The sequence below is a fragment of the Colletotrichum costaricense genome (genome assembly GCF_030867565.1).
Source record: "Colletotrichum costaricense strain IMI 309622 chromosome Unknown Scaffold_6.1, whole genome shotgun sequence".
NCBI lineage: Eukaryota > Fungi > Ascomycota > Sordariomycetes > Glomerellales > Glomerellaceae > Colletotrichum > Colletotrichum costaricense.
This window is the reverse complement of record NW_026848235.1, coordinates 1-425,349: the sequence shown is the minus strand read 5'-3', so window position 1 is coordinate 425,349 and position 425,349 is coordinate 1. Positions and strand designations below refer to the sequence as shown.

The following is a 425,349-nucleotide window of genomic DNA, read 5'->3' as shown; positions in this document are numbered from 1 at the left end:
GGAGAATTGCCTCCAGGCAAAGTGACCTGTTTCAGAAGGGTGCCCTTGTTCAAGATGAGATAACTTTGTTAGTTGGAGAAAACCTTCTTTGCTAGAATAAAGTGAGGGGAGGGAGAATCATCTGTTCTAGCGCCCTGATTGTGGGGGCTCCTACGGCACTTGACTCAATGACGGATGGCTATGTAGCATCTTTGATGTGGAAGAGTTGAGCCTAAATAGTCCGCTAAATAACTCTGAGGAGGTAGCGCCATATTGAGGGCGTTTGACCCCCCTCTCAACTAAGAATCGCAGAGTTGAGCTGATGTTGAGCTCGTCAACGTGTGCCACATCATTCATCTTATAATAGTTGCTCTCTTGGAGGAGTCAACTGGTGTATGGATACGATTGTTCTGTTTCTTTGCTTTTTCTAGGGTCCTACATTAGATCGCCTCCCTGTTCGGATGACTTGCCCATATTTCCCCTTCCTGATCGACAAAATGACACGAGCGCACAGTTCGCACCTCATGCCGTGCGGTCTACTTTTGGCACCAGGAGTGCCGGGGAAACGTCCAGCCAGCAACTCGTGGTTGCAGCTGAAGGTGCCTTGTTCACGCGGCTTGATATTTACATAGACCCGTTGTTGAAGGGCATGCTTTCGAGAAGTAGACTATGCGAATCGGCACGGTGCTGACAATGAACACTTGTAAGACCATCAAGCACAACCGATGCCTCAGAGCGCTTCGCTAACGCTCAAGGGCCAAGAGAAATTTGCACACGTTGCTTTGATGATAGATATCGATGCCTCACATAACCCAGAAGCGAATGTAACGTAAAACCAAAAATGACACGCACAACAGGGCTCTCGCTTTTGCAGATGTCCTAAGAGAACTCCTCGACCATGCCTTGAGCTCGATGGCCGTGCATGGATCGATCGACTTCACCATGGCAAACTTGAGTGAAAGAGCAATGGAGCGAAATTCGAGCTTATCGATAAGCATCGGACCCGCATGGAGGACTCGGTCGTCAATGTCCCCAAACCGGTGAAAGCGGAGGGTGAGCGGGCCTTTTACAATGATGATTCTGATATTTCAAAGCAGCACCCAAAACTACAGGATACAGAAACGAGCTAAGTTTTGTGTAATCGGTAAGAAGAGCTCATAAATCAGACTCAAGATTTTATCGACTTCTTCAACGTAGAGAGGTAAATAGCGAGTTTGCCCAGATCAAAGGAACTTTTGATTACAACTTCCTCGGTAAAAAAGTTGCATCTGTTGGTTGAATTTTGTTTCCGTGCGCTTCAAGTCAGCAGCTAACAACTTCTTGAGTCTCGATTCAATCGTGCGATCCTGCGGGATTCCTTGAACATTGAACGAATTGGGCTGAAATCTTCATCCCACGGTCACACCAGTCAACTGGGCAATACAAGTAGATGCATTGATGATGACTTCTCCGCGGTGACTTACGTGGCAAATGGTTGCTTACTGAGATCCAGGAAGAATAAGAAGCAAAGTGGACTGAATCGGAAATGAAATGGGAATATGGCCTTGTCTCGCCACGTTTTGCCTCTTGAAAGACTTGATTCCCCTGGTTGCAATTCGCTCAAGCCAGGGCATGGCGTGGACGACTGACCACTTGAAAGGAACACAAATCAGGCTATGGAAGGTGACCGAGCCCATGGTGCCGGACCATTGCTTTACCAAGATCACCGGCCACCAAGTGGAAATCTTCTGCATCATCCCGCCGGTGGTACATTCACTTTGTCAAGTTTTTCTACGGTCCTTTGTGATTCGTTCGTTCGCTGGGCTAGCTCAATGTTAGTCCCGGAGTTCCGCACCAGGCCCCTCTCCGCCGGCCGAGTTTACTTACCTACGATGGGAAAAGATAAGATGATCGGATCCATCTGATTAGATTTGGCAAAAGACAGGGCCCATTTAGCGCTGCTCCTTCGAGGCTCACTACAGTCTACCACGAATTTTCGTGCATTTGTGACCAGATCCGTAAGTACATAGTTCCGAAGAATCTCGAGTTAGACACACCACCAGCATCGTGGGTCCCGATGATCCCTGCCTCCCCTGTTTAACGGCGGCTGCGAATTCTCTAGTTCTGGGCCAGATTTTTATTTTGCCCAAAGTGCCAAGTCATACAGCTAGCCGGAGCAGCACGGCAGGTATCGTAGTGAAGTCCATCTAAGGACGGTTGCTAGCTCATACGAGACTACATATACATATACCCCCAATGACTCTTGCCACAAAATCTAGTACTACCTCAATTCTCATCCGAACAGACCTTCATCTCTCATTCATCCAGCCCAGGTCGCGTGCTGCGATTCGCGAATCCTCAATATGAGTAACACCAAAGAGTCGGGCGTCTTGTCAGACGACGTCCACATCCCCAAAGATGGCACAATCTCCCCCTCAACAGATCGTGAAGAGCCTCAAATTTCTTCTGTCGGGGAGATCCTACAATCCCAAGGTGTCACTCGCATGGAGGCAGTCTACCGCGAAGCCAAACAGAACCGCATCTCCCTCTACCTCGTCGGACTTTCCGTCCTCGTCTGCGCCTGGGCCTACTCCCTTGATAGCTCGACAACCTCCTACTACAGCATCGACGCCTCGTCCTACTACAAACAGCACTCAACCGTACTATCGACCCTCTCGATCGCCACGAGCATTATCTCGGCTGTCTCGAAGCCCTTCATTGCCAAGATTTCTGACATCACATCACGCCCGTACACTTACATCGTCACTCTGCTTTTCTACGTCATCGGATACGTTATCGCCGCCTCGAGCACATCAATCTCAGCCTACGTCGTGGGCGAAGTCTTCGTCTCAATTGGTTCTTCCGGCCTCGACCTCACCAACGATATCATCGTCGCTGACCTTACCCCCTTGGAATGGCGTGGCTTCGTCAGCTCTTTGCTCTCGGCCCCCTTTATCGTCAACACCTGGTTCGCCGGCAAGATAGTTGACGCGATGCAAGCTCGGAATCAATGGAGATGGGGGTATGGCATGTTTGCCATCATCATGCCCGCCGCTCTCGGCCCTGCGATCGCAACGCTATTGTACCTCGACAGGAAGGCGAAAAAGGACGGCATCGTCAACCTCGCCTCTTCGAATGCGGCGCGGCGTGCTGCGAGAGAGATGGCTGATGAGAAGGGGTATGATGGACCGCGTGGTGCTATTGTGGCTCCAGCCGCTGACCCTGCTGGCACTTGGATGGAAGGCCTCAAGCGCAACTTGGTCGAGATCGATGCGCTTGGTCTGATACTCTTGGGCTTCGGCTGGAGTTTGCTGCTCTTGCCATTCAGTCTCAAGACCTATGCCGAACATGGTTGGAGAAATCAGTCGCTCATTGCCATGATGGCAGTGGGAGGCATCTTGCTCATTGCTTATGTGGTTTATGAGATCAAGTGGGCCAAAGTACCAAGCGCACCTCGTAGACTGGTCATGAACAAGACATTCTTGATGGCCATTGTCATCGACTCTTTCTATATGTGTAAGTACCAGCCGCGAGTCCCTTTTGGAGATCAATTATGTTCATTTTGCTAACAACATCACTCAGTGGCTGGCAACATGCGCGGATTGTACTGGTCATCTTACGTCTATATTGCGAAGCCTTGGTCCTCGCAAGATTGGGTGTACTACAACAACACGCTAACACTTGCGCTCTGCATCTTTGGCATGGTCGCAGGTCTGCTTCAGCGGTGGACTCACCGTTACAAGATGCTGCAGATTTTCGGCCTCTGCATCAAGATCATCGGGATAGGCATCATGATCGATGGCCCTCGAGCCACCAACTCCACCGCCCCGATGGTCATCTCACTGATCATGGTCGGTGCTGGCGGTGCGTTCTCGGTCGTCGGCTCTCGTGTTGCATCTCAGGCTTCCGTGCCGCACCAAGACGTTGCGCTAGCCATCGCCTTGCTTTCCCTATGGTCAAAGATTGGCAGCTCCATCGGCAGTGCCATTGTTGCTGTCATCTGGGCTGACAAGATGCCCAAGCTCTTGCGCGAATACCTCCCCGCAACCGCGACTGACAAGGACGTCAAAACCCTGTTCGGTAGCGTCCGCACTATTCGCACCAAGTACGCCTTCGATGACCCGATGAGACAGGGCGCTATCGAGGCGTACCGTCGCACCTTGTACTACTGCCTGGTGCCAGCTTTAGCTCTCGCATTCGTTCCCCTTATTGCTGCGCTCTTCCAGACCAACTTCTATCTGGGTAAGCAGCAAAACGCTGTCACCAACGTTGGAAACGATGGCCAAGTTTTGAAAGAGGAAGACCGCAACCCGGAGGCTTTACCGCCACCAAAAAACAAGACGGAGGCTTTCTTGAGGTTCTGGGCTGGACACAAATGATGACAATGCGCCTGTAGGGATTCTCATAACTGAGGCTATGAGACTGTATGGAAATCATCCCGAATATTATTCTTCCGCCCACGAAACCACAATTCAATACTTCAGATGTTCAATCAGATGTGGAAAAGCTGCTTCCCAATGTGCTCCAATACTTGAGCCGTTGGAACCCCCTGTTATTTGTGCTGTTTCCCGAACCCTTGTCAATGTAAGCACGGATAGAGTACCAACGCCAAGTCGCAGACTCTTGCTTCTAGAACATCGGTCTGACACAATCAGCTGCTTTTGTCTCTTGTCTAACAAGGCCAAGCCTTCGCAATAGGTTGCCAAGGACAGAATGCGTGGTCAGAAAGCTTGGGCAAATAGGGCAAGCTCATCTACAATATGCACAAGCGTTGCAGTCGCCCTAGTCTTAAGCGTTGCCAACACGGGCGGGTAGGATTTGACAAATAAACCTTTTCCGCCACTATGGATTGAGTCTTTACTGGAGAGCCTTGATCATTGTCGACCAATCTCATCCAGCCGGTTCTCGCTTGTCCAACTCAAGCTTTCCAACATGGCGCAAATCCTTGCCCTCATTGGGTTATGAAGGCAATTGTGGAGGGGCGCCTTCGCCCGACTAGATCGTTGTGCAACCGCCCACGTGCCGTTCGAAGCTTTGGGGGCGTCCCAGCCGCCCGGCGCTAGCTGCTGTTGTAAAAATGCGCCCGTATCGATGCACAGCAATTGGTGTCTGTTTTACCCAGTCTGCCTAGTCGCCCTGGAATGAAGCGATTTCGGGGCTGAATCGGCGGTTGATCATAAGGCAAAGAGGACGGGAACCTCGCATGACGTGGCCTGGAGTCTCACAAAAGCCCAAGGAGATAAAGCTTGCTCAAGTCCAAAACTACTACCTTCATCTCGAATTTGCATAATAGGAGCCCAACTATACAATGGCATGGTCCTCCAGACCGTAGACGTAAGATCAAGCATTTAGCCTGGCAAGAAAGTCGACGAGTTCTACCCCGCATTCCCCCACGCTCACCCCTGATCTGATCGCCACTCCATCGCCTCCGAGCAAGAGAGGGAGACCGCCAGCCTCGCGATGCCCTCCTTTTTCAAGAGGTCCTCCAAGGCCAAGGAGAAGGAGGCTGAGGAAGAAAAGGCCAAGGCAGACCGCCCAGCAACACCTCCTCCCGCCTACGGCACCGCACCGGACGAGCCTCCGCCCTTCGAGGATCAGCCACCACCATTCGAAGCAAACGGCGGGCCCAATGGGAAGAGGCCTCACACCGAGCAGGATGTCGCCAATCTTACCAGCGCCTTCAACTCACTACGGCTAGGCACCCAGAGAGATCCGGACGTGGACTCCTGCCTCGCGCACCTGAAGCTTCTTTATGCCATTGAGACGCTGAAGGAGGATGTCGGGTACAGCGATGGTCTATGGGACTTGTGGGATTCGCGAGCCGGCCCTAGGGATGGCGATGAAGGTTCCAGCAAGGGAGGTGAGGAGCGAGTGAAGGAAGTGCTGTCAGCGCTGCGCGAAAAGAGGTGGGCGGTCTATCTGGCGCGGGCGGCGGATCGGTATCAGACTTGGTGGAAGACGCTCTCGGGAGGTCGCTTGCGTGAAGCAGAGATGAAGGATTTCGAGACGTGTTCCGACAAGTACTTGAACTTTCCTGACGGGGGCGAGGACTTTCCCTGGACAGTGAATAATCTTCCACCACTAGGTAATTGGTGCATTTGAGTCTGCCGAAGGTTTGGCAAACATCTAACCGTGATCAGATGTCCTGATAATGTTCCATGCGCACATGCTGAATCCCAGAGCGTTTCTGGAGGACACTATGCGCTGGAATCTCCGCGATTTCTGGACGACGGGAATGCCGTGGGCCCAGGTCAATCAAGTCATTGACTCCAAGTTCAACTACGAGGTTTCCGATGTGGCCAAGTCGAACTGGGAAAAGGCAACAGGGCGAGCGTGGAACAACCTCGACGAACCACTGGAGAAGGCAATCGAATGTCCTGCATGCAAACAGACTACTCTTGTGCCTTGGAGCACTTGTGGCTTACCAGAGATTTATAAGGGTCAAGAGTACGTTCAACGATAGGCGAGATTCCATTCGCCCTCGTGGAGTTTGCTGACCTTTTTGTCAAAGGCGCCCAGGTTTGGTCGGAAAAGGGTACGGCGATGGCGACTTCTCTCAACTATGCACAGCAGGCTGCAATACCGTCATCACGCATCGTCTACTCTGCGTTGCCAAGATGATCAATGACGCGGAGCTCTATCTCAACGAAGGTATAACTCTCCCGAGCACCATCCTAGACCCAAAGGTTGGCATGCCTGTGGCCACCGAGGCAAAGCTCAAGGATGTCACGTACCCCAACAGACTGATTGGGCAAGGGATTTCCGCGCAGCTGCTACGTCTCATCAGTCCCGGTCAAGCAAAGACGCCAACGATGAAGGATGTACGAGACCTGGTCTCTGCTGCACTGGCTGATGACGACGCCTTTGCGAGAATACAAGGGACAAGACCAGCCCCTTATGACAAGAGAGACGGGTCAGGCGGGAGAGTAATCACACGAACGGAACGCTTCCAGAGCCGCAAGATGATGTCGAGGTACTGGGAAAATGCGTCCATCTTCGCGCTCGACCTTGTTGGAGCGACGATGCGACAGGGGGTGTTTATTGGCAAGATGTTCAACGTCAGTATCCTGACTGATCCTCCCAGCCCCTGAGAGTGCTAACAAGAGTTCTTTGCAGATCGACTGGCTACACAGCCCCAGTGCGAGAGGTACCATGGATCGGCTTCTTCAGAAGTACCAACGCTTCATGCTCATCATGACCGAGTATCCCATGTCTTTTACGGTACCTACGCTGGATGTGGACCTTGCCTGGCATACTCACCAGTTGGCCCCGAGAGCGTACTACAAGTTTTCAACATACAACACCGCCATGAGTACCAGCAAGGAGGCCAAGTTCATTGACCATAATGACAAGATCGACGAAGACCAGCTGTCCAACTCGTTCGAGTTGACTAGCAAGACTTACTTGGAGAAGTTCAACGAGGTCTACTCGGAATGCACATGCTGGTACTGCGAAGGTCTGTTCAATGCTCCTCAGAGTGGCTTGATCCATCCCGTTTCATAATCAAGAACTCTTGCTAACGATGCTGAACAGCTGTACGCGCAAAGATCACAATCGACAGCTCCTCCGTCTTTGGCAAAAGCAAGCCACAAAAAGGTATTTCAATGAACAGCACCCCTGCGCAAGGTCCAAGATACTGACACCCCTACCTCCAGCCATCGACAGTTTCGACAAAGCAACAGCCTCGCAGGTCTGCACCCCATCCAACTCGGTCCACATCTCTGCCCACAACTCCGTTCGCACAGACGGATCCGCTACTCACAACATAGCGCATCGCCAGCTCCGCGCAGCTTGGAGGATGCGTCTCGACGACGCCTACGAGCGAGCAAAGAAGCGCGCAGCAAAGCGAGGAAGGACGCTGCCACCGAAAGAGGAGTTCTACAACAACTGGGGCAAGACGCACCATAGAGATAGTCCCTACAACTATCCCGCGTACCTCATTGGAGGGGTCTATCCTGCTGGGAACCCTGGTGTCCTTCATGGGTCTTGGGCCGACTGCGCTCAGGGACTATGCGGCTCGAACGATATCGCTGCTGGGGGATGTGGCGGCCCTGGTGGTTGTACCAATATGGCTGTAAGTCGTTTATCTTCATGCATCTCTCAAGTTGAGTGTCTAATATGGTGGTCTGATCTCAGGGGTACTGGTCTGGAGCAAGTCGCCAACTCGGCGGTAAGTATTTCTTCATTCTCGTCGCCTTCTTCATTACAAGCTCTGACGTCTCTCAATCGACAGGCTGCGCTCCTGGAGCGGGAATAGTGGGCATGGGTTCGGGTGGAGGATGCGGCGGTGGTGGTGGTGGATGTGGTGGTGGCGGCGGTTAAGCTAGATCTCACACGAAGTCAAGCTTCATTGTCTTGATCTACGTTATCTCATTACTTACTATAGCTCAAGCCGTTATAGTGACAATCTATTTGACCATGTCACACTAGTCGCCCTTCTCTGTATAGTGCTATTAATTAACATAACCGACGTTCGACCATAACAATGATGGCAGAGGAAACAACACAACATAGTTCCAATGAGAATTACAAAAAAAGATTGATGGTCAATTGACCAGAGGGTGTTTCCACATATTTATCAGGCACTTAGTACCGAAACCGGATCTCAAACGCCCGCAGCATCTGAGGCTTTGGGCACAAGAAACCACTGCCAAAGGTCGCACTTTGGTCAAATGTCACTCTGTCTTAAATACGTCCAGTGGTTTCGGTAGTTTTTGCGCGACGACCGAGAATCGAACTGGGGAGTATCGATTTCTGTTAGATAGATAGCCAAGAGATTCACCTCTCAGCCACCTGGCCGCCCTGATGGAAGAACGAGGACCTTTTCATAATGAAGTAGGTCACGCGGGCGTCAGGAGGTGAAGGGAAGGAGCGAGGGTGAAAGGGGTGGGTCAAAAAGGTGAAGTGAATCACATCTTTCTCTCTCTGCTAGCGCGTGGCGGGCGGTGAGACGCGAGGTGGTTTGTTGACGCGCACCTGCACTCTATGGTGATACTTCACTCTCACCGACCTTCACCGAGGGCGGCTGTCTTTCATGATTCTCAACCTACCCAACCTTACTATCTCAAATTTTCACTACTACAACCACAGCAGACCTTTCTTCGATGCCCTTTTTATCCACACTCATCATCACGACTTGTCATCCACTTCTGCACTTTATCCCATCTCTGGATCTCGTCCGAATTCTCATCTGACACAATCACGTTCTCTCGTCTCTTGACAATGTAAGTTGAGTGATTCCATCTCTTCTAACTATCATATCTCTAACTTCACACAAAGCTTCACGATGTCTCAGTCGCAGTTGCCCATCATTCAGCCAGCTGTTGATAGCTCAGGCGACCAGGAGAACAAGCAGAAAAACAAGCCCAAGCCCAAGACCTTGAAGAAGGTGCTTCCTTCCGGCCCAGGCTTCCAGATGTACCAGAACGCAGCCGGAGAGGAGCTCAAGATCCTCGAGGATGTGAACGAGGGCATGGCCTTCAAGACTGCTCTTCGCGCCGTCTCCCCCAATTTGGAGAAGAAGGCCATCGACAAAGCCATTGCCCAGGTCTTCATGAACGCCGACAGACTTTCATCTCACAAAGCCCACATTACCGAGACCATCTCGGGTCTCCTTCTTCTTGCCGCCAAGGAAACGGATTGGATCATTGCCGCCAAGAAAGAGATGAAGCCCACCGTCGCTGCCAAGGTCCTGACGGCCCTTTACGAGGGTCGAAGAATCGCCGTCAAGTTCTCCCGCTACCAACAACACCCGATCGAGAAGTACGAGGACGAGACTACGACTGCTCTCGCCATCGACAGGTTCCGCAACGAGAAGCCCTGCGACGAGCCCGAGGAGATCTTTGCCGACTTCACCGATGAGCAGCGCAAGAAGATGATGGGCAAGATCATCCGACGTGAGAAGGCCGACTGGGATGGAGCGCACGTGGATGAAGACAGTGACACCGAGATGGGTTTGGACGACGCCAAGGACTTTTAGGAGGCGCAGAAGGCAGCCCAGGCGGAGCTTCATGGGGCCCTCGAGCAGAAGATGAAGGAACTCGGAATCGCGGGCACCGCTGGTTTCCTGGCTTAGATAACGAATGAAGGCCCCTTTCCATCGTATCGAAACCAATGAGATCAACAAGCAAGACCCAGGTTTCCTCGTCATTTCTCTTGCCTAGGTAGTTAGGTGAGAGTAAGCCGGAGGCCTAATGAGAAGCATATTGGTAGGGGTGAAGGAGACGAGGCCATACCACAAATACTGGCGGCAAGCAGGTCTATTAAAATTGAGGAATGGCTTTCAGAATGTCAGTTGCTTATTACAGCGGCGCAAAGATCATGTCTACCGAGATCCCTTTTCTTTCTAGGGTTCAAGTGTACAAAATACTACCATTGGATTTCGCCGAGTAACACTACGACAAAGCAAACGTCAATGAATCTTCTTCCTTATCCTACATTTCGCCCGTAATGAATCTCCTTGCCTCGATACTCTCTGCATCTAACGCCTATGATAGCTAATTCTTCTTGCCTCCCTTCCCCTTTGATGCCGCCGCTGAAGCCGCATACAGTCGGTCTTGGACTGAATCAGTGTTCTGAATGAAGATATCCAACTGAGGAGCTGGTGAAGGCTTGGGGGGTGCAGGTGTGCTTTGTTTCATGTAAGCCACTTAGCAGTAAGTATATCTTTGAAGATGAACTTGCGAGCTGGGCATTTTGACTCTCGAGTCTCTAACAGACTCCTCTGTAGTGTGGAGGGTAATGTTCAGATCTTGATGATGTGTGGCCAGCAGTTTGACCTTTGTTCAAAAGTATGTCACTCAAGTAGTAGATTATGGCTTGGGTACTGGTCTCGGATCGTATTTTTCTTTGCTCTTCTCTCTAGTACTATCCGCTCCCTCGTGGGACTTTGGCGGGTATTTATAATTGCTAGAATTTGCATCTTCCGCCCCGAAAGACCAAGGTCTCTCAAGTTCTCTCCAAAGCTTCTGGTCTCTCATTTGATCTACAAGATGGCTTACGAACTAATTCCTAATCGCTGATCAGCTGGTCATCTTCAAGCATCGTGTGTGATACAACCCCACTGAAACACAACCTCCTCCCGTCGCTCAACTCCACTCTTCTGCGGCCGGAACAAGCCCAAACCGCCGAGCACGACCGGCCCCGTTCTGCCGCCTCCAACCGCCAGCTACACGGGGGTACGTAGCCAACCACAACGTCCCAGACCCCGGTCCTTGAGGCTCTGCTACTGTCTCCATGAGTTGGCGCGCCGCTCCATGTTCCCATCACTCTACCATCATCCCTGCGGCGGTTGGCTATTCTGCAGCTTCCCCCACCCCCTTCGTCCCGCCTAGTACATGATAGGCGCCATGAGCCGGCACGAGGACGGGCGGTAGACGGCTCGGGTGCAGATGCTCTTCGGCTAATGTCTTTCACGACTACACAGTATTATCAGGCTCTCGCCTTTTTTCACTGCTTTCTAGGGTATCATCCAGTACTCCTCCTTCTTCTGACCTCCATGTCAGCTACCTCGTCCGAGTCTTATCCACTTGCTCCCTCCGTCCTCACTTTGAGTCTAACGCATGTCAAGGACCCTACTCTCAGAGACACGTATGCAACCTCCTTGGACACCTGAAAATTGCATGAGATGGTGCAACAGAAGCCATGCATGTGGTAATGAACGACTAAAGTCGACGGATAATTCATCATACTCCGAGTTGGCATCACTGAGCATGTGTGCTTGGGCCTTGAGTCATGAATTCGATGCAAAAAATAGTAATTACTATTGCTGGATTACTGAGCGATATCATCCGCTCCGCGGTCATCTCTTCGATACATCATAGTCCCTTGCTCATGACTAGCAGATCTCAATCTCAAGGGCAGACAGAATAGGGTGACATGTTCCAACTCCAAAACAAGAGGGTATCAGAAAATTCCACATTGTTTCCCTACTTCCTGATCTCAGTTAGGTCCATGCTGGGAGCTCGCCACGGAACCTCCAACCTGTCGTGCTCACTTTTTCGCACCTCCCATGGCAATGTACTCAGTCACGCTGGTGGTGTTGATGTAGTCACCAAGCGGGGTTTGTTCAGATCCCCTATCATTAGTTTAGTTGGTATTCTCTCAAAGCGTGTCAAGTCGTCTCAATATATCATGGAGGAGCATACTCAGGCATGATGAAAGAAGGGTGAATCAAGAGTTGGTATCAGACTTGGGTGGTGGCTCGGCCACGGAACTTGCGAAGTATTTTGAATGAGATTGGAAGTTTGTACGTTTCAAGAAGCCCAGCTTCGGGTAGTTTGGTATGGTTTGCAGTGAAACTATGCCTGTCGAGATGGGAGACATCTCCGGTATTTATAACTTCACTTTCCGAGCAGCATCTCCAAGACAGATGGGTCACTCTTGTCTCTTTTGGATCTGATTTGATACTCATTTTCATGCAGTTCATCAGGCAGCATGGCATAGCTTACGAGCCAATTCCTAATCTATGGACCCGGTCATCTGCTCCCTCCACAAAGCACGCGTTACGTTCCACTCTCGGAGGGTATAGATGCTAGTTCACCCCCTCCCGCGGCCGCACCTGAGACCCTCAAGCCCGCAAGCGACCTCCTCCACATGCCGTTCCACCCGCCGCAAACCGCCAGACGGTCCGTACGGGAGAGGGATGGATCCATAAGATTGTCCAACCACACCGCTCGAGATCCTGTGAGCTTTGCGGCTCTGCCCATATGTCGTAGCTTGAAGACTGTCCCTCTATACCTCGAAGAGTCGAATCCTTCTCTCGGTGCCGGAGTCCTGATTGGCTCATCGATACATCTTACCAGCCCTCTCCCACCCTTCGGATGAAGCTGCGATAGGCGTAGGTGCCACGGGTAATCGATCGGCTCATGGGAACATGAGAACAACGGAACTCGGGTAAGGGAAGACGGGAAAGGTGACTGACTATCCTTGCAACGACACCATAGTATCAGCCCTTCGACCTTCCTTGCACAGCAGTTTAGCGCTAAAATCCCTGGTCCCCCTCCATCTGCACTCTCTTTCTCTCTCTCCCTCTTCCTCATCTTGACCAAATGCCATGCCCCGGCAGGATATACTAATCCAGCATAGATCCGCTGTTGCTTCTATGGCCGACATGCATGCTTCCTGCAGCCGCACCAACAACGATTCCGAACCTTCCAATCAAGAAGTCAGATCCATGCAAGAAAGAGGGGTTCTCCAGGATAATTATGTGCTTTTACTTTTCCTGCCATGGTTTTCTTTCCCATCAATTTTCAAGGGCACATACAGGGCGCCTGGTACGATGTGGTACCAGCCTGCGAGCCACTACCCGTTGCTGAGTATTATCCCTATAAGGTCAACTCTGTACGACACGAGTTTCCCTCGGACAGGCTGTTCGAAGGAACGTGTTACCATGCAGTGCAGCTTGCGGAGGTGGGTGAGGTAAGTAAAGTAGGTGAACTTGGTGTTGGCTCGGCAAGTGCGAACTCGACATCGGCGAGCCGATGATCTGCGATGAAGAGTGACAGTTACCTCACCTACCTTGTGCAGGGATATGGTTACTTCAGATGCCAAAGACAGCAGAATACACGAAAAGACCAATGGCTCCGGTTGAAAGACTGGTTTTAGATGTTTGATTCCAAAGGCCTAGATTCGATCGAGAGAACCGGTGTGACAATGCGGGACGAACAGCTGGCCAAAGACCCAATATGCGATCCATGATATACGATTGGGCGCAAACTAGGGTCGGCGCTGCTTCTGGGGAGAATGTCTGCTTGGCTTACCGTCTCGAATTAACAGCCGAACGGAACTGTGATCAAATCATCAAAGAAAACGGCAGGACTCAACGTCATGATGGTATGATCTGCGTCCACGAGACCGAAGCCATCCGGGGAGATAGTCGTTCCCGATGCCACGTATGAAGAGGAGGGGGAAGAAAGCCACAAGATAATGGCCGTATGGCGTTTCTTTGGCGACCACGAAGTGACGATAGACGGACGAGGATCAAGGATGAAGTGGAGGGCGCCAGCGCCAGCGCGTGCGCGATGCAAGTTTAAGCGGTGACAGACTCTCGCGGTCTCCGAGGTCAGAGCCTCATGTTCGGGTACGAGACCAGTCGTCGAAGGTGAAGGATGTTTACGCATAAACATTGCGTATATCGCGTGGGGGAGCATTGCTGACGGGCTTGACATCGGTTCGATGTGTGAGAGAACATGAACCAAGAATGAGCATCATGGGAAACACATGTCCTACCTTCCCCACGACTGGCAGATCTCTGTGCGAGACACCAGTAAACTAGGTTTGAGCTTACCTCGAGCTTGTTCACAAGCACGGCTTAAGCGGAGTTATGCTATCAGATCATAGTATCTTGAGCCAATGATCGATCAACAGGCCAAGTTGGGGAGGGTGGTGTAATACCGGCTCCTTCTTGATAGGTATAAGGGGGGAAGAAGAAGGATGGATGGCCAGGATGAAGGCCGCATTCACTGCGGCCCCAGAGGCTAGGAGACCAGGATCATTCTGCGTTCACCTTGGTTCCAACGCTCCTAGGATGCCTGCACTGCTGTATGTGGGGTTGCGTGTCCTTGAGCTCGGAGCAAACCACCTCTTTGAGGGTGAGGCTCTGCTAGGAGGCTCACCCTTTGGGCCGAGGAGTTCTCGGGGAGGATCGCATCCCCCAGATCCAGGCGCCTTCGACTCTCTCTCAGACTAATTTTGCTATGCAGAGGTGGTTCGCCTGGCAGGGCAGAGGAGGGGGAGGGTGTGACCGCTGCCCTGACTCGAGAACTCCTGCAACGGGTGTCCCTGGATGCCTTATTTTCTGCACAATAACTAATGCCCTTTTGCTGTCGACCATTTGGGATACATCAGATCTCATTCTTCTCATCGTTGAAAGCATTTTTTTAAGGTTTTGAACGGTGGTGTGTGGTGGTAGAATGCCACAAAAAAAAACCGCTGACCAGAGTCCTGGGTGAAGAGTGAGATGACTATGCGGGTGCAACACCACGAGTTGTTGTCTCTCTCTTCTGACATGTTCAGCGTCAGACCATAATCACACGATCCTGAAGCCAGGTTAGGGAACAGCTTCTCATTCAGCAACTAACCAGTACCTCTAGGCTCTACGATCATCGACCGTTGACGACGACGACGACGACGACGACCACAGCTTCAAAGCTTATGTCTCCCCTCGCTCTCCTCCTCCGCCTCCCTAGCCCTCTTCGCCTCCTTCTCCTCCCTCAACACCTCCTCGCGACCCCTCACCTCGACCTTGCGCGGACCGTCCCTCGTAAACTTGACCAACACAACCCTCTCCCAATCGCCTCCGCGGCCCGACCCCTTGAGCTCGGGACCAGGCTTATCAAGCCCGAGCACGATACGATTATCCCCCTCGCGAATGAACAAGTTATGCGGGCTCATCACCTTGTGCGCCCACGGAATCTCAGACGAAGGCTGCTTCCAACCTGCTTCGGTAACGGCGGTAGGCGCTCTGTGAAGGAAATCCAGCAGGCCCCGCCTCTGCGACGCAAAGTACGCGTCGCCATGGCCCTTGCCGGGCGCCGGGGACGGTGCCGCCGCCTTGCAGAACTTTGAGACCAGGTACAGGAGGTAATACTGCGGCGGGAAGAGGATGATCTCGCCCTTGTCGGCGCGGTAGAGCCAGGTCCACGCGTCGTCGAACTTGGCAGCCGTGTGCTCTACGCCGCCGTCCGGGGTCGGCACGATGATTTCGTTCTCGGCGGCGTCGGCGCCGGTTGAGGCCGAGTGCGGGAGCATGTAAATGTACATTTGCGTTGTGAAGCGTTTGGGCACGTTGGTGGGCGTTACCCATCTGGTGAAGGGAATGAGGCGTCCTGTTTGGAAGCGTGAGTGATACTGAATCTTTTGCGTCGTCTTGCGATGAAAGCGCTTGACGTAAATGGTTCGTTACTTACCAACGTCGGGGACGCCGCCCACGCTGTCGACCCATTCGCTAAAGCGCAACTTGCCGCTATGAATCTGCTTGCGAGCCTTCTCTCTTTCCGCCGTGGGAACGTTGACGAGAGTAGACTTGTCATCAGAGCCCTTCCGAGTGGCGAGGAGGATGCCTGTCTCCTCAAAGCACTCACGGATGGCACCTAGCCGATACGCGTGGCCGTCCTCATGCCTTTCACGGGCATCACTTGGCGGGATCTCTCCATCGTGAAATGGATCGAGATTCCCGCCGGGGAATACATGTGCCGATGCGAAGGATGTGGACGTCTTCACCCGGTGCAGCAGAAGGACTTGGTTTGTCGGTGAGAGGAGCAAGATGCTATGGGCCGGGCTGTGTGAGCTGACGCCGAGCCTGCATGTCTAATTATGAGCGGAACTCACCTCGCACTGGGCCGAGGCTCCATAACCTCTCTTTCGCGCTTAGGCGGCGATGAAGAAGATGAACGTTGCTGTGACATGATGATGATATTTGATGCGCCCGCTTGTTGTCGGACGGTGCGTGAAACAGGCGTTGCTATGAGTGACGTGTTTGGCTGGAGATCCCTGCTCGAACTGCGCGTCGCAATCGAACGTGAAAATGAGTGCAATGAGAAGCTTGGGTATCGAATTGACTGTTTCAATGAGTTTCTTAATGAAGAGAGTCTACCTGGATGGGATAATGGTGATAACGAAGGCATTGGGAACCTGGTGGTGACAGTCGATCAGCTCGAGTCGAAGGTCATGAGGTGTCTGGGACAAAGATCACCGACCCGGCGGGGGTTGACGTTTTTGCCGAGGTTCGGTGTGCGCCCTGTGACCGCGCCCTGCTGCTAACTCTCATCAACACTTACAACGCCAGACAGTGCGGCCTAACCGCACATGTCATCTTATTCGGGGAATATCATTTCGAACATCAACGTCTCTCAATCGAATTTATCTTGAATGAAGAATAATCATGTGCTATGAAGGTTGTTGACGAGACGGCGACAGGGGATCATCTCAATCAACACCAGGAAGCTTATTGTGACGACCGTGTCTAACCAATGCAAGACTATTCAATGGGTATCGTAAATGCATAACATAGGCGCCGAATCAGTACCGCTTCCGCTCCTTTCCTCGCAAGCTCTCGCGCCACAGACAGCAAACGCTCTTTGACTCACACCACTGCTTCACTTCCGTTGGCGAGACTTCACCGTCATACCCGACCCGGGATAGCTGTCCGGTGTTGAGCCAACCAGCAAGATCTTCAAGCACAATCGGATCATACATTAGCATCATCTCGTGGAAGGACGGGTTCTTGGGGTCTGTCGTTGGAGGCGACGAGGTCACAGCTTCAGTGATACGCGCGAACAAGACTTCCGATCGCTGGCTTTGGGACGCTGCGAGTGACATTTCTGTATCGTCGCCAATTGACACTGAAGCTTCCTCGGGGGCTGGTGAGAAAGTCGGCTCAGGTGAAGAGCATGGCGATGGTGACAAGGAAAGCGGCCCTTCTGATTCCGAATCTGGGATCTCGATGACCTTTGTCACTTTCGTTTTCTTCCGAGGCGGTGATGCCACTGCCGAAGCCGCCTTCCTAGATGTTTTCGGCTCTTTTGATGCGCCAGACGTTGCTTTCGACTTGCCCTTCTTACTGGCCGTCGAGGGAGTAGCTGTCGTCGACTCGGCATTCTTCCTCGGTCGACCACGGCCTCGTTTGGGAGAAGGTGGTGGCGGCTGAGCGGACGGTGGCGGCTCACTGGAAGGCATTTCAACTTCAGCTTCAGCTTCAACTAGGCTGGTCTTCCGCGGACGACCACGCGGCCTCTTGGGAGAAACGGCGGTTGCTGGTTTCTGTGACTTGGCAGCAGCTTGCGCCTGGGACGTGGTCGTGATGGGGCGGTTCGTGGGAAGCGATGAAAGGGCAGTCCTTTGCTTGCCCACCCAGCACTGGTCTAGAAGTGCAAGCATGGCTTGCCTTCGCTTGACTGGTTTGAATCCGTATGACGAAATCTCTCGCGCAAGTTGGTTGTCAGTGTAGAGACTAAAGTCTGGTTTCGCTATCTCTGGGGCCGTATCCTCCGTCGCTACAGGCTTGGACGCTTCAGAGGCTTGTACTGGCGGTGACTCCAGTGGTGGCAGAGTGCTAGCTTTTTCCACATGGTTTGGTCCAGAACCAGAAGAGACCAACAGCACTTCCACAGACTGAGATGTGATTTCGACTGACCTAGGAGGCGGCGAAGAGGGTAATGCTTGTTTCTGAGTCTGAGGCTTGCCATTCTGATCGGTCTCTTTTCCCAGAAGATCGTCAATATCTGGAAAGGACATGTCCGACAACATGTGAGCCGGTAATGGCGCATTTACTTTCTCTTGTGTAGAAACAATAGGATGTGGCGGCAAGTCGATTGCCATGTCTCTTGCCAGGAGGTCTTCGATATCCGGGAAAGAGACATCTGACGGCATATGAGGTGGCGGGGCCGCCATTGTTTGATCGATTCCAGCATAACCAAAAGGATTGAGGCCATCTGCAACGTGCAGTGCTGTTTGTGGAGTGTCGGCAAGATTGATGACTTCCAAATCCAGCAGCCTGCCATCCTCATCTCTCGCGCCTACGTCCCAAAGCTTTTGCTTGGGTTCTGGTTCAACTTCGTCGCTGTTGATCGGAGTCACGAAATGATCTTCTCTCTTTGAATTTGATGCCTGCAGCGCAGACTGGAGATCCTTGAGGAAAGTAGGCGAGTGTTCACGTGCCAGCTGGCTCGAAGTCCCGAAAACGTAATCTTGCTTCGCAGCTTGTCTGAGGGCTGCAGTTGGTGACAACAGAATGGGTTCAGGTGGAGGAGCCTTTTTTGGTTTCTTTGCTTTGGATGTTCTCTTCTTTCCTTTAGGTTTGGCAGTCTCTTCTCCGTCCTCGACACTCTCGACTGGAGCCGCAGACGGCTGCTCCTGTTCTGTAGCATCTGGAACCGCATAGGCTGCCGTGGCCAGTTCGGTGATTGTACGTGGCTTCTTCCTCGGTGCTTTTACTTTCAAGGGCCCCTTCTGAGGTGGCCCCATTTTTGACGATTCGTTGATGGGCACTGTCTCGATCAACTTCCTCTTCTTCAACACCGGTCTGTCGCCATCGGACGGCTCAGCCGAGGGTCTCTTCAATTCCTCGTCCGGCCGACCAAACTTTTCGAAAAGATTGTCGAACGTTTCCTTCGACGCGGCACGCCCTGGGCTTTTCACAGTCGAGGATAGGAGGTCGATGGCCTGGGAAGATTTCGATCCTGAAGTCATGCCATTGTCGGCTGGCGGCGGTGTCCAGTCCACACGACGTCTTAATGCCGCCTCGAGCTCCAATGGCTCATTGGCATCCTGCTCTGTTTCTGGTGGTGGTAAAGGTGAATCCTCTTTGCCTTCAGACTTGGGCTTCGCAAAGTGGCGACTCTGAACACCACTCTTCTTTGTTGCTGCCTTGGGCTTTGCAGTCTTGGGTTTTTTCTCAGACTTTGCAGCTGGTTTCTTGGGGTTCGCATACTTCTTCCCTGGTGGACTGGCAGACGCATCTTTGATCGGTTTGGAGGGTGAAGGCGGTTGGAACGCCTTTTTCTCAAGAACTTTGACGCCCCTCTTGCGTTTCGGTCTGGGTACGTTCGCAATGGATATCACTGTGACCTCCTCCTCTTCTTGTGGTCGATGTGGCGCAGGTTCATCTCTACATGGCGTCGTCAAGTCAATCGCAGGTTTTTCCCGGCGAAGGAAGCTCGAAGGATTGGCGAAGTGATGGCTCGCATGTGTTGGTGTGGAATTGGCAGCTATGGGGCTTCGTATGGGTGGCTGCTTGGGGAATTGTGACTTGATCTGGTCAAGGGATGGCAAGATCGGTGAAGAGGAGAGTTTATAGGCGTCATGACGGGTGCTTCGAAACGGCGACCCCATCGTGAATCTCGGCGAACCCGTCGTGATGCGCAAAGCGCATGGTTTTGATGCGACTCGCAGCAGATTGAACGGTTCGTGGGTGTGCCGGCGAGAGAAAACAATCGCTTGTGTTATACAGATGACGGAGGCATCAGTTGTTCCCTTGCGAAGTCAGACGGACCGGTGGAGGGAGAGAGGGGCGTATTCGAGTGGCGGTGGCAGTTTAGATGGAATTCACGCCGTCGACTTTGAACATCAACAAAGCACCCGCCAACACGCAGCAGCAGCAGTAGGAAGCGTGGAGTGGAGGGGCCCGAGTTCCAGGCCTAGACGGTTGTGGGTACGTACCGTAAGGTATCTGCAGCAGGGGTCAGAAGGAGCACCCTGGTCATCGAAGCACAGACCGTTCTTTCCATTTTGGCGGTGACAAGTTTCTTATCTTATCTTCAGTATGAGGTAAGCAGACGTCGCTAGATCCACGTGATCTCAACCCTTTCCTGCCGCTTCGGCCCGCCCACACGAAATTTCGAAAAAAGAAGGCAGTCAGTCTACCACAGCTCTCCCGCATCTCGACCCCGCGAACGACAACATCCACGCAAACCACCACCTACTTGCTTCTAGTCAACCCCGAACGCAAGCCGCAGCAATGGAGAACGACAAGGGCGAGATCGTCGATCTGTGAGAAATCCCCCTCCCCATACCGAACCATCCCACGAAATGCCCGCGCGAGACGAAATCGAGAGGAGGAAGCTTTCGCGGGAAAAGCGCGACTACACCAAGAATTCGATATCGAGAGTCCCATGCTAACCTCTTGTTTTTTCCTCGTCGAATAGCTACGTTCCGCGCAAGTGCAGCGCCACCAACCGCATCATCAAGGCCAAGGACCACGCCTCCGTCCAGATCTCCGTCGCCAAGGTTGACGAGAACGGCCGCGCCGTCCCCGGCGAGAACCACGTCTACGCCCTCTCCGGTTTCGTTCGTGCGATGGGCGAGAGCGACGATGCCTTCAACCGTCTGGCCCAGCGCGATGGCCTCGTCAAGGCTGTCTGGTCCGGCCAGCGTTAAATGCTGAAAGGATGCGACCTCGGGGGGGAAGGATGGTACGTCGGGAGTTTTATTGTACGGCTCGCAAAAGGGCTGTTTACAACAGTCGGACGGTTGGGCTGACTTGTCAAAAGGGTCTAGTCGTTCGGTCTGGTCGGTCGACATCATGGATCTAGAGTTGGTTGCATGGTATATCGCCAATTCGAGGCGTCCGGCTCTCTGCGGAGAGGAAAATGGCATAGGAATGGTTCACGACTACCCAACAAAATGAGATTTTCCGCGTTCGAGATCAAGACAAACTACCACAAAAGTCCCCAGTGACCACTCGCCCTCACCCCCTTCGCTCCCGATGCAATATCTTTGCTCCTCTCCCACGCCCCGGCTAGCGAAGGATTCTCGTGCCACCCTTGATGGTCTCCCATGGTCGAGGATTCTGGGGCTACTATGATAGCCTCCGTGCCGCAGATTGATGCAGGCCTTGAAAAAGCCGTGGCCGTTAAGGTGTTCGTCATGGTACAGATACGGGTCTCACATGTCTAGGCGCAGCTGCCAGACTGTCAATACGAATATGATTCCATCTCCAAGTTTTCCGCTGCGAATCCCTCCGAGACTGTGCATTGTGGCCTTGAGAGAGACGACTGACTTAGTATTGTATCCGATAGCTGCGACTTAGCGGACGCCCGTCCTAAGGATCTATGATTGAGTCACAATGTCCAGGTTCCACTGACGAAATAAGTAGGGGACGAGCTATCGAGGATGACAAAGCTATAGATGCTCCGATCTACCTAGAGGGTTTTCCGTGTCTGATACCCACAGTGACAGACAGCCTGGGGATACAGCCACCCGGCCGGCTGCCCAGCCGCATCTCCGGCTTTATGTGGGCAATCTCGGGCTACGTTCTACTACGCTTCACAGTTCAGTTTCGATTCTCAGAATCAACATGGTCTCATAATTGTCGCTCTAAACAGATTCTTGTCTATAGTCATCTTCAAAACAGGTCCCGCTCTAAAACATCTTATAATACATAACGGAAGTTGGGATTCTGTCCACACGTTAGTTATCAAAGTCTCTTGAGGGTCACAGAAGCTCGGGAAACTCACCTCCTTGTCAGTCAAGTCAACTCCCTCATCATCGTGCTCAGCATCAGGCGAGATACCAGCAGCCGCCGCAGCAGCATCTCTCTGCTTGTTGCGGCGAATGAGCAGCATCCGCAACCCAACAGCGATAGCCACCTGCGAAGCCGAGCACGCGAGGATAAGCTTGCACCCAGTCGCGTACAACGGCGCCTCCTTGGCCAAAAACGCATGAGGCCCAATAATGTTACCCACGCAGTACGCCGTGAAGACAATGGCCGACGCCGTGATACGCTTGGTGTATCCTCCGAGGTTCGTTGCCGGCATCTGCAGGGCCAGGACCAGGGAGGCGACGTAGCAGCCAATCATATAGTAGCCAAACAGGACGCCGACCTTGTAGTGCGTTCTATCCAGCTTCCAGATCATGCAGCAGCCGATAATGGTGGGGATGAGCCACACCGCCATGACGGTCGTGCGCTGGTTACGGAACTTGGATGCGGTGTAGGCACCCGTGAGAATCCAAAAGACCTGGAAGGCGCCCTGCGGGATTCCCAGCGCCGTGGTCAACAGCGGGTCAGTGACGAGCCCCTTGATGATGAGCTTGCCAAAGTTGGCCACGCCGCCGTTGATGACCTCGTTGAGCAGGACGAAGAGCGTCAGCAGCCAGACCTGGGGGTCGAGGCAGGCCTCCTTGACTTGGTACCACTTGATGGTCTTGTTAAGGACGCCCGTCTTTGCGAGACGCGCGCGGCCGACGAGGAGGGCTCGCTCCTCGAGGGAGAATCTCTTGGCGCTCAGGATGCTGTCTGGGAGGAAGACGAGGAGCAGGCCGCCCCATACAACGGTGATGCCGCCGCAGATGAGGAAGACGGCCTTCCAGACGGGGAAAGAGTCGATTTGGCCGATGCCGTAGCTAAGAACGCCGCCGAGCATGCTGCCGACACCGTTGCAGCAGTAGAAGAGTCCTGCTCGCATGGGCTGTTCCGATCGCACGTACCTGAATGCACGCGTTAGGACAATGTCGACATACCTAGGGGGCCAGATGTCGAGACTTACCACATGGAAACCATCATCATGAAGCACGTTGTGATAGGGGCCTCAAAGACTCCAAGGAGGAAACGGCACGCAGCAAGTCCCGGGAAGTTGGAGCACGCAGCCGTGATCATCAAGACGGAACCCCACGACAGCACACACCCCGCCACGACCTTGCCCATGCGCGTCTTCTGCGCAATATAGACCCACGGGTACTCGGCAACCAGGTAGGCCAGGTAAAAGATACTCGCGAACCACGAGTACTCAGTCTGCGTGACACTCGTGCTGGAAAAGAGATCAAAGACGGCGGCGTAGGACAGCGCCTGCTTGTCAATGTACTGCAAGACGTAGGTGCCGGCCAGGAGAGGGAGAATTATGAGGTCAATCTTGCGGACCAGGCGACGGTTCTTCTCCTTGTCGTTGACGAGCTCGGCGAGATACTCTTCTGTGATATTATTCTCCTGGAGAAAGGCCTCGGACTCGTCGAGGTGCGCGACCTCGCCCGTCGTGAAGGACTTTGTCGGCTCGAGGCCATCCTCGGCGACCTTGATGTCTTTGGACACTTTCTCGGTCATTGTTGTCGATGTAGGCGGGGAACTTCGAGAACAAAGACTTAAACAAGGTGAGAGTGGTGATCCTGAGAAGAAGGAGATTCAAAGATGAAGCCTCCCTACTACTTTTCCAAGGGTTTCCCGTCTCTCTGACGAGAGGGATAACTCCTTTAATGTCTCATTGCCAATTGGTCATTATCTCGACAACCCTGACCACGCCACGCTACCCAGTCCGGGGTAAACAACTAGGTAGATAGGTATGATAACGCGGAGGCCCAGGAGTCCGTCAATGGGACGTCTTATCTGAACCCAGATCCATATAGAACCACATTTCACGGGCGACGTTATCCGCAAGACTAGGAATTCAGCTGGGTACACTAGGAAACAATGGCAGTTGGCTATCGCGGGGAAGTCGTGCCGGGGGGGTCCCATGAGTCGGGGCCCGTCCGATAGCACAAGTCGGACGGGGGCTGATAAGCCGGGAACGGGGGACATTTGTTGACTCTATTCAACTTGTCGAAAGTCGAAAGGGGGAGTCCGGCGCCCAGATCTGTGCCCGAAAGCACGTCTCGCCGAAATCGGCCGTTTCGTCCCCGCGGGAAAGCCCCGGTATCAATAGCCTCTTTGAGTCGTTCTCACAATCATTTAACGCCTAATCAAGCCTTTCCCGCCACGGCGCCAAGCACCATTCGATAACTACGGAGTATTACTAGTCAGGTCATTCACTATCCGGACCTTGTCCGAGAAAGAGGGTGTGTTAAAGTCAACTGCAACTCATCGGGAAGCCGGTACGAGCAACCGCCGATTATCGATAAGAGCTTCGGGGGATGCACCCCGGTTGTGAGTTGTGAACTGCGGCTTGAGACACTTCAACTAAACTCAACTCAATCACTTGTCTCTACACACCGTCAAGACAGAGTCAAAACTCCAAGAGACATTCACAATGGGTTCAACAATCCAAGATGCCCGTCCCTCAGTGAAACTCACCCAGGGAACCGTCATCGGCACAGTCGTGTCAGATAGTCTCCCCCGGCCAGTCGAAGCCTTCAAGGGTATTCCGTATGCGCTCCCGCCAACAGGAGATCGCAGGTTCCGCGCACCGGTCAAAGTCCAACCCTCAACAAAGGAAATCGACGCCTCGAAATGGGGTCCCGTCGCACCGGGCAAGCAACTCTTCCCAGACGGTCCAGCGTTTGAGTACAGCGAGGACTGCTTAACCGCCAACGTCTTCCGGCCCGTCTCGTCGTCTCGAAATGAGACACTGCTGCCCGTTGCCGTGTACATCCACGGCGGCGCATTCAACAGAGGTACCGCCATGATGCACAACACGGCTTCGTTCCTGGCCAACTCGGGACAGGCTTTTATTGCAGTTTCCTTCAACTATCGAATTGGAGCTCTCGGTTTCCTACCATCCACTAAGAGTTTCGAGGAGGGTTCTGTGAATCTCGGTTTGAAAGATCAACTCATTCTCCTCGAGTGGGTTCGCGACAACATCACGGCATTCGGCGGAGACCCCAACAACGTCACCCTCTTTGGCATCTCCGCCGGAGCACACTCTGTAAGTCCTCACAGTGACCTTCCTTTCTACCATGAAAGAGAAGACTCAAGTCTGACAAACAACCCCAGATCGGCCACATCCTCATCAACGACGAAGGTCAATACAACCCACCCCTCTTCCACAAAGTCATCCTCGAGTCCGGCGCCCCAACATCCCGCGCAGTCCGCCCCTACAGCGCCCCCATTCACGAAGCCCAGTTCGCAGACTTCCTCGCAGAGACAGGCTGCCCGCCAGACCTCTCCGCCGCCGAGACCTTCGCCTACCTCCGCGCCGCGCCCACCGAGGTCGTCCAAAAGGCCCAAATCGCAGTCTTTGACAAGTATAACCCGTCCCTCCGCTGGGCCTTCCAGCCCGTCGTCGACGGTGACATCATCCCCCGCCCGCCAATGGAATCCTGGCGCCTCAACAAGTGGCGCAAAGTGCCCATCATGACGGGCTTCAACCGCAACGAAGGCTCCATCTACATCTCCAAAAAGGTTTCCAAATCTGACGAATTCACCTCCTTCTTTGCCGACCTGCTTCCCCTGCTCTCCAAAGTGGACGTCGAGACCATTGACAAGCTCTACCCGGACCCCCTTACCATCCCAACCTCACCCTACAAGGAATCCCTCGACGGCACAGGTGCGCAATACCGCCGCCTCGAAATCGCCTACGGTCAATACGCCTACGTCGCGCCCGTCCGCCAAACAGCCGACCTCGCCTCCCGCGCGGACCCGGCGCTCCCCGTCTACCTCTACCAATGGGGCCTCGAGAGCTCCCTCCTCGACCGCGCGCGCCACGGCGAGAACATGTACTACGAGGCTTGCGAGCCCGCGAAAACAAAAATCTCGCCGACGCAAAAGGAGCTGTGCTTGACGCTGAACGCGTACCTCGCCAGCTTCATCGTGGCGGGCGATCCGAATGCCGTGCGGGGCGAGAGCGCGCCGGAGAGGCCCACGTGGGAGCGGTACGTGGCGGAGGATCCCAAGGCGTTGGTGTTTGCGGAGGAGAATAAGGAGCTTATTGGGGGCGAGGCGGGGGTTCCGGCGCGGTTGTGTGCCGATACTTGGGCGAGGAAGGAGTCGGAGTTTTGGTGGACAAAGGTTGATGTGTCGCAGCAATGAGTGCGTCGTTGAGTAGAAATAAAAAAGTAAAAACCTTGATGATAAATCCTCCATGGCCCAGTCTCTCAATTTCCTGGTGTTTATGTATGACCACAACTGTTGAGAATCTAGGTACTCACGGCACAAGAGCTTCTTACTCAAAGCCGAGACCGATGCTGATACTTCGCAATCACCAATCTCGCACATGTAATTGGACAAGGCCGAGACTATTGATTGAGCTCATGAGTCTTTGTTTACTGAGGCGTGGCTGGAGAGCTGACTCGAAAATTGAGACTGGATCAAGACCATTGAGTGGCGCTCGAATACCCTGTAACGCAGACTAGGAGCATGAGTTAAGGTCAATCTATAGGTCCATGTGGCATAAATATATACCGAGTCGGAATATCCGTTGGGGTGCTTGATACTATTGATCCGTAGGCTTCTTCATCGTGTTGCTATCGTGGGAACGGCCTTCCCCTATCTCACTACCTCACATTGCTATTAGATGTGAACTTTAACGGAAAGTCCTAGCGATGGAGCTTATCAGGTATTAACAGAGTCCAGATGAAAGCATGGCTAGATGATTGTCTCAGTTAGATACTTTTTCTTCCCATGCCGGATGGGAAACATGGTATACCGTTGTTTTGAGTCCTGAGAATAAACGCAATCATCGCCACTTTGTACGCATTTGAAAAGCAAGAATAAAAGACCAAGTTAATTCACCAAACAACACCACAACATAATTCCGCGCGGTTTTCTACATAAATCTGTTCAGGCAATTATCTAGTATCTAACTCAGTATTAAAAAATAGTTGTTCTGCGTCCGTTCCTCAAATGACCCCAATGAGGCTGGAGGCCCTTCTCCAGAGCCTCACCACCAACCTTCACCCAACTTCAGCATCACCACTCCGGCAAGATAACACATGCGACCACACCCACTGGAGAACTCGGGATCCCGTCCGCTCTCCCATCGATAAACCAGTGAGGGCCGGAGTAGTAGTCGGGTCGGAGACGACCGGCGAATGCCCGGTGTTGCATGTACTTTTGCCTTTTGCCGTCTTCGGATACTCACGCGTGAACTGAATGATGGTATCTACCAGCTCCCGACTCTGCTAAAGCTCCCAGCAACCTTCATCTCACCCTTGGCCTCCCGACTCGCCTCACTGTATTCAACAAGCTTGAGCGGGCGATACTCGGGCGACCACATCTGCTCCCGGATCCACTCATCCAAGTCCTCGTCCCCCTCCGGAATCCCCTCCTCCGTCGCCACTCCCTCCTTGACGGCCGCCTTGATCACCGCCCGCGCGACCCTCACACTGACGTCCCTGACGACATCTACACCCGGCAGCAGCGGCGCCGTCTGGTCTTTGAGTGCGGGGCTGAGCGACGCGACGCCCTCCACAGCCGCAACGAGCATCTTGTCCGTCACCAGGCTCGCCCGGCAAAGCACGGAGCCGAGGCCGATGCCCGGGAAGACGACAGAGTTGTTGCACTCTGCGACTTCGATCTCAATCTCCTTACCGCCTTGACCCCAGGGGCCCTTGACCGGTTTGAAAGGAGATCCTGTCGCGACGAGAGCCTTGCCGTCGGTCCATTTGTAGATATCCTCCGGCACGGCCTCGTGGAGACGAGTTGGGTTAGACAGAGGGAGGATGATGGGCCGCTCGACGCCATCTGCCATGGCGCGAACGATTTCTTCCGTAAAGGCCTTGGGCTTCGTCGAGGTTCCGATCAGGACATTGGGTTTGACTTTCTTGATGACCGAAAGGAGCGACGCGTCCTTGTCTTTCCAGTCCGAAGGGTCCTTAGCAAAGCCCTTTTGGGCAGCGGATACCTCGCTGTCTGTGGTCAAAAGACCGGGCTTGTCGATCAACCTATATCTGTGTTAGCAGGAATGATGCAGCTTGTAAGGTTTGCAGACATATACGCACCAGATCTGCTTGGAGGCATCCTCCTTACTCATGTTTCCTTCGGCAGCAATGGCATCTCTGACCTGATCCGCGATTCCAACACCAGCTGAGCCAGCACCAAAGATGACCAGACGCAGATCAGTGAGCTTCTGCTTGCTTACGTGGAGCGCAGCCGTGATAGCCGCTAAAGTAACGCATCCCGTTCCCTGCACATCATCGTTGAAGCACGGGATATGGGGACGGTATTGATCCAAGATTCTCCTTGCTAGTAGACCATCGCACGTCAGAAGAGACTCCCACCCAAGCAGAACCATCATACTTACCATTGGTGAGGCCAAAGTCCTCGAAGTGGATGTAAGCGCGAGGATACAGCCTCCTGGCAGCCTTGACAAACTCATCCACGAAGCGGTCATACTTGTGTCCCCGCACACGCTTCTGTCTGAGTCCTAGATACAGATCATCGTTCAAGAGCTCCTCGTTATCAGTGCCGCAGTCGAGCACCACAGGCAGTGTTCGATTGGGATGAACACCAGCGCACAGGGTTGTGAGGACGAGCTTCGCCACGGAGATCAAAACACCACCGACACCCTGGTCTCCGATACCCAGGATCTCTTCTCCATCTGGTGTAGCTAGTCAGCGAATCATTCGGGCATAACAGATTCGGAAGACAAGGTGGCATAGGCGGGGACGGGGTACATGCCGGTAACCACAATGTAGTCGATATCCTCTGGTCGCCCCCATTGGGCGAGGTCGTGATAGACCCGATCTACATCATTAATGTTCAAAAAACAGCCGTCAGGTCTTCTGAACAGTCTCGAAAAGTTCTGAATCGCATCTCCCTCGGTTGGCGTGTACACGATGCTGAACATTTCCGGAAGATGCTCTTGTAACAACTACGCACCAGTCTCAGATCACTTATGCTTCAACATCTGGTAACATTCAAATACATACCCGATAGTACAAGACCTCATTCTGCTCCTTCAGCGACGTCAAAAAGGTATTCTTGGCCAGGTCATCTTGGCGGCTTTTGTACTGCTCATAGGCGCGGTGCAGCTGCTGTTCGAGGGAATGAATGCTCTGGGGAAGCAGGCCGGTCAGGTTGAACTCGCGGCGCTCGTCATCAGGGAAGGCTGTTCCCTTGTTGAGATAAGGTGTATTGAGCAGCGCGCTGCCCGTGACGGCGCAGCTGATGGGGCCGCTGGTGCTCAGAGGCAGATGGGAGAACTTGGACTCCTTGCGGTCCTTGGTGGGAGCCATGGTGTGAGATAGACGGGGTAAACGGGAGCGGCGGGTGGTGATGATATTCCGAAGAGGGTTCACGATGATTCTGGGTGGCATCGAATGATGATGAACTCGAGTGAGGGTAAAAATACGTAGAACACAGACCTGGAGCTTTGCACAGTCAGGCTTATGAGCGATGGTCTGATGAGAAGCACATGCAAGCAGCAGAGACGGGAAGTCGTGATAAGATGTCGACGTCGCCGTCTACTTTGGATTTCAATATGTACATTTTCCTTGGCACAGAAACGCTAAAGAACAGCTACGTACCTCACGTTCGGGGAAAAGGGGGGTAACGTGAGGTATCGAGGTATCTTAGAGGAGGAGAGGAAAGAGCGGCTTGATGGCGTTGCCGTCCTGCCGTTTGTGAGCGCTGACTGCCAGGTGACGTCAGGCCTTTCTTTGTGGTGAATGGTGACAGCAACTTGAGTAAGTGCGTGAGGTGGGGGAGGTGCAACTTCCATTGCATGTCGGTGGCCCGAAAGGGTGGAGGAAAACACCGGAGACGACCGGGACTCGGCCGGTGTGAATGTGACCTTTTTGCTCGAATCCATGATTTTTCCCAACGTTAGGAATGCACTGATGAGCTCGTCTTGTTGACTGAGAGGCTTGATTGAGGGTGTGGTGCAGGTACTTTGCTGGGACATTCAGCACTTTGGAGCCATCCAAGTCATTTGGGCAACATGGACGTGGATGGCAAGTAGCACTTTGAACCGGCAATGCTCTCAATTCAAATCATGCAAAACAAAAAGTCACAATAAAATCTGTCGGTACGCCTGGAGCCTCGCCCATGTAGGAAAAAAGATGGGCATGGACTATGATGGTCCTGTTTTTCTTGCAGCTCGGCAAAAATCGAGAGGAAAAAAGACGTAAACGCCCCTTCACCCCTCAATTTTCACCGCTCATAAATAGTGTATTTCCAGTCCTCTCCAGAGTGTACCGCAAAACGCGGCACAAGAAGGAGACCCTCGCCGAAGCAAAGACTCGTGAATAATCCAAGTGACTGGGTAGACGCTGCTGTAAGGTAGGTAAGGATGATTAAAGCTATCCTTCCTGTTTCGTTTGGCTTCACACCACTTTCATGCTTTGACGCGATGGACACCGCAACAGAGCACAGGGAGGCAAAATATAATGCCCATTCTCGTAGAAGTTCGAGAGCATTCCTGTTTGACTCACTTGAGCCGTTTGCTTTTGTTGCGCTGCCTGTCTTTGCAAAATGTGGTGTTCGGCCGGTGAGTTTGATCAAGTGAAGGAGGCGGAGGGAAGGAAATTTTCTTCTCAAATCTTACGTTGCAGCTTTCAGATTATGTAATACGCACCCGTGAGAGAATGTGGGGACTCAGGGGAGGTGCCAGGTTCGTAGGGCAGCTGGTCCCGGCTGGTGCGTTCAGCGCCCGTGTAAGTCGGTCTTGGTGACCAACTTCAAAGCCATAGACTTCAATACTTTGACTGAAGCAAAATGAGATTCTATTGGCCAATGTATATGATGCTGGTTGCCAAGTGTTGTATAGGAGTCACTTCAACAATGTCAGGAGTCAACGCGGTGTCGACAGTGCGACTATCTTAGGTGTCTGAGCTTAGCACGTTCTTCATGAGGCTACAGCGTTGCAAATGAACATATACATCTATTAGCTTTCTCATCAATGGTTTTATCCGATGACCATCAACCATACGCCACATTAAAGCAGATGTTGACGTCGAACTGTTGGTGACCCAAGAACACATTTGGCGTACGATTCAAGCATTCGGCACACAAAGAGGCAAGAACGTGAACACTAGTGGTGCCATTTGTATAATTATAATGATTGTTCAATAATGTTGATAAAGAAAACGGTATACCCGAACACCTAGATAAATTCATACAGTCACTGCTATCCGATGCTGGCTTAGATAAGACCAGCCCGGGCAGCCTCGCCACCACCATCCTGAACGAGTTCGTCCATGCGCCTCTTGCCCTTTCCAATGCCTCCCTCACCAACACCCATTCTTCTGGCAACATACCTCTGTGCCACGACACCCACAGCCAGACTCAACAGCTCTTCGATCCACTCGGCGACCCACTCGCGGGGGTCGACACCACCGCCCTCGACAATTTCACGAATCTCATCCGGGATGGATTGACCCAGAGAGCCCTCCTGGCCATCATCACCGCTGGCAGGAGTCAGCGGGTTGGCGGCGTCCAACCAGCGGATCCACTTGACCGGGATGGACTGGCTGATGGCCGAGTACTCAATCTCGTGGACGGGGTCGAGGCAGAAGACGGCGAAGCAAACCATCTCATCTGCCTCATCCTGTTCGGCCACGGCCGAAGTCTCCTTCTCCTTCTCCACAGCCGACGTACTGGCAAAGAGACCCGAGTCGGCCGTGGTACCCACAGCCTGGATGGCAAGGAAGAGGTCGGAGCTGCGGACCGGGTTGTCTTCGCTCACCGGCTCAGTCGCACGTAGCCGAGCCTGCTCGACACCGCCGTGGGCTGCAAAGTACTCGCTGGCGTAACCCTCGGCTCCAGCACGGCAGAGCTTGGTGCCCTCGGTCAGACCCTTAATCAGACCCAGGTCACGCGGGGAGTCGGATTGTCTCCACCAAGGACCGTCTCTCCAGCCCGCGCCACTGTCATTGGAGTATCTGCGGCTGTGGGTTTCTTGGCCTCGCTGAATGACCATCAACTCGCCGCCCTCCACCTGGGACATGACGCGGGAGAAGGTGCCGTAGATCAATGGATCGAGGGAAGGGTACCCGACCATATCGTGGGCGATGTGAATGAGGAGTCTCTCGTGAGAGCTGATGGGAGGGGCAATGGTGTGGAGGATATTCGTGAATGTCGGAAGAGCTTGCTGGCGAAGGTTGTCTCCTGTGAAGGTAGTGTTAAAACCTACTTGTCCCCTCTATACCAACGCGCGTGGGTTGCGTTTAGGAGATGGCAAAACCAGCTTGTGAACTTACCAAGAGCCCTGAGGCCACCAACGTTTCCACGGACTTGTTCGGCCCATTTCTTGGCTTCCTCGTTCTTCTGAATCTCCTTCACAGCAGCCTCGGCCTGCTTCATGGCGGCAGTGGCCGTGTTGAAGATGCCACCCCACCAACCACCTCCAGCAGCCGCAGCGGGCGCGGCTTCGGGAGAAGCAGCTGATGAGGAGGCAGTGGCAAGCTGTTCAGCAGGCCTCTTCTCGGGTTCTTGCAGGTCGGAGCTTGTGGCACTGGGGGTGAAGCTCGCGCGGAGAGATCGTGCGCTGTCGGTAGACTTGCGGGGGGCAGTCGACTTGTCGTCGGTGGTGGGGGTCGCAGAGCGTTTGGGGATTCCCTTCGCTGCCGTCTCCTTAAGACGCGGCGTATGCGGACGGGAGGGTTGCTCGAGGTCCTTTTCGAGCTCGGCCAGGATGTCGTTATCGGCCATCGCCTTGGAGGCGGCGGTGGTAGGCTTGGGCTTCTTCTCGAGCGACTTCTTAGGGGGGGCAACATTGTCGCCAATTCCATCAAAGAGGTCGTCAATGTCGTCGCCAGCAGCGGCGGGCTTTGTCTTCTTGGAAGCCATGTTGGGCGATGGGAGGATTGTGGTGTTGGTGATGTTGCGGGGCAGACGTCACTAGCTACACGGTGCAACACTTTGAGGGCGGTTAGGTAGCTCCGAAAGGGATGCTCGGCAAGCTTAGTCAGGCGGCGCTAGGTATCAGGACACCGTGAAACAACAGCTCGAATGGAAGGAGCAATGATTATAGCGTGGGGTTCTATGTCCGACGGGCCAGGCCGAAGCGATCAAGGCGATATTGGTGGGTGTAACAGAGAGACACCAGCTCACTGATCGAATGATGACGGGCGGTTATTGATGTTGACCAAGATGCAGTTGAACATTCACCTCATGTTCTCCGACTGTGAACCAAACGGGGGAGTCTGATGCACCAGCGCAGGCACGCCGCACAGCACCACACAAATTGGCGACAGCTGCTGGAGACATGCATCACATTCACCAGGGACGGGACATGCATCAAGCGGAGAGAAGGGATGCGCTAGTCCGTATCCGGAGTGGACGAGAAGCGTGTCATCTCATTGGCCCTGAGTGAACGCCCATCCCCAGTCGGAAATGAAAAAAGCGTGTCTTGTGGGTCCCCGTCTGAAGTCGCCATCTGGCCGGGCTGGGTTCTCTCGTTCTTGGTCTGTCAAGGCTTACAGCGGGCTTTTAGGGGTCTTGATCAGTGGCTATAGGGGTGAGCCTGCTGTAGGCTCGCCCATAGTGACAAGCTGTAGGGAGGTCGGGCCACTAAAGGGATTTCCTCCAGCTCCCATCATAGGTCCTGGTATGCTTGACGAGACGGGAACTTGGGGTGCAAGTCAGCCAGAGGTAGGTACGTATCCCATTCCCGAGTCCCTTCCCCCTTGGGCCCTTGTACCCACGTACCGGTTTTTCTTCCTTCCTTCCTTCCCATTGCCTTGTGGTCCAGGCGTGGCTGGCTCGGAAGGACTAACAGCCAATGCCAGTGCAGGAGCGTTCCAAAGGGGCCCAGTCGTGCCTTCCCTTTCTCTCTCCCGGCCCCTGCCAGCCAGTAACGGAACGGAAGGAAGTGGCAGCCAGCCTGAGCCAGGCCAGCAAGAGCAACAGGTGGACGTGTGTGGACGCAGACGTGGACAGGGCCCCGGCTGGCAAGGCAAAATTGAGAAATGCAAGTCAAAGTGAAGACGGGAAGGAGCCATCTCAGCAACAAGACAGGAAGGGGCCACCAACAGCACAAATCACCACATTTTCCACCTCAGATATCTTACCCTCACGACTTCTTTGCCCTCTTGAAAATATCGTCGCTATTTTCTTTGGCTCTTTAGCTTTCTCCAGAGCGTATTTTTGTTTGCTCTAGCTATCGCGCAGACCCGTCCTGTCTGCTCTCAAATTTGACGTCTTATTTGGTATTGGCAACAGCAAGGCCTGTTTCTCTCAGCTCAGGTCTCTTTCGGTCTCGCTCACTCACACTCACCACTCACCACTCACACAACCTTTGGCTCTCACTCTCAGCTCTCAGTCGGGTGGTCCAAGTCAAGTCAAACCACCACATCACCACTTACTTGCATCAAACCCGGTTTTTTTCGCCAGCACCTTCACATTCAACCTCCCTCCCCCTACCGACAGCCTCTTACTGCCATCCGTTAAATCTACGACGGGACAAGAGTTCATTAGCTCTTCATTCACATCACATCACTATTCAGAGTAGTCGTCTCCCGTCTCATTGAATGACTTCTCGGCTTTCTCCGCCATCTTATTGCGGCTCCCCTTCTACCCCCAAATCATCTACACATCCGTCTCCGTAAGCCAGGTCACCTCTTCACCTGTTCTTACTTGGACTGCACCATCACACAACCGCTGCTCTGACAGCTATGGACCAGCGCTCTCGCGGTGGCCGTCCGAATCGCCGGAAAACTCTTCCCACTTCCAGCATCCAGTCTGATACCAGCGCAGGCGGCGAGTCAAACTCGAGCATCATGACGCGCTCTCCTCCCATTGCTGCCTCTCGCACTCCTCAGACGGCACCTCAAAATCGCCGCAACGCAAAGCCCATTCCCATGAATAACCCCTTCAGTGTCCGCTCATCTCCCAGTACGGGCGGATCCGGTCCTGGCCCTGGCAAGGCTCTTAGAAAGAGATCTCGCACCAGCGGCTTTGACGGGCCCGCAGATGAAGAAGACGAGACCTACCGCAAGGGCCCTCACACTTTGAGAAAGCGTGCGAAAATCGACTACTCCGCCGCAGACTTTGAGGATGAGCTGCCCGAGATTGCAATCCCGGCCCCTCGCACTGCTACCCGTAAGAAGCGGGCTGACAGTGAAGTCGTCGACGAGGAGTACTACACGCCCACAGCACAAAAGCGCCGCGCCAACTCGAGAGAATTTTCCGTCGCCAGTATTACCGCCGCTCGTCGTCGGACTCCGGCCCGGAAGAACGTCGTCGAACAACAATCCTTCTACTCTCAGCAATCAGACGAGGATATTGTCAAGGATACTATTGAAGTGGTGGGCGATTCTTCTGACCTCATCAGCTCTGATGATGCATCTGACCATGATGACAATGACAAGGACATTTCCGGTCACGCCTCCCTTCCAGAAAACCATGACCAGCTCTCGTCGCCCATCCAACGCAAGACTCAGGTAATACTTCAACTGGCATCTCCCATTGGCCATCAGATCATCAAGCAGGATGAGAGTCAATTGAGCCAGAGCCAAGCACAAACCGTTCCCGGCGACATTGTTACCGCCGCGGATGAGGTAGCGGGCCCTATCATCGCTCACCCTCAGCCCATCCGCGTCAATCAAGTCACCATTATCGGAAACACTGGCCCGCACCCAGACACCGGGGCGACAACAGTTCATCATGGCGACTTCGTCGAAGATTATTCTATCCAGCCCAAGAGAGAGGCCAGTTCTCCCGTGCGGCCTACTGAAAGTTTACCGCAGAGAACGGCTCTGCCGGAGATGGCTGAGCCGGCAGTCAACGCCGACTCTGCTGTTGTCTCCGGTACTCAGGAAAATTCCGCACCAGCCGTTGCTCAGATTTTCAACGCCACCAACAACATCGACCATGTCAACGTCGCACAGCGGACTGAAGAACCACGAGAGTCTATCGCCGATGTGTCAACAGAAGACACAAAGGTAAATGGTCATATCGAAGCGACCGAAAATAAGCTTCCGCCTCAAGAGGAGCCGTTAAATACACAGCCCGCCGCCCCTTCACAAGATGTCGACGTCTCTATATCATTCACAACTCAGTCCGAGGACTTGTCCCGGCCTCAAGACGAGATGGACGTTGACGTTGCAGAGGAACCCGATGCAGAAATGCAGGACGATGTTGCTGCTCCTGAATCCGTTGCTGTTCCTGAACCCAAAGCAGCATCCCCGCAACCCCAACCCGCCGCTCCTGAGGTGAAAAAGAAGCGCTATCCGTGGTCCCACCTTACACCTTACGTTGATGGCGAATATGTCACCCACTCCATCTACCCGGTCGCTGTCGAGGCATCTGCGCCCACCTCAAATGCCGACGCCGCTGAAACTTCCGGCGAGCGAGAGATCGCTGACGAGACGCCCGAGAATGCCAATGCGAACTCCCATGGCCAGGGTGCTGAAGCAGACGCAGAAGACGGTGCCAATGCCGATGCAGACGGCGAAGTTGACGACACTGAGCGGGACGCCGATCACGATGAGGATCTCGCACCCGACAGCCAAGGCCAGCAACTTTCCCAAGGGTCCGCTTACAACTCGGCTGCCCCGACTCCCGCACTTACGCCCCGCCAAGGGTCGCCTGTTGTGCCCTCAGCCGCGACGGGGACCAGCACACCAGCTTTGATGCCGAAGCAACGCTTCAGAAAACAGTACAGGTTCAAAAAGCTTAGGGATCCTGCCGAATTTCTAGCCTTCCTAAAGGACTCCGAGGACCTCCCCCAAGAGGAGCTCTGGGACCTTCTGGCTCAGGCCAATGAGTGCCTCCTTGCTTATCAAGAGGAGTACAAAGAGTGCAGCAGGGTCGTAGATGATCAAGAAAATGCCCAGCGTCGCGCCATTCAGGATGCCGCCTACGAAAAGAAGACTGCCGACTTGAACGCCTTTGCCAAGGTAGACTCATACATCGAAAAGGAGTTTGAGGTGCAGGGCTCCCGAGCCACGATCAAGGAGAAAGACGCCGGAATTCTCGAGCAACGCTTGCAAGACAGGATCATGGCCGCCACGTATCACTTTGAGTACGATCCTCACCCCAATAAAGTGGGCAACCAAGATCCCGGCGCTCAGAAGGGTGGTGGAGGCGAAGGTGTCCGCCAACTCCGAAGCCAGCCGCAAGCAAGCGCCAAGGCTGCCGAAGGCGACGGAGTCATCGTCTCTGGCAAGAGAACTCGCAACCCCCCGAAGTTGTTTGACGGCGTGTTACAGGACGACCACCGTGCAGCAACTCCGGGAAGCAACAAGCCGGGCCCGAAGAAGCGCGGTAGGGCTGCCGCCGCAGAAAAGGCGGCTTCAGCTCAAGATCCCGAAGAGGAGCCTGAGCCCGAGCCGCAAACAGTTTCACCTGCCAAGCCCGGCCCCAAGAAGAGAGGGCCGAGGGGTAGGAAGTCTGCCGTGGTGGTCTCGGAGCCGAATTCGCCTGCTCCCGAAGAAGAGGCCATCGCCCCGCCGCCGGAGCCAGAACAGGTACAGCCTCCCAAGCGCAAGCGTGGCAGACAACCAAAGTCGGCCGCCATTGTCGAGGAAGAGCCAGAGGAGCCCGAGAAGCCGACCCCCAAGAGAGGTCGCGCAGCGCAGCGAAAGAGCAACGGCCATGTTGCTGTTGTTGCACCCGAAACAACCGACGAATCCCGCCCTACCTCGGCATCATCGATGGCCACTATCTCGGACGCCGGATCTACCTACGGACTGCGTCAGAAGAAGCGACAGCGAAATTGGCAGGACGAGGAGGAAGTCGACGAGGAAGAAGTGGAGGCCGAGCCCCAGCCTAAGAAGGCTCGCATCATTCGCATCAACAGAAAGCAAAGCGCACCGGAGCTCGCACCCAAAGAGACACTGGGCGAGCATATTCTCGCTGATATACACCGTTTCACCGCGACTCTCGATGCAGCCGAGTCCCCTCAGCCCCGGATGATGGTGTCATTCAAGCTGATTAACAATGGCTCCAGATGGACCATCAAGCCCCCAGCCTCGCCGCGCCAAACATCTACGGACGTCAGCGAGTACAACCTGTCGACCCCTCGACCAGCGCCAGTGTCTGCACCTACCTCGGCCAAGTCATCGGCCCCGCCTAGCCAGGCTGAAGGGGAGGAGAAGGATTACTCGACCATGACCAAGTCGGAGAAGATGTCGGCCTCGATGAAAAGTACGCTTTACGCAACCCCATCACTGATTTTACAGTCTACTAACAATTTCTCTAGAACGATGGCTCAATGGCAGCATGCAGGGCGCTGTCAACAAAAGAAAGGCTACTCTCGCTGCGAAAAAGGCAGCAGCTGCCGCGGCCGAAGCTGATGCGGCCCGAATCGCTCAGCAGAAGGCCATGCAACTCCAGCAATCTGGACAACCAGCACCTTTCCCCCTGGGACAGGGACAGTAACGAATCCAGACACCAACTACACACGTCCGTTAAGAACGGCACGTTTAACTACCATGCAGAGCAGGATGATGACCCATACGGATCACATTGAAAAAAACACAACCGCAAAAGGTCACGAGACCCACGAATATCATTACCAGCATCATGTGCTTCTCAGAGCAACTATTTTCCAGTCTTCTACGATCAGCATTGTATACCCATTCGCATGACGAAAGTCGCATCCGGATGGCAGTGGACGGGTTCGGGCACACGAATACGCAAAAGCCCCGCACGCCGATACACACCTAATTCAGTTTTCTTGTTCGAGTACACATATCGGGAGAGGCACCTTGGGAGATGATCTCTCTTACATCAGCATCGGGAAGCGAGGGCATCCGACTTTTTCCCATTTTCGATTCGAGTGTTGGAAACCAAAAAAGAGGAGAGAGCGTATGAATCTTTGCATTGATGGATTGACAGAACGGTACACCGGTCTCAGCTCCCATAATCGACTGAGGACATTTACAGTGCCGCCGTCTTCGTCACTTTTTCTTTTTATCGAATCTTTCTTTCTCGGCTCTTGTGTATTTGCGCCAAACTTTTCTTGATTTCAGGCGACGAATACGAAATTTCGTCGATTTGGCACCCGCTCGCTGAAGTGAGTGGTCTTTCGGAGGTGGCGCGTCAATGGAAGTGGAGAGTCAAGTCGTGGACTGTCTGGCCTCAGCCTTGAGGAAGGAGAGAGAGAGCTTTCGCGTATCTGAGCGGTTCATGGCAGAGGGAATTTGGCTCTGATATCCTGCTTGAAGGATCTCGTTGAGACGCCCTAGGACATGGGTTGGTGATGGATAAGTGGGGTTTGTCTTCTGGGACGATGGCGGTGGACGGATGGAGTCGATACTCTCTGATGAAATTGACGTTGATGCCATACACATACGCTGTTCCTGATGTGATACGAAGAACTGTCTCTGCTATTCTTGAAGTTGCTTGTTTACCTCATCGTTGAAGCTATCCTGACCATGCAGGAGTACAACTCAGTGAGTATTTCGCTCGATGTGTCGCTTGTCATATCTTGAGCATTTTCCCATCTCCTAGGGACCAAAATGCCTCCATCGCCATGTTTTCCGACACTAGAAATCGAAACTTCACAAGTGAGTGCCTTCCGCCGTAGGTGCAGTTGACAATCTAACCTCGCTCGACATGTCCTTCACCTGTCTTTGGCAAGCCGGCTACCACGTTTGTCAGTGGTCATAGCATCGTAGGATTTCTCTATTCCGCCCATAACCTTCATCTTGAGCCACTTCCGATGGCCCCTAACACTCGTATTGCCGACGCGTCCGTGATATGCGGCTGCGAGAGCAGCAAGGCAACGGAGCTCGAGGCAACCGTTCCCTCCTCTGCTCTGCACATGTGAACATCTTCATCGCTGATTATCTGGAAGGTGGGGCCAGGCAACTCCAGCTTCAAGCGTGGACTAGCAAAAACAAATCACTTGAGCCAATTCATACTTGCATCATAGCTTGTCAACCTTCACTGCAATTTCTACACGCCCCAAGGCCGTGCTGCCTCTATCGGCTACTTTCATTGGATCAGATGTAGCCTTAGCTACCTCCTTCCCGTCCAAGAAAACTCAGCCTTGCATTCGCATTCCATGCCACTATGCAACCCGTCCAACGCAGCTGTATGTATCTAAGCCGGTGGGCGTACAGCGAGACTATAGTTTCTTCCAGAGGCCATTTCGTCGGTCATCTTCGGCAATCCTAATCTACAGAGATTTTGCATTATAAGCAAGCGGCTACCATTTCTCCTGGCGCAGAAAAAGGCTAATTGGTCTCGTTGCGGACTTGTAATATTGCGAGGTGCTTCCTAACATCAAAATTAGCAACCTTAGAGAGGGTGCTCGCTGGGTGGCGATATGACAACTAAACCACAATGCAATGCCTTGTACATAGTCTATCCAATATATTTCATTTTCACTGCGTTTTTACCTCACTCAAAGGGCTTCGGTGTCAAGTCATTCAGCAGCTGCAGCTCTACAATCCTCTTTCATTCGATTATTCGGGGTAGCCAGGATTACGACAGGCCGGACCTAATCTGGCGTGCTGCGGACATGGTGACGGCCATGACCTATACTACTACTTCCTCTCTTCTCGGGCGCATGCGGACATCCCTTTCTGATCGCACGGGTGGCTTCTTGAAGGTATCGACTCGTCTATTGGTTTATCCTGCCTCAGAACGAGGCGATGCTCGACTGGCACCCCATTCTGGTGGCTTAGGGAGGAGTTCAACACCAATCATGGCGCGTGTCAGCGAGTGACACGGTTTGAAAAAGGGGCTGGTTGTCAACACTGTAATTTTGGCCGCTCACCAGGCTCCAAAGACTGCAATGCTCGGGCGAGATTTCACGTCGATTTCCGGAGTATGGTTAAGTTGGGTGGTCTCGTCATGCTACAGTCCCCACGATGCAGAAAGGCCTCCTCAATAGGTCTTCTTCCTGATCCTTGATACCTCCATGTTCATATGGGATGACGAAGTATACGCCCTGGTGCGTTTGACTACATTTCGAGCAATGACTTTCCTCTTCTCCAACCAGCTATCGAACATCGCAATGCTGAGCAGTGTCTAGCCTAGGTCGGCTCCAAGTCTTGTAGCCCACACTGTAGGCAATTCGAAACCACCTATTCGTAAGGCGACCCTGATTTGGATAAGTTAGTCGTAGCTAAATCAAGTCAGAGGAACCGAAGTGTCGCCACCGGACACGCGGAAAAGAGTAGTATGTTCACGCCGCAGAGCTTGTATCACAACAAGGCAAGTCAAGTTGCTGCAGGTAGAGGACATGGGAATTGGATAAGCGGTGCTGGACTAGTTCGGGCTGATTGAGGAAATCGTGAACGCAGGCCATAGCCTGCGAGGGGGTTAAAATTGCTGTGCAGTCAGAGCCTCAGAAGCCGCATTCATTATCCGTCGCCGCCAATAGAAGCGGGCGAAAGTGAGAAGGCGGGGAGGAAACCGCATGCAGATATCACTAACACAGACCCAACTTTCTAGTTGGAATCCTGGGCATTTGCCTGGTCGGTGTTCGTCGACGCTCGTCTGCTTGGGAGTAGAGCAAAGACATGGCCAATTCACACGCAGCGAAGGCGCCAACTGGGGAGCGAAACGGGAAAGCAGGAGGCAAATATGTGTAACGTGCGCAAAGAATCGGATTTTTGTATCTCTCCTGTATGCGAAATGCCTGGTATGAATTTCTTTCCCTTTACACGCCACAGCCGAAATGCAGAACCTGCCAGTCCAGCGAGGAAACTAAAAAGAAAAAAACCAGGCCCACAACCCTCTTTCAGATGGTGTTTTGTGTGTGATGATGGAATCCATTCGACCTCGCTCTCTTTCACTTCATGACGACAGGGTGGGGGGAGAGAGGTGTCAAGGAGAGAGAGGAGGAGGGGTGATGAAGTATGTCCCAATGGTTCGCACCGGTTGACCTAATCCGTAGCCATAACGTCGTCCTTTTCGCCCTTTTATTTCTTGACTTGTGTAAAAAAAACTCCTTTACATGACGACACCAGAGTTGCTGGCAATACGCTGGATTGGGTGTTAGTCTCGTGTATCACAAGATCGTTTGTATGGGGAAAACTTACGGGCCAGAGCTCAGCAGCCTCCTTACCGACGGGGCCGGTAATGGCGGAGCCCTTCATCTCACCTTTGGGGTTGACGATCTGTAGAAGGTGTGTTAGCAGACAGTTCGTGATATCCATCTTCAAAAAAGGGACGTCATCTTCGGAGCCTGGCTATGCGAAAGCCATACGACCAAGTCTCGTCCGACGCGTCCCATGTCTCCCAGATATCGGATAGTACTTACGACACCGGCGTTGTCCTCGAAGTACAGGAAGACACCGTCGAAACGCTTCCAGGGCTTGGACTGGCGAACGATGACGGCGGGGTGGACCTTCTTGCGGAGTTCGGGCTTTCCCTTCTTGACGGTGGCCATGACCATGTCACCGACACCACCGGCGGGCAGTCTGTTGAGGCGGGCACCGATACCCTTGACGGAGATGATGTAAAGGTTACGGGCACCAGAGTTGTCGGCGCAGTTCATGACGGCACCACTGAAGCAACAGAGTCAGCGACGAGTTTCCCACCACAGAGAGAGGGGTTTCTCTCATTCGGGGAGAGAGGAGAGTTCGTACACGGGAAGACCGAGGGTCATCTTGAGCTTGCCACCGGGGGCACCGCGACTGTAGGAATCTGGTCAGCACTTCCGCGTCTTGATCTTTGCCGGAATTTTCTCTGCTCTTGTCTCCTCCATTGTCGGCGCAAAATTTCGTTTCTCGTGGCGGGCTAGCGGCAGGCGAAGGGTGTCGTTTCGCGCAGTGTTTTTGTTTTCCATTCGTGCATGCCGTCAATCGGTGTTTCTGTCGAAGTCGAAGCCCAATCCAACACTTTCGGCCGTTGCCTTGCTGTCTTCAAGATTTCCTCCTCTTTCCCTGCGTCGGTCGTAGTGTTGTTTGTGTCGAAATTTCGAGCGCCCGCCCGCTTCGTGCCGCGTGCATCCCACCAAAACCCCCGTCGTCGCTGGAGGAGGGGTGAAAAGAAGCCGAAAATTTTGCGCCGTCGCTGGATTCGAAGAGTAGAGTGACAATGACTTACGAGAGCTTGGCCATTGTGTCGGTTTGGGGGTGTCGGAATCAACTACGGGGCTGGCTGGAGGGTTAGATGGCGGACGTGGAATCGTGAACTAGGCTGGAAATTTCACGACTTCGAAAATGTTTTTGGTGAATCGCTGGTGTGGAGCACCGAACCCTACGCTCCTCCCTTACCCGAGCCAGAATTGTCGGTCACGTGTAGATTAGATAAGCCGTCCCCGAAAACCTTTTCCTCTGTTTTTTGGATGCGCAAAGACCCCGCTGTAAGTCTTGCCCCACCTCACTCTCTCCCAAGGCCCGCCCCTCATCACTGCCTTGGGGGAAGATACAACCGCAGTGAAGGATGTTGGGTCTTTCTTCGGTTCTCAAAGACTGCAGATTGCAGTGAACGGGCATACAGTCATGTAATCGTTAACCGGCGAATGTGACTAATCAGTCCAGATCAGCTGTTCTCACCGACTCTTACCGAGCCACCCCCACTTGATCATCTTGAGGGGAATAAAGGCAGCAACGAAGACCGCGCTGCGCAATACTCGTTTTCCCTCTCAATCAGCTACAGGAAGATAGACTTCTAAGTCATTTAATTTGCTGCGTGCTTAACTTACACATGGGCAAGCCTAACTAGGCCCATTACGATTGGTTGGGATGCTAGATGTGGATACTTCAGCCTTCAGGTCCACGCCTCTGCGTGGGATAACAGCGAAGCACATCAAGAACTCCCGAATCCATCGCCCGTGAGTGGGTCGAGATTGAACTTGACTTAGAAGATCGTAAGGAGGTACGGTATGTTCGACGATGAGGGAAGCGGTTGTTGCTTGAGCTAGAAGCGACGCAAATGACGCAGTCTTCTTGATGACTTCGAGTTTTGAGCTTCCGTACACGACGCCTTGCATCACGCTCATGGGAATTACTGCTTTGTAAACATACCTGCATTTGTCTCATGATAAGACTTTAATCGTTGCTCCAATGCCATATCGAAAACCCTTCCCCATCCCGTTGTTATACTTGGTAGCAAGGACAATGTTACTTCTGTTCTCTTATCAGTTCGCCGAGATTCATATCATCGACCATCTGGTGCAAGATGCTCACCAGTTGAATCCTAGCTCACATAAAGCTCATAGACCGTCCATCAAAGATACCATCATCGCGCAGACAACTCTTTCGTATCAGACCATCTGAGAGAGATCCGTTGTCCACTTCCACCTCCAAAGTCCCCATCCAGACATCCTTGGGGCAAGGATCATCATCTCCATCATCCCGGCATAGAACACTCCGAGCCCCTCCATCACCCCGTTGGTGATCGTAGTCTACGGGAACCGGATGAATAAGAAGATTCTGGCGATGCAACTGAAGAACCACATCATTCCGTTGCCGGCTTGTAGGCTCAAGTGAGGAAAATTCTGGGTGAGATAACCGCCCCGAGATGTGAGAGGTCACGATATGAGAGGCAGGGCTGTATTCTCAAACCTTGATAAGATCTTGGAGGCGACTGATGTTCAACTGATTTCAAGTGGGTTTCGTAATCATTTTACAAGGAGCCATTGTAGAAGTAGATCATGACGCAAGTCTGAAATATGGTTGCTAATTCCAAAAGTTTGCTAAAGCGGACTAGAAGATAACACAGTCGTTGAACAAAGCCGGACATGATCAAATATGACGCGTAGCTGCCTGAGCCTTGATCGTATCTTGATTTCCAAGTCTCGAGACCATGATTTTCAGCGTAGCTAAGACTATCTAAGTCATCTCCGAAGCCTCTTGACTTCAAAGTCGCAGTCTAACCCATACCAACATCGCGCCCAACGACCTCAACTTAAACCATCACCCAAACAACCGTCACGATCCCTCTCACTCATCCTCTAACCCATCTAACCCCCTCCTCTACCAAAACCGCACCCAGCACCCCCATTACACCCCACGCAAAAACCTCATACCCCAAAGCCCCAAACCTCCTCAGCACCATCCACCTCAACATCCGGAAGCAATCCCACCGACTCAGCTCCACCTTCCACCCGGGCGGATACCACTCCGGCACAGGCGGATCCTCCGGGCACCACATGTCCCGCCCGCCGGCCTCGAAGACGAGGTAACCGATGCTGCGGAGCGTGAGGACGGTGCAGTAGGTTATGTAGACGAGGTAGATTCCCAACACGACCTCGCGCGGCGTGAGCAGGGAGGGGTGGTGGAGGATGTGGGATATTCGGGTTGCGGATTCAAGGACGGTGTAGGGGCGGCGGGAGAGGTTGCCGTTGATGACGGAGGGCATCTTTTGGTCGGTTGGGGTGAGGTTGTGAGGTGGTGAAGGGTGAAGATGCTGATACTGATGAACAAGGAAGTTTCGAGGCGAATCCGAGTTCACATCAATTGCTTCGATTACATCGATCAGATCAAAGGCTTGACGAGGAACGAGCTCCCGCCAGGCGAGACGAAGGATTGTTAAGTCTGAATGATGTTGGCGTTGGTGGTGGTTGATGATGAGTGTTGGCCGATGAGAGGGCGAAATTACGGCCCCCACAAAGGACGGACCAGGATCGCATGGCGGGTGCCTATGTGTCCTGCCGTTGCCCAGGTCGGTCATCTTCGAAGCGTACGACTCCAAAGGTGCACATTGTTATTTGAATGCCTAGTAGGCTTCCTTGAGTTTTCACGGCACTTGCGTAACCACAAACGTGGCCAAATGATGAATCCAATAGAATATGCTTGAATTGATACCGGGTATCTTTGAAGAAAACAGCCCACTGCCTCATGATCTACCGAGCCAGTGCCTTATGCCATGAGTATAGAGAATGCCAAAACCATAACCGTTGTGAACACGAGTCCCATAAGACCAGGTAGATGCCGGGTGCTCCCGGCCCCTTCCTAGCTCCCACCGCCTGTCGAATCGCTATTATTCGAGCCATTCGAACCACCACTAGTCGTAGGCGCGGCAATCTGAGCGCTCGCGTTGGGTCGCACGCTCTGGGGATTCGAGAACAGATCCTTGGGATCCCACGTCGCTTTGATGCGCTCGAGCGTTGGGAGGTTGGTTCCCCAATACCTCTCTTGCGCGTTGTCGAGTGTCGGGTCGACATAACCAGCATACGTGCTCAGCTCGTTCGGACTCGCTTTCCGGATCTTGTCGGCGACTCCGGACATGAAATCCTTGGTCTTGCTGCTCAAGGTCGGGATGCCGATACCGTAGCCCTGGAAGAACATGACCTTGTCGCGGTGACGGTAGGCGGTAGCGTTCATGGGCACGTCGTTGATTGCGCCGCCGGTAACGTCAAAGATGAGGAACCAAATCAGGGTACCGCGGTCGGCACCATCCACATAGTCCATCATTCCTTGAATGCCATCTTCGCTGAGGAGGTCGTTGCGTGTAAAGGCGAGACTTTTGGAGGTGAAGGGTGACTGGATGTCACTCAGCCAGAGCGCCGCATCTTGTGCCTTTTGAGCAACGTCGCCGAGCCAGTCATTTACCACCACGGACACCTTGCCCTCGGGGATGCGGTCTGGGATGCCCGTCTTCTTGAACTCATCTTCCGTACCGTAAAATGTAGCCGTGATGGCGACGCCGAGCTCCTGCATCACAAACTCGCTGCTGAACCGACGGTCCAGCTCTGGATCAGAAATGAGATCTTGCCATTGCTTGAAGACAGGTGCAAGATCGCGGTGCTTGGCGAAAGTGATGGCGTACGAGTATTGTACAACATCGCCGGGCTCCGGGTGGGTCCGCATAACAAATTCGGTGATGACGCCGAAGCCGGCGCCGGCGCCCTTGAGAGCAAAGAAGAGGTCCGAGTTCTGGCTCTCGCTTGCTCGCTGGATCTTGCCGTCTGCGGTGACCACCTCAACTTCGACGACGTGATCAAGACAGCTTCCCCACATTCTTGAGCTGGGGCCGAGACCGCCCTAAATGTGACATGCATTAGCAGGGCGCACGAAGGCTTGATAGATCGCCGACTGCGGGGGACTAACAATTGTGGCATGGCCTCCGATGCCTACACCGGGACACGTGCCGTGAGCCATGGCTCTCTTCCCATTGTCGTGCAACTTTTCCGTCACGTCGTGCAGCTTGTGACCTCCGCCGATAGTTGCCTGCCAAGTGTTCGTGTCCATGGAGAAGTTTTGAAAGTTTGCCAAGTCAATGACGAGAGCGCCGTCGGTGCCACCAATGCCAAAGTTGCTGAGGAGAGATGAGCATGTTAGCAGTGGACTAGATAACGATGACATGTCGAGAAACCTACGCATATGAGTGGCCTCCCGATTTGGCTTGCACCTTGACATTGTTGTCCGCAGCGCATTTGACGAAACCGGCGACATCTTCCGTTGTTGACGGTTTTGTGACAGCGATGGGCTCCACCGGGATATCGAGATTGTACGGCTTCACCCAGTTGAGCTGGAAGAGAGGGTCGTTTGGATATCCAACGCAAGAGGAGCGGCCATTGCAGACGTTGTCGAGACAAGTCGCCAACGGGCTGCTAGGCTTCTGTCCCATGATTAGTGCCACGAAGGGGATTTATCGAGGGCAATAGAGCATGAGACGAAATGCGCAGAACTGAAGGGCGGACGGTATTGGGTTGTTAAAGGTCGTAGGTATGCTCCGTACTCAGTTTATACATGGCAGGGGATTCCCTCTGGCGTCGCAATCCTTCCCGGCACTTTGGAGGCCCCAACAACGAATTATGGGGGAGAGAAGCAGGTGATGTCCAACTTCTTGCGGTGGGATAGGCCGAGCCATAACCAAGATCCTTGATGTTTGGCGTGTTTAGGTAGCAGCGGCGGGCCACAGATAGCGTTCCTGGCTGATCATCCCATTGCGAGGTAAGGTAGTACACGTTGACGCCTGCCACTTCCGCCTTCCGCCGCCGTCATCCCCTCGCCTGAGAGAGCCAGGCTTGTCAGGTCTGTCCTATAATACAGACGCAACACCAGCGTACTGTAGGCATGGCTGAGATGTGGCTGGCAGCGGACCACAGAAAAGATGGCCAATGGTGGGTTGCCAGCGGCGTGGAAGATTGCCACCGGTATCCTACTTTGTTGCCGTGAATGCCATATGGTGCGGTGCGAGAAATTGATGAAGGCTCCCCTCACTTGGGAACGTCATCCGCCATGTCCCTGTCCCTGCTTTTCGTGCCTGGCAAGCATGGCACTGGTGATGTGCCCTTGACGGACCAGTCAGCGCCTGGCGACAGGCTCGCAGGAATCCTGAATCAAGCTTGTTCAGCGGGGGTGGCGTAGCACCGAAAGAAGTCCAACCAAGTTAACAGGCTCGCATGGGATCTTGGCGATAGACGGGGGGTTTCTCATGCAATGATGCTGGAGCGTGGATGTGTGGTGGACTGGAGGAAAAACGAGTGGCGCATTCGGCGCCACGCGAGGTCGAGGTGGGAAAATATGGGGGCGCTATGGCGGTGCACAGCTACGCCAATGAAAGACTTCGGATGATGATGAGTGACGGCTTTCTCTCGTCTTTTTCAGGGAGTCTGGAGCGGCCCAGCTCCACGTTGACGGTAGCATTACAACGGTCTGTCTCACTTTTCCACGCTGCTTGTTGATCTTGAAGCGGTCAGTGGCTGGCGATTGTCTTATACAAGCTGGAGTTCTGGACTCTTGACGTTGCAAAGGCGCTTGACTTGACTCCATTGAAGGGACCTAATCAAGGTAAGTATGAACAAGAAATAATAGCACCTACTGCGTAGAGGACTGGCACACTGGGAAACGTTCAAAATATCCGACCACCGACCCAAGGTAGATTGGGTACGTACCTGGCGTTCATCTTCATGACTTACATAAGGTTTGAGGCACGTGCCCTCATGAATCCCATCGAGCTGAGTAAGGCACTGAACTTTGAAGACAACGGGTGAGATGAGTAAGAGAAGTAAGATAGTTGATGGAAAAGCGTACGGCTGGAAAAGAGTACACATCGTACCGAAGCCTGACTGAGGTATTCCTAGATCAACCATTCTTGACGTGAACGTACAGTAGTATGGTACTGCCAATGTTAGGATGCCCCTGCTGGATGTTCGTCCAAACCTTATCCTACTTCAGCCTCAAGTTCTCCCAGCTCTCAGTCATCCCGACTTGGACCAACGTTGCTTCTGAGACACGTCAAATTCAGTCGGTTGCAGCTTGTTTACTCTGACATGGCGTGAGCAAAAGGCTTCGAATGAGGGGTAATGATTGAGAATCTTCGTTTTCATGGAAAGTAAGATACGTTCACATCCCCGTTCGACTGACATTCATGGACAAGTACGCAAGACTTTGTCTGTCAATGTCGTGGCACCCACCCAATGTTGTGGTACACTATCCTCGACAGCCTCACTTGCCCCAAGTATATGAGACTTATGAATGTTGGCACCCGTTTCTTCATGCTGCCCTCATGCTCACTCTCACGCACGTTCTCATCGGGGTTCTGTAAATTGGACGACCCTCTCACCCTGTGTTTCCATGCACAGTGCAGATAGTCTGTCAATCATCCCCACATTTCTTTCCCCTCTCACCTTCATTGTGGCTTGACAACCGGAAGCCACAGTCTCCGACTTTTGCTTCTCACTGTACGTGGCTGCCTGATTGATGCACCGCAGCGCGCCAAGTCTTTGGTGATACCTTCCACCTCCACGTCTTGCTCTCCAACCTACTCCTTTGAACCCAACGAATTCCATCACCCTCAACATCCCCGCCATCCTTTCCGTTCCGCGGGGCTAATGCTTCTTGTCATACGTGTCACTGCAAGATCACCACATCCTTTCTGCATCAGACGCCCCCAAAATTGACCGGCCACTATCCTTCTACGCCCATCCGAAGCAACTCATAGATGCTGCGACTAGCACAACCGCCGTTTTCTTGACCCACTTCATTCCAACTCATTCATTGAGAGCTGCGTCAAAACGTTTCATCAAGACTCTGTCGAAAGAATAGGGCCGACGTACTCACCAGTAACGTCGCACCGGAAGTCTTTCTGCTCGAACCCCAATTACCTGCTGCAAGGCTTCGTCTGAATCGGCTCTTGACGTGCCGTCGATGCAACGGCCCTCCAGCTGCGAGATAACGCCGCTTCGAGTTCTCACGCGGCTAGCTGCGTATTCTCCCATCTGATAGACCACGGAAATTTGTTCTTAGTTGTCGAGTATACGGGACTTGCGCAGCCATGACAACACCGTCCGTCTGGCGACGGCTGCCTGTGCCTCCTTCAGCCGATCTGCCCAACCTTTTGGTATCGACAACATTCACAACTACATCATACACAATCTTTGTTACAGACCTTGCCAACATATGGTCTGAATCGTTGGATCGGCGTGCAATCTACAAGCGCAGCCTCAATGAGTCCACTAGTATCGACCCGACGGACAGCGACAGCAACATGCGAGCATTCATGTCCAAGATTCAATCTGTCTTTGATCCAAGCCACCGAGACCATGGAAAAGCATCCATGTCGATATCAACACACTCTAACAAGGAAGCTGGGGAGCAGGGTCTGACATTGAGTATTACTTGCGAACTGGATAACATGCAACCTCTAGAATGGCCGATGTATCTGCAAAAGTGTTCCCAGTCAGAACTCACGACAGAACTTGTCGTACCCCTCGCACAAGCAAACTCTGTGAGCCGCCGGCGAGTGGAGTCCCTTACAGAAACCATCAAGCAGAAGGATGCCGTTATCATGAAGCTTCTGGACAAATTAGAAGCTACTGGGACTCGCCTTGAGAACGTTTTCGCCGTCTTGTCAGCAAAACAGAAGCCCACGAGAAAGATGGCAGAGGAAAAAGTCAAGGGTTTGGCTCCCTTTTCTCTCGAGGATTGGAAGGCGCAGTCAGACCACGGCCCGGAGGACGTTCTCGGTGCTATTGAGAGTGTCTTTGGCGGCGATGGACTCGAGTATAGTCGCAAGGCTGACATGGACACCGCAACTCCTCTTGACGACTGGTGGGCCAGGCCAGAGGCGTTATGTATTCCGATTGTGGGACCCAAGTCGAGGTCCCGTTCAAGCCGGCCGGCAATGTCGCCTCCCGAATCCGAACGAGAGGGGCATGGTCACAGCGAGCGGGCAAACAAGGGGATTGCGGGAGAGGATCAGGATGATGATTTTCAAGTGCAGTCGACGCCTCCCCATCTTGTGCCCGCCCGGAAACGTTCCGTCCCGCCGCCCTCCGGACGCGACGACGATAGCACTGAAGACGAAGACGAATCCCACATTCCAGACAGCGTACCTGTACCTCCTGATGAACCTATCATTCAATCTAGCCGCCTGGGTACGATAGGAAAGAAAGGCCAACCTGCAACAGCAACGAGGTCTTCAGGTCTGAAAGATCCTGTGCCAGCTGCTCCAGGCTCGGATACTGAAACGGCATCTGAAGACGAAAGTGCATTATCGGTAGTTGAGATCTCGCCACCACCGAAGCCTGGCGCGAGTAACTTCAAAGGGGGCTTGTGTCGTATCGGCGATGGTCGTGCCAGTCGCTCAAAGACTCCAGAATCTCCGAAGAAGGGGGCTTTAGGCCGCATTGGTGGCGACCGTCAACCTTCTAAATCGCCAGAGCCATCTAAGAAGCCTGTTTTGGGCAGGATAGGCAGAGGCGCGCGCCCATCGAAGACTCCAGAGCCGAAGACCGAAGATGCGGAAATCAGGGGAAGGTCTGGAGCGGACGAGGAGCCTTCGGTGAAGCCCAGGGAGACGTCACAGGAACGGGCAGATCGGAAACGAGATGAACTACAACAAGAGATACAGAAAAAGGCCACGTCGGGACCAGCACGGAAGAAGCGGAAGTTCTAGATCGACCCTAGTCTCAAGTCTTACATCTCTATGCCACTCGAAGCTACCTCACCACTGAACATCTTTCCGGCCATTTGGCAGTACTGCAATGAGGTGATATCGAAAGCGATGCCGGCTGCTATCTTTAGACGGACAATACCCGACTGGTAGCCTACTTAGGAGAAGAAGTCATCAGCGTAACAAGGCTATTCTCGAAATAGATATAGACATGCCGTCGGACCGGGAATTAAGGTGGACGAAGTGTTCGGGAATGTATTCGATGCGGATTGCCTTACACATGAGACACCCTCTGGCTCGGATTCCGGTTTAGAACTACTTCATTCTTCTCTCAAATCTGATAGCCTTCAAGACGTGGCGCAAATTACTCCACACGAGCCATGCAAGGACGCTTGATAAAGGACCGAAAAGATTTACACGTCGTTAGCTCGTTTGTCCGACTTAGGATGTTCGTTTCCGGAGCCCCGACGTTGAGCAGCAGAATCTTGCATACCTCCGTGTGGTTTCCTTGAGAAGTTCGCAACTGCATCTTCCTCCGAGGTTATACCTGGAGCTGAAGCGAGACAGGCCGAGCTTGTACAACAGCAGAAACGCGTCTGGCCGTGCCGCGGATCACGTACATTATTTCTAGAAGCCCAGTGACAGATCAGAAACAACTGTCATGTCTCAATCTCGAGACTTTATGTCCCATTGCGATACCCAGCCAACGGCACGTAACGTATTTCAACATCAAATGGAATGAGAGGACGAAACGTTGCAGCCTTTTCAACGCAAGACCGTCTAGACGATGAATATTGCTCGTGGACATCGTTCCACTTCAGCATGGACATGCCGTTCTATTTATGACACCTCCCGATGGCAAGGTGGCACCAGGTCACACATCGGCAGTCGATCCAGAAGGCTCGTCTTGTTCTTGAGAAGCGCAAAGTAATACCGAGACGCATCTCAAGATACCTTTCCCCCACGTGGCACTCATAAACATCTTCAACCGGCGTACCGCCCTTCAAGTTCGATACAACTCAACGGGAGGTCTCCGCCTTGTTAGACGTTGGACTGTGCAACACTAGTTCCTCAGTTTGGCAAACCGCGCCCATTCTCGGGAAATCTCTCGCGCATCTTAACGGCGCGGCCCATAAGCGGAAAGTAATATTCGTTGTAAGACGAAGTACAGAGAAGCGCTCGTCTATTCCGTCTGTCGGCTACAGTGACACGCCTGCGGCTATGGAGCATTGTATTCAACGAGACGTAAAACCTTGTATACGATATCATGCCAAAGGAAGCCATTCGCTTTGATGCATTGCTCAGAGACGACACCGGTCAAGGGACGGTGCATGATCTGGGTTCCGACCAGCTGCCCGAGGCCGCGGCCCGCGATGCGACCTTGCAGCGTTGCGGGACAGATTTCTTTCTCATACGTTTGGCGATGTAACATGTAGCAATAAGGCTTCGAGATTTCTGCAATGAAGCTTGGCAGTTTACGTCCGCATTTCCGCAGAAGCAACTGTCCTTGAACGCCTCAAGTTTCAACGGGGCAGATGCATCACGACCATGCCAATGCTGCATCGGGATGATGCCCCGGTGGCTCGTCCCGTCGACCGGGCAGGACTTCTCAGGGCACAAAGTTGTGCTCTTTCGCCCGTAAGATCGCACGTAAGAAGACGGGAAACCTGCCGTCGTGAGTGGGTGACTGCTTTAGCGAGCCCACACGTCAGCTTCTGCTACAACCCAAGGGCTTATCGGAGCTTTCTTTACGGACGTTATAATTCAACGACTTGTCTTCGACCTGCGTGCCATTTTTTTCTTTCCTAGCATTTGAGCTTAACGGCCGAAGGCAAAGCCATCGGTTGAGGAACATTGCCTTGGCCAGCCAGAATCAAACTCAAACGGCCGTTCTCAACCGGCCAGCGCTGGTCTGCAGCTTCGCGATGGCGAAGATTCAACGTGAATCACTGAATGATTGGTGCAGATCGATACACGGGCATAATTCTTGTCGCAGGATATTGGCTCGAGAAAAGAAAGCGCCTCGGTGGCATCAATCACCGGAGTGCCATCGGAATGGCAAACTGAGGATACCACAGAATGCTATCGAAAGATCAAATGAAGCGTCTCCGAATCGACTTGAGAGGCGTAAAGTCGGCTAAAAGGCTTTGAAGATGACATTGAACAGGAGAAACTCGGTGCGGTCATTCATCGCCACCAGCGTCTCCATGCCGTGAGTGCGCTCGACGATTATGAGGGAGGGATTGAAGATTGATTGAGAGGATGCTTCTTTCTCGACGGAAATAAGATTTCAGATTTACGGACTGCTGCATTACGCTGCATCAACTAACCGCGGTCCGGACGGACATCAAAGGACTTCTGCAGGCTGTTCAAGCATACCCGACAATGTAAGCCGATGGCGCCGTGTGTTCGAGTAGTTGCTCTGCACGCTGCGGGTTGACGATCCTCGCCAGCGTGGCCTGCGCATCAGACGGGAAGATTCAAACACATATCCCAGGAGAGGGCCGCCCGCGGCACGGAAACTCGACCGGAGCCATAGATATGGGCCGAGGGGCCTGCGGCTTTCCTTCGAGGATGTCGATCCCGCGCCGCTGTGCAACGCAATGAAGCATAAGATGCGATGTATACATGTTCCTTTGAAGTTGCACTCAAGCCTGTCACCCGGGAAGCAGCATATAGGCTACTCCTGTGCGGGTTCTCGAGGCGAAAGCTATGGATCTGCCAACTTCATCTGCGTGACCCAGAAGCCAGTGATCTCAACCTTTCTAGGATGAATCGGGTTTTAAGGAACAAGGACTTAACGTCAATTTCGGTCCACACAGCACGGATCCCGTGCCCATGTGTGGGAGAGCCGAATGGCGGTGGACGACATTGCAGACACGGTTTCTGGGCGCTGGCTCCCCCCCAAAGTTCATCATCACCGATCAATGCCGTGCGCTGTGTGACAGACCATTCATGGACTTACGTCCGTACTTGGCAAGGAGAGCGAAAAAAATGGCCGGGAACTCGTCAGAACTGCCATCTCGATAATCAGAGATCCAGGATCTATCACAAAATTCAGCCATCGAACTCTCGATTTTGTGACGAGCGGCTCTTGGTAGAATAAGTCCTCGGCGAGCCACGGTGGTGTGCGATAATCAAGCTGGAGTCCAGGACTTGTGGAAGCACCCCCCTCATGTTTGAACGCAAAGAGGTCTGGCGAGTTGGTATCTGTGCCGCCGTATCTGTACCGCGGGCCCCATCTGGATTGTTGGACCAACGAACAAAAGTCGAGTCCTGGCCAGGCACGCGTGTCTCCTCCGGCGGGATCTGCCCCCACCAAACCCGAGAGCCAGGGTATAGTTGCCTGTCTCGCAACCGTCTTTGCAATGACAGTGGATAGACCGTTGGAGGTGCTCAACTGTGGACGAGGAAGGACTAGCGAGAAAAAAACGGCGTGCTAGCTCGCCCGGCAGGACGGCTGTCAAATCTGTCAACCGCGCAGCCAGTCGACACCACCTTTTGCTCGACTGTATTGGCACATGTGGGGGATGGGCGACTATGAGCGAATCATCTCGGCACCCACGAGCCCCCGCCTAGGTTGGGATATCGTCGTAATTGTGCTCTTTTGGCGTTTTCCGATCACCCAACGAGTGCCGTTTGACATCTTTTGTTCCCCCGATCACTTATCCGAAGATTCGAAGCCGTTGGCGCGGGGTTCTCGCACCTATGAACGTGCCAGGTTAGGGATGGTTGTTGGAAACAACCCCCCAGGAGCCAACCTTGCAAGCGTGATCTGTCCACCGCTGGCCCTGGACTAGACTAGTTGTCTCCTCAGCCTTTTTGAAGAGATGTCAACACGAGGGTCAAGGACGGGAGGCATAGCGACACAGCACAGATAGCCGTACCAAGATCGCGTCTCTAGGACTCGACCCAAGGGAAGCTTGAAAGAGGGCAAAGGTTGCGAGTTGTCGTTGGTTGTTGGCCGTTGCTACTTGGGTGTTTCTAGTGACAGTCTTCGCGCTGGTGACTCGAGACCCAAGCCTTGACAGACCAGGGGGGTTCATTCGAGGGAACGACGGTCGCGTTGGGCGGACCTCTTGGACGGAGCGGAGGAGGTGTCCGAGGCGGCGAGGTGTTTCCGCAAAGAGGAATGCAAGAGGTCGGAGAGGGGGGTAAGAAGGATTTCCACTTGTACCTGGCACTTCCAGGTTAAAAAGTGGATGATTTGTGGACCATGTCCATCGGACGTTTGCCCGTCCCCCCGCCGCAAAGAATGGGAAAAGAGGAACGCCCAAGAGAGAAAAGGCAAGTCTGTTTCAACGACGTGCGTCTTCTGGTGAGCCAGACCTAACAGACATACCAGACAGGCCATCATTTGGTGTTGGCGGACTCTCGTCAACTCCGACTTGGGGGGCGGTGACAACCTCTTCAACATCTCAGACGCTTATTTTACCCTTAGGGTTTGTTGCATGCCGCCGCAAACAATTACCGGCGGTCAGTCAAGGCTTTATCGGTCTATCGATCCTTTTGCCTGCATCTCATGTGGCACAAGATGTGCCCCAGACATTGGGCCTACATCAAAGAAGCTGGATCGCTCAGCGGCATCTAATTTGAGCGTGGCTTTTGCTTGGGAATCTTGGATGACTGGACTGGGCCCCCCCTTACTCACAGTCTCACACAGCTCACATCTATGCCAGTCTTGCGCCTCAGCTGTTATGCAGACTATGAACAATGGCACATCGTATTACTGTGTAAGGTATCTCGTCCCAGTATCAGTGCGGGACAAGTACCCATGACACCCTCAACCGTTGGCCATATGACCGTGCGACTGCGGGTTTTCTTTGTCAAACCAGCCACTCGAGGGGTCGACAGTCCTGCAAAGACAGATCCGGCCTGCCGTGCGGCTTCCGGGGAACCAGTCAGCAGCTCGCGCCCAGCTTCGTGGCTTGCCGGTTCTCTTGGCTCGATGCCTCGAGTAGAAGAAAGATGGGGGCCATTTGGCCACAGTCAGGGACAGGGATACCTTCGCGACATAACTTGACGCTGCGACGGGCCTACCCTACTAACGAGGCCGTATTGTGCGCTGCGCCGCTGGCCTCGGGTTTTGTCAGTCGACGTTGCCAGTGTTCAGAAGATTGATAAGTTTTTGGCGCAAACCCGGCTTAAAGCCACCCAAGATATACAGATTCCCGACGAGGGCACCCCCGCCTTGAGGACATATGCAGAATACGATGGCTTCTTCCAGTTCCAGTTGCGAGTCTGACCCCTGGAATGGTGTTGTGAGATCAGTCCAAAAACGCACCCTAGCCTTTGAGAAAGAGGCACGAAGAGGGTGCTTGAGCAGGGTGTGAGCAAACTGCCTACCAAGAGAGGGCAGTGGGGCCCAACAACCTCGTCTCGAGTCCAACTACCTGCTCCATGGTCCATGGGCTAGCTAACCAGCTAGTGTGGTTCTTGTTCATCCCAGGACCTTGGCATGGCCACACCTACCACCTAGATTCCACCTCGAACGAGCAGAAGTCCGGGATTAACGAGCAGAACTCCGGGTTGGGAGACGCCATGTACCAGGACCAAGACGCCCATCAGTCCCTAGTCTCGACCCGAGGGCTCGGTAACCAATGATAGAGAAAGAAGCGAGAGTCACAACCCTCTTATCACCCTTCAATGACAGGCTCTGTGGACAAGCATGACGTTCACCCAGGGCGCGGCAGGACAAGTGGTTCGCCAGTTATTCGCCATTGCTGCATGGCAAAAATCCCCGGCAGGGTTATACGCGGTCTCGCGGAAGTCGGGATCGCAGAGCGGCTAGTCCTGTTACATTCAAGCGTCTATCATACCCATCTCCTCCTCTCGATGTGCTGCAGATAAAGGAGGAAATCCAAAGACGTCTTGCATGAGTTGTTGCTTCTCCAACGGGCGTGCGTGAAAGGGAGATGGCCCTCATCTCGACAAAGAGACTACGGAGCCATCCTCTCGTCGGCCTCCTCTCCACCCCCGCGATGCGACATGCGGAAGACACAGACGGGTTGACAATGCTACGAGGAAAAAGAAAGCGGCAGACATTTGACAAATTGACGCGACGTTGGGCCCTGAAGAACTCTTTCCCCTCAGAGGGGTGTGCTACCACGCTACCTACATTCACCGCTGATGGCCTGGCTTGGGCGACAACCTCGTCGCCTCCGCCTCCTCCGCCGCCGAGCCTTGCCGCCCAGTAGTCCAGGCCGATCTGAACCGGGGCGACTGTCGTTGTTGTCGTCGTCTACAGGACCTATCATGTCTTATCGCTTACCCTAATGACTATCTGCCCGCCTAGTTCTAGCGTGCCCTGATGCAATGAGGGCTGCGCTTTGCGAGGCTTTGATCTCCGACCTCACAGGGCGAAGGAAGTAGATTGGGAGTATCCAATGCAAGGGCCGCATGGCTACGCATGGCTATGGAGCGCGGCGCTGCGGCAGGCACATCAAGCTCCATCCTGGCGATCCCCGATACTCGGGGCTTGCTCTTCTCCACATTCCCACGACGTTCGAGGAAACCCGATGTGTTCTTCGTAGCAAACCGCCCACGCCCCTGGTGCGTTCGTTCCATGGCATCTCTTCATCTCAAATCCTCTGTGTCCGAGGAGTAAGGAGGCCTTCCCGCCTGCCTGGCTTCAGTCACCCAATCCAGGTCAGGGATCTGGGAGGAGAGGGTGAAGGCTGACGAGGGACCTAGTGCGAGAGATGAGGAGGAAATAGAAGCTTTGTGACGATCCCGTCGTCTCATTCAACGGCCAGGTCTGACGGGACCCGCAGCTGGGTACGCTTTCCTTGACTTACCAGGCTCACCTAACCTTACCTACTTTACCTACTTTACCTATCTTACCTTACCTTACCTGCGCCGTCCGACTCCGACGGTCCGACTACTCTGTGCTCCATTTGAGGCTTGCGTGACTCCCAGAAGCACCCGGGTCTAGACTGAACGCCATGGCTGACGGGAGGGTTCATCGTCCGACCTTCGAGATTGGAGCTCCACCTGGCCGCCCACCCTGGATTACTTTGGTTTCGATTAGCAGGTTGACATTTCAGTAGGCCTGGTATTGCCATCTCCATTTTGCTTCTCCACATTGGGCGACTGCATCTAGTAGTCTAGAGTTGATCATGGGCATCCATCGACTTTGCTACATATTGTCCTCTTGAATGATCTTCCTCTGGCCCTGCGCAGGCCACCTGGCCCACGCCCATACTCGCAGCCCATCTCCCCTGGTCCCTCTAGACATACACAGCACTGTACCTAGCTACGAATACCTTCCACGCCCCCGCAAGTTGGCCTGCCCAGTCACAGAGACGGGAGATGACACAAGCTTCCGCATAAGTCTGTACGCTGTCAGTTTCTATACGCTGTCTGCGGACACATTCTCTTTGTTCCTGTCCGCGACGAACAACGATCTACCCTTCCTCCGACCCTGGTCGACCTTTCTTCCTGTTACCTCCAGCCGCCATCTGCACACACAAGTTGACCAGTGACGGGCCAGTCACCACCACCCTCTTGGACCTCACCCCTGGCTATCTCTCTACGTACGATCACCCATCGTCCGTGCGCTTCTCTCAAGGACCAGAGCGACCAATAACCAGAGATGAAGCAAGGAACAAGCAAAGTCGCTTGATCGATCGTCCGTCCGCTACCGTCCTGCTCCCCGAAAGTCTATCTCTATCCACGCACCACCCCCAAACGGGGTCCCACGCGGGCAGATTTTCTCGGAAATCACCCCCTCCCTTGTTCGCTGCCCACAGCTCCACTTTCATTGGTGAGATGACCAGGGTGTCGGAGCCGAGGAGGGGTGTGTGAGAGACAAGTACTCCGTAGACTAGGTGTGAATTGTGCGCGGCCGCCTCGTGCTGGCCCTCGAGGGCTTTGCTCTCTGTGATCTCGAGGCTCCCAAGGTTCCAAGCTCCCTTGGGATTTTTTTTTCCTTTTTTCCTTTCTCTCTCTTTCCGATAAACTGGTAAATTAAACATCCCCGATTGAGATGAGATGGCACGAAATGAGGGGAATGAGGATTAATGGAGGGTAGGAGGGAGCTAGGGGAGGGGAGTGTGTGTGTGAGAGAGAGTTTCGCTTGACGTGCGGCTTTGGAATCTTTGGATGCAACAGCGAAATGCCCGACAGACTGGAGACTGAAGCAGAGAGGAGGATCCCCTTAGCTCGACTATGAGCGCATGCATGCATGCATCATCACCACTCATCGTCATAATTGGTTTTCATGACCATTATAGAAGAGAAGATGGTTTATTGCACTTCTTCTGGAAAGGATAATCATAATACTCATAATTCAGATCATGAAGCCAACACTACATTAATTTTCTTGTCCCTTCTAGATATCAAGACACTGTCCATCTTGAAGAACTCATACTGACTCATCAAGCTATTCCGCTTGTGAAACCCTATCTCGAGGTAAATGCAAAACTGGCATAAAGACTAATAGCAGTGAAAATCAAGCAAACTCGTTCCGAACCGCAAAACTTAAAAACCAAAAAATTGCAAAAAAGGGAAACAAAACTACTTAGGTATTGACGAAACATGGGGGTATTTTGCAGCAGCGGCTGCACGCGCTTCTATGATCATAATGATGATATCGATGACGATGTTGACTTGGTGGATGTTGATGCTTCTTTTTTCGTCGACGAGTTGCCTGGCCCAAGGGTAAAGATGATGGTGATCGTTGTCGTGAGATGTTGGTTGAAATTCTTTTTTGCATCGATGCCGCCTCGGTTTGTGGATGTAAATTGAAGGAAGGTTCAAGAAGAGAAGAAGTGCGAATGAAAAAAAAAAAATGCAAGTAAAACATAAACTTGGTCGTTTCCCAGGTATCCTTGTTGTTCCCTAGTTCCGTATACCCTCATATCGTGTCGTTGCGTGTGCTATCTCATCCTGTCCCGTCCTGTGCCGTAATGAAAGCGAAAAAGTGGAACACCAACCAGTTGAGAACTCAAGAGAGAGGAAAAAGGAAAAGAGACAAGCGGGAGTTGCAAGTTGGGTAGGCAGCACATTCGCCACTCTCTTCTCTTCCCTCCTCTCCCCTCTCGCGTTCTGCTTCCTCTAGTCTCGTCGCATTCCCCCTTCTCTCTCACGCTCGCACCGCGATCCTGACCGTAATTGCTTTTTCCTTGCCCTCTCAACTTGGGTTCGCGGCTACTGCTTCCAACAGAGAGGGAAGCTAGCCCACAACACGCAACACGCTCCGCGCCGCCACACCATCCACTGTCTGTCAGAGTGAGAGGGAAGAAAAAGAAAGACTAGTCGTAGTGGAGAGCACCAACGAGTCTCGAACCCTGCAGGTGTCAAAGACGGGCACTGTACCCTTCAAATCCGAGCAGGATGAGGGGGGCGTGGATGTATGGAAATTCGGTGTGGGAGAGGAGGGGATGAGGGAGGGGTGCGTGCTTGTGTCTGTGTGTATGTGTGTGCTGCCAGGTGTGGTGGGTGTGGTAGGCGTTGGGAGGAGAGAGAGACAGCATCGAGAGAATTGTTCTCCACCGCCCACGCCTCAAGCACCCATGTCCTGCCCCCCATCTCACCGTCGAGCGGATTGCAAGACACAGATCCCCGTCCCCTGGGTTGGCCCTTTTCTCTGCCCTGCCCCCGATGTGCGTCGTCGACCCTCATCCGAACATGTCCCCGGAGCGCCAGATCTTGGCGGGAAGAAAAGACGTAGGAGAGAACAGGGGTGGGGGGACAGAGAAAGAGTGAAAGTAGAGCGACCGGGGCCGGGGCCCCCGAGAACAGCTAGAGAAGATAGCCGGACCGCTCTCGTGATGTCCCGTCCAACCAGACGGGATACTCCGCCGCGAAAACTCGTTGCTGGTTTTCCGTCTTAACAGGAAAGGCGAGGGTAGTCGTCAGAGATGGAGATAGGCGTAAGCAGACCAAATCGAGAAGTGTGACAAGAGGTGGAAGAGGCTTTGATGGGGTAATGAAACAACTGGAAGCTCTATTCCTCTTGGGAACTGATCTTCATGTCTTTTTGTGTTTTTTTTTGTTGCCCTCTTCTGACCCTTGACATCCAGAGGCGGAGACTTTTTGACTTCCCGCGACCGTCCAACCCGCCGTACAATAATACATCATCGCCCTAAAAGGCGGAAAAGCGAGAAAGAAAGCCACCCACCCATGACCAACCCACCTCGCTCTACGCTTCTGGTAGAGGGGAGGGGGAAACAATCGTTACCCCCGGTAAACGCCGTTGTGAAAAAAATAGATAGAGGAAGGGAAAGAGTTACAGACCACCCCAGAGACGAAGCACTCACACCACAGGAGCCACACCAACCCAGCCGCACCAACCCGTCTCCAATCATGAGATGTGATGTGCCGACACCGCTCACAACTGGGCGTTGGAGCCCCATCCATAGATGGCACCGCCGGCGGGTGTCGAAGGGCTGTACACTCCAGAAACATCAGCCATGGCATAGCCCTGGAACTGGTAGGGCTGGGCCGCGGCCATGAAGGGATCCGGAGCACTGGTAGGAGTCGTGATGTTGCCGCCGCCGGGCGTGCTGCCAACGATGACGGTTCCGGTAGGAGAAATGGGGCTAAGGTTGAGAGGACCGCCGCGAGCTTGAATTTCGCGCTGCTGCTGTTGCTGGAAGCACTGCTCGTTGGCCACCTGACTTCGTCTCATCATCTCCTCGTGAATCTGCATGTGCGGAGGAAGCTGCTGCTGATGGTGATGGTGCTGGTGGTGATGCTGCGAGGCCATGACGGGGCTCATGGACCCGGTCTGGGATCGCTGGCGCCTTGCGTTGCGGGAGTTTGTCGTGGCGCGGCCTCCTCGGCGTCCAGACATGGCGCGGCCGGGCATGGATCGGTTGGGATAGTCGGGGTTCGGGTAGTGCGTGATGGTGGAAGAGCGGGGAGGGCTGTTGCGTCTTCCCATGCCCATGGGACCGCCGCCGAGTGCGTTGGCGTTGGCGGCGGCGGCGTTGCAGGCACGGCGACCGAGGAGGCTGCGAGAGGTGCCGCCACGGTTGCCATCGCGGAAGTGCGTGGTCGGCAGAATGTCATCAAGGTACTTGGGGTTGAGGTACCACTCAGACACGCGCTTCTCGTTAGAGGTGTGACCGTCTGGTTGCGTAAAAATCTCCTTCTCTCTTCTCTGGAAAGCCTAGATGGGAGTTCTCGTGTTAGCGAACAGGATCATTGTGTTACGGTAGGGGACAAAGAGGGGCTCGTCGGTTAGGCTTATGCAAGATGCAAATGCTTCACTAGCCAGGGGGTTGGAGTTCAAGCATAATATGCATGGGGCCTTCTTGGGCAGGATAATGATCCTACTGGAGTGACGTGGGGCGAGCGAACAGGCAAAGATACTTACGTCGTTCATGCTGAGGTTGTGACGGATGCTGTTCTGCCATCCGTTCTTCTCGGTCCTCTGAGGCTTGTTGGTGTTGTCTCTGAACCACTTGTAGAGCTCCTGCAAAGTCATGGAGTGGTCTGGTGCGTTCTTGAGGGCTCTGTGGATGAGTTTGGCGTAAGGCGGACCCTCGCCGTTGTTGTTGGCAGCATCTGGCTGGGGGTTGGCCTTGGTAGAGGGACTCTGGCTACCGAGATTCTGGATGCCATCGGGCAAGTCGCCAACGTGGAACGAGGTCGGAGAGCCGCCGTAGGGTGACCCAGGAGCGTCGGTACCCGGCGAAGATGCGTAGTGAACTCTATCGCTCTCCAGAGTTCGCTGCAAGGGCTCGGGATCGAAATGGCGCTGCTCAAAGCCGTGGGGATAGCCGCTGTTACTGTAGTGAAGGGAGACATTTAGATCTGTTCCGCGTAGAGTCTCTGGCGACATTGTCAAGTGGTCGTTGGCAAGCCCAAAGGCTGGTTCCTGAGAACGAATGGGCAACTCGTACTGCGAGGCTTGCACCGGTGGGGGGGTCTGGGTTGACGAGGGCCAGCTTCTCGGTGAGAGAGAGGCTGGGTTGTATGCCGACTGAACGGTCTGGCCGCGGTATGAGTAGTTGTCAAATTCATCTGTAGACATGGACTGTGGCGAGGACCAGGTAGTGTGGTTCATGACTGGCGACGGATATTGATGCTGGCTGATGGCAGTGAGCTGTGTGTAGTATGGTTGAGGATCTTGGACGGTGAAAGATCGTTGCTGAAGTTGTTGTTGTTGTGGTTGCTGTTCAGGGGCCATGGTGTTGTATGTTTCCACCATGTCCGTCTTGATGGCCAAGGCGGTTGAAGACTGTGTGCTATTGCTCTGCTGTTGATGGGCCAGGGTAGCGCCCATGTTGTGTTGAGGTGAGTTCTTTGCCGTCATGATGCGGTGAACAGTATGACTGTGTGGAGGAGGAAGGGGAAGAGAATCAGGTAACGCTGTCTGAAACAAGTTGGGAAGAAGTTTGCGCGGAAAGAGGTTTCAAAACGAGGGATAGATGAAGATGTCAGACACCACTCGAAGATGATGTTGTAAGGATGAAGGAAGGGTGGGGGAGAGGAGGAGTCGAAGTTTAACAATGGTCGAGGTGAGACAACAGGTTAACGATGTTGAGCTTGATATCGAATAAAAGACCGTCTCAGGAAGGCGTCTCGAGAAAGTGAGAGGAGACACGAGAGGTTATTAATGAGGCGACTTCAACGATGTTGGTTCAAGACCAAAAGAAGCACAGATGGCTATTCAAGGTGCCTCCAGCAAGGGGTTGACCCCGTTGTGATTTAACAAGAGAGAGAGAGAGAGAGAGGCCTGTCCTATCTTCCAGATGTTCCCATGTTGGTAGTAGAGCGTAGTGCAAGGAACAGACAGACGTATGTCGCCCAATTTGGTCTTCTTGAGTACGTACAAGAAGATACGTACAGGATCTGGGATGAGCCAGCCAGAGAGGCGCAGGACCGGGGTAAGGTTGCAAGATGGGGGGGGTGTGTGGACTGTCGATAGAACTGACATGGGTTGTAGGGGGTGTTAGCGTAACATTGGCCATGTGGATATCGGGAGAGGAAGAGAGAGAGAGAGAGAGAGAGAGGAAGAGAGTGAGTGAGAATGAGAGAGAGGGCAACATGTGCCAGCTCATTGCTTGGCTCTTGTTTTAGCGTTGTCTTCCCGCTGCCGCGGCGGCGCCATGTGTGTGTGTGTGTGCGTGTGCGTGTATGTGTGTGTGTGTGTGTCTGCTTGTTGTGTATATGCTTGTGTGCGTATATGCGTCTGTCTGAAGCTCTTCTGTATGCGCGATTGCTGGTCTGCGCGCCCTCCAGTCTCCTTTACTCTCTCTCTGCCGCCTGCGTTTCCCTCTCTGTCTTTGCCTATGTGCGTGTGTCAACTAGATAGAGGTCCCCATCCACGTCTGCGGCAACCTCTCTGCTGCATGCACAGATCCGTTGCAGCCTCTATTCTCCAAGACCGGACGCAAACGGAAACAGATGGAGGCTTGGATGTGGCTTCTGCCATCAGCTCCGTCCGGGGCAAGTGCAAGAGTATAGTCGACCGGGATCATGGAATTTCTATTCTGGAATGCTGATTGAAGGAATGTCGGAAATGGCATCCCCTTATGCATCCTCATGAAGGGATCAGGTTACTAACTCTGAACTGAACGGACGCCCTGTTGCCAAAGAAAAGGTGTGAGGAGTAGAAGACGGCCGGGGCTGGACTGGGCGGTACGGGGAGCCTCCAAGGGCGTTTCTTTCTTCGGATTACCTTTCTCTCCTCCTCCCTCGTCTCCATGTGGTCTCTACCCCGAAGGTAGAGCAAAAGCCGTTGGAACTAACAACGCCACCGACCTGGTGCCCATTCGTTAAGAGCCGTCGACCCATGATCCAGGTCGTCTGCGTGCAACCATGGTTTGATAGCAGGAGCGGAACTCTGCCCCAGTGACCGCACGGGACGGCCATGGCGGCCATGACAGTCCAGGTCCATCGCCCTGTACGGGATGGCGGATGGAGAGGGGGGAGTGTGGGAGGTCAACGGCAGGATACTGGCATGGTACATGCTCTAAGCCTGAGGCTACCTAGACACCAGGCGAGATCGCGAGAGAGCGGAGACGCGAGAGAATGAGAGGTTGTTGCACACATCCACAACCAGGCCCATGTGGGTAGCAGGTCGTGGCGGGGCATATTGTAACAGGTACAGCTCGACATGAGATGTACAGACCATGTACGCCTGTCATTCTCATGGTTGGAGGGAGGCCCGCCAGCCAGCTTTGACAACCAGCCAGTCAATTATCGAGCTGAGAAAGGAGGCATCTGGGGCAGAACAACAGCTCTTCGGAGACCAGCAGCAGGTACACCGGACGCATGCATCGACTTTGGCGAGAAGACCAATCACTCGCTGCCGTCTCCACGAGCGCTGCCTCAAAGTCCTGGCTTGTACCAGTGTAGGAGAGTTGCAAGGCAGGCGGATGATCGGTCTCTTGATGCCAGCCCGCGGGCACGTAGATCATTTTCGAATTCTAGAAAGTTTATGGTGCTCCCTAACACTCAACGTTGTCGACACGGATTTAGAGCAGGGAAATCATGTAGTCAAGGTGGAGATTCAATCCCGCCTATGCCGAAATGTGGCCGCTTGCTCAAGAGTGGTGTTTCGGGTTTCTTTGCCTCTCTACATCTGTGCATCACGGGGAAGACCGATCGTTCCAGGTCAGTAGTACCCAGGGACTCTGCTGCTCGTCATAGTACCCCGTCTTCCCACCGACAACGCCCAACGGCCAAGTCGGTGAAGGGGGTTGGATCGCCAGCCCATAGATGAGAGGGTAGGCGTGGCAGGGTGGTGGGTGGATTCGTCTGCGGTGGCGTGGAGATCAGCAAGTAGCTGCAGCCATTGTACTCGGACTCTGGTCAGGATAGCTTCATACAAGTCTGCTTAAAATCATGTCAGTCGTCCGGGGCCGGCAGCACTTAGCGTCGTGGGGGCCAGGCAGCTATTCCAAGTAAAGGTACAGTAACAGTCCGAAAAGGGTTGCCCTGGCGCCCCGTCCGGTGCCTTGATGCCTTGGTGCCCTGGTACCAACTACCAACAGTTGCACGAGAAGATGGAAAGGAGGTAATTGATTAGTTGCAGACGAGAGCTATGGTCGCCTGTGTGATTGTGCGTCATTCTCTTGTCTTCCCAGGAGGTCGGCCCGCGGCCAGCGGCGGTCTGTTGCGGTCGTCGGCGGGTGTATGATCCGAACGGTGGAGGAGAAGAAAAAGAGGAGAGAATGTACGTGGTACCAGCGAAAGTGAGAGCGGCCGGCGAGCGAGCGAGCGGGAGAAGAAGATGAGGCGGACGGGATCTGAAGATGGATAGCAGATACAGATCTGTCCTGACTTCTGGCCAGGCCAAAAACAAAACAACCTCCCAACACCAAACGTTGTCCCAATGTATCCGCCCACCCGGTTGATTCTGTCACATCGTGACATCGTAGATGCATCGTGACAATACGAGCGAGCCTCCTTTCCAACCCCAGCCCGATTCTGGGGGCAATTACTTCCGGTAGTAGATCTGCGGAGGGGGGGCATCATGTCAGTATGGTTGCAATCAGAGAGAATCAAACGTGGGAGTGGGACTTGTTCCTTACCTTTTTGAATTGAAAGTGCAGTTGCAGGATACCCTGCAGGGAGTATAAGATTAGCTCAACGCCATGACAAGGGTGGCTGGTGTCAAGTAATATGACAGAAAAACAGGAGAATATGTCCAGAGGCGCGCGTGTAGGCGGTTGGGCAAGGGGGGGGAGGGGGAGGAATGGCGGAGTCGGTGGTCTGGCGGAAAGCGAAGGCTGTCTTCCCCTCGTCTCCTCGTGGACCGCCTATCACGGCATTGGAGAAAGGTCTCATGGAGGGTCGGTTCCTTCGACATGACGGCAGATTGGGGAAACGAGGAAAAGAGAGAAGGGTAAGGGGCACAGTTGTGCGGGCGTTGCTCTTTGCAATCCCCCCCCCCCCCCCCTCCCTCTTGAGTGATTCTTGTGCTCTCCGTGCATATGCACCGCGTCGACTCCGCCACGAGCACTATGAGAAGGGAGAGAGAGAGAGAGAGAGAAACAAGACAAGATGCAGATGAAAAGGGCCACGTGAAGACGGTGTAGAAAACGCCACAAAACATACCTTATCGAAAGAACTTTTGAAGCCGCGATCCTTCTTCGCACTGTAATCCCACTCGCGGTCCACGATTCTGAAGGCAATGTCTTCGTACGGTGGACCTGCGATGAATCGGATGAGGCATGTATCTTCCTCCCCTGCTGCGGCAAAAGACTCCCCCCTTTTTCTGCCGTGTTCTCGAATGATTTTGAAAGTAGGCGCCTTGGTCTTGTCAATGAGTTCGGGATAGAAGATGTTGAACTTGTAGCCCTGGACAACCTTCGGGGGCGGGTTGTCGTGGTCGTAATGTGTCTGGTTGTACTTGTTCCATTCGTAGCCCATCTGAACGCGGTTGAAGTATCTCGGCTTTCGTGGACGGTGCTTATCAGCCCATTGAGGTTTCGAGCCACTTGCAACGGTCTCTTCTGCCGTGAATATCTCCTCGTCCTCACCAATGCCACGCGCGACCTCACGGTCGTACAGAGCTTTGGTAGCTTGGGAAAAGTCTTCGTTGCCCGTCTGAGCGAATCGAGCAGTTCCCGGGGGCGCACTTGAAACAGGTACCGCCTTTGTTTCTGTCCTGCTTGGTTCAGATGGCAGGTTCCTGACTGCTGCAGGGCCCGAAATAGAATCGGCATGGTTGGCTTGGTGGTGGCCCAGTGCCTTTGCCTTTTCCGGATCCTGCAGCTTCAGCAGTGCGGCTTTGCTGTCGTTGATTGCTTCGGACACCTTTCTCAGCTTGGCCTTAGCCTTCCACACCAGCAGACTGCGGAGAAGCTGCTCCCAATAGTCGACATCGATATCGTCGTTGGAGCGGAGCTTTGCCTTGATCTGTGATTCGAGTGCCTCGAGCTGCTCGTACGTCTTGGGGCGCAGGATCTTGTCGACATCTTCGGATACTGTGCTCACGACCCGAGCGTCTGGACCTTGTGGTTTCAGCTTCTGCCGCCTGTCGGCACAGATGGCTTGCAACGACTTCCAGTAGTCGCGATTGCGGTCGTTTTGCTCGAGGGTGTGGTAGGACGTGATGTCAGAATCCAGGTCTCGTAGCTGTGATTCGTCGAGCCCCTGCAGGACCTCCTCGGGAGAGGCCACATTGAGGTGCAAGTCGGCATCGTCGTCGTCGAAGACGTCCCGGTCGTCGTCGATGAAGCGCAGATTGAAGGCCAGAAGATCAATAGGCTTGGCTCGGCCTTCCCGAACTCGAATATCAGCCTTCTTCTTGGCTTGTTTCAGAACGAACTTGTCCTCATCGGCGACAAACTGTCTAGACTGCTCATCCTGCGTCATATAGCTCGAATTGTTGTTCTGACGTGGCCGCGAAGAAGGGGGAGGGTTCGAGGGTTTGGTGATGCGATTATTCGGGTCGCGTCGTGGAGAGGCTATGTCTCTGTCTCTTTCGCGATCTCTGCGGCTGGGTGATCTGCGCCCTGAGAGCATGGCTCTGCGGCCCGGGTCCATGTTTGCTGTCGTTGAGGGATTGGGGGTTCGGCGACAACGGTTCTGGTGTCAGGTAGAATACTGTCTTTGTTGTGAAGGTCGTAAGTTGGGGGCGATCTCGTCGTCGCGAGCTGAGCGAGCTGCCTTGCGACAACAGGAAAGAAGGCCCAGGGCTTATCGGGAACTTGTCTGACGGGGGCCAGCTCTTATCGCCATGTGACGTGAGGTTGATGCGTGGGTCCGGCTGATCTCCGGGCACTGTCTTCCGTCCTTACCTCATGTGATACCGAAACACACCGAGATCTACCGATAGCACTCCTGCTCACCGAGCGTTGGTCCAAATCGTTCACCTCAAGCCGCACGGGCAGTCCCCGAGAGCCAATCATATTCGCTTTTCGCTTCTACCGCCCCGCCGTGGATCCCTGAACCAATCGGGCGGGGCAGCGGGGCCTCCGCTAAACCAGGGCCTTGGGAGCTGGGATGGCACGCTAGAGCTGATGCACGTCCAGATCTCCCGATTTCAGGAACATGATGACGCACAAGACATCGCGCCGATCGTGAACCTTTCTCCAGCCGGATCATGTCCATAGCCCCTTCCCACAGGCTGAAGAGCTTGATGGGAGGGCCAGACGAAAGTTAGAACCATGCAATATTCAATCAAACAGTTCAGATTCGGTCTTTCGACTGGAAACACCCCAGCTTTCGTCACCTTATGCTCGCCTGTCGCGTCTTGCTCCCCAGCAACGCGCTTCCACCTCTAACTCATTCTTATACTCGTGTTGCGATTGCTACTACTGCCATTTCTCCCTTTGCCTCGCGCTTCAACTCGACTTCCGCCTTGAGCTTTTCTCAACTCTGCAACTCCCGCCTCCTCTGCAGTACTCGACAACCGAGCTCGATCAATCTCACAGCAGCGAATCCTCGCTCTCATCCTCGCTACTTCACCACGATGCCGCCCAAGCAGAAGCGCAAGGCGGCGCCGGCGGCGGAGTCCAGCGACTCTGGGAGAAAGAGAACCAAGACGGAGCAGAATGGCGGAGATCCCCTGCGCAAGCCGCACCCGTTCCACGAAGACGCTGAGAAGCATGGAATCGTCCTCCGGAAGTTCTATCCACACGAGATGAGCAACGACCGAGCACGCGCCTACAACGAGAACGAACTTCCCAGACCAATCGAGGAGCTCACCTCCGCTCTGGAGCAGACTTCCAAAACGAGAAAGGCAGTCAAGACAAAGAACGCCGTCGTCCATTGGTTCAAGATGGATCTCCGGACAACAGACAACAGATCGCTGTCCCTAGCGAGCGCTAAGGCCAAGGAAGCGGGCGTTCCACTGATCGCCATGTTCATTGTCAGCCCCCAGGACTATGAAGCGCATCTAACGGCCCCCATCCGCATCGATTTTATGCTCAGGACCCTGCATGTTCTGAGGGAGGACCTCGCCAAACTTGACATCCCGCTTTATGTCGAGACCGTTGAAAAACGCAAAAAGATTCCCGAACGGATCGCTGAGCTCATGGATCAATGGGAGGCCAGCCACTTGTTTGCCAATATGGAGTACGAGGTGGACGAGCTCCGCCGAGAGGGGAAGATGGTCCGCATGTTTGCCGACAAGGGCCTCTCGTACGAGGTCCTGCACGATACGTGCGTCGTCCCTCCCGGACTTTTGACCAGCGGGGCAGGCAAACAGTACGCCGTTTATTCACCCTGGTTCCGGGCCTGGGTCCGGCACGTCCACGAGAACTTGGACCTTCTCGAGCTATACGATCCGCCCGCGAAGAACCCATCCAGCGCAAGGGAGAAGTACGGCAAGCTGTTTGAAACGGAAATTCCGGAGGAGATTGTAGACCGGAAGCTCGACGACGACCAGAAAAAGCGCTACCGTGCCTTCTTCCCGGCTGGCGAACATGAGGCACGAAGCCGTCTGGAGAAGTTCTGCGAGGAAAAGGTCGGCCAGTATCACAACAAACGCAACATCCCTCACGACGCCGGGACCTCCACCTTGTCAGTGCACCTTGCCAGTGGGACCATCAGTTCGAGGACATGCGTGCGGTACGCTCGGGACCGCAACAAGACCAAGAAGCTGGATGCGGGCAACGAGGGGATACGGGTATGGATCAGCGAGGTGGCATGGCGAGACTTCTACAAGCACGTCTTGGTAAATTGGCCATATGTCTGGTATGTCGGACAACGTTCCCTTTCCGTCCATAATTCGAAAGCCTTGATCACTAACAAGTCCCAACTAGCATGAACAAGCCTTTCAAGCCCGAGTACGCAAACATCGAATGGTCCTACGATATGGACGACTTCAAAGCCTGGAAAGAGGGCAGGACCGGATTCCCCATTGTCGACGCGGCGATGCGCCAGATGGTCCACATGGGCTGGATGCATAACCGATGTCGCATGATCGTCGCCTGCTTCCTCGCAAAGGATCTCCTTATTGACTGGCGCATGGGAGAACGAGTGTTTATGGAAACCCTTATTGATGGCGATTTCGCCTCAAACAATGGCGGCTGGGGTTTCTCTGCCAGTGTCGGCGTAGATCCCCAGCCCTACTTTCGCATTTTCAATCCACTCCTCCAGAGCGAGAAGTTTGATGCTGACGGAGACTATATCCGCAAGTGGGTGCCTGAGTTGAAGGGCATCAAGGGCAAGGCGATCCACGCTCCGTACGACCGCGGTGCGGGCGCCCAGGCGAAGAAAGCAGGCTATCCCGAGCCCATGGTTGAACACAAGGGATGTCGTGAACGAGCCCTATCGGCGTACAAGGCTGGATTGGGCAGAACCGACTTGTGAGCATTTGCCTTGGGCCTGTGGTCGACCGACTGGTCTGTGTAAGATAGTGTTGCAAGTCTTGGTGGAGTTGGTCTCGACGTCGAGCAAGGTTATGTTACCCCTGAGTGGATAGAAAGCAATACCATAATAGTGTCTGTCGTGACCAAATACCTCACCTCGAGCATGACAAGCCAAAATAGGGTGAATCTCTGGGTGAAGCTAAGTCCATCGAACACCTCTCTAGAGACCTTATCGTTCGTTCGATTGTTGTTGATGTAACGCGTTCTTCTCGATCAGCCTCTCGAAGCCAGCATTTACGGTCAAGGTTTTGGGACGCAAGCGCGGTCGAATGGGCGCCGCGTCTCTCGAGAAGTGCTGACCAGCAGCAGTAATCATCTGCTTATATTAAAACACTTTCTTTACACCGCTCCGATCATCCAAATGAATCCTCATGTCTTTACGTTGAACCTTTGCTGGATGTGTCCATCTTTCGTAACGTTCATACAGCCTCTCACCTTTTAGACGTCAACCGAGGCCTAAGATGATGTTCGGACAAGAAGGTCCTTGGGTCGCACAGATCTACGACAGTCTCGGCAGTCATGTTCCGTCACCTGCATCTGGTATTGGCTACAGTCGTTGGTCAACAGTTGCTGGTGAAGTGGCTGCCGGCGTCGACGCCAAGATGCCAAGCCGTGAACTCTCCGAACGCTCAACTTGCAGGTTACCCAAGTCAACGCAAGACTCGTGACCACAAAGCGTATATTGACGACTTCCAAGTCAGCTTGACAATACTTAGAGCTGCTATCGCGAAACAGAATGTATGTATGTGAGTGAACCAGTTTCGCGAAGGCACTGGGACGCAGCGACGAGCCGTGGCGGGAGCATCCAACGGCGGGACCCGGGCCTCCTTACCCCTTGCGCCCACTCTCAACTTCATTTCAGTCGAATTCGTCACTGGTGGGATCGTGAATAAGGATTCATCACATTTTGCGGTACCGAAAAATGCTCGAGTCGTAGTCATGTGCTGTAAAGTGCGTTCCGATGGCCCGATGCAACCTCGGAGGCAGCTACTCCGGCTCGACCGCCCACCAAAGACCACGACTTTTCCGACATCGCAGGTCCCGTTCTTCCACTCATGGAAATGAAACATACTCTCATTGGTCCCACGTAGTCGCATTTCTTCGAGGTCACCTGCCCCTTCTCCGGATTGTGTGATTCCAGTGAGCTGGTCCGACGTTGCTGTCGTCCTCACCACGAGTCTATGGCACCTGCGGCTCTAGGAATGCCGGCCCCCAAGGGGAAACAGACTAGGGTACCCAGTCTAGATCGTTCCCTTCACGGAGTCTAGAGCCGGTGATATAAGGCAAATTCGCAGAAGGCAACATTGAGATTACCCCTGTGAGAACGGTAGCGAGTCGGGCGGGACATGCGACCCCACGGGGGCTCCCAACTTTGATGGTGAAAGAGGGAAGGTGCCACGGAGTAGAGGGTTCCATGAGCCGACGAAAATAAGAATATGGGCTAAAGGAAGCTTGGGAGGGGACATGCTCCTCTAAAGCCTGGCTTATAAGAAGACAGCCAAGTATATGTGCCGAGACATACTTCCCATTTGCTTCTTCATCCAGATACCCAAGAGTCGTAAAGAGTCTACGCAACTCTCACTCATCATGAAGTACCTCGCATCTCTCGGAGCCCTCATCGGCGCCGTCGCTGCACAGGCACCCATCTACGGCCAATGCGGGGGCGAGGGCTGGAACGGCGCGACGACATGTGTCAGCGGCTCAGTATGCACTGCTACGAACCAATGGTACAGCCAGTGTCTTCCCGGAACGGCCGCGCCTTCGGTCACAACGACGCTCGTCACGAAGACGACTTCCACGGCCAAATCCACCGCCACAGCAACCTCTCCACCTGCCAACTCTCTCGGCTGGAAGTGGTTCGGTGTCAACGAGGCCGGTGGTGAATTCGGAGAGAAGACGCTGCCTGGTGTTTGGGGCACGGATTTCATCTTCCCTGACACATCTACCATTACTGTGAGTTTCCGAGAGTTCAGTCTAGGTAATGGGACTTGAAACTTACACTTATTTAGACTCTTCGAGGCCAGGGTTACAACACATTCCGCGTCCAGTTTAAGATGGAGCGCATGACTCCAAACTCCCTGACGGCAGGCTTCAACACAGCCTACCTGGCAAACCTTACAACCGTTATCAACCATATTACCTCAAGCGGAGGCTGGGCGGTCTTGGACCCCCACAACTACGGACGGTTCTACGACAACATCATCACTGATACTGGTGCTTTCCAAACGTGGTGGAAGAACTTTGCCACCCAGTTCAAGAATAATGATCACGTCATCTTTGATACGAACAACGAGTATAACACTATGGACCAGACACTTGTACTCAACCTGAACCAGGCCGCTATCAACGGTATCCGCGCAGCAGGAGCAACCCAGTATATCTTCGTCGAAGGAAATCAGTGGTCTGGCGCCTGGTCGTGGGTGACAGTCAACGATAACATGAAGGCCCTCACCGACCCGTTGAACAGAATTGTTTACGAAATGCATCAGTACCTCGACTCAGACAGCTCCGGTACATCGGCAACGTGTGTTTCTGCAACTATTGGCGTTGAAAGACTCACTGCTGCCACGAATTGGCTGCGTCAGAACGGCAAGATCGGTATCTTGGGCGAGTTCGCCGGCGGAGCCAACTCCCAATGCCAGGCCGCCGTCAAGGGCATGCTTGACTACCTCAAGGCCAATCCAGAATGGAAAGGAGCCATTTGGTGGTCAAGCGGGCAATGGTGGAGTGATTATATCTACAGTTTCGAGCCTCCCTCTGGCACGGGTTACACGTATTACAACTCCTTGTTGAAGGGGTATGTTGCGTGAGGCGGTTGGAGATGCGGTACAGCCTTGCGTACTGTGTAACGCAAGGAAGGTGCTCTGGGGGCGTCTGAAATGGCTGTAAGGTCATGCTTATACCTTAAATTTGCTGTACATATTCACTTCGTATATATGATTCGATTCTTACCCAGACATGACAAACGTCAACTTGAAGCTTGGAAACTAGAGGTTTGTCCTGATCATCAGCCACGAGGAGACTTGAAATTGGGAACAGAAGGAAGAGATTGGAAAGATATGAGTTGTGTTGTTGAAGAGTTTGACGCGGTGGATGCTAAACTATCACCGCACCATCGGGGGCCCTCCGGGTGAGGAGCCGGTATCTCGGCCCCACTCATACCGAGAAAGTGGATCACACCCGGACCAATCCGGCATGGACATTTTTCTGCCTTACACGTACCTTCAGCGATATTGAAACAAGACGCAATTCGATTTCATAATTCAATCTGATCGCTGAGGCTTTTATCTAATCATTGAGACTTCAATCTCATCGTCGAGATTAAAGCCATCAGGATAGAAAGGAAGTAGTGCAATGCCTTGCCGACTCGCGGTCCCTTGAGGCCTGGATTGCTGAGGCAGCGAAGTTCATCCGACGTGATACCAGACACGGGCTCGGCCTTCTCAACGATACCGCTCGCAACCTCATCGAAAGCGAGATGAAGGCGCCCGTCACTACTAATAACCTCAACCCGGCCAACTACACATCCTGCAGGGCCATCCAAACCGCTCTCGGTAGCAATAACAAAATCAAGATGGGATCGGTATGGGCCCTTATGATCAAAAGAGAGGGAGATGTCAAGAACTTCCTGGCGAAGTTCCCTAACAGGGAGATCCTTAAGACCATAGCAAAAATCTACTGCGCGGTCACCTTGGGCGAGTACAACGACATCGAGGAACAAGATGTGGATGTGGCTGTGCCCCACACACACATATCACCCCCTACAGTTAGACAGACATATGCACAATACAAGCTTAGTTCACACCACACATCCAGCCCCTTACGTGGCCTCGATGTGAGTGGGCTCACAGTTAGTAGCACAACATAACTGCAGGTGGATAGACAAACGGCCTGACACCCAGCACATCCCGGGGGGTTATTCCTAGTGTCACTTCGACCTCTATCACTGCCCAAATCTCAATTTCTATCCTTGTTATCGCCATCATCTCTACCATTACTCGTGTTCGCCCTTTTCTCTTGAATATCCTCTATCGAATACTTTCGAAGTGTTAGAATATAATATTGGTAGGTAGTGAAGATAGTAGCAAGGGTGAAGAGGACGGTCTGTCATGAATCGACCTCTATGTAATTTTTTCAACGGTGAAAACTTCATGGAAAGTCCAGTCACCAAGCAATCACCTTCAATTCCCCAGCAACAGCCCCAAGACCACCATCTTCATCGGTGCTCAGTCTAGAATCAGCCTATCTATGGCGTCCCGCCAAATGCGCCTAGGCATGGTAATTAGGCATGCCCTAGTGTAATTAGCGCGCCACCAGTTCATGGCGTTTAGCTGACATCTGTAACTCCGTCTCGTAGAAAGCTCTCGGCTTGATCAAGGGTCTGCCATTCTGCTTATCAAACCACGATGTTGCTTTTGAAGAGAACTAGTGAGCAAGTTGACCTCCTGGGCCACCAGTCGTCAAAGTCATCTGCAGGCACATCACGTGTCGCTTGAAAAAGAAGTGCTGGAAGATTTCTGCATGTGACAAAATGGGAAATCTGAGGCCACTGTACGCGATTGCTCACGAGGATATCAAGACTGGGCCAGCGAAGTAGATCATCACTGATCCTATATCATAGTCTTAAAGCGATGATTCATGTCTTCTATAGTCTTCATTCACAACTGAAGTCCTGAATGCTGCAAAGATCACCCAGGTACCTTTTGCCGATGTTCGAATCCAGACTGTGGCATCAATCTTGTAGAACTTTCAATTCTCTAGCTTCTGACTTTCAGAGGATCATGTGGAGCTAGCACTTCACCAGGGAATCTCCTGGCCGGTAATGACGTTGATAAACTTGCCCGACGTACTTTCGCGGGTTGCGTTGTCAATCTATCAATATCTCAGTCAGCCAACCTAATTCCCAATTACCTGAAGAGAACCAGGAGACATCGGAACAACTTACCAAGTCTATCGTCTTCGAAGTACTCTCTTCAATCGTATGCGGTGCTTCTTTGAGTCCCATGATGCGCGCACCGATGTTGCCCATCTCCGTCTGAACATGGCTACGCCTTAGGTCAGCATGTTTTGTCGACAACTGTCAGCTCCAGAAGCTGCTTACCCAGGGTGAATGGCAAATGCGACCAGAGAAGGGTTGCCGGCATGAATTGCTCTGCCATGAGCGAGTTGTAAGCGATCTAATTCCGGAGCTTGTCCACCATCTGACTTTTCCTAATCACTTACACGGTGAACCAATCCTGAGCGGCCTTAGACACGCCATAAGCACCAGCATAGAACGCCATGTACTTCTCGCAATTGGTGATGGAGCCAGCACCGCTCGACACCGAAACCCACTTCGGCGAAGTGGACTTGTCGAGAAGTGGCTTGAAAGCCTGGAAGAGACGAATGGGACCCAGAGTGTTGACCTGCAGGGTGTACTCTACTGTTTCGATTTCCGCGGTGTCCAGCTTCTTGGGTGGCATGGGGCCCATACCAGCGTTGGCGATGATGAGGTCTACATGTTCAATTCCAGCTGCTTCGACATCCTTGAACGCCTGCAGAGGATCGGTCGATGAAATACTGTCGATGCCGACGAGGAGAAGGCGGGAGCCTTCGGCTTTGGGAAGTTTGTCCAAGTCTTGGGATGCTTGGGCTTTGGTATCCCGCACGCTACCGATGATTGTATGCTTCGGTCGAGCAAGGTACTTTTGCAGAAGTCCCTTCCCGATACCTGGCGCGCCATTAGGTTCGGGGCGTCATTACCTCAACTTGATTGAGAAACAGCATCAAGACAAGGAAGAGAGCCCACCTTTATTGACTCCAGTGATGAGCACAACAGTTGAGGTAGACATTTCCTGGTCTTTTCAAATCTCAGAAGATTCAGGTAAATATGTTTCGAAGTAAAAGAGTATTCAGGTTGGAAGCAGCGAGAGTGCAGGCAAAAGGGGTGTTTGGCAGATAGCCTGTAATCGAATCTCTTGTGATGATAGAAAATGTTGCTGTCTCTTTATAAAACCTCAAACCACTTACAAACTATTCGAAGCTACTGAGACAAAAGAAACCATCTAGTCTTTTCTTGGCTAGGTGTCGTTCGCTTTCGGAGTAAATTGCTGCCTAAGGTACATCGTAGTGAGGGGCTAACTGCATGTTTTTGTTGGAAATGCGGCACCAGAAGAATACTTGCTGCCTGTTTATCTGAAAACACATCCGAACCAGTCGTAATGAGGAAATTGGCGAGTTATGCGGGCCCCAAAACGGGTTTACTGTACTGTTGCCGCATGACCGTGGAGACAAGCTGCAGATGCGGTTTGAACGACAGTCCGGCTCGCGACCATGCACTGATGTGATCTTCGTCAATCGCAATGACTTGATAGAGCTAAGGAAGCTTATTCCTTAAACTTCTGCCTGCCGTCTGTGGAACTTGAGAAGCTTGATTGCACGTACCTTAGGCAACGATTTCGGTAAGGTACTCTCGTGCTGAACCTTGCGACATTGATCTCATCATCATGGAGTCCTAGGGCAAGTGATGCCGGAGAATGATAATTGCAAATCCTATTGTACCATTGAGTGCATTACATAACAACTATTCGATGGAACCAAGAAGTCGTGTTGTGCAACCCTTTACGACCTCATGTCACTGATCCTCCAAGGCCTTATAAATGGCCCTGATGTAAGACTTTGCAGCGTTGTTTCCCAAACCCGACATGGACAGCTTATTCATCACATATGCGATGGTGATTTTCCTGTCTAGATCCATAACGACGAATGATCCACCGAGGCCTGCCCAGAAGCATATACGCCCGTTAGGCAGGAAATCAGCAACCGCCGTACCACCTTCGCCCGTAATGCCAAATCCAATACCGAAACGCATGGGCACGCCCATCACAAGATCAACCCCGTTGGATTGTTGCTCAAATATGAGGTTGATGGTATCTTGTGAGAGGAAACGTTTGCCGTCGACGCTGCCGCCGAGACTGATGATCGAGAGGATTCGCGTGAGCGCGTAGGCATTGGCGTGCCCGCTCCCGGCGAGGATGTCGCCCTGGCGCCAGGTAGGACCGTTAGCGAAGTCTGAGGGGAAGGGCATGGGGTTCATGGTCTTGAACGTGATGGAGCCCGGCTGGGGGCCCATGCCGGGACCGAGGGGAGGCATAGGTGCGGAAATAACATCCGTCGTCCGGGGGAGTTCTTTGTCGGAAACGCCAAAGTGAAAGTCTGCGCCCAGTGGCTTCACGATCTCTTCCATGATGAAATCTCTCAGCATTGTACCCGTCGCGCGACGGACGATGGCTGCTAGTAGATGGCCAAACGTGAATGAGTGATATCCAGATGCTGTGCCGGGTTCCCACCACGGTGCCTGCGTAGCTAGCTTTGCTGCAGCTGCGTCGAGGTCAGAGATTTCTTCGAAAGAGAGCGGTCCATCGGCATCCCAGCCAGAGACCCCCGACGTGTGAGAGAGGATATGGCGGATCTCGATATCTTCTTTACCATTGGCGGCGAACTCAGGCCAATGCTTCGAGACCTTGTCGTTGATCGAAAAGACTTTTTGGTCGACGAGAATGAGGATGGCGAGACTGAGGACGGTCTTGGTGGAGGAGAAGATGGTGACGAGGGTGTTTTTGGTCCATGGCTGGGTGCGTTCCTTGTCCGTGTAGCCACCCCACAGGTTTACAACATCATTGCCATCAATGTTGACAGCAATGGCGGCGCCGACTTCTTCTCCACTGTCGATATTGTCCTGAAGTTGCTTGCGTACCTCTTGAAACTTCGGGTCGCAAGTGCCGTGCGTTTGTGTTCGTGTTTCTGTCATGATCGCGAAACTGTTGACCAAGAATAAGCAGTGGACTTGGTCGAGTTGTAAGTTGTATAGTGGGACTGGAGTTGATTGAAAAGTCAATGATGAAGGCTGATTTTACAAAACTCATAGAGTACAGCGAGACATGTTTTTCTTTTATAGTTGATATGATGCCAACGACACCTACATTGTCGGTGGTTGTTCACTCCGAGCTATCACGGCTTCAGATGCAGGCTGACAAGCGCAGGTCTTCGTTCCACTCTAGAGCGTCTCGCAGTGCAGTGTCGGTAGCTACCACTGCCGACTCCCCGGCCATCGGAGCGGCGCGTGGCGCCTGAGAAGTCGGTGCTTCACCCGCCGACTGGCCGGACGGAGTGTGTCTGTTCTAGGGCCTCAGCAGGCACACAGGCCAGCGGTGCTTCTTGGCGCTCTGGGTGCCTCGCTGCTTACTGTCGCTAACCATTGTTGGCTTCAGGCGCAGGCCATGTGGATAACGCGCAACTTCCGATGTGACCCGGAATTAACCCAGTTAAGAGTCTTTCCAGCTAAGGTAGTGTATGGAGTATCATTTGATGACTGGTACAGAGAGTTTTCTCCAATTCCCCGGGCAAAGGTCAATGTAATGTTGCGGCGCAGAGCGGGTGGCATCAACCGAGTAACAACGGGTAGGCCTACCCTCGTTTCAACCTCCAATCGCTCAACTCTCACCCAACTCTCACCAGTACCTCTGCATCATTCCGAGAAATATTGGCCTTTTCTCCCATGGGCGATGGCCAAGCCGTTGGGTTTGGACTAGGTCTTGCCCTGGGCGGTGTTTTCAGCGGCACTGTCGTTTGGCGATGGGGGCTTCATGCTGCTGCGATCCTTCATGTCGTTGTTTTGGCCATTGCCCTGTGGGCACTTCCAGTTAGCGTTGATGACGCCGCGCCTTTGGGCTGGAATACTCTTATTCGCCTGCGAAAAGAGCTGGTTCAAATTGGAGCATTGATCATTAGCACGAGCCTGGCTTTAATGTCCTATGTCCTTGGTATCGTTACAGACTCTGACGCGGCTAAGCATATGCGTCAACCGCTCAATATCGTGCTCCTCAGCACAGGTGTGGCAGTCGTGCCTGTTTACATCTTTTGGATGCACCACCAAAAGCTGGGGGGAGGGGGGGGGGGGGCGGCGCCAGCTCTGATACCCAACGAGCTATGGAAAAACGAACTATTTACCTCGGTATGTATCACCGTCTTCCTTGTTTGGGGGGCACTTAACGCTAGCGAGCAGCTCACGGCACTGTGCCTACAGGATGTTCGTGGTTTTTCGACGTTGACGTCGTCCTTGTACTTTCTTCTAGCACCCGTCTACGGCTTTCTTACGAACATCGCCGTTGCGGTCTTTCTGTCACGTCTCGAGCATCCTATGCCGTCACGGTTGCTTGTTTTGGGGGTGGACTTCCTCCTGCGAGATGGGGGCGACGTAAGATTGTCGAACCAATGAGAGTTGGCTGCTGCAGTGAGCCATGATGATTCATTGTGGGTATTCAGGCCTGCTAGGTATGACAATGTTTGAATAGAGCATGTTACCCAGTACTTATTTACCTGCAGCCCCGTGTGATTAAATACCAGGGATGACATGACGGGCTTGCAGTCAATTCCTTCCGACTTCAACTCACTCGACATCACCACATCACAGACCCCTTCGCATCTCCAGCGACACAGTTGCGTTTTCTGACATTTGCATACATCAAGTCACTTCAAAAAACATGGACGAGCCTATCGAGATTCTGGGCCAGCAGCCCACTCTCAAAATCTACACCCAGATAGCGGTCTGCTTTTCCGTCGAAGATGACCAATCCTATGCAAACATCACCAAAACTCTGACAAGCGGTCTTGAGCGACTTACCGCCGGGTTTCCCTGGGTTGCAGGGCAGATAATCAACGAGGGCGCGAGCGAAGGTAACACTGGCATCTTCAAGATCGCGCCACTGGAACCAACCCCGCCCTTGATTGTCAAGGATCTGAGAGAGGACCCATCAGTATCGTCGATGAAAGACATGAAAACGTCAGGCTTTCCCTTCGCCATGCTTGACGAAAGCATCGTCTGTCCTCGCCCGACTCTACCCATCGATCCCAATCTAGTAGGGAAACCTGAGCCAGTTTTCATCACCCAAGCTACGTTCATCAAAGGCGGGCTCGTTCTCGCATTCCTTGGCCACCATCAGGTGCTCGATGGAACCGGGCAAGGACACCTCATCAAACTCCTGTCCAAGGCGTGTAAGGGCGAAGACTTCACCGAAGAGGAAATTGCAACTGGAAACCTGCCACGACACAACATTATCCCCCTCCTCGACGACTTTGAGGGTGGGCCCGAGACTGATGCGATGATCATCAAGCCCTCAGCAACGCCGGCAACGGCACCTGCCACGTGCAGCTGGGCCTACTTTGACTTTTCTGCAGCTTCTCTTTCAGCCTTAAAGTCATTGGCTTCGGAGACGGTCAAGTCAGGCTACATTACAACAGACGATGCCCTTACTGCCTTCGCCTGGCAGTCAATCAGCCGCATTCGTGCGAACCGCCTATCACACGAAGCGAAAACCAAGCTCGCTCGAGCCATCAATGTGAGGGGATACATGGGCATTCCTCAAACTTTCCCAGCCCTCATCCAAAGCATGACGAACAACTCCATGGCGATTAAGGACCTCATCGAAAGACCTCTAGGGGAAGCGGCATCTCAACTCCGATCAACTGTAGATCCTGCAGCCTTGAGCTTCGGAGTGCGGGCTTTGGCGACACTCATGAACCAAGCGGCCGATAAGAGTGTCTTCTCATTCACCGGGACCCTTCATCTCGATAGAGACTTGGCTTTTAGTTCTTGGGCGAAACTCGATCTTTATGAGCACGACTTTGGATTGGGATTGGGCAAGCCTGAGTCGGTCCGGAGACCGCAATTCACACCCGTGGAGAGTCTTGGCTACCTGCTTCCCAAGGCACCAGATGGCAGCATCGCACTAGCAATATGTTTAAGGGACGAGGACATGAATGGGTTAAAGAAGGATGAATTATGGTTGAAGTATTCAAAGTACATAGGAAAGTAATTATCGGGCATTCCAGGCCCTTCAACGACTGCCGTTCTGTCCCCTCTAATCTTGATCTGATACCACAGGAGCAACTACCCCTCGTAGACGTAGCAAAATGGAGAGCCACCGATTCCAATCGTGCTCATAAGGTCCCTCAGCTTTCTTGGCTCAGCCAAAGGCCGAAGATCAACCAGGTCGTCCAAAGTGCCGTTGCGGCTCGGGGGAATGTTTTGCATCGTGACAGTACCAAAGATATCCTGCCTGTTCTCCCAGTCAAGCATCTGCCAGATCCAATAAACACGGTCGATCTGGCTGTGGTGCAGGAAGAATGCTGGGTCAGCCGGAGAGATGAAGAAGTTGTTGCCAGAGTCGCCTCCGAGCTGCCAGTGGCCAGCCGCATGAACTCCTAGCTCAAAGGGGTTGATGTAACGATCATCACCATTCAAAAAGCCCCAGAACGACTCGAGAGTGTTGTGCTCAGTCAGAAGGAGCGTCGTGTTCCGAAATGTGGTGTGTCGAGAAGAGACGTGTTTGTTCAGGTCTCGCTGCAGGCAGCGCGGGTCAGCAGCGAGAGGAGTGTCTGTGTTCTGAACGACGGGGAGGTTGACCGTCATTTTGGAGAAGGGGCCCGACATGACACACCCACCACCAGATCCGGGCTCGAGCTTGAGAGTTACGTTGGTGTAAGCCTGGTGAATTTCGAGGCCTTCATGAGGAACAAAGGCGCCGTTGCTGCCGATGGAAGTGTCCGATCCGTCAAAGAGAGGTGACAGCGTAGGGTCTTCCGCATCATAACCCCATTCCCAGAAGGGAAACGTACCTAAGATTGTGTCAGATGTATCCTGACAGATGGTAAGGCAATAAGCCACAAATGCTTACCAGTATAACCGCATTCGCGGACCTTTTGCTCAAACACGTCTGTGTACAGGCGATGCCAGAGCTGGAAATTAGCCTAGGCAGAAGAGCAAGAGAAACGTTAGCTCTCGGCACAACATCGTTTTTCTTACACCAAATTTGCGCTCTTACCGTTCTGTGAATGACAGGAGTCTGCTTAAGGTGGATAGCTACAAAGTCATCATACAAAGTCTTTGCAGCAGGCATCACTCCCGGCTCATACAAGCTCGGGGAACTCTGCATACACTCAATAGCAGCTACAAAGGCTCTCCTCTGCTCGGCAGGGAGTGTTCTCCATTCTCGGCGGACGCGAACCTTGTCCGGCGTGCATGTTGAGTTTGCAAATGCACCCGAACGTTGGTGCAATTCTTTAGAGTTAGCCAGAGCCTGTGCAGCAAGTTGAGCAAGGGCGTCGCCGTTGTTGATGGCCTCTTGGGTAAAGTTGTAAGATGGTGCCGCGGCCTTGACGGGGAGGAAGAAGGAAGTGGCAAATAAAAGCACCGAAAAGGCGCTGAGAAGAGAAGGACTCATGGTGAGAAAAGAGTGGACGCCGAAAAGTGCTCGACTGCAAGAACTTCAATGGCCTCTAAGCGCGGTCAATGATTGATTATTAGGCTGGTTGATGAAAGATGGCACGGATAATGGAGCGGACTCCAAGGTACTTAAGTTCAACAAGATGACAGCAAAACTGTATAAAACCTCCCGATATCAAGTGCCCGCGGGTCCAAGGAAATCCATCCGCGATCCATTTGGGATATGACTAGTTGCAGTTGCGGTGACAGCATCATCCTGGGCCAGGGTCGTGAATCTCGTGGCGTACTCTACTAGTCTTTGGAGATGCAAATTGCAACATCGCTTACAGGATCCCGACTCAGAGTACGAAAGCGAGGATTGCGCGTGGGTTCTAGCATGGAACCTTGTTATCTGGGGCACCACCCTCAAGCCTGGTCAAGCGCGCCGAACAGCCGCAATGACACAGCCAAGTTCACGGCTTGAATTTACGGAAACTTTTTTGTCAGCGTGGTCTAAGGTAGTGACTCGCGTGTGAACATAGACTGCATTATACTTGTCCAGGGTTCTAGTCCTCATAGAGCAGGTCAGAGTTGAAACCCAGGCTCTCAAAATAACCTTAATTTCATCGCTAAGGCTCTTGGGTGTAATTCCTGATGCAAGGTCACCTTCAATTGCAAACAAGCATTTTAGCAGCCGAGAAGTATTGGCACCTATTTTAGGTTTGTGAAACTGGAGTTGATAGAATAAGCTCTGTGATGGTCGGGAGCTTTTCGGTTCCGCAGCTCGGGGTCACCAATGCTTCTTAGCATTTTGAGTTGCACCCAAGTGGGGAAGCAATCTATGTGAGTATTATCACCATGACCTATAGGAAAGCTAGTCATATTGTTAAAAATGACTTTCCATATGGATAGCTCCATCCCTGACACAGATCGCCTTGTTTAGGGCTAAGCGCCAGGTCTTTCCTATAAGTTGATTTCTAGGCAGTCAAGTCCGTCGAATCATAGACTAGCTTGGCTATCGCTTAGTCCAGTCTGGCCAACCTCCGAATACAGTGGCACTGCAGGCTAAGTTCCTGACGCTTCCATGCTCACTTGACAAGATTTTATGTGGGCTGGAGACATGATGGTCGCAATGGAGACTTCAGCTTCACAAGTTTTCTGAGGACTTATCCAAAGCTCTCTGGCTCGTTCTCATTGTCAGGATACGAGTCACAAGGTAACATGGTGCAACATCATCATATTTGACTGACTCATTGATCACGTAACCACGTTGGAGGATCTATCATGGGAACTTTGGTACAGTGGCCAGGAGATAAGAGTGCTTCAACTCGCGCTATGAGTGGCTCACCTGAAGGAGGGTATGGATGTCCGTGTAATGAAACTGCAAACTCCCTACTCTATCCCTTTACTCCTAATCACTGCTGAGTGACACTTTTCCAACCCCCCAGAAAGAAGTTCTTTCTTCTTGTTCATTACTTCACAAGCAAACTGAATAAACATTTACGAAGTGAAATATCAGCATAATCGCGTTATCAACCCAAATAGAACGAAAAGAAAAGCATAAGATTCGGAACTTCATACTTGAAACGGTTCGCTCAGCCTGCAAACTCCTGGCATCATCGCCATTCTAGTTCCTCACTCTAGCGCTTTCCCATGCCGCACCTAGCCAAGCACTCTTCGGATCCGAGGGCAGCTCCGGTACCCACACCAGGAACGCGATTTCCACTTCCTTCGCTACTCTTCGATCCTGAAATGCCTCCGAAGGCAGCCTGAACCATGTCATTGGGCAACTTGAAAAGGCCGTTGAGTATACTCAAGGTGCCCGTATCATCGGAGTCAAGGGCTGAAATAAGCGTGGCATAGCCGCACCCTGCAAGAAGGGGTTACAATTAGCCAAGAGCTTATTCGTGCCGCCCCGTCATAAATCATAAATATTCCTGTTCTACGTGGGGTGGAGACTGCCCCTGGGGAAGATGGTCAGCTGTCCTGGGTTGAGTGTCGTGGTGGCTGGGTCAGCACCATTCTCTTGAATCATCCATGTCTGAGTCTGGCCTTCAACAGCGACCACAAAATTGGTGGCACGGGGGTGGTAGTGAGGCGGCAACATAGCACAGAGCCCAAGAGCGAGCCAGGTGACCGTCAGCCCATGACCACTTGCCGCGGAGAAGTTGCTGCGTTTGCGTTCACGACGCCGCCGGGCGAGTATGTGAAGTACTCGTGTTTCTTGAAGTCAAATACATAGTCATTTTTGACGAGCTGCAACTTGTCGAGCTCAGTAGCCGTTTTTTTTTTTTCAGCTTTGTGTTGATATCAGGGCTCACTGGCTTGTCTACGGCAAGGGCAATACCCGCAACGAAAGAAATGTAGAAGATAATGATCAACATTGTGCTAGAATGCAGCGTGAAGGATATTGTTGGCACCTTTGAGACAGGTATTTAATGAAGCAGAACGAAGCTGTAGAGTATTTCCCATTTGAGACACTGTCAAGATTCTCGATAGTCAACATCTATTTTATACTTCCCAGAAATGCAGAAACTTGTGAAGATTGCTCAGCTTAATGTTCGCCCCCAACTGAAGGATCATCTCAAAAATGCCAGACGAGTGAGGCTGGAGGAGTCATAGACGTCAATTGCAGGCACAGGTGCTAAGTGGGAGCTAAAGAGGAGTTGATAGATTGACCGTGCGTCCTATTATATCGAGGCATGCAGATGCTGCGCTGTCATAAAGATTCTTCAGGAGTCGAGTGAGATATTCGTGTGGTGTGTTTCTCAATCGCCGAGATCAACTTATCATCCTCCTAGGCTCAGGCCCTAACTCCTTGCACAACAGCCTAGCAGGCTAGGAAGTGCGGTTGCACTTATCACATTGTCTACTCAATTGATCTATGGAGACTACAAAATTTCATGATACTTGGCGATATTGACATTATGGCGGATGAATGCGCATCCCCTGCCTCTGATGCTATCAGTCAAAAATGATTTCAGAGGCTGAGACAGGAACCATGTGTGGCACCAAGGTACAATTAAGTAGGGGCTAAGGCACCCCTCCAGGCCGGTGGTCGAGGATAATGTGCTGGGATTGGGCCATCAAATACTTGCAGTCATCTTGCGGCTTGCTCCTCCGCTAGACTCGATTGGAGCGTTCGTCTCGAAGTTCACCCATGACGAAACTACGGACGAGCTGGCCTTCGATTGGTGGTTGTCCTACGAGCCTTGTAGACCTTGAAATCATTGTTCACCTCGGAGGACTACAGGATGGGGTACGGCCCAGGAAAGCCCGAGACAAGCGCCCTCTAGAATTTTTATATGGCTTCCCGAAATTTGGCCGCCTCACCGCACCTAGGTAGTACCTTATTTCTCGTGTTTGAAAGGCCTAAATTTGCGATCGGTTTGGTCTTGCGCCGTTTCCGTCGGTGCAAACAGATCGACCCCCGGGCTAAACTGTTTGTGACTAAGGCCCCAGACAAAGACCAGTCATCAACTTGGGAGCTGGCGCCTCTTTCCATTGTCTGGTCTGATCCCCAGAAAATCCACAAATCCAAATGGCCCCGTGGAGAAGCTCGTTCGGATCATGTTCAAAGATCAAAGAGATGACGGGCGGCCCTACCGAACCCTTACCGCTCTCGTGGAGGCGAATGGGTCTAGGTGCAACACCAGGAATAGACGTCCTAGTCTCTTCGTCGACATATAAACCTACATGGCACGGAGAGCTGGACCACGAATCTCATCTTTCGAGGCAAGCTCACTCACATTCATTGATAACATGTGGTCAAATATCATTCTTTCTTTGGCTCTTGGCAGCATTCACTCGACCGTGGCTAAGCCGTTGCCCGAAGCAGCAACCAAACCCGGCACATCGAACAACACAGTCCAGGGGTGTCTCAACACCGCCAAGGCACCAGTTGCCGTATCCTCATCCTCAGATTGGTCCGACGATATCCGGCCCTACAACTCTCGTTTGCAATACACACCAGCCGTTGTAGTAACGGCTACCGATGTCAGCCATGTGCAGGCCGCCGTGAAGTGCGGAGCGCAGTATAATCTCAAGGTCACAGCCCGGGGCGGCGGTCACAGCTATTCTTCGGCCGGACTCGGCGGCGAAAACGGCCATGTGGTTGTTTGGCTCGACGAGATGTACGGCGTGACGTTGAATTCCGATAACACTGCGACGGTGCAAGCGGGCGCGAGGCTCGGTCACATCGCGACGGAGCTGTTTGATCAGGGAGGCCGGGCCATCTCGCATGGATCATGTCCTGGGTAAGCGTCAAAATACATTGGTCGGCTGTGAAAGGGAGGCTAACACCAAGCTGGCAGTGTTGGTATGGGACATGTCTTGCATGGAGGCTTCGGCTTCTCATCTTCCATGTACGGCCTTGCGCAAGATTGGATCCTTGAGGCGACCGTAGTCACGGCCGACGGAAAGGTCGTCAAAGCATCGCAAACCCAGAATACGGATCTTTTCTGGGCCCTCCGTGGCGCAGGATCGTCTTTCGGCATCGTCACGGAGTTCAAGTTCAACACCTTCGCAGCTCCATCAGTTGTCACATGGTTCAAGGTCTCATCACCATTTAAGAAGGACAAGCTGGCTTCGGCTCTCGTGGCTCTCCAAAAGTATGCCCAGAACGACAAGCCTATTGAGTTAAATATGCGGGCCGTCGTCACCGCCGACAGCACCGCGTTTGACGGCCTCTACTACGGGACCGCAGACCAGACACGCGCTGTGCTCAAGAAGTTCCTCTCACCCCTGGGTATCGACGTCGGTGGCGCAACCATTACCCAGACTGACTGGATCGGCCAGCTGGAGCACTACGCCGGCTCAGCGGCCCTTGATGAGACCGGACCGCAGAGCTTATCCGATACTTTCTACGCCTCGAGTCTCATGACCAAGACGGTCTCGACTGCGGGCTTCGCTGCCTTTGCCGATTACTACCAGAACACAGCAAAGTCGACGGATAGCGGCTGGTTCGTCCTCATCGATGTCCATGGTGGCAAAACCAAGACAGCCCAGATTTCAAACTCAGCGACAGCTTACGCCCATCGTGATAAGGTGCTCATGTGGCAGTTCTATGACTCTTCTGGAAGTTCTGCGTACCCAAAGTCCGGATACAAATTCCTCAGCAAATGGATGGCATCAGTAACAAACACCATGGCAACTAATGAGTGGGGTCGCTACGTGAATTATGCCGACTCCCAGCTCAGCAATGCGGATGCACAAGATCAGTACTACCGGGATAATCTGGGGCGTTTGAAGGCTATCAAGGCTAAGCTTGATCCCAAGAATTTGTTCACCTACCCGCAGGGGGTGGGCTCATAAGTCATGTGCACACATGTAACTACCTAGCCTATTTACTGTCACATTAGTTCCACGCTGGGGCGTGTATGAGAATTGTTTTGATGAGACAAAAAAGCGTGGATCATTAGCATCGATGTAGATTTTAGTATTAGTAATTTAGACAGCTCTCGTCGGAGTTCTCGTCGGACGTATTACATAGTCCATGTTCCGGTTTACTCCCCCAGCTCTTTTCGATTCTTCTGATTTGAAGCTGAGATTGACCTGTGCCATGTGTGCCGGGGACAGATCGTTCTCGCTGAAGAACATTTGCAGATCGTTGAGCGACTCATCCCCCTCTCCCACAGCCGACTTTGTCCCACCGGTGCACAAAAGTGCCATGCGTTCAACGGCTTTCAAGTGCTTTTCGGCTACGTCAGGTTCTCCAACCAAATTCTGGAACGATTTGTGTTAGCACGTCATGATTGTACTCACTTGATACTAGGCATGTGATCTTGAACCCTGGGGATATGGTGATCTCTTACAGCGTCTGATGCCAAGCAAAGGCTCTTGGCCATGGTGAGGTTACTGATATTGTTTCCCTCTCTGGTGATTGTTGCGTTGAGCTGGCGTATGGTCTCCATCTTATACATCGTCATCACAGGGTCATTGTAGCCCTCCTCTCGTACAGTGGCAAGGTGTCGCATAGACCAGAGCAGTACCAAAGAAAGCATTCCCGGATCGGCGAGGGCTGACTGCACCCAGTAGGTCGTCATCATCTTGCAGAATGCCGTTCGTTCACCTTGCACCATCACTTCCATCTCTGGCAAACGGATCAACTCTAGTAACGCCATGCTGCGCAGGACTGCATACAGACATAGTCAGCTTTTAGCCTTGGCACAATCAAGAAAAATAGCATGCTCTTTCCGAGGTGTGGGCTGCAGTCTGTACATGCAAGCAACGGGAAGGGCGGGAGGGAACAGGGAAAGGTTCCTTTATACCGCAGCCCGCCCTTTTATACTTGCAAGGCTGACTGCAGTCACGGCCCGCAACTTCTACAGGCTCATGTACATTACCAGTCAAGCTTTCAGGTCTCATACTCACAGTGGTCAAGAAGTCCTTGCTCCTGGATAGTGACCCTCCTGACGAAGGCGTTGAATGGATCCGTTCTAGCGGCGCCGAGCATTGAAACGGGGCTGCCGGCGAGAAGGGGGGTGTGGCCAGAACGCGAGCCGTTTTTCAGGGTCGTGACAAGCCACAACCTCACAGATTGAATCGATGGGCGAGCCGGGGAATCTTCGATTTGGCTTTGCTCAGGAGGTGTGGTTGACTTCTGATAGGCGGCAACCCGCTGCTGACGGGCTTTTGGATTGCGTGCGGCGTGCGATCTGACCTTTTTCTTCCAGGCCTTGGTCTCGCTTGGATGGGTGATGGGCACAAAAAGGAACCCTTCCTCCCGGCTCCTGCCGCCGCCCTTGCTCGCGGGCGGCATCGCGGGCGAAGCCGTGGACCACTGTCGTCGAGAGGCGAACGAGTAAGGGCTGGACGTTGAGCGACCTCGGATGGCGTACCCTTCGTACCCCTTCCCGGTTCACCTCGAAAATGGAGTCAAAGACCTTCGTTACCGAATAGCAAGGCAGCGAGAGGAACCCGCTAATCGAACTGAACCGTAGGGCCGGGACGAGAGGTACGAGATGGGTGACTTGAGCGAGCTTCAGTGGCTCGGGAGACGTCCGTGATGATCTGGGGACAAGGTTGGCATTTGCCTATTCCAGCAAACGCTCGGGTCACACAAGGGTTTCTGGTGCACGAGATGAGAGGAGTGAAATCCTGACTGACGGGAAGGGTGTGTGGCAGAATGGAAAGAGGAGGATGTCTGAAGAATGCCAGAAGCTGACTGTGTTGTCGACATCTGGCTTCGTCTCCGGCCCCCCTCCTCATCTTCTCCCGCTGCCTCCTCCCCTCCACCGCGTGCGGTCTTTGAACGAATGGACAGCCCTCGACTCCCTTTGCTTGTTGGTTCCAGGTTGGTTCTGGCCATGACACAGAACTTGACCAATCATTTTTCTCGCCTCTTCAACCCGACCCCGGCAACAAAGAGCAGCCGGTGGATAGCGTCTAGACTCTCCACGAATCAGGATCTCAAGTTATCCAAACGTCCCAGCGATGGTGGGGAATGCCAAGGCCAGCATTGTCCCGAATCGGACGAGACCCAAGGGGCAGCGGCTCCATCCGAACCCCCAGTCGTCTCCGCTCCCGTCGGGCTCGGCACCGGTCTACGGGTTGATTACATGAGCAAACGTGTGATAAGTTTCCGAGAAGGGAGACGTTGGCCTGATTGTGCCTAGCAAGGATACAGTGACGCGGCACGCCAGATCGATGAATCCTTCGCGCTGAAGATAATAAGTACAACGGCGAAGACAGGAGAAAACATCGTACAGAGAACCTGGTCCAGATAAAGTGATTCGATCACCAAATTCCCGAACTACAACAAGTTGAAGAGAAAAAAGCAGCTCAAGATGTCTGGAAAGTGGGACCCCCTCACTGATATGCCCAACCTCGAAGGTAAAGTGGTTGTTGTTACCGGTGGGAAGTATGTTGTGGACCCAACCGAATGAAAAGCAAGCAATTCTTTTGACACACCTGCAGTGCAGGCATTGGCTTGTCAACCGTCAAGTACCTCGCCCTTCGAGGTGCCAAGATTTACTTCACAGCAAGATCGAAGGCCAAAGCCGACGAGACTCGCACAGTACTGGCGGCCGAAAATCCTGCGATAAATACCGCCAACCTCCACTGGCTCCCCTTGGACTTGGCAGACCTCAAGTCGGTCGCCTCCGCTGTTGAAGAGCTGAAGAGCAAGGAGACCAGGGTGGACATTCTTAGTGAGTCGTCGTTGTGTTTATTAAGAGTTGAGGGCAGAAATATGCTGATAGGATACCCCTCAAAGTAAACAATGCCGGTCTAGCCTCCGGCACAACGGAGACGATGGGTCCTGGGTGGGAATGGCACATGGGGGTCAAGTAAGTGCTCGTCAAACCCACGTGGACATGCTTGCTAATATTGCGTGCAACTAGCCACGTCGGGCACTTTGTTCTCACCAACGGCGTACTGCCGCTTCTCAAGGAAGCCACAAAGCAACCCGGGGCCGACGTCCGTATCATCACTCTCAGCTCCAACGTCAACTATGCCATGCTGCCATCAAACTACGGCTTCACCTTTGATTCCGCTTCTTTCTTGACGAAGCCTGTGCCTTATTACCCGTGGCAATGGCGCTATATCATTAGCCGTATTTTTGTGGTCGACATGATTCGCTACGCTGTCTCTAAGGTCGCCAATCTCCTTTTCGCCCAAGAGCTGCAGCGAATTCTGGATGAGCAAAGTCTCCCGATCCTGTCCATCTCAGTGCACCCCGGTGGCGTGGCCAGCCCCGGTAGCAAGGACATTGGAAACTCCCTCTTCTCCCTTGTTAGATCGGCGGCCTTCCTCACCGTCGACCAAGGCGCCATCACATCCGTCTTTGCGGCCACTGCCGCCGAGGTTCGCGAGAACGCAGACAAGTACAAGGGTAGGTACCTAGAGCCGTTCGGGAAGATCGTGACACCGAATCCGGTCGCCAAGAACGAGAAGCAGGTGAGGGGTATGTGGGAGCACACCACAGTCGAGGCGAACAAGTACCTGGCGACGCTCGGCCTCGCACCCCTTCAAGAATGGTAGTCGCGGCGAGATGATGGCAGACGAGGTTTGCCCAGGCTTCCATACGAATGTTCTCATCTATCCTATTCTCGATGCACACAAATACTCGATCAATCAACAGAACACAGTAGTGTATCAAATTTGGTTCGAAGCCTTCAGGGGGCATGCGGTTACGGAGTATACAGGACCCGTTTCCAGGTGCATGGGATAGCGTTCTCCGAAGAGGTGTGAAGCCGGTTGATATCATCTCGAAGGCACCAACGCGCGCACCCACTCTTCAGAAATGAGGTTCAGCATCCTTTCAGAGCAACAAGAAAGTTGAGAAAGAAATAATGACGTTTAGCAGCTTCTAGTAATAATTACATGACGTTTCACCAAGGATGATCTCCCGCGATTCCTGCAATCTCACAGCAGGATGCATGTTTAGTGCCTGGGCCATCACAATATGCCACGATGATCCCAATGTTAACTGCTTTCCAGGCCAGTGTCCCACTGCTCGCAGATGCCTGTATCCCACGTGTTGAGACTGCCAGTGATCACACATCGAGACGGTCCGGCCCCGTCAGGTGAGTCGGCAAAGGCAGAATTCTTCCTCAAGGCGTCAGTGCGCCGAGCATTAGTTTGCTCCCAGCCCGAGGCACTAGGTTGAAAATGGTGAGCTATGTTGGTCTAATTCGGGATTGCTAATTTTGTTCTGCCCGTGGCTCCTCTTGAAGAATTGAAGAGGGCGGTCTTGTGGCGGCCTCTTGTCGATTGGCGCCGAGATAAGCTGTGCCGTAATCTTCTTTTCATGTTCCGAACAGGAATCCTCATCGTCGTTTCTTCACTCGGAGACTGAATCGACGAAAACGTCGAGGGTGCGAAACGACCTACAAGATGGAAAACATGTTGTTTACATCTATCCGTACTCGTTGTTAAGATTTTCTCTTCCCGCACAAAGACCGAAGGGCCATAGCATATCGCGCTCCATAAACACGAGTCTGCACGTACACTCTCAAGCAATTTATGAAGACTTTGCACACTGTAGTGCCTTGGAAGTCGCTGCTAGCTCCCGCCCATTGACGCGGCACTCGGTGAGGTCTCTTTTTGATCTGCTGTTCTTTCGCGTGGCGCCGAAGGGGAGGAGGCGCAAAACGACACTCGTGAAACCATGGTGGCTTGTCGATGCTCATGACAACGGCCGTGATGCATGGGCATAGAATACTTTCGGGTCTGTGTAGAAAAGTCAATGGCCTCCCGCCACGCGACGCGCTTTCGTCGTGATGTTTGATGGTCTTCTTTTCCGCAAAAAATTGCTCTTCTTTCTTCGCGCCCAGCGCTTTTCAGTTCTTTGCTGTCGACATTGAGTGTCGACATGATTCATCAATAACAGTTTCTACGCCTTTCCCAGTTCTATACGTCAAACATGAATAGCGAACTCGCCAACGGGTCGGATCTGCAGGTCGTCAGAACGGGAGGTGGTACCGGTGATAAGAGGAGTTTGGTGACGGTGGTTTGGGCGGTCAACCTCACGGCTTTCGTCCTCGTCGGAATAATAGTGCCTTTGCGGATTATCGTTCGCTGCACTGTAACACGGAATTTCTTCAGCGATGATGTACTTGTTATCATTTCTGCCCTCTTCACTTTTGCAGTATGCGCACTGCTTCCTATAGGTATGTTCTCATCCGTCAGAGATAAAATCAAGTCTGTTACTTACAAAGATGCCAGCGACCGACCTAGGACTTGGTCAACACTCCTGGAATCTCGATGCTGAATTCCTTCCTGATAACACCAAGAGTTTACTCCAGGTATGGACCGTGAAACGAACGCACTAGGAAGACAATCTCTGTGGGAAAGAAATGACTGACCGGCCTTGTAGCTCATCTTCATTGCTAATACTTTGTATCCTTGCGCAATCGCGTTCACTCGTCTCTCATCCATCAGCTCTTTTCTCAGACTCATTACACATGAAAGCGCTCGCTGGATCATGTATGGTGCAGCGTTCGTCACGGGGGGGTTCTGCTTGGCATCCGTGTTTGCCGTCATCTTCCAATGCAAGCCCATCATGGCGGCATGGGATTCGTCGACCGGCAACGCTACTTGCTACCCTTTTATTGACTTTCTTCATGCCAGCGCGGCATTGAACATTGCAATCGACATGCTGCTGTGCACCGTGCCCTTGCCGTATATATGGAACATGAAAATGACAACGGGCAAGAAAGTTCTGCTCACGATTCTCTTTGCCTTTTCTGGACTGTGAGTTTTAATAGGATAGTGTTGGACGGAGAGGAACGTTTGAACTAACAAGAGACTCAGCTCATGTGCTGCGGCAATCCTCAAGCTTGTCAACCTAGAGCCTCTGAACGACTCTGACTTGCCCTGTAAGTTTTTCTTGCATCCCAAAATAGAGAGAATTCAGACATTGACCACTGTCACAGACAACTGGGTCTCCTGGGTGCTCTGTTCTATCGCAGAGTGCACCATCGGCATCGTCTGCATGTCAATACCGCCGATCATTCCTCTCTTCACCAAGTGCTCCTGCAACAAGCCGCCGACGCCTCGAAAGGAAAGAAGCAAGTCGTTGCGGTATACCTTGTTTGCTGAAAAGCCAACCTTCAGCCGTGCTGTGGCACCGCGAGTCATAAGGCCGATGGCAACACCGTGGAAGGATCAACCGCTCGAGAGGACCGTCAACCCGGACTTCAAGCCAGATTTTCACTGGCTCAGACTGGAGCAGCAAGAGTATGGACGTTGTTGGGACAGAACGCCTCAGTCTACTAAGGTGGATCAGGTTCTTGGGATTGCGTTGTAGAAAGTTTCTTCTATTACCATGCGTCACTTTCGTTTATTACAGTTTCGAGATATTCAGCGAATGAGTTTGAGAGATTCCCACATAGACGTACGAATATATCCAGATTGGTGAACGGATAAAAGACTGTTGCGAACGGACTTGGTATAAAACAAGACAGCCATCAACATGGATCTATCGATCGAATATCACAAGTGCCATCGTACAGTAACCTGAGTCGGTAAGTAATTTGTGATCAGGGCCGTGCAGTATCTCTAATCCACCCGAGGCCACTGGGTTATCAACTGCCGAGCCGCAATAGGGGGCAGACTTCACCGAAGATCTCCCATATCGACTCGCACGCCCGTCAACCAGCCAGCTGGTGATGGTCCTGGCACCGGAGCATCGCCGGTGCTCAAAATCATATCGCATATGATTGGGTGAGTGTCGTTGTAGCCAATGGGGATTCCATCCGCGACCGGCGGCCGCTGGTATTCAAGAGTACGTAGGCAGTCACAACTCCGCCTTATATCCCCGGGGCTGGGTCTTGAAGTCGTCCGTCCACGACTATACGGTCAAAGCTTTTGAAACCCAAGCACCTGCCATGGGGTGATCTTCGAAGCTTCTGCGGAATCCACGGGAGCCAGCAAAGATCCGGGTGTGGTCTGGACTCATGTCGACATGGTCTCATGCCTGTCCCGTTTGCTCGTGGTCAAACCATCCGGTGGTCGAGGCGGTTCAAAGCCGGGAGAAGGGCTGACAGCTATGGTGTGTTTGCTACTGACTCTTGTAAGATTGCGGATCCGCGGGCCCCGTTTCAAGCTGTCTGGGAGGATTTGACAGACGGACTAGGTATGCGGCAATGAGGATCTTGAACTGCACAGATATCCGTGGCATTTTCCATGGAGGCGACCTCGGAAGTCGGAGCATGAAAGCTCTCACTGCCACTTAGACTAAGATATCTCGTCCCCATGACCCAATAAATACGAGGAGTAATTAGAATGATGTGCCGGTGTCAACTAACTAGATATGTTTTGGTATTCGAGGCATCATACTAACATTAGTTCGAGACAGATCTCTCACAATGCGACTTTGGAATGAAATGCTGTACACGTAAAGCCGGAAGAAATTCCGCCACCTACCAGGAACCCGAGTCTTCAATTGAGATCTAATACGATCTAGCAGGGAAGAGACTCGTAAGTACGGGTTCGACCTTCGGAAAACCGATATTTAGGTTGATCTAAAAGAGCCTAGCCTTGCACTACAAACCAACTGACAGAGGCGAAAGCTATCCGTACGGTCGTACCAAGTGCTTTTCCTGGGGTTTTCTGAAACTACCAAACTCAGCTCTCCACCTCGGGCGACGTCCCTGCTTCATTCCATCTACTCCGTACGCCGTGGGCAGCAGGGCCAGACGATGGCACGAACACCACATCAAGCAACAAGGGGAACACACGGGATAAGAAACTAGGCCCGCGTCTATCTCAGCCCCATCAAAAGCCCCAGCCGACTCCGAAGAGCCGTCAACCTGGTATCCGAACCTCAAATCATGACGTGCAGCGGCGACACAGCCAGGCAGCATCCAAGGACGACTCAGAAAAGTGCTGCCACTTCGAATCAACACGATCCGAATCGAAACTCAAAATCCATAAAAGGTCACACCCACTTCGGCTGCAGTTGTTGCCCGCGCCCGTCCGCCACCTGGCTCCATCACCTCTCCCGTTCTAGCGCGTGGGCTTAAAGAGCAGCAAATCGAGTAGAATAACTAGGCAAGGAAGCCATTACCACCAGAACCAGAATCTCCGGCACTGACCGCCCAGGCGTCGTCTGACCCAAGCGCCGGGAAATGCTGCTTCTGCGGAGTTAGCGCCTGTATAGCGCCGGCGACCATTGGAACAGAGTTCGCCCGTGGTTTGATATGTTCATTCCCAAGTTATTTAAAGGGGGTAAAATCTGCCGATTAGGAATCAACATTGAACAAATCCTGCGCGCCGTGACGCTAGAATTCGCTTGGAATCTACGTTTAAGGGTTCTAGAAAGGAAGCTGAACGCAAGTGGAAAGGTAAAAAACCTTCGCCCTCGGTTACAACATACCTTGAGACATTGAATCTCTATGGAATGGATGCTGTCCTACTGCATCTTTGTGTTCATTTGGAAACTGCCGACACCATCTTCTGTTGATTCAACTTGGTCAGTCGGGCAGTGCCGGCCTCGCTCGCATCCTCTTCTAACCACATCCCCAAACACGAAGTGAAGTCATGACTTTGCCTAATTAACCCCCCGCCGCGAGTCATTGGACAGGCTGACAATTCGACGTCCGGTCAGACCTCTTCAGAGGATTTAGCCTGCCTTTATCCGCTCCGCTACCCGACATGGGAACGATTTAGTGTCCGTCCAAAGGTGTGGACGCACCCAGTGAGCAACGAGCTGCCCCTGAGGCGCCCGAGCGGCATCAGATTCGCCGACAGGTAGCGTCCGAATTTCTCTGTGGCTGGAACTCGCTGTCTCTCACCCTCCCTCTCATGTCTGTACTGTCTGTCTTTCTGTGTCTGCTCATCTCTCGAACGAAAATGGCCAAAGGGTGGTGGGGGCTTCATAGGCGAGGGACCCCCTTTTGGCATGTCGCTGATCGCAAGTTTCCCATCCCCGCACTGACAGGGCCTAAAATGTGATAAAGCTCCTAAAGAGTGGTCCTTTCATCGGGGAGGTCTTCCCGATTCATCGCCCCCAACGCGACCCTACCAACTCGGCCGTACGACGCCCTTTCGGCTTAGCTTCCAGCCATTCTAGGTATTGTATTCGCTGCTTGCTCTTTCTTCAGCAAGAAGCTCTAGCTGATCCAAGAGGGTTTGGTAGATCTTAAGTGACAAACTCACACAAGTTACATAATAGTAAGAAGTACGGGAGGGCGTTCGGCGCCGGCCTACACAGCCACTACCATTGTACGGCTCTACTAAACGACTTAGAGTGTTTCTAGACGCATTGACAGTCCTTCTTCTGGTCCAAACTATCGTCGGCCAGGGTTCATGCAGAAGCGTGTGTCAGGAAAAGCCCACCCGCCATGTGGGTTCCCCTTGCACCATGCTTCACGTACTTCGTACCTTCTTTTTTTCTCCTTCCTGCAGCGGGCAGCAGTTCTGACCCCTCGGTGGACTAGCCCGCTTTTGCTCTTTTCGCCCGGAAGTCTGCCGCGTCGACGCAGAGACAAGCGCAGGTATCTGTGGGTGTGGTGGGTGTGTCACTGTGGGTTGGCCATGGTGAAAGATGGGCTCGCGCACTCGCGCGATAGAGGTCTTGGCCACCGGGTGGGATTCGAGGAACTGTGAGTGGGAGAGGGGAAGGGGTCCAATGCTGCCCACTGCGTAGCCTTCTTAATTCGTTCCAGGCTCTTTTTCTCATAGAAGGAGGTAGGTCGGATAAAGGGCCTTGCTTCATATTAAAGAAGACCGGCGGGTCGCACAAACATCCTGGAGAATGGAGATGCCCTTTTCCTTCCCCCTTCGCTTCTTCGATTGCTACTGGCTTTTTCCTGGGTTTAATTACTTGTTTCCCTTCATGATTCCCCCCAGGGTATCTAGGAGATGACCACATATCCGAGGCGGTATGGCCGGCGCTCGCTATTACTGCTCCTACTGTGGTGTATTGCTTCGGTAGTTGAGGCTCAGAGCGTCGCCGGCCTGCTCACACAAATCCCTAATTGCGCAGTAAGTCAACACCGACGTCAAGTTTCTGTCGTTTGCTCAACTCTGTTGTTTGCTTTTTGTACTTGCATGCCCTTGCATTCCCGGCATGGGGCCTTGTCAAATATTCTCCGGGCCGTATGGAGTACAGTAGGGCTGACTTGTCATGTTTGTTGCGATAGCTTCCATGCATTACACAAGGTCTACAAGAGGGCAACTGCAGCTTGGCATCGGTTGCGATTGTGACCGAATGTCTCTGTCCCAATATCAAACTGCAGTCAGATTTGTCAACGTGTGTGCAACTCAAATGTCACCTCGAAGACCAAGCTCGTAGGTTTTCTGCAAGTATCGACACGATATTCGCATACTGATGACTGCCAGGCGCCGCCAAGCTCGAGACAAGTCTTTGCGATGCGTATCCCAAAGAGTCTAGGAGTAATGAAGTCAAGACTATCGCCATCGCGCTGTCAGTCATCACATTTCCCGTTGTTGCGTTGCGGTGCATATCAAGATGGAAGATCACCAACAAGTTGTGGTGGGATGACTGGACAGCCATCTTCGCAACAGTGAGTGAACTCTTCGCAACACCAAAGACGAAAGCTGACGAGAAATCAGATGTTGCTAGCCGGCTTGGCCGGCATCGAAATTGCGAGTGCCGACCTAGGATTCGGAACTCACTACTGGAACATTGAACTCGATGCTGGAACGAAACTGCTCAAGCTTTTCTACGCCGTTCAGCAACTCTACATCATGATTCAAGTCTTCGCCAAAATCTCGATCCTGTTGTTCTTCTCCCGAATTTTCCCGGCAAAGTGGTTCCAGCTCACCGTCCGCTACTTTATCATGTTTTTGCTGCTCCACGGGCTGATATTCCTTCTGGTTATCGTGTTCCAATGCACGCCAGTCTCTTCGGTCTGGGATAGAAGCAACCCGAACCGGACATGCCTCAACGTGACCGCCATTGGATACGCCGGAGCAGTCTTCAGTATTGTGGAAGACTTGGTGATCTTGGTTCTGCCTATCCCCGAGTTGGTGAAGCTCCAGCTCAATATAAGGAAGAAAATTGCGCTGGGCTTCATGTTCAGCCTTGGCTCATTGTAAGTATTTCTTTACAGCCATATTGGTCTGTCGTTATCGACGGTTGTGACTAACATAGTTCGCAGTGCCTGTATCACAACTATGGTTCGCTTGAAATATCTCGTCATGTTCTCGAGCACTTTCGATACTACGTGGGACAACGTCGACATTGTCATCTGGTCCATCATCGAGGAATTCTGCGCCATCCTCTGCGCAAGTCTTCCAGCACTCCGGCCTTTGCTTCAAAAGGTCCCGCAACTCTTCTCCAGCAACAAGACCAACACCAAAGATCAAAGCTTAGGGACGGTAAACTCAAGACGCTCTATGCTCAATATTGGAAAGGACAAGTTCCACGAAATTCCCGAGACGCCGTCAATGGCTTCAGAACTACCACCCACACCAATCGATCTTGCAGACGAGATGGCGGCAAAGGCCGACGGGAAGCGTCAAGTCCTCATCACCAAGGATGTCAAGGTCAACGTAGCCAATTTTGAGCTGCAAAATGTCAAGTCTGGCAGGAAATGGCAAAAGAACGAAAATGGGAGGTTCTAATTGGTCAAGGAGGCAGATAGGAAGAGAATCGAAAGTATTCAGCGTTATGGATAAACGTTTTTTTGTATTACATTGGCATTAAAGCGACGGCGAACTTGGAAACTTGATTTGGGAGCGGCGGAATACCAATACCCAGAATACCATTTTGTTTCAGCAAGGGTATAGAACACGATCAAACTTGGGATGTGTGTATAATGGAACGAGTAATGAGCAGATCAGCCGTCGCGCGCTTTGTCCAACTCCTGCGTCTCTCGTGTCTCTGCCTTCTGCTCCTCCGTAACCAAGTCCCAGTCCTCATCCAACTGCCGACGATATTCTGCCGCTGCCAAGCCAGTGGTGACCACCAGATCGAGGTCGAGATCTGCGAGAGCGGCATGCAGCTCGAACCCGGGCCCCCGCCCGGCCTTGCTCATCGTGTTTGTATGACTTGCAGGTGCAGGTCGGCTCCCGCCTTCTCCACTCCCTCTCGAACTGTGTCCTTCTTCTTCTTCTCCTCTGGGGCCAGCATTCACCACGTGCAGCCTCGGACGGAAAAAAGCTAGAGTTTTGCCGTTGAAATCGATGAGCTTCATGCCTTTGCCGTGCTTGCCCAGATCCTCCCACAGCATCTCGCCCACGCCCAGGAAGCGGAAGCTGAGAGTACTAGACAGGGGGTGCTTGCGTGCCACCTTGAACTTGACACCTCGGACGGTAGCCTCTACCCTCGAGGGTAGTGTGCGGAGTTTGATAGCGGCGATGGGGCGGTGTTCTGCGGAGATGGCGTCGCAGTTTACTCGCCGGATTTCCATTTTGGTCATTTTGGTGTTATGACTGATTGTGTATACTGGGATGAGACACTCTTTGTGTTTGAGCAAGTTGACAACGATAGCATCCTCGTTGCCTCTACTGAGGACAAGGATGTGTCGCGGCTCTGGTGGGATTTCCATAAGGTATGTGAGGAACTAGCTCAGAAGAGACGAGCAGGGCTGGTAAATTCTCAGGTTTCCTACATTAATATCAAGTTTCATCTGCTGGGAAGACGTTGAGGAAATGTATTCCGCGGGTTTCTTGTATGTTCGTTGACGTATGCCAAAGTTTCCCAAGGTTACTCAGCAAGACTCTCAGCAAGACTATCCCACGGTGCTCTGAAAGTACATAGACCGAAGACGGGATGGAGAAGGCCATAGAAGGTGGTTCATCTATGAATCTCGGGCGCAATGGTGAGACGGATGGGCGAACCAAAGTGTCAGATCCATGAGGGGAGCTGAAGCTGCCACACTTGGCATCTAAAACCAAGCCAAGGCGCCCGTCTCCTATCGCTCGATACGCCGCGGCGGCTATGCTGTGTACCTTTCTCCGATGACGTATGCCTCAATATTCCTCTGGTAGAAGCTGATGTGCCGACGACGGGAAAATCCCCAGTATCCCACATACGGCCAAGCTCGGGCATTTTGGCAGCGATTTAAGGTTTCGGCGAGGGCGGGGCGATCGGAGGTGGAGTTGCTTTGCAGTTCACCGTCAGGGACAAGCCGCCATGCCGGTTCTACCGGGGGAGGGAATCTCGATACGACGGGCGCATCCGCGTGTGACCGGAGACTTAATCGATCTTGTTCCTCTCTAAAGCTTGACTGACATATGGCTGGGTATCAGAAAGGGGCGTGTCTAGCCGAGACCAGCCCATTGTCGCGTGTTACTGCAAGGAACGCATGGTTTGGTTAATTCATGGTTCCGCTGAAGGAACTCTCTTCTTCGATCGTGATCAAAGACATGTCGAACCTGCTGAAGCTTTGGAAGAATGTGAAGATGTGTCAAAATGGAGATATGAATGAAGGAAAGAAAGAAGAGAATGTGGTCAAGTCCCATATTATCCATCAAAGTTGCATCAATGAAGAGTATGCACATAAGAAATTAATGCAACACTCATCTGGCCATTCGGAAAGGCAAGCAGTAAATGCATCTATGCATCTAAGCAGCTATGACGATGGTGGGGCTAATTCCATAGCAGCCTGGAAGGAGCTCCCCGAGGTCGTTCCTTCCTGCAGCAATGGCACCGTGCTTTTGGGGAGGTGGCTTCCGTCAGCAGCAGGAGCAGCAGGAGCAGCAGCAGCAGTGACAGGAGCAACGTGGACGGGCAACCGGGAAGCTTTGCCCGCACCCAACGACCATCACCACCCGACATCACGATCCTTTGACAAACTTGGGCGTGCGGCTCTTCACACCACATCCTTGTCAAAACACAATTCAAAGCTGCGACACCGACACCCGGTCTCATGAATCTTTGACGCAAACCTCCCCCACCGGCCATGAATTGACCTGCAAGTCAAGATGCCTCCCCCCGAGTCCCGCCCCCTCCTTATTCCTCAAAACCGCAAGCTTCGTCATCTTCGAGGCATCTACCTGCGAAACCTGAGCTTCATTCGCCCTCGAGGCCACACCATTGATGATACTGCTCTGAACAAGACATCCTCGAAGCTCGAATCTCTTCGCGACACTCCTCAGCTCCAACATGCTCTCTCCAGCGACAATCTGCGACCCAAAGCGCTGCGCCGCCGCAGCACTGCTCTGGCCCAAGCTACACCAATCACGAGACAGCGCATGCTACAGTTGACCATCGACGGTAGGGCCGCCGATGTCTTCTTCTCGCTGCATTGCGAAGGCGAAGATGAGCCAGTCTATATCAGTGAAATGCAGGAGCATGCGACGGTATGTCAAATTCCAATCCTTGTGTTCCACAGCCGGACTGACAAGGCGACCAACAGAACTTCAACTTCCAATTCTTCGATCTCAACCACCATGGCCCCTCTGTCACCCGCTCCCCGGTCATGACGATCAAGATCTGGGCGAAGCGAACAGCATGGACTTTGCTGCTTCAAGATACAATCGATCTCCGAAGTCTCCATTTCATCGGCAGCCTCCAGAATCGCAAATTCCCGCCCAACGGCCTCATCTTCCACCTTGCCGACGGTATATACTCGCTCGATGTCCCGGCCAAGCCCACGCACCCGAAGGAGCTGCCACCCCTCCACACATCTTCTTACAACGCTCTGATGAAGCTCGCGACTCTGGATAACTCTATCCAGGACGCCATTGCGACACAGGAGCAGCTCACATCCCAAATCAACGACATCCTAGATGAGACGGCGCACAACGAGACACCAGCCGCCGAGGAGAAGGTGAAGCTGGCCAACAAATACGTGGCCCAAGAGCTGCGATCCTTGAAGGCAGCCGAAAAGCGGCGAGAGGAGCTACGCGAGTCTCTCAAGTCGCGTCGAGAGGCGATTGCCCAAGGCCGCGCCCTCCAAGATAAGCTGGCAAAGGATATTGTCGACGCCACAGAGCACCTATCGGCATCTAAAGAAGTTCTTGCCAAGACCAAGGAGACGATTCGCGGTCAGCGACGCCGCATTTGCGCAGACCTCGGCAACATCTACCAGATCACGCCCTGCCCCACGAGTGCTCCCCTCTCTTTCCAGATCGCGGGCCTGCCCCTTCCAAATACAAGCTACGACAGCGCCACTTCACGCGGCCCCGATGACGACCTTCTCTCCGCCGCTCTGGGCCATGTTGCTGCTCTGACCAATGCGCTGCAATACTACCTGTCTGTGCCGCTTCCATACCCAATCACGCCTTTCGGCTCACGGTCCCATATTCGCGACGATATATCACTGCTTACCGATCTGAACTCGGTGCAGGCGGCTCGACAGCGCGATTTCCCCCTGTACCTCCCGCGAGGTGGGTCGACCGCGGCCCAGTATCGCTTCGACTACGGTTGGTTCATTCTCAACAAAAATATTGAGGCACTCTGTGCCAGCCAAGGGTTGAAAGTCGTCGACATACGTCATACGTTACCCAACCTCAAGTATCTCCTGTACGTGTGCAGCGCCGGCACCGAAGAAGTTCCCGAGCGTAAGCGAGGCGGCGTCCGTGGTCTCTGGGCGGGACGGTTTAAAGGTCGCATCCCTTCGTCGGTGGCAGGCGTTGGCGATGAAGACTCGAGCAGCGTCGGCGGCAGTCGCCGTGGCAGCACCGACAGCGAGGTGCTCAGCCGGCAGCGTGATGAGCTCAGGAAGGCCATGACCGTTCGTGACGGTGCGAATTCCCCTGTCGACTATAACTTCACTCACGGGAATGGTGGGTCTGCGGGCCTCCCATTCGATGAGTTCAAAGTGTCGCTGAGAACCAAGGGCATGAGAGAAAACGCTGGGAACTGATGGCAGCCGTTGCCAGAAAATTCAGGATGGCTCAACGTTGGTCGAATTACGTGGTTTCATTGTTTGAGATACCCCGGCGATTCGTCGCCGCCATAATAAAATTGCTAATGCTGGAATCAATCGTATCGAACAACATTCGGTGGGAAACGTCTCCATGCCCCCAATGCCCCAACTGGAAAAAAGTACATGTAGCAACACCGTGAACAACATGCGTAGAAATACGCCATATGCTCCCCTCAACGCCGTGAAACACCAAATAACACAACCCGACACCATCCTTCCGTCATGGCAATTACAGAGACCGCCAGAGACGACCGAGCTGCCACTAACGCTCCGTCGGCACAAACTTGACGCTCTTCCTCCTCTCGCGCTCGCCGGGTCCAGTCCTGCTCCCCGGGCTTGAACTCAGTATCCCTGACGTAGGCGTACCGTTCGCCAACGCCTCGCGAACGCTCTCCACCGCACGACTCTGCGGCACTTCGACGCTGTCGCCGCGGACATTGGGCGGGATCACAGGACTCCGTCCCCCTTCGGCTTTACCCCCTCCACCGACGCCGCCAACCAAGCCGCCCCCGCCGATGCGTACTTTCTCGACAGCTGCACGACCAAGCTCGTCTGAGCGCGTCGTCGACTTCTCATCCCGCCATTTGCCGGGAAGACACGCGTGTCCGCAACCGTCGAGGGGACAACACCCGTCGCTGAGCTCGTAGTTGCCGTCGTCCGAGGGCGCGTGCCAATCTTGAAGACAGGTCGCGTGACCGCCGTGGGCGCAGCCGGGACAGTACCACCATATGCTCATCACCGGGTCGGTTGGTGCCGGGGCGGCGGAGACGCCTTCGGCGAGGGAGAGCATCGTGGCTGTGGTCTCGCGGTGGCCGCATACGGCGCAAGGGGCCATTGTTGTTCGGCAGCGGTCGCATTTCCACAGGGCCCTGGAGCCGAGAGACGGGTCCAGCTCTCGCGGCTTGTGGCAGCTAGGACAGATGAAACCGCCCTTGACGCCTTGTTGAGCGGGGCCGAAAATGGATGTGTAGTTTTCGCCCCAATCTGGAATACCTTCGGGCCAACCCTTGATACAGAGCTTGCGGAGGAGGGCAGCTTCGATGAAGAGCTTCATTCCTGTCAGGCGTGAGTGGTGTTGCCGGAGGATGGAGGATGCGCGATGGGGATCGATGACGGATTCGGGCACGAGGGGCTTCAGCAGTAGGACCATGGCGGAGGCGTTGAGTGCTGATGTCCGTGTTTCAAAATCCAGGGCGCGAGATAGGAGGGTATACGGGTTCAGCGGCGGTGAGCGGTCCTCCTCTGGGTTCGATGATAAAGGATGTGGGTATGATGGGTCCTCCGGCCATGGGAGGTAGTCGGACTCGAGAATATTCGGTGTTGTGTCGTGTTGAGGGGCCGTAGCGATCCTCGGAGGGCTCGACGCAGCAACACCGACGTGAAGAGGTGCATGGTCTTCGTAGGTCGCAGGTAGTGATCCCAGCTGTGAATGTGTCGACGGTTCATCCGTAGCTGTATCAGAAGCCATGGTCGTCTGAGAAATCATAAAGATTTCTTCTGGAGATTCTTTGGGCATACTCTCGCCAGGACCATGCAGCGACGCCAGGGCACCATGTTCTGGAGAGTCCTCGATTTCTTTGCCACGGATGCGGCTTTCATATTCGCCCTGCTCTTTAGCATTCCTTTGATGTGCAAGCTGAGCGGGATAGCTAGTGATGGAGTGAGCCGACGCTGATGTACCCCCTTCGGAGGATGATGCCAGCCCAGAAGTTTGCCGGCTGCTCTCGGACATGGAGAACATTTGAGAAAAGCCATCAGAGTCATGTCGCAACGGGCGTCGACTATTCGGCGTGCGGGGGCCATAGTCCAAGGGCTTCTGCTCCTTTTTCTTTGGCTCGGGCACATCTATCGCTTGAGACAGTGCGTCAGTATCATAGAAGTCGTATCCCTCTGTGATGGAGGCCTGCGTCTGATCGCTTTCATGACTTGTAGTAGACAAAGGAACCGAGTCCAGCCGTCTCCTTGGACTTATGTTGAACGTACTGTGGGCAGCGGGGGGCAAAGCAAAGCTATCCAACTCTTTGACCGGCGGCAGCTGAGCTTCCTCAAACTGATCCGCATTTTCCTCGTTGATGGCCCTCGCAATTGGGGTTGCAACGTTGGATGTGCTTTCAATCTCTTCGGAGAGCAAGGACCGCGGCCCCAAAGACTTGCTGTCTATGCCATTGGATGTAAGAGCTGACGGCCGTCGAGGGGTTTCTTCCCCATTCATCTCCACAACAACATCCAATGCTCTCGGTACCCTGAGCTTGGGTACATCTTTGCCTTTGGAAATGGACCGCCTCTTCTGGAATCGCCCAAGTCGCGTCTCGAGGTGGAACTGCGCTCTTCTGCTCAACAAGAGGTTCATTGAGTAAGCCAGAATCCGCCATGTCTGTGCTAGGCGGAACAGATTGACGTGTTCTGCAGCGCGTGCGTATTTCTCCATAATGCCAGAGATTCTTTGCGCTAGTGGTTTCGCTCCATCGACAAACGGGAGGTCTTTGTCCATTGTCTCAAGATAGTAGCTGGAAAGATATTGATAAACATCGACTCTTGCTGCTGCAGGCACATGACCAACAGCCATAGACTGCTGAGTCTTGTAAGTGCCTGTGACTTTGATGGCTTGCTCAAGACCCAGAACGAGATCGTCGCCTAAGCCTGGTCCTGATGGAGGGGTGGTGCTGAGAACGGGGATGGAGCGCAGACTGTGCCTTCGTTTCCTGCTCACTCGCCTACGAGGCCCTAAAAAGCTGCCGACGACATCTTCTTCAGAATCACTGCGACTGATGCTCAGCATCGGTGTCGTCGGACTTGAGCTGTAGGATGTTCGTGGAGGCACGACGCTTGGCTGATGATGGACGATGGGAGGTCGTGGGCGGTCATGTAGTCGCTCGTCGAGGAACATGACGGCATCGCCTCTAGCAGATAGTGCCATCGTCGACACAGATTGCCTATCGAGGACTTTCGGGGCAAATGCTACATCGCATTGGTTGAAAAAGCCGTCGTGGCCGACGGTCCAGAGAAGGTCCTGGTTCTGCCACAACAGACCTGAGGGGGAGATCTCGAAGCGCTCAATCTCCTTGTATGGCATGGATGGCCTGGCCAAGTCCCAAATGTGTACGGCGTTGATACCGTATCGCTTGTGGCTGCCGTCGTCGTAAGAGACAGCAACCTGAGCGGCGCGTTTTCCCTGAGCGCTGGCAGACCAAAGACCAGGCCGCCACGTCACCGCAGATACAGAGGAGGGTGTGTAGATGACCCATCGAGGCTTTTGACGTTTATCAGCATTCTTGGACATATCCCATACAGCGCATTTGCTGTCCCAGCCGCCGCTGATCAGATGGTTGCCATCCGGATGCCACGAGATGGAGGCGCAGGCCTTGTCATGCGCAGGGATCTTGAGCAATGGCTGAGCAATCTTGCGTACGTCCCACTTGAGCACGACGCCAGACTCGGTGCCACAGGCAAAGTAGAAGCCATCTTTGGGTGACCACTTGACCTGCCGGACTCCGTCCGCATTGCACTTGTATGCCCCTCGAGGGCTGTAGGTGAGCCCCCCTGACCTGCTTTGTACTGGCGCGCGAATGTCGAAATACCGCACCAGGCCATCCTGACTCCCGGAGAGTAAGGTGGTTTGCCTATGAGGGTTGATGTCGAGACTGTTGACCTGTCGCGAATCCTCCCTCGTCTGAACGAACTCGAGCGCAGCGCCGCCGGTCGCAATCCTCGAAAGGTCGTAGGAGAAGATCTTGCCGTTGGCACAGGCAGTGAAGATGGTGGCGTCGCCATGCCATTTGACGTCTCGAATGGAGAGTTGGTCTGCCGTCAGAGAGCTCGATGCGCCCTTGCTCGAGGCGGAATTGATAGCGGCGCGGAGGTCGGTGCCTTCGCTGACGGACAGGCCGTCGAAGAGGATAGTCTTGAGAACATGTCTACCGGCGATGACAGCAGCTCGGTGATCGGTGGAGGTATCGAGGCATAGAATGGGGGCGCCGGCAGGGTAGACGACGTTCTGAGAGGCACTGGGTCTGTAGGAGGCCTGGTATTGCGGCGCACTGGTGATGCCGATGGAGTGGGTGTCGGTGCTGCTTTCGGCAGTTACTTTGCCGAGGAGTTTTCTCATGATCTTGTTTTCGCGGCTATACATGGAGCTCGCACGGCGCCATTGGCAGCGCCGTTATAATGCGGTCGGTATGCCGAGGATTTATTCGGGTGGTGAATGTGATGCGATGATAATGAGTCGAGTCGCACTTCCCGTCGAAGCGGCGACAGCGACTGGCAGGTAATCAGGCACTTTGGTAGGTGCGAAGCTCGGCGCGTCCAAGCTCAACCGAAGTCGTCGATAAGAAGATTACGATAAGAGGGGTGGGGATTTATCGATAAGATTAGATAAGCATTCATGGTGGGGTCTCCTTTTGCCTCCAGCTTCCATTGCTCTCCTTTGGTTCATCACCATCCAAAACTCCATTATCAACTATCGCCTCTTTGGCTTCTAGCCCTGCGCCCTATCCCTATGAAAAACGTACGGTCACATACCTCGACAGGAAAGACCAATTGCCGGCCATGACTATGCAATGACAATTGGTGCAAACGAGACAGTGGCTGGCTTGCTTGCGAACTCGCTCACCAGACCCCACCACTTGGATCGAATTACATCTAGACAATGACATGATTTCCTCGATTCCCGGAACTTCGCCTTCTTCGAACCAATGTATAGTCTCGAAAATTTATTTGCGATATCTCTAGAGCGATTCTTCGTATCAAGTCATCCGCCATCAATCTCATAACTCATCGTCTTGGCCACACGTCGCTCAGAGGAGTCGATCTGCCCTCAACGTTCCATGTTGCCATCGTCCCTTGCACAGGGAATTCTCTCGATAACAGCCGCGATGCAACATCGTACAGCCCACGCTACTTCAAATACGGGAACGCCAGACACTACTACTGAGTCACCCGCGATTGCTGTCGTCGCCACCAACTATTACGCCACCAAGTATTAGGTGCGTTGAGAATCAGGCAGGTCGCCTCAGCATGTAGCTGCCAGCTGTCTCGTCATGCTCTCCGAGGCCTCATTCTCTTGGACTTCTCGACTCTCCCTCTCGGAGCTCTCGCTGGCTGGAATGTCCTGGTCCTCCCCGCCTCTCTTGCCCGCCGCCGTTCTCCCCTGTCAAGCGTCAGCAAAGTGTATGATCAAGGACGATTGTCAGATTCTACATACAAAAGCTGGTACAGCTCTTCAGTCTCAAGGTCTGATATGGCTGAGTCCGAACCACGACGTTCATATCCCACCTCGATGGGCCCTTGTGGTAACGATACTGCGGGCAACGGCACTGCAGGTGCTGCTGGGATATCGACTTCCCTATGGCTGCTGACCTCGGGAGATATGGGCGAATTCGAAGCCAATACCGTATTTTCCGATAGCCTGGGCACACTCAATTCCAAGCCTGGGTCTTGCTCGTTGTCTTTCGAAGCAAGTTCCCACATCTGATACGCTAGTACTTCGTGGGGGTGGACTGAGGACAAGTAATGCGTCAATGGCTGCTCCGCTTTGGCATCTTCGGTGCCTTCGGTAGTCCCGAAAGGCGACGTGCTACGCTCGATCTGTTCATACACTCCAGGTACTCTTCTCTTCCCAAGAATTACCGATCCGCAGTCGGAAGAGTTCGCGTCACGCCCGTCATCTTTGTCGGGAGGCAGCCATAGCGCCCGTCTCTCATGCGATTGAGGGCATGCCAAGTACGATTCCAACGGCCCAGCGGTTGGTGGTGTTTTTGACGCCAAGCTACCAGACGATGAAGCCTCAGGCGTTGCTGGAGTTCCAGGCCGCGACCGCGCTGCTCGTACTGTCTCGTCATGTTGCAAGTGTATACTCTTGGCAGTGCTTCCATTGACATCCACGATAGACTCAGGAGATGGGGCGGATGACCGACGAAAAGCTTGTTTTGGGAGCTCAATCTCTGGGCTGTTTTCGATTAGAACACATTTCTCGTTTCGCCGAGCAGAGTGAACGTTACCGGAACACGCTGTTCTCCTTTATCCTCGGTTCTAAGCTGATGCTGGATCCGCCGGGTGATCTCGATCCATCGCGACAGAAGCCAAGTACGTTGACCTCCGGGCTCATGCCAATACCATGATATTCGATGTTCTCCAAGTCGGGATAGGAACCAGAATTCGTTATGGTCATCCTGCAGGACGAAAACACCACACTAACAAGGCGTACGGCTTCTCTCTTCGCCAGTTGAGTTCGAATCAGCAATGATCGATGGTGCTAGCAGCCAGCTTTGGGTAAGGGAGTGAGTAGAGCAGGAAAAGCAAAGATTGCACAGAATGAGTCCTCAAACTGGAGGACAAAAAGTCGTACTATCCTCTGATCTTTTCTTTCGGACTCTCGCACACGCCAACACAGGACGAGCAAGTCCCAAGCTGGCGGCGCAGCAAGGCGACCACTATCACGCTTTAAGAAATCCCGAATCCAGAGCGTTGGGTTCCGGCCCGCGTGAAAGTCTGCACATTGGCGAGACAGGGAACGGTCACACTTTTAACTGACCACCTTCATCGTCCCAAGCCGAAGCCTTTTCTGCAGACGGACGCTCCTACAATCCCTGGACAAGACAAAAAGGTCTGGCGACAGGATGGTGATACGACCACTCGTTGATTATGGTGGGGTTGTGCAGGGTTCCCGACAGAATGGCACACCAATTCCTGGGAGATCCTGGGCGGCAATAAACAGCCACTCTTCCCCGTGGCTCCCACCGCGGAAGCTCGGCGGGGAGACGCCAACAGGGCTTGATCGGGGGGGCCCTGGTTGTCATTCTTTCTTTTTTGTCATGGCACCCAATCCCCAACTTCATTTCAAGAAGCAGCTGCCTCGTCTGAGAGGGTGCCGTTTGGCTGGAAATTGCGCCGGTGGTATGGATAGATGCCGCTGCAACCCTCTTCCCCTTGCTTGCCAACGGGGTTTGCTCTGCCCATCCATTTTCTGCATGTCTCTGTCTGCAAGTTTCTACGGAGGTGTGGGAGGACTCATGGATGGGCTGATGGGCGTGTAGTTTGACGATGATTGACATGCACAGCTCACCACATGAGTGAAAAAAGCAAATCTTGCTCATTGCTGCTAGGTTGGCTCTGTCTGTTAATGAGCGAAAGCGGACTCGAACGTTGCATTGAAGACTATCATTTGCCCATCCGGGAGAGACTTGCATCCATCACAAAAGCACAGAGCCGAGCGCATTACTGAATTATTGAAGACTTAATCTCTGTGTTGCAGACTTGCATACACGTCAGCGGCATTCTCATCCGGATATAAGACTTCGGGATTTGAACATTCTCTCAATTCTCAAGTTCCTCAATTGCTGCCACCTCGTATCATCTCACCTTTTATGGTTCCGTTTGTCTTTCCCGTCAAAGTTTTGACTTCGACTCGGCATTCATCCCCATGCAGGGAGGCGTTGTTAATGGGCTGGGATTGGCAAGAGATCCGTCAGTTGTTCAGGGGCAGCCCGGACGTCCCGTCGCGCCCGCTCCTCCTTACCATTCTGCTGGGTCGTCCCCGCCGTCAACTCGTGTGTTGGCAGATTGTGCGGCCCTGGCGAACCATCACATCTTTCGAACATTTTCTATCAACTTCATCCTCCTCCCTTACTCTCGGGACCAGACTGCAGATCTAAATGATACATCATTCATGCTGTGGATCTGCAAAGCCAGGTCTCGACGAATTGCGTTCTCGACACTACGATTTCGGTCTATGTGTAAGTTTCCTCATGCTTGGCTTGCTCATCCCTCATGTTTCTTCGACCTCCTTCGCATGTAGTACCCAGTCACAGTCGCAATGCCGACTGGTCTGCGAAATCGTTAGCAAAGACGCCGCAGCCTGTCTGGCTCACATACTCCACTCACAGCAACAACACCCGGAACACGCCCACCGCCATGCCCATCCTCAGTCCAGTCCAGCACTCCGCCGACTGCTCACCGTATTCATTGCAGAGAGCCTTGTCTAGATTGGCCTTCATCGCAAAAATGAGATATGATCCCGTCGCGGTGGCGTTGAGACAGAGGAGGGCAGCAAACCCAACGGAGAGAGCCATCCCAAACCAAGAGCACGCCACCAAGGTGACGATGATCCAAGCGCCAACCTCGACGCACATGGATATCAGCGATATCATGCTGCGTGTCTTTGTGTCAGTGTTGCCGAGTCGACTGGCTTACAAGAACGACGAGCGAGATGGGCAGAAACTCACGAGACAAAGTCGGCCCTCTGAACCAGTCCCGGAAACTTCTTGACTCGTTGAAGGCTCTGTGAGGAGATGACAATTGCAATGACCTCGAAGATGATGAGGACTACATGTCCCGTGAAGATTACTGCTCCACCATTCTCTGGCTTGGACCACCCCCGTGATGACGGCGGCCTCACGCGGGACCTTATTGGCGGATGAGGCCTGCTCGATTCGCCATTTGTGCTGTTCCTAAAAGTCTTGAGTGAGCTAAACTTGCCGGTCCAACTCCGAGTCTTATCGGCGTTGGCGTTATGATCTGTCCAAGGTTGTTGCGCTGTTGGCGACGGGGGCGGAAATCCGGACCCATTGGTTCCATGGGCCCTCCGTTGTGACTGGTGAGCGCTGGCAGACCCAACCTGCGCCTCCGGATCGCTATCGTCAACCATCCTGATGAATGTCGATGCGGCTTGCTTTTCTCTCGATTGAGTCGTTGTTTGAGAGATATCTGGAGTCTCGTGTCTCGTGAAAACACACTCGGGCTAAGGTATGAGCTTATGAGTCTCGAGTGAGCACTTTTTCACTTCTTTCTGAGGCGCTTCATCAGGCACCCGGCGCAAAGTGAGGCGAAGGCCTCCCTCAGCCGCTAAGCACGATTCTGCCTCGTTGATCGGCAAACCCGCCAGACTAACTCATTCAGCCCAGCTACGGAGCCGATTAGCCGACTCACAGTAAGCTTAAGGCTTCGCTCCATGCTTTTGATAAGTCTTCGATGTTCGATGTGGATCAATCTGCCTACTCAGTGAGGCGCAACCGCATCTCAGGTCACCATCATGATGATGCAACATCGACCACCACGGGTCAGACTCAAACGTCGCATTTTGATGAGTTGCCGAGTCAAGCTTATGTACGAAGTTTGAGGACTATCCAAGGAGTGCCGTGTTATTCACGTATCCCCTCTTCAACCTTTCAGAACATCCAGCGGAAACCTGGTCGCAATTTCCTGATACCCGGCCACATTCGGATGCAAATGATCACCACCATCAAACTGCGCCTTCAACTTATCCCCATCACCAATAAATCCCGCAAAATCCACGACATGATCAAACGTTTCGCTCTCCAAAATCCACTTATTCACCCTCACGCGCGTCCGCTCCCTCTCCGCGTTCGAGTACGCCTGCCCGCTCCCCGCAAACGGCGTGATGGTCGCCCCGACGGTAGCTAGCCCGGCCTTCTTGCAGTCGGCCACGATCTTCTGGTACGCGCCGATGAGCCCGTCGCCGATGCGCTGCTGGGAGCCCGTATCGGTACCGCCGCCGCCGATGTCGTTTACGCCTTCAAAGATGAGAACGCGGGAGACGCCTTGCTGGGTGAGCGCGTCGCGGGAGTAGCGGGTTAGGAGGGTGGGGCCGAGGCCGCCGCTGAGGACTGCGTTGCCGCCGGCTGCTTGGTTTGCGATGGCGAGGTTTGTTATTCCCTCCTTTTGCAGGCGTGCCAGAAGAAGGTCGGGCCAGCTGTGAAGATATCAGTTGATTGAGATTGTCATGAGACGGCCGTGGCTAACCGGTTGTTCTTGTCATCGTCGCTCCCACGTCCATCCGAGATGCTATCTCCAAGAACAATCATCGCAGACGTGTTCCTGGGAGCCCACGCTTCCACAGCACTAGCAAAATACCAGTGCTTTGTGCTAGCACCTCCGATAGACGATGTATTCACCTGATTTCCAGTCTGCATCCATGACGTCGTGCGACTGCCGGGGTGTCCCGTGATACGAGTCCCAGACTGGCCTTGCTGGGAGTACAGACTCAGCGCGATGTTTGCCTGCGGTTGCACCTTAAAGTCTATCGGGTCAGAGTAAACGACCGCGCCTTGCTTGATAATCACAGACGGAGACCCGGAGAAAGTGAGTCCCTTGATGGTGGCAGGATCAATTCCAGATACGCCTGCGGCTCCGCCGAGTGGAAAGGCGACGGAGGCTGCTGTGATGGGCAGATCTGAACCCCCAAAGGTGTTTGTAAGCTGGAAACGGATGCGTGATGCGCCGATAGAAGCGTGGAAGGTCTGGCGAAGCGTCGCGTTGCGGAACTGAACACTTCCTTCATTCTACGAGAGTCATATTAGTACAGGCACGGTGTAGAGGAAGAAGGCAGCATACGTATGGTGAAGGTGGAAGATTACTCTGTTCCACCTCTTGGGTCATAGACGTCCATGTCACGACCCAGTGATTGTCGTCTTGTCGTTCGTAGAGGTTATCGTCAATTGGGATGGCGAGGGCGAGCGTTGCCCAGAGAAACAGCAGGTATGCCAGCATTACGAAAACCCGCAATGCAAACTCACTTCGGTGGATTGACGAGGATTCTCACTATTCTCGAGGCTGGAGGCATTCGGGCTTCATCGTTGATATATAACTGCTTTTCGTTTCAAACCTCGGAATGAAGCCGTCCGAATTTGGACTGTTTGAACCCCTCCCCCACGTGGCTTTTAGCCAGATCATCCCTGGTCCAAATTTGGTTCCCGTACATCCGTACATCAGCCAAAGTGTGGATGAGACATAGCTAGAGACGAAGATGTTATGACGAGTCAAGGGTTCCCTGGTTGTGGTAGACAAGCTTTGCAGACGAGATGCCGGGTCCCCAGTCTCCATGTTAGTCCCGGCGCCGAAAGCCTGCACTGGCGTACTACTCCATTCATCCCACTTGCATGTCTAATGTCGTCGGGCTACGTTGGAAAAAAGCAAACATCACGCAAAGTCACATTTAACCGTCAAGGCCCGACGAGCAAGGTTCGGAATGGATTGTCAGGCCAGACACAGCCTCGGGAGTGGAAAGAAGCAGATTCTGAGGGAAGCCAGATGGGTTCTTACTGTTTCCTCAGATATTCCTTGCGCCGTTCTGGGAGGAATACTAAGCGATAGCCAGCCGCGAGGCAATCAATTTGGAAGCGTCAGTTGGCTGAGATACACGGCAGCTTGCGAACTTGACTCTTTACTTATGACTCTACTGACTCCGTCATCGTCATCACAGGTGATAAGAGAACTCGGACTTGTACGGTAATCGTTGATACACGTACTCAATATTACACATCAAGCAAGTAGGAATGGCCAAGTAAGCATGGCTTGGGATAATGTGTAATGCATTAATGTAGACAGTAATGATGTACAGTTGTATTCAAAACCGTTCTGGGCAATTACAGCATCTTGCCTTCACGGTCCATGATCCCACGAAGACCTTCAAGTGATTAATCAAGTTTCCCAATTTCATAAATCCATCTCTGTGCCGAGATCGCGTGGATTCGCACCTGAGCCTTTGGCTCTCCTCAATTCTTCCTTCCCTTCCCCTTCTTGCACTCCTTTCTCATCTTCTTTGCAACTCGTGTACGTCGGGCTGCAGCCTCGGTGAGCTTCTGGGCTCTGGGGCGGGAAATGGTTGTTCCCAGGCGCTTCAAGGTGGGCTCCTTGCAAAGTTTCAATATGCACTTCTTGCGGAGTTCAATCCAATGGTTGAAGGCTTCGTGGTCCTCCATGGACTCGAGAATCCCGGTACCATCGGTGAATTGCTCAAAGGAGCACTCCACTGTCTTATTTGTGATCATATCGAACCAATTGAGAACCTTTTGGTCGGGGTTCCATTGGAACTCAATGGCTGTTGAGGTGCCGAGAGGGGGGCTTGGCCAGCGAGAATACGAGAACGGAAGGTCGTCGGCTTCAGAATCTTCCTCGTAAGCTTTGTAACGACACCGTGTTGCCCACCAGTCGAAGTTGGCGTTTTTAAGTGTCGCGTACACAGTGTGTGCCAATTTGACTTGTGTGAGATTCTCCAATGAGGGATCGAGCTGACTTATGTTGATCCATGAAGAGCAGCTCTTAATCAAGTTGGCCATGCTCTCGGCTGGCTCATATCGACGAAGTAGATTTGCCCAGGAATCTAGATCGTCTCTAGCGCTGGTTGCCTTCAGCTCGTCTCTCGGTGAATCAGACGCGATGTTTGGGAGGAACGGCAGTCCCATAAAACCTCTCTTAGTAATAGCCATGTTGTCAGGTATATCGATACCCTGAACGACGATGTGTTTGGAGAAGATCTTGTGACTCTTATCGTCGTCGTTGCTGTGGGACTGTTCTTTGCGCACATATCTCGGCGCTGAGCTAAACAACAAGTCGGACGTGTAATCCATCTTGATAAATGAAGCGTCTGAAAGGGAACCGATGATGACAAGTGTGTCAGGTGATGCTGGAGGCAAGATACTGAAGCAATGCAGTCAAACTGCGGGCGGTAAGACTGAGTAAGATAGAGTGGTATGAGTGTTTGAGGCGGTGGGAAGATGATTGAGTATGGAGGATGCCAGTTGGAAAGAAAAGCAAAAGAAATATTGCAGAAGAAGCGATTATATAGGGTCAGCAGCAAGAACCTTCCCGGTTTTGACACCCTTCCAGCCCGGTACGTCTTGTTCTCGCCGACATCGTGAGCAAATTATATGAACCAAACCATCCGGGCACCTCTTTCGCTTCCGGAGATAGGTTTTGAAGGTTGCGAACCGGGAGTGAAGAATAGTTCGACCGGCCTGAGGTAACTGATAGTGCCAAGAATGAAGCCGCAAGGTTGTAAGATACCAAAATGTATTTGCCTCGTTCCGTCCAACACGTCAACCTTACTCGTGGAACGAATGGGCACTATATTGACTGAGTTTGACCGTTCGAAGATACGGAGACTATGGTAATTTACAAGTAGATACGGAAGCTGACTGGATTCAAGGCATACACACAAAATCACGCAGGCATAGTTCCAAAACACAACAAGTAGCAGGTGGATTTTGTCATTTCTATCACTTGCAAGTCCGCATATCTGCAGCCTGCATCCGGGGAAATCTAGTTCAAGGAACTGTACACCATCTGGAAACACGTCAAACGGAGTATTGGCATAAGAACTCATTACCAAGACTATGGTTAGGGTTCCGTCCCTTGACCCCCTAACACCCGTAGCGGAGATGGGTACCTGCAGCCGCCGTCCCCAAGTAGACTAGCCTGAACCCAGGAAGGTGGCTTTTGGGGTATCCAGGTGCCTTATCCCAACCCCAAAGTTTCATTCCACAACATCTTACTTCTGCCAAACCATTGGCCCCTGGCTTACTTACTCATGAAAGCGACTCTTAAATCAAACTTGAGGTCTTTGTATACAAGTCTTTGGTGTAGCAAAGGATCACTGCTACACAGCCCTCTCGCCCAACGCCGTACACAGCAACGTCCCCAGCCGAAGTTCTCATCGACGACCATGCCGAGACGTACCAGAGCAAGTCTACAAGCTGAGATCAAGGACGAAGCAGGATCTTTACCTATGCTAGCTAGCAATGGAATTATTCCACCAAACTCCTCGGAGTCAATCCCAACGCTGCTCTTCGAGGATCACTCCAAGTGGGAGAGCTACTTGGAGAACTCGTACCAAAATGCACTGGGCGTTTGGCTCAAAATTTCCAAAAAGAACGCCGAAAAGCCAACAGTCACGTATGATCAAGCGCTCGATGTGGCGCTCTGCTTCGGCTGGATCGACGGGCAACGCAAAGCCTTCGACGAGCAGCACTTTGTCCAGAGGTTTACACCACGACGGAAGAACAGTCTCTGGTCAAAGAGGAACGTTGACAAAGTTGCGGCTCTGACACAAGCAGAACGCATGAGACCAGCTGGACAGGCTGAGGTTAACGCCGCCAAGGCCGATGGGCGATGGGATCGAGCCTACTCTTCTGCAAGCACGATGGAAGTGCCTTCAGACTTTGCGGAGGCGTTGCGCCGCAACAATGAGGCAAACAAGTTCTTTGATGCTTTGAATAAGACACAGCGGTATGCCTTCCTGTGGCGGATCGAGACGACGAGACGTCCAGAAACGAGGAAACGAAAGATAGACCAGTTTGTCAATCTTTTAGCTGAGCACAAGACAGTTTGAAAGAAGTTCTCGACTACTGATGGAATTACGGAGTTGGATAGTTTTATGCATGTGTTTGATAAGAACGAAAGAACTTCAAGCAATGGGTCCCTGTGATGACCGGAATGTCTGCAATGTGAGCTTTATATTGCAACTTATCCATTTTTCCATGCGTCCTTCACTTGGTTGGCCACATCAGGAAGTTAGCACCCTTATCCCAAGCCCTGTGGAATTCAACCTGCCTACCGTCGCGACAGAGGAACTATGAAAATGATCTGAACCAAATCGTTTGTGCTTTTGAATCGGAATTTGTGTAACCATGTAGTCATCCACGTTCTGCGGAGTCATTGATTCACGCCAATATCCCCAGCTATCCTTTTCCAATATGCGTACATGTAGATTCTTAAGACGCTATCAAGCTTGGAGTAAGAGCGGGCGATGTTCATGCGATAACATGTGACAAATGAGCCAAAGATCAGGTTCGAAAACCTTCCTGATTCGATGTAGAGCATAACTATAGTAGTATGGGTGTTGGCTAGAAAAGAAATGCAGCGTCTGACTAGGGGCTGAGCGTACATTGCTGGTGTTGCTGCATGATTCGATCGGGCGATTGCACTGGACAGGGCATCAAAATAGCACAAGTAGCGGATTTGATTTGACTCACCCGCGCCCTTCGCTCCGACATTTCTACAAGTCGACCTTTTGATTCCCATCTCGAATGACCGATCTGGTCTGACCCGACATGTTGACAACCCGCAGCAGAATAGCATGGAGGCTCGTGGAAATCTGCAACACCTTGCTACTCCAACTTGCGCCCTTCAATTTCATGGTGCTGATGAGGCCAGTGTTCTCCACGCTAGGCAGCAGCCGTCAGCTGCGTCATTCCAGGGGTTCGTGCATTTTCCCGATTCGGATTACCACCATGGAAGTACGGAGTAAGCATTCTACAGTTGACCGTCAAGTCATCACAGCCAATAGAAACTTGGAGACTGTCTTGGCATCCTACCTTTCTCTCCTCATTGTCGAGTCACTTCTACTGCTACATGTCCGTTGCTTGGCGACATTCAAATTATATGTATTAACAGCAATCACGTTCAGCTTCCCAGGGCAGTTATATGTCCACAACGTCACAAGCCAGACTTCGACCTGGCAATCCAATCTGAACTCTACTTGCCCGATTTTTCTGCCTCCATAGGGGTTAGATGATTGTCTTTCACGAGAATGATGGATGACCTACTCCCTCAAAGAATCGTTCGAATCGCCCGGCAACTCTCGGTCACCCCGGCTGAGCTCATTGAGCCTGTCCTCGCCGACCTCCCATATCACCGCATCCTCGACCTTCTGGGAACTCAGTATGGCGCAAATTCTCCTCACGGCACGTCCCTTCAGTCAGCTCTCGGCAACAGCAAAGCATGGGTGGTACTACGCGATCAACATCTCGGCCACTTAGCAAAATCCTGGGTAGCTTTGAACAGGCTCTCCTTGTTATCAGAGGGACAGCTCGTTATGGCAACGAAGCCAGACTCTGAATTTAGGCCCCGACATGCCAAGGCTTCATCCTCTGCTTTGCCGGACTGGCCACGTCCCACAGCTGTTCTCGAAGATGACCTGGTGCGCGCCTTCTCCAGGATGATACTTCACAAGGAAAAATTTCGGGATCGTGGCACCAAGCTCTACGCCGTCATACAGTATCTGCCCAAACCCAAAGATTCAACAGCTTTCCAACATCCGCGGACTGTTGCGGGGTTTCGCGCCAAAGGCTGGAAACCTGACGATTGCGTCGAAATTATTCCCCGTCTTGCCGAGGCACAGATACTTCTCAATGATGAAAAGGCATCAGAGCTCCACCGTCTGGCCAATCTCTACGAGCAGTTCCCAATGTACCTGAAGACTCCCTTGGCACCTCAAACCCCACGGAAGAACATTGCTCATGTTCCTCGGCAACTACGTTTGTACGCTCGAAGAGCGGGACGTACACTATGGTCGTTTCGGTACGCCCACCCAATACTGGTACCATACGACTGGTGTCTCCAGCTATTCCATGCTGTCAATGAAGAGCTAGACTACTCTTTGGACCTACAGAAGACAAGAGACGGCATCCAAAGCATTCGCATCCTCGAAGATACCCTCCCGCGCTTGAGCTCGACTAAAGGGGTGAAGCTTCAAGAGCTCAAGAACACCATGCCTAGTACTCCGGCAGAATTGGAGTGGCTTGAGTCTTTTATGCGTGTCGTTGAACAAATAGAAAGTCGATTCCCCGAACTAGCTTCAAGTATGAAGGAGAGCACTGCACACCAGCCCTCCGAGGAGAGAACTGCCAGTCCTCCTGAAGTGGCCGAGGACCCCCCAAGTGTTCTTCTGGGACCGTCCGACTATCAACACTTCATCGCGAACTCACGACTTCAAGATGTCGCAAACCAACTACGATATGATTTTGACCTGTCGAAAAAGGCTGCAAAAGACGAAACAGAGCTGCCCAGCCTTCTCGCTCTTTACATGCCTCCGTCATCTTCAGCTGAATCTAAAAGAGTCTCATTCCACCTTTGGCCCATCCTTGATCCAGGTATGCGCCAACTGCTATTCGAGCAAATGATTGAGACCATCAAGACAAGACTCTCCGATACGCCTTCAGAAGCCACTAACGATAATCCGTATGATCGGGTGCACCGACATATGCCAATGGGCAGTCGGAAACGAACTTGCTACGTCTGCCGCATGGTTCTCGATAACCCACATCCAGAACTGGGATCGATGTGCATTCCTTGTGGAGAGTTCAACCTCGCGGAAAGAGCTTTGTCGCTACCCGAGAACATGTCACTAAATGACAAGACCGCTGTCGTTACTGGTGGACGCGTCAATCTCGGCTTCCACACGGCCCTGCGGCTGCTCCGTTGCGGTGCTGCTGTTATCGTGTCGTCACGTTATCCCGAAGATGCGCTCTCGCGATACCGGCAGGAGGCAGACTTTGATGACTGGGCCCAGAGATTGAGGATCATTGGGGCGGATTTCCGAGCAGCAGCTGATGCTTTCGCTCTGGTCCAAAGCATCAAGAAAGTTCTACAGCAAGAAGGATGGGATCTTGACTATCTGATCAACAACGCCGCTCAAACTCTTACGGATCCCCTTAAGAAAGAGGAACGCGCCATTGAACATGAGCAGTTTCTGCTTGACAAGCCGTCGGACGATGGAAAAGGTGTGGTCATACGCCAAGGTTACACACCCCGTGTACGAGGTGGTGCCAGCAGCCTTCCTGATGGGGTGAAAGGAAAGGTTTCTGGTAGTGTTGCTGGGCCTTCAGCTCCGAAAAGCACGTCCGTTTCCGACTCAATGTCTAAGTTGCAAATATCTGGCACAGACACATCAGCCCCATCATCTTGGGTTCAGTCACTCTCGGAGATCCCTTATGAGGATGTCATCACGGCACACAGCGTCAACACTTTTGTGCCTCTGATATTGATCCGGGAGTTGCTACCTTCGATGCGAAAAGGTGGTCACATTGTCAACGTCTCATCCAGAGAAGGTATATTCGAGTCAACTCAACGCAGCTCCGCTAAAAACAGCAAGCATGTTCACACCAATATGTCAAAGGCTGGGCTGAATATGATTACGGAGACGGAGGCGCCGATGGCTTGGAAGCTAGGCGTGGCCATGAACACTGTTGACCCGGGCTACATGAGTGCCGCTCCCGAATTCGAGCAGGCTTACGGTGGCGAGCGGCCCATTGGTTGGGAAGATGGAGCTGGCCGGGTCCTGTGGCCCATAGCCAGAGCTGGCAGGAAGAGATTGTATTCTCCTCCTATTTGGGGACGATTCTTGAAGCACTATGGCGCGGTCAGGGTTGATACCCGACTAGGCCGTGGGTGATGTATCCATTCTCATACTGCCTCGCCATAAGACGTTCTCTACATTTGAGGCGGACATCAACCATGGTTCTGGAGCACTCTTTGCATTCAGTGCCTTGAACAGATCTTCGTAGATCATGTTCATGGATCAATGCTTGCCCATATTCGTTTTGAGCCACCCGAGCGTTGCATTTGCATTCAAGCCGACAGGACTTGAGGGGAATATGGTGGTGATTCAAGTGTCGACGTAGAAGTAGCCAGACTCAAAAGATTTCTTCTTTGTGTGCCGTTGAGGTTGGATATTATCTATGCAATTACGCGATTGTCCCTTTGATAGCCTCCCATGTCATCCCTTCGAGTGATGCCCGAAGTCAGTTTACAGGGCCCATGGTCCGCATAAGCCGGTGTTCGGATCCGGGACTTGCTTTGGGCCCTTGACGCAAGTGACATCCTTCCTACCCCAGCAAGTAGCACCCTTGAACTGTTCCCATGCAACGAATGTGGTTGTGAACTTCGTTCCAACATTGTTCCACGCGCGCCAAACCCTCAAATCTCCACGGTAGAGTTGTGTTCCCGCAGGGCACGACTTGTCCCCCTGCACCACGGAAGGACTTCCTTCAGCCCATCCAGCACAATCGGGACCCAAGATGAGGCTCACTCCCTTCGACGCGACAGCAAGAGCATCGACAGGGTCTTTGGCGCAGACCGAGGTATCACAACCAACTTGAAGACAGTCTGAACTGCCAGAGTCGTCACGGTAGGCACCACGCGGGCTGAGACCGGTGACGTCAATCGCGGTGGCAGAGCATAGCTGGACCAGAGCCAAACAAGCCCAAATGTTGCTGCCGTGATATTAGCAAAGTGTCTTCTCGAATTTACAAGTATCATGTCGCATTTGTGTTTGATCGTTGAGGGTAACTTACGCTTTCGTGAACAGCAACATTCTCTATCTTGATCTGTAAACTACGAGTTGTTCGATGGAGAAGTTCGACCCAGTGCTGGTTGTATTGAATGGAAGGAGGCAGGACTAAACAAATGGCCACGGGCTCGAAAGCCAGGCCCCAGCACAGCTCTATTATATGTAGAAACTTATTGCTAGTCTCAGTCGGTTGACAACCTTCGTATCGGCTCGGTCTCCGTCAGCTTCTCCTCGCACCCTCATCCACCTCTTCTTTGCAGTCATGGTCCGCCTCATTGTCGGACAGCGGCGCTCATTTCCGAGAGATATTCGCTCTTTCTGCGACGGAGGAGTTCGTCCTGGGAGGACAAGGTTTTTGCCCATCAGGGGTAGACAGGTACCGGGCATCGAACCAACAACACTGTTAACCTAGATCTGCCTACGAGAAATCAGCTCATGCTTGGGCCGATGACAGGGCAAAATGCCCATGACAAGCTTTTCTGAATTTTTCAACATGGTCTTGGCAACAACTTTTGTTGATCGTTGTCAGAAGCACAGACTTGAAAGAAACGTAAAAACGCAAAAACGCTTGGCCCCATCAGTGATCAGCTCTCAAAACCGCGATCAACCCAGCGAGGAATGAGAAGGATAGCGAAACATGCGGTAAACAAAAAGGCGAAAAAAATGCCATTTTCTGCCCAGCTATGTGATCGAGTTAGTCACGAAGTGATTCGTCGTTATAATCTAACATGAGCGCGAGCACCTGGATAGTTCCACCATTTCAATGCTTTCTGTAAAGACAGCCTAGCAAGGAGAGATATGACGATGTTCCCCGGGCTGGCGATAGTAGAAACTCATGTCCCCATTACCTCAAAGTGCCATAAACCTGGAAGAAAAGAGTTGACTTCGAGATGCAGAAGTTAGAAAGAGTTGCCCCGTATCAGTCGTCAATGATTCTTTTGATCCCTCGAAAATGTTTGCTAGTGACACTTCAATAGCACATACTCTACTAGAGATGCAAGCCAGCTTGACGAGCCAGGTCTTGGTCAATGTCGGTACTAAAGTCTAGATAAACTTTTCAGAACGCCCCTATCCTTGTTACAACTCCCGTGCTCAGCAATCCGCCTTATTGCCGATCAGTCACCGAGATTAACGGAAATAAAGTGATCAATCACATCTAATCAGATTTTCGATCAAAGTTTCGGAAACCTCCGTAGGAGAGACAATCGTGAAGTCTTGTCAATTACCGCAGACTGAATTTCCACAATTTGCCAAGTCTAGGTTTTCCCAGCGGAAAAGTTGCGGACGGACTAAGGATGTGTCAGGCAAGCACTATGCGTCGTCGCCCCAGACTTCTGAGTTCACTGACTGCCGATCATGGAGACGCCTGATGAGGAATGTATAAGACTATGTCAGTCACCAGCAGCTTCGGATCGAGCTGATACTCGCAGGTAGAGCTCCTCTGCAACCCTCTACGTCCCTTCAGTCTCGATACGAAGTCCTTCTCCCAATGCGCCTCTCATTCGTAGCCGTCTGGCTATCCTCAGCCACGGCTCTAGCCGCCGCCGCCGTGGACTGGAAAACCGTCAAGTGCCAAGGTACGGTCATTGATGCAAAGGCCTTGCCTGACAAGAGATGGGCGGCAGCCGGCGCCACTGAGGCCCTCAACGAGGTACTCAAGGCCTGGAAGGAGTACGACTCTGGCCCGAACGAGGTCAAGTTCGAGTTTAGCCAGTTCGCGTCGTGGTATCTCGGCGGCCCGGAGATGTGGCGATGCACGCAGCTGCTTGACGTGCCTTGCTCAACGTCGTTGACGTGCGAGGATACCAAGTACCCCGCTGGCCATCTGATTCTCAACTCCTTCTCCAAGATGCACCAAGTAAGTCCCACATCCCAATGGAAGACATTACATGTTGTACGTGTGCGAACAGCGACTAACGACCGACTCAGTTCCACCGTCGGTACTTCGAGGCTCTCGACCAGGCACAGATGGACATTCAGTCCGAGATGGGTCTCTTTGCCGAGAAATTCTCTGTCCCTCTTGCAGAGAGCGACTCTTCGGCGAGAATGCAGAGAATTATGCTCAACGTCATATACGGAGTCGTTGGTATTGCGCAAGCTTACACCAATAACATCTGTAAGTCTCCCGAAGAACTCTCTAATGTCATTGGTTCATCAAAGCTAACGATTTGAAAAGTTGTGTACTCGGCCCTGTTCCAGAGTTTCCTCACTCAGACAATGCGATCTCAAATCACCACAACCAGCAGTTACACAATCTTCACCAGTTGGGCTATTGGAAAGGATTTCCTCCTTCCGTAAGTCTCAAACTTCATAAATTATAGCTCACGATGATTCGGATCACTGACGCCAGCAAACAGAGGTGCTTCACCCAAGCCTGCCTATGGAACATTGTCTGCTATGATGGGCGACGTGTTCGACAGCTGGAAGGCAGCTGAGGTCGAGTACCTCAAGAGAATCTTTACTCCCAGAGATGACGCTACGATCAAGTTCTTGACTGCCGCGCTGGACAACGGCCTCATGTCTGCCACCCCCGACGACATTGACTTCAGGGAGATGTCCAAGGTGATCAAGAAGCTCTTCTACCCCAACCTCATGCTTGCTGCCTGGGAGACTGTTCCCTCGGCTCGGAGACCCTTCGTCCTGTATGTTGCCCACTCTCTAGCGCACCTCAACGAGCCGTTACTAACATGCAGCACCAGCCAAACCGGTCTCCCCTGCAAGATGGGCAAGACCGAGAGAGACGATTCTCTCTGGCCATTCTTGCCTGCCGACTCGCACGAGAGGGCTGCTGCCTGCTACAACGGCGCCCTTTTCTACCTTCTTGACATCAGAAACGAGGGTGTGGAGTTGAGCATCGGTCACCCCTCCATCAGACCCAGTGAAAACAACCCCTTCTCTGCCCTCTTTGGTACGGACACCATGGATGGCAAGCAGTGGGGTGGTGTCACAAAGGAAGATATCGTCGCCGCTGTGTATGGAGGCTGGGTCGAGGGCGGCCGGATGAACAACAACTTCAACATGAATTACACCAACATACAGCCTAGCGAGGGATCCAGCTTGTGGTTTGGAAACGGCATTCGCGTGCCTGGCTACGTCAAGATGCCGCTCTGCAACAACATTTACACCATTGTTGGCAATGTCGAGTTTGGCAAGCCAGAGACCAACCCTTCCTGGCCTTGTGCTAGTCTTCCCGTCATTAAGCCTTCTAGATAATCATCTTTGACCTTATGTAGTTTTAGGCAATTTGACTTGATATGTGGAATGCACCAAGAACTGTTATGAGTATGATGGTCTAGCTCAATCGCTGCACTTGAACAAGGTACCTATAGTATCAGTGCCATGGTAATGAGTGCTCCTATACACGCCAGCCTGATTCTCAATCGCGCTGGTAATGTAAGTCTACCATGTACTACCACTTTTCTAGAGTGTAAGGTCCCTGGACGTAGCTCTGCTCTGTTCGATGTCGCGCCACAAAAATTGAAGAGAACCCCTCTCCAAAGAAACATGGAAATGCGCCGTTCGTGACATCCTATTTTGCCCACATTCGCTACATGTATTCGTATACTTAGAGTTTCTAGCTGACCGAATATAAGTAAGTCTGTTTTGTTGGTAATCTCCTCCATGGGACACGGCGAAAGACCTATTGGTTGATTACCAAAAGTATCCCGTAATACCGCCACTCCACTGCCTCTTTGAGCACTATTTATGCAGTCATACGGCAAGTTACGCAAACAGGAAGGTCGTGAAGCACTTCAGCGGCGTTCTGGGCCCATTTGTTCTTCCTTCCATCCAACGAACTTGGGTCTAGACCTTGTGCTCGTGGATATTGTATTTTAACCGCACATTATAAGACCGGTGAAAATGCCATGAAGTCCCATTTTATATCAGCATGTACATGATCCAAGTCTTCATCATCTCCCCCGTCGCTGAGGTGTTATACGTCCAGCAAGACACTCCTTGGATAGCTCAAGAAGCCTCCATCATCTCATCATGTCAGAACTATCGGTCTCGCGGTCGATCCCCGTCGCCGAACTCGAGAACGCCACTGAATTTCTCAGCAAAAGACTTCAAGAGGCATCTCTTTCAGACTCTGACACAGATGAACATGACACTGAATCATCCGGCGAAGACACTGCGCCCCAAGACATCTTCAACCCCAGCCAGTGCCTCTTTTGCAATGAGCTCAGCACAGAATTCGCAGAAAGCATGCTGCACATGCAGAAGCGCCATGGGCTCTCTATTCCGAATCTCGAAAGTCTGATAGTAGACCTGGAGACGTTGATCAAATACTGTCATCTCGTCATGGTCGACTACAAGGAATGTCTCTACTGCAGCTCCGTCAGGAACACAGCCCAGGCCGTTCGGCAGCACATGACGGGCAAGTCACACTGTCGGATCGACATTGGCAAGCCAGACTCAGAATTTAGAGACTTTTATGATCTCGGCTCTAGTTGTGGCAGAGACAGCGAGGACAATTTTGGATGCTGGCGTTTCGCCGACTCGGACGAAGACAGCAGAGAGTTGGCATCTGGAAAGGTCGTATCGCACCGAAATAGGAAGAAAGCTAAAAATCACCGGAAGTCTACTCAAGGCCAGAGGAAATCCAGCGACTCACTGCTGGTTGGTAAAAGTTCACTAAGAGAAGACGCATCGACAGCCTTGACAGCAAGTGGTGATAGCAAGAAGGGTCTGACGGCAGCAGCCGTCAAGCGGAACGGAATTTTCGAGAAGCAATTAGCCACGCTTCGCCCAGCCGATCGACAGGTCTTGTCGCACTTGCCGCTCCCACAACAGAGGGATGTGGTAGCCAAGGCGAAGAAACAGCAAGAGACTTGGAACAGCGAGCAGGTGGCGCAGAAGATTAAGATTCAAATGAAGGCCAGATAAGGGCCAGTCTGCAATATTTATCAATCGATTTCACCCTATTCGAAAACGTTGCTATTCCTTGTGTCATGGCTGGAGTGAAGAGATCATTACTCTGGCACGGAAACAGTGCTGGATCGGAGCGGAAGCCCGGACTCGGCATAAGTGGGACCCAAAGCCGTTGCTGGCCGGCCGATGTCCAGGACCAACTTTGAAAATGTCTTCAATGTCAACCACAATGAGTTTCAACAGCTGTTTTTATGCTAAAATGGTGAGATGATGGACATAGTTATCCATAGGGTCAAAAATCAAAAGGAATATGACAAGAGTGGGATTCGAACCCACGCCAATTACTTGACTAGCACCTGAAGCTAGCGCCTTAGACCGCTCGGCCATCTTGCCTTGATTTTCCTGGCGGGTTTGTATCCTGAGTAGCAACAGGTTGAGCTTCGCAGTCTCGCGCGAGTGCGCGTGTCGTCTCGCGCGACATCCATCTTTTGCAGCTTCAGTCGCCGACTTGAAGATTTTCTAGTTGACAGGCAGGGAGAGAAGAGACTGGACGACTTCACATCGCTCGGCCATCTTGCCTTGGTCTTCCTGGAAGGCAGGGGTGAAATATCATTACTGAAGTGAGTAATACTAAGTTTAGACATGAGAACGAACTACTTATCTAGAATGTTACGTTTACTCCTCAGCATCCATTCAGGAATGCATAAACACTCGAATCTTCGACTCCAATGTATAAGTACTCGTCCCTACTGTCTCCATTCAAGTCCCCAAACGTCACCATATTAGAGGTTGACCAATTTGGTAAATAGCTTACTCCGGAAGCGATTGATCCCGGGTTCCACCACACCAAGGGAGCGACGGCAGCCCAGTTCTGGCTCTGCGGGCCGCGGTTATACCACGCATTCAGCCCGCCTGTGGCACTCTCAACGGCGATGTAGTCATCACGACCGTCACCGTTCAAGTCAGCAAAACGAATATTCTCACGGCTGGTGCCGACTCCACTAGCGATCACGCCCCAGTTCCACCAGCCCCAGCCGCCTGTTTCGCGACGCCCTTGGTTGATGTATAGGGTAGCCGCGCCATTCTCTGCGAGGTGGATGAAGTCCGCTTTGCCATCGCCATTCATATCAGCAAAGCGCACACCTGTACATCAAAGTTAAGGTTAGTTTTGGTTTTGAACCGAAGAAAGCAGTGACTGAAGTAAAGTAGCGACTTACCTTGGCCGTCTCCAATGCCCGTGGCGATCTCTTCGCCGGCGCCTGGACCCCAGATAACTTTGACTTGGCCATCAGAGGCGAAGCCCCTATTCCACCACACCGTCGCAGATCCAGAATCCTTGACCCAGATAAACTCGGAACGACCATCACCATCGATATCAGCAAAGCGAACCTGGTGTCCCTGTGCCCCGCCACCACTCGCAATAACACCGACAGGTTGCCACTGAACCTTACCAGCATTTGGACCCTCGTCGGGAGCTTTGCCAATATTCCAGTACATGTAAACCTCGCCGTTCTCACTGACGTGGAGGTAGTCGTCCCGCCCGTCGCCGTCAATATCCGCCATGAAGACAGCAGTGGCGTTATTTTCGAGGGCCGCGCTTCCGAGCCCACCGCCGGACGCGACTGTGCCCTGAGGGATCCAGGTGGGCACCGTCCCGCACACGACACCGCCACCGCCGTTGCCCGGAGGCTGGCCCGCAACAGGATCGTCTATCCAGCGATTCTCGAACGCCTGCTGCACGCCGTTCCACCAGTTGGTAGCCATGATAATGTAGCCTAGATCGTTGGGGTGCAGCCCGTCGATCAGATCCGCCGTGCCGACAGCTTCGTCCATGCGAATGACTAGCACCTTCTTGCCGTCGTCCGCGCGGGCGTTCATAGCATCTTCAACGCCGTCATTAAAGGCGTTGATACGAGCTTGCATGCTTGTGGAGGTGGATGGTATGATGCGGGCCACGAGCACGGTTGCATCGGGACATTTGGCGATGATCATGTCCACCAGGTTCATCAGGCGGTCAATAGCTCCAACTGCACCAGCATCGCTGCCCATGTCGTTGGTGCCCGCATGTAGCAGAACAACATTGGGCCGCTGTGAGAGAACGCGCTCTGCGTACCCGGAAATCTCGGCGATTGTGGCACCATTATGGCCCTCGTGGTCGGCATCGTCGGCATCGCCTGACCGAACGGAACCGATCATGTCAACAACGTTGTGAACCTCAGTGGCGAGGTTGTAGAAGTAGCCACGGTACCCAGCATTGCTGCTGCTACCGAAGCCGTTGGTAATCGAGTCTCCTAAAGGTAGCACACGCAGGTCTGGTCGCTCAGGTTCAGGCTCGGGCTCAGGGTCAGAGGGAGGATTGCATCCGTTGTTAGGAGGTAGGTTGCCAGGCGAGCCCTCGTCGATGTCTTTGTCAAACTCAATCCGGAGAAGAGGATTGGTACAAATGACTTGACCACTAGGGTGCTGGTCACATTGTCGATCAACGAGTTTCCCCAAATTGTCCGCAAACTGATGACCTATCCCGAAACTTGCACTTCCGAAATTATGGTTCTCCAGAATGTTGCGATGATCCGGCGTAGGGAACCCGTTCCAACTGACCAAATCAGCAAGCTGCCACTCCTTTTTGTGATTCTCCAACTGGTCATCCGCTTCATTTGCGAATCGGAAGGCATGTGTTGAGGGTCCGTCTTTATGGTAAACAATCTATCAATACACGTTAGGCGATGAACGACCACGGGTTCAGAGTTACTATCATACCTTGGGGTGGACTTCATTGTGCCATCGCACCTCGTCCGCATTTTTGCAGTCGTAACCGCCATGTGCCGAGGCACATACTATCTTTTGTACGGTGCTGTCGTCTGGTACCAAGACAATGATATGCTCCCAGTCGTGGCGGTGTCCAGTACCGGGCCCGATAGCGTAGTCCTTCTCAAAGTAATAGTCATACATGTAAGCACACCAGCCATTATTACATCGCTGCCGTGAGCTACGGCCAATCTGGTCAGCATCAAACAGTCGAGTGAATGATGATCGAGGAGCTAACTTACTAAACGTTGGAATTGTCAAGATCAGCCTCGTCACGGCAGCCTTGCCACTCGCCACTACCTTCAGATAAACCCTCAGAAACACGCTTGTCGCAGCCAATAGCAGGCACATTGTAGCAGCCATCAGTATCAAAGTCTTGAAAAGATATTAGCAGTGGGAAAACAGGCAGCTACCAGCTCTATTGCAAGAAGCGATCTTACCAAGAGCTGGTTGGTGGCGAAGATCGTTCTCCGTAGCCCATTCCGGAAGCTTCGTAGGGGGCTCGACACTCTGTCTCAGCGTAAGAGCATGAGAGGGCGAGAAAAGTGCTGCCCCAAGAAGCCAGAGAGCAGTTTTTGCTAGAGCATGCTGCCCTCGTCGCGAGGATGTGGATAACGACATATCTGCGAAGGATAGTGTCTTTTGCTGAGAATCTAGCAGCTTGCTTTCGGGCTAATACATCAAATGGACCGACTAACAATGGGGGACACAAGTTATATACTTGACTCCTAACAATTGAGCCTATGCGCAGAGACTCCGATAGACAAAGGATTGTTTGCGAGGTGAAAGACTGCACTGCACGTTTTTGCTAACATCCGCTGTTGATTCCGGAGTATGGGCTGTCAAAAGCAGCTGCCTAAGAGAGCGTAGCAGAACATAGTTGAAGTGAGATCTTAGGTTATTCGTTAGTTTGTCTTGGCTAATCAACATCCTAGTTTGTATAACTGTCCTGCGGTATTTTCTGCTTTTGTTTTTTATAAATGGCAAATTACTTGAGGGAATTCAGAGCCGATAAGGCCCTGATCTCTTCGCAGTCAGAGCCAGTCATGGGCCAGAACCAGGACTGCTGAATCCATTGTCAAGAACAAACAGCGGGTCAAAAGAATCTGGAGGTGTCTGGACTCGGGGCTGAGGGTCGAAGATATTTCCTTGCACGAAAATAGCGCCCAGAGTAAATGCATCTTGATTTCGCTTGCCCTATCTGGACGACGCTGGCTCACTTGTACATGCACATCGGCTTACATGATTTGCCAAGCCAGCAAGCGAGCGAAGTTTAAATCAAATATCTGACATAAGAACATCCCCTGTATAGAAGACTATGCTTACCGTTGCAGCTGAAAGGGTTCGTTAAGTTTGCAAACGAGTAAAGACGAAATGACTATCTGACACAAATTACTCTCTGCTGAGAAGAATATGCTTGAGGTTGCCGATGTGGAGGTAATTCACCGCCGCAAGGCAACAAATTGTATGTGGAGCCCTTCGTCTTTCTAATTATTATTCTTTGTGTATCTTGACATCTGGTAGATCTAGCCGGTGGGCGATACCTACCTACTTTAGGTAACTGAAGAATCCTTCACAGAAAAGCTGACACCAAGCCGAACGATTCAGGAAGTTGAGAAGAGTTGGCGGCGGCATCGGACCCGGAAGGCCCGAGCTGGGACCGGATGTGGCATTCCGGCCGAGCCCACCGCCACCAGGGAACCCGAGCCTGAGCCGACGCCGTCAGGCGAGATATGCCTTGCGGGTTGGTCAGCGGCCTTTATAGAAGGGCGCAACGACTTTGGCTACGTCGCCTTCAAGCACGACGATCTCTGCGGCCACAACTCGGTCCGTATCGACGAATTTGAGATTGATGGCACTTGCGACCTGGCCCAGAACAAGTTCAGGGTCTTGTTTGTGCTGTGCGGGGTGAAAGCTTAGTTTTGAAGATTCCGTGCCGCATCGAGAGACACTCGGTTGCGGTACGCAGCTTGTGGTGGACGACAAGAGGTATCCTGCTGGTGAGGTGGGCTCCATGGAAGCCCCGTGTTTTGGCTCTTGTACGGTGGGACCGGCGTTTGTGTCGGCCATGGGAATCTTAAAGTTCCCGAATATGCCCGTCTGCCAGTGAAGTTAAGCCCTGGTTGGTTGAGATCTTTCCCTTCAGGCTTCCCACGATTGTTTCCTTGTGACGGCAAAATAGCTAGGTGATATAGTTTGTCATTGATTAGCAAGTCTCCTCTCGTTTTCATACAAAAGACTCTATATCCGCTACCCCGTTCTCGATTCTAAGGCTGACTCCGCCCGTTGTTCCCAGCCGCCAGGTTCTCCGTGCTTCGCCCTGCCTTAACCTCCTCCCTCCAAACCGATCTCTCTTGCTCAGCCACACCAGGACCCTTGTATACACTTCCGTACAACCCAGAAGCCCAGCTCGCGCCATCCTTGGCCTTCTGGCTCTTGCTGTCCTTGAACTTGCGACGATACCATTTCCCATACGCCAACAGATAGTAGAGCCTAAAGCACAAGAGCGCAAACTTGTCGTGCTCCAAATCCTCGGGGTAATCCGCGCCCATGTCGACAGCGGCAGCAATACCAGACATGATGGCGACCTCGTGCGCATTGACCAGAGTCCATGAGCCTGCGAAACGGACGCGCTTCTTAGCTTGGAGGAACATTATCCACGGTACGACAAAGGTGTAGTGCTTCCATGTGTGGCAAAGCTGATGCCACCAGTCGGCGCGGATGATCTTGTCCTTGTCAATCTCGCTGTCGGTCCAGTGCTTGCGGTCGCGGTCCTTGTTCAGGTAGATGGTCTGGAAGACGTGCTGCTCAAAGGGAACCTTGTCGGGGAACTGGGACTGGTAGTTGGTGGTGTCAAAGCACATCTCCAGCTTGGAAAGGTCATCGTCGTACATGCGAATGTAGTACATGGGTCTAAAGTTGTCCTTGGCGAACGCAAGGCGGGATGACTCGTCAACCTCGCCCTTCTTGCCGAGTGTCTTTACAGCCTTCTTCTCGTCGTAAAAGTTCTCATAGTACTTCTTCATGTAGTCGGCGTCGTTGTGAGTAATTGTGATATCGTCGGAGAAGGTGGCCGAGCCGAGCACCTTGCGCTCGCGCCATGATGAGGTCTTGCCCAGGATCTTCTTAGCGGTGTCGGCAAGGACGCACATGACGATCTCGTCGTAGTGTTCCTCTGACTCGATTGCGTCTGGGTCGCCGCCAACGGGGTTATGTCCGTCTTCCACGGGGGTCCGGGGTTTGGTCTTTACGAGGACGCCGCGCTTGTTGCGGTGGACAACCTCAGTGAGCTCCGTCGACAAGCGAACAGTCACGCCTCGAGACTCAAGGTCCTTCTTCCAGGTAGTATAGAAATCGGTAAAGTTGGGGAAGACGACCATTGGCGGCTGGTTGGAGGCGACGCTGTTCGGGTCGGCGGGGTACCACATTCCGTAAGTTGGCGAAGTACAAAGACGTTCCAGCATGATGGCGGGCACCTCTGGCGTCGCGTTGCCAGTACCAAGGAAGAGAGCAGTCATGGGCAATCCCACGACGTTTGTGAACTCGTCTGAAAATCGAAACAGCTTGAAGACAACTTTCAACGGCAGTAATGCGAAAAAAACTTCGAACCATCTCATAATCTTGAGCATGAAAGCCAGTCTGCGGACTTCGGCCTGGTGCTTCTCGATGAACTCGGTCGGGAAGACGTTGGTCCAGAACTTATCGTCCTTACCGAAGGAGACCTGAAGCTTGACGGGATCCGCGTGGTAGCCTTGGCGGGCGAACATGGTCAGCGTGTGGTGGAAGATGTAGCTGCCGCCCTGTACACCCTGGTTGAACCAGCTCGCGCCGTGTCGCTCCTTGTTAATGGGCATCGAAAAGGCCTGCCCTCCGCAGTAATCGACCGAGTCGATGAGGGTCACATCGAACTTGTCCGGGTGGTTCGAGAGATGGTACGCTGTCGACATGCTACGACATGTGAGTCTCTCGCCGTGCGAATTACAATCGTTCGTCTTGATAGTTTTGCTTACCCAGCAGCACCGGCGCCGACAACGAGGACCCTCTTCCGCCCATCCTTGCCTGTATTTCCGTTTTGCGACATGGTTTTGGAGCCGTTTTGCTCAAGGTCACGATTTGGATCCTGAGATGCCATCAATGTCAAAGGAGAGATTCGTTATCTCATCACATCAGTAGAGACATCCCACCTGGCATGCGGACGCGTGCGGGTCAAATATGGGACGAGAAATGTGTAGCTATGGCGTCTATGACGCTGTGACATTGAGTTTAATGAGGTCACCACCCGCAAAGCGCCTCTTTGTTGTTCACCTGCGCCCACTACGCCCAGGGGGAAGCTACTAGCGATCGATCCGGGGGATCCACCCCCAAGAAGATCCTAAAGATCGGGACTAGGGTGTCACGGTGCTTAAATCGTTAGCGGATGCGCTGGACGACGCCTGTCACACCTCGTGCGCTCACATGTAAACATGAGCGTGTCACTCTTTTCTCACCTTCATCACGATGAGAGAGCTTTAGGCTCCTGAAGGGCAAAGTTCTAGACCACGTCGAAAGCTTGGGGCTGAAGACGGACTGCTATTCACATGAGTGACCGTATCATGAACTTGTCGAATCTCGAGTCCAGACGAACACAATGCAGAGATCACCCCACTATAGATTCTGGTAATACTCAACTGAAGATATTCAAGAGGTATTAAAATGCTTAGATACGCGTAGAAATTCCCGATTCCGGCTGTCAATCAATCTACTCATCTTGCCCAGGTTCACAGAATTACACGATGTGTCTCAACTCACTCTCACCATTCACTCTCACCACTCACTCTCATCAAAGCTTAGCAGCCTTCTGCAACTGCCTCACAAACCGCCCATCATCCCTATCCCACCATGGCCAGAACGGAACACTCTCCCGATCAACAGACGCCGTAAACTCAGGCTTCCTCCTCTCCAAGAAACTCTTCACCCCCTCAACATTGTCCTCCGTCCCAGCAAGCTGCACAAACACCCTCGAATCCAACACGTGCGCCCCCTCAGGCGAAGCCGGACAATACACCATCATATCCCTCATCAACTTACCACTCACCAACGACGTATTCTCCGCCAGATCCTCCGCCAACCTCACCGCGTACTCCACCGTCTCCCCCGGCGAGGGCAAAAACTTTGAAAACAGCCCGCTGACAAGCGGATCCGTGACGGGGTACATGTCCCCCGTCGCGACGACGTGGTTGGCGCGCGAGAGGCCTATGAGGCGCGGGAGGAAGAAGGCGCTGCAGGATTCGAGGACGAGACCGCGCCGGGAGAAGGGGAAGCCGCACCGCGCGCCCTCGTAGGCTACCCGGATCGTGGCCGGGAGGATCATGGTCAGACCGACGCCGGCGGCGGGGCCGTTGACGGCGGCGATGGTGGGTTTCTTGCAGTTTGAGATTGCCAGCGCGACGCGTCCACCCCTGTGTGAAGAGTGAAGTATGCATCAGTCCGAATTCGCGTCAAGTATCCTGCGGGATTACTGTTTCTATGGCTTTGGAATCAGGCAAGGCTCACCAATCCCTAAAATCCCTCATCGATTCCTCCGTCTCCTTGAGGGCCATCATACCCATAAACCCAACATCCAGGTCCGCCCCTCCGGAGAACGCCTTGCCTGCCCCCGTGATGACGACCGCGCGGACCCGCGGGTCCTCGCTGACGGTGTTGAAGATCACCTCGAGGCCGGTGAACATGTCTCCCTTCATGGCGTTGTACTTTTTGGGCCGGTTGAGGGTGACCATGATGACCTTTGTAACGGATGAGGAGCTCGCTGGGACATGGGAGACGAGTAGGCCATCGTACTTGAACGAAGCGTATGATTCGGGCAGCTTATTTGGGGATGAGGCCATTGTTTTTTGCGAATCTGTTCTATGAGTGCTTGTGATTTACTATCAAAGGTGAAATTGCCGTCAATGATGCAACGTAAACAGCGGTTGTTATCAGTTTCTGTCATTCTACTTATATGTCTCCTGTCTGAAGTTCGCGGAGGGAGCCTCGGCAGATTCACCACTGCATGTAAGTAATCACTAATCGACAAAACATCAACTTGGCCGAAGCATCCTGCGAAATGCCTGTCGACCCCGCGTTCAACCCGTCGACCCCAACTTTGAATCCCGACAACTGAGTTCTGGGGTGACATTGACCACCTTTGTGTACGACGCCTCGGCTGGGACTTTGGTTTGCTGGTGCATCTGATAGGATAGATGAAAATACAGTTAAAGATGACGGCCTGTTGTTACGGCCGGTTCATGGGGTCCAGGTCTCATGAGTCTGTTTGCTCTCATTAACGCCAACTTTCCCAAGTTGGCAAGTCTAGGCAGGTAGGAGAAGACTTAATAGAGGCTTATGGCTATTCATCGCCTACCGAGTCTTGGCTCGGGACGATGTTAATGCCCATAGTCACGGAGTAAAGAATGATCGGTGGTCGATCAATTATATGGAAAGCAGAAGCGATGACCACCAACCCCATAGGAACGACTACAACGGGATACCGTTCAGGAGTCCAAGTTCTCATCGTTTCTTCATGCCATCATGAGCCAAACGTAGCTTTCCATACCTGTCGTCGTCAATAAGCTGCTGAGCACCGCCTCAACTTGGCTGCAATCATACGTTTCGTGATATGTAAGTCACGAGCGTCGTATTCCCTGGTCCTAAAGGAATCAGAAGCAGCTCGATGGTGTGTTTCACGAAATATCGATCTATTCTCAATCAAAGACTGCTAACATAAGACATGCAAGCAAGTCTCTGGACTTCCAAGTCGGTGCTTGGCAGGAGATCAGATTCCGCCAAGTATCGCCCTCAGATGTTGACATCAAGCCTGGACCTCATGCCCTGCGATCAAGCCCGTTTGATTCTTCAAAGATCCTCAAACACAGGCTCCTTCTTCTCAGCAGATAATCTCTCGGCAATGGCGTTCAGCCACGCTCCCAGCCTCACGCCCGCCTTCCCAATCACCTCATCAACGACTTCCCAGTTCTCATCAAAGTACCCCTCGCTGAGGTCATTCGACTTCAACCAAGCCAGACCCTTCTTCAGCACGTGCGAACAGACGTACGCGTTCGACTCCGTGGCCCAGCCCAACGCACACGAACCCGTCTTGAGATCAATGCACTGCCCGTCCGTTGCGTTGACACCCGCCTGCTCTTGGCGTTGATAGAGGTCAGCTGCCCATGAGGCGGCGGCAACCTTCTCCTGCGGAATGCTCAGGTGCGGCGGCAGACCGCGGATGCGGTGCGGAATCTGGGTATCCCAGACGGAGTGCAGGCTCATTGGGCCGTTGCAGACACCGTGGTTGGGCTGGCGGCGCCAGCAGACGGGCCGGATGTCGTTGCCGCCGCGAAGGAGACCTGTGGCGTGCAGGGGCTGATGGATATCGCCCAGGAAGTGTATTACAAACATTGTCGCGTTCTTGCGGTCAATGTGTGGGAGGCTCGTATCGAGTATTTGAGATGTCTGGTCCGAGCAGGTCAGTCTTGATGATTGCTGCGATGCAAGGGTGGTTCTTACGTAGTTTGTGATGGCGGAGATGATGCAGCCGCTGGATGGGCAGTCTTGAGGGTACTTCATGCCGCACATACTAGGGGGGTCGTCGCGGGGATCTGGCAAGTTGTGAGCTTTTGGATCTTGCGAGCGTGGCTATGGCATGGTCAAGGGACAGGATTCGTACTGATGTAGTGATACTTGCTTGCCCAGCCCATGTGGCCTCTGAGTGTATCGGCCCAAGTCGCAGCATCGGAGAAGTCATAGTTGCGATCGTTGGCGAGCAGGTCTCCATAGATGGCGGCGGCTTCATCAGTCAGGTATTTCTCGGCGAGGTATCCGACGGTACGGTGACCGACATTGCCCCAAGAAACGACCGATCTGGCGGCCGCGGCCAGGAGAATAGTAGAGAGACGCATCTTCGGTTATGTTGAAGCTGTATGTGTAAGAGCGTTGTCGGTTCTCTAGCAACCTGCGACGCACACGCGGAGCTTGGAGCTCTTATCAGATATCGCCGTTCCCCCTCCAGCGAGTGACCTGTGCGACAGGCTAACCTGTTGCATCGCACTATTGGGCTGTCACCTCTGAAGTGGCTGGCTGCCGTCTGATGTGGCACGTCGAGACACGGCGGCAGCAGCTCTCGGAGACTTCCGCAGTTGAACGGCCATTTGGTGCTTTTGATTGGAGAGAGACACAACAGGGCTGAGACGCAGGTCCAGAATGGGGACTGGAGCTCTCTGTTCACGACTCAGCTCGAGGGGAGCTCTGAGGCGGGAGCTTTGATACTGGTGAGGTGTGGACACTGGACAGCTGAGAGCTCTGCTAACAGATTGGCGTGCCAGTCGTGCCAGCCTGGTGCTAGAATCTGCCAGTTGGCTTGTATGCGTACTTGAGAAATCGTTGAGTACTGGATGGGAATGACGTCTCGATCGGCGAGCTGAGGATATTTGGGAAACGATTGTCAGGGTGAATGAGCCGGCAAACGGAGTGCCCAACTGCGTACCGAAGCAGCTGTCCCGGCCGAGCTCGGATTTTCACTGACGCCCGGGGGAGCATTCTGGCACAATACGCAGATGCTTGACTCAAACGACGGCATTTGCCGAGGATGTAATCTGTAGCTGTTCCTATCCTGCCTTGCCTGCTGCAACTGAACCTCAAACTGTTGGCCAGCGTTGGTGGTAGCGGTTAGAGCATTCAGCAACTGGTCAAGATGCCCAACGCATGTCTCACAGCGTCGGCCACAACCCAATGAGCCGTCTCGAAACTTAGCACAACGTCTACCTCAGAGTGGTCATTGAGATCCCCCGTGGGGTGGCACTGGTGGATGGTTGGCGCCATCAGCCGCAGGTGGACTGTGGAGGGCGAGACAAGCTCCTAGACCCAGGATTCCCAGAGAGTCAAGACTGGAGCGCTGACATTGCCGAGGCGGGCTTGGCTCAGCTTCAGCTCTTGGAGGGTGGCGCATTGATGCCCTCCATTACCAGACTCCCAGTGCCTGCGTCCTGGCCCGTAGGAATGCTCGGGACCTGGCAGGGGTTCCTCACATCAACATGGCTCCCGGCACCTCAGGCCAATGATGTGTTGTGTGTCAAGTTGCGAGGGCCGAGCTCCTGCTCGGTTCAGGATGGAGACAGCATCAAGGGATAATCCACGGCGAGTGGGCGAATCAAGCTGGTGGGTGTTAATCTTGTGGTTGTGTCGCACTTTGGAGTTGGAGTTGGGAGTCCACTGGGCAAAAGCTTTGTTGTTAGGTACGGAGTACTTTGGCACGTCTGGGTGCCCGTTTTGGGGATTGCCTCAGGTACCTCATCTAATGACGATAAGCCAAGATAAGATAAGATAGGTACCTGGCCCAAGACTGCCCGATAAGGATAAGTGACCTTAGAGTCCCCGTCCTTTGAAGTTTGAACAGCTGCCGCAGATCGGGCTGCTGCAATTTGCGCCTGCCAATAGCGTCCCAAAGCCTGTAATTTCGCTGCAAGGACCCCTAGACTCACTTATCACAGACCAGGTTTCCCACTACCTTACTCCAGTGAAGTGATTCCCCGCCGTTGGCGATAAGCAGGCGAAGAAAGCTGACGTTATCATTGATGCCATCACGAATTGCGCACCCATCTAATTACCCCTCTGCCTCGATGCGCAGCACGCGACACACGATATCTCACAAGCCACCACCTTGCTGTCAAGCCTAGGACGCTTCAACTACTTTGACTGGTCGACCCTTGACTCGTTCATCTGCCCAGCCACACAGCCAGAACGAGCCGTTTCGACAGCCCCCAGAACAACGGCAAGCGACTAGGTGCTACGCATCAGCCACCATGTCCGAGGACCTATTCAGACCAGCACTGATCGTCGTTGACTTTCAAGAAGACTTTTGCCCGCCTGTAAGTACCTGAGATGGACGTTTGACTTCTTGGTTCGTCACATCTTGGCCCATTCGCGGTGTGAAGCCTCAAGTGAGCTCTCGTCGCCGCTGAGAGTAAGTGAGACTAATATCGCCTCGAGAACGGCTCACTTGCCGTGGCAAACGGCCGCGACATTCATCCCGTTGTCAACTCACTACTACGCCTACCGTTTACGATCAAGATTGCCACGAAAGACTGGCATCCCCAAGACCACATCTCGTTCGCATCAAACCACGATGGCAAGCAACCCTTCGTCGATGCCATCGATATCGTCAACCCGCGAAACAGCGCCGAGACATTCCACACCCGCCTGTGGCCAGTGCACTGCGTACAGGGTACGCCCGGTGCAGCCCTGGTGCCGGAGCTAGATGCCTCGGCCGTAGACACTGTTATCGAAAAGGGCCAGAATAAGGACGTGGAGATGTACAGCGTCTTTTACGACCCCTTCCAATCACCCAGAGTGTCCGACAGCGGACTTGCGGCCTCTCTCAAGGACAAGCGCGTCACGGACGTCTATGTTGTCGGTCTGGCTGGTGACTACTGCGTCAAGTGTACCGCGCTGGATGCCCAGAAGGAGGGGTTCCGGACCTTCATCGTGGAAGAGGGTACCAGGCCGGTGGACGCTGAGAAATGGGACGAGTGCAAGGGCGCCCTGGAGGCCAGCGGAGTCAAGATCATCAGCATGGAGGGCCCGGAGGTCCGTAGGGTTGGAGCAGTTGGACGGGGATGAGGGGCCGATCAACGTTGTACTCGAAAGCCGTCTGATATCTTTGACACCGAAAACCCCAGAGCAGAGGCCAACGATGCTTCCGTGTTCCCTCCAAGATAGGTTATGCGATGAGTTCGGGATATCTGTTGTTTCAGAGACTGATGGCGTTTGGGGAACCGCCGAGCTGGGTTTACCAGCATCAGCTTCAATGGTGTATACTTTGGGCACATGCATTGATACAGCTCTTGACCGGTTACACAGGTGCTGTATTTGTATGCATGGATAGCTTGAGGCGATGTGAGAGGTTACGTAGCTTGGTAACGATGGAACGGCCGTGTATCCGTATTCTGTGCTCTCCCCTTTGTCGTCATGTCTGAGATTAAGATTGTCTTCTTGCCTCTACTTGTAGTAAGGCCATAGCTATTGTAGCTCGTCAACGGCCGCTAGCAAAGCAGCTTGCCTACCCTGCGGGCTTGGTTCGTAACAGCCAGCGAGCAGAATTGACTGACAACATTGAGTATCCATAGCGTGTTCGTAGACATTCTCAGTCTAGTGTAGAGTAACAAGAACTCGCTGTGCCGTCGTCGACGTGGTCAGTGATGCTTGGATAGTGGCGGGTCGCGAAGGATCCGTGGCCCCGCGACAGAGCAGCAAGGCCCGGGGGAAAGGGCAGACTCGGGACCTTCAGCTGGTCTATGCAGGCGCAGACTTTCGGGGGGCCAGTGAGGAGACCACTGACAAGGCTTGAGGAGGGTGGGTGCCAGGTAAGAAACAAAGACGGGGAACAAGGCAAGAATAATACAGGGAGATCGCCAGGGGTTCGCTGCACAGATCTGACGTTGATGGACATTGGCGACGAACCTTTGACCGTGACTGGAGCTTCACCGCCGGACTGTACCCACAGACGCCCACCAAGGCCGGAAACGTCAAGATAACATGAGAAAGGACCGGGAGGAGGGGGGATTCAAGTTGAGTGGGCAGGAGGATTTTCCCTCATTATCAGATCAGGCCCGCAAGAGGGGATAGTCCGAGAGAGGTTAGAGACTTTGAAAAGGCTGGAAGAGGGCAGAGAAAAGTTTCTTGTCTCCCGTCTGGGCATTACAATCTGGATGAATGGCCATGTCGAGTGGCATTTCTCCATCTGGGGAGGCTGGCAGGGGATGGAAGAGTTTTCGACAAGGGGTCTTGCGCATCGTGAGACTGAGGTAGGAATTTGAGCAGAGTCATCTTTTCGTACCAGCAGTGAGATGTCGCTGGTGAGGCTCATGCGGCACAGCTATCTATCCGTGATAACGTAAGTCCAAGATGATGCATGAACGGAGTTGAACTGAATTGTTTTTGCAACCAAACGGAATTGGGAAAATTGTAGCAAGGACCTTTAGAAAAATGGCGTCTCAAATGCAGGAGCAGAATGCAGTGCCAACGAAAAGCAGCAGGAAGGAGCCATCCACCATCGTTGCACTGCTGCAGGAGCGGGAGACCCACTGCAATTCTAATCAAAGCCGCCTTTCCTAATCGGGACATTTTGTAGGTGTCAATTCTCATTCGATTTGGGGACTGGAAAGAAGAACTGTTCCCTTCCTTCATTGTATCGAGGAAGGTACGGATACCAAGGTAAGGTACCCTACGAAAAAGGATGCGAAGAAGGAAACCACGCCCAGTGATACACAGTTCAACATCTTCATCTGAGCTCAGGTTTCACTTCGGGTCGTTTAAGGTAAAGCAGCCCCACGTTCCTATCACCTCGACGCATTTCAACAGCAAAAAGGCGGCCTTCCAGAAGCGACTTAACCACACAGAAGGACGCACGACGCATGGCGCACGGGTGCTGCAACACGCCTAGCCCCTCGACGCAACCAAGGCACCGAACGACGCCTTACTACCACCGTCCCTGCTGTGTGTCTGTGGTTACCTTGCTTCATCCGTCTCTTTGGGGCACAGCAGCTGAATAATTGTCGCAGCAGGTCCCGTGTTTGTAGGTATGACGCGGCGACCAGGCGGCGGTGCTCTTGGACATTTGAGAGTCTTGACAAGTTCACAAAGTCAGACTTCCATTGGAATTAGGCACCAGAGTATTCTATGCCAAAGGCAAGATACGAATAAGCGTGGCTGATCTTGAGGTGCGTTATCGGCTTATTCGATTTGGAAGCGAGGTGTGCTGCATGTCTCAAGCAGGCCTGATAAGCTGATAAGCTGATATGATGGGTACATTTGGGGTTCAAACATCCAGATCATCGAGCAAACACGACACCTTCAAGTCGAGCAAACTGCATTTGAGGCTGATTTAGCTGGGTCTCAGCTGTTGATCTATTCTGCAGAACGAAACCTTTCCACTGCTGCTTCTCCAATGACATTTTTGAGTTCTCTCTGACCGAAAAATCGCAGAGACTAACAGCAGAGCCACATAGTATGGCACATTACCTAGAGCAAAGAGCAACGAGTGGATGAGATGTGACGCGCCATCCGTGCGGGTGCGTCGTCTGCAGCTAGGCAGTGCCGTGGCTCCCAATGACACATTTGCTACTGCCTTACGTGCGCTTACCTGGGTATTAGGTTGGCTTTGAACATTCGCACTTTGCCCAAGTTGGACGTACAAAAGATACTGGGATAGACGTTAGTAACGATGGAAGCCTTTAGTGCCCGCCTGGCCTTTCCCAACACTCCGCAAGATGGTCTTAGCGGATGGCAATACCCAAGGTAGGCTGGTTGCTGCCGCGAATGGGAGGTGACAGGCGCACCAACTTGTCACAACGCCCAACGTCTGCCAGCCTCTGAAGAAACAAATGAACACTAGGTACCTTAGACCGTTGAAGCTCACGAATCGGTGTTGGGCATGACACAACGGGAGCACCCTGTGTGCATTTGGTTCAGCGTGATAATACGACGGTGTGCTGTGCCTTTCTGGGATTAGTCTGCGAGAGTACCTCTCAGAGTCCCGCGGTACATCGGCGCGGACCATCATCGGTAAATTTGCATATGGTGGGGCAGCAACTAGGTACGTATCTTCTACCCTTGTCCAATTCATCACTTTTTTTTTTTTTTTTTCCCTCTCTTGCAGTGTTCCTCTTCGGCCCAGAATGGCCATCCCATCCCCATTGCCCACCACCACCACCCAAAAAAAAAAAAAAAAAAAAAAAAAAAAGATACGCAACTTGCGCCAACATGTCGCTGGGATTACCATCATTTCACTTTCCGTCCCAAAGTGGATCCTCGAGATACTTTCTTACGTATAGGCTTTGTCACAAAATAACAAGTACCTAGAGCACCTCACCTGGCTGCTTGTTCCCTCCGTTCGCTGTGCCATTGACAAGCATCCGGGTGTCTGGCAACTCTCTTTTTTGGTTTTTTGATCTTATTTTCTGTGTTGTTATTCCCTGCACCTTACTGTAAAGGTACCTACTGCGAAAGTTAAGGTGTGAGGAACACGAACCATTGCTTAAGCTTGCTCCTATCCCCTCGTGCCTCTCTCCTATCTTATCCTTCACACCTCTTTTTATCAAGGTCGGGCAGGTTGTTGCTCCTTTGACCACAAGGTCTTATCCTGTCTGTTTCTCTGCTCTCTTGATCCTCGCCCCCCCGCTACGCCACTTGTGAATACCTTAGTGCCGTGGTGGTCTCCATATCTTTAAAAGGTACCTGGCTGCCCGTTGCATCGCGACTCTTGATTCTCGTCTTGCTCCTCTCCCTCTCCCCTTCTGAGCGATCTTCTCCCCCCCACCCCTTTTGCAAGGCATCCTCTTCAACAGGAACTGAGCAATCCACTCCCGTCTCCGATTCGAGCACTTCAACAGCTCCTTGCGACTTCGGCTCTCCGCGACCACCACCCTCGATCTCCGACACCTTTCGCAACCACCTCTTTAATTTTATTTTGCTCACTGGCCGTCCCTCTCGAAAACTTCTCTTCCCCCTCTCTCGTGTCATCGTGGTGTGTGAGCTTTTGAGGCACTTTGCTGCAAAATCTAAACTCCAAAACGACGTCAACGGCGTTGGCTCAACAGGTACGTCCAATACAAACCCTCCAATCGGCATTGCACCGCACCGCATCGCATCGCACCGCAGCGCGCATCCCACACAATCCCATCTCATCTCCGTCGCCAAAATTCCTCAACCCAAATTCCAGCCAACCCATCGCTCTCTGCCTCTCTCTTCCACCAAAGACACCAACCACCCCTCCGCGTCTTTTCGCGCACAATTGCCTCTTGCCCGGCTTCCGAACGTCCTTCAATCACTAATCGCAACAAACAGGCTCCGCCTTCGTCCTCTTCTCTTCGGTCGTTGTACACCAATGCCTTCCTTCTAATAGACGATCTTGATTCACCGCAACTTTCGCCATGATATCCTCAACACTTCTCCCCCGCCGTTTTCGGGGTGAGCAGCCCGCCGCTCAGGCCGCTGCTCCCTCCTGGGTCAACAAAAAGATCACCCCCGCCTTAAAGTTCCTCTCCAAGCTCGCCTGCTCGCACCCTATCCATACCGTTGTCATTGTTGCGGTCTTGGCCAGCACTTCCTACGTTGGATTGCTGCAGGAGAGCTTGTTCGATGCCACCATCAGCGTTCGCACCGCCGACTGGTCATCCCTCGTCGAAGGCAGCCGACGCCTGCAAGCCGGTCCCGAAACTGCCTGGAAATGGCAGAATGTCGAGCCCGAGGCCTCCATCGCCGGTGAAGTCGACCACCAGGCCCTCCTGACCCTCGTCTTCCCCGAGTCTCAGTCTCCCGAGTCGATCAACACCGCCCCGCGCACCCACGCCGTCCCGATTCCCCAGAACCTCTCCATTACCTCGCTTCCCTCAACCTCCAACTCTCTCACCACCTACTCTCAGGACAGTGCTCTCGCCTTCGCCGTACCCTACTCCCAGGCCGCCGAGTTCCTATCAGTAGCCCAGGAGATTCCCGATGCCACCAGCGACGAGACCGAGACAATGCACGGCAAGGAGAAGAAGATGTGGATTATGAAGGCTGCCAAGGTTCACACCCGTAACAGTCTGGTGCAGTGGGCTCGCAACGGCTGGACAGAGTTCCTCGACCTGCTCAAGAACGCCGAGGCTCTCGACATCTTCATCATGGTCCTTGGCTACCTGTCCATGCACCTGACCTTTGTCTCCCTCTTCCTCTCCATGCGCCGCATGGGCTCCAACTTCTGGCTCTTCACCAACGTCCTCTTCTCCTCCGTCTTCGCCTTCCTGTTTGGTCTGCTTGTCACCACCAAGCTCGGTGTCCCAATCACAATGGTGCTGCTGTCTGAGGGCCTGCCATTCTTGGTTGTGACCATTGGATTCGAGAAGAACATCATTCTTACCCGTGCCGTGCTCTCCCACGCTGTTGAGCACCGCCGGCCGCAAGAGAACAAGGATACCAGAAAGTCCAGCAAGAAGTCCGACGTGTCATCCCCCAACGTCATCCAGTACGCTGTGCAGGCAGCCATCAAGGAGAAGGGCTACGATATTGTCAAGGATTACGCCATCGAGATCGGCATTCTCGTTCTCGGTGCTGCCTCTGGCGTCCAGGGTGGCCTCCAGCAGTTCTGCTTCCTTGCCGCCTGGATTCTCTTCTTCGACTGCATCCTTCTCTTCTCCTTCTATACCGCCATCCTGAGCATCAAGCTCGAGATCAACCGCATCAAGCGCCATGTCCAGATGCGCCGCGCCCTTGAAGACGACGGCGTCAGCCACCGCGTGGCCGAGAACGTGGCCAAGAGCAACGATTGGCCCGAGTTCGACGGCAAGGCCCCCAAGGAGACTTCTTTGTTCGGCAAGCAGATGAAGAGCAGCAACGTTCCCAAATTTAAGGTGCTGATGGTCAGCGGTTTCGTCCTGATCAACGCCATCAACATCTGCACCATTCCTTTCCGCAACTCTAGCTCTCTCCCCAGCTTGTCTTCCCTCACTGGCGGCCTCAGCGCCGTTGTCACTGCTCCTCCTGTCGACCCCTTCAAGGTTGCCTCAAACGGCCTCGACGCCATTTTAGAATCCGCAAAGGCCAACGAGCGCCCCACCGTTGTTACTGTCCTTACACCCATCAAGTACGAGCTCGAGTACCCCTCCATCCACTACGCGCTTCCTTCTCCTGCTAGCAAGTCTGGCCAGAAGCACGAGGATGAGTACGATACTTTCGAGAGCTACGGGATGGGCGGCCGTATGGTTGGCAGTATCCTGAAGAGTCTCGAGGACCCCGTTCTCTCCAAGTGGATCATTGTTGCCCTCGCCATGAGTGTTGCCCTGAACGGCTACCTCTTCAACGCTGCTCGCTGGGGTATCAAGGATCCCAACGTCCCCGACCACCAGATCGACCCCAAGGAGCTCGCTCGCGCCGAAAAGTTTAACGATACCGATTCGGCTACCCTGCCCCTTGGCGAGTACATTCCCGAGACGCCTAGGCCTGCCACACCCGCGGAGACCGACGACGAGTCCGAGACCAAATCTGGTAAACCTGCCACTCCGGTCGAGCAGCGCACCATTGCCCAGCTCGAGAAGATGATTGCCGAGAAGCGTGTGCACGAGATGACTGATCAGGAGATTGTCGGCATGTCTCTCCGTGGCAAGATTCCTGGTTACTCTCTCGAACGCACTTTGAAGGATTTCACTCGCGCTGTCAAGATTCGCCGTTCCATCATCTCCCGCACCAACGCCACTTCCGACTTGACTAACGGTCTCGAGCGCTCCAAGCTTCCCTACCACAACTACAACTGGGAGCGTGTCTTTGGCGCTTGCTGCGAGAATGTCGTCGGTTACCTTCCCCTGCCTGTCGGTGTCGCTGGCCCTCTTGTTATCGACGGACAGAGCTACTTCATCCCCATGGCTACCACCGAGGGTGTCCTGGTCGCCTCTGCCAGCCGTGGCTGCAAGGCCATCAACTCTGGTGGCGGTGCAGTTACCGTCCTCACTGGCGATGGCATGACCCGTGGACCTTGTGTCGGATTCGAGACTCTGGAACGTGCCGGCGCTGCCAAGATCTGGCTCGATTCCGAGGCTGGTCAGAACACGATGAAGAAGGCTTTCAACTCTACCAGTAACTTTGCTCGTCTTCAGACCATGAAGACTGCGCTGGCCGGAACCAACCTCTACATTCGCTTCAAGACGACCACTGGTGACGCTATGGGTATGAACATGATCTCCAAGGGTGTCGAGCACGCTCTCTCCGTCATGGCGTCCGAGGGTTTCGAGGACATGAGCATCGTTTCGGTCTCTGGTAACTACTGCACGGACAAGAAGGCCGCCGCTATCAACTGGATTGACGGTCGTGGAAAAAGTGTTGTCGCCGAGGCTATTATCCCCGCCGACGTTGTCAAGAACGTCCTCAAGAGTGATGTTGACACTCTTGTCCAGCTCAACGTTGACAAGAACCTGATTGGCTCTGCCATGGCTGGTTCCATCGGAGGTTTCAACGCCCATGCCGCCAACATCGTCGCCGCCATCTTCCTCGCCACCGGACAAGATCCTGCGCAAGTCGTGGAGAGTGCCAACTGTATCACCATCATGAAGAAGTAAGTCTCGATTCTGTACCATGTTTATGTGCTACCACTAACGGTCTCCAGCCTTCGTGGTTCTCTCCAAATCTCCGTCTCCATGCCCTCGCTTGAAGTCGGTACCCTCGGTGGCGGAACCATTCTTGAGCCCCAGAGTGCCATGCTCGATATGCTCGGTGTTCGCGGTCCCCACCCCACAACCCCAGGCGAGAACGCCCGCCGTCTGGCCCGTATTATTGCTGCTGGTGTCCTGGCTGGTGAACTGTCACTGTGCAGTGCCTTGGCTGCCGGTCACCTTGTTAGAGCGCACATGCAGCACAACCGTTCCGCACCCCCTACGCGGACCAACACGCCGGCTCCGGCCAGCGGAACCATGACACCCGTCGGCCTGGCCATGACGAGTGCCGTTGAGAAGGCTGCTGGCAAGAGCGCAGCGGCTGTCGAGCGGGCGCGTCGTTGAGTCCGCTTAGTCGCTGTATATACGCAAAAGAAAAAAAGGCATGAGACATAATTATGGAGTTTTGGGGATAGAGTAAACATTACATGGCGATTGATGCACCATTTTCGCATACGCTGCATTGCACTTACAGTAGCAGGGGGAAGAAATCATGCACCTCGCAAGACGGTGCGCTGGCCACGCCAGCTTGTATGTGGGATCAGATACATAAGAGCTTCTTTGTCCTAGATGAGTCTGTAAGATTTCTACCGTGATATCATTCATGTGCATCATATCCTCTATTTACTACAGAGTATTGTTGTCACTATTCACTCAGTCAAGTGAAGGCAGAATTAGAGGAGACTCATTTGGCCATTGATGACCTAATCAGTAGGGTCCTTCGCGCCACAATCATGCGCCACAGAGGCGGCTGCCTTGCCGTGTGGCTGGTGGCCCCTTGTCATCCTCTCCACTCCCAAGACAACGACGCTTCAGAGCCTCAAGAGTCTTGACGGTGATTGTGCAAGTACAACGATTCAAGTCTAGTCTTGAGATCGAAAGATCTCATGATGCGTCCAACTTCAATCTTCCGAATCTTTCAAGACGCAAACTTGCCGCATCACTCTTGAACCGTAGCCCAAGGCGGTTTGATCAACCAACTTTAGCGATGTTATTGAGCAGCGTTCAAGGAATACCATGTGCAATGATGCAAGAATGCAAGTCCAAAGAGTCGAAACGTACCATAAAAGGCTCGAAAGGGACTTTCGGTCCATTAGGCTGGTTCGCGGCTCAAAGGATTTCAGGCGACGCAGGCAGCAACCCCCCGGCCTAGAACCATGCCGCATAACACAAGCCCAGAACCCCGCAGATCTCGGTGTCTTCCTCCATTTTACTGAATCCTATCAAGGTTATCGATAGGACTTTGACTCACAGATGGTCTTGTTCCCGTCAATCCGATGCGTTTCCGGGAGCCGATGACTCTTGACGGCCGTCCGAGCGGGGTACGGCTGCCTACCTATGTCCTGCCGGGTCCCGAGATTCTAGGCAGGCTATCACGGGCTGAGGCATTCTAAAACATCTTGAGGCCTTGGGTTCTCAGTATAAAGAGCCTCGAGATCTAGAGATATCTGGCTTGAAGAAAACAAACCATCTTCTCATCTCCCACAGACTCCACTCCTTGAAAACCCCCAAGACCTTATCATCAAGGCCTCCACAATTCACAATGGCACGCACCAGGCAAACCGCCCCCGGCCCGGGCCAATATTCAGTTCAGCAGCCCCTTGATGAAGAGGACCAGGAGGAGATCAATGGAGTTCTCACCGAGGAAGACAAGAAACGTCGCGAGGAACTTGAGAAGGCACCCATGCAGATCGAGGTCAAGCACCTGGAGAAGCGGTGGACAAAGAAGGGACACCCATACATCACCGAACCAAAGGAAGACGAGGACATTCCCCAAGAGAAGATCAACTGGTACGAGAAGTATGCACTCTGCGTAAGTCCTCCTCCCCACCACTAGCCACCTTCTCCTCTCACACGGACGCATTCAGATTACGCGCCAGTATGACGGCCAGAACAAGTATATCTGCCGTACCTCACTTGAGGTCAACTCTCCGGGACTCAAGAATATCTTGGGAGACGTCATTGGCAGCAAATATCCTGGCCAATCCTACCTGACTTCCAACATCACCGTCGACTTCCCTCCCCGTAGTCTCTACCACTACCGTCAGGAGCTGGCCGACACCGCTGTCGACCACGAACCCGGTTCCGATGAAGCCAGGCACCTCCCCCTGCTGCTCAGCTTTATTGACGAGGAGTTCCACGATGCCATTGTCGACGGCGCAAACCTTCTTGAGCAGGGCTTGATGAGCTACGAGCACCTCTGGACCATCTTCCGTCCAGGGTGCCTCGTCTACGCTACTAGGATGAGCCAGGCCCGCGTGTACAAGCTCAATAGCTACCAGTATACCTGCGGCCAATGTCCCGGTCTCCAGCTGAGCGTCGAGTTTGTCGACTTTGACGGTGACGACTTTGGCACGAGATACGATTCCCTCTTGATTCCCGCCTTCTCTGGAGCCTCGCCAATCGCCTCTCTCAACGCCCTTCCTTTGGCGCACCACCCTGACCCGGACGCCATTTCGCGCCTCCTTACTGAGCGCGGTCGACGATGGGAGGCTCTCGCCGGCCAGAATTTCCGTCAGTACAAGGGCGTAGCGTTGGACCCCCGCAATCGCCGCTTCAACATTGATGGCCGGGTCATGGTCGACGCCGAGACTCACCACCGCATCATGGCCGACTACGCCTTTAACGTCAGCTCGTTTCCCAAGGCAGCAGGCCGGAAGCGGAAGCAGGACGATGAGAGCGACGACATGGAACTCGTTCCAAAGGAGACTGCCGAGTTTGCGACTCTGACGGACGAGGAATGTCTGCTGGCCAGCCCCATGGTCCGCGGCTTCAGCTTCACCGAGAAGAAGTTCCTCGACTTCTTCGTCGACAAGATCAGCCCAATCGAGTGGAACACGCAATGCTTCGAGCAGCTCGTCCTTCCAGACTCCCAAAAGGAGCTTGTGCAGGCTCTTGTCGCGGAGCACACCGCCCGAACCACCGATCCAAATTCGTCAGCGTTTGATGACATTGTCAAGGGCAAGGGCAAGGGCCTCATTCTCGTCTTGCATGGTCCTCCTGGCGTGGGAAAGACCTTGACGGCGGAGTGCGTGGCCGAGTTCAGCCGTCGGCCGCTGTACATTGTCTCCTCGGGCGACCTCGGTACCTCGTCAGAGGTCCTGGACGATAAGCTGACCAAGACGCTCGATCTGGCGAGTACCTGGAAGGCGGTGCTCCTCATAGATGAGGCCGACGTCTTCCTCGAGCGTCGATCACTGCACGATATGGAGCGCAACAGTCTCGTGTCCATCTTCCTGCGCACACTCGAGTACTATAGCGGCATTCTCTTCATGACGACGAACCGCGTGCGGACCTTTGACGACGCCTTTAAGAGTCGCATCCACGTGCCCCTCAAGTATGACGACCTGCCGCGAGAGAGCCGGTTGAAGGTGTGGAAGAACTTCCTATGCAACGTCGAGGGCGGTGTCGACATTGACGAGGATGGGTATGAGAAGCTTGCCGGGGGCAAGTTGAACGGGCGGCAGATCAAGAACGTGGTTCGGACGGCCAAGAGTTTGGCTGCGCACAAGAAGCGGAGATTGGATTGTGAGCAGCTGCAGCAGGTTGTGGATATCCAGATGACGTTTGAGAGGGAGCTGGACAGTGTGGATGGTGACATTGATGTGGTTGTACGATAGAGAGAGGGGACTCGGAGTCGGTGTAAACGGGAGCGGAAGCCCACGGGAGCCAACGGGATCGGCGCGTTGGGGGAGGGCATGTTGGTGACCTGTGCTGATGAGTTTTCCGGGGGAGCAATAAGATTAAGTTCGCTTTCTGTCATCTCCGCGTTCTTGACTCCGCAGTCGTTGAAATGACGACGTGCGATGTTGTTTGTTACCAGTGAGGAGCCAACGGCTCGCGCGAAGCCCCCAGAAACAAACAGGGTAATGAGAGTCGAGACTCGGGACGCAAACGCAAACATCGCTGGTCAAAGACAACATGGCGACCAACAAGAATATGACCCCACAGCTAGATGAATGGACGGGTAGATACTAACGAACGTCAAGGGGAAAGGCGACAAACATACCCGATTCTGCAATGATGGTGGCGGAGTCCATCTTTTTTTGGACTGTCGTCCCGGTAGACAAACGCAATGCCAGGTGCCCTGAAAGGTTCAATTTGTTGGTCGTATCCTTTACGGGTTCATCGACGCTGTGTCGTAATTATGATGGCGAATGTCAGCAAACCCGACGACATCACTCACCTCTGTACTACTTCAGCACCTTTCGTTCTGTCCCAAGATTAACACGACGACCGTGGGAGCACTGTTTAACTCCATCGTTTTGCATTACTAGAGGATTGCCACAGTATATATAGACGCTACCCTGCCCTCGAATTCTATACTATTTAACCTTAACCCTTTTTTTACCTATCTTTTCCTTTATTCTATCCTCTCCCTTATTAAAAAATCGCTAGAATTATAATTTTAATAACTTATTAATAAGTTAGTATTATTATTTAAAAATAAATAACTTATTTTTATATATAAGTATTAAAAATCTTATTATTATAAAAATAATAATAAATATATTAAAGTATTTAAAAGAGTTTTTTAATAAATTTTTAATATTATTTAAAACGATTATTTTTAAGTTATAAAAAGAAACTAAGGTATTATATTAATATAACCCTATTTATTTTATTAATATTAATAATACCTTTTTTAATATAAAATATATTAATAATATTCTATAGCCGTATTATTACGTTTTATAAATCGTATTTAATATTAATAAGGATTTTAATATTATTTATTAAGTTTTTTATTAAAGTTATTATTATAAAGTTAGTTAAATTATTAATATTTTAATAAATATTTTAACTTAATTTAAAAGCTTTTATAGCTCTTAATTAGAGGTTTTTAAGGGATTTATAATTAAATTTTTTATTTATTATAAATAAAATTATTATAATTAAAACTATAGTATTACTTATAGACCTCGATAATAAGTAATTAGTAATATAATTATTTTTTTTATAATAAGCTTAAAAAATATTTTAATTTAAGTACTAAGTAAGTATTATACTATTTTATTAAAACTATATTCTATACTTATAACTTAGAAAGAATTAACTTTCTTCGATAACAAGGTACTCAGACGACCGTGGGAGTTCGTGATCGAATAGCGCTTTCTTGTTGTCAAGGCAAGCTGGACGCTTCCCGAGAGTCACTTGCAGTCTTCCAATCCCAGTCCTGCTTTCCCCACATTCACATTCTGACCCTAAATTCCTGAGCATGAAGCTTTCAAGTAAGTGTGCTCAATGACTCTCGGCAGATCTCAATATTGCTCCAAGCTGAGAGCACCTCAGCTCAGCCCAGACTTGCATCTCTACCGAAAGAGCCCTAGTCCCGGAGGCGGCTCACACGCTTGTGGCGCCCCCCTCACGAGGACTCGAGGACCGGCAAACCCGCCAGAGCCAATTGCGCGAGACGCACGACCAGTTAGCGTGTATGGTACCGTGCCGCCGGGTCACGCCAAGCGGACGCCCCGTGTCTCGTTGGTCTGGGGAGATTGGGTGCCTCCTTTTCTTGGGTTGGGTGAAGTTTGGGTGAAAGCTGGCAGGCTGGGTGAAGTTGGGTGTGTTGGCCCTGGCCCCCCTGGGAAACTAAACTCCAGCTCCGGGGCGGTCTGGCTTGAGACGGGGTGGCTGAAAGGCTTTGAACCCATCTAGACTGCAAACAGACTAAGCGAATTGCAAGGGTGAAACTGTGAGTCGTTGACGCGATTGGTTCGGAGACGAGTTGTCATGGCATGCCGTGCTCAGTCTAGATCTCTCCCTACTTCAGAGGTGAACAAGTCATGAGCCGTCGATGCTCGGAGCTTCTTGTCTCCCTCCTTTCACCTTAGGTAGGCCCGGTAAAGGCGGTAATGACAGGCATGGGGAAGCCCTGGCCCCATGTTCTTGGAAAGACAAGGTCTGCGGGAGAATTCCCTTGTCCACGCCCTGGCTCAGATGCCGATTCAATGCCTCGATTTGGTCCAACTGATTCCCGAAACTGCGGTCAGCAAACGGTTGCTGTCTTATTAGACTGGGTCGAGACATGCCACTCCAAACAGAACACCGTCATATGCTTTGTCTGGACAGCGCGGATACGCGGTCAATGAGTTTGACTACGTCCAACTCGCTTCCACACTAGTTTCCCCGGCAGGCACACGCACGTTTTCGAACCTCCTTGGCGCAAACGTGGGCAATATTGATATATCAGGGCTGTAATCCTTCGAGTTGGCATATTCTGTGCTTCTCCATATCCAACGTCCGGGCAGAGCATCTTGACAGAGTGCGAGAAAAGCCCTTGCATGGCCCGCAATGATTTTGGAGCAAGGAGGAGTACGCCACATGCCGCCTTCAACATGCATTTTACTCATTTGACAGCTGCGCCTTCTTCTGCTTCCCCATCTACGACGAGGGACTATCCAAAGATAGATGTTGAGCTTTCGGTTATTCCTTGCTCTGGGAGTGAGGGTTCATGGACGCTGGGAAGGCACGTTCATCCAAGGCAATGGAGCCAGGCGCGGAAGACATATGATACGTGCTTGATTGTCTTTCTTGAGTTCTTCACGTATGTCGACCTCGTCTTACTGTCTGGGGATCACAGCTGACTCTATCTAGTACTATGATCAGCACCGCAGGAGTATGCTCTCCTCAGTTGTCTTCCACCTGAATAAGTATGTACTGATGCTGATATTTTCAATAGTCACCGGTTGCTGGACACATTTACGGCGATCTCAATCTGAGCCCAGTTGCAGCGACTTGCATTTTTGTTTCAACGTAAGCGAGATGGAAGAAGGGGCACTTTTCCACTACTCAGATCACTCACATTGCCACATAGATATCTCATCGGCCAGACTATCGGAGGAGTCTTCTTCCCACCTTGGTCAGAGTCCTTTGGCCGTAAGAAACTCTACGTAATCAGCACCGGCCTATACAGCCTGTCATGCATTCTCATCGGCAAGGTGCCCACAATTCCTGGCATCGTTGTCGGTCGTTTCATCGGTGGACTGTTATCGTCTGTCCCTACCATTGTTGCCACGGGCAGCATCGAAGATCTTTGGGACACCAATGCGCGGGTATGGTGGCTGTACTGGTGGTCACTGGTCGCGAACCTCGGGATATTGACAGGTCCGGTCTTCAGTGACTTGGTCATGAGAAGTACTCACTGGTAAGACCATGATGTCTGGCTCAGCTTGAGTGTACTATAACTGATCATGGACTCCATAGGACGTGGGTGTTTTACACTGCGGCCATAGTCACAGCATGCGTCACGATGCTGCTCCTCACAATCAGGGAGTCTCGTCCCTCCGTCGTACTAGCGAGGGCTCAGGCACTCACCGAAGTCCAAGGCCTAAATACCAACACCACCTCACCGGACAAGGTTTTCCCTTCGACTCACGAGAAGCTCGACCTCCTCCGCCCCCTCCGACTCTTCTTCACCGAGCCAATAGTCTGCCTCGCCGCAGTCATCAGCGCCATCGCCTTTGGGCTCGTCTACCTCTTCACCGAGGTCCTACCCCTTGTCTACGTCGACATGGGCTTTACCGATGCATCGGTGAACTTACCCTTTCTCCCTCTTGCAATCGGTATGGTCTTCAGCGCACTCACACGTCTCTACGATCGTCGAGTCCTTGCCGAGAGGATGTCAAGATCGCTACCACTCACACCCGAGTCGAAATTCGCAGGCTTCATCATCGGAGCCCCGTTGTTAGCTATCGGCCTTTGGTCATTTGCCTGGACTATCCCGCCCTACACGACATCAGCACACTGGGCTATCCCGACGATAGCACTCGTACCCATAGGCTACGCAGTCAACGAGTTTGACTACGTGCTGGCTGGATATCTCACCGACTGCTACCAGACATACTCGGCCAGCAGCTACGCTTGCATGTCACTCTCACGTTCAACTTGCAGTGCAACGTTTCCTCTCTTCGGACGAGCACTGTTTGACTCCTTGGGCTTCAACGTCGCAACTTCCGTGTTTGCAACTCTGGCCACGGTTCTGTGTGCTGTACCTCCATTGTTGTTGAGGTACGGGGGTACACTTAGAGCCAAAAGCGCGTTCGCGAGCAAGGATTCGAGAGATCTGGCTACCTTGTGAGGGGGTACTGACCCCTTTCCGTGTACATATTCATACAAAACTTACATACGACGTTTACCAACATGCAAGTATTCAGAGTACAGTTCAGAACGAAGTCCGTGATTTTTGCAATAGCGGGGGCACAAGTGAGCATGAAGCATACATACTATTGCTATTACAACTAACTAGAGCTATCGGGAAACTATGACATGATACAACCCCTCGTGAGATCGAGGAATGCAGACAATACAGCCGGATGAAGCTGCATCAGACTCTAATTGAATTATCAATGCCCGTTGGTAGCTCCATTTCTATGACCATTCGAAGAAGGAACGAGGCCCTTTGTCGAGTAACCCAAGGGCATGCCAACCAGGTACTTCTGCTTGCTCGTAGGTGTGCCATCCGCAGCCTGACCTTGGGCACCTAGAATGTGAACCTGGGCGTCCTGCTGGAACACAAGGATGATGTCGGAACCTCCAAACTCAAAGTAAGATATCTCGTCGCCCTTATTGATGTTCACATTCGGCTGAATCGGGTATTGCTGTCCCGGTCCAGGCTGCCACTGAAGATTGACCGACGAAACCTGGGCCATACCGATGGGCAGCACAGCGACGTAGCCGAGAAGAGGGTTTTTGATGATGACGCAACCGCGGGCTTGGAGAAACTGGTACCCAGCCTCGTCGGGCATGCTGAGGGTGCTGTTTTCTCCGTCACCTTCCTTTTTTGCTTGGGCGTCTGGTGAAGTGTAGCTACGATGAGGCTTCAGCTTGCCGGTTTCGGGATCGACGATGACCTGCAAGTATGCCAGGCCCTTGATCACGTTGGCCTCGACGACAGTTCCAGCCACAGGTGCTTGTTGGCGATGGTAATCGTAGGTGTTGAGGTATGCATGCATAAAGGTGCCGCCCTCGAATTTGTCGGCGTACTGACTGCCGGCGAGGAGGTCTTTGATGTTCCAAGGGACGTCTTTGATCGTGATATCGTTGTTCTGATCAACGGGCCAGGCTCCGTCGAAAGTGCAATCGGCGGGGTAGACCACGAGACGGTTATAGTCTACATCCGAGGGTTCACCCGCGCTGATGGGTCTCTGGCCAGGCTTCAGAGAGCGAGCAAAGAGCTGGTTGAAATTCTTCCAACCCCCGAGCGGCACGATCGCCTCATCGTAGTTGTATCGGGGTGAGTCTTGGAAAGTCTGGATTGCTGCGGCGTTGATCGAGCTGCTGGTGTCCATCCAGCTTCCAACCTTGTTGGCAAAGTCGATTGTCCATTGGCTCAATGGTAGGGGGGCCTGCCCGACAGCGTTCGGGGTGATGGGTGTCGAGTATGGGGGAATGTTGATGGGGCTCTGGTCGAGAATAAAGTAGAGAACGCAGAACGTGTTGTAGATGAGCTTCCCGCTGCAAATTTCCGAAGGCACCCAGTTCAGCATGGCACTGAGGAAGCGGAGAAAGGTGTCAGCGTCCTTGATCCCCCAATCGCGCAGCTGCGGAATTTCTTGGGCAGTTGCTGCGTTCACGGCCTCTTGCAAGAGGGTCAGATTGCCATCGAATATATTTTCGACGAGGCTGGTTTGTATCCATGGGTCTACTTTGGAAGATAGAGGGAAAGGGGCGGGATCGGGCGGTGAGGATGTCGGAAACATGGCTGCGCTGAGATTGTGATGGAGAAGATCAGTCTGGATTTGAAGATAGTAAGGTAAGTTAGCTAAAGCAACTTTGGGTGAGGAATGATAGAAGAAAGATGCCACAAAGCCAAGGTTTGTCAATACTTTATAACCCTCGAGACGAGTAGCTCTCTCGAGCGTTGCCGAGCTTAGAAATGCGATTGCAGCGAGAAGAATCACGAGACTGCTTCAGCTGATGCTACTAGATGCTGGCTTTGCGACGTTTGCATTCCGAATCTCTCGTGTCTGGACCATTTGCTACCAGTATTCCTCCTCATCGGTCCATTGTGAGACAGAGCTGAAAGCCACGTACTCAAAGAAGTGATGCCTAGACTGCAAACATCACCACGGAACTTGCGCTGTGGTACTTGAGCTGAAGGTAGTAGAATGCACATCGCTCATCTACCGAGTACCGGGAATATCATGATTCGCATGGCTTTTGCTGGAACGGCCCAACCGCTGATGTTCTCTTCGTCGGGTGAGTGAACACGACATGTTGGTGGTTCGTCCCCAGACTCGAGACATGTGCCATTGCCTCAGCTCCAATTAGGACTGAGACAGCGGGCGGCAAGTAAGAGCTCCCGCGGCCGGAGTAGGACTGATGTGCTTTGCTTTGATTTCTGTGGATGGACTAGATCGAAGGGACACTCAGGGTCTGGAAGCTCTGTAGCACGAGCTCTCATGTCAGTCCCGGATCGCTTACCCTGTAGTATTGATGTGGTCGGTATACTCGTTTTCTTCGGTGACTGAGAGACCAAGAGCTCCCGTGTAAGAGACGCAGCTGCCATGAGCCGATCGTCTAGAATCAAGTTCTGAGACGGCTCTGCAAAGTTTGCCGCAGATAATAACATGGTTTGTGTTCTAGGTAAATCAAGGTACCCTACTTTAGGAAAAGAGTATTGAAAGACGGTCATGCTGCGTTGGTACATGTGCTAGAGCATTGCCCTCGGCCTACGATGTTGCAGCCAAGCTCTGTTCGGCGCTGCGAACAACGTTCACCATATAATTCCGCAGCAGGTACGCTTGGTCCTGCCACCGGAAAACATAGCAGGCACCAGTATTCCAGAAATCATTTGTAATAAAATGGTCAAGAATGGATTCCACTTCCCCTTGAGTAACCTCACCTGAGTTGTATGATGATCAGATCAATACCTTAGTGGGCAAGACCTATGCGCCTACAGTTCTTTGGTACTTATCTTCGGTAGGGAGGTTCGTGTCCGTTTTCACTGAGCAATGTCAAACTGTGTGGGCTGGGAATCTGGTCAGGTAAAGGTACCTAAAGTAAGTAAGTAGCGGTACTGCTGGGTCAACGTGAAGCAGCAGAGAAACTTGCTTTGGGGGAGATAGGGGCTCTCAAGCCGCTTTAATCTCCTTCCGCAGAAAACTGTTATTGGAGGCGGGAGCGATTCTGGATTTTTTTTTCATAGCCGTGATAGGGACGAACCCAGCGAAGGGTTCCGGAAGCCGGGGAAGAAAGAGAATATCGGTACCTACTCTTGCCAATAGATCATGGTTTCCCTTGGGAATCGGAGCCATCCAAATGAGTAGAGGCTCGAGAAACGAGGCAACCGTGGTTCAATCTCCAAGATCTCAGGTAGTTCTGACTCCAGACTTGGCATGATAATGGTGAAGTTTGGCCTACCTGGGAAATACGTTTGGCACTGTCCGCAACTTTCCGTAATCACAACAAAGCTTCAGATGTGGCTTTTAGAAGAACACCCGGCAAACTACTGAACGGGGAGTTCTACCATTTGAATACGAGGTACATGTCCTCAACGCATGACTAAGAATGTCGTGGGCACAGGGTTAATACCAGGCTCATGTTATGTATTGATCTTGGTAAGGTGTCGTTCTGAACACATAACTTAGGATAACAGAGATCGACAGGCTGAATGGACCCATAACAACGTTACCTTGCATCCGGTTGCTGCCGGGGCACTTCTTCTGCGCAGTTTTATCCCTAGGAAATGACGGGTAGTGTCAAGTAATGACATGAGTGCCTCAGTAGCGGTCATGCTCTCTCATCGCTTTTGAGAAATGGATCCCACTAGCCTTACTTTGACCCCATAGGTGTGTCACAGTCCTTATCATGGAAGCACCAGACTTCACTTACGTGCAAGTCATTCGCTGTCAACGTTGTCCTTCCTTATTCGGAGTCAAGGCCTCATATATTTCCGTGTGTGGCCAAGTCGGGCAACTTCGCCATGCCGCACGGCCCCTTCCGTGAAGACGGATGAAATACAGACGGACAAATGGATTTCGTCCATCCCGAAAGAGGTTGATTTCAACTTGATCATGTACTTATGGCAGGCTGAATTCAAAGTAGGCGATACGTAGTCTGTAACAACCCACTGTTCGCTTGCTGGTAATTGCCCGAGGAAGGACGAAGCCGATTGGCCATGAACATCAAGATGCTTGTCAACTGCACTCTAAATTTCTGCTTCCCCATACCGCCGGATTTTGTATTTCATGCCAGGGCTACCCTTTTTTCTGTTTAGAAATACTGCTGCCTCGTGCGGAGACGGTACAAAATGCTGCTGCCTTGAGGGTGGAGGTTAATGTAGTAGGTCGCGGGCCTTTAGGCGCGCTTAACGCAAGGCGATAACTGCCACTCTGGGATATAGATGGTCCACATTTAGAAATCCTTCAAATTACTGTAAGGCTTTGCGGCAGGATCATTTGGCACATATTGATTATGTCTGCATGAGACGTGAGCCTACGGAAATACCGGCCTAGAAGTCTTAATGGTCTTCGTTTTAGACTCAAAGTTGGGACTGAATCATGAGCCATAGTTTCATGGACAGTGAATTGACTCCGCGTCACACCTTTAGCTCATTCCAATCTACTGCCAAGTCAGAGCAAGTGATCTCGACCTGATTGTATCTCCCATGGAAAAAGTCGGGACAAACATAAAATCAAGAAACGCCATTGGGGTAGTTATGACAAACTCGGATGCAATTGGCCAAGTGCTTGTCGTTCATGCAGGGGGCAGAATGCAAAAGACTTCATCTGGAGCTCAGCCCTCCTTGAGCCAGGGAGGCGCCCATCGCCTTTCCGCTCTAGGGATGTGTTAAACTGTTGCCTAACTGTTGGTTCCACGATTAATTCGTCGTAAAACTTTACGAACCACACTTTTTCCACACCAACGGTTACTCCTGGTTCACCAGCATCCACGTGCGTCCATACGCAAGTGAGCAGCACTATCGTCGTAAAAGGAGGTTTCACTCAGGCCATTGACGGCTGCCGAGTTGTGGCGAAGCTGTTAATGGGAGATCGACTCAGTGTCATTGTAGCCAATCTTCAAAACCCGATACGAATGGGGAGGCAGCCAGGCCACAGGTGATGAGTTGAGTAACTAGCCGCTTGATGGGGCTGATCCCAAAGAGTGTCTAGCATCATGTCCCGTACCTCCATCGGTCTAATTCTAAAACCTAAAGAATGGGTTTGTGACGATGATTTGTCGAGTCAGGAGAGATGATCCATGGTACAGGCCAGCAAGGTACATCTAGTCTAGGAGCAGCCTGTGGCAGTACCTGGGCAATGTTGAACTGATCAAGAAGTCTGTACTCTAAAGTCTTTGTCTGGGTGCTGCGAGCCACATGAAGTCTCCTTTATTTAATAGAATACCATGTGTTCGAACTTCCTCTTGAGAAAAAATACCTCAGATCCAAGTTCTATTCGGAGTCGTTCCAATTCACTGTACGTTCGTTGATAGCGTTCTGCAAACATCCTTATTTCTGAGACTCTTTTCTGTGATACCCGACTTCATTTTCTCTACAAGCTTCTAGGATTATTATCCCCAACCTTACTCAGCCCTCTGTTCATTCTTTACTTTCACGATATATCCTCAACTTTAGCGACGGATTCCTTCTTCGATTCTTCTCCTCAACCTGTTCGAAAACCGAGAACCATCAACGATTACCTCCAACGAAAGCATAAGAAGGAAACGTTTCTGGTGTCCAAGATGATAGCACTCCCTGGAAAAGCAATGTTGAAGGCTTCGGCGCTTGTTACCTTAGCCATGACGGCCGCCTTGGTTGTTCATCAACTCAGCTACGCAAACGACTTCGCTCTCCCAAACCAGTCCATAGAATTGGTCAGGTTCTGTAATGCTTCTGAACGCTATGGAAAAGACCTTATACATCCCACCGAAGCATCCACACCACAAGAGCCCATTCCTAAAATTATTCACCAAATCTGGAAAACCAACGATACAAGCACTTACCCAGGTTCGGGGGAGCGCATACAAGCTTCATACGAGACGTGGAAACATACGATGGAACCTCTCAACTATACCATCAAACTATGGACAGACGAAGATGTTCTCGAACTTATAAAGACAGAATACTCTTGGTTGCTATCGACATACGAGGGCTATGCCCAGAATATTCAACGAGCCGATGTGGCGAGACTGGTCGTTGTCCATGCAGAGGGAGGCATTTATGCAGACTTGGACGTATACCCCAGATCGACTGAGGTGATGTCCTGTATGCAAAGCCTCGGCTTACAGGCTGTCTTCGCCCCGACATCAAATACTCTTGGACTCAGCAATCACTTCTTCATGGCACAGCGTGGCTCCTCCTTTCTCGAATGGGCTCTCCAAGAAGCTAAGCGACGCGGCGGTGCGACCTCGAAACGAATCCTCCTTCCCTACCTCCAGGTATTCTGGTCGACAGGCCCGATAATGGTCACATATGCGTTCCATCAGTACGCGTGGATGTACAGCACATTGCATCACGGCGTGGCGTTGCTGGATGAGGGATACGCCCGGAAGCTGTTCGGCCACGCGGCAGGACGCTCGTGGCATGGGTCAGATGGGCAGTTCTTGAACTACGTATCAGATCACCTGGGAACTGTTTTGTTCTGGGTTACTGTGTGCCTATCTGTGCTGTCTTTGGCGACCATAATCGTCCTTAAGAAGAGTCGCGGGAAGTCCATTGACTTTCTTGTAGGTTGCGGATCTGTTTGTAGGAAGAAGAGCTGGGTAACCAAAGTATAAGCTGAGTTCCGTCAAGTATCATACCCTGCCTTATGTTTTCCTTCTTGTCTAGCTTCCTTGTAATCTATGAAGCATCTCTAAGTATGCATGCTTCAACATCAGAAAAGAAATATTAGAAGATTGATCACATGGAACCATTCGGGTTCATTCCGGACAACGTTCAATTCATACTTAGGATGTATGTGTAGCAATACATTATTTCAATTACAAATACTGCGTTGCAGCCCTTGTTTGATGAAATCCATTGAAAGATAAAGGCATCGCTAGACTGCCTCAAGTGGGAGATTCCCTCCCTTGAAGATGTGACGAGAGAAAAATATAGGAAATTCATAGCAGTCATTATTTACGGGAACACGATTGAGGCCGGGCTGTCCGTTATTCCCTCGTTGGACGCCTAGTCAACCTCACCCAAAAGTCCCTGGCGACGAAGAAAATCGCACTGAGAGTCTTGATTGGTTTTTCTGGGTTCATGACGGTGAAGTCATATCTCCTCAATAGCTGTATGAAGTTAGTAAGATGCTGCACGGAAAGTGTATGAGGAAAAAATTTTACCTCGACGAAGACTTTGTTTAACTCCATCATGGCGATCGGTTTTCCGAGACAAGAGTATTTACCGTGGCCAAAGTGGGAATCAACTGCGGCGTTCATTCGTCTGAGACCATCTTCATTTGCCGAAAGCCATCTCTCTGGGCGGAAAACATCGGCATCCGGACCCCACACCCAGAGTGAGCGTCCGACGCCGAAGAAGTTGTGTCCGATCTGGGTGCCGCCAGGAACAAAATAGCCGTTTAGGATGTCTCCGCCCTCCGGTGCTTGCTTGAAGCCGAGGCCAGTGACAGGAGGGTAGAAACGCAGGCCTTCGCGGATGACGGCTTGGAGATATGGAAGTCTCAGAGCTTCGGCATTGGTGATGGGAGAACTGATCAGGCCGGCGGCAGTAGCATCGTCGATCTCCTGCTGGAGCCGACGGTAAGCAACCGGATTGTTAATTAACGATAATAATGTCATGCGCATGGCTTGTGCGGCCGAGTTTGTGCCAGCGATCCTGATATGTCATGAGCATATGAATCGAGGAAAGTTGTGGATGATACTCACATGTGGATGTACACGAGTTGAATAAGTTCATCTTTGCCGAGACCTTGGTTGATGAAAGCTTGCATCATGTCTTTCTGGGGCTTCGCGCCGGGTTGAAGTCTCATTTCAGCGTAATTTTTAGCGAAGCTGTGTTGTGTTATTAGTGATCAGACTCATGGATGGTGCCAGGCCCAACATTGGCTTCACTCACCCCATCAAACGACCAAAGCCGATCTGGTCATCCTCCTTGGGTAACATGAGCCTGAAAGGCCATTTGTGAACAAGTCTCCCAAGCCAAGGAAGCACCGAAACGACGTTCATAATGGGCAAAGACGACTCGTTAATCTCAATATACCGAAATAGGTCCCGGTCCTCTGCAAGAAACCCGAATGCACCGCCGAAGGAAACATCGCCAATGGCGTCGAGCGCAAAGAACTGTGTCTTCTCGGCGAGATCCAGCGGACGAAATTCCGAATCGGTGGAAACGTAATGTCGGTCTATCAGGCTAACAAAATTCATGAGCTGGCGGTCGATCCCGACCTCAAAGCCATAACCTTCATTCTCTTTGGCGGTGTACTATTCAGCAACGCAGAGAGCGCAATTAGCGGACTTGAACTCAAAAGTGGCAGCGCTTCTGGGGGTCACGAAAATACCAGCCAGCGGAAGTCTGAGGCCACAAAGGAAATTCAAACTTACGGCCGGTCCCATTCTCGCCCTCATAGCCTTATGTTCGTTCTCGTCCCGCATCGAGACAACATTATCTACGCCCGGAGTGATCCGGCCGGAGTCATAGAAATCGCCCTTGGTGTACGACGAGCGGACGGCCGACATCTTGCGCAGTGAGTCTGGGTCTGTGCAGAGGAGCTCGTTGGGCCCAATGCGAGCGAGTGGTCCTGCAATGACGATCAGTGATCAGCGTCTGTCTCTCTAGTTTCTTGGGGTGCTTGTTGGCTTGCTATCGCAACTCCAAAGCCACCGGGCGTGGTTTCTCAATGGCAATGAAGAAGTCCACTCACCATATTTCCTCGCAATATCATTCAGGTGCTCATGATATGTTCCCCCAATTGCCTTTTTCAATTGCCAAAGGACTGAGATCGAGGCTAGGAAAGGTCCAGGGATCTTTCGCAGGCGATACCATGACCGAAACTCCCACACAAAAAAGGCGATGGCGGCGACTAGGGCGATGGATTTTGCGATTAAGACTCCAGACATGCTCAAGCCTGGAATGGGTTCCAGATGACCCTCATCCAAGCCCACTTGATTGGGCCCGAGACCGGCCATTCCCCCCGAACCTCTTGTCCTGCTCGCGTAGAAAAGATTGTCTCGTCCCGTCGCCCGTCCCGTGCCGTTCCAACAGTCTCACTGGCGCACCCCCGATTCGCTCTTGCTGCTGCTGCGCCGCTTGGTAGCTTGCTTCGCTTGTAGGCGGTCGTCCCGTGTTCTGGGCAGGAAAGAAGGCAGATACTTGGCGCCGTCAAAGATGCATATATGTCTGCTTCGTCGCTGATGTGATTGTAGCCCTCGTTTCCTGGCTCTATTGTCGCTTGCCATCAACTGCTGTTTGTCTAACTGTGCTTTCTGGTGCTGCAATAGCTTAAGCCCTGTGTTGCCTATATCTCGATAGTGCTTGATAACTGCTGTCTGGTGCCTCACCCGTCTATTTTGTCGTTGGTTGGCGCATGCGTAGACCCTGTCGCTATTTTGTCATTTCTCGTTCGTCGCGGGCCCGATGGCTTGGTAACGCCTTGCGGGAGAGAGGCACAGCAGCCGCGACAGCGCGGGGCAAGCGGAAAAGAAACAAAACTGCAGGTCCAGGGCGTCGGAATCGGGGTTCACGCTCGACGATGTTGGCCCATGAGTATGGGAAGAGTAAGTGGAGGAGAAAATGACACGATGAAGACGACAAACGAGAGATTGGGGAATAAGCTTCGCTTTATTGGCAAATGCAACCCAAGGCTGGGTGAGCGCCCATGTCCAAGGTGAAGAATCGTGGCTGCAGAGGACTAGTAACAGAGGAGGGTAAACCGGGAAGAAGCCTGGAATCACGCTGAACAAGGCCATTTGCACTAAGGATTCGCGCTAGGTGAAGCATGTGGAAGATGTGGAGGGTCACTGGCCCGAGGTCACCTATCAAGCCTGCTTCTTCCCCCTCAGCATCCAGAGTTGTATCCGTATGCTGTAATGTGGTGTTCGGCCCTATGGATGAACCTTATGCCATGATGAATATAGCACAATATACCCGGGATATTCCAAGACGTCAATCAAGCTAGGCATTGTGTACTCGGGAGATGGAAGTTGATTCATTCTACACAATGGGTTACTATGCGTGTAGGGAGATGGATTTCTTATGCTTCTAGGCCTCCTCATCTTTGGTCCGTGACCTGATTGTCTTGATTTCTTTGTCTCGGCTTAAGATCCACCCTTTGACCGAGTGTTCGAATTCGACGAAAGCCAAGTGCAGAGAGGCATTGTCTTGAGCAATCAGAAAGCATCTATCTGGGGTCACATATGCAGGTCAACACTTGCATGCAAGGTGCCGAAGAGCTCCTCTCGACAGCGCCGTGCCATCTCACCGGTGACATCCACCCGCCCACTATAGCTCAACTAATGGGATGGTTTCTCTCTTATGGTGTCTTTCAGTAGTATCTTCTTCATCCAAGTCTCCAATCTCACTGCACACCTGTAGTTTGCCGTGAGTCCTTACTAGTTAGTCCCAACACTTAGCCTGTTCCGTGCCCTGTTGCATTGCAAAGTGCGCTAGAACAGCGCCGGTCCATGCGGCCTACCCCCAGAAGCCATTGCTGAACTCCAATCCCGACGAATTGACTAAAGTTCTTGTGACGGCTAGCCATCTGAAATCCCATCATGCCGTTCAGATAAGCGCTGATAATCGTGAGACAGAACGAGATGCTCTCTCATTTCGAGAAGAATTGCAGTGACTCAATCAAGTGCTTTCCGGAGCAGAAAGGCCCACTCGTAGGATCTCAATCCGCTGTACCGCCATGCGCAGTTCCCTGCGGCAGCGTCTGGTGTTACTGAGGACCACTGCCTTTAATATTTCCAAGCAAACTTCTCTCGGATAAGAGACCTACATAAGACAGAGCTAAGATCAACAACTGGGAAGTCGAATTGAGAGTCAACTCATGACCCGTACCTCTACTAAGTTAGCGGCAGCCTCAGGCCTATATCACACCTCGACAACCAGGTTCACGAACTCGCGATAGCCTCGACCCAAAAAGGGGTGATGAGAGACACCTACTAATCAAAAGAATGGACGATCTGGGAATCGAACCCAGGACCTACCGCATGCTAAGCGGTCATTATACCACTAAACCAATCGCCCGTACAATGATCTAGCCCGGACTTGAACCGGAGACCTTCAGTGTGGCAGACGAGAGAATTGAGAGGCTCTCGAACTGTTAGACTGACGTGATAACCAACTACACCACCAGACCAAGTTGCTTGATGACTCAGCTCAAGCAGACACCCTATCTGAAGGGTTGGCCGACTGTGCGGAGGGCATCACGAAGCGATAGGGCTTGGTGGGTTGGTGGACAGGTGCAACTTGCAAGGGGAGCAGCAATCCACACTGGCATGTGGGACAGCCAAGATCCAGGCCCGCCCACGCACGTCGCAACAGGGTTCTGTCTCAAGCCGAATTAACAGGGGAGTTAGGACAATGCCATGGGCATCTACTTCGTATGAAAAACGGGATCACAAACACGAATAGACGTAGATGTAAGAATCGAGAACTTTTGTTTCATATTCACATGATGACGTGCTCTGAATCATTCCTCGCAATGCTTCCAACAAATAATCGCCTCAACCGCGCCAAACGGCCTCGATAATGACAAAGAAAGTCAAGGGGTTGGCCTCAACACGCTTGATCTCGTATCTCTCGTCCGCCTTCTTGAACAACTCTGTCCACGCGTCGACAGGTCTCTCCTTTGCGCTGAAAAGACCCATCATTCTCAGATCCGTTGAAGTGCCCATCTGCTGAATAGACTTGGGCAGCGCCGCAGCCGCCGCGGCGTTCTCCTCGACGTCACCCTGCTTGCCGACATAGTCGATGAAGAGAACTCGGGCACCAGGGCGCAGTGCCGGTGTGAGACCCTTGAGAATCTTGATAGACTCCGCATCGGGCCAGTCGTGGAGAATAAGCTTGATCATGTACAGGTCGGCGGACAGGGGCTGCGGCTCGAAGAAGCTGTGGGGCTGGAAGTTGACTCGGCCCTTGAGCTCCTCGGGAATGTTTTGGTTGAAAGAAGTCTCGCAGTTGGGCAGGTCTTGAACAGTGATCTTGAGGTTGGGGAAGTTCTTCGCCAAAACGAAGCTGTCGTGGCCACCAGAGCCGCCGAGCTGTAAAGGGGGTGTCAGTCAATGATTTCCTGAGATACTGGGATGTTGCGCCACTAAAGCCCCAAAAACAACTTACATCGACAACGCTGAAGTCGCCAGCGGCCTTCCAGTCGTAGGCACTGTTGACCAATCCCTCCAAGCGGAAGATCTCTTTGATGTAGTTCATCCACTTGACGAAGTTTCTCTGGCGGAAGCCCTTGTTTTCGCCCTCACCGTCGTTCTCCAGCAGCTCCCACGAGTTTGTGTATCCACCACAGAGTTCGCCAGAGTGGTACAGCGCAAATGCAGTCTCCGTCATATCCTCCTTCAATTCTGTCTTACCGCGCTGGAACTTCTCCAGTGCGTAGGGAAGGACACCCATAGCCGGGCCAGCATCGTTCATGAGAGCCTCAACCAGCGCCCTGAGGCCGGCGTTCTTCAGCAGCGCAGCAGATCGCGAGGTGTGACGGACGCGAGTGGTGAAGGGCTTGCCGGGATCGGTCTCCTCAAAGATGCGCAGGGTGTAGGCGTGATCAAGGACACGGTGGACCACTTCTTCGGGCAGGCGGACGTGCTTTGCGATGTCTGCGTACGAGGCGTCGCCATCAATGGGCACGGCGGACCAGAAATCGAAGTGGTTGAGGGTATTGAGTGATGCGGCATCAGGAGACATCTATTCAGGGTCAGCTATCTGAGTCACGGCACCAAGAATGAAGAACAGCAGCGAAGAAGGGCAAGGACTAACTTACATTATGGGTGTAGTTGAAGATGCTCTCACTTGGTCCTGAGACTAGGTAGGAGAGATCGTTGGCGGCGTCCAACAGCTTCTGGCGGAGCAAGAAGGCTTCTGACGTGAGGCCATCGTAGCTTGAGACGCTGTCCGCGGCAAAAGTAGGCTGAGGGATCTTGTTTTCGCTCAAGAATTTGGTGAACTCGGCCGAGAGCTCGCCGATCTTGGCGGCGAGGTCGTTAATAGTTGGCTGTGGCGCGGCCATTTTGGAAGACAAATAAGAACTGAAAGGGGTATCTATGAAAGCAGATGCAGACATTTCCGAATGGTGTGAAGAGACGTCATTACCAACGAGGGGTTGGAGGGGAAGCTGTCTCTTTTATTTACTCTCTTCGGTCCCTTCATCCCACGAATGCCGGGCTGGACCAGATCTCGCCAAGAAGCGTGTACCTCTCTTCATCGTCTTTTCGTACATGTCAAGGTACAAGCCGTGGGGTTAACGGCGGCTATTTTCTTCATCTAACCTTCCTCTCTTGCTCGTTAGGTAATTAAACCGAGCGTATGCGGTAATGCCACCCACCGCCGAAGACGCTCGCCGTTGCGATGGAGGGGCACTTGTGTGACAGGAAATGCGACGCACACTGCAGATCTGATTAGATTATCTTATCCATCTGAATAATAATCATAAACGGCGTCGAAGGAATACCCCTCCTCGCCAAGCCGCCAAGGGCAGAGCAGAGGGAGAGTTCTGTCAGATTTAGAGGGCTATACGAGCATGAGGCTGCTGTAGAAGCATCGCGAGAGGTTCATTTCGGTAGCCATCCCGTTAGAGCGCCCCGTTCTTGCCCCAGTCCCCTCTTTTTATGCTCCATGTGGCTTGGATGTCACCTCTGGATTTACCACCGTCTGTTTTGGGTATCCATTAAGCCATTGCATTGTGCCATGGGGATCAACGTGGCTTTCGAAAAGGCCCCGGCCTATATTTGACAAGCTGGGCCGCCCCTCCACGAGCTATGCCACCTGTCGATAGCTTGCGATAGGCTAGGGTTGAGGTATTTTCTGCAAGGTTCTTGATGCAGATTGCTGCTGCATCATGTGCGATGATGTAGGCCTGGGATGGCCTTGAATGACGAGCTCGCCCGATTTTTCGGCAGTTTCCGCAGGTCTTCTGTGTTCCGCGGCCTCCGACTTGTCCATCGGATCTCTCCATGTCCCCCTAAAAGTAAAGTTTAGGGGCTCTAGGTGGTAGTGAATACACTGCTAGAATTTAGACTTAATCCCATGAGCTGAACCATTGCGCTGGGAGTCGTTCATCGGGATGTGGGAGAAGGACGGACGAGTTGCCTCAACTCCCCAGGCAATTGGGGGAGGGCCCATCATTTAGGCGCTATCCGAATTACTGGAATGGATTGCAGTTGGACGATGAGTGGTCAGTTCGGACGTTTCTTCACAGGGTCATGAGTCGGCGTCAGGGCTGTCAAGTCGGCCATCTTCAGTCTCGAGGCACTTCGCGTTTGCAGGGTTAGAGTTCGTGTAGCTTGGCGCATCTTGGAAGCTTGTTGTAGACTCACCGCTGAGCCACACTGTCGCATAGAGTGCTCCGCATTTCTTCTCGGCGAGAGAATGAATTGGGTAGACGTCAATGTTGTGCGACTTTGATATGCCAGACAATGCCAGGTTACAGGTATGTGATCCCTCCGGCGAAGTCGAGTCTTGGGGGTGGTAAGATATTCATGACGTGCTCCGCACATGAGCCCACCCAAAAGTTCTAGTCTCGGATTCTTGCAACCATAACTGGCGATCGACTCCATTGCTCTTGGATTCGGCCGTGCCGGCTCGAACTCAGTGCCACTCAGAGACGGTTCAATGGCGGGGTCTACTAGTGACCGAAGACCGAATTTGGGGTTTTCGACGATTTCTTCCGCAGCCTTTCCGACTCTCCACAATGTATCGTCCAATGATGTACTTTTCACGCACTCGGTGTATCGGACAAGTCTTCCACTTGGGTTTACTGCGGCCGCTGAGAAGCTTTTTCTTCTTAATCTCATCCACGCCTCGAAATTTCCACTGACATTGAATCCACTTCCAGCTCTACATATGTACACATCCCCGCCGAGTGGAACTTGCAACTTTTAGACGTCGGGCCTCGGCCAATTTGGGTGGGACTCGTCACTCCTAGAGTTGGTCGGTATTGGCCCCATTGGGGACAGAACCAGGGGTCTAAGCTATCGATGCTATCGGACTAGTATCACGACAGACCTCAGTCTTCAAGATCCCAAACCAAGGAGCATCAAACTTGCTGTGTGAGCAAAACGAACCCGTTTTACCGGGTGGCAATCACAGCCTCTAGGTCACGATGACTTGATTGAAGGGCATTGAGCGGGCACCTGTGGTTCAAATGACTGACAAGGGTGGTGATCTTCACTGACATCTGCGAGCAACGTCTACAAGGTCAGACGTGCTAGGGTCCAATGGACCAATGGCCACCAGAGGGTACACAGGCAAGCCGTTACAGCCTAAAAATCTACAGCCAAGACCCATTGACTCAAGTTAATCGCCAAGGGAGTAGTGATACGTCGGTCCCGAGATGTAGGCCTAATGTCTTGAGCATCTCTAGAACACGGCAGATGGGCAGTCCGAGAACGGAGATAGACATCGCGAGAAGCTTGGTGACGTGTGGGACCATCGAGCTCCTTGAAGTTTGGGCTACAGCATCGTGAAGCGTATCGGCACTTTGTATCATGCGAAAAGTACCAGAATGATCAACTGCCTGTGATGTAGGTTCCCAGACATCAAGCATTGCTTCGCTCTAACGAACTCAGGATGCTTTACAAATGCCCCTCTATTCTGAACTGTGTGAATTCGTCACCTTCCCTTTCCAGTGAGAACTGCCAGCATGTCCTGCTTTGTGCCGTGAGCATCGACTAAACTTGTCCCCCGCACTTGGCGGCCACAGCGTTCCCTTTTGACTTGGGGAGCGTCGAGAAGCCACGGAGCAAATGCCAAAGGAAGGCAATGCCGGTGCTGATGTGGCGCCCTTGCCGATACCGCGGGGAGTTAACCAGAAAAACACGATGCCGATGTATCCATGGACGGTACTAGCTCTCATGTGCCGTTCTTGACTGTATTGTTTCGAACAGCACTGTCGGGCTGACGCAGGAGAGGCATTGCGCCACATTCGCGGGCCGCAAAGCTTCAATCCCAGTCCAAATAGGTAACGGCAGATTATTTGCCCTAGATGTGAAAAGTCTTCTGTGGGACATGAGTAGTTGGGAATACTAAAATTCCAAACAGGCGACTCAGCATACTTCGACGGTTTGTCGTGTGATACTTTCTTCATTCGCGATTGAGATTCCAGATCATTAGTACCATTACCCAGTCTTGAGTCTCCGGTCGAGAGGGCAGGCTTCATCCGTCCTCGCTATGAAGACAACCCCAAAGATTGCTATTCAAGGAATGTGTCACTATACTCTAGATCAGGACTGGATGGTCTACAGGCACATAACGTGATATCACAGATGGCATCTAGATGGATACCGCTTGCAAAAGGCATGGACGCATGTAAACTATCCCCATGCAGTGTGCTACGTACTTATGCTTCTCGACTAGCAACGTCTGGAAGATCTCAAGGGGAAGAAGGCGCATAACGATACAGCAAGAGCTCGGCGAAAGTTGCTGCGCAAGCCATCTTCAAAAACCATTTTCCGCCCCAAATACGAAGGCAAGTTTTGATCAGTGAAGGATACGAAACTTCGTCCAGATGTCGGGGGCTTGCGAGCCGCAAACTGCCAATCCCATTCTCAATACCAACTTCCATGACTACCCAAGCTGTTCCAGCCATGAAGCAGTACTTCCTCACTGTCAAGGCCCGGCCGTGGAGGCTGATCAATCCTCAAGTGTGGCGTCATATCTCCTGCGACGAGAGCTCTGTTTGAGGAGCGAGGGCCATGCCCGCACGCGATGCCGATTACAGTAAAATTATCCAGAAGTTGGTGACCTCAACCCACTGAAAACCCGCCCCTGATAGCCTTAGCCCATAAGCTCGTTGTGATAGATCAAGAATTCGAGTACAATGCCGCCACTCCCGAGTGACCTCCCCGGCAGATTTCCGAAGGTACCTGGATGGAGCCTGGGGAGACTCATCGAAGCCGACACGCCAAATCAATAAAGCTTCGCGACTCACGGCGCTTGCGGCTACTGCTTTAGCCTCTAGGACCATCCCACCGGCACATATGTCTAGTGACGATACCTGGAGCAGTGGAGTATGTCAAGACGCGTGCTGAAACTGTGCCTGCTGGACACGACGCCATGGCGAGTTCTCCGCCTAGAGCTGCGAGAATAACTGGACTGAAATCTGCTTGATATTCTGCAACATCCCCTTTGACTCGAGCCCTTGATGCCTCCTCCCTTCTTACACCACGCTTGTCGCGTTACGCTGTTTCCGTACCGTCCGAACCTGGAAGCCCTCCGTGAGAACCAGGGGTAGCCGGCTAATGCAAATCAACGATCATCCGAATCTCCAAGCAGCCAAGGGATCCACCCGAGCTCTGTAAGATATCCAGCATCAGGCGGAGACAAAATAAGCGGACAGATGCACCAGAAACTGCGACTAGACTGATTGGGTGCCTGACAACCAAGCCCTCTTTCACCCCATTCACAGCAGGCTACGCAGCTCCCACACCTTAGAGAAGATGAGTTACGACTGAGGGCCAGGCTCACCACGAAATTAGACGAGCTTCAAGGGGTGCAGCCGGATTCTGATTCAGGTTGTCACCCTCACTAAGCACAAAGTGCAATCTTCTGAGAATCATCGATAATCAATACCAAGACTCTCAATCAGCCAGGGAGGCATCGGTAACGGAAACGACCGCACAGCGATCGAGAGATACCAGAGCAGAAGAAAGTCACTCGGAATTAAAGGAAGATAATGATCAAACAGTAGTATACCGCGTGACTGAACTCGGACTCGATCACAAAATCGTTGAATCGATATCTTCAGATTCGCAATTTCTAGGCTCTCACCACCCTCTCAACTGATTTGGATGGGTCGGCATACAGACGCCCGACAGTATCACCTCGTTCCAGGCGGTGTAACTCATTCTTCAAGTTCCCGAACGCAACCTCCTCGATAGCAGGAGTAATTTCCTTCTTTGCAACCATTTCCAGCGCTGTCTCAACTTCGTCCATCGATGACCCAACAGATCCCACAAGGTGCACGCCCAAGGCGACGAAGTTGTGCGTGTCGATTGTGGCCTCCTTCTTGGTGAGCCCGACGAGAACAACTTTGCCACCCGCCTTAACGGCTTTGGCGGCGGCAGCGGTGGTAATGCCGACTCCAGCAAAGTCAAGGACAACATCAAACTTGACGCCAGGGAAGTCATCCAGGGATCTTCCGCAGCAGTAGGCCCCAGACATCAGTGCTGCAGGATACTTGCGACGATGGATGTCGACCCCATAGACCTTGGCGCCTTGGTGAGATGCAATTTGAACAGCGGATAACCCAAGGCCACCTAGTCCAATGATGGCAACTTTCGATGATTTTTGAACTTGCCCCTCAGTTACAACGGCATGATAGGCTGTCGCAACGGCATCTGTGGCAACGGCGGCTTGTGCAAAGCTGACTCCGTCGGGTATGGGCAGGGTCTTCGATTCGTAGAGTAAAACGTATTCGGCGAATCCGCCGTCTATGCCGATGCCGGGGCTTCTGACAACATCTCCGATCTCTACCGGGTGTTTCGCGGTGACTACAGACACGACTTTGTCTCCAGCGGCAAACTTCGAAACCTGAGGTCCGCAACCAACTACTACGCCAGCAATCTCGTGGCCTAGAGTGATGGGCCTGTTCCAAAAGAACGTATTGTCGAGTCCAGAAATTATGTTGCAATCGGTGTGGCAAAGACCGGTCGCTTTGATCTGAACCAGGAGCTGGTCCTTGGCTGGGACCGGAATAGGTAGCTCACGGTACTCCAGGCCTTTCGCTGGGGTTGAGAACTGGTAAGCCTTCATCATCTTATCCATCTATCCAGCGTTCCAGACAATCTAAGAGATGTTTCTCAAAGAATCTATACTTGCTAAAGGTTGTACGTTGTGATATGATCGAACTTTATACTAGTATTTGCGCAAAGGGTGGAAAGCGAGTAGAGAAACAAGGCTAACGGAATTTGATGTGTACAAATCGTAATCTGGGAGGAGTTTTATCACATATTTAACGGCATCTATGCAGCAAGACACTACACATCATGATGACGTCTTACCGTGTGCATGATTACTTAACATCTCCTCAGTCGGAATGGATCAAATCCATTGCGGCAGTTGAAGTTGTTTTTCACCAACATCTACCTAGAGGATCCAGAGACTGGCATCTTGATCTCATTTGGTTCTTCCGTCTACGCCTGTCCGCTCAGAAATTGTCTGGGAGCCGGCGGGCCCGGATTACTCCGGCACTCCATCCGGAACGATTACTGATTAATTACCCCACACGTCGGTCCGTACCTTTAGGTTGCTCCACATTGCCCCGGATCCGAAGTTTGGGGTATGGTTTGGATCTGTGCCATTGAGTAATCAAGTGCAACAGCTGAGCGAAGAGGCTTTGTAAGGTATACAAATGTTCCATTCATTGTACTAAGCATACTAAATCTTGGCCTACGTTAGAGCTTCCGAGGGTGATTTTCCCAGTCGGAAAGGATGACATATCGCGGAGTTTTACCGGAAGGTCAGGACGTCATCCAGCACTGCTCTTGAACGCGAAAAGGGCGATGCAGGCGAAGAAATGTTTATAAAGTCCACTTAAGAGATGCTTAGACTCGAGAATCGATCTCTTTCATCGAAAAGAATACAAGTTAGCAACTTCATCTCACTCAAGTATTCAATATCCAGTCCAGTCACAATCCTCACCGAACTTTGCTCACCATCGGAATGTCTACCTATCAAACAGTGGAGACTCAATATGTCGCCGTCGACAACACCCGAATCGCTTACCGCCGGATCGGGGTAAAGAGTCAGGTCCCTTTGCTTTATATCAACCATCTTCGTGGTTCAATGGACACTCTCGACCCTCTTCTCTTCAATACGATTGCGAAGTCAAGAGAAGTCATCGTATATGACAGCTTTGGTATCGGGCACAGTGAGGGCGAGGTGCCCTCTTCCACTGAAGTCATGGCTTCAATTGCAGCCAAGTTTCTCGCTACCCTTGGTGTTTCCAAGGCTGATGTCATTGGCTTTTCCATGGGAGGTGGTGTGGCTCAGATTCTGGCATGGGACTATCCTCAGCTGGTTCGAAAGTTGATTCTGGCTGGGACTCAACCAGGTGTCGGAGAAGGAGTCGTCCTGCCACCCCGCGAGGTTCTAGAAAGTGCCGGAACAGCCAACGATGAGCCACCTACCAAGGAGGACATGTTCCATCTTTTCTACCACCCGTCGGAAACGAGCGTCGCACTCGGTGAAGCATGGTGGAAACGAATCCATGAGCGAAAGGTTGACGGCGAGGAGCGCAGAGAATACCTGATCGGACCTGGAGCAAGGGCCCAACTGAATGCAATCTTCTCGTTTACGGTTGATACGGACAACTTTGAGCGCATGAAGACTATCAAAGCTCCCACTCTAGTCACCAACGGCCACACTGATATTATGTCGCCAACTTCCAACAGTTTCACTCTTCAACAGAACTTGTCGGATGCTCAGCTCATAATCTATCCTGATGCCGGTCATGGTCATCTATTCCAGTACCCAGAGCTCTATACACAACATCTCAACCTTTTCCTTGGGAGCAAGGAATGAGCTTTCTTAAGGAGTTTTCCGATAGTTCATCACACCTCCAATGTAAAATGTTGACATGCACTTCGCACGATAACATAACATATCGTAATTGTACTTACAATACGTCTGACTGGAAGCTTGATCGAGGTCTGATTTGTTCCAAGCCATTCAAAGGCCATCCAGGTATGTTCAGCGTATGGTCAAGGTGCCGATTAGAAGGTAAAGTTACACCTTGACCGAGTGCCTTCCATCAAGGGAGTTTAGACCCACGAAGCCCTGTCCCATCCAGCTCCGAACCTAACACAATTCTGCTACGCAGCAGTCCTGTCCCATTCAAACCCAAAATACTGAAGTGACGGAAAATTCTGCAATGTGCAGATCAAACTTCATTTCGCACCTACGATTTCGTTTTCTAACCGACATCTAACGCAAAATACAACAATTCACTACCTCATACATCTCCCGTAATTCAGACTTGAACAGCGAACAGAGCCCAATCTATTTGAAGCTCGTCAAGATGCATCTGTCACCCTTCTTTCAGCTCATTGTTGCCGCCTTGATCACTCCTGGCATGGCACTTCCAACTGAGGTTAAAGAAACTGGCCAAGCAGCACCCAGCCATGCGCCCCCGACTGCGATGGCAGACTCCATTTCGGCAAAGGAGTTTGACGGGACTATGACGACCGTATCAACATCAACAAGGTGTATCCACGTAAGTAAACACATCACTGCATTATATGTTGCCAACGTCTGACCTGATCGAAGGCGAGTTTGAGACCCCTTTGCCCTGCACTCTGCGGCATTACCTCGATTGCCGGGGATGATGTCTACTGGGAATGCGTACGTGGATGCGATTGCCGATCCAAAAAGCACGGCGGATATTAGTTTCCAAGATACATCAAATGTAGCGACTACCTACCATGAGGAAATTTGGACCGGCAATCTGGCAACCTTCTCATTTCAAAGGGATCCGCGTCGAAACCTGGATACATCAACAGACCCATATCATTATGAGTGCGGTATAGACATACTGTCCTTACCCAGACAGTCATCAGACAAGGCCAAGGATTCAGATGACACTCTCGGCACCAACTCGACCATATCATCAAGTCGCCAGAACATTTGCCATAAATAGAATAAACATCAAGTCTTGCGGCATTACATCAATAAACGAACCAAGTCAGTAAAAGATTGGCTGTTATTCATGTGACTTGGGTGAAATAGATATTCTTTGACAGACTTTCGTCTTTCTTCATCACGTGTATCTACCCCGTCCAACAACGAAGTTATCAGTATCGCGCGAATCTATAACGAAGTGATATCTACCCATACCTCAAGATACCGTAGCTAAATGTCAACTTTAGTGGATGTGGTTCGAACACAAGATGTGAAGATCTCCTGTAGCCATGGTTAGCACTATCTTGTAGTAAATCACATTTTACGTTAGTGGTCAAGCTCTCTGTCATCAGTCCAAATACACAGTTCCACAGGATCAATTGGACTTCTATTCAGCAATCAAATATATGAGATATTCTCGCTTTCCGTTTCCGATGTACTGAATCAAGCCGAAAGAGCATTCAGATTCAAGCTAACCTGGTGGCTACTTGTGTTTAGAAGACCTCCTCCTGCTCATCATCGTTGGTAAGTTGAACGTTGGGGTCAATATCGCGTTTGAAAACCTCCTCTTGCTCGTCATCGTTGGTGAGCTGAACGTTGGGGTTGATGTCCCTCTTGAAAACCTCCTCCTGCTCGTCGTCGTTTGTCAACTGAACATTAGGGTTGATATCCCTCTTGAAGACTTCCTCCTGCTCGTCGTCGTTCGTGAGCTGGACGTTAGGGTTGATATCGCGGCCCAGGAGACCCTTGGCGGCCTCGGCATCCTCGGGGTTCTCAGCAGCGAGAGCCTGGATGGCGGCGTTGAGCTCGTCTGCACGGGCAGCAAGGGTATCGAGAGGTGCGGCCATGGCGGCAGCGACCAAAGTAGTGAGGGCGACGGTGAAGCGCATGTTGGCGGTATTGACTCGAATGAATGATTAAACTTTGTACGTTGATTTGAAAGAGCGCAGCTCGTAAATGAAGAACGGAGATTATAGAGTGGACCGGCACAAAAATAGGACGCTGAGGATAGAGAGTTCGTCGAAGGATGGAAAGATGCGTGGACGAATACAGGTATTTCAATATTTCTCAGAATCCAATGGGGCGGATGCCTCGGATCGCCACAAACTCATCCAGAGCAAGCTTAGGAACTCCCGAGACGCACTGCTGCCGCAGAGCTGGTGTTGTGGATATCGAATGGCATCCCGCTGACGTTTCTTGGCAACGCGGACTCTATTTCCATTTCGAAACGACGCTTTCGTCTCGCCTTGGCGAACGATTTTGGGTATGTGCTTGCTTACTGTGCTCGTGTTCTGTGGTGTTGTGCTGATGTACATTGCAGAGGCGTTTCGAGTATCAGGCGAATCGCATCCCTTTCTTGCCGTGGGGAGGCCTCGAACAGGGGCAGAGGTTCGTCGGCTCGGTGGGTGGGATTCGTGACCCAGTTTGTTTACGCTGATCAAACCTGGCCAGCATGTCCCGTAGGATATGCGCGATGAGGGGTCTCCCCGCACGGAAAGGCTGTGGGTTGGATGAAGAAACATCGGGTGAAGCGATACTTGTCGGGAGCCTGAGATTCCGTGCTCAGAGCCTCATTTCTTGCATTACATGCTGCACGAGTGCTCGGACGGCGAACGGATGAGATAGGTCTGGTTCTCACATGAATCATTTTAGTGTCCCTCACCCAGAAGACCTGAAAAGCCGGTCACCACAGCCACGTTTGCCTCATAAGCGAGAGACAGCTCATGGTCACGATCCTCCAGTTGCAATAGCGAAACTGGTCCTCGAGGTAAACAAAGATGCGAGTTGCAACTAGGGTTATGTCGATCCTGAAGACCTCCCGAGACGGCCCCATGCCGGGGATTTTTTTTGCCGCCATCCCGCTATTGCGTTGCAGCGTTTCGTTTTGCGTCTTGAGCTGTCCCAAAAGTGTCCCAGCGGCAGCGCGACCGTGCACACGAGGTTCCTCCAGACGCAAACTTGCCGCGTCTTCTTCACCCCACTTTGTAACATACATATGTTATGCATATCTCTTAGGGACATTCTGCTTGTGCTCCGTATAAGTGGTTAGGTTATCCAAGGAACTCGCTGCTGATCGGCGGTCACGAATTACCGATCGATTGGTGGGCCTGGTCGATGTTCCTAGGATCAACGTTGAGACTAAGAAAACAATCCCTTGTTCGTTCCTCTGAGCCAACAGCTTACCCAAGTCGGGAGGCCCTAAAGAACCCAGTCTTGCCAGTGCCACCCTAAAAGCCGAACTACTTGTGGCAAGCGATTTCTATGGTGAGGCAAGTCTGAAGTACAGCCCTGGTGAGCACGGTATCCAGGTCTCGCCTCACCTTTGAGCACAACATAGGGCAGCTTATGCCCTCGCAACGGCCGGCAAATCAGCTGATCGGAGTCACGGCGAGTACGTGATCAGCGCGAGACCTTAGGTGAGACGGTTAAAATACGGGAGGCTCTCGGCTTGCCAAGCAATCTTAAACTGTGCATTCTCAACTCTATGCCGACGACCAGGTAGGCTAACATACATGGCTCATTATTCTCGTAATCATTAAATATCCTTCGACTTCGTTGCCAAGCGATAGTCCATGCCTACCGTCACACTCCCGAACCAAAGCGCCAGCTTATCCACGATAAGGTTCTTTCTTCCATACCAAGGTCCCTGGTTAGTCACCACAGGCATTCGACCGTGCGCGCGGGTGAAGTAGTTGGATGTGGCATCTACACAAGGCAACCTGGGCGAATTCTTCTTCTCCTCATCCGACAAGACGGGGGTGGCAGCAACGGCACCGGTCTTCTGCATCTGCTTGATGACACGGATGCAGAGCCGGGTCACGGTATCGGCGCCAGGAGTCCAGGTTTGAGTGACGTAGCCGATGATTGCAGCCGCGTTGGGCACGCCGTCGAGCATGCATCCGCGCCAGCTGTACTTCTCTCCAACCTTGACCGGGACGCCATCGACAGTGACATCCGTACCTCCGAAAAGCTGCACGTGCAGTCCAGTTGCCGTAACAATAATGTCGGCGGGCAGATGGCGACCGGATTTGGTGAGAATGCCATCCTTGGTGACCGTCTCAATGTGGTCCGTGACAATCTCCGTGTTGGACTGGTGCAGCGTCTTGAAAACATCTCCATCTGGGCACATGTTGAGGCGCTGCTCGAAGGGGTTGTATTTGGGTTTGAAGTGGATATCGACAGGGTAGTCTTTGGGAAGCCGACGCTTTGCATCGAATCGGAGGAACTGCTTGGCCAGGCTGGGGAAGCCCAAAACAACCTGGATAAAGACAGTCTCCAGGAGAAGATCCTTGAGCAGGATGAACCAGTTCGCCAAGAACAGAGGTAGGAACCTTTTCGCGGCTTTGTCGACTGGTGATTCTGCCCCTAGTGCGAAAACATACGACGGACTGCGCTGGAGGATGGTGGTGAAGCCAGCTGTTTTGGCGATATTGGGAAATAAGGTCATGGTGGTGGCGCCGGAGCCGATGATGATGACGCGCTTTCCAGCGTAGTCAAGGTCTTCGGGCCACCACTGAGGGTGGATCGTCTTGCCCTCAAAGCTCTCGATTCCGGGAATGTGTGTCTCCAGGGCCTTCTCGTAGGAATAGTATCCGGAGCAAACAAAGAGAAACTTTGCTTTGATCTTCTTGGTTCCCTGGGGGGTATTGCACTCCAGAGTCCATCGGGCCTCATCGCTGTCCCAATCTGATGACAACACCTTGTGCTGGAATCGGATGTGCTTGTCGATGTGGTGTGTCTTGACAGCATCTTCAATGTAAGCCGCAATGGGCGCGCCCTCGATGATCTTCTTGTCGTGAGGCCATGGATGCCATCCGAAGCCAAAGTTCGTCATGTTCGAGTCGGAGCGAAATCCGGGATATTTCCAGTAAGACCACGTCCCACCGACTACGTCACGGGCCTCGAGCACCGCGAAGGTGCTGTCTGGCAGCTCTGTCCGCACACGGTACGCGGCATTGACGCCGGAGATGCCTGCGCCAAGAATGAGGATGTCGAGTTCTTCCGCCATAGTTTCGATGGTCTGCTGTCAAGTTGGTGATAGACCTCTCAACACTTGAGGTCGTGATGGTAGCAAAGATCTTATGTATGGAAACTCGTGCGATCAGAGGATTTTTTGTTGAGGCAACGTGCATGCCGAGGCTTTTTTTTCCTAGCGGGTCATGCACGCGTCGATCTCGTGCTTGGTGGAGGATGCCATGCAGGGGCTCGCATGTCTTAAAGCGTCTTGACGCCTCCTCAACCCCTCGATCCAGCCTCTCTTTGGCTGCTTCGTCCCTCCACTACCATGCGAATGCGAACGACAGCGTCAATCAAAACACGTGCCTCGGCACATTTGACGCTTCGACAGCGCTTCTGTGCGTCTATCGACCTATCCATTTGACGGCAACTATCACAATTGTCTTTACGCTTTGGATTATTCGCCGTCGCCTCATGTTTGTGCCTCGGCAAGCATCTCTTACTCGCATTCGTTCGACTTCAGAAGGCATAGACCGATGCTCATACAGGATTTTGTATCAGAGCAACTGAAAACTATGTGGTTTCAATTACACTAATGATGGCAGACATCGATCTATCCTCCTAATTTCACATGCGAATGCCAACGCAAGCGGTTGGTGGGCGGCAACAATTGGATGGATGGATCAAAACAGAGTTGCGTTAGTGAGATCCGTCAGTGGTTCGTGTCATGTGATGTTGTTCGAGTTCAACACTAGAAGGCCTCGTCTATGCGGCCGAGTCTTGGGTGTTGCCACGCGGCGCTTCTAGTCCGGTCAAGTAGTCAATTTTTTATTGCTACCTTGCTGTCGTGGAATGGGTAATAGGAATTCTGGTGGCGAATGTTTTACGTCTATCTTTGTTGAGATAGGAAAAATGAACGTACTATGCGTACCTGAGGTGTTTCTGTGAAAAGTTCAGAGACGGGAGACAACCCATCGTTGAGAGTGAGAGATTTAAGAAAGAAGCAGTCTAAATGTCTGATGCGTAGCAGCACCCCACGTGATAATATCATCATATATTGCACCGGATTTGCAGTGCGGTGAGTTCCATAGTGATGCTAGGTAGGTCTCATGGAACCATCAGTCCATTTATCATCTGATTGAACGACGTCATCATGCTCATCCATTTCGCCAAGGCTATTTATCCTGTCGCCCACGTGGCAGAGCTAGACCATATTCTACAACTGCCAACATAGGTAATACGCAGGGCAGGTCGACTGGGCAAGATAGATACCATACTCACTAGTTACCGTAGATGATAAGCTTACCTACAAAAATTTGTATAACACGCACAATCCGGCATTGGATTTATCCAATCGAACCATCCTTCTAGTACTTCTCCCTTGTTCCCATGCAGAACCAGACGGATGTTAGCACAAAGGTTCGGACGTCGGTTCATGACACAACGATGTTACCTGTTTGGACGTTCTAAATATGCCTATTTTGGCAGGTTACCGAGTGGGCCGGAAGCCAGGAGTGGTAGGAGAACAAAACCTGGAGAGGTATTTTCCAGGGAGTAGGACCGGTAGCTGAATAAGGTACCTAATTCAAGGAATGCTTTTTGAATCAAACTGACTAAAGAACAAACATCTGGTTCCAAGCCAACACACACATCCACAGTGATGACTGCACTGTCAATTCTAAACCTGGCTTTGGAACTTTGAGCACTGCAATGGACAAACCAGCTAGAAACGTGCAACTTTATATGCGTTGAACTAATCGCTTGGGTCTCAGTAACTTCCAACATGCTCATTGCTGTGACTCTAATAAGCCTAAATAACTAAATGCACGCCAACATAAGCATGATGAGCGCTAAAAAGACCATTAAAGATATTGCAGTTTATTACACAAGCCACGAGCTATCAGCTTCGCGAATCAAATAGCTACGAACAGTGATCTCTATAGAGACCGTGATATTTATGTGAAGTCAGTGATGCTTTGAAATTGAAGTGGTTCAATTTTCAGCAACACTCTGAGTTCAGACTAAAAGACTACTTCTGCTTCTGTTACTACAATTTTCCGTGCGTAACTCAGCTACAAAAATGCCAAATGCGAGTTGATGTAAGAAAGACCAGTTTACCAATAACACATTCTCAAAACTCGGGATGAATGGCCCCTGAGCTAGAACTTGTGACATAGATAGTGACCACAAGAAAAGCGTAGATTGAATTGGGTCTACCACAAACGCAACTTTGATGAACTGTGGTGGCCGCCTTATGCTTCAGCGTATGGGCTTTAGTTATATATTTTGGACGATCTGGGTGGCCCCTAAGAAGATCTTAGTATGATAAAGCACTAGAACTTCACTACCTTATGTACAATAAGAATCATAGCCTATTGCCTCATAGCCACCGTCCATTTGGTCCGGTATATCCTACTCATGATGAAACCTTGTTAGATCATCAGTTCGAGACTAGGCTACGCAGTTGGGTGTTCTGAATGCCAATGCTCATTTGCACGAGGCCGGACGAACGACATTGCTATCACGTTGATACGAAAGTTCTGTGGGTAAAATTGAAGTTCTCCTGGCAATCTTCCCTATCTGCCGGCCGACGGACCGAGACCCGGCCCCGTCATCGGTAATCATCAGAGTTATTTGAGGCAGCGCTCGGTGGTATGGAGGCAGCTCGGAAATTTGAGGCTCTGCGCCATTCGATCACGCCTTTTGATAGTTCAATAGGCAATTTGGTCTTCCAAAACCGGCCAAGCCACTATCGGTCTCATTTTCGAGACCTCTATGCCTAACGCCGACAACTTCGTCTCACATCAGCGGCTTCTACCATGCCAAACAGCATCATCCGGGTCGCGGGGTTAGGCGTTACGTTGGCCGAGCGGGGTATTCTCCTTGGTTCTGCGGCGAAGCAATTGACTTCAGAGTGAAACTTTGCGGGGTATCATCATCATCGGCGTCAAATCGGGTGGGGATCCGATAGCCTAGGCGCCCTCATAATTGCAACGAGGAGATATGCAATCGTGAAGATTAGGCGGAACGGGCAAGTTTATCCCAGTTGCGTGCTCGAATCAACGTTTGACTGACAGCATTCGGCATTGGAATGCGGGGAAGACAGCGAATCAGGTAAGCCAACGCGTGGGTGTTGGTTCCGGTCCGGCCTCTTCGGGGATGGTTCGGGAACCCTTCCGCCAAGTCGCCGGTCGAGGGATCGGGAGTTGAGAACGCCCCGAAAGTGAATGAGAGCACCTGGTATAAAGGAATTCCTCGCCGTCTTTATATACACAATCAAGAAACTAATCAAGTCCATCAAGGTTCTACTCCATCAAGGTCCTCGGCCCACCCATCAACACCAATATCCGATTAATCAACCACCACCAACCACACACACCACTCCAGTCCAATCTACCATGGCCCCTTCTCTTCACCCATTGATCGACAACGGTCTCACCAAGGGAGATCCCAACTTCGCCGGTGGAAAGCTCCGTTGCCATTGCAAGAGTAACCCCGTGGAAGTCACACTCGGAGGCAACGTTGCTCACAACCACGCATGCGGATGCTCAAAGTGCTGGAAGCCCGCTGGCGCCCTTTTCTCAGTTGTCGGTGTTATTTCAAGAGACCAACTTAAGGTCACTGCCAACGAAAGCAAGCTGCACGTTGTCGACGACTCGGCAGTCATTCTCCGAAACGCATGCAAGGAGTGCGGGGTTCACCTATTTGGACGTATCGAAAAGGCACACCCCTTCAAGGGTCTGGACTTTGTGCACGCTGAACTCTCGGATGAGAAGGGATGGCAGGAGCCCCAGTTCGCCGCCTTTGTTTCCTCAATCATTGAGCAAGGCTTCCACCCCAAGGGCATCGATGATGTCCGCAGCAAGTTCAAGTCTGTTGGCTTGGAGACATATGACGCCTTGTCGCCTGCGTTGATGGATCTCATCGCGACTTGGACTGCACAGCAGTCCGGTCGTCTCCCGACCAAGCTTTAAGGGGCAACCAGAGATTATTACTTGTTCTTGATATCCTAGATGATTCATACATTGGCACCCGGACTGCACAAAAGCTGCAAAGGCATGGATTGGTTATCTTAGCAAAACAAAATGTAAAATCAATAGTCTTATCACATAGGCTGCGGTGGTAAAATTTACAAGCTGCTTCAATGCGTCATGCTTGTTTGATAATCATCGCCATTAACCGGGTAGATGCCACGAGCGAAACAGAACCAATGTTATCCATCTATACCTAATTGTGCTTTCTATCAATTCACGGAGAAGGGAATAGTAATTGGCATTGGCAGAGTACTGTCGTCAGTTTCTGAGGGCATTTTAGCTCGCGATGGCGGCAATTAAGGTCAGACATATTGTTCTCAGTCTTCGAGTAGATGTCAGTACTGTTCATTGCACCATAGGTACCTCAAACTATGAGAAAGACTATTTTTATTTCTCGATCTTGTGTTCTAAGGCCACTTCATGTTGCTAAGCACGCCGGTGTAAGTATGGCTGAGTTATGCGCGTTAGGTAGGCCACGTCATGTCAACACTATTCGGTCATGTCGGAAATCTATAAGCTCAGTAATAGTCGCAATCAATACATTTTCTATAGATCGGAACATCTTATAGCGGGAATTCGCACCCTAATTGCACCTTTCTGCATGATACGTATCATTGCTAGAACCAGATGGCTTTGGCGTATCTACAAGTAACCTAGTTGAACTATGCCCCAGAACCGGGGAAAGAAGCAAATCCGAGAATTCGAGAAACAAGAAAATCTAATCTCAGGCGGGTCGTTCTTCTCTAAGGGACGCAGCGAGTTTCGACGACCATATGACAGACCTACTAGGTGAGGGATGAGGTAACGTCTCTTCAGAACTACAGTGTCTCACTAACATAGATCGCAGTAATGTTTGGCCTACCACTGGAAACCAGAGAGATCGGAAAGTATTTGGATACAATTTCTATTGCGAACAAGAATCACTTGGTCTACCTCATGTCTTGTGCTTGGTGCCGTGACCTTCCCAGAGTGGTAGCTTCAGCCTCTAAGACGACTAACACGCATATGGAATCTCTCAATGAACATCCTTATGCGATACGGAACCATCCAGGAATCGATCTGTGGACTCCTGGAAACAGGACGAACGCAGTCACACCGGTGGCTGCGAAGAGAGCAGCCAAGTGACCAAGCTTTTCTTTCAGCTGAACCAAAGTCTTCTAGGCTTGCGGAAAGTGGGTGTCTTTGGACGCGCCGAACTTTCAGGCGAGTCGTGCGAGTCAAAGGCCGATGATCTTGCCTCCGAGTGTTCTCAGTGCACCAGCAAGTATCGTCACCTGTGCGGCTGTGCCTGCACCGGCGCCGACGCCACCCAACCCGCGGAGCAGGCTGTCGGCTCGTTCCCGTAGCCGCTGTGTGATATCCCGGCTGGATTGATGCCCAAAATTTGGTGGTAGACGCTCTATTGTAATTATCCCACAGGCAGGTCAAGGAACAAAAACCGGCTAATTGACTGAAATAGGTGACAGCAAGCCGGCCCTTAAGAGTCCAGAAACCGCCGCCAAAACTCTCTTTCATCAAGTCGATAGATCGCCATGGGGCACGATTGGTCTAGTTCCCAACCCCCGACCTGTTGTCGACTTCTTGGCAACGCAAGTTTCGGAGCGTCGGATGTCGAGAGAAGCTCATCCAACGAACTTCCTGCCGGACCCACGCCGACGCCACGAGGCCAGGACTTGGCTGCCTGAAAAGACAAGTCATGTCCGAACTGAAAAGAGGCAAGAAGGAGGACGTCTCCATCCGGAAGGGAAGTGCTGAGATAATGGGATTTTGCACAAATGAATCAGGGTTCGCGACTGCCCCATAGTTGTGAGGGGCTTCATAACTTAGTCTCTCTCGCTTGCAAGGGTTGAAGAGTCTTTGCCGGGGTGCTTGACAGGACACTGACACCATGTGCGGTAAGGATCGACAAAAGACAATTTTGACAATTACCGTGCGTTTTTGCACGCGGCCAGCCGCTTCTACCGCAGTACTACGGATACAGAGTGGGAAACAGCAATGGCGGTGAATTTGGATCTGGGGTCCGGGGTTGAGCTCAAATTGAACCTGCACTGGCACTGTCGGGCCTCAAGCGACAAGCGACAAGCGTACGGCCATACGTAGTTGCATCGGAATCTGCAACGGCGGTTCGTAACTAGACGCCGTTGGTAGCGTACTCATTGCCGCGACTAAACAACACACAGACTGGGCCTAGTTTTCTGGAAGCAATTCAAAGAGGGTCTCAAGCAGATTTGATGCTTTACGAATTGTCCGTTCCCTCGGCTGAAAGCCAACCCGCTGTTCTCTCCCTTGCGTTGCCCAGACACGCCATTTTCTTGGCCGAGCATGGTATTCTAAGCGGCTTGGCAGACAAGGAATACGTCTGCGAACCCCTGAGAGAAATGCAACGCACGACATGAGAAACGAGTCCTTGGAGCTGGAATCGTTGCCGAAGCTCGGAGACTGCAGATTGCCTTTGAAAATTTCTGATGTGATGATGATAGTCCGATCTTAAGGCTGATAGTCGAGTGCGGGTGGTAACTATAATATTTGAATCTGATATTTAGCACCGACACTTTGGTGGCCTTGTCATCTTCATTGGGGTGAACCAACTGTTGTCTCAAAAGTTTAAAAAGGCTTCTCGCCTAGCCCATGCCGTGCCGCAAACGGCAGTCAACACTATGACAGCGTGGGGGCCCTTTAATGGCTCTGCAATTTTCAACACTCTCGGGATTTCATATGCGCGCAGCACACTACCGGAGGTTTGCGGGCGGAGCAAGGGTCTACATAGGCTAGACTATTCTCCTACCTGGGACCTTGCTCCTGTTCGTCTCCGCCCCAACCTTTGAGAGCAGAAGATTCTCCCGTTCGCTCGCTTGTGTTGCAAAGATGTCTCTGAAGCCAATAATATGCAAACTCTGAGATGGAGGATCACGGTGCCTTGCAGAGAAACGGAGCTAGAGGCAACGCCCCCTTTCCCTCCCTTACAGACCACCCTTGGAACACGAGAGGAGTCAGGATCACTCCGTCCACATTGGGGATCTGCAGAAAACTCTACTCTGCAACGGGTGAACGGTTATCTTTCAGAGCCTGTCAAGCTTATTTTCCCGTGTATCATGTTTAGCGTAGTCGTTCGACTTGGTTCAAGCAGCAGTAGCGTCTAGTCTTCCCGGAGAGGGGGAAACTGTGGCGACATCGTGGATCACCCTCTCAATAAGACACAAAGATCTACATAAAGAAAAGGGTCCTTCCTGTCTCTCGCTGCTACCTTCGATCTGACCGCTCTTCTCTCCTGGTTCGCTTTGGCCGATAGTGAGATTTCTTGGCTCTTACCCACGACGACCCGGCGCCCTGGGACAGGACAGCACGACTCATCAACTGAGGAGCCAGTCAAAGCTTCGCCTTGGGGGCCGATCTCCCTTTTACAAGGCAGCCCGGCTGCTTCTTGCAGGCCTGATTACATATCATATCCATTCATTCATCTTTCAACATGGAGTATGCTTCGATTGTTGCTCGGCGCCCTGAGCACCCGGACGTATTGACGATACCGACCCCGCCCCATCAGCAAGCCGCCATCTTCATCACATTCTTCTTTCCGGCGCTTTCGATAGTTGTGTTTGGAGCTCGAACATATAGCAGACTTACGACTAGACAATGGGGTCTTGGTACGTTGGCCGAGGAGCAGGTTTTGTGCCGGCTGGAAAACCATAGGGGCTAACACTAGGAATAGATGACTGGTTATGCGGCATGGCAGTGGTAGGCAAATTCGAACGAATGAAAGACAACAACGGAAAGGATCTTGTTGGCTAACAAAGTTTTAGCTATGCGCAGTGTGTATGACGCCGCCATTCTATATGTGTAAGCGCTTCGCCATGCCTTCGCTTTGCCTCGTTTGTGTATTAAACTCTACCTAGACATCAAGCTCATGTACTTCGGATACCACGCGGTTGATGTTCCCCAGCCCTTCAACTCGTCACCCGCTATGTGGTGGTTCTTTATGGCACAAATGTTCTACAACCCCGTTTTGGCCTTCGTCAGAGCCTCAATTTTGGTCTTCCTTCTGCGTCTTGGAGGACAGAAGCCCGGCGTTAGATGGACCATCCATGGCTTGAACATCGCCAATGCTGCCATGGCCACAGCCATCTTCCTCGTCGCTCTCCTTCAGTGCCTACCAATCGAGGCTAACTGGGATCCTCTCGTACGAGCTTCTGCCCAATGTGTCGACAACTCCTTTCACGTGTCAATCTCTTGTCTGAACGTCTTGATGGATGTACTCGTTCTGTTATTGCCGTTCTGGATCTTCCTGGGCTTAAAGATGCCAATGGGCGCGAAGATTGCCGTCATTTGCGTCTTCTTGGTTGGTGCAGTGTAAGTTTTACATCCATGATCTTGAAAACCCTGCCCCGAGCTAATAAGTCCTCTACCAGCGTCACTGTCGTGGCTATCATCCGTCTCGTAGCCATCTACAAACTCTTCTACGTGCCCCCGGATCCCAACAAAGACCCCTTCTACGATATCGGCGTCGTCTACAACACGGTCGAAGTGAACCTCGCCATCGTCTCCGCGTCCGCCCCGGCTCTGCGTCCCATGTTCCGCAAGTGGTGGCCGAAGCTCTTCGGTGCCATCAGCTCTGGCAAGACCGGCAGCAGTGGGCTCAAGTACTACGGCAACTCCTCTCGCCCTCGTAACACGGTCCGAGAAGGCGACAACATCACGCTTAAAGACATGCGTATGACGCGCTCGCAACACCACACGGAGATCCGAAGCACGTCACCTTCTGGGTCCGAGGAGGAAATCATGACATACAATGGAATTGTCCGCACAACCAATGTCAACTTGACGTACGAGTCAAATACCAGCGTCGGGGACGATTCTCGGTCTTCGACCGATTACAGGACCGGAGAGAAGCCCCTGAGCAAGGGAGCCATAGTCTGAGAAAAGATTTCTATGATGACTCAATGTTGGACAAGAGCTGGAGTTCAGGAGAAGCGTTCGATTTCTTAAGTTGAAGCAACATCGAGATATCCCGGGCTACCACCCAAAAGTGCAAGTGTAATAAGTACCTTTTCTTTTGTCATAATGTCAACGACCAGAAACAACGTTCCTCAAATTACAGTTTATCAAGAAATGGCATTACCAGCGCGTCATCATCCTCGAGCCAACCTAGAAGGCTTGTGAATTATGCAGTATTCTGTGAGAAACAGAAGATGGAGGATTTTTTCGATGACTGATTATTATGCCTAGTAAAGTTTTGCCGTTGTTACTAGCCTTTCGCCTTGGGGGCACAGCTTGTTCTAGCTGGACTGCCTCCTCGGTCTGAGTTTCTACTCGAAGCTTTGAATCACGTCCTCTGAGCTCGTGTCCAAGATCCAAATTCTCTAGGGTGTCCGAGGATTGGTTCTCGTCAGAGGGCTGTTTTGCAGCGTATTTAATTCAGTAGATCTCAAACATAATTGATGTTCCAACCCTCCCGTTGAGATATAATAGGCTATTACTGCTTAGTAGTTTCCAGGCCCAGACTTTAACCCTTGCACACTTGGATGGATTTAACCGCTGGGTTATGACCGCGAAGCCGGACTGTGCTGTTCCGGATAACGAAGATCTGAACGACCACAAATGACACATCTAATACTCGCAGCTGCATATCATCCGCTCAACGAGGTCAACGCATACGTGCTCACAGCTTGGCTCAATTCTTTTACGAGGGTGCCCGAAGTTACCATGGTCAGTCATTGGTACGCTCAGCTTCATGCTATGGAAGTCATCACCATATCGGCATATGATCTTTATGGCGTTGAACACGCATACTGGAAACTGAAAGATGGTCGGGTATCACCTGTGTTAGTCTCATTTTCACAGCTAATGGGAGGACGAAGACCTCATTTGGCTTGAAGTGGCGCTAGTTGGTACGAGTATGATGGCAAGCTCGTTAGGTACGCTGGATACACATTCGTGGTTCGGTGCTGTGTCGGGCCATATTGAGAACGGAATCAGCTTAGACTGAATGAGAACAGAAAGGAACGGCACATTCAATTGCCGGCTAATCTACACGACCCTCAACAGCAGACAATTGGCGCTGAGATTCATTCTAATAACCTCATTCACATTATGACTATGGCAAGACTGATACGTGGGGAATAGGTATCTTCATTATATGCATTATCGTGCACTTGTCTAACTAGGAGTATTGACAGCTAGTCCGCAAGACCAACTGCCGGGGAATCATTTGACGCGGGAAATCATACAACCAAATGAGGTCACACACGCTTGTCCACAGGAAGCAGAGCATGGACATTTCTGGGTATAAGTTGTTCAAACCTTCTCAGAAACTTGGGCCTGAGCGACCTGGTCGTCCTGAGCCGCGGCAGTAGGCTGGTTGGAGCCAAGGAACTTGGTCTTCTTGAGCTGGTTGAGCTCGTCCTCCTCACCGTCAAGGTGCTTGAAGCAGAACCAGAAAGCGACACCGCCGAGGAAGGCGATGATGGCGACGGAGGCGTAGTTCCAGACGAGGAGGGGATCCTCGGACAGGGGAGTCCAGGCCTGGCCAATGGCGGCAGAGACAGCACTCATGGCCAAGTTGACGGACATGACGAGAGACTTCATGTTCTCGGGGGCCTTGGAGAAAGCATACTCGTAGGAGGTGACGTTGGTAAAGATCTCAGCGAGACCGACAAAGACGTAAGGGAGACACTGAGCCCAGACGTTGATGGGAGCCGGGCCCTCCTCGCAGATGGTGGCCAGGTCACCGCAAGGGGACATCTGGTAGATGTAGTGCTGCATGACGGTAGCGGCAACCATGGCGGCGGCAGCGAAGAAGAAACCGGTGGTCATACGCTTGATGGGAGTGAAGTTGAAACCCATCTTGCGGAAACCAGGGTAGACAACGTGATCCAGAATGGGAATCATGATAATGATAGAGAGGGGATTCAGGTTCTGAATGACGTCGTTGGGAGCACCGTTCAGGACCATGGAACCGGCCTGGGAGGTCAAGTTGTTGGTCATTTGGTTGTAGGCGAGGAAGAAGATGGGCAGGAAGAGGAAGACCTTGCAGGCCTTGAGACCACGGCGGACTTCATCAACCCAGGCGTCATCGTAGGTCAACCAGCCAGGGCGCTCAGCAACGGGGACGTTGCTGGGCTTCGCATTCTCCCAGTTCAGCTTGGTGATGCCTCCAGAGCGCTTCGCAGCGAACTTGGACATGCGGAAGAACTTCTCGAGAACGGAACCGGTAGGGGGGGTAAGGTGGTACTTCTTCTTGTTGGACCAGAGGACAACAGGGCAGATCAGGAAGAGGATGGTAGGGAGGAGGAAGGCCAGCCAGAAGCTGTGGTATTTCTCAACGAAGACCATGGAGATCTGACCGCTGACGGCACCGCAGTTGATGGCGAAGTAGAACCACAGGAAGATACGGGTGTTGGTGACGGAAGGGTCGACAATGACACGCTCGCCGCCGCGTGTCTCAACGCGCATACGGGTGTCCTTGTTCTGCTCGGCGAGCAGGGGAGAGATGTTGGCCTTGAACAGACCAGTACCGCAGCAAAGTGTGAAGAGACCGAGGAAGAAGGGGGCAAAGGCGACCTTGCCCTTGGAGATGACGGAGGGAGCGGCGGCGACAGTCAGGATAATGTGAGCGACGGTGGAGACGGCGATGGCGATGTGAATGACCTTGTAACGGCCCAACTTGGAATCAGCCAACCAACCACTGGAATACTAGTCAGTCTGTGTTCTCGGCGAGTATTCACATGAAGCAACATACCCGAAAAGGGGAACGAGGTAAGCCCAGAACTGGTTCACCAGAGAGACACCCTGAGAGGCTCTCTGACCCATGCCCAAGGCACCGGCGGGGATATCAGCGCCGTAGGTGGCGCCGGTCGTCGAACCCGGAGGAAGGGGGCGCATGACGAAGTTGGTGTACAAGACGGAGGAGCCGTAGTACGAGAAACGCTCGCAGAGCTCGGCGAAGGCGATGGTGTAGATACCCCAGTGAATGGGACCCGAGACACGGCGAAGCGTGTTCAACTCCTCCTCGGTGGGCTTATCCTCGTAGTCATCGTCGGACTTGGAGTCGTAGTAGTTGTCTTCGAGAGGAGGGGCGGCGGCGGCGGTCACGTCGAATGAGCCGCGAGTCTCCTTCGAGGTGCCCTGCACAGTGGCCTGGGGAACGTGGGCCTTGGCCAGGACATCGTCCTGAAGGCCTCCAGCGTTACTCATGGTTTGAGTTGGAGGAAAGTTTCTGGGGCGGGGTGAGGAACCAGAGGTTTGGTACAAGACGCTCCACGAGTGATGATAGCGAAAGACACGAGTTAACGAGTCTCTGACAGCAAATTGACAGGTGGGTCAAACTTGGACCTGAGCTGTTGGCCGTGGATGAAGGGCTGCTGATCGCGAGAGGAGAGGGAAGCGGAGGGCTATGAGTGAGGAAGCGTCTCATGAGAGATGATTTATATTTCCCGGTCGCGACAGCAGGAGGTCGCATCACAGCTGCATTCGGCAGCCGATAGGTATCCGCAGATACAGAGACATGGACAAGATACTCTAGGAGTCTAGCGCCTGGAGGTGGGGGGACAAGGACGGGGGTTGGATGACATGGACATGGACTCATGCCTAGCATGGAGGGAAGACGGTGGTGGCATGGGATGGCATGGGACGGGCCAATCGTGGAGGAGGTAAGGTTTGCCTCGATGTCAACAAGGTTCCTGGGTCCAGGGTTCGTGCGTGGGCGTCGACGGAGCCGTCAAGAAGGGAGGGAGGGGACCGTCCATCTCGCCCAGAACCGTCGCCACGGGACAGGAGACGAGAGAATACCATACAAGCTACCTCTTCCTCGATGTACTTGGCTACGTTGCAAAGAACAGAGTAACGCGGAGTACCGCACCACCAAGAGAAAACTGTCGGAGACGACGGGGTCGAGGTCGGACGTTTGGGACGGTGCAGGGGGGGGGGGGTCAGAATCGGAGACAGGCGGCCAGGGCGCGCAGGATGCAGGTCGCAGGGAAGAGTTGAAGGGATTCGTTGCAACAGAACGATGCCACAGGTGAGAGTCCACGGAATCCACGCCAGGCTGGACCGAGACAGATAGTAGTGGTGGGTGGTGGGCAGCTCCAACGAGAGGGAGATGATGGACCCCGATGGATATGATGGACCGTGATGGGCTCGAGGACAAATGGCCCGATTAGGCAGGTCGAGGATGAGAGGGTAGCAGATAGGCGGCGGCGTAGCTGATGTCGGTCCGGGGTTAACACAAGAGTTGAGAAACAGAGTGAGAGACAGCGAGCCTGAGTTCGCCTTGTTAGACACACACTCTGGTGAGGGAGAGCATCTGATTCGCGACTCGTGAAACCCGGGCAAACAGCTGAACTCGGCCGGCTCTATCTGATATCAGCAGGTTGCAGAATCTGCCTACCTACCAGACTCGGGAAAAGTCAGCCAGCAGGGCGACAAAGTGGTGAGAGCTTGAGTCTCTTGGACGGTGAAATGCGACAGCCAAGGGGCTCGGCGGTAACGTTGATCGACCTTGGCATCGCCGCCACCCCATCTCATCGAGCATCTTCATTGGCGCGTCTCCCGGGCCTGACTTCTCTATCAGTGTTGGCACGAAAAAATTGCTCGTTGGCTGTGTTGCCAGCGTTGGTGTGGTGGTGTAACTTCGATGAACAGACGTGTTTTGGCGTTCACTTCGGCTCACGGAAGAGCGCCAGCGTGAGCCTGCCGCATACCTAGCTGCGACTTGGCTTCTGGCGCGGCTTCGAGAACAAAGTTGGTCCTGGGCATGCCTGGCGCCGTCCTGCACGATGGACGGGAAGGGAGAGCATAGGGGGCGGGTGGCCTGGTGATAGCCGAGTGCCACACCGAGGTCTTGATTCGTTGATGCGCCACACGAAGGATTGCCGTTGATTAGGGGCCTTTTCAACGGAGTAGTATGCGACGAATCGCATTATTCAACTCTACTGCATCTGCTAACACGTAGTCGCTACCAATGAATGGATCACTAGTCGATTGGTGTACTTGCGGGGGGATGTCGATGATGCGAAGGCGCATCTCAAATCATCGCCGCCCCCTTCATGATACGCACCGCCAAGACTCATACACGGCGCGGGAAAGGGAAGGTGTCGCTACCGAGGCCACCGTAGTGGTTGAATGGGTGTAAACGGGCTTGGCTTAGGGCTGGAGAGGGGTTGAATGGACAATTGAGTTTGCAAACGAGGGCAAAGGCCGAGGATGGCCGCATGTGCACATCATGACTCTCTTTCTCTACAGCAGAAGACGATATCGTTCACTCTCCCATGCAGTTTGATGCCACCAACTCACTGTTCAGCTGAACATGCGGTTCCTCCTTCATCTCTTTCTACACTTCAACTCCTTCAGCCAAAGCCGCGTCGTGCTACCCACAATCCACGTACGCGTTCCTAGCATAGCTGGTTGCTGACAGATGGACCGCATGGAATGGTCCGGTCAAACACTTTAGTTGCAGCTCTCTGCCGTGGCACTAGTCCCCCGGCGACCTTCCCAAACGATAAGAGCCGTAGCAGTGGCCCATGAGCTTAATGTCGCGACGCCCACGTCCTCCCCTGTTTGGTTGGTTCCGGAGCGAGGCTATACCCGGTTCAGCCAGACACCCCGGGGGATTTTTGTCTGCAGTTCTTGGAACGGCCCCATCGAAAGGTCCTTTTGGATGATGGATCAGCTTCTGGCTCTTGAGATGGACCAGTCGGACGGGAGATTCGTATCGGACTGCTTGCGATCCACTGGATACCGCCGAAATTGTGCAGACTTGAAGGACTGGCGTCGTTGGGAATTGGGAAGTTTGGGGGAATATGGGAATGTGGGAGCGGAAGCCCGCCCAGACACACCAATGCCCGGAAGGCTTTTCTCTTAGTCAACGGTGCCAGACTCCTGGGCAATGGTAATGGGCACGACTTCCTACTCCAGCGATGACACTTGACATGTGCCCACAGGATTATATGGGGTTCAAGAGACCAAAAGGAAAGGTGGTATTCCCATCACGTTCACGACCGCCCAGACAACGGGCAATGAAATATACGGTCTTGGCTTCATGTCCTAGCGAGTTGGCCTCTTCAAAAGTGCCCCCGTCTCCGTCTCCGTCTCCCTCGTTTTCGTCCAAAGCCAAGACTCGGTTGCAAGCATGCTCCAAGCTTCGCCTCATTGCTTGTCTTCTTGGCTTTGGTTGCTAGTATTCACGGGTAGCGCCGCCGAGGCATCTCTTCAAAAGTTCGTCTACGAATACGGAGTACTCATACACTGTTTGTTGAACCGCGCGAGACAATGGAGCAAAGCCCGCGTGCATCAGGCTCAGCACACAACAGCTAGGTGACAGGCAGTGGTCTCGGTGTCGCGTGTCTACTTTTTGCACTTGATGGGGGCAACCACTGCACAGACCAGACAGACCCCGACACGATGGGAACCTGAAGTCAGAGAGGTCGGGCGACCCCAGGTCTCCCCCAGATGGTGTGGGTTGCCAGATTATCAGTGGCCTGAGTAGAGATGGGCGCACCACTCACAGCATGTGCGACGCGGGATGTCGCATACAATCAGCACGGCAATGTCCCACGAACCAGCCCTCTCGCGAATCCTTCAGGCTTCAGCCAACCCACGGCTTGCCGAACTTCCGATAAGAAGAACAACGAATGGAAGCTCGCAAGACTCTTACACGGTCATGATAACTGACTTCACTCTTCTTGGCCGCTAAATGTTGATTATAGCCCATTGAGTTCAGAGCGGGACGAAGCCCGAGAGTCGCCAATATCATAACACTAGTCCGAATAGGAATCACATTGCAGTTGTGTTTTGATAACGGTGTGGTAGGCTTGACTGAGAAACCGATAGTCCTCATAAGTTTTCATGGGCACATTCAGGTAGACTCTATTCATTCTGCTGGTAGTGAACCTCTTGCTTCAAACCTCGGTAGGCTCATTGCCTCATGTCGTTCGCGCCATCGAGCTCAGATACCTAAGGTAAGTATCGAGTTTCGCGAGGCAACATAGAAATCCAAGCTTAATCGCAAGCCACAAAAACCAGGGGGTGTAGGAGAGGTATCATTCATTGGGACAAACGCCTGCACGGCAATGGAGTCGTAGGCGACGGGTCGGACGGGTGAAAATGCGAGGATAAGTCCCCTGGTTAGCACTACGCAGGTGGCGTCCGGGGGGGCTTGAACGGATTTACGAGCGCTAATGGGCCCTGGAACCTCTCCGCATGCCCCAAGAGTGCCAGTCTCTCATAACGTGTGAGCCATGTCCCTTCGCAGTAAGACTCGAGGACGGCACGGCGGGGAGCTTTATCAGGATGTCTGCTTTGGACGTCACGTAAATGCCCAGTCTCGCCGAGCTTTTGCCTAGCTAGAAGGAGGCTTGAAGGCTAGCAGAGGCTCGCAACGGCAAATGCTTGACATTTGCTTGCAGGCGCCATGGCTCTTCATGGCATGGTGAGAGCGTTGAGTCAAGGCAACGCCGCGACGGGATGGGCGCGCTGGCGCAGCAGCCTTCAGGCCCCAAGAACAGACGGCAGCGCCGAGAGCAAAGCCGAGACTGAAGAGAGACACGAAGAGAATGGCCGAGAGGGCTGGCAAAGCTTGTTGTCGACATCACGTTACATTTGTACGTGCGATCAGCGAAGAGCGCGGCGATTGAGACCCTACGCTAAACGTCCCCCTCATAGTCCGCGGTCAATCTTGATTCATCCTTGATTGTAGCCACAACCAGGCTCTCTGGTGATTGTCTCTCACAATTTGTGTGGTCAAATTTACGATTCATCAGAAGGGAGGCAAATCTCATCATTAGCTGTAACAAGAAATCCAGATTCCAGAATCAGGTGAGAGGATGCAGTTCCTGGCCACCCGCAAACCAACCTACCAGAGAGGCGTCATTTGTCAGTTGTGTTGGACAGACTTGGCAGCAACCAACCGATCAACCGACTTGGTCCGCGTCGATGGATGCTTTTGGTTGCTTGGCGAGGAACTTCTGAAGTGTTCCCATTTCTTGGTATTCAGAACCAGACACGCCAGCCGCGGCCCGCGTGCCAGTCATACAGAAGCGAACAGCGGGACGGGATGAAGACGGACATTAGCAGTCCGTAGTGAATGAGAGCCTCAGCATTGTCACCTTCGTGCAAGAATAGGCATTCCCCTCCGACCTCCGTTTGACTGCCCGGCGTTCGCCATCCTCCTACCTTTGTTGGTGAAGCTGTCAAATTCTGTTAGCAAATATTTTCATCTGGTGGGACGCTAGTCGATGGCGTCATTCGCAATGGTCCGAGAAACAACGTGAAGAGACCCTCTTGAGACTCCGAGGTTCAAACTTCAGTTCACTGTCTCCAGAACGGAGCGGTCAGGGACTCGGGGACGCAAGGTTAGCTAGGCGCCGTTGTTTGGGCAAAGAAACGTCAACTCCACAAACCTCCGGGCAATCTCCATCCCATCTCCAGGTTGGCCCTCATGGGTGGCCCATGACTAGTGAGCGCGATGGAGAGTCTTCAGAGGGCACCGAGTGGTCTGGCCACCACCCTGGAGAGATTGGGGGCCAGGAACGTGGGTGAACCGTGAGAGAGACAGAGAATACATACGTAAGCACGACAGGTTATGAGATAGCAGGTGTCTTACCAAAGACTATGACTAGACTTGATTAGATAATTTGTTAGTCGTAAAATCCCGGCCTGAATGCCGATATGTCCCGACCCGCCGAATTACTGAGGCTTGAGTCTTGACAGATTGACCGTCAGAAAGGAGCACTCGTGGCGGTTGAATGAATGCGAGCATTGTTGTATGTAGATGGGAAGGCCATTATCATTCAGGTGACTGTTTCCAGTCTTGTCGATGGAGGCTTTGTAATCTCTGCAGCTTAATACAACCGAAGAACACAAACTCGGGTTTTCGGTACCGGATCGGCCTTTTCCCCTCATCCAACCCCACGAAAACGCCTTCTGGGTGGCTAATGTTTTACCCCTCCACCGGGGTATTAGATGCTCTTCGAGTGATTTGAGAACTATTCGTGACATGAGCAGATAGTGTCGTGAGAAAACAACGTCTCGTCCAACCACGCTGTAGCAAGGCTTACCTCCATTCGGAAGTTTCCTTTCCATTATCTGATCCTGTCGAGTGAGGCTGCATATGCACGCTCACCTCCAAGTCGCCGACTGTCATTACATACGCCCCGCCAAAATCCTCAAGCCGACTTGGAGATGCCGAATTGAGTCACCGTCGCCCTGAACACCTTGATATCACCAATTTTCCTCGTGAAATTGGAACGCCAGCTCGCTATTTTCTTTCCCATAGTCGATACTGCGCCTCTCAAAGTTCTGCATGAGGCTGTATCGCTCTCCAATCCGCATCAGTACTTTGACGACCCCTCTCAGCCGGTCAACCTCGTGGTGCACACGCCGTGGATCCCCGCATCCCGGACAACGCCTTTACACTCTCGCTAGTTATCCTACCTCATCTAGATACCTAGCAACCATGGTTCAGGTTACGCAACTCAAGATCGCCGTCTTGGACGACTACCAGGGCCTCTCGGAGCCCCACTTCAGCAAGCTGGATAAATCGTTGTTCAATGTCACCACTTTCAAGGACACCCTGCTGCCCTACAATCACCCCGAGACCCCTGAATACGCCAAGGATGCATTGGTCTCGAGGCTGGAGCCTTTCGATGTTCTCTGTAATTATGGCCGATTCCCTTCCATAGAATGGCAGCAACTCCGATGTCTTCATGAGTGTATAATCCAGGCTAACACGAATGTCAAGGTACCATGAGAGAACGCACTCCGTTTCCCAAGGAACTCATTGGAAGATTGCCAAACCTCAAGCTTCTTCTCTCCACGGGCCTGCGTAACAAGGGTCTCGACCTCCCAGCCTTCAAAGATCGCGGCATCCCCGTCGCTGGCACTGTTGACAAGGCGACAGTCAATCAGACCGGCACGAATAGCACAACTCAGCACTGCGTGACCCTGATCCTCTCGTTGGCACGGAACATCGCCGCTGATGACCTCGCTGTCAAGTCTGGCTTGTGGCAGACGGACGTTGCCATGGGCGTGACAGGCAAGACATTTGGTGTCGTTGGACTGGGCCGTCTCGGCGTCTCGACGGCAAAGATCATGCATGTAGCATTTGGGATGAACGTCATTGCATGGAGCACGAATTTGACACAAGAAGCTGCAGATGAGAAGGCCAAGGCTGAGGGCTTGCCGGTGGGCACTTTCAAGGCTGTCAGCCGGGAAGAGCTGTTCAGCACTGCTGACGTTCTCAGCGTTCACATTGTACTGTCAGACCGATCGAGGGGACTCATCAATGCGGATGACCTCTCCAAGATGAAGAAGTCGGCGTTGTTTATCAACACCTCTCGCGGCCCCCTTGTAGTAGAGAAGGATCTTCTAGACGTCTTGAAGAAGGGCGGCATCAGGGGCTGTGCCTTGGACGTGTTCAACCTCGAGCCGTTGCCTGTGGACAGTGAGTGGCGGTCGACTGAATGGGGCCGTGATGGTCGCAGCAGGGTGCTCCTGACACCTCACATGGGTTATGTCGAAGAGGGTACCTTAAACGCGTGGTATGAGCAACAGGCGGATAACATCCGGAGGTGGCAGGCAGGCGATGCTCTTGATAACGTTTTGGCTTGAACGAAAAGTGTCACGTGAAAGCCATACCTCGGAAAGAGATAAACAAGCCTCAATGGACAAAAGATCAAATAAATGTCAATGTTTCGACAAGCACTGAAAGTCCGAATCAGACAAAGGATTCTTGCAACCTGCTAAGAGTATAATGTCCAGGGGAATGAGGCACTGTGACTCAACAGAGCTACAGTTCTTGTCAAGTGAGAAATGAGGAGGATCAGTTGTCTTTTCGAATGTACTTCAGTAGTTCCCCAGGCCTATGCGATAATGGAGATGACGTCGAGTTAATCTCAGCCACTCGGTTCACGCTGTTTAGCGTTGATCGCCTTGCCAACTGCATTACCTGTCAGCTCACTACACGTACTTCAGGCGCCAACTTTTCCAGACAAGTGCAATTATACGAAGCAGATCTTTGTGAGCTCCATCGGACTGGCTGTAGAACACGAGGGAAGCCGAACATACTTCGAGCCGTTGGGGTCATCGGCGGCTCAACAATAGAGGCGACGTCCACTATCTCAAGCGTCATCAAGAATTCAAGGGTGGCTTCTGTTTGCGCCCAGAAAGCCCCCAATAGAACCTGGGGCAAATGTCAATGCAGCCTGAATCATTCACATGGCTTCAGAACTTTCGAAGAATCCCCTGTGGCTTCGACGCTCGTGCGATAATGTCCTCGAACAACTCAGACCAGCCCCGTGCGTGTTTCTTTGGTATTGACTCTGCGTGAGTGGAGAAGACGGTGACGAATCCCGAGGCCTCTGACAGGTCATCCAATGATCGACGCTCGTCGGAGAATTTTCGTATTCGATACGACGAACTGGTTAAAGGCTTGTTTTCTCTCAACCACAATAAAGCTTAGTTGTTCTGCTCATCTCTGCTAAATGCTTTTTAGTGACGGAAATAAATACCGTCGTCGGAACGCGAGACCGAGCTTACACCTTTTCGAAGACACAGCACGCCCACAGCATGGGAGTCGCGCCGACTTCTGAGCAATGTCTCCGGCTTCAGCAACGCGACAGAAAAGTGCCCTGACCCTGGATAGCCTCGAAATATCTGTGCTATTATATATGCACTGTCGCTCGGGAGAGTGAACCGTCAGAAAAGAATTGAAACATCTGCCGTGGCTATGGCAGGCGAAGGCATCGACATTTGCTTGGGTTCCTCCTCGACGACCACCCGGTCCGGAGGCTGTTGCTGCGGGTCGTGTCGCAAAAATAAGAGAAGGTCGCACAAAAAGTCTAGAAATGGTTGTCAGAATTGCAAAAGACGCAAAGTCAAGGTTGGCTAAGTTACATCCATCAGATCAGCGTCGCCCGGAAAACATACCCTTGGCTACTACTTGTTCATCGAGCTGCTCAACTAACATTCTTGCTTAACAGTGCGATGAGATTCACCCCGAGTGCACCAACTGCGTGAGATTTTCAATGAAATGCGACTATCTATCTGCATCCACAGAGGAGCAGACTTCCACGTCCCTAGGGGACGACGAGCGTCAAGGAAAACGAGTTCGACAAAACGAAGAAAGGAAGCCCGCCACAGACATACCTACTCCGACGGCCTCTGATATGGAATCAGACTATGGCCAGACACCCTCTAGTCACATCGATCCCCTTTTGCGTAATGCCTGTATTCTCGATATCCAGAGCCTCGAACTCCTACACCACTACATGTGTCACACGTCGATAACCCTAGGAGACCCCCAAATCTTTAGGGATGTGATTCCACCACTCGGCTTCAAGTACGAATGCGTTATGCGAATGGTCCTATCAATTACCGCCCGACACCTCACCCGACTACGACCCGATCAAGCGGGTTACTATCATCGTCTGGCAGAAGACTATGCAGCGGCGGCATTTCCAGAAGTGGCGGCCATGCTCGCCCAGGTCAATGACGACAATTCGCAGGCCCTCTACTACGCTACAGTCCTAATAAGTCTGTCATCTTTTGCTACAGACCCATCACCAGGGAATATTCTACTTGTCGCCGCCGAGGAGGACGAAGTATCATGGTGGGCGTTGATGAGGGGAGTGAAGATCGTGATCAGCACGACAGGACTAAAAAATATCAGAAAGCAATCAACGGCCGCTCTGCTTTGTGGTAGTTCTACATGGAATGAACCACAAACTTCAGCTCTTAGCATAACATCGCTTGCACTGCAGTGGGAGAAGCCTCTGGCTGAGATCGAAGAGCTTGTGGGCGAGGTGTATGCCGCCGAAGACAGCATTCATTGGCCTGCTTTTACCCACTTGAAGGAATGTTACAGGAAGCTATTTACTGCATCTGATGAGCCAAAATTCGACAACGAGCAGATGCCTTCTATCATTTACGGCTGGCTATATGAGCTGACTGAAGACTTCGTATTGTCTATACAGAGAAGAGACCCTGTACCCCTGGTTCTGCTTGGGTACTATGCTGTGCTGCTACAGCAATTGGAACATCACTGGTTCATGGAGGGCTGGTCACTTCAGGTCATGAATGGCGTTTACGCGCTACTTGAGGATGGTCACCGGCATTTTCTTACCTGGCCATTGGAACAGGTTGGGTCCATCTGGTCAGGATTATGAATCATCAATAAGTACATGTAGCAGTGGAAAGGACCATCCGAGCATTCATCATGGTTCTGCTTTCCACAATGGAACTCTTTGATAGAAATTCCTTTGCTTCCGCACGCTACCTAATGAGACTATGGTCAACTGCACGCCATGGCATGGAGACTCCATTGTTCAATACATGCATGGACAGGTTTCAACCATTCACATGGTCGCGACCTTCGCTCTAAAGGTGACGGTATCCCACGCAAGTAACTAGGCAGCCTTGTTGATGACGGGCCAGCCCTTCTTGATTGAGCCCAGTCCACTATTGTTCGCATTCTTGCTCTTGACTCTGATCACGTCACGACTCTGTCCGACTGACCGGTAAACTCTCGAGCCCGTATCGCACTTCAATAACAGTGCCGTCAGGGATTTGCACTGCCGAAAGAACCGAGTTGCGTTCGTCGCAGAAGATTCCCGGTCCAAGTGATTGGCCCGGAGTGCTTTAATCCTTGCCTGCAAAGCTGCACCGCTCAGTCCCCGCGGTGGATAGACGACGGGAATCTCAGTCATAGCCAACTTCTCCAAGTGGTCAAGATGTTTGAGGATTGGAATGATATCCTATAATGAACCATGAGCATTGATTTATAGGTGTCCGCCGACTACCATTCGCCTTGACGTAGGGGATGAACATCATTGTGAAACGTAGCAGGTACTAGGGGCAAAGGAGAAGCTGACGGGAGCGGTTTGTTGCGCGTCACGCTCACGAACTTACCGAGACTCTTGTGAGCTTCAGTTCGCCATCAATGAGAAGGTAGTTGATAGATGGAAAGAGCTTCACGACTTCCTTGAAATCATCACATTTCCAATGCGCCTTGTAGAGCTCTAGCGTTGCAAGGGTTGTCAACTTTGGGGCGATAATTCTGAGACCGGCCGTGTGCATAGGCGAGCCGTTCAGTTCCAGACTTAGGCAGCGAAGGTTTGGAAATGTCTGAGGAATGAAGCCGATGGTGATCGATGAAGGGTATGTCAAGACTCGGACGGATTGCAGGCATGCTTTCTGCTTGCCAAGCTCTGCTCGGAAGAAGGCGACCATGGACTTGTTTCCACACTTGAAGGTAAGACAAACTTCCTCTGGGGTGATCTTGCGCAAAATCTTGACGAGAAGTGCTGCTGTGGTTCTTGAACATGGGATAATGGATGGGTCGTAGTCATCCCGCCACTTCGTGGGCGGCCACTCGGGGCCTTGAGTGCAAAGAGACAGGTGGCTTGGAAGGCGTTAGCATTCAGAGCCAGGTCATCCGAAGATGTGGCGCTGAAGGAAAAGTAGAGGACGAGTGGGTGTGGACTTACCGTATGGAACCCAGAATCAACGCGTTCCCCTCAATGGCTTGGAGTTTGTAATGCATCTCGTTCTCATTAACTGTTCGACAGACAGTCTTGAAGAGGTCAGGGATGGTGAAAACGCGGAAGAGCTTGCAGACCCGTGACATCGCTCTGAGGCTGTTTCGATCTTCAAAGTAGACGCCTCTTCGACTTTTAGAGAGCTTAGCAAATCCGATAGTCTCGATGATCAGCTCCAGAGGCAGGGTCATAAGGCTGGCGCTCCATGAGGGAGTGGAAATGACCGTTTTGGTTGCAATATAGCCGCTCCCTCTGGAAACATCCTCCATGGTAGTGGTTTCCTCGATGACCTTTGTCGATAGATAACTTGAGAAAGTTGGAATTCGAAGGTGGGTAGCGATTGGAGCCTCGTTAGCTCAGGAAAGTGCCAAGAGAAAAGAATTGAGTACCAGGCGAGGAAGTAGCGGGTGTTGGCAATATAAGCAAATATTGCAGATGGCCCAGGGCAAAGCTGGTATTATGCCATTTTCATGAAGGAAGCTGCGAGAAGGTGCAGCTTTCGAACTTGACAAAGAGTTGAGGCAGTTGTAGGAAGTGGCCACCGTGAGAAGATATTCGGGGCAAATGGAAGCCATATACCTAGGTACTGGGAATAGTAGGCACATAGCATCAAGTACTTATCACAGCCTTCCAGTAAGGTAGGATTTCAGGCCACCGAGGTTTATTTTATTCAAATTATCTTGGCCTGCCAAACCACCTCGGATACCTTGGATGTCCTATATTTCCATTCTTTACTGAAGAGCAATAAAGAGTCGTTTATTACGAACACACGCCTTTGTCTTAAGGTGTGCCATAGAAGCGATGACAAGGGGAGTGAACCAGACACGACATGGAACAAAGGCTATCCAGAAGTTCAGAGATGCCACTTTCTCTAAAGACAAAGATCACAACAGACAAGACACGGGGTCTAGTACAAATTACCGGTGAGAATCATGATATTCTTTTGCCAAATAAAATCCCATTTCAACTGAACGCCAATACAACTTGTGCATTTGTGCACTTCACTAACTAGCCCTTATGCCCTTGTATCACATAGCACTGTCGCCTCTAGTAGGCCAACGATTAGGTGCTTGGGCAGGGAAACAGATAAAGCAGGATGAATTGCAAATAACCTCAAAGTACGGACACGAAGATCCTCGCGGGCATAGGCATGGCATGGCCCCTTGGCCAAAAAGACATGAAGCTAGGGCCCTCAGACAACAGGCCAAGGGAACTCCTGCACGCCATCCGAGAATTTGACGTCGATGAGTTGTCCTTGTTTGTCTTTGACGGGAACAAAGCAATGCCCCTGAAAAGCTCGGTCCATGATGTAGAGAACTTCCAAGTTAGGAAGGTTCTGCCAGACTCTCCACGCCTGGTCGTACCGCCGGGATCTAGCATCATGGAAACCGATTGCGGGGAGTAGCTTCTTGGCCATTGTCGAGGCCTGATAGTGAACTGGCAAGATCGCATCCAGAGGTGAGGAAGCCTGGCACCGCTCATCACTGAGTGCAAGAACTTTGAGGTTGGCCATGGGCGTCAGGTGTCCAGTTGCTAACTAATGTGCGAAACTGGTCAGTAGGGTGTTCATGAGACCTGCAGTGAGGCAAATAAGGTAAAGAATGGAATAGTAACTTACCTGCAGATCCCATCTTGGGCGCACCGGGGAACCTCCAAAGGCCATAGTTCCGCCCATCGTCAAGCGAGATATCTGTGGGAAGATTGCTTGGACCTCTTGGAAGTCACTGGCTTCCCATCGCATTTTGCAGATCTGAATATATGCAAGCTGGGGTCCAAGTATGCTCGCAAGGTCGCTCAGACCATCGATCGAGGACAGTGGTTTGTTCAAAGGCGCCTCGAAGCTGAAAGCTTGGAGATTCGGAAAGCCAGTTACAATGAAGCCGATGTCTGTCGTGACGGGGAAAGACAACGCAGTGACTAATGAGAGATCCCACTGAACTGCATCCATAATCCGAGACAACGGTCTGATGAGAGACAACGTTGCCTTGAATCGAAAGTCCATCCGGAGTTCCCGAAGATTATCCAATTCGCCGATAAGGAACATGATGTCCGTTGGAGTTGACGGTCTGCAGGCAGCCTTGGGGCCTTGGACCTGAACAAAGCGGCCGGGGGTTCGTGAGGTTGGCGGACCTTCTGTGTAGATGCTGAGTACTCTGAGAGGAAGTAATTGTCAGTCAACAGACCTGTGCCATGTGGGTAGATTACCAGACATACTGTATGGAACGAAGGATGAGTCTATTGCGAAACACCAACATCACATGATCGACGAGGGCATCTTCAGCGCAGCTTATCTGGGAAACTCGGAAGATGATGGGAATGCTGAGACCTCTCATGAGTCGGCTAGTATTCGAGATCGGGACGAGAGAGATGTTGTTGTTGTCCATCTGGCGGAGAATTTCCAAGATGAGCTCTTGGGGCATCCGTTGGAGCGGAAATCCGCCGCTGCCGCCGTTTGTAGGAGGCTGGCCAGGGAATTGGATAGGAGCGATGGCACTCATCTTGTCGCTGGTGGTAGATGAGAAGCGAAGACAATTTCGTATGAGAAAAGTATTTGCAATGCTCAGTGTGCGTGGGATGAGGGTGAGAGTGAGATGGGAAAGTGAGGCAATCTCGTGTGAGCGCGGCAAATATTTCCGAGACTCGATGGATTTTGACAAGGAGAAAGGCTGTAGTGAGGAAAGTGAAAGAAGAAGTGACAGGCGATCTCGAATGAGGGGAAATGTCTGCGAGACTCGATAGGTGTTGAGAGGAAGAAATTCCAAGGTGAGTGAGGGTGAAAAGAAACAGTGGCAGGCCAAAGACGCGACTGAGGTGGAATTTTCAGAAGAAAGTAGGAAGGCACACTCACCCTTCACCCGGTCGTACCTTCCATAGTAGGCGGTGTGATATTAATTTTATGAAGTTGCGTATTCAGTCACTCACGTGTTCACTATAACGATGCAGGAGACAATCTGGATTCTGGAGTCTGGGATTAGTACTTTAAAGACGGCCATAATAGCGCCTTTGTTTCTTACTAGCCCTCGTCCCTTCCTTCTTCTTCGCCTTTCTTCTTTGTGCAAGATGAATGAAATGAATCTTGAAGTTGTCTGTCCAGTCTCCTATAAGTTTGGTATTGGTGTATTTACTGAAAAGTTGCTCATCTAAAGCAAGCGAACTTCCTTGAAAAACACAGGCAAAGGTAATATTCAGGCGTTGATCTCCTCCTCGGTATCTATGCATTGCTTTCTTAATGCTTCAAAATACATCCATGTTGCAGATAAAATCTTCACGTTGTCGAGGACTGAAGCATCGCCAGCCCTGGGCCCCGTCTACTGATGACTTCTCCTGAGGCAGCCTAGCCAGGCTACCAGTATCTTCGGACCGGTTCTGTCGCTGCCAACTGAAGCACCCTGCCTGCAGAACTACTTCTTAGTATCGTCGCTTGAACCGTCAGAACGACTTTTGCACATCTTGTTGTGGAAATAAACAATCAATGACTTTCTATTGATGAAGGCTACATGGAGAAACGCAGGAGGTGCCATTCCAATCGCGAGATCCGCCGCTTGAAGTTGAGTCACGACCGGACACTTAAAGTGCCGGGCGAACTATACTCGTGATGATGACCCGGTACGTTCCGACCACCCCAGGCAGCATAGCAGCGATGATTCTCCGTCATAAATAGTTAAGAGCACGCTTCGAGTTCAAGGGATTCGCTATCATTTCTTCATCGTCGAATAAATACTGGGGTAGAAATTCTTCACGATGGACCCTGCAAATTTGGGAGGTCAGAGAACCGTAGTGCTGGGACTCTATGACCATTTTATTCGGGCGGTCAACTTCATGGTAATATTATTCCAGCAATCTACCAAAGAGATGGATACTGATTTTTAAACACCAGGCTCCATATCCCTTCCTCTATCTCTTCCCCACGAGGAGGATCTCCCGGCACTTGTTAAATTCAAACCATACATGTACAGACACTACCATATTTCCACCTCGTGGCGTCCCAAAAACGCCTAAAAGCCGCGACAGTCTTACACATCGGCTGCTTTCCCTTGGCCTTTGGGCCTGCTACAAGGGAACACAATCGGTTGTCTACTCCCGGCTAGAGTCACACTTGCCACAAGTTGTTGCATCGACGCTCACCACGATTGCCTGTGCTCCTATCCGGCTGTCCTGGACATCTCTAGTCACGTCTGACGAGAATGAGAGGGATGGCACCTCCATGACGTCTCTGTTCGCCATACGACGTGCCACATGGCTGCGCTTCATCGCTACAACGATTTTGTGCGACAACTTCGATCTTGTGACGAGCTTATGCCTCAAGTTTTTCTTCGACGCTATCGCCCGTTCCCATCTGACGAAGAGATGCTCAGCGGCGAGGCTACGATTCGTGTCTCGTCTTGTCTGAAAACCGCTGCCTTGATTCTTCCAACTGTCATGCTCTTATGGATATTGGAAACAGTAACCTCCACCTGTGCTGCTACTGCTGCACTTTACCATCATTTGGAAGTCGACAAAGGATGGTTGGTTGGTGTCGCGGAGGACATTCGTATTGGAATTCACTCCATGAGTTTGCAACTATGTCAAGGCCTGGCCCAGGACTTCTTGCTCGGATCCGTCAGTGTTCTAGGGATTGCTTTGGCTCCGGTGGTCGGTTGGGTGCTGTTTCTGCGATCTGTATGATAACGTAACTTCATGTAAGAGGATGTGTCTTGCGCCAGCAAAAGATGTAGTCTACAATTACGACCCAGCTCAACCGCACAACTTCATATGTTTCGGATAGCAAGTGCAGTGAGTTTACTCAAAGATATGTTCACAGGCTGTCATGTCGTGTACAAGCATGTATGGTTGTGTTGATTGAATAGAACTCGGCTACATCTTACTCGGCATCCGCATGCCACCATCTAACCTCAACACTGTCCCATTGAGCATCACATTCTCAATAGCATGCCGTGCTAGTGCCGCAAATTCCTCAGGCTTACCCGCACGTACGGGAAACTCCATAGAACGCTCGAGACTGGCGCGGACCTTGTCGGACATCATGGAAGTCATGCGTGACTCGAATAGACTCGGGGCGATGGTGACAACGCGGATGCCGAAGCGGGCAAGGTCACGGGTCATAGGAAGCGTCATGGCCGCGACAGCGCCTTTACTCGCGGCATAGGCGACCTGGCCCTTTTGGCCGTCAAAGGCTGCAGACGATGCGACCATGATGACGATGCCGCGCTCGCCGTCGGGCTTGAAGGGCTCGTTCTTGGCCATGAGAGCCAGTGCCTGGCGGGTAAGATCGATGGTGCCGCGTAGGTTGATGTTCAGGACAAAGTCCCAAGCATCTAGGCCGAATGGCGCGCCATGGCGGTCGAGGATCTGGATTGATTGTTAGACATGCACAACACGGCAGTAGCCGGACTCGGGGATGGAAGCATACAGATGACGGGTTACCAACACCGGCTGCTGGGATGACACCTCCGACAGGCTTTCCTGACTCCCTTACCCAGGCGGCGGTTCCCTGGACGGCGGCCTCGATGCTCTTGGTGTCCAGAACATCGCAGACAAAGAACTTTGCAGATGAGCCCAGCTTGGATACCAGCTCATTGCCGCTATCCTCATTCATGTCCAGAATGGCGACGTTTCCTCCATTGTTGCATATGTCCTCCACGCAGGCCTGTCCCAAGCCAGACGCGCTGTCATGGGATGGAAGTTAGCGTGGTGGTCATTGGCATGTGATCAGGGATGATGGGCTGGTTGGGCCGTAGAGAGAAGCCTGTTACGTGAGGAGTTGAGATGCATTGCTTACCCGCCAGAGATAATGAAAGTGTGGCCTGAAATCTTCATTATGATGTTTGTCTATGAAAAAAGTATAAATCAAATCACATGGGTTGCAGTTGAGGGATGGATGTCAAAGGAGGTCAAATAGGACGGCGTTGAGGTGAGAGCTTACAGCGGGTGCTCCACTAAAGCTCTGTAGTGCGGTGAGGAACAAAGTCAAGCCTCGGCAGCCGGTGTAGGCTCGGTGAACAATGCCAGTCCCATCGATTATGAGGTGGAGTATCAAGCCACGATTGGCGGGGTCACCTGAGGCAGTACGTATCCCCAGGACTGGAACAGGACGGAGTGCAGGACCAATGAGATCCTATCTCGGGCCGTCTGATAAGGCTCCAAGGTACGTACCCCGAGCAGCCACACCTCTGGCACGTGCGCTGTACGCGGGTGGGCTTGACGTTGGCGCTCGAGCCCCCCATCCCATGTCGCAGACTCAGCGGAGCCCGGCGGAGGCCCGGCCCAGTTGTCTGGTGGTGGTGGTGTGCCGTCATTGCAGCACCTCTGGGTGCTTTGCCAGCGCACTTTACTGCACCAACCAACTACGGATACCTGAACGCAATCAGCGCAAGGCTAAGAGCGCACCTCAAGCGACGTCAATCTTCCTTTTCCTGTCCCTTGCCCAACTCGAAACAACAAACCCGACCTGACGCCTTTTCGTTGCTCGTTGCGACCTCAACGTCGCTGCCAGTCCCAGAGGCCGTCGATTCTTTACTTCCTCCGTTTCTTTATGCCTAGCATTTCTTGCTTTTCGCGAATCGAAACTTGCGCCTGAGCGCGTTATCGGCCCAAACTAGAACTGTCACCGTCTTTTGCTTACAAACTGCACGACTTTCCCTCCTCCTCCTCCGCCATTCAGCTTCCCTCGTGGCCTTATCGCCGCTGCGCCGCTGTCGCCCGACTTTTTCGACCGATACACCCCATCGCGCCGCATACCATACCTTATACACATTCCGCACCGCCACGATGACGAGACCGCGGGGTTCCAGCGCCGCGAGCGAGGAGAGCAACGGCACCGCCGGCGAACAGGTGAGGAACCACCCAAACGAGCTCCGATCCGATAACGACCGGGAACATGGGATGGGATAGCATACTGACGGAGTGCGCAGGAGCTGGGTAGCATGTACGACTACTTGGCAAAGATTATCTTGCTAGGACCAAGCGGGACGGGCAAGTGAGTGGCATCAACACCCGCATGGGAGCACGCGACCAACTCCGGCCCTCGCACATAGCTGACATGGCGCTTCTCCGCGATCTCAGGTCCTGTCTGCTTCACCGCTTCGTCAAGAACGAGTGGAGAGTCCTGTCGTCACAGACCATCGGCGTCGAGTTTGCAAGCAAGATCATCAAAGTCGGCACCGGATCACGGCGGAAACGGATAAAGCTTCAGGTATGCCCCTAAAACTCTCAACAGCGCGACCGAAAAAAAAGGAAGGCGATGCTGATTACAGGAACACCAGCTTTGGGATACGGCCGGCACCGAACGATTCCGCTCCGTTTCGCGATCATATTACCGAGGCGCCGCCGGGGCTATTCTCGTCTACGATGTCACAAATCACAGCAGTTTCCGCGGTCTGCAGCCCTTTCTCAATGACGCACGCGCACTAGCATCCCCGAATCTATCATGCCTATTAGTAGGCAACAAGCTCGACCTCGCTTCCGACCAACTTATCGATACAAGCCTTCCTCCGCCAACACCGAGCAGCGTCGGCTCCATGTCGTACTTTGCAAACGGCTCCGTCGGATCAACGGGAACAAGTCTGCCATCGCTCGGCACGCAGCAGAAGGCCACGGAGGCGCCGGAAGGGCGGGAAGTCAGCAATGCGGACGCAAACAGATGGGCAGGGACGGTCGGGATCCCGGTGGTGATGGAATCGAGCGCGTTTAACGGCGAAAATGTGGACGAAATCTTTGCGAGGCTCGCTAGAATGATCCTTACCAAGATCGAGCTGGGCGATATTGATCCGGACGACCCGATGAGTGGCATTCAATACGGCGATGGATACGGAGGAGGATGGAATGCGGGCGCCAGCGACGGCGCGAGTATCAAGAGCTCCATGACTGGCGCGACACTCGATGAAGCGGCGGGAGGTGTCCGCAGAAGAAGAGGCCGACGAAACACGCGCAGCGGCGCAAACTGGGGGCTGAGAGATTGGGAAGAGGTCTTTACGTTGTCGAACCGACGAAGAGGGGGCAACTGCTGCTGAGGTGTTTTTGCCTCATGGTACCATAGGGTGCCATATGGTGGAAGAGAAGAGACGAAACTTGGATTCTTGCTAATTGGTATCTTTGGGCGCGGAGTTTTGCGAGGAGTCTTTATTTTCCAAGGGATGGTCCATCACGGGGCCGGGATACTACGGGCTCGAGGGTCCGAGATTAGCGTTGTACCTGACTTTTGGTTGACGACGAAGGAGCCACGTTCGCTTCACATGTCGAAGTTGGGGGAGCTGGCGTTGCGGGATAGATACCTCATTCTTAGGTCAGGGCTGGCCATACACATACACGCTTCGCTTTCACAACTACATACATTAATGACACCTTTTGGTACATGCAGACAGGGCGGGTGCTTTTTGTATTGATGATGTGACTTTTGCCGGTGACTAGAAGGGTTCGACTATGGCGAACATGGAACTAATTGCATGATCTGATTTGGAATTTGAATCAAAAAGGCAATCTTAATAGTCTCATGACGGAGCTTTGGCTTTCTGGATCGTTGGCAAATGTAATATCTCGAGTCTGATATTGGCCGTGAAGTGAAGGGCATGATGAACGGCGGGAATGCATCCGTCCCACTGGAAGCCCACCCGGGCGATGTGATGCAACAGGATGAGAAGGACGGCACAATTGAAAACCTGAAACGGCGAGCTGCAGAACTGCAATGCATTTGTAACACGGCCGAGAAAGCCAGTGATTCGAAACCAGAGTAAACTCTTGCCGTATCGTAAGAGCGAGGGAGACTGACAACGTGGAAGGTGGTCGTCATGAGGCTATCCTCGGGCCCTGAAGCATCGGAGAATGATGCAGCGATTCCCACGGCTATTCCCAACAGAGGAGACGGAGGGCCTCCCTCCGCGAAGGAACCCCACCGAGGTGAGCAGGGGTCTCCAAGGTGGAATTGGGGGAAACTTTTGGATATTTGGGGTAAAGAGGCGGTTCTCCACTCCGTTCGGTGGTGATTTATATCCCCGATGGTGAGACTTGACGATATTTATGGGAACTGGGACAAAGGCCTTCGAATAGGAAGAGTTGCCGATTTGCCATGACGAGTTGTACCCAAGAGGATACCGGCGTGATGGGAACGGTCTCTTGCCAAGAACATGTGCTGCGCCGTCAGTGGGCTTCTCTGCTGCTACTGTAGAACCAGCCCGGCCAAGGTAAGGCAGGTGAGGGGCAGCATTGCCATCACAGACGTTCTCATAGTAGTTGGACTCTTAGAACAGAAGCACGAGGTAAAGGGTCACCTCACTCAAACCCCTTGGTCTTGCAGCCATGTGCGTGGCTTCCTCCGAATGCAGCCCGCCGGCAGGTTGACTTTATCCAGCAAGGGATGTAACCACACAGTGGCAGCACACTTTAAACAATGTTCCATTTCTAATCCTAGAGAACAGATAATCTTGTACCCGTTGGAGAAAAAGAGGCGTCCCTCATTCTCCGCGCGTGCCTGGCTTGGACCAGATGGGGAATACCGGTAAGTGAGAGCAGACAAGGTGGGAGGTGTGGGGGAGCTGATTTCCAAGAAATCCAACGGGGAAAAAGCCTATGAGGAAAAAGGGGCCCTGGATCATGGATCGGGCATGGAGGGAATGGAGATGCATCTCGGCGGGTGTCGTCCCGTCGTTCAGACTGAGGCAAGTTGCACGAGGTTGGAGGAGACTCTCATCCTGGAAACTGGACATGTTGGTCGGAGTTCAGGGATATTTTGGCTTGAACACCTCTGCGCCGATCCCGAGGTGAGGCGAGCTATACGAATTAGTGTAGAGAAAGCTCAATTACCTGACAAAGACCAAAAGCATGAGACGAGGTGAGATGAGAGGTGGTGAGGTGAGCTCAAGTGGAGAGAGCTCCCCGGTCTGGTTTGAGTGAGTGTGGTGCATGGATGAGATGGTGAGGAGTATATGAGGACGACACACCCTCCCAGCCTTCCACGCGTATGGCAGTCATTTCGCGTGAAGATTCTCTGAGAGCTTCCATCATAAGCTACACAGTCTCACTTACTCTCCGCTACTTTGCTTCATCGTGAGGTTGCCAATTGAGCGAGAATACTGTCTTGTCTCATTCACCCTCGACGTTCTCACAGTAAGACACCCAGCACCACGATCTGCCCCTCGGCCCCTCCAACCCCCCGTCCCTGTCCCGGACCAGCATCTAAGGCACCTTAAGGTACCCATCTACCCCGCCATCCTCCGCGGGGCACCTGCGCTCGGTGCGCTCATCCCCGACTTCATCGTCGCTCTTGCGCGCGCCTGCAAATATCCCGGGATTCTTCCCTTTTATCTTTGGTGAGATCCCAACCATCTACTCTTTCAATTGGCATCTCTGCCCACCTTCATTGCATCCTAATTGTTCCCCCACGCAATGCGCGTTCATCCAGAGCTCATCCGCAGCTCGACCACAGCTAACACCTCCAGCCACCGCCGCCCCCTCCAAACAATGGCATCACGAACCGTCATCCCAATCGATAAGAACTGGCACTTTAAACAGGCCGGCAAAGAGGACAGCGAGCTCCTTGCTGTCAGTCAGTTCCCAACAAACGTCCACCTCGACCTCATTCACCACAACGTCATCCCCGACCCCTTCATCGGCAAAAACGAGCTTGATGTCCAGTGGATTGGCGAGGTGCAATGGCTGTACAAGACCACTTTCGCCTCAAAGGCTATCCCCGAGGGTGCCAAGGCAATCTTGGCCTTTGACGGTCTCGACACCTTTGCTACCGTTGTGCTCAATGGCAAGACAATCCTGGAAACGGATAACATGTTCACACCAGAGCGTGTCGATGTCACATCTGTCCTGAAAAAGGATGGGGAGAACGAGCTCGAGATCACCTTTGACAGCGCATACCTACGGGGTTGGAAGCTGGTTGAGAAGTACCCTGATCACAAGTGGGGATGCTGGAACGGCGACAACTCGAGACTTGCAGTCCGCAAAGCTCAATACCACTGGGTATGCGCTCCATAGGCCCTAATTTGGCTGGGATGATTATACTGACGCTGCTAGGGCTGGGATTGGGGCCCGACTCTTTTGACGTGCGGTCCTTGGAGGCCAATCAACCTCGAAATTTACGAGTCGCGCCTATCCGATCTTTACTTCGAGACCACTGTGGACGACTCCCTCAAGAGTGCCAAGGTAGTCGCTCACGCCACGACCGAAGGCAAGGCCTCGAAGGTCCGCTTCGATGTGTCACTCGATGGCAAGTCGCTGGCCTCTGAGACGATCGACGCCAAAGCCGACGCGGATATCGCAGCAACCTTCCAAATACAAGACCCTGCGCTGTGGTATCCAATTCGCTACGGCAAGCAGCCCTTGTACACCGTGACAGCCACCCTCCTTAGTGGCAGCGACGAGGTCGACACACTGTCCAAGAAGATTGGTATTCGCAAGGTCGAGCTGGTGCAGAGACCCGTCAAAGAGCAACCGGGAACATCATTCTTCTTCCAAGTCAACAACGTCCCCATCTTCTGCGGCGGAAGCGACTGGATTCCTGCCGACAACTTCATCCCTCGCATCAGCAAGGAGAGGTACTACGACTGGATCCGCCTGCTGGCAGACGGCAATCAGTTCATGGTTCGTGTCTGGGGTGGTGGTATCTACGAGGAGCAGGAGTTCTACGATGCCTGCGACGAGTATGGCATCCTCGTGTGGCAAGACTTCATGTTTGGATGCGGCAACTACCCTACCTGGCCGGATCTTCTAAAGTCTATCGACAGAGAGGCGAGAGAAAACGTTAAGATGCTGCGTCACCACCCCTCCATCGTTATTTGGGCGGGCAACAACGAAGATTACCAGTACGCAGAGAGCGAGAATCTGACATACGATCTCGCAAACAAGGACGCAGAGAGCTGGCTCAAGACCGATTTCCCCGCGCGATACATTTACGAAAAGATTCTCGTCGATACGTGCAAAGACCTCATCCCCGATACCTACTACCACTTTGGCAGCCCTTGGAGTGGGGAGGACACCAGAGACCCTACGGTCGGCGATCTTCACCAGTGGAACGTCTGGCACGGTACACAAGAAAAGTACCAAAACTTTGACAAGCTTGTCGGCCGCTTCGTGTCAGAGTTCGGCATGGAGGCATTCCCCTCGGTCAAGACCATTGATGCATACCTGCCCAAAGGCAAGGACGACCCAGACCGCTACCCTCAATCCTCGACTGTCGACTTCCACAACAAAGCCGACGGCCACGAGCGCCGCATTGCCTTGTACCTGGTAGAGAACTTCCGCTACGCGCCCGATCCCTTGGAGCACTTTGTGTACTGCACGCAGCTGATGCAGGCTGAATGCTTGGCCTCGGCCTACAGACTGTGGAAGAGGCAGTGGAAAGGTCCCGGGAGGGAATACTGCGGCGGAGCACTGGTATGGCAGATCAACGACTGCTGGCCCGTGACTTCATGGGCCATCTGCGACTACTACCTCCGCCCGAAGCACGCCTACTTCACCGTAAAGCGCGAGATGGCGCCAATCTCCATTGGCATCACCCGCACGGAGCATAAGCACCCCAAGGACAAGTATACGCGCGTCGATATCGAAACCAAGACGCAGATTGAAATTTGGGGCTCGAACTTGCAACTGGAAGACCTGACCGTTGACTTGCTGGTCAAGGCGTGGGACGTCGAGACCGGGGAGGAGACGTACTCTGAGACTGTTGACAAGGGCTTTGTCCTGCCTGAGAACAGGTCAACGGAGATGGCCGCCTTTGAGGTGCCTGTGAGGCAAAAGGGCGATGAGGCCAAGACCGTCGTCGCAGCGTACCTGATTCAGAATGGCAAGCAGATTGCGCGGTACGTCAATTGGCCTGAGCCGCTCAAGTATCTGCACTTGCAGAAGCCCAAGAACCTCAAGGCGACACTTGCAGAGGACGGTGATGTGGTGGAGATTAGTGCCGAGGTTCCCGTCAAGGGTGTCGCGTTAGAGGCTGAGGATGATGCTGTGGTATTCAGCGATAACTTGGTAGACATTGTCCCTGGTGAGGTTGTCAAGATTGGAGTCAAGGGTGCGACCAAGGATACAAAGATTGAGACGAGGTATCTGGGTATGCTCAACTGAATGAGATGCAACGAGCAGTGAATTGCTTTTGTATTGTATCAAGGAAGTAGGATATGATTCAAAAGCAATGTTAAGTCTTTCGGATTTCACTCCAGACTGTCAAACGGTGCAATGAATCAAAGGCTGTCTATGTCTACTGAGTCCAAGATCACGGCCAGTGAGTCTATGGCTTCTAATAAGTAAGGTTAAGTTCCCGTATCCCCATCTCAAAATAATCATGCCCACCACGTCTCGGCCCTGGAGGCAAGCAATCTGTCTACAAGGCCGCCAAGAAGAGTCCCTCTAGGCGAAGACCCTCAGTATCGGCGACTTCAGTATACACTCTCGGGCTGTGATAGGGGTGGTACGGGTACGGTCTGGTGTAAGCAGCGGGTGTCAGTATGCAAGTATGATTCCAACCTGTTTGCCTGCTTGTGGGATGGAAAATAAGCTGATTGCAACTAACCCGTATTCAGGCGTAAACGAGATCTGATAATCGGCGCCGCGAGTCGCGCTGTGTTGAATGACCTTTGTCCAGAACCGCTCAAAGAACTCCCTCTCGGGCTTATAGACTGGGTCTGAAGGGTCGGCGCACTGCGAGGCCTGTGTTGTGCCGATGCGGGCGTGGACGTGGTAGATCTATGGACGTCAGTATCGACGTTGGTCACCTACGCGCTTGAAGCATGGTGTTTCCGTTCAACTTACATGCGGGATGACCTTTTCGAGGACCTCCTGGTCTTCTACGGACTCGTCCAACAGACGCTCCGAGACGACGACCCAGTGCGAGATGTCGGCGGTTATGCGAAGGCTGAAGCAGAGTAGCCACTGTCAGAGTAGTTCTCGGTACACGTCATTGAGAGTGAGTACTCACTTCGGCACTCTTTCCAGGATGTACCTTGCCGCGTACGGGTTGAACATGGATCGGTTTCGGTGTGTCTCGTGTGTCACTCGCCCCGCAAACCCCAGTTCCTCGTCGATCTTGAATGTGCCTTGGTAGAACTCGACGGACTGGTCGAGAGTCCAGATGTCGCTATTCCTCGAGACTCAGCACTGTGCCGGTATCAATGTGTGACCTGTTGGGGAGCGTACCTTCCAGACTGTGCGTTCACTTTCACGGGCTTGAGGACTTGGGCACGTTCGAGTTGCTTGCGATAGTGCTCGAGGTGGTCTTTTGGCGTCAGCCCTGGTGGCCTGGGACCTATGTATCCGGGCCATGAGGACATGATTCTAGAGCAGGGGCATCAGCATAGGTGGTTTTTGGTGGCTAGGGGAGATCTTCAAGCTTACTGTGCGACAAGCTGAAAATCAAATTGATCGAGGATGCGTCTCAGTTCGGGTAGTTGCTCGGCGGGAATGTCTCTGTAGTCAATCTCGACTCCGGCTACGCGGTGTAGTGAGTCAGTGGCGAGGGTTTTCTCACAATTAAAGTCACAACGATGCGAATGCGGACTTACTGTAGCCCTTGGCCTTGAGATCTGGGAATAGAGCGACCCAGTTGGCGAAGTTGTCGCCAGGGGAGATACCCCATAGCGTGCGGAATCGAGCGATGCTAGGCATGTTGATCAAAGTGCAGATACGATGGGATCCAGGGACGGGCAAGAAAACTGACGAAGGAGAGAAAGATCAGAGGCAAAGGATCAGCTTCGAGAGACGAAAAGCCTGGTAAGGCGAATATGCGAGGGCGAGGCATTGCTTTTTAAAGCTCGCACAGCTCCCACTAGAACCCCTCTATAGCATTAACCCCGTGCCAAAGCTCCCCACGATTCCGTCAAACTCGGGAGCTCTTATTCCATCTATAGCCGGCCAATGACCCGAAGCCAATTCGACCAGATGGGCTTCAACGGTGGACCCCGAAAATGGTCCGAAAGCGCCCGAGTCTTGCTTTCTTTCCTTTTGCTGTAGTACAACAAGCAGCCGTCGTTGTCTAGAAGGAATACACTCGGCGAACTTTTACCTGATGTGGACAATCGTCTGAGGAACGGCACAATGGCATCATCCCGTCCGACTTGTGAACCCCGCGGATTGTAAGCCCCTCCCCCACTTGCCAGAAACGGTAATTTATCCCTCGGAGTCTGGGGAATAGTGGATCATCCATTCGTTGTGTGAGCTTCAACTCGAGTCTCGAGCTGCCCAAAGCCTGTGAATCAGGAAAGGGAATAGAAATGGAGGCGTTCTGAGCTGTATCGAGTAAGACTCGCCTATGTTTGAAATCTGTATGTATAAAGATAGAGCGTCGTGTCTTGGTGTCTCTTGCCGCGCCAGTGTCAAGTCTGACTGGGTGTTAGTAGCTTGATGGTGCCAAACCAGTCTGCATGCTACTTAGATCCATGCCATCTTGGAGCGCATCGAATTCTGTATCAGAGTATTCTCGCTTTTTGTTGATGGCTATTGATCACACCCTCTACTACCTGAGACTAGGCTGTTCGAAATACCCAGCCCTATCGGCAGATCTTAACCAACCATGCCGGGTTCAATGCAACGTGGGAGACTGAACTAGACATCACGATGAATTCCATTCGTCATCAAGTCGTGATTAACCCCTAAAAACGGAAACAGGATATCTGCGGCAGATGTTCCGTGCCAATAAACCGGCTTTGAAGTCCATGGGTTATCCTACTACCCCGTCCACCGCTGTCTTCCTACCTGACGTGAATTACGTCTAGAGAGCACGGCCAATGCAGACAGAGACACTGTCGTGGGGATCCATAGACTGACGAGAGGCCGACTTCTTTGTATGATCAGCTCTCCTGGTTCTGAATCTCCATTGCGACATGCCAATCCAAATGTTCGAGAACATCTTCTGGCTGCACAGCCTCGTCACACTTAGGGCACAAGTATTGCTGTCCTTGCTCGTCTGTGGAGCTACCTTGAACGGCCCGAGCCGAGATACTCGCAGTAGCTAATCTCCCTGATGTTGAGTCTTCTGCTGCATCGTTCGCTGTATACATCCTTTTTCTACCTGCATGCATGTTCGCCACATCTCCCCCTCGGCTTCGTTTCCGAGGGGACGCAGAGGAGTCCGATGTAAAGAAGGATGTGATACGGTGCCCAGGATCAGACGTAGGCTTCCCGGATTCCAGATTCGACATGCTAACAGAGATACCCAAGCACGGCCAAGACTCACCGTGGTCTGTAAGATCCTTGAGTAATCCATGCAGCATGTTAAATATGGTATCCCGGTTGATCTCGACGTGCGGTGGGATCGGCGCTTGCTTGGATCGCGTCGGGCCGAACCGACCCCGGATATGGTGTTGAACAGCAATAGTCCTGGGTCGTCGAGGCACCTCTGAATCCAGATCGAGATCGCGTAGTCGCGACTCCAGATCTGCCGCAAAGATTCGCAGCCATTTGCTGGCCTGTTGAAGGTTCTCGGCTTTGGGCACAAAAGTCTTGGCAGCCAGCAAAGACTGGACTTCACTCCGGGGCCTCACTGGGCCTGTCTCGTCACCTCTGATGGCCCTATACACCCATTGACCATCTGGCGCTCCCAATTCTGATCTCATCTCTGCAAGTGAGACCTGGAGTAGGTCGCGTATGCCATCGGACCCGAACGCCTTGACGACTTTCTGACCAAGCTGCCTTGCCAAACCGGAGAGTGAGGTCACTTTGAGGGTCGGCATAATGGTGGGGATGCATTTGCGCCTGATGATTGTTTGACCGAATGGTTTGTTCATTCGAGAAGCGACCTTGGCGAGCATCTTGTTATGGCTAATGCCAGCGGACGTCGTGAGTTCCAGTTCCGCCTTGATCTCTTTGCGGATATTGCGAATAATGCTAGCCCCGATGCTCAGTACCACATCGTCCCAGTCGAGTATGTATTCTGGGTCACGGGCATTGGGAAGATCCATCACTTTGTCCGACTTCCAGTCGAGCGACGTGTCCACCGGGGGCAACGGTAGCGTCTCTTCGGGGTTGTTTCTGAGCGATCCCAATCCGGGGAATCGCTCTGTCAGAACCTGGTAGACTTGAGCTGACAGGTCAACGTAGAACTCATCCACCCCGGCTCTCTCGATGGTAGGCGCAGGTGTGGCCGGAAGAATCCTTCGCACAAGCTTCATCGTCCTTCGCGACATGTCGCGATATGGGTCCAGAGAGGCCTTGTCCGTCGTCAAATTGTCCAGAACGTCGGCCCTGTACCTCCAGCAATCATCGCCTTCCCTCCAAGTTGGGACATGTTGAAGGACGATGTCTGGGCAGAGCCGACGGGCTTCCTCCACCGAGATAGTCCTCTTCAGTCCGCGATCCTTTGCTGGATAATTCAACGCGATGATGGCGTTCCATTGGCGCACTGCGAGGGGCTTGGAAGGAGGAAGACCAAGCCTGACTGATTCGTATTGGGCATAGAAGGAGTCGTAATCGACGAGTGCAACAACTCGGAGAGGCGATTCTGGAGACGATTGTGCTAGGAGCTGCAAGTCATGCTGGGTGAACTGTGATTCTGCGCTCGTCGGATCAGTCGGGAACGTGAAGCTATCATCGGACATGGCTATGGCGTGTTCAGCTCCGTAGAATCACGTCGTCGCTCATTTAAATGCGTAAGGTGAGTGAAGACCGTTGAGTTCAAACCGTTGAGTTCAAATCCAAGGCAATCTCGGCACAAGAGCCAAGACTTAATTGCATTCCTGCAGATGGAGGTTGGAAATGTAGCTGTCGACTGCGCCATTGGAAGGAAATGTCTGGGGTCCTCACTAACAGGCAATGAGCACAGCCTAGGGACTGGACTGCAGTAGTGCTGTGACATTCTGTTAGAGTGTAACTTTAGATCGCGGGTAATCGCTAACTGAATCGAACATCTCCAGGCTGCTTATGCGGAGCTGACGTACAATTACAGTGGAAAAAGGTCCGAGAGTAAGTGGGTAGCTGCCTGTGAGTGAGAAACCAAGACTACTTTGGGGGTTGAGGTTACCTAATATCACCGACTGGACTCAATTTCAGTCCGCATAATGAGAGCTTCGCTGTAAGATGATGATTGAAGAGGATCCATAGGTACAGTATCCAGAGGAAAGCGTATGGACCGATTTCAGAAATGGAAAAACAAACATCTAAAGACGGATAAATTACGATCGAATCAATCGTATCTGTCATATCTTCAGAGAGTCTTACAGGCCAGTGAGGTGCCCAAGGAGCTTCAAATCGCTTTCCATGACCCAACTCTGCAATTGGTTAGAGTACAATATTTCAAGTTGGGTCGGCGGCGCCGCCTGATCACGGACCATCCGCAGCAATAGCCGGGGTAAGAATCTTCAATTCAGGTATTATTACTGATTAACGGCAGAGAAAAAGACAAGTCCCATTTCCACCTCGGTAGTCGGAAACCCCCGAAACAAAGTCCATCATAACGGAGTCATTGTCTTAAGCCTTGAGGTTGGAGACATAAATGCAGTGGGCGGCGTCCTTCGCGTCGGTGCAGTCGCGGCGGATCAGCTTGGCGCCGTTGTTGACGCCGTCGCAGCTGCAGTGGGAGCATTCGTGCCAGTAGCACCGGTTGCTGTCGTAGTAGCAGGCAATGCCCTCCTCAGCCACACAGAGCTTCTGTTATAGCAGACTTGTCAGTAAATCTGGACGATCTGAACCTTGAGACCGTGTGTAACTTACGCGAGCGAAGAGCTGGGAAGCCTCGTTGGGAGAGGTTTCGAGGGGAGCGGCGAATACGGCGCCGAAGAGGGCGACGGCCGAGAAGATGACAGCCGACTTCATTTTGAATGTTGTAAAAGAGTGTTTAGATTTTAAAGAGTGTGGGTTGATAGCGAATATGTAGCTGTTGACAGATTTGTTCGAGTTGATAAAGTAATATGAGTTGGAGGGAGAGAATCGTCCTTCGTCTTCTTAATAGAAACGTCAACCTCATGTGTTCTCCCTTCCTGTGCCTTTTTCCTCTCATCCCACGTCGTGCCGTTGTCCCCATCGCCAAATTTACCCGTGCTTTCTCCCTTCCTGTGCCTTTTTTCTCTCATCCCACGTCGTGCCGTTGTCCCCATCGCCAAATTTACTCGTGCTTTAAAATTGCGCATCTACGGGGACGATGACTTTTGAAAAATATCTCCGAATAGAACACCGACACGCAGACCCGGAACACAGCCCGCGAAGAGCGCGGCAGGGCTGTGCTAGCCCACGATCCCCGCAGTTCTCAGCCAGCGGAGTTGGGCTCACTAGGAGCTACGATACAACATGGATATCAATGTAGTGCGAAGCTTTGTTGTAGAGGACAATAAATAGATTGCTTTTCAGGAACCGAAGATACATGATTCGTCATTTAGGCCCGATCGAGGTTGCATGTGGTGCTGATATGTCAACGCAGGTGATTGTTGATGTGTGCAAAATTGTTTACCCCCTTCAGCCCTTCGGGTGAACTCTCCCACAATCCCGCGCCGAGATTACAAAGTAATTTCATGTCTATTGGCAAGCCTAAAATAATAGTAGTCGTGTAGCTGTGGGTTAGCGCACGAATCGTACAACGCTTTTTGCTGGAATGCTCGGAGCGCATAGGCGGAACGTGGAGATTTCAAGTTTCATATATTTCTGAACAGGAAAATTAACAGCGAAGACACCATCTTCTTCTAATGTGAAATGTGAATTTGAATGTAAAATAGGCTATTTTACTTCTATTGGTAGGGCCCGAAGGTTTTGGAACAACTTAACGAGGTATAGTTTGACATCAACTGATCGAAAGGTGACAAGGAAGACCGCGCCATATTAGTTCGGGACTTGGAATAGCCCTATTCTAGCCATCGGCATCTTCCGTCTAAAGGCGCAGATCCAAATTTCGGGCACGTCCGCAACCGCTTCGACTTACGATTCATGTCATTATAGGTAGAGAGGTCTAGTCGAGATGGAATCTCGTTGGTAATAGAGCTGTAAGCGAGTTCGGTATAGTCCTAACGGGGCGACCTTAACGTCAGACAAATATGCTCAACTTCCCCTTCCCGGGAGTGCCGTCTTCGGACTCTATCAACTCCTTCTTCCAAACAAACAGCCAATCCTGGAAGCTTGGAGCTGACTTAGGGCTTAGAGGCTAGCTCTTATAGCTCCCAGAGATCCGAGATGGCTTCTTAGACTTGTAAAAATGACGGCTAGATGGTCATGAGTAGTGACAAGAGCTCGCGGATACTAGCGATCAATTGCGAGTAGGAGAGGGCTTTGGAGAAATCTAACCTGAGTATAGTGAGAGACGGAGAGATCACCATTGATGGTCATGAAGAATTCTGTGTATTCGTCTTAATGTTTCCAGATGCCCTCGTTCGCCATTGGAAGTATTCACACAATCCCGTGATACACATGGGATGTTGATGCCAAAAGGGCACCAGGCTGCTTAAGTACCTGGTTATTTGTAGAGGACTTCACAAAACGAGATGCGGAGTCCTTCAATAAGAGTCTTGGTGAGCCTCTAGCATGATCATCTAGAAATTTAAGCTATACCCCGTAGCTTGTTTACACACTATCAACGGCTCAATGTCACTCCTACGGGTATGGTTTGGAGGACTAGGACTTGTTGCTGACGACTTCTAGTTCAAGTGTCGAAACTATTTTCACTAAGATCTCCTATACGTCCATATAATTTTGGAGACAATAATCTCTTTGTATGATATGGAAGGCTCAAATTCCATCCTCAACTTTCTATCTGGGCCCATGCTTTGACGCGGACTTGCGGACTCGCGGAGCAGGATGGGTGAGACCCCTCACCGGTGACGAAGCAAGTCAACGAGACGGCATATAGACTGTCCGTCAATAAAGAATTGAAGCATATCATAACGTTACTCAACGACTTTCTATGCCATCAAAAGCCGACCAAATCGCTATCTTATCACTGACATGTCAATTTTCGGAACCCCCGCAACCAGCATCGCACGAGCAATCGTCAGTCTAAGCTGTGGCATCCATCATCGCAGTAGCTGGAGGCACCGGCGATCTCGATCGTGCCATTGTTGAGGATATTCCAGCAGACGGGAAGTTCTAAGTCGTCATCTTGAGCAGAAAGGTAATGTGTGTATAATTCCCACGATCCAAAACGCCGCAGGTTCGACTCGCCCACTAAGGTAAACAAAACTCTAGGCGGATGAAGACAGGGAGAAGAAGATCGGGGCTCGTATTCTGCCGGTCGACTATAGCAATGCCGTCAATATTGCTAAGGCCTTGGAAGAGAGCAATGTGCATACGGTCGTGTCCACCCTTGGCAACATGGCGTCTGTGCAGCCAGATTTGAACTTGATTGCTGCTGTCGACCAGTCCGCGGCCACCAAGCGATATGTTCCAAGCATCTGGGCCGCCAAATCCAGCAGAGCGTAATTAAGCATCAATTTTCCGGACTCTTTGTGGACAGCAAGACTAAGATACTCTTTCTCTCATAGATACGCGGAGGGGATGCCAATCATTAAACTCAAGATTCTCATCATTGACGCACTTGAAAAGACCAACTTGGAGTTTTCGGCTTAGTGCCCTGGATACTATGTATGTCCGCCCTTGGAAAGTTATATCAGGAGCATGGCTATGGTCGTGGACGTCGTCAACAGCAAGGCAGGCATCCCGGGTTCTGGAGACGTGCCAGTGGCCATGACTTTCACATCGGACCTAGCCAAGTTCGTCGCCACAGCCCTGACCCTACCAAAGTGGGAGCAGGAGACATATCTTACTGGCGATAAGTTGACGTGGAACCAGCTTGTCGAGCTCATTGAAGCTGTCAAGGGTGTCAAGTTTGACGCTTCCCATGACTCAATCGAACGTTGAAAGCTGGCAAGGTGACGAAACTGCCTCGCAATAGATCACCCTATCCTTACATCTCAGACGAGCAGCTACAGCCGATGATTGCCATCTCAGGTCTCATGTTCGAACGTGGTGTATTCGACTTGAGGGTTGAGACCTCCATCATGCAAGACTTTCCTGATCTCAAATTGAGGTCGATGAAGGAGCTGCTGGAAGAGGCTTATAAGCTTAAAGTTTGATTATGTCACTCTAAGGAACGCTGAGAAACTCGAAAGAGTTTGTGAAGATAAATCGAGAGGTATTTTCTTTGGTCTTGATAGATATGACATAGGGGAAACATATGTGCAAAAAAGGAATGCCCAAAATTCGGTACTCAGAGTGGCACAAAGGCTCCGCGGGGCGCCCATGCAGGTATCTTCAACAGCCCACATGAGCCCCATGTGTCATGGCATGACAGTGGTGCGTGAGGCCGATTCGGGCGATCTCGGAGCTTAAGATTGTGGACTCGACAGGAAGCCGTTTCCCCAGATCGACAGATTCCCCTGCAAGCGTCCAAGATGGGCAGCTCCCGGACGGAAGGGTGTTCCGAGAGCCTAGAAGGTTCGGGTCGGACAGGAGCATAAATATCGAGGTAACTCCCTTTCAAGCAGAGGCTGCAGAGTGCCGCTCTGCTATGCATTTAGAGATGCTACGCGAAACGGACATCGAATCAGCATCGGTGTCTTCGCGCATTACATCGCGAATCCCGACAGATTCCCCGAACTGTCTGACACCAAACATATATGACTGCGATACTGGCGACATTCATACATACTAGCCTTTGCGATTGGGCCGACGATAGACGAGCGATACAACAGACCTGGAACGAGCCTGGAGTGAGTCTGCAAGAATCGTACCACAACGTTCGGATGTGCCCGACGTTCAAGAAAAGAAGGGCTTCGTATTATATGGGAGAATGCTGGATGGGGGGGGGGAAGATGACCGAGTCGCAATCTAGCCCTCTTGTGGACTCCCTCGACAGAAAAGGGGGATGACGAGGACCCGAAAAGCAACACGAGGCATCAGCAAAAGTTTTCACGAGCACCTGACAAACGCTCGGTCACAGACAACGTGATAAGAAAACAATTTCCAAAATAATTGAGGTAAGTGAAAGGAGCGGTAAGTCTCCGACCGGCCGAGAGGTGAAGCAGCATGACCCAAGACCGGGAATATGTCTCCCACTCTACCCCACCGCGCCCCCAGATCTTTCTGGAGTCTTTTCTTAAACCCACTAGAACCCATCTATCGGATCCAATTCACATGTTCCCATTGGCGCGGGTAAAGTGCTGGATAAATAGGCCACAGGACGCTAGAGTCGGGTACAATGCCGCTGCGTTGCGCGCCTATGACACCTTGGGACAACTGTTCCACTGCGAATTTCGATGCTTGGGAGAAAGCCATCCGAGGACTCAACATTGTTGACTTTGGTCGATTGGAAAGAAGCCAGCGGGTAGCAGTCAACAAGTCTGATGCTCTCCCGGAAGCCCTCCTCAAGTCCACAACCCCGGTACCATCTCCCTACGAGATCTGCTCTTTCAGACCAGTTAGAGAGACGCTTTGGTCCATCGTACAACCAGACCCCAGGTTCTTACGAAAACGAGGAGCAACGTGGGAAAAGTTGAGAAGCTCCCCGGCAACCATACCAAACCAAACCACCAAACCAAGCCTCTCCTTCTCTTTTCTTTTTACCCCCACCCCGCACCGGCGATAGCCCTTCTGGAGCACAGTCAAGGAAGAGTCTCGACTGCCATAGCAGGGAATGAGGGCGTATGAATACGGGTAATGACACGGGATAAACAAGAACGTGGAGCTTCCCTCCAGCTCTAGGCTGGAATTGGGAAGTCTAGGAGTCTAAGACGCGCCGCAATGAGGGGCAGCCGTCAGTCGCACAGAACACCGGTGGGTTACCAGTTGAGACGATGCGCGATCTTTGTCGTCTCTCACCCACGGCACGGCACAGGCACAGCGCAGCTCGCTCATTCATCCTCCCAGAACATCCGTAACGTGGTCGCATTCCCCATCCTGATCGCGTCCCTCCACATCCCTCCAACCCCTCCAATCCTGATCCTGACCCATCACAACGTTTCTGCGGGCCAAGGACTGCCGTCATAGCTATTTAATCCATTGCACGCCGGTCCACGATACCCGGAGCATCACTTCTACTCTCACTTTTCTCGCTCGGCCTTCCATCATCCAGCGTACTGATTGTCTCTACCATTCCCCAACGATACCCCTTTTGTTTAGGAGACTGTAAACTCTGTGACGAACGCGCAGCCAAAAGTTAATCTTGTGCTTCTCTCGGTGGAACGAGCACCGACCAACTCCAAACCCCCATCCCTCACCGAATCCTGCCTCTTCCCGTAACCCCGCAATCCATCCATCATGGCCGGCACCGAGGGACAAAGCGTATGTTTCCCCTCATCACGGAGGCCTGTTTGCGCCTGGAGCTTGATCGACATCTACTAACACCCCTTAGAACCTCTCCTTCATCCTCAACAAACCCCACGACGTCGAGTTCGCCGAGCGCCCCATCCCCAAGCTCTCCGACCCCCACGAAGTCCTCGTCGCCGTCAACTACACTGGTATCTGCGGATCCGATGTCCACTACTGGGAGCACGGCGCCATCGGCCACTTTGTCGTCAAGGACCCCATGGTCCTCGGCCACGAGTCCGCCGGCACCGTTATCCAGGTCGGCGAGAACGTAAAGAACCTCGTAGTTGGCGACCGCATCGCTCTTGAGCCAGGCTACCCCTGCCGTCGCTGCGGCGACTGTCTTGCTGGTTTCTACAACCTCTGCCCCGATATGCGCTTCGCGGCGACTCCCCCCTACGATGGCACCCTTGCCGGTTTCTGGACCGCGCCCTCCGACTTCTGCTACAAGCTGCCCGATAACGTCTCCCTGCAAGAGGGAGCTCTGATTGAGCCGTTGGCCGTTGCCGTTCACATCACCAAGCAGGCCCAAATCACACCCGGCGCCTCCGTCGTCGTCATGGGCGCCGGCCCTGTTGGTCTGCTCTGTGCCGCCGTAGCGAGGTCTTTCGGTGCTACCAAGGTCGTCAGCGTCGATATCGTCCAGTCCAAGCTTGACTTCGCCAAAGACCTCGCCTCTACTCACACCTACCTCTCCCAGCGCATTTCCGCCGAGGAGAACGCCAAGGCCCTCATCAAGCAATGCGACCTCGGCGCGGGAGCCGACTGTGTCATCGACGCCAGCGGCGCCGAGCCCTCTATCCAGACCAGCTTGCACGTCGTCAGAATGGGCGGCACCTACGTTCAGGGTGGCATGGGCAAGTCCGACATCAACTTCCCCATCATGGCTCTGTGCTTGAAGGAGGTTACTGCTCGCGGCAGCTTCCGTTACGGCCCTGGTGACTACAAGCTCGCCATTGACCTCGTCGCCAACGGCAGAGTCAATGTCAAGAAGCTTATTTCCGGCATTGTCGAGTTCAAGCAGGCCGAGGAGGCTTTCAAGAAGGTCAAGGAGGGTCAAGTGATCAAGATCCTCATCGCCGGCCCCAATGAGAAGGTCGACGGAACCTTCAGCACCGAGGTGGACCCCAAGAAGGCAGCCGAGAACAGCAACCAGGGCGGATGCTGCTGAGCGATCGGCGGGGATCTCCAAAGTCAAATAGAAAAAAAAAAGTAATGACTGGCGAGCGGATGATATCGAAAAAGTTGGGCGTATTGGGTGGGTTTGCAATGTATTTTTCGGCGCATGCAGCATGTACGGGTTTTGATGAGGCGTGGTGAGTGCGGCACAGCAGAGTATGTTTGCATTGGATGAGTATGATCAACGAAAAATTCAGTCACTTTTTGCACTTTAATGACTTATCTCCGCGTGTCTCATGCCGGTTCCGGCTCTACTGGGAAGTTGGCAAGATTGGCCATTCGTTGTTCCTACACCAGGCTGCTTCTGCACTGCGTAGCATCGTCAGTCCGTCATATCAAGCATCATACGACAACCTGCGCCCTTTACAAATTACTATCAGTGTTATGAAACTCATACAACAAGGCAATGATCATTAGCCGGCAGACAGGACCCTGGCCAAGTCTAACCAAAATTATCTTTTCGGGCACGGCCACATGTTAGCATATTAGCTCAATACCATTATCAACGCCCAACGGCCACCAAAGTCCGAGTCTTTGCTATCGCGACAACTCCTCAGAGCCTTTTTCCCCCCATTTCAGATAGTGGAGAGCAACTTGACGAAGCAGCCATTCACGGCCACGAGATAGACGAGCAATAGGCATGTAAACTGCGCAAAACTCCGCCCTCCCGCTCAGCTGAAGACGCCACGAAGCGCACTAGCAGCTTGAGCGTCACTTTTGTCCCCAGAACCGGTCTAGCCCGGACGCCTTGGGTCCCACAACCTCACCCGTTCCGCCCTCTTACCCCCGGTCAACGCGGAATCTCTAATGTCCCCCATCTGAACCCTTGATCAAGCCTCAAGCCAGGCAACTCAACCCCAGACATGGTCTAGTGATCTGCCTACGGACACGGATTCACAGCAAACTGACTAACCGGCCACCACTAGTGAGAACAAACGTTCGCGCCCAGGACTCACCACAAAATCCCTATCGACCACCCGCATTACCGCAGCCCTGCCAAGGCAAACTATGTCAAACTTGCAGAGGAGCTGAACCACTGAACAACCACTCAACCGCACTAGCATCTCAACTCATGGCTACTCACGGCCGTTTCTAGCTTGAAAAGCATCCACAATTAGGCTTTCTTCGTTTCCATACACCCGTCTGGGAAATAAGCCTTTCGCAGCCCCTTACTTTTTTTTGTACGGCTTGTATGGGAGCCTCATGCAAGTCTGCCGCTAGACTGAAGTCTCTCCTCGGCACGTTGGTTTATCACAAGAACCCTGCATCACGATGGACGCCATCAGGTACATGTGGCACGCCCAGAGAGCAAGAAAAGAGAATGAAGGCTGAAAGAGGGAGCGCTCTGGTTGGCTGTGTGAGAGATGGGGGAGATGTAGGCGACGATGTCGGCCGCCCCCTCCCTTGACTCGTCCTTGTCACTTTCTGTCTGAGTCTCACTCCATAAGTATACCTGCATCATGCCCATATCCACCATGGCGCTCTTGGTCTTTCTGTCTTTGATTCCCCACGAGCTCGGCAAGACCTCCATCTCACTCACGCCAGGGCTGCCAACACTGACGAGTCGACAAAAACCGTGAACAACTCGTCTCGCTATACAACCTTGTCTATCAACTCTTGGACACCATGGAGAATACCCAACATCAACAGCCTCAAGCACAGCCTCAACCGCAGGTCCAGCATCAACCACAGCAGTTTACCCACCATGCTTCAACCAGCCCACCACCGCCCATGATCATGACCCCGGCGTGGATGGTTGCCATCCGTGGCGTACAGTTCTTCCTGGCCATTGTCATACTCGGTTTGTCAGCAGCTATCATTCACTGGGTGTACATGGATGAACTCGGCCTCGCTGTTGCTATTGTACGTCCTTCCTCTCATCCATGACTACTCGTGCAGGTAGTTCCCAGATCCATCGACTGACATACCCAATCAGCCTCTCTTCACGTGGATCATCGTACTTTACACTGTCCTCTCCGAAAAGATTTCTTCCCTCCGCAACCTCTACCATACCTATGCCGTCCTCGCTCTGGATCTCTTCCTTGTCATCCTTTGGCTCGCAACGATGGGTGCCTGCGCCGCCCGTCGTGCTACCTTCACCGTTGACGTGACAGCCTCCTGTACCTCGGATGGCTCTGCTGTGAACTCGGGAAGCTGCACCATCTACAAGCGATACATCGTTATGAGCCAGGGCGCGTTGGCCATGTTTTCTGCTATTGCAGGATTATCTGCCCTGCAGTTCATCCTCTTCTTGGTGACCTTCATCTGGACTCTTGTTCAGTTCTTGCGCTGGAGAAAAGCCAACGCACCTGCCGCTGCTGCAAGCGCCAGTCAGGGAGAGATTCAGATGGAGTCCAAGCAGCCGTTCCTCACGCAGCAGACTGCGTACCAGCAGTCGCAGAACGGCCAGGTTCCCCAGCAGCAGCAGCAACAGCAGCAATTCTACCCGCCTCAGTCCTACACGCCTCAGCCGCAGGCTCCTCCTCAACAGTACCAGCATCAACCACCTCAGCAGTACCAGGAGATGCCGAGCCAGCAACCCCAGCAACAACAGTATCAGCAGGCTCCTCCGGCCCAGAACTACACACAGCCGCCGCACGACTATCAGCAACATCCGCAGCAGTACCCTCCTCAGTCATATACCCCTTCGCCTGTTAACGGCACAGTTTCGCCGACGCATTCCCCACCCCCTCAAGGGCAGACTTACACCTATTCCCCGCAGGAGCTTCGGTAGACATCAGTTACGAGACACGAAGAGTCGACAATGAGCTGACACTTGGAAAGTGGCCTAAATCTATACTGGTTGTCTGTCGTATGATGACTTATGGATTTGTTGGCTGGTGTAATGTACCATTGTTATCTTGGGTTGGGGAGTTGGCAGCAGGCTAGATATGACGCTAATGTCCTCGTGGTTGATAGTTAGTTGTTTGATTTGAATGATACCTTAAAATAAGTGCTTTAATCAAAATGGTTTTATAACAACGATTCAAATGACAAAGAAGTCCCCACCGATGCCTGTTACTGCGTATCTTGCCATCTTTGCCACGCTGGATCGACCATACAGTGTCCAATATGAGTCTACATCCTTCCTTTAACCTGCACTCCCTTAGATTGGTGTGACCCCTATTTCTGTGCGTTCTGCCAAACTCGGAAGCCCCCGACTGCATCTGGGTTTCGCACTGAGGACAACTTGATTGCGGGAATAAGATGATAAGATCGAAGAAGCAAGGCAGACGCATTTTCTAAGTTGCGGCAGCTTGTGAATTAGATCAGATGATATAGTATGTTTTTGCGAACGTTGGAGTGAATTTGCCCCCTGGCAATAGCAAGCTACACGAGGGCTGAGTCTATGCTTTCCATACCATTCACCACGGTTAGTAACCGATGGGCCCCCTTTTGAAGGAAGTCATGACCTTTGCCAGTTTTCTAGATGATTTCTTCCACGCGCGATATCTTAGATTGCGATCAACTCATCATGTTCTCTGCTAGGTATGGATGGCACTTTGGTACATCAGTGAAGCTCAGAGGGAGGGTTAGGATTTCCCGTCGCGGCCCTCGCCGACTATGATGTGATTTCTCAAGCTAAAGATACAAACGTTGACTATGCTTTTCGTCACTACAAGAATTTGGGGCTAGAAAGTTTGCTTCGAGTCTTGTTTTAAAAAGATCTAGCACACCACAAATACTGCAGATTTATACTCCAGCACCTATGACCATCGCTTACACTTTGGTAGGATGAATGGAGATATTCTGATGGAGAGATGGATAGAGAAATAGAGAAAAACGGTCAGGTTTGATATTTTTGCAGCATGATGAGATCTTCAAGTGGCTCCATGTCTAAGTATGCGAGAATCAGCGCCTTTCTTGCCTAAAGAACACAAGGTTCCCTTAAATTGCTGCTCAAGCTCTGTTGTACTTTATGACATGGGTTTTGAGTCGCGCGCAGACAGAAGCTCCAGTTCGCATATTACGGACTTATGCCGAATATAGGAGAAGCTGAGGCGGCACAACAAATCCCCGAGTATAGCATACCGAGGCAATGGTGAGAACAGCTATTAGATACACTCCCTTCATTCGTGGGTACATAAATAAAGTCTTAAGTCTGATCAGGGTTATGATTATTTCGGTCCATATCCATCCTACTTCGTTGAATACAATCCGTTGACACGACACCATACAAGCTCGGCCTCTCAATCCTCTATCATGCAGACCTCTCTGATCTTACCTCTCCTGCTCTCGACTGTCTCTTTGGCATCACCTCTGGTGTCACGGGATAGACAGCCTGATTGGATCGCAGGCGAGATCGCATATGCTGAAACCTACGACATTACCCTTCAGCCGAACCATATGGATATCGGTAAACGAGGCGTGCTCCTGGCTCGCTACAACGACGGCGAAGGCCGTTACCTAGGTTCCGACGGCAATCATCAGTACGCCTCGGGTGTCAAGTGCTGGAACGATTATTTCGTTGTCGAACAGAACCTTTACAACGACCCTTGGCGCCAGGCCTCCAGCAAAGTTTACTGTACCAAGAGCCAGTCGTGCCAGGCAACACAGGGCGTCAACAACCAGGTCTGCGAGACTACTTCTTTCGAAATTTCGGCTGGAATCACGGCCGAGTTCGTGACTGCCAGTATCAGCGTTGGCCATCAGACGCAGACTTGCAGCGGATCGACCTCTTTGACTGCGTGTACCTGGAACGATCAAGGGTGCCATGTCATTTGGAGCCAACAGCAGATGTTGAGCCAAAAGGGGTACCAAAGACGAAGGTGCACAAGTAGCAAAGGAGACTACACGGCCTGGACTAAATTCTTGGAAAAGAAGGCTCCCACCGAATTCAAGAATTACGGTTGTGGAAGCTCCTGCAATGATAGCTTCTGACTCGAGGATCACCCTTCGGCAGCGCATTATGTGGAAGTTTGACAGCTGCGCACGTACGTTGTCTTGACATCGCTTCTTATGTCAGTAGCATTGACTTCGTCAATTCCTCAAGTCTGTGGGCTTAGGCTTCTCTGGCCAAGGGGCTAGGGAATTTTTGGTACTTGGGCTTGGACTAATTCTAAAGCCGAAGGCAAGTTATCATACTCGATTACTGCGAAGACTATTTAGCAGTAGATAAACAGGGTATATTGCTTTCTAAAGCATATATTGAGTTAAATCCAACTTTAGTCACCAAAACTATTCTCTTTTAGCTGGTTGCCCTGCCACAAATTTACATCGATCGTTGTATTTGTGGCTAGACTGAACGATGCGTTTTCTATAGGTAAACTAGCTGTAGTAAAAGGAGCGCCAGTGGACAAAACACATCAGGAGTTGATCTCTACAAAATCAAGAGGAAAAAGGGGCATACTTGTACCGTTTGTTCAATGAGTCAACAAAACGCCAGACTGGAGGCTTCCCCCCCTGGGTCCCTCTGAGCGGAGTTCCAAACCTTGAAAGCCCTACTTTGTCCTAAATCCTTAAGTATAACATAAAGTGCACATGATAATCTTAGGATTTACTCATTTTCAAGTCCCACCAGCTAAGATCTCATACATGAGCTGGCTGCTGAGCCCATCGGACCGCTTTGCCATGGTTCTTGTATTTGATTCCCGCCAGAGTTAGTCAAGCTTAGGCTTTCGGACTCCTTAGCTATCTTCCATGCGGTTGTCAGATCATTCGATCTCAATGGGGCAGAGCCGGCATTGCGTTTGCCTCCAAGGCCTCGAGGAGGGGGCTCGCCCTTGTGTCTGATAGCTGCGGATTGCTATGAAACTGACTCGAGGCCTATGCTCGCTGACGTATATAAAGTTAATCTTCCCGAATGTTGGAATAAGTCTCCTCTACTCTTTTTCATCCTAATTACATTCGGCTTAAGTCGGAGCACCCCCATTTGGCCACCCCCCCCATTCGGCCACCCCAAAAATCCCTCCTAGCTACCCTAATTAAAATCCTACCCTTAATTTACAAACTACTATAATAATTATAATTATTATCTAAACGAATTTCTTTTTAATATATATATTCTTTATTATATTATAATATTATATACCGAAAATAAAGTTATTTAAGTATTTAAAATAATTAGAAGTAGTACTTTAGTTAAAAGGGCCTTAATTAAGTTTAGGATTTTAAAAAATATATTTTAAAATCGTTAATAAGGTTAATAAGCTAGGGTAATTATTTTTATAAACTAATAAAAGCTTCCTCCCTAGTAAAAAAATAAGCTAGCTAAATAAGTTTATATTTAATATACTCTAAAAATTATACTAACTTATAAATAAGTTAGAGAATTTGCTAAGTAAGTATTATAAGCCTAGGGGGATAATTATCCTCTTAAAAAAAAAAATACCTTTTTAAAATAGAACCTATTTATTAAAATCTAGAGAAGTCGTTTTATAAATTTAAGGTATATTAATAAAGTATTTATTAAAATAATTAAGCCCTAGTTCTAATTACTTAATATACTAGAGATTAAGGATATTAAATAGGTTAATAAATATAATATAAATAAAACTAATATCCTTAAGGGTAAGGGATTTAATAAGCTAATTTTAAATATAGCTAAGACTAACGTAGTATAAAAAAAAAAGCCTAAATCGTATTCTTAAATCTTTATTATTAAATATATCTTTATTAATAATAGAACTATTAAACTACTACTAATTTATAAAAAAAAATCGGTTTAATAGTAATAATTCCCCCTTAATCTTAAAAATCTTAATAATTAAGAGTTTATAGTAATAGATAATAAGTAAACTATAGACTAGACTACCTTTATATAATTAAAAATAGTCTTTTTATTATAGACTAAGCCCCTATAACTAGGGGACTTAACCTATAGCTAAAGCCTTAACTATTAATTCTAAATAAGTATAAGAATTATATAATAATAGAATTTATATAAGAATACTATATTAATAACGTCTACTTATTATTCTTATTACTATATACCTCTTATATTCTCTAACTATTAAATATAGCTATTTTTAGTCCTATTAAAACCTATTATAAAAAAAAGCTTAATAAAGAAGATATAATAAATAATTCTATTATTATTAAAAAGTAGTATTTCTTAGTTTATTATATTATAGCTCGTTTATTTAGTTTAACGAAAGATAATATATAAAGTAGTTAAAGAGTAACTAGCTTATAACTACTTAATATAGCTATACTTCTTAATAATCCTATAATATTATTTAGCCTAGCTATATTATTAAACGATATTACTAATACTAAGTAAATAATTATTAATATTACTAAAGTCGTTAACTAAACCTCTATAGTATTTATTATTAACTAGTTAACTCCTAAAAAAACTAGTAATTTTTATAAATAGCTAAAACTATTTATAAAGCTTAGGCCTAACTACTATACTTAACGTCTATTTTTTTATAAAGTTAAAAAAGCTTTTAGTAAAAAATCCTTCTTATTAACCTTATCTTAATAATAAGTTCGAGTTCTAAAAGCTAGAGTTAAGTATATAGCTCTTAAAAAAAAGAAAAGTATTTAAATAAACCTAAATACTAAGTTCGCTAATATTAAGGATATAAAGAGGGCTTAAGAAAACGCTAGTAAATGTTTAATTAATCCTAGTCGAACTATAAAGGTCGAATTACTTAGTAAGGGTAGTAATTATATTATAATAGTAATAAAAGGTAGTTAATTAATTAACTATAGTTAGTGGTAATATACCTAGACCTATTTTTAATAGGGTGGCCGAATGGGGGGGGTGGCCGAGTGGGGGTGCTCCGACTTACTGTTTTCAATAGCCTCTTGGAGTATTTGAGAAAGAAGCCTTGCACAGAACCCCGCCTTCTCGAGCATTACCAAGGAAGTTCGAATAAACAATATCAGCAAATAAGAGAGTGCTTCTTGCCAGAAGAAAAGGCGATCAAATGGGATGGCGGCTGGCATGTCAAAGTTATGAAGGCTTCCGCCGTTACTTGCCTTTTGGCATCTCACGCCGGCATCGCTATGGCCGCTGTCGGCTGCAGAGTCGAGCTTCTCAATGTCTACTAAGGTAGGCTATGGTTGGAAGTGGTTGTGTTTCTTTCCAGTTGTCTGCAATCATCTAAGATCCCAACTAGCGCAAAGGTCCTTACACTGTTTATGCCACAAACGACTGCGGCCTGAGCCTGGAGGCCAAGACTCGCTTTGCTGATGGATACACTCTCTGCAATGGGGGGTTGGGGGGGGGGTTGGGTTGTTAAAGCATTTTCTGAAACATTCACGTTTGTTTGCGTCTCGTATCCGTCTAAGCTTCACACAATGTGCGGATAAGGATAGAAGAAAGATCCAGCTATGTCGGTATCAAGGTGACGTGGGTAACTACCTTAACATTGGACTCGATCTTGAGGGAGATCTTTTCGAAATCTTAATCGCAATTCCAAGAAATTTCAAGCCATCTTGGGGAACTCCCCAAAGGCTATCTGCTAGCTGTCATACCGAGCGGTTTATTAGTCATGCTGTCGGTAATCCTGCCGTACATGGGAGTGGGTGGCTTCCTGTACTTTGAAAGTCACAGAAATGTAGTAAAATCGCCTAGCTCAGTCCATTATGATTGCGTCTCTCAAATTCCATCGCAGGCTGGCAATTTCATGTGAAGTAATTTCGGTCGCGACCGTTGAAAGATAAAAGTATGGCTGGAACGCAAGTCAGCATCTCTGGGTCAATGAACTCCGACGAGTAGGACTTATTTCACCAAATGTCACTGCACCAAGCCTTGAGTACTATGTCAGTCAGTGAGTTCAGGACAATTTCGATTTCATTGCTCTTATTCACTGCTGTTGTTATCTTTGGGGCATGATTTAGTCAGCGATACCATGCTTTTTAATCATGAGAGCATTCATCTCTTTTCATCATCCTGACACAGTTTTCCCTTCAAGTCTGAGAGCAACAAGCGATGAGTCGGGCGTCGTGGGGCTTGTCTGCGGTACGCGCTTGCAGGAGCCTTGAAGCTTATGATAGCATTTGTTCCGTTTCGCAAAGACTGTGGATTGAGATTTGTGTCCAAAAATCTGACAGTGACTGTCACCACGTATTCCGCTATATATGTAGAGTCTCGCGTATTTTACAGTGTACTTTAGGTAGAGGAGTGTCATTGTATTTAGCCGTGTGCTTTGTTTTGTACTCATATCAATACTCGAGTTCGGGTTTTTCTTGCTGTCTAGAATGACTTGTAACTTGAAGCTTTGCACACGGAAAATATCCAGAATGCGTAAAACAAATAGTGCTTATTGAATATATCAAGACCAATACATTGTTTACGGGACCTTAAACATCAGGTCAATAGCAACCATCAAACTCGACGATAAAGTATATAAATTGTAAGGAGAAGAATTGTTACAGGAGAGTAGGTAGGAAGAAAGGAACAAGCATTACTAGTACTAACAAAAGAAAAACAGGCTTCTTATCTAGAAACTAAAGGGAGCGGCGTCTGCATTGTTCGGGCAGCTGCTCACAAGCTGGTCTCCAACGACAGACTGGGAGTTTGAAACGACAACGCTGCCGGCGGGATTCGTGAGCGAGAAATTGAACAAGCCACAGTTCTGCGCGTTGACGAACAAGATACGAATCGGATAGTATTGACCAGCAGTCGCAGTAAATGTAAAAGTACCCGAACTGCTTGTGTCGTAGTAGTTGACATTTTTGTTATAATTTGAATTACTGTAGCCACTTTTGGCGACGCTGCTGCCCAGCCAGAGATAGACGCTATCGTCCACACCGCTGAAGCTGAAAGTGTAGGTTCCGGATGTAGCAGGATGAAAATAGCCAATATGCTGCACGATGATGTAGTTGGATTCTGATACAGTAGTACCATAAACATTTCGGGTCGAGGTGCCACAAGACGATGACAGACCAACTGTGGTCGTTAAGCCCCTATTATTGGGACTCTGTCCGCTGAGTACGGTTTGAATATTGAAGTAAGTTGTCTTCCAGTTTGCTTGTGAGGTTGCGTCTGAATTCTGGAACGGGATCTTACCCGCCTGACTGGCGGTGTCGGTCGGAGCTTGTGACAAGCCATAGTACGCCCATAGCAATCCAGGGGTGCAGCTCGGGCTCGGCGTCACATAAGTGACAATAGTGGTCGTGCCAGCTGGGTTGGTCTGAGGAAGGGTTGTTATGCCAGTTTGGGATGCTGTTGAAGTTACGGTTGTCAGGGCGCCGGTGATGGGAACAAATGTGACGACGGTAGTCGTGCCAGCAGGATCGATTTGAGGCAAGGTCGTAACACCCGTTTGGGTAGCGGAAGAGACCACAGTTGTGATGGCACCGGTTATGGGAACAAATGAAACGACAGTTGTAGTGCCGGCGGGATCGGTTTGGGGTAAAGTTGTGACGCCCGTTTGGGTAGCTGAAGACACAACCGTTGTGAGAGCGCCAGTGATGGGAACAAATGTGACGACGGTAGTCGTACCCGCAGGGTCTGTCTGTGGTAGGGTTGTGACACCAGACTGAGTTGCGGAAGAGACAACCGTTGTTAAGGCACCGGTGATGGGAGGCACGAAGCTGAGAACTGTGGTGATGCCAGCTGGGTCAGTCTGTGGGAGAGTGATCACACCCGTTTCGGTTGCCGTTGATATAAGCGTTGTAAAGGCACCGGTCAGTGGCACAAAGCTGACAACTGTGGTAGTACCAGTTGGGTCGGTCTGAGGCAATGTCGTAACTCCCGTCTGAGCTGCCGATGAAATGACTGTGGTGATGAAACCGGTGGCTGGAGGAACGAAGCTAACAACTGTCGTAATACCCGTTAGATCGGGTTGGGGAAGCGTCGTGATACCCGTCTGAGTTGCCGTTGATACAACTGTTGTAATGCCACCGGTAAGTGGCACAAAAGTGACAACAGTGGTAATTCCGGTTGGGTCGGTTTGAGGTAGGGTCGTGACGCCGGACTGAGTTGCAGATGAAACGACTGTGGTAATAAAGCCTGTGGCTGGAGGAACGAAGCTAATGACTGTAGTGATTCCGGTTGGATCAGTCTGTGGTAAGGTTGTCACGCCTGTCTCAGTGGCCGTTGAAACCACCGTTGTAATAAAACCGGTGGCTGGAGGAACGAAGCTAATGACTGTAGTGATTCCGGTTGGATCAGTCTGTGGTAAGGTTGTCACGCCTGTCTCAGTGGCCGTTGAAACTACCGTTGTAATAAAGCCGGTGGCTGGAGGTACAAAGCTAATGACCGTAGTGACGCCCGTTGGATCGGGTTGAGGCAGCGTAGTCACTCCCATCTGAGTCGCGGTAGAGACCAGCGTGGTGAGTAAGCCTGTGGCTGGAGGTACGAAACTGACGACTGTGGTAATTCCAGTTGGATCAGGCTGAGGTAGGGTTGTCACGCCTATTTGAGTGGCCGTTGAAACTACCGTGGTAATAAAGCCGGTGGCTGAAGGTACAAAGCTAATGACCGTAGTGACGCCCGTTGGGTCGGGCTGGGGAAGTGTAGTCACTCCCGTCTGCGTGCCTGTTGACACAACTGTCGTGAGGAGTCCAATGGCTGGAGGGATAAAGCTGACTATCGTAGTCGTGCCAGTTGGGTTGGTCTGAGGTAAGGTAGTAACACCCGTCTGCGTACCTGTCGATACTAGCGTCGTCAGGAATCCTGTTGCTGGCGGGACGAAAGTAACCACAGTCGTCGTTCCAGCAGGATCTGTTTGAGGCAAAGTAGTGACGCCTGTTTGCGCGCCAGTCGAAGTTAAGGTTGTTAAAAGCCCTGTGGCTGAAAGCTCTGTGGCTTGCGGAACGAAAGTAACCACAGTTGTCGTTCCAGCAGGATCCGTTTGAGGCAGAGTGGTGACTCCGGTCTGACTGGCGGTAGATGTCAGAGTACGGACGACCCCGATACGAGGCACGAACGTGATCACAGTAGGAGGTCCGCCGGCCGTTCCGGGAGAAATGGTTGTCAACCCTGTAGTGCTGCCTGTTGAGGTAATAGTGACTGGAGGAGTTGTAGTTACAAATGTCACTACGGTTGGCGTGCCACCTGCAGGTCCGGGAGGAATTGTAGTCAGGCCAGTTGAACTTCCGGTTGAGGTGACAGTGATTGGTGCCGGGGGAGTTACAAATGTAACTATTGTTATCGATATAAAGTCGTCTCCGTCGCCAATATAATAGGGAAGCGTGGTAAGGCCGGTTGTACTCGCTGTCCGAGTGATGAGAGTTAGCAAATAAGGTGGGGCGCCGGTTACCGAAATGCCGGGTGTTGGAGGGAACGTCTGAACAAGACCGGTCGTAAAGGTTGTTCCTATGGGCCTAAAGCTAGTCGTAAGGGTAATGACGGTCACTGGTTCCCTGGTGATAAAGGTTATTATAGTAGTCGGTCCGCCGTTAGGGCCTGGCGGCAGCGTTGTGAGACCCGTGGTGGTTGCTGTTGAAGTAAGAGTTACAGGCGGAGTTCCAGTAACGAAGGTGATTACTGTTTCGGGACCTCCACCTGGGCCAATGGGAAGAGTTGTCAGGCCCGTCGTAGAGGCAGTAGATGTCAAAGTGACGGGGGCCGGTCTTGTCACGAACGTGACTACCGTAGTAGGGCCTCCATTTAGACCAGGCGGGATAGTTGTTAGACCTGTCGTAGATGCCATTGAAGTTACTGTTACAGGGAGAATGCTAGTGACAAAAGTCACTACTGTACTTGGTCCACCGTTAGGGCCCGGCGACAGCGTTATTAGACCAGTCGTCGTCGATATTGAAGTCACGGTGATAGGAGAGGGTCCGGTAACAAAGGTGATAACGGTAGGTGGACCCCCAGGACCCCCGGGCACAGTCGTTAGGCCGGTGGTAGTTGCGGTAGACGTGACCGTGACCGGTGGAAGACTCGCCACATAGGTGATGACTGTGTTGGGGCCGCCCGGTCCTCCAGGTATAGTAGTCAAGCCCGTCGTACTAGCAGTCGATGTGATAGTCGCTGGTGCCGGGCCTGTAGCGAAAGTGACAACCGTCGGCGGCCCACCATTTGGACCCGGCGACAATGTTGTGAGACCAGTAGTGGTGGCGGTAGACGTGATGGTGATTGGTTGCGGGCTGGTGATGAACGTGATAACTGTATCAGGGCCCCCAGGACCACCAGGAATCGTAGTCAAACCAGTTGTGGTGGCCATAGAAGTAAGCGTCACGGGCGCTGGGCCCGTGGCGAAGGTGATGACGGTCGGCGGTCCGCCATTAGGACCAGGAGGAACAGTCGTCAGCCCTGTGGTGCTTGCGGTTGAAGTTAGAGTGACCGCGGTGAGCTGCGGTAGGGTGGTGAAGGTAATAACGGTGGGCGGGCCGCCGTTCGGACCCGCAGGAATAGTGATGAGGCCAGTAGTACTCGCGGTTGAGGTGATTGTAATTGGAATAGGCGCAGTGCTTGAAGCAAAGGTGACAACAGTAGGAGGACCGCCGTTTGGACCCGGGGGGGATGTAGTCAACCCAGTTGTGCTTCCGAAAGATGTGAGGGTAACCGGAGGCGGGCCAGTAATAAACGTCACTACTGTTGGCGGACCGCCGTTGGGACCTGAAGGAAGAGTTGTGAGACCTGTAGTACTCGTAGTGGAAGTGACTGTAACTGGAATGGGTGCGGTAGTTGTAGCGAAAGTAACAACTGTGGGAGGACCTCCACTGGGGCCTGGAGGTAGCGTAGTCAATCCGGTTGTGCTTCCGAATGAGGTCAAGGTGGCTGGAAGAGGACCAGTCGCAAACGTCACCACCGCTGGTGGGCCGCCGTTTGGACCAGCAGGAAGAGTTGTCAGCCCAGTAGTGCTGGCCGTAGACGTAATTGTGACTGGCACAGGCGCGGTTGTTATAGCATAGGTAACAACGGTAGGAGGGCCTCCACCCGGCCCCGGAGGGAATGTTCTCAGCCCAGTTGTGCTTCCAAATGATGTCAAGGTGACTGGAAGAGGACCGGTAGCAAAGGTGATGACGGTCGTGGGACCGCCGTCTGGGCCCGGATAAAGCGTCGTAAGACCGGTCGCGCTGCCGGTCGAGGTCAACGTGACAGGCTGAGGCCCCGTCACGAATGTGACAATTATAGGGGCTCCGCCATTTGGTCCAGGTGGAATAGTAGTGAGACCGGTAGTGCTTGCGGTAGATGTCAAGGTGACAGGAAGTTTGGCTGCCGGCGGACCGGTAACGAAGGTAACTATCGTAGCAGGTCCCCCGTTGGGCCCTAACGGGAGCGTTGTGAGGCCAGTAGTAGATGCAGTAGACGTAACAGTAACTGGAGGAGGCCCCGTTGCAAAGGTAATGACAGTTGGTGGACCGCCGTTAGGCCCCGGAAGAAGAGTTGTCAACCCCGTTGTGGATGCTTGTGAGATTATCGTCACTGGAGGTAAAGGTGTGGTAACAAAGGTAATCACAGTCGGCGGGCCACTATCAGGACCGGATTGAAGAGTGCTCAGGCCAGTGGTAGATGCGAAAGATGTTATGGTCACCGTTCCCGGGGGTTCTGGAGCGAAAGTGACAACAGTAAGAGGGCCTCCTTTAGGCCCCGGGGGCAGAGTCACCAACCCAGTAGTGAGGGCGGTAGAGGTGATTGTTACTGTCTTTTGGGAGTTGAGAAGCGAAGTGACGAACGTGACGACAGTAGGAGAATCTCCGTTGGGACCAGGGGGGATGGTTGTCAAACCAGTCGTAGAAGCAAGCGACGTGATCGTGACTGGGCCAGACTGAGGGGTCACAAAGGTAACCACCGTCGGAGAACCTCCATCGGGACCGGGAGGAATGGTTGTGAGCCCAGTTGTCGACGCGACTGATGTGATGGTCACTGGAGACAGCGGCGCAGTGACAAAAGTAACCACCGTCGGAGGACCACCATTGGGACCGGGAGAAACGGTTGTCAGACCAGTCGTAGAAGCAAGAGAAGTGATAGTGACTGGGCCAGACTGAGGGGTCATGAAAGTGACGACCGTAGGGGGGCCGCCGTTGCGACCAGGAGGAATAGTTGTGAGCCCAGTTGTCGATGCGATTGAAGTGAGGGTCACTGGAGACAGCGGCGTGGTGACAAAAGTAACCACGGTAGGGGGTCTTCTATCAAATCCGGGAATGGTACTGAGGCCAGTTGTTTTTGCAGACGAGGTCACTGTAATAGGACCTGTTACGAATGTAATTACCGTAGATGGACCGCCATTCGGACCCGGGGGGACGGTTGTTAACCCGGGTTTACTTGCGAGAGAAGTGACAGTAGGTAAAGAACTCCTCGGAGGCCTTATATAGGTGATATCTGAAGTTGGATCTCCCGGGTGTTTTGGCGGAATTGTTTTGGCTCCCGTCTTAGAGCCTGTCGACGTAAAAACAACTACACCAAGGGTTTCAGAGGCGGTCAAAGTTACCGTTGTCTTTGACGTGATAGTTCCGCCTATGACAATATCGGTGGTGGTTAGCCACTCAGTCCACGTCCTAGATGATGTCAACAAAAAGCGCCCATGTTGAACTTTTGAGAAAGGCTCACCTGGTCCTGGTTGAAGTCGCGACATTCCCAGAACACTGGATTTCGAAAGGTTGGTATTCAACCACGACTTTGGCATCTATTGGGCAGGGAGAGTTACTACCCGCCGGAATGGCAACAATCCTCGTCCAAAAGACGATGAAGAAAATCGGAATCTTCCACTTCATCTTGCCTATCTTGTGACTGACAAGTCAGTTCGAAAAAGCAAATTTGGTCTCCAAGTCCCCAGAGTTCTACAACAAGGAAGAAAAGTGAGTTTTTGAGACGATGATTCCCTGATGCTTTGACATAGAAAAACAAGGACTGTTTTTAAATTTCGAGTGCTCGATTTCCTAAGTGGACATCGCATTGCCGTTGAAGCTGAGCCCGCTTAGGAGAGCGCCAAATCTATACGTGTTTCTGAAGTCAAGTGCTGTTGCCATTCGAGCCAACAAATTGATCGACAGAGTGACTTCTACACTACCATAAACCTGAGCTACCTACCTGTAATCAAAATTGTTATCGTAGCCCCAAGAACCTTGTCCCCGCCATTTCCAACCATCTGCTTCGAACCGGATGCAGCAATAATACTGAGAGACAATATCGCCTGTTTACATTATGAGAATATCTTCTGTAAGCAAATAGCCAATAGTAGTTCTGGACAGGAAAAGAAAAGGAGCTGTGGTACAAGTCGACCACCCAGAAACGAACGCCGTTCAGAGGAGGATTAGTTCAACTCAAAGCCGGAACGTTGGATGGATCCAGTCTCGCCTCTTGCCGATTAAGTTTTCAGTAACCTGCATGTATATTATTTCGTCCAATGGAAAAAAGTCTACGAACTGTTCTAAGGACATCTTGCTTCTGCATGGAAACATGGAGAAAGACGATGAGGCTAGGGCATGCCTTGACTAAGATCTCATTAGCTGTAGTGCACGGAATTACTCGACCGTCACACTAGACGATGTCAAACCGGATTAGAAATGATTGCTTATTCAAAGCAGGTTTGGATCGTTTTCTGGTTGAGACTGCATTCCGATGTAGCGACCCGAGATCAGAAGAAGAGGGGACAACGGGCGGCGATAATCATAGTGGGTGCAATGCATCCGGATGTCCACCCATCTAGGTGGTGGTGGCTGTGCTATACGGTATGGTCCAATACTGACTCCCGACCATATAAGGTTTGAGAAGGAAAGACATCAGTCAATTTTCGGGCCAGATGCCATACGAAGGCTGATCAATTTCGGCAAGCAGACCTTTGTCCTAACTTCCGTTACATAGCGCCCGGCTAAGTGACTTGCCTGACATAATGAATGAGCAAGCTAGACCATCTTCAGAAACCGGTCGGTTTCGTGTGGTGATACGAGAGCACCGCATAGAGACTGAACTGAGACATTTTCTATAACGCTAAACATCGCCCGGCACTTGGGGAGCGCTATGTTGTGATGATGTCCTACCTGCCTAGATCCAGCCCCAGGCGCGTCAAAGGGGTTAGGCCTATCTGGTGATGTTCGGGGTTAAGATAAATAATCTACATTCCGATTCCTTGGCTTTGACGCTAGGTAGATGCATTGGGCAAAATTGCTTGGTACAAGGCGGTAGGTCATTACATTCGTGTCTGATTCTTCATCATGATCCTTCACAGTCGATACAGCTTTCATTGCTGGAAGAAATTACGGATGTCTGCACTTAGAATAGCTCAAAGACTACATGCCAAGTAAGAGATATCAAACCAAAATGAGTCTTACTTTCCTTTAAACTTAAGCGGACTGGAAGATTGGTAGCAGTCAAGAAGCTACATTTGATCCCAGCTCATGTGTTGGAACTTGTCAAAGCTACCCACATCACATTGAGAATTTCTATGAAATGTCTTAGACTGAAGCTGCGATCAGAGCCTGAATTATGTGATGACCAAAGATGTGCAGACAAAGAGGCGAAGAGGCATGTGCCTTTGTGAAGAAACTTCGAAGTTGTCAGGATCAAGTCAAGTGAGCCAAAGCCCACACGCTACCAGCATATTTCCATATTTCCATGTCTTGGAGCAGTTTCAGCTAGATTATTGTACACAATTTTGAATCGAGAGACTTTTTCCAACTACCTCAGACAACTAAGACCTGCTCTAAGTAATACACCTTCCATCCAAACCCAGCACTTTCATGGTCAGCTCTCGCAAGGCGCTTTTGACACGTATGCGAGCTTAAGAGTGCCAATTATCCGTACCGGACCTCATTTGCCCCGATTCTTTGTTCTTCTGGCGGTATGCAGCGATCGCCAAGTTAGTAGCTAGGCTTGATAACTCCGGCAACTCAGGATTCATGTGACCTCGCATCGCTCTTGATGACACTGAGGTATTATAATCAAACCATGGGACAATCACTTGATAATGGGCACTTAAAAGACGACACCAAACCGTGAAATCGTAGGATTGATCATTTCACCTTGTGAATTGGGAACAGTCGAAGGGTCTCGTGGCTTCCCAGAAACACCCCCCTCCCCCTCAGCTACCCCCTTTGGCGAGTGATTGTTTTCCTTTGCCCCTCAACTCAATCTTGAACACGACGACTTATCACCATCTCGATTCATTATTGTTGATCCCTTTCACTATTTTCTTAGCTTGCCACATATTTGGTCGAAATGAAACCTGTAGCGCTTGTGGCCATATCGTTTTACGTAGGTATGTTGGGCGGCAACATTGTCTACTGAGATTGAAACGTTGGCATTATCAACAGTCGACTGTTCAGTAAGCTGAAAGCCCTCATAAAAGCTCAGGAAACTCTGATACAGAAAATAATTACGCCTTCACATCAAGTCTTGCGCCAGTACCTTCCAGTAGGCCCGAAATGTCTCCTGGTATTGTTAAGTGAACCTTTCCCGTCTCAAGGCCACTTCGTTGTTGCAGGATGTTTAACACAGCTGTTTAACACAGCTACCGCGTCGCCTGCAACTCTCGGTAAAGTTGGTAGCCCCGGTAGTTCCCCTGCATCAACCAAAGTTGCTAGCGGCAGTTCAGGCGGTGGTGGAAGTGGTGAAAGTGGCGAAGGAGGCGGAGGAAGGGTAGGAGGAGAAGGAGAAGATTCTGACGGCAGCAATAGAGCTTCACCAACGCACAGAGGTACAGCTTCAGGCGCAGCGATCGTACAAGTCCCAACGGCCAGTGTCCAGGCCGTCCGGTCCGGCAAGTGGGTGCTGGTTATCGCCGGCTTGCTGATGGTCTTGTAGAGCGCTTGGCATGCGTCTGAGAAAGATTTCATCACAGCTTCCGCACCTGCCTCTCAAATATTGCCGTCCAATGCAAAGCTTAGATTCACCTCAAACGTGTGAGCCTAGGTAATCAGAACATATGCCCTAAAATCAATAATTCTTTGATACAGACTTTCCCGATTCGCAAAACTTTAGTACTCGATTGATGCTTCAGTACTCCCTGCCTTGTGGAAGCCATTGCCGCATCATTATCTGCTATGTTCAACGTTTTTGTTGACGACTGACAAGGCTTATAAGTCGAAGGTCACGTAAAAAGCCACCACCTGGTACACGAAGCCCATATAGAACCAACATGGAGAAAAAGCTGGCTCAGAGTTCACGTAACATTACGTGTGGATGCAACATTTGCAAGCTCAAACTAAGATCGCCAGATGAGGTATTGCAGCGTAAGTTTATTATAAGATAGACCTGATTATTTTGTCCCGAACTTGATAAGTCGAATACTTGTGACTAAAACTTGGTCGAGCTTCATTGCTGCAAACTCGCGCTGTGGTCCTAAATAGAAAATCATCCATGACTATTGTTGCTTCAGAGACCTTGCTTATCTTGTCATTACAGAAACGCTATGAAGATATCTGAGTCTTCTGAGCTTCTCGACCTAATTCTTCCATCAAATCCGAAAATGACAGTCCCATTCCAAGCATCCTTCCCAAGTGGTCTCTCAAACTCGAGATCGCCTCTGTCGTAGCCTTGGCAACTCGTCTTTCATCGTCACGTGCTGCCTTTTTCCGCCGGTCTATTGTCTTCCAGGAGCCCGAAGCTTGCACTCCCCTTGAAATCAACTTCCCATCCTTGACGGTTCGGTTGACAAAAAGATATTTACGATCTCGAGGCGGGGATCTGGGATCCTCTGCCACTGAGTGAGATCGGTGTCGATGACGAGTCGGCGATGGTCTTGGGTACAAGTTCACGGCACCGCGACCGGTATTTGACTCATACTCCATCAGCGGGCATGGGGACAAGTCTGACATCTGCGAGACATTGTCGACATTGACATCTGGGGATGTTTTGTAGTATCTGCTTGCCGGCTGGTCGAAAATCGCCTCCGAGTTTAGCCGTGGGTCAGACCTATGCCTCCCGAGGCCTGTAATGATCTGCGGACGTCTTTCCGTTTGTCCATAGCCATCGTGATGGATGGGTGTTTCGTATTCGGGCATAGATAAAACACGTGGCCTCGAGAAGTCGTGTCCATATTCTTCAAGTCTCCTGTTATGGAGATGCAGCGGCGCTAGCATTTCCCTTTGAGAAGGGTCCCATTGTGGTGAATCGATGCTGGGTAACGGCAAAGCGTATGCCCAACTTCTACTATCGTTGGTCGAAGAGATGTATGAACGAAAGTCTAGTGTTCCTTCGGACTAAGTCAGTTTCTTGGCCAGCTAACTCTGCCAACACCGTGGGAAGTCTAATAATTACCATCTACATGTGTGCTGCAGGCATCCTGAGGCGGACCTTGCCAAGCCTCCATTGAGGTTGACGTTCGGACAAGGCAGTCTTGTGGGCCAAGATAATTTGGGTGGAACATGATTGCCGCTCAGCAAAGTAAGGAAGGAGGGGGTAAATAGCAGTGGGTCGTTTGTCTGATGAATGCAGGGGGTTCGATGTGAGAAGGCATATCAGGCCCAAGGTTTCTTGCCAGAACTTATACCCAGAGACGATCACCTACATTGTCGAAAACATAATTCAAAAGCAGTTGCTGCTCAATTGTCAGGCTAGCGTCGAATTCCGTAGTGGGCAAGCTCTTGTGGGTATTTCACCCTCCTGCTAGTCCATCCAATCGGATATTGAGGCGACTGATGTCTGTCCATCGTGATCAACATTTACACTGCCGGTGGCACGATCTGGTAGGCAATTTCCCCCGTCTTCCGTGTCCGGAATGGGCGTGGGGGGATTTCCAAAAACTTTGCAGTCGGTCCCAGAATGAAACTGATGATGAGGGGGCCACTTCCTGGAGCATCAACACAAGCTTCTACATATCCGGCAAATAAGGCAAACTTTGCCGTCGAGCTGAACTGAGCTGACATGGGGCCTTGAATTTACAGTTGGAACTAGCCTCAATCCCTGCATCTGTTCGTGATAGAGCATCGCCCGATAGCATATTAAAGGGCCCGGTATGCTAGATGGGCGGCATGTCAGCGGGACAAGTGCGAGAGATTTGTCCGATTCCCGGTGATTGTATGGGTTGTTCCACTAAGGCTTGACGCCGTGTCTTGTTCCTCTTAGCTGGTTGTCTACGGCACCTAAGATAGTGTGCTTCCAGCTAGATGGCCGCCGGGGGTTGGGGGAGGAGGGGGGCGCCACGGCGGGTTGACAAGATGGGTCTTTGGGGCAATCACTTAACGATGTTGAAATCCCATGTCGCTGGCTGTCTATAATTTTACGAGAGTTCTAGGCAAATACTCGGTCCGGGGTGCCCTAGATGGAAATGGACAAAAAAGGTGTGGAAAGGACATAGACGCCACGTCTAGGGGGTTGGGCAAGCCTAAGAACTTGAGGGGAGATCGATCCCTTAGCTTCAATTCGGAAAGACTGCATTCCGTGGCACGCAACGCCAATGGCTCTTTTCTTGCGGCATCTGAGAGGCAAGCTCTTGGCTGGCACCCAAGGAGGTGCTACGTACTCGTTTGAAGGCTTCACCTTCTGGATATCGGCGACCATGATCACATCATCCAAGCTGTATGCAAGTCCTCGTCTTCCTCCCCCCACAATATAACAAAATAGATTCGCGAGGGTCGAAAGTATTTTGAGCCGGCCGTATGCGAAATGAATCCACCATATTGTTAAGATGAACGTTGCAATCAGAGACAGTCACGATGGCCTATCTTTATGCCGATGAGCCGAGGGGGCAATGGAATGGCATCATTTTAACGCAGCAACCGCACGTAACTATCGCGACCGCCATCGTGATTTATCGCCCTAATTTGACAATGGCCAAGCTGAAGATGTTCCTGAAAGTTTAAATATCTTTAGTGTATCTATCAAACCTGGCACGATCGTCTCGATAATCTGGGGTCCTGATCAACACTAAAGTAGTCAATCATGAGTGCAATTCTCCGTAGCGTACGGATATAAGCCAAACCCTAGGAATCTGGAGTCAAACAGAGACAAAATTCAATCGTTGAACTAAAATCTGACTCAAATTTCGAGGCGCACCGACTAATAACTTCGCTATCCAAGGTGACGGTTTGTAACGATAGCTCTTTGCCTACCTGGGCCTACACCAGATCCGATCTTGCAGATACGTTCCGAGAGACACTAAATTCATGGATATTAGATTCTAAGCCACATAAATGTGCACAAACGCCTTCAATCTTGTCATTGGCATCATTGCGGTACCCCCCTCCCCTTTCCCGCGCCTCATCATCACTATCTGGGTCCAATTCTAAGGTTGACGACTGCTCGACGTATCCTTGCCCCGAAGAACAATATTGCAGATCGCAGCACGGGCGCTTCCGCAGCCGCATTGTGAGGGACCTGCCCGTGTTACGTGGACATGCAACTGCGAACTGCCAGGTACCTGAGTCTGTGGCATCTTGTTGACGGTTGACCCCTGCATGCAAGTATGTACCTTGCTTGGTATGGCTAGTATATCGCCCAAAGCGGCGGAGAGATCTGGTCCAAGAGCCGAAACACAAACGCCGCCATCTTGGACATTGCACCGTCTGGCTTCAACTGGGCTTTGCCTGTATCGTAATTTTGAGGCTTTCGTAGTCTTTTTCCGATGGCAGCAGGTCGAGACGAATCGCACACACAGGCCCCTTTGCGGACAATGCCCATGATTTCCCGGGCCTGTTGGCTAGCCCAGGGCTCCATCGATCTCACTATGGCTAAAGTTTGGACTAAGGTGGTGAGGGCTGCGGGATAATCCTCATCTGACAGTGTCAATGTTCTGAGATCGGCGCTTGGGGCTTAATTCCAGTGAGGATATTTCCGTAAGTACACTGGAATGCTCAAGAAGACGAATGCCGGAATGTGATATATCGAGGTCACCCAAGGATCATGGCTTATCTTCGACGTCTCTACCAGACCAGGAGAGCCAAAAGAATTCGCATATCCGTGCATGACTTCGTGGTGAAGCCTGACCCCGGGTGGGAGGGAGGATTGACTGACAGACTGTGCGGGATTGATAGGCACGCGTGATGATTATCCAATCTAACTTGCTAAGGCTTCGGTGAGATTACTACCACAGTGCTAAATTCTTAGTCTCGGTAATTTTGCAAAGAGCTCTATTACGATTGGCCACTGGTCGCAGTCACTAGAGAGACCTATCTCCCAACCTTAACACCGAACCTCCTAAGATTTTATCTCGAGCCCTCAGCATCAAACAATAAATCATCACTGAACTCCGAACAGCTGGACGGCATTCACGTCTAGGTATCAGCCGGTATTGATTTCGCAATGACGATGGACCTTATTCGTTCCTTGCCGTAGTAATAATCAAACGAAATTGGATCAAAGAGAGGGTCATGCAGGCGTATGCTCGTCTGACGAGCCTGGTCCACAGGGAGGTTTCCAATTGTCGTAAGATTTATATGGCTGGGGTGTTCATTTTCTTTTCCTTTGATGTGTGGGGCGGTGCTTCCGCCTCGCATCACCTCCATCAAATCACAATCGTTCTCGAGTTCAGAGACATGCCGCCTCATTGCGAGTAGGTGTTCCCGGCGTTAGGGAGCATGGGGGAATAGAGACATTTGACTTGGCGTTGGAACGCATTATTAGCTTAAGGGCAACACTCCAAGTATGTTCCCAAAACCTTCATGATCATATGGCACCCTTTTGGGGCCATGGTCGTCTCCTCCTACCTCTAGTACTCGCTCGCAGCCCGGAGACATTCGACGGCTTGCTGATTACCATACCTAGATACTCCTGATGTTCCGAAATCAGATTCAGTTTGGCCACTTCTCTTTTGAGCCTGACGTATCTGCCCTATTTCCAATCCTCTGTGGTCTAATTCGACTCTGGAGGCTGGCAGCAAAGGCAAATCCATCTTACTTCGTTCGGTCAGATATCATAACCTCTCCCAACACCCCATTCAGCATCAAGCCACAGGGATTTCCATACTGCCGATAGACTTCCCTGATCGTTTGAAACATAATGTCTGGAACACCATGCTGTGCAAGGCTGCAAAAAGCTCGCCATATAGGTTTGCCACAGGCTGCCACGCACTGCGTCACCTGATTTGCCTTCCCTTCCTCACCGATATGATTCAATTCCATCCGGCAATTGAGGACGCATTTCTGACAGAGATGTTGAATTCCAAAGAAATTTTGAAGGAGGGTAGAGACTCTCGATCTATAGAGGCAGCAAGTCGGCCTTCGGAGCCGAAGGCTAACGCGGACGCGAACTAGAAAGCGAACGCGAAGGCACGAGATGGCAAAGGCAGACATACCTAGACAGCTCACAGCTTGGCCTATTCTCATAGAATGAGCTTGAAGCCGGTCCGCAACAGTCCGAATAAGGCAATGGCTGTGAGCTCCTAGCGCGGTCAGCGACCAGGGCAACGGGGGTTTATCCGCTGCTATTGCAGGCGAAATACTTCCTCATGTGGCCGTACTAAAGGACAACTACTCAAAATGCCTTGCAGCTAACTATTTGTACAAGCCGAGCTCACCAAGTCCCGCACATTTTGTAAGACTGCTCGGCTGCGAATATCATCGTTGAAATCCCAAAAGACGCCCCCGTTGGGAGGTTCTGCTAGGTGCTGTTGATGTGACTTTGGTGAGTTTCAATGGGTCAGCCTTTCACAGCCTCAGTGGGAACCCCTTCCTGTTCATCTTTCGCCGCATCCGGACGCAGGACTTGGCAGGGCCAGCCGAGATCACCATGTTCTCTGAGTGCTCGGTGTGCAAACATGGTTTGTCGGCCGCTTTCCCCAGGGGCCCCCACCTGTTTCGCCCTAGCCTGTCATTATGGTCTTTATCACGCTATTTACACAGCCCTGAGAAGTGCGACCACCCACTTTCCGAGACCCCCGAAAGTCGCGTTCCAGACCACGCCCTATTACCAACGTTAAGATTTCAGACACAGGGTCTTGTGTAACCCTTCGAATCTCTGGCCCTCAGGACCTGCTATCCGATTCCGACCGCCTGGAAATGGGGTCCACGTTCTGTCCTCATGGATTTCTGGCGCAGCCACGTGAGACCAATTCGAAGGAGCCAGTCATCTTGAGATGGCTTTCCCCGAGGTCGGCGCTGTGGCAAATTTCATCGACATGACTATGATCGTCATCATCATAGCCAGCAATGAGTCGAAAGAGTGCTGTGGGAGTATCCGTACTAGTCATAGTACTTGCCAACATAATTCGAATGACAATGTTACGTTGTAAGAACACCAAGATGAAAATCGCCACCCTTGGACAGTCTTGCTCTTTAGATAATTCAAAGATTCACTGGAATGGTGAGTGACATAAGAGGTAGCACCCAATACGAACAAGATTCTTTCTGGGTAGCCTCTTGCCCTTAACCTTTTCCAATCCAGCCAAGATTTTAGTCTGTTTTATCGCTTTCCACATATGGTTAAGAGTGTCGGATGAGGTCCCAATGGCCAAGCCGACTCCCGGCGGGCAAAGCTGACATTCTGGTGTGGGCTCCCAGCAGTCTGGAGCCAACGTAACGACCATTTACATACACTATAATTATCACCCTGCAGGTATCGGCCTGCTTTTGGAACCTATCTTGATCAGAAAGCGTCCTATGTCGTGTGAATGAGTTGAGGCAGAGCCAAGATGATGGGTACTCCGCAAGCACTCTTTTCTTCATAAAAATGGAAGCCCTGCATCATGCATCCAGACTAGTACGTGGATGCCCAGATTGCGACCTTCCAGGTTCATGACTCTCGGTCTCTCAGATACCAGTCGGCTTCGGGTTAGGCGCAGGAGCGATGGAAGGAAGCAACTCAATTCGCCGAGATCCCGGGGCGCTGCTTCGGTGAGCTGAGCGGCAGATTGACTTTGCCCGTTTTTGTGCATGAAACAGAGAAAGAGCGACATACCATGCGTAAGACATGTTAGTCTGGATTGCGAAGCAAAGGGATCCAAAGATTCGAGTTCCGTATCCGCGAGTGGACAAAACTAGGTGGGTGGGGGAAGGGGAGGGGGTGTTGGCTTGGATGGATGGATTAGGTATGAACATGAGCAAGACACGGCTGGCAGTCTGTCTAGCCGGTGGGATCAACAAGGCCTAGTGCGGACGCGGCCCGGAGTCATGGTCACCAACGCCCGTAGGCCCGAAGGATCGGCGCAAGGGTTCAAAAGACATATTGCTACGTACCTACATACCTCTTCCAGCGGCAATATCGACTCAACGGTCTTCTTTCTAGATCGTGTCTCAACTGTCAGCCGTCAGATGACCAAGGGACATGCATCATGATTAATGTTACACAGTAAATTCCGAGAGTCGTCTACGGCATGTGACGAATCAGAGACATTTCGTGCCGACTTGATGGTTTCCCACGGAAGAAATCCAAAGGTAAAACCACTTGGGCATTGTCTACTGAGTCCCTCTGTGTATTGCCGAGGCATGTTCTCGGTTCCCCCTTCCTATGGGGCACTACCCATCCATCGAGAGGCGCCTGGCTTGAAATCAGAATACTTAGTGCAAGGTCTCCGGCTCGTTCCACCCAATTAAGAGTCGGCATCAGAAGTTACAAGCGCAGGTGCAACACAAGACATATCAGGTCATTCCACCGTCATTCCTAGAACCGAATCCCTGTCTTCCAGAAGGACTCAGAAGAACGTAATTACGTTACAACCCAAGTCCAAGGGACGCCAGAACCACGCAGCCAATGACCCCTATGACCAAAAGTTCATCCCACTGAGCGCCAAATGATCGAGACGCAGACGATGTAGTTACGGCAGGAGTCTTGCCAGAGCTCGAGGCAGTGGCAGCAGGCGCATTGCCGCCGGAGCCTCCGGCAGGATTGGCAGCAGATGAATGCCCTCCGGGGGCGTTGCTAGCTGGAGGCTGCGCCGACGGAGGACTGCCACCAGGCTGGGTGGCAGCAGGCTGGCCAGCGGGACTGCTGCCTCCAGGGACCTGACTGACGGTTTCCTGCGGAAGCTGAGTATTTGGCACCTCATAGTGCTGCGTCGATGCAGGAGAAAATCCTTCCCCAGCTGTGATTGGGGGAATGGCGCAGTTTGAGTTCTCGCAGAGAGAGATTGTCTGCGGCGGTAGTAAGAGAGTGTTGGTGACCATCGAGAGTGTGACGGACACTCCGCACACCTCAAGGAATGGATCGACAACAGGGGGCGCAGCAAGTGCAAGGGGAATAAGACGTAGAACGATGTAAGACTTCATATCGATGATGATGATCAATACTGCCTGAGCTGAATGATGTACGAGTGGCTGCCAAAATTCTTGACTCAACAGCCTTGTCTTTCCGGAAATGAGCTTTTATATATCCCTATGGCCAACTGCGATATCCGATCCGTAGGTAGCGCAAGTGCCATCGTGCCTTTCCAGTGCACACAATGCTTGACTTACCTGACTAGAGAAAGAGTGTGCCTAAAGTGAATCCGAGGAAATCAGCATCACTTCGTCGACGAGGGGGTTTTGCTTCTTCTTTTTGCCCATTTCCAGCTAGTGTGTTGATTATGTGTGGCCATACTGCATGCAGATAGCGTTCAGGTGTCAAAACAGCCTACCCGGTGGAGTTTGCGATCTTTTGACTGGTAGTCCGTCCGCCTTGAGGACTTGTACTTGCTTCCCTTTCCAAGCTCCTCTGGCAAATGTCTGGTTCTGGATAATGGCCAAGTCAGTTCCACTCAGGATAGGGCAATATACTGGAAGATCACGAGCCCCACAGCACAATGACTCTACCATACGAGTTTCGATGTTTGCAGGAAGCAAGCTCGACTTACAGGATCCGTTGCCGAATATCGCAATGTGGGCGACGAGAATCTAGGGCCGCTCGTCTAAACTATGGGCAAAGTTTGTCTGGACGTAAGCTCGAAGCAGCTGCCATCCAACGCTGGGGTTCCGTCTCTGAGGTTTAAGTTGTGGCAATAGCTTCATACTCAGCTGGACAAGGATGTCCGCAAGCAGAACCACCACGCACTGCGATTTAGAGATTTTGGCAGACTTTTCAAATGAGTCTCTATCTCGCCACAAACAGGCAGCAAACGGCATGCGATCTCCGAAAGCTCAGCAACTCATACCTAGCAAGACTACATGTACTTCCTTATTGATAAGCTAGATTTCGGTTCCGCGTCTAGCAAAGACCTTTCGTTTTGTCCTTTTTCTCCGCTACCTCCGCTTGCCATAGTTGAAGCACAGCTACGCTTAGGGTCCTGCTGGACGCAATGAGCCGTAGTCTATCTTCTCGTCATCGTGAAGCGGTCGCTAGAGCTCGCCCTAGTAAAGCCCTGTATGAAAACGATACGAGGTCGAATGGAGTGAATATTAGCAATCGTCCCGGGTTCCCGGGATACCTCTGTCAGTGGTACTGACGATGCTACCTGTTTCCAGCTCAGCCGTCAATGGTTGAGCTGTTTCTGGATAGAATCCGGGTCTCCTTGAGGTTAGAAACGGAAACCACAGACTTTCACTCAGCTCGGGTGAGAAAGCCGACGAAGGTTTGTTCGCTCCTAGATGTGTTGTGACAAGAATGTCGCGTCTTTCAATATCTTGAAGTCGAATAAAATTGCATTATAAGAACCTTTGATTTCTCAAGCCATGGTGCACAATCAACTAATAATCATCTCATCCATTTTTCTTTCAAAGTTTCTTAAAAGATCTACCTCTGTACCCAGCCATCGTTACATGCATCGAGCGCCTCATAACAGGTGTCGATCAACATGAAACGAATTTCTGCCCTTGCTACTGCCATGAGCTTCATGGCTCTTCTCCCATGGCCGGGCTTAGCAAGTACGGACTGTCCAACCACTGGGCCTGGTGCGAGTCCTACGGCCGTTCAGCCCATAGAGATTGTTCATTGCATTCCGCTCCATCTCAGCACTTCAGTTTCTCTGAATACTATATTCACTGTTATGGGCACTACAGTCAAAGTCACCAACGCTCCTACCTTGGTGACTTCCGACTTCTTGGCTACGACTACGGTCACCTACCTTTCTCCTGTGTAAGTAACCAGCGTTGGACCAGTTGAGATGTTTCTGACAAATCATGCGAACGCTTCAGCAATACCCAATCGCCCTACACAGGTCCTTGCGTCACGGTCACGGCAGCACTGCCTCCCGGATCAAAGCCTTCTACTATTGTCATTCCCCCTCAAAATGGACAAACTACAGGAATCAAGTACATCTGCTCGCCCCTTGAGTCAAATATGCCGTGGTTGCCGGGCTCAGGTAATCCAACCGCCGGCGGCAAATCTCCATTCACAGGAAGCCTGACGACGGTCACCGCTCCCTATGCGGGCTCGACTATGACGACGTTGACGATTCCCCCTACTGGAAGTGATCAGACAGGCACTGCGCTCATCCTCAAGCCCACACCCAACAACGGAGATGCCCCTTTCAACGGTCCCTGCACAACAATAACAGTTCCTGGATCCGGCACAGCATTGACAACTTTGACGGTGCCTCCATCGGGATCTGACCGCACTGGCACTCAGATTGTTTGTCTCCCCTCCGCTACTGGAGGTCTGATAACCAGCACGTCGACAGGGACTCAACCTGGCCAGACTGGGTTGATTACCCTTACCCCTGGAAAGCCCGGCGATCCGACTACCATCGTCACGATTGTTCCACCTGGTGGGCGGGTAACTTCTACGTCGACAGGGACTCAACCCGGCCAGACTGGGTTGATTACCCTTACCCCTGGAAAGCCCGGCGATCCGACTACCATCGTCACGATTGTTCCACCTGGTGGGCGGGTAACTTCTACGTCGACAGGGACTCAACCCGGCCAGACTGGGTTGATTACCCTTACCCCTGGCAAGCCCGGAGATCCAACTACAATTGTCACAATTGTGCCTCCTCCGTCAGGAGGATTAGTTACTTCTACATCTACTGGCACTCAACCTGGACAGACGGGACTACTTACCCTCACCCCTGGAAAGCCCGGCGATCCTACCACGGTTGTCACTATCGTACCTCCTCCGTCAGGCGGACTAGTAACATCTACGTCGACTGGAACCCAGCCAGGTCAAACCGGATTGCTGACTCTGACGCCTGGCAAGCCTGGAGATCCAACTACAATCGTTACTATCGTACCTCCTCCCACGGGAGGATTAGTAACATCTACGTCTACAGGCACTCGCCCAGGTCAGACCGGATTACTGACTCTGACGCCCGGCAAGCCTGGAGATCCTACAACGGTCGTTACCATTGTGCCGCCACCTAGCGGCGGGCTAGTTACCATTACTTCAACAGGAACCCAGCCTGGACAAACTGGTCTTCTCACCCAGACGCCTGGCCGCCCTGGCGACCCAACGACAGTCATCACGATTGTTCCCCCTCCTACCGGTGGACTTGTCACGATTACTTCAACGGGAACCCAACCTGGACAAACTGGTCTTCTCACTCAGACGCCTGGCCGCCCTGGCGACCTAACGACAGTTATCACGATTGTTCCCCCTCTTACCGGTGGACTTGTCACGATTACTTCAACGGGAACCCAACCTGGGCAGACTGGTCTTCTCACTCAGACGCCTAGCCGCCCTGGCGATCCGACCACGATTGTGACCATTGTCCCCCCTCCTACCGGTGGGTTAGTCACCTCAACCTCAACAGGAACTCAACCCGGCCAGACTGGTCTTTTAACACTAACGCCTGGTCGTCCCGGCGATCCTACGACAGTCGTTACTATTGTGCCACCTTCCTCGGGCGGAGTAACGACTGTCACATCTACTGGCACTCAGACTGGCCTGACGACTCTAACACCCGGTCGACCCGGCGATCCAACTACGGTTGTTACTTTCATCCCAAGTCCCACTGGCGGCATCGTCACGGTCACCTCTACAGGGTCGACTACTGGACTCGTTACTCAGACACCCGGGCGACCCGGTGATCCAACTACGGTCGTGACCATTGTGACGCCTCCTGCCGGTGGGCTGACTACTGTCACATCCACAGGCTCAACGACTGGGCTGACTACCCTGACTCCTGGAAGGCCTGGAGATCCTACCACTATCTTGACCTTCGTTACGCCCCCAGCTGGCGGCATTGTCACAGTCACTTCTACAGGCTCAACCACTGGCCTAGTTACCCAGACTCCCGGACGACCTGGAGATCCGACGACGGTCGTGACTATTGTTCCCTCTCCTCTCGGCAGTATCGTCACGGTTACTTCTACAAGATCTGCCACCGGCCTCACTACTCAGACCCCTGGGCGCCCTGGTGATCCTACCACTGTTGTAACTTTTGTTACGCCTCCTGCTGGGGGACTGACTACAGTTACCTCGACGGGATCGCAGACTGGTCTCACAACCCTGACGCCTGGAAGACCCGGAGATCCTACTACGGTAGTAACTATTACGACTAGTCCTCCACCCGTGACCGTTACCTCGACAGCCTCGACCACTAGTTTAACTACCCTCACACCCGGGAGGCCTGGAGACCCTACTACAGTCGTCACCTTCATTACTAGTCCTCCTTACGTCACGGTCACTTCAACAGGCTCGACGACTAGTCTAACCACTTTAACACCCGGAAGACCTAGAAATCCTATTACTATAATAACCATTACGACTAGTCCTCCTCCTATAACAATCACCTCGACAGCCTCGACGACTAGTCTAACCACGCTAACGCCTAGAAGGTCTAGAGACCCTACTACAGTCGTCACTTTCATTACTAGTCCTCCTTACGTCACGGTCACTTCAACAGGCTCGACGACTGGTCTAACCACTTTAACACCCGGAAGACCTGGAGATCCTACTACTATAGTGACCATTACGACTGGTCCTCCTCCTGTGACAGTCACCTCGACAGCCTCGACGACTAGTCTGACCACGCTGACGCCTGGAAGGTCTGGAGACCCTACTACAGTCGTCACTTTCGTTACTGGTCCTCCTTACGTCACGGTCACTTCAACAGGCTCGACGACTAGTCTAACCACTTTGACACCCGGAAGACCTAGAGATCCTACTACTATAATAACCATTGCGACTGGTCCTCCTCCTATGACAGTCACTTCAACAGGCTCGACAACTGGTCTAACCACTTTGACACCCAGAAGACCTAGAGATCCTACTACTATAGTGACCATTGCAACTAGTCCTCCTCCTATAACAGTTACCTCGATAGCCTCGACGACTAGTCTGACCACGCTAACGCCTAGAAAGTCTAGAGACCCTACTACAGTCGTCACTTTTATTACTAGTCCTCCTTACGTCACGGTCACTTCAACAGGCTCGACGACTGGTCTAACCACTTTAACACCCGGAAGACCTGGTGACCCAACTACCGTAGTTACAATCGTAACCAGCCCGCCTCCCGTTACGATAACCTCTACTGGCACGACTACAGGTATCACCACGGTCCCTGGAGGTCCTGGGGGCCCAGCTACAGTTATTACATTTGTTCCCAGGGGGTTCCTGGTTACACTCACCTCTACCGGAACCACAACTGGGCTTACGACGATTATTCCCACTGATCCAGTTGGCGGCACTACCAGCGTAATAACATTCGTCACCCTGCCAGCCCCGGTAACTGTCACGTCTACGGGTAGTACAACGGGTCTCACCACGATTCCTCCAGGTCCAAGTGGAGGTCCTCCCACTGTCATTACGTTTGCGACCTCCACAGCAAGCCCTATTCCACCGGTCACCGTCACATCAACAGCATCAACCACTGGCTTGACTACTCTCACCCCCGGACCTAGTGGTGGTCCCTCGACAGTTGTGACCTTTGTCACCCCTCCGGCGAGTCCTCTTTCTCCCGTCACCGTCACATCAACGGCATCGACCACCGGCTTGACTACCCTGCCACCTGGTCCCAGCGGTGGTCCTTCGACTGTCGTCACTTTTGTCACCCCCTCTGCGAGTCCTTTCCCCCCTGTGACGGTTACATCAACAGCCTCAACCACTGGTCTGACAACTCTGCCTCCTGGGCCAAGCGGCGGTCCCTCGACGGTTGTGACCTATGTGACATCTCCAGCGAGTCCTCTTTCTCCCGTGACCGTTACATCGACGGGGTCGACCACAGGCTTGACAACACTACCTCCTGGGCCAAGCGGTGGTCCGTCCACTGTGGTCACATTCGTCCCGCGTGTTACTGGCTTCTTGATAACTCTCACATCCACGGCCAGCCAGACGGGACTCACCACTATCATCCCGACGGATCCAGCCGGCACTACGAGTATTATCACATTTGTCACGCCCTCTGCACCTCTTACGCCCGTCACTGTGACTTCGACTGGAAGCACGACTGGGTTAACGACCCTACCCCCGGGACCCAGCGGCGGTCCATCTACCGTAGTCACATTTGTCCCATCTCTCACCGGTGGCTTGACAACGGTCACATCGACGGGCTCGCAGACAGGCCTTACCACCATAATTCCAACAGACCCGGCCGGTACTACGAGCGTAATCACTTTCGTCACGCCCAGCGCTCCCCTTACGCCAGTCACAGTCACGTCAACGGCATCCACCACTGGCTTGACCACTCTTCCTCCTGGCCCTAGCGGCGGCCCTTCAACCGTTGTGACCTTTGTCACTTCCTCCACTCCTCTTACGCCGGTTACTGTCACGTCAACGGCGTCAACCACCGGCTTGACAACTATCCCTCCTGGCCCCAGCGGTGGCCCTTCAACCGTCGTCACTTTTGTTCAGACTCCCACCGGCTTCATCACAACGGTCGTATCAACGGACACCCAAACCGGTGTGACAACTCTGCCTCAAACCAACCCGACCGGCACGACTACTGTCATCTCTTTTGTGCCTTCGGTCACTGGCGGACTTATCACCCTTACGTCAACTGGCACGCAGACAGGCGTCACTACTCTGCCTCAAACGGATCCTGCCGGAACAACGACTGTGATTACTTTCGTGCCCCCGATCACTGGCTTCATTACAACAGTTGTTTCGACCGGCACGCAAACTGGACTAACTACAATTACGCCAACTGGATTAGACGGCACAACAAGTGTCATCACCTTTGTGACTCCCTCGGCAAGCCCTCTTCCACCAGTAACCGTCACTTCAACTAGATCATCGACCGGATTAACGACCCTTGCCCCTGGTCCCAGCGGTGGTCCTACTACCGTTGTGACTTTTGTTACACCTGTTCTTACTACAGTCACCATAACTTCGACCGGCACTACGACAGGACTTACAACAATTCCACAAGTCGGAACTGTGCCAGGCACCGTTATCACCATCGCTTGCCGTACCGTAACACAAACGGAAACAGTCTCGGCCAGTGGGTCTTCGGGCACTCAAGCTTCATTTGTTGTTCCTGCGTGCGCACGAACCGCGCAATTCAGGATCAAAGGCGGTGATGGTGGTGAAGGTGGTCGACAATCAGGAGTTGGCGAACTCATTTCTGGGAGTTTCGCCGTCACACCCGGTCAGACATATGCTCTCATTGCAGGCGGCGCCGGGGGTACAAATATCCAGGGAACCAGTGCATATGGTAACGGCGGTACAGCGACCACCGGTGGTGGCGGAGGTGGTGGAGCGTCTGCAATCCTTCTTGGGGGTGCGGAGGTTGTCGTCGCTGGCGGAGGAGGTGGCGGGGATATATCTTATAGTGTATTTCCCACTGATGGACGACCAAACACAGTCCACATCACCTCGGATGACAATAGAGGTCACGGCGGCTCTCCAGGACAAGAAGGCGTTGGCAGATATACAGTCGACCAGGCGAATGATGGTACCAGTGGCTATTACAACGTTGCCCGAGGTGGAGGTGGGGCTACAGCAAGTGGGCCAGGCGCTGCTGGAACAATCAGTGGTTACTCGGATTCCTCAGCGAACGGCAATCCTGGATCTGGTCACAACGGTGGCGCAGGTATTGCTTCTCGAAACTCAGGGTCTGGTGGGAGTGGAGGATCTGGGGCCGGCGGCGGTGGCTACTATGGTGGTGGCAGTGGAAGCGTCTTGGACTGGTCTTATGGTACCAGTCGCGTTACATTTGGCGGTGGTGGCGGTGGTGGCTCCAGCTTCGTCCGATCCGGTGTTACTGTCAGTAGCCGGAGCATTACGGGTGGTACCGGAAGTGTTGAGATTGTCTTCACTTCTTAAGTTCCACCAAAGGAGGTATTGATATTGCGCATTATAGAATGGGAAGATTGTCATTTCCTTTGTGTTTCTCAAATGTAGAATCAGTTCTTAGTCAGTAGTCATACGAGCTTGAGTGAGCCAAAAATTAGTCCCGAACGGTGACAATGTGTGTTTTAGACGTTGTGAATGATGCGTGTATGGAGAACACTACGGATTAGAACGATATCTCACGGGCGATTTAGCCATATTATGAGCGTATCTCTTAGAAGAACAGTGAGCAGTGGCGCTTTGGATAAATACGGCGAGTTTTGTGCCGAATTAAAGCGGCTAATATCCGTACTCCGTAAGCCATATACTATCAGGGCTAGTGGTGGTGGCGGTGGTCAGGGGGATATTCATACTCTAAGTAGTGGTCAAACAACGCCGAAGTGGTTTCCTTTTGTTTCGACGTATTCCCCCTTTCATTCTCTCATTCACTTACGCGGTACATGCTTGTATGCGTCTTGTTTTCGTTTGTCAGGGTGCATACAGCACTCAATTAGGACATTGCTTCCTTTCCAACTTCATGCTACTCTGAGATGTCCTAACATTGCTACGCTACCGCATATGTAGAGGATATTTCCACAAATGGAAAACCCTTGGCTTCCCATTTGAAGCTTGCGCTCCTGTAATTAAAAGGCTTCCTTCCATTTTGGAAACGAAACCAGGCCGCAAAGTCTTCCAGCTCAATAACTTGCCATTTCTCCGCTTACCGGCTATGCGGCGGGCGAGCGGGATCTTGTATGGTTGGCACGGACGCCGTTAGGACAGGAAGGACAACCAAACGAAAAAAAGCGCGAATGGTCGCCGCGAGCCGCTCTCTCTACCGAACGTGCACCGGGGAACCACGCCAATACTTTGACACTAGACTAGCATCCGCAACGGGTCCTGCTGCAAGAAAACCGTTGAAAACTGTGCGTCATCGGCGAATTGCAGACAATGAATGGCAGGCAACGCCTTGGAGGTTCTGTTTCGATCATCGATCTCCTGCGTGAACGACCTAGGCGACTGACCGTCGGGTCTGACCCACGATATGCATAATACAGGTGGACCGAGGAGAATAGAGGAACTTCGGCTGTTTTTGGCGCTAACAGCGTTTTTCATTATCACCAGCGGAGGTGGCCCTGGAGGGCTTTCCCATCAAGATAAATTGACTACCTTATCTGTTGTCTTTCGTGAATACTGACCAGATGGCCGACGAGAATATGATATGTGGGTATTAGCGAAGGTGATATCAGAATACTAAACTTTCCATCGGCAAATTATCCGCATCGCAGAGTGCTGTGTGCGACTTCGGCTACGACCATCTAGCCATGTGGCGATATTGTGGCTTTCTTCTCCTGAGCTCTCACAAATGAACCAACTGGCATTTCCCCGTGGGTTATTGGATACAGATGCGAGTAAGACACAGGTTGTCTACTCCAGAACCCCAGTGATTCTCTTCAGGCCCCAATTAAGAAACTCCATAGGGAGTTCTGGGGGTCGGACCCTCTGTGAGGGGCTCAGAGGAGCAAGATAAATAGTGGCGAGTCAGACGGTTGCATTGTACTGCATCTAGTCCGGTTTTGTCGTATGATGGAGGAATCTCAGTCATTGTCAACCCGGCGTTGAACCCGCGATGTTGTACAAGGCGGTGAAGATGGCGTACGATTTGACATCAGGGATCGAGGTATTGAATCGGCTCGATCATCATCGTCGAGTTTGCAGAATGTGCTCAATCTGAAAACATGAAATCTCTGGACCAGTCTCAACCAGAGCGCCATGTGAGACAATTAGTTGTAGCATTACGCTCTTGATAGCAGTCGAGATACGCACACTCTGATTCCCCCGAGCCATAAGATACCATCCGCTTTCTGCACTTGCATCTTTCGATAAGTAAATAGAAAGGCATAACCATTTCCGTTTGTGTAGCTGCTGTACCTGTTCCTGTGCCCATTTCCCAGATAGACCACTTTCATGAAACTCCGTCTCATCCGTTTCCTGAACCCGCCCCGAGAACCCTTTTCAACCTCTGTAAAAGCAATAAGGTCAAGACGTTAGTAGTAGCATGTGGTGACCTCATTTTTTGAACTCCAGATCGCCCGTAGTAAACCGCTCGAACTTGACCCTGTTGGGATCGACACCCTGGTTAATGAGGAATTGTGACATCTCGACCATGAAAATCTCAGGACCGCAGATATAGTACTCTGCACCACCATGACTGAGGTAGAGCTCTTCGGGCGCTATCCGTGCAAGGTCCATGCGGAGGCCAAAGTCGCTAGAGGAGGAGAGGGAGTCGTCATCTTCGACATCGGCGATCTGGGAGCGAAAGAACTTGGTGATGAAGTTGGCGCGGCTGTAAGCGATCTTGCGGATATGCTCCTCAAAGGGAGCTGCCCGGGCCGAGCAGTGAATCCATGAGATAGGGCGGATAGCCTGGCGTTCGATGATGGTGTTGCAGATGGACATGAGAGGCGTGACGCCGACGCCGGCGGAGATGAGAACGACGGGAAGAGTGCCGGCGGCGTGGGTGTCAAAGAAGAAGTCGCCAGTAGGATGCGTCAGCTCGACAATGTCGCCCGGTCTCTTCTCATCGATGAGATGATTGGAAAAGACACCAGGGTTGAGGTTGAAGGTGGCGGCTCCCTTGCCGACCTTGACGCCCTGGTCACGCTTGACGGTAATGCGGTAGTAATCCGGTCGTGGTGAGTCACTAAGCGAGTATTGTCGTGACTGATAGTGGCCGAGCTCGGGGATTGTGACGCGGATCGAGGTGTATTGACCTGGGTAGAAGTCAGGTAGCCGTTTGCCGTCGACAGGCACCATGTAGAAGGAGAAGATGTCGTCCGTTTCAGCAACCTTTCTTTCGATGCGGAACTTGCGCCATCCCTTCCACTTGTCATCATCGAACTCGCGATACATCTGGGCCTCGCGGCCGATGAGCATCTTTGCGAGGATCCAGTAGGCCTTTGTCCAGGCTTCGCGGATCTCCGGGGTCATGGCAGGACCCAGAACCTGTCCAAAGGCTTGGATGAGGTACTTTCCCACGATGTCATAGTGTTCCGGTAGAATTCCAAGGGAGCAGTGCTTGTTGCACATGCGCTCCAGCTTGGGGATGAGCTCGCTGATGTGGTTGAGATTTGCGGCGAAGGAAAGGATGACGCCGGTCAAGGCACGGGGCTGGCGGCCGTTGGCCTGGTTGACCTTGTTAAAGTGGTCATGAAGCTCAGGATGAGCCCGCAGCATGTTGGCATAAAATATGGTCGTGATGGTCTCGCCATGCTCACGGAGAGCCGGGATCGTACCCCTGACGAGCTGTGATTGCTTGTATGTCAAAGCCATTGTTGTGATGATTCTGCACGGAGAATGTGTTGTTTGGCTTCGGATTGAGAATACTGTTCTGTAGTCCTTGACTGATGGCAGATAGTAACTTGGTAGCCAAAAAATGGGAAACCTCACGGTTCTCAAGTAGGTACTTCTCGTGCCCACATACGGAGTCAAGGATGGATACTTAGGGGCAGATCGGAACGGGGATAAATGTTAAAGGGGGTATCAACAGAAATGCACAAACGCTACGGAGAAATGGGTAAACGTCTGCGTGATAGAAGGAGAGCCGGATCCAAAGGTTTGGGAACACAAATGCAGACGTCTTTCTCGCCGCCGGGTTCGGGCCTCGGAGGAAAGATATAGAAACTTTCAACTCCAGCCCAAGATGCCTTCGTGTACCCCGTAGAACCACTCCGATAGACACAAAGCTCAATCCTGTCTCACCCCTCCCCCTCGTCGTGCTCCATCATCGCGTGCGCTCGAGTCTTCGCGGTCTGCATGCTTCGAATCAGGCACCGCCCGTCTCGACGGATAGACATCGTATGATTTGTATGCCGTAGTGTAAAAAGAAAGCTGGTTCCTCATTTGAACACGGCTCTCATGGGCCACAGATGCATGGATTCAAGGGTGGGAGGCCCATAGAGGAAGACACTGGGCGCCGTTAATGGTTAATCCAAGGAACAGCACCAATGGTAGCTAGTCGTTCGCGATGAACCGAGGAGCGGTTCAAAGTCAGCCCTGTCCATCGCCGGGTGGTACAAGACCGGGAAATCAGGGATACCAGGATCTCACAGGCACTAGGGAGACACCGGCAGGGGTATCAACTGGACCCTGAGGGTAACCCGGAGCCTCTCCAGTGGGACACCGCCCGTGAGCTGCCGAGCAAACCGAAGTAACGAGGAGCTCCGGGGGTCTTCTAGAAGTACGCTAAGAGGCGGGTTTGTGGTAGATATTCCGCACAACTTTTGCTGCATGCAGTCCGAGCTGCCTCGAGGGAAACAAACTGAAGGTCTCAAGCAGCACTCCGTAGCTTTGCAGAGTGGTGATTGAGGATCTCGTGGAGACAGGTACGCTGGCTTATTACCCGGTCTGTCAGATGTAACCGGGCGCACGGAATAGCCCGAATCCTTCTCTTCAAAGAGGCTGGAGCAAGGCAGACGGGAAACCTGAGCATGCGAACAGAACCCCCCAGGCTGCGATGGAGGCGGCGGTTGGAGGTGACTCTGAGTTTGCAGTCCTCTAGCTCGTCCCTTGTTCCTAACAGACGTCAGCGACACGCGATGTACAGTGGAGTTGAGAACACGCCACAGCAAGGAATTGCCGAGTTGCAATTGCAAACTCGTATGATGAGATTTGCGGTTTCCGGAATGCCTAATTGAGGGTCCACGGGGCTTCGCCCAATGGTCTCAATATTGATCCTTGGAAGTACTTTGATGCCATGCAAGGCTTTGCTTCTTTGCTTGGGTGACAGCGAGGAGTGAGAGAAAGACAGAGGGAGAAAACGGGGGAAACAGAGGCGACAAGGGGTTGAGCGGCACATAACCACAAACACTGTGACGCTTCTCCAGTTTACCCAGGAGCACTTTTTCACTTCCCGATTCCCCTGGAGGGGGGGAACAACGTCCGTGTGTCATGGACGGCTTTTTGTTCGGCTTTCTGACCACTCTGTTGGAGCCCCGGGGGGGGTTGTATTTAATACCGTTCGTCGTCTGTTGGGTCTCACAAGTTACGCTCAAATCTCAACGCGAATTCCCATTACGACGTCGGAAAGAAAGCTGAGTTTTGCCAACTGATACAATATCTATTGGTGGAGTTGCAATCATAAACCCTTTCTTCGTCAAGTTTCAACTTGAGCCGGAAAGGATTGAGTGGAGTTGTCTTATTTTGCTATTCGCACTGGCCAGTTCGGCTACGGTGAGACACAGCACCACTGCATGCTCGAACGGGGTGGTTCCTTTCGCTTGTGACTGGAATCTGCAGCGCATATGTACGGATGTGCTCGATGAAAAAGTCTGCTGAATGGAACATCTGCCAGGGCTTCTGATCCGTCTTCCATCCCGGCCGGAGGATCCGCACATGTCGCGATTGTAGAAGCTTACTCACTGCATGTCGTCACGCCACGATCTCCCAGCCTCATCTTGTTCATCTTCTCTTTTAGAGTAAATGGTGTTGAGACGGAAGCGCCATCGCGTGTCGACACTGTCCGTAGTCGGGATTCCCCGGGCTTTGGCGGCACGAAGCTCATCAACAACCCCGAACCACCCCGCATACAACCCTTGACAGTGGCCTGCTTCTCGAGCCTCGAAGCGGAAACCGTTAGCGGATCAGAGTCTTTCCATACGCAATTGTCAGATTGTCAATGTGACCTCCACCTACAGGTATCCGTAGTATGTACTTCGTAGAGCCCACCCACTGGGCCCGTCAGTGATGTGATGGAGATCTCTTAAGATCTCGATGGACCAACAGAAGACTATACAGTAAAGTAGGGGGCCAAAAGGCCCTCGCGAATTTCCAAGGTGCCCGCTCCTTGTCATTTGTGACAGGTGTCAAATTACAATGCAAACATTGCAATATGAATCTCTCCACGCGGCGGCCGCAAACATGCCGCTTGAAGCTGTTAAACACCGAGGAGATGATCGCACTGGTGGTCGGCGGATGACCGAAGCGCAATTTCAAATGCAGGCGCCAATTCTCACATAGAATTTTGAGCCTATCCGCCCAGCGTACCTAGGTGACCAGCGGATTGATAGATCCCACTTCCCCTCCGTCCGGGTTGATAAATAGACCGAGGCGTAACGAAATGGAATGTGATAAGTCATTTCGCCCAGGGATTTGTCCCCCAAGTTCCATAGGGAGGAGGAGAAAATGTTTGCTGCTCTTATTGATTTTCTTCGACGCCACCAAAGGAAACCAGACCCTCAACTTGCGGCGCTCTTCGATATTGTGGCGGCCGTTTCATTTGCTTCTGCGCGTCCCAAAAGTGAGACCTGATGCAATGCAGGTGTGACCATGGCTTTTGGTTCGATTTTGGGTCCTTACGAAGACAATTGCATGAAATCTCCGGGGGGTCCAGTTCCAACCTGCGAGATGCATCACACGAGCCGGTGCTCGACACCACATGCTGACAAGCAAACATCGTTCCAGGCCCTGTCTAAGCAAAAAACATGCCTGTTCTGTTGCTGCTCTCGCACATTTTCAGTCTGGGAAGAAGAAATGTTTCGCCCGTTTGCCAATTTGTAATTGACAGGCAAACATCAAGCTCGTCCGGTCTAGAGCTGCTTGGACTTCCGCAACCTTCAACACCACACGCGCTTTCCACGAGCCACATGGCACCCACGAGTACGACATGATGCAACTTGAGAGAAGAAAGGAGATGCCAGCACGGCTTCTTCCCCGGCCAAGTCACCATGGGGCTGCACCCGACCAAATTGGGCTTACCTGAACCTAGCTAATGACGGGCGGGTAAAATTTTGACACTTCCAAAGCCGACGGCGTCGAAAATCTCTTTGAATCCGCTACACCCTTGCCCATGACAGTTAGCTCCCAGCAGTAATAACTAACGAAAGATGTTTGCTTGCCAGGTGCGCCGGCCTCCCGCTCATCGCGCATCAATGCGAAATTTCAGCCGGTGGCCCGTTGCGCATCTGCCTGGAAGCTCCAGTCGCTACATGGCCTCCACAGTTTCGGGGACCAAGCACACTTGGCAAGTGGCTTGGGGCTTGTCATCACCGTTGTTAGCCTATCTCTAAGACCCATATGCGTCTGACACAGTGCTTTCGACGTCGCATTCAATACGGATGAGGGCCTGCGTATGGCGGGGCGGGCATTGTAGCGAACACGGCATCTAGTCTTTTGCAGGTCAAGATGCAACTGACGGTTCAAACGCTTTGGCTATGATAGATTACTGATCACGGTGACTGACTTGGACTTGGAAATCACATACACGCCGATCCAAGACATAGTAAGGACACGAAAGTAACGAATCCGTATTCGACTACACCAATAGTGATTCGCGATCTCGTTGGTCGGCTATCACTCAAAGCAACTTGCGAAACCATCTCCTAGCTTTTCCTCATCATTAAGCGAGGCAAGATAACGAGCAGCATACTGTATACGCAGGCTTGCGGAGACCGTATATGCATCGTATCGCAAATGATGCTTAGGGTCCAGATTTACTGCCACTTCGACCCAACATCTCGTACGAGGCATGCTATTCCAGCGCATCTACTAAAGGGTCGGGCCGTTGACCTCGAATGAGCTACCACTTCCGATAGACTGAGATGAATTTTCTGTGTACACGAGTTGTCGAGGATGGAGTCTCCGCTGCGGCGTAGAACAAACCCCGAGGCTACTGTGCGGATGTGGACATCGGCCAGATTCTTCACAAACATTGCGAATGAGCGTCATATGTGAAACTGAATTCTTCAGAACCCATCTTGCATACGATGATGCTACCACTTGCCATGGAGTCGGCGAAATGATTGCGGCCCTTGAGATGTAGTATATGTACAGTATGCATGACTGCATTCAAATGGGTAGTAAGCTTGTACTCCGTACTCGGTCTTGATATACTGCTAGTCAAGATATCCAGTCATCGTGAGGAACTGGTCGAAACGCGTGTCCGTGTATCGCTAATAATAGTGTACCTGGAATGGGGTGACATCAAGCCTCCGCCATCTGGCTGATTTTCACAAAACAGCCGTAAGTATTTCATATCAGGCATGACGTTTGAAGCTACATGGGATCTGTCGGTCCCATCAATCCCTCTGGTACCATCCATAACATCAATGTCTCACTTGCGCGACAGATATGACATACCTGGTTCGGTTACGGAGCGGGCGCGGAGGCTCCAAAGCCCCGCCAATTTGGCGAGTCCAGTAGCTCAGGTTAGGTGATATCGTGATTGAGAACCCAAGTCAATCACACATTTCCTTATAGTTTGATGTACACAATACTCCTCGGACAAGGAGTCCGATCTATCAAAGAGACGCATCGTCAGATGAGCTAGGTACTGCAACCAGAGCCCACGTGTTATTGAGTGGCTTGCACGCCCGGCGTGAGATGTGGAGCCAAGAGTACTTATGAATACGATTGCATGCATAATCTTCTGCGGCAGCTATGAGAATTGTCTCTGGGTAAGGTATGAAAGCCTCTTTGTGATGCCGGTAATTCAAGCCGTCCATGCGAGTGAGTTGATTGCATCACCCGTGATTAATGAAATTTGACGGTCGGTTCATATATAAGTAAGTCCTCGTCTCCAGAACGGCCACGAGGATGTACGTGAGCAGAATGAGATCAAGCTTCTGCGAAACATCGGCTAAACCAGAGCTGCCAAGGTGCTCGAGATCGCCATCTAATTAATCCATCTTGCTGAAGCAAGACAATTGGATATTGGGAGGCAAGCCACAATGACTGAGGTGGGAAAAATAATATTGGGCAGATCGAGCGTGGGGGCGTCTTTCGGCATACCTAAATCTCAACAAGATTTCAACTAGACTTCAGTCAGGTATTGCATCCATTAGGTTAGTGATTATGTGGTGAGCTCAGCGCTCATGATGCTGTTCTTGGCTTTTCCCTTTATTGGCCGGATGCTTGGACCGACGATGCTATGCTTGAAGTTAATGAGACTTGATCAGCACCGGAATGCACATCGACCGATCTGGAAGGAATTCTCCCCACTTCCAATATCCAAGAATCCGGGAAGTCAACCATCCACGCGACAGTCGTGGGGTTGTTGGATGCATTTGGCTGGCGGCATCGGCAGTCAACGAGGTCCCTGCAGTATTGTTGACGTCCTCTGTTCCAGATCAGGCCCCGATGAGTGACCGAGTGCCTGTTTGGGCAATGGAGACATGCAGCTTGTAGTTGGATTAACCAGATCCGATCTGGAGGAACGTTTGGGCACATTCCATGACTCCATGGCGTCATCGATTCATAGATAGCAGCAACGTTGCTACGGACGCATGGTTCATGCACAAGACAGACTCGCTATTGAGGAAACTCGCCGGTCAAAGACTGAAGCGAAAACTCACGTCATTAAGGTACAAGTGAGCTCGGGAAATCAAAATTGACCGTGAAGCACTAAAGCACTACACAGTAAAGCCGCCTGATGTGGTCTGTTTCTTCTTCATCGAGGCTAGGTATCCGCATCTGGATGAGAAATTATGTGTAAGGCAGTACTCCGTACAGCATATGAGCTAGACCCAAAGCCACAGATGCGTGAGGGCCTCTGGGTGAGAAGATGAAAATTCTGCCCCGCGCAATAAGCATGACTCGAGAATGGTCGGGTCTGGCCGACATGGATGCCGCAGTTCGTAGTTGAGGACTTGAGAGCTGTTTGAAGCTGTTTATCGTCACGCCTTGCGACTTTTAGAGGGGACAAGTCGGAATCGTTTGGTGGTGGTTCGAGGAGCGGAGACGAGCCAATTTCTCAAAGTTAGCATTGACCTACACGCTAAAGACTACCTAGTCTCGGATCCCTCATCAACGATCATAGGCAGCAGAGGGATTGACACTGAATGAATGATTTGAAAGCAATTCAATCGGGAAATCTAGCAAAGTTCACAACGATGATACCTGATAACGAGCGGTGAGCTCGGTCAGGTAGTAACAATGGCGCATCCCCTGGCCGGAGGGCATTCCCCGCCAACAAGGTTTCAAGCCTCGTGGCCCGTTAAACAGATTGACATGTCGGCGGTGAGCCATCGTGAAAGTTCCGAAGGGTCGCAGAGACCCAAACTTGACAGATGACAGGTGCAGGGTCAGGGGCGTGGCATGCCGTTCATCTATGAGGCCCCAAAAGGTGTTGTCGTAGCGTTTTGCAGTAGCGTGACGGATGCCCAAGGCGTCGGTACCGAGTGAACGATGTTAGTGTGCTGGGCTGGGGCAGGCCACAGAACGTGCGGTTGCGCGAGTCAGGTAATTTGCAAACAAGGGGTTGTGATCCCCAGAGTTGAGTGGCGAGAGTGGGTAGGAAGCGTGCAAGGTTTGAATGTCACTGGCAGTGTTCGTTGAGGTTGAAGTTTAACTAAACTTATCAAGGACGGCAATGGGGTGAAACTTGCCCAGTTGGCCCCGTTAAGTCGTCTGCATGACCTTGCCTTAGTGCCTCCGACATTCCCGGAGTGAGACAATAGCCCTTCCGAGGCGACTCCCGGCAAGGCCCCGGTTTCGCCGGCCCGGGTCTGTGCAAGATCCCGGTCGGCGCCGAGTCGGAGCTGGTAGACACGACCCCGCGTTTTCGGCATTTACTTGCCTATCTCTCTCGGAGCATCTTTACAACCAACACACTCCGATGTCTGTCTACCTCGTGGTCACCTTATCTTGACTATATTACCAACTTACAATAACAATCTCATCTCGAAGACTCACATTTCGTACTTGTTTGTGTTCTCATAGTGTTGAATCTACGTCATCTACCTCGGTCGTTCACGACACAACTCAAGGTTCTCTATAATGTCCGAGACTCCGTTCCCTGTCCCTAATGCCATCACCCCATACTGGCGCAAGGATCTGCATCCTCTAGACAGCCACCAAAGCTCCGAGACCCTGCCGGCGGAACAGGACATTGTCATTATCGGTGCCGGATACTCAGGCGCCGCTTCGGCGTACTACCTCTTGGATGGCACTGATCCCTCATCACGTCCGACTGTCACAATCCTCGAAGCCAGGCAAGCATGCTCCGGTGCAACAGCCCGCAACGGTAGGCACTCTTCCATCACAGTATAGATGGTTCCCAATCTAACATGGTCAAGGCGGCCACGTGAGGCCGGATCTCTATGCTGGACTTCCCGCCCGCGCCAAACGATATGACCAAGAGACTGCGGATGAGATGGCGCTGTTCGAGCTTGCCAATCTTCATGCCGTGAGAGATCTCGTGCAGGAAAAGAAAATTGACTGCGACTTCCGGATGACTACATCCATGGCTGTCTTGAGAGACCCGGCACTTGCAAAGCCGATCAAGGAAGGCCTAGATGAGCTCCTGCAACGGAGTTCGCCGACCGCAAAGCTCGTTCACTATCTTGAAGGCAAAGAAGCCGCGACATTTTCCGGTGTCAAGGATGCGACTGCTGTATTCTCGTTCCAGGCGGGCTCGATCTGGTATAGTCTGCAATCATTCTGTTGCCTGCGCCGGCGTAAAAGCTGATCCCCCTTCAGGCCCTACAAGCTGGTTATGTTCCTCCTGTCTCAGGCTGTCGACAAGGGAGCCCAGCTGCACACTCACACGCCCGTAATCAAAGTTTCCGACTCCCAAGAGGGCGGCTTCTGGACCATAACCACACCCAGAGGTGTCATTAAGGCAAAGACGGTAATTTACGCTTCCAACGGGTACACGTCAACGATCCTTCCAGAGTACAAGAACCGTATCATCCCCGTCCGCGGGATCTGCAGCCATGTGGCTGCTCCTGATGGCGCCGAGCACCCACATCTCCCCATGACATACTCACTACGGCACGGAGCCAATCTATACGACTACCAAGTCACACGACCGGATGGGAGCATCGTCGTGGGCGGTGCTAGGACCGAAGTCATCCCGCGCGTCAACGAATGGTACAACGTCTGGGACGATTCGAAGCTCATCGAGCCCGCGGCTCATTACTTTGACGACCACATGCAGCGGAACTTCCGTGGGTGGGAGAACAGCGGAGCAAAAGTTGACAGCATCTGGACAGGAATCATGGGGGTGAGTTTTGCCGCGCCCCGCGAACCTATTTAGTGGACGCGAATGATGATATGGAGGTGCGAATGACTGACATAAACGGGCATAGTACACCAACGATACATACCCCCATGTCGGGCCTGTACCTTCAAAGCCGGGGCAGTTCATCTGCGCGGGATTCAACGGGCATGGCATGTCATTCATCCTATTGACAGCCAAGGGTTTGGCGAAGATCGTACGGGATGATGTGCCATTTTCGCAGTCTGGCGTTCCGCGATTGTTCGAGACGAGCGAACGCAGACTCCGGGAGGAAAAGAATGAGCTGCTCGGTTAAGTCGCCGAGCTAACTTGACAAATATGCTCTGCCCAGGCGGAAGATAGTTGTATGTAGCATGGCTCAAAGAAGAGATGAACACTCTGATGCCTATACGAGAACTCTTGCTGCTGGTTGGATACTGAAATGCGGAAAATATCCCGCACAGACATGCTAGATACCAAACAGGCCACTGCTAGTGCAACTTGAGAACTTTGTTAGAGGATCAGCCTGGCGCTGCAGAAGTGCGGCATTGTCAGCAGATGCCGAACCATCGTGTCCCGGGTCTGGCCGAACCCCAGTCCCAACCAACCGTGCGACGCGGTGTCGAACGATGACCATATCTGCAAGGCTGAGCCCAAAATCTACTTTGATACGCTCGGCTGCATGCTGCATTCGACAGGGGGTACGGCCATGTGGGTTGTCGTCTCTTATGTTGTGGGGATCCTTGCGAATATGGATCGTTGGTGGTTCTATTCCTCGACGCCTGCGGTCAAATGCAGACACGATGCAGATGGCGGCTCTATAAGACAACAATAGATGAGGAATCATTGATCTATTCTTCGTTAATCGTCAAACTATGTAAGATTATGTACTGCCATTTCTTGGCGACAAATCGACTCTTCCTGAACCCTTTGCTTTTGGGTTTCCACCGATTCTTGATTATCATTGTTCTTCATCACTAGAGAGCTTTGTTAGGACCACCTTATTACCATGCGGTTTAGAATTTGAACTCACGATATCGATCCATCGAGCCATCCACTTGTTGACAGCCGCCTTGGCCTCGTCAACCAGACCAAGCTCGAGCAGCAACTGAACGGAACCACGGATTCCAGAGTCGAGAGCAGAGGCGATCCAAGCGTGGGTGTAGGAGGTGTGCTCGCCAATGAAGATCATCTGATTTCTACATTAGAACTCTTGTCTTTGCTCAGTTATCCAGTAAAGTGCAGGTCATAACTTACGTTATCGTACGTCTTGAAGTACTCGGGGATGTAAAGTTGATGTTGGCCAGCAACGGGGCTGACCCAGCTGCCACTCTCGAGAGGGTCGAGAACCCAGCAGCGACGATTATACTTGCCCGTGTACAGCTCACGGGTGTTCTCGCCGTGGATCTCAACCATGGCGTCAAGAACATACTGGACGTGCTCCTCCTCCGAGACGGAAGCCCAGCGGTGGCCCCAGTCGCCCGAGATGTACGAGGCCAACATGGTGGCCTTTCCGGTGCCGTTGATGTTGTACGACGGGTAGCACGTGGAACCGATACCAGCAATGTCAGAGGTGGTGCTGCAACCGCCGACGATGGGGTTTTCGTAGTGCTCCCAGAAGCGCTCAGAGAACTCGAGGGCGACCTTGCAGGCGCTGGTGTAAGGGAGCTCCTTGATGGCGTTGGAGATGGTCAAAGGCAGGGACGGGAGGCGCCACTTGCGGATGATGGAAAAGGGGACAGCCAGCAGGGCGTAGTCGTACTCAGAGGTCTCAAAAGTCTGGTTCTTGAAGGACTCGCGCCATTGAAGGTTGACCTTGGAGTTCTCTGAGTCGAACTGCACGCGCTCAATCTTGCGGTCCATGGTGGTGATGTCGTCAACGAGAGGGTGGAAAGCCAGCGGGAGACGGCTGAGACCGCCGTCGATGGTCTTGTAGGAAGCAGCCTGGAAGTACATGCCCTCGTAGAGAGTGTCCCAGAATGAGGTGGCGGTGTAGCTGCCCAGGGCGTCCGTCGAGTTAAGGGAGCCCTTCAGGTAGTTCACCATGAAGGCATACTCGGACCAGACATCGCCACCAAGGCCCTGAAGACCAGAGTCGAGGAATTCGCGGTGGGCCTTGAACATGTTTTGAGCCATACGGACAGAGAAGTCGCTACCAGGAAGATACTCGTCGATTTTCTCATTGAGGGTGTTGGTAGACTCATCGTAGACCGTGGCGACAGCCAGCGAAGAGTTGGCGGCGATCTGAGCCAAAGTAGGGGGCAGACCGTTGGGAAGCTTGATGCCGTTCTTATAAGAGAGACCGTTCTGGTTGCTCTGGATCCAGGGGATGAAGTCGACGCTGAGGTTTTTGTCGTGCTTGTTGAGCTCGTTCATCTCTGCAGCAAGCTGAAAGACGAGCTGGTGGTCAGTGATGTTGTAAGTGGTGTTGGTCTTGGGATCAACATAGTGCTCGGGGAAGCGCATGGGACCCATCTCCTGATAGGAGTAGTCGAAAGGACCACCACTGAGGTACTCGGTGTGAACACGGCCTCCCAGACGCTGGCCAGCCTCAATGATGCTGATGTTGGTCATGCCGGCTTGTGAGAGAACGAGGTAGCTCATCAGACCAGCCATACCAGCGCCGACGATGGCGACGTGCTTGGACTTGGCAGCGTCGACATCCACCGTGGTGGGCTCCTTGTCCTTGAGGAGGTTGACGCCCTCAAACCAGGCTCCGAGCGTGTCAATGCCGGTGCCGTTGTTCATCTCAATAGCTATGGCGCGTTAAATTATGAGACAATACAACAACATCATGAGCGCACTTACATCTCTTCAGAGCCCGGCGCTTCCACTTGTGGTGCAGAGTCTGGGGCTCACTTCTGCCCTTCAACTCGCCGGAGATACTCCACGCGGAGATGCAACCATCGGTGGCAGCATCTTCAGGGAGAACCCAGACGAGGCGCTGAGAGTCGCGCACCTCTGACTTGACGATGGTGTGGTGGGCATCGCCCATGGAGGCACCTCGACATGAACCATAGGTGAATGTGACGGTCTCTTCGATGGGCTGCTCAAGAGTGATGTGAATGTTGGACACGCGGGAGGTGACTGCGCTCCGTGTCTCGAGCTTCATAGGAAGGCCAGAAGCCGCCGCAAGGGCGCTTCCAGCAACGAAAGATAGGAACCACCGAGCCATTGTAAATGGAGAAAGCCAGTCAGAGGGAATCCGGGGTAAGCTTGGCGTGAGGATGAGTCTCTGGAATCCCTTCTCTCCTTGTCCAAGATGCGCCCGCAGCTCTTTATAGTCAGGCGCAGGTGTCGATGATAGTACGCCGGTGACGAGTAAGACGCCGGTCACTACCAGGGCTGTCGTCAAATCGATATCGATCTCGGTGTAGCCTCGAAAACGCGGCCTACGGCCACAGCACGAACCGCACCATCGGTGCCCGATCCATGAACATTACAATATTGGTCATCGGATGACGACCGGTTAGAACTTGGCGGTGTCGGACCGCTTACACTACAAGTGGCACTTCGAACTACGATAGATACAACCTCAAGGGTAGCTGGTACTGGAACAATGTTCGGCAAGTCAGGGCTCCATCGGAGACTTTCCCGCGCCTTTTGCTTTTCTTCCCTTCCCAGAGACATCAACCATACCAGAAGAAGCAGGTGAGAAACGTCAATCGCAGGGCACTTCCATGGTTCACCATGTGGCTGCCATGCAGACTGACGTCGCACAAGGGTGAGTGTCGTCTGTCTGGAGGATCCGAGTCATTGGGTGTTGGACGTTATCAGTGGAGGCGGTGCGGTGCAGGCGGGAAGATAGGGACGAGAAGCTATAGCGGCCGAATTCCAAGTTGTTTGGCGGGGCAAACAAACCCATGCCGTCTACAACGGCCCCGTTCTCTTGGAGCCTTAGTCTCCGGAGGCCGCGGTGGGGGAAGGGGGGCGCGAAGGATTGTGTGGAGGTTCAAGGTTACCGAGACCGGGGACCTATCAACTTATTCATCTACCGTAGCCATGTCGTTGGCGCCCTGATTCGTCTCTTCGCGCCCTTGGGATGAACATGGCAGATGGGGATCATGGGACAAGACGAGGATGTCAGGGATGTCAGGGATGTTGGTGTATGTAGACTTGCAGTTTGCCGGCTCCCTCCGGAAGAGTCATAGATTGAAGTCATCTACTCCGTACCCTAGAGCGATAGCTTCTGTTGTCCGAAGTACCTCATGCTGATGGTTGTGCAGTCTTACATCCGTAACATCGAGCAGTATCTGTACATTCTGCCAAGATAGCGTAAGCTCGCCCGATATCAAGTTGTGTAACTGGGCGGGATAATTTACGACCATGAGTAGTAAGAAACTGGGGGAGACTGCCTTGCGCCGCTTGACGCGTTCCTTCTCTCTGACATAAGCAAGTCGAATGAGACTGCGATATCTTAAACGATAGATAAGATATGTTCGTTGATAGATAGGCTCAATAGGGGACCACAGGTTTGTGGCATCTCGGATTCGTATGCCTGAGTTGACCGGCCCGGCTCCGGTGACGGGGTGCTCTCAAGGTTGATTTACAATCATGGAGTACTCGGTAAATTGCTGGAGGTTGTGTGGATTTGAGCGGGAAAGTTTCTGTCTTTGCCAGTCGGAAACCTGGGAACCTCGAATCAATAATGGAACGTAACTTTGAGGGGAAGAGAGAAGAAAGGAGAGTAGAGACCCCTAAGGGAAGCTTGAAGCGAGTTGAGATAAGGACAAATACCGCACCAACGCAACTTTGGGGGAACTAAGGGTTGAGGTGGACAAGAGTGCCGAGCTCCCCACTAATTGGTTGAGATAGCCGATCCGAATCCCACAGGAAAAGATAAGAGATGCATTGGTTTTAGTCTCGGCATGTGGGCGGGAAGCAAGGTGGTTGGGTGGTGGTATTAAGAGAGAGAGAATCAGATAGTCAAAGGGGAAGAAGAGAAGGAACCAACGACTTGTGATGAAAAGTCGCGATAGTTTGTAGTTGAAAGAAGTTGAGCAGAACTCTCCTTGGCATACGAGAGTTTCGGGAGTCAACATGGCTCTTGAGTCTTGATGGGGGGAATAGAGTGTGACGGGCGCAAGGGTTCAAGTTGCAGAACGCATCCTTTGGCGTAATGGCATCATTGACAGCCAATAAACGCCGCGGAATGACAGAGGATTCTGAGCGGAAATCTCCACAATCGCAGAGTGCCGAGACTTTTGGATATTGAACGCACCGCTTGGCTCGCTTCTGCGGCTCTGCAACTCTCTTTTCAACTGCCCAAACCCGTTAATCGCCCATCCTTTTCCCTTTGAATCGGTCACGACCATCTACGGATACCCAGTAGAGATCTCGTCGCAAAAATCCGGGGTAAGGTGCGCCCGCAACTCTACGCCCGCACCATCGATCCGCAAAACAATCGCACATCACAACGTAGCGTCAGGAGCAAACGTCTCATCACATTGGGTAGAGAGAGAGAGAGAGCCTGGAGTAACACCAGAACTGGATTTCGTAGCCTACGAGAAGCACGCAATGGCAGAAGCCGCAGCATCAGAGACCCCGCCATGGTGGGCGGCCTTTCCCGCTCCCAAGGCCAAGTCACCGGAAGTCGAGGCAGACGAGGTGATGGGGTTACTTGAGGCTCAAGCTGCGACCAGCAACAGCACACCTCGAGCCTTCCTGCTCGTCGATGTGCGCCGGAACGACTTCGAAGGTGGCACCATCTCAACGTCCATCAACTTCCCGGCACAATCCCTATACCAGACAAGACCCATCATTCATCAGCTGTGCAAGCAGGCAGGTATTAAGCGTGTTGTATTTTACTGCGGTGAGTTCCCGCCGTCTGCCTCTTGTGACTGTCTAAGACTCCCTTTTTGGGCTTATCCCCCATGCTGAAGCCACTCAGGAAGCAGCAATGGCCGTGGCCCTCGGTCAGCGAACTGGCTGCAGGACTATTTCGACGAGGTTGGCGAAACTGCCGTGCAGGCCGTCATCCTCAAAGGCGGAATCAAGGGCTGGGTTCGTAAGTATGGCGGCCGCATGATGGACTGGTATGACGAGAAAGCCTGGGCCGGTCTCGACAAGTAGAAATACCCCGCTTCGTCCCGGCCTATGATTGCAGGCTGCGCAGTCGTACTTCTGGGCCGTATGAATGTGACATCGTTGTGCTGGTATCTAGCATATTTCATCCCCATCCTTGTCTCTGAAACCAAAAAATCATCTTTTGCCGTCATAACGCCAACTTGTAAAACCTGTACTGCCTTTTCGCGGAAGTCGACCACCGGATAAAGACGCGCCTTTTACCGCTGGTGGTTGCGATCGTCACCGCCGATTCTCTCCAGAGCCTCCAGCATGACAACGGAGTTGCCGCGGATGACCTGTTGCTATATTAGTGTTCCATGTTCCAAATAAAAAGGTTGGAAAGGGGGTCTTTCGCAACATACCACCATGCCTATCCGAACCTTCTCGCCGCCCTCCTTCTCCTCGACAGCCTCGTCCAGCACAATGTTCAGGAAAACCTTTGACACAGGTTAGCAGGGGCCGCACCCAAGCAGATCGTCAGGAGACTGCGTACATCGTAACCGCGCAGAACACCGATGACCTTGCGGCTGCCGTTGAGCTGGACAAACAGTCTCTTGTCAAGGTACTACGAAAAGACGTGTTAGCTTTCCGAAATCTCAAATAGCAATGGACGGGACAATGAGGGATAGCCAAGCAGCTTGCATAGCTTCCGTTATCTGGCAATACATCGAACAAGTCTGGAGACTCCGGTATGTCCGTGAGAAATCGGGGCTTCCGTACCTTCTTCAGCTCGGGCTGTGCGGGCGCCATCTTGATTAATTTGGTGGGTGGGTGTAGAGTGCCGAGGCGGAGTTCAATGGGTAGGTGCCGGTTTGATGATGTCGCGCGAGGTGAGCTTTGCGACGCGACGGAGCTCTGACAGCCTGACCGAGGGGATCTCTCTGCCACCAACCGTTATCTGGAAAATTGGGTGGAGTCACGTGGAGATAATCGTCTTATCGGCGCGTTATCGCCAACACCTTTCCGAGAGGTCGCGAAGCTGCCTGACTGACATCACACCGAACAAAAGTCACACTCGCAACCTCAAAGTACACAAAATGAGTGCATTTACGCCAAAACGAAAAGCGAAAGTAATCAAGGTTCTTGACGACGACGAAGATGACGCGGGAAAAGCGTCGCCAACTAGTCAAGAGCCAGTAAAGGATGGTGAGTCTGCAGATCCCTTCCAGAGACCTTGCGCTGATATTTTTCGCAAGACTAACGAGTCTCCAGAGGGTGAACCGGTAGCAGTCAAATTCACAAGGAAGCCTTTTCGCCAGTCTGGTTTGCGCAAGAGCATCAACTTTAACGAGACCGACGACTCGAACGGCGGCGTCGCAATCGGCGCAACCACGAAACCCAAACCCAAAGTCGCTGCACAGGACGATGAGGATGAGGATGGACCCGTAGTCATTCGTCCGTCAGTGAGCCGTTCAAGCTCACTGAAGCAAAAGAAGCGCCAGTCCTCCTCAAGATTGTCATTTGGTGGTGCTGGAAGTGATGGCGACCAGGGAGCAAAGTCGGGATACACGACCCCCAAGAAGTCGACTCTGGGTCACCAGGCACTCGAAAACAGTGCGCTCAAGAACCGATTACCCATGCGATCATTCCGCGACGATGATGAAGACCGTCCAAAGTACAGCAAAGAATACCTCAGCGAACTACAAAACGAGACGCCAAACACGCCGCAGAACCTAACGTCCCTGCGCATAGAAGACGAAGACGGGATGGATCTAGACTCCTCTGAGCTAGAGGGCGCATTGATAGTGAACCAGGATGAGTTTGCATCTCAGCCGGCCCAAACAAACATTCTCACAGAAGCCGAGATCCAGGAGAGGAAGCAGCGCAGGGCTCGGCTGGCGCAAGAGCAAGATGGCGACTTCATCTCCTTTGACGACACCGAGGACGGCGGTACCTCTCTGCGGAAGAAGAAAGCCGAAACTCGCCTCGTCGCCGAGGATGAAGATCTTGGCGAAGGCTTCGATGACTTTGTCGAGGATGGCGGCTTGTCGCTGGGTAAGAGGGCCGAAAGGGAGGAGAAGCAGCGCCGCAGGCGCGAGATGGCTGAGCAGATTAAGATGGCCGAAGGAGACTCGGGTGATGAGTCCGATGCGTCGGAGGCGGAACGACGTGCAGCTTTCGAGGCGGCACAGACAAGGTCGGGAATGGACGGCTTAGAGAAGCCCGAGCGCAATCCCACCGAACAGCTCCTGCAGGTTCCGCCAAAGATTACGCCGCTGCCGAGTCTGACAGATTGTCTTTCAAGGCTACAGGCTACAATGCGCGCCATGGAGCTCGAGCTTGCGGAGAAGAAGAAGCGGGTGGATGAGCTGACACAGGAGAAGGACGGCATCATGGTCAGGAAGGACGAGGTGCAGCAGTTGCTCAACGAAGCTGGACAAAAGTACACTACTGCTGTGGGCAACGGAGCTTCGGTCGAGTCGACTACGCAATCGCCAGCTAGACAGATTACGAATGCCGGAGCGAGCGAGCTGAGGGTTGAAAGGGGCCTCGAGAGCCTGGGAACGACACCGAATAATCGTCCAAACGTAGGAGATGTCGACTAGCTACTGTACTCAGGACCGACAGTACCTCATATATCGCGATACCCCAGATTAGAAAAGAGGAATATATGTTATCATAGCTTCAATTCTTTTCGATTGTCTAAGAAATAACCTCTCCGCATAAAGAGAGAAATGTCCTGCCAATGCCAACGCCACATGAGAATACACCTATGGTACAGACTACCACTTGCCGATTATAAGCACAATCACCCTGCCTTGATCGAGGTCAAGGCCCTTTCATCCCTATTGTTCAATGAGACCATCCAACAACGATCCTTATTTGGTCTTGGAGACGCCAGCACCAATGACACCCGGAAGCTTCTCCTCGCCAACACTGAAGAGCAGACCAATAGCAAAGGTCAGGGTACCGACCATGGCAATACCGAAGCCGACGAACAGCCAAAAGGGAACGCTGACGTCAATCTTGCTGCAAGTCCTGCCGCCCCAGTGAGTGACGCTGCCAGTGGTCTCGTTCTTAGTTCCGAGGCACATGCAGGAGAAGCATTCCTTTCCGGCTGACTGGCCATCCGCTTTGGCGTACTTGTTCAAGCACTCACCGTGGCCCGAACAATTACCAGTGGCCTTGACACAGGCATCCTGCGAGCCAAAGCAAGAAGGGATAGTACCCCTCTCGGCATTTCCAACGAATGGCGCCGTGCTCTGGACTGGCGTAGTGGGTGCGGGCGGATCGTGGTCGTCAGTCTCGGTCATAGTCATGACTTCCTCGGCTTGGCGGCGACGGAGCTCCTCGGGCTTTGAGGACCAATGACGCAACTTGGAGTTGCGAGATGACTCGGGCATCGCGATGATGATGGTTTCCATCTCGCCATTGGCAGCAAGCTGCTTGAGAAGGGTGGCGTTCTCAGTGAGGGACACGAGGATTGACGAGTCCTAAGGAGAGAAAGGGTTAGTTTCTTTGTGAAGGATGCAAGGTCTGTTGGAGTATTCGATGCTCACCTTCTTGGTATCATATCTGACGACAGAGGACTTGCCACTCCAACATTGTTCGGCAAAGGGGTTGATGGCCTTATCGAAAGCACAGTTCTTTGCGGTGACGCCAACCGACGGCAAGTCGTTGGCCAGCAGCATATCATTGGCCGTGATGGAGGGAGCATCTCCAACTCTGAAGCTAGGTCCAGAGGTAGCAAGAGACTTCTGGAGCGTCTTGGCATCGTCGGCAGTAATGCCCTCGAGCATGACGACGAGCTGCGACGGGTTTGTGGAGACGGCATTGCTGAAGAGGGCCTGAGGGGCCTTGCCGAACTCATTCAAGTAGCTGACAGCGTTCTCGTTGGAGATAGACTCGGGAAGATCCCAGGATGCATGCTGACCCTCGGGTGACAGGCGTTGAAGGAGGATAAGGCGGGCAATCTGTCGTGGTAATGATGGAATATCGGAGCTCGAAGACTGCTTCGATTGCAGGAGATATACGTCAGCGGGCTGGTCCGAAGAGAGCGCGGTCGCGACGCCGGTCAGGGCAGCCGCAAGCCCTACGGAGAGCTTCATGGTGTCGTCTGATGTGGTTGGAGCTCGTAGATGGGGATTCGGTGATGATGTCGTGGAGGGGAGGAGGATGTGGATGCGACTGTTTGCTGCTTGCTGCTCTCTCACCAAGCTGCGGCGTGCGTCGAGGATGTCGAGCTCACAGTGCTCCGCCTGCACGCTGTTGCTACTGCCACACGTTCCAGGCCAAGCCCATCCAACCCCCGTGTCCCAAAAACGGATATCGGCAGAGATATTCTTCCGGCTGCTCCACTATGATCGGCTTGCTTAGGTAATACGTTCTCCCACTGTGGACCTGGGGGGAAGGTCCCTTGAGGTGGACGGTGGACATTCCTACATGATCCGTGCTTGAAGTTCTTAGGCTTGCACTGTACGTACCTGCCGGGACAGTTGAGACTTCCCTTAGGTAAGCTACGGGCCCTTTTGAAGCTGCCGCATTCCTCGCCGCCAACAGTCCACGGTTCATGCACCACGGCAGAACAGAGTGGCGGGACGTTATCGGAGGGGCTTTCGTCACACTGTGTGCCGATAGCAACGCATTCACGCATCTAGAACCTCCCGTTGGTACAATGCGAAAGAGAATCAATAGCCGCCTCTAATCTAACGTTGTCATACATCGTACATCAGAGCAGTCGCCTAAGCCGCCACGAGGGCGCTGTCAGACACCAGACCACCTTCAACTCGTTGTATTGCGCCCTGATTCTTCTTTCAACAACCGCGACTTTACCGACTTCCATGGTTTGCCTCTCGTCGCCATCCATCCCGCTGCCGCCGCCGCCGTCGTTGCCATCCTCTATCCATCTCCACCAACCATCAAAAGAACCACGACAAAGCTGAAGCAAGCTGAAGCATCACGATCGACGCCATCGAACTCTTATCGAAAAAATACTCGTCCTTTCTCCGTGTCCGGCAGCCGGCGCTCGGCGAGCGGCGAGCCCCCTCTACAGTGATGTGGCGGGTTTTCCGACCTCGCGCTGGCATATCGAATGCGAGCACCTTGGCTGTTCGCGCAGTCGCGCCACAAATTCCCAGCCAACAGACTGTCATCGTGCAGAGGGTGAAGCTTTCAAAGCCTAGATTTAGGGCCGGGTATGTCCACGTCACACAAATCATGTCAAGCCTGCTTCCACTAACCTTGCGCCTAGAACTTTCCTCATCGGAGCAGGCATTTCGCTCGCTTGTTGGCACATTTACTGGTCCACCGTTTTAAATCCATTCTTTCGACATGTAGATCGCGAATACGAGAAGCTGTCACCGGCGGAGAAGAAGGCGCTTGACGAAGAAATAGCTCAGGAGGATGCCGAGCCGTGGTTCATTCCGTTCCCCTTTACGACGAAATCTGTCAACCAGCCGCCGTACAAGGGCAGCGACCCCGAGTGGCTAGAGTTCGTCAAACTCAGCAAACAAAAGGGGACGCAGACCCAAATTCGCGGTAAGTGCCTATCCTGAGAATTGGCTGCAAATGTTCTCCCGACTGATCGCTGTCACTAGCCGACCTTGCCAACTGGGTGAAGTCCTCGGTCGAGAGGCACCCGGTAATCACAGCTAGATGTGGCAACTCAGTAAGGCTTCGTAGATATTGGCTGGACATCGACTTTCCATACCGACCACCACCGGTGTTCTACTCTTCTGGGTACGCGAACTCAAACCATCCCATGACACGCGATCAGGTAGCCACTAACAATACGCTCTAGATTACTGCTGCAAGGCGATGGATTGTACTGGTCAACTCAGCCCGTTGACTCGTTGACCGTTAAACGCCTACAAAAGATACTTTGGCCGGATGCAATTGCCGTGTCTTCGTGGGCTTTTACGAGTGCGCTATTGAAACAACACTACATGGATATTTCCCGAGCCCTTGGTTTCGAGTCAAGCAAGCCTGTTCAAACGTTTCCATCAGTCAACGGTGGCAACATGCAACAAAAGACTCAGGGGCCTCTTCCGTCTGCCAACAGACAGACTCCTGATGGCACGCCGGCAGAGAACGCCTCTCACAATGTCAGCAAGACAACGGATTCATCACAGGCAGACGAGCCAGAGAGCGGCGGCAAGACAAACTTTGTCAGGGACACCGCCATATCCCATATAGAGGGGATGAAGCAAATAACAGACGGCCCTGCAAGAGAATTCCGAAGGAAGCTTGCGCAGTCCTGGAAGCCCACACGACCATCTCCTCCGCGCGGCTGCATCCTCGTTTCAGGCTTCGTTGAATGCGAACTACCCAAGGGCTTCGTATTGATCGACGTCTGGGGATTCTGGAATCCCAAGACGGAGACGTTTGAGACGAAATCAACCTTTATGAATGTACGTAGGGTACAGATGAAGCAACAATCCCCTCGGCGGAGTTGATGGAATTCGCTAAGACACTCCCACCTTTTCTCATTGCATATTGGCGGCGTTAAGGTAGCGGTGAGCATCTACCTTTGGGTTAATTTGGCATTGGCTGGCGATTTGATCTCACCAGCACCACCCCCTCATCGATCGGGGGTCTAGCGGAACACTCTTCTGGTTTGTGAACGAGCATTCAACAGGTTACAGCAAGAGAGTGAGCGTTTGTTCGATACCAAGATACCATAGACGAGCACAGAAACGGGCCTGGGGCAAGACAGTAGAGAGGAGCAACGAGTTCCCCTGTGTCTCCTACAATGCCCTCTTTCTCTTCTGCAAATCATTTTCACTTGAAATCCTGCTGCGGTACTGTTTCTCTCGGTGACACGATCATTTGATTCCAGTGTGACTTGGTCTCCTGCAAACCTCCTGAGAGACGAGTTGCCGGGTTCGAGAGAAAAGGATCAAGTTGGCGTGAGAAGTCTTGTTATTCGCCGAAGCTTTTGCATTCTATTGCAAGAGTACGGATTAAGCACAACACGATTGAGAGCCACTGAACAGAGTGCCGGAACCCAAATAGGCGCAGCAGGCAAGCAGGAATGGGAGTCCGCGCCTGAAGTTTCTTTCTCCTAATTTTGCGAATGCAGCAGCGTCTGGGAGCACTGAGGTAAGTACCTACAAAGGAAATATCGAGATGTCTATTCCTCGGAAGGATCGCGGGCGTGAGGCGGCTCAAATGTGTGGCTGCGCTGCCCCGTTGAGGCCTCTGCGAAAATGAGGCCAAATGGCAAACTCCAGCATGGCACAACTACGGCAATCCGGCGATTGACTCAGCCCGAATTACAGTTTGATAAAATAATCCTGAGCAAGAGGCGGCCTCAGTCTTTATGCGCATACATAACGACGCAGATTAGTTGACGTCTCCATCCTCCCGTTAAAACCATCAGCCTTCTACCATCATCACCTCTAAAGAGACCATCAACAAACATCCACTACCATGGCTGCACATCTCCAGCGCCGACTGCTTCAGGACTTTGCCGAGTTACAGCGAAACCCCTACCCTCGCGTTGCATTACATACCAGAGAAAACGATGTTCGCCGGGCATGCCTTGTTCTGCAGCCAGAGGGCTGGATGCCCATGCACACCACCGTCAACTTCGGAGACCGCTATCCTCTCGTCGCTCCCACCATCAAGATGAACACGCGAATGGTGCATCCCAACGTTTTTGACACCTATATCTGCGCATCGATCCTCAATACGTTTGAGGGATACACACCGGCGTATACCCTCAAGGGCATTTCCATTCAAATGCTGAGCTTTTTCAGCAGCGATTCGTTGGAGCAGGAGGGCGGATTTTACACCGAGCCTCTTGAGTGGTATCGGCAAGAGAGCCTCAAATGCCGGCAGGACTTCAAATGTCCTCACTGCAATTTTGATGGAACCAAGAGCAAGGCAGACTTTAGAAGAGCTCGAAGGCACGCCCTGAAAGCCTTGTCGCCGACGCCATCATCATCATCATCCTCGTCAAGTGCTGCGACTATAGCGGCTGCCTCCAAAGACCACCAGGGATGTGTCTTGGCCGCTTTGCCTGACGAGCTTCTGCTAGAAACTCTCCACAGTCTCGACTTCGCGGATCTCCTCTCCTTTTCACGGGCTTGGCCGCGGATTGCAGACATACTTCGCGGATATGATGTTATCCGATTGAGAGAACTCCAATGCTTTGTGACCAAAACCAACTTCCGAGATACGAAGCTCGGTGTAGGCGTCATGGTCCCCAAACGCAAGCGGGCTATAGAATCAGAGTTTGACCTCATCTCTCTGCCGGCATTTCAGGACCTGGGAGTCCGCTTCTCCGTCCACAATGTCGCCTTCGAACACTGGCTTCCGCTGCCTCTGAGCCGCCGTCACTGGAGCTCCGTCAAAGACTATGTTACACCCGTGATGCATAGTCTAGCCGTGGCTATCTCGTTACCGAGCGCCAACAACTCTGCAGTGGGAGTTCTCGCCGCCTTCATGAACGACATTGTTGTGCGGCTCAATCAAGTAGATGCACACACATCATCTAGCGGCGCAGCATACAGAGGCAACGATAATGTCAGGATTCCACAGATGAGTACGTTGCGGCACGCGTCAGAGAAGGCGATCGAGTCTTACTTCCATCTATTTCACCTTCTGCTCTGCCTGGCGACGGCGGATCCCAAGCTGGTCACCGACGCCAATAACAAGATCAAGAGATTTATGGGTGGTAAGACCTCAAAGATATCTTGTCCGAATCTTGGTCACCTCCTGGTCTACCTCCTCATCAGCGACTTTGATATGACGGAGGCTATGAGAAAAGCGATCATCACCGAAGCCATCACGCGCAACGTCGTCTGGATGCTCGACAGGAGGGGCTCCAATATGCCGGAGTTGAGCTATCTCGAGCCGGATTACGTCTCGGGGTATCGTTTGAAGAGAACCTTTGAGGCGAATCGCACCTCATACCGACTCCTCATGTTTTCGGAGCTCTTCCGCCGCATCGCCAGACCTTCCAACGGAAAAACCTTGGAGCAAATCCGGGACGAGCTCTTCGACCGTCATGGCGCACCCCCTGCTGGTGCCGCTCTCCAGCTATCCACCGAAGTCCGCCGCCTTCATGACATCGACAATTTCCCCCATTTCTTCAACGAAATGGGAATTGTGCGCCATCCGTCAGCTGAAAATTTCACCAGCGTCCTACGGGACTGTGTCAAGGACAGCATGAAAAGAGGCTACTCGGTCTGGGGCTTGCCGGTCCCTACTGCTCTGGCCTTGCGATCCCGGATAGAGCCCAACGTTGGCGTTCGAGCAAACCTTGTGGTGAGGAACCCTCCTGGTCCTCGCTACATGTCAAGGATCACTTTCTTCCCTGACAAGGACCGCCGGAGCTGAACAGCCACCTTGCAAGAGGCTTAGAGCGGGAAAGAGAGATTTTGCTTGAGCCGAGCAGTCGAGTTATTGGAGATGATACCCCTAATGAAATTAGAAATTCGAATGAGAAACATTTAGTTAAATCTAGTTTATCGTGAACCAAGTCATGAATCCTCCAGACTATCGTCCAATCGCGAACCAAATGTTCGAAATGGTTACGAGTTTTCGATTAACTCAGAGTCACAATGGGCAAGTAGTTGGTTCGTGAGTTTGAACTACAATATCTTCCTTTGCGAAGAGTGCTAAAATAATCGAATAAATCTCCATTCGCTCAATATTGATCTTTTTTGCAAGTGTATCTCATTAAAAGATTCCTCAATGTCTATTCTACTGGGGAACGTGTTCTTCTGTCTTGATTTCTTAGATACCGGTACATTAGCATATCGAGTATCGTGAGGCATCGTCCTGCTCCCAAGGTCCGCACCAGCAAGGTGAAGGCAGCTCGGTGAGCACGGGTGCCTTCGGTGAGCATGGAACCTTGTTAGTCAGCAGGTATCTTACGTAAGGCCTCTGCAGGGTCCCCCGGCCGCTCTCACTCAACGTCACTCCCTCCCCCCCAACTTTTACGTCCCAACGTCCCTTCGCCCTCCCCCGAACTCGTCGTTCTTCGGGTCCAGCCCGTGTAAGTGGTTCTGCGAGGTTTTCGTCTTCACTTTGGCTCCCACTTTCATTCCCGTTCTCGTTGATGGACAAGGACTACAGGCACGATACGTGCTTTTCATTTTGAATCTCACTTATACCTTCATGGCCTTGCCTTGCCTTACTGTGCCTGCTGAGATCCGGCGGCCTCCCTGTCGTTGTCTTGTAACACCAGGATTCTCTACATCTTGATTGACGATGGCTTCAATCAGTTCAAACACAAACACCTCGGTTCAAGAAGACAAGAGTCAGATTCATTGAGAGTTCCCTTTTGATTGTATAAAACATCACAGATTATGGGTTGCCTGTCAACCTGTCCATTCGATCTGGACGAACGCCTTGCCCCAACGCCATACACCAGGACATCAATTCAGAAACAGCCATACATGGACCAGCCATCTCGACCAATCTTAATCAAAAGACGACTATCGCATCTGATTTCATCACGAAATGATCCAAGGATCCCTCCAGGGTGGCTCTCACCCTCTCCCCGTGCGACTGCGTCCCTCTACAGCCGCCATGTAAGCCAAGGCATCATCCACTGCGTCAAAGTCAGCAATTGAGCTTCACGAAACAGCACATCACGATGTGTCATCGTGAGCTTGGGAAAAGAGCACTGACATTGAGACTCAACCCTCTCCCGACCGGCAATGTACCAGGCCTCATTAATCCTGTCTCGCTCAGATTCATCGCCGAGGCAGGGGAAGAATTGGACATCTGTCGACAGCGGCGCCAGGTCTGGTGTGCGGAGCCTGGTAATGCGGGGAGCCCCAAGCGCTGACGATGAGTGGGCGGGGACTGTGAAGTCCTCGTGAATGTATTCTCCAGCATCATCGGGGAAGAGGATAAAGTCATCGTATGGCGCATACTTGGCTGAAAAGTCGCCGTCGTGGAAGCTGCTGCTGCTGCCTTTTTCACGTCCGGATCTTGTACATGGCTCTTGATTGTGGGTGCTTTGGCTAGTCCATGATCCCATTGCAACAAGGCTGTCATGATCCGGGCTGCGTCTCCGTCTCTGCGAGACGGGTCCAGGGCTTCGTCGGTATGACGAAGACTGGTGCCTTGAGCGCGGAGACGGCGGTATGATGTACAGCTGCTCATCACTTAGAGGATTGGACACGACGCTGCCTCTGTAGTCGGCAGGGCAATACGCCCGCATCGACGTCTGTATCGGGGACGCTGGAGAACGTCGATCACGTGGCCCGGCAAGGGCATCTCTGTGTCTGTAACCGTGAGGGGAAGCGCTCTCCTGCGATGGCACCATTACTGAGCACATCTGACGTCCTGGTGTCATTGGAGACTTGGATCGTGGCACAGTGGTGAAGTCTGGGTTAGTATCAAAGTCGAGAGGCAAGAAAGCCATGGTGCTATCTTAACGAGGCCTTGTAGAGCAGGACCGGAGATACTTTTGATGGAACTGGCGATGAATGAGGAAGCTTTTGGGTGATGGAGTGTGTCAGTTGATGAGGAAATGTGATGGAGGATGACGGCCTGTAATATCTCCTTCGGGGCGGTGCAGAGGAAGTGTGTGCCAAGGCAAGTATGAGAGGTCTGAGATGGGCTCTGCCAAGATATAGGAACCTGTCTAGGATGGAAAGCGAAAGTCAAAGGGGAATTTGGGCCATTGGAGAAGTTTCTCTGATAACACGGAAGAAAGAAGAGGGGAGGAGGATGGGATGCGAGATGGAGGGTGGTGGGAAGCTCGAGGGCTTTATATGGTGAGTGCTCCCCCGGGCTGCTTTCTCTCCTCCAAGCGGCCAATCAGGGGACAGTATTCCACTTCCCTCGTTGCGTGCCACCGACCCCGACACGGAGCCCGGGCCTGCACCAGACCGATCCTCTTCCTGCTAACATCCAAGCTGGATGCCTTCTCCCATATTCCTCGTCGTTGATCTCATTGAGATGTGCAATGGCTCACAAAGTCTCATGAAGCCGGCGTGAGGTTGCTGGATATCGTTGAGCCCTCTGGACGATGGTAGGCAATGCTGGACGCATGTCTTGATTTCCTTCTTCCTTCTTTGCCTTTCCAGAGTCTCTCGTTGTTTCACTCCGTCTTACAGTCGAAGTCGATGTTTCTGCCCATCGTCCGGAGCCTTTGAATCGTTCAAGATCCAGTCGCCTTCTCTTTTCTGCCTTTCTTCTCTTGGTCGTTGACCCAGCTTCCTTGGCTTCTGATAGCGATGGCCTTAGTATCGATGTCCCAATTTGAGCGCATCCCCATTTGCAAGCTTGTGGCTCAGATATTCAGACGTTTCTTTTAGCAGGCGCAAGAGTGCAATGCCCGCCCGTGTATATCTCGAGAGGCCTGTTTCTTGCGAGAGGTCAAGCCTGGCTGGACTGACCGTGGCACACCAGTCATGTGACCCTACGCTGACCTAATGCGCACCCCCCTTGTAGCTCGAGAATGTCAATGGTCGTGGGAAGCATACACGAGGCTGCCGTCACCAAAAGGATGCCGGAGGAACCGTCGCTTCGATTTCCCAGTCGAAGTCTGGTTGCCGGGCCCCTTCCCACCGCCACCACCAAACATCGACACGGGTGAAGAAGTTGATGGTGTTGAGCCGAGCAGAGTCCCAGAAGAACAAGCCAAAGAGACGACAGTTCGTCATCCGAGGATCATTGCAGGTTGACCCTGGAAAAGATTGATATGCCCAATACCAGGCTTCTTCTGGGCCCTTATCGGTGTCCTCGCTTATCAGTGACTGTCGGACATGCTCTTTGTACTCGTCCGGAGTATAGGATGACAGAGCTTTCCTGATCGGGAGTTCCAAGTTGCTCATTTCGACACATCTGTCAACAGCATCCGTGAACCATGAGTAAATCTCGCCAACCCGGTTGTAACTGGCGTACCGTGGCTGTTGCGGGAGGGCGAGAAGTAGCTGGTAGAACTGAGTTGGCGGTGATGTTGACACCCTGTAGAGAAACTTGATCCCAAAGCATAGCAGTCGAGCCTGGTTCTGGTTGATGTGGCAATCGCCGCGCTCCAAATTGGGAGGTAAGATTGGAGCGGTCCAGTACACAACTTGAGCGCCATTTCTAGGGCCGCAATGGTGTGTCTGCAGAGCCTCGATCTTACGAAGCTCCACGAGCGCACGCAATGCTATGGAGAATTGTCAATATTCAACATGATGTAGGTTCGAGAGATGACGGATAACTTACGAGGACCAATGACAACCGCTGCAAGAAAATCCCTTGTCGCAACCAATTGTTCAATCTCCCAAAGTGACAGGTAATCAAAAAAGTGCGCTCTCTGGAAGTTTACGATATCCAGGTTGAATCGTACAACTTCGGGGTCTTTGAAAAGCTTGCAGTAGACCTCGAATCGATAGAGGGCTCTGTGAAAACGAGCAGACTCGGCATCGGTTGGCTTCTCAGCGGAAGAAGGTGCGTCAGGCCAGTCAGGACGGTCGTTGGCGAGACTGCACTGCTCTTTCATGAGACGATGCAGTGCCATGTCCCGAAACTTGGATCCCAGATGGCCGACGCACTGGTGTAATTCTGCTAGTTGGAAGCCATCTGATAAGCTGATGGTGGGAGGAACACGCGGCCGTCTCTTGAGATATTCGTCACTAAAGGCGGCAACGAGATTCAGGTCTTTCGGGTCAAATTTGGAGGACTCCAGCGCCATGACAGCATAAGGAAGTGAAAGGTGGCCGATTTCGTTCAGGACCACCTGCCGACATGCTGACGAGGCGCATCGGAGCCAAGTTGGAGAAGTGAGGGCTGCATCTCTAAGGCATTTGAAGGTTGACAGATGTGATAGGATATACACCCAGAGCTCATCTGGCATGCGCCGCGACATCGTATCGTGGATTATTTGGCAAATTTGTCGTGATGTTGTTAAGAAACCGCATCGAATCCTCAATGTCTTCCTCAAGTGGTAGGAATTCCGGAAGTGGGCAGTTCGAGGTTTGACACAGGAATACGGTGTTTTCAGTTGGTGGTATTTCAATCCAAACTCAAATCAGGCTCAAGGCAGAGACCGTATGACCTGGAATTACTGGTGCTCAGGGTCTCATATGCCGTACTGAAAAGTCTCTTGGGTGGATGTGCGTGGTGAGTTCATGGCTTGTCGTTGTAAGATGACTGAGCTGATTGATGCGAGGATCGTCGATTCGGCCGCCGTTTGGGACAAGCCGGGGCCGAGAGGTACGTACTGTGTGGACTTACAGTGTTTATACTTCTATCGGGTCATCCAGACTGGGTGGAGTCTTTGAATGATAGAACCAATGAGAGATCATGAAATACACTAGTCTACATCCGGGTTAGCGCTCAATTGCTCTCAACTCGGCGCAGGTGCAGTGAATTGCTGGTCGAGCAAGCTCGCGTCAATCCCTTCGCCAGACTGCCACGGTACCTCTCTGTGAACGTCACCCTTCTTCGCCGCATTCCACCTCGCTCTATCCTCACCAGACAACTACGAAATCGCGACTACGACAGCATTATCGTCTCCGAATAAATCTGGAGTAACAACCGTCGCGATGGGCAAGAAGAAGCGCGGACACCCCGACGTCGAGGACGTCCTCTCCCGGCCTTGGTGCTATTACTGTATGAATTCATTGCCTTTCGCGTCTCGGATTTGAGCGCGTGTGCTGACTTGTTTGCAGGCGAGCGTGATTTTGAAGATCTGAAGCTTCTCATCTCTCATCAGAAAGCCAAGCACTTCAAGTGCGACAGATGCGGTCGCCGACTCAATACCGCTGGAGGTTAGTCCACCACGCACGCTGTCCTCTGTGGAATCGTACGCTAATGTCTCGTGTCGCGCAGGTCTATCCGTCCATCTGAACCAAGTTCACAAGGAAACTCTCACCCAAGTCGAGAATGCGCTACCGAATCGACAAGGCCTCGATGTGGAGATCTTCGGCATGGAGGGTATTCCCCAGGATATTTTGGACCAGCACAGGAACCGCATCATCCAGAACTTCTATCAGGCCCAAGAGGACCGCAGGATCGCCACCGGCAACCCCTTACCTGGCCAGTCGAAACAGCCGAGGAAGAAACTCAAGGTTGAGACTCCCGAAGAGTTGAAGGCCCGCCTTGCCGAGCATCGCGCACGACTGGCCGCCGGGCATCCTCCCGCTACTAGTGGCAGCCCTGCCAATGGCGCCCCTGCGAGCGCCAGCCCGGGTGCATTTGTAAGTATCCATACACCGAAAATGTTATACATGTGTGGCTTTGGGCTAATCATCCGTCACAGAACAACTCTCCGTACCCGCCGCCTCAAGCGCCTTACGGTGCGGCTCCCGATCCGAACTACCCGCCTGGTGCTGCCCCTGGCGCTCCGGCCTACCCTCAACAGGGCTATCCGCAAGGCAACTTTGGCGGTTTCTCTGCATCATCTCTTCCCGCGAGACCGACGAGTGGCCTTCAAGCGATGCCCGGTCTACCTCAACGACCGCCCCAACATGGCGGCCAGTTCTGGAATGGCTCTGGCGCACCGCCGCCTGGCTTCCCAGGAGCATCCACTGTCGATGAGCTGGTTTCTGGAGCGGCACAACACGGAGACGAAATCGACGAGCTCATTCGCAGAGCCGAGTCCGGTATCAAGCCAGCCAAGAAGCCCGAAGATGAAGCCGGTGATGAGGCCGCAGGCGACAAGAAGTCGAAGAAGGATAAGAACGGCAGAATGTTCTATGCAGACACAGAGGTCAGCCCTGAGGAGCGCATGGCGCAAATACCGAGATACGCCTACGTGCCCCCAGCATCGTAGTCAAGTAATGGACTGGCATTGAACTATTTGGATGGCGGCGCATGGGGACGTTGCGACACGGATGCATCCCAATCATGGCAAGTGTCACTGCGAGAGGCTTTCATCGATTGACACGATTTTCGAGACTCGGGACGACAACGGCAACCCTCCTGAGCGGAGTTTCAATGGCGTAGCTGGTTTTGGGATGTACATAAAAATTGTAAGGAATGCACTGAAAATTTCCGTCACTGTACTCATCGCAGGCCGTGACGCTGAACAAATTGACAGGTCCTGCATTTCAACGATCGTCGTTTCATAGTGACCCGAATTGCTGTCTCTGGAGCTGCGGATGAAGAAGCTGGGATAACCTCTGATATGTGAACCGGCATCTGTATTGGTCCTAAGTCATGCATGAGAATGCAGGAGATGAGGGGCCGCGACGTGATAGGTGGTCACGCCTCCGTATCTGGACTTAGTCGCCAGCCTTGCTTACCTTGCTTGACGAGATCGCACAAACGACGCATGATCCATCCTTCTCAGAACGTTCAACATACCTACTAGCATTGGGGCATTCCTCTCGTACTACTCTGGGCCTTTGGTGCACAGCCTTGGCCATGTGGCTGATCGACACACAGAAAACAACACTGCATCGCGTTGCGGATCATCGACAAAATGGCACACGCTCGTACGCCATTCTCTCCCACACCTGGGGCAACCAAGAAGTCGAATTTCACCACATGTCGAATCTGAACAGTGCAAAGACGAAAACAGGATGGAACAAAATCAGGATGACCTGCAAGCTTGCCCGCTCCAAATTCAAGTACGCATGGGTCGACACATGCTGCATTGACAAAAGCAGCAGCGCCGAGTTGACAGAAGCCATCAACTCCATGTACTCCTGGTATCAATCGGCCGAAATATGTTACGTCTACCTAGCAGACCTAAGTCCAATACCTGAAGGGCTTAGGGGCACATATCGTTACGATTACCTCAGAGACAAATTACCCAAGTGCCGCTGGTTTTCTCGGGGCTGGACTCTCCAAGAGCTGATAGCCTCAAAGCAAATCGAGTTTTACGACAAGAAATGGAACCTCGTAGGCGAGAAAAGCGACCTCATAACTATTATTCAGGAGATCACACGAGTTGACGTGAGCATTTTACAAGACAATTCAGACCTACAAACACTCCCGGTAGCACGTCGCATGTCCTGGGCCGCCGGCCGCAAAACCACAAGAGTCGAGGACATTGCCTATTGCCTCCTTGGTATTTTTGATATCAATATGCCATTGCTATATGGCGAGGGATCAAAAGCATTTCAAAGACTTCAAGAACACATCGCCAATGAGACCAACGACTTGAGCCTTTTTGCGTGGCAGAAAAAGATCGACTACCAAGCGGCTTCAGCTCCAGGGCTCAGTGGTGTATTCGCAGAGTCTCCAGCAGACTTTACATACTGCTCTACCCTCATGAGACACCGAGATCGATTTCAGTTCAGGAACGACTTTACCCTCACCAACAACGGTCTCCAAGTCAAGGCCCAAAAGCTCAGGCTGCCGGCGAATGACGCTGCGGAAGCGGCGAACGATGCCGACGCGTTCTACGCATTGAGTCTTGATTGTCTCGAAACCAGTGTCAGAACGCAAGGGACCCCCAAATGGCTTGCAATCTGGCTACTCAAGGTCGGAACGACGTTTGTTAGAGCGGTTCCAGATCAGGTGTATGCATACAACTCGAGATTACAATGGTCTAATGCCACGCTGGACACATTTGATGCCTGTATCCGCAAGACGCTATACGATCACGAAACGACGCGGCTGGCGTCCTTCATGGGAGCCAAGATCGGATTCGAGTACGACTCGCAGCTCAAAAACTTGATTATCTCCAAGACAGCGAACCCCGTGGAGGCATGCGTGCGATCCTCCGTCGCAGACTTTGTCTTTGACTGCCACGGGCTCGACAATTTCGCTGGGACGCATTGTTTCAAGATCCAATTCGGATTTCCATTACAGAAGGTTACCCTGGGCATCATCTGTGGCCTTCAGTGGGATGGCTCGCGTTGTCGACCGTGGGCGGCACTTTTTGACGAGCTTTCGGTCGAAGGGACCGAATCGGAGCTGCTGATGAGATACGCACAGGTGATCCCTGGCGTTAAGGCTGAGGAGAGACTGTCGGAGATTCGCGACTACATGATGTGTCGATTCACGGATCAATCAGGCCTGTACAAGTCGAATTTGATGCCCAAGTCTGCAACCATTATTCAGTACGGGACTGTCATCACACATCGTATCTGGATCGAGGCGGAACCCAGAAAGATCGACGAGGTTTCCTTCTCTCGAGGTTCGTCTTCTGCGTACATATTCAAGGTCCATTATCGATCTGGCGTGAACCAGGCAGATTAGGTATTTGCTGAACAGGATCAAAAGTATGATGTTGTTGCTTCCATGCTCCTCTTCCCGCTCGATATGAGATGGCCGGGATTGCGTGAGTGGTGACGCGTTTGAGCAAGTACCTTACATGCGTGTACGCAGTACTCCGTAGACATGAACAGTTGATTGTGTGGGGACGGCAAGACGTGCCGAAGTTTTCCAATTCACATCACGAACCCAAACGGTCGGGCTACTCATGGTGATGGCTTCCTTGCCACTTTGTTTAACAAGACTAGGGTGGCCGGGTAATCTGGGGGACCAAAGTTGCTAAAAAGGCGAGTTTTTTTGGTGGCGGCCGGGATCATGTTCACTTTGCGGCTAAATGCAACTCTCCACTTCCAATGTCACAACTAGTTTGTTCCCCGCAGTGACTTTTGCCGTGAGATCACGCGCGGATCAAGAAATCTCCAAATTACATGCAACTAGCTGGCTGATTGCTTTTTGGGGTAGGCAGTTCTTCTATCTTGTCTGCGTTTAGTTCAATGTCTCCGAACTCTGGCCTGTTTGATATTGTAAGTTGAGAAAATCTGGTCAATCTGGCGTGTAATCAACTTGCTTGAAGAAGAAGCAAAAGCAAAGGGTCTTTCAGAGTACTCAAGAGAAGCACACTACCGTAACACGGCACCGGCTCTTGAGCAAGTTGTGGCCAAACAAAGCCGGGCGTGGGGTAAAAGAGTCTTGGAAGCCGCTCGCTTCGAGGACCCGGCCGCGCCGCGCTGCGGGGAAAGCTCGACTCAAGCATTTTGGAGGCTGGGGTGTCCCTCGCCCGTATCGAGGATGACCATCTCTTCTCTACTGAGCATGCCTCGTAACCTCGCCGGCCTCTGCTCCGGCCTGTCATGGAGACCCAGGAAGTGGTCCCTTTTACCCGTCGGCCAAGAACCGTCATCCCATCTTAGCTGGTGTCATCCGTCCCCGGCCGTTCATGAAGGCCGTTCTCGTGCCATTATTGGTGGTTCTCCATGTTTGTCTAGCTTGTGGTGCCGTTCGTTCGTTCGTTCGTTCGTTCATGCCCCGTACCATCAGTCGATCCCACCTTGCCATGCCTGTTCAATCTGATTTCCCCATGGAAGCGTCATCCTGGTCTGGGGTCTCCAACCGTTCCTGATCCGAGGACTGAAGCACTTGCGCGCGCTATTGGATGCTCGTTTGTGTATTTAATAAAAGCGGTAGCCCTTCCCTCTCAATGATGCTGGTTCCTGTCTGTCCGTGACATTGTTCTTGTACAAGTGGAGCGTGAGCTTCACAAGCCCGCAGTCATGGCGTTCGTCAACCTCAAGTCAATCTCCCTTGTGGTCCTATCGAGCCTGGCACCTTTGATCTCGGCATTGGGACAACAGCCGATCGTCTCATTCGAGAGTGCTTCAGGCAGCTTCCAGATTGCCGGAGGAGATGTCGGAACAGGCCAAATTCTCGTATCAGACGATGATTACTGGGGCGTCATTCGGGCAGCAGGCGACCTAGCCTTGGATTTTGGTCGGGTCACCGGCACAAATTATACGCTCAGCAATGGCGGAAACAGCTCCAAGCCTGCTCTTTACACCTTCTCGCCAGTGGATGTCACCAATAACACCGTTGTGAGTCTCCTTCCTGTGCCGCAGTCCAAGTGGTCTGAGTCGCTCTGGAGAGCGTTTCCTTAAAGAGAGGATGGTCGCTAATCGTTGACCACAGTACCGAGTTCTAGACGAACAGTCATTTTCCGGTCCCAACTACACCAATCCAGCCCCCGATCGCACCGTTGTCATCGTCGGCACCATTGGTCATTCAAAGGTCATTGACAGCCTCATCAAGGCCCAGAAACTCAATACGAGTGAGATTGAAGGACAATGGGAGTCATTCGTCAGCCAACTGATCGACGAGCCCATTCCGGGATGCTCCCGGGCCCTTGTCATTGCCGGTAGTGACCCTCGAGGCACCATCTACGGCATCTACGACGTCAGCGAGCAGATTGGGGTCAGCCCATGGTACTTCTGGGCCGATGTGCCGTCCAAGAAAGCGACTGAGATCTACGCTCTGCCCGAACGTAAGGTCCAAGGATCTCCTGCGGTCAAGTACCGTGGTTTCTTCATCAACGATGAGCAGCCTGGTCTGTCCAGCTGGGTTTCGTAAGTCAGTTCCATTCTCTTGGGGAGAAAAAGGCTAACATGCCCAAAGAACCAAATGGAACGACACCTGGAATAATGCCGCAGGGTACAACTACCACTTCTACAGTCTCGTCAGCGAGCTTCTCCTGCGTCTCCGTGCCAACTACCTCTGGCCTACGCTCTGGGGAAGCATGGTCTACGTCGACGACCCGCTAAACCAACCCCTCCTCGACGCATACGAAGTCGTTCTCGGTGGCTCTCATACCGAGCCTCTCATGCGCGCTCAAAACGAGTTTAGAACATTCTACCAGGGCCAATGGGCCTATAACCTCAACAACAAGACCATTGACGACTACTTCCGCTACGGCGTGCAGCGTGCCAAGCCCTACGCTCGCAACAGCCTGTGGACGATGGCCATGCGCGGCACGGGTGATACCGCTATTGAGGGCAACTTGGGAGTCGAAGGCATCGTCAAGATGCTAGAGGAGCTCGTGGCCAATCAGCGATCGATTATCGAAGAGGGACTTGGAATCGACAGTGCCTCGGAGGTTCCGTCATTGTGGTGCCTTTACAAAGAGGTCCAGTCGTACCAAGAAAAGGGCCTCGTCGTGCCCGAGGACATCACTCTACTGTGGGCTGACGACAACTGGGGCAATGTCCGAAGGCTACCACTGGTAAACGAGACTGACCGGAGCGGTGGTGCCGGTGTCTACTACCACTTTGACTATGTCGGTGACCCGCGCGACTACAAGTGGATCAACACGATTCAGCTGGAGAAGACGGCGGAGCAGATGTCTTTGGCGTATGCCCGGAATGCGCGCAGGATCTGGATTGTCAACGTCGGTGACTTGAAGCCGCTCGAGATTCCCATCAGTCACTTCTTCGACCTCGCCTATGACACCGAGAAGTGGGGGGTTGACGGCACTGGCAAGTGGCTCGAGGCTTGGGCAACCAGAGAGTTTGGCGGCGACCACGCAGGCAACATCACGGACATTTTGACGCGGTATGGCATGTACGCTGCTCGCAGAAAGTACGAATTGGTTGAGCCAAACACATACTCAGTCATCAACTACAACGAGGCAGACGCGGTTCTGGGCCAGTGGGCCACCCTCCGCGAGCAAGCTCAAGCCGTCTACGATGCCCTCGCTGAGGAATATCAGGCGGCTTTCTTCGAGATGATTTTGCATCCCATTTCGGCTGGCGAGATCCTGCACAAGATCCAGATCAACGGTGCGAAGAACCAGCTGTTTGCAGGACAGAAGCGCAACCTGGCAAACGATATCATCGACGAGTCCAGGAAATTACTCGATGCGGACGCCGAGCTGACTATCCGATGGGATGAACTGCTCGACGGAAAGTGGCAGCATATGCTTGATCGTGAGTTGAAGAACCAAAAGCTCTTTCTGTTGTGAAGGGTGCTAATATGACGCGCAACAGAAACCCACCTCGGATATGATGGTTACTGGCAACAGCCCATGCGTAACACGCTCCCAGATATGCGTTATGTTCAGACAGCCTTCCCATCTCTGGGTGGCCAGATTGGTGTCGGCGTCGAGGGGTCCAACGCCAGCGTTCAAGGTGACGACAAGTGGCACACCAACTCCGCCAACGACCTCGCCGTGCCCCCACTGGATCCCTACGGGGCCATCTCGCGCTACTTTGAGGTGTTTACCCGTGGCAATACTGCATGCCCTTGGACGGCCAGCCCTTGGCAGCCCTGGGTCAAGCTCTCCCAGTATAATGGCACGGTTGGCGGCAACAATGGTACGGACAGTCGTGTCTGGATCTCGATCGACTGGGAGAATGCGCCGACAGCTCCCAACGCGACGCAAGTGTACATCAATGTTACGACGCCGTGCAAAGGCAAAGAAAAGTACGCTGGATCAGGACAGAGAGTCATCGTGCCTGTTGTCAACCGGGCCGTGCCGTCCAACTTCACCAAGGGTTTTGTTGAGTCTGATGGACATGTTTCCATCGAAGGACCGCACTACCAGAACATCATTGAGCCCAGCAACTCTGCCGGGTCGAGCAACAGCAGCAGCAAACTCGAGTATCACTTGTTTGAGAATTACGGGCGCACGTTGGGTGGGATTGGACTGTATCCGCCCGAGTCGGAGAAGGTCAAGCTGGGTGAGGGACCGGCGCTGGAGTACCAAATGTACCTCTTCAGCAACACCAGCAAAGCCAACGTCACGCTGTACATCTCACCCACATCCAACTATCTCGGGGATGGCAACCCTCTCGAGTATGGCATCTCGCTGTACCCGACCGGTGGAAGTGCACCGCAGCCCAAGACAGTGCAACCGGTGGGCAAGACGCAGGGGCAGAACATGCCGGATGGATGGGGCTATGCCGTGGGGGATGCGGTCTGGGGACTCACCGGCAACTATACGACAACGTCTTTTAACGTGACGCAGGAGGGCGCGTATACGCTTCGCGTGTGGGCGCTTCTGCCGAACATTATCGTGCAAAAAGTTGTGGTTGACCTTGGTGGTGTGAGAAAGTCGTACTTGGGACCTCCCGAGAGTTTTTTGCTTGGACGCGATGAGCAGGGCGCCGTCAAGCGGACCGCCTTTACAGAGACACCGGGAATTGTTGGAGGGACTGCGGACTAGAAATAGTCACATGCTTGAGCATGGAGTATTGGGTGTTTATGTAAGTAAGGTGAGAAACAAAGTGAACAATAAGAAAGTACCTAATGAAACGATTAAAACCACAACGGGTTGGTGTCTGATGAATTTTGAAGTTTGAAGTGGATTCAAATTTATCCCGGCTTTTCCCATCTTCGCCCAACCCTTCACTCCTGACATGTTTCGGTGTGTACCCGTAGTTCTGGTCCTTGGGGCGTTTCTTTGCCTTTCTTTGTCCTCCCACTGCGGTGATGTTTTTTTATTATTGTTTGTGGCTAGTGGATTTGACACCAGCCTCAGCTCATATCAGCCACGTGAGTCCCACAGTGTCCCGTTGTTATCAGATGTGGCTCAGGCGACAACATCCATTATCATTCGTCTGCTCACTGATGGTGGTGGGTTCGGCAGGGGGATTGGGGTTAGCGGATTCGCTTTTGCCTCGCTAAAAAGGCTCCCGGTCGTCGGGGGCAACGGCGGCAGCTGGCGGGTGGGAAAACAACAAACGTCAGTCACAGCACACGGCCAAACAGCACGCACACAGCCCAGAGTGTGTACACCGTCAGCTCAGATCCGCCCAGCCCAGCCCGGCCCAGCACAGCTCAGACAGACAGACAGACAGACAGAAACAGAGGGACCCTTCAAATCAAGACATTTCACGACCACCTACCGTCACTCCTCATCTCCTAATCTCTTATCCAACTGCAGCTCTCTCCTTCCTTCCTTCCTTCCTTCCATTCCATCACCACCTCGCCCTCACCCTCACCCTCACTAACCACCCCCCCCCCCCTTCTCCCCTTCCCCCACAGCAGCTCGTGCTTCTTCTCTTATTCTTCCCCAATACTCTTTCGTACTGCACATGCTCGGCCCGCGCTGCAAAGCGGCTTTGTTTATTTCTTGATTTACACCCCCCTTTGCTGCACCACTTGACTTGGACGTGAACTCGGACTCGAAGAGCTCTCTTTCGCGACTTGCTCGACAGTCTCCTCGAAGCCGGCAAACGGGACTGATCCGAGTCACTTCTTTTCTTCGCACAACAAAACACCCACACAATACAGACAGCATCGCAATAGCTAGCAATCATGGTTGTCGATCCGAATGCCGCCTCCATCACGGTCGCAGGTTCGTCTTCCTTCTTCTTCTTCCGTATCTTAATCCACTCGTCGAGCGCAAACGCTAACCTTGGCCATTCGACAGTTCGAGTACGACCATTCACGATCCGAGAAGCAGCACAACTGTACGTCAAGAACCTGTAGCAAAGCATGGGAGAAACCAAGATCAACAATACTGACAGGGCTGCGTGCAGAACCCGCAATGAAGAAGGCACAGTCTTTCTCGGCGATGGCTCGCTTGCTGCCGCACCCCCAAAGCTTCAAAGAGGCGGTATCAGACCAGTAATCAAGGTCGTCGACGACAGATGCCTGTGAGTATCCTACCTGCCACTGCGGTCTCGTCTCGCCCTAATACCCTCTTCCACAGAGTCTTCGACCCTCCCGAGGACAACCCCGTCCACAGATTTGGAAGATCCGTGGTTCCCAACGGCAAGAAGGTCAAGGACCAGACCTTCATGTTTGACAGAATCTTCGACGACAATGCCACCCAGAACGATGTCTACGAAGGCACAACAAAACAGCTCATCGACAGCGTCCTCGACGGCTACAACGCCACAGTATTTGCCTACGGCGCAACTGGTTGCGGCAAAACACACACCATCACCGGCACATCACAACACCCCGGGATTATCTTCATGACAATGCAAGAACTCTTCGAGAAGATCACCGAGCGAAGCCAAGACAAGACCACCGAGATCACCCTCTCCTACCTGGAGATTTACAACGAGACCATTCGCGACCTGTTGATCCCCGGAGGCAGCAAGCAGGGATTGATGCTGCGCGAGGATTCCAATCAGGCCGTCTCTGTCGCCGGCCTGACAAGCCATCACCCCAAGAACGTGCAAGAGGTCATGGACATGATTGTGCAGGGTAATGCTTGGCGTACAGTCTCCCCGACAGAAGCCAACGCTACCTCATCTCGATCCCATGCAGTTCTGCAGATTAACGTCTCGCAAAAGGACCGCAATGCCTCCGTCAACGAACCCCACACCATGGCAACCCTCAGCATCATTGATCTTGCTGGCAGCGAGCGTGCTAGCGCCACCAAGAATCGAGGCGAACGTCTGCTTGAAGGCGCAAACATCAACAAGTCTCTTTTGGCCCTGGGGAGCTGTATCAATGCCTTGTGCGACCCTCGCAAGCGCAACCACGTACCATATCGCAACAGCAAACTCACACGACTCTTGAAATTCTCTCTCGGCGGCAACTGCAAGACTGTCATGATTGTCTGCGTCAGTCCTTCAAGTGTCCATTTTGACGAGACGCAAAACACCCTTCGATACGCGAACCGGGCAAAGAACATCCAGACCAAGGTGACTCGTAACGTCTTCAACGTCAACAGGCACGTCAAGGACTTTTTGGTCAAGATTGATGAGCAGATCGCTCTCATCAACGAGCTCAAGGCCCAGCAGAAGGATGCAGAGAAGACGTTTTACGCAAAGTTCCGCAAACAATTGGAGAAGCGCGATGCGATCGCTCGCGAGGGTGTGCAGCGTCTGCGTGTGGCGTACGAGAATTCGGCCAATGATAGACGGGACAGGATCAACAACATGAAGAAGTTGAGGGCCTTTGAGCGACGGATCAGCCTGCTTTCTGCCTGGGTCGCTTCTTTCGATACCGTCTGCGACCAACGAGGTGACGAGGACGCGATGCCCGCGACTCTTTTGGCCATTCGCAAAACCGCACAGGGCATCATGGTAGAGCTGGAACACAGCCGCCACCACATTCATCAAAAGCTGGAGAACACGAACTGGGAACGTGCTATTGATACCGCTCTCCACCACAGCATCAAGCAATTGCCCGGAGGCGAGTCCGATGCGGCTGAGATCGATACTTTGAGTCGAGAGGCTGAGCTGCTCAAGGCCAACTTTGGCAGAGAAGCTAGCCACGAGGTTCTCGAGATGGACAAGGTTGGCGATGCTGCCATGATGCAGGTTCTTCTGACGGCGCAATTCGACATCCTGGCGTCCCTCGAGGATACACTAGCGATGAACGAAGAGGATGCCGTTGCACACGCCAAGCAAATCATCAACCGACTACTAGAAGCTGGCTTCTCGGCCGCATCCCATGTTGTCAAGCCTGATGGTGCCATGATCCCCGTTGAGAAGTTCTCTCCCAGGAAACAGGGTACGCCCAAGCGTAAGAAGGCAGTCGTCAACAACACCACCTCTCCCATCCGCCAGCCAGCCTTTGTTCCTCCAACTGAGCCTACACCTCAGCCTCATGCGTCTCCCATCAAGTTGTCTCCACGCCGTAGAAAGGCGGCGGCTCCGAGGAGTCCCCGTAAGGGAGTCTCATTTACGCCGGTGAAGAGAAAGTCGGAAGCCAAGCGAGGCGTCCGTTGGAGGGATGATGAGACAGAGTCAGGATTGGCCGACTTTGAGAAGACGCCCAAGAAGTTTGAAGCAACGCCGGAGCACACATCACCAGAGAAGGGACTGAGAATGCCTGCTCTTCCCTCATACCTGAGGACAGCATCACCCAATCCGGGTAACTCGGGCTCTGACGACAGCCCGACTCTGGAACTCCCCGAGTCTTCATCCATCCCTCCCGCCAAACCCAATAGGTTCCAGGCTGGCTTCCTGACCAAGGGCCGTATCTCGTCGATAGGTTCTGGATCACCAACAGTGCCAATCCCGACCATGTCTTTGCCTCTCGGCTCCTCTCCGTCATCAGACAGCGGAGATCAAGTTGCTCCGTTGCGCGCCCTGGACGTGCACCGTTCTTCGAACTTGTCGCCTCCGGCTTTCCGCTCTAGAATCGCGAGAGCCAGCCCTCCTCCGAGAACGTCACTCTCCGGCAATGTCTCTGCCGATGAAAACAACCCCCCTTCACCGCAGGGGCCGTCCGGATCAGAGTCAGAATCACCTAGCATTGACCCTAGAAAGATTCGATCGGCCTTGCACTCGATGAAGAAGGTCCGCGGCGAGCACCGACGCGTGTCGTCCATAGGAGGGACGGCGGCATCAAATGCAAGACGTATCTCGTCTGTGAACTCAATCGGCTCCAACCACCGCGCGTCGGCAAGCTTTTCCGGCCCTGTGGCTAGCAGCACGAACGGAATTTCTCGATCACGACGAGCCAGTGCAGAGCGAAGGCTCTCACCGCCCATGGTCTGCTCACCTCCTGACTTCAGGAACGATCGGGCATTCACGGCGGGGCAAGCAAGGCGCATGCACTTGGGAGGCAGCTTGAGGCTGGAAGGAGGAAGCCCGCAGGCGCCTCAGCACCGAATGGCTAGCGCCGACTTCAAGAACCGTCGCATCACAATCGGGAGCCTGGCAGCGACCGGTAAGATCGAAAAGGGACATGCACCTAGGCCCAGCGTGGCAGGTTGGCGTTGATTTTTCATTCTTTGGTTTCAATCATACCCACTTGGCTTGGTAGTTGTCGCAATAGAGGCGATGGGGGTGTCTTTGGTTCACCTTCCCTGTTAGGATAGGATCCTTGTTTTTTTCCCTCTCGTTGATGGGCGTTGGGCACACTTCGGATCTTAATCTCAGAGGGTTCTTTTAGTTTGTTTCCAGCCGGTTGGCAGGCCTCGCCGAGGGCCATTGTATGGTTGTTGTATCAATAGGTTCGGGGTAGAGCATATATTCACAGTTCATCTGATAACGATTCTGAACTCAGCAACTCCGCTCCCCCGCGTTGTGCGAGTGGTATAATGGTGACAGGTGCTGAGAAACAAATCGCCGGGTTCACAGTGTCATTTTGCCAAGCAGCCAAGACACGCCGCTCCGAAGATCCCACACAGGGCATGCTGGGAAAACGTGGATGCAGACATGCAGCGAGCCCTGAGGTCACGTCCCTCCCCGGATTTGTGCCAAGACTGACGCACGTCGGCATGCAACGACAGTCCGATAATGCGAATATGTCGTGTGTGAGACTCGAGTGAGTTGCGAGAGTTGAGACTGTGAGACTGTGTGACCTTCGGGTCTGTGAGATGAGAAAATCGAATTGGACCTTCCGTCGGCGCCATGTCATGCTGCTAAAAACAGCACACTTTGTACCAGCAGAACCTCATAGTTTGGAGCCTCATGATGAGACTGAACTCAACGGCCGAGTTCTGCCGAATGATCCGCTCACTGTGGTCAATAAGGCATGAGGCCGTGGGAAGCAGCAAGGGCAGCGCACAACGCCATGAGAGTCAACGGTACTCCGTACCCTCATTCGAAACGAAAACGCTCGCTGTTTCATATAGTTTGTGGTAATTGATGAGTGGGCTTCTTCGTTTCCATCGCCGATGAAAGCCAGGAGCCAGGAGCCGGGTGAGGCATTTGTATGGGAAATGGGAGGAAAGACAAACGAGATTTGAATGCAGACTTGCAGGAGTTTTTCTCTCGGGATGAGGGGGTACCGGGCAGAGTTCGCCGCCGGGCGCGTGGTCAGCTTTGGAAAACGCGAAGGGCTAGAACACCGTCAGCTGTATATGTGTTGCAGGCGCGCGCCGAGGCTGTCTCATTCAGCAGGCCAAGACAGATCGGATGGCAGATGGAAGTGGCCAGCGAGAGTAAGAGAAGACGGAGCTCGCGACATCATTATCATCATCGTCATAATCAACACCAACTCTTCCTGTCTCTGTCTCTCTCTATCTCTCTCTATCTCTCTCTCTCTCTCTCTCACACACACATACTATCAACAACATCAAGTGCAATAAGACGTTAAACTAAGCACCATCTCCGTTGAAGGGGCGGAATGACGGAGTGGGCCAGCGATAAAGGCAAAATAAGTGATGGCATTACCTAAGTTCCCCTGGCATGGCCCTGGCGGTAACGTAATGAGATTTCCCCTTTTCCTAACAGGACCGTTGAGCCAAAGGATGGTACCCCCTCTCGGTCTGCCACTCTGCCACTCTGGCACTCGTGCCACTCACAGCCGTTCCAGGGGAGACCCAGGTCGGGGTAGCTGAGAGTTCTGCGACGGCGCAATCTTATTCCAATCATGCTTATTCGGCTGATTTTCACCAACCGATGCTTATCGCGTCGACGGCAGAAGGGGCGGGTAGATTGCGATATGTGATGAGCACGAGGCGAGTGGCTGGCCGCTGTCGAGAGCTCTCTCTCGCAATGCCACTATGCCTGGCATTTGAATCACTGATTGATGATCCCTTTTCTCCCATTTGCCTCTTTTTTTTCTCTCTTCCTTTCTTTTGTTGTTGTGGTGTGTACCCTATTACGGATACCACCACGGACACTTCTTCGATTCTCTCATCTCTTATCTCTCTCATAGTATGGAGACCGGCTGAGTCGGCATCGCGTTTAGGCCGTAGTTGAGGCGACTCTCGGGGCTATCTTCAGCTCATTGAACGATTGAGCCCCTCTCTTGCCTCATCGACGGCGATGACGACAAAGTTCTCGGAGACATAGATCAAATGAGGAATGTGAGAAGAGGCCCTCTCAAAAGTTTCACGGGCGCAATTAAGAAACAAGCTGGAAAACGGATGGTTCAGTCGACCCCAAAATCAATACGCGCGAACTTTTGCAAAGGTAACCCCAGTCCGCCTGCTGAGGCGCCAAATCCGCGAGGTCCCAGTCTCTATCAAGAAGTTGAATGCAACCGGAACAGGGTCCAGGCCGGAATAGCCGCAGCACGTCATGACAGGTCAACACCTCTCCCAGTCTCATTCACTCGCAAAGTCGGGTGATTTCACTCACAAGTCACAAAACTCACTTTCAGTCACTCATCGCTTGGTTGGCAAGGCAAGGTAGCAGTTGGGGCCACAGGGCAGCATCGCCAAGAAACATCGCCAAGATGGCAGCAAACAGCCGAAACCCGCTCAGCTGGATCCCGCGTTGACACAGAGAATGTGCAAAGAGACAATGGAGTTGCGGCGGCAAGCGGCGTGATCCCCCCTTCAACCCCCCCTGTCCTGTCTGTTCCCCTTCGCTTCAGCCTTCATGTCCCTCTTTCTCCTCCACCTCCCCCCTTGGGATTCTTCCCCCCAGAAACCTAGAAAACTCTCTTTTCTTCCTTCCCGTCTTGGCCTCGATCTCGTACCTGCTGCGGCCCCAGACTGGGCATTTTCTGGGCAGGCATGGAATGAAGCCATGCCCTCAGGGGATTGAGCAATCGAAGGGTTCGCAAGGTCGCAATCGCCAACCTCTGGGCGCGCATGCGGGATTGCGGGTGGGGACTTGGCGGTAAAGCTTGTTTCCATGTGCCGAGGCGCATCAAGAGCCAAGAAGACCAATGGAAGAGACGGGATGGTCGTAGGTTCGCCGTCAGAACACCACCACCACGCCGCCGCAAAGCATGGGTTCGCCTGCTTGCTGTCTCGACGTACCAGCCAAACCCTCGACCTTTCCCGGAGCCCCAGCGGACTTGGACCGTAATGTGGCCTGGCTGACTCCCGGAGCCATGTCCCGGAAAGGTAGGTGCTTTCAACGTCGACTCGAGAACGAGGGACCACTCTACCACACGGCACCACTCAGGACCGGCACCGGGGCTATCGCGAGGGTGGATGGATCATGGAGTGATGGACTAGAATCAGATCGCTTTAGACGAGAATACCTCGTCTCGCCTCTGGATTGGTTGGTCCCGCCCTCCGCCGGTGCTCCTCTCCCCGCCGCGGACCCCCCTCCATCAGCTCGGCTCCATTCATATCATCTGCTTTTGGTGCCTTGCTGCTTGTTTCCTTGGCCTTATTCCCCTTTTCACTCATCTCAACTTCCGGCCTTGGATCCAAGAGCGGAGGACGGCGGTGCGTCGACATTCGACAAACAAGCCTCGACTCGTTCGACCCTTTTGCCCGACCTGCTCTTTTCCATCTAGTCTACAGCTGCTGGGAACTTTGTGCCAGTGACAAGCTTTGGTCAAAAGTTCCCATAACCCTTCCCACCCCCTGGCCGGGAATAGGCTGGTCCTTGGGATGGGTTCCATCTTCCACCATTCCATGAGCTCCATGGCGGAGAGACAGATGGAGCTACGACCTTAGTTGAAGAGCTCTAGACACTAGAGTCTATCAGTCCCCTGTTCGAGACTAGCCTGCCCGTTGATGGCTGCCGCAAGTAGTCAACTGCTTGTTGTTCCTCCTTGGTGATCTACACACTACCGACTACCGTCCCTTCTCATCAAATCTAGCCCCTCTGTTCTCTCGAATCATGACGCGCAGTATCATCGTCCTTGTCGGCGCGATATGGAGTCGCGACAGGCAGCCTTGCTATTGCACGATGCTCCCTCTTGGAAGGTGGTATTCCCCCACGGCTAGCTTGTGCCGCACACCATGATGGGCCCTCCTTCACGAGTTCCCCCCTGCCTGTTGTTGTTGTTGTTGGCCTTGACATATCCAGAGACGGTGATGTTGGCAAGGACTGCGAGTAATGTCGCCATGATCCATCCTATCGCCCCGAGTTGCCGTCCCCGGTCACAGAGTCCAGACACCATCTTCATAGACTGGACGATGACGATATAAACCATCCCAACTCCCCGTTGATCATCCCATCTCTCCTCCTCATCCTCATCGGTCATCTTCCAGTCCTCCTCCTCGGTCCTCATATCCTCTTCTCTGCTCCTTTCCCCGGCTTCACTAGCTTTCAGTCATCTCACAATGACTGGCTCATCCTTCGTCTCGGCCCTCACGGCCGGCCTTGCCCTGGCCTCCTCCGTCGCCGCCCTCCCCGCTGGTGCCCAGCAGGAGAGAGGCTTCACCGTCGAGCAGATCAAGAACCCCCGCTACGTCCGCTCCGGTCCCCTCGCCCTCGCCAAGGCCTACCGCAAGTACAAGGCCCCTCTCCCCGCCGACCTCGCTGCCGTTGTCGCCAATATCAGCTCTGCCGGCCTCGTCGAGCGTGCCACTGGCAGTGTCGCTGCCAACCCCCAGGAGTACGATGTTGAGTACCTGAGCCCCGTCCAGATCGGCACCCCGGCCCAGACCCTCAACCTCGACTTCGACACCGGCTCCTCCGACCTGTGGGTCTTCTCGACCTCCACCCCGGCCAGCCAGCGCAACGGCCAGACCGTCTACGACCCCTCCAAGTCTTCCACCGCCTCCCGCCTCTCCGGCGCCACCTGGTCCATCTCCTACGGTGATGGCTCCAGCTCCAGCGGTATCGTCTACAAGGACACCGTCACCGTCGGCGGTCTGACCGTTACCGGCCAGGCCGTCGAGGCTGCCTCCACCGTCTCGGACTCCTTCACTTCCGAGAGCGACCTGGACGGTCTCCTTGGTCTCGGCTTCAGCAACATTAACACCGTCTCGCCCACCCAGCAGACCACCTTCTTCGACACTGCCAAGTCTAAGTTGGACTCTTTCCTCTTCACTGCTGACCTGAAGCACGGCACGGGTAAGTACTCGCTCACATTCTCACTAGATGTGGTATCAAGAGATGGGACAGCTGATACTAACACATTGAACTTATAGCCGGAAAGTACAACTTCGGTTACATTGATAGCACCGCCTACACTGGTTCCATCACCTACACCTCCGTCAACTCCGCCAACGGATGGTGGCAGTTCACCTCCTCCGGCTACCAGGTCGGCTCCGCCAGCTTCGTCTCCAGCTCCGTCACCGGTATTGCTGACACCGGCACCACCCTTCTCCTCCTTCCCCAGGCCATCGTCACCGCCTACTACGCCAAGATCACCGGTGCCAAGTACGACTCTTCCCAGGGTGGTTACACTTTCCCCTGCTCCGCGACCGTCCCCTCCTTCACCTTCGGCGTCGGTACCGCTCGCATCACCATCCCCGCCAGCTACATGAACTACGCTCCCATCAGCACCTCCACCTGCTTCGGTGGCCTTCAGAGCAACGCCGGCATCGGCATCTCCATCTACGGTGACATTGCCCTCAAGGCTGCCTTCGTTGTCTTCAACGGCAGCACCAAGCAGCTTGGCTGGGCTGCCAAGACCCTCTAAATGCTTAGAGAACGCAGCTTCTGAGCAACAGTCATAGAAGAGAGAGATGGACGATTCAGCAAACAGTAAGCCCGGGTGATCTGGATTTGAGGACTGGACAAGAGAAAGAGAACTTAGGGTTGTTTGCTTAATTGTTCATCAGGACAAACCATGTGACGACTTGGTCACTACTTCTTATACATAATTCTTATTCGTAGCATATTGGCGGACATTTATGAGCGATGATGACGGAAATATAGTTGCATTGTCTATATTGAACAATATGACTCAGCATTTGAATGATGATTAGATCTGTCCCACCCGTTTTCCGTGTGCATCGTCGACAATGGCCTTTTCCGTATGAGTGATTCGTTTAAAGATTAGTATCGCTCCTTACTGATCCTTTTTCCGAAGTGCCAAGAGTTGAGTCTTCCCCCTAGACGCGTCGTGTTTGGACCGCTAAAATGCAATTGGGAGTCGTCCTCCACAATTACAGCTCAACTCATCGCTCACTAGCACCCACTTCCGGCCGCACTCTCCCATCTGAAATTTTCATTCCTCCAATACAAACCATGTTAGCATATACATAAGGGTTCCTTGGCACGCGGCAAGCCATGGGTTATGCCAAGGTCCTAGCATCTCTCCCACCCAGGTCCTAGAATCTGCCCAGAGCGGCGCGGCCGTCCGGCGCGCTTCGTTGCGCTGGGCGCTGGGCAAAAACCCAAGACAAGGAATATGGGAGTGGAAGAATATCGTCTCTTCTCGGGCTCAAGGAACCGAGGTGCAGATGGTGGCTGATGAGAAGGGGGAGAGCTGGCTGGCATCGGTGGATGGTTTCAATGCAGGGCTGCTCTGCCAAGGGAAACGAACCAGGGGAGGTAGGTGAGTTGGTGAGCCTGACGAGGAGGAATGATTTCACAGTGAGCGAAACTCTGCGCGAGAACGTCCTCTTCTCATCTCTTTGATCATCGCAACGGGACGGGCTTCATCACAATCAGAACCATGTCTCTCGTCTTTCTGAGGATCAAAGTCCTCCAATGAAATGGGGGATTGGGGGCGAAATACGACATACTGAGTTTTTGCGATGACTCTTGGCACAACTTTGAAATGAGGGTCGAATATCTACTGTATGATGATCACTGTAGAGCTCTACCGTAGAAACTCACGCCGTTCGAACTTGCGTTAGCCCGTGCTAACCCTGCTAGTGTTCCGTACCTAGCCCTTTCGGGAGGTCAATTCTCGTGATTATTTAGCAGCGCTATACCCAATACGGAAGGCGGTAAAGGGTTATTTTTCTATTTTTTACTCCTTCCTAATTACCTATTCGCTACTGCCCACTGCTTACTACTACTTACTAACCGTACCTCCGCCCATCTCTACTACCCCTATCTTTTTACGAATTATATTACTAAATCTATTACTAATTATACTATTAATTATACCGTTAATTATACTTCTATTATATACCTTATAATGCCCTTACGACGGGCCCTTGCCGAAAAGAGCTCGAATATTATAAAAGAGCTAGAGCTAGAGCTAATTATACTTTTAATAGCTAAGTGCTACGGGCTAGCTCTTGCCCTTATTAAAAACTAGAAATATATATTATAAAGTAGCTTAGTTAAGCGCTACTATTACTATTATACTTACTAGATTAAAATTAACTTTTTAATATTTATAAAATATTATTATATAAGGAAGCTTAATAAAGAGGTAATTAACTTATTAAGGTTATATTAGGGCGAGACTAAGCTTTTAGGAATTTATAGATATTTTATATATTAAAAAGCTATAGATTAATTTAAAGTCCTTTAAAATATAATTATTATTTAGTATTAAAACTATGATTTTATTATTAATTAATTCTTTAATTATACTTATTATTTATAATAACCTAAGCTTAAAATAGCTTTTTATATTTCTTTTTATTAATAATATAATAAGGGGAAGCTCGTTATTATTAATTAGTTTAAAAAGAACGCTAAGTAAATTTTTACTTAGTAAAATTTAAGTAGTAAATATATTTTTATTTTTTTTCTTAGTTAGTTTTGCGGTTTTTAAAATTATATAAGGATTACTTAACGTTAACTTACTAAGTAAATATTAAAACTACTTATTAAATATTATAAAGTTATTAATAGCTTTTTTTTATTTATTTAACGAGTTAATTAAATAAGCTTAGCTAAAGTAAAGCGGTTAAACTTTAGAGATTTATTTAGAAGTTTAACTTATTAATTTCTTAACTTACGGATTTTTAACCTCGACGAGACCTTAGTTCTATTTAAGTATTTTAATAATTATATATATAATAATATTAGGGCTAAGATTATAGTTAGTAAGAATAATTATAATAACTAAAGTAAGTAGTAAATTATATTTATATTTTATATATTTACTAATAATATATAGCGGATTAAACCGAAGATTATTTTTTATAATAAGCTCGTAAAAAAAGGAGGTTAATTATAAAAAAAGAGGGCTAATTATAAATTAAAAAAGTAATAATTAAGTTTAATAAGACTATTTATAATAATAAGTACTTATTTAAACAATAGATTAAAAAAGAATTAGTAATACTAATTAAGGGTAATAAGTATTTTTTAGTTATAGACGTTATTATTTTTTATAAAATAGATTCTATTTTTATATAATTATATTAATATAATATTATACTTTACTTTATTTTATTAAGGACTACTTCTCTTTTTTAACTTTTTAATACCGTAATTAATAAGCCCTTTAAGTAATAGCTTTTAAAAATAACCGACGCTTATGTACTTAATAAAAAAAAGAAAAGTAATTAGTTAGTAAAAAGAGCTTAAGTAAGAGACTAATATAAAAATGATAATAATTATTTAGATAGTTATTATAATAGCTATATAATTAGTTAATAAAAAGGGCTTAATAATTAGCTAGGCCTTTTTATAGTACGGAATATTTATTTAGCTTAATAATAACTAAGTTAATAAGATTTAGATTAAAAACGTACTAGCTAAGGCTATTAATTATATTAAATAAGAGACGTTATAAGAGGAGATTTTAGACTATATTATTTAAAATAACGGGCTAGAGTATATTTTTATAATAGAGGATATTTATAATAATATTAATAAATAGTATATTAACTTAATAATTTAATTACTTAGTAATTAGGCTATTAAAAGCTAGGGGCTACTTATATACGTTTTTTAATTAACCCTTTTACCTATTTTTACTAATTTAATATAAAAAGCTTAAATCCGTTAAGTTTATTAAAATAATTATTAAATTAGATTAATTATAAGTCTAGCTTCGATAGTAAGCTCTTATTAATCTAATTACTTAAGATATTAACTTATATTAAAATTATATAGCGGCTATATTTACCTAAATTAGGTAGTATTACGGTTCTGCTAAACTGCTAATAGGGTTAGCACGGGCTAACGTAAGTTCGAACGGCGTGAGTTTCTACGGTATTTCATTTATAGTATCTAATGCTGTGTTGGACGCCGGAGATGGAACTTCGGCACTCCAAGGTTGGATTGACTATGACCAAGGGCCCCGTAATCGTCCGACGGTCTCCCGCCGTCTTCACAGAACCCTTCAGTGCCGGGGACCATAGGCTTTGTCTTGCCATTGCATTAATGGGGTGCCATCTGACGTGAAAATACCGGGGAGGTGATGTGCAACAACCTGTGGCTCACCACCTAGACCTAGCCAATTGCGTTTTCTCGATGCGCATCTCTCACCATCCCGTCAACGAACCAAGTTCATGTGACTCTTCTCCACCGTACATCAGCTCTAGATCTGGAAGTCGAGGACGACAACTTGGCGATCTTTCGATGAGGTCGCCGACACGGCAATGGCGAAGATGGACAAAACATCTTCCTCCTCGAGTCTTTTGCTGTCCACGAGCGGCTCGCCCATAAAGCCAACACCACGCTAGACCTCTACTGACTCAGCATAGTCTTTTGCTTTCGATGACTTGAGGATACGGAGAGATGAATTGGTCGGGTCGGGTAGAATCAGGAAGAGGTCACCAGTTTTGCTGATGGCTAGGCGGCCGCGTCGAGGACTGGGTACTGGCCCGATGGCACGTTGAGTCCATTGTCCTGCGCAAGAGTTCTTGTTAGCTGAAATTCTTGGGAACGATCATAATGTATAAGAAAGGCTGTGTGTCGTCATCTTGCCATTAGGAGATCGATAGTAATGCTTCCATAGATTCTCTGCATCCATCGTGTCGCGGTTGAGAACATGCACCCCACCGTCCTGATCGACTGCCTGTGCCTCTTGATTTGTCAAACCTCGCCCCTTGGGGATATCAAAGGCAACAAGACCGGGGCAATCGGGTGTGATCGAGCCTCCATCTCTTAGCAAAGCAATGGTCTTGTCGTGCCCGTTCTTCCATGTGTAACCCCCGTCGTCGCTATAAGCATAACAGATGTTATAGTTATTATCGGCGCCATTGGGTCCGGCTTGTTGCTTGTGTTTCGTATCTAGAGGATCATCCCATCCGTCATAGTGTACGAAACCGCGATACACCCATGTGATATGTAGCTTACCATCACGGTAGTCCATGCCATGAACGTATGGGTTATTCTGGATGCCTTTCAGGTGTTTTCCAGCATACTCATACAATCCTGTTGCGGCATGGTATATGTACAGGAGATCATCTCCAAGACCAGCTTTGCCATTCCTTATGGAGAAGTACATGTCGTTGCCCAGGACACCGAAACGTGGGTAGGTCACGTAGCCGAAGTTCTCATGAGGTTTCGTAATGCCAGGAACGTAATCGAGAGTCAAAGTGAAGACGTCTTTGGTCCATCGGGATAGTTCTGGATCACTGGCAATGCCCTTCATGGAGCGCCGATACCTCAAGCTTGGGAATCTGTTAGCGACGGTTATCCTTTTCTTATGGTTATGCAACTAAAAGCTGTCGCATGGACTGAGAATAAGAAGCAATCCTACGTGTCACAGTGATGGTCGTAAGATAGGTGGATGGTGCCATCGCCTGGACAGATGCCCATCTGCACGGTATTATGGCCATCGTCAGTGGTCTGGTGATAATCGTCGAAAATTATCGTTTGCCACTCAGAGTTGGGTAGTTTACGCCGATTCATGCAGACGAAGAGAGGTTCTCGCTGAGTGTCATCGTTTAGACTTGAGGAAGAGCAGCTACTGTAGAACACAGCATATTGCCAACCCTTGAAGGAGATGATGGCGTCCTGCTGGAACGCGTTCCCGTTGAGAACGCATTTGCGGTGAGCCGGGTCCCGGCCCAATACAGTGACCCCAGGGGTTTGAAGACGATGCACCTCGATGAGTGACATACCGGCTCGTCAGCGCAGGCAGGTCAGGGACAAGCAAAAGCGGGGTGACTTGGCTCGAGCTGGATTATCTTGGCGTTGGATGTGAGAGGTGGCACAGGAATGCGCGGGCTTGGTGTGGCACGATTGAGGGAACGGGAGTGAAAGGACAAACGCAGAGGCTCATGGAGTGGCTTGCATATGTTTTCAACGTCGGGTCTTGGAGGACGAAATTCTTCCGTCCCGTCTCTATACGAGAATCGTTCGCGATGACGATACAGCGACGCGCCGACATTGAGTCGAGATTGTAGTACCAGATCAAAAGATTCCCGATAGTTCATGGACTAGGATAACTTCACAGTCCACTTGGGGAACTCTAATCATGTCTGAAGGCCACGAGGCAGCCGTGAAGGATGCGCGCCCGAGTCCCATAGCCCTGGCCTGCGACGGTACGGCACATTGCGGACTATTGGTTCATGGATAGCTACAGCTGCAAAAGAGGCGCCAACAGAACCAGTGCAGGGCATGACAGGCCTAACAGGGCCCGAGGACTCGGGTCCGGAACCAGACAGACATAAAGGGGAGGGATTGTTATGTGGCATCGCATGATATTGGCCGAAGGCGACCGGAGTGGCTCACTTAGCGTGTGGTGGCTTGAACATATCTGGAATATCTACAGCTACATGTACACTTGTTGACGAATATGAAATTGAGCCAACTATCAAATACGAGAGTAAGTCAACGTACGTGCCAGAGAAAAATTGGAAGGCTTCAAAAATAGAGTGTTGACAGAATCAGACTAGAAAGATCCGGTCCTTCAGGTCAGAAACGCGGATTAATTTTTCCCTCAAATGAATGAGCTTCATGGCTTGTTGCCAAGCCTTAGGATCCAACGCCACAAAGTCGGGGTGGTGTCGCGAAAGATGGGAATGGCCGTTGGAACCCCAGACTCAAATCGTGTTTGGCGGGTGGTTGGTCGAATCACGATCTCTCTTACCTTGGCTGGAATAGTCGTCAAGGTTATCAAAAAAGTGCCAGATCGAGTCTGAGCTTAGACAACAAACGAGACAGATGCCCAACAAGAGTCCAGACTGTGCCTTCGCTGAATGAAGACATCTACGGACGAGCTTAGTCTGAATATGGTCAAGCGTCAACTGAGAGGCGCGATCTACTTTGATAGACTCTTTCTTCGTCTCTTGACAAAGTCAAAATGTTGCTTGTTGACTTGCTGATGTTGTGTTCGCCCATGAGGTCAAGTCTGTCTGTGCCACTTCACTAACCTCCTCAGGCTCCTTTTGACCACCCCCGCGATCTCCAACACATCTCCACCTCTCCAACCCCATTTCTCCTACCCGCGTCCTTACTCCGCAGAATCCACCGTACGGGGATGGGTCGACAAATGGGCTACTGGTTGGAGCAGAAACCAATCCGGGACGTGGGATGAAAGTGGGAGGCGCCGGACCAAGTAGGCTCTACGGAGTACCTACTTATCAAGAGACGGCCTACATAGTACTTAAACTGTCACTGGTCGTCAGAGACTCTTTGGCCCTTGGTGTTTGTGTTCCTGTAACCCTGTATGGATACATCGTCTCATGCCCGGACTTCCCTGTCAGCGCATACGCAGTGAAGAGGAGACTAAACCAAGTCCAGCGCACTAAATGTCTGCTCCCTGGTCTACACTCTATTCGTACAGCCAGTCATGGCAGTCTAACTCTACGGCCCACGTCCTTATTTCTTTGCCTTTTTGCCTCGTCCCTCTTTCTCCACCTTCGCCAGTAGCCTAAATGCTGTGATGGGGGAGACAACCAGAGACGCATCTTCCAGCAAATCACGCGCCTTGCTCGTTGCAAGGAGCGGTCCACATTTCGGCGACGGAAACCACAACGAGAATAGCCACAATTCGGAGAGCCGTTCGTCCTAGCAAGCATACGGATACTTTATTCTTGCTCCGCTGTGCGTACCGAGTACTCTGTATCCTATCCCGGGGCACCTGGGGAAGGACGGTACTCTCCTCTGGGGCCCCAGGGAGCCACGTCTATTACTATTAAGCTTGAACTGTCAGCATGCGCCCCTGGTCTACAGCCAGCAGGCGGTTTGTTTCTTTTATTGCTATGATGAAGAATGTCAGGGCATCTGGGAGGTAACCTGGGAGACAAGGTCATCCATCTTTTCATCTCATTACCTTTACGCCGCATTCAAGCTTCCCCACAGCTCCCTTGTCAAGTTTATGGTTTGTATACCTAGATGAACCGTGAGAACCATACTTTGAGACTACCGGCCGCGACGAGCTCAAGGTCATCACGTATCCGAAGAGTAGGTAGGATGCGCACGTGGGTGCTTCCATCTTTCACCAAAGTCTTTCTATGGCTGCGATGTTGGTCTCTCCTGGATTCGCACACTCGTAAACCCGAGCGTCGTTCCTGTCGTCCATCTGACTACGGAGTACTGCGTAGAGTGCTGTCCGTTCTGCCTTTAGCCTGCCAAGCCTAGTTTCTGAGACTAGCCCAGCTATGCCATGCTTGTTGCTGCATCCCATCCGGCCACCTCGATGGTCGACCACCACCACCACAGTTACCACACACCCCCCAAGATGCTTGCCGTATCCCACCCTTTGCCGGAAGCCTCCAATTGCACGACCTGGTCGGCTGATCGCAAAACCGAATAGGTTCCCCTCTCCCAAGAGCCAAGCCGTTCCTCTGCCGCCCCCGGCGGTCCAGCACCATCGGGCTGCCCTCTCCGTCCCTTCTGAATGGCGGAAAAATCTCATGGACAATTCACCGTCCGTCTTGGTACTCGTTGAGGCTCGGTTTTCTGGGGTTTTGAAGCACAGATGAGCGGACGAACGAGCTACACTAGACAAGATAGGATTGCAGCAGGGGTTCTTTGGGTTCTGGACGGGCTGGGAAACGCACAGGATCGATTGCGACCATGGCTCTCCGAACAGTTACTCCTCACCAGCACCTCCAATCCCCTTTTCCTCAGGGTACTTTTTGCTACCTACTATGTACATGTGAGATGGCAAATTGCTGACTATTCTGGGAGTGAGGGGTCCCCGGGTTTCCATCCATCTGGGGAAAAGACGAGGGTCCAGATCAGCAAAAGAGGGAAAACACCATTAGAGATTTCCGATATATCAGGGCCGGCTGCCCACACCCTCAAATCCTCGCTTTCTTCTCTTCGTCGCTTCGTCTCCTCATCCAGTCCTCAGCCCATCACCCACCCCTCATCACATCTTGAGCTGACTCACCTTGGCTCGAGATTCAACCATCACAGGGTGTCGTGCACATCGGCCACCAGTCATTCAACTGCGATAGCAACACCAACCCCGCCAGAGCCTGGCCGTGTTGTGAAGAAACCAACCGCCCAACATGACGACGATGCAAAAGATTCTCAAGAAGATCGTCCACAATGAGTCCATGGAGACGGACCCCGCAGAAATCTACGGCTGGAGAGTCTTCGCGCTCGCCGCCTCCGCCTGCTTCGGCGCCATGTCATTCGGCTGGGATAGCTCCGTCATTGGTGGTGTCGTTGTCATGGAGCCCTTTAAGAAGTAAGTGTCGACTTGGACAGCATAAATCATCAAGTACCAATAAACTGACTTATCCAACCATAGCGACTACGGACTCAAGGATGCCAAGCCCGTGGAAACTGCCAACTTGACCGGTAACATTGTGTCCACTCTCCAAGCCGGATGCTTGGTCGGTGCTCTTCTCGCCTCTCCCATGACAGACAGATTCGGTCGCAAGTGGTGTCTTGTTACTGTCGCTGCCATTATCCTCGTCGGCGTTGTCCTCCAGGCTGTCTCTTCCGGTAGAATCGCCGCCATTTTCGTCGGTCGCTTCATCGCAGGTCTCGGTGTCGGCGGTGCCTCTGCCATCAACCCTCTCTACGTCTCCGAAAACGCGCCTCGTGCCATTCGCGGTCTCCTCACTGGCATGTACCAGCTATTCATCGTGACAGGAGGTATGATTGCCTTCTGGATCAACTACGGCGCCGAGGTCAACTTGACGGGAAAGACCATGTACATCTTTCCTCTCGCCATCCAGGGTCTGCCCAGTCTGCTGCTTCTCATCTGCATGCTCTTCTGCAACGAATCTCCCAGATGGCTGGCCCGCCAGGACAAGTGGGAAGAGGCCAAGAAGATTCTCGCCACTCTGCGTAACTTGCCCGAGAACCACCCCTATCTCGAAGATGAGTTCCAGGAGATTGTTGACCAGCTCCAACATGAGAGACAGCTCATTGGCAACGCCACCTTCAAGAACCTGCAAAAGGAGATGTGGACCATCAAGGGCAACCGCAACCGTGCTCTTATCTCCATCTTCCTCATGATCTGCCAGCAAATGACGGGAACCAACGCCATCAACACCTACGCCCCTATGATCTTCAAGAACCTCGGTGTCACCGGTCGCTCCACGCCTCTTTTGTCAACCGGCGTCTACGGAATCGTCAAGGTTCTTGCCTGCATCTGCTTCTTGCTCTTCATGGCCGACTCTCTCGGCCGTCGTCGCTCGCTTCTCTGGACTTCAATCGCCCAGGGCTGCTGCATGTTCTACATCGGTCTTTACGTCCGCATCTCCCCACCCATTGCCGGAGAGCCTGTGCCAGGTGCTGGCTACATGGCCCTGGTCGCCATCTTCCTGTTCGCCGCATTCTTCCAGTTTGGCTGGGGTCCGGCCTGCTGGATTTACGCCTCTGAAATCCCGGCAGCTCGCCTTCGCTCCCAGAATGTCGCTCTTGCTGCTGCTACCCAGTGGCTCTTCAACCTCATCGTCGCCCGTACTGTCCCGAACATGCTGGCTACTGTCGGTGCTCACGGCTACGGGTAAGTGGTTTCTGGTTAGACCTTCCTTCAAATGAACATTCAACTAATGTTTGTGACAGAACCTATCTCATCTTTGGAAGCTTCTGCTTCTCCATGTTCTTCTTCGTCTGGTTCTTCGTCCCCGAGACCAAGGGTATCTCCCTCGAGCACATGGATGCTCTGTTCGGTGTCACCGACTATGACTCTGACAAGAAGTTGAACCACGACAACCTGAGCGAGACCAAGGGCTCCCCCGCCGAGATCCAGGTTGAGTCTACCAACCCCGCCCACGCCCACGTCCGCAAGGAGTCGGCCTAGGCGGTTATGTTCGGAAGGAGACATGATGCTAGGATTTGTGAGGAGATGCTATAATGTCAAATGACGGAAAGGTGTAAGCGGGTTCGATCTTAGATGAGATTTAGAAAGGGGTTGAGATGCGTAGTGGGAAGTGGCCCCTAAGCACCTAGTTGCGCCATTTGATACCAATCTTTTGAGACCAAAACCACGCACGGCAAAGGTCTATGACCATAACTCAATAAAGTTTTGAATTCACCATAATGCTTACTCGCCAAGTGAAATCCCACTGTCAGACCTTACACGCCCTAGGCTGCGAGCGATCGCCCTCGACATTCGTGAGGTACCATACAAGTCTCAGGTTCTGCCCTGCTTCCCCTTGACCAAATTCGGCCTTTACTCGGTTCATCGCCGTGAGGAAGCACCGACTAGGATTGCTTAAAAGCGACTGTATAGTTCGTATCTCTTTACAGAACCACATGAAGCCTTGAGAGAGATAGGACTATTGAAATTACGCCTATAGAACGCTGCCCATTGTTTGCTTGCAGCCGGGTATTGCTGGGTTTACATCATGCAACGATCGCTGGTGAAATTGACCATGAAACGCCGAAACCCATCGGGGTCATCTGGATTGCCCCAAGATACCAAGTCGAACCATTCGACTCGTGCCCATAGTCCCCTATCCTTTTACCCCCGTTGCTGAGCCGCAGCATGTTGTCTGGTCTGGAAAGAGACCCCGAGTAGACGCCTAAAGTAGCTCCATGATAACATATGAACGAGAGAAACATATCAGAACACGCTCGCAAGTGTATCGAAACCAAACCTCCGTCTACTGTCCTCCTGGGGCGCCCGCTCCGTCAAAGATGATGAGCGGCCATTGGCCGACGGGAGCTGTGACAGAAGCCATATCGGCCGCTGTCGCCGCCTCAGTCACAGAAGTGGGATCCCTAGACCCGCCGCCCAGAGTCAACAGGGCATTAGCGCTGTATCTATCTTGGCTGTCTGCCATTGCCGCTGTCCAGTCGTGCCAGGTATTCCCTTGTGACGCTGATTGTCTCCAGAGGAGCTCCGCCGCAGCCGCAGAGCCGGCCGGGTCTGCAACATGCTGAGTGGCTTGGGATGCGAACGCAATCAGTGGATTGGTCTCAGCCGTGTTGTCCTCCCCGTTTGTGGGCTGAGTCGCCGCAGGCGTATACGCGTATCCATTGTTTACCTCGAAATTACTTGTCGATGCCATGGTGTTGGTGCTTGGTGGCTGCTCGGTGTAAGCTAGGGAAGGGTATGGAGTTGTCCCATTCTGATTCTCCGCGTCAGCGTAGAATGCCTTCGTAGCCGCTTCGTCGGCACTTGCAGCCAGGGCCTGCGCTGCTTGAGGCTGGGACGTAAGCTGAAATGGTGACGCCTCTGCCGTTGATGGTTCGGTCTTGATCGCTGGAGCAAGTGACGACGAGTCCTTTTGTTTTTGGTCGTGTTCAATCCAGCTGATTGTCCTTTCAATAATAACACTGATTTCGTTACTGATACGTGCGCCAGTTCCTAGATATGAGCGGTTAGTCTCAAAAGTTCCAATTGATATATCCAGAAATAGGACTTACCCAGTAACGAGACAGTCGCATTGATGATCTCCATCCAATCCTTCATCTCCTCTCGAAGGGTTGCGATCTGATTAGGCGTTGCCTCGAACCTCCGTTCCCAGTGGGCGACCAATGTGGTGAAAATGGCGGCACCGTAAACTGCCATTTGGTACCACGTGGTATCGAGAGACTTCAGCTTCACGAGGCTCTTGACAGCATTGAGCATGTGCGCAGCAGTCTCTTCGCATATGCGGGCATTTTCGAGGAGAAACTTGCGATCGGTGGTCATGGCCACGGATGGATGGCGTAGACACAATCGAAGCTCAAGGGCGTACATCTGTATGTACAGGGCATACATACGGCCTTCATGTTCATTCTGCCCTGGGTTGATTTGGAGCGATTCGGGGAGGTTTTCCTTCCAGAGACGAAGCTGCTCTTCTAGAGAGTTGACAACATCAACGTAACTCTTGGGGTCGCGCTTGACGCTGTAGATGTTGGAGTACATCTCCATGAACAATGGCAAGATCTTGAAGCCTGCCAGCCCAACGTGATACGTACAAGGCGTCGTTACCGACGGGTCGACGCCGTCTGGCGTCAGGGCCTCGTCGGCGATCGGCTCGGGAAACTCGACATCGTACTCCTCAACCGTGATAGGCATAGGCCGCCCAAGGCGCCCGTTCAGAGTGACATAGACGAGAAGGATGGTCCACCAAGTGCGCTTACGGATCTCGTTCTCAAGATTCGTCGTCTCGCCTGGTCCCTTCATGGCGCGGTGCATATTCAGGTCGATAGCGCGGTGGAAGGCAAAGTTGGTGACCATGGAGCCGCACCCTGGCTTGGGGAAGCTACGGCTGTGAGCGCAAATCATCGCCATGGCCTGCACCGCTGCCACTGATTGCGAGGATGCCAAGTCAAACATTTTGCTCAAAGCATAGTGATAATGCTTGTTCGACAGTTCATTGAGTTGGGATCGTGTTTCCTGCTGTTCCCAGTTTCGCACGCCGTATTGGAAGTAAATGGTCGCAAAAACCATGTGTACCATGACCTGGTCAGGCACACTTGCTTCGAAGCCGGGTTCGTCGTACATACGAGTGAGCTATAGATGGTCAGAGCTGGCAAACTTGAATCGACATTGGCCTACTTACGATGTTCATGAAGCTAGGCTTGTGCAGGACTGGCAGAAAAGGCCAAATCATGAGAAAGTACCATTCCGAGTAAGTGAAGGCGTCGCTCCTTGAAGGAAGCTCAATGTTGACTGTAGGATTGATGTTCATGCTGGACTGCAGAAAGGATTGTAGAGACTTGTTATACAGAGGCTGCGCATCCTTGGCGTCTGGTATCGGCTCGTCAATGTCGGGGGCATCGAACGAGGTGACGTCGATTGTCGTTCCCAAAATGGACAACTGGGTGCCCTTGATTGAGCTGAGGGGTGCACTGTCAGAGCCCACGCCCAGATGATTATGGACGGGACGTGATTCGAGCGTCGATCGAGGGAATGAGCGACCACCGGCAGGTTTGTAGTTGTAGTTCTTGACCCAGACGGAACCGACCTTGGTCCAGGCATCCTTCTCGTTGGGGTCTTCGATGGCATTGCCCATGTGATCATAGGTTGCGCCAGGAGTCGGGTAGTTTATGGCGTACGGAGACCATTGGTACGGTTTGACCTCGGTGCCGTTGTTCTCGAGCAGCTTTTCGAGTTCGCGGATGTGGTTCATCATGTCGGTCTTTTCCCTTTCGAGCTCCTGGAGGTAGCCTCTTCTTTCGGTTCGGCCAGTGACGCGATCGGTGACGAAGCAGTCGAGATTCTGGCTGATGCAATGGGAGCATCCTTCGGGGAGGGCATCGCATCGAATCTTTCTGACCTAAAGGTTATTGTCACGAGGGTTAGTACGGAGAGGCTAAAGATGCGAGCGGGAATGTGATGAAGAGCTCGGTACGAACTCAAGAAGAGCAGTCAAGACGCACCTTGCATCTGTCGCAGGCCTGACCTGTCCGAGTGTACGACGACAGGCGATTCTTGACAACAGAGGAGAAGTCTTCCTGGCCGCCCTTGTCGAGTCTCGGCAGCTTCACCTTGGGCGCGGGTGTGGTGGAGGCGACATCTTCAGAGGGAGTAGCTGCATCGCCAGCTTCAGCCGGTCGCTTGGGCGGGCGACCCGGCATGGTCTATTGTTTTCTCTCCCTCTTTTTCTTCTTCTCCCTCCTCTCTTTCGGTAAGAAATTGTAACTCGAAATTGGCGCAAATTGGAGCGAAGAATAAAGTGTCACTGGCGACGCGCGGGACGGGAAGAAAGTCGCGACGGGGATTGCCGTGGATGATGGAGGTTGCCGCGCTTTTAGGAGAGCTGTGCGCTGCTGAGGTGCCGGAAGGAGAGCCGGGGGGGGAAGCATCCAGTGCCGGGGGGGGGGGGATCAGTAAGGTAAGGTACCTACCTACCTACCCGTGCTACCTAAGGGAAGGTATCCGTACCGGACGCAACTGGGGCGCGGGAGCTGATGGCAAACGCAAACGCAAACGCACTGCGGCACTGGGGGCGAGGTGCTCCCAACCTGTCGGGATGCGGGAGGGCGGCACGGCGGGCGGGTTCCAGGCCAAGCTACCCGTAATTGAACCTGTGAGGGACCTTGCCTCACCGAGCTTGAACTTACTCACTAAGAATCTGAGACGCACTTGACCCGTTCGTTCACTAAGAGCTGTACGTGCCAACTCCAAGAACGCTTGACACTTGATTAGCTTGACGCTTGACACGCGCAGTGCTCTAGATCTACTGATGAGACCTAAACTCCCAATCAGGCTGGCTGATAACGCATTCCAGTAGCTCAGACTTGAAAGTAAGAGGAGTGAGAGGTGTGGAGTCTGGACACTGGCTGGAGTGAGACTTGGTAAGATTGGACGAGCGGTAGGTAGTGCTGAATCCTCCTAAAGTTCAACAGCAAGATGTAAGTAAGTCTTTCTCGGGCCAAGGGCTTGCAATACAATGATCCAGGTACCAAGCACTCGTTGTATGTAAGGAATGAGCAAGAGCGGTATGGTTCGTGATGAGATGGGAAATAGGAGATGCCGGACTATTCGACTTTCAACGCCGAGCCCTCAGGAGATTTCTGGTGAGTGAAACAGGCAGACGAGGAAGAAAGATGCGCATCTCTCAGCATGCCAAGCCAAGCATACGAACTCAAGTTCGTTTGGGTTCAAGATTGGGTCCAACGAAAATCGAGTCGATGAGATTCGATGAGCGATGAAGTGGCGCATCGTGGCGTCGGCCGACAATGGACGGGAACGAGAGATCCCAGTGTTCCAAGGTTCTAGTGCCAGGGCCAAGGCCGTAAACTAATACTAAAATGAGTACGAATGTATTACATTTCAAAGTCTAGCCCTCAAAACTATCCGTCCAGACTCAGCCTGTCCGTTGTTGTCCTACCACCAGCTTGACACGATTGCAACCGACCCTCCTTTACGGTCGACAGACCCATGTGTTCATGGTCCCATCTGCCTGCCTCGTTGTCCCTCCCCCATGATGCCCTGCCCATGTCTCACTAGACTTTCAAGCGTAGTCTGGCTTGTCGTGACCGGGTCCTTCAAAGGGAGCCTACGAGCCTCCTTTGTGTTCTTGCTGCGAACGTAGGTATCGGCCCAAGTATCACTCAACCATGCTCAGCTTGCGGCAAGTCTTTCCTCGTCCGTGGACTAGGTACGCGGCAACGCCGCCGAGGGAAGTCATCGGAGTCAAGTAACGGTACAAGGCACGCGGGCATGGCTGGAAGATGTAACCACTACCTGTGCCGCCCCGGATTCGGGCAACGTCTGCTTTGTTCCACATGAGACGCCTTAATGAGCGAGACGCCCTACGGCAAGTCAATCCGAGAACATGGAACCGAGTCAACATTTCTTCTTCGAGTAAGTCGACCGCCGTCACTCTCTTCATGAAAGCATGCACATACAGCCCAGAGACGAAGTGCCAAGCCTTGTTAGCTATTCCTCTTCGATGATGGCTTTGAACAGAACTACCAGACGTCTATGGTTATGAAAGTCTCGCCCAACCTCAGATGTCACCGTTTACATGGCGCGTACACATCGCCATCATTAACCTGCTATTGAAGGCTGAATCGCGGAGACGAGCAGGAAAACCAACATCGGAAACACGTCTTCACCTAGCCCGTGAGTGCCGCGTCACAGCAGGGCTGCCGAGGACGATGAGGTCCATGCCAGAGGTCGATGCGTCCGAAGAGTTGGGCCAACTGACATGCCTGTTGCAAACACGTCTTTGTCCATGGACGGACGACAAGTTGGGTCGAAGATGAGAATGTTGTCCAGGTGACACATTTCTGCTTCATCGTATGCCAAAACTGCTCGATCCAGAACGTGTCTGGACTTCTCGCGTGGCTCACCAATGCAAAGCGACTCAGATTCCACCCCGTTCAAATCGAATGGATAGATTCGTGTCAATTGTTTAGCTCTGATTGGATCTCGAACGGATACAACTATTCGGAGTCCCTTTCGGCCGGCCTCCAAGGCACACCAGTGATAGCTGAAAAATAAAGTACCTGTTGGTGCGCTTTTGCTTGGGGCCTGACAAGAACAACGAAGGCGAAATTATATACCGAGTAAGTTGATAATTTTAAGTCCAAGTTTTCCAGCAAAGTAGACCTCAACCGGGATCCGAGAATGAAAGAAGCGCAAATGCTAGACCTTAGGTGACGTACTAGGGCGGAAACTCTAACTTATAAGGCTGCTAGGACGTGGGGATTTTTACCGCATCGAATAATGAAAAAATCAACAGACTACAACTTAATATCTACAGAACAAGAGGTACCTAGCAGGGCTTCAATAAGGTTCTTAGCCTCGAGGGAGATCGTGTTAGTCTCTTACACGTGCAATGCAGCTAGTGCCGAAGCGGGGTGAGAAGATGCAATTTGACGGAGGAATGAAAAACATATCCGGGCAAGGGTTGGTTAAGGGACAACTCACTGAATGAGTGTCTCAATGAGTATCTGGTTTTGAATGAGCAAGTCATGGCATGAGTGAGAGAGGGAGAGGGAGAGAGAGAGTAAGTGGATGATCGGATGAGGAGGAAGGCCGTGGATCGTGAGAATGCAGTGCCCTGAATTGCAGCAAACACCTCAGCAATAGGTAGGTAGGGCAGGTGGGCCCGGCTAAGGCGCTGTCTGCCCGTAATTCTGACGTGGTCACCTCATGTCATGGCAGGGAACCCCGCCATTGCGCCGTGCCCCTCCAAGTTTATCGTGCGCTCGATAACAAACTTCAACTGAAATTCAGTCTTCCCAAGTTTTACCCCGCGATACTTTTCGACCAGACCACACTTCAGCTTCCCAAACCCGGCACTCACAGCTCCGTTCTCATCCGTCTTCCCATCTCATTCTTGACATTTTTGTGTCTCCATCTACCTTAGCAGCTAACATGTCGTCCTCCATCATTGAAACCATACCCATCGATCACGTGCCTGCCGATCACGTCGTTCACGTCGCTTTCTTCAAGGACATCCAGAATGCTGCCTTTTTGCACCAACAGCTCCTCGACCGCAACGCAGACTTTGAGTATGCATTGATCGATGCCTCCGTGGTATGGCACACAGCCCATCTGCACTAAGAAGCAGGCGCCGGAAATGACTGCTAATCACAAACTTCAACAGGCCGTCTCCCGAACCCATATCCTGGCTGCGGCCTTCAAGGCCGTGACCGCAAAAGTTGACGGCAGCCTCAAGACCCCAAACGTCCATTCCGAACTCGTCGCATCCCTCAGCTCTGCCAACAATGTACGGTGACTTGTCTTGCATTTCAAGAATTGGGTTTCAGGTACTTTGGGGTTCAGGCACTAACTGGTAATTAGATTGCAGAAGCCTACCGTCGCTATGGTATCAGCCCGTCGACCAAGGACGTGATCGTCGTCAAAATCACCTCCCCGAGCGGCCCGCCCTCTGCCCAAGACGTGGAGCAACATCTCAAGGATAACTTCCAGGGTACCCCGACCCCGTTTACGGACGAATCCATTGCGACATCGACAGATTGGGCCAAGGTGCGCAAGTACTATAAGTTGAACGGTCTCGCATGGCTCGACGCCATCAAGGACGAAGCGGAGCGCAGAGAACAGCTGGAGACTCTGGTTCTGGGTGCAATGGCATTACGCACGGCATAAGCTGCCAAACTACGCCGGCGCATGCGTGGAACATACAGGTCATCCACCTCTGTTCTTTGAATGGATTTGTCGTAAGCCATATAATCGTAATTGCTAGGCTCTAGTTCTCGAGGGATATCTAACCCAGTACCTAGGATCCAACTCCTCGCAGCCCGGACGATTTCGAATTCCAAAAAAGCGCGCCAGTTTAGACGGATACCCCGATACTACTCTTCATTCTCCTCACCAATTCACTGAACATCGCATTGCGTCCACTTCGTGTTCGCTGTACCGCATCCCGATTTTCATGCGCTCTTCTTAAGAGATACTTCATGCATTCTCCAGTCGACCCCCAAACGAGATACTTGTACGCTTCGATGGCGTGGGACTCTGCTCTCTTCTGCTCCCGCATATTGCCCAAACCTGTCGGACAGACTAGCTCGCAGCTAACTTCGTCCGCCATGCCTTGCAATTGTGCAAAGACTACCTCAGTACAAGCTTCCCCATCGATACAAACTTTTCGAGCCCGCCTGACGGACTCAGCATTGTGGGAAGCAATGATCAAGCTGATTGATGGCATTCGGAGATCACCCTGCAAAACATTTCCCCATTGTTTCTTGAGGAGACTTTCGGCAATGCCATCGTAGCAGGCATCCGTGCCTTCTTTCGTTTCGTGGATGAGATGTCTCGGGTCGGTTCCAATGTATGCACCGCGCACAAGCTTTACGCCCAAGGTGAAGCCTTCTTCTCTTGCGACTCGAAGATGTCTTGAGAGCGTCTCTGGGGTTGACTTTAGGTACGCCTGATACGTCCCGTAGACAAGTGCTTGCCTTGGGGCGGTATTGTACTTTCGCATGTACTCCATGGTCCAATCGTCGATAACAGGCTGCAGAGAGGCCTGCTCAGCGTCGAACAAGAGGCGAACACCACGCTCGGAAGCGAGAGAGCAGACGGAGTTGATGGCGTCGGTCAGGGCGGCAGAACGTGGCAAACGTTCTGCGAGAGAATCTAGTGCTTGACGACCGGCACCAGTAAATCTGCCAGAACAATCAGTCAGTAGACGTGGTTTGAAGGATCAAGATGGAGGAATGAAATGAATGGTTCCTACTTGAGAGCAACAAAGTCTCCTGGTTCTGCCAGCCGTACTGTCTTCAAGGTACCTGTGGCCCAAGGAATAATCTCATTGCGAATGCACTCTTCCGCAATCTTGCCTTGGCTACAAGCACCCAATTCTTTTTTCTGAGCGTTGGTCAAGACAACCTCCTTTGCGTATCCCAGTATGACACCCGAGAACCCAATATCTTTGAGACCCTTGATGGTTCGACCAACTTCGGCTGGAGTTTCTCCGGCGCAGAACTGTGCGTAAAATGTTTTCTTTAGGAAGAAACGCAAGAGCGGGTTCTTGTCTGGGTTGAGTAGTGGATTGGTAGCGTGTGCAAGGACGGACATTAGCCATAGCGAGGGCGGAAGAAGGATAGGCGAGGAGGATATTGTTGATGTCAGTAGGGAGCGGACGATGACGTTCAGTGGAAGGATGGATAAGGGTTTTGGTGGGCCCATTGATGGTGGTGATGAGGATATTATTGTCGATGATGGTGTCTTACGTTCGAGTGCCAGGTGTGTAGGTGTCGTGTCTGCGTCTAAGAGCTGATTATTCAACAAAGGCCGCCTCGTAGACAGATGGATGGATCTTTCCAATGTACTCATGGGAGGGAAGCTGCCATGTTGCCGAAATCCAGCGCGCGAGGCAGACGATAGGAAGGCGGCATGCAATGGTCTTCTCCTAAGAGCAATGCTGTATTGTTGAGTAGGTGCAAACATGCCCGCGGCTCAAGGACCGCAAGGTAAACGCGCCCTTTGTAGAAGCTGAGGCTTAGGATGCCTTGAAAATCCAATGATCAATGCGAGTTGAGGAAACAAAGCTCGGTACCGGAGTAGGGCAGAGGAGTGTTTGCCTATTTCTAAGGTAGGCTTGATTGATGGATAGTTATTTACTTAGTGACATGCAATATCGGCGCAAGAGGGTACTACAAGGTAGGTAGGTAATGTATTCGACGACCCTACACATGACATAGCCTTTATCTAGCAGTCTTTGCAAGACGCCCGAACCCACAGACAGTCAGTCCCAAGGCCGTCTCACGGACTGTGCCGTAATCTCAGGTAGGCCAGTGTCAATGGCCAAGAAGATGAGCTATTGCTGTGCGCCGAGGCCGGTCAAATAGCCAACGATGGCTTTGGTCAAGTTGAACCAAGGCCCCCCTTGTCTCTTCCCACAGACCCGTCACGTGGAGGTCTTGTGCCTCAGAGAGATAGCCGACTGTAGGCGGAGGCGGAGGCGGAGCGTTCGGACGGACCCTGGCGATGATGCAGAGCAATTTGCGAAGCCTCCCATTGGCGAATGGCCTTGACCTGTGATGGCGGTGCGATTGGGTTCCATCAAGATGGTTTCAATGCAACCAGGATATTCTGCGACTCGAACATTCTAGTGATTGTGACCTTCCATCTGCAGTCAACTAGATGGCCGGCCATCTTGGTACTTGGGCAGGCGTAGGGTACTGCGGCGATGTCCTGTGGTACACTGTCTCAGTTTCGCGCGGCATAGGGCCAGCTAGGCCATATTGAATCGGGTGGCGCAATAGCATGCGGATTCCTCCTCCTTCGCAATGCAGAGGTCACGCGCCAGCTTCGGGGCTTTCTGCTTCACGCAGGCTTGGCTCGGCTCGGCGATCCTCAGCGCAACCAACAATCCGTGGTTACACAGCACCTGAAGGATGGTTTTTTTTTTTTTTTGCAACGAGGTCCGCTTTCCCGGTAGAGATCATTAACCACTCTGAGGCTGATCGGCCTTCGGTGTCTTGCCAGATCCAAACCGCCTGCGTAGAGATTCCACATAGCCAATGGGACGGCCCCGAGCAAGACCAACAGCGTCCTGTAATCCACCGTATACCAGTCCAAAGAGGAGGCCATATCTTGCTGTGCGAGCTGCCGTTGGAAGAGAGAAGCGATCTAGATTGAACAAGAACTATTAGTACGCGCATACATGCGCCTTCATGGGACGGAGTTGACCTACTCCACAGACTGAAAGTACCGGCCACGGTCAAACTGGCGGAGACGGTACTGATGAGATCGCTCTGGCCTCGATACCGGTCGATGGTGCTCTCCAAGCCAAAGGCCATGAGGGTCCAGAAACTAAGTCTGGCTCCCATGGTCAAGCCTTCCCTGAGGCCGCCGTACATGGTGTGGTAGTTCTTGCTCTTGTGGTAGAGATACCATCCGGTCGTCGTTGTTGGCATCTTGTGCGCGTGCTCAGCACGAAAGCGCAGCTGAGCTATGCGACCTCCATGGGCGAGACCCAGAGTAGTTCCGATACCAAATCCAATAAGCCCTGCGAGCGGGATTCGTGCTGGTGTCGGGATGGAGAGGCGTGCCTCGGAAGGCTTCTGGCCGAAACTGAGGCTCTCGGCCAACGTCATCTGCGGTCGTTCGGCCATGGTGGGATCGATACTGGAAGGATAATCGGTTCCGAGTTGTGTTTTGTGGTTTTCATTGGCATATTCAGGCATCTTGGAAGAGCGGACAGCTTGTGGCTGTTGGCAATTGAAGACTTTGGTGACGAAGACCGGGATGCACGGCCAATGTGCTCACCTCAGGTGCAGAAGTCCGTGATCCGTCAGCTCCTGGGAGCTTGGGCCATCTCTCCATACAACACGAAGTCATGTGATTTCGCATTGGGGAAAGTGCCCCGCGGTCCCGAGCTCTGTCGGTCGCGACTTCCCCGCTGCTTACCTGACAGCTGCCACCTGAGAGAAAGTAAGGTACCTTTACCATAGTTCTTCACCCACCGACGATCCCCAACCAACATCTTGGTTTGCGACGTCCCACTGTCGCCTCCAACACCTTGCATTCAATCTCCATAAGGTAGAACAGGTACACCTCGCAAACATGGTATGAAAATAGGTCGCTGCCTTTCCAAACCTTATCGTACTAACACTCTTGATCAGCAGATCGACGAGACCTTCTTCTCGGTACGCTTCAAGTACGGTGCCCACACCATCTTGATGTTTGTCGACGGCCAACAGCAATTCTCCGAAGTAACCACATCGCTGCTCGAGGTGCTCCGCGATCGCTTCCCCGATGGCCTTACAATCAACCACACTTCCCCCGAGACAACCGCCGTTCCTGAAGGCGACGTACAACTGGCTTATGCCCTGCCAGTCAATGCCACCGATTTGACTCAAGGATGGAAGAATATCAAGGTTTCTGACAGCGATACGCCAGTTGGCAAGGGCTTCAAAGATAATTGCATTGTCGCATTCTCGTTTGATACAGATGAGCCTGAGTTCTTGGTCGATATCCCGACCCTGGATGATGAGATGGAGGATGAAGAGGGCATGGGGTCGGACGCATGATGGATAACACTTGGGATTTCAAAAACGATACACGCATGGCGTTGGGCGATGGGGTCGCAGAATTATGAATCATGTGCGTCAAACTTGAAAGGAGTGGCCTTTCACAGACACACAACAACATCTGTCTGCACAGATGCATGAATACCAGGCAATGAAAGATACCGCCTTGGCTAATTCACACTCATAGATAGTAAAGCGAAGATCCAAAAAGTTCTGGGCATCGAAACAAGCTTGTTTTTAAGTTAGCAGGCTACCTAAGACAGTTCGTCATGACTGCCACGACTGGGGACCTTTGCGTAAGCACATCTGGCCCTCATAATTCGGGACTCATTGGTACATCACAGTCTAAAGGCTTCTTGTGGCTTTGTTTAATGCAAAGAGCATGTGAAATTGAACCGCAATTGGTAGGAAGATGCATTCATTGCGCATTGCATCGAGGCAAGAAATTACCTTACGATTAGGACAGTGCCTGGAACAAATGACGTCGGTGGCCTGGACCCGGCTACTTTACAGCAGGTGAGATGGTCTCCACTACGGAGTACGGGGGCACCCCAAGTGCCTAGACACAGTGCCTGGCGCCCTGGTCAGGGTTGCTGTCGCTGTAGCTAGGTATCCATTTGGACCCCTTTTCCACACATGTTCCGTCCCATGTCACCCCCGAACGCAAATTGCGACAGAAAGCTGGACGAAACAGGAGGAACTACTCCGTATTATTATTGTGATTATTTTTCTTCCCTTTCCATCTCGACTGTAATTATTCATACGACTAGACTCATCTTTTCTTTCGGCTTCATATCCCTCTTTTCACAACAAGGAGGCTCGACACCAAACACAGCTGCAGAGTCATTGACTTCTGCTTCATGCTGCCGTCTACATGTCCCTAGTGGCCCTCCTCCGCCATGGCCTCCGCCTCCTGCTGCCGCTGGCGGTAATCTCGACCTTTTGGCTCTATCTCTATCCCGTCTTCTTGGGATGCGCATTCCCTGTCGCTCCAACCGGCAGCGCATCGACGAGTCCGAGCCATGTCGCCGACAGCAGCGCCGCTGCTTTCCTCGAAGCCGCGCGACAACATATTTCTCTACCAATCCCCCTACGATCAAGCGAAGCTCGCCCCGCGCCTTTCCGCCTTCTTGCGCTTGGTGACCCCCAGCTCGAGGGCGACACGTCCATTCGAAAACACGATGGCCCAATCTTCCCTCACGCGAAAAGTCTATGGTCCCATGTGACCTTTGGATCGAGTCACTCGCTGCGCCAGCGCATTCGTCACTCTCTGCACGACATTGTCGATATCTTCTGGGAGGACGTCTTTGACGAGCTCGAGTCCATTCGCAAGCGGATAGACCTCTTTGGCAACGACTTTTACCTGGCACATATCTTCCGAACGGTACACTGGTGGACTCGCCCTACCCACGTTACCGTGCTCGGGGACCTCTTGGGCAGCCAGTGGATTGGCATTGAAGAGTTCCGGCGCCGCGGCCGTCGGTATTGGGATCGCGTGGTGCGAGGGGCCGAGAGGGTTCCAGACGAAGCTGCAGTGTTCCCGGCCATGGAGTATGACCTCACTGACTACCTTTCCGTCTCTGGTGAGCCCTCTGCTGTGTGGCCGCGCCGTGTCATCAACGTGGCCGGCAACCACGACATTGGTTACGCCGGCGATATCAATCAAGACCGCTTCGGCCGGTTCGAGCGCCTCTTTGGCAAGGCAAACTATGAGCTACGCTTCGAGCTCCCCATCCAAGACCCGAAACTCAACGCCACCATTGTGGACGACGAGCAAAATCCCGAGTCCGATCGCCTGGCCCCAGAGATTCGCGTCATTGTCCTGAACGACATGAATTTGGATACTCCGGCCAAAGACACGTCCCTCCAAGACGACACATATGCCTTCATCAACGCAGTCATTGAGACTTCGGCAGCGGTAGAATACAGCGGCCATTTCACCGTTGTACTGACTCACATCCCGTTGTACAAGCCTGAAGGTGTTTGCGTCGACGCGCCCTTTTTCGACTTTCACGGCGACCACGACGGTGGCGGAGTCAAGGAGCAGAACCTGCTCTCGGCTGACGCGAGCAAGGGCTTCCTCGAGGGCATCTTTGGCATGAGCGGTAACACGGAGGCGCCCGGCAACGGCAAAGGTCGCCGCGGCGTCATCTTGAACGGCCACGATCACGAGGGCTGTGACACGTACCACTACGTCAACCAGACGAAACCAGACCAACAAGATCGGTCATGGGAGGTCGAAACCTGGCCGACCGCAAAGAGCCGCGGCGCAGTCGGCGCAGCTGGTGCTCCGGGGCTGAGGGAGATCACGGTTAGGAGCATGATGGGCGACTTTGGCGGCAACGCAGGTCTGCTCAGCGCCTGGTTTGACGAGACCACGTGGACCTGGCAATTTGAATATGCAACTTGTGCCTTGGGCACCCAGCACTTTTGGTGGTTCGTCCACATCATCGACCTCATTGCAGTCGTAGCACTTGTTGCGTACGGCGTTTTAGTCGTGACAGCGACAAGCAGTGCCAGCGTTGCAGCACCAGCACCAGCACCAATCCCGGAGGAAAAGAAGATGGTTCAAAACGGGGAGGCCAATTCATAATAATGTTGCTCAAATACCCGGCCAGGAAAAGCCTTGTCTCATCTCTAGTGTACAATCTCATTTTGTAGCATTACTCGCATCGTTCTTGCAATTTCCATCCGGCATGCTGTGATATTATGTCTGACCTTTTTCGTTACGATGGCAACAGTGTCCATCCATCGCCTTTAAGATGCATAAGTATAAGGACAGCGCTGTCGGTGAGAGAACCTTGGACTTGTACACCCGAGCTGTTACGGATATCTTTCATCAGTCGCGAAGGACCGAGCAGCTGCCCCTTACCCTAAGTTCCACGACACATCCCCGAAGCCAACACGTCCGGACAGCTTCGCGGTGAGGCAATGGGTTAGGCGTTCAGCTCACACGTCCAGCTTGCGAGATTAGAATAGATCAAGCTGTGTTCTCTGCCGCTTGCCAACGCTGAACTATGGGGGACGACCCTGCGCAGAGCTGCCAGATTGCGCTGCGTACCTGATCTAGTGCGAGATGTCTCACCGCCATGTGGTCTCGTACAACTTCTGTGCGATTTATGATTACGTCACTACATCTGAGGGTGTACAATGCATCCATCAATTCATTCGGGGACGTAATGTCGATACGTTCCAGACGATACCAGCTGGACTGGGTCAAGTAGCTTCGACTCCGCGAAAACGCGACCTTCTCACGTCGTACAAGTGCCATGGACGCAAGTCCGACTCTATGACAGCACTGGAAGGCCGTTTTTGTCGCACTTCTTTTGTCCAATTCCCTCGTATGCCTACCGGCCTCCCTTGCTGGACGCCGGTTGCCCTGCTTACCGGGGAGAACAAGGCGAAAGATCTCATGATGGATTCTATAAGTGTTGCCCTGTTGCTGTTTCGCCATCCATCGAGGTTATACTGGTACGACCTTTTGCACGACACTCGACAGGAATCCAGGCATGCATTCTTTGGTCATATGAGCTCACTCGGACCTTTTCGATCCCAGAATACCCAATATTGAGCTGGTCTTTCAAAAGCCGTGAAGTATCTCGGGGATATCGAGAAACACAGAAATCGTCACCAGACCAGGAAGCATTGTCACCCTGATAGCATTGTTGCTGTGCCAGCCTGTACTTCCTCGTGCAGCCTCATGCTGAGTGAACCGCAAACATTGATGCAGATGATCTTGCGGTGATACTGGTTCGTGGTTTGGATATCAAAGCCTGGGAAAGAAGACAGTTTTTTTCAAGGCGTTACGGGAATATAATTCAGGGCAACGGCGAGGTTGGGGACATGAATTAAAAGCATCGACATCAGCCAACATTGCAATAAAACCTCGAGTCTTCGCAACCGCAACGTTTGGCACTCTACTCTATATTTACCGTTCAACACCACTTCTGGAAACAAGGCTTATAGACTGGTTCTCGATACCGTAACAACATGCGCTTCTTCCAAGTCACACTTTTCACCCTCTTCACGGCACACGGTCTGGCCGCGCCAACCACACAAAAGCCAGACACCAGCTCCCTCGCCGAAGCAGACCCTCTCATCGAGGCAGGAAAGACACCGCCATTCAACCCATTATGGCACTACTGTCAGTTGGCCTGCCGCTGCGACGACTTGAAAGGAAAAGACAGAGACGGGTACGTGGGGTCCTAATCACTTTGCAATTTCGTACTTTTCACAAAAGAGTGTTGCGATCGAGTCATTGCCAATAGACTAATCATTGGCAGATTCTTCCAATGCATCACAAACCCCAACTGCGAGCAGTGTGCGAGAGTAGGGATGAAGAAGAACCCTCACCCAGCTTAAGCATTCTCAGCCTCACGGAAGTCTTGGTAGCTAGCTGAGTTTTGATCAATGGAGGATATTTGGAAAGCTGAATTAGGATACCGCCCACTGGAGGTACGTGATGATGGCGAATAGTAGCACGGCCTACGATGATTGATGATGAGCGACGGACAATGGGCTGGAAACCCATAGGCTTATAGTAATGAACAATAGATATCAACTACAGAATCTGGCAATGGAATGAGTCAACCCCTAGGTAGGTTATACGTTGATCTGTCTGCGCCACTCGATTACAGCTTGGCTTTACATCGCACAATGGTACGCCAACTTTGATTGAGCCATTCCCTCATAGAGGTGTTCTGGCATTGTAGTAGTATACAGAGATTCGTACATATGCAGACCTACGTCGTCAAGTCTATATGCAAGTTGGGACGCCTCTTCGCCGCCCAAGCTTGCCTGATAATACAAATACAAATAGTTTTGGTAAGAAGAGAGAAGAAGTGGGTCTTTGTGGAAAGCACAAGATGTGCTGATTAGCCAAGGGATTTTGGTTGTGCGTGGCAGCCCCCTCTTTACTGCTTCTTGCTGGCGTCGTCGCCCTTAACGAACCATCCGCTGAAGGAGCCCATCATGCTCTGCATGGCTTCCTGCTGGGCCTTCTCCTGCATGGCAGCTTCCTCCTTGAGCCACTTTTCACCGTTTTCGCGAATCTCCTTCTCGAGCATCTCGTAGTTGCGCTGGCCGCGCTCACGGGCGATATCCTGGAGCATCTTACCCTGGGCGAGAGCCTCGTGGGGGTTCTGTTCACCATCGGGGGAAACCATCAAGGCCATGTTAGAGGGCTTGAGGCCGAGCATGCCACCCAGCAAGCCCATGCCTGAAGGCGCCTTCTTCTTCTTGGCTTCCACCTGCTTGTTGAACTCGGCACGTGCAATCGCCTCGCGGCGAGCAAACTCGGTAGGAATGTGCTTGCCCTCGAATGACTTGAGGACCTTGCGAACATCGCCGTACTGCATGGTGTGGATGTACTCGAGAAAGGGAATCAGGCTGACAAGCTCCTTGTCCTTGGACTCGCCCTTCCACTTGGGAAGAACAATGGCGTTCTCTGGCTGGTTCTGGACGTGCTTGTCGCTGCTGTCGATAATGATCACCTTGGACAGGTCGCGATTGAGGTAAGACAGATCCTGCACCCGGGTTAGAGGTAGTACGGAGAATGGTTGAGGGGCATTCTACGAACCTTGACGACTTCACCATCCTTGTACTTGGTCGCCTCGCGGTAGAGGGGCCACATGATGAAGCGGTAGGGGTCAAGTTTGCGAACAAGCGGCTCGCCAATGGCGAAAGGAACGCTGGTAAAGAGAACCAACTCGTAGTACTGGCTCAGGTAACGCAGGAAATAGTCAACGCCGGGGCGCTTGGCCACTCTCCAACCGTGCTCGCGCGTCCACTCGCTGTGAACGAGCATATCTTCTAAGCTGATACACAGCGTGTAGGGACGCTCAAAAGACGGATCGGGATCAGGGAGGAGCTTCTCAAAGGCAGGCTCCTGGTAGTAGTTCAAGAAGTCGCCGGTACGGGCGGTGACTCTGTTCCACCAAGCGCCGAACCCCCATCCGTTCGGTGCATCCTCGGCGTGCCGGAGCTCGTCTGCCTTGTCTTCCCAGTTGCGGCCAAGGTAGACGGCACCGGCAGCCCCGAAGCCGACGAAGGCGAGGAACATGCGGCTCGCAAACTGCTGTCTTTTCCTGTCTGTTGATGAGACGTATGCCGAGTCGGGAAGCTCTCCACGCCCGCGACCGCCGCCCTGGGCCACAGCCTCTTCTTCAGCGAGGGCAGCCAGCGCGGCCTTGTTTGTCGCACCAGACATCTCGTATGCTAGGGTGGAGGGGATTCCCTGGGTGAGGTCGGGTAGTGGGCCGGTAGGTGCGGCAGGCTCAGGAGCTTCGGTCTTATCGGCGGCATTCTCGGCGTCGGATTTGGGAGTTTGTGTTGAGGATGTCTTGGATGAAGCTTCGGCAGCCTCTTCGTACGCTGCTTTGTATTCGGGACTTGACGACGCCGAGGTCTCCTCTTGCGTCGATTCAGAAGACTTTTGCTGGTCAATCGGCTTATCTGAAGGGGAGCCTTTCGGCTTATTGTCCTGCGCAAAACCCCTGGTCCATGATGAAGCTAGGAACTCGGGTCTCCTCACAGCTGGTGTTGCGACAGAGCGGTAGAGCTGCGCTGCAGTGGGCTGCAGACGCGCGATGTGAGCTGCCCTTGACAGCATGGCGTTTCAAGGGCCAATGTGGACGTGGCTAGGTATTGATGGCTTCGAAGCTGGACCGTTGTCTTGATCTAAAAGTTGATAGATGATGGGGACGTACGTGTTGCGCCAGCTGACGGGAAAAGATGCTGGTGCAGGCGTGTGAGGTCGAGGTGGAGTGGGTTTGGCGATATTCCTGACGAAGGCACTAGAAATTTTCGATGAGGAAGCACACTGTCCGGACCACCTTGGAACTTTCTGACCAGGGGAACGAATGACAGCTCGTTGGGTGCACGGTGCCTTGACAAGCTTGGACCTGGAACTTCACTGTGAAGTGGCTGTTCTGCAGAACCTGGAAGGTGCCCCAGGGAGCTGGTGCCACTGTGGCCAGGGTGAGAAGGAAACTGCAAAAAAGCGTTGATCCACAAAGGTAACGACTGGGTGCCGAGTATTCTCCGGCTATCTCCATCGGCGATAACTGTACGCTTAGGTACCTTAAGGCATTGCACGGATAAGGAACCTCGAATGAGGTCATTCTCGATGTAGATGCTGTCCCACCTTTGGTTCTCCCCAGCAATGATTGGTTATAGCTCTCATCTGCTTAGTAACTCGGGTGCACGTCCTCTGGGAAGGGGCTCACGTGCGAACCTTGTCCGAATGGTGGACGCGCGACTGATGGATGTCCTTCGTCCCCTCCGGCAGTGACCTTCATGCATGAGCTGCATCCACCACCGCCCACCGAGTGTCCGTCCATCCTGAGTGCTGCCCCCCCCTCATAACTGCGCCATACCCCCAGTGCTTCCATCCGCAACTCTTTCCACTTCGCATTTTCCACTTGTTGCACCCCTCAAAGAATACCCTCGAACCTCACCTAACCTGGCCGAATCCCTCAGATACAGACACATCAACACAAGCCGTCCAAATCAACCTAGCACCGTCACAATTCCCTCTATCGTCACCATGGCCGTCGCGCGTGGTGAATTCTAGAGGGTGGTCCCCAAGTTCGCATCAACGATCACAATGGGACCACCCTCTGTGATTCACTACGCTCTGCGAGACTGTCTGTCGACCTGCAACAACCTCACCAATCAAACAAACTAAACACAAAGCTGTTGAAATCTCTGCACATAACCACTAGATACCATTCATTGAGGGAAAAATCGCCCCGCCACCCCGCCACTCCCGACGCTCCTACCCACCAACACTGTTGGCGCATTACCAAAGCCTCAACATCTTGAGTATACATTGAATACCTGGAAAGGATTCAACAACCCAAGATACCGTAGCATCACGAATATCAACCCGAGCCACTGACCGCAACAATGGTTCGCCGCGGCAAGATATCGAGAGCCGCCGGCTCATCACTCGACCCGACACCGATTGCATCTACTCTTACCACACCACTAAGCTCCGCCTACCCGTCGACGTATGCCTCCGAAGTTGAAATAGATGCACTCGGAGACAGCATCGGCTCTCTCACTCTGAGCGAGAGAAGAGCAGCCAGGAGGAAGGCTAAGCCTTTTGCGTTCATGGCTTTGCCATCAGAACTTCGCCTCAAGATTTACGACTATTATTTTGAAGGAAGTGGTGGCGTCGTGGACCTCGACCCAGACAACTACAAGACCTACCACAAAAAGCTCGGAATCCAAAGAACTTGCCGCACTGTCTATCAGGAAGTCTCTCACTACTTCTACAGCAGCCGCCCGTTCCGCATTTTCCCAACACACCCGGGCAAGTACTTCAAAAGTAAGAAGCCGCTCTTGGCTCGTATGAAGCCAAGCTCAAGATCGTACGTTACATCCTTGGAGCTTCGCCTTGGTCCCGGATGGAGTAAACCGCCGCGAGGATGGGTGGTGACGCCAGCTCTGGGCCTCCACGAGTGCGTCAACGTCCGTCGCTTGACGGTGCTGGTCGAATGCGATCCCAGCGACGGCATCTTTAACGGTTTTCGCCGGTCGGATGGCTTTTATGAAGGTTTCAGCCAGTCTCTCCTGACGGAAATATTCAACCAGATGCCCTGGATCGACACCGTCTATTTCGACGCCTGGCCTGGTGTGAAGAAGTCGGGGGGAATGATGCGGGCCCTTCTGGAGGTGACATCGGCGAACAACCGGAAGATCAGATGGGGCCCTGAGAGAGGATGGACTGATGGACCCGAAGACGACGAGGTTAAGCCGACCAACTCCTTGGTTCTGGTGCCTCCGGCGTCCGAGTTCAGCACGTCTAATATGGGCGTCCTGGTCATGGCTTGAATGGTGACTATTGAAATTGAACGGCGTGGACTATCAACTTTCCTTTTACTTTGGGCAAGCTCGCGAACGATACTGAGCTCTTTTCTTACGGGAGTGGATGGCACGGACATGAAGGCGGGCATGGGGGTTTCGGTCGAGCAATGTGCTGCTCCAGGTAACCGACACCATCATCCCTCCTGCAACGAGATTGTAATATTAGCATAACGAGGAATGAGAACGAATACACCGGTCACCAGCATTACCAAGGTTCAGACCTAGATGATCGATCCATGACCGCAGTGAGTGAGATTTGAATGTGCTTATCATCAAATGTGAATAACGACGAAGGATTTCGGGGCGCAGTAATTGCATGTCACTTCCCGCATCAAATCGCTCTTCAAAGGTCTACGCGAAGTCATGCAGTGTACCTCCAGCGCGAGAAGAAAATATGGCATTGACTCTGGCTACCCCGCGTTTTCAATTCCTACCAGTCACAGTCAGCCGTGCGATGTAAAGGTGGCAGCTGGCCGTTGGCGAATTTACTTGCAACATCCATGCCGAGTCTGATGTTACTTCTTTAGTTTCGAAACTCCCTCCTCTCTGGTCTTCCCACCACCAAGATGGGAGAGCTTCCCCGCGATCTCGGGAGGGACAATGCGGGCCATAGGAAGCCCAGGGTCCAAAGGGGTTCAGAGGCCCGAGCTCTGTACGTAGATGACCGGGACCCGGACGCCGTCTCACCGACCGCCCGGCCCCACCATCCCACCTTTCCCAGCGTGGCCAAAGGCAGGCGGTGGATTGACGCTTTCCAAAATTTTGGTTTTGTCCCTCTGTCGCAGTCGCAACAGCCTCGCATCCCACCTTGTGCAACACTTTGTCAACAACTTTCTGCGCTCGCAACGCCTCCATTCGTCATTCTACCTGCGATCACAGAGTTCAGAGTAAATATACATCCAGGAAAATTGCAGGTGACCCAATCATGCCTCTAGATACCTCCACTTACTCCATGGCGCTCCTGCGCGTCGATGGCCGCCGCTGGAACGAGCTCCGACGCCTGCACGCCCAAATCCGTACCCAGGAAGCTGCCGATGGCTCGAGCTACCTCGAGATGGGCCACACAAAGGTCATGTGCGTTGTTACAGGACCTGCTGAACCCCAGCGTCGCGGGGGTGCCGGCGGCCAGTCCAAGGAAGCTGCCGTTACCGTCAACCTCGTCGTCGCCGGCTTCAGCTCTGTCGACCGTATGAAGCGAGGCCGCAACGACAAGTAAGTGCATCTAGTGTGTGCATGTGCGTATTGCCTCGGCTAATCGTTTAATCTTTGCAGGCGATCACAAGAACTCGAGGCTGCCATTGCCAAAGCTGTCTCGGCGAACCTTCACACACATCTCTTCCCCCACAGCAGCATCACCATCTCTCTACACGTTTTGTCGCAGGACGGTTCCCTTCTGGCGGCTCTTCTGAACGCTTCGACACTAGCACTAATCGATGCTGGCATTCCCATGACCGACTACATTGCTGCTTGCACTGCCGGCTCGACCTCTACATACGCAGCCGCCGATGATGGTGCTGACCCTCTACTCGATCTCAACACCCAGGAAGAGCAGGAGCTGCCGTACATGACAGTGGGAACGCTGGGCCTCACGGACCGTGTTGCCGTAATGGTGTGTGAAAGCCGTGTCCAGGTCAGCCGGTTGGAGGGCATGCTTGCTGTTGGTGTAGATGGATGCAAACAGGTGCGACAGTTTATGGACCGCGTGGTCAAGGAGAAGGGCCGTCAAATGGTACAAGAAGGTACGGTAGAGAAAGGCACCGGGTTGGACTTGGAAATGGAATCATGAGTGGAAGGATGGAAGGCAGCATCAACCACAGAAGTGGCTCAGCGGTATTGGCAATGGTCAGATTTCTCCCATCACATTGACTAACTAATGTACACACGGTCCAAGCTAACCATTCATGCAGATTTCAGAGGACAAGCGGATGCTTACAACTCATCATGGGGCGCGGGGGCTTCAGATGGTGTCTCCTTAGGCGCGTCCGTCTCGGTTTCGGCAGTAGGATCCGTGGCTGCGGTAGAGGCGGTCGCACTGCTTTCCGAAGACTCGGGCTCGATCTCCTGAGCTACCAATCCATCAGGCAGCTGCTTCTTCGTTCCCTCACCAAGACGAATAGCATCGATCCAGCTCTCGACGCTCGTCGCTTCGAAATCGCCCTCGTAGTGTCTCCACCAGTTCCGGCGTGCGTTGACGGCAATAATCTCAACCTCGCTAGCAAGGCCAAGACTCTTGAGGACAGTGGCCGCGGCCGGGTTTTCGTCGGGAACGGAGAAGAAGGGGAACAGCTTGCGCTTGGCCTGGCCGTGCTTATGGGCGATCTCTGACAGACTAGTAAGCGCCTTCTCGGCCTTCTCGTTCTCCTTGGAGGGCACGAAGGCCAGGACGCAGGTGTGGGACTTGGTGTTGAGGCATTCCGACAGGAGCCTTCCGGGCGTGTTGGCAATGGGCAATGGAGGAATGACGTTGAGGACAGGGGCGGCCTGCTCGGTTGACGGGGTCTCGGTGGCGGCTTCAGGCTTAGGGGTAGCCTCCTGCTCGGCGGCAGTGCTGGTGCTTGACTTTTCGGAGGCAGGCTTGCTCTTCTTCTCAGGCTTCTTCTCTGTCTTCTTGTCGGCCTTCTTCTTGTCGGCCTTGGGCGCGGGGTCGGGGTTGGGGGAAGCGACCTGGGAAATGAACGACACCAGCCCATCCTTCTTTAGTTCTCCATCGTAGACAATAGGTTCCTTGTCTCCACCGGGCAGTAGCACCAGGGCGGGGAAAGACTTGACTCCGAATTTCTCGACAGCCTTTGCCTCCTTACTGCGGACCTGACCAATTGTGACAGCGTCGAGGAAGTCGATGGCGACACTGCGGAGCAGAGCGCTAGTGGTGCCCTTCTCAGTGAAGAGGATTGCCTTGGGCTTGTCACCCTCGAGGAAAGAGTCGAGGTCCTTGTCAGTAACGCGCTTGACGTGATTGGTGATCTTGTCGACGACAGCCTCAACAATACCGGTGGCAGTACGGGGCCCCTGGTAATCCTCGACAACGGGCTTGCCAGGCTTCTTGCCAGGCCTCACAATCTTGAGGGTGGGGAAGCCTTGCACGCCCATCTGACCGCAGAGAGGCTTGTTGGCATCCTCGTCGCAATCGACGGCAGCAACCTTGGCCAGACCATTCAGGTTTTTAGCAGCCTTTTCGTAGGCGGGCTTGAGGTTCTGGCAATGACCGCACCAGGGAGCATAGAACTCGACAATCTGGCAAGCTCAGGTAAGCATGTTGAAAAAGAGGTGATTGATGTAAACAACACCATGAAAAATTTCTTACCGATGTGTAGTTGGATTTGGCAATCAAGCTGTCGTAACTTTTGGCATCAACTTGGAGCACAGCAGAGCTCTTTGGATACATGCCAGCGTGGGCGCCGGGCAAAGCCGACAAAACGGCAGCGCCAGCTGCAAGGAGAGTGGGGTGATGCATCGTGGTGGATAAAGTTTAGCAGCAATGCACCTTATCTGTTGTAGGTGTGAAGTGTGGGGTGGGCAAGGTGAGTAGAAGTGCGCCGGACGGCAGGAAGTGATGTGACGCCAGAGACAATGGAGACGTGGATGGGCAAGGTAGAGAGAGAGGAGAAGAAGGCAAAGAGGAAGGGAAGCCGGGAGATAAGAGAAAAGGTGTGGGAATAAAAAGTCAGAGCATGGAGCTGGGTTCAGCCATGTGAGTGAGCTCTGTCCCTGTCTGCATTTATGGAATTGGGAAAGCAAGCAAATGGAAGCATAAAAGTTTAGTTGGCTTCTTCGCAGCGTAAAGAGGCCAGCGTGGAACTGTGAGACGCGAACCCCTCACCTTTGGGCTTGATTCGGCCTGGGAATGGAACCATGGAAATTTCCAGTCAATTGAATCGGAGCATCTGGCCTGACCACCAGCCACATACCCCACACTAGCTCTGCTGAGCTTGAGCCACAATTAGAGCACCACCAGCCACGAGCCGCAGTACCTAAGGTACCTTATGTACTTCCTTCTGTGGACGTACCTAAAAGTACCTCACAATCTGAGGTCGTCGTCCACCTGATGGATGCAGGTACGTACCCGGTGACCTTCCCACCCCGCTGTGATGTGCGCCGTGTGGGGAAAGTTGACGGTGGTGTTGCCGCTGATACTGCCACCTGCGGTAAGGCTTCCAAGATACGAAATACATGTCTCCTACCTCTTGGCGCAGCACCACTCGTCGCAAGTCCGCTACATCTTTGCGCCCGTGAGCTGTCACTGAGCAAAAGGGTTTTTCCCCTTGCTCTCGTCCGGACCCCGATACTAATCAAAAGCGTCCTTTCCCGATACTGTCCATCGCGCCCTTCGAACCCTCCTCCTTCTGCTTGTTGCAGCCGCCGCCGCCGCAGCCATGGCCGAGCCGATCCCCGACAGCCTGCGACAGGCAGACATCACGAGATTCATCAATCGCGCAAATCAGCTGCGGCAGCACAAACCTGTGGTGACCTACTGGTGTATGTCCGGGCATCTCCATTACTACTGCATGGCCGGAGGATGCTCTAGATACTGATCAGACACACACACAGGCGAATACTGGGTGGTCAACCAAATCCTAGCCAAGGGTTTGCACAACGTCGACGATGAGAGTCTCTCATACACGACAAATCTTATGGATAGGCTTGAACAGGTTAGCAAGACGATGATGTTGTTATCGTTGCTGCTGTGCGTCAGCGACTAATAATTGCCGTGCCAGACCAAAACTGAGAACGCTCAAGAAGAAGCCATCACCGACGACACAGTTGGGCAAGCATATGTCGAGCAATTCGCACAAGATACTCTCGACAGGGCAGAGAAGGTTATGCGCGCGAATCGCGTCACCAGGTGCGCCCTTTTCACTACGATAGCACCACCTTCCTTGCCTCCTAACGTGCTTCGAACCTAGGCAAACCGCCGATACCTTCGATGCCGCTGCAACCTTCCTCCTCCTGGGCAATATTTGGGGCCCTGTAGACGAAGAAACGCTCAAGAAGGTCAAATACGCAAAGTGGAACGCTGCTCGGATACTCAAGGCTTTGAAGGAGGGCAAGGACCCCAACGAGTCGAACCCCAAACAGGAAGAGCCCGCGGCCGGAGATGTTCTTCCTGCTCTGGATCCCAACGACCCAGATGTCCAAGGATTAACGTCCCCAAAGCCTGCGTCCGTAGAGGACGACCCGGAGACCGAGTTTTACAAAAAGGCACCGGCACCGGCAGAGTCCGCGCCGACAACCGAGCCCAGCGAGCATGAGCCTGCCCAGTCCAGCGTGCTCGATCTCCCATCAGTGCCTTCGGCAAACGACCTCAACCCGCCGGCACCACAGACTCAGGGCTACTTTGACCCTCCCGAACAGTTCCCGCCATCTCCCTTGAGCCAATCCGGCGTAAATGACTCTTCCGTCAAGGCAAACGAGCCGTCAGCCCCTTCTCCTTATGCCGCATCCTCGACCGGCCCATCATTCAGCCCGGCCAACACTGCGTCGCCGTGGCAGCCGCCTCAGATACCCCCTTCCAGTGTTACCAAGTCGCTTCCATCTCCGGCGCCTCAGCAGTTCAAGCCACCGCCGATTGTACCTCAGCCCAGAGCACCAGTGGCTGCCGGTTCACACAACTCGTGGGCACCAAGCAGTGCACCTTCGGATGATATGGATTTGCCAAAGGCGCAGAAGCACGCCAAGTGGGCTATTTCTGCGCTCAATTTTGAAGATGTGCCGACGGCAGTAAAGGAGCTGCGCAATGCACTAGCTGCCTTGGGGGCTCAGTAGAATCCCTAGCGGCGCCATCAGTTTAACTTTAGATTTTCAGGATATTGAAAGAGCGTCCAAGGTCGTCCAAGATCGCGTATTGCGTGGTTGCCTCGAGGGAGTGAGGCCAAGGCGTTGAACATGGAAATTCTATATCATTGACTAGCACTACATGCGCAAGCCTTTGTCTAATTACATGCTTCTCATGCAGCTCCTCCATTTACCCGAATAATCTGCCCCGTCACCCAGGATGATTCCTTTCCTGACAAGAAAACTGCCACAGAGGCGATTTCCTCTGGTGTGCCAATTCTGTTGTAGGGGCTGCTGGCAGTGATGTTCTTGAGCATCTCCTCCGTCTTGCCCTTGTAGAACAAGTCGGTCCCGGTGGGACCAGGCGCGATAGCATTGACGTTGATGCCCTTCTTGGCGAGGTCCTTGGCCATGTATTTGGTCATCTGCTCAATACTGCCCTTTGTCGATGCATAGAGCAGGTACGGCGGGGGAAGGCTACTTGAAGCGAGGACGGTCGTTGAGAGGAAAATGATACGGCCGCCTTCAGACATGTGGGGGAGAGCTTTCTTTTCGGAAAAGGTAAGTTTTATAGAACACAAGGGCACGTCGGAATGGATTGGATCGCATACCTGTACCAAGAAGTAGGGTCCCTTGACGTTGGTGTTGAACATTTGGTCAAAGTCCTCTTCCGTAGTATTCTCGACAGTGCGCATGTGCATGATGGCAGCGTTGGGGATCAGCACATCGATTTTGCCAAACTTGTCGATGGTTACATCCACAAGCTTCTGCAACTCGGCCGTCTTGGAGCCGTCGGCGCGCACGGCGATAGCGCGGTCGCTGCCAATGGCCTTGACAACTTCGTCGGCGGCGGTTGAGTCGCTGCTATAGTTGACAACAATCCTGGCACCCTGCGCGGCAGCATCAAGAGCGATGGCCTTGCCGATGCCTTTGGAACCTCCGGTGATGAGGATGACCTTATCTTGGAGAGACATTCTGGGTGTAATTATATTTCTAGGCCTGCTTGCACGTGAAGCTCTGTTGATACGTTGAGTGATTGGATTGTGTGATGTGACTGAAGTATTGCTTCTATTAAAGTAATGTTCCGTTATTGTTTGTTTCGAAGGACAAAGTACAGGATGTGGGCAGCTTTGGTCATTTATATACCCGAGGCAGCTTTCAGCTATTGCAACAAAAGATCCATCAACTCCATCAATGACCACATTCATGGAGTTTCGGGGACTCTGACTTGCACCCCCAGAAGGTGTGGCTTCAGAGCTAAGCCTTCAAGACTTCGCTGCTCGAGCTCAGCATACAAGTAGCTTTTTGCGCGCGAAGGCCGAATTTGTGGGGAGGCTCCGGAGGGGAACATCAGATCGAGCTCTGCTATCTCCGCAACTGTGCAGTATTCTCCATCATTTTGTTGCTCTCGGACGGCCATCAAAAGTTCTTTGTTTGGCGCGAAGCGCGAGAAAGGTACTTCAGTAATCAGCTTGTGGATAGCTTACCGGCTGTATCGGAGCTCTCAGGAGAATCACGCCTGCTACACATCTCTCATCGGTACGCGTGCTAAGGAAAGCTTGACGACTTAGCTTTGGCACGGTTCCGAATCCTTGTTTGCCCCGGTAAGGCTGAGGCAATTGAACTCCGCGACGAACATACTGCGTAAGGTACCTCTACGCCCAGTATGCTGCCGTGGCTACCTAAAGGTACGAACGAGAAACGGAGGACTTGCTTGTCCGTATCTGTCGGCTTTGGAGAAAAAGGCCCCTGCAAAACCGACAAGGAATAACATTTCATTGGCTGACGGAGTTACGCGGAACGTAAGCCTGCGTTCGGCGCGCCGATTGCCGATGGCTCCCTTGAGATCTCTCCCAAGCCGCAGTTGATTCTCCAGCCACAAGTTGATGAATTTGCTCTTGCCACGAGGCCAAGTACATAGAGACATTCCCGAGAAGCAAATCGTGCATGGGTTCCATGGCCTCCGCGGAGTTTGTGACGTTGTCATGGCCGTACATATCTTGGCAGCAACGGGCGGTCGATTAACTCCATCTGATCCTACACAGTAGGGGTAGAATGGCTCTACCATATGTAGAAGATGTTCTTTGCACAACCAGCTCTATCCTGGAGCTATGAGAGGGGCTCACATCCATGAGGGTTGAATTGAGTCTTGTTGATGTCATCGTGGCCATGGTAGCAGCGCCACCACACTTTAACCCCTCTTCTAAATCCGTCCTAGTCTTACCGACAACCCAAGCTTCTCTGGAAGCATCCTATGAGACATGCGAAGCCTACAGGAGATGACTGCAGCCAGGAGTTCTTATCAGCGGTACAGACGTCTGGGTACTGGGTCTCTGGAGCTAGGTATCTTGTTTATTAGTAAACAAATGAGGGGCTTGAAAGTCTGGACTTGACTTTGCCCAACCCTCTCGGAAAGCGTGGATTCCAGCATTGCACCAGCCAAGTCGACGTGTGTGATACACAGACTGACTTCTTACCCTTAGCCCTGCATGCATATAAGTAGTGGCCATCGCACCGCCCCAAGTTGAGGTCTACGCAAGGGCAACCTCTCTCTTTCATAGCACATCTTTTCTCTCTGTTTCAAACCCTGACACTCAACCTCCAAGACTGCAAGATCACGATTCACAATGTCGGGACTCCCAAAGACCTTCAAGGCGGCCGTTATCGAGTCCAAGAGCGCGCCCCTCAAGATTGTCGACCAGGAACTGAAACAACCAGGTCCCGGCCTCGTCCTCGTCAAAGTTCTAGCATGCGGGGTATGCCACTCCGATGTAGGCATGGCAGAAGGAGGCTTCGGAGACGTTTTCCCACGGATCCCAGGCCATGAGATTATTGGCGACGTGGTGGCAGTGGGCGAAGGCGTGAGCCGGTTCACAGGCGGAGAGCGTGTTGGAGGTGCTTGGCACGGAGGTATGTCTGTTCCAGAGTTCTCATGCATTTTGTACGTCAAGAGCTCTTTTTAATGGTGACATGCAGGGCATGACGGAACTTGTCGACAGTGCCAAAAGGGGTTCTTCCAAGCCTGCGATAACGAGACGATCAATGGCGTGTTCCGGGATGGTGGGTACGCCGAGTACGTGCTGCTCCGTGCCGAGTCGGCAGTCCGGGTGCCAAAGGACGTTGACCCTGCGGAAGCAGCACCACTTCTTTGCGCCGGTGTTACCGTTTTCAACAGCATTCGCAAGATGCAAATCGAGCAAGGCAATCTCGTTGCCATCCAGGGTCTCGGCGGCTTGGGTCATCTTGGCGTGCAGTACGCCAGTCGCATGGGTTATAAAGTCGTGGTCCTGAGTTCCGGGTCCACCAAGAAGGACTTTGCGATGAAGTTGGGTGCGCATGAGTACATCGACTCGAGCGCAACAGACCCCGTCAAGGAGCTCAAGAAGCTTGGAGGTGCTGCTTTGATCCTTGCGACAGCACCCAACCCCAAGATCATCTCGCCGCTTACCGGTGGTTTGCAGCCAGGCGGCAAGCTGTGCGTTTTGGCGCCTGTCGGAGGATTGGAGGTCGACACGATTGACCTTATCGTTGGAGGCAAGTCGGTTTGTGGATGGCCCAGTGGACATCAGATGGACTCGGAGGAGGCCATTGACTTTGCAGCAACACACGGCATTAAGTGCATGGTTGAGAGATTCTCACTGGACGATGCGAAGAAGGCTTCGGAACACATGATTTCTAATAAGGTGCGCTTCCGGAGTGTGCTGGTTATGGGCTGAACATCTCGAATGAGGGTCGTGCTGGTGAGCAATGCGATTGGAGACTTGAAGTGGCGTTGAGGAAATGATGTTGATGATGTCGGTGGGAATGATGATGTGAAAATTGAGAACGGAATATGAGCAAACACCCAGAGGTGTCGCCTACTAGGTATATGAAATTGCTTAGTTCCAGAGCAGCAGTGAGGGTGTGACTGAAAGCGAGAGTGAGACTGAGACTGAGAGTGTGACGAAGTGTGAGAATGAATGAGTTGGGTGAGTCCAGGGAAGTCTGGCTTAGGTAACACCCGTCGGTGACAAGAGAACGTTTAGGTACCTTACGAATAGGTAGTTCGTTCCAGAACACTGACAGCCAAATCCTCGGCGAGTCGACTCCACAGGGCCACAGAGCGTTGAACCTTCTGGTTGGACCCCTGAAACCACCACGCGCGGCGGTGCCGGTATCTCCCAGGTTCCGCGTCCTCGGCTTCTACGCGGTCAGGGCCCCTCCATCCTTGCTCCCCGTCCCTTCCGCGTCAGTGTCACGCACGCAGATTTCTTGACGTCGGCTCTCCATGCCCACACTCTTTCTCGATATCATCATCTGCATTCCCCACTAGAGTCTAGCCTGGCGACACCCTCGCGGGCCTTGAACCATTCATATTACACCATGGTGGGGAAAGGGGACTACAACGACATATTCTGGATCACAGCCGTCTCGCTCCCGCTTCCCCCGTGGCCGAATTCAGTGGCCCTGTCTAAAGCGATTCTTCTTCATCCTGGCAATGCAAAGAGATTTGACAGATTTGCCGAGTTGAAGACCTTGTCCGATCGTCAAGGGCGCATACACCTTAACCTCGTTATTCTTTTCCGGCTTCTGTTACGATGTCAACATCTGGCCTTCGATCGCATCCGCTTTTGGGACTTCATACGCGATCACTGGGGTGTGTCTAATGCCAGCTCTCGAATGGTCGAGGACCTCGCAGAAATTTACTCGGATCGTCGCCGCGTATACCTGAAAACCCCCAAGATCCACAAGAAGCGCCATAACTTCCTGAGTAATCTCATCGACGCGTGGAATTCCCGGGATCCTGACCCGCCAGTCGGTGCCCAGCCGACAACCCAGGAACTTCAAGAAGAGTGGAAGTACGTTGAGGAGTCATGGTCAGAGCTGATGAAGCATGACCGGATGTCTATCATCGATCCAGATAATCCTCCCACGTATGGGGCGTTCCCCATCAAGAAGGGCACACCTTCGAGCTTTCAAATAAGAGGCGGAAGCATACGCAGCATCGGCAAGGATCTGGCTTCGCGCATATCAGTACCATCGGGCCAGCGTCAACGTAGGGACTCTTCCACTAGTGCCCACTTCCAGATGATACCTTCTGGCAAGAGCCTCCCAAGCATCTCGACGACAACACCGGATAGGCAACGCACAGCTTCTTTCGGCTACGATAACATCAGGCAGTCGTCTACTCAGGGTGCTTCAGAAAGCGCTATCGATGACCTCATCCAAAGCCAAGGGCGGAAAAGGAAACCTAGCCCTGATGCACCCGACTCCTTGAAAAGGCAATGCCTCCCGGAATCGCCGTCATGCTCCCCGCGACTGAACTGGCAGCTCACCCCTTGTCACGAGGAGCCCTCTAGCCAAGTAATGAGCAGCCAAGACCATCGACGAACACCCACTCACCATGGGGCAACAGGCTCGATGCTTGATGCAAGTCAGGATTTGGCTGAAGAACAACACAAGACATATGACCCGCATTTGGATGACCTAGCCACCATCGGACACCAGAAACAGTCGCAGTATGACGATGAGCTACTCCGACTGCTCGAAACCAGAGTTGGACAAAACGACGAGACCATGCAGCTCTTGAAACAACAAGCAAGCCTCGTTATGGAATCTGAGGAGCTTTCAAGAGATATCCGAAAAGCACACGGCCAGCTCAACCTGCTCACTGCTTCAAAGTGCCAAGATGCCCTACAAAAGTTGGACATGCTCAGTAGCCAGATAAACAGCCTTGTTGCGGAGATTATAACATGTCGCAAATCGAGCCAAAAGATTCAACAACGGCAGCAAGACCAGCATGGCCTTATCGAAAGCTTCGAAGGCGATTTGAAGACGTTGAGCCGAGAGATGAAGGAAGTCAAACACGGTCTTCTTTCCAACACAGAGTCGTCTCAAGCTTCCGAGACAAGCAAAAAAACCGTCAGAATAGGATCAGAAGATCGAAAAGGGGTAGATACTCAGCAGAGCATCCGGACCGAAACACGGCTAGCCGCATTGGAAGAACGGATGGGCGCGCGAGCTGACCCAACCCTGCCGCGTCCAGAGGGCTTTGAAGACCGCCTTGAGAGGATAGAAAGAGCCATCGCCGACCAAGTACCGAATGCTGATTACAAGCCTCGAATTTTGAAGATGGAGGAAGCTATCGCTATCAGCACAACCTTGATCAATAACTGCAGAACACTCGTTGATGTTAGCAAAACCTCCTTAGATCAGCACCTGGGCACTCTCAACAATCGCATCGCAATGGTGGAGACACGCCTCACGAACCACATTGCCGAACAGGCGGAAGCAAAGAAAGAACAGGCCAAGAGAATGGATCGGATCGAGGCCGAGCTTCAACGCCAAAAGGAGACAACATCGACACAGCAGCAGCCTCATCCCGGCCGTCAGCCCGCAATCGAAAGTAACGATTTTCAGGCCCAATTGAATACGCTCAAGAACTCATTGGCTGTTCTGGCGCGAGGTCAGAGCATGGGAAATGCTGATAGAACCTCGACAACACCATTGACGCCAGTAACACCGTTATCGCAGGCCAACCAGAGCTCTCTGAACCGTCTTCCGAGGCCAGTACAGAATGGAGTGCCAGCTGGCCCGACGAGGCCCCCACACAATGCCGCATCCATGAAGGACGAGCCTTGATATCAACACTGCACACTAGCGACCAAGTTTCAAAACTCTTGAGTGATTCTCGCCATTGAAGGGATCGGATGTAGCATGCTATGTCCCCGTCGACTAGAACGAGGATGTAGTTGCGGTCCTGAGACCCAAAGACGAACCACTTCAAGAGATAGAGCGATGAGGAAGTATATTTAGAGAATCATTTGGACGAATCACCCACCCCCGAACGTCCTAGGAGCAATTTGTGTCCAGTTTAATCAGAACGAGGAAAACAATTACCCTTGCGTTCTTCGTGGTTCTGAGGCGACATTGCGAGGCGGCCCTGAGTGTACTCCAGCTGGTGTGCTTGACACTCATTTCAGCACTGCATAGCAATGCTGTTGGTGTGGACGACGATGCTTTGCAGTGACAACCAGCTCAACTTGTTATTTCGGATCGACAATCTGCCAAAAAACTTTCAAGGATCGGCGTATCGCTATAGCCAGAGTGATTTGTTTGTAGTAACAGTGATGCTTACAGCCAGCCTCACCGTGCAACACCAAGTACAGTATTGCTGTCGGATGACAATATGCGTATTGCGACAACTTGCGAGACGGCTTGCGTTGCTGGGAAAAGAGAACTGCGAGTCTTCTTGCGTCGAAGTTTCCCTTGCAAAACCAAATGTCTCTCTACTTGGCATGATCACACAGGCTCCCTATGGTTGTCGTAATCATGGCTGCAGAAGCCGTGGTTGGTCTGGAGCCTAGACGAATGAACAACACAAGGATATTCGCTCATTGTGGTGCGGGCAATCTTGGGGGAAGACCTTAAAGATTATATGTAGCTCTATTAGCAGAATTCAAGTAACCTGAGGGTCGATTTGTTAAATCACTTTTTCCTGTGCCTTGTTGCTGCGGTCCCCGGTGTAGTTCGTGTGCCTGCATCTTGGCTACTTGCCCTCAATGTTCCCGACTGAGTGGCTTGTCGAGATTGAGACAATGAGCTTCCAGCTATGTTCAGGAGAACATAAAATCATGGCTTGCTGCTGAGTTAAGATCGCAAGTGCATACCAACCATGTGCCTGGGTATATGGAGAGTGGTTCATCTGATGCATCTCCTGTCAAGTAGGTAATACATCAGATTGGCCTGATGGACCTGACATTTGCATGATGGCAATTGGATCGCGTTTGCAGGGCTTCTTCATATACATGTTGCTCAATTAAGTTTTATATATACCATGTCCCAATTCCCATTCGTGAGGCGTCGAATATTAGATTCATCGTTTACAGTAAGCATGTGTACAATGTTTACAATCGATCTTCCCGCAAAGAGAAGGTTTGAACAACGACTATGTTGTCGCGGTCACTCCCCACCGACTCTTTTGAGGCTTCGAAAGTTAGTTCAGTCTCGCTCTCATTATCCCGCCTCCCTGTCGACTCCCAGCCGCGAGCGCGCTTACTTGAAGACATCTTCTGCTGCTGGTTTCGTTCTTGTTCGCTGCCGCTGCCCATCTCATGACTCTCGCTTTCATCCTTGGACATGAAGGTGGTAAGACTGAAAGGGCCGCGTCGTTGGCCCCGGCTTGAGCTACTGTTGCTGACGTTCTTGATGTTGCCACCCATAGCAGATGGGGCGCCGCGTTCGGAATCGTGGAGTTGCGAGGGTCCCATGGATGTAAAGCCGAGTCGGTATCCTACGAGTCTGAAGAGTGGGCGGAGCGTTGCAAGGCTACCTGCGGTGATCGCCAGACCCTGTTCAGTGGTGGACCAGATTGCAATATCGACGGTTGCATCTGGAAGTGCGCGAGTCAGCCACCACCAACCTTAAATCAATCACGATGAGACATGGGGGGGGGGGGGGGCTCGACTTACAAAGGAAGTCAGGATTCTTGAAGTCCTTGACAAAAGGCATACGCACAACGACGGCAGCACTGGCACTAAAGAGGGTAGTAGTCAGTCATTTGGCCGCAAGCAGACGGATGTAGAGCACGAACATGCAGGCCATGGCCATGATTGGAACAAGAGCCAGCTTGGTCTTGTGGTCCATTTTCAGTTTCCAGATGAGAACCATGGGCAAAATAGCAAACGTAAAGTCGCAGATGACGCTGAAGGCGCTGTAGAGGTAGGTAAGAGCGATGATGACATCCACGGGGATGCAGCGGCCACTTTGGGTCGTGTTGTTCCAAAAGTAGGATATCGGTTGACATTGGAGGAGAGTGACGAAGAAGAAGACGACGCCGGTGCAGACTGTCATCATCATGACACTGTAAATGATCCAAACGTCGACCTTGCGGACCGTGATTCGGAGGAGGAAGTAGCCGATGGAAATTTTGGAGGCGATCATCGACAAACAGTACCACAGATAGCAGTACCACCAGAACTTCAGGGTGTCAGTGTCTATCCTCCCATCGTATTTTACCACCCCAAAAGGATTAAGAGGGCTGTCGGAAGCTTACCATCATGGCGGTTGACCACTGATCATCGGTGAGATTCACCTTGTGTCGACCCGTTCCGTAATGCACACCGGTAATGGCACATGCTACAAAGAGGATGAATGATGTCTGCAAGTTGGTCCTCTGGTCAGCTTGAAATCTCCAACATTTCATCTCGGGCGCATCGGTGCGAAGGAAGAGGAAAAGATTGGTTTCCGTACAATCGCAGCAAGCATGCACCAGTCGTCGACTCCGAAGTTCTTGACGAGGAAGATTCGGACATAGCATCGGAGAGTCGTTGCGACAATGGCTGTTGTGACGAGCGTTATGCCGACGGCCACCAGCTGCGGGCCGCGGTTCTCGATTTCCGCCATCGCGATCGGAACAAGACGATTCAATGTCTTTGATATCCGTACTCGGGCAAAGGAAAAAGGGATCGAACGACGAGTCGTGTTTGTCAAGGGAGGGGCCGTGAGAGGAACCGCAGATTCGGGACGTCGTTCTTCGGGTTCTCCATCCTGACAGGAACGAAGAGGGATGGGAGGGACCTTGTTGAAGATATGCGTTCCTGGACAATGTGGGAAAAAAACACGGAATTGCGCTACTGCGCGCGTGTGAGTGCGGCCTGGCCCTGTTGCTGCCATGCGGCGTGAGTGGAAGAGGAGAGGAGAGAGACACCAGCACCCCTGATCGTCACACTTACACCTGCGCAGAACCTTGCAGAATGCAACATGGGCAGGCCACCCCGGGAGGCTTCAATTGCAGCTTCTGGAGAATCTATCCCGTATTGGAGTGAGATCTTCGCATGCTAGGCTATGTTGAAAGCGGGTAAGAGGTGTCGGCCCTGGTGTGAGCAAATGTCGGCAGATGGGGCGAACCACATCTCGGGTAATCCAGCCTCACACGCTGTCGCCCACGTTGGTGTTAGTTTGGTGGTTAGTAGCCGGTGGAATGGCCGTATCCAGCTACCGGCCGAAGAGTCCACTGTCTGGAATCCTTCCCCCGCATTAGTTCCGAAGAGATTGAAGACTCTTGAACCTCGGGGGGTTCCCTTCGCCAAGAGTCGCGAGATGGTGAAAGAGATTCAGGGGTCCTGTCGTGGTAGGGTGACAATGGGCCGCTCCTCAAACACAACTCCGATGCCTTGCTGTCCCTGACCAGCTTCCCACGAGGTGTGGCAGGGAACGAAATCCACCGTGATGGAGGATTGGGAAGAGTTGGGGGCCATCTCGATGATAATCGCCTGCTTTCGGAAAAGTTACGATGGCGAATGGCACTGGCACGCGTGCATGGATGCAATGCTGAACCTTGACCTGCCATTTTGTTTCCAGAGGGCTAAATTGATGGATTCGGGCAAGAGGAAACTTTCCTCTGCATTTCTAACCGTAAATCCATCTCATCGGCAAATGTCTTTCCGGGTTGGGACTTGACCATTCTATGTACAATACTACCTTACTGTACAGCACCCAGTCCTTCCGGACCGTAATAGCAAGGGGAAGGAGAACGGGAAATTTCCTCTTAGTATCCGTATCCTCGCGTGCATAATTGCGACTGTGCTGTGCTGGTGTTCTGCAGCCCATGCAGAAGCGAGCTCAATTCAGAATCTCACCCAACATGGCACCACTTTTTTCTCACTTGATTCTGCCTGCTTTGGCGACATGGAACCACCCCTCAATTGTCTGACAGCACTGCTCCGCCCAGCTCACGCCAAACGCGTTGACTATCGACAAAAGCAGTAAGCAGAACGGCCGGCGGCCGGAGGCGGACATTGCCGGAGTAATGCAAGTTGGGCGTTGAGGCTTGAAAGTAATAAGGAGTCGTGGCAATCTGCTACCCAAGCTGTGGAGGTTGGAATTTCACTGGGACCTTCGCACAGACAGCATTGGGTGACTGTGCGGACATGATGGATGACATGGCCATGGGAACACAAAAGAGCACAAAGCCACGCCCAACCGAGTTCTGTTCTGCGACTGGCTGGAAGTTTGGGAGATGCTACACTACCTACACTAGAAGGAGGAACAAAAGTGTCACCCCCAACGATGCGGACTGAAGCCGATGCTATTCTGCAATAGGGAACTGATTGTCTCAGACCATCTCCACTCGTATTACGGTGTCATCGGCGTCCCATTTAGGGGAGACCACCCGGACCAAGCCAGCCGGCCCTTTGCGCCTCCCTTCTGACACTGACAGCTGTCTACGGGCGTAGTCAACCATATGATGGGGCTTCCTCTAGGGCGGTTCTTGTGGTGGCTGTTGCTTCTACGGCTTCTTCTGACGCTTCTTCTTCATCTACCGTGTGGGAATGCGGCTTGCAATCGGCTAGTTTGTGAGACAATCATGACAGGTCGCTACTGACTCTTTGGCTTCCTCTCCATCCCTCGCAAGGAGGTGATGCAGGGTCCTTGAAGTTTGTCTTTACGATTGGGGCAAGATTGCAACTTTATTTCTTCATCTTACTTTTGACAGCCACGAGCATGTCCAGCCATGCCATACACACTATTGCCTCCAGTTCCCAATCTACCAGCGATCCGGTGGTTTCATTTACCAACGCCAAGGAGCCTCAAGGACTGACAGACTACTTGTACATACAGTTCGCGACTGACCCGCAGCTCTTGATCGGATAAAAGACCAGGAATTGCGTCAGATTTTGATCCTTGTTCTTGAAGAGGAGCCCGGGTGTCACGGATGAATGTCCGCTGGTCCCAATTTAAATCCACGCCGCCCCAACGCACAGATAGTTGGCTACCACAGACACGTAGGAACGCTCTTTTGGTGGGGGCCACGAAGACCTGATCAAGCAGACGATCTGCTTCTATCAATGCGACCTGATATCCCGTAAGGCGAAGGCGCTGCCCAACAAGCTCCTGTGCTCCTCCGAGCAGAAAATCAGCTCGCAAATCTGGAGTCCAGCCCTTCTGTTACCCTTGCCTGCTGTCGTATTATAGTGTCGCTGGCGCTGTTTTGGTGACATGGCTCTCCTAATTCGGTCTCGCTACCAAACTCCGTAGTCAGTCTTAACAAGCATCCATCGAACTTAGCGTACAAGTGATGTGTGCTATGGTATTCATGCTGGCAATTCCTGCTAATACACGACTGCCGCGGCAGTACCCCGGGCGATCATCTCGTCGGTAAATGCTGGTGTTGAAATAGCCTGCATTTATCAAGACACTCAAAATGTGCGGCACATGCCGTTCTGATCCTGAATGAGTTGGATTCGCGACCTAGCCAACAAAACGTTACCTAAAAGGGAGGGAACAGCAGCAGGGTCGTCTGCAAAGAGTAGGTGAGTCAAGTGAGTGTTACATCGGGTGGGGGGATGGATAAGACAACAGGACGATCATCACTTATCGACACACATGAAACTCGTCGACAACTGATGGAAGATATCGTTACTAGGATGGTAAGTAACATCAATCATTATGGTTGTTGCGACAGTCTAACTGCGGTGCTTTGCAGCCCTGTTCACTCATCTTCCCCGATTGACGCGTTCCGCAGAGGATGAAAATCAAGATACTAGACTTGCTAGGGTAACATTAACAACTACCAAGTAAAAGTTACGTTTCTGTCTAGAACGATCGCCACCATTGACTGGAAACACCGAGCAATTTGCCATCGAATGTGTCTGGGCCACTACACCACAGCGCTGGGATAAGGCACTCTTAAGATAATCCGGCTATGTTACGGAGGTGAGTACTCCGTAGCCAGATTGCAATCGAGAGGCAAAGCCCCAGAGTTCTTAGGCGTGTCTTTGGCGGTTTATCAGGTCGCCCAGTGAAATGCCGCACCGTTTGTCATGACCCTTTCTCTCTATTGGACACGATTGGCCAAATTAGACTTTCAGAGTGTTGTTGTGTCTTTGCCAGATTTGTAAGGGACAAGAAACTTCGGTTAGCCTGGACCGGTATTGCAGATAACACAGCTTCTGCAAGGAATTTATTGATTCAAGTCAACACGACTTTAAACATGTTTTGTGAAGAAATCGTTCCAACTCAGGACCATGTTGCAGAGCGCGAGAGATTACTTGGGTCAGTCGCTGCCAGCTCAATATTAGGTTCTGTGACTGAAATCACCAGCATCGTGATTCAACAAGATAGAATTTTCATGCACACGTTTTTAGATACCGTGTTTCGAACGTAGGTTGTCAGTGACTTAGGCCTAGGTATGGTGCTAAACATGCCTCCAGTCACAAGTGCCAGGGTGCGATATTCAGGCGTACAAGCTAGCTCAAGCTGAAGCGGTGGCCACACTAAAACCTGAAGGCAAGATGTTGGACCCAACAATTCCAATGCTCAAGTGCAAGACACTGGAGCAAACAGGTACAAGAGGATGAAGCTCAGATATATCAGAAGTCCAGCCATGAGGGTATTACTGTACCACATGACAGCATTTCTGTACGTATGTTGCGTGGAACACATCGTTTGATGAGCTTTTAGTATAACAACAAGACAGCCAAAGGTACTTCAACTTTTGCGAATCCACCCAGCAGGTCGTTTCCATGGTTCCAGCGGTGACGGATGCCGCCAAATGTTCTGGGCAAACGTAGGGTCGTGGCTTACTGACAATATCGATCTGAGGGAGATATTGGCAAGAACTTCCTACGAAGGTGAAGTTGACGTATCTTCTGGCCCAATGAGATGAACTCGGAAAAGAGCTTCCATGCCCACTTTGTGATGATGACATAGATTGAATATTGGCTAGCTCACGACTCGAAGAACATTCATTATTAGCTACCATCATGGCAGTATTCAGTTTTGTCAGAACTGATAGTTCTTATGTATACATTGAATGGCATCAGTACTGACGATGTCGGCTGAATAGTGGCAACAAGCAGTCTGAGTGACATATAAGTCTGACCGATAGCTTGTGATTGAATAAGTTTCGTGGAGTAACCATTGATATGACATTGCACCCGACGTCAAGGCTTGAACCTGTATGGAGAAAAGTTTGGCACCTATCCATGGTCTCCCACTTCTTGATGATACTTCATGTTAAGAAAAAATATCTCATCCTCAACATATAGCTGCCAGATACTACTCCTTTTCTAGCGGTACTCGTTCTTGAACGCCAGCTAAACAAACCATGGGTAGCAGATATCCGCAACCTCCCCTGTGAGGTTGTCTGGGGCTAAGAAAAGTGTAAAAGCATGCATATTTTACCAAAGACGACGGTTATCAGCACTTCTTCCGTGAAACTGAGCTACGAAACTTATCCGATAATGATATGCCTTCGGCTGGACATTTTGGCTATTTTGGCAGCTGCGAAACTATGGCAAGCCGGCAGATGAGGACTGTATACATGATACACGCGAAATCTTTAATCCTGAGCCTAGTTCCAGTTGGCTGGTACTACGGGCCTGTGACATAGTAATTCAGGACTTTGTCTACAATCAACTGAAGATTTTGCACGAGACGTGTTCACACTAATACGGTTAAGCAAAACAGACATGTTCACCATCATAGATGAAAACGCTATCAGCCGTACTGAGATGAATCATCAGGTCTATCAGAGTCATATGAGGCGACCGCGGTACGCCTTTCTAGTAGACCATTCTTCTCACATCGCCTCTGCAGCGGAGAGCCTAGCTTCGATGCTCCGACGCCAAAGAGAAGACGCTAGTTTGTTAGAATGTTTCTATCAGACACAATGAGTAGATTTCCAAAAGGAGACCAGAGAAATACGACTATTGTGATCAAACCCCTCGTCTAATTTCTGTTTAGCATATGGCCTAGAATGAAAAGCCGGACCTTGATCTAGCTGCCAAGGAGAAATTTGGACGTATAAACTGAAGACTTCTAGATCGTTAGGAATGTCTTCGCGACGTTGGTCACGCAATATTGAATACGTAAGCCTATATGGAGAACGTTAGTAGGAAGCTTGTATGATTGCCCTCGAGAGACCATACCAAATCGTGCCAAGCTACTCCAGCATACTCGGATTGGCTCTTGCCATAGTGTGTAAAGCCCAGCTTTTCATAATACGAAACCAGCCTGTCGTAAGTGAGAATGGAAATTCTCTCTGCCTGTGCCGTTTGCATCATGTGCTCGATGTAGTATGCCATGAGGGTTTTGCCGTAACCCGACTTCTGGAAATGGGGCGCGACAGCCAGTGAATGCAAAGTGATAGTTCTGCCTTCAGGTCGATGCCCCACGTCGTATGTAGCGGTCGGGTTTATCTTCCACGCAGATGGGACAGCCATATCCTCGTCTGTGACAACAGAAGAGATTGACTTGGTGGAAATTGTGTGTGCGATAAGTTCATCACGACTCGAAGTTTCGGATGGGCTGTAGACCGGGGTGATCCCTTGTCGGATAACGCTCTCTGGGCTACTTTTGCCCTTACGGACAAATAATCCTAAGCAGAGTTCGGGGCATACCGTCAGTCGATATTCAATCTGAATGCACAATCGAATTAGATATGTTCGGTGGCCTTCTTTGCAAGCGCGCCCTTGCCCCTGAACACTGCGGCAATATGTGTGCTGGTGGCTACTTATGTACGAACTGGCAGGGATCTGGGTCATAAGATGTAGCTTGATGATGAATTCGTTCGTAACAACGAAGGCCGATATGGAAAGCAACTTGCCTTTTCGCGAGTCGCTGCTTCGGCGGGGGGGAAGGCTGCGGCCTCCACTGCAACGCATCGATCCAGATCGTTGACTGATAGTGGTCGGATGTATAATTCCATGATCACAACGACGGGCAAATAGTTCGACGAGAATTGATGTTAAGGTGTTACTGAGTTAAAAACGCACAAACATTGGTCGGAGACTGGAAAATGCTATAGTGCGAGAGGGAATTGAGCAAATGTGCAAACGTTACCTCTAGAATTTATCCGAGAGGCCATGAGTCATTGAGATGAAGCCGGAGTTCGGATTACAGCTCCCGGCCCTGCAGGTCCCCCTTCCAAAACCAGCCTTAGTTATGAAATTGGCCTTGTTTGCAGAAGCGGGTATTCAGAATCGAAGAGAGCGACACTCTGGTTCGATTTACGTGAGACATCCAAAACAGAAAAGATCACAGCACTAAAGCAACCATACTAGTCTTGCAGAGAGCCTCAGCGGTGAGCGTCTAGATTCGTCATAGGCAAAAATCCTGGCACCTATGAAGCTTTCTCAGACTCAACTATGATTGGCGTTGAGAGCATTGCGAGATCCCCAATTAAACCGTGCCAGATCTTTTTGAAAGGGTTTCCTTACGAAAGATTCCTCTCACAAGATTGTAACATGCGTCCTTGCAGAGTCGTTGGGCTGCAAGCCCTGAAAGCTGGCTCGTTTAGCCTAACCCCCCCACAAGGAGGTTCATGTCCTGCAATGGTTCCCTGAATTCCGTTCAACTTTGACCGTCACGGCTTTGGACTTCCCTGCCGATTCAAAACTCCATGGTCGCGTTCTCGACGACCAAAGCTCCCATCGTTAATGGTGTTCCCTGTCAGATGGACACCGTGCAAGTACCTATGCACTTTTCTCTTGGAATCGCCAGCAGCTATAGGCATGGACGCCAAGACTATTCCAGATGCCTCAATGGCTGCGAACCATGCTACTGTCGGGGCACCTGTTGTTGAGGCGCTGTCTTTGAGACCTCTCTTCATGTCCATGTTCTTCATACTTCTCTGCACTACCTTTCCCGTCCTGAATACTAGATCTAAACTCACGAAATTTCCGGATGTCACCGTCTCTACCTCCATCTTCGACATTGGTTATTCAAGGCCAGAAGACAATTCGTATTTGACTCGGTCAAACTCATCAAAGACGGTTTTGCTAAGGCAAGTGGCTCGTAAGTTCCGTCTCAACTTGACTTTCACTCATTCATGCAGGTCGGCATTACTACCCCTTTTCGAATTATCGCCGATATAGGCGAGACGGTTATCATTCCCCAGAATTTGCCATTGGCATTCGCAACGAAGCCGACCTCGATTTCATGGAATTTGTCAACCAGGTTTGGGCAATCGCATCTGTTCGGTCACTGGCTGGTTCACTTACGGACCTTGCAGCAATTTCTTTCAGACGTTCCTGGGTTTAAAGACGGCATTCCTGAATTCCCTGGTCACTGACGTTACCAGAGTCAAGATCACACAAACTCTCGGTCCGTGGACTATCTGGTGTTCTGAAATTTACATGACTCAATATGTCCTGACACATTTCTCAGGGAAGGTAACTGTACCTCTAGCTGACGAGTGTGATCAAGCATGCCGAGAGATCTTCGGGGAATCCAAAGGTAAAGTGGCTTTAAAAATGTGGAATGGCCCGGCGTCGCTTGAGTAATGCAACCGACACACTGCAGAACAGAAGGAGGCTGTACTGAAGTCCGCACTCTTAAAACTTGTTGCGCGCACATCATCTCGTGTGTTTCTTGGCGACGTGGGCTGCCGCAACCCGGCCTGGCTCAACATTACCAAGGAATTCACCGTGAACAGCTTAATCCGTTTACGTGTCATAAATCCACCCCCTTGCTGAGTAGTCTGACACTCTGTCTCACTGCCTCCTCATGAATTCGCCATCCGCATCGGATTGCGACATATCTCCCTTGTATAAGTAGTCAGTCTCTCTCCCCCTACACTTCTACTGAAGTACTAATTTTGACATAAGGACTTCTGACCCCCCTACCCTAGCGTTCGCTGTTAGCCGAATCCCATTCCCAGGGGTTCGGCATTTGGAGCATCGATGTTCTTGTTTAAGTTATTTCTGCCGAGAGTACGAAAATTGAAGCATGTTCGACATCCCTTGACTTGATTGGCATCCCAACGCCGTCGGTAGTACCCTTGGTCTTTCTATTGGTGCCTTTTTTGTTCTGTATGCTAAATGGAGATCGATCGAATGGTTTTAATCTACCGATTCTCGTAACCGGCATCCCTTTGCTATTTTCTTTCTCAGTTTAGGGCTAACCACACTCGGTTCTTCCTCTTTCAGTAAGATTGAACGGCTCTCCTAGATTATGTCCCGGAACTGGTGTCGTATCAGTACTTGTCAGGCATTCTGCCATGTGCTTGTCTACGTGGATCTTCCATTCGTCCAGTATATAGACTGATCTTCTTTCTTCGTTCTAGATGGACTACTTCAAGTTACTTTCCCCCCACTTCATATGCCCATTGCTGTTTGCCAAAACTCGTGGCAGATTGACAAGGGGCTTGTCGTCTCTAGAATCACGATGTTTGTGTTGCTACTAAGTTGGGCTGGATACCTGTTTTCATGGGCCTCGTAGTGAGCCTTGCTCTTTATAGTTTTAGGCGTTGCGGCGCTCGCCACTTTCGACTTTTATGAAGCAAAACCTGCATTGCCTATCGTGTCTCATCGCCTCTTCTGCTCGAAGACCACGAACATGTCATCAGTGGTGGGCTTGGTTTGTGAAGTCATTCTTGTTGCAATATTATAGTACTTGGTTTTAGTTTACTAGGCTGTTCACTGGGAGACGGCGATCAGGTTAGTTGTGTCTCTTCTGCCTACTAGCGTCGTGGGTGTATTAACTCCCGTCATATGTGTGATGATGGTTCCCTTTTTTGCAGGTTACATATTGCCCTTGCGGCTTTCTTGGGTCTCTTCAACTCCTGGGACTGCAATATAGAGCTCTTTCGATGTGAATCCACAGTCTTCGATGCTTCTCTTCTTCCAGTCATATGGGCAATAAGCGTTGCCTTACTTATACTGAACCTTCTGCCCATACAGACCAGCGTCAAAAAACATTGTAGACACTGGTATCGATATAGAGCAGTTCCTTACCATTCGCACATTTGTCGGCCTGATCGGCCTAACGATGTAATTTTAGCTCTTTAACACTGTGATTGCAAGATCTATCCTATCTGTCGCGGCATGATGTCAGTACATAGATACGTATCTTTGTAAGGGGTACTAGCGAATTATACGATAATCCGATCATATTTCCATTATCCCCACGAGTGCATCTTCAAGGAATTTGTGAAATTGGAGGAAAATTGGAGATGCTTGTATTGACGTTATTCCTCGACGGATGGGATAGGTTACGTAGAGGTGCGGCATTGGTCCTGTTGCAGCCCCCGACGACGCCTCTAATACTGTCTCTTTGAACAAAGGACTTAGAACGCTGAATCATTTTCAGCAGACTCTTGATCAAGTCTTTGGTGTCTATTTCAGGTGCTTTTGGACTAAATTCCATACTATAGCGGGCTTCGGGGGTTTGGGGCCGCTGACCCCAATGTTTGAGGAAATCGACCTGAAAGGCCAGGTTTGTGGTAGTCAACGGCTTAAGAACTAGGCAGTAATATTTACTAATACATAGTTTGATTCAATTGATCAAACAAACAAAGAATTGATATTTGAAATAATATGCTTCTCGAACGCCGCGGTCATTTCTCAATAGCGCCATGAGGTAGAGCTGACTCAGTCTACAATATCGATGATACCTGTATGCTGCAAACTTAGTTCGGTTTATCCCGGCATTTGGATTACCGTACATGGGCCCATCTACTTCTCTAGGTTTGTGGTTCCTTTAGCTAATAATCGCACTCGACGCATCTTCTGTACATGATCAGTGCCTACATAGAGAGATGCATGCCCCAGCATATAGCGTTAGGATTTGATCGCAAGGAATGACTAGGCGACAAGGTGATTCTAGACCATGGTGTCAAGCAAATCTAAGTTTAGTTCTTAGCAGAATTATGCGAGCTCGATGTTGCTAACTATTAATCCAACTGAAATCTCTAAGAAATGCGTTCATCTTTGACCTTTGGAAGCATCCTCCGGGTCTAATCATCCACAGTTCACAGCATCTAAGACAAGCTGAAACTTGATCTCATCGAAGAATTGGAGAACACGAATCATAGCCTTTATAGGGTCATTTCAGCCACTTGTTCCTCAACCCTTGCATTTCTCTAAACCGTCGTGATCTGATCGTAGTTTTTCCAGTTTACGTCTTCGTTTGAACGATTCCTGAATATAGAGACGGTCTTTAAACTTGGAGACCCTTTCTGGCCGGAAATTTGAGTGCCGCACGACCCACGCAGGGCCAAAGAAGAAAGAGGCTTCATATTTGATATTGCAAGAATCTACTGGGTCTGGTAGGAGGCGAAATAGATTGTGGAAGAAGAACTTACAAGGTTCGCAGCTGCCACCAGAATAGGGGTGGATACGAGAGAAAGAGAGTGTAGTGTGTATTATCTAAGTACGATTCTACGGAGTAGGATATCCAACATAAAGATGCAAGTCACTATGTACGAGATACGTCTGAGACATCCTGCAACCATTTCATACAGGCATGACAGCACTTCAATCATTGGCGATAAAACGGACTAACCTAGACATCAACGCTCTTGGAGTGTTCCGACACTGAATCCTGCTGTGATTAATGCATGTACCATCCATTGTTAGGTTGACATGCATACCGCCCTGTCCTACCCTTTGACAGACTGGAAAACTAGTTGTGCCATGTGCTATGGTACCTTCGGATTACCGGAAAAGGTGAGACTCGTCGTATTATAGATGATCTGAAGAGCAACCTCCAAGGCGGAGCTCATTCATCCCTCTTGATCTTAGCTTCCGGGTGGGATGCTCCTCTCTCTCGTACGTTAGGTGAGGAGAAATCAAGAAGTTTCAGCGAGGACTTCTCCGTGCGCCCTCTTGTCTTCCTCTAGCCCATTAGCCAAGGCGAAATTTTCCCCGAAGTGGATATCACAAACACGTTTCTTGATCGTCGGCCCGATGAACACTCAATTTATTCACTAAACCGCACGAAGCCCCGCCAACTTTTACCTCAGTGCCCAAATTTACCTTGGCTATGTCGTACCAGTACGCTAACGTTTGTCCACTCCTTCAAGGATAGCTTCCTCCGCCATTTCCCCATGACTAAAATCGCGGGGAGGGCGAGTCAAGACAACGCTGGGAATGCCTTGCGACCTGTTCTCCGTGGGGTAAAGCATCTTTTCTTGTGGAGAAGCATTTAGGCTCGTGGCCTTAAGTGGACATAACTCTCGTAAAAGCGGTCTCTCGGCGATTAGGCTTTTGTATATAAATCGCGTTGGTAGCTCCCTATGGTGATAGTAAATGTCATATTATCGGATGCCTCCTTTTGTAGTACAATAGATACCATGGCGATTCGCAGTGCCTTCTTGACGACCCTTGTCGGTGTCGCCCAGTTCACCCGGCATACACTTGGCCAATCAACCATTTCTTCTCAACCTGTCCATGTTCCAACTGGGACACCCATCGTTGGCGATTACAATGGCGCGTACCGCCCTCAAGTGCACTTTTCTCCCCCTCAAAATTTCATGAACGACCCCAATGGCATGTTCCGAGACGCCGATGGCGTTTGGCATTTGTATTACCAGTACAATCCTACGGGCGTTGTTGCAGGCAACCAGCATTGGGGACATGCAACGTCCAAAGACTTGTACCATTGGTCAAATCAGCCCATAGCTCTCTTCCCCCCCGAAGAAGATGTCTTCATCTACTCTGGAAGTGCTGTTGTTGATGTGAACAATACATCCGGCTTCTTCCCAGACCAAGACAACGGCGTGGTTGCAATCTATGTGAGTTTACACCAATTGAGCTTTCGATACCACTGTGGCTAATTTAACAAGACTCTGGCATCGCCGACGCTGCAGACTCAGGGTATCGCTTATTCCAGAGATGGAGGGTACACCTTCACTCCATATGCAAACAACCCCGTCATCAATAGTACAAGTGCGCAGTTCCGCGATCCCAAAGTCGTCCGTTACAACGGCTCGTGGGTCATGGTGGTTGCTTATCCACATGACTTTGCCATCGGTATCTTCACGTCACCCAATCTGAAAGATTGGACACCAACTAGCAACTTCTCCCATCATGGGCTTCTCGGTCTGCAGTATGAGTGCCCAAACCTGATTTCTATGCCTTACATAGACGCAGAGGGCAAGAGGCAGGACGACATGTGGCTTATGGCCATCAGCATAAACCCAGGTGCGCCCCTAGGAGGTTCTATAACGGAGTATCATCCTGGCACTTTCAACGGCACTCACTTTGAGGCTGTTGACGCGGCTGCGAGAATTGCAGACTTTGGAAAGGATAACTATGCCGGGCAATGGTTCTACGGCGTCCCGGCCGAGGAATTCCCGGTGTCAATCGCATGGGCATCCAATTGGCAATATGCACAAACGGTTCCGACTGACAAGGAAGGCTGGCGAAGCATCATGAGTCTTCCGCGTCAGAACTATCTGACTAAGGCGAAGCGAGTGGGATGGAAGTTGGTCTCGGCCCCGTACAATTTGGAGCCTGTGCTGGGTCGTGAACTGGCTTCCAACCACAGCATGGGTAACGGGACACTGATCGTGGACTATGCCGATGTGGCATCCAACGCGATTCACTGGGAGGTCAATGTGACAGGCATTCCAGAGAAAGATATCTCAGCAACTGCTTCTTTGAACTTTACGTTCTCGAGTCCTGCTACCGGCGAGTACATCAACGGCGGATACTTCTTCGGCGGGGATCCCGTGTTTTTTGTCAACCGGAATGGCGCCCGGGGCTTCGAAAATATCTTTTTCACAGAAAGAACGTCCATTAGCAGTTTGACAACAGAACAAAACTCGTGGAGTCTCAGTGGAGTGATTGATAGGTCGATTCTTGAGGTCTTTATTAACGGTGGCCTCGATAGCGCGACTAGCACGTTCTTTACGACTCAGCCATTGTCGCGCTTTGTGTTGAGTACCATAGACCTACCTAATAGCATGAGAGTGAGCGTCAAGGTTAATGGGTTAGAAAGCACATGGAAATAGACAGAGCAATGGCACTATTTTAACGTATACAGTACTCGACAACCGACGAAGGCGCCCTGACCCTAACGGGTGGGACAGGCGTTAAACAATCAAAGCAACAAACAATGTCGTAATGTATGCTGGGAGTAGTTATCAAGTAAACTATAGTTGGACAAGCAGAACATCCACGCCTTCCATTCTCGGGCATCAATCGATGATGCGATCTGCTGAAGACTTTATTTCCGTCGGCTTATATTCCTGAAAACTTCGCTCTGATACGCGGTACAGTACGCCTTGATTCTCCATGGAGCATCCGTATTGACAAGCTTAAAGTCGAAGATGTGTACGAACTGAGCCACGAACTTGTGCAGCTCCACCTATAGAAACCATACCTGGTCAGTTTGACTTCCACTCAAAGCTCGTGGTCCTATCCGACTTACCAGCGCAATGTTCCTTCCCATACACATTCTTGGCCCGCTACCGCCAAATGTCATCGTACTACGATCAAAGTATCTTGTCTTGTCTTCGTTTTCGAGCCATCGGCCCGGGCGGAACTCGTTCGCATCTGAACCCCATATTTCCTGATCGCGATTTTGGGCTATAGGGCTGATTCCAATCATTGTGTTCACCGGGATCTTGATACCCCTTACCTTAAAGTCAGGTGGTGTGTGTCGTGGGAGCTGAAAGACGATGGACGGTAGTAGTCGAATGGCGTCCTTGATAACTGCTTGCAGATAGGGCAGCTTTTGAGTTTCCAGGTAAGAAATGGGTGCTTTCAAATTATTTACATTGTAAAAGTTGTCAATCTCCTCTCTCAGCTTAGCCAGCACTTCTGAATTTGTTGCCAAGTAAAAGAGGCAGGTTCGCATGCTAATAGAGATTGTGTCTGCTCTTGCCCCACTGGACTTTCTCTTAGTAGCTATGCGTTATGACGAGGAGGTCGAACTTACACTAAATTCATCGCCTCCACCAAGATTTCAACAAAGAAAGCTAGCTTGCCTTCGAGGTCCTTCATTCGGCAGAAATAAGCCAGAAGGTCTTCTCGTCCGGTCATCTTAGGGTCGTCTAGACGTTTCTGGAGTCTCATCGCGGACCAATTGCGGAAAGCTACTAGGGGTTGGTCTGCGTTGAAGAACCCAGTAATCATTTGAGCGCCACGACTTGTGACAAGCTATAACCACCGCGGGAGGTGGCCGACGGATGACAAGAGCTTGGAAATATCGAACATGGTTTTTCGAAGTTGACCTACGTCCTTTTCTTCCTGAAGATGGCCAAATTGGGAACCATAGTCGAGTTCACCAACTACATCAAATGCAAACGCATTAGTCCGTACAGCCATGTCAACAGTTTCACCAGCTTGGGTGTATTTCTCGAGCTTTCGGATCAGTAAATCGAGGCAGGCCTGAATATGGACCTCGTAGTTGAGGACTGAAGACATTGAGCAAGCACTCGCCAGGTGCTTTCTAAGAAAGCTATGCTGCTTCTGGTCCAATTCCGAGAATGATTGAGGTGCTGTAATGGGAGAGTCCCAAATGGAGTACCAATCTGTTTTGGCGGCATTGTGACCGTGGCCGTACAAGTTTTTCATGGCGTACTCGTCCACTACAGAAACTTCGTTTGGTGCAATTCGTACCACTCTTCCATATTTGTCATGGATGGAGAGTATGTCATCGTGCCAGTCGCCTTGAATGTATTTTGTGGTGCGCCAGAGACCTGTTAATCTGGCTGGCAGAGGGCCAGGCAGATGGGAGAGAGGATGCAAAATAAGTCTGTAGACTAAAGTAGCAATAATAGCCATAGCGCTGGCAGAAATACAGGATAATATCGTGGGCATGACATCCATCTCTCGTTTCACGCTTAGCCAGTCAAACCAAGTGGAATGTTGCGTCATGTTGAGAAGGAGGACCGTCGTCATGAGCCGGGCGCCTGAGCGCAAAGGGATAATGTGCTACAGAATTATCAATGCACCTAAAGGATTGCAGCTAATGGAACATCTGGGGTAGCATATCATTCCTTTTTTTCTCTTCGAACAAATAGCCAATATACGGGCCAGAAGCATTGGATGTGCCCACATCGTGGATGTGGGGCCTCAAACAGAACTTATATTGTCATGCACTCTGACTTTTGGGAATGTAACTGGCTTGGAGGTATTTGGTACGACGAAAGGTGCCGAACTGAGTACTCTACCTTTTACAAAAGACAATTCAATTGACACGTAGCCAGAAGTCCAACTGACAACTACCTTACAGAACACTCAATATGAGCAACATGGCCCGTACATAGAAGTCCCCCGATGAGGGGAACGAGTGGGAACGAGATCGTGGACCCAGATAGACATCATCAAGCAACTCCATGAGGAGGACGAGAGTCTACTTCCAGGACCTAGACCCTTGGAGTACGATCTGGTGAATGCAAATCCCTATTGGGCCCATCAAAGGTGCGCAAAGACTTTCCATACTGAGAGGATTGTTCTCTGTGGTGATGCTGCGCATGTAAGTCATGTTCAATGCCGCGCGTTTCAGAATGAGATGACTTTGTTCATCTTTTAAAGTTCAACAACCCAATTGGCGGACTTGGTCTGACAACTGGATTCCTAGACTCTGCAGCACCTGGGAACTGCCTTCCGAGAATTCTGATCCTCGAAGAAGAGGCCGGTCCGCTTCTGTCACGATACGGAGAAGTTTGAAAAGCAACGTGGCAAGAATTCGCGAATAAGGCATCGACAGAGTTAAATTACGTTTGCACTCCGGTGATCCTAAAATTGTTGCTGTGAGTGAGGCTTTTATCTATGCGCCGAATAACGACCGCGATGTGCATAAAAGGCGGCGTCATCCATGAACGAAAACATTCAGGACATGTTTGAAGGTCCATTAATGCAGTAGAATAGGTTTCTGATAAAAGCTTCCGCAAGCGCGAGCTTGATTATCACACAAGGAAAACATTTCCCAGGGTCGTATTGTGCCCTAACCTGTCGGCCACTACCGTTTTATCCTGAAGATCGGAGATTCGGCTCCTCCCGGTGTCCTTATAATGACAACTCAAAAACTCGCTGTGGAGACACTGGGTCAAGGAGACGGCAATGAGCCAAGTTAGCTGGAGAAGTAGCGATACGAGCTGCTACATACCGGGCTCTGTTACCGGTGGATAACGGGGAATATAAAGTCAAGATTCCGTGATACCGAACAGCCGGCGGGGCGGAATTTGCCAAGATCCGAAATGTCGCCATCTGCAAAAGACATAGATCAAGGCAGAACTGCTCGAAGCGAAAGAGATCATAGGAAATCTATATTTGCAGTCCAAGTCGACCTTCCATTCTTCCATATTATCCAGTAACCATTCCATGCTCTGTTGTTCGAACCCGACGGCATGGGTATCAAAATCGTCATTGTAGGCGGCAGTGTCGCTGGCCTTTCTCTTGCCAATATGCTGGAGAGATTCGACATCGAATACACGATTCTCGAAGCGTATCCTGAGATTGCGCCCCAAGTCGGAGCTAGCATCGGCTTACTTCCCAACGGCCTGCGCATCCTGGATCAACTAGGCTGCTATGAGCGACTCCGAGAGGCTGCTGGAAACTACTACCACAGGGTGACCTTCCGCGATGCGAATGGGAAACCGATCTCATCAGCTCCTGGACCTACTATTTCAGAAAGAATGGAGAAACAGTCGGTTGAATTCTTTCAAGAGTTGATGTCCATGACACTGACCAAGAAAGCGCCGGATACGCGTCTTTGTGGTTAGATAGACAGATGTTACTTCAAATCCTGTACGACAACTTGAAACAAAAGGACAAAGTCCTTACGAGCAAGCGTGTAGTCCACGTGGAAACCAGCTCTACAGGAGTTTTGGTCACCACGGAGGATGGATCGACACATACCGGCGATATCCTGGTCGGCGGTGATGGAGTTCATAGTAAGGTACGAGAAGAGATGTGGCGGATAGCTAGTGTCTCTGATCCAATTGCGTTTCCCCAGTCAGAGAGATCAAGTAAGTATATAAGGATTTCCACAACGTTGCACTGACGTAGTGTTGGCGAAGAGAGACATACTAACCGTTATGCATAGTCGTACAATCGAGCATGAAGTGCATCTTCGGAATTTCTAAGCAACCAGTAAACTTCCCGCCTGGTGCTACTCAGCAGAGCACGTTCTTCCGAGGCCATCTATACCTGGTCATATCCGCACCGGGAGACCGGGTGTATTGGTTCCTGTTCCACGAATTAGGAGAGACAAAATTCGGAAAAGACATTCCTAAATTCTCTAAGGAGGATGAGTTCTTGCTGTCGACACAACATCGACATGATCACATCACAGAAGAACTGACGTTCGGGGATCTCTACGACAACCGTATCAAGTCTACCTTGGTCCCGTTGGAGGAACATGTGTTCAGGCGATGGCATTTCCAGAGGATTCTTATCATTGGTGATGCGGCAACCAAGGTACTGCCGTAAAGCACGGACCCAGGACTACATAGACTACAGAGGTGGATAGGTGTGCTAATATCACCATCCAGGTTCATCCGATCTCAGCTCAAGGAGGAAACGGTGCGATTGAGGCGGCAGCGAATCTTGTCAATGCCCTCACGCGTAGCGAGATTCCAACCTCTCCAGACCTCCAACCTGAATTCATCGAAAAGGCGCTAAGTGAAGTATGCGCGATTCGATATGAACGGGCCTCCAGCATGATGAAGAAGGGTCGTCGAGATGGCGCATTCCTCTGCCAACAGCCGCCGTTTTCAGGGCTTATTATACATTACGTTCTACCCTGGCTCGGGGATGACCTCTTCTTCAAAGAAATTCTCAAGCAGTCTCTTGCTGGTCCACATATAGAGAAGCTCCCCGCACCGGAAAGACCCCATACGACGCCTTACAATGACGAGTTGCCTGCAATTTCTTCTAGGTACTCCTTGTTTGGTTGGAATACCGGGACGCTCTTAGTGGTGACTCTTGGTGTGTCTCTATACCTAGCTCAAAGTGCTGGACGGTTGGTATGGGTGCCCAAAACCCGCTAGGAGAATACATGCACAGGGCTACTTTCCTTCACTTTCGCTCTTTGAATCAGTGTCTTGCCGCTTCATTCCTTTTACATGCATAGTACTAGATCTATCAAGAGCCAATCAAGTTATCATTAGTTTGTCCTGAGCAACTCGTTAGTATCAAGCTGGAGATCTGCATTACATAAACCATAAATCCACGTTTGCGCAAGATAGAGGAGTGAAGCCATCATTATACAACGAAAAATTGGACACTCAGTAATCAATTCAAAGGCAGAGAATGGAATCACGTACTAATTTTTATGTTGACTTACTAACCCTGTGTAATCCTTCAATAAGTCCACTTTGACATGATTTGCTCCCAGTACTTGGAAGGGATTAAAACCCATAGGATGTCCACTGGCTGTCGACCTTATCCTGGATGTCTTGGGGGTACGAACCTCGGAAAGACGCCGATTTCCAATTCTCTTTAGCTTCTGTGAACTCTTCAGGGAACATGCAACATCGTACAACCTTGACATGATTTCTCCCCTTCCTGAACCCCCGACTGACATACGGAATCAACGGGATGTTTCCATAGTCGTCGAAGAAAAATTCATTCACCTCAGGCTGGCACCTGGTGGCCTCGGCCCAGATCACGTCGTTGAGATCCGTTGGGTCGATGTCCTCTCCGACCAGGTACACTTTGGGGATGTAGAAGCCTGGCTTCGAGGCGAAGACGATTGTGCCTACCTTCTTACAGAATTCCTCCATATCGGTCCGTAGGGCACGAAGCGCGGCCCAGTCTACCTGCAGAGCGAACCAGAGGCAGTGAGATTCAAACGGGCTCCATACCATCCTGATAGGGAGGCCGGCGGCTTGGCAAATGTTGAGCACCTCGGCCGCCTGAGTCAGAGCCCATACCGTTTCGCTCTCCTCCGCTGCCCGCCCCGTGACGCAAATTGGCACAATGGGATCTTTCCGGTATGTGATGGCATCAACTCGGAAGACGGGGGCAGGTTTAGCCACGCCTTGGAAGGCATGACCATGGTATTCGACAAAAGGTCCCTCATTCGCCATCTCCGTTGCGGAGACAAGACCTTCCAGAACCAGCTCGGTATCGCAGGGAATCCGAATCTCGCTGGTCTCACACTTAGTGACCTCCACTGGCTTGCCGATAAGGGCGCCCACGAAACCGCTCTCATTCACGCCCTTCGGAATTGGCATCCCGCTCACCATGATGGCGGCAGGCGGAACCCCGAAGCATAAGGCAAAGGGCATATCCTCGCCCCTTTCCAGCCACATATTGCGAATGCGTCCGATGTCTTGCGCGGACATTGTCGGGCAGACCATGGTCCGTTTGCCATTAACCATGCCGCGGGTAATAGACCAGTTAACCCACGCCCCGTCGGGGCTTTGCACAATGAACATGCCAAAGGTCTGGAGATAACGGCCGCCGTCAGCCTCATGTAACATGGGGATGGGAAGGCTTTCGAGGTCAATATGTTCTCCAGCGATCTTGAACTCTTTTACCGGGCCAGTTTCGAATTCGTTTGGAGGGATGGGTTGGAGCCTTTTTGCTTGGTTGATTGCTTCGATTATGTCTCGTCCACTCGATGTAGACGGTAGCCCCAACGACTTCGCGATGCGGATGAAACACTTGCCAGGAAGCTTGCTCGCCCCGACTGGTGCCCCAAGAACACGAAAGAGGCCATCTTCGGTGCGACCCTTGACGCATTGAAAGAGGGGGGCCTTGTCTCTGGTTTCGTAAACCTTTCGTGTGATGGCTGCTAGCTCCAGATGAGGATCGACCTCTTTAGTGATGCTTAGTAGGTCGTTCTCTTCGGCCAACTCTTCGATGAAGGTGCGGAAGCTGGCCGCGGATGATTTTGGGTCCTCAGTCGCTAAGTTCATCGCCATTTGCTCTGACTCAAGTAGGAAATGATGTTTAAGGGGATGAGGTGTCGAGTTGAACGACAATTTTGATTCTTCAATCACACGGTACCCGAGGGCATTTATAAGTCACCGATTGAACAAAGCCCACATGCACCCTGGAAACTTCCTGGCCTAATGAAAATATGGACTATTCAGAGCACCAGCAGAAATGGCTTAGGTTGAGTGTATATTATGTCAATAGGGCTCAATGTACTTTGAGCTTCCCAGAACGCCGGGTCCCAATGTAGAGGGTTTGAGTGATTGTATGGGCCGCCACTAGGTCCTCAGGGCCAGTACACATTCTCTCAATCTATTGTCTACCGAGTTAATCGCGTAAGAACCGGCTCAGCTCCCGTAGCGTCGACCGGAAGGTCATCCGTTACGAGATCCACAACATCTTCGGCGTCAGACATGGTGTCTCCGCCGATTCACACTAAATCGAACAAAACCCGTTCCTTATAGTATAGCGGCTTCTTATATCCGCCACTATTTCCATCTTTTCCCCACTAATTCAGAGGCCTAGTCGTCGTTTTTACGTTACTGTTACGTCTTTAAGACACTGTCGGCCCCGGCGCGGAGCGGAACTATACCTAACCGCCGATGCTGTTGAAGATTCGCGCGTTCGGTTCTCCGTGTCTAATGAACCGTGGAACAGTTACTGTGTGTGATTTCACGGTAGATGGCTCTAAGCCCTAAACAAACCTGATGTTGCAGGATTAAAAGGCAAACATCAAATCTGGTGATTTTGGCTCTAGACGATTTTGGCTGTGAGAGTTGACCTAGGGACTTGCATGCCGTGTCCCTATGCAAACATATATTTTTGGGCGGTTCTCATATTGCCTCTTTCCATCACAAACGTAGCCATATAAATGACGATAGAAGGCATGACTACCTCACAACGAAAGCGCATTATCGTTGCTCTCACAGGCGCAACTGGAGCTATCCTTGGAATCAAGACCCTCATCGCCCTCCGGCGGCTCAATGTCGAAACACACCTCATCATGACCAAGTGGGCTGAGAGTACCCTCAAGCACGAGACAGACTACACCCCGGCGGCCGTCCGCGCCCTCGCGGATCACGTCCACAACAACAGCGACATGGCCGCCCCAATCGCGAGCGGGTCGTTCCGAGTAGACGGTATGATCGTGGTGCCTTGTAGTATGCGAACGCTCGCTGCAATACGCGCGGGGCTATGCGACTCACTTGTCGCCCGCGCGGCGGACGTGGTGATTAAAGAGCGCCGAACGCTTGTACTCGCCGCACGGGAGTGTCCCCTGAGCGGAATTCACCTCGACAATATGCTCTCTCTGGCACGGAACGGGGTCGTTATCTTTCCGCCGGTGCCCGCGTTCTATCAACGGCCGGCGACGGTGGACGATATCGTTGAGCATAGTGTTGGGCGAATGCTCGATCTGTTTGACCTAGATACGGGAGGGTTTGAGCGATGGGGAGGTTTCCAAAGAGATTAATGGGTTCCGTATCTGAAAATCAGGAATAGCTGTTGCGAAAACAACTCGGTCCATGGGACTTGGTTGTCTGTGTGGGTGTTCACAGAATCGAAAAGGATTAGTTTGGCCGAGGAGCTGAAGAGACTTGGGACTGCAACTTCACTAGAGACATGAACAAGATGAATGGTAGAAGGCTAATTGCGAAACTCCGTGTATGGCCATTTGGCTACATTTAACAAAGTACGTGAGTTTCATGAGGTCATAAGAAGTTGGGATAGTACCCGATTCCGCAATGAACGGGTTCTCAGTAATACTGTTGGAGCTTTGAAGCCATGACAACGACCTTTGGAGTGACAATTGGAGGACTTGGACTCAGCCTTGGGTCTTAAAAGCCATATTAAAGAACTCGAAGACAAGATGAAGGGAATGAAGAGTTTAGATTCGTTAGAGCTATGCAGCAAGCATTCATCTGATTACGCTCGTGGGAAAGATGGTGAAACCCTTCATTGAATGACACATGGTGTGGCCTGGCACAGCCACTCAGCTGACCGCTGTGATATAAGTTTTGCAGCATTAGGTAACCGGTGGTCAGCCACAAAGTAGTCAAATTCACATAAAGGATTGAAAAGTCCATAAGTGAGAGATCATGCTGAACTTTTGCGTATGAGCTGCTCGGTAGAAGTCTTTATCTGGATACTACAGCTCGTCATGGGCTTTGCTCTGACTAATTACACTTACTCCATGACTTCCACTCTGTGAAACAAAAGCATCCAGCTGTTCCACTGTCAACATGTCAGTGAAGTTGCCCTGGAAAGGTACAACGTCATTCGAACCGGCGCGATATAGCCTGATTGATGGATATGATGCTATCTCGATTGGCACATCGTTCGCGTCGACATCAATACTTGCCAGCGCGACTTTATCCGACAGGCCAAACTTGGTGTATTTGAACCCGAGCTCATTCATTGGAGTATGCAGACTGTTCGACTTGTTAGTACTGCATTGGATGGCGTACAGATATGATCAACTTACTCAGTACAGTATTGACACCACGGCACGTAGAACTCAACCAAGACATCTTTAGACTTGTCATAAGCTAGGTCGTCAAAAGTACTGCCAACGAGCGTGGTCAAAAATCGGTGCGTTGTCGACGCCTCCGGCACCGGTTCTGACTTGATGGAAGGTATCAATGAACCATCCAGGTAGGCCAAAACATGTTTAGCGACCCTGTTGACGTTGAACACCTTTTCAGACATAGGATATGCTCTCCCTTGTGGATTTGCAATGGAGAAACCACGCTTGATGTCCTTGCTAAGATGCATTTGCTCACATCTTTTGGGGTAATCTGGCGCAAACACCGTCAAGAAGGTGAGTTGATCTTTGTACTTCTTTGCAAGAGAAGCCAGTGACTTGACGATCTCAGCCCGATCATCCCGCTTGCTGAAGAATATCTGGGCCAATGGTTTCTCATCCTTGAATGGTTAGTCACCATCAAACATCCAGCAAAGCGAAGAGGGACCTACCTTTGTTGCTTCTTCATGAATGATGGGATCGTATTCGCGAATCAGCGGCTGGGTTGCATCCTGCAAGAAGGCCTCGACAGCTACGACGGTGAAAGGTCCGCGGTAATAAACTGGATCCTCTTCCTCTTGGGTATAGACAGCGACGGAAGGGCCCTTCCTGTCTTTCTCTGGGCTATGAAGATTACCAAAACTGTAATGCGCTCGCCACTTAGTAGCAACAGCGTGAAAGGTCTCAAGCTCAGGTTGATGATCCGAACCAATAAAGGCAACAACTGTGACTCGAGATGAGCGCGCGAAATGGAGATGGTTCTTTTCAGTAAGCTCCGTAACTGGAGAACCTGATTGGCGTTCAATATATTTTACAACCCTGCATTCATGATCAGTGATCCACAAGCCATGTTAGAGAAATCGACAAAACTTACGATGACGCGTCTAAAGCTTCTTTGTAGGTAATCAACTCCTTGTTGCCGGGTGTAAACTTCAATGTGGGAACAGTAAAGACCTGAGAGTCATCGCACACAGCCGGCTCCTCATTGCAGTTAACAGAAGCAATAGCGGTCTTGGTAAGCGTTGGAGACACCCTGTCCAGGACTTCTTGCACTCTGTCACATTCCTTGCAACCGTCCGCTGTAAACAAGATAAGCGCTGGCCTTGAAGATACTAAGACAGTAAACTCTGTTCCACGAAGTTTGACGCATTGTGTCGGAACAATAAGAGCAACGAATGATAGGAGTGTTGAGGATTTCATGATAGTAAGTAGAAGAGACGAGAGAATCAATTTCCAAACCGGAGAGCAGACCCAGATAATCTCTGTTTGAAGAATTTATTATATCAACAGTTATCAGTATCATAAACTGTCCACTCCCGAATTTAGCCCGTTTAAGCCCAGATCGTCATCCCGCTAGCTTGTCATGGGACCTAATCTCGTCTAGCCATTCTTTAATTTCACAAAGGCCTCCGCGCGGCCAAGCCGCCGCTGAGGCACAGCTGAACCCTGCCAATTCTAGAATGTTTTATCGAATCACATGATGGATCCCTCTGAAGTTTAAAAAGACATTTCCCGATCATGATTGGCTCATCGACTCTCTATCTACCAGCTCCACAGAAGCCATGAACCTTATAGATAATACAAAAACATATGCAGCGACTAGTCGACGTTGAAACCTGAGTTGTGGAAAGAGTTTGAAATTGGGGCCACGAGCTTTGATAACATATAGTGGGTGCTGACTCGCTGAGGGAAAGAAAAAATAATTGTTCCGATTAATCATACTCGTGTGAATGCGCTCCTTTCCAGGGGAGCTCGTAAAGTCATGTTATCTCCTTAGCACGAAATTTGACGATTATCTCCATTCAGCTTCCTTGGCGTGGTGATAGGATGATTCATGCTTATCATACAGAAGTTGTTTGTCATAGAATACGCAGAAGACTGGTGATACTGTCGCGTGAGAGATGGGATATAGTGTAGATTAGTACTTGTATATATAGAGATCACTGGATTCGACAAACTTTCCATTAGTATCATCGCAGCCTCACTTGTTCAAAGATTTCAAGCTTTTCAACTATCTGATCATGAAGTTCACTTCAGCTTCACTTGCCTTCCTTGCAAGCTTCCCCCTTGTCTTCTCCATACCGACTGAAGCTCAGCCATCCAAAGAGCTCCAACAGCCCGAAGGTTTCGCCAAGATTCATGACGCTGACGGCGAGCACTGGCTTCAAGCCGTCAAAGCAGAAGCAGCCCGTCAGGAAGCCGCTGCTGCTTCCGTCCATAATGAGACTGAGGCCCTCGAGGCCAGAGCCAGCTGGATCTACCAGGTCCACGGCATGTATACCGACAACCTCGTCAACGTTGGCGATGTCGACACCTTCTACATGCTCTGGACGCGCATGTACGACTCCAGCGACGACAGGGGCGGTCTCTCAGACATCACTCGCAACGCATGGAGCAAGTTCTGCAACAGCCCATACGGTGGAAACGGCGGCGTAACCACTAGATTCACCCTCGACGGTCAGTGGGGAGCCGTAGGTCGTCTCAGCGGCTGGTCGATGCGCGACGCCCTGATCCACTCTATGTGGGAGACAGCCAACAGCATTGGCAAGCACAACGGTTACACCGTGTATAACGGCTGCTACGGCTTCACCTGGCAGGAGGGAACGCCGAACAAAGCCGACTCGGCATGTGGAGGAAGATCGGGCAAGCCTTGCCCGTATAATAAGGACTGTCCGTTGTCGGGTATGGAGTGCACTGGTCTTAAATGGGGCACTTGGCTTCCTAGCATTATCCGCATGAACGTCTATAACCGTGATGGGTCGCTTCGTGCTGATGCGTATCAAGCTAGAATTTCTTCACAGGCTATTGGGACCGGTGGTTGCTCTAAGGCCCAGTCCATATCTGCTTTTGTCGCTGACTTTATCCCAATTGTGGGACCTTACTTTTCCACTGGTATTCGTCTTGACTGTTTGTACAAGAGCTAAATTCGCTTATTTCTATTATGTAACAGCTGGTCTATCTTAGAAATACTAGATTAAATTTAATCGCCATCCTCTGCATCTATATTGCTATAGCGAGCTGTCTATAGCAAACCCGCTGTGTGTCTGCAGATGCCGTATACCACCATAAGAGGATGACTTAGTGCGGGCATTTGGTTGGAGATGCCTGATGTGGAGGGAAAGTAATTATCCATGACATCCATTACTAAGGAAAAGAGCTAACTGCTTTGACAGGGGTGCCTCCCGGACTCAATCTCTTGGCCAAAATAGTTTCCATATCTAGCTTCAAAGCTTTGGCGCCCTCGGTGACAGTATATTCACTTAGAATGAGGTATTTCTACTACTCGGATTCCTAACTTATCTTTACCCTAAATAAAAATAAAGCTATGCTCTTGTTTAAGTAGGGTGTGATATACGGGCGGGAGCATCGATTATGATAACTACATCTTAGAATTAATTTATTATTTAAGTAGATACTGATCTTGACGGCGCTGTGAACGAGTCTGATACTATTAATAAAGCATTTTAAACCCTAGTTCATAGAATAACCTTCCTCCCTGATATTAGCGACTCCCTCGGCGCATACGCAGTCATCGCACAAAAGGAACACACCACCCTGTATTCGAACCAAATCTTCACACTACTCGCCCTTCTAATACTCGTCACTCAACTGCTGAACGAGCTGTTCGCCCAACTCCCGAACATCTTTGCCTCTATCGCCTGCTTCGGTCGCATCCAATCATTTCCCCTGTCCCCAGAAACGTCTGCCAAGTCAGAAGCCCGTAGCACTTCCGGCAACCTCGACAGCACATCCTTCGTCGGTGAATCTTAGAGCGGCTCCTCGGTTCGTCAGAAGTCCGAAAAGCAGCCCACAACCATACTGACTCTCATTCTGGATCCCCTGGCGAACGGGAATACCTTCGAGATTCGCAATGCCAAATGTGGATGGAAGGCAGACGCAGACCTGGCTTTGACCGAACTCACGCTCAATATTCGCCTTGGAAAGCTCACGATGATTGCTGGACCCTAAGTCTCTGGAAATTCGCCCCTCCTCAAGGCCATATTGGGTGAAACTCCGGTCACAGAGGGGGATATTGGCCGATGTTCTGACAGGATCGCCTTTTGTGACCAACCTACCTGGCTAACTAACGAAACCCTTCGTCGCAATGTTACTGACTTTTCTCACTTCGAGCCTTCTTGGTACAGTATCGTTATTAGAGCTTGTGCCTTGGAAGAGGACATTACGACCTTCCCGAATGGCGACTAGGTTATGATGGGCAGCAAGGGCGTTACCCTTAGTGGTGGCCAGAAGCAGCGCGTAATAAGCATTGATCACTTTGCCGTCATTTCCTTGGCATCTTCTTTGTTAACCTACGTGCTCTTTAGGCTATTGCATGCGCTGTCTATTCCCGACGAGACTGCATTCTTCTTGAAGACGTCTTCAGCGGCCTTGACTTTGAGACACAAGCTCGCGTCTCCAACAATCTCTTCGGAATATCTGGCCTCTTGAGTCAGCGTATTCACACACGCTGGTATGTGCTGCAGACCTTCGCTGACACCGTCGTCACATGGGTGAATATGCTGCTCATATAGTCTGCGGGCTCTATAAGAACGCCTGTTACCGCATTTTCGACCGGCATAGAGTCATTAAATACAGCTTTTGACCTCATCGTGATGGAAAAAGCAACAGCCTGTCTTGTCGGGGCATCGGATGATATGGAAGAGGACGAAGTCTGTAGACTTGCTTACTGGAAGCGACCAAGGACTCCAGGGCAGACGACGCACGGTTTTAGACACCTAAGGAGATGATAAGGCCGAAGGCATCTAGATAGACGTAGTAAAAAGAGCCACATATTCACAAACCTCGTATAGATAGCTATATCAGACGTGCTTAGGTTTGAAAACATTATAGAATGCAAGGATTAACCGGCGAAGCTGGCTGAGAATCTTCAGCGTGATAACGAGTGCGGCCCGTTTAAAAAGCACCTTCTCACGTGGAGTCGTTGATCATGTCTCCATGATCAGAAAGAAACCTTATTGTTAATCCATGGTATTGATCCCCTGCTTCTCTCATCGGACCGCATCGTCGGATAGCTTACTGGAACACCCAAGTCCAGACCTGACCTCTACTTTGCCTGACTTTGCGCGGCCTGCCCGCTCCTGCCGCTAGAAAGCCATCTTCAGCTTGAGCTTGTCCTCTTCGATGATAGCATTTTTCATCTGCATTAACTCCCCCATATCCCATGGGCAGCTAACATATCGTCCTGCCAGCCATTCCTGGCGTTCGGCCGCCAGCCATACAATTGTGTCGCCCGCGATTTCTGGTTTGTCAGGAAGAGAATCTCGCAAGTGGTCCGGCAAGCCGCCCTTGGTTATCTCGGTCTTGATGGCGCCTGGATTGAGGGAGAAGGCCAGAAGTCCTTGATCGGCATAGTCGAGCTGAACCGACTCTGTCCAACGTGTAACTGCGAGCTTGGATGATCGATATCCCGTGCTAGCTGGGCGCGCACTTAATGCGCCTGAAGATGAGACATTTATCATGATGCAGAGCCCATCGCCGGATGCGCGAGTCAATAGCATCATCGGCAAGAAGGCACGAGCCATGTTAAAAAGCCCGCCGAGATTGACTTGCCAAGTGCGCCAGTAAACATCAGGATCCGCATCTAGGAACTTTTCATAAGGTTCCATGTGCGCCGCGTTGTTGACAAGGACGTCTAGACGGCCACCAAATGCAGCGGCTATCTTGTCATAAGCGGCTTTGACGCTGGCTGCATCGGCAATGTCTGTGGTACAATCAACGACGATTGGTTCATCCCGTCCAGCCTCTCTCGCGATCTGTTTGAGCTTCGCAACGAGGCCTGCGGATAAGCCGTGCAGGTCGACAGCGGCGATTCCTGACGCGCCCGCTCGTGCAAAGGCTGATGCCGTAGCAAAGCCAACGCCAGTATCCCAGGATGCGCCCGTGACCACAGCGTACTTGCCGGACAAATCTAGTTGGAGTGGAGAAATCAGATCGTAGGATACTGAGTGGCGTGTATCTGTAAAGTCACGCCGAATGCTTCCAGACCCGGCGGACATGCTGTTGAGTGTGTTTGATTGACTTGGTAATATAAGACGGATTTATGTGTTTAAGAACTGAATCAGCAGCGACTAGAGTCAGTGTAGATACATATCCATACACAACTATGTCTATCTGTCAACTTATATACACTATATTAATCTCGCATTCGGATTTATTAGGGACCTGGAAACTCTTTACCTCGGCCTTTACGTATCTTGTTGGCTGATCACTAATCAGCCCGGTCTATGCGAAACACTTACGTCAGTAAGTTCTACCCAAACAAAGATATCCATGGTACTATTCATAGAGAATTAACAGGTGCAATTGTTAATTATTGGAAAACATAGGTAATTTCTCAGGCCAAGAGATCTACGGGCGCTCATTGCCTTTTCTTATCTGTACGTGGTCTGATCAATAATTCTTTCGTTCCGGGTGACTTAACGTGGTCCCGTATGCCCTGCATATATCCTGTCCTACAGCCGCCGGGTTGCTAGTGGATTCGGCCTTGGTTATTCTATGCTTCCGTTACAGTCAGGTATTCTCTATCAACTTTACTATATTTATCGTGGTTCCTATGTTAAGATGGAAATCAATATTGTGTGCCGCACCATTCAGCCTTGAGTTTAGGTTTTCTAAACATGAGACTGGACCGGGGTTATAACCCCTCAGCACGAAAGTATCCGATCCGATTGGCCCGAGGTGTAAAAAGCTAAGCCTTGTGCACCAACAACAACATGCGTGCGAGGGGGCTGAGACTTCGGATATTGGCTTAGTGTACAATCACGCTGTGGGGACAGTTGTTTTCTCATCGCGAGCCTGATGCCCTCAAAGTCAGGTACAACACCTATCAACATGTCGCTCATTCTGTTCCCTTTCTTACTGACTCCGTCCTCAATTCGTATAGCACATCGAATCCCAACCCTTCTCAAATTTCTCACAGTCTGAAGAGGAGCACCTGCCCAAGCCCTTAAAACAATGATAGTTCAAATGGGCGCCTCCAAAGTCTGGCAACCCAGGCAGGTTGGCTTTTGGGCCAAATGTGGCGTATCCCTTTCTCTGGTCTTCGCCACCGCCCTAAGCTCCGTCATCATCGTGGCCCATTTGTAAAAATGGTCTATCAATGGCTCGTGGTACAAATCCTCATCCGATGCAATTACTTCCAATCGTGCCGCCGGGCAGTCGGGCATCCAGCTTCTCGCAACCATTCTGGGCGTCATATAAACTTCAAATGTCACCAGTCTCATACAGTACGGCACGAGACTGGTCATTTTCAATGCCGGTGGATAAAAAGTTCAAAGTCTCAAATGATTGAACAATCTTGGGATCCCTCGTATTCGGTGGGATCTATGATTCCGTTTTAGTGGCGATTCTCGCCTTATTCTGCCTGGGTCTAATAAGTTCAGCGTTATCGGTCGGCGGCATGACGCTAGTCGGCAGCACCGTTATAGAACGAGCTACCGTTCAAGCACCATCGCTCAAAAACACGACGATGATTAGAGAATATCCGTCCAAGATATCAGAGGCTGGTCCATCTACCACGATGCGGGATAGCTTGTTCACGTACCCCGTCGGGGTCAAACTTCTGAGCAGTCTCATCGTTTCTGGGTCATCCGCGACGACTTTTGACGGTTCAGTCCGCAGACGCCCCAAGATTGACAATACTCAATTCTCATCTCCGATGACTTGACCAGCTTCTATGAGCCAATTCTTGGTAACGCTTCCTATCGAGTGTTTCGGCATGGAACATGTCTTAAAAAGAGAATGGCACTTTTCACAGAACGAAGTAGTCCTTCGTGCTCTGAAGAGCTCCGTCGTTGCTATGGCGGAGTCGATGCTCGCAGCATATGGTGCTGCACAGCTGATCGTGGGCAATTTCTTCGAACAGAGGGGAGCGAATGAGACGATCGAAGAATTTGTAATCAGGGAAAAGGTCTATTTGGTTGCAATTGCCGTGTTCAACGCCCTGGTCATTCTCGCAGTTGTTCGGGAGGCAGTAAGAACAGAACAAGAGGATGTCGAGATCTGCTACTGTTCGACATTCTAAACCCCGACTAGCTAATCACAGCCTCTTTCCGAGGCAGCGTGCTTTCCAAATATTCGGAGGCAGACGGCGAGGGCCGCGTGGTCCCAAAAGGTTTTCAGAAGGGGCCTCATTTTTGCTACTCGCCTGTAGCGGAGTCCGAAAAGAACGAGGAAAGATACATAAGTATAGTGTCGTATAGTCACCATATGGGCATCGACGCGCGTGAATGAGAACGGTTGTCTATTAGAAGTAGAAAATGGGCACTATACTAAGCTCGCTCTGAGATAGAGAGTGCAGGTGAGGAAGGATCTCGGTGATTATGTAAGCGAAATCATTAGACGTGCGGTGAGGCCACGGATGGTTGAAGCCACCACGACATATAGTTACTGGCAAAACAGAAGCGCAGGAGGTATTACTAGTTGTGCATGGGTGCCGAGACCCAATATTATCTCGATTAAGTCAACAAGCCTCGAGTGCTTTGTATCTTACCGAGTGGAAGGTTATAGGTGAAACGAATCGGTGGAACCTATTTCTCTATTTCTCTGAACACTTCAGAGAACATGATTAGGGCGGAATGTAAAGAATATAGACGAACAGATTACTCTTTGGTTGGAAAGATATATTAATAAAACACAACTTTTGCAGGAAGAAACACGGATTTTCTCACACTTTTTTCTTTTTACAATCTATTGACATACATATAGCTCACTTTCTTGGTAGGGTCTAGACCCATATTGGTCATAGAATTAAATACCGTGAGTCAAAGTGCATTTGGAAAGAAGTTAATCCAGTTTTAGAGTGCCATATTCATCTACATGATGTAACTTATACAATGTGGTTGCTATTGAGGCAGCACAACATCTGACTGAGGGTAGAGCAAACGTGTTGACAAGTATGCACCTGCGAATAGACGCTCAAGTACAGCATACATACAAGCCACAAGCAATAGGCCACAAGCAACAGGCCAACATACAAAAGAGGTGGCAGATATGGTCGCGTGCTCAGAAATCAGTGATTGGACTTTTTGCCGATAGCTACAAGTTGCACTACATACCTACCCTCAGGAGTCCGGTCCTAGAAGTTACTAGTTGCGTAACGTTTTCAACCGCGTATGCAAAAGTCAGCGTACTAGCTTGTAGTTTCATATACTGAACAGCAATAAGCTGATCTGATTGCCCAAGGAGAGGTACTAACTACTGGTTGGCTTTTGCTGATATCTGCGCAATTTCACTTATAGCGCGGATCTGAGTACCCAAATACACCAGAAGCCGGAGCCCGATACAAAGGAGAATGGGAACTCCCTTAAGTATACTAGAGCCGGAACCGTAAGGTAGCCCAAGCAACCAAACTGTTTGTAGCAGTCTGCTAAGTAGTTGAAAAGAGACAGGTAGACTGGGGAGACGCCCACGGTCGCTATGCCAATGGCAGTTGCGGGAAGAACTTAGTGTAATTCAGGCCGTGCAGTCCACCCAGACGTGAAGAGCTCAGCAGGGAGAAGCAATATCTGCTCATGTGTGGAATAGAGACGGTGCTCTAGTGTATCTGGGCTTGCTTCAGTCAGCGGGAACTTGCGCTCCAGCCAGAGCCCCTGATAGATGGCCGCAATGGTGGCCAAGACTGAGCCCACACTTGTCGCTGCAAATACACTGTCGTTCTCCGCGAGGGTGAACTAATAACCGCCCTCGGACATTAGCGATACTATAGCTAAGGCAATGAACAATACTGATCAGCTAAAAGCCGCCCAAAGTGTCAGGTATGCGATGATGGGCTCGGCCAACAGCATCACAGAAGGTCTAGTCAAAGAGCTGGCCAACAATTGTTTGACACTCAACTTTGAGTCATCGTCTCGGGGCAGCTGTCACCGCACTTGCGGAGCCCTAGAGTGCGTTGCATTCTCCAGTCCACAGAGATCGAAAAAGAAGCATTTGTTTCCGTGCAACTTCCGACACCATTCGTCGAGTCTGTCTCGCTCTGTCGCCAGCAAAATGCTCTGGCGCGTCTCGGGTACGAAGAACACGGAGCAGCCAATCAACAGGGGATAATGACGATGACCTAAGCCAGAAGACCCATCTCCAAGTGTAATATTGCCTAGTGAACGAGAGGTCCAAGACTGATTCCAAACAGTGCACTGCCTGAGAATATTACCATTGGCGTGTTCCTTTCGCATGGTCCGTACAGGTCGGAGATGATACCACTGAGAGTAGAGTAAGTCGTGCTGCCAACACCGGCAAAGAATCTAGCAACCAGCATTCCATTCGACCGAGATTGTGGGTTAGACAATACTCCTCCAGCAGTATCAACAAACGGACCTCAATATCTTGTACGACATAGGTACTCAAGGTAGGAGCGCGTCACGGCGCAACATATTATACAGACAATGAAAAAAAGGCCTGCAATAACAAAAATGGGCTTTCGACCTCTGAGCTCAGATAGTGGAGCCGGGAACATTGGACCGAGTCCAAAGCAAGTAGTAAAAGTCGTGATGCCAACTAATACCGCCACCCCACTGAGCTCCCATTCATCCATCAGTTGTTGCTTGCATGGTGCAAGAGAGTTCGATGCGAAAAAGGCCAAGACAGCTGCCACGCAGCAAATCCAAGTCACGGCATTCTTCCGAGTTGCCGACCATTTGCAGAAAGAGACTATCCGCTGTGGCAGATGTGGCACAATCTAACTTCGTCCCGCGTCGTTTTGCGAAGGCCATCTTCACTAGGAAGGGGTTAAATTCGACTGGCAGCAAAACAACATCGGAAATATTGAATCCTTTGAGTAGATATGATCGGCTCGGTCCTTACTATTGGTAAACTCGCGGTCTAGTCCGAGGAGATTGCGGGATGCTCCGATCAAATCGATCAGTGGCCTTTAGAAGGCAAGGAAAGTGTTTGGCAGACTAGTGCTGTTGGAACAGAGCAATATGGGCCGGACTCTATGATCATGACCGGCAGTGACAGATTTGACAAGCCGAGTTCTGGTCTCGCGTGGCACCAGAGCCAATATGGCGTTCAAAAACAAACTATTGCCTTAGTAAGTAAGCTTAACACAACTTGGTTCAAGTTGGTGGCTGCAGCCAGACCAGAGATAATCCAACTCGTCGTTGGACAAACGGCAGCCCACAGATTGCGTCCTTCGCGCATTGGTGTTGATTCCTGGGCGTGGAGATTAGGGGGCGTTTTAGCTAGCTCAAAGGCCTCTCATCTCGCCTTGTTGGCGCCCGCTGCCAATAGTGGCGACAATTTGGGTCGTGAGGGAGCATTCCCAAAGAGGAAAGGCTCTCCACAAGGAACCAAGCTGGATCTAACGATGAATCTTCAAGCTACAGAGCGGGGAAGCTTCAGTGCAACTAAACCAACCACTTGGGATCCTTAGCGTCGAAATAGATCCATGATCCAAGCAGCAATTTGTTCCAGCCCAAGACACTCAGCACATGTGGGGGAAGAATCCTGTCAGGTCATTCGGAAATGGAGTCACGGCTGGAGACGACTTCCAACCCAACCACAATTTCCTCTGGAATCGTCTTACATCGAGATATTTAAGACCATCAGCCTGTCCGATGTAGAATGACGAGATAACCACCACTCGGCACCTCACTCATTCACCTCCTCACTACCACTCTCATTTCTCGAGTTGAATACTCGGACCTCAACTTTCGTTCTTCACCATGTCTCTCGCTACCCTCTCCGGCATCGGTCTTATGGCCATGCACCTGATGGCACCCCTGGTGTCTGCTGCCGCCGTTCAGGTTCAGCCCCGCGGACAGCTTCAAGCTCGAACCTTCGCCGACAAGGGTTGCTACTCAGAGCCCCCCAGAGACCACGGCCGTGCCCTCAAGGAAGCGAGCTTCTCCTCGGACTCGATGAGCACCCAAATGTGTTCCGACTTCTGCAAGGATTACGTGTACTTCGCAACCGAGTACGGCAGGGAATGCTACTGCGGTGATGTTCTCACCGACTCTGCTCTTCCAGCTGATCCTGGCGACTGTAACATGCCTTGCAACGGCATGGATGATCACTCCAGATGCGGCGGCCCGAGCCGTCTCAACCTCTACCAGACCGACGGCTACAGCGGGCCCTCCGTGAAGGATTTGAACAACCGCGGCTGGTCTTATCTTTATTGCCACACCGAGGGCGATGGAGGTCGTGCCCTTAGAGAGGACGGATACTCCTCTGACAACATGAAGGCTGAGGACTGTGGCCAGTACTGCTCCAATAAGGGCTTCAACTTCGCCGGTGTGGAATACGGGCGCGAGTGCTATTGTGGCAGCACTATCCACGGAGGTAGCATCGCTGCCGAGGCCGACTGCCAGATGCGCTGCTCGGGAGATGCCAAGAGCTACTGTGGCTCGGGTGGACGTCTTAATATCTATGCTCGCACCGTGCCTGGACCTGTCAGAACCGATCCCCGAGCTACCTTTACTTATGCCGGTTGCGCAAAGGACACGCAGACTCTCCGCCTCCTCGAGACTGGTTCCAGACTCACCGCCGACGACATGGACGCCTACAGTTGCTGGTCTTACTGCTCCAACTACAAGTTCTTTGGTGTCGAGAATGGCAACGAGTGCTACTGCGCCAACACTTACTCGCTGGATCTTGAGCTAGTGTCTGACTCCGAGTGCGGCACTCCCTGCTTCGGCAACGGGTTTTACACTTGCGGTGCCAAGGACCGTCTGAACCTCTACAACAGTGGCAGAACTCTCGCTGTCTCCGTTTCCACATCCCAGTACTCATACGTCAAGTGCGCCCAGGAGACTACCGGCGGCCGTGCTTTGGATGGTGACCACTTCGCTGACGACAACAACATGACCGTTGAGATGTGCGCTAGCCTCTGCAATAATGGCAAGGGCGCTACGTACTTTGGTCTTGAGTTCGGCAAGGAGTGTTTCTGTGGTACCGGCGAGCCCGCGATTGCTGCTGATGAGGGGCAGTGCTATTATAAGTGTACCGGTAACTCTAGTGAACTGTGCGGTGCCCCGGACCGTCTTTCTGTGTATAAGTACTACTAAGAATTTGAAAAAGGTCTGAATTAAAAAGAGAGGCCACGGAAGTAGAATGTCCTACAGTCAAGCATTGTATAGAGACGTATAAGAGAAATCTTGTTTATTTTATATAAATTTATTCAATAAGGATAAATGATCTTTCTAATAGTATTTGTCCCTTAATTAAAATTCGATTTCTTTAATAAATATTGAGTTTATTACTTTTATTAAATATTCAAGCTTTTAAATTGAAAGTTTGTTACTTTTATATATATAGGATATTCAAAATAAAAGCTTAGAAAAAGCGGAAAATATTATTGACCTTGAAAGCCGAAGGGTTAAGCATAAAAGAAATCTAGATTTATAAAATCTTAAACTTATACTATTATAAATAGCATTTTACTCGTTGTTATTAATTAAGAAATATAATACTTATTATTTAAACTAATTAGTTAATATTTATTTATTACTAATAAATTAAAAACTTATAATACTTAGTATAGTTATATAAATTTTATAATTTAAATTCGTCTTAATTAAATAACCGGGTTTATTAATTGTATTTTAAATAAGACCTAATTCTTTTTATAAAAAGAATATTAACATATACTATACTAAACTTTGCGCATCTAGTTTAGACAAGCGCCTCGATCAAGTTCTTTATCATATTCAACAATAGGGTGTCCCAAAACTCATTACGCGGCTTGAGCCGAACCGGCCTACTAGGAGATTCCGATTAATTTCCGCGCCAGCTCCTCACTCTTTCCCAGGAAAGGGTTATGCCCAGCTGTATAAAAGTATCCTTTTAGGTGCGATAAGAAGTGTCTCACTTGCTTATCTGTCTCATTTGCTTATTAAGTACGTTAAACATAGGCGCAAACTTCGGCGTTACATGTGCAGCATAATAAAACAAGAGTTCAGTCAAGTCGCATTGCTTCACTACTTCTTAATTCCTCTGGAGTTCCGGAACAAGATCATGCGCCCCATCTCGCCCCAGAAAGTCTGGGATTCCTCCATCATTTCAGCTTCATAAGCATCCACTTGCGGAGTCTCCCAAATCAAATCGACAGCCTTCGGATCATAGACAGAGGTTCCCTTGAAAACTTTCCAGAAGATGTAGAAGAGGATAGAAAGAATGGTCATTGCATAGCAACCGAAGAACGCCCCGACGTCCAAAGGGCTGAACGAGGTGTACCCAAACGTGCCAATGACAACACTGAAAAACACACTAGCAGCGTACCCACCTGCCAGATATTGTGATTAATGCACTTCCATGACCATTCTAGCACGGGTTCTAGAACTTACAGTAAGGTTGTCCCCATCCATAATAAGGCAGATTCTTACGGTCTATACCTTGCACCTTTGTGGCTCGGTGGTAAAACACATAGGTAATCGACATGACCAGATAGTTAACCAAAGCCCCACCAGTAACCTAAGGCATTAGTGTTAGCCACTCTCCTTAGGCTTTCGGAGCATGAGACTTAAATTGCTGGCTTACCAAATTAACTAAAATGCTGAGCACTCGAGCTGCTTGCTTGCTTTGCTGAAGGAATGAAAGGCATGCGAATGCCATGGTCAAGGCAAGAGCGTAGACTGGCACACCCTGCTTCGTACAGATTTTAAGGAACGCAGGTGCTCGGCCTTCAAGTGCCAGGCTGTACAGACTTCGCGAGGCGCAATAAACGTATGTGTTGCCAGCGGAGAAGATTGATGTAACAAGCAGAGCGTTGACGACATGTGGGAAGACGGTGATCTACAAGACCGTAGTGAGCCACAGTCGGAACATGCACATGAAGGTCTATTCTCCAACGTGAAGATGCTTACCCCCATGTTACGCATAGCGATCACGTATGGCGACGCTGCTGCTGTACCGCCGCCTGATCCGCCGCCGATCAGGATCTCAGTGAGTGTCTTGTCATCAGATGGAAGTACGATTCCAACTGCAATGGCGCTTCCCAAGAATAAGAAGAAAAATCGGATGTAGATCGTCTTGTACGCGGCTTTGATGTACTTTCGGGGATGCTTCGCCTCGGCGCTGACAAGGGAGATATACTCTGGGCCGACAATACAAAATGAAGCAACCCAGAGGGCAGCGAGAAACCCCTCAAAACGACCAAGAGATCCGGTGGTTCGTACTTCCTGAACGAAATAGTCAGCTAATGCTCTTTCAACGCAGTCATCCATCGTAAAGAAAGTGCCGCAGCTTACAGCGAAAGCTTCAGGATGATTCCAATTGCGGAAACCGTAGGCATCGCCCTGAGGGTTTCCCCCGACCATAGTGATGAACGTGAACAAGAACAGAGCCAAGACGAGGATGACCTTGCCACTAGATAGCCAGAACTCGGTTTCTCCATACGCGCTCACGACCAAGCCGTTGATGAGTGTGTAAAGAATGACACATGCTAGGCATAGTGTCCAAATTGGAATGTCATGGCTCCAATATTGCACTACAACGGCCAAGGCACTGATCTCAAAAGGGATGACAAGGGCTTCGTAAATGAAGAAGTTCCATCCCGCGGCGAAGCCAAAGGCTTCGTCCACAAAGTGACCAGCGATGCGAATAAAACCCCCAGCAACGGGATACTGGGTCATCATCTCGGCCATGCCATTGTTCACCAGACCAACAAAGAAGCAGTAGAAGATGAACGCCAAGAGAAGACCCGCGGGACCTGCTGAGTGTAGACCACTACCGATACTGATGAACAGCCCCGTACCAATGGAACCACCTGAATCCAGAGAATTAGTACGCGTCACAGCCTGATCCAAATACCAATTCATTCTCACCAATCGCAATGAGTTGAATTTGTCTGTTATTTAGTCGGCGTTGAAGCTGCTCGGCCTGAATAACGGTGCTTTGTGCCACTGAGTTATCGGCCCTGAGCATCCCTCCAGTCTGACAAGACTCGGTCCGCTTCAAATCATGGCCCTTTCCTGAGTCGTTCTGCATCGCTGAATTATTTGTACTGCAAAATCGAGGTGTGACGAGGTTGACAGTGGGTTTAGAGATGGAGACATGCGAGAGACAGATGTGAAGACACCAGGTCCGGACTATATGGCAAGTAGCGAGGTTCCTACATGCGGAGAGAGAATTCGAGGTAGCCATCCGGGGATGAGTGATATGAACTTTGATTGGTTGTCCATATCAGTTACAGGGATGGATATCGGCCGACGGTCCGTAGTCCGATGGCCATCTCCAACTACCACAAGTTTTTGTCACTAAGGCACACGTCAAGCATTATGTGCGCCTCATTTGCTAATCGATGAACCTGCTGTGAACACCCAAAAGTTGATTGATAGTACTAGCGTGGCCAGCGACATGGCCCTGGCAATCTCGAAATTGCTCTCATTGCGCGGCGCCTCTCTGTCCTTGGCGACTTCAATGGCGCAACTTTGCGAAAAGCCCCAGAGATCAGGTAGCGAAAAGCACACTGCCGTGCCTGTCGACGTCCGACAGAGCGCGTTTGAGGATACTTGGAAAGAATCGACCGCGGGAAGATTTGGTAGACTTGACTCCGCTGCCAACTTGGCGGGCATTCTCAGACCCTAGGCGCTAGTGATAGATCTCATCGACGAGCAACTAGCTTTCATTACGTCGATCAATGCTGCTAGGGTCTTCCATTGTCTCCCAGTCCAGATCCAGATTTCTCAATGGGTTTCCTGTGTTGTCTATCAGCTTGACTCGAATTGCGAAGTCCGGTGAAGACTGACCTGCCATACGCGTACTTGTCTTGGATGATCCTATTGAGATCGCACGCAGAAGAATACGGCGGCGGAATCTCTGCGAGTTCTAGGCTTGCAGTATTTCCAGCCTCTGTAAGTTGCAGCGCTGTCGAAAGCCCCTCGATTAATGTTCACACGCTTTATCATAGGCTAGTCGCAAATAGGTGCAGTTAGTCCCGACCACAATCATTCTGCCCGTGTTATCGAGAGGATGCCAGGAGCGCAGCGCAAGAATATGGGGACAAGGCGACCATGTCGGTCTCGGGGCCGATATGTGGGCTAATACCCTGCCAAGCCTCTTTCGTCGGCCAAGTCGCCGATAATAGTACATCCGGAATTCCTTCACGTGACACGTGAACGAGAAGGCCAAGCGATGGGTTCCTTGCGGAGCTATCCCCCTAAAGCAGCTAGTTTCATTGCTTGCACGGCAGAGACGCCGCAGCTGTTTGGCCTTTTGGTATCACGATTGCTACCATCAGATTATCGCTGAGGAATGCAGACCGGCGTTGACCGTGTCGCATACGAGGCCGATGCAGGACCCCCGTTTAGTGTCGAAGCATTGATGCGACATGGAGATGAAGGAAGGTCTATCTCCCCACACTTCAGCCATCGGCCTATCTAAGTATCATCATGACGATCCAAACTTGGAAGACCTTCCGAGGCCACCTCCATCCCAACTAGAGCGGCATCGGTCTCTCCGCCGGCCACCGATGTCGTCGCCGTTGCGCCAAACTGAACCTCTTCCGGATCTCTATCCACCCCGGCCTCTCTAGCAACTGCCAAGCCAGCATGTGGACCCATCTTTACGGAGTTGAGCGCTGTTCTAGGAGATCGGACTTCAGACCGAGATATTGGCCTGTGTGTCGCCTCACACTAATCGTTTCGTCAAACTACCTACGTTTGACTTTGCTAAAGACGTGTCTTTCGGTTTGTCTAAAAGGTTTCTAAGTTCCAAGTCTGCTCTTCGATCTGGTTGCGATTGTTTTGCTTTACCACACACACACGCCACGATGTCCTCGACTTCAAGAAACGATCCCATCTTGATTGTTGGTGCTGGCGCCTTTGGGCTGTCTACAACTGTGCACCTGTTAAGGGCTGGCTTCAAGGACATCACCGTCATCGACAAGGATGATGATGTCCCCTCAGCGTACTCGGCCGCTAACGATCTGAACAAGATTGTGCGTGCTGAGTATGAGGATGATTTCCATAGGGAATTGACACTGGTAGGATTTATCCTGCCGCTCTTTAACATCTGTGAATATTGAAGCTGACAATTGACCTCCAGAAAGCTATCGACGCCTGGAAGACGCCTTTATTCGCGCCTCATTTTCACCAGGTCGGCTTTATAAACGCCTGCACACCCGTAGCGTCCAAGGAGGCCGTCAACACCATGAACCGCTTCCGCGCCTCCGCTGAGCGATCTGAGCGAATGAGGCACTATGTAAAGTCGATCGACTCCAAGAAGGACCTCGAAGCTGTATGCTGGCAATATCAAAATTCGCCATTTCCCGGTTGGCACGGGTACTTCAACGGATGGAGCGGCTACGCCAACTCTGGCGCTGCTCTGCGGACCGTCTACAACGCTGCCAAGGTCCAGGGCGTCAAGTTCATCCTCGGAAGCGCTGGTACTGCATCTGAGGTCGTTTACCAGGGCTCCGGATCTCAACGCAAGGCCATCGGTGTGAGGACCCCGGGTGGTCTCTTCTACCCTGCGAAGCTAGTGATTATCGCTGCCGGCGCGGCTGCCGGCAAGCTCGTTCCGGACATCGGCAGTGATCTCGTAGCCAAGTCATGGTCCGTTGCCCACATCGAACTAACGGACGACGAGACCGCCGAGCTCCGCGGCATACCTGTTACATATGCCCGTGATCTGGGTTTCTTTTTCGAGCCTGACCCGAAGACCAACCTACTGAAGCTGTGCCCTATGGGTGGTGGCTACGTTAACACCGACTCTAGGACGGGTATCTCTATCCCACCTGCGTTCAAGGACAGCCAATTCCTTCCCAAGGGCGACGAATTGCAGCTTCGCGAGTTACTGAGGCAAACCTTCCCCAGGTTTGCGGATCGTCCCTTCGTCAGGAACTCCTTGTGCTGGTTTGCCGACACCGCCGACTCCAACTTCATCATCGACTACGTTCCTAACACTTCCTCGTCTTTGGTCATGCTCAGTGGTGACTCTGGCCATGGTTTCAAGTTCTTCCCCATTTTCGGCAGTTTCGTCAAGGATCTGATAGATAACGAGAGCGGGAAGCAGACCATCGAGCAATGGAGGTGGAAGGCTGGGGAGCAGAAGAGCGGCAACTGGGGTGAGGAGGTTAGCTGGAGGTTGGGCAAGAGCAGGGAGTTCATTGATATCCTACCTAATGTAGAAGCTAAGCTGTAGAGACTTCTTTCTCATTCCATTTATAACTTTTAGAGTTTGATGTGCAGGCTACTTAAGTCCTCGTGTTAATGGATGATTAATTCATAACATTATCTCTCACAAATTTCTAGCAAACTGCCAACCGCTGGTACATTGCATTACCTTGTAAAGTGAAGCTCAGAGACGTTCTTGTCTTCGCCGTCATATCTCCGGGTCAAATCGTGACACGTAGTCAATGTCACAACATGCTGAGAGTAGTGGAGATGTTCCTCAAGAGTCGTGTGCCGATCTTGCGTCGTTCCTGTCCTTCCAGCTTAGTGTTCGCTTTTCCGGGCGCCAGTGCGCGATTTAACCGCATGGCAGAGCGACCAATGCCGAGCTGAACTCGTAGACAATTGTCCTGATGCAATCTAGAATACTGTATAATAAGTCGATCAGGAGCATCGCGATGTTGATGTTTTCCCATCTAGACTTCCGATACATGTCTATCATTCTTCGAAATGTCGAAAACATGGAAAGACACAGCAAGGCCAGGCCTTAAGTCTCAAAAAACGACCAAGTCACACTCAGCGATGACGAGGCGATAGAGGACTATGTACATCAACCGTATGCCATCACAGTTTGCTCTGACCCGAAGTTTTACCCGAAGTAATCCATCCGCCATCAATATTGTATACTGCGCCAGTTACGAAGCTGGCGTCCTCGCTCAGCAAAAACGCAATCACCGTGGCTACTTCGTCGGCGCTGCCCATCTTTCTTTGAGCGTTGGCCATTAGGCCATTCTCTACACGCTTAGGGTCATGATCCGCAGACATTGGGGTATAGACGACACCTAACAGGGGACGCCAGAAGTTAGCCCCGAGCTCCAAAAGTCACGTATCAAACCTACCAGGGGCAACACAGTTGATGCGGAGATGACCATTCTCCTTGGCGGCGGCAGTGGAGAGGGAGATGACCGCAGCCTTACTGGCACAGTAGATAGAGCTATTGGGGAGGCCCACCTGGCCAGAGATACTAGCCGCAGAAACCTATAATAGGTTTTAGCAGGCCGGTTCGAGAGACTGTAGCACGCACAATGTGGTGGAATACTTACGATAGCACCACCTTGTTCAAGGGCCTTGATCTGCGACTTGAGACAGTTGAAGACGCCGTTAACGTTGACAGACATGACAAAATCGAGGTCCTTCTCGGTAGTGTCCAAAATAGAGGTGTGAGAAGGGCCGAGCACACCAGCCATGTTGACGGCGCCATCAAGTTTACCAAACTTCTCAACCGTCTTGTCGATCCACGTCTGAACAGAGGCTGGGCTACGGACATCAACAGCTATGGCGAGGTGTTTTTGAGTCCCACCCGGCAAGGTTGTGATGACCTTCTGCAGCTTAACCTCACTCAGATCGGCTAGGGAGAGTGAGGCACCGCGGGATGCAAGCAGCCGGGCTGTGGCGAGGCCCATACCACTGGCTGCGCCTGTAATGGCAATCTATTTCGGTGGGGAAAGGGTGATTAGCTCGGTGTCGGAAAAGCGGTAGGACGATACGCACCACTTTCTTGTCGAATGAAGCCATGATAAGATCAGGGGCGGGTAGTGACTTCAAGGATGAAACGGGCAGTGCTCATTGATGCGGACTTCTCGGGCTTGCTGAAGCTTTTAAGAAATAAAATAGAAGAAAAGAAAGCCGTAGGCAATAGACAAACACCCCTTCTTTGCGAGGAAAGACTGTAAAATCGCTGGCCTTGGGCTTCGGTCCGCGAACTCTAGCAGCAATTCGTAGCCGCAGAACTAGCTTCGGTCTCGGCCCCGACACCGACACCGACACCCACCCAACCCGTTAAGGTAATCACAGGGGTCTTGATAAGCGGGGGGACGGGGAAACACCCCTCAGTATCCACACAAAGATATCCCAGCCGCCTTTGGTCGGGCTTTCGGCCTCCTCCCCGCCTTCGGCCCCTAAGACAATCACCAAGCTGAGAAGAAGTAGTCGAATACATTCGTGTTAGTTTTTAAGGCAGTAACGTCCGCCATGGCATATTCTTCCGTTCGTGATTTGAATCTACATCGCCGCCCGCTGCAGTCAAAACCATCCGTTTAATCTTCTTACTTCTCCCTCACTCAAAGACATACACAAACGATAAAGGATGTCTTCCGACACAACAGACGAGGCATTCGATGTCCTCATAGTAGGCGCAGGGATGTCTGGAATCTGCACCCTCCATAGCATTAGGACCAGGTTCCCCAATTGGCGCGTCCGCGTGCTGGATTCGGCGCCGTCGGTAGGCGGCACCTGGTACTGGAATCGGTACCCAGGCGCCCGCTTCGATTCCGAGTCCCTCTCATATACATTCTCCTTTGACCAGAAGTTGCTCGACGAATGGCACTGGAAAGAGCGCTTCTCGGCGCAGCCGGACACTCTCGCTTACATCAACTTCGTCGCCGACCGCCTTAACCTGCGCCCCGACATCCAGCTCAATACCCGCATCGTCTCAGCCCGCTGGTCTGATGACGAGCACCGTCGGTGGATCTTTGCAGATGAGACTGGCCGCTCGTACTCCGCCAGATTTTTCATTTCGTGCCTCGGTTTCCTCTCAAACCCCACCCTACCTGCCATTCCCGGCATCCAGGACTTCGAGGGCCAAGCCTTTCACACGTCGCGTTGGCCAACTGACATGAGCCACCGTGACGTGGTCGCCGGCAAGCGCGTGGGAATCATCGGCACTGGTGCAACCGGCATCCAAACCATCACCGCCCTGGCCAAGATTCCTGAGCTCAAGTCGCTAACCGTCTTCCAGAAGCAGGCCATGTGGGCTGCGCCTCTGCGTAACACCACTATCTCTAAGGAGGATATGAACGAGGAACGAAAGAATTACGCAGAGACATTTAGGTTACGCAGAGAATCCCCAACCGGCTTCATTCACTCGCCTGATAAGCGCAAATCCAACGAGGCCACCCCCGAAGAGCGCCTTAAGCTTTGGGAGAGCCTTTATAACAAGCCTGGTATGGGCAAGTGGCTGAGTGTCTTCTCTGATACTTACACGGACCGTGAGGCCAATAATTTATACTCGGCCTTTATGGCCGATAAGATTCGGGCCCGGGTCAACGACCCAGAGATCGCTGAGAAGCTCGTCCCTAAGGATCATGGCTTCGGTCTTGCCCGTGTGCCTCTTGAGAGCGGCTACTACGAGGTCTATAACCAGCCCAACATCCACCTTGCCGATATCAGCGTCAATGGTATTGCGAAAATCACCCATACTGGCATTACCCTGGAAGACGGCACCAACTATCAGCTAGACGTGCTAATCTACGCCACCGGCTTTAACGCCATCACTGGCGCTTTCGTCAACGTCGACTTCCGCGGTAAGGACAACGTCCCGCTCATGGCCCAGAGCGGCGAAGCCGACGCCGACCGCGCTGCCTGGCTTGACTTTATGCCCCAAACATACCTCGGCATTACGGTACCCAAGTTCCCCAACATGTTCATGGTCCTTGGACCTCACCAGCCTTTTGGCAACGCCACGCCCAATATTGAGCACGCTGTCAAAGTGGTCACCAGTATGCTCGAGACGTGTTACGAGAAGGGTATTACTTATGTCGAAGCAACCGAGGAGGCTGCTGACTACTGGAACAACCACGTCGTCAGGGGTAGCGAGGGTGCTCTTCTCAACGAGGTGGATAGCTGGATGACCGGTATCAACAGAAACGTCGGCAGAGTCAAGCGCGGCGTGGTCCGCTATGCTGGAAGCGCCTTAGAATACCGAAGGCAATGCGCAAAAGCCAAGGAGAGCGGGTGGGATGGTCTTGTCATGCTCAAGGACCAGGGCGCAATGCAAGAAGCCGACCCAAGCAGAACCTTGGCCAAGTTGTAGGCTTACATCGTATTTTCCCGAATAGACGTGAATATCGTACTCTTTTCTTAGAGTAATAAAATGGAAAACGGTGTTGGTCCCTTCTTGATGCTTGCCTGTAAATATGGGTTTGTAGAGATGATGTAGAGTTGATGAATCAAGATTGAGCAAAACACAATTTGGCCGAGTTTAAGCCATAAGCTCGAAATATACCAAAGTTGAACCAAAGGCATGCCGCGGTATTCCGTTGATCTGGCCTGGAAGCAGTCGAGGCTTAACGTTCCGTGAAAGGTCGCATGGTGTCTTGTTTAGCGTCTTTGCACAAGCCGGGTTATCCAGATGTCTCTATGATAACACTGGATGGCGTCTTCTTTTTAGTGAACGGCTCGTCGAATTTCGATGTAGTCAAAGCACGAATAGTGATCTCCATGGCTATCTTGTGTGCACAAATCAGACTGAAGGGCCAGCGGCTGTGAAAATCAGATAATGTTTACATGTATCGAACTGTATCAGCAGGAAGTAGCCACGGGATAGGGTCATTGAGCTCGAATTCGCGAGCCAGTGTAAGTATGTCTTCCGACCCAACGCAGAAATCAGCAAAATCCCACAGACCAGTACCCAGACCCGTAGCGTCTGGATAGCTATTCACCGGCGCCCAGTCTTTCTGGCCCTGGCCATCGCTCGCTCGTCCGTCGCAGGATCTGCCTAGTGTTGATGGATCCAACCTTGAGGGTTCTATTGGCAGATAGGAGCGCTCACTGGCCGACTCCTCAGTCCGATGAGGGGCCAATAGAGTGTCAAGATGCTCCAGTTCGGCCTGACGAAGCCCAGCTGCTACGCTTCCCTTGCATATTAGAGCTTCGAAAACCACAACCACCGATTGACGCCATCCCGACTGTGGAATGTGTGATGGCAAGAATGCTGAAAGTATAGAGAGCAATGTGGCGGCAGAGAACGCGCATTCGAGATGAAAGGGTAAAAATGCCTCTGGAGTAAATTATTAATAAACTTAAGGTCGACAGTATAAGTCAACTAACAACGAATGGGAGCCAAGAGTACCTATCATTTCAATTTGAGCCAGATCGTCTAGTGCCGAAAGTATTGCTGCTGCTGATCGTCCGGACTTCTCGATAAGAGTAGCACCAGGTCCCGTCAACCACTCGGGCTCAACTCCCGGGCAGAATTTTCGCGTAAGTAGCCATATCACAAGCGGCCGGGTCGCTAGAACTATGCACTGCGTGATTCAACATTTGCTCAATCAGTAATTTCTCGTAAACGGTGTTCTTCTTGTGTTGCAACTAACATGGTGATATGATAGATTTATGTTGATGAACATTTGTGGCGGTTCGCCACCGTTAACCCTGTAGAAGGAGATGATTCGATCAATGTCTCGAGAGAGCTCTGCAAGGCTATGCAAATTTGATGTTGTATCTCGCACAAAATCTGAGACGGACTCTTGATCAAAGCTGTAGCTACCTAGACTCATATCAATATCAGATGCAGAAGAATGACGAGGAGATTGGTATTTTCGTACAGCTGGTTATAGTCAAGACGAGTCGCGATAGACGCACCCGTAGACTGAGTGCTTTCTCTGAATGATCAGAGGACAGTAAATCCGGAGTAGAGGTGGTAATGTAGTCTTGTGACAACGTTGATGGGCATCCTAGCCCTGCGGAGATCTCTTGATCGAGCACGTAAATGCCCCACCAGGTATTGCTGAATTCAGCTATCAGTTTGGGGCCAACATCCTTTGGCATGCGACGATGAAGGCCATCATGTAGCGCTAGGCGAAATGCTTGGCCGATCTGCAAGTGCAGTAGGTCAAAAGGTCAGACTTCCGGAATTTGCAAAGCGGGTAAAGGGAACATCCGCACTGACATATTGGTACGCTGATGAACGCATGTCGATGGCGTGAAGATACAGCGCTGATAAAGCCAAAACTCTAATGGCCAACAACGCTGGGCGTTTGTTTTGGAGGAACGCCACATCCGGCAATAGTGACAGAGCTCGCGCAGCAAGATAAGCTCCATTGAGAGTCTTCTTTGCGCGCGAGGTACTGCGATAACCAGATGTGAGTGCCTTACCCAGAGCAAGTATCAGAAGGTACTCGATAAACCACAAACGGTGTTCTTGCGCAGTCTCTGACGGGTTTCTGTGAAAAAGATAGAACGTTTCAAGGAAGCCGGGTTCATCAATAATGCAAAACAGCTCCCCAAGGCGAAACTTGACAGTGTTGTACAGAAAGAGGGCATGGTCCATAGGGGGCAAACGTAGCAAGTCATCGGCGTCCACTTCAAGCTTAGGTTGCCACTGTAAGCTGAATGCCGTTCCATCCAGATTCAATGGAGCTAGAGGAGTATCTGGACTGCCGACAGCGTTTTCTAGAATGGTGAATACCCGTCGGCAGAAGGTCCAAGTTGAAGTCGCGCCAAGAAATACTGTATTAAAGCCAAGTTAGTGCATCATCGTTACGCGATGATCAAGATGGAGACATGCCATGATGCCAAGATTTCCTGGGTCAAGAGGCATTGAACAGAGATTTGATAGATAATCTGGACATACAGAAAAGAGATGATTGAGAATCTTGGATGAAAGCAAAGTCACTGCCGATGAGGCTATTTCTGGGACGTTGAGATTGCTCTCTATCCCGCGATTCACCCTCAGCAGGACGGGAGTAAGACATGGGCCTGATTGACGAAGTAACGGTCGCAATCGGTGGAGTGACAGGGTGTACCGGCTGCTGTTCTGTTGGCTCGGGTTAGCTGAAATCGATGCATTCTGTGCTAAAAACATGGTTGAAGGCTTGCACGAGCTTATGGGTAGAACATACCCAACTGAGGCTGTTCGTGCGCCCCGCTGACTTGCGCAGATGACAGCAGAGTTGACCGGCAAGTTCTCGTCGTTGGTTGAGGCAACGGCCTCGTACTGTCGTCAGTACCTAATGTGAGAAGGTGGGGAAGAATAGTGCGCCTGCACATACGAGGACCGTGTAATCTCAACCTGTCTTTGAGGTGATGTAACAGGAGCCTGCTCGGGCTCAGACAATTGTTCGGCCGACACGCTGTGTTCTTTCTCGAACAGTCGTTGCTGCAGGTCGCGTAGATAGCGCTCGGGAACAGAGACATAGTCCTTCTCGGTAGCGTATATACATGAGGCGCCCCGCCGTGCACATCGTTGGCACGGTTGACCGCCCGAACAGCGTACTTTCGCACTCCGGCAATCTTTGCATCTGCAGAACACCCGCGCCCGGAGCTTAGCGGATAAAACAGGCTTTCACTGGATCTCATGTGGTGTGGGACGTACGCGCGGGCCCGGCGGAAGAGACGTGGTGTCGAGTCCGGGGCTCTTTCCAAGTCCATCACTATCGCTGAAGGGGAAAGCGGTGCCAAAAGTCGTTGCAGCAATTCAGGGGATTTCAAAAGAAGTTGTAGGTCTTAAGCGCGTAAGTAGTTGAAGACGGGAATCGCATCCGATGGCAAATGCGTGCTGCCGAATCGCGTAAGGTATCTCCGGCGCTCGTGCGGGGTAAAAGATAGCACAGGCCCGCTCCAGACACCCCGGGGTACCCATCCCAACTACCATATCTGGCATACGGCTAACCGCTATCGGATCACATGGTCCCGTGTTAACTCCCACTTCAAGACGCGATCTGTTGAGCAGTTCAGCGCAATTCTTAATAGCCGAAAACTCTTCTTTACCTTTCCTCACTCGAGCCCGTCTGCGGTGGCCTTGCAATCCTTGTCCTGCCGCACGGCTTGGACCACCCCGCAAATTCCGAGTGGGGGAGTGAGATGATGTGACCGCATGCTCATTCTTAGATCTGATGTTGGCAGGAGTTCATGTTCCCACAAGATCAGATCCATCTAACCACAATTAAGGTTAAATGCGGGCCGCCCCGTTGACATCCATGACTCAGCGATCGTCAATATCGGCTTGATGTTCGCGTGTCTTATAATTCTCATTAGAGTCTTAGCAGCTGCGATTTCGGCTACTAGTAACGTTAGTAAGTCCCAAAAGTTTTATATAACTAGCTACGTTAGCGCAACTACTACTAACACAATACTATATCTAGCTATTAAGCGCCGCACTGGGGGTCTCGGAGGTTCCCTGCTTGAACGGAGAATTTAGAGAAGCTGAAAAGTTGGAAAGCCTTCTATCACCACTGGCATGAAATTGTAAGGTCTCCATTAGAAGAGATCTTTAAGGCTCGTGTCTCCGCATTCGAACAGCAGTATATCGATTCACACATAGCAGAAGTCGCCTACGTCAATCAGACATGGCTTGATCTATATAAGGAGAAGCTTGTTAAAGCCTGGGTGGATACTCAGTGATTGAAAGAGGTAAGGCTTGCTAGCCCGAGATGCCTTTAACCGGGAGAGCAACGGCCACCGCAAATTGACACAACATTACGCAAGCTCTTCGAGAATCACCTGTATGCCAAAGCCTGAGTGATATTGACAGCGACATCCTGCACAGTACAGCCCTTGATCACCTCGGTGGTGTCCCCATTAAGCCATCTCGTTATCCATTTGACAGCCTCGGGTGCACCGTACGCCAGTTCCTCCTCATGGTTGCCTATTGAATTTCTCTGGTACAGTACGTCAACAGACGCCTCGCAATACCTTTGCATATGCGCATCGGTATACTGCACGGGAAGAAGTTCATCCTGAACTGCCTTGTAAGCGTAGATTGGCATCTGCGGGATTCCATGATATGTGGGGAGTACGTTGTTTCCAAGCAGATGTGCAATAATTGGTGCGTTGAGGACATCTCCGCCGTTGGCGAAGTATTTGTACATATCCTGGCCAGCGTAGGCAGTCGAGTACTCTAGGAAATTGTAACGGAGACAAGCCAAAAAGCTTGTCGCATTGAATGGCCCTTCGGTCTTGAGACTCTTCACGATATACTGTCGCGCTTCAGGAAAAGGAGCTGTGACACCGAGAAGAATGGAAGGGACGAAACCTGCCGCAGCAGTGCCACTCAACTGTTGTAGAGCGTGCGTCACATTCGAGGGCATGCCTCCAATGGCCATGCCGACGAACTTGACGTCAGGGGCGTAAGAAGCTTGCAATTCTGCAGCCCAGAAGCTGGCAAAAGAGCCACCAGAGTATCCCCACATTGTGTATCGGGCATCGGTCCAGCAGGCCAGCTTACTTTGGCTTAGGACGGCACGGATCGAATCGAGAACTGCGAAACCTGACTGAGGGCCGGCGAAGAATGCAGCATTAGGACCTTCGAAATCGGGCACACTGACGTACCATCCTCGTGCAAGGGCATGGGCGATATAGTCTGCAGGGGCAGGACTTGCTGCGGTGGCGTAAAGCGTGGAGAGCAAATGGCTGGGGCTTGCGTCAGGATCTGCCGTGTTGTAGGGAATCTGGTATGATAGCAGCCGAGCAACATGGGTTCCATTAGTCGTAGCAAGGACTTCGTGGTGAGGAATCAGTAGTGTCGTAACAGCCCAGGACGCCCGAAGGCCAGCGTCTGTGGTTCGGTAGAGAATGTTGTAAGCCGCGGAGCAATTGAGTACTGAAGTCACATTGCTTGGATCTGTGCGAGTGCGAAGAACAGCACCAGGTGGAGATGCTTCTATATCCAATGGTACCATGTAGAACGGGTCTTCGCTTGGAGGTACAGTTGCCAAAGCAGTGACAAGTTGAACTGCAGACAGGAGTGTGGAAAAGGTCATGAAATGCATTGTGTAAAGCGTTATCGTAGCGAAGTTTCGTATATAGTGAACAACAGTGTACCAGGAACCACAAATAAAATGCTTGTTGTTTTGAGGCACGCTTGATGTTACGTTTAGCATCGAAGTCGTGAGGTTTTAAGTGAATTCAGTTTGTTCGCATTGAAGTATCCGTCCATGTTAAGACGGATTTTACTCGGCACGATCGGACGCACTAAGTTTAGACAGCTACGTAGGAACGTTCCCATATAGCTCTTTTTCTAAGTGACGAGTGACCTAGGACATACCCGAAACGTGCGTAAAGATTACTCACTACCATAGAGGTATTAAAGTTTCGTAGTTATAGTCCGCTCTATATAAATAATCTATATATTAGTTAACTTATAGAGTAGTGCGCCGTACTATACGCTAATATTTAGCTAGGGCGTCTTATAGCTAGTACTATTTTATTATATTAAGACTATATATAGCTTATAAAAGTAAGCTAGTTCTATTTATAAGTTAGGGATAAATTTTAATAACTTTTCTAATTCGTTAGAGCGTTATTTTATAAAGGCTTAGCGCATTAGGCTAGCTTAGGAAATACTAAAATATACTTAAGCCCATAATTAATAGCTAAGCTACGTTTATAAATAATAGTTAAATAATAAGGGTTTTCTTAGATTAGTAATTATATTATTACGTCGCGCCCTATCTTACTACTTACGCTTCTAAAGGGTCCGAAACTAAGTAGATAGCTTAGAGGGTCTATATAAATATAACTTATAGATAAAAACGTCTTCGTAAGCTCGCTAAATAGTAACTTAAAACTCGCCCGCTCTATACTTAAAGTAACTTAAACATATTTTCGAGTTAGAGATTTATTTTATTAAACTAGGATAGTAGTAAGGTGCTATAAGATAATTAAAAGATTATTTAAAAAATAGTAATACGAGCTTATTATTAAGGCTAAAAACTATAGCGCTATAACTATAATACTAAATCTCTATAGCACTTCTAACTAAGCACTAATAAGGGCTTAGCTATAAATTATTTAGTATTATTAAACCCTTATAAATACGATATTAAGTAGGCTAAATGGGCTTAGGTTTAGGAAATTTTAAGAATTTCGCATACTTTTCAGTTAAAAATAAGGCATATTTTAAAAAAGCGAGAAATTAATAAAAATATTATTATATTATAACTACCTAGTTATTACTTTTTAATATATTTAAATAAGGTATTTTTTTTAGTTATAAAATATAGAATTACTTTATTACCGTAGTTAATAAATATTACTTTACTACCGTAGTTACTAAATTACTTTACTACTATAACTACTAAATATTACTTTACTACTATAGCTACTTAATATTACTTTATTACTATAGCCGCTTAGCGTATACAATTCTTAGGATTTCGACTAGTTCTAATTAAAGCGTAGGTTTTTATTAGTTATATATTAAGGCTATACGGACTTTTTTTATTTAGAAAAAGATATAATACTAAAAAACCAGTTGTTATATAGAAAAACTAGTCTATGCTCTTTATAAATTCGAATTAAGTAACTTCTATCCTCTAAAATCGGTATATTATATTTCGACTACTTTTTTATTATAAAAACCGCTTTTCGTAACTTCGATACTATCTTTTTAAAAAAAGTTTAGTATATTTTTTATTACTCTCCCTTAGCGTTATTTTTATTAATATATTCTTATTAAGTATATTTAGTTATTTCTTATCTAAATATCGTATACTTTTTCTATTTTATTAAAAGACTTATTATTAAGTAGTTCTATCTTTTTAAATTTTTCTTTTTTACTTAGTATAAATATATTTTATATTGCTCCCTTAATTATTCTTAATTAGTATATCTTTTAAGTACTTAATATATACTCTTTAAATATAAAAACTAGTTGCTTATATAAAAACTAGTTATTTATATAAAACTAGTCTCCTATATAAAAACCGCTCTCTTATATAAAAACTAATTTTCTATATAAAAACTGCTTTCTTATATAAAAACTGCTCTTTTATATAAAAACTAATTTCTTATACTAAAACTAGTTACTTATATAAAACTGCTCTCTTATATAAAAACTAGTTACCTATATAAAAACTAGTTACTTATATAAAACTAGTCTCCTATATAAAAACCGCTCTCTTATATAAAAACTAATTTTTTATATAAAAACTGCTCTTCTATATAAAAACTGCTCTCTTATATAAAAACTAGTCTCCTATACTAAAACTAATTACTTATATAAAACTACTCTCTTATATAAAAACTAGTTACTTATATAAAACTAGTCTTTTATATAAAAACTACTCTCCTATATAAAAACTACTCTCTTATATAAAAACTAGTCTCTTATATAAAAACTAGTTACTTATATAAAACTACTCTCTTATATAAAAACTACTCTCTTATATAAAAACTACTCTCTTATATAAAAACTGCTCTCTTATATAAAAACTACTCTCCTATATAAAAACTAGTTACTTATATAAAACTACTCTCTTATAAAAAAACTAATTACTTATTTTTAGCCTAATACGTAGCGCGGCCGAAAGTTACGGGGTAGCTAAAGCTAATTAACTAAGGTAAAAAGTAATAGCGGGGCCATAGCTAAAAGTTAAGGGTACCGTAATAAAAAGTTAAAGTACCGTAACTAAAACTAATTAGCTATAGCTAAAAGTATAATAGGGCTCTATAGCTAAAGCTTAAATACCGTAGCTAAAGTTTTTTAAAGTACTATAATAAAAAGTTAGGTCCTATAGTTAAAACTAATTAATTTAATTACGTTATATAATAAAAAGTTAAGTACCGTAACCGAAGTTTTTAAGTACTATAATAGAAAGTTTAAGTACTATAGCCGAAGCCTTTAAGTACTATAGCTAACTTTTTAAACTATATAGCCGAAGGTTAGGTTATAGGGCGTTATAATAGAAAGTTAAGTACTTATTATAGCTAAAGCTTTTTTAGCTATATAGCCGAAAGTTATAGGGCGTTATAGTAAAAGGTTAAGTACTATAACTAAAGCTTTTTTAGCTATATAGCTAAAAGTATAATAAGGCTCCGTAATTAAAGGTTATAGGGCATTATAATAAAAAGTTAAGTAATTAAGTACTATAACTAAAGCTTTTTTAGCTATATAGCTAAAAGTTATAGGGCGTTATAATAAAAAGTTAAGTAGTTAAGTACTATAGCCGAAGCTTTTTTAGCTATATAACTAAAAATATAGTAAGGCTTTATAGCTAAAGCTCGTAAGCGCTATAGTTAAAAAATAAAAGTTATAAATATTATAACTAAAGGCTAAGCGCTATAGCTAAAGTATTTAAGTATTATAATTAAAGCCCTAGTATTATAGCTAAAGGTTGCGTACTATAATAAAAGCCCTAGGGCTATAGTTAGAGCTTTTAAATACCGTAATTAAAAGTTTAAACGTAGTAGCTAAAGCCTTTAAGTAGTATAATATAATTAAAGCTCTTTAATATAAAATATATACTATTTTAAAAAGCTTTATAGTACTTTATAAATGCTAGCCCGAGGTATAATACGGCGTAGTATAAACGCTATAAAAAATAGTATATTAATTAAGTACTAAAGGGTTAGGCTTAAAAGGAAATTTTGAAATTTATAAATCTTAAATACTTACTGCCTTAGCTAGCTTTTTACTCGCTATTAGCGAGTTAATAATTTAAGATTTATAAACCCTAAATAACTATTACTTTTATTAACCTTTTACTTATTATTAGCGAGTGCTCGAGCTAACTTTTTATTTGCTATTAGCGAGTAAAAGAATTTAAGTACTAAATACTCGAGCTAACTTTTTATTTATTATTAGCGAGTAAAAGAATTTAAGTACTAAATGCTCGAGCTAACTTTTTACTTATTATTAGCGAGTAAAAGAATTTAAGTACTAAATACTCGAGCTAACTTTTTACTCGCTATTAGTAAATAAAAGAATTTAAGTACTAAATGCTCGAGCTAACTTTTTACTTACTATTAGTAAGTAAAAGAATTTAAGTACTAAATGCTCGAGCTAACTTTTTATTTATTATTAGCGAGTAAAAGAATCTAAGTACTAAATACTCGAGCTAACCTTTTACTTATTATTAGCAAGTAAAAAAATCTAAGTACTAAATACTCGAGCTAACCTTTTACTTATTATTAGTAAGTAAAAGAATTTTAGTATTAAATACCTAGTTAACTTTAATTATATTTCTTACTTTAATCCCCTTAATAAATAAAAGTAATAATAAGTCTATTACTTTCCGTTTTGACTTTCCTTTTTAAATCTACTATAAAGCCTTTATTAGCTTAGGATTTTTTTTTATTAAAATCCTATTTATTATACTCGCTTTTACTATATTATATAGGTCCTATATAAACGGTACTTTCTTTATTAATAAACTATAAACTAACTTTATTTTCTTCTTTTTTAATAAACCGAGACCTCCCCGTTCTTTTCTAATTTTTAATTACTTATACTACGAGTTAATATTTTTTAATAAAAATATTAAAATACCTAATCCTAATATATTAATTAAAATCCTTAGCGTAATAAACTAATAAATCGTATTTAAAAATCCTCGCTCTTTTTTTAAGCCTAGCTCTTTTATAAAATAGCTCGCTAAGTAGTTATTAATACTCTTCCCCTAGCTAGTTATAAAACTATTTTTTTATAAAAAGCCTTATAATTATAATACCTCGGGCCCGCCCTATAAATAAAGATCTTTTAAATCGACCTATAACTTCTAAAGCTTATATTATTATATATATATCCAGATCTATATAGAAACTATTCTAGCTTTAGTAAATATATTTATAATACTCCCCTATTACTTAACTAAAAAAGCTAATTTCGGGTATTTTAATTTAATAAGCATATTCGCAAGTCTTTTAATTTTTAAGATTACGTTACTTATTAAAAAGGAGACTACTTCGTACTTAGTTAATAAGTAGTATAAACGATTTTTAGAGGTTTTTTTAAATATCTAGTAAAAAAAAAGTTCGTTAATATAATAATAATTATCTTCTTATAGTTTAAGGTTCCCCTCTCTTAGCTCCCTCTTTATATTTTAAAACGCTATTTAGGACTCTAACGTTCTTTTTAATATATTTTTTTTTTTAATTTTTTTTTTTTAATACTTTAAGCGTCTTAGGTACTCGTATAGTCGTCCTAGCTATATTAAGTATATTAAGTAATATAGCTACCTATTTATAAGTATCTTTTCTCTTTTTCTTTTATAAAATAGTTATAAATATTTTTTATACCTCCTCTCTAATCTCGTTATTCTTAGTTACTTTACTAATAAATATATTTTCTCTTTCTTATTTTATAATAACTATAAGTTCGGGAGGTTTTATACTTTTACTATCGTTAAAGCTATTATCTAGTTACGCTTTCGAGGTCTTCTTTTTATACTATTTAATTATTTTTTTTACTTAGTTTTTTATTCCTAAGTATTAGGCTTGCTCTTATATTAAAAGTTAGAAGTACTTACGGACGACGCCCTAATTATAGCCTAAGTTATCTAAAATTATTACTAGCTTTATAATATAAATTACGTACTTATTCGTCTTATTATATTAGTTTAAATCCTTTCTAAACTTAGAAATTAGTTTTTAAAACCGGTTGTTATTTTATAATAGCCTTAGAAATATTGACTTTAATAGTAAACGTATTAGTAAGCTAGATAATACTACGCTTAAGTCTTTATTATTTTATAGTATTAGATATCTCTATTTTATAAAGTTATTTAGTAGTTTTCTAAAAATAATTTTATTAAAATATACTATTTTTTGCTTTAAAAGCCTTATTATAAAACTAAGAGTATATAAGAACGTAAGTAAAAAGGTAAAAAAAAAGAGAGTAGAGTTAAGGGTAGAAAAGGGGAGGGGGAGTATTAAACTCCCTATTTATTATTAACTTATTCGTAATATTTCTATTTTATTACTTATATTCCTTATTAATCTTAATATTACTATAATACTAACTTTTATAAAAGTATTATTAAGCTTCTTTTTATATTATTTTAAAATAAGAATTACTATATAGCCTATTTAAGATTTATAAAGATCTAATTATAATAATATTCGCTTTTATAAATCTTAAACGGGTACCTCTCCCTCGCTTAAGTATACTTTTTTTATATTTTTTTTTTTTAATAATAATAAAATAATATAAGCCTATAAGGGGGTCCTAAGTAATTTTAGATATATATACGTACTTAGCTTAGATATCTAGGGATACGGATTTATAATTAGGTATAGGTAAAAAGTATCTAGCTTAAAATAGTTAAGATATACCGAGGACGGCCCCTATATTCTAAGTAATAGTATATTAATTCTTTATATAGCTAGTCTTAATAAGTAAAGTAATACGTTATTATTAGTAACTAAGGTATTTAATAAAGTAGCTATTAACTAGTTTAGAAATAATAACCTATACTTATATAATCTTAGCTACTTATAGAGGCTAGATCGTCTATTTTAAGTTTTAGGGTTAGTTTTAAAGCTTAGAATAAAATTATAAAGGAGGTAAGTACGCTAGTATATTATAACTTAATAATTCTATTTATTTATAAGCCCTATTAAAGATACTTAAAAAGAAAAGAGATTATATTATAAAGAATCGGAGAGTTATAAAAGCCCGATAATATTTTAATTAAAATAAGTAAATCTAGGCTATAAGTAGTCCTTTATCCTTTATTTCCTACGTTTTTATTAATCCCCGGTTAATAGCTATTTTAATCCCGTTACTAAAATTACTTAGCTTCCCTCTTAGTTAGGCCGTATATATAGCGTATTTTTATTATATCTAGCCCCGTAAACGATATAAACTAGGGCCTAGCCTAAGGCTAGGTTACTACTCCGTAAAAAAGCCTCCCCCCGGGCTCTATTATAACTAATATTATTCTTATATCCCTTTATAACCTCTAGGATACTAACTCTACCCTTAATAATAATAAAACCCATAATAATAACTTTTATAAGAGCCTTTATAAAGAAGTCGACCCCTAGGACTTTTATAAAGAGGAGGTCGACTCTTAGAATTAAAAACCGATCTCCTTAATACGTCTTATATAATTAAAAATCGTAAATAGTAATACTAATAGCGACGACGTACTCTTTACTATTATATTTTTAACTATTTATATTCTTAACTTATAAAACCTATTTAGTTATATTAATAAGGATCTAATTACTAACTAAGTAAAAAATAAGAACCTTATTTTATAATTTAGACTTATTTAAAAGATCGTTATTATTACTTACCTCGGCCTCGTTTTATATTATACTTACTATATATAATAAAATAAGCTACGATCTTGTTATTATATATCGTCTTTAGATACTTTAAGTAATACCGGCCCTTATAATTTTATAAAACTTACGAGGTATATAATAAAGAACGTTTTTTAAAAAAAAGAGGTTAAGGGTATTAGACTAGATCGCTAAGAACTACTATTTTATTTTTAATAACGGTTCCCTAGTTAGAATATACTCCTTAATAAAAATATACTCGAAGCTATTATTTATAGGATACTTTATAAAAGCTTATTTTTAGAACTTAACGTATCTCTAGACGTTGACTATAATACTAATACTTAGATCTATCGTACTAAGTTCGACGTTAATAGCTTTTTAAATATTATCTAAGATATCTAAGTATTTAAAAATTTTATTAAATATATACTAATTCGCTAGCTCGTAAAAAAGCTCTATAAAAGCGTATATATTACGTATTTTATTAATAACCTAATTACGAATAAGCTCGAGAATATATAGCTCTACTAGATCCTATATACTTATTTTAAGTCTATTTAAAAATAGATAATATATATTTTCTTCCCTAGTATTTATTACTATACGAAGTTATAACTTAGTAACTAGAATAGTATAACGTAGCTTATAAAGGACGAATATTATATATTTTATAACGAAATTATAATACTAAGTATAATAGTAATATTCCCTGAATCGATAATAAGCTATATTACGCTATCTTATTAAAATATCCGTAATAAGGTTAGTTTTTTTTAAAATATATTAATACGTAGCGGTCTCCCTCCTTATAGCTTCCCTCTCCCATCCTCCTTCCTTCTCTAGCTAAGTATAAACCTCTAGTCTACTCTAACTAATTTAATACCTAACCCTAATAATAATAATCCCGAGGCTAATATAGTTTTAATACTTATACTTAAGGACTTCTTTTTTTTATTTAATATTAAAAATACTAAAGTCTAGCACGGCGGCGTACGTAATTTAAAATATTATATTATAAATTTCTAAATAAAATAACGTTAAGTTATCGAACTATCTATTATTTATAATACTAAGTAATTATAGTTCTTTAATATTATTATTAAATAGTTACTTAGCGCGTATAAGTAGGTTACTATCCTTTTTACTTAAAGGTATTACTAAGTTAATACCTTTAGGTTCTTTTATAGCTAAGTAAATAAAGCCCTTAAGTCTATTTTTTTATTTATAAAATTAACCCCGCTAGGGTTATATAAGATTTATGGGGGCTAGTACTATTATTATAATATTAATCTCCTTTAAAACTTTATAAACCTAATTACGGAGCCCGCTAGCGAGCTCCGGAAATATAAGCTTAATTATTTTTAAAGCTATACTATTACTAAAAAGGTATTAAATATAGCTAAAAAAAAGCTATATAATAGCGAGGTCCTCTTTTATAATAAGTACTTTAATAACGTTATAATCTAAATAATTTCTAAATTATTAAAAACTATCTTATTATAGAAATAATTTAACGAGCTCTTATCTAAGTTCTATAGGTTTTTCTAAGAGTTTATAAAATTTAATAATAGGTACTATTTTTTATAGAGAGTAGAGTAGTAGTATATAAACTCCTTAGTAAAACTAATTATCAATTAAGTACCGAAGGGTTAGGCTTAAAAGGAAATTTTAGAATTTATAAATCTCAAATGCCTACTGCCTCAGCCAGCTTTTTACTCACTATTAGCGAGTCAAAGAACAATTTGAGATTTAC

General features: G+C 51.2%; 150 protein-coding genes across 150 annotated transcripts, besides 1 other annotated feature; 77 read left to right on the top strand and 73 right to left on the bottom strand.

Moving 5' to 3' along the window:
• Window positions 1-2,321: 2,321 nt before the first annotated feature.
• On the top strand, window positions 2,322-4,337 carry CCOS01_06359 (uncharacterized protein; the record flags this gene model as incomplete). Its single annotated transcript, XM_060454528.1, has 2 exons — window positions 2,322-3,474; window positions 3,541-4,337. 2 exons carry the CDS (start codon window positions 2,322-2,324, stop codon window positions 4,335-4,337), a joined length of 1,950 nt encoding a protein of 649 aa, XP_060314228.1.
• A 1,081-nt stretch (window positions 4,338-5,418) lies between these two features.
• CCOS01_06358 (uncharacterized protein) lies at window positions 5,419-8,280 on the top strand (the record flags this gene model as incomplete). Its single annotated transcript, XM_060454527.1, has 8 exons — window positions 5,419-6,043; window positions 6,099-6,405; window positions 6,470-7,016; window positions 7,075-7,414; window positions 7,492-7,554; window positions 7,614-8,032; window positions 8,095-8,128; window positions 8,192-8,280. The coding sequence occupies 8 exons, from the start codon at window positions 5,419-5,421 to the stop codon at window positions 8,278-8,280; spliced, it is 2,424 nt and encodes an 807-aa protein (XP_060314227.1).
• A 964-nt stretch (window positions 8,281-9,244) lies between these two features.
• Window positions 9,245-9,937, top strand: CCOS01_06357 (uncharacterized protein; the record flags this gene model as incomplete). The annotated part of the gene is made up of 1 exon (XM_060454526.1): window positions 9,245-9,937. One exon carries the CDS (start codon window positions 9,245-9,247, stop codon window positions 9,935-9,937), a length of 693 nt encoding a protein of 230 aa, XP_060314226.1.
• Window positions 9,938-15,102: 5,165 nt separating this feature from the next.
• Window positions 15,103-16,583, bottom strand: CCOS01_06356 (NUDIX domain-containing protein; the record flags this gene model as incomplete). Its single annotated transcript, XM_060454525.1, has 3 exons — window positions 15,103-15,785; window positions 15,867-16,225; window positions 16,288-16,583. The coding sequence occupies 3 exons, from the start codon at window positions 16,581-16,583 to the stop codon at window positions 15,103-15,105; spliced, it is 1,338 nt and encodes a 445-aa protein (XP_060314225.1).
• Window positions 16,584-16,977: 394 nt separating this feature from the next.
• Window positions 16,978-19,788, bottom strand: CCOS01_06355 (AT hook domain-containing protein; the record flags this gene model as incomplete). The annotated part of the gene is made up of 1 exon (XM_060454524.1): window positions 16,978-19,788. The coding sequence occupies one exon, from the start codon at window positions 19,786-19,788 to the stop codon at window positions 16,978-16,980; it is 2,811 nt and encodes a 936-aa protein (XP_060314224.1).
• Window positions 19,789-20,413: 625 nt separating this feature from the next.
• CCOS01_06354 (40S ribosomal protein S21) lies at window positions 20,414-20,832 on the top strand (the record flags this gene model as incomplete). Its single annotated transcript, XM_060454523.1, has 2 exons — window positions 20,414-20,445; window positions 20,601-20,832. 2 exons carry the CDS (start codon window positions 20,414-20,416, stop codon window positions 20,830-20,832), a joined length of 264 nt encoding a protein of 87 aa, XP_060314223.1.
• A 994-nt stretch (window positions 20,833-21,826) lies between these two features.
• CCOS01_06353 (major facilitator superfamily transporter) lies at window positions 21,827-23,491 on the bottom strand (the record flags this gene model as incomplete). Its single annotated transcript, XM_060454522.1, has 3 exons — window positions 21,827-21,853; window positions 21,912-22,881; window positions 22,941-23,491. 3 exons carry the CDS (start codon window positions 23,489-23,491, stop codon window positions 21,827-21,829), a joined length of 1,548 nt encoding a protein of 515 aa, XP_060314222.1.
• Window positions 23,492-24,410: 919 nt separating this feature from the next.
• Window positions 24,411-26,128, top strand: CCOS01_06352 (carboxylesterase; the record flags this gene model as incomplete). The annotated part of the gene is made up of 2 exons (XM_060454521.1): window positions 24,411-25,025; window positions 25,094-26,128. 2 exons carry the CDS (start codon window positions 24,411-24,413, stop codon window positions 26,126-26,128), a joined length of 1,650 nt encoding a protein of 549 aa, XP_060314221.1.
• Window positions 26,129-27,200: 1,072 nt separating this feature from the next.
• On the bottom strand, window positions 27,201-29,274 carry CCOS01_06351 (malic enzyme; the record flags this gene model as incomplete). Its single annotated transcript, XM_060454520.1, has 5 exons — window positions 27,201-27,981; window positions 28,039-28,282; window positions 28,341-28,637; window positions 28,808-28,910; window positions 28,969-29,274. 5 exons carry the CDS (start codon window positions 29,272-29,274, stop codon window positions 27,201-27,203), a joined length of 1,731 nt encoding a protein of 576 aa, XP_060314220.1.
• Window positions 29,275-31,181: 1,907 nt separating this feature from the next.
• Window positions 31,182-32,827, bottom strand: CCOS01_06350 (uncharacterized protein; the record flags this gene model as incomplete). The annotated part of the gene is made up of 2 exons (XM_060454519.1): window positions 31,182-32,146; window positions 32,239-32,827. 2 exons carry the CDS (start codon window positions 32,825-32,827, stop codon window positions 31,182-31,184), a joined length of 1,554 nt encoding a protein of 517 aa, XP_060314219.1.
• A 1,826-nt stretch (window positions 32,828-34,653) lies between these two features.
• Window positions 34,654-38,362, top strand: CCOS01_06349 (uncharacterized protein; the record flags this gene model as incomplete). The annotated part of the gene is made up of 2 exons (XM_060454518.1): window positions 34,654-38,128; window positions 38,184-38,362. 2 exons carry the CDS (start codon window positions 34,654-34,656, stop codon window positions 38,360-38,362), a joined length of 3,654 nt encoding a protein of 1,217 aa, XP_060314218.1.
• Window positions 38,363-41,890: 3,528 nt separating this feature from the next.
• CCOS01_06348 (60S ribosomal protein L23) lies at window positions 41,891-43,002 on the bottom strand (the record flags this gene model as incomplete). Its single annotated transcript, XM_060454517.1, has 5 exons — window positions 41,891-41,923; window positions 41,980-42,057; window positions 42,201-42,447; window positions 42,529-42,576; window positions 42,989-43,002. 5 exons carry the CDS (start codon window positions 43,000-43,002, stop codon window positions 41,891-41,893), a joined length of 420 nt encoding a protein of 139 aa, XP_060314217.1.
• Window positions 43,003-44,833: 1,831 nt separating this feature from the next.
• Window positions 44,834-45,559, bottom strand: CCOS01_06347 (uncharacterized protein; the record flags this gene model as incomplete). Its single annotated transcript, XM_060454516.1, has 1 exon — window positions 44,834-45,559. The coding sequence occupies one exon, from the start codon at window positions 45,557-45,559 to the stop codon at window positions 44,834-44,836; it is 726 nt and encodes a 241-aa protein (XP_060314216.1).
• A 281-nt stretch (window positions 45,560-45,840) lies between these two features.
• CCOS01_06346 (FAD binding domain-containing protein) lies at window positions 45,841-47,458 on the bottom strand (the record flags this gene model as incomplete). Its single annotated transcript, XM_060454515.1, has 3 exons — window positions 45,841-46,872; window positions 46,939-47,146; window positions 47,208-47,458. The coding sequence occupies 3 exons, from the start codon at window positions 47,456-47,458 to the stop codon at window positions 45,841-45,843; spliced, it is 1,491 nt and encodes a 496-aa protein (XP_060314215.1).
• A 2,652-nt stretch (window positions 47,459-50,110) lies between these two features.
• CCOS01_06345 (uncharacterized protein) lies at window positions 50,111-51,733 on the top strand (the record flags this gene model as incomplete). Its single annotated transcript, XM_060454514.1, has 1 exon — window positions 50,111-51,733. One exon carries the CDS (start codon window positions 50,111-50,113, stop codon window positions 51,731-51,733), a length of 1,623 nt encoding a protein of 540 aa, XP_060314214.1.
• Window positions 51,734-53,278: 1,545 nt separating this feature from the next.
• Window positions 53,279-53,539, top strand: CCOS01_06344 (uncharacterized protein; the record flags this gene model as incomplete). The annotated part of the gene is made up of 1 exon (XM_060454513.1): window positions 53,279-53,539. The coding sequence occupies one exon, from the start codon at window positions 53,279-53,281 to the stop codon at window positions 53,537-53,539; it is 261 nt and encodes an 86-aa protein (XP_060314213.1).
• An 8,524-nt stretch (window positions 53,540-62,063) lies between these two features.
• On the bottom strand, window positions 62,064-63,995 carry CCOS01_06343 (fork head domain-containing protein; the record flags this gene model as incomplete). The annotated part of the gene is made up of 2 exons (XM_060454512.1): window positions 62,064-62,846; window positions 63,054-63,995. The coding sequence occupies 2 exons, from the start codon at window positions 63,993-63,995 to the stop codon at window positions 62,064-62,066; spliced, it is 1,725 nt and encodes a 574-aa protein (XP_060314212.1).
• Window positions 63,996-64,893: 898 nt separating this feature from the next.
• On the top strand, window positions 64,894-65,187 carry CCOS01_06342 (uncharacterized protein; the record flags this gene model as incomplete). Its single annotated transcript, XM_060454511.1, has 1 exon — window positions 64,894-65,187. The coding sequence occupies one exon, from the start codon at window positions 64,894-64,896 to the stop codon at window positions 65,185-65,187; it is 294 nt and encodes a 97-aa protein (XP_060314211.1).
• A 614-nt stretch (window positions 65,188-65,801) lies between these two features.
• CCOS01_06341 (uncharacterized protein) lies at window positions 65,802-66,410 on the top strand (the record flags this gene model as incomplete). The annotated part of the gene is made up of 1 exon (XM_060454510.1): window positions 65,802-66,410. The coding sequence occupies one exon, from the start codon at window positions 65,802-65,804 to the stop codon at window positions 66,408-66,410; it is 609 nt and encodes a 202-aa protein (XP_060314210.1).
• Window positions 66,411-67,127: 717 nt separating this feature from the next.
• On the bottom strand, window positions 67,128-69,181 carry CCOS01_06340 (uncharacterized protein; the record flags this gene model as incomplete). Its single annotated transcript, XM_060454509.1, has 3 exons — window positions 67,128-67,145; window positions 67,222-67,254; window positions 67,748-69,181. 3 exons carry the CDS (start codon window positions 69,179-69,181, stop codon window positions 67,128-67,130), a joined length of 1,485 nt encoding a protein of 494 aa, XP_060314209.1.
• A 476-nt stretch (window positions 69,182-69,657) lies between these two features.
• CCOS01_06339 (DNA photolyase) lies at window positions 69,658-71,953 on the top strand (the record flags this gene model as incomplete). Its single annotated transcript, XM_060454508.1, has 3 exons — window positions 69,658-69,742; window positions 69,826-71,335; window positions 71,404-71,953. 3 exons carry the CDS (start codon window positions 69,658-69,660, stop codon window positions 71,951-71,953), a joined length of 2,145 nt encoding a protein of 714 aa, XP_060314208.1.
• Window positions 71,954-73,599: 1,646 nt separating this feature from the next.
• On the top strand, window positions 73,600-74,822 carry CCOS01_06338 (cellulase; the record flags this gene model as incomplete). The annotated part of the gene is made up of 2 exons (XM_060454507.1): window positions 73,600-73,965; window positions 74,022-74,822. The coding sequence occupies 2 exons, from the start codon at window positions 73,600-73,602 to the stop codon at window positions 74,820-74,822; spliced, it is 1,167 nt and encodes a 388-aa protein (XP_060314207.1).
• A 1,987-nt stretch (window positions 74,823-76,809) lies between these two features.
• CCOS01_06337 (aflatoxin biosynthesis ketoreductase nor-1) lies at window positions 76,810-77,843 on the bottom strand (the record flags this gene model as incomplete). Its single annotated transcript, XM_060454506.1, has 5 exons — window positions 76,810-76,884; window positions 76,958-77,057; window positions 77,114-77,164; window positions 77,236-77,722; window positions 77,801-77,843. The coding sequence occupies 5 exons, from the start codon at window positions 77,841-77,843 to the stop codon at window positions 76,810-76,812; spliced, it is 756 nt and encodes a 251-aa protein (XP_060314206.1).
• Window positions 77,844-78,625: 782 nt separating this feature from the next.
• Window positions 78,626-79,801, bottom strand: CCOS01_06336 (beta-lactamase; the record flags this gene model as incomplete). The annotated part of the gene is made up of 1 exon (XM_060454505.1): window positions 78,626-79,801. The coding sequence occupies one exon, from the start codon at window positions 79,799-79,801 to the stop codon at window positions 78,626-78,628; it is 1,176 nt and encodes a 391-aa protein (XP_060314205.1).
• A 747-nt stretch (window positions 79,802-80,548) lies between these two features.
• CCOS01_06335 (trichothecene 3-O-acetyltransferase) lies at window positions 80,549-82,865 on the top strand (the record flags this gene model as incomplete). The annotated part of the gene is made up of 3 exons (XM_060454504.1): window positions 80,549-80,882; window positions 81,126-81,201; window positions 81,464-82,865. The coding sequence occupies 3 exons, from the start codon at window positions 80,549-80,551 to the stop codon at window positions 82,863-82,865; spliced, it is 1,812 nt and encodes a 603-aa protein (XP_060314204.1).
• Window positions 82,866-82,939: 74 nt separating this feature from the next.
• CCOS01_06334 (tyrosinase central domain-containing protein) lies at window positions 82,940-84,272 on the bottom strand (the record flags this gene model as incomplete). The annotated part of the gene is made up of 3 exons (XM_060454503.1): window positions 82,940-83,667; window positions 83,727-83,799; window positions 83,874-84,272. The coding sequence occupies 3 exons, from the start codon at window positions 84,270-84,272 to the stop codon at window positions 82,940-82,942; spliced, it is 1,200 nt and encodes a 399-aa protein (XP_060314203.1).
• Window positions 84,273-85,893: 1,621 nt separating this feature from the next.
• CCOS01_06333 (spherulin-1A) lies at window positions 85,894-86,130 on the bottom strand (the record flags this gene model as incomplete). The annotated part of the gene is made up of 1 exon (XM_060454502.1): window positions 85,894-86,130. A coding segment is annotated over one exon (237 nt), but the record flags the coding sequence as incomplete, so codon positions are not given.
• Window positions 86,131-86,195: 65 nt separating this feature from the next.
• CCOS01_06332 (spherulin-1A) lies at window positions 86,196-86,360 on the bottom strand (the record flags this gene model as incomplete). Its single annotated transcript, XM_060454501.1, has 1 exon — window positions 86,196-86,360. The coding sequence occupies one exon, from the start codon at window positions 86,358-86,360 to the stop codon at window positions 86,196-86,198; it is 165 nt and encodes a 54-aa protein (XP_060314201.1).
• A 1,655-nt stretch (window positions 86,361-88,015) lies between these two features.
• Window positions 88,016-89,566, top strand: CCOS01_06331 (FAD binding domain-containing protein; the record flags this gene model as incomplete). The annotated part of the gene is made up of 2 exons (XM_060454500.1): window positions 88,016-88,509; window positions 88,567-89,566. 2 exons carry the CDS (start codon window positions 88,016-88,018, stop codon window positions 89,564-89,566), a joined length of 1,494 nt encoding a protein of 497 aa, XP_060314200.1.
• A 135-nt stretch (window positions 89,567-89,701) lies between these two features.
• On the bottom strand, window positions 89,702-91,013 carry CCOS01_06330 (uncharacterized protein; the record flags this gene model as incomplete). The annotated part of the gene is made up of 3 exons (XM_060454499.1): window positions 89,702-89,977; window positions 90,067-90,386; window positions 90,626-91,013. The coding sequence occupies 3 exons, from the start codon at window positions 91,011-91,013 to the stop codon at window positions 89,702-89,704; spliced, it is 984 nt and encodes a 327-aa protein (XP_060314199.1).
• A 1,027-nt stretch (window positions 91,014-92,040) lies between these two features.
• CCOS01_06329 (daunorubicin C-13 ketoreductase) lies at window positions 92,041-93,235 on the top strand (the record flags this gene model as incomplete). Its single annotated transcript, XM_060454498.1, has 4 exons — window positions 92,041-92,114; window positions 92,171-92,403; window positions 92,469-92,541; window positions 92,596-93,235. The coding sequence occupies 4 exons, from the start codon at window positions 92,041-92,043 to the stop codon at window positions 93,233-93,235; spliced, it is 1,020 nt and encodes a 339-aa protein (XP_060314198.1).
• A 1,384-nt stretch (window positions 93,236-94,619) lies between these two features.
• CCOS01_06328 (uncharacterized protein) lies at window positions 94,620-96,005 on the top strand (the record flags this gene model as incomplete). The annotated part of the gene is made up of 5 exons (XM_060454497.1): window positions 94,620-94,866; window positions 94,922-95,001; window positions 95,073-95,449; window positions 95,510-95,574; window positions 95,632-96,005. The coding sequence occupies 5 exons, from the start codon at window positions 94,620-94,622 to the stop codon at window positions 96,003-96,005; spliced, it is 1,143 nt and encodes a 380-aa protein (XP_060314197.1).
• Window positions 96,006-99,245: 3,240 nt separating this feature from the next.
• Window positions 99,246-101,290, top strand: CCOS01_06327 (uncharacterized protein; the record flags this gene model as incomplete). Its single annotated transcript, XM_060454496.1, has 4 exons — window positions 99,246-99,303; window positions 100,043-100,227; window positions 100,277-100,758; window positions 100,825-101,290. The coding sequence occupies 4 exons, from the start codon at window positions 99,246-99,248 to the stop codon at window positions 101,288-101,290; spliced, it is 1,191 nt and encodes a 396-aa protein (XP_060314196.1).
• A 215-nt stretch (window positions 101,291-101,505) lies between these two features.
• On the bottom strand, window positions 101,506-102,087 carry CCOS01_06326 (uncharacterized protein; the record flags this gene model as incomplete). Its single annotated transcript, XM_060454495.1, has 1 exon — window positions 101,506-102,087. The coding sequence occupies one exon, from the start codon at window positions 102,085-102,087 to the stop codon at window positions 101,506-101,508; it is 582 nt and encodes a 193-aa protein (XP_060314195.1).
• A 1,507-nt stretch (window positions 102,088-103,594) lies between these two features.
• CCOS01_06325 (UV radiation resistance-associated protein) lies at window positions 103,595-105,480 on the top strand (the record flags this gene model as incomplete). The annotated part of the gene is made up of 2 exons (XM_060454494.1): window positions 103,595-103,972; window positions 104,029-105,480. The coding sequence occupies 2 exons, from the start codon at window positions 103,595-103,597 to the stop codon at window positions 105,478-105,480; spliced, it is 1,830 nt and encodes a 609-aa protein (XP_060314194.1).
• A 325-nt stretch (window positions 105,481-105,805) lies between these two features.
• CCOS01_06324 (WD domain-containing protein) lies at window positions 105,806-109,648 on the bottom strand (the record flags this gene model as incomplete). The annotated part of the gene is made up of 1 exon (XM_060454493.1): window positions 105,806-109,648. One exon carries the CDS (start codon window positions 109,646-109,648, stop codon window positions 105,806-105,808), a length of 3,843 nt encoding a protein of 1,280 aa, XP_060314193.1.
• A 903-nt stretch (window positions 109,649-110,551) lies between these two features.
• On the bottom strand, window positions 110,552-111,709 carry CCOS01_06323 (uncharacterized protein; the record flags this gene model as incomplete). Its single annotated transcript, XM_060454492.1, has 3 exons — window positions 110,552-110,689; window positions 110,740-111,487; window positions 111,540-111,709. The coding sequence occupies 3 exons, from the start codon at window positions 111,707-111,709 to the stop codon at window positions 110,552-110,554; spliced, it is 1,056 nt and encodes a 351-aa protein (XP_060314192.1).
• Window positions 111,318-112,025, top strand: CCOS01_06322 (uncharacterized protein; the record flags this gene model as incomplete). Its single annotated transcript, XM_060454491.1, has 4 exons — window positions 111,318-111,365; window positions 111,429-111,624; window positions 111,764-111,818; window positions 111,932-112,025. The coding sequence occupies 4 exons, from the start codon at window positions 111,318-111,320 to the stop codon at window positions 112,023-112,025; spliced, it is 393 nt and encodes a 130-aa protein (XP_060314191.1).
• A 1,273-nt stretch (window positions 112,026-113,298) lies between these two features.
• CCOS01_06321 (uncharacterized protein) lies at window positions 113,299-114,184 on the bottom strand (the record flags this gene model as incomplete). Its single annotated transcript, XM_060454490.1, has 3 exons — window positions 113,299-113,365; window positions 113,422-113,688; window positions 113,763-114,184. The coding sequence occupies 3 exons, from the start codon at window positions 114,182-114,184 to the stop codon at window positions 113,299-113,301; spliced, it is 756 nt and encodes a 251-aa protein (XP_060314190.1).
• Window positions 114,185-114,696: 512 nt separating this feature from the next.
• On the bottom strand, window positions 114,697-116,046 carry CCOS01_06320 (uncharacterized protein; the record flags this gene model as incomplete). Its single annotated transcript, XM_060454489.1, has 3 exons — window positions 114,697-115,249; window positions 115,300-115,838; window positions 115,891-116,046. 3 exons carry the CDS (start codon window positions 116,044-116,046, stop codon window positions 114,697-114,699), a joined length of 1,248 nt encoding a protein of 415 aa, XP_060314189.1.
• Window positions 116,047-117,050: 1,004 nt separating this feature from the next.
• On the bottom strand, window positions 117,051-117,905 carry CCOS01_06319 (uncharacterized protein; the record flags this gene model as incomplete). The annotated part of the gene is made up of 1 exon (XM_060454488.1): window positions 117,051-117,905. The coding sequence occupies one exon, from the start codon at window positions 117,903-117,905 to the stop codon at window positions 117,051-117,053; it is 855 nt and encodes a 284-aa protein (XP_060314188.1).
• A 1,094-nt stretch (window positions 117,906-118,999) lies between these two features.
• CCOS01_06318 (uncharacterized protein) lies at window positions 119,000-119,665 on the top strand (the record flags this gene model as incomplete). The annotated part of the gene is made up of 1 exon (XM_060454487.1): window positions 119,000-119,665. The coding sequence occupies one exon, from the start codon at window positions 119,000-119,002 to the stop codon at window positions 119,663-119,665; it is 666 nt and encodes a 221-aa protein (XP_060314187.1).
• Window positions 119,666-120,865: 1,200 nt separating this feature from the next.
• On the top strand, window positions 120,866-123,508 carry CCOS01_06317 (uncharacterized protein; the record flags this gene model as incomplete). Its single annotated transcript, XM_060454486.1, has 1 exon — window positions 120,866-123,508. The coding sequence occupies one exon, from the start codon at window positions 120,866-120,868 to the stop codon at window positions 123,506-123,508; it is 2,643 nt and encodes an 880-aa protein (XP_060314186.1).
• A 354-nt stretch (window positions 123,509-123,862) lies between these two features.
• CCOS01_06316 (uncharacterized protein) lies at window positions 123,863-124,429 on the bottom strand (the record flags this gene model as incomplete). Its single annotated transcript, XM_060454485.1, has 2 exons — window positions 123,863-124,328; window positions 124,410-124,429. The coding sequence occupies 2 exons, from the start codon at window positions 124,427-124,429 to the stop codon at window positions 123,863-123,865; spliced, it is 486 nt and encodes a 161-aa protein (XP_060314185.1).
• Window positions 124,430-125,761: 1,332 nt separating this feature from the next.
• Window positions 125,762-127,618, top strand: CCOS01_06315 (uncharacterized protein; the record flags this gene model as incomplete). Its single annotated transcript, XM_060454484.1, has 5 exons — window positions 125,762-125,783; window positions 125,836-126,263; window positions 126,335-126,521; window positions 126,582-126,699; window positions 126,763-127,618. The coding sequence occupies 5 exons, from the start codon at window positions 125,762-125,764 to the stop codon at window positions 127,616-127,618; spliced, it is 1,611 nt and encodes a 536-aa protein (XP_060314184.1).
• Window positions 127,619-128,395: 777 nt separating this feature from the next.
• Window positions 128,396-129,292, top strand: CCOS01_06314 (TRI15; the record flags this gene model as incomplete). The annotated part of the gene is made up of 1 exon (XM_060454483.1): window positions 128,396-129,292. One exon carries the CDS (start codon window positions 128,396-128,398, stop codon window positions 129,290-129,292), a length of 897 nt encoding a protein of 298 aa, XP_060314183.1.
• A 667-nt stretch (window positions 129,293-129,959) lies between these two features.
• Window positions 129,960-132,703, bottom strand: CCOS01_06313 (uncharacterized protein; the record flags this gene model as incomplete). Its single annotated transcript, XM_060454482.1, has 5 exons — window positions 129,960-130,420; window positions 130,495-131,980; window positions 132,035-132,263; window positions 132,325-132,457; window positions 132,523-132,703. The coding sequence occupies 5 exons, from the start codon at window positions 132,701-132,703 to the stop codon at window positions 129,960-129,962; spliced, it is 2,490 nt and encodes an 829-aa protein (XP_060314182.1).
• A 697-nt stretch (window positions 132,704-133,400) lies between these two features.
• On the top strand, window positions 133,401-134,002 carry CCOS01_06312 (uncharacterized protein; the record flags this gene model as incomplete). The annotated part of the gene is made up of 3 exons (XM_060454481.1): window positions 133,401-133,424; window positions 133,493-133,519; window positions 133,691-134,002. The coding sequence occupies 3 exons, from the start codon at window positions 133,401-133,403 to the stop codon at window positions 134,000-134,002; spliced, it is 363 nt and encodes a 120-aa protein (XP_060314181.1).
• Window positions 134,003-134,349: 347 nt separating this feature from the next.
• CCOS01_06311 (FAD dependent oxidoreductase) lies at window positions 134,350-136,163 on the bottom strand (the record flags this gene model as incomplete). Its single annotated transcript, XM_060454480.1, has 2 exons — window positions 134,350-136,030; window positions 136,093-136,163. The coding sequence occupies 2 exons, from the start codon at window positions 136,161-136,163 to the stop codon at window positions 134,350-134,352; spliced, it is 1,752 nt and encodes a 583-aa protein (XP_060314180.1).
• Window positions 136,164-136,901: 738 nt separating this feature from the next.
• Window positions 136,902-137,946, bottom strand: CCOS01_06310 (uncharacterized protein; the record flags this gene model as incomplete). Its single annotated transcript, XM_060454479.1, has 2 exons — window positions 136,902-137,520; window positions 137,615-137,946. 2 exons carry the CDS (start codon window positions 137,944-137,946, stop codon window positions 136,902-136,904), a joined length of 951 nt encoding a protein of 316 aa, XP_060314179.1.
• Window positions 137,947-138,952: 1,006 nt separating this feature from the next.
• Window positions 138,953-139,995, bottom strand: CCOS01_06309 (S1/P1 Nuclease; the record flags this gene model as incomplete). The annotated part of the gene is made up of 3 exons (XM_060454478.1): window positions 138,953-139,549; window positions 139,604-139,695; window positions 139,764-139,995. 3 exons carry the CDS (start codon window positions 139,993-139,995, stop codon window positions 138,953-138,955), a joined length of 921 nt encoding a protein of 306 aa, XP_060314178.1.
• Window positions 139,996-141,894: 1,899 nt separating this feature from the next.
• Window positions 141,895-143,248, top strand: CCOS01_06308 (isochorismatase; the record flags this gene model as incomplete). The annotated part of the gene is made up of 4 exons (XM_060454477.1): window positions 141,895-141,960; window positions 142,082-142,682; window positions 142,771-142,951; window positions 143,218-143,248. The coding sequence occupies 4 exons, from the start codon at window positions 141,895-141,897 to the stop codon at window positions 143,246-143,248; spliced, it is 879 nt and encodes a 292-aa protein (XP_060314177.1).
• Window positions 143,249-147,021: 3,773 nt separating this feature from the next.
• Window positions 147,022-150,615, top strand: CCOS01_06307 (hydroxymethylglutaryl-coenzyme A reductase; the record flags this gene model as incomplete). The annotated part of the gene is made up of 2 exons (XM_060454476.1): window positions 147,022-150,173; window positions 150,225-150,615. The coding sequence occupies 2 exons, from the start codon at window positions 147,022-147,024 to the stop codon at window positions 150,613-150,615; spliced, it is 3,543 nt and encodes a 1,180-aa protein (XP_060314176.1).
• Window positions 150,616-151,813: 1,198 nt separating this feature from the next.
• Window positions 151,814-153,890, top strand: CCOS01_06306 (AAA family ATPase; the record flags this gene model as incomplete). The annotated part of the gene is made up of 2 exons (XM_060454475.1): window positions 151,814-152,083; window positions 152,139-153,890. 2 exons carry the CDS (start codon window positions 151,814-151,816, stop codon window positions 153,888-153,890), a joined length of 2,022 nt encoding a protein of 673 aa, XP_060314175.1.
• A 2,715-nt stretch (window positions 153,891-156,605) lies between these two features.
• CCOS01_06305 (fluconazole resistance protein 1) lies at window positions 156,606-158,347 on the top strand (the record flags this gene model as incomplete). Its single annotated transcript, XM_060454474.1, has 5 exons — window positions 156,606-156,814; window positions 156,865-156,886; window positions 156,950-157,023; window positions 157,085-157,414; window positions 157,474-158,347. The coding sequence occupies 5 exons, from the start codon at window positions 156,606-156,608 to the stop codon at window positions 158,345-158,347; spliced, it is 1,509 nt and encodes a 502-aa protein (XP_060314174.1).
• A 265-nt stretch (window positions 158,348-158,612) lies between these two features.
• Window positions 158,613-159,968, bottom strand: CCOS01_06304 (uncharacterized protein; the record flags this gene model as incomplete). The annotated part of the gene is made up of 1 exon (XM_060454473.1): window positions 158,613-159,968. The coding sequence occupies one exon, from the start codon at window positions 159,966-159,968 to the stop codon at window positions 158,613-158,615; it is 1,356 nt and encodes a 451-aa protein (XP_060314173.1).
• Window positions 159,969-164,010: 4,042 nt separating this feature from the next.
• Window positions 164,011-164,988, top strand: CCOS01_06303 (uncharacterized protein; the record flags this gene model as incomplete). The annotated part of the gene is made up of 1 exon (XM_060454472.1): window positions 164,011-164,988. One exon carries the CDS (start codon window positions 164,011-164,013, stop codon window positions 164,986-164,988), a length of 978 nt encoding a protein of 325 aa, XP_060314172.1.
• Window positions 164,989-165,148: 160 nt separating this feature from the next.
• Window positions 165,149-165,328, bottom strand: CCOS01_06302 (uncharacterized protein; the record flags this gene model as incomplete). The annotated part of the gene is made up of 1 exon (XM_060454471.1): window positions 165,149-165,328. The coding sequence occupies one exon, from the start codon at window positions 165,326-165,328 to the stop codon at window positions 165,149-165,151; it is 180 nt and encodes a 59-aa protein (XP_060314171.1).
• A 35-nt stretch (window positions 165,329-165,363) lies between these two features.
• CCOS01_06301 (cytochrome P450) lies at window positions 165,364-167,274 on the bottom strand (the record flags this gene model as incomplete). Its single annotated transcript, XM_060454470.1, has 6 exons — window positions 165,364-165,486; window positions 165,541-166,033; window positions 166,084-166,209; window positions 166,274-166,638; window positions 166,759-166,955; window positions 167,079-167,274. The coding sequence occupies 6 exons, from the start codon at window positions 167,272-167,274 to the stop codon at window positions 165,364-165,366; spliced, it is 1,500 nt and encodes a 499-aa protein (XP_060314170.1).
• Window positions 167,275-169,884: 2,610 nt separating this feature from the next.
• CCOS01_06300 (uncharacterized protein) lies at window positions 169,885-171,395 on the bottom strand (the record flags this gene model as incomplete). Its single annotated transcript, XM_060454469.1, has 3 exons — window positions 169,885-170,421; window positions 170,498-171,073; window positions 171,150-171,395. 3 exons carry the CDS (start codon window positions 171,393-171,395, stop codon window positions 169,885-169,887), a joined length of 1,359 nt encoding a protein of 452 aa, XP_060314169.1.
• A 1,190-nt stretch (window positions 171,396-172,585) lies between these two features.
• CCOS01_06299 (uncharacterized protein) lies at window positions 172,586-172,849 on the bottom strand (the record flags this gene model as incomplete). Its single annotated transcript, XM_060454468.1, has 1 exon — window positions 172,586-172,849. A coding segment is annotated over one exon (264 nt), but the record flags the coding sequence as incomplete, so codon positions are not given.
• A 3,291-nt stretch (window positions 172,850-176,140) lies between these two features.
• Window positions 176,141-177,148, bottom strand: CCOS01_06298 (uncharacterized protein; the record flags this gene model as incomplete). Its single annotated transcript, XM_060454467.1, has 1 exon — window positions 176,141-177,148. One exon carries the CDS (start codon window positions 177,146-177,148, stop codon window positions 176,141-176,143), a length of 1,008 nt encoding a protein of 335 aa, XP_060314167.1.
• Window positions 177,149-178,045: 897 nt separating this feature from the next.
• CCOS01_06297 (uncharacterized protein) lies at window positions 178,046-178,906 on the top strand (the record flags this gene model as incomplete). The annotated part of the gene is made up of 1 exon (XM_060454466.1): window positions 178,046-178,906. The coding sequence occupies one exon, from the start codon at window positions 178,046-178,048 to the stop codon at window positions 178,904-178,906; it is 861 nt and encodes a 286-aa protein (XP_060314166.1).
• A 496-nt stretch (window positions 178,907-179,402) lies between these two features.
• CCOS01_06296 (uncharacterized protein) lies at window positions 179,403-180,020 on the top strand (the record flags this gene model as incomplete). Its single annotated transcript, XM_060454465.1, has 3 exons — window positions 179,403-179,597; window positions 179,651-179,725; window positions 179,934-180,020. The coding sequence occupies 3 exons, from the start codon at window positions 179,403-179,405 to the stop codon at window positions 180,018-180,020; spliced, it is 357 nt and encodes a 118-aa protein (XP_060314165.1).
• A 475-nt stretch (window positions 180,021-180,495) lies between these two features.
• Window positions 180,496-180,891, bottom strand: CCOS01_06295 (uncharacterized protein; the record flags this gene model as incomplete). The annotated part of the gene is made up of 1 exon (XM_060454464.1): window positions 180,496-180,891. The coding sequence occupies one exon, from the start codon at window positions 180,889-180,891 to the stop codon at window positions 180,496-180,498; it is 396 nt and encodes a 131-aa protein (XP_060314164.1).
• Window positions 180,892-181,800: 909 nt separating this feature from the next.
• CCOS01_06294 (uncharacterized protein) lies at window positions 181,801-182,043 on the top strand (the record flags this gene model as incomplete). The annotated part of the gene is made up of 1 exon (XM_060454463.1): window positions 181,801-182,043. One exon carries the CDS (start codon window positions 181,801-181,803, stop codon window positions 182,041-182,043), a length of 243 nt encoding a protein of 80 aa, XP_060314163.1.
• Window positions 182,044-182,537: 494 nt separating this feature from the next.
• CCOS01_06293 (monooxygenase) lies at window positions 182,538-184,010 on the bottom strand (the record flags this gene model as incomplete). The annotated part of the gene is made up of 1 exon (XM_060454462.1): window positions 182,538-184,010. One exon carries the CDS (start codon window positions 184,008-184,010, stop codon window positions 182,538-182,540), a length of 1,473 nt encoding a protein of 490 aa, XP_060314162.1.
• A 3,346-nt stretch (window positions 184,011-187,356) lies between these two features.
• CCOS01_06292 (S-(hydroxymethyl)glutathione synthase) lies at window positions 187,357-187,932 on the top strand (the record flags this gene model as incomplete). Its single annotated transcript, XM_060454461.1, has 1 exon — window positions 187,357-187,932. The coding sequence occupies one exon, from the start codon at window positions 187,357-187,359 to the stop codon at window positions 187,930-187,932; it is 576 nt and encodes a 191-aa protein (XP_060314161.1).
• A 3,526-nt stretch (window positions 187,933-191,458) lies between these two features.
• On the top strand, window positions 191,459-192,903 carry CCOS01_06291 (uncharacterized protein; the record flags this gene model as incomplete). The annotated part of the gene is made up of 5 exons (XM_060454460.1): window positions 191,459-191,633; window positions 191,699-191,724; window positions 191,790-191,826; window positions 191,883-192,336; window positions 192,396-192,903. The coding sequence occupies 5 exons, from the start codon at window positions 191,459-191,461 to the stop codon at window positions 192,901-192,903; spliced, it is 1,200 nt and encodes a 399-aa protein (XP_060314160.1).
• Window positions 192,904-194,280: 1,377 nt separating this feature from the next.
• Window positions 194,281-196,179, bottom strand: CCOS01_06290 (POT family protein; the record flags this gene model as incomplete). Its single annotated transcript, XM_060454459.1, has 2 exons — window positions 194,281-195,670; window positions 195,725-196,179. 2 exons carry the CDS (start codon window positions 196,177-196,179, stop codon window positions 194,281-194,283), a joined length of 1,845 nt encoding a protein of 614 aa, XP_060314159.1.
• Window positions 196,180-200,320: 4,141 nt separating this feature from the next.
• Window positions 200,321-200,762, bottom strand: CCOS01_06289 (uncharacterized protein; the record flags this gene model as incomplete). Its single annotated transcript, XM_060454458.1, has 2 exons — window positions 200,321-200,538; window positions 200,732-200,762. 2 exons carry the CDS (start codon window positions 200,760-200,762, stop codon window positions 200,321-200,323), a joined length of 249 nt encoding a protein of 82 aa, XP_060314158.1.
• A 1,520-nt stretch (window positions 200,763-202,282) lies between these two features.
• On the top strand, window positions 202,283-203,589 carry CCOS01_06288 (D-isomer specific 2-hydroxyacid dehydrogenase; the record flags this gene model as incomplete). Its single annotated transcript, XM_060454457.1, has 2 exons — window positions 202,283-202,634; window positions 202,721-203,589. 2 exons carry the CDS (start codon window positions 202,283-202,285, stop codon window positions 203,587-203,589), a joined length of 1,221 nt encoding a protein of 406 aa, XP_060314157.1.
• A 1,415-nt stretch (window positions 203,590-205,004) lies between these two features.
• Window positions 205,005-206,144, top strand: CCOS01_06287 (uncharacterized protein; the record flags this gene model as incomplete). The annotated part of the gene is made up of 1 exon (XM_060454456.1): window positions 205,005-206,144. One exon carries the CDS (start codon window positions 205,005-205,007, stop codon window positions 206,142-206,144), a length of 1,140 nt encoding a protein of 379 aa, XP_060314156.1.
• Window positions 206,145-206,384: 240 nt separating this feature from the next.
• Window positions 206,385-207,784, bottom strand: CCOS01_06286 (F-box domain-containing protein; the record flags this gene model as incomplete). The annotated part of the gene is made up of 3 exons (XM_060454455.1): window positions 206,385-206,732; window positions 206,887-207,379; window positions 207,465-207,784. The coding sequence occupies 3 exons, from the start codon at window positions 207,782-207,784 to the stop codon at window positions 206,385-206,387; spliced, it is 1,161 nt and encodes a 386-aa protein (XP_060314155.1).
• Window positions 207,785-208,707: 923 nt separating this feature from the next.
• CCOS01_06285 (F-box domain-containing protein) lies at window positions 208,708-210,013 on the bottom strand (the record flags this gene model as incomplete). The annotated part of the gene is made up of 3 exons (XM_060454454.1): window positions 208,708-209,052; window positions 209,134-209,668; window positions 209,730-210,013. 3 exons carry the CDS (start codon window positions 210,011-210,013, stop codon window positions 208,708-208,710), a joined length of 1,164 nt encoding a protein of 387 aa, XP_060314154.1.
• A 1,738-nt stretch (window positions 210,014-211,751) lies between these two features.
• CCOS01_06284 (uncharacterized protein) lies at window positions 211,752-212,180 on the top strand (the record flags this gene model as incomplete). Its single annotated transcript, XM_060454453.1, has 1 exon — window positions 211,752-212,180. One exon carries the CDS (start codon window positions 211,752-211,754, stop codon window positions 212,178-212,180), a length of 429 nt encoding a protein of 142 aa, XP_060314153.1.
• A 189-nt stretch (window positions 212,181-212,369) lies between these two features.
• CCOS01_06283 (short-chain dehydrogenase) lies at window positions 212,370-213,332 on the bottom strand (the record flags this gene model as incomplete). Its single annotated transcript, XM_060454452.1, has 3 exons — window positions 212,370-212,864; window positions 212,926-213,181; window positions 213,295-213,332. The coding sequence occupies 3 exons, from the start codon at window positions 213,330-213,332 to the stop codon at window positions 212,370-212,372; spliced, it is 789 nt and encodes a 262-aa protein (XP_060314152.1).
• A 951-nt stretch (window positions 213,333-214,283) lies between these two features.
• On the top strand, window positions 214,284-215,524 carry CCOS01_06282 (Ras family protein; the record flags this gene model as incomplete). The annotated part of the gene is made up of 4 exons (XM_060454451.1): window positions 214,284-214,346; window positions 214,427-214,491; window positions 214,578-214,707; window positions 214,778-215,524. 4 exons carry the CDS (start codon window positions 214,284-214,286, stop codon window positions 215,522-215,524), a joined length of 1,005 nt encoding a protein of 334 aa, XP_060314151.1.
• A 407-nt stretch (window positions 215,525-215,931) lies between these two features.
• On the bottom strand, window positions 215,932-216,636 carry CCOS01_06281 (uncharacterized protein; the record flags this gene model as incomplete). The annotated part of the gene is made up of 2 exons (XM_060454450.1): window positions 215,932-216,353; window positions 216,591-216,636. The coding sequence occupies 2 exons, from the start codon at window positions 216,634-216,636 to the stop codon at window positions 215,932-215,934; spliced, it is 468 nt and encodes a 155-aa protein (XP_060314150.1).
• A 1,256-nt stretch (window positions 216,637-217,892) lies between these two features.
• Window positions 217,893-220,580, top strand: CCOS01_06280 (glycosyl hydrolase family 2; the record flags this gene model as incomplete). The annotated part of the gene is made up of 2 exons (XM_060454449.1): window positions 217,893-218,477; window positions 218,532-220,580. 2 exons carry the CDS (start codon window positions 217,893-217,895, stop codon window positions 220,578-220,580), a joined length of 2,634 nt encoding a protein of 877 aa, XP_060314149.1.
• Window positions 220,581-220,836: 256 nt separating this feature from the next.
• CCOS01_06279 (xylose isomerase TIM barrel) lies at window positions 220,837-222,116 on the bottom strand (the record flags this gene model as incomplete). The annotated part of the gene is made up of 7 exons (XM_060454448.1): window positions 220,837-220,936; window positions 221,026-221,198; window positions 221,265-221,367; window positions 221,431-221,589; window positions 221,649-221,786; window positions 221,847-221,940; window positions 222,014-222,116. The coding sequence occupies 7 exons, from the start codon at window positions 222,114-222,116 to the stop codon at window positions 220,837-220,839; spliced, it is 870 nt and encodes a 289-aa protein (XP_060314148.1).
• Window positions 222,117-223,297: 1,181 nt separating this feature from the next.
• On the bottom strand, window positions 223,298-225,043 carry CCOS01_06278 (sister chromatid cohesion protein Eso1; the record flags this gene model as incomplete). The annotated part of the gene is made up of 1 exon (XM_060454447.1): window positions 223,298-225,043. The coding sequence occupies one exon, from the start codon at window positions 225,041-225,043 to the stop codon at window positions 223,298-223,300; it is 1,746 nt and encodes a 581-aa protein (XP_060314147.1).
• An 868-nt stretch (window positions 225,044-225,911) lies between these two features.
• Window positions 225,912-226,256, bottom strand: CCOS01_06277 (uncharacterized protein; the record flags this gene model as incomplete). Its single annotated transcript, XM_060454446.1, has 2 exons — window positions 225,912-226,091; window positions 226,155-226,256. 2 exons carry the CDS (start codon window positions 226,254-226,256, stop codon window positions 225,912-225,914), a joined length of 282 nt encoding a protein of 93 aa, XP_060314146.1.
• Window positions 226,257-228,368: 2,112 nt separating this feature from the next.
• On the top strand, window positions 228,369-228,989 carry CCOS01_06276 (uncharacterized protein; the record flags this gene model as incomplete). Its single annotated transcript, XM_060454445.1, has 3 exons — window positions 228,369-228,413; window positions 228,609-228,838; window positions 228,905-228,989. The coding sequence occupies 3 exons, from the start codon at window positions 228,369-228,371 to the stop codon at window positions 228,987-228,989; spliced, it is 360 nt and encodes a 119-aa protein (XP_060314145.1).
• A 48-nt stretch (window positions 228,990-229,037) lies between these two features.
• Window positions 229,038-229,495, top strand: CCOS01_06275 (uncharacterized protein; the record flags this gene model as incomplete). The annotated part of the gene is made up of 2 exons (XM_060454444.1): window positions 229,038-229,246; window positions 229,315-229,495. The coding sequence occupies 2 exons, from the start codon at window positions 229,038-229,040 to the stop codon at window positions 229,493-229,495; spliced, it is 390 nt and encodes a 129-aa protein (XP_060314144.1).
• A 2,182-nt stretch (window positions 229,496-231,677) lies between these two features.
• Window positions 231,678-232,896, top strand: CCOS01_06274 (alcohol dehydrogenase GroES-like domain-containing protein; the record flags this gene model as incomplete). Its single annotated transcript, XM_060454443.1, has 2 exons — window positions 231,678-231,701; window positions 231,772-232,896. The coding sequence occupies 2 exons, from the start codon at window positions 231,678-231,680 to the stop codon at window positions 232,894-232,896; spliced, it is 1,149 nt and encodes a 382-aa protein (XP_060314143.1).
• A 1,634-nt stretch (window positions 232,897-234,530) lies between these two features.
• On the top strand, window positions 234,531-235,638 carry CCOS01_06273 (uncharacterized protein; the record flags this gene model as incomplete). The annotated part of the gene is made up of 2 exons (XM_060454442.1): window positions 234,531-234,767; window positions 234,841-235,638. The coding sequence occupies 2 exons, from the start codon at window positions 234,531-234,533 to the stop codon at window positions 235,636-235,638; spliced, it is 1,035 nt and encodes a 344-aa protein (XP_060314142.1).
• Window positions 235,639-237,107: 1,469 nt separating this feature from the next.
• CCOS01_06272 (uncharacterized protein) lies at window positions 237,108-237,785 on the top strand (the record flags this gene model as incomplete). The annotated part of the gene is made up of 1 exon (XM_060454441.1): window positions 237,108-237,785. One exon carries the CDS (start codon window positions 237,108-237,110, stop codon window positions 237,783-237,785), a length of 678 nt encoding a protein of 225 aa, XP_060314141.1.
• A 3,109-nt stretch (window positions 237,786-240,894) lies between these two features.
• On the top strand, window positions 240,895-241,047 carry CCOS01_06271 (uncharacterized protein; the record flags this gene model as incomplete). The annotated part of the gene is made up of 1 exon (XM_060454440.1): window positions 240,895-241,047. The coding sequence occupies one exon, from the start codon at window positions 240,895-240,897 to the stop codon at window positions 241,045-241,047; it is 153 nt and encodes a 50-aa protein (XP_060314140.1).
• A 1,252-nt stretch (window positions 241,048-242,299) lies between these two features.
• On the bottom strand, window positions 242,300-248,468 carry CCOS01_06270 (uncharacterized protein; the record flags this gene model as incomplete). Its single annotated transcript, XM_060454439.1, has 2 exons — window positions 242,300-248,252; window positions 248,305-248,468. 2 exons carry the CDS (start codon window positions 248,466-248,468, stop codon window positions 242,300-242,302), a joined length of 6,117 nt encoding a protein of 2,038 aa, XP_060314139.1.
• A 2,443-nt stretch (window positions 248,469-250,911) lies between these two features.
• Window positions 250,912-251,496, top strand: CCOS01_06269 (uncharacterized protein; the record flags this gene model as incomplete). Its single annotated transcript, XM_060454438.1, has 2 exons — window positions 250,912-250,951; window positions 251,204-251,496. The coding sequence occupies 2 exons, from the start codon at window positions 250,912-250,914 to the stop codon at window positions 251,494-251,496; spliced, it is 333 nt and encodes a 110-aa protein (XP_060314138.1).
• A 605-nt stretch (window positions 251,497-252,101) lies between these two features.
• Window positions 252,102-253,060, bottom strand: CCOS01_06268 (uncharacterized protein; the record flags this gene model as incomplete). The annotated part of the gene is made up of 2 exons (XM_060454437.1): window positions 252,102-252,886; window positions 252,952-253,060. 2 exons carry the CDS (start codon window positions 253,058-253,060, stop codon window positions 252,102-252,104), a joined length of 894 nt encoding a protein of 297 aa, XP_060314137.1.
• A 3,463-nt stretch (window positions 253,061-256,523) lies between these two features.
• On the bottom strand, window positions 256,524-256,955 carry CCOS01_06267 (uncharacterized protein; the record flags this gene model as incomplete). Its single annotated transcript, XM_060454436.1, has 1 exon — window positions 256,524-256,955. One exon carries the CDS (start codon window positions 256,953-256,955, stop codon window positions 256,524-256,526), a length of 432 nt encoding a protein of 143 aa, XP_060314136.1.
• A 2,322-nt stretch (window positions 256,956-259,277) lies between these two features.
• Window positions 259,278-259,832, bottom strand: CCOS01_06266 (uncharacterized protein; the record flags this gene model as incomplete). The annotated part of the gene is made up of 1 exon (XM_060454435.1): window positions 259,278-259,832. The coding sequence occupies one exon, from the start codon at window positions 259,830-259,832 to the stop codon at window positions 259,278-259,280; it is 555 nt and encodes a 184-aa protein (XP_060314135.1).
• Window positions 259,833-261,523: 1,691 nt separating this feature from the next.
• Window positions 261,524-267,678, top strand: CCOS01_06265 (uncharacterized protein; the record flags this gene model as incomplete). Its single annotated transcript, XM_060454434.1, has 2 exons — window positions 261,524-261,612; window positions 261,672-267,678. The coding sequence occupies 2 exons, from the start codon at window positions 261,524-261,526 to the stop codon at window positions 267,676-267,678; spliced, it is 6,096 nt and encodes a 2,031-aa protein (XP_060314134.1).
• A 2,076-nt stretch (window positions 267,679-269,754) lies between these two features.
• CCOS01_06264 (globin) lies at window positions 269,755-271,017 on the bottom strand (the record flags this gene model as incomplete). Its single annotated transcript, XM_060454433.1, has 1 exon — window positions 269,755-271,017. The coding sequence occupies one exon, from the start codon at window positions 271,015-271,017 to the stop codon at window positions 269,755-269,757; it is 1,263 nt and encodes a 420-aa protein (XP_060314133.1).
• A 782-nt stretch (window positions 271,018-271,799) lies between these two features.
• CCOS01_06263 (uncharacterized protein) lies at window positions 271,800-272,276 on the bottom strand (the record flags this gene model as incomplete). Its single annotated transcript, XM_060454432.1, has 1 exon — window positions 271,800-272,276. A coding segment is annotated over one exon (477 nt), but the record flags the coding sequence as incomplete, so codon positions are not given.
• Window positions 272,277-278,457: 6,181 nt separating this feature from the next.
• On the top strand, window positions 278,458-279,995 carry CCOS01_06262 (FAD dependent oxidoreductase; the record flags this gene model as incomplete). The annotated part of the gene is made up of 4 exons (XM_060454431.1): window positions 278,458-278,704; window positions 278,757-279,102; window positions 279,160-279,685; window positions 279,771-279,995. 4 exons carry the CDS (start codon window positions 278,458-278,460, stop codon window positions 279,993-279,995), a joined length of 1,344 nt encoding a protein of 447 aa, XP_060314131.1.
• Window positions 279,996-280,192: 197 nt separating this feature from the next.
• CCOS01_06261 (L-amino-acid oxidase) lies at window positions 280,193-282,854 on the bottom strand (the record flags this gene model as incomplete). The annotated part of the gene is made up of 5 exons (XM_060454430.1): window positions 280,193-280,211; window positions 280,288-280,364; window positions 280,713-280,871; window positions 280,937-282,435; window positions 282,488-282,854. 5 exons carry the CDS (start codon window positions 282,852-282,854, stop codon window positions 280,193-280,195), a joined length of 2,121 nt encoding a protein of 706 aa, XP_060314130.1.
• A 2,342-nt stretch (window positions 282,855-285,196) lies between these two features.
• Window positions 285,197-285,751, top strand: CCOS01_06260 (uncharacterized protein; the record flags this gene model as incomplete). Its single annotated transcript, XM_060454429.1, has 2 exons — window positions 285,197-285,491; window positions 285,570-285,751. The coding sequence occupies 2 exons, from the start codon at window positions 285,197-285,199 to the stop codon at window positions 285,749-285,751; spliced, it is 477 nt and encodes a 158-aa protein (XP_060314129.1).
• Window positions 285,752-285,963: 212 nt separating this feature from the next.
• On the bottom strand, window positions 285,964-286,495 carry CCOS01_06259 (LSM domain-containing protein; the record flags this gene model as incomplete). Its single annotated transcript, XM_060454428.1, has 4 exons — window positions 285,964-286,041; window positions 286,108-286,182; window positions 286,239-286,310; window positions 286,466-286,495. The coding sequence occupies 4 exons, from the start codon at window positions 286,493-286,495 to the stop codon at window positions 285,964-285,966; spliced, it is 255 nt and encodes an 84-aa protein (XP_060314128.1).
• Window positions 286,496-286,782: 287 nt separating this feature from the next.
• CCOS01_06258 (uncharacterized protein) lies at window positions 286,783-288,291 on the top strand (the record flags this gene model as incomplete). The annotated part of the gene is made up of 1 exon (XM_060454427.1): window positions 286,783-288,291. One exon carries the CDS (start codon window positions 286,783-286,785, stop codon window positions 288,289-288,291), a length of 1,509 nt encoding a protein of 502 aa, XP_060314127.1.
• Window positions 288,292-288,564: 273 nt separating this feature from the next.
• On the bottom strand, window positions 288,565-289,794 carry CCOS01_06257 (uncharacterized protein; the record flags this gene model as incomplete). The annotated part of the gene is made up of 2 exons (XM_060454426.1): window positions 288,565-289,179; window positions 289,246-289,794. The coding sequence occupies 2 exons, from the start codon at window positions 289,792-289,794 to the stop codon at window positions 288,565-288,567; spliced, it is 1,164 nt and encodes a 387-aa protein (XP_060314126.1).
• A 946-nt stretch (window positions 289,795-290,740) lies between these two features.
• On the top strand, window positions 290,741-292,140 carry CCOS01_06256 (uncharacterized protein; the record flags this gene model as incomplete). Its single annotated transcript, XM_060454425.1, has 4 exons — window positions 290,741-290,880; window positions 290,937-291,223; window positions 291,283-291,424; window positions 291,486-292,140. The coding sequence occupies 4 exons, from the start codon at window positions 290,741-290,743 to the stop codon at window positions 292,138-292,140; spliced, it is 1,224 nt and encodes a 407-aa protein (XP_060314125.1).
• Window positions 292,141-293,116: 976 nt separating this feature from the next.
• CCOS01_06255 (uncharacterized protein) lies at window positions 293,117-295,030 on the top strand (the record flags this gene model as incomplete). Its single annotated transcript, XM_060454424.1, has 1 exon — window positions 293,117-295,030. The coding sequence occupies one exon, from the start codon at window positions 293,117-293,119 to the stop codon at window positions 295,028-295,030; it is 1,914 nt and encodes a 637-aa protein (XP_060314124.1).
• A 972-nt stretch (window positions 295,031-296,002) lies between these two features.
• Window positions 296,003-296,074: a sequence feature (Short protein (CCOS01_06254, KAK1528420.1) was converted to a misc_feature.).
• Window positions 296,075-296,187: 113 nt separating this feature from the next.
• On the bottom strand, window positions 296,188-297,071 carry CCOS01_06253 (uncharacterized protein; the record flags this gene model as incomplete). The annotated part of the gene is made up of 2 exons (XM_060454423.1): window positions 296,188-296,249; window positions 296,330-297,071. 2 exons carry the CDS (start codon window positions 297,069-297,071, stop codon window positions 296,188-296,190), a joined length of 804 nt encoding a protein of 267 aa, XP_060314123.1.
• Window positions 297,072-298,149: 1,078 nt separating this feature from the next.
• Window positions 298,150-299,510, bottom strand: CCOS01_06252 (uncharacterized protein; the record flags this gene model as incomplete). Its single annotated transcript, XM_060454422.1, has 2 exons — window positions 298,150-298,808; window positions 298,868-299,510. 2 exons carry the CDS (start codon window positions 299,508-299,510, stop codon window positions 298,150-298,152), a joined length of 1,302 nt encoding a protein of 433 aa, XP_060314122.1.
• Window positions 299,511-300,189: 679 nt separating this feature from the next.
• CCOS01_06251 (uncharacterized protein) lies at window positions 300,190-303,796 on the top strand (the record flags this gene model as incomplete). Its single annotated transcript, XM_060454421.1, has 5 exons — window positions 300,190-300,256; window positions 300,316-300,414; window positions 300,476-300,843; window positions 300,906-301,400; window positions 302,033-303,796. 5 exons carry the CDS (start codon window positions 300,190-300,192, stop codon window positions 303,794-303,796), a joined length of 2,793 nt encoding a protein of 930 aa, XP_060314121.1.
• A 1,286-nt stretch (window positions 303,797-305,082) lies between these two features.
• Window positions 305,083-308,522, top strand: CCOS01_06250 (immunoglobulin I-set domain-containing protein; the record flags this gene model as incomplete). The annotated part of the gene is made up of 4 exons (XM_060454420.1): window positions 305,083-305,400; window positions 305,495-305,928; window positions 305,978-307,284; window positions 307,345-308,522. 4 exons carry the CDS (start codon window positions 305,083-305,085, stop codon window positions 308,520-308,522), a joined length of 3,237 nt encoding a protein of 1,078 aa, XP_060314120.1.
• A 1,094-nt stretch (window positions 308,523-309,616) lies between these two features.
• On the top strand, window positions 309,617-312,990 carry CCOS01_06249 (kinesin motor domain-containing protein; the record flags this gene model as incomplete). Its single annotated transcript, XM_060454419.1, has 4 exons — window positions 309,617-309,656; window positions 309,732-309,771; window positions 309,841-309,957; window positions 310,014-312,990. The coding sequence occupies 4 exons, from the start codon at window positions 309,617-309,619 to the stop codon at window positions 312,988-312,990; spliced, it is 3,174 nt and encodes a 1,057-aa protein (XP_060314119.1).
• A 3,859-nt stretch (window positions 312,991-316,849) lies between these two features.
• Window positions 316,850-317,140, bottom strand: CCOS01_06248 (uncharacterized protein; the record flags this gene model as incomplete). The annotated part of the gene is made up of 1 exon (XM_060454418.1): window positions 316,850-317,140. One exon carries the CDS (start codon window positions 317,138-317,140, stop codon window positions 316,850-316,852), a length of 291 nt encoding a protein of 96 aa, XP_060314118.1.
• Window positions 317,141-317,192: 52 nt separating this feature from the next.
• CCOS01_06247 (endothiapepsin) lies at window positions 317,193-318,499 on the top strand (the record flags this gene model as incomplete). Its single annotated transcript, XM_060454417.1, has 2 exons — window positions 317,193-317,928; window positions 318,006-318,499. The coding sequence occupies 2 exons, from the start codon at window positions 317,193-317,195 to the stop codon at window positions 318,497-318,499; spliced, it is 1,230 nt and encodes a 409-aa protein (XP_060314117.1).
• A 3,759-nt stretch (window positions 318,500-322,258) lies between these two features.
• Window positions 322,259-323,787, bottom strand: CCOS01_06246 (uncharacterized protein; the record flags this gene model as incomplete). The annotated part of the gene is made up of 4 exons (XM_060454416.1): window positions 322,259-322,355; window positions 322,416-322,569; window positions 322,723-323,336; window positions 323,426-323,787. The coding sequence occupies 4 exons, from the start codon at window positions 323,785-323,787 to the stop codon at window positions 322,259-322,261; spliced, it is 1,227 nt and encodes a 408-aa protein (XP_060314116.1).
• Window positions 323,788-325,555: 1,768 nt separating this feature from the next.
• On the top strand, window positions 325,556-325,684 carry CCOS01_06245 (uncharacterized protein; the record flags this gene model as incomplete). Its single annotated transcript, XM_060454415.1, has 1 exon — window positions 325,556-325,684. One exon carries the CDS (start codon window positions 325,556-325,558, stop codon window positions 325,682-325,684), a length of 129 nt encoding a protein of 42 aa, XP_060314115.1.
• A 323-nt stretch (window positions 325,685-326,007) lies between these two features.
• Window positions 326,008-326,597, top strand: CCOS01_06244 (uncharacterized protein; the record flags this gene model as incomplete). Its single annotated transcript, XM_060454414.1, has 2 exons — window positions 326,008-326,076; window positions 326,217-326,597. The coding sequence occupies 2 exons, from the start codon at window positions 326,008-326,010 to the stop codon at window positions 326,595-326,597; spliced, it is 450 nt and encodes a 149-aa protein (XP_060314114.1).
• A 534-nt stretch (window positions 326,598-327,131) lies between these two features.
• CCOS01_06243 (uncharacterized protein) lies at window positions 327,132-328,882 on the top strand (the record flags this gene model as incomplete). The annotated part of the gene is made up of 3 exons (XM_060454413.1): window positions 327,132-327,313; window positions 327,377-328,585; window positions 328,645-328,882. 3 exons carry the CDS (start codon window positions 327,132-327,134, stop codon window positions 328,880-328,882), a joined length of 1,629 nt encoding a protein of 542 aa, XP_060314113.1.
• Window positions 328,883-329,687: 805 nt separating this feature from the next.
• Window positions 329,688-332,595, bottom strand: CCOS01_06242 (uncharacterized protein; the record flags this gene model as incomplete). The annotated part of the gene is made up of 4 exons (XM_060454412.1): window positions 329,688-330,394; window positions 330,454-331,528; window positions 331,578-332,294; window positions 332,398-332,595. 4 exons carry the CDS (start codon window positions 332,593-332,595, stop codon window positions 329,688-329,690), a joined length of 2,697 nt encoding a protein of 898 aa, XP_060314112.1.
• A 3,253-nt stretch (window positions 332,596-335,848) lies between these two features.
• Window positions 335,849-336,583, top strand: CCOS01_06241 (uncharacterized protein; the record flags this gene model as incomplete). Its single annotated transcript, XM_060454411.1, has 3 exons — window positions 335,849-336,010; window positions 336,081-336,203; window positions 336,278-336,583. The coding sequence occupies 3 exons, from the start codon at window positions 335,849-335,851 to the stop codon at window positions 336,581-336,583; spliced, it is 591 nt and encodes a 196-aa protein (XP_060314111.1).
• Window positions 336,584-336,770: 187 nt separating this feature from the next.
• Window positions 336,771-338,383, bottom strand: CCOS01_06240 (proline dehydrogenase; the record flags this gene model as incomplete). The annotated part of the gene is made up of 2 exons (XM_060454410.1): window positions 336,771-337,599; window positions 337,671-338,383. 2 exons carry the CDS (start codon window positions 338,381-338,383, stop codon window positions 336,771-336,773), a joined length of 1,542 nt encoding a protein of 513 aa, XP_060314110.1.
• A 1,000-nt stretch (window positions 338,384-339,383) lies between these two features.
• On the bottom strand, window positions 339,384-340,125 carry CCOS01_06239 (uncharacterized protein; the record flags this gene model as incomplete). Its single annotated transcript, XM_060454409.1, has 2 exons — window positions 339,384-339,568; window positions 339,633-340,125. 2 exons carry the CDS (start codon window positions 340,123-340,125, stop codon window positions 339,384-339,386), a joined length of 678 nt encoding a protein of 225 aa, XP_060314109.1.
• A 379-nt stretch (window positions 340,126-340,504) lies between these two features.
• Window positions 340,505-340,971, top strand: CCOS01_06238 (uncharacterized protein; the record flags this gene model as incomplete). Its single annotated transcript, XM_060454408.1, has 2 exons — window positions 340,505-340,507; window positions 340,567-340,971. 2 exons carry the CDS (start codon window positions 340,505-340,507, stop codon window positions 340,969-340,971), a joined length of 408 nt encoding a protein of 135 aa, XP_060314108.1.
• An 874-nt stretch (window positions 340,972-341,845) lies between these two features.
• Window positions 341,846-343,564, top strand: CCOS01_06237 (uncharacterized protein; the record flags this gene model as incomplete). Its single annotated transcript, XM_060454407.1, has 1 exon — window positions 341,846-343,564. The coding sequence occupies one exon, from the start codon at window positions 341,846-341,848 to the stop codon at window positions 343,562-343,564; it is 1,719 nt and encodes a 572-aa protein (XP_060314107.1).
• Window positions 343,565-344,961: 1,397 nt separating this feature from the next.
• On the top strand, window positions 344,962-345,333 carry CCOS01_06236 (uncharacterized protein; the record flags this gene model as incomplete). Its single annotated transcript, XM_060454406.1, has 2 exons — window positions 344,962-345,164; window positions 345,255-345,333. 2 exons carry the CDS (start codon window positions 344,962-344,964, stop codon window positions 345,331-345,333), a joined length of 282 nt encoding a protein of 93 aa, XP_060314106.1.
• A 551-nt stretch (window positions 345,334-345,884) lies between these two features.
• On the bottom strand, window positions 345,885-347,581 carry CCOS01_06235 (NLI interacting factor-like phosphatase; the record flags this gene model as incomplete). The annotated part of the gene is made up of 2 exons (XM_060454405.1): window positions 345,885-346,496; window positions 346,550-347,581. 2 exons carry the CDS (start codon window positions 347,579-347,581, stop codon window positions 345,885-345,887), a joined length of 1,644 nt encoding a protein of 547 aa, XP_060314105.1.
• Window positions 347,582-348,879: 1,298 nt separating this feature from the next.
• On the top strand, window positions 348,880-349,809 carry CCOS01_06234 (uncharacterized protein; the record flags this gene model as incomplete). The annotated part of the gene is made up of 1 exon (XM_060454404.1): window positions 348,880-349,809. One exon carries the CDS (start codon window positions 348,880-348,882, stop codon window positions 349,807-349,809), a length of 930 nt encoding a protein of 309 aa, XP_060314104.1.
• Window positions 349,810-350,767: 958 nt separating this feature from the next.
• On the top strand, window positions 350,768-351,628 carry CCOS01_06233 (3' exoribonuclease; the record flags this gene model as incomplete). The annotated part of the gene is made up of 2 exons (XM_060454403.1): window positions 350,768-351,054; window positions 351,115-351,628. 2 exons carry the CDS (start codon window positions 350,768-350,770, stop codon window positions 351,626-351,628), a joined length of 801 nt encoding a protein of 266 aa, XP_060314103.1.
• Window positions 351,629-351,771: 143 nt separating this feature from the next.
• On the bottom strand, window positions 351,772-353,296 carry CCOS01_06232 (uncharacterized protein; the record flags this gene model as incomplete). The annotated part of the gene is made up of 2 exons (XM_060454402.1): window positions 351,772-353,076; window positions 353,147-353,296. 2 exons carry the CDS (start codon window positions 353,294-353,296, stop codon window positions 351,772-351,774), a joined length of 1,455 nt encoding a protein of 484 aa, XP_060314102.1.
• Window positions 353,297-354,215: 919 nt separating this feature from the next.
• CCOS01_06231 (uncharacterized protein) lies at window positions 354,216-355,605 on the top strand (the record flags this gene model as incomplete). Its single annotated transcript, XM_060454401.1, has 4 exons — window positions 354,216-354,318; window positions 354,391-354,491; window positions 354,558-354,685; window positions 354,747-355,605. The coding sequence occupies 4 exons, from the start codon at window positions 354,216-354,218 to the stop codon at window positions 355,603-355,605; spliced, it is 1,191 nt and encodes a 396-aa protein (XP_060314101.1).
• Window positions 355,606-355,787: 182 nt separating this feature from the next.
• Window positions 355,788-356,588, bottom strand: CCOS01_06230 (short-chain dehydrogenase; the record flags this gene model as incomplete). The annotated part of the gene is made up of 2 exons (XM_060454400.1): window positions 355,788-356,162; window positions 356,226-356,588. 2 exons carry the CDS (start codon window positions 356,586-356,588, stop codon window positions 355,788-355,790), a joined length of 738 nt encoding a protein of 245 aa, XP_060314100.1.
• A 1,653-nt stretch (window positions 356,589-358,241) lies between these two features.
• CCOS01_06229 (alcohol dehydrogenase GroES-like domain-containing protein) lies at window positions 358,242-359,330 on the top strand (the record flags this gene model as incomplete). The annotated part of the gene is made up of 2 exons (XM_060454399.1): window positions 358,242-358,524; window positions 358,591-359,330. The coding sequence occupies 2 exons, from the start codon at window positions 358,242-358,244 to the stop codon at window positions 359,328-359,330; spliced, it is 1,023 nt and encodes a 340-aa protein (XP_060314099.1).
• A 646-nt stretch (window positions 359,331-359,976) lies between these two features.
• CCOS01_06228 (uncharacterized protein) lies at window positions 359,977-362,235 on the top strand (the record flags this gene model as incomplete). Its single annotated transcript, XM_060454398.1, has 1 exon — window positions 359,977-362,235. One exon carries the CDS (start codon window positions 359,977-359,979, stop codon window positions 362,233-362,235), a length of 2,259 nt encoding a protein of 752 aa, XP_060314098.1.
• Window positions 362,236-363,500: 1,265 nt separating this feature from the next.
• CCOS01_06227 (uncharacterized protein) lies at window positions 363,501-365,268 on the bottom strand (the record flags this gene model as incomplete). The annotated part of the gene is made up of 5 exons (XM_060454397.1): window positions 363,501-363,985; window positions 364,065-364,129; window positions 364,187-364,572; window positions 364,649-364,753; window positions 364,846-365,268. 5 exons carry the CDS (start codon window positions 365,266-365,268, stop codon window positions 363,501-363,503), a joined length of 1,464 nt encoding a protein of 487 aa, XP_060314097.1.
• A 5,180-nt stretch (window positions 365,269-370,448) lies between these two features.
• Window positions 370,449-370,820, bottom strand: CCOS01_06226 (acetyltransferase; the record flags this gene model as incomplete). Its single annotated transcript, XM_060454396.1, has 2 exons — window positions 370,449-370,472; window positions 370,527-370,820. The coding sequence occupies 2 exons, from the start codon at window positions 370,818-370,820 to the stop codon at window positions 370,449-370,451; spliced, it is 318 nt and encodes a 105-aa protein (XP_060314096.1).
• A 1,717-nt stretch (window positions 370,821-372,537) lies between these two features.
• CCOS01_06225 (ent-kaurene oxidase) lies at window positions 372,538-373,073 on the top strand (the record flags this gene model as incomplete). Its single annotated transcript, XM_060454395.1, has 3 exons — window positions 372,538-372,578; window positions 372,626-372,718; window positions 372,896-373,073. The coding sequence occupies 3 exons, from the start codon at window positions 372,538-372,540 to the stop codon at window positions 373,071-373,073; spliced, it is 312 nt and encodes a 103-aa protein (XP_060314095.1).
• A 3,599-nt stretch (window positions 373,074-376,672) lies between these two features.
• Window positions 376,673-378,334, top strand: CCOS01_06224 (beta-fructofuranosidase; the record flags this gene model as incomplete). The annotated part of the gene is made up of 2 exons (XM_060454394.1): window positions 376,673-377,113; window positions 377,165-378,334. 2 exons carry the CDS (start codon window positions 376,673-376,675, stop codon window positions 378,332-378,334), a joined length of 1,611 nt encoding a protein of 536 aa, XP_060314094.1.
• A 215-nt stretch (window positions 378,335-378,549) lies between these two features.
• Window positions 378,550-379,400, bottom strand: CCOS01_06223 (uncharacterized protein; the record flags this gene model as incomplete). Its single annotated transcript, XM_060454393.1, has 3 exons — window positions 378,550-378,690; window positions 378,754-379,213; window positions 379,264-379,400. 3 exons carry the CDS (start codon window positions 379,398-379,400, stop codon window positions 378,550-378,552), a joined length of 738 nt encoding a protein of 245 aa, XP_060314093.1.
• An 84-nt stretch (window positions 379,401-379,484) lies between these two features.
• Window positions 379,485-380,204, bottom strand: CCOS01_06222 (uncharacterized protein; the record flags this gene model as incomplete). The annotated part of the gene is made up of 1 exon (XM_060454392.1): window positions 379,485-380,204. One exon carries the CDS (start codon window positions 380,202-380,204, stop codon window positions 379,485-379,487), a length of 720 nt encoding a protein of 239 aa, XP_060314092.1.
• Window positions 380,205-381,679: 1,475 nt separating this feature from the next.
• CCOS01_06221 (FAD binding domain-containing protein) lies at window positions 381,680-383,323 on the top strand (the record flags this gene model as incomplete). Its single annotated transcript, XM_060454391.1, has 5 exons — window positions 381,680-381,978; window positions 382,029-382,230; window positions 382,288-382,300; window positions 382,378-382,751; window positions 382,826-383,323. 5 exons carry the CDS (start codon window positions 381,680-381,682, stop codon window positions 383,321-383,323), a joined length of 1,386 nt encoding a protein of 461 aa, XP_060314091.1.
• Window positions 383,324-383,683: 360 nt separating this feature from the next.
• CCOS01_06220 (uncharacterized protein) lies at window positions 383,684-385,204 on the bottom strand (the record flags this gene model as incomplete). Its single annotated transcript, XM_060454390.1, has 1 exon — window positions 383,684-385,204. The coding sequence occupies one exon, from the start codon at window positions 385,202-385,204 to the stop codon at window positions 383,684-383,686; it is 1,521 nt and encodes a 506-aa protein (XP_060314090.1).
• An 884-nt stretch (window positions 385,205-386,088) lies between these two features.
• On the top strand, window positions 386,089-386,688 carry CCOS01_06219 (3-octaprenyl-4-hydroxybenzoate carboxy-lyase UbiX; the record flags this gene model as incomplete). The annotated part of the gene is made up of 1 exon (XM_060454389.1): window positions 386,089-386,688. One exon carries the CDS (start codon window positions 386,089-386,091, stop codon window positions 386,686-386,688), a length of 600 nt encoding a protein of 199 aa, XP_060314089.1.
• A 675-nt stretch (window positions 386,689-387,363) lies between these two features.
• On the bottom strand, window positions 387,364-388,938 carry CCOS01_06218 (uncharacterized protein; the record flags this gene model as incomplete). The annotated part of the gene is made up of 4 exons (XM_060454388.1): window positions 387,364-387,646; window positions 387,700-388,139; window positions 388,191-388,557; window positions 388,613-388,938. The coding sequence occupies 4 exons, from the start codon at window positions 388,936-388,938 to the stop codon at window positions 387,364-387,366; spliced, it is 1,416 nt and encodes a 471-aa protein (XP_060314088.1).
• Window positions 388,939-389,759: 821 nt separating this feature from the next.
• Window positions 389,760-390,662, top strand: CCOS01_06217 (uncharacterized protein; the record flags this gene model as incomplete). Its single annotated transcript, XM_060454387.1, has 1 exon — window positions 389,760-390,662. One exon carries the CDS (start codon window positions 389,760-389,762, stop codon window positions 390,660-390,662), a length of 903 nt encoding a protein of 300 aa, XP_060314087.1.
• A 2,181-nt stretch (window positions 390,663-392,843) lies between these two features.
• CCOS01_06216 (3-oxoacyl-(acyl-carrier-protein) reductase) lies at window positions 392,844-393,755 on the bottom strand (the record flags this gene model as incomplete). The annotated part of the gene is made up of 1 exon (XM_060454386.1): window positions 392,844-393,755. One exon carries the CDS (start codon window positions 393,753-393,755, stop codon window positions 392,844-392,846), a length of 912 nt encoding a protein of 303 aa, XP_060314086.1.
• Window positions 393,756-395,227: 1,472 nt separating this feature from the next.
• Window positions 395,228-395,991, top strand: CCOS01_06215 (uncharacterized protein; the record flags this gene model as incomplete). Its single annotated transcript, XM_060454385.1, has 3 exons — window positions 395,228-395,335; window positions 395,516-395,731; window positions 395,794-395,991. 3 exons carry the CDS (start codon window positions 395,228-395,230, stop codon window positions 395,989-395,991), a joined length of 522 nt encoding a protein of 173 aa, XP_060314085.1.
• Window positions 395,992-399,419: 3,428 nt separating this feature from the next.
• CCOS01_06214 (uncharacterized protein) lies at window positions 399,420-400,760 on the top strand (the record flags this gene model as incomplete). The annotated part of the gene is made up of 1 exon (XM_060454384.1): window positions 399,420-400,760. One exon carries the CDS (start codon window positions 399,420-399,422, stop codon window positions 400,758-400,760), a length of 1,341 nt encoding a protein of 446 aa, XP_060314084.1.
• Window positions 400,761-401,672: 912 nt separating this feature from the next.
• On the bottom strand, window positions 401,673-403,680 carry CCOS01_06213 (uncharacterized protein; the record flags this gene model as incomplete). Its single annotated transcript, XM_060454383.1, has 6 exons — window positions 401,673-401,977; window positions 402,039-402,165; window positions 402,232-402,486; window positions 402,558-402,872; window positions 402,942-403,459; window positions 403,518-403,680. The coding sequence occupies 6 exons, from the start codon at window positions 403,678-403,680 to the stop codon at window positions 401,673-401,675; spliced, it is 1,683 nt and encodes a 560-aa protein (XP_060314083.1).
• A 1,783-nt stretch (window positions 403,681-405,463) lies between these two features.
• Window positions 405,464-406,836, top strand: CCOS01_06212 (uncharacterized protein; the record flags this gene model as incomplete). Its single annotated transcript, XM_060454382.1, has 2 exons — window positions 405,464-405,676; window positions 405,739-406,836. 2 exons carry the CDS (start codon window positions 405,464-405,466, stop codon window positions 406,834-406,836), a joined length of 1,311 nt encoding a protein of 436 aa, XP_060314082.1.
• Window positions 406,837-407,429: 593 nt separating this feature from the next.
• Window positions 407,430-408,380, bottom strand: CCOS01_06211 (uncharacterized protein; the record flags this gene model as incomplete). Its single annotated transcript, XM_060454381.1, has 4 exons — window positions 407,430-407,647; window positions 407,705-407,843; window positions 407,909-408,295; window positions 408,357-408,380. 4 exons carry the CDS (start codon window positions 408,378-408,380, stop codon window positions 407,430-407,432), a joined length of 768 nt encoding a protein of 255 aa, XP_060314081.1.
• A 571-nt stretch (window positions 408,381-408,951) lies between these two features.
• On the top strand, window positions 408,952-410,676 carry CCOS01_06210 (uncharacterized protein; the record flags this gene model as incomplete). The annotated part of the gene is made up of 1 exon (XM_060454380.1): window positions 408,952-410,676. The coding sequence occupies one exon, from the start codon at window positions 408,952-408,954 to the stop codon at window positions 410,674-410,676; it is 1,725 nt and encodes a 574-aa protein (XP_060314080.1).
• Window positions 410,677-415,081: 4,405 nt separating this feature from the next.
• Window positions 415,082-416,353, bottom strand: CCOS01_06209 (lipase 5; the record flags this gene model as incomplete). Its single annotated transcript, XM_060454379.1, has 1 exon — window positions 415,082-416,353. One exon carries the CDS (start codon window positions 416,351-416,353, stop codon window positions 415,082-415,084), a length of 1,272 nt encoding a protein of 423 aa, XP_060314079.1.
• Between the last annotated feature and the right edge of the window lie 8,996 nt (window positions 416,354-425,349).